Source organism: Amphiprion ocellaris, chromosome 3, assembly GCF_022539595.1.
Source record: "Amphiprion ocellaris isolate individual 3 ecotype Okinawa chromosome 3, ASM2253959v1, whole genome shotgun sequence".
Classification (NCBI taxonomy): Eukaryota; Metazoa; Chordata; class Actinopteri; family Pomacentridae; genus Amphiprion; species Amphiprion ocellaris.
The window spans coordinates 16,394,044-16,889,020 of NC_072768.1; the positions used below are offsets into that span (position 1 = coordinate 16,394,044).

Here is a 494,977-nt window from a genome sequence, read left to right on the forward strand (position 1 = left end):
GCCCTCCTTTACATTATTTCATGATATGGCCCATTTTTACAACATGTTTGAAAAATCACATTTGTTTTCGGCATAGTATAGTATGGCTTTTTTTTGCGCCAAAATTCATGATGATTTTTTTTTCAAAGAAAACCTTTCTGGAGTGTTTTTCACGGCCTCCTTTACATTATTTCATCATATGGCACGTTTTTACAACATGTTTGAAAAATTGAATTTTTTTTCGACATAGTATAGTAAGGCGTTTTTTTTGCTCCAAAATTCATGATGATTTTTTTTTCAAAGAAAACCTTTCTGGAGAGTTTTTCACGGCCTCCTTTACATTATTTCATCATATGGCACGTTTTTACAACATGTTTGAAAAATTGCATTTTTTTTTCGACATAGTATAGTAAGGCGTTTTTTTTTGCGCCAAAATTCATGATGATTTTTTTTTCAAAGAAAACCTTTCTGGAGTGTTTTTCACGGCCTCCTTTACATTATTTCATCATATGGCACGTTTTTACAACATGTTGAAAAATTGCATTTTTTTTTCGACATAGTATACTATGGCGTTTTTTTTTGCGGCAAAATTCATGATGATTTTTTTTTCAAAGAAAACCTTTCTGGAGTGTTTTTCACGGCCTCCTTTACATTATTTCATCATATGGCACATTTTTGCAACATGTTTGAATATTCGCATTTTTTTTCGACATAGTATAGTATGGCATTTTTTTGCGCCAAAATTCATGATGATTTTTTTCAAAGAAAACCTTTCTGGAGTGTTTTTCACGGCCTCCTTTACATTTTTTCATCATATGGCACGTTTTCACAACATGTTTGAAAAATTGAATTTTTTTTCGGCATAGTATACTATGGCGTTTTTTTTGCGCCAAAATTCATGATGATTTTTTTTTCAAAGAAAACCTTTCTGGAGTGTTTTTCACGGCCTTCTTTACATTATTTCATCATATGGCACGTTTTTACAACATGTTTGAAAAATCGCATTTTTTTTCAACATAGTATAGTAAGGCGTTTTTTTTTGCACCAAAATTCATGATGATTTTTTTTTCAAAGAAAACCTTTCTGGAGTGTTTTTCACGGCCTCCTTTACATTATTTCATCATATGGCACGTTTTTACAACATGTTTGAAAAATCGCATTTTTTTTCAACATAGTATAGTAAGGCGTTTTTTTTTGCGCCAAAATTCATGATGATTTTTTTTTCAAAGAAAACCTTTCTGGAGTTTTTTTCACGGCCTCCTTTACATTATTTTATCATATGGCACGTTTTTACAACATGTTGAAAAGTCACCTTTTTTTTTGACATAGTATACTATGGCGTTTTTTTGCGCCAAAATTCATGATTTTTTTTCAAAGAAAACCTTACCATAGTGTTTTTCACGGCCTCCTTTACATTATTTCATCATATGGCACGTTTTTACAACATGTTGAAAAATCGCATTTTTTTTCGACATAGTATACTGTCGTTTTTTTGCGCCAAAATTCATGATGATTTTTTTTTTCAACAAGAACCTTTCTGGAGTGTTTTTTACGGCCTCCTTTACATTATTTCATGATATGGCACGTTTTTACAACATGTTTGAAAAATTGCATTTTTTTTCGGCATAGTGTACTATGGCGTTTTTTTTGCGCCAAAATTCATGATGATTTTTTTTTCAAAGAAAACCTTTCTGGAGTGTTTTTCACGGCCTCCTTTACATTATTTCATCATATGGCACGTTTTTACAACATGTTTGAAAAATCGCATTTTTTTTCAACATAGTATAGTAAGGCGGTTTTTTTTGCGCCAAAATTCATGATGATTTTTTTTTTCAAAGAAAACCTTTCTGGAGTGTTTTTCACGGCCTCCTTTACATTATTTCATCATATGGCACGTTTTTACAACATGTTTGAAAAATTGAATTTTTTTTCGACATAGTATAGTAAGGCGTTTTTTTTGCGCCAAAATTCATGATGATTTTTTTTTCAAAGAAAACCTGTCTGGAGTGTTTTTCACGGCCTTCTTTACATTATTTCATCATATGGCACGTTTTTACAACATGTTGAAAAATTGCATTTTTTTTTCGACATAGTATACTATGGCGTTTTTTTTTGCGGCAAAATTCATGATGATTTTTTTTTCAAAGAAAACCTTTCTGGAGTGTTTTTCACGGCCTCCTTTACATTATTTCATCATATGGCACATTTTTGCAACATGTTTGAATATTCGCATTTTTTTTCGACATAGTATAGTATGGCATTTTTTTGCTCCAAAATTCATGATGATTTTTTTTCAAAGAAAACCTTTCTGGAGTGTTTTTCACGGCCTCCTTTACATTTTTTCATCATATGGCACGTTTTCACAACATGTTTGAAAAATTGCATTTTTTTTCGGCATAGTATACTATGGCGTTTTTTTTGCGCCAAAATTCATGATGATTTTTTTTTCAAAGAAAACCTTTCTGGAGTGTTTTTCACGGCCTTCTTTACATTATTTCATCATATGGCACGTTTTTACAACATGTTTGAAAAATCGCATTTTTTTTCAACATAGTATAGTAAGGCGTTTTTTTTGCGCCAAAATTCATGATGATTTTTTTTTCAAAGAAAACCTTTCTGGAGTTTTTTTCACGGCCTCCTTTACATTATTTTATCATATGGCACGTTTTTACAACATGTTGAAAAGTCACCTTTTTTTTTGACATAGTATACTATGGCGTTTTTTTGCGCCAAAATTCATGATTTTTTTTCAAAGAAAACCTTACCATAGTGTTTTTCACGGCCTCCTTTACATTATTTCATCATATGGCACGTTTTTACAACATGTTGAAAAATCGCATTTTTTTTCGACATAGTATACTGTCGTTTTTTTGCGCCAAAATTCATGATGATTTTTTTTTTCAACAAGAACCTTTCTGGAGTGTTTTTTACGGCCTCCTTTACATTATTTCATCATATGGCATGTTTTTACAGCATGATTAAAAATCGCATTTTTTTTTCACCATAGTATACTATGTCACTTTTTTGCGCCAAAATTCATGATGACTTTTTTTTCAATGAGAACCAATTCAGAAAACAACAGAGGAGGAGTGCAGTGGCCCAGGGCCATAACAAACAGAGTAGCATCGTATGTCTCTTAGAAAACATCATAGTATAGCCTTTGGTATGAAAAAACGCCATCATATACATTGTATATTGTACAAATAACAAGTCAAAGGAAAGAGACATACATTGTAGAATTATATTAATTGTGGGCTGACTGATTTACTGATTATCGGTATTTTATTTTTTACTGATTTACGGTTATATATACATTTAAAAATGGCGCTACTTTGGCTCTGAACCTTAATCTACCTGTGGTCGCTCTGTCTTCTGGAGTGATTTGATTGGTTACATATCATGAATAAAACTCCTTTAACTTAACATCTGTAAACAAAACAAAAATGTCTCAACAAATTTTCCTGTTCGAGTTTGTGTTCTTCTAAGTCTAACGCCAAGATTTTAAATACTTTCATTTACTGCAAATGAATATCGACTCCAAATGTCTCAGTAATAATCATTATCAGCCTTAAAAACCCACAAAACACCCCTCTATACTCAACCACACTTAGTACAGTCCGGTTCCCCCTTCTATAAATCTGCTTGGAATCGTCCACTTCCTGTTTGTCAAAGTGGCCTTCTACCTGGACAGGTTTTGTTGGAGCTCATGCAACAAACATTTTGGGTAACTGCACTTTAATATGGATGGATGACACTGAATTAGAGTCTGTTTTAATGAGACTGAGTTAAGATGTGTAGCTGTCATTAAATAGGAAATTATTTCTCAGAATTCACAGAGAAAAGTCTGAAATGTTTGCTAGGTTAGCGTCCCACATGTTCTTTGGCTCAGCTAAAGCTAACTCTCTCCAACTTCTGGAACTCTTGAGTTGCTTGTTGTTAAAATATCTTGCTAGAGGTGCTGAAGCTCAGAAAGTCTGAGATGTTTGTTCAAAATAAGCTCATTCTCAAGTCTTATCTGAACTGTCCTCTTTTGTTTTAACTTTCCCTAAACTTAGGAGTTAATGACAGAGCAGCACATTCAGACTCCGTCTCATTTATGTAGAGATTAAACTTCAGTGTCATTCATTGATGTTAAAGTGCAGTTTTTCAAATGTTTGTTGCACATGCTCCCGACCAAACCAGTCCAGGTGGAAGATGATGTGAAGAGAAAGCTCCAGAGGATGAATATTACACATTTACATTGGAAATTAATGTAATTAATTAGGTCATTGTCATGCAAAAGTTGGATTTCCCTTTGTTGAGTGCTTTGTTGATGTTGGTTTCAAAATGTTTTTTGACACTCGGCCCCAAAGATTAAAACCTTCTACAGCTCACAAGCTGCAACAATTCACTCATTATCAACTATCTTTCTGACTAAACTAAGATAAAATGTGAAAAACTGCCTGATTCCTGCAACATGAATGTAAATGTTTTTGGTTTTTATGACTTTAAACTGAATATATTTGGGTTTGACATTTTATAAACCAAAACAAGAAATGAATTACTGGAGAAAACAATCAACAGATTAATGGACAAAGAAAATGTGTTTTCCAACATATATGGCTAAATTACTCCATTACAAGATACATACAATTTAAATTCTATTTTATTTATATAATGCCAGTTACAGGTCAAATTGTCTCAAGACGCTTTATTTTTATATTTTTTTTGTCATACTTAAAATATGACAAAGTAAGAAATTTAAAGCTCTTGACTAACACAATTTATTATTTGGTTTTTAAGAGATTAATCGACAATTAAAATAACTTTCTCCACTAAAACTAATAAACATGAGGTCAAATAGAAGGAACAGTTTTAAATACTGCAGTCCCACAACGACAAGAATAAAGTTTGTTAACAAAAAGTAAATCTGCTGGTGGATTCCATTAAAGTCCTAATAAATGATAATAAAGTGTGATACTAAAGGTTTGTGGTGCTAAAAATGTCCAAGTAAAGATATGAAGTTGAACATGTGGATGGAGGTTTATAAAAGTTGACCTCCCTTCATTTCTCTGGAGCGACTCCATGGATTTTATGGATGGTGGTTAAAGACCTGCTCTTCTAGTGGTCTTCCTTCTAGTCGCTGTAAAAAGTCAGTCCATCCTGGCCGACTTCAACATCTCTTCATGACAACTTGTTCTGCCTCAGACCTGGTGGAAACTCCAGAAACTCGGGAGAACCCGTGGAGACTCGAAAAACTCGTCGGGCGGGGGAAGGTGTGGTGGACGGTGGGGGAGTAGAGGGGGGAGGCCGCCACCCACCTCCCCACCTACTCTCCGCCCCGACTCCACCCAGACTCCGCCTTGGCTCTGCCCATGTGGTCACTTCAGGAACTACGATGCCAAAGGGACGACGAAATTACTTCTTTTTATCTGATCTGTAGCTCAGTGAGTTAAGGATTTGCCTGTGGAGCTGCAGGTCGCTGGTTCAAGACCAGACCCTTCTTAAGTTTTTTGAAAATCCTGACAAAGACAAAGAAAGAAAAAGGCCGGTGGTGGGTCTTGAACCTGCGACCTTCCACTTGGTAGTCTGTCTTCTTATCCCCTGAGCTATCCGCTCAGATACTAATTCTTCTTTTTTTTGCACATTTATCATCTATTTTTTGTCGTTTTTCGAGTTTTTTTTAACTCGAGTCTCGACTCGACCGTTTTTCTCAGGAGGTTGGACTTCACCCTTTGTGCTGGAGGGTGGAACCCTCAGTTCCAAGACTTTCCAAAGCCTCCACACCTCCCGAGTCCTCAGGACCTGAGCTTTCACACAGTCTGAGGACTGAAATTTTCTAAGTCCCACAGTAGTTCTCTGTTAGTTTGAACCTTCAGACAGTCCGAGGACTGAAATCCTCTAAGTTCCTGAGTAGTTCTCTGTTAGTTTGAACCTTCAGACACTCTGAGGACTGAAGTTTTTAAAGTTTCTCACTACTTCTCTGTTAGTTTGAACTTTCTGGTTAACAGGAGCCTTAAAACTTGTGACCATGAGTCTTGATTTCACATTTAGACCATCCATCTGAGTTCTTCTCAGACCTTCACCTGTGGGTTTTTTAGAAATCCTCAACAAACTTTGATTCTCTTCACTGAACAGTAAAGTTTGTGGAGATCAGAAGGTAACATTAGTTTGATCAATACCTTCAACTACTAGTAGACTTTATCTGGAAAGCAGTTTTCTTAAATGAGTTCTTAGTAAATCTGTCCACAATCAAACCAAGAACATAGAAAGAGGAAATGTTTGAAGAAACAACTTGATGTTTTCATTTCAGACTAGAAAAAGTTTTAAGACCTTTATCTGTTTTGGCTCTTTTTCATCCTTTTATTGTCTCTTCTGTTTAATTTGATCTTCTAAAGTTTACGTGGTGTCTTTTCAAATGTTTTGTCTTTAGTTTGATTCTTCTTAAATGTTTAGTTTTGCTCTTTTCTCACCTTTTATTATTTTCTAATGTCTGATTTGATTTTGAAATGTTTTGTCTTTTTAATGTTTAATTGTTGTTTTTCCAAATGTTTTATTGGCTTGTTTGAAAATTCCTTTTTCTTTCCCAATGTTTAATTTTTTGATTAAATCTTTGTTAAGATTTTTCTTTTTAAATGTTTTACCACCTTTTAATGTTTCATTTTTTAAAATGCTTCATTGTATTTTCTGTTTAATTCCTATTTAAAGTTTTATTGTCTTTAAGATTTAATTTTCAAATTAAACATTTAATTTTTTAATTAAATGTTTTGTCTTTTTAAAGGTTTAATAATCTAATTAAATGTTTTGTATTTTTTAAAAATGTTTAATATTCTTCTTGTTTAATTGTATTTTTTAAATGTTTAATTATCTAAAATATTTCATCTTTAATGTTTCATATTTTTGTTTAAAAAATTGTTTAATTTCATAATTACATGTTTTGTATCCTCTGTTTAATTATTTAATTAAATATTTTGTCTGTTTAACATAATTTAGTTGTATTTAATGTTTAATTTTCTTGTTAAAAGTTTTATTGTATTAAATGTTTTTTCCTTTGACTTAATTGCTTTTTTAAATGCAATTTATTTCTTTAATCTTATTTTGTCAAGATTTTAACCCCAACCTTAAAAATGAAATAAACCCTTAAATCACAATGAAAATACTTCTGTTGTCACACTCATGAGTTAGTCAATTATTCACTTTATCAATTCAACTTTATTTGTTTAGCACCTTTCACACAGATGACAAAACTAAACAAGCAAAGACGCTAAAACTATGATTAAAACTCAAAAACATATTTTTAAAAAAAGATTTAACATGGTAATAAAATGTGTTGTGTCCAGGGGATGGAGGGAGTTTATTGAAGTCTTCTTGGGCTCACATGGGATATCATTTAAAATATAAACTTGATATTCAGTCTAAGGAAACTGGAAAACTGCAGAGCGACAGAAGAACCAACAATATCTCCTGTTTTCTCCTTTAATGAGTCGACTCTTCTTGTGCTTTCAGACCAAAGAACTACAGACTCTTCACAACCTGCTCAAACTCTTGGTACAGGACCTCACCACACAGATCAAGAAGGTTTCCGTCTCATTTCTACTCTGAAGCTCACCTTCTCCTGCTCAAACTGCTGACAAATGTTTCTGCTGCTCTAAAGTCTAGTCTCCAGAACTTCCTAAAAACTCTCAAAGTCTCTTCTGCTGCAGGTTGCTTTGTAGAACTGTTGCAGAAAACCTCACTAAACCACATGGAGGGCCTCAAGATAGTCGTCCAAATGAAACCGTACAAAAACCAAACTAGCACAACCCAAACACTAAAGTCTCCTGCAGCCTACCAGAGAACCTCTGAGAACAGAGAATCAGGACAGGAACTCTTACCTTCTGGACAACCAACGTTGGTTCACAAACAGGAATACACAATGTGTCTGACCAAAAACCTCTAAAGACTCACTACAGCCAAGATAAAGATGCAACTCAGCTGCACCAAACCCACTAATCACTGCACACATTAGCACCATGTGCTAACTGTGGCTAAAGAACCACATTTACCAAGACAACTATCCAGTACAAAGCCCTAAAACACACCAAGAAACACATTAAAGACGATTTTACTGCTGGAAGCTGCAAGCCAACGCCTAAAGAACAAACTAAAGCAATGGAGCCAAACCCGGTTCTGTGGTGAAGAGAAGCAGAGGAAATGTTTGTCTGCAGCTAAATAAAGCAGGAAGACACTGAGCTGCTCAGGTGTTCCTGATAACACCAAGCAGCCACCTGGACAGCCAATAGGAACACAGCTTACTGGAAGTCCAGAGGGCTGGGTTAGTGAAGGAAATTTAGTTTAAAGTTGAGGCAGAAAGTTAACAAAGAAAGTTGAAAACCACTTTCTGATACCTGAAATCTCTGAGTTTTCACACAAAGAACACCTGAACATGTCAAACTGGTTCCATAGTAGAACCATCATTGTAAAAACGTCATAGTATGGTGTGTTGCTCAAAAAACATTACGACCCGGCTGTCTAGGGTCACCGAGGAGCAACACAAAAACAGGACAAACGCTGGTTTCCAGGGGGTTAGGCAGCTATTTATTTGAAAGAGTAAGTTTACAACAACACAACATGTGAGCAGAAAAATCACAAAGTCTGTCTTTAGTTCAGCTGAAAATATTAGTTTTTGTCTTTTTTATTGACCAAACTTTTCAGGAAGTAGATGAATAATAATTCAAGCTCTCATGTAGAAGTCCAATTTATTTTGGATCCTTGTGGAGAATTTAATCTTAGAGTTTGTAAAGCTGTTGAGTTTTTACAGTCACATGGATTGTTTTGACATTTAATAACTGAGTCCTGAAATAAAATTACAGTTGTGGATTTCTGTCATTTCGTCTGGACTAAACAAGTAACAGCAGCATAAATCTCAAACGTCATTATGAGGAGTCTGGATTGAGGTTTCTCACTTGATAATGATCAAAACATGAAATTTAGGTTGGTTTAAAGTAATATTCCACCTTAAATCTTTGAATGTTGACCTAAAAGGTTGGTTTCAGGAAGTATTCCACCTACAAGGTCCTCAAACATCCACCTTAAAGGAACATTCCACCAAAAATCCTTGGACATGCACCTAAAATGTTGGTTTAATCAAGTATTCCATCCAAAATCCTCATAGAGACCTGAGGGGCTGGTTAAAAGGAATATTCCACCAAAAACCCAAAATATAGACCCAGAAGGGTGGTTTAGAAAAAATTCTTCAATGTAGACCAAAAAAGTTAGTATGGAGGAATATTCCACCTGAAATGTGGACCTGAGAAGTTGGTTCGGAAGAATATATCATCCTAAACATCCTTAAATATAGACTAAAAGACGGTTTGGAAGAAAATTCCACCTAAAATCCTCCAATGTAGACCTTGGAGGTTGATCTGATGGTATATTCCACCCAACATCCTTGAACATAAACTTAAAAAGTTTGTTCAAAGGAATATTCCACCTAAAATCCTTCAATGTAGACCAAAAAATCTTGGTGTAAAGGAGTATTCCACCTTAAATGTAGACCTAAAGGATGGTTTGGAGTAATATTCTACTCTGAAATCTTCCAATGTAGACCTAAAAGGTTGATCTGATGGTATATTCTACCCAACATCCTGAAACATTTACCGAGAAGGTTGGTTTAATGGTATATTCCCAGAGTCAGTGTAAAGGAAATGTAGACCTAAAAGGATTGTTTAGGAAAGGAATATTTAAATGATTACTTTCATTATTTAATAATCTGTTATCAGTCAGAACCCTGGTAAACTTATTTTCATCAGTTTTTTTTAGTGTAAGTCACAAATAAAGGAGCTCTTGGTTTTTCCTGGCGTTAGTGAGTCCAAAACTACTGTTTCAACACAGATACGTTCACATGCATCCACAAACCTCTCAGCACTCAAACACCCACAGACAGGAGGCCGGCTGGGCCGAGGCTCGGCGGCGTCCTCAGACCCACGAGTCGGGGAACTTGTTGGTCCGGTTTGAAGGCCTCCGTGTGGTCCAGTAGAAGTCCACATAGTCGGTGTTGGCTTTGAACCGCAGCGACTGGCCGCCATCAGGTCGACCGGCTCGTCCTCGTAGGACTCCTCCTGTAGCCTTGAGGGGACCACAGGAACATTCAGTAGCTGTTGGAGTTCTTCCTGTCAGGCTCGTGGTAGAACGGCTCTGAAGTATCTTTTACTTGTCTTATCTGGAACAATCTAACAGCCTAAACTGTTAACAGCAGTTTAAAGAAGCAAACACACAGGCATAGATTAGGACTCAAAGTAGATTTATTTTAGAAAACAAATCAACTTAGAGGCATTTGTTCACACGTGGCTGAATAGGAGGCCGTCCAATCAGATTTGAGGTCTTCACTCTGTAGGTTGGCTGGTGAGACTCTTGGACCTCCATCAGCTGACATGGATGTTTGATGGTCTTCTTCTCTAGTGCCAGATGATTCATCCATGAATTCAGCAGCTACAGACTGAAATGAAGCTCATGCTGCCGTTATTGAATTCCTGTTCCAGATCAAATGTTCAGAGCTCACCTTGAATGCAGCCGTCTGCTGTCTGATAGTTTTTCTCATTGTAGTCTTCAATAAAGTCTTTTTCCTCATGTCAGGATGTGGTGAGACTCTTTCTCAGTCTCTGCAGACGTCCCTCATTGTGCATCTCCAGAGAAGAAACAGAAAAACTGATCACTGCTTCAGCATCAAACGCTCTCCAGCATTGAGAGTGTTTTAGGAATTAATTCATTGTGTTGTGAACTTTGAAGAAGCAGAAACTTTACAGCTGCCAAAGATATGAGCTCCAACTCTGGATGTTTTAGGAAATGAAGTTCATCAAATGAACACTTGATTTTTGCTGATAATGCTCATTAAATTACTGAAGAAATCTAACATAAAAACCTGTAAACTCTCAGGCAGCTTTTGTTAAAGTTTGTCTATAATTCTATCATCATGTTTTGGAACCAGGACTCTGCAGAAGTTCCTTCAAACAGATACTTGTGTGTTTCTATTTAAGGCCTCAGGTTTGAACGTACAGCAGAGGATTAGAAAGGAGTGATTTTAATATTTAAATCAGTCCAGTAAATGTTTGGCTTGAAAATTATAAAAATTTTGATTTAGATAGATTTGTGTCAAATAATATTGTAGAGTCTCACTGAAATATATCCAAATGAGTTCAGTGTATTTACATTTTATAGAATATTTGATTTCTTAATCTCAATACTGTAGGGTCTGACCCTAAATATTATAATAATGATGTCAATTTAAATAATATTTTAGTGCAGAGTCATAAACTTTAATCAGCTAAACTTACATAATAAATATCACTGTACAATCTTAACCTGGACATTAATATTATTGAGGTAAATTTACATAAATCATGATATTCTAGAGTCTTAACTGGAATATTTCTAACATTAATCTTTTTGTATTGTGCTGATAAACAACAATAACCTGAGTTTCAGATAATATTTGTCTGTGATTGTGAGACTAAATTCCTCCACATTCTGGAACTGGACTGCATTTCCCCAAAATGGAAACATGAACAGAATTTAACACTCATGTATCCATGGCAACGCTAACGTTTCTGCTTCTTACCAAAATTCACAACACAAGTAAAGATTTTAATGTAAAACTTCAGGGATGACTGCTGACCATAAGTATTCTGATCAATACTTCATGATCAATATCAGGACAGATGTTACAACTCCAGCTGTTACATTAGACTGCAGTTATTCACAGAGAAATTAAAACATCACATTCCTCATGAAAACTAGATGGGACTTTTATTAAATAAAGTGTTGGTGAATAAACAGTGTAAAAAGTGCAAAGCAGCTCCATTAAATCAGGAGATGTGAGACTTCCACAGCATGGATCACCATCTGCTGTGTTGATTCATAGCTGAATGTTAGAATGAACTGAGATAGAAAAGCTGCTTTGAGCTGCAACATTACGGTCTGACAATCCAACACCATCACAGTTTTCATCTGGTTGTTTTGCTTCAACATGCTGTGAAGTTCAGTCTTTACCTGAATCAATAGAGATTCTATTTTCAACCAAGACTGGAATAAAAATTAGAATGTTATGAGGTTATTAATGCAACTAAATCCTTTCAGATGGAAGGATTTACTTCTAAGTTCTAATTCAAGTTTCAGTTGGAGCACATTGCATTCACAAAGAAAAACAGCGAAACCTTCATAGCAACATTTAATAAACCTAAAGCTTCCCTGTTGGCACATTGGTGGAGTTTGTTACTGAGCATCTGAACCTTAAATCCAGTGAGACGACCATCTTCAGTCGAGGCCAGTCAGAGAACTTCAAGACCTTCCATCAGCTGGACCAGATGTGGCATCATCTCCCTCTGAACATCTGGATGACAGGAGAAAAGACAGAAATCAAACACAGATCACAGAAATACAATTTATTCACTTTCATCATTTTATAAAAGTAGCATGAACTTTATTAAAACTTGACAACATCAGTAATGAAAGTAAATGTTTTTATCTCATGTTGAAGCTAAATTGAAAGTCAATTTTAATGACAGTTTATCCTGAGAGGAGTGAGAATGGAGCTTTTCTTTCCTTTTTAGAATATTCCCTCAAAATATTCTGTTTATTATTGGCTTTAGAAGCATTTTTCTTTACTTATTTATTTTTAGATACCTCAGACTGATACACTTTGCTGGTTTGCAGATAATTTAATGTACAATGACAATAAAGATCTTCTATTATAACATATTTTGCTAAAACAAGAACTGCAAACCTTCTCAACCATCTCTCAGGCTGAAAAATTCCAACTGCGACCAAGAATTATCTGATGTAGTTATTATTATAATCTTTACTGAACCAGCCCTGGAATTAATAAAAATCTGTATATGAATATGATTTTCTCTGATGGGACCACTATGGAAGCTGTAGTAACAATTAACTATCCTTTGAAGGGAAAGATTAGGTCTTCTTCAGGTGGATAAAAAAACCTGCATACAATAAAGTAAGGGGCTGCACAGTGGCGTAGTGGTTAGCACTTTCGCCTTGCAGCAAGAAGGTCCCTGGTTCGCGTCCCGGCTTTCCCGGGATCTTTCTGCATGGAGTTTGCATGTTCTCCCTGTGCATGCGTGGGTTTTCTCCGGGTACTCCGGCTTCCTCCCACAGTCCAAAAATATGCTGAGGTTAATTGATTACTCTAAATTGCCCGTAGGTGTGAATGTGAGAGTGCTTGTTTGTCTTTGTATGTGGCCCTGCGACAGACTGGCGACCTGTCTAGGGTGTCCCCTGCCTTCGCCCGAGTCAGCTGGGATAGACTCCAGCACCCCCCGCGACCCTAGTGAGGATTAAGCGGTGTATAGATAATGGATGGATGGATGGACAATAAAGTAAATCTCTTCTGCACTGCACACATACTACACTTTTGTATAACTCTGGATGTCAGAGTAAAGGCAGACAGATCCACCAATCAGCCACAACATTCTGACCACTGACAGGTGAAGAGAACAACATCCGTCATCTTGTTCTAATGTAACGTTCTGCTGGGAAACCTTGACGTTCATGTGGATGTTTGACATGTACCACCACCTAAACACTGCAGGACAAACAACCCCCTAGTCTCCATGGCAACAGCAGTCCTTGATGCAAGCTGCCACCCTCAGCAGGACAAACTAAAACTACTCAGGAGTGGTCCGAGGAACACGACAGAGCTAAGCTGTTCACCTGGGTTCCACACTCCCCACATCCAGATCTGATTGAGCATCTGTGGGATGGTCCAGGATCAGCCTGGTCTAGGTAGGACCCACCCTGCAACCCACAGGATCCACAGAATCCACAGGACATCCCCAGAGGTTCTGATGAACCACTGGGTCAGAGGAGTTTTAGCAGCATAAAGGGACCAACACAGTATTAGTCAGGTGGTCAGAATGTTATACTGTTATATTGTCATGCTGATTATATGATCAGTAAATGTTACCATCAATTATAACGTCCACATTGATCAGGAAAAAAACACAAAACTACCAGTTCATTCAGAAACTGTGGGGTTAAACCTAAAAATACAGACCTCAACAGCAGTTTGTTTCAAAGCAGAACACCAGCCGGTTTTCACTAAAGAAGCTTTCAGAGCAACAATTAAATGACAGTTTTGTTCTCATTAAGTTCAGAGTGAGCCAAAATAATGTACACACATCAGGAAAAGAAAAACTTTTATAAATATTTCATTTTTATAAGTACTTCTATACATATCGATACCTCTTTCTAAGTTTGATCAAATCACGATAACTCTGTGTCCTGTTGTACGACGTTTTCCCAACAGATGGCGCTACCCTCACGAATGGAGCATCAACAAGTGACGTCTACAACACAACAGAAATGTCTGGAAGCCAGTGGCCACCACTTTGAGCACCTCTTGTAATTGTAGAGGCCAAAGATAACTTTTATTAATCTCGTGATGTCTGAATAAATTTGGTATTGAAATATTTATGCAAGTTTTTCTTTTCCTGATGTGTGTAAACATTATTTTGGCTGACTCTGTATGATGGGTTTCTGACAGGTCACCAGGCAACATCTTTTTATAATAATGACAAACATACCTGCATTCTACAGGAGTGATTTTCCTCATGTGCAGGTAAAGATGTGTGAGGAGTTTAGAGATGACAGGAGCAGGAGTCATCCTCACTAATTCAGCTTCCACCTAGAAACAGAAAGACCACAAACAAACACACTGATATACTCTCAAACATTCAACCTCACAGCCTCAAAATATCTGTTTAGGAAGTGTTGTGTTTCTAAATTCTGCTGAAAGCATTGACAGACATTCTCTTACAAGGTTGTGTAAAAAGCAGCCTGTCCTCTGAGCTACTGAGAAATCTTCCTGAACAAAGTTTCTATGTGTAAATCGGCTCAACAAAAACTAAAGCCTCAGTCACAGATAACAGGTATCGCAAATTATAAAGAACTTTCTTTGTTAACTCAGACTTCCTGCTTCATCTTCACATAAAAAGGGGAGTTTAACTCGTCAGGTGACTGAAAATGAACGGCTTGTGCAGTTCTAGATCCAAAAGTAGGACGTTTCAACTCATGTTTTACTACAAATACATGCAATAATAAATAAATACAATGACTGGTTGTTAGTTTATTCACTATGAATGTCCCTTTATATACTGGATTGAACTTGAGCAGTGGAAGAGAGAAGGAATTTAATGAAATTATGGAGATTCAGAGAGGTAATGTTGCGCAATGTTAAGTTAAGCGCGGTTTAATTCAAACCAGCTGAATGTTAAACTTCAATGCAGCTCAACGGGTTTCAGTTAACCTTAAAGTAAAATAACTTTTTTAAAAGCTAAAATACACAGCAGAGAAATACAGGTTGAGAAGGTCATTCTAATGACACACAGCTGCAGCAGCAACTAACACAGGTGTTCAGCGGTAAGTTAGCCACCTGTGTTAATTAGCCCGCTAGCTAACTTAGCCGCTTAGCTAGCTAACGCGTCCGGAATAACTGCTCAAACACGACAAACACAACTCTTCACAAGTCGCTGACTTAACGTACAACAAAATAACGCTACAGGTTAGAAGTATTTATCTTCTTACCGTGTTTTACTCCAAAAACAAGATCAACAGCAGCCAGAGACGCTACCAGACGTGCCGACCATAGATACATAGAATACTAGATACGCTAGCGCGCTGTCTTCTATATTATCTGTGGTCTGACCAATCGCTGCTCTCTGGCTCCGCCCTCTGAGAATCTTGTTGTCGTTTGGCTCCACTCTTGCTGATGACCACTTCCGGTCTCAGAAAATGAAAAAACTGACCTTTTTTCGTTTCTCTCTTACAGATTTTACTTTCTTGTTATTCTAAATATAAAACGAAAATCAAAGCATTTTAAAAAAAATCGTATATCCCTTTTTGATCATGAAAAGGAAAAACGCCTTGTATTTCAATTTCAATTTTTGTATTTTAAAACGAAAATCAAATAACCACTCGTTTTCTGTTTTTCAATACCCGTTTCAGAACGGAAAATCCAATTACCAGATCCGTTCACGGACCAATTTGTTATTTTCCATATAAAATTGGATATATTGCCAAAAAAGAAATATCTGTCATGATTATCTCAACTTAATTAAAAGAACACAATCAAAACAATTTTTGAATCAGCTCATTTTCTTATTGTTCAGTTAACTAGAAGGCAGTTGTTATTAAATTCGGACGGTTATTTAGTTGACATTTTAGTGATAGCCAGTCATTTTTTATTAATAAGTGATTATTTCCATGGAATTTGTAAAGGCATGATCATAGTGAACATAAAAAGCTTTTTTTTTTTTTACTTTTAATAAAAACGTATACAAGATACATCTCATGGACTTCAAAAGTCCCTCAATTATATCTTGATCCATATATTATTCCAGCATCTGAACTCATACAGTCATAATGGCTCATCTGCATCATGCTGTTGACAATCAATACAGTATATCTTTGTCTTTGCCAGCATACTGTCACAATGATTAAATTATGATGACATAAATGTCAGCCACGATCACAAATCTCCCACAAATGATTTTTTGAAGAATGACAAGAGAGCAGATGTTCTCTTGCTGCGACTGAATTCACAGTATCTTGTTACCACGGGGGTCTCCTGCATTCGTAGGTCAGGCCATTAATAACGATGGGAGGTTCCTCACTGTCAGCATTCATGCACCCTGTCGGCTTTATGGCATGTGTCCCTCTCAGTGCATACGCTCGCTGTTAAGTACGCACGCACATCCATCGACATATCTCAATGTGTAGGTTTTCATGGAGTGCAACACCAAAACACAAACACACACATAGCAACAGAGTGCAGTGTGTTTTCATAGTGAGAAAATAGCAACAATGTGCTCAGTTAAGTTTTTCTTCTTACAGAAATGAGACAGCTACCGCTTATTAAAGCTAAAAGACAGAACTTGCTGTACGTTGTAGCTGGACAATGAATGTTAGATTCTCTCAGTCTTTTCTTTTGCTGACTGATATATGAGAGTCACGTGTCAATTCCTTAGCCTGTTTGTTATTGTTTGTTTCCCTGGATACAGTCAAGGCCTGACACCACAGCTTGACCCAGACAGTCATTTGGTGAATGCTATATGCTAACACATTAACAGCAGGCGGCACGGTGTCCTGAAACTGACATTTGACTCCTGAAATCCTACCCTTTGTTCCGGAATGGAAAAGGTGAAAAATCACGCTCTTCTGGGAACTTGTGCTTGTTAACCTGACAATGAAAAGGATTTTTTAAAATGGCATGTTATGCCTGTGAAGGATTGCCCGCATCTACGTATTAATGCAAACTGTCCAGCTTGGTTTTAGTGACACTGATTAGCACCTCTGAGCTATTGTTGTGCTCTTGAATCTACAACTGCAGTGCGTGACATAACTGGTGCAGCTTCATGAAAGCAATGGAGGTGGAAAAAAACTGAGCTATTGTTAGATCACAGTGCTGCAGTGCACATGTAATCTCAGTGTGTACACCTGGGACACACCTTGTAGACTTTTTATGATTTATTTCTCAGTAGTGGAAGGATTAAACTGAAAGACAATAAAGCGTTGGATGAAACACTTTCACTTTGGAGTTCTGCAGGACCTAACAAGATCTAAAACTCCTGCAGCAGGTCTTTTTTTTTACACCTCTATATATCAGTAAACCTCGAGGCCAGGCCACTTGTCTTCTGGGGCTGCCTGTGTTCCAAGTTGTACAATTAAGCCCTTTAAGTGCAAGGAATGATGAACGTTATTTTGGCTGCAGCTTCCTGAAGCTGCTGTCCTCTCCGTCTACTCAAGTGTCAGTCAAGCCAGCAGTTTCCACTGGCTGGGTCCAGAAGGGCCCCTGGTTATACGAGGCTCCGAGCTTCAAAGCATTCAGATTATTTCATCTTATTTATTTCAAGGCACATCTAGCATGTAAGCAGCAGAGAAAAATAAAGTCACTGTGCTCAACGAGGCACATCTATTTGTCACGTTTGTCTGTACTCCTGGTTTCTAAAAGGGTGGGCTGTGACCCAAAGTAGCCACAGCCTGAGTCCTGGAGGTTCCCCCTTGTGACGAGAATAACCCCATGACATCATGGATAAAGGACCTACAGGGTGACACACTCCATTTCTGAGGGGGCTGTGGGGCTGGAAATCAACTGCTCCGAACGAGGCAAGACTTGAGGATTTGGAAGAAGGATATTTTTAAGAAATAAAATAAAATTACCTGGCTATTCAGACAGATATTGGTAAGGCTACATGTTTACTTGGAAATCAGTGCACTGCTGCAGTGAAGGGACTGAGTATGAGAGGGACAGCAGCAGCAGCAAGTGTCATCTGGTCTTCCAACTTGGGGAGGGCTTTGGAGTTTAAAATGGTGTGAATATGATAGCCTTCTCTAGCCAATGCTATAGCTTATGCAAGTGGAGATCTGTGTGCAGCATTGAAAGTGGACAGTTCAGAGGGACTAATCTGACAAAAGGACGGTGTAAAAAGGACAACAACAGCGCAAAGATTTTGGACATCAGGGGAGCTGAAAAAAAGGGGGGTGGGGGGGACGATTGTCTGAATCTCGGGTGGCTGCATGAGAAAGAGAGTTAGGAGGACGCACGGGCTAAAGGGAAAGAGGAAGGCACCAAGGAGGTGAGTTTTACCCTCGGGGGGTAAAAAAAAGATGACCGTGGTGTCCCAGGAGAACCAGGAAGAGACTGTGGTCGTTACTCCGTTGTTGCAAGATGCTGTGGACTTGGAACCGGCGGACCAGGAGTGCAGCGAGAGGGTGGTCATCAACATCTCAGGACTGCGCTTTGAGACGCAGCTAAAAACCCTCTCTCGCTTCCCGACCACGCTCCTGGGAGATCCGCGTAAAAGGATGCGTTTCTTTGATCCGCTGAGAAACGAGTACTTCTTTGACAGGAACAGGCCGAGCTTTGACGCCATCCTCTACTATTACCAGTCAGGAGGGAGGCTCCGGAGGCCCGTGAGCGTACCTGTGGATATTTTTCTGGAAGAAATAAAGTTTTACGAACTTGATGAGGAGGCCATAGAGCTTTTCCGAGAAGACGAGGGCTTGGCGAGGGAGGAAGAGCGCCCGCTGCCTACTAACGAGTTTCAGCGCCAGTTGTGGCTCCTGTTCGAGTATCCGGAGAGTTCAGGACCTGCGCGGATAATCGCCATTGTGTCCGTGATGGTTATTTTGATTTCCATTGTTATCTTCTGTTTGGAGACTTTACCAGAGTTCAGAGAGGTGACAGCAGTGCCAGAGAATAACGTCAACGGCAGCGCTCACGGCAAAGCGCAAAGTCCCTTCACAGATCCCTTCTTCATGGTGGAGACGCTTTGCATCGTGTGGTTCTCCTTTGAGTTCACCATGAGGTTTCTGTCGTGTCCCAGCAAAGCAGCTTTCTTCAAAAACATCATGAACCTGATCGACGTGGTGGCTATAGCTCCGTATTTCATCACCCTGGGCCTGGATCTTGCAGAGCATCAGGGCAGCAGTCAACAGGCTGCGTCTTTGGCCATCCTCAGGGTCATCCGTCTGGTGCGCGTTTTCAGGATTTTTAAGCTCTCCAGACACTCCAAAGGTCTGCAGATTCTCGGCCAGACCCTTCACGCAAGCCTCAGAGAGCTGGGATTGCTCATATTTTTCCTGATCATTGGAGTTGTTTTGTTCTCCAGTTCAGTTTATTTTGCTGAAGCAGAAGATCCTCAGTCTGTATTTTCAAGCATACCTGATGCGTTTTGGTGGGCTGTGGTGACCATGACCACAGTTGGTTACGGAGATATGTATCCCTCCACCATCGGGGGTAAATTCGTGGGATCTCTGTGCGCAATCGCCGGAGTGTTGACCATCGCTTTACCTGTCCCTGTGATCGTGTCCAATTTCAATTATTTCTACCACAGAGAGAACGAAGAGGAGGAAAATGTCCAGTACGTACACGTGACCTGCGGGCAGCAGCCGCAGCTCTTATTTGGTGAAAGTGACTCCACCGAAAGTAACCAGTCGATCACCAAAACTGAGTCCTATCAGGAGAGCGACGACTTGGAAACTCTGACATGTTTAAACGTGGCTCCAGTGGAGACATACACGGGGAAGCTGACGGATGTGTAAAGATTTTATTTCCGGTGAGTTCTGGTTCAGGGGTCGAGCAATTTAGGCCTCTGTTTGTGTGACGCTGCAGGTGTTTTACGCACAGCGTTTTTTGAAAAGTGGACCCTCAGAGATTCACTACAACCCACACTAAAATCAAGAATGGCTCAGTATAGTTTAATTAGTTAAGAGAAAATCACTCCTCCCACTGCTGTAAACTTCACACATTTTTACACACAGGGATAATGAGAGAATTAAAAAAAAAACAGTGTGTGGAGTGGACTTAATACCATCGGCAGTAACTGAGCTATAACACACTCTTCCATTTAGAACGAAAAATTGCAATAAACAAGTCAAAATTATTTGGAGATGTGTCTCCACAATCATAAGACATACATCTAAAAACATACAGGTGTTTTTTTTCTGTGTTTACGCACGAGATATTTCACCACAAGCCCAAAACTTTGGATAAGGACTCATCCATAACGCACAAGGGAACAGAATTTCCACACTAAGGCGCACAGCACAACACTAATACAGACACATAAACTAATACTTCTGTCACGTTAGAGCGTGGATTAATGTCGGCCATTTGTGTGTCTATGTGTGGGTGTTTGAGCACTGCAGTGGGACTACCCGGAGAACACTTCAACACCACTTTAACCTCATTTTGGAACATAATTTACAAACTGTTTCGCCCTCCTATACTGGCCTATTTGCATCTAACTGACTGGCAGATTTCTGTGACCTTTAGGATGGTCAAAAGTTTGTCAGTAACCAGTATCCCAAATTTAAAAGATAAATACCTCATAATTACAGGGGAGGTTTTCATCTTATTAAAATATTTTTAACACTGTTAAATTTTCACAACACCTTATTTATAGCAGTTTGACAATAAGAAAAAAAAAACATATCTGGCTATATTTTTATTTGGAGGTTCTTCTTCCTGGTGAATCTGATCAGAAATGTCAGAACAAGTGAGCTCTGAGCGCCACTGTGTGGATGATCAACATCCCTGCAGACAGCCCTCCTGCTCAGGCTCCACAGTGTGCAAAATTAACACTTTAGCCTGAGTATCTTTGCACTGTTGCAGCTGGCCTGGACTGATTTAGGCATAAGCCCTCAGAGATCATTCTCTTTGACTCAGCGTGTATCCGGATGCTTGTGATGGTTTTACTGAGCCCACCAGATGCCTGACTGCTTTCTCTCACCTCCTAATGTTAACTCTGGCTTTTTTTCTCCCCACTTTCTCTTCTGCTTATTTGCAGGAGGGAGACGATTTAATGAAGCTTCCCTCAGAGTCACAACAAGACACAAGTGTGGCATTTCTCCCAAAAACACTGGATCATTTTCTCGCGGATTATTCTTGCATTACCAAGTGTTGAGAGACTTCACGGTGGAGACGCATGGAGAAGGTTCAGTCTGCCGGAATGGACGTTGTGTGTATCATCCGTAGGAAAGAAAACAACATTCTTTTGTGTAGGCTTTATAAATGACCACGCTTTCTTTGTATAAAAAGCCTTGTTTATATATTGCAGGTTTTTTTGTAACTCTTAATTTCCCCTTTCTCGTGCAGCTTAGAACGCAAACCTGTCATCTCTGTTGTTCCAAACATTCAGATTGCATTGCAGCTCGCTGTAAACACCATAGGCCAGAGCATTGTAATGCAACGTCTGCATGACACGGATTCATTGTGAATTTTAAATGTAATAAAATATTTATTTTTCTAATTTAAACATATATGTGAACTTAACTTGCTGCTTTTTTATAAATGAATTATGAATAAGAAAATATGCCACTGGTCATCTTTCATTATTTCTACTCGGAGATCAGACTCAGAGAACAGTAAGCGCTTTGTGTAAAATCCATCCTCGCTAATTACTTCATTGTACTTTTTTCCCCTCTTTTTTTTTTTTTTTTTTGGTGCTGAATGATGTGGAAAAAGGCGCAGAAGCAGACATTGAGTTGCCCTGCCACAAAACCCAATTAACTTAATAAAATGCCATAGTGATTAATGGAGGGGTATTTATTTGGCTGGAGGAGCATTTTAACATATTAGGCAGAAGTAGTCTGATTTTGTGTCGAATGCGTATTTTGGAGAGTTGAACTGTTTTAAGTCAGCTCAGCTCCTCACTGTCTGAGGCCCTAATGAACCAACATACAGCTCAGCAAGAGACAGATACGACACATTAGATGATTATTTCTTCTGATATGTTGCTGTTCTAACTTGTCCTTGCGTTTGTTTGGGTAATTTGTAATTTCCTGACTCAATCATCGGCGCTGTCCGTGGTGCTGAAAGACTCTGCAGAGCCAAATTCCCTGCGTTTTTTCCCCCTCGTGTGTTTGGTTTGTGGGTCCAAGCGTAAGAATGACTTCCCACTGAGAAGCTATTATAACTTAGGAGCAGATTTTGGGTGTGAGAGCTGCACAGAATGGACACAAGCTCACCCGATGTGATGCTTCACAGCTTTGAGGGCTGCAGACATGTCACAAGTGAAATGTAAAAAAAACAAAACAAAACAAAAACCACCACATTAAACGTGATGTGCCAGAGTCGCAGATAAAGACTCAGTCCCTGGCACGTCCAACTGTGTAATCCTGAAATCATGGAGTGACAGAATGAAGAGGTGATGTTTTCATCTCTCACCAGTGGATGGTGGGCTATTATTCTCAAGTTACAGACCCTCTCGGATGCTACACAGCGAGGCTTTGGAGGATTTGTCTTCTTTGCGGTCTGATTGCGCCAGAGCTGGCACACGAGCGCTCTTGTTTTTGTGGTGTATGGAGAACTTCTGGCGGCGTGCTTTAGTAGAGCCGGTCTGCATTGCGTCGAAACCCTCCAACTCCTCCTCCTCCTCCTGCTGCCCTCCCTCTCCGCTCCTCTCCCCTTCTCTCTTCCCCCTCGCCTCCCTCTGCACTCGCATGTAAAATGCACAGGAAAACATGCTTGACATTGTTGAGAAAACACTCGGACCTCGCTGCTCCACCTGACAGCCTCTCAGCTCTCCGTTTTCATGTTTGTTTTTTCTCTCTTTATAATTGCGCTCTCCGCTTGAAGCACATTCTGCCCGTCATCGTGTCTAGTGGCAAAAAAGCGGCAGATTTCTGCTGATGCAGTGATGTCTGGAAATGTCAAGGGCTCGCTTATTGCCCCTTAATGTATCTCCCCCCCGAACTGCAGCGCAAGATTTTCTCCTGCGGTATACTGTAAGCTCTTCGCACCACCGTGCCGCCGCGCAAGCAACTACCGACGCTGCAGCTTTGCAGTCTTCTCTTTTCGCTCCTTTCCCAGCTCAGGCTCTCCTCATCACGCTCCTCTGATTCTCATTTTGTTTCTTTTCATTTTTCTCCCGTTTCGCATCCTGCTTGCTGACACAGTTTGGATGGAGACGAGCACACTAGGCTGTGTTTCTTTTGTAGGTGCAATGTAAAGTTGCCACATGACACCCACTGGTGCCCTGCTGTTGGATGATTTTACTCGAGGATAAGACGCATTCAAGACCTTTCAAGATCAACCCACGGTAAGTCTACTGATTTATACAATACATATCTGTTTGGTTATGTATTTTTAATAGACAGCTTCTACTGTTTTCTCATTTCGTGTGTGTATTGTGCACGTTTCCCTCCCGCACTGGGCCTGCAGGCTACATGCATGTAGAAACATCAGCTGGGATAATATCAAATGTTATGCGTCACATCATAATTCAGGCTGCTGAGAGTGGCGTAGGATAAATCACTGACATGCTGCTTTAACACACCGCAGTCCTTTGATAAAGTACAGAAATAACAAGACACAACTCCGTCCTGGAACGATGTGGAGGAATTTCCAGAGGATGTTGGCAAAAATAATAATAATTTAAAAAAAAAAAAAAAACGTGATGTACGAAAAGGATGATCACAAACTCCCTACAGAGACATTTTAAGTGATTTTTAAATGAGAGAAATAGCGCAGGAATTCCTCCCAGGCTCTGATAGTATTCCGTTTACTACTGGATAACTGCACTAATTGCAGGCGGGGAAGAAGTAAATAAATAAATAAATAAATAAACTGCAGAAAATGCTGAGCCAGCAAATATCTTGGCTGTTTGATCCCATTATTTCCTGCCTCCCTCCTCCCTCCCTCACCCTCTCCCTCTCTCCCTCCCTCCCTCCCTCCCACCCACCCTCTCTCTCTCTTTCTCTGGGTGACAGAAGCAGCAGCAACAACAGCTGCAGATGTGCCGGAGAGCAGCAATGGTCAAGTCAGCGAGAACCGCAGTGGAGCCGCACTGAGGCAGAGCAGCCAAGCAGCGCCTCGTATCTGGGGACGTCTCCAGCTATTTCAGGGGTTTGGGAAGCCGAGGAGTGGAAATTTTCGTCCCCCTTCCCTCCAGTCCTGAATGCCTGCTCAGTCAGACTAACCAACATCCCGACTCAAGTCCTCCTCCTCCTCTTTCTCCATCACCTCCTCCTCCTCCTCCCAAAATGACTGTGGTAGCAGGAGACAACATGGACGAGACCTCGGCCGTCCCGGGCCACCCTCAGGACACCTACCCACCAGACCACAACGACCACGAGTGCTGCGAGAGGGTGGTCATCAACATCGCCGGTCTGCGCTTCGAGACGCAGCTCAAAACTCTCTCCCAGTTTCCGGAGACGTTGCTGGGCAACCCCAAGAAGCGGATGCGCTACTTCGACCCGCTCAGAAACGAGTACTTCTTCGACAGGAACCGGCCCAGCTTCGATGCCATCCTGTACTACTACCAGTCCGGGGGGCGCCTCAGAAGACCCGTCAATGTCCCTTTGGATATGTTCTCAGAAGAGATCAAGTTCTACGAGCTGGGAGTGGAGGCCATGGAGAAGTTCCGAGAGGACGAGGGCTTCATCAGGGAGGAGGAGCGGCCTCTACCCGAGAAGGAGTTCCAGCGGCAGATCTGGCTTCTCTTCGAGCATCCAGAGAGCTCAGGCACCGCCAGAGGGATCGCCATCGTGTCTGTGATGGTGATCCTCATTTCCATAGTCATCTTTTGTTTAGAGACTTTGCCCCAGCTGAAAGAGGACCCGATGGGTCGAATGGTCAGAGTGGGGAACACCACCATTTATTACAAGCCAAATATCCTCACTGACCCCTTCTTTGTCATTGAGACTCTCTGTATCATCTGGTTCTCCTTTGAGTTGATAGTGCGCTTTCTGGCATGCCCGAGCAAACCGGCCTTCTTCAAGAACATGATGAACATGATCGACATAGTGGCCATCATCCCTTACTTCATCACACTGGGCACCGAGCTGGCTGAAGATCCGGAGAGCGAGGGGGTGGGGGAGCAGGCAACATCTCTGGCCATCCTCAGGGTGATCCGTCTGGTCAGGGTGTTCAGGATCTTCAAGCTGTCACGACACTCCAAAGGACTGCAGATTTTGGGGCAGACCCTCAAAGCCAGCATGCGAGAGCTGGGATTGCTGATCTTCTTTCTGTTCATTGGGGTCATCCTGTTCTCCAGCGCTGTCTACTTTGCCGAGGCAGAGGAGCAAGGATCCTACTTTGGCAGCATCCCAGACGCGTTTTGGTGGGCTGTTGTGTCCATGACAACTGTGGGCTATGGGGACATGGTGCCGGTCACTATAGGGGGCAAGATTGTAGGATCTCTGTGCGCTATCGCTGGAGTGTTGACAATTGCGCTCCCGGTGCCTGTCATTGTGTCCAACTTCAACTACTTCTACCACCGGGAGACCGAGGGAGAAGAGCAGGCACAGCTGCTGAACGTCAGCAACCCCAACATCCCCTCTGAAACCAACTCCAGCCGTCGTAGTTCATCTACTGTCAGCAAGTCAGAGTACATGGAGATTGATGGAGACATAAACAATAGCATCGACAATTTTAGGGAGGCAAACCTCAGAACTGGCAATTGCACTATAGCCAACCAAAACTGTGTAAATAAAAGCAAGCTGCTTACAGATGTTTAGACACTAGCTAGGAACTTTAGGATCTCTACAGGACAGTCACATGTGGAGTAGACCATCAGTTAGGAATGCTTCATTTACCTCCCCAAAGCGCTCTATGGCATTAGGCCTACAACTACGCTCAGCTATACAGAAAGGAAACAGAAAAACAAAGCTGTTAGAGTATATGACAGGTAGATAGAATAATTAATTCTTCTGATCCTACCAATATATAGTAATATCAAAAAGAAAACATCGTTTATTACACGTATACGCGGCTCCCTCGAGGACGCACAGCACAGCCTGTCTGATCAGACGACGGCGTGACCATTCAAATCTTATGCATGGAGTACAGATTACATTTCAGCAAGTTGCACAATGCACCAGAAACGACTGCAGACATGAAAGCATCTGCAGCCGAGTGGTAAGCGCCAAGAAGTTAGGAGACCCTCCCCGTCCTCCCTTCTCCTCCCTCCTCTCTCTCCCCCACAAAGGATCTACTACTCAGCAAAGCACCTTATAGGAGGAAGACTGATCTCTCTTGCTTGGATGTAAACAGATGGTGATGTACTTGCTTCACGGACATCTGCAATGCTGCTGTTTTCTCAGCATTTGCTGTAATTGTGTTATCACCAAGTGATTCAATGCCATGCCCTTTAGATGCAACACAGCACAATGATAAAGTGAGCTTCACACGAGCATGATTAGAGACTTTCCATTTTGATATCGGCATGCATGAGACATATCTCACCTACTGGAAAGGATGTTCTTTTGGATATCTGCCTCCATTCCCCCCCTCTCATCTGTTTTCATACTGAGTGCACTGGATGAGTTTTTAATTTGAAGTGCTCAAATTAAAATCATTTAGAAGTATAGAAATTGAATGTTAAATCTTAAGGGAACAGTACATAAATGAGATCATAGCATGAAAAAAGTAACCTGCATTATGGTCTATCGACTAAGGTACTTTTGTATCCTGGTATATTTAATGCATGACGTGAGTATTCAGCTTGTTGCAATTCAGGCACTCTGCAGTGCCCTATTGTCAGGGAAACTAAGGAAGTCAAATTCTGGATGTTTCTGAATTGTGATCAAATATATCCAAACCCACCTTGAGGATGCAGAGTTTCTAATTTAAAAGTAGACAAAGAAACTGAATAAATATTATCAAAAATGCATATAATCATAATAAGCACCAATTACAGTATTAGTCAATAGTGCAGTGCATGGACCTTCTTTGAACAAGAAAAGTTAACATATTTTTAGTCATGCTTCCATCTCCACGTCTAATTTTAGTGCATATTCATTTGGAATCCACCGGGAAGGATCAATACCAAATTTCACGTCATATTTCGGAGGACTATTCTGACATTAGTTGCTAGTGCCTTTATCCCTTTCACCAACAGGACCAGTGAAAGTGCCTCTGTGTACAGTGGTATTTGTGTGGTTGAGCAGAGCTGCTTTACCTTCTGTCTTGGTGTTGATACACAGTTGGTTATGATGCTAAAGATGCCAGATGAGCAAGTCTGAAACAGCAGGTGACTATTGGTCAAAAAAGAAAAACAAAAAGAGATGATCCATGCTGTCATGCACAACCCAGTTTTCACGCTGTCACACACTTAATTAAGCCCTTAAGCAGCAATGTATTGTACTCTGCATGTTTACCATTCCAATTCAAAAAGGGAATATCCATCGAGACTTTAGTTATGCCTGTTGTTTTTCTTTGTGCACCGTGCATCCTTTCAGGGTCTCTACCTCAGTGAGGTCATTGCAAACTTGCTGCAGAGCTGCAAGCTTCAATGCAGGGCTTCCTATACCATAATGCAAAATGGAACCTTAAGTGTAAACTGCAGTCATGCAATATTGAATGTGAGAGTCCCAAAGCATAGCCTTTACATAAGCACTTAGGACAAATAGTTTACCACAATCCTGCTCCTTTTTTCACTTAAAGCTACGCACAATCAGGGCGTTCATTTGTAGAGAGTTTGTGGAGATTGCTTGACTCTCCCGACGGTATGAGGTTGACTGTGTGATGTGTTAGTTTCTTTGAAACAGTGCCACGTTGCGTCACTGTTGTGTCACAGGAAAACAGCTGAATGTGTTTAAACACATCTGTGTCGAATACAGCGAAAAAAAATTTATCTAGTTTTTAAATCTGTCATACTGCAGTTCTTGGGCAGAGTGCAGCCCATCTTTTTTGCACAATCATGTTATTCTGTTGCTTGAGCTATTTTTACTTTTTACTAGTGAGTTTGTTTTTCTGTTTCCCTGTGCTTGCTCATATGTCGTGCATAGTTTCTCTGCATATTGTTCCAGACAGGCGAACTGCAGATAGATTGGGACACACTGAAATGACTACTTGAAAATCTCAGCTACTGTACATCAGTCTACACTCAGTATTGAGATGAATTCATCCAAATGACAGTAAGATTTTGTAGTGTACGCTCAGTTTTTTTAGCGCTCTCCCGACAAGGTCCTGTTAAAAAAAAAAAAAAACAACAACAACAAAAAAACGCTCTACTGCAGTGCTACTTGAATGTCATAGTTGTTTCTGTTGGTGCAATGGCTATTCTCTGTGGTGCTAGTACAGGACTACCATTGTTGTCTTGTTACCATAACATGTTATCTGAAGCTGAAGCAAGCCTGCGTTAATTGTTTTGGACAAGATGATCTTCCATTCAGTGATTTTTCTTACATTATTGGTGGCTGGTTGGTTAGTTTAGGGCACTGTTTGTCATTTAATTTTGGAACTGATCTTTGTACTGTACTAATGAAGAGTGTCTGCCTCAGGCAAGATAAATATGTTAGATGTCAGGAGTTCAAAATAAAATATCGTTCAATTTGTCTAGGCTTTCTGGTACAGAAGGGCACGAGTAATACCCACTACCATATATTATATTACGATATATAGAATGACAGAGAAATTATTGTAGTCTCCTAAATGCAGCTATCAGGAAGTTGTTTGCTTTGGTCACAAGTTTCTCGTAACACTGATTCTTGACAGTAGTGATGTGTGCATGAAATAGTCCGACGTGAGGTGAAGAAAATACAAATGATGCCCCTCACTTTGGCAGCGCTGTCGCTACTCTTGCTGTGAGGCCATGTATGGATGGTGCTACGCATTCAGTTACCCAACAAAAACATGCATTCTTAACAGCAATAGAAAAACAGATAACCTGTTTCTTAGATGCTTTTTGTAAAAAAAAGAAAAAAAAACGGAAAACAAATCTATTTTGAATGTCAGAGAAACTGCGATCACTTGACAGATACAACAGGGCTGTTTAAAACTCCTTTGTTCTGGGACTTTTTAAGGTCAGCGGGGTCAGATGTAGAGGAGGACATTTTATCGAGAGAAACCTGTGAAAAACCTAAATATAGGCTTTGTCGTAGTCCCCATTTAGCACCCAGGTCGGACTGGAGTTGTTTTATTGTCAGGAGCAAAGGCTGCAAAAGGGGTTCAGTCAGACCTACAACAGAGTAAAAAAGGAAGAGCCCATAATGCATTTAGAGAGGATCTATCTTCAGTTCACTGGACTGATCAGCTGTCAGAGAGAAAGTCAGAGAAGGTGCCTAAATTGTTTTACATATTCATTTGTTTTAGCTCACTGTCAGATGTTACGCTTCTGCAAACAAACACGAGTAACAAGATCTAAAAAAAAACATGACAACATGAATCTAATTAAGAAAAAAACACAAAATGTCATGAGAACAAAACGCTATTTAGCTAGAATAAGATAGAGAAAATTAACCACTATATAGTAGAATTATGGAAAACAAGTTTAATGTGTGTTCTTATTTTCCTTTGTTTCTGTTTTGCTGGTTTTTTGGTGGCGCTGTAACATGACTGATTTAGGAAGAACATGCCTTATACTGGAATATCGAAACAATATGTTCCTCCAGCAAGCCATGATAATGAAACTACTGTATTATGATCACTTGCTATACACTAGATGATATGGACAAGAAGTGTACTATTATAAAAAAAAAAAACAACAACACATGGTTTGTCTTTTTTTGGTTTCAAGAAAAAGAAATATACAGGATTCATTCAAACGCCATGTTCACGTTTTTTTCCCCAACTCTCTGCTGCTGAACCTTCTGCTATAATGTATCTCTACAGAAACCTACTGATTGCAAAAAACTGCATGGTCGATGGAAGACTGCATGAGCTTTGCCTTTCAAACTGTGGATCAACTATAATGCAGTTGCATCATTTAAAAAAAGAAACCCTTGCTTTCATCCGCACCAAGGCTTCCTGTAAGGCCCTGTTCAGAAGTTGTCGTGAAACGTGTCCTCTGCTGGATTTCTAAAAAGCACCTTAGCGCTGAGCTCATCGCTGAGACGGCACCGGGTATCCGAGCCGTACCCTCCGTCTGTGCGTGATGTTCAGGTTGTGCTTGCTAGGCTCTGAATGTGAGCAAGGACATCAAGGGCTAGTTTCTTAGACTTTATCTCTGCTCTAGGACTGAAACGCTCTTTCAAGTGACATTTTGCCCATTCCTATCTCAGTCTAGACTCTAGTGATGCTGTGTTGTGGGAAACATGTCCATCATGTCTAAACAGGGCCTGTGCCGCACACCCTCCTCTGTACTTCACCGGTTTTAAGGCGTTCTCGTTTATTAAAAGTGTGGATATCGGACTGCCTGCTGAGGAGGCACTGAACGGGACCCAATGTTGGGATGCTGTGTACCTCACTCGCCAAAAGGTGACAATACATGGGAAGTACTTGTTTGTATTAGAAGTGTGATGGCTATGAGTTCATCCTCTCTGTCAAGAATGCACATTTAATTGCTGGTAGGGAAGCTGGGCCTTTTCGGAGCAAAAGCGCTAAAGGACTGTTGAACTCTCCTGCTCTTCTTTTCATCCACACGCAAGCCAAACTCTGATTGTGTTATCTAATCCAGCCGTCATTGTCATGTTGTGTTTACCAAGGATTATGCTACAATGTGTTCAGTTTGTCGGATGACGACAAAGGCATGGTCTGTGATCTATGCAAGGGTTATTTGTTTTTCTTTTTCTTATATCACTTATGATTTCATCTTACATTAACTTCAATAAATTTTTAAGGATCTGCTGGTGTACGCTCATTTCGGCTCGGGGTTGGGGATGTACTTCTGCACTGCGGGGCCTGCACAAAAACCCACATAAATGAATCCATCTTACAAGTTGTCACAGTCCTTTCCGTGCACAAATATGCTGCAGCGTTACAGAACCCGAGGTCTCCATCTAAATGTGTCTTACCTCTGTACTACAGTACCCTCTCACTGAAGCCATTAGCAGTGATTCATGGGGCTAAGGTAATGGTTCCACACTAATCCTCCCGTCCCAGGGGGGCACCGCTTACCTCTGTCATTCCCTGAAAGTTGTTACACACCTCAGACACACAGAGAGCTCCTGTCTCCGCTCGCTGCCTCTTCCTGTATTCACACAGACTTAAAACCCATCTGAGTGGGACTCCGATGCACTAAGCGCAGACTTATTTAGGCTGCAATTATTGTCATTATCTATTTATTTTCTCATTCTATGAAATTACACGCCTGAAGTGACATCTTCAAATCGCTGGTTTGTCAGACTGACAAGATGCTGCAAATCCTCACATTTAGGAAACTGCAACAAGAGACTGTTTGTTTTTCTAGCTGGAAAAATGAATTCAAATGTGGAACTATTATTACAAATATTTGCTAAGTCAGCTGTTTAGGGTTTCTCTTCACAGTAGATTTTGCTGTCCATCTTATTTAAATTACAACCTTTTAAAACATACTCTAAAACATCTTGTTTCTTAGCATGTGATTCTGACAGCCTGCCAGATGAACCTCATATTAAGGAGGTCTTTTAATATTAAATGCACGCAGCTGTCGAGGGCAGTAACCCTAAAACAGCAGACAAACACGTCCAATCTTAGAACAGTCGGAGGCAAATCAAGCGCTGAAGCTGAAATAAGTGGGTGCAGTCTCTGGGCTGTGAAAATGATTCATTCCCACTTCTGTCCTCTGATGGCGTGAAGCTGAACATTGGGCCGCAGAGGCATCACACTCAATGCTGCAGCTCATGTGTCTCTGTCCATCTGTCTCTCTCTCTCTCGGTGTCTCTGTCCCTCTCAGTTTCTCTCGGTGTGTTCGCTGTACGGTGACCTGAACTGAGGAGAGCCTCTTCTGCCTTCCTCTGCATTGCCCCCAGGAAATGCAGCACTCCTCACTCTGCAGGCAGCAGCAGCAGTAAGGGTGGGGTGAGTTGGCACTAGTCCCACTCTTCTTGCTCATACACTCTCTCTTTCTCTCTGTGTCTGTCTTTGTCTCTCGCTCTCTCCTCCTTTCTCCCTCTCATGAGTGCTGGTAAGGCCCACTGGACTGTCATAACAGAACGTATCATACAGAAGAGGAGCTCAGCCACAGTAGAGGATTTCACACCGCTTTTGTTTGCTTTCTCTCCTCTGCTTTGCACCTCTAATTCACTTATATAAACATACATAGGTATTCAGAGGTCCACCTGCAACTGGAGGAGGGTGTTTTGCTGTCAGATTATAGTTTACATGCTAAGCTTTACCTTATCCTTGTCCTCCACACCTATTTGTAGAGTTGTGCATTTTTTTTAACCCTTCAGCATCCGGTGTCTATTTCTCATTAGGAAGCTACAAAAGCTAACATTTTGGTCATTTGTTCCAGGGAAAGCAGAGGTTTGTAAATACACAGCTACATATGGGTGACAAATCACAGGAAAAAAATAAGTAAAGTGTATTGGTAAGGTCACCATTGGCCTCCAGAATAGCTTCAATGTACAATTTTTCCAAAAAATATTCCCTCCTTCACTGTTTTGATGGTGGTGGTACAGACTGCTGCCTGACAAGTCGGTCCAAAATCTCCCAGAAGTGTTTAGTTGTGCTCAAATCTGGTGACTACAAGGGTCATAGGAGATGATTCGTATCATTCTCATCTTCATCAAACCCCTCAGTGACCTCTTGTGCCCTGTGAATGAGGACATTGTCATCCTGGAAGGCGCTGTTCCCATCAGGAAGGAAATGTCTCATCATAGGACAAAGATGAACACTGAATGACTTTGCATTGATCTGCAGTGACCCTTCCCTCTGAAGGGACAAGTGGACCCAAACCATGCCAGCAAAATGCAGCACACAGCTGCACTCTTAAAGCAGACTGTTCTGACACATAAAGGGGCAACTGTTGGTACCAAAAAAAGAAATATTCCAAGGGTTTTAGTCAGCCAACTTTGCATATTTTCATCCTCAATCTCAAACTCTCTGTTCATTTTACAAAACTCAGCTGCAGAGGCAGGATCACATCATCCCTGTTGTAGCCTGTTTACGCTGACTGACTGTATGTATTAGGATAGATTTTCAGATTAAAACGTACTTTTACTGAAGAGCCTTTCCTGATTTTACCTGAGTTTTAATTCCTTTGAATTTTCTTTTAATTCTTTTTGAAAAATCTTTCTGCTTTTTCCCACGTGGTATCATTTTTTTATCTGCCTTCTTTTAAAAACCTGATGGATTTCTGGCTCATGTGCTTTAATTTGCTGCCCTCGTGAAGCACTTTGGTTTTTGAAAAACGTCCCATGAATAAAGATTCAAAGGACTGCTGTATTATTGTGATGGTCTCTTCCTCAGCACATTTGTAGCACTCAGCTACAATCGCACTGGTTCCTACCAAAGTCACAAAACTTTAGAAATGAGTCACAAATAAATAGTTTTAGTTATTTACTACAAAAAAAAAAAAATGCTAAATACTCCCCTACAGTTTTCTTGCAAGCATTACAAACAAGAGCAAATTGTATATGCCAGCCCATGAAACAAGCTCAATGGCACAAAGGAAGAAGGTGTAACAGACTTTGGCTACACTATGTGTTTGTAGGATTATGTCATTGCTGATTTTGGACTCTTTGTGACAATAAAGAAAAACATAAAACAAACAGGCCTATTCTTCAGAAAATTAGCCTAACTCTGTTTGTTTGAAATCTGAAGTCAAAAACTGTATCCAGAAATCAGGCTCCACGCGCGAATGAGAAACATGTAATTGAAACAGTGGTAGTGTAAGCCACTGTCCTGGTAATCCCTGATCAGCGTGTTGGACTAATTGAGGTGCTGTCGGTCAGTGGTGCACTAGGCCTCCATTCAGCCCAACACCTCCCTCCTCCTCCATGGAAGCTCCACAGCATCTTACAACTGCCTGAGCGCATCTCCTTGAATTGAAAAGTCAGCTGTTAGGAAAGCATGTTCTTATCCAGCAATGAGCGCTTACAGCCGTGTCTGCATGCAAATGCACTGCGTCTGTGTGTGCTCATTACGCCACTGCCTCAGTCTTCCATTGTTTTTCTCTTTCACACACACACAAAGGATGGCCAGTTCGCCTGAGTCAGGCTTCTTGATATTCCCTGATCGATCTCTTTGAAGACAGACACTCATCCCATATCCCTTGTACAAAAAATGCAATGCCATTCCTGTTGATGTCATCCAAAATGTTTCTCAAGGGCCTTTTCATCGTGGCCCAATCAGCTGTGCCTGCACAGTATCATATGGTTACTCTATATCAAATCACAAGTGTCCTCTGCTGTTGACTTTATGGCCTATATGCACAGTAGTCCACCTCTAACAGGCTCGTAAAGGTTCCGAATGTTAACAATGTGCAAAATAGCTTTGACAGCATTATTGGATCTCCCATGCTAGAGCCAAAGCCCTTGGGTCCAACACCACCCCACCCCCAGGTCCGAGCCCACCAGCCTCCCTTACTCCCCTCACTCCCTGAGGCCCTCTCTCTGGCCCACTTCCTTTTGCATTACCTCCATCAGGCCGGGCTGCTGACACACTTGTTTAATAATTAAGGGCACGTCCATAATTTCCTCGTCCTTGTGGAAGTCCACAAATGGTCTCTGTGAAACTCAGGCCAGTTAAATGTACCTCTTTACTTGGGGCCACTGACAGCGCTACACCACTGAGGTGATACAGAAAGAAAGTTCTCCAGGAGTTATCCACTGATCTTACCAGTTGATCGATATACATTCAATCGTCATGTAGTGCTGTGTCTACCATGACATTGTTGAAAGAACAGACGACAGAATACTTCAGCACAAACCACTGTCACTATAAAATCACTGTCTGTTTGTCTAGCATTCCCCTGCAGGCACATCTTAAACTAAAAAAGTTAATTTTTTTTATCTGCACCATCTTTGTTTAGCATCTTATCACGTTAAAAATGGATGATTAGCACTAAAACAAAGTACAGCTGAGACTGATGGGAACAGTTCTGCAGGTCGTAAAAGTGACACATATGTTCCCTGAGGTAAACCTCATGGTGGTGCTAAATGAAAAGTCTGCTGATCACCAGAGTCATTAGGGTTCATTGTCTGGGAACCATGAATGTCTGCATGAAATGTCACAGCGGTTCATACTACAGTGGTGTAGGTATTTAAGTCTGCACTAAAGTGGTGGACTAATTTACGTTTATATCTCTAGAGCCACGCACACTAGCTGCAACCCCCCCTAAAAACACCAGATAAACTGCTCAATTATTTTAACTTCATACAGCTGAATTTGTCAATGAAACGCTACCTTTCTGAGCAGCCTTGGCAGAATCTGTCATCAATGCTCCTGGGCTGGACGTGTCCTTGTGGTATCAGGCGATGTGGATCTCAGTTTACATGCTTCTCTTGCCCAGTGTGCAGTGTCAGCGCGCTTGTCTGGGGGAGAAAATTCAAAACTTAACATCCACGAAACTGCCGCTGTGACCTTCCTGCTTCAATTACATCACCACACGGAGCTCAAGGAGGCCGGCAAATACAAAACCACAAAAGGATATCACCATGAAGCACGAGGGCCCTGCTGAGACACACAACCTGAGCATCGTCTGTGGATGCTGACTAGAGCCACCAGCAAAAGGTCACCGTGAGGCCAGAAACGGTGTTTAGTGGTTACAACCAGCAGGGTGACTGCTGGGAAAAGCAGCTATCTCTTAAAGGAAGAGTTTAAAAGTTTGGGAAATGTGTTTGTTATCTTTTTTACTCTGAGAATTAGATGACAGTATTGATACCGTTAGCATAAAGACTGGAAAATAATGCCGGCTCTGCTCAAAGAGGTCATTAACACAGTGATTCTTCTTTGTCTGATCAGCATAAAACAGGTGTAAAATCAGACTGTTGTGGTTTTACAGAGGTCACCTGCTGGCAGGGATTTAGACGAGACTCATGACGATCACAAGGGCTGAAGATCATGATGTTCACTTCACCTCTGTTTAGGAAATGAAAGTGTTCGGATACAAAAAAATTCTTTATGTTTGTTATTGTTATTTCTACGCTTTGGTTTTATATAGATTATACCAGATGATAAGAAAAGATAGATGTAAATACTAAACTTGAGAGGTGCTGGTGAGGATATTTTATCAGGTTAACCAGCTGCCAGCTTCTGTTCACTGAACAGGCATGAAAGTGGTGTTGATGGAAATCCGCATCAAAACGTGTTTCCCAAAATGTCAAGCTATTCCTTTAAATAAGAAGGATCCAGTCAGACGCCTCCACTAGCTTCTACCCTTTCACCACAGTGTAAAACTCATTCATCATTCACAACAAACTGCTCTGCTCTGCTGATCTGTGACTTCTGCTCTTGCTCTTGCTTTTAAAGGCTGATCTTGTTGAACATCCGCTGTGTTTTCTGTGAAAACACTCTAAAAGAGAGAGATGATAAAAGTTGTCTTTTGCAGCTTTTGAAGTTACAGGAGAAGCTGCAGAGACATTGTTGGACATAAACTGGTGTCCATGTTGTGCTACATACAGACCTGGTACAGCAGAGCCATTACATACCGTACGATGATGGAGGAGCATGTCAGTTTTCCTGGCCAGGACACATTAACTGGACTGCTGGTGGAATTTACAGTAAAGACTCGTGTGGGTCAGTTGAGAGTTGTGCACACTGCAAAAAATATCCTCACAGTCTCCTCTGAATATGCCAGCAAATAAAGGAATGCGTACTGAGAATCAGTGAAACAGTTTTTTCCTGTCTCAAGAAAATGTAAACACTCGGCCGTGGTGGGAGATGGACTTAAATACCTTATTTACTACTTATGTTGCAACTAAAAATGATTCTTATTATCGATTGATTTTCCAGTTACTTTCATAATGAATCAATTAAAAATGTCCATCATGATTTTCCAAAGCTGATGATGAAATCTTCAAATGTTGTTTGGTCCAAAACTCTTTTTCCCAGTGTGCACTGACAGAGAACAGACCACGATGCACATTAGACTCTGAAACCAGTCAATGAATTGAATTCAGTTTTGTCTTGAAAACCACATTACCTCAATAGTTGTACATTAATCTGCTGAACAACGAAATGATGAACCGACACAACATTTCTGCTGCAGTTTGAACAGCCTAATATGAGACTAAATAACTTGTCAAAATGATCATTTTTTGCAGTGCAGGCAGCTCCACTGGTGAGAGCGCTTGTCAAAGGTTGACAAATGGAGAGAGTGCTTTCTGCTGAGAGCAGTCCCTGCAGGTTTTCCATGCAGCCAGCCAGCCCATGGTCAGGAAAAAAAATAGATAAATAAATACCTGTATCTAAGTTATGAGGCTGTTTCCAGTTTTGATCATATTCAGGACATATACATGGAGCACAAAGAAATCTGGTTATTAATGTGACTTTACAACACAAACCAACCGTTTAATCAAACAGTCCTGTAACTGTTTAACTGCTGTTTGATCTTAAATTAATTTGACCCTGACAACTACAAATGAGAGCATTTTAACTTGTGGCAGGCTCAGCACAAAATGCTAACATCGTGTTGCGGATTTGGCTCATCCACCTCATTGGCAGAGATGGAAGACAAGAGCGACAGTCAATATTAAACACGTCCTCCACTTCAGTCTCTCTGAGTACAGAGAATATTTCCGTACGAGCAGGGCCTTGTTTGGCTATGAAGTCTGACTCACCACATGTAGACTGTGGGTAGAAGCCTGCCACTGGCTGCAAATTTCATGTGTCTTTATGTATCTTTCTCCTCCCCTTCCTGAACAAGACATCCATGACTGCTTTAAAGAAATACAAACACGTCAGAGCGTGTGTTTTCCTCTATAGAAGGAAGATAATGAGGTGCAGCCAGACCATTCTACAGCACTGTGCAATAGATAGGGCAATAGATTAGTACAAACAGTTGTGGTGATTATCGCTTGGTATGAATTCAGGATAAGATGCGTAAATACGACAATATCCTGGTTTCTTTCACAGGGCTCCAGCTAACCTAATCAGGTTTCTTAAAACTGGGAGAAGTAAAGGGAATAAGAAGGAGTACTATTAATATCAATTTTCCAGATCCAGAAGCACCCACCACACCTCAAATTACCTTCCTAAACCACTCTATTCATCTAAGCAACCGCAGATTTCTTTCTGTAGCAGATCATTCTTGCACAGGAAATATCAAACTCTCCCCATCCAATGTTTTCCAAATGGTATTTTTGGTAAGAGCATACTCTTTTGCATATTTCTATCTTGGCACAGTGTGTCTCCATCCTCAAGCTTGATTCATTGACTAAGATCATTTTGGTTTGGTTCTACTTTTTATTTATTTATTTAGTTTCTTTTCCTATTCAGACTCACAGCAGCAACCTACAAACATTGATAGTATTGTTGTCTAGAATGGGAATGAATCCCATTAATTAAGGTTCTATAAATAACTAGATTTCTGAGAATTCAAATGTGTCGACATGGGCAAACACAAAAACGTTGCATTGGGAATGCTCGTGTACAGTTAAATGCAGCACACTGTTGTCATGTAAAAGCCACTGACTGTCATCCAGCCTGGGTCACATTTAAGTTTGGAAGTTTAGTAACATTCTGATATACCTAAAAAACATACATCAGTTTCATTACGATGAAGAAAAATAGCTATCTAAAATACAGAATCCAAAGTTTCACTAACCTTCACCCAAATGGTCTGTTCCCATCAAACTAATGGAATTAACGGATGTAAATATTCATGCAACCATGTCAATCCACAGAAAAGCACATTTTTCATCCTCTTTAATTCAATAATTTTTGTACAGCCCCTTAAGAAAACAATACATGTTTCTCATTGACAGTGTCTTGTAATATTTATGCCTTAGTAACAGGTAAAATATCTGTGCCATATTTGCATCCCTTTCATTCCGTCTGAAGCTTTTTCTCTTATGTCTCATAATCTCTTTCAGTAAAGACAGCGCACTCTTACCGCCAGCCACTGCAGCTACTGTGCCCTCTGCACATGCCCTCATACTGTAGCTGCAGTCCTCAAGGAAAGCAAGGCTTCAGCAGTTTATTAGACCGAACCCCCGCAGAGGACAGATCTGTGGAAGAGTGGAAAATCAGGGCTTTTTGTACTACCTCCTGCTGCATCACCTGACTGTAGTTAAATGCTGCTTTTTGTTTTTGCAAATACTCGGATCACTTTGAGGCAGAATGTGTCATTTTTACAAAGAGTTCAGGTATTTGGAGACAGGAATTTAAAGTCACAACATTGTCCCAGCGCTGAAAATATTCAAATATTGGTGCTTAAAAATGGAATTGTTTAGTAATACTTTGCGACCCAGGTGGTGTTAATGTCTGTGAATTACTGCTTCATCATTCATCCTCACTCCTCAGTCCTCCTCCATCTCCTCATATTAAGGAGCATGAATATGCAGTTTCAGCAAAGCAGGCAAATCAATAAACTAATCATTAAGTCTGGCAGTCTTTTTAGGTAATTTCTGTGCCAGTCAGAAACGAGCCCCGAACACTGGAGCTATTTTCTGTGGCTGTAGCAAATAAACAGATGCTATTCTTGAACACGTAAGGCATGCATCATCACTAAGATCCGTCCATTATGTTTCAGTGCAGTGAAGTGTGCATGAGTGTTTGTTGGTCCGGGAACACTCTCAGCAAAGCTCCCCCCGCTGTGTAGCTGCTGACTCATTGTCACAGCCCCTGAATCTGCTGCCTGCCTGCATTATTTACACACTCACCTTCCTCTGCTGGTGCCTCCTCAGCACCTGGAGCCTGAAACCAGAGGGGGCAGCTCCAACCATCCTGGGGAGTCTGTTTCAGCCAACATGCCCAGTTACACCAGGACCCCTGTGGAGACGACCAGCTGATTAATCAGTTAGTCGCATGGCACAAAAAGAACCATCAACTATTCAGTGATTTGTTTTTTAGAGCATTTTTGTTTTCTGTGACTGATAGACAAAGCTTCAAAAAGAGAAAGTGTTGGAATAACACTGATTCACATGTGACTACAATGTTTTGTACTGTAGATTTATTTGTCCCGTTTCTCTTCTGCATTTATGGACATATATATTGAAACAATAGATTTTACTTTACAACCTATTCTAATAATATTTTACAGGCTATTCTTAAAGATTTGTACATTTTTAAAGCTGCCTGTGTGCTTTTTCTTATTTTTTAGGTTCCTGCTGCTTTATTCTTGGTTAGATATACTTTGTTTTTATTCATTGTTCTATACAATAGAGCGAGGAATTGATGAAAACTTAATTTTGCTGTAGTTAGACAATGATGATATTCTATTCTAAATGGACAAAAGGACAAGTCATCAGTTTGTGCATAATATATATATATATATATATATATATATATATATATATATATATATATATATATATATATATATATATATATATATATATATATATATATATATATATATATACCAAGCATGTGAGGTAAGGACAGTTTAAAAATTGCTAAACAAAGAAAAATAAATAAGGGTCAATATATAATTGAGGGACTTTTGAAGTCCATGGGAAATATCTTGTATACATTTTTATTAAAAGTAAAAAAAAATTTAATTTTTTTTGTTCATTATGATCATGTCTTTACAAATTCCATGAATATTTATTATGGAAACAGTTACTTATGAATAAAAAATGACTGGATATCACTAAAATGTCAACTAAATAACCATCCGAATTTAATAACAACCACCTTCTAATTAGCTAAACAATAATAAAATGAGCTTATTCAAAAATAGCTTTGATTGCATTCTTTTTATTAAGTTGAGATAATCATGACAGATATTTCTTTTTGGCAATATATCAAATTTTATATGGAAATTAACAAATTACATCTGTGTCCAAGAAATCACTTTCAATTAAGTTACTCATTACAAAAACACCTCTCAAGGAAGTGTGTTAATTCCAGATCACATGACCTGCTCCACATGATGTCATTTCCTCCTGAAGGAAAGACTGGCAAGACTCCAAGGCTTTCTGAGTTATTTAATATAAAGTAGTGGGTGAGTCAAGTGTGGATTTATCGTATGTCAACAGGTTTACTACAATATCTTTAGAAATGACTTTCAATTTCAATTTCACTCAATTGTATATATAATATTTAGAAGAATCTTTCTCTAAAAATGCCATGTGGTGTTTGGTTATAGGCAGCCATGTCGATTTTAGGTCTGAAAACAACAAAAATGTCAACTATGATACCTGTCAACTATGTTACAAAAAGTCCCGCAATTATATATTGACCCACAAATGCACAGAAATTAAAATGAGCATGGATTACCAACGATAGTCCACTGGTTACATATTAGTGATGGGAAACTTTATTGTTTTTCCCCATTTTATGCCACAAATTTTTGTTTAACACCACCACAGCCACACCTACTGAGCCTTTATAAATAGTAAACATTTAACAGATGTTTTATAAAATGTTATATTGCAACTTTATATAAGTGTTTATTAAAGGGGTAATCTGTGATTGTGAAGAGAGATTGTTGAGCTGTACGCTGTATATAAAAGATGGACGTAGTAACTGTGGTGTTACGTACTGGTTTGCGGATTCCTGGTTTGAAGCCTCGAGTTTAGAATGTGGCCTTCATCATCTTGGACCCTAGAAACTGGGAAAAATGAGCAAAGGGTCGATCAGGTTGAGAACTCGAGGACAGTTCACATGACAATATTTTAGCAAACTCTAATCACAAGGTAGCCATCCTTAAACATACCCTACTTTATACACTAGTCTACACTAAATGGGACCATCGTTTAAAAATGAACACTAACCATGTTCATGAGTCCATCTTTTCTATGCAGCATTACGCTAGTTACAATATTTATATACCAGTTGCCTGATTTAACATCCCGCTTGCTCCCACCAGAGTTACAATAGAGACTCACCACATAAATAAACCTGAATTCAAATCTATGAGAGACTTCTGTCACACACATGCCCTGTCACTCCTGTCAAAAAGATGATTATCTGCTTTATAACAGCTGAAAGCAGGAAACATGCAGTCAATTGAGTTGTAACACTGACTCCTGTCGTGTCTCAAACTGTGTGTATGTGTAATTAAAGTATAACTTGTTGGAGAAAAACACTTTTTAAATCTTATTGTGTGGCAAAGTCATCACAGGTCCCGATCTGGTTTTCACTCAGATCAGGACCTGGTCCTGTTCGCTCAAAATAATTGCCTGGGTCATTACCAAGATGGCTGCCGAGTGGCGAGACTTCCCTATGACGACTTTTCTCACACAACATGCACAAGACACACTGAAATAGAGCTGTCCATTTATTTGCAGGGGACAGCTAGCAGACCGAACTCCAGTGGGCAGCCATTAAGAGGTCATGCAGTAACCTCAACACAGTAAAATACACTACAGCAAAACTAACAGAAACTGTGTCTTTATAGGGAAAGATGTATGTGTTAATACTGTACAATAAATGACATGTATAAATCCCCTCATAGCTAAAGGCTTAACCCATACTGGATTTTAGAGGCCTACACTGACATCAGTATGTACACTACCGTTTAAAAGTTTAGGCTCACTCAGAAATATCCCTATTTTTTGAAAGAAAAACTTTTTTTTTCAATGAAGATAACATTAAATTCATCAGAAATACAGTGTAGATGTTGTTAATGTGGTAAATGACTATTCAAGCTGGAAATTTTTAATGAAATATCTCCATAGGGGTACAGAGGAACATTTCCAGCAACCATCACTCCTGTGTTCTAATGCTACATTGTGTTAGCTAATGGCTAATTGATGATTAGAAAACCCTTGTGAAATTATGTCAGCACATGAATAAAAGTGTGAGTTTTCATGGAAAACATTTTCTGAGTGACCCTGAACTTTTGAACAATAGTGTAGGTACTACAAAACCTCAGTACCAATTTATCAGCAGGTATTATTTTTGTGTCAAAATGTATTTTTAATGGATTAATCAATGAATAATAATAATTTCTAGACTTACCCTTGAGAAGCTGATCAGTATCCTTGCGGCTGTGGGTAGCGGTTGTGATTGACTCGCTGCAGGTCTGAAGATCTTCACTGAAACTCCACAAACAAAGAACTGAACAGCTTCCTGCAGCACATTCTATAGTCACAACAAACCACCACTTTATAGATGCATAAATGTTTCCCGACAGCCAACAATCAAACACAGACACAGCATTATTATATGAGAGTAGAGAAACTATTCAAGACATTTGCCACTTAGAGATTATTCTTTGTTTCATAGGAAGCTGAATTACATGATGTTCAGAGGATATTCAAGTCCCATTTCTTTTCTTTTTTTTAAACAGATTTGTGACAGTTTAGAGTGGAAAAACAATCTTTTGATGCTGTTTCTAAATGACCTTCAACTTAATTTGACCTCTCTGTGCTGACATTCTTTGTTAATCGTTGCAATATATACAACAATACTCATGTATTTGCAAAAAGCTAAAATAAGCTGTTATGTTGGTTTAATTTATATATACATTATAGTGTGTTCTAAACAGTTAAATGTTCATATAGCACTTAGAAATACTATTTATAGATGGTGGAGGTGAAAACATGACAGCTGCAGGTAAAGGCAGCATATTGTTTTCACAATTGCTAAAAAAAAAACAAGATCTGAAGGGTTAAATCAAATCGATAAGTTAAATCAACTTGGAACCAGATAAAAAAAACCTGACATTTCAAACCACGCACCTGTCATTACTCTCCCACACAAACTATAATAATAGAACATATAAAGAGATTGAGTTATTAACCGTAGAAATAGTGGAGACATTGTATGAGTATCGACCGTGCTCCTCTGTCAGAAGTCCAACAGGACAGAAAAGAAGCCTCTCTGCTGCAGACTATCTACTGCTGCATTGGCTGAGGAGAATGCAGAGCTGCAAACTGAAGGACAGCGATATGCACGCATGCTCTGCTCCCAGCAGTACTCCCACACTGAACAGATGAGCATATGGCAGAGGAAAATGGGATTTTAGCTCATTCCTGTGTGCATTCAGGCTGCAATCAGTCATTTAATGTTGAGTAAATACTTGCTTTTAGAGGGGGGAACTGATGAAAACTGTGATGTCAGTGTCTTTCTGTGTCACCTTGTGTTCTTGTGAAGTTTGACTGCAGCGCTTCCTCACTGACAGAAAGTGATCTGCCCCCTAGTGGAAGACATGAGAATAAGAAACAAGAGTGATTTACAGTGAGCTGCCTGACATTGCTCTGGTGTTCAGTACAGTGTGGAGGTGAGTACTTCAAAGAGTAATAATCATAAGTGCATGTGATTGAATCGAGGTGGTGAGAACACAACAGCAGACAAACACCAGCTCTGAGTTTTCAGTTTTATTTAAGGTTCATTTTTCCAGACCTGCAGAGGAAAGTTCACTTCCTTTAAGCGCCTCAAATTGTATTTTTTTTTCTCGCAAAATTATGTTAAAACCCATTGTATGACTCTGTGTTGGTTTCTCCTGGATGACTTTGTTCATTTTTGTGAATACTGTTAAATAGGGGGCAACAGGGGGGAGGGTGGGGGTAAGAGAGAGAGAGAAAGAGAGACAAGAGCGAACACGGATCAGAATTAAGACTTCAAAAAGAAAAAAGGCGGTGGTTGGAGAGATCCATCTGAATTCCTAAAGGCTGAGAGCTTCTTAAATCACTACTACAGTACTTGGTATTGTCTTGCAGCACCTACCTTTGTGACACACTCACATACAGTTGCTGAAGTCACATACAATATTGCATATTTTTCAGCAGTCACTGACGCTCCCCTTCCAATCACTCGAGCTCCTTTGTCTCATCTGTCCATTTTAAGGCCTCGTTTAAGCCCTCGTGGGTCCAACACAGGGACCTGTTAACCCTTTTACTACCCTCATTAGTATTTTTGACTTAACTCTCCCTCCATCCTCATCATTGTCCTATCTATGTGGTGGCTGTCCATGTTAGGGCTAGCTATTGTAGGTACCACACAGTGGCACTGTGAGTAAGAGTCTAACCCTAGTGCTCAGGATGTGTGCCACGATCTCCCAAAGCCCTGGCTCCCTGCGATTAGGCAGTGCTCTATCCTCTGATACAGAGGTTCAGCAAAATTTTCCCTCCAGCAGGATGGGGCCAGTGGGAACCCCCTACTAAAGAGATTGTGAGCCAAGTGGCCTCTGAAGCAGGCCATTTGTGTCCCTACCTAACAGGGAGCCCATGCATAGCCTGTGCCCTCAACTCCCGTTTCGTCTGCATTCACTCTCCATGAATCAAATCTCAGCTTCTTTTTTTTTTTTAATTTAATTTTGATACTCTTTAACCCACTCTCAAAAAAGCTAAGTGCCATCCCCTCTTCTCTCTGTCTCTCACTTCGCCTTATTCACAACGTAGCTGTAAGGGTTAACCGTTTCACAGTCTCCTGTTTGAGTGGGGAAGATGAGGGTCTTTGGGGCAAAGCTTCAAAGAGCAGATTCACAGCTTGCTTCATTCCTCGAAAACTAATCATGACTTCAACTTTCAAAAACACAAATGTTGTTCATGCTTAATCATTAGTTACTTTTAAAAAAGACCTCACTTCAGCTAATTTGTTTCTCTGCCAGTTTGTGGATTTAACTCGTGTCACCACTGGGCGCTTGATGCTATACTGATTCTTGTGCTCTCCGTTAACAGTAAGCTACACAATGAATCCCATGTTACGCCCAGAACTAGTTCTAAGGAGTGGTGATGGCAGCAGACAAAGGGTACTGATAATTTGTGTGCCACAAACAAAAACAAAAAACAAATAGGCCTTCAGAGTAGACAAAAAGGAAGGAGGAAGAGAAAAAGAAGAAAGCATGTTTGTTACTTTGTTAATTTTTCATACTCTGCAGATTGGTGTGTATTGCATTGGGGGAGGGGGAGCGGGTTACAGGATGATTGGGTATAAAGTGGTAGTGGGGGAATGGATGGGTGCCTGCTGTAGTCTGTGTTCAGTGGCGGTCCACAGCGGCACTCTGTAGCAGCTCTGTGGCGGGCTGTCCCGTGGGTCTGAAGGCGGTCTGGAAGCCTGGGGGAGGGGAGTGGAACTGGCTGGCGGGGTTGGCTGTGGGAGGGGGCAGGTAAGGAGCCCAGCCGCCGGCGGCTCTGTGATGGAGGGGGAGGTGGGCATCGAGGAGGCCGCTGTGGAGGGGCTGGGCAGTGGGCACCGCTGAGCTGGCAGGGCCGTCCATCTCTGTGAGCGCCTGCAGGGACTTGAGCCAGTGTGGTGGGTTGTCGTCCTGGAGACAGTCTAAACTGCTGCCTGCCGAGGCTGGGATGCCTGAGGGGGTGAGGGTGATGCAGGAGGGTCACAAGAGATGATAAAAATACACAACAAAACTACAGTGAAGCTAATGTTCAGTTTCATTTTTGTTGGGACTGTCAAGCAGGAACAGAAGTTGCTTTTTGTGAAAACAATTAGATTAGTGGTGTTCATCAAAGCTCTGCTGAAATACTTGATATGTATCATACAAGGAGCATCCTGGGGCAGCAGGCTGATTAAAGGAATGAAGGACTTTACTTCCAATTTAAACCAAAAAGGTGAAGAACTATAGTTATCTATAGAATTATGATACTCATTAGCTGCTTGAAGATTATTAGTTACTGTAGATTACAGCAAAATTGTGTGATATTGCACCAGGAAAAGTACCATAAATCACACCAACATTACCAAGGATCTGCCTCCCCAACATAATAACTTTACACTTGTGTCACATAAATGAGGCAACTGCCTGTTACCTTCAGTGTCAGTTAATCTGTTCATAATATTTAGTTTAAAATTATATTTATTTGTCCTGTCTAATCAACAGTCCTTGTGTAATGCCACTGTACACGGAATATTGTTGTGACTTTAACAGCATACTGTGCATAAAAGTAGTTTGAAGACATTATATTGGACTTTAAATGTAAATCTTTTGCTGTTTTCTGATGTTTTACAGACCAAGCAATTGAGTGAGACTAATAAATAATGAAAGATATATTTGCAGAGCTAACTCAATCTTAAATGGCAAAAAGCAGAAGGTGAAACCAGCACATATGTACAATTTATGCTGGATAAAAGACCTAAACCATTACAGTGAACTGATTGCCTACCTGTAATGATAGCAGGGTCCATCCAGCTGGCTGTGCCGTCCCAGCTCAGGCTGTGTGAGATTCCTGTTGGCCCTGCTGGCCCACCGATGTGGTTAACACTGTTGGAGGACGAGGAGGATGAAGAGGAAGAGGAGTTTGGGAGGCCCCCGAAGTTGATATTGATGTTGGGCAAGAGAGCTCTCAGGCCGTCCTGCCATTCTTTCACATTTAAGCCATCTATAGAGCTGCTGTTTTCTGCAGGAGAGGAAAGCAAAACAAACGTGTCAGCTCCTCAGGTGTTTTGATCACAGACTAGTGGTTAACTTCAGAACTGCATCTACCAGCATTTTGTATGCTCTCTAAAATCAATAAAAGCTAATCAAAACAAGTATCATAATGCTACGTGGCAGTGTGCATACGCTGTGATATTAAAGAACTTCATTATGTAGCACATCTAATTTCTGTTTTAACATGTGCTGCTTTCATGAGACGCAGAAAGGTGCCAAAGTGACCCAGGTGTCGGGTACCTGAGATGGGGATCCCTCCCAGCCCTGTGTTGTGCTGAGGGGGCAGATTCAGGTCCAGGAAATTACTGTGTGAGGCAGCACTGGCTGAGTGGTTCAAGTGTGTGAGGTTATTTCGTGTGGGGACGCCCATCCAGGGGTGTCTGGCGGCTGGCGGCTGCTGCTGACTGGCCTGGCTGTTGTGACTGCCAGGGGAAACTGAAGGAGCTGTAGATGGCTCTGTGGTGGAGCTGTGGGAGGCGTGGTAGGCCACTGGGGAAGTGGTGGGAGGCGCTAGGGTTAGGGTTGGAGGGTGGCAGGCTGGGACCATGGCTGCCTCCCTGGGTGAGGGGCCCTGGGGACAAGGGGCTCTGATCCTGCACTGACAACTCCTTCTCTATCAGGTCTGCCAAAGCCTTGCGGGTGACGTCGAATGGATCGAAGCCCAGGTCGTCATCCTGCTGTTTGCTGGATGAGCCAAACCCAAAGGCCGCCTGCCAGTCTGTGGAAGAAGACACTGGTATTGTGTCTATGAGGACAGAAGAAGAGGTAAGTTAGTGGTGCCTCAAGACTTAGACCACTCCATCCACTGAGATGATCAAGGCTACATCTGTAATCTCTGTAAAATCTATTCAGTACTTAAAATCCCAATAGTAAATAAAACAAAACATTAATCTCCTTTCAACTTTTGTTTTGTTTTTGCTTAGTAAAAAACCTTCCTAATAGTTCAGTCAGCAAGTGGTAACACATTTTAAGAATGTTGTTGCACTGCTTGCAACAGCAAAACAGCCAGAGTACTGAGAAAACAAATATTCAGAATAAAGCAGCTGCATTTCAACATATTGTTTGAAAGCTAGAGAAAAGAAACATTGTGTTGTGGCTTGGTGACATCGCAGTTAGTAAGATCCAATTCAGCAGGAATCTAACATATACAAAATGTTTAAATGAAAGGTCCATAATGTACCTGATGTGAAGAGGCTCTGTGGTTCGGGGGTCATGGGCCAGTCAGAACTGCCGCGAGGGGAGCTGGGGAAGGGGGACAGGCCAGCAGGGAGTGGGTTAGGATGCCTGAAGTTACTGTTGTCTGAAAAGAGTGACTGGGACTCAGCTGCCGCACCCTCAAAGGGTGAACGGGCTGTGAGGTCTGACATGCTGATGGGCACCACCAGGCTGGGCTTAGTTAAACCCGGGGGAGGTGAAGGGGAGTCACTCGTGGGTATCTGTAAAATGAAAACGAAACAAATGCATGAAATATTGTCCTTTCCAAACTTGACTCATCTTTCAAAAAAATATTTAACTAGTCAAACATGTTAGTTAGGGTTGTTTTACCTGTTGTAAAGTCTCTCCATTTACCAAACCGATTGACTCTGGGGGTTTGTCACTGGGACTACAGACAGAAAATGTATATAATGATTTACAGAGAACGCTGACTGCAAATTATAAACACAACTATTCCCTTTAAGAACATTCTGACCCTTCTCCTGAGAAGTGGTCTGTATTACCTGTTGCTGTCACAGTTGGAGGAGAAAGGAGACAAGGCAGTACGCTGGCCAGGACCCAGCTCTGTTTCTAGCCCATCTGAAGTAATTACTTCTTGGTCTAGATAATCTAGCAGCGGAGGGGACTTGCGATCTTCTGAAAGCCCATTGGCCAGTTTGTTATGCCCTGACAGTGTCGGCCACCCATCTTTACCATTGCTATTGTTGGTTCTGTTTGAAAGGAGGAAACATACCATGAAGCATTACACTGTGATTAAGTGGAACTGTGGAACTCTAAATAAATAATTTTAAAAAATGAAATCCAACCTCTGTGTGGAGTTGGATTTACTCTTTGACTTCTCTGCTCCACATGCTGGAGGTTGTAGAAAGCTAGGGTTAATTTTATAGAGGTCTTGGAGGAGTTTCTGCTCATATTCTTGATGTTTCCCCGCCTAAGAAAGTAACATAACATGAGTCAAAATGAAGTCTTCAACCAAAATTCATTCTCATTTTAGGAAGAGAAAATAAAGCACGTACCTGCATCTCCTCTTTAGTAAAGCTAGCTGCTTCATCCCCCAGCTCATGTAGATACATACAATCAGGTTTGGGACACTGCATACTTTTGAGGAAGTAACTGCAGTACTTCGTTGTGCCTAAAGAAGCCTGTAAGAGAAATTCAGAAATAAAAGCTCAGAGAAATGATAAAAGAAAATTAAAAAAAAAAAAAAAAATCAAAGTTAATTTTCAAGATGCTTGTTTGATCTCTGTGTAATTCTACAGCTAGATATTGTACATCGTTTAGCATAATGATGTCTGTCTCAACAGCAGAAAACAGGAAGAAAACAGAGGACAAATTTATCACATGGCTTCCACACAAATGAAACCTCTAATCACAGCCACATACAAAATCAGCACTTAAACACAAGTAACACTGAGCAATATTATTACGGTCAACATCTCACTTTGAGTGTTCTGCCATCAACCACCACATTGTTCACACACTGTATTGCTCTAAGAGCATCTTCAGAGCGGATGTAAGTGACATAAGCGCTGGCACTAGGCCCCTGAAAAAACAAAAAAGAAACTTCAGTAAACATACAACAGTTTTACTGTAGCTGTATATTACATTCATGGGCTCTCTATTGCACAATTATTTTTAATATTAATTGATTTAATGTTTTGTAATATGTAACTAATGACAACTGTATCTGTATAATATTAAGAAACAACATTTAAAAAATGATAACTGAGATAATGTATGTAACTAATGTAAACAAAAGCAAGCATGTCTTGGTATGTGAAACTTCAGGAAACATTTGCTAAAAGACAAATTGCTCATTAATTACAAAAATAAACATTTATTTAGTTGTATTAATGTTTAGACACTAACCCACATCTGTCTTACCTGTGAACCTGCATAAGATGTGCTATTGTTGATGACCACTTTATGGATTTTCCCAAACCTTCCAAAATACTCTGGTCGTTTTAGGACCTGTGGGTAAAGCACAAAAAGAAATCACAAAGTTTTGGGTATACTGTAAGCCCTTTTGAACACAATACTGTTAAAAGTCATTCCCTGTCATAGTGCATTAACAGCTAGTGCCTTTAGATCGTCATAGCCATTGACTTATTCACATCAAACTAAAATACCACAAGTTCTAACACTTCAGTGTCACAGGTAGCATAAGTCACTAAGCTTGTTAGCGGTGACGCTGTACTCACCTCTGGGTCGGCAAGTCGCTGCGAGAGCCCCACCACAAACACCAGGTTTCTCTGGACCACTCTGACACTGGCCAGGTGTTTGCGGTTTTCTGTCACCTTCTGCTTTTTCTCGTTCTGTTTCTGCTTCTTTTCATTCTTTATCCTTTGGATCTCCTCCTGTGACAGAGGCTTGTACACAGCAGGGTCCTCTGGGTACGGCTAGACAAAAACACAAAGAATTTAGATACAAATTGAGATATCCCCTACTTGTAAAAATACCCCACTAGTCTAAATGATGTGGCTTTGTAAAGGACAGTGTGTAACTGAGACCTTTAGCTGGCAATGTAGTAGATCAACAGGCATTAGTAGCAAAAAATTTCAGACTGTAAATGTGAAAGTCTAAATAAAAATGAAAAGATGTTTTGAATAAGCAGCTACTTTAGAAGAGAGATGAAAAGATAATTTCTCTTCCTTTGTTAGCATTTGGACACTCAGCATCATTCTCTCTGCTTTGCCAACCACAGTCAAATCACCCTTCTGTTCTGAGCAGTTTTTTGGAATCACATCCAGCTTAGCTTTCCCTCACCTTTCTGCAGGCGGGGCAGAGGCCATTCTCATCTGTGCGGATGCGATGCCAACAGAAGCGGCAGATCTGGTAGCCACACGTGCAGGGAAAGAAGTTGACGTCATCAATCTCCAGTGGCTCCATGCACAGAGGGCACTCCATTGGGTCGTCCTTCATTTCAGGGCTGTGGGACATCCTATGGCGCAGCAAGGGGGAGTACTGAAGCTGGTCACAGAGCACAGGGCTACAAAAACATAAAAGCTGAATGTAAGCACTCCATCCAGAGACGGCTGAAAATAATCAACTGAACCAATTCTTTCGACTAATAGAGCTCGCTGTCTCTACACATACACCAAGCAGGATGGCATAGCCGTTGGAATTAAATTTATAACTACCAAGACAACACTAGCACACACCGACCAAAATATATCCATATAAACATCTGTAATTCACAGAATTGCGTGTTTATCAGCAGAACAAATACCACTCAGTTGCTGGTTCATTAGGTCCACCTTGCACTCTAATACAATAAACCTTACTTCAATTGCAGGTATAATGTTCAGTTTATGATGACATTTTTATAGGTGCTGATACAAAGTTATGGTTCTTCTGGATACTGTAGTTTGTTGTACATTTCATTTGCATTGTGCTAATCATAGAGCTGTTTCTAATATTTTTCTGCTTTACTGACACCATCAAGAACCATCGCTGATATCATAAAATATCAAGTAAATATCAGAAACTGCTCCCTTGAAGCTGAAATAATTGATGGTCAGATCATCACTTTGCATATATCTTATTGATCAAATATTCATTTATGTCATTTTTACACTCTTTCGTGTGCCTATTTGGCAGTTTTCTTTAACCTCCAATAGTATTCTAAACATCTTTGAGCTTTAGATCATGGTTAGAAAACCGAAGACACTAAAGCAATCTGACTGCCTCACCTTGTTCTCTGGAAAACTGTGGATGGTGCCACCAAACACTATCACAGCATACATTTAACAAAAGATTAACATTTCAACCGTCAAAGAGGGAGGTCTGCTGTAGGTCTTTGTATTAAACTGCATTAGTTTCTGCTAGATGAGGCTAACAGAGGACAAATGACTGCATATCTTCAAAAACAAGCTAAAAACAGAACTATGACAGCTGAATGATAATGCGGATGTTGTGGTATCTCTCTTGGATTGACAATACTCGACACGTCATGGTGGACGTTTAAGGGAAATACAACAAAGTGCGTTTATTTACACATGAAACGCCTGTAGGTAGCAATTAAACACCAGTCTCGTCTGACAACACCGCGGCCAGAAGGCGAACTCGGTGACAAATTCAGCCTGATAAAAACCGACAGAGTGAATTAGAGGAAACGCCAACAGTTTATATGCTGGGCAGCATTTTGCTAATAAACTGACATGTACTGAGATATCACCGTTCGCAGCTTCACTCGCAGACATCATTGGTACAGTCGTGTACGAAGCCAGAATACCCCGTTAGCCTGGCTGGTAACTTTAGCTGCTCTGTCTGCTGGATCGTACCTTATGACAGATGTTATTTGACTAACGTTACGCTAAGCTAACGCTAGCCGCGAATTGGTAAAAGAAGCCGGTCTGGCTGATAGCAAGGATTACAGGGGTAACTGTACCTTCAACCCCGAGACAAAACATACAGAAATGAATAATAACTTAATATTTACGTTCGTGATTTAATAAAACGTATGACACAACGGTACGGTTACTCCTACATAGAAAGTGACAGCTTGCTTTCTGCTAAGCGCTATCAGTAGCTAGCATGCTACATTATCACCAGAATGTACGAGGTTTTGGAGCCGAGCTTACGACAAGGCCTACACAAGCTAACACTGAACTGGAACCAAGTTGGTGGCACTACAGACAACTGACAATGCTCTAACGACTTTAAGATTACCTGGACAGCGATTCAGAAAGCTTGGGGAGACTCTAAAGTCAGTCAATAAAATCGTAACAGATACAAGAGTCCTTTATACGCAGAGGTAGAATCTAACCTGGCTAGCCCAGCTAGCAACTTGGCTAACGTTAGCGTTACTTACCCTGTCCGTATTTAGCTTAGGATTCCACTCCAAGGGAGTCACACCAAATTGGGCGGGGACTGCGAGCCAATGTATCTGAAATGTCAAAATTTCTCCAAACGGTTACTTAAGATAACAGTAGTTGTGTTGTTCTATTGTAATTAAAAGGCTATAAAGATGTTTTGCCCCTTTCTTTTCTTGGTATTGTGGAGACAATTTACGTTCAAACCACCATCTTAGCTAGCATTATAGTAGGGAGGAGGGAATGGGGCAAGTATTCATTGCCACTGAGTCTGCGCAGATGGGCAAATCCTTTCTGGGAGATGTAGTTTTCACGTTTTATTCGCCATCATGCCTCTATTCCGCTTTTTTTTTTTTTTTTTTAGAAAAGTTTATAATTCTACCAAATTTCAGGAAATTTCAGAGATAAGTACTCTGTTTTACTCAATTATATTTATTATGAGATTTAACTGGCCTTTATTTTGTAGATTATAAACAAAATACCTATAATTTTAAATAGCAGTATAGAAAGCAGTAAAATTTGCTGGAGTTTAACCACTGACATTAAATGCTGATATATGACAGTGGAGAAATTAACACATACAAATAGTTACCCAATAATATATGAATAACAATGAAACATGAACACAAGCAACAACATTTTATTGACAGTACATCAGTACTTTTTGTACCATCCAAAAAAAAAATTCAAGAGTAAGATTTCCATTTGTAATTTTTTGCATTTTGGTATGGATACTTTATGTCTTCCAATGCAATCTTGTTTTTGTCTGATGAAGGTCTCCTACCGAAACGTGGCAATAATACATTTTTCATTGCAAGTTAGACAGTGCAGGAGTCAGTTTGTACCTTTTGCAAATATCAAGTCAAGTCAAATCACTGTTATTTACACAACAGTTTTATAAAAACAATAAACATAATAATAATAATAATAAACATAATAATAATAATAATAATAATAATAATAATAATAATAATAATAATAATAATAATAATAATAATAATAATAATAATAATAATAATAATATCAGTGTCACAAATTAGCCGAACAAGTTTAAATACAGAGGTTAAGATTCTACAGTGTTTTTTATGATGCAAAGTCAATTGGGTAATTTTAAAATTAAGATACCCCACAAAAATTATACAATAAATATCAAGGCTAAGATCCTGCAGTATTAATAATAATGAGGAATAACCGGACAAAATTAGAAGTAAAGTTATGAGCCAACAAAAACATATCTGACAGCCCAACAAATTCAAGGATTCCCTGGATTCCCTCTTAGAAGGCTTTCTTTTTCTTTTTCATTCCTTCCTGCTGTCTTTATTTTCTTTAGTTTTTTCTAATATGCCCTGTTCTTAACCATAATAATTCAAAACCCCAAATGGTCTTTGAATTTAAATCTTACAGAGTTTATTTATAGGAGTCGTGAGGTTCAGTAAAGGTTAGGACAAAGTTGCTTTATGTATTTTGGCAAAATTTCAGTCATAATAGAACAATCAGTATGAAACTAACTAGAATGTAACCATTTTGTAAAACATGCCATCTTCTGACATCCTTTTATATAGTCATAATATCACATACTGATTCTACATGTATTTAATCACAGATCTTAAGATTGACAATGATAAAAGTCTGAGAAATCTAACAAGAAACATTTTAATTTTAATCCATCCACACAAATTTTGGTTTGGGCCAGTCCTGCGCTTGAACATTGTTGGGATCCACGGAGTCTAAGGTAAGCACGGGGGCGATGGGGTGTGGGGATGCCAGGGACATCTTTGCAGCCAGAAGCCCCATTCGAACACAGCTGTCTGTGTCTTTTCCCTGGAGAATACCTGCTATTAAGGCACCTGCAAGACTGCAAACAGAGTGGGGATAGATGAGTGACTTTTGTTTGAATGTTTAGACTTGGTTTTGTGAGAGAAAGAACGACAAGGATAGGGAGAGAAACAGGTCACTGGAAATGAAAAACCGTAGCAGATGAAGTTTGGAAAAGGAAATTAAAATAAGAATAGGGAAAAGAAAGTAGGTCGAGTAAATTTTTAGCACCTATCTCCGGCTCCTGACACATTCATCGTCTCCTCTGGGGTCACAGTCAGTGCTGGGTAGTATAGAGCACAAAGCTGCCTCCTCTGCAAGCACAAATGCAGCAAAAATGCCTTCACTGTTGCTGTCCTAGTAAACACTATTATCAGTTTACAAGAATACAGCTCTTACCCTCCTCTGTTTTCTTGGCTGTAGGTTGACTGTTCCTGCATCAAGTTCTCCACATAGCAACACACCATGAGCACCAAGCGTGACCACTAGACAGTGAAGATGGTCCAGAAGGGGGCGTGAGAGAACCACAGTGACACCCAGCATCTCATCGAGAGTACTTGGCAGCACTGCCACAAGATAAAACCACATCCTTAGTTACCATCACAATACTTGCATTTCACAAGAACTCTAACTGTAACAACTGTGGTTGTGAATTTGTCATCGATAGCACAGACACAAAAGTTCACACATAAACTATTGCTTTCTAATGAAGGAGCGCATTTCACCTTCAGGTGTTGTGATACCCAGTGTTGCATTCATGGTGCACAATTCTGCCAGGTTTGGGGATGAATAGGACAAAGACTTCCAAGCATCTGAAAGGAAAGGCTTACAAGCCTTTTCTGAATCCGTTGGTTCATACCAAACTGTGACACATATGGATAGTATTGCATTAACATTGATGAAAGTTTTGGTTCACAGTTATTCTTCTTTATTTACTGACCATCTCTCCACGTTTACCATTTATATTGTGCTTTTTGGCAAGAGAACAAACATAGTCGATGGTGGAGACTGGGATGTTTCCATCGAGACACACAAGAGTGGCTGATGAAAGCTGCTCCTCAAAGAGTGACACCTGCACAAAGATAGAATATAGAAATAGTTGTTTGAAACTGGAGGTTCTTCACAAGTGCACAAAAACACAATGGAATGAAATACACGTTCTAGTCCAATACATAAAACATATAATATGGTCAAGTGTAAAGAGAAACAATAAAGTCAAAAATAAACAATGTGTGCAGCTACAAATGTTTCATTATTAATAAGTCAGTCAGTAGGTACTTGTCCCACTTTCTCAAAGCTTACAGTAATATGTACAAATAGCAAAGCTTTTCTAACCAGCAGTTCAAAGTCCAAAGGTATTCAGTTTACTATCTTTGGAAGACAAAGAAAATCTTCCAATATATATGCTTGGGAAAGTGCAAATTAAAAAGATTTGCATTTTAGCTTTGATTAATCATTTGCACTAGCAGTTGCCGATTATCTTATTGTCGATACTCTAATGACTAATAGTTTAAGCTCAAAAATGAACAACATAAAAATGGTGCAGTAATAGTTTATACATGAGCTTATACAAATTATCTTTAAAAGCTCTATAAAATATGGTGCGAACTTAGTTGATATGATGCTGAGGATTAGTTTGTTGGAGTTACAACTGTACTGTCGTGGTTTTCTAGACTGTGGTGCTGGTTGTGAGATGCAAAGGGACTTGGTGAAGAATAAGAATGAGAAAATGTGAAATACGTAGCAGAGCTGTACACCGCAGGACTAAAAAAATTATTCATCTGAATTTTAAACTAAATTCTAAACAAATGTGGATTTAATGCAACACAGCCAGGATTGGAGACGTATGTTACGCAAATGAGGAGTTGATAGAGTTAAAGTTAGTCTGCAGTAAAATTCGAAATATCACAACTATCACTTATAGGTAAAGAGACATGAAATTACATGGTATGCACTATGAATTGGCTGTTGTCTTTTATTAATGTCATTATCTGTCGATCCTTCATGTACGTGCACACAATTTAAATCTATAGTGGGAATATTGTATGCTGCCACTCACAATGTAAACGACTATATGCAGAGGTACTGTAACTTAGTGGGTACAGCTGATTACCATGAATATGCACTACAATTCAGATTTTATATGATGAAACGTTTAGCTTTCATAACTTTACATTGGGAATGTGGTTGTAAATATGGTCCTGGAACACAAATCCCAGACTAGTCTGGCTAAAGGTGAATAGTCTGTCAGTAGAACTCACATACTGCTCTGTGATTTGCTGATGAATGTCCATGTCCCCCAAACCAAGACTCAGTTCTCCACTCTCAGTGATGACAGCGCAGTAGGTTGCTGTGCTCTGTCCTTCTATCCTGGCCACACCACATGTGTTCTTACAAAAATATGAAAAAAGAAGTTTTTACATGTTTAGGATTTTAATGGAGCTCAGTAATAACCAACTGCTGATGTCAACATACCATATGTTTACAGTAGTTCAACACTGCATCACTGTTTGAATCCGTTCCAGTAGCTGAGATGAACAGCGGTTTGTGTCCTAATCTACTCAGAGAATCTTGAAGGAAAGCAGCAAAAAAATCTGTGAGAAACAATAGGATGTATATGACTAATGAAACATGTGCAAGCACGTAATCAGATAAAAAAACCAACCAGCGATGTTCCTTCCTACACCCCCAAAAGACTGACAGACGCTTCCTGGGTTAGTCTGACCAAACTGAAACAGACAGCAAGTTTTCTCAGAACTCAATCTGATTAACCTATTCTGCAGAATTTCACATGAATATATGTTGAACTTACAAGAAGCGTTTCAGTTTTTCCCTTGGCAATAAAATCAACATTTATTCCCCCTACGACAACCTGCAACAAAACATCATCATACTTGCTCTATTATATTAATATTTCATTTTGTCTGATTAAGCATTTAAAAAAATGTGTATACTCACAACATCTGATTCTGTGTTCGATGAGAGCTTTCCAGGAGGATGAGTTTCGTTTTTCAGTGTTCTCTCATTCACTTGTTTTGACAGTGCACAGGCTATCTGACTACCAATTTTGGCATTATTATGAATGAGAGCAATATCTTGAAACGTACCATGTTAAGGACAGTTTAATGTAGAATAATGAAGGTCAATCATCATTAACTGTGGGCCTTAGAAGCCATTGCCCTGTAACATCACTGTGCCTATCAGTCTTCTTTATGCATTTTCTTTTTTTTCAAGCTGTGACAGAATAATGTTTACTATGCAACTTCTCATTCATTCAGATTTTTATGAGGATACTGGCCTGAAGGGACTTTCCTTCAGTCAGTTCATTGACCTTTTGAAGAATGAATGGTGTCACATCTCTTCCAGTGACACCTTTAGCACTGAGGAAATGAAAAAGAGAACAGAAAATGATGATCACATGTCCAGACAGAAAATTTCCTTTGATATCATTGATTATCTAAAAAAAAAAAAGGCTATGTAACAGTAGATTACATTAGTCCATCCATTATCTATACACCATTTAATCCTCAGTAGGGTCATGGGAGGGCTGGAGTCTATCCCAGCTGACTTGGGGTGAAGGCGGGGGACACCCTGGACAGGTTCACATTCACACCTACGGACAATTTAGAATCCAGCAGATTACAGTAAAAAAAAAAAAAAAAAAAAAAAAAATCCAACAGAGACTTTGTGTACCTGGCCTCTGTGACTGCAGCCTGTATGGCCTCCTCTATCTGCTGACCTGCTGCTGCATGCTGCTCTGGGATGGGCACCGCTAACAGGACACCGCTTTGGAGACCCAGTGACAAAGTGCTTGCTGAATGGTATAAAAACAGAAATACAGACGAATAACAAACTAGAATTACCATTTTACAGTTGTATGTTTAATTGTTTATATATTTAAGTTGCAATTTACACCCATATCTGAACAGATTTGATCTTTAGGATCTTTTTGAACATGTTATCATTTAATCCTTTTATCGTGTTTGACATTTGTGTGAAAAGTTGTGGTAACTGACATATAAATTCTTATGTTATAGCCAAAAATGTGCTTGTGAGATCAGTATGAATTCATCCTCAGTTCATCCTTGAGTCCAAGTAATCAGTTTACCTTCAGGCATTCTTGATATATTCCATCCACATTAATGGGACAGACAACCCAAAGCAGTATGTTAGCAGTGCAGAGCTGTACAATGGTTGTACTGACTTGAGCATATTCTCTGCCTAACATACTATTTTCTAAGATATGAGCTCAGCAAAATTAAGTGGTGACTGGTGCTGAATCTTGACCTCTGTAAAAGTTGATGGAATCTATTAATGTTCACAGTATAAAATGCTGACATACCTATGAGTTTTGCAGCCTCCTCTGGGCTGCAGACATGGTACGCAGAAGTGAATCCACTTTGTGGAGAGAAGAAGGCTGGAAAATTCTTTGATGCTCCATAAGTGGCCACACAGACACCTTGTGTCTCCTAAATACAGAAAGACAGTGGAAGAAGTAATCAGTGTTATAGGCATTATGTGGTAGGTTTATGTGGCACATTTCTACCATAACATTGATAGGTAACATATATGTGATCACATCAATTCTGCCCCTGTAGAATTGGTAGATTTTATGATAAATTATGAAGATTTTCCTACAAGGAACTCCAGGGTGCGACCGATATCCAGAATAGACTTGACCCCAGCAGAGACCACAGCGATGGGAGTCCTGCCGAGCTCTGTCAGATCTGCACTGATGTCCAGACCTGGAGGAATAAAATTTAGTGAGTAGAAAATAATAGTAAGCTTTCACACAACTATTTCAGTCCTTAGATACAAAGTTAATGTGACTAACCTAGTCTTATTAACATCATAAGTGAACTTGGTTTCCAGTCAGTTTGTTGTCCTTACACTTAAGACCTTCCATAGAATAAACAATCTGACACCAACCGGCTGCTGGTCCCCTTATCGGTCTTCTTTTGTCATCAAATAAAACCCACATTAAATAACAGACCCACCTGATGACAGACTTGTTTAATTTAAGGAGAGTTCTTCATGACAGATGTGAAAAAAATCTTATCAGTCTTGGCATCGGTATGTATAAAAGGTTTTTTCTAACAGGATGCTAGTCAGCTCACTGTTCTCTCCGTCTCTGTGAACTCCTCCAATGCCTCCAGTGACAAACACAGGGATCCCAGCTCTGTGTGCTGCTATCATAGTCGCTGACACTGTTGTTCCTCCAGAGACACCCTAAGATATATAACACACATACAGGACTGCATGCACCAACCATCATGTCATCAAGACATTTTGAGATTTGTATTTCAGATCAAAGTGTCGGTGTCTTACTTTGCTTATGACATATGGCAGGTCCCGTCGTGACACCTTCAGGGAGCTCCTGCACTGGGCGAGGTAGTCAAGCTCCTCTGATGACAGTCCAACACGGACTTCACCCTCGATCACACCGACTGTGGCTGGAGTGGCTCCTTCAGCTCGCACAATGGCCTCCACCTCTTTTGCTGTTCTGGATGAAAATATAAATGGAGGTTATCTTCAATCACTCAAATGAATATGAACTTCTGGTGTCAGAGTTCTTTGACATTTGAAGGTCATTCGGGGTACCTCAGGTTGTGTGGATAGGGCATGCCATGTGTGATAATAGTGCTCTCAAGCGCAACCACGGGTTTGGTTTCTGCCAACGCCTGCGACACAGATGGATGAATTCTGAACAGATTATCTGAGAGAAGAAGTCAATATCATCATTATTATCATTGATCTGTTAAGTATTATGGTTATTTTATACATATTTTTTAATGTTACATATATATTAAGGGACTGCATTTACCATTTTTGCACAGTGTGCCCTGATAAGATGCAACTCCTCTTCTCAGGATGAGTGCAGAGGCTCTTCTCAATATCCTCATTCTGTTTAGACTTTTAGGGAAACCCTGACAAGATAAAAAATCTGCATGTCAGTAAAACAGTGTCAGCTGATCCTCCTCCTCAAACCAACCTGAATAAATCAATTGTTTTTCCACTGTTCAACTGAAATTGGGATCTAAAACAATCACAGCGGTTCCTTCTCCAATATTCCTCCCTCTAAGGCAATTGCTGGTTGTCATTGGCAAAACTACTACAACCATTCAAATGCTGATTAGTCAAAACATAAATGAGATGAATAAAAGTCAGCATTGAAATTTAACTTCAAAACATCAAAACTCCATAGACAATTGTCATCTCTGTAATTCACTTTTCAAGCATCCATTTAAACAACTGAGAACCACAACATTAAATTAAGAATAAACTAAGTTTATCACAACTTAAAGTCCAACAGTTCTTCAAAATGAACCACAACACTACTACTCACCCTAGAGGATGGTTTGTGTTACACTGATTCCTTTATTTGGCAGAAAAGATGTGGAAAATGTGTGCAATTTTAATTTTGTGTGCTCATCAAAATGAACACAACGTTTAACTTTACCTCAGCTTCTTGAAGTCAAAATCAGGCTCCCACGTTTTATCCCACTCTGCTGTGTGTTTTCTGCCACTGCAAGGCACAACTCCTATTCAGCCATTGTGAGGATTTTCTTTGCTCCAGTTGGTTGGGACATATTCCCACCATCCTCCCCCCGTTTTGGGGCCACTCTCAGAAACTGACACCCAAATTCCAGAGCAGGGTTTGCTTATTTTTCTCCTTCTTCATTGCATTTATACACCGGCAAGGCTAACAAGACTGCATCACACTGTTAGTAGCACATTTGTTGTAACTTTTAGCAGTGTCAAACATTGTAGTCACAATTGTATAACTCATCTGATGTCAGCATTGTGTGGTACAATGCCTCTTTTATTGTAAACTGTAATGAAAAACTAGTAAGAGAACTCGAGATGAATCACCCAAACAGATCGATACAAATACACTAAAAGTGAAAAATCTGAAAACCTGTCACACCAACGTTTTGAAGTATATCTTGAGTATATAAATATTAACATCTTTTAACAACAATCATGTGACACAAAAGGAGGGATACACATTTTCTTGCAGCCTTCATGCTTTGAGATATCAAAAGGTCCACAGCACATTAAATTCAGTCAGTTCATTATAAAAAACTGTCTCCAAAAACAGCTCAGTACTTACCTTTTTCACTGCAACAAAAATGCTACAAACTTTGCCCAGAAGGCTGAACTTTGACCCGTGCACTGTTTACACAGCCCAGAAGCATCAACGACAGATCTCAAAAGTTTAAACTTTTCTGGAATTGTCTCCTGGCAAAAGATCATTATATCAATGCATTATGCAAAATGCTTCGCAACTAAGGCAAGCACATTTCCACAATATAAATAACAAAACAATTAAAAAAGCATGTTTGCATAAAAAATGTCCAGGCATATTTTTTTCATGGTTAGAAAGTGAGTTTTCTGTAATGATGGACTTCACTTGACATTTTCCTCAAACAGCTGGCAACTGGATTTTCGTCATGAGCATCTCCAGATCAAACCAGATGCATGTCCTCAACAACAGGAAGGTTGAACTCAAATGAAAATCACTTTTGAAACTGGTCAGCCATGTAAAGTTTCCTCACGAGTCATGCACACAATATGTTGTGAGGTTTGTGCTTGTTTTTGCGCTTCCATAAATTCCATCAGAGTTCTCCTCAACCTCCAACTCTGAGCTTTCCATCAATTCATCTTCAAACCAACGTGGATGTTCCTGCTGGTATGCATGGAAGGCCTGTATAGCATCGCGCAGGGCTCTACCAGAGGGGCACTGATGATATTTGTCCTCTGAAAGTCCTTCAATTTGCTTCATTCTACCTGGCTCATGTTTTTCTGTGTCCAGGATTCTGAAAAAGACCTCCTCAAACTGCTTCATTAGTTTGTATCGTACTGTAACGTTGAAAGGGGAAGGGATGTCTTCTTCAGAACAAACATCATCAAAGTAAGCTACAATGTACTTCCTAAATGACGTAGATCGGACAAAATGGGGGACCAAGAGGCTGAGGGAAGGAGTGAGCATGTCCCCTACAAATGAGCAGGCATCCTGTCTCAGGAAAACCTGTTTGTCACCACACATTGCTCTCCATTTGGCTTGTACTCCACGTGAGCATAGGATCAATATCTTATCTGAAGAGTTTTCTATTTGCTCTTTGTGCCACTCCAACCACTGGATGCTTCCCAACACTCCCAGTCTGGTAGAATCCAGTAGATCCAGGACCACTTCAGTACCACATTTGGTTGCCAGGAAGGCACAAAGCTTGAGAATGATGTTTTTGTACAAAGCATGGTCCAGGGAGTAGATGATGAGAACACGTTTCCTCTGTTGCAGCTGAAAAACTTCTGGTTGGTCCTTGTCAGCAGATGAAGATGTGTTCGGAGGATCTGAGAGATGAAAAACATCAATAATTATCTATCTATTCAAGCTGTGTGTTCTGTCCATTACAGTGAATTTATAAGAAAGCAAACCTTTATGAAATGTTCTCCACAGTAAGCAGGCAAGACAACTACCAATGACAAGCAGCCCCAAAGTGGTCCCTAAAATCAAAGTCTGTAGTGGATAATCTGAAAAAACAACCACAAAAAAGAAAATGTCACCAAATACCTTCACAAATACACAAAGTGAATTCAAATATCACTATATGCTATTAAGTTTAGCATAAAAATACTGCAGCTCTTTAAGGGGTCACAAGGAATGAGATTGATGACCACAATTTATGTTTTGCGGTATGTGAGCATGAAAAAAAGTTGTACTTACATGTGCAGTAATCAATTGTTTCCTTGTGGCTCAAACACTCATTTTTGCATCGTATAAAAAATGGCTGAATCTTTGAAACAAGAAGAGTAAGATTAGTGCTTGACATTTTAAGAGGACTTGCTAAGTGTTAAAGTTGGCACATTAAAATGTAACTCACCGTTATAAACATTTCACATTGTGAGAGCTGCCACAAACCAAACTGAAATGTTACATTCAGTGATGTTCTGTTTTCCTAAAAGTAGATTGTCTTAAATTGTGCAATTTAAACACAAAGTCCAAACATCATTATTTCAGTCATCATTTACATAAAAGGGAAATTACCTTTGAGACATTCATTGAGTAAAAGAAACCGCTGTTCTGGATGGAAACTTGGTATCTCTCTGAATACTGAGTTGCCTTAAACCCCACGAAAATGGATAACATTTTAGGTTTCGTATTGACTAACACAGACATGTTTGGTTCCCACAGACTACCTGAAGTGATAAAAAAAGGTACAATATTATTGTTCTGGATCTCAATGAGTACTTCGTTAAAATTCAAGAGAAGCAAAGAATGTAAAATTTACCATTTTCCAGACACAACTGGACCTTTTGGATTCTTTTGTCACCACATCCTGGTTATGACAGTAAATATTTGAAGAAGTTTATAAAAATGTTCGTAAGTTTAAGTGGCATCTTGCTTCAACAGTAAATATAAGTTTAACGTGAAAATGACATCAACAATTACAGGCGTAACAATTGCTTAGTTGATTGACAGAAAATTAATCAGCGATCATTCTGATTTTAGAAAAGATGTGTTATTATGACAGCAGTGTCACCTCAATAAAACTGTGTTCAGGATTTTCAACTGTTTTTTGATATATTTTTTTGATCATTTGAGGTTAAAACACATTAATGAACAAAGTAAATCACTGTTAATTGCAGCCCTACTGAAAATTCTGGTGGTCTGTAAGTAAAACAGCCCTACAAACGTTTCATTTTCACTGTAGATGTGAAGGTAACTCACCTGGGATGGTAATTCGCTTTCTGATAGTGTACTCTCCAATCTCAGGTTGTGGCAAATTGAAAACTGACACCATATATGTGTATCCAGGCTCTACCACAACTTCATTCAAGGAAAATGTCCACTAAAAAAAAGAAAAACAAAGTCAAGTTTACACATTATGTTAATTGGTTAGCACAAAGGAAAAAGTTTAGTCAACAAATAATAGTTGTCTTACCCTACTGTAGTTTGGATTCAGCAAGTTTTTAATACTGTAAGAAAACTGCAAACACACACTTTGATTTGTATTTTCTTCCACAATGTTTAACTCTGATCCATTAAGAGTCCTGATGGATGCTAAGAAGAGAAAAGAGTGCAATATTTTCTATTTACATCTGAAGAAATATTGTTTTTTTTTTCCCATGTTTTACTTGACGCATATCCAAATATGAGCTACAACAAACAACATTGTAGGATTATAATACAACATCCCAGAAAAGCAGATTTTAGCATTGCTCACCATCAGCCTTTATTCTCCATGTCACATTCATGACAGGAACCAGCCCATGTCTGTCCATTCCAACTTCCTCATGTTCAGGATCCCAGTCTGGACCGATAGGAGCATGTTCTCTACGTGCGACCATGCGCTGCTCTGAGCAGTTATCTGACATTCAGGGAACCATTTCTATATTATTATATTTGAGATACATTTCATGGATACATACTATTGACCTGCAGTGGTGGAAAGTAAACAATATTAATCCAAGTCCTGTACTAAAGCATAGTTTTTACATTCTTACACTTGGTATTTCTATTTCATGCTACTTTCTTTACTTTAATACCTTTATTTAAATATGTTTAATCTGCTACATTCATCTGATAACTTCAACAGTTACTTGGCACATTCAGATTATTAATAGAAGAAAAACTTTATTTTCAATACTTGTTATAGGTTATGTATATAAAGCAATTAAAATTACCCACCTTGACCAGCTACAGCACTAAAGTGCACAATACTGCATCCAATAACTACAGTCCCGTAATATAATATATGATCAGATGAGACATTCTGCACAAGAAGTCATTTTACTTTTGGTTGTTTAGCTACATCCTGAAGTTAATATTTTACTGTTTTTACTCAAGAAAAACAAATACTCTGTCCATTGCTGCTTGTGTATATGTGAAGATGAATCACACAAACATCAGATTATATATTTACACACACACATCATTTTACCTTGCTTAGAACAACACCAAATCTCTACTGAGTTAGAATAAAAACTGTCAAATGCAAAGATGCAGACTATTTGCACAGAATACTGCCATGCTCAACACATTGATTTAATTCCTCTCTATCTGTAAAGTCTGTGAATTTTATTCAGGTTTGACAGATACTTACTAATTTTGCAGTGGTCAAGACCCTGGAAAGAAACAAAATACAACACATAGACCGTGACTACAGATTCCCAATCCATGAATGTTTGTGAAGCTGCTTGTTCCATATTCGTAATAAATAAATTCTTACCGGTTGTTTGCAGTCCAGGCTGCTGCCCAGAATCCTCAGAGAAGATGACACTGTCAGTAGAGCAGTGAAACAAAAACAGAAAAAACAAAAAAGGATCATCCTAGTGCAGGTCAGGTAGCTTCAGAATACACATGGAAAAGCTTCAAAAATTACAGAAGAAGAAAATAAAAACAAAATAATCAAATATATTATAAAAAGCAGGCCATTGGTTTGCCTGAACAAACACAGAGAAAGCTCTCTGTGATATGATTTCAGTCAGTGTGATTTGTTTCATTATCAATTGTTCACATCTGACCGTGGAGGAAGGAGGAAGTTATCATATGCGGTTTATAGTTTCATTGTCACACAGCACTTTGCATAGACTCAAAAACAGCTGTATGAATTGTTTATTTTCCATATGCATGCAACAAATACAATTTAAATTTACTGGATAGTGTGTGCACAGTATAGATAAAAGCCAACAGCAAAACAGCTACTCAAAGCATTAAACTGTCACTAGGGGGCAGCAGTGGCCAAACTTACCACATGGAAACATCCACTTTGTATAAATAGTAGTATAAATAGCAGTAGAAGCGGATTTACAGCCCAAGACAGTTACTCCCATTATAAGAAGAGTTAAGCAAAGCAAATTTAAAAAAAGAAAACAATTTATTTATAAGCTTTTGAATGCATTTTAGGATTTGTTAGAAAAAACAACAACAGATAATTAGTAGAAATTTAGGAGGATTAAGCTCTCCAGCAGTCAGCAAGGGTGATTTGACTACACATCAGCTTCTTAAACCTGTGTAGTTCAAACTGAAAACATCCTAAACCACGCTCTCACATTTAGCATGACCCCTGGCAATATTAGCTAAATGTAAAGATACCCAAACACCTGAGTTCAGAGGATCAGCACACAATGCCAACACACCGCCCAGGATTTTGACCAGTAAACCTCCAGCTATTCACTGCTTGGTTACCAGGGATTATACTATAGGATAGGACCGTAGCCGTGGCTACGTGTTAACTCCTGTCGCATTGTCTCAGAGTTACCGTGTCTCCTACTGAACACGAAGTTCAACTGCATCAGTTTGCATAACACGAAGGCAGACGGACAGACAGAGAGACAGACGGACAGATTGTCATGTGTGACTGAAATCTGACCAGAATAGATTGTAGTGGTTGCATTTGATCCCTCCTGTGTGTGAGAGTGGTGTCATGGCAATTATGATTCAGAATCTAAAGTGGCATCCTGATCCAAACATAAAAATATACTTTTATTCAGTACAGCTGCCCTCAGCTGTGATGTGACATGTTGTGCTCAGGATTTTGACAAGAGGATCTTTGCTAACACTTTATTTAATCCCTGTGTGCCCTTTACTATATATATACATATAAGTATGACTAATAAATTGTTTCTAAAACTGCATAATGCAGGTGTAATCAGATATAATTTGTTTTCTGTGTGTAACACTGCTCCTTTAAATACGCCCCCATCCTTTATGTCCCGCTGTAAACACTCAGTCGTGTGTGTAGTCACATGTTGCACCATATATCAAACATTTGTTTATACTCCAGTTACAGATACTCTATAAGACAAGTTACATTCACCGAGAAACACATTAACCAAACACTTCTCAAATATCTACTCATGACAATGTGACACAGTGTGGTATGAAGCATCTCTCAAGTGCATGAGTAGCTTCTAGAAATGCAAGTTATAGTACGTTTCAGCTGATTTTTAATACTGGGCAGCATTAAAGTTGTAGACTTTTTATTTTACCCTGTCAGTCACTTGAATGTAAAGATCTGTACACCACTTTGGTCCAGACAGAATATCTCAGGTATTGGAGGGGTTGCAATGAAACTTTGTAGACAAATTTACGGTCAGCTCAATGAATCATACTGACGTTGGGAATTCTCTGAATTTAAATCCATTGTAAAAGCATGTTTGCATAGTGATTTAGGTCAAAGCACCACTGTGCACAACAACTCCCAGTTGTATAGTTGAAAAGACCCCATCTAATTAGACGCAACCAACTTCAGCCTATCAACTGTTAAATCTGACACTGAAAGGCACCTTTAAAGCAAATGGTCTTTCATGTTATCTTCTGCCAGTACACAATGAACACACACCACGGCATAAATTTTAAAAGCAAATGCTGTCTGTGCTCCTGGCATCTGTAGAGAGGATAGCTCAGCTGTCAGTTAGGTGAGGGGCGTGTGAGGTGTGCCCTTGTGCAGTGCAATCGCATGAAATAAATGGGCCACGGGTTGAGGACAAATCAAAAAGGGGGATTGTACCTTATGATGTAACAATTGTCAGGTGGACAGAGGGTCTATTTTAGCGAGCCATTCACATGATACTTTGAATGCATAAATCTTTCACTAATAACCATAAAGCGCTTTTCCTTTTTCTGACTCACGAACTCACTGCTGCCTTGTCTGGTCTCCTCTCACCTTCAAGGTAAGTTTTAAACAATAACTAACCTTCTATTTATTAGAACATAAACGTCAATCAGATTTATTATAGACATTAAATGGGACTCAATAACCTGACATTGACGAGATTAGGAGACTGGTGGATCAACTTTTCTGCTACGGTGATAACAGCCCAGATATCCAAGTACCTGTTTCTTCAGCCAAGTCGAGTCTGGGTCAAGTTAAGTCCGACTTTAATGAAGAGAGTAGTAAAGACTACATATCTGCATGCTCCTGACACAGATACTGCAGCTGGTATTTATGCGAGGGAATCCTACCTATGTCACCACTTTTGTCAAGGTCTTAAAGCAACTTTCTGAACATGCCAGTCTGGCTTTGACTTCCACGACACCTCAAGCTTCTTAAATGATCTCTTCATCCTCTAAGTGAGGAAATGTAACCTGAAGCTTAAACGGCATAATAAAGTATTGGCACTGGTAACGGCACGTTTGACCCATCGTTGTGGTCAAAAAGCCAATGTGATAAGTGATGATGGTTAGCTCGTATGAACCGGCAACCTTCTAAGTACAAGGGCAAGACTGCAGGCTTCCTAAAGCCGTCCGCTGCTTTGATTATTTACTTTGACTTTCATCCTCTGTCGGACCAGCTTAACTTAAATTGCATAATTATTGTGTTGTGTCAGAGCTGTAAATGTGTAACACCTTGGTTGAACTCATCAAATACATGACATAATGTAGTTTTGAAAATAATGATACCAAGAAATGATAGAAACACAAACAGGGCGATGTGAAGTGAACATGGTGTAGCTAAGTTAATGTTTACTGTAGCCAGCTACCCTGGAATTTTATGTGCTGATGACAGATCAATTTAATACACAACATCAACAGCATGAAACCTAAAGGATCTGCATAGAGAGCTGTGTTGCTTAAACTGTTCTCATGGTCTCCACAGGTCTGATGTTGCTCCTCTCATGGCTGCCAAACTTTTATGCAGCTTGGCGTTCTCTGGCATTATCAAGGCCACAGCAGCTGATGGGACACTGCAAAGCATGGGGGCAATGTGTCCAAAAATAGCTGTGCAACAGGCTCCAAGTCAGGCCTTTTAAACAACAGAAGAATTATCTGGTCCTGAAAGAAAACTCAAATGCCTCTGAATGTCTCTGAGGACAACTGGACTCAATGAATTTATTAAACAGTTATTTCTATTGGATGCATCAATCACATTAACTGCAGAAAATAGCAGGGCTGCATCTAATGGTTATTATCATTATCGACTACTCTGCAAATTAATTTCTTGATTAATTGATTAAGACCATCAGTCTAAACCACAAAAGCACATTCAGTTTACACTCTTGTATGACAAAGGGAAGTCACAAACCATCACACTGAAACAGTTTTAAACAGTACATTTGGCAGGTTAGACTTTTTGCTTGAATAATAATTTAGATGTGTTCCTCTATGTGATGTGTATCATGTAGTCATATATATGTTATGAACTTAAAATGGTTTATTTATGTTTCAAAGGTACTACAGACTGCAGCCATGTCTGAGGGGTGAGTATTAGCCTTAAACCACAATTCTGTAGAGACTTTAAATATTAAAAAGGAGGACACCATCCAATCCAGACAGGAGAAAAAATGTAACTTAATCTGTGTACTTTTTTATGTGTATTACCACTAAAAAGTTTTGGAAGCCTTTTTTCACCATTTCCCATGAATAATTATTAAAAAACATTGGGGTTTTTTTTGTGTCTGCTTTTCATGTCACGTGATGATGAAGACCGGTGAGTCAAAATGTCTTTAACACGATTATTAACTGAGTGGGGGTCGGGGTAGGAATGTGGTTAAGGGTTGGGGTTGTTTGTACTGTAATTGCATTTTTAGTTTTGTGAAGCACCTTCATTCTGCATGTATGTGTTGCATTTTGTTTGTGTGAAAAATGCTATATAAATATAGTCTGATTGATTGATTGATTGATAATCTATCATCATTACTGAGGCATCATTTTTAGACATTTTATGTGACCTACACTGATACCTACATTTTATGTATGAATGTACTTTGCTCTTTGTCACAGAGAAAGCAGAAATATTCAGCCACACGCCGACTGCAGTTGAAGGTAGGTCCATATGTTAACAGTATTTAACAAAGTGTGACTGAGCATGGTTTAGGCATTTATCAGAGCTTCATTAAGGCCCGACTGTCTTTCAGTCTAAACTGCTGAAGAAGGCAGCTTCTATGCTCGTGGCTGAAAGCGAGCAAAAAAAGCAAGAGAAGGCAAGAGTTGTAAATGAGAGCTTCCCACCACTGATGCTATCAGGTCTGTCAGTCCAGGAGCTCCAGGTACTGCCACAGCAAGTCATACCCATTCGATAATTATTATTTTACACCACTTTGACTGCTTTCTTTCTCCCTCTTACAGGACCTTTGCAAAGAACTACATCGAAAGATTGATGTTGTAGATGAAGCGCGTTATGACATGGAGATTAAAGTAGCCAAAAATGATATGGAGGTACAGAAAATAAAAATAAAATCATTGATTAATGACACTTATCACATTTACTGACCTAGTTGTTGTAGTTTTTCTTCAACTGTGATGTTTGTTGCCCAGATCCAGACTCTGAATCAGAAGATCATTGACCTGAAGGGTGTTAAGAGGCCCAGCCTGAAGAGGGTGAAGAAAACAACAGACGACATGCTGGGTGCATGTACTGACAGCTCCAAACTTATGAAGGCTGACTTCAAAGTCAACCTTAAGACAGTGAAGAAAGACGATGAAAAGGTAAAATTGCAAAATCTGCACATACAAAAAAAACCCTTAATAACAACTGTTCCAAATCAAAGCATATCTTCTTGTCCTGCAGAGGGAAGAGGTTACAGACTGGCGTAAGAACGTGGAGGCCATGTCTGGCATGGAGGGTAGAAAGAAGCTGTTTAATGCCGGACAGTAAGAAGGTGCTCATGGTAAAAAGGTTATGTTAGCAACATGTCATCTTCTCAAAATAAACTTTTAGTTTGCAAGGTTCAAGTCCAAGTTATTTTTTTTAAATCAAATCCTATAGACCATCATATCTTCGGATTTTGGCCAAAACTGAGAAAGGTTTCCATTTCAGCATGAATTAAAACTGGTTTTAAAATACTTTTCATCATGAGTCAACATGTTAAAGAAATACAACTGTATGCCATGACTGCAATAACATAAATTGTATAGCATACTGTCCTCTTTGCATATTACTACTGACCTACAGAAAAGTCGGATCGGTGTTATGATTTCAAAGTGCAGTTCTTGTATTACACAGATGATGGCGCTGTCTCACTATATGTAATACATGTGATGCTGATTAAAAAACTGAGATCATATACCTGAATTGTCTCTCTCTTTATTATATAGATTTGATATTTAACTTTGATCTAGCTTTTCCCACTAATCATGATGTATTAGATTCACAGACAGAATATATGATCAGACTCAGAGTTGAACATATGGTTGAGTACACTGCTGTGGTAAACCTGCTGTTGGGGAAAACAAGTGCAGTGATATACAGTACACTGGCTGTCAGGACAGAGGGGGCTATTTTAGTTGGCCACTCACAGAGGGCAATAGGAGCCATTAAATTTGCCTTGACTTTTCTTCTTCTCATTTAAAGACAGCGACTGATCACATCAGCTGGGTTATCTGCAGAGATAAAAAAAAAAGGTATGTTTGTATGAGTAATGATAGTGCAGTTTACAAATATTTTTAAGGACAGTTTTCACCTGCTGCATCTATGTAAAATAGTAGTAACACTAATTAGTTGCAGGTGCTTTACTAGATTATGGCAGAAGTAAAAGACTAATAGCCAGTAAAAAAAAATTTTTTTTTTTAAATTTAAAAAGCAAATTTACTCATCTACTTATCTAGCATAAAAGTTGATTTTTTTTACAAGAATGTATAATTGATATAACCAAAACAAAATAACTACATCTAATACTGTATCATATTTTTATCGTAAAGGCATTTGAGTTTTATGCAGGTTTACAATGACTCTGAAAATTTAGATCGTAGTGTAAAATTTTCACTTATTTTAAAAAATGTTGTAGGAAATAGTGTATGCTTACAAAGATAAACAAAAGTTTTGTTACTTTTATCTGATTTAACAAGAACAAATTCTGATTTCCTTTCTGATGTGGAAAATGGATCGACTCCAATTGGGATTTAAAAAGGAATATCATTTAAACTATCTGCAGCACTCAGGCATGCAGTGTTGCTAATTTAGAGGCTTAATGTTGGTATGTTACCATACCAAGGTCTGCATGAATTTAACTTGGCTCATTCAACAAGATGTGATTAAACAGTATGAGCAGTAGCAGAAAAACATACATGTTTGTGCATCATAATATAATTAAATATACTTGATAAAAGTTGAGTGTTTATAACAGTAATGATACCATGCTTAGCATATGCACATTGCCATCAATGTTACAGGTACTACTTGTTTCTAAATAATGCATTTTTATCTATTTAATTAAAAAAATATTGCTTTGTTTTTACAGACAACAGCCAATCATGTCTGAGGCGTAAGTGATGATTGTTTTTAATATATGGAAATTGTGTTTTTCTAAAATCAGTATAATTCTTCACATCTTTAACATTTTCACACTTATTTCTTTTCCCTTTCCATAACATAATGTTCACAACAGACCGGTAAGTTGTTCACAGAATTTTTGTTTCTTTGTTGCTTATCTCAAAAGAAAATGTAAAACGTCATTTGTCTTCTTGTGCTGTAACCAATTTCTTTTGTCTGCTGCTCATTTGCAGAGAAAATCAAAGATCTCTGCATCTCGCAGACTGGCTCTCAAGGTACTGTATTCTTTGTTTTTACCAGCACCGACAGTAATTAATCCCAAATCACATTTTGTAACACCATCCTCAAGGCTGCAATATCAGTGGTCTGTGACAGAAATTGCATTAATTTCATTTTCATGTAATTTAGACAAAGCTGCTGAAAACGGCAGCTGTGATGTTGGATAAAGAGAAACAGGAAAAGAAGCGGGAGAGAGAAGCTACTCTGAGTGAGAGACTCCCTCCACTTCAGCTGTCTGGTTTGTCCATGCAGGACCTTCAGGTATGTGCAGGTCACTGCGTAAGATGTACATCAGTAAAATAACATGGTTGAAATGCTTCACACATAAGCATCCCTCTGATGTACGTAGCTGCCGTGCATTCAGTGTGTCCGTGTGTATTAGGTGCATTAGAGGATAGCAGTCTCATTGTCTATATTTTATATTTTGGCCATTTACTGATAGTATTTAGAGCAAATTTTAAATCATTGAAAGACTAATCATAGAAAATCATTTAATGGCATTCAAATGGATATCAAGTAATCACTAACAATTTGGACACTTGTAATAAAAGACACCACACTGTGCCTCCTGGTGTGATGTTTCATAAATAAGTAAGTGTTGCACCAGCATGCAGAAAAATATAGACATTGATTTTGAGATGCACAACTGTACAATAAGACTGAGGATTGCATAGTGCTTATAACTTAGTTCAATAAAGTTGATGCTATTATCTTTCTGCAGGCTCTGTGTAAAGACTTGCACCATAAGATTGACGTGGTAGACGAAGAGCGCTACGACATTGAAGTCAAGGTGAACAAGAACAACACAGAGGTGTGTATTCATTCATAACACTTGCTTCACGTGTGAATTTAACTCTGTCTTTACTTTATGGATGTGTGCAAAAAGCAGCAACAACAGCACACATTTTTTTCCTGTATTTTTTTTTATTTACCTGTAACGTTTAATTTCAATAGCTGTTTTAAGTTTGGTTTATAATATTTTTCAATGATATTTATTTGATTAAATGGGATATTGTTAAGCTGGTGGTATATAACTGCATACTTTGTACTTACATTGTTATTTGTTTCCTGCAGATTGAAAGTCTGTCTCAGAAGATCTTTGAGCTGAAGGGTAAGATGAAGCGACCTGCTCTCAAGAGGGTGAAGATCTCAGCTGACGCCATGCTTGGAGCTCTGCTGGGTGCTAAGGTGAAAGAGTCTGTGGACTTCAAGGCCAACCTGAAGACTGTGAAGAAAGAGGAGGAGAAGGTAAGAGCAGCAACTTTAACAGCGGATAGTTTATTTCTATTAAGCTAGCTTTTACAGTTTTCAAGATCATGTCAGGCTGGCTTGACTCTTTGGTCTTTTAGTCCAGATTCGATTTGGATTAAGGCAAGATGCTGTAGCATTTATCATGTTATTAGGGGGTGATTTTGTGACAACGCAGTATCACTAAGAGTTATTTTCTTCCTCTGAACAGAAAGAGGAAGTGACTGACTGGCGTAAGAACGTGGAGGCAATGTCTGGTATGGAGGGCAGGAAGAAACTGTTTGATGCCGGACAGTAGATGAATATTTATGGATATTTTAAGTACGAATGCTGTTTTGCAGGGTTTTAGAGTAGAGAGGAAAACAGCGTTAACGCCACTGCGCACAATTAGCAAGCACACTGCGCAACATACAGAGAAAAGTTCAGATTTAAAGGAATGTGATTGTATATTTTGCATAGAGATAAGTTGCACTGCGTGGTGGTTTTATGGTGTCAGGACTTGTAAAACTGTCTATACGTTTACCACAGAAAGAACAAAAGAAAAATTGCTGTGTTTCTTGATCTTGAAATGTGTGGAAAAGACAGTGATAATAAAAACTTCTAATCAACACGCAAAACTGATGCAGCATTTTTCCTTTTACATATATAAGTCACTACTGACTGAGATCACAAAATTGAACTTGTTAGTAATAATAGTTTACATTGGACACAAATAAAAGCAGATGTAACATTCACATTAAGTAAAAAATGACAAAACTACGGTTGAGGGCTCATTTGATTGGGAGAATTAATTCGGAAAAAAAAATTTGATTACTGATTAATTGTCTAAACATGGCTCAAGCAAAACGACAAAAAATATGTTTCCAGTTTTGGTGTGATGGTTGTCTTTAGATTTGCAAAAGTCAAAACAAGCAGAACTAGAACAACTTTCTGTACTAATTTATGACAGTGTATTTAAAGTAGTAAATCATACACAAGGGTGATGAACTGGTTAAACACACACAGATCAAATAACTAGCCATTTGGAGCACTATTCACTAGTTGAAGAGCATTTCCTGTGGTACAGTGGATAGTTTTGTCAACTCTAAGAAAATAACCATTATCAGGGGAAATCCTGGCTTAAGCTCTCCAATGAATGGAGAATGGGTGTTTGCAGTTGGGCAGCTACATAATGGGGGAAGGATGTAGTGGATGTAGTTTTGGTTACTAGGACTAATGGTCTATGTTCAGTGCATGAGCGTGAAAGAACACAAACTCCAATCTCCTGCTCAAAACTCTCACATCCAACCACATAAATTTTATACCCTTAGCTTCTATCTTGCCACATACAGGTTTTCATTGCAGAATTATCATGGCAACAACATTTTATGGTAATGTTATTGTGACACCTATATAAATTTAGAGAGACAATAATGTTATCAGTCAGATTGATCTTTAATGTTGTTTAATTTGTGTTTTGTCCCCTTTATGGCAAATGAATTACACTCAAAATAGTGCACATAGGTGGAGGTAGTCTGTAACACTAACTGTCCTCTATGTTGTCCCTATGTTGGAGTGTCAACCAGATAGTTACTGCTGCTATAGATGCAATATTTATAGCTTCTATGCTCGTCTACCAGGCAGTGAGGGTCAAATGTGAAGATCCTATTGGTGGCATTCATGTGAAAACCAGAATTCTTGGAGCTTCACGTGCATGACACACAAAAATCTAGATATCTGTCTGCATCTTGTTCACCAGTCTTAATCACTGATCATAATTTTTCTGAGAGTTACGCAACTTTAATGTGACACTAAATCACTGTGGTACAACTTGAAAGCAAAGAGTTTTCTAAAAATAGTATGTGACCCGATGGTCGTACTTCACTATTTTTGTTTAATTGTTTGCTGCCTACCAATCCTTATGTGGGGGCATGAGTCGCAGGCTTTTGAGTCAACATTTGACTGCCTGCTAAAACATTGACGCAAATTGAAGTCCGGCTGGCTCAGTTTACAAACCATCATGACCTGACTAACACCTGTCCTTGTTCCTCTACTCGCCTAAATAAAACTGGACTAACCCTTGGCTTTGTTCTTGCCTCCGAGGTGGTCCTGTAATGTGTAATCAGTGTTTCATCATATGCATGTAGAAAAATAGTGATGTATACAAAGTACAGCAGACAGAGGACATACAATGAAATCAAGTGGTGAATTTTTCATTTTTAGGACTTGTGGCCCCCTAGAAACACAGATATAGGTATAGGCATTAAACACCTCAGTGACACTATTAGATGTCTATAGATGGACATCATGAGATGTCTTGCACTTGGGCTGTTTTGATTGTTTGTTCTATAAATACAGTGACAGAAGTAATAGTGACACTCAACGTTGATTTCTTCCTTCTGCTTGACTCCTTAACAACTTGATCCAAACTTTAACAAGCTGGCTCTGGTCATATGTGAATGGGTGGCACTGACCCAGCATGAGTTCAGTGCCCTCTCTAAATGCTCCCGGTCACTTCCACTAACAGGTGTTGCAGAAACCTTGTGAGATCCCATAAGAGCCCATAAGTGAAGTTTTATTACCTCCTTTCCAGTTCGAATATTGCGGTGATGCTATGCGCAACAGCAAATGTCACTGATGGTGGAAGCAACAGACAGGACTCTATTTTAGTAAGCTGTTCAGATTTAGCACAGACACTATAAATCTGATTGATTTTTCTCCAGCGTCTTTCAGAAAGTCGATGGTGCCTCCCTCACACACTCACACTTTTCTTCAGTTTTGAGGCGCGTTTCAAGGAGTTGTCTGGCTTCAGCTAGGTACAGATTTCTGCTAATTCTAAATATTTGCTATGCTGGTTATGTTGATGCTGAACTCTGTGGAGGGGTGAATGTTCTTTAAAGTAAGTACTAACAGTTGATACTACTATCTCTACTAATTCAGTAAAAGTAGTGTCTTGCCCCTCTTGTGATGCTTATTGTGATAATGTTACTGTTTAAGATTAACAGCAAGTTGAACATTGCCATTTTACATTCCTGTGGATTATCTGGTCATTCACCTTTTTTGTCACCTATGCTGAAACTCTCATCAGTTATTTTAACACATGCACCACCTCAACTCTTTGAGACTTTCCATACAACAGAAGACAAGAGCTTGAGTAATTCTGCTTATATGATTACAGGATTTATTATGCATGGCATGTGTATTTTTTCATTTAGTTGTAATATAAATTTCAATTTGTAACATTTTATCATGCTTAATGGCTGTACTTAAATTCCCAATGAATGAGAATAAAAATAAAGTTTTATCTACATTATTATTTGATTACATGTAATGTACAAAGCATGACCAAGATAAAGCATGCAAAATATTATGAAATGTAATAAAAGCAACATGTGAACTGTTACAGAACTAACTAACTAATTAAACCCTAAACTACACCAAGGAGACTTTGAGCCCAGCAGATAATAAATAACTTTATACACAGAGCTTTAATGGGCCAGTGAATGTCTGGAGTGGATAAAATGATCAGAGAGATGATCAGTCTTGAGAATGCAGCTCAACTAAACACGTTAAGGAGAGAGTTTGCTATATTTTGTGCATAATGATTCGAATTTTCCAGGATCACTTTTTCTGTTATTTTTTCAATTCTAGTGTAGAAGTTCACAACAATAATGGGTGATGCGTAAGTATTATCACTTTTGGCTTAAATTCATGTGTTCATTTACAAACAAGCCTTAAAGCAAGCTGTAAAATTTTTTGTTGATCATTCATTAAGTAAAAACTGTTCACATTCACATTTTCTCCCTCCGATTTATGCCCCAACAGACCGGTAAGTAACTCTTATACAGCATGTTTGATAACCGATTTTTTTCATCTTCAATTTATTTATCCATCAAGGCCATCAAAATCATATATGCTATTGTGATTTGCTACAAAATACATGGTATAAATGGAAAATAACTATTTTTTATCTGCGAATTATAGAAAAAATCAAAGATCTCCTCCTCTCGAAGGCTGGGATTGAAAGTAAGTTTTTTTTCCAAATGTTTTTAAATCAATTGAATGTGAAGAATGTGACTGCTTATAATTTTTGTTTAAGCCAGAGTTTCAAACTTGTGTGACAAGGTTATTAGCATGTAGAGTGTTAGAATTTGCATTAAATATACAGTTTATGTACAAGATACTCATGTACAAGTATTTATAAAGGAGGTGTCAAACTTATGGTTAAGTTTTATCATATAACATGGTCAAAAATTTTGGCATTTATGTCAACTACTGAACTGCTGTAATACGTCTGGTGAGCCTCATAAAATGAGAAAAACAACGCCCTATCTACTTCCATTTTCTTCCTCCTCAGATTAGACTTCTGGCGGTCGCTGCTCAGATGCTGCAGGAAGAAAATGAGCAGAAGTTGAAGGAGAGAGAAGTTGCTCTGGCAGAGAGAGTTCCTCCTCTAAATCTCTCTGGTCTGTCTTTGCAAGAGCTGCAGGTAATTCATCTCATTAGAATATGCCGGAGATCCTTTTCTCTCAGTAACCACAACTCTCTCTGTTAAAATATTTCTGTTGCAATATTCTAATACCACCAGAGGGCATCTTTTGCCTTTCTTTCAGGACCTATGCAAAGACCTGCACCACAAGATCGACGTTGTAGATGAGGAACGGTATGATATTGGTCTCAAAGTTTCCAAAAACGATAACGAGGTGAGCTGCTCATGCTTGGATAGTAAGAATAACATGCGTTTGGAAATGTTTTTTAAAGTTGCTGCATCTAATGCCTTTACTATGGAGACAAGGTCATAACAAAGTGAAAACAAAAAAAAATGAATAAATACTGCTCCCATGTGGCAGAACTGTGATAACAACACAACAAGATGTACAGTAAAAGAATCATCCATGAAGCTTGTTGTTCTTCTTTAAGCCTGGAAAAACTATGTTTTGGTCTCTTGTTGAAATTCCAGTATAGTATAATATAAAAAAAATTCAATATTCACTCTTCTTCAATATGGCCTCTACTACTGAATGCTTTCAGATACACTGGATTTTATATCGGAGAGGTCATCATTCAACAGGGTTAAACCAAGATACAACATGGCAGTAAATTATGGACTACTAATTAGTTTGGAGCCAAAAAAATATTACACTGATTTAATGAGGCAAAAATCCCTGACAGTGGCATTTATATTCTGCCATTATTAGTGCTAGACCAACAATAAATTGGGCCAGTGTTGGCAAGATATCAAAAATGTGTTGATACGCAATCATGTGGTTCATTGCCAGTTAAACAGATAACTAATCTAACCACTAATTACTATACAAAAATAGTAATTAAAATAACTTCCTCTGCATATTTTATTTGTGCAGCAGAAACTGCTGGAATATGCATATGTTTTGAGAGTTGCTAACTTTAGAGGAATTTAAAAATGTCTCGACAGTGTAGTACACAAAAAAAATCTAAAATCTGTCAAGATTAGCAAATGTTTGACCATAAAATATCAATGTCCACTTAAAACATTGTCCAAAGCCCATAACCACATTTCTAACTATTTGAGTAATAATCTAACAAACACATCTTGAGTTAAGGTTGGTCATGACTGAACTTTATATTTATATGAAAGTGGAAAAGTGAACTGATGAAAGAGAAAGTTAAGAAATCTGGGAGATTCCTTAAATAATAAATAAGCATCAGTGAGGCTAAAGTACTGGTACATTACTAATTTACTCAAAACGGTAGCAAAATCAGCAGTAATCCTTTCTATCACTTGATCCTCCGGCCAGATTGAAAACATGAATCTGAAGATCACCGAGATTCAGAGTAAGTTCAAGAAGCCAACCCTGAAGAGAGTGAAGATCTCAGCTGAGGCCATGCTGAGCGTCCTGCTGGGCGCCAAACACAAGGAGTCCATCGACTTCAAGGCTAACCTCAAAACAGTCAAGAAGGAGGAGGAGAAGGTAAACCTGGCTTTTGCTTTAGTCTTGGTAGTTTTGATTTTTTTTTTTTCCATCTTGGCTTTGACATGTCATCTCTCTAACAGAAAGAGGAGGTGACAGACTGGCGTAAGAACGTGGAGGCCATGTCTGGTATGGAAGGCAGGAAGAAGCTGTTTGATGCCTCTGGCAACTAAAAAAACAACCATCTTTGACAGAAGACGTTTTCTCCTTTGAACTAATTCTTACCATTCATTACTTTCTTATCTATATCTTATTGATTTATGAATTGCTAGCAGGATAGACACCTTTAAAACGCAGAGAGTCGTGGAAAAGCACCAGCTAATAATTTTAATAGTGGCTGGGTGCTTCAGGTTTGTTTAAATTTACACATGGAACAGGAAAAATTTTAGTACGCATTAAATACATTCTAAAATATATATTGAGAGAACTGGATAATGAAAAAATACTTACTTCAACATACTTTTGGAAAGTTTTTTTTTTGCCATTAACTGCGGTGTATTAGTGAAGCATGCGTTTGTTTGCAGCAGTTCTCCCTGCAGCCTTGAGATGGCAGCATCATTCTTTCAAGTCATCAAACCGCACTGAGATACTGCAGTACATTATGCTGACAGAGGAGAAATATTGTTTGTTCATCATAAATTATCAAGTGCTATTGTGTTAGCTGTTGTGATGAACTGTCATGTAATTTAACAGACATTTAAAATGCATTGGCTATTAAAGCTATTTCTAAAAATAAAACTGTATGACTGTTGTCTTTGTTAAAGTTATTACACAAGTGTGCTTTTTCATGTTTGGTTTCTGGACTCTAGAGCAATGCTCTCATTAAAAAAAACAACAGTTCTGCCATTGTGTTTCTCCACTGTGTAATCTAATAATCACTCTAAACTGTATGTGGGATCAACTTTAATATGGATGAAGGCTCCTTCAAACTTGAACGTCTCCTCCTTAACAAGGAGACGGAGGCACTAAGACAGCATCACAGCTGAATAGTCCAAGACAGAACTTTCACACCTCATACATGTGGAATATGAGAGACGCACCGCAAGAATGGTGAGGACAGAGAGTCTATTTTAGTGAGCCACTCACATGAGCGCTGGAATCTATATATCTGCCCTCTTTCATCCCTTCTCGTCTCAGAAAAAGACGCCTGTGAGTATTTGTCACTTACTGTATACGGTAAGGATTTTATTTTGAAATAACAGTGCATGAGGAAATGCTAGAGCAAATTAAGGATTTTTAATCACAGTATTCTTGACAGAAACTGTGTTGCCACATTCATCAGTATTTTAAGAAGCAAGGTTATATTTTTTACTCTAAAACAGACTTTATGTTAAGGAGAGTTTACATTTACTAAACCTGGGGATCACATTTTACTGAATAAAGGATTTTAACAGAACCTTTTTTGGCAGGTCAAGGAAGAGTGTATTTCTCAGATTTAAGACCTGCTGGCTTCCTCTGATCTCAAACAGGCGTCCAAGTTGAAGTTATAAATAACACAACAGAGTGTGAATTTGATTTATGTGTCTTATTTTTACAAATCTGGTTGTCTTCAGTCTAGGTGTATATGTTCTGATTGATTACTTGTCAGGTAATTTTAACTATTTTTGACTTGGTTTGATTTTTTAGTCACAGGTTTGACCTTTAGACAATGTCATACACTGTCTGTGTCCCCTGCTATGTTTCAACAATCAACAGTAAAGTATATGAGGTTTCTAAATGACAGCAGTAAATGTGATCATAATGGTGTGTTTTCTAAAATACAAATTGTCTTCCTTCTTTTTTGGATTTAGAAGTTTAACAAGCGGAGACACAAAACTGCAACCATGTCTGAAGGGTAAGTACCTTTTAAGTTTCATTAAACCACATTTCACATTTTGTATGTGAGATTCCAACAATGTAAGACATCTATCTTTTCTCTATCTTCTTGCATAATGCACACCTTCTCCCTGAATGCACAGGGCTCCGGTGAGTTGATCATTCTTCTATTCTGAAGTTGGAATTTATGGAATTTATCAGACCAACCCCTAAGTTTTTAGCACCATTATTCCTAATATATCTTGACTATTCGTGTTATCGAATTGCTTTAAATTAAAAAATAACGGGTATGTATACAATGGAATCCAAATTTACAAGTCAGACCTGGTTTAACAGCTTGAGTGGGTATCCGAATGACGTATACTGACATGGGCAGTACCGACAATCAAAATATCTGCCACTGAGTACTGCTTAGTTACAACCTAACACCTTGCTGTGTTTATGCTACACTGCTTCTGTCAGAAAATGTAACATCACATACACATAGAAGTATAAAGAATTTTACTAACACAACAAATTGCTGCATATTCCAGAAATCTGAAGAAAATGTGCACTGTCCTCTTTTCCAGAAACCAAAGCCAAAAATCTCGGCATCTCGAAGACTGTTCTTGAAGGTATTTTATGTGAAAGTGTGTTAGTCTTGGATTGTAATGCTGCAAAAACCTTGCTGCTGTGAATGCTGCTTGAATGAGGTGTAATTCTGTATGTGTACCAGACCAAACTGCTGAAGAAGGCCATGACTCTGCTGGAGAGTGAAAAGCAAGTCAGAAAAGATGAACGAGAGAGAATCCTTTCTGAGAGAGTGCCATCCCTCCAACTGTCTGGGCTGTCTTTGCAGGATCTACAGGTACATTTATCAGAAGTGTTTTCAGCCACAAAAAAGGTTTCTAGTTGTGGCTCTGAAGGAATACAGAGCAGTTCGTTTTGGTTAATTATCAGGGGTTCAGAGGTATTAGTCACGGAGAATTATGATGCTGCAATAATACCTTTAGGTGAAAGTGATTTAGCTTGTGGTGCTAAAAATACTGCAAACTTAAAATGTGAAATTTCAACAACAATGCCTCTTGCCAAAAACAATGTCTGAGTTTCCACTGACCTCCTTATTAAGAGTTTTAATAGAGACCATCAAAAAACACTTCCAGGGAAAACTATACACAGGAAAATCCTTTAAAAATCTGTGGATCATATAAAATCTGTAACACGTGTCATGTAATTGTATAAATTATGATATATCTTATAAACCAATCAGTGCACATACACATGCTGTACTGTCTCTGCTATGTTCCTTACCATGTCAGTGTGTCTGTAAGATTATCCAGACCAGTTATACTTCAACAAAGTCTAAGAACTGGTGCTTCAATGAGTCTGATGTGATCATGGTTTCTGTCCACAGAACCTTTGCAAAGAACTACACCAAAAAATTGATGTAGTTGATGAAGAGCGGTACGATATTGCATCTAAAGTGTCAAAAAATGACATGGAGGTAAGTAAAACTTGTAACTATTAGAGTTCTGTGCTTTTTCATGTTAAATGTCTTCAGCACAACTTCATGGTAAACATATGCACCTGAGGTTCACTGGGAGTTAAAACATTTTAAGGATTTGAGGATGGGTTTGTTATTTGTGTTGGGGAAAAAGATACAGGACCTGTCTCAGAAGATCTATGAGCTCAAAGGCAAGATGAAGAGACCAAACCTGAAGAGGGTGCGGGTGTCGGCTGACGCCATGCTGGGAGCTCTGCTGGGTGCTAAGGTCAAAGAGTCTGTGGACTTCAAGGCCAACCTGAAGACAGTGAAGAAAGAGGAGGAGAAGGTAAGAGCAGGAGATGTTAACTTGAATTTACATACTGTGTGGCGTTGCTTCAACTTAATTCACTTTAATTCATCCCATGAACAAACTAGTATATCCTGAACAAGTAGTCCAGCAAATTAAACACATTTCTGGTTAGTTTAAGTAGGTTCAGCTTCTTTTAAAAAAACCAATGTGAAACTTGAACTGATGCTATTGATGCCACAAAGGATACGGTTAAAACAAAGTGTGAGACACTAATATTTAGTGAAGCAACTTCATCCTTATGCCTATTTGATATTAATAAGCATACATCCACATCTTCCCCGCCCAAAATTATTACAAGCATTTCAGAGTGAACTGATTAAAATTTTTTCATACTATCACCCCACAGAAAGAGGAAGTGACTGACTGGCGTAAGAACGTGGAATCCATGTCTGGTATGGAGGGCAGGAAGAAGCTGTTTGATGCTGGGCAGTAGATCTGAAGTGAATATCTCTGTGAAGATGCTTGCTGCTCTTAAACAGCTGGAACCAGTGAAATTTGTAACGACAGGGAAAGTGAAGACCAGTCAAAGTGCAGATTCTGGCACAGTTCATGTTTCAAGTGTTTGTTTGACTGTTAATAGTAAACAAAGTGTCTTTAGGTTAATTCTATGAATACATATTGCATTTGCATTATGTATGCCATGAAAATATATGCATTTAATCTAATAGTGCACTACTTTGTAGTTTTTAGCATCCTATATATGCATGAGTACAGCACACCATCCATTATCTATGTCCTCTCAATAATGTTGCCTTGCCTCTTTCATATTCACAAAATCTCCAGTTTTCACAGGAAATGCATGTGGACAAATGACAAAGAATTTTTCCTTGTCCCATTATTATTTTGCCCATATTGCCTTGAAAAGCTTAAGCTTCTTCATTATACTGGAGTGATAAAGAGAATGAATACACATTCCAGGGGCAGCTAATGTTGAGCTCAACTGTGCATGGAAACACATCAAGGTGAGCATCCTTGAAAATGAATGTGTTATTAAACTTAGACATTATGAGCAGAGCGGTGTTAAAATTTGCATATCAAATAATAAAATGTATTTGACATTGCACAGAATGCTGTTGATCTCCTTACTGCACTATTTAAGTGCTTGTATGAATCATCTAGATGGTGTTTGATGTCATAAATTTAAGTTTGCGATACACTTACAGCGCAGATGTTTCTGGCCAAATGTTGTAAACCATACATAAGTGCTTATCTCAAAAGCTATTTTCTTACATTTTCACGTTACAAGAAAGTATAATAAGACTCACATGTAAACTGTGTAGAAGGCCTTTATTAACCCAGAAAAGACCTGGAATGAAAACTGACTGTATCTAGCGGGCAGTAGGGGTCTACCCTATGTTCTTACTGCAGTAATCTAAAACAGACACACACCACCTGGTTTCATCCAATAATCACCTCTCAATACGTTTTCCAGGGAATTTATCAGAAATATATTGTGATATAGACTATGTATGTGCACGTATGCCAATGCACAGTAAATATCTTGACCTTTATTAGGTACATCTGTGAAACTGAATGCAATCCAGTACAACATTATAGAAGCATTTAGAAGTAATGCATTCCAGTAGACCACCACCATGCGCCCTTGCTTCAATTACGAAGAATTCTCACCAGTGAACAATAATCTAGACTGTAGAAGCTTCATAAAGCAGAGCTGCTGTGTTAAAAGCATTAAGGTGTGCTACAGTTTGAGGGGATTTGATTTTGTTTACAGATTAAATTATTGGCTTATTCCTCTGAGCTTCATAATCAAATTTTGTTGTTAAGATTTTATATTTAGCTGGTTAGGTTAAATCTCCAGGGTGTTGATGATTACGTGTCAATATGTCCTTTTGAGACTTAAATAATGCAGCAATAACTTTGATACAAGCAGCTTTCACCAATGACTCCAACATGAATGGGAACACCCCTCTAATTCACTACAACTGTACCCAACCAACATTTATAAAAATGTTAACTTTTACTCTACGTTAGCCTTACGTTACATAGTATTGAAATGAACAACCTGTTAGATGGTTAAGGTATACTTTTCGTCACTTAGAAACTTTAACTTAGGTCGTATTGTCATATTTGCATTTTCTCCACATACCACTATCATATAAGGCGGGTGTACAAGCGTACATAAGCGGTGTCTTCTCTCTGCTTTTGAATAAAGTTGTCTAATATTGTTGTGGTTCTTCTTCAAACCCTATAAATAGTCTCTAAAGAGTAAATTAAAAAGGCCAGACTACAAAACTTGGACACAGCTAGCAGACTGTACCTCTCCATCATATCCATGCTCCATGTCCGGGACCACGCCTCCGCCATCCTGAACGCGCCTAGCCGTTACTGCTGCTCCTAATATGGGCATAGCTTGCCCCTAAGCACCGCCTACATGCGATATCCAGCATGCTGATTGGACGAACGGAATGTCAGTCCTCAACATTTGAGGGGAACGTTGCTATGCGTGCCCTGCAGAGTACTTGTCAACATTAGCGTGTGTTCAAGCTACATTTAGGCCGGATTTAAAACCCACACCGGGTAAGACATCAATTTCACAATATCGTGGTCATTTTGGTATGAGATTACCACATGCTTCTGTTTCTGTTTTCTATCTTCATGTCGGTCTGAGCGGCCGTATTACACGCAACATAGACGGTCATTTACTTACTCATCCTCTCAGGTTAGCTAAATAGCTTTCCAGTAGCATCAAATAAAATATGTGCATATAAAGCTAGCTGTCCATATCTGTTGTTTTTAGTCTAGCCAATGAATGGGGATAATTGAAACTGCTGTAGCTAACCGCCTCCAGCCGTTCAGTTTTTTTTAAGACAACCTCTAACCTTTTGCTGGCACTGCCTCCAACAAGCCCCTGCTCCTGAACACAGATCACACACCTCTGACTAACTGAGGCTATACGTTGTAAGCTGACGATTAATGCTATTCTGCCTAAATATATGTAATATCTTCACTCATTAACTGCATAACCTTCATTTTAATTTCTGTTGAATGTGTCCAGATTTCTTCTGCTGCTAGTGTTTCGGATGTCAAAGTACAAACTCTTTCTGCTGAGGCATGGAGAGGGGGCCTGGAACAAGGAGAACCGTTTCTGCAGCTGGGTGGACCAGAAGCTGAGTGAGGATGGGGTGAAGGAAGCCCAGGACTGTGGCAGGCTCTTGAAGGAGCAAGGATACAAGTTTGACTTGGTGTTCACCTCAATACTCAGCCGCTCTATCCAGACAGCATGGCTGGTGCTGGAGGCTATGGGTCAGGAGTGGGTCCCTGTTGTCAAGTCCTGGAGGCTTAATGAACGCCACTATGGTTCCCTGATTGGACTCAACCGGGCAGAGATGGCTCTGGAACATGGAGATGAAAAGGTGAAGTTATGGAGAAGGAGCTACGACATCACTCCACCACCTATGAATGAGTCCCACCCTTATTTCCTTGAGATCTACAATGACCGCAGATACACCACCTGTGATGTGCCAAAGGAGAGCCTTCCCCGAGCTGAGAGCCTGAAAGAGGTGTTGGACAGGCTGCTGCCATACTGGGACAGCACTGTGGTACCAGAGATAAGGAGCGGTAGGACTGTGCTCATTTCTGCTCATGGAAACAGCTGCAGGGCCCTGCTGAAACACCTGGAAGGTATGCTATTGAACTGACCCGAGCGATTGTAAACAGTGCTCTCTGAGCTTTTGTCTTTGTGCTGTGAATGCATTCATTTGAAATCAGCAGCTGCTCCTGAACTTTACAGGCTTCTGTACATCACAGTCATTGAATTAGGAAGGACATACTTCAGTTCCAGAAATGGAAGGCTGAACTTGTGCAAAAAGGCCAGTGAGTTTATGTTACATTAGGCTGTGGCAATGAAATCCATGCTGACCTTTTAACACACTCAGAGGTTGAGAGCTCCATGTGCTACTGCCCATGTAGTAACTTATCATATTCACAGTTACTGTAGATAATAATATGCAGCAAAGGATATACAGGCTGTCATTACAATGTTTATCATCATTACATTGCACTAATGCAAAATGAAATAATGCAAACTGTCACTGGATAAACTGTATAGCATGAATTTAATACTACACCCTCTTTCAACAGGTATATCAGATGAGGATATTGTCAGTGTGACTTTACCTACAGGGATACCTGTGCTGCTTGAGCTTGATGAAAACCTCAGGCCTGTGAGACCTCGACAACTGCTGGGAGACCAGGCAAAGATTCAGGCAGCCATTAAAAAGGTGGAGGACCAGGGGAAAGCCAAATCATCAACTTGAATGCATTAAAATGGCTGTAGGACTAAATTCACACTGATCAGCCACAACATGTAAATCACTGAATGGTGAGGTGAATAGCATTGAATGTCTTGTTACATTGCAATAGTCTGCTTGGAAATCTTGGGTCCTGGCATACATGTGGACATTACTTTGAAATAAAGTACCCACGTAAACATCGTTCCAGATCAAGCAAACTCCCCTATTGCACAAAACAGCACTGCCAGACTGCCCCTTTAGCAAGATAGTGTGCCTGCCACACCCCAAAAACTGCTCAGGAACAGCTCAAGGAACACAACAAAGGGCCTAAGGCATTGACCCAGCCTCTAAAGTCCCCCGCGGGATACACTGGAACAAGCCAGATTCATAGAGCCACCCCACAATCCACAGTACCCAAATCATTTGCTGTCAGAGCTGTCTTAGCAGGAAGAGGAGGATGAACATAATACTAGGCAGGTGGTTTTAATGTTGTGGCTGATCGGTGTGGCTCAGTTCTTGTTGACTGTGTGCACTTTTTATTAGGTATGGTGAAACTCCTCAACAGACTTGAATAACTCATTATATAACATTAGACATTAACAACAACAGATTGTTCATTGGATTTAAAGGATAGATGTAAGTCTTATGGTCAAGTTGCTGTATGTGTAATAGTGGGCTAAACCTGTATACAGGATGTGTGTGTTGTAGGTCAGACTGGTTCTACTAGGGTGACAAAAAGTTCTAAGTTGTACTGTAAGTGTTTCTGCACTGTGCTGAATTGTGTTTTGTGTAAACACTGAGGAAGGTTTTGGTCTATATGTCATTTTTAAGCTAACTGCACCTACTTCTGCCTGTATGGCAACTCTAAATTGCTTATTTATTTATTTACACATTGACTTTACTGTGCAGATTTAAGGTAGCTTAGTGAAGATTCAAAATCTTTTAATAACCTATATCCTTCCTTTCTAAAAGATGTTTTCTGTTACATTGTCTAGCTTTAGAAATACTCCATTGGATGTGCCTTCAGTATTAGTTCAGCTATTTTTCAAAAGCGTCTTATAAGTAGAGTATGAACAGGTTTTTTATTTAAGAATAAAAACACTCCTTAACAAATCTTACCTCATAAACATTGATATCCAGGCTGTTGATTCCAAGAACTGGGTAATTGTGAGCGTTGGAAATGCTGTAAATATGCAAAGCCACTGAAAGCCAATGCATACGAGTTACTCATACTTCTGAATGGCCTGCTCAGTAACTCAGACAGCTGAGTCTGTTTTTCTGTGTGGTTTATACAGTACATTAACTCTGACACAGAATAGGTTGAGTTGAAAACACTGTGGCTTGCAACCATGAATATAATGGTATGATAACTGGCTTATGCTTTGCACATTTTGGAGGGGATTTTATAGGAATTTAAAAAAAATATCCCCTCATTAATGCAAAAACTGTGAATGATAAATTCCATTATTTGATATGAATTTAATTATTATAAGTGTCAAACACAAGAACTAGTTTGGTTTTCATTTTTAGTTCCTAAATATTATCATAAATGCACCGTTAGTGTCAGTAATGTGGGTGAAAATGTTGCAAACTGTCCTGCTTGACACCCTTTGGTTTTACTGTTTGTGGCACAGGCTATGTTGCTGTATGCTGTGTGTTTTGTATGTAGATGTGAAGTATTGTGCGCTGTTTGCGTCTCCTGTTTTCACAGTTTGTTGCTGTGTTGCTCCACCACTGTTATTTTGTACACTGGTTTGTTAGGTCAACAGGGGAAAGGGACAGGTTAAAAACAGTCATTTGTATCTACTAAAGAGTAAAAAGCACTGGTAATTTTGTAATTTCACATAAATGACTTAATTTCTTTCCTGCTGTTCTCACCTTCTCATTTGAGAGTATGCATGATGAAATAAAAGGAAATTCAAATTTTCCTGAGTGATTAATAGTTATGTGTGTGTCTTATGCTTCATTTAAAGCTTTGTTTTAGGAGGTCATTCATCATTTGGCAACAGCAAGGCGTCTCAGATGTCACAGTGATATACAGTCGGTAAATTTTGTGATGGAGCAATGGGAACAAATCAGGAAACAAACAATAATGCCTGTTTGGGAAGAACAGACATTCCTGCAATTTGGATTCTGGTTGCCTTGAGCCCACTGGAAACAATAAACAACTGAGTCTGTTTGGTTACCACAGATAGATCCATAGGAGTGGCTCTTCATTTCTCAACCACTTTTGTAATTTGGCCAAACCAGTGGGGCCGAGCCACGAAGAAACCCTCTAATTGGATGGAAATGCTCTTAAATGGACTCTGTGATCAACATGATGATGCTCATTCCTAGCTATGTGGCAGCAATGATACCATACATCTAACATGCAGACGGCTGATAAGTTTAAGGAAAATGACCATGAGGTGCGGGGCCACCATATGCTGCTAGAACAGCTTCTGTCAACTTTGACATCATTCAACTCTGAACTCTACTGGGGAGATAGAACCCCATTTTTCCAAAAACCATACCATCATTTTATCTTTTGATGATGGTGGTGGAGAGTGCTGTCTAACATGTAGATCCAAAGTCCTTCTCAGCTTGGTGAACATTTGATGACTCGGAAAGTATGATTCACATAATTTTCATCATCATTAAACCACTCAGTGCCCCCTCATGTCCTATGGATGCGGACACTGCCATCCTGGAAGAGACAATTTCCATCAAGATAGAAATGTGTCATCACAGGACAAAGGTGTTCACTCAGAACAACTTTGCATTGATATACTGTGATCCTTCCCTCTAAGGGGACAAGTGGAGCCAAGTCATGGGTAACAGAGCCATTGGATCCCCTCACTGTAGGAATCAAGGTTGCATTTTATAAAAATCTACATTTTTCAGAGCCATTTAAAAGCACCACTAAAATACTGATTGTCTACCAAACTCACCAAACACAACAGTTAAAAATGGCGGTTGTTTTATGAATTCAGCAATATTTCATATAAAGAGATCCTTCAGAGAGAAATTTCCTCATGAAGTGGGTGTGGACAGTAGCAGATCAATTGCATTTAAAGCTGGAACAGGCTGTTTACTAAAGGGCTAAAACCAGAGGTCATACAGTCATGGTAAAATGAAACATTTTTGCAGTATTTTGAGCTGAAAAATAGAAAGACACACTAAGGAGACATGTGAGGCTTTCACTGATTTGCTGAAAAATAGCACAATATGAGACCTTTAATCTGCCACCTATCTGTATTGTAGCTGATTTAGCGCTGGAATCCAAAGTATATTTGCCTTTTTTTAACAAACCTGCAATCACACCAACAAGCGAATGGGTGTAAAGCACTTTATTAATCATCCAGAAAACTCATTATACACAAAGTTCTGAATTTTCTCATAGGGACAATTGATTTATGTTCTTTGCTTTAAAAAAAAAAAGAGTAAATGGTTATCATCTTTATGCACCAATACCAGACTGATATTACTCAGAGTTCATTTCTGAAGCAATTATCTGTGTAAACTTGAGAATTCATTTACATTAGAATCTGTAAACATCCCTAAAAGTTAAACTGTGTTCATGCACAGACACATCAGCCCTGTGTGAAAATCACTGAGTTGCAGTTTGAGCAGGCGGGGCTGCACACTGCATGGTGCACTTATAAACCTCTGGACGCTCTTCATCTGCTGATTTCCATCAGAAACAGTTACTTTTACTTTGGTCTGCAGGCTGGTAAGTTTAATTATCCTCGTGTGTGATGCAATTTTAATGGCTAATGCAGAGAAAGAGGGACTCTGTTTTGTGTATTTTGAGATTTTGCTAAGAGAAAAATAGAGATTTGTAATCAGAGTTGAGCTGATATTTACAGGCAATAGTGACTGCTGAATTTGTGCTGGTTTCTACACATCATTTGATGTGATGGCAAGGCAGGTGTGTAATGGGTTAAATGGAACAGCTGTTTGAAACACCATCAGGAACAGCTGCTCCAAACGTGTACTGAATGACTTACACTTAGTTACTGACAGAAATGAGGCTATATAGATAACTCATCTACTCGGAAAAGACAATCATTAAATCAGGATGTATCTGTCTCAAAGTTAGAACCATGCGTTTGAAGATGTGCAAGTGAATCATTCATAAAAGTCCCACAAATATAATTTTAAGACATTCATTGGGGAAGAAACTAAAGAATGGATAAAGTAGTGCTCAGTTTCTGTCAGGATGTTAAGATTGCAAGAGGAGATGTTGAAATGTCTCCCCTTTATTTATTTAAGCTATTTGAACCACCTTCAGAAGGATCCTTTAAAGTCTGACTTCAAAGTGAAGGTGGTATAAAATATTTGTTTTTACTCTGTACAAAAGACTCTGATGAGTAATAATGTTTTATACTGTAAAGGAAATTTGATATTTTAGAAATTTAGTAAATTTTTGATGCAAATAATCTACTGTACATAAAATGTTTCTGAACCTGATTTCATACAGTAAAAGCACTAAAATGTTGATTTCTTTCAGCAAATGATCATCCAATTTAACCCCTTAAGAGCCATTTAAAACGCTGAAAATGTCAATCTTTCATAATTAAGCATATGTCTGCTGAGAAATCTCAATTTGAAGGGGTTTCATCCCAGCTGCCCGCATAAAATCACATTAAGGAGATGGAACCTGCACAACTCCAAATTGTGGCAGAGAAGTTGAGAATGTCTTATTCTCTTTTCATGGAGTAATTGGAAGCAGAAATGTGCAGTTTGTCGGTGCAAGATTCTGCACATAAGCTTTCTCCAACTCCCAAATATTTTATTTTCCCTTCATGGAGGTTTCACACTTCTATCTGCTCTGTCCAACACGGGAGTCACAACTATAATTTGTCTTCAGTTTCTGTTTCTCATACATTGAGCAGACGTCTGGCGTGGACTCACTGTTTGCTGTGCTGGACATGCCAAGTCTGACTCCTATTCCTTAGATGGTATTGAAGATAAGCGCTACAACCGCATGGGGTAGCAGTGTGTGAGTTTATGACCACGGGCTCTTATCCTTAAGGACTAGAAATGTGTTTGGACCTCCACAGCATCCTCACTCGTCCTTCCAAATGACTAAAATCAGGATATCTTTGAGTCATGGAAGTGAAAACAGCTGCTCATGCATGAAGTGCAAAAGTTATTTGAAACACATCTGACTTTAACCCTTCTATAAACCTCCAGTATGAATGCATGTAAACACAGTCAGCGAACAACAACACAAAGAAGAGCTGACAGATTTGTATTTAATGACATGTTTAGCTGTGATTGACTTATGTTTCCAATTTTAAAAAAAAGAAATCCTGCATCAAATTAGCATGATGCAAATGCTAATGTCTGCATGGAGCCTGTGACAAGCGAGAGAGGAATATGAGCTGTCTTTTCAAAATAAGCACTGAGGATTTTTAAAAACAGTTTGGATTAAAATGTAGTCGTTAAAAAGAAGTTGTGAATCAAATTTGCCAAATGGGAAACTGATACAAGGGGAATTCAGCTGCTGATGTTTTTGTTCGAGCACAAACGAGTCTTTGTTCCTAAAAAGTGGTGTGATTTGACAGAGGAAGGCTGACTGCTCTCTAGTAGTACAGGTGGAACGCTCTACATGGGAGAGGAAATGGTTTTCCACATGAGCAAATTACAGGAGGGGTAGAGGTGAGCGTTAGTGACTCTGATGTTAATGGAGTCATTCATCACCTATCAGTCTGCCACACAGTAGGGGTGATGTGTAAAGCAGAGTCATTTATAGATAGATTTATTTCAGATGTCCTTCTCTGACTTTTTCACTTTTTGAAATGTCTCATATTATAAAATACTTATCGACAGTAACAATGACATAAGCCATCCAGTTGTGGTTTCTCTGGAAAGCTGCTTCACGGCGATCACAATGGAAATAAGCTATTCTTGGGTTGCCACTTTGTATAGCAGCAGGTATTTCCTAGAGTAAACTTTGCTCTCTGTCCACAGCTTTGCACTTTGCCAAGCTGGGACACTACAACTAACACTGCCGGTGTAATTCCTTAAAAGGAGGCCAAGTACGCCATCCGAGCTGATGGGATGCGGAACAGGGAGTGCATATAGCTGCATCTATTTCTATTGAGTCCCCAGATGAGGAGGAGACTGTGGCTCAGCTTTCAATTTGGATTAATTTATCACATTGCGTCACCGGTCTATGATCACTCAGGCTCAAAGCTGTTTTATCAGCAAGCAAGGAGCAATTTCCACCTGCCAGGTAATTATGGACTTGAGCCCATCACTTTGCACAAAGGTGATAAGTCACTAGCAAGTCTTCACTCTACCAGTCGATGACTATCAGCCACAAATCAGAACACGCTCCGTTTCAGCCAAACTGCGCACAAATATTTTAATGAGCCACAGGAAAAGGTCACCAACACAACATGTCGTGGCTTGTAAAATGTGTGGAATTTGTATCCTGGTCATGGACTTTTTCATATGTGACCATGTTTGGTCATGTGGAGTAAGCAGCTGTGGCTTCGTGATTGATTGCAAACGCCTCTCTGGCAACTGTTTATCCATAAGTGTGTTGAAGCACCTTTAGCAGGAACCTCGTCTGATTTTGGGACATGGAGTAAGCAGAGGACCTACACATGCTATATGATTTGCGTATTTAGTTGAGGTGTTAGTGAAAATTGCAAAGAGAATATTCACAGGATCTTTTTTAATTCCTCAGCTACAATATTAATATCTCTGCCTTCAACAAGTACAATATGTGTAGGAACACCTAAATACAGCACAAAGACTGGAAACAAGAAGAAACAGCTACACAGGCACTGTCAGAATATTATAAAATTAACCTCTTCTGACATTATTTACAGTAAACTCCTGAGCAACAACTGGTTGAACAGTAACTTGAATCCCAGCAGCTAATTGCAATGTCTGCTTGCATCAGTCTTGATGATGGTTCAGGATTGAACCATCATCAAGAGTGAGTCTGTAACATCCAGCTGTCTGTATGTTTTTCCTGAACATTTCCTGATTGGTCTACTATAACTTGCCAAACCAAATACTAATCATGCATTAGCAACAGCCTTGAACAGAGCAGAATGTCTTTCTCTGCCTCCTTTTGATGTCTGATTAATACATTTGTAGACACTCCGTAGAGACGCCAACATCAAGCCAGTAATTATAAAACTAGACAATACACAAATAGCACATGGTGTGTACACAAAGCTGAGATGAAAACAAAGGAAGGCCAGGCAGTTGATGTAATTATGGGGTTATAAGTGAAAGGCTTTTAACTTTTGTGTTGCTTACCAAGCTCTAATGGTATTGTAGGACTTATTTGAACCTTCAGTGCACCACTTGAGGATCTCTCATGCTAAATCCTAGTTGGCTTCAGAAACAAAGGACTCAAATGTAGGCTTGGGCAACGCAGGAATTAGATACTTTCCAAGGCCAAATATTTTTTCAGAACTGTATCCATTAATCAATTTAAATAAGTCCTTTGGTTAACTCCATAATTCTCCGCCTCCAACATTAGTCACTGCTTAAAGATGAGCTATATTTGTATGACTCTAGTGACAAATTGTATATTCAGTCATTTCTATCTAAACATGCCAGAAACCTGCTTTTAGCAGACTTTCTTGAACATGTCTGAACCCTCTGAACGTTTTCTACTACAGTACTTTGCAGATGTAGCCAGCAATTTATTATTGATCCTGAATATTCTCCCAGAGTCATTTCCATAATAGTGAGTTGTTATTTTTTTTTTAAGTTTATACTAGTCACTGACCAGATGGATTTGGAAAATGTGTTTCTTCAAAAGCTGCGGCTGCTTTTGCTGACTGTAAGTTTAAATGTAAAATTCTGTTTGTGCTCACTGACTCTCAAAACACTCTGGTCATCGGGTTTATTGTGCACTACATGTTTGATTTTTGTGTATGCATTTTATTATTTAGCAGCATTACCTAGCCATTGGGGAGATGCCATCCTCTAATATAAAATGTGGTTAAATGCCAGCAAAAATTCACATTCTATGACAGCAGTATTTGATTTTGGGAGTTATGATAATTCTTAAGTCTGTCTATAGCTGTTCCTGAGCACTTTTTGCAGTGTGGCAGGTCACATGGTTTCTCAGCAGAACACTGGGTTATACTGAGATGATCAGTGTTAATAAATTCAAGTGTCAGAGTTTGTAATGTTTAGGCTGACATCTGTCAAACTACCCATACCTCTAATTGTGTTAATACATAGTATATTGAATTTGTAGGCAGAAATGAAATGAATGAAAATGTGATTTTCTAGGAAGCCATTGCTGCAGGCTACTACTGGAGATTATGCACAGAAGCACACAGAAACCGACATCGCATTTGTGAAAATATTGAACAAATAAAATGCAGTATATCACTTGACTTGGTGATAGAAGGCATATCTTTGAGACTACAACCATGCTGCTTCTTTTAGCTTTCACTTTTTATGCTAAGCTAGGCTAAGTGCCTGCTGATTGTGTCTGGGAGAGTAATGTACAGACATTAGGCTGACATTGAGCTTCTTATGTCTTATTTCTTTCACCAAGTAAGAAAGTGAGTAACCATGTTTCCCAAAATGTCATTCCTTTAAAGGTCATAATTCTGTCACAGTGTCCTTGTGTAGCTGAACATCGAAATAAAGCTTAGATTTCTAGCAGTAAAGGTAAAATGGTATATTTAGACATTTGACAGAATGCATATAAGACTATTTATTGCCAAGCTTTATTGCATGTTTATACCATTCAGCTACATGAGGTCAGTAACTACTCAGCATCTACATCGGAGCAGCAGAACCAGAACTGTGTCCTTGTCAACGCAGTTTTTCTCATGTGACAGTTGATTTGTTGCAAACGCTTATATGAATATTCATGAGCAGTGTCTGGTAAGCGTTTGGCTACATGAAAGCAGAAGGAGAGGTGGGAAGAGAGAGAAAGAGGTCCTGCAGGAGTGTTTGGCAGTCAGAGCAGGCCACAGAGGGGAGAGCTGGTCCTGTTGAAAGAAATCAGTTACAGATGTTCATATGTGTTAGGATCTGTCCTGGGCACTTGTCATGTGGGAATGATTTGTTAACTTGATTCCACCCTGTGACAGAAAGCCTGGTTTGCACAGGGAAAGCACTGAATGTGTAAGGACAGTGATGGACAGTTTCCGTGCCATAAGTTGGTGCGAGCAGACATTTCTGTCTAAATTAAAGTGACATTATGATCAATGCTTCCAGCTAAGGGGGTTATGTTTTTGCATTTGGATTAGTTCAGTGTTAGAGAAGGAATTATTCATGCCAGCAACATACCATACAAATCCATGCAAATCATCTGTCCAGTGACTGATGGGACAGCTGTTATGGGGAACTCTCAGGTTAATGTCTGTGTGCATCCACATCTGTGCACAAAGTGGGCAGAAAGGTAATAACCTCTCGCTGTGAGAGTGGTGAGTTTTTAAACTTGAGAAATATAGAACTCTTTTGGCCTCGCTGGATTCAGGCCAATCCAAACACAACTCTGACATATCTGTGAGGTGTTCGCCTGCATGTCAGTCAGACGTTCATAATGCTCCAGCTCCTGCCTCAGAAACACAAACCAACCTCTGTCACCTCCAGACCTTCACTGGTCCACAGCTGTGAGAGAGTGATGCAGAGCAGTTTGTCTCGTGTGTGACTGTAAGAGGAATTAAATCAGTGAAGATGTAAAAACTTCACCTCCATAGATCCGGATAACTAAAATGTCTGTGTAAAGCATTTATAAAATGTCAGAACAATGACAATGATGGCTTTTAGAGTGATAATATTAATGACAACACAGCACAAAAAGCAAAAAAAAAATGTAAAAAAATAACAGTGGTAGTGGTTAAGATTATGTATGCAAGTGAACACTGTCCCGTGAAGGATATTTTTGTGTGTAATGATGAAGAAATATGTGTTGGCCAAATGCATCTGGTGGGAATCCCACAAATCTGTTGACAATGAACCAATGCTTTGTGTTTCAACAGCATACACATACAGTTCAGTAAATAAAATAAATACTGGGGCAACCATGATGAGGGGGTTCCTGTATGCATTTCAAAGTTTTGTTACTGACTTCATTTTCATTCCACATTAGTCAGATGGACTCTGGCCATTCTCTGACAGGGTGTGTAGTTTGTTTACAGAAATTAGAAGTTGGTGAGTTGTAGTCACTAACAGAAAGTGTTTATAAAAGTCTGACATAGATTGTGGCAAAACTTTGCTTTTACTCCCTATTTAGAATAGGGAATGGTTTATATCACACTATATTGTAGTGGTAAGTAGACGTTTGAGCATTTTGAATTTTGCATCATGAGCACCAGCTCTACAAATGAAATTAACACATGCACCTTTATTGCTATTCCAGTCACATTTGCTAATAACTACAGTTGTTTTAATAGAATGTCACTTAGAGTGTCATTTCATTTTGACAAAAAAAACCTATCATGTATATTGTTTTTAAGGAATCTTGATGAAAATTTTGCAAATGATGTAGTCTGATTATTCAGATTTTAAAATACCCTAAGCTCTATTGCTGATTCTACATTACTGCAGTGTCCTCATAGACTCAGCTGAGGAAAAAGACCCACGTCTGTCCTTTGGTTTATAAACAGCACACAGATTTGCGAAACACTCCTTTTGACAAAGTCATTTGCAAATCCCTGTGAGTGGTTTACAAGTCTGTGCACTGGGAGTACAAATGCAAGGACTTGGTTTATACCCTGAGATCTAGACATGGCTCTCCAAAAGTTATATGGTTGGAAGTTACTTTCCTGTTTTCCAGTGAAACAAAGTGTGAAAAGAGTGTCATCCTTTTCCTGGAATGCTCCAAACTGTCTACTTACAGATGTGTTTTAGAAAAAGGCCTCTGTTTGTAAGTCTTAGTGACTGTATATGGTATTGGCCATTGTGAAAACTAAACTGTTACATGCTAGCGTTCCATTATGGTCACTGTTGGTGGGCTCCTCTGAAGAGCTGAAGATACTGGAACCAAAATAAAGGGCTGATGCTGAAGGGGCCCTTTTTAGTACGACCTTATATGACCGAGATGATAGTGAAGCTAGGTGTTGTCGAGATATGTATTTCTAATATTACATCAATGTAAGGGTAGAAAGTACACACAATTGCGTGAACTAAACAGAACGAAATCCATGAGGGCAAAGTTTGAGTTTTTTTTCTTCATCAGCGTCTTTGGATTCAGTTTCGGTATCGAAGTCTGGCATTAAGCCACCATTTGAATAAAAGACAGTTTGGTAATGGGAATTTGTATGATTTCTGTTTAAGAGACAAAGAGCTTTATACCCTTTTCTCCTTCTCTTTCTTTCAGATGTTCTCAGAGGATTAACAAAACCAATAATCAAAGTACATTTGCCTCATTGTGAGCTTGACTTTGCTTCTTCCAATTTATTTATGACAACAGGATCAGCAGCAGCAGCTCCAGTGTAAAGCAATTTACACATTTAGATCATTATATTTTCTGGTACCCATGCATCAAGTATTTCTTGAGTCTTAAGCTTCCGAAAGCTTTCCTTTATTACTTCTATGTTTTGTAACAGAAATTACAAATTTTCATATCTCAGTAGTGAAGCGGTGCAGAGATTGCATTAACTGAGTAAACCAGTAATGTCTGTAAACACGTTTACAGTCAGTGGGTCAGACGTTTATTGTCTGTTGATAATGACAATTGCAAACTTATGGAATGGTATAGAACAGTTAGACCATCCATTCATCTTTGAAGAACTGAATTTAAAAAAAAGCTAAAGTAATTGGTTAAAAGTACATGTGCAGATATGACAAAGGAAAAAAGGAGTTCCCTGTATTCACACTGCAGTTCTTTGTACCTGTTAGCTTGAGTTACTACCAGACTCTCTTACAAACTTGAGGTGTTAAAAATGGTTGATGGTAGCTGTTTATTCTGCAGCTGCAAAGTGTTCATTGTTAGAAAAAAGTAAATTTGACATCAGCCTTTATTGGCAGTGGTTTGAAATAGTTGCTCCAGACTAAAGGTGTAAATGCAAGTCAACTTAAGCGGTTTCAAGACCAATGAATGGATGATATTCTTCAGCCATATTTCTTCAGTTAATGATTACAACCTATAAACTTTCAAGATTATGCATCTAATTTCTTGCTCTGTATCAGCCAGGAGGAGGTTTGCAGTGAGTGACTTGGCACAGGCTGTTATGGTCTTACATAAGTGCCTCAGCTTTGGGAAATTACCCCACTACTGCAGGCCAGAGGACAGATTTATTATTACTTCATTGAAGGCTTTGGGTTTTGAATTGATTGCTGTATTCACACTCGGGGGAACCTTACTCCAGAATTATCAGTTTATCTACAATGGAGAACCTTTAAAGATTTCAAATGCATTCGTCATCATGTCCGATGCCATGGAGTCTCAGTAAACCTGAGCACTAAACACGATTAAACAGAGATAAGGGTCAGTGTGATGAATGAGGGGTGTTTTCCAGGGCATCTGTCTGCCTCGACACTTCAAAGCAACGTCTGCAGATTGAGTCTGTCCAGTGGATCTGTGGACATCAGTATTCAGGACATGGGGAAGTAATTCTTTATGCAATCTCTTTTTACAAGAGAGGGAGCTACAGTAACAACAGATGGGACAAACAAACTCATTTCAAGCATGTTTAAGTACCTTAAAGTAAATTGTGATCCTTTTTTGATTGCTAATAAATAAATGATGAATAAATGATTTTTAAATTCTGATCATTAATAGCTGGTAAAAAGAATTAATTTGCCACTAAGTTTTTTGCTGTTTTAGTTAATTAGTTGTTTGTTTGGTTTCCCAAAAGAAAATTATTCCAGTCTATCTCTGCTGTTGAGTTTAGGATTCATGTTCTGTGAATCTGTTAAAACTTTATACTTTCCTTGGTGAAACATGTGCTTTGGAGACTTGGCCTGTAGCTTTTGGCAGCAAAGACTGTACTATCAGTTGATTTAAGACTAATGGCCTAAAACAGAACAGTGTGACGGAGAGAAGGTTAGAGAAGGCGATAAGGGTGCTAGTTTTAGAGAGTCGGATTAATTCTGCAAAAACCTGAATAAATATAAACAGACACATTTGACGAAAGCCACTGTAAATCAGACAGAGTAAAGTAAGCAGGATTAGACGAATCAAAGTTTGAGAAGGTCTGGAGTCAGAGCTCAGGGAGGGAGAAGTGAGACAGAGGGAGAGAGAACAGGAGGCTGAGGAGGAGGAGGGAGGCTGAGAGAGAAAAAGAGAGGAGCAGAGAGGCAGGCTTTGCCTTTTCTGGTAGTTAAAGTCGCTGAAAGAACAAGCAGGAATTCTTTGTGCTGCAGAAGGGCTGAGATATAAACCAGACAGTAGAAGCTGATATATGACAGGAGGCAACACATTGTTGCCAATGGACTAAACTTTAGCTACTGCTAAGGTACTGTAAACCAACAGGCACTGCAGATCGCATGAGATTTTGACTATGCGCTGCACTAAATTTAAGACACGTGATATCATGTTTGTGTCTTGCAGTGAGGAAGAGAGGGGAATCTTTTGGGCATCATGGACGATGACTTTGACCGCCGCATGGAGCTGAGGAGGCAGAGGAGAGAGCAGATGCGCCTGGAAACTGAAAAGTAAGTAATATCTCTACAAATATGTAAATATATCAGCAAAAAGCATTCGTGCATACACACAAACACATAGACATGGACATGTGATTGAATCATGAGAAATTCAGGTTAAAAAAAGGTGAATAGAAACACTATAAAAGGACAGAGGACATTTTGCACAACATTGTCTTAAATCAAAACCCCATTAGTTTTATTAATGTTTGACTTTCTGACTGAATACTCACAAAAAAGCTGATGAATTATATATTTGATCACCCGGAGCTCATATTCTCCCACTTTTATAAACCACGTCTGCAGTTGTTCCCAAAGTTATTACACAACTTCTGCTCTCACAGCTCACATGTCCCATCTATCCTGTGTAGTGTGGAAACACTTTAAAAGCTCCTGATGACAAACTTTATGATAGTGCAATGAACCGTGTAGGTTCAAGACTTCCAAAATGTTTGTCTTCAGATCTTTTTTCTGTGTCCTCTACTCAGTCATGCAAAGTCTTACAGACAGATGCTTGGTGGTCCAGGGTTTCTGTGCGTGTACATGTGTTGTTTGACTTAGTTTCATATGAGGAAGTTGTGTGTCTCACACGGAGCAGTGGAGTGGAGTAGACAGATCTTGGATGGTTCTCTGGTGATGATGGCTTAATGATGCTCTCTGCCTTTTTCTCTCATTAGGGAGTCAGTCAGCTGTGCTGCTGTTTGGATTTATCTCTCGCCCTCTGTCGTCTCCTTCTCTCTTCGTGCTCGGATAAATGTAATACTGTTAAAGAGGTGGTGCTGGCAGGAACTCCTGTACTGTAGAGTGGTGGGTTTGACTATATCTCAAAATATGACGAGCAGTGATGTAAACTTTAATGGAATGGGGAAAATTCAGAGTGGGATATCTTTCACATGCTCACATACTAGCACACACAGAATATAACTTATGTAACCTGACTAGATACGATGCAATACAATACGATACGATACCTTACGATACGATACAACACAATATGATGCGATACTTTATGATATGATACTTTCCAATACGATACGATATGATACAATACAATACGATACGATACGATACGATGCGATACGATACGATACGATACGATACGATACGATACGATACGATACGATACGATACGATACGATACGATACGATACGATACGATACGATACGATAAGATACGATAAGATACAATACGATACAATGTGATGCGATACGATACGATAAGATACGATACGATACTTTCCAATACGATACGATATGATACAATACAATACAATACAATACGATACGATGCGATACGATACGATATGATACGATACGATACGATACGATACGATAAGATACGATAAGATACGATAAGATACGATACGATCCGATATGGTACGATATGATGCGATACTATACAATACGATACAATGTGATACGATACGATACGATAAGATACGATACGATACGATAAAATGCAATGCACTTCATTGTCCCCTTGAGGTTTATTTTTCTTAGGCTAGTAATGCTTCATGTTTTATATATAAAATACAGACATGTGAAAGCTAAACACATACTAATATACATATGTACGCACATTGAAGTGCCATTAGTAAAATCTAACAAACATATTGCAGTCAAACAACATATTGCACGGCTTAATTTTGCAATATTTCATGCTGTAGTTAGACAACCTACTGTATGATTTATTATTTCCCTTCTTCAATCATTTTGCACAAATGAAAACAACATATTGCACGACAAGTACAAATACGAGCACAAAGCAAAAGTTAGTTACAGGGGCAAAGTTACAGTAATTAGTACAGTTGCTGCAGTTTTGCGTTTGTGTTTTTTTTTTTTTTTTTTATTCAAAGTCACTGAAAGTTAAGGCTCAAACACTGACATTAATGCATTTTACTTTTTTTAATGTCGGGATAATGACCACCTAATCAAGAGACCAATCACAGCTCAATACTTAGTCTTCTTCTGGGTTCAGAAGTCCACTGCTGTCATATCAGATGTGCTATCAGAGCCACACAGAACTGAGCGTTCCTTACAATTTTCTCACAGTGCTGCAGCCAGCCTGCCCTGCCTTTCTGCCTTGCAGCTCCTCTCTAAATGTCACAGACACTGGAATGTTTTCACTATCATTTTTGTTTCGGCGCTTGATAGCCTGCTCTGAAACCATAAAACTGTGACGGAGTCTCTTTCCTTCATCTCGCTCCTGTTAGCCGAGTAGCTCTCATCATGTTTCCCTCGATTTATGGCGTTTCACATCCCTCAGGTTGTAACATTCTGACAGCACTCTGTCAGCATGCCTCTAGCTCTGAGTGGAGCAATATCTGCACAGATTTCTTCCTCAGTGATTTCTCAAGGTGACCCATGATATTTGGATGAACCTTCACCTGCAGATTTATTGGATTTCCACCTCGTTTGGGTCTTTGTTTCTGCTTTAAAGACAGAATGGATACTTGCGGTTCCCATCCACCTCTTCCTCCAACAACATCTGTAAATCATTGTGCTGCGGCTTGAGGAAGAGCAGAGGAAATAATAGCAGTGTGCTATCAATGGACCATTTCAAGCTCTCTCCCTGCCTCATAAAGCCTGGTAATGCTCGGAAAGATACTGCCAGGCATGCTGAAAAATCTCTGACTGTGGATATACTCACAGTTGGATGAAGGTCAGTGGCAGGATGTGAGAGAGATGGGGATGATGGAAGAAAGACAATAGGACAAAGAATTTGAATATTTTTAGTCTATTTTCCCTCAGCTGTCTCATCTCCCATATCTGTCATGTCTTCTGAAGTCATCTTGAGATGGTGTGGTCTGTTTAAATAGCATTCAGTCTCAGGGTTGGGAATCCTTAAGCTGTCTACATAATTTTTACAGGTCACCAGTCTTTTTTTTTTATTGTTGTTGCAGAAAACAATGTGTGTCTGTTTGATTGGTGCGATTTCTTTTGGCATTTATTTCTTTTTTATTTATTCTTTTTTGTCCATGTTAGCAAGTTGCTTTGATTGGTTTATGAACACATTGTATTTTAACCGGCACGTTTTTATATATGTTGTTTCAGGGGAGGTTTCGCCAATGACGATGACGAGGAGGAAGCTCGGGAGCGAAGGAGGCGTGCGAGGGAGGAGCGGAAGAAGATGAGAGATTTAGAGGAATCTGGAACCACTGATGTGATCAATACTAACAGGTACACTGCAAAAAATGTCAGAGCAGACTGCAGAGAATTAAGAGAATAACATCAGGACAAGATTCACAAGGAAGCTGACAAAGACACAGAAACCTTTTGCCTGTGGTTTTGATCTGTCTGTGATCAGACTAGAGTTGCTCCATAAGTTCTGAGCCCTGAGGATGTTTATTGTTGTGGATATTTTGCCAGTGAGCTGTGTGGATTAACAGTAATGCAGTATTTACTTGACTGTTCCCTGTTGAATGCCGGATGTATATAGACTGAAAGTAAGCAGTGCTTGCTGCCATGTCAGCAGCTGCAAAAGTATTGTTAGCTTAACAACATTTCCCTGCAAACTTTCTTCAGTGCAATATATAAATATAGTCAGCGACTCATTCTCCAGAACCAGTGCAGCATTAATATACATTTACATAAATGAACACAATCAACAGGTCACATTGATAAAAAAAAAAAAAAAAAAAAAAAAAACAAAACCTGGGAATGTTTGTCCACTTTTTGAAACTTTTGTAAATGGTCATCCCTCAACTGCCTCATAACGAAGATGTGCAAAGAGTTTCTTTGTCTTAATCAACACCCTTGTTGTTGAATCAAAGTTTCATTAGGAGAGAAAAAATACCAACAACACCACAAGGGCCATTTTTAAAAGTCTGCTATCGATAATTCCCTCCAGTTTCAGCATTTGGAGCTGCTTCCAGCGGTTGTGTGGTTCTTTGATTTTTTTCTCTGGTTATCCACAGAAGAAAGATCCACAAAGAGACTTTTGGGTTCATCAAAAATAACATTTAATTGCAGGATTTGGAGGCTTAAGCTTGACTGGGCTCAATTTTCAGGCAGCACTTCTTTGTAAATAACCATATTTAATGTTCTTTCAGCGTGACGGAGACCGAATCCTCCACGGCCGGTACTGAAGGAGCAGATGATGACCAGGCTTTGCTGGAGCGCCTGGCCAAGAGAGAGGAGCGCCGGCAGAAGAGGATGCAGGAGGCCATAGAGAGACAGAAGGAACTCGACCCCACAGTTGGCACCACCAACGGTACGGAGGAGGCGGAGGATCAGACCTCCATCGACAGCAGCAGACAGCAACATACAGAGGATGAGGAGGACAAAAAGGAGGAGAAATCTGCCGAGGAGGAGGTAGCAGACGCTGATACCAACTCATGGAGGAAGGACGAAGAAGATAAGAAGGAGGATGAGAAGGTAAAGTTGTCTTTCTAGGTTTTTTGTGAATGAAAACATACACATACTAGAAACAAAGGGTTTTATATTTTAATGTTTTTCACTTTTGACAGGAATCTGTTGAAGAATCAACACCGACCAAAACAAATGAAGTACAATCTATTTATTTTCACTTTTTTAAACTTGTTGATATACATATACATAGTAAAAAGTGAGAGTTAATAAATATAATGTATGTTTTAGGAGGAGATTGAGGAGAAAACTGTGGCAGCAGAGGTGGAGGAGGAAAAACCCATTTCAGAATACAAAGAAGCTGAAGAAGAAGCTGCTCCTGATGTTGACAATGAGGAAGAAGAAAGGAAGAGGAAAGAAGAAGAGGAGAGGCAGCAAAAAGAAATGGAAGAAAAGCAGAGGATAGAAGAGGAGGAGAGACAGCAAAGAGAAATGGAAGAAAAGCTTAAAAAAGAGGAGGAAGAAAGGCAGCTGAGAGAGGAGGAGGAAAGGAAGAAGAGAGAAGAAGAGGAAAAACAACAAAAAGAAATGGAAGAGCGGCTTAAAGAAGAGGAAGAAGAAAAACAGAGAAAGGAGATGGAAGAAAAGAAGAAAAAAGAAGAGGAAGAGCAGAAACAGGAGATGGAGGAGAGACAGAAGAGAGAAGAGGAGGAAAGGCAGAAACGGGAGATGGAAGAGAGATTGAAAAAGGAGGAGGAAAAAAAACTAAGAAAGGAGCAGGAGGAAAAAAAGAAGAAAGAGGAAGAGGAAAAACGAAAAAAGGAAATAGAGGAAAAGAAGAAAAAGGAGGAGGAAGAGAAGCGAAAGAAGAAAGAGCTGGAGGAGAAGAAGAAGAAGGAGGAGGAGGAGAAACGGAAAAAAGAGATGGAAGAAAAGAAGAAAGAAGAGGAGGAAAAGAGGAAAAAGGAGGCTGAGGAGAAGAAGAAAAAAGAGGAAGAGGAGAAACGCAAAAAGAAAGAGATGGAAGAGAAGAAGAAGAAAGAGGAGGTATTGATGTGATTTGTGCGTCGGCCTCTTCAAAAACCTGGAAAACTGAAATGAAGGCTCAGTATTAATGCCCCCATTTGTAAAATAGCACAATACAGACATTTTAATGGAGCACAAGTCCTTAATCCTGAAGATTAAATGACACAGAGGGAAAACATTTTACTTTTCCAGGCTTTGTTCTTGCTTGCAGATATTTGCTGTATGATATGGTTTTGTGGTGTGGTCACAGATCACAGTACAGTCGCACTGCTTTGTTCCCTTCATGCACAAAAGAGGTGGCAGCATCAAGGATGTCACAGTGTCTTAGTTTACATCTGCTCTGCAGTCACTGCCAGGCCTTTCACTCCAACACTGCTTGATGGCTTTTATTGTGGGACTTTTAACATTTCTGTTTCCACTGAACATGCTGCTTTTATTATTTCATTTATCCTTTCTGTGTCTTCATTTCTCTTGTGTAAAGGAGGAGAAGCCAAAGAGATTTGGGTTTAAGGAGAAGGTAAAACTACACTCACTGCCAGTCAGGATACATCATCTGTTCTTTTCTTATATGGAAGAAATAAATGGAATTTGTTTTCCTTCTTCTTGCAAGAATGAACCAGCAAAACAGAACGGCGCTCTCGCTGAGAATAAATTCAAGAAATTGGAAAAGACATCAAGGTAAATCTTGTCAGAAATCTAATCTTATCACAAAGTTTCTGAATTGCACCTTTCAAAGAATTACTAACCCTAACCCTATCAGTTCAGTCTACTTTAGTTCAGTTCACTTCAATTATGTTGAATTCAGTTCAGTTATGTTGAGTCCAGTTTGCTTCGTTTTCATTCACTTCAGTTTAGTTTAGTTTACTTTAGTTAGTTTAGTTCAGTTGAATCAATTTAGTTCAGACAATTTAAATTCAGTTCAATTTAGTTTAGCTCAATTCAGTTCAAATTCAACTTAGTTCATTTCAGTTTGGCATAGAAAAGTCTAATTCAGTTAAAATTCAAGCAAGTACAGCTGAATCTAGTTGAACTGAATTGAATTTAATCGAATTGAACTGGACTGAATTACCAATTCAATGCTCTGCTTGCTTAAAATAAAACAAACAGGACTCAAGTTACCATTTGCTTTAGACAGACAATGCTTACAGTGAGCTTCACATTCAGTCAGTATATTCTATGAGTTAAACAGCCGTGCATGTTTGTGAGCAGAGACAACACCAAGGCAGATGATGTGGAGCGACAGGAGGCTGAGCGGAAACTGCAGGAGCTGAAGAGGCGACGAAACAACGCAGAAAGTGAGGAGTTTGAGAAGATGAAGCAGAAACAGCAGGACGCAGAGGCCGAGCTGGAGGAGCTGAAGAGGAAGAGAGAGGAGAGGAGGAAGATCCTGGAGGAGGAGGAGAAACAGAAGAAACAGGAGCAGGACGACAAGAAAGCCAAAGAGCAGGTGAGGATTTGCTCCATGATTCTGCATCATTGATGGTAGATCTCAGATTAAAAAAAAAAAAAAAGAACTTACACTAAGAGATTCAGTTTGTAACCGGTGACAGATATTTGACAGTAAACTGGTGTTCTTGTTGCAGGAGGAGAGGAAGAGGATGAAGGAGGAGATTGAGAAGAGGAGGGCTGAGGCTGCAGAGAAGAAGAAACAGAAGGAGGAAGAGTCCACATCAACTGCTTTTGCTATCAGTCCTAAAGGCTCCTCTAAGGTGACTTTTGAATCAAACATTCAGACGTCTTTGATTTGTTTTACAAGAGGAACACAATTTAACAATAACACACTTTCTTCATTCAATGTAGCTTTATTGTTTTAGGGGTTTTTTTGTTGTTGTGTTTTTTGGCCCGATTTTGAGATTAGGAAGGCGATTGTTTCTGATAAGAGAAGTTGCTGTTTTTAACTGTTTTGAGCATAAACGTAGCTGAGGTTTCTTCAATAGTTTGTATGCACACATTTTAAAAGGGTCACAGTTGAGCTGTACAGGCTATAGAACATAATTATCTCTAAAATAGATTTTTCATAATCTCTCCGAGATTTCAATCTCTTTTCCAAGAGAGATATACGAATGTAAAATATAATTAGACATGCTCAAAAAGAAATCTTTCCAATTGGCATGGGTCAACCAGTTTTTTTCAGGGTCGACACCAGTTTTTAGTCATGAAGAAGACAAATAACTGATATTTGGAATGTTTGTAGGAAAAAAGAAAATCTTGTCAAAATTTAGAATAACACAAACTATAACAAAAAAATTTGTTGAAAAGCTTTTATTTGTTTTTCATATATGTTTAATTAAGAGAACGGTTAACAATTTTCCTTGAGTAATGGTACGCTGCTAGTTCTGGTGTGGAACCAATCAGTGCTGTGGGCGGGACCTTGTTCAAAACCACAGAGTGCAGTATATTTTTTAAACTGATTTATTGTATTCAGTTAGTTCAGCCAGTTAAAAAAATAACAATACTAATAATCAGAAAAATGCTGAATGTTTGATTGTTTATTACAGACTATAGACAGCAACACATTGGATTCCAGATGTTTACAAAACAGTTCAGTTCAGTTGTATTTTTATAGCACAGATTCACAACATAAGTCATCTCACAGCAGTTAACATAGTAAGGTACAGACCTTATGAATTATAAACAAAGAAAATACTGGTGTTTTTAAAGGCATACATCAGCATTTCAGGAAACATGCTTATCCTTTGTCTTTGCCAAATTCCAATGAGAAGACTGACGTGACCTCAAAGTCTGTACAGCTTAATTTTGCAGCTGCCCGGCTCTGGACGAAGGGAACAACATCTCTTCTCCAACACCCACAGATTTATTATAAGAACTGTTCATACAGCGCCGCCTCTCAAGCTCCTTGAGTCTTGTCATTGCCACGAGGTTGCCAGGCAACCGGTGGAGAGTCCAGGAAGTTACTGAGGCATAACGGTCGTAACACTGCAACTTGTCTTTTTAACACCTCAAACGTTTTACAGACAAGCATGATGTACTGGAAATTAGTGAGCTTTAGAAGTTTTGTTATGTGGATTTTGTTTCTTTGGCCCAGTGATAGCTCCCATTTTTCTATACTTTATGTAAAAGTAAGCAAACCAGCCTCGGCCCATAGCTTTACAGTTAACACACAGACATGAGAGTGGTATCAATCTACTCATCTAACACTCTGAGAAAGCTCACATGTCTTTATGCCCAATAATGCCACTGAGGTCATCATTATACCAGCAGATCTGTTTTTATTTGTTGTTCTTCTTGTCCATCTATGGTCAGACTTTGCTGCCATGTCTGCTTGCTTTGCTGTTCCCATTTTAATTTCTGTTTTTAATTCCTCTTATGTTAGCTATATATCGTTAGTTCACAAGAGCAGAAAGAGTGATAAAAGCTGGCGTCTGAGCTGTTCTCAAATAAGGCTGTACTTGAGTAAGACCATGACTGGGTAATTTTGTTGCTGGGGTATTTTTGGAGGAATGTTGACAATTTTGAGTGTGCATGGAAAGTATAATTCATTTTGAACAGCAGTACCCTGTGTGCGTTTGTGTGTTCTGGCCGCCTTTTTACAAAATCTGCAGTTCAATCACTCAGGCACCAACCAACACAGAGTACAGAGAGACTTTCTTCCCATGGAGGGACTGGTCCTCTGCTCAGTGAGCCAAGAGGGAAGCCAGGGCAGATTTATTGTGTCAGATTTATTTGTGCATGTTAATGACAGAGTGGTTTCGGTAACTTCAAACCATTCTGTTTTTTGTACAGATCGGTGAGAAGGCAGAATTCCTGAGCAAATCAGCCCAGAAAAGGTGAGCCAGAAAGTTTTTTTTTTTTTTTTTTGTTGTTGCAGCAAGATAAATAAATGATTGAACCACAAGTTGGTGGCCTCACTAATGCCCAGCATGTTGTCCATCCACACAGCACCACACCCAGAGTTTCACACACTCCAATTGTCTCCAGGATTGGCAACAGATTGGAACAGTACAACACTGCCATCCAGGTAAGACTTGGCATTATAGAGAATAGTCACCATCCTCAGCAGAGGTGATATTCATATCATTTATGTTATTAAAGAAACCAGTGCAACAATATAAAAATGCTGCATCTGGAGCACGAATGTGAATAAGAATGCCTTTATTGTGAAGCATGTAAAAAACAATGAAAGTATAAAGTATAAGAATAGTGCAAAAAATGTATTTACAGAGAATAAAACTATGTCAGTGCAAAATGGATAATGACAAGGAAAAAAATAAGACAGCAGAAAATACTTTCAAAGGGAGGTAGATCAAAGTATTCAGGTGCTGTATGCTGCACCTCACACATAATATTGCACAAATTTGTGTGGATATGTCACGGCGTGGGGGTGAACCCGAGCAGAGAGCACACAGACGAGGGACTGAGGCAAGAACAAAGGTGGATTTTATTTTTTTAAACAGAGGCTAAGGGAGTGCTGGACAGGGTGGAAAACTGATGTCTGGAGTAACTGAACTAAAAGGGGAGGATGGGGGGTGTGAGCAGGTGGAACCGGGCAGCTGGGTCAGTGGAGCTAAACAGGAAAAACAGGGCTAGTCAAGCAAGGCTTTTTGTAATGGAGAACTTTAGCAAAGTGCAAGGCGAGACAACTGACTGCGTGAGCAGAGTTTACTATCTGGCAGGGTGTGGAGTGTGCAGCCAGCTGTTATGGTGGAGATGATCATCAAGTGAGCTGCACCACAGCTGCCCAGAGTTCCATTGATGAGTGATTGGTGATGAACAGCAGCTGGACAGAGCAGCTCTGCTGAGCTGCAGCAGGAAGGTGGAGAGAGGAATAGGAGGAAGGAGAGGGAGAGGGAGGATGAGGAAGGTCAGGTGGAGGCTGAAGCTGGGACAGAGGAGGGAGCCCTGACAAGATAGCTGTTACCGCTGGATATGATTGTGTTAATAGTGTGGTTTGTCCAGAGTTAATTGACATGACAGCTCTGAGATAAAAACTGTTTTTCAGTCAAATAAAAGTCCAGATTGAATACATTACCAATTTCACAGAAATAACAAAATTTACAACAAAATGTCCTCATTTTCAAAATGTAACTAATATGTTTAACTTGTCAGACATGACAATATTAGACTAATAAACGAAACACTAAGTAGAGCTTTGTTGTTGTATCTGGTCAAGGCAAAGTTAACTTTATTTCATATATAGTCGTTTAGCTAAGTGTTTCCATTCACAGCATCATAACATAAATCTGAGCAGCAGGATAAAAGAAAAGCTGCAGTTCTGATAAATATACCATTTAATTTTTAAAACATATTTGGACAGTAAATGATGAAAATCTCCAATAATGTGTTATATTTGATAAACTTAGAAGTTTTAAAGTTTTAAATGCGAGATCTTAAAATTTAGTAGAGATTTTTGTTTTCAATATTTGCCTTTGCAATGTAGAGGAGGATATAAAGTATAAAACTGCATAAAATTTAAATAAATAAAATTCAAGCACCTCATAATTGTACTCAAGTACAGTACCTGAGTAAATGTAAATATACTAAGTTACTTTCCACCACTCATCCTCACTCAGTGCTTTACTCTGTCTGCCCATGTAAAAATGGTTGCATCCATCTTTTCTTTCCACAGGGAAACAAAGATGTAAAATCCCCAAAGTCTCCGATGGCAGATATTCCTAGTGGAGGCACACGTAGCATCAAAAGCATGTGGGAGAAAGGAAACATCGGAAGTCCCTCTGAAAGTCCAGCTCCTCCAAACAAGGTGAGGCAGAATGAGGAGAGAGAGATGGAAGGATGGACAGGTTTGCTGTTGTCACACTGAAAATCTGAAGTGTTTTTCTTCCAGGATTTGGCTGGAATCAAAGGAGGTGTGTCTGGACGAGTCAACAGTTGGATGGCGAAGCCTGCAGAGGTGGAGAAGACATCAGCACCAACACCTGCAGCAGCAGCAGCAGCAGCATCACCAGCAGCAGCAGCAAAGCCAGCAGTAAGGCCTGATAAATCCTTGTCTTGATCACACGCCCACACACTATTGTAAATTAGACACCAGTGTTCTTCAGCAGAGTAATCCCTTGACATTCTGTGCACGCTAATGTGCTCATTTGCACATCGACGTGCCAGTCTTTTGTTGGCTGCAGACTTTAGATCTGATCTCCAAGACCGGACCAGCTGCTTTCTGGAGTCTAGTGACACCACGTGGACACTTTGCTTTACAGCATCTGCAGAAACAGCTCGCAAACCTTCTCTGTATTAGTCTTTACATTGAGTCAAAGTTTTAAAATATATGAATTGATCCCAAACCTGTGGAAAAATCAATGTACAGGAGGACGCTATCAGTTCTCACTGTCGAAGGCAACAGTCCAACCACAAAGCACTGAGCTGCATTTATGTGTCAGGTGGCTGCATGCCAGCATGCCTTCTTGCAGAGCCGTTTCTACGCCCCTCTAAACATCAATCACTTCGGCCTCTGTAGGTATTTTACTGTTATATTACAGCCCATGAATGCTGCAGTACTCTCAGCTTTAGTGTTTGACTCACTTTAGACTTCATATTTTAGTCTTTGTGACTCATCACCTGTCGACCATGTTTTTGGTCTCCTTCAGGGAGGGTAAAAGGTCACATCCATTCACATATGTCACGTACAGGGCCATTATTATCCACCATCGCAGCGCTGACACAACAACCAATGAGCAAGTGTGTACTGAGTGGTTCATATTATATATTATTCCATGGACACACGTTATCACATTAATAAATACATTAGGTCATTTCTAAAGTGTACTTGACGGACAGAGTGTCCTTTTCTTGAATTAGGACACCAGCTGCTAATCCTACCGCGTCGTCTGGAGACATTACACTATTTCCACATGCAGTAGCATTTCTGAATGACGTGTGACATTGTTCTGAAGCAAAATTTATGAGCTATGAGATATCTTTAGTGTCAAACGTCTTGGCCAAAGTAGCAGTTGCAACCTTGCCGTTACTTTTGCAGTAACACTTCCCCCTGATGGGATGAAGCTGTACAGCAGTCTAGAGTGCATGTGTGATCCTTAGTATCACTGTATTTTCTTTCATATGTTTACTCTGTTGTTTCATTTTTTTCCTGCCTTTCTGTCCTCTTTAATTACACTCTTTCTCTTAGCTATCCACATGCAAACTTTTCCTGCTGTTCTTTGTCTCCTCTTCAAACTAGTAAAGGTACCACTTTGCATGTATTTCACTATAACTGCCACAACTGTGATGGAAAATAATTCGGTACATGTACTCAAGAACAATGCTTTATTCTCATATATCCATTTGATGCTACTTCACACTCCAACTCTTCTACAGTTCATTGACATATTGACCTTTTTTACTTCAACGTAACAAGAAACAGGTGATTAGAAATATAACAATTTGGTGGTTCTCAAACACATTTCTAAAAGAAATGTGTACTTGGTGTTCCTTGCCACATTTTAGGTGTTAGCAGGACAGAACAGAAGTTTTGATATTTCATATTTCCTGATAATACTTCAATATTATTTCTGCTGAATACAATTTTGACAATAAACCTTTTACTTATTGTTTATTTTTACACCAGCATGCCTGTGCTTTTACCTAAATAAAACAATATGAATACTTCTTCCACCACTGGCTGAGACTAACAGGGCTGTGGGTCTCATTTGTTTCAGGATGTGAAACCAAGTGACATCGGTAGCAAGCGTGGCATGTGGGAAACCAAGAAGGCCTCTACGCCTGGCAAGGTAACACACACACCTCACATGCCATGGGGCAATGGTATGTTTTGAAAGATTTCTTGTGACGCCATCCCGCTTTTTTTGTTTGATTCAGTTCAAATAGATGGATGAATTCATGGAGGTAATTTGTGGATCTGTGAGAACAACACCGAATGCACGTTTCACCAGGCATGATGTGGTTGATTTGTGATGTTTAAGCACTGATTTTATGCTCTCTCAGTGTGCGTTTCACTGGAGTTGTTCCTCTCTCAGTTCAGTCAGTTTACACACTAAATCATCATTCTGTTCTTTGATTATTTACATGATTTTCTAGTAAGGGACTATATGAAAAGTATTGGGTGGTGTGGCGGCTGCACGGTGGTTTGGTGGTTAGCACCGTCGCCTCACAGCTAGAAGATCACAGCCCCCCCGCTATCCTGCTGAGTGGTGTATAGATAATGAATGGATGGGTGGTGTGGGGCTTAGTATAGGGGGAGAGATATGTGCTTTTCCTTGGGTGTTTTTTCTTGGATGAATCATAGACTGTATATAAGGATGTAAACCCCCTCCCACCTGTGACATCACCAACAGGTTTCCTTGATAGCACTTTCGAAGCTCGGCGTGGTGACTCCTGCCTTCCCCGTCTTGGCAGTGTGTGACTCCTCTGAACTCAATGAGCAACGAGGCGGAGGATTAATGCAGCTGAGAGAAGCCTTTGAGCCATGGACTGTCCTATGATGACACTCATCCATCACTTACAGCAGCCACGCCCTTAACTATGCAGGACTTTAAGCCTTGAGTTAGTTATATGAGTTATATAAATATCCAGTCCTGCTTTAAACATGTTTATTTCTGCAGTAAAGTTAGACATTTTAACATGAGGTTCGATGCCCTTTTGAAGCCAGCCTCAAGTGGCCATTTGAGGAACTGCAGTTTTTGACAGTTACACATTGGTTTTAACTGTCGGTTGCTGCTTGGTTTCAATGGGAACATCACATATTTACACTGTGCTAAAAGCAGCACCAGCCCTGTCTGATCACAAAGGACTATGAGTGGAAGAAATACAAATGCAAATGCTGACCAACAGCCCGACTTTAACTCTTGAACCCAAACAATGATTCTTAGCAAGATGTTTCCTCCCAGACAAAATGTCAAGAGCCCACATAGAGCAGTGGTTTGAGAGAGGATAAAGCGGTGTATAGATATAGGATGAATGGAAAAGAAAGCAACCAAAGCACCTCAGCTAAAAAGTCCTTCACCTTCGGAATGTCCCTAGCTGGGCATTTTCAGAACCTGGCGTTTTCAGCTGTCATATCATGTTTTGGTGCACACAAATTGATTTTTTATAAAGGGAATAAGGAACAGAACCTCACCTCACCCAAATAATTTTCATACAGTCCCTAACTTATCAGTATGTGTCATGTTAGAAGCAGGATATATTTTCAATCTCAAACCTCTGACTGAGCTGCATGAACTGAAAAGGAAATACTGATTTTGATGTGATGAAGGAGATGGTTGCAATAACTGTGGCTTTCTATTGTGTCATTCTTCCACCCTCCCACACATACCCAATAAAAATGACTATATGCTATCTTTAGTTCCTGAACTGACTTTGAGGACATAAATACTATAACTTGGCTCTGAACCATCACTTTTCTGATGTGGTTGTTCATTTCAAACATGGATTATTTTTTATTATACAGAGATGTGAGCTACATGTTATTACAGGACGTTTAAGGTGTACAGCTTTTAGTTACTTACTAAGACAGTAGTTGCACAGTGAAGATATCATGGTTGAGTGCATGTGCTTATGCTTCAGTGTTGTGTTTGATGTATTTTTTTTTAGCTCAGACTGCTTTGAAGGGACTCTTTGATGTATGATTTCACTCAATTATTTAAGAGAGTCATTAACAGTAAGTAGACAACATATCTGATATCTGTGGGAACACCACATAATACTAAACATCCATCTTTCAGGTGCAGAAAAACATGTTCCTGATATTTAGACTTAGATTATTAACCAATAAAACACTCCATCATTTTCACTCCCACTCTCCTTCACTGACAACCTATTCAGAGTTGAGACAATAATTTTTATATGAGTTTCTTTATTAGGATCAACATTAATTTACATGAAGCAGAAGATATTCATCCACCAGAACACACATCCAGACTAGGAATTATTTCTAAAATAAGAGCAGGTTTTGCTTCAGCATCATCAGCTGTTTTCATTAGTTTTTCCATCATCTTTCAATCATTCTCTCATTCATTTCTTCTTGTTTACAGGTGGCAATTGGAAGCAAGTTTGTCACTAATGGTAAGTTTCTGAGGTGACTGTACACAGTGGCTGGATGTGACTATAAGTACAATTACTGAAATACTGTACTTAAATACTATTCTGAGCTATTATATTTTTTGTATTATTATATACAAAATGATGATGGACTTAGTGGCAGAAGTGCAAACCTTGATCAGCTACAACATCAAAATGTGGCGTCGTACATATCAATGCATCAGAAATAGTGGTACAATAGCATAATATAGAATAGCATGATGCTGAAAGCAGCCTTTCTGGTGCATAATTATCATTTTCTATTGATTCTTCAAAAGAATAATCATTTCTTGCCATGGGTTAGAGGACAAGTCTTTCAATAAACAAGCTCTCATGTAGGCTGGTTAATGTGGTGCTACAGCCAGCTGCTAATTAGCGTAGCTTAACGTAAAGACCAGAGGGAAAGAACTTGCCTAGTAGGTGTAACAAACTACACCTACCAGCACCTCCAAAGCTCTTTAACTAACACAATACATGTTAGTTTAATCAGTGTGAAAACCAAAGTACAATAACAACAACATGTGTTCTCACCAGTGTGATATGTTGGACTATTTTTTGGCCAGGTGCACTGACTTCCTGAAGTATCCAGTTCACGGTGACAACCAGACTCCCTTGTAACCCAACCAGCTGCTGATTGTAGCTTCACATTTAACGTCTTATTTACATCTGAAACAGACAGCTGAGGAATGATTCAAAGGGCAAATGACAAAGCACATTTCCCAAAATATCCAGTACACTTTGCTGACGATTATATTGTGGTTAGATCTACTTTTACTCAAGTGAAGGGTCTGAACGCTTCCGCCAACACTAAATGTGTGCATACTACATGTTAAACCGGGGTTTATGTCGATCAGTCCTAGGGGAAGCAGAGTTTAGATGAAGTGCATCTGCCCTTCAAACCATTCTCTGGGCAAGGAGGGGGAGGACTTGACTGATTTATGGCACACTGGAGGCTCATAACTACAACAACCCACCAACCTTCCTTTGTGCCAGAGTAGCTTCTCACTGTAAATCAAATCTGCTGCTGGAGATTTTTGGGCACGGGCTCAGCTCTGTGGCACTGAGGTCTATATTTAAAAACCCCTCACCATGACCTTGTCTCCCAGTATAAAGTAAGTTCCAGACTCCTGGGATGGCTGTCGTGTTTGTGCCGTGCACTGTTCACCCAGTGCCACCTGGACTGGCCAGTGTCTGCGAGCTGTTAGACATACCACAGTGCAGCTGCTTGATTTTCACATTACAACCGAGTGCTGGGGAGGATTACTAACCATTTAAGCAACAAATCGGCCTCGATCACCAGGCTTATTCACTCAGGCCTGAGGATAAAGACCTAACATGTACCTCAACAGTAACAGGGGGCCACTTTAAATGTGTGAAATTACAGCATAAATCATAAAAAAAAGCCATGTCATTGAGTGATGTTGGCACAGTAAAGCTGCCCTCCTTCTTTGCGCTCAAAAGTCACATTTCGTCAGACATGAGGCCGTCGCTGCTTGAGCCAGAGTGTGAACAATAGGAATGGAAAAGCGTTTGTCGAGTGTCAGCTTCAACCCTAAATAGCGATCCTTGTTTGCCGCCTCTCAGTTTCTTCATCAGAAATAGACAGCTGAGGAATGAAGTAAAGGGCAAAGACAAAGTTATAGCTTTCAATCACAAAGAGAAATGTCCTGACTTTGACTGCAGGTTATGTGTCAGCAACAGTAGCAGTGGCTCATATCTACAGACCCATAAACACACATGCATATACATTAGACAGAATATACATTGACAAGTACGGCCATTAAACCTTTGATTAACAGCCCTGGGACTAATCTTGTTCAACACCTAATAAACTATGTTAAGTTATGCACTTTGAACAGTGATGTTAACATTGCAACACTGGCTAATAGATCTTCAATGTGTTTCTTCTCTATTAGCAGGCATCCGACGCTAACTGTTGACATCCCTGTTAAATCAAGTCCTACCTGAGCAAACACAGGGCTCTGCTACTGTTTGTGCATCTGTTCAACTTCACCACACCTGCATTTCGCTTGAGGATCACACCTGAATAAGGAAAAGAGGAGGGTCTTTATCTTCACAGTATGAGTAACTTTACACCACTGCCGACTTAAGATTAGCCAACCTTTGAGATGGTCCCTCAAAAATGAAAAGATATTGATGTGCTTTTAGCATCTTTCACTTGATTTTTGGCTCAAAGATTTTCAAAGAACACCCAGTCGGAGTCTTTTTGGATACTTTGCTTTCAACCCACACCAACATGTTCGTTGTTCTTATAATGTATTTGATGGTAATGCCATATAGCTTTTACGAAGTAATACGCATTTTTGCTTTGTGGTTACTTATACTCACTGCTTTTTGTGATGACAGTCACAGTTTTGAGACCGTAGAAAGTATCCGACCACTCAGCAATACGCTGGGTGATAAGCATGTACATAATTTTGTTTCATGAGGTGGTACCACTTTCTGCTAAGAAGCTCTTCATAAAGGGTTTATAAATAATAAAAAATAACTATTCCAGTGGTTAATGTATCCTGTATTATCGCTTTATAGATCAGTTAGAAGCCATCAATGAGAACAGCTTTTGGAGTAAAGGAACTCCTCTGGCCTGTGTTCATACTTTTGGTACCACTTTTTAATAAGGAATCATTGTGCTCAATGACTTCAGGCTTAATTATTCACCGACTATAGCATGATAGATGAAATAATAAGCACAATACTAAAGTTGCCAGAGGACAGCAGAATAGACCAATTGGTTTTTCACTTCAAGAAGGAAACGTCAACATCTTCTGGATGGATTGCAATGAAAGTTTGTACAAGTATCTACGTTCACCACAAGACACTTAGAAATAATTTAAGTTATTCTATGACTTCCATGTAGTGTCATCACCAGGTCAATATCTAAATGTGTCTAAGACTTTGGTTGAACTGCAAAAACCTGCATAGCTAATGATTTTCCTGTGATGCTTTAGCTTATTGCAAAGGAAATGTCAGCATACCAACAGGCTAAACCAAAATGGAAAACATGTTAATGTCATATCTGCTAAACATCACCATATCTGTGGTCCTGTGTTGCATGACATTAGCATTTAGCTCAAAACACATACACTTATCCCCTTATAAGCTTTGGCCAAAGTCCATTTATCAACATCTAACTAACTTTAACATCTGAGTGGATAATTGAGTCTTTAATGGGGTTTTAGCATTTATAGCTTCAGACATGATGTCTTATTGAGAGATGAGTCCCATTAGTTGCTAAGTTTATAAAGCCTTTATGAAGAGGGTAGTATTACAAGGTGGTACTAAAGAGTCAACCTCAGACCAGAAGATACTATCAGTGGCACATTCTGCTCAGGACTGCAGCCAAAGAACAACAGTGTGCAACATTTCTGTGAAAAACACCTGAGTTTGTTACCTTCTGGCCTTGTATCAGTAAAAAAAAAAATCACATTTTTTTTGTAATATAAACACCATCAAAGTCCATTAATACTTGTTCATGCAATTATCTACTGCAACAAATATCCAGTGACCAAATCTATTCAACAAGCAGGGTTAGGGTTAGTCTGACATCTTCCTTATCTATCTCTCATTTACAAGCCACTCATTTTTTCAGTTCTATTTGCATTGCAGTAACAGTGAAGGTTTTCAATTGCATTTTTCAGTCTGTTTTATCAAAGCCTGTAATTCAGTGTGTCTGTCAGCAGTGCACTTGAGTGGATTCCTGCTAGAATGTATTGTGAGTCTTTCATTATTGTTGTAGTGGTTTGATCTGTTTGAAATTATTGTTTGTACGGCTTCAGCAATAAAAAAAAATTAAAAAACAGAAAAACAGTTCATTCGAGTTCTTTTGGCTTTATTTTTGCTCACTGTGAGGAAATGCTGTCCTTCCTAAGCACCTGTGAATATATGGCGTGTTGAAACCTGAGTGACTGGTGAAAGCCCAAACAAATATATGACATTCTACCATGACAGGAATGTACCTGCAGAATGTGTGTGTGTTTCTGAGACAGCGCTCTCATGTCCAGCTGTCTAACAATAGACTGGTCAGCCATAGGGTGCTGCGGTCACATGAGTAAGAAGGGCTGGTCTATGTATCCTTGATGCTCAACCTGTTGGTGAAGTTCAAGGGGCTGAAGTCTGTCGCTCGTCTCTGAGCTCCCTCTGTCTTGGTTGCAGGTAAGGACACTCTTATGTGGGTAAATTTTAAAAAAATGTATTAAAGTCTTGCTTAGCTGTAAATCTTAAAACTGAATTACTGTCTGAAAAATATTTCCTGAGTTTTCAATTCATTTATTAGCATCTAGATTTGGAGCTCACTGACAGAGATTATTTTTTAAAGTCACTTTCAACATCTAAGGGAAGTGTTTCCCTAAATACTGCTTCAATTTTTATGCTGTTTAATCAGATGTGACTGAATCGCTTCCACAACAACTCAATCAAGATTTGAGATTCATTTCTTTTTACTAGTGGTGCTAGTATTAAGGGACAAACAGGTTCTTACAGCTTCCTAAAGTAGATATATGTACTGATAATATTTCATTATAGCATTATAATATATTATAAATACACTACAAAATCTATAAAATACCATTAAAAATATAATTAAGTAACAACCAGACATGGATAACAATTAAATCTATTCTCAAGTCCTGTACTTCACTGCAAGTTTGAGGCTTTTTGAAGTGCATAAATATGTGTTATTTTGCAGTCTTAACTAAATCTCAACAGAAAACATGCTTTTTATTGTGCATAGATTACCTCACAGCAACAAGAACTAAGAGTCTTGCTGTGCAGGTTAGAGATTACATGCTAGATATTAGTTTATTTTTTAAAAGAATTATACTTTTTCACAGTCTGCATCAAATCTTTCACACACTAACAGGAGAACTTCCATCAAAATGACAAACTTTATTTTTGATTCTGAAAGCATACAAACACATTTTGGACCACTGCCTGTAGGTATCAGGTATTTTCCAGTCATTATTTGGTAGCTGTTGCCACGTCAGTGACCGGCATCAGATATTTGGTGAAGTGCTGACACTCATTGTCAACTGTGTGAACTGTTGCCATGTCACGCTCTGCTATGCTGTTTGATGATCAGCAACATTTGCCAGAGTAAATATAGGCTAATGGGGATCCATTTTACACAGCTCATCTCGAACAAAATGTCTGACACAGAAGAAGTCGTCGAGGAGGAAGTTCAGTACGTGATCATTTTTATTCATTTGCTAAAATAACTATTATTTTTAAATCAAAATTGTATATTAATTCAAACATATTCTTTCAATGTTTTTCTTTTTTGCTCTTCTGAAGGGAGGGAGAAGGTAAGAAAACTGCATTGTCCCAGATTTTTATATGCCTAATTTAATTTCCAAACATTGTACTAATCATGCATGTTCCTGGTCATCAGCACAAGAGGAGGTAACAGGTGAGAAAAATACCCCTAAATGCTTTGCAGCTTACTACTCACCTCTTGAATAAAGGCTTCCTTCACTTTTAAATTGAGAAGTGATTTTAAAGTGTTATTTTTGCCCTTGTTCCAGACGAGTCAAAGCCGAAGCCCAAGTAGGTGTCCTGGCTCTTCTTTAGTAAAACCTTTAAAACACCCAACAAGACAGATTATATTTACACTAACTTTCATTTATATCAATTTATATTGATAAACTGTTCACATCTGCAGGTTCATGACAAATATCACAGCCCCAAAGATCCCTGATGGTGAAAAAGTGGACTTTGATGTGAGTCAGCCTTATTAAATACCTCCTTCTTGATAGAAGCATACATTTGGATCTGATTGGACAAACAACGGACAGCTTTCTAACCATGTCTGACCCTGATTTGCTCCTCTGATGGCAGGACATCCACAGGAAGCGTCAGGAGAAGGACCTGTCTGAGCTGCAGTCTCTGATCGAGGCTCACTTCATCCAGAGGAAGAAGGAGGAGGAGGAGCTCATCGCCCTCGTTAACAGAATTGTGAGAGTAACAGGAACCAGTGAGTCCTTGTCTGGTTGTCAAAATTCACTTTGGCTACAGGTGTGTTTCTGTGTTTGAACTGTGTTTAGGAGAAGCGTCGTGCTGAGAGAGCTGAGCAGCAGAGGGTCAGGGCAGAGAGGGAGAAGGAGAGGCAGGCCAGGCTTGCGGTACGATCCTTATGCTACAGTTTAGAACACCAGACAACATGAAGACAGTAATATTTGTTCCTCTAAATGATTCATCATCATACTGCATACAGGAGGAGAAGGAGCGTAAGGAGCAGGAGGAGCAGCGTAAGAAGCATGATGAGGACGCCAAGAAGAAGAAGGCTCTTTCAAACATGACCCAGCAGTACAGTGCTGGACAGAAGGTCGTTCAACTTCTTGTGGCTTTATGTGTCAGATATAATGACCAAACAGCAATCAAAAGTAGCTCTGACCTAACTCAGTAAGCATGGTTTCTTGGTTAAAAGAACAATGTAGAAGAGTTACAGGGTCACCAATGAGATCGCTCCACTCATTTAGTTCAAGTTTGAATTAGAACTGGTGATTATATTGAAAAATTAAACGTGGCCTACTACCGTGTTCCCAAAAATGTCTGCACACCACACAAATCTCTCTCTCTCTACATATGTGTGTGTGTGTATATATATATAGGGCTACTTTTACTTTACTTGAGTTTTTATATTAACCTAAATACAACTGACAGCTTTAGAATCTTGTCATTTTTGCAGATTAAATTACTTTGAAAAGTATGAAGAAGTTCCATCCTCTTCTGCAACAACAACATGATAATGCTGCTTATACATGTTTTAAACACATCAGTAAAACGTAATATAGTGATAAAAAGCAATATAAAATACCAGGGACGATTTTTTTGCATTTTGGATACTATTACTGATCATTTTGCTGAAAACGTTGAATTCAAGATGTTTACATTCCTACATTGCTGTAGGAAACTTTAACTTAAGCAGAGGATCTGAATACTTTTTTATATGTTACATCATTACACTAACAGGGTAACGATGAATAATAGTAATAATTTTCTTTCATTTATTTTATCATTCATTTGTATGACAAACTAATTAAAAAAAAAACATATCTCCTTTGGTGTTACATTCAGACTGAATTCTGCTTATTCTATACTTGACTGATGCAGAGTGAGAGCAGAAGAGGAGGCAAGAAACAAACTGAGAGGGAGAAGAAGAAGAAGATTCTGGCTGAACGCAGGAAGCCTCTCAACATCGATCATCTGAATGAGGATAAACTCAAGTATGACAGAGCTGTGCAGGACTTCTAATGTCTCCAGATGTTCACCACTGTATTGTAACAAATGGCTCATATTAACACAGGAATGAATTTAAACAAAGTTAGGAATTTTGATAAGACATTTTTGGCATTACATTGCTCTCAATAAGACTTGTGCTTGTGTTTAGGGAGAAGGCCAATGAAATGTGGCAGTGGCTGATGGGGCTGGAGGCTGAGAAGTTTGATCTCAGTGAGAAACTCAAAAGACAGAAGTATGATGTAAGTTGTCCAATGCAGTTTGGGAACTCATCTTTTTAATACATTCTGCCTCTAATGTCAAAATGAGAGGAAGATGTTCCTCATTTATGACAGAAAGCCAGAGCACCTGACAAATCTGAAGATCTGCTGATAGAATAAGGCATCAGTTTTGTATTTTAGCATGCTCTAGTCCAGGGGTCACCAACCTTTTTGAACCTGAGAGCAACTTCAAGGGTACTGAGTAGTACGAAAGGCACCTTGTTTGATACAAACTTCCTCAATAGCAAACTTGCACCATCATCTTTAAACAATAATAATAATAATAATAATGAAAATAATATGTAAAAAGACTGTCTGATCACATTTATGTTAATTATTCCTTACAATAATTATTAACAACGATTTCCACAACAATGACGGTAGGAAACACACACACATACACACACACACACACACACACACACACACACACACACACACGTATATGGAAATCTGTTCCAATATTTAAAAGTCAGAGGTATCCAATCTCTGAAACTTCTGTAAATATCTTTCTTAGCAGTTTTGTATGAATCAGCATATTGGCAGCATTGTGTTCAAAATCACACCAGTTACATTTCTGTGCAAATTATCACTTCTAACATTTTTAGGAAATCATTAACTGTCATCAAATCATGCTTCATTTGTGCAAACCACTACCTTTGTAACATTTTTGAACAATTCATGAACTCTGTCATGTTTGTACAAATTATCAGTTATGGAAGAAAAAAAAAACTCTCACATTTTGAAATGAATCCTATCACATTAGTACTAATCACCAGCATTTTTCACCAGCATTGCAACATTTTTAACAGATCATAACAACAAATCATTACATGTTTTCAACTAATTATTTTTCACATTTTTGTGTAATGGCACGGTGTTTTGAATGACAGCATGTTACCTCTTTGTCTGTAAATGTGTGTTAGTGGGAAGCCTGGCATTGCAGAGCTTATCATGTCTTACCTTTACCTTGTAGCTCACAGTTCAGATGGTTCAGTTTCCCAGTGATTTCCGTTAAAAATGCAAGGGCAAGAATACACTCAGTGTCCTCAAGCAGCGAGCTGTCTTCCCCTTTGGATTGCATCAACTGTTTGATTTCGGCCAACAGTGACAAAAAACGCTGTAAAACTGTTCCCCTGCTGATCCATGGGGTTTCTGTGTGTAGTAACAGGTCTCCATGTTCAGCTGACAGCTCCTCCAGCAGCACCTTCAATGTCCTGGTTGTTTGGCTTTGGAGCCATTTATGATCTTCACGACACGAGTAATCACATGATCAAATCCGGCCACTTTTGTACATACATATGTCCTGCTGGTGAATGATGCAGTGGTAATGTAGGAATGTTGGGAAGTCTGGATCACCTCTGCATCGTACAATGAAGCCTGCATGGCGACCCGTCATGGAGGAGCCCCATCCGTCGTCAGTGAAACAAGCTTTTCTAATGGTACATTTTTCTCCACGAAGAAACTTTTTGCCACGTAATAGATGTCAAAGCTGCCTTTAAGTCCCGGGCTTTTCCTGTCCGCAGTGCGCATACAGTCTATGTGCGCTAGCAGGTGGCTAGTTAGCATGGAAGCTATGTAGCGGCTAAGTAGCATCTCTCCACATTGTGCCGCTTTGCCGACGCAATAGTCGCCCCGCAAATAGGACACATACATTTATCTTTCACTGTCGTGAAAAAGAACTCTTCCTCCCAGTCATCGTGAAAATAGTGTTTTCTCTTTCACTTTTCTGCCATGTTTTGGAGGTAAAAAAGACCATCTAGCTTCCCAAAGTGTCTGCGCCCGGATGCTGCAGCATAGTGACGTGATGATTTGACATGCGCAGTGAACTTTGACTCAGACAAGGTCAAAGTGCATTTACACCCAAGACATTTTTGTTTAAAAAAAAAATTACAATAAATATTGTAATTTAAAATCTGCATTGATGTAAGTATTTCTGATTTAAAAAGAACAGCAACTATAATTTTTTATAAGGAATTTCATGGTGACTAGTGTTATTTTTAGAACATGTGTGGTGGGCAACTCACATGGTCTCTGCGGGCAACCAGGCGCCCGCGGGCACCATGTTGGCTACCCCTGCTCTAGTCTTTCATACAGTATTTGTTCCATAGTACAGACACTGCCATCAAGAGGTCTAATCTGTGATATCAGTGAGAACTACATAAGATCATCATCTAAGTTGGTGTCCAGAAGTTCGAGATAAATTAAGATGTTCTGGTTCTCAGATTCCTGTTAGGTATCCTGTGTTGTTTTAAGTGCTCTGAGAAATTTGTTTCATTGCAGATCAACCAGCTTCTGGCTCGAGTCCAGGACCACCAAAGGTAGGCATACGTCCCCATGAGTAGATTTCCTCTAAATTACCACGGCCATCTCTATTACAATTACGTTTTAATATGGTTCAACATCTTGTCTACAAGTTCACTCAACCAAAAGTTCCTAGTGTGTCCTTTCACACTCCATACCTTTTCACATTTACCCATTGTCATAGTCATTAAATAAATCAGTGACAACACAGAGTGAAATTGTTTATTTAAATACATTCTCTTAATGCTAAAACAAACTGTAAATGAGCCACAGCCCTCTCGGTTCAGCTGTTCTCTACCTCCATCTTAATCATTAAATGCTCTTGTAAAATTTGCAGTGTATGTCCGCACCTAAGCCGTTGTACACGGTAATTTTGTACGTTATAAAGAGTGAATTGGAACATGAGTGATAAATTGCGATCTAAAATGTTTGCACAGCATTAACAAAACAACATGCTGCAAAAATGCATTAGACTTATCTGTGGGAATGAACAAGATTCTTGATTCTTGTAATTCGAACTTCAACCTTATTGATAATAATGACATTAAGTCTAAGAAGAGGAAACATAGCATAAGCCCCAAATCTTTGGAGTGAACTCTTAGCACTTAAAAGTTATTGGTTTGATTACTTCTAGATCATCTTGCCTCAAATGCTTTTAATCAGTACAGTACAAGCCAAAGTGCACCCTGTTGGTTGAATTGCTAATTGCTGCTCCTGAATGACGTCCATTTGACCTAAACTCACTGTTTGCTGTGCTTTTCCTGAACTCTTTAGCGCCAAAGGTCGTGGCAAGGGCAAGATGGGCGGCCGGCTGAGGTAAATCTGCTGCTGGACTGGGTTGAAGGGAATCGTGACACCAGTGAAGGCCCCACTTGTCTATCATGCATGTATTCATTCTTCTGTTGTGTTGGGTTACATGTCAATTATCATGATATCAAAACAATAAATAAGTCATTACACCCACTCTGTTGCCTTTCTGCAAACTATCTGTGTAAATCTGCCCAACAAACAATACAATAACTCCTTTATACAAAAATTCAAGCTGAACAGCAACACCTGTCTGGTTTAGCACTGTCTTGTGTCTATATAAAAATAATACTATATTAATGGTAAACCAAAAATATGTAAAAATGGCTATTTTACAATAAAAAGATCTAAATTAACTGCATTTCTTTGGAAAAATTAGCAGCAGACATTATTGTTGCCATCATCTAATGAAGAGACAATCTACATGATGTAACAGGGTTCATCATTTCTACTTTTAATTCGGATCTACAATAAGAGCAGACATTCCTCAGCAAAGGCTCCACATAGTGGTGATGCATAACATTATCTGTATATTTACTGTTTTAATTACATTAAGAAAAATATTATATGACAGGAGCATGTGTGACACTGATGGTAAGGACTGAAATATACTGTCCATCATCAAATCCAAGTCTTTGCTGTACATTAAAACTACGTTTCGATATACACATATCGACACCAGTGCATTTTCAGGTTGTTTGTCTCGGCAGAGGAGGGGGGCTTGGGGCTTGGATGGTTCAAGAGGAGGACAATCCAAGAGGGACGAGGAAAACTGAAGAGAGACCACCCTCACCACAGGTGGGTTTCTCTGATCTCTGCTATCACTTGGCTGGCTTTCTGCAGCGCCTAAACACAGGGGATGAAAGGGAATTCAGTAACTGTTACTTTTGCACCCTAAGCAAACTACTTTGTGTAGAATAATTTCTACACAGAATGTTCAACATTTGAGACAACTTCCTGGTATTTAGAACACAGGAGTGATGGTTGCTGGAAATGGGCCTCTGTACTTCTATGTAGATACTCCATTAAAAATCAGCCATTTCCAGCTAGAATAGTCATTTACCACATTAACAATGTCTAGACTGTATTTGTGATTCATTTAATGTTATCTTCATTGAACAAATACTGCTTTTCTTTCAAAAATAAGGACATTTCTAAGTTACCCCATTATTATTATTGTCAAAGGACTCTGTGTAATTGATAGTGACTCTTTGTTTTAGTGTTTGTTCTGATCCATAGTGAATCTGTCACCTTGAGCATGTCAGCAGCTTCGTTGCGTCTCTGAGCCATGTCCTCGGACTCTGTCAGTAGGTCATTCAGCAGAACTGTCTTGTATAACTGACCCACCAGCTCACTCTGCAGGGAGTCCTTCACGTGGTTCACCAGGAAATGCATCACTGCTTTCGGTACACTGAGTCCAAACAACAAAAAATTGAGGAAGCTCAAGTAAAGCACATAAAAAAGGAGCAATGCCAGTATTTGCATCTTGGCAGATAAATGAAAAAATAACGGGGCTGATAACGTTTACCTGTCTTGGATGTTTTTTCGAACAATAAGGAAATATGACTTGATGAGTCTCTCAATGACCTCACAGTCCCTCTGCTCCCGAGCAGACAACTTCCTGGACACCGGAACAGGCTGGCAATGAAAAGGAATCAAATGTGCTTGTTAATGCACATGTTAGGATAAGACAGAAGAAATTAAGATACAGACATGGGCAAAAATCTCGATAAAAGCATTCACTGCAATAGTGGATTTACAGTACGTTTACAGCATTGGTAAAAAGGTGTTTAGAATTTATGGTGTCATAACATATAACAGCACAAAAAAACATCCAACACATACAAATAAAAAAGATAAAATAGGTTGCTCAAAGGGGACCCAGGAAGAGTCCACATTTTAGCTCTATTTTGTCAAGTTAATCTTCATAATCAATAGAGTGGTGGGGTCTTATTATATATTTATATTAGTTAGGTTAAGTTAGCCTTAATATATATATTATAGTCAAGCAAAGCAGTATTTCATAAAACTTTTGTAGGATTTTAATCCCTAATATTTAAATTCCTCAGGTTAAAATGACACTATCAATATCACTACACAGTCTTGAATCCTTTATTTACACTTGTTAGTTTATTATCTAACATTGTATTGCCAATCATAATCCATTTTACTGTCGCTCCAACGGCTGTTGTCTTGAAGGTGCTGTGCACGCTTAAGATCTTATTTGTCTACATTTTTTTTTCAAAAGGTGCCATCCATATATAGTTATTGTTATTGTTATTATTATTATTATTATTATTATTATTATTATTACAACATGGGATGTAAGAGGAGCCCCGGCAGCTTACCCAAAATCTTTCTCTAAAACTCTTACTATTGTTGAAGATCAGCAGCTAAGCTTTAAAATTCATGCATATCGACAAATGCAAAGTACCCACCACATCCAACAGGTTGACAGCGTGGCCCTTCTGGGGGCTTGCAGGGGCCTGCAGCATGGCTCTGTCACCAGCTACACTTTCTTCTCCCCTCCTCAACATGCCTCTCCAGCCGCCTGTTGCGTTGTCTACCTGCTCACCGACAGGAACGCTCTGAGGGCCGCTGGCTGCTGCCTACAGGGAGGAGAGAGACGGGGGTGAGGATCTGTCAGGGGTAAATGCTCAAACACCTGCAAGGTCTGTAAATGTTTCATGTGCAGAGAAAGTAAGGAAAAGAGGTTAAAATCAAGAAGGTTAATCAAATCTGCCTGCATTCATAAGACATGTTATGATTTCACAGTAGTGTTAAATAGCAGAATGCCAAGGCCTTCTTTGAATTCAGTGCAAAGAAGTTCATCCAGAGCAGTGACTGGTGGAAAACACAGATGAGCAGCATGCAAAAATGACATAACCCAGGCTTAGGTGTGGGTGACATGATGGTGTTCATCATGACACAATAGAGATCTCTCAAAATGACAGATACTTTTTGCTTTGGAAATTTGATAGAATGCTGACAGTGATTGTTAATGTTATTGAATTGGTCAGATTGGCCTAAAACATAAGTCCTTTTGTGTATTTTTGATCAGAGTTTTCATACTGTTGTTATTAAATTATATCTTCTGTTTCAGAAGATTTTATCTATATCACCCACCCTGCAAAGGCTGGTAAAGGTTTTTTCTTTTTTTTTTTTTTTTAATTTCTGCTTTTTAAAACAACAACGACAAAAAAAAAAGGGTTGAATGTGGAGTTGTGTTTTTTTTTTCTGTAAGTGTGACCAGCATGCAGAAAAAGGGTTAGATGTACATTACAGAGGGAAGGCCACAGGTCACATCAGTTAGGTTGTAAGAGAGAAAAACTACTCCTCCAACCCACTACATTTGTGGGCCACTGAAGGCACAGAGGGGGTTCTGGCTGATTATAGAGTAATTAAAAAAAGGCCTGGGGGTGGAAAGTGGTCAGATGTAGACAGGCAGTGAGTGTAAGGGACACACCTTGGGGACCTCGCCCTCAAAGGCAGGAGGCTCAGTGGGCGAGAGAGACTGGCCACCTGGGCCTTTAAGGGACTATAGAAAGACATAAGGAAGAAAAGAGTGGACAGAAAACTGGCAGGAGCTCAAGGCAGAGGTGTGGATTAGGTTTACATTCTGTAATGTGGAGAGAATAACTGCTAGATTTAAATATAGAAGACATCTGAAGTTGTCCAACTCTTTGCTGAGAGCAGACTGAATGCGACTGTGCTAGAGACTGATAGAAAATCTGTTAAAACCTGTTACAAGAAAAGACCAGGAGAGTGAATCTCATAGATGGACCTTACCTTGTCTCTGGGAACAGCAGGGGGCAAGTCTCTCATTCTATTGCGTCTTTGCTCCTACAAAAACAAAAGATTGACAAATATACCGTCAAAATTAAGAAGAGGAGCAGAGAAAAGGGTTTCCGTGACTCATAAAACTGCTTCATTAGTTGTTTTAATAAACATTTCACTTATTTGTGCTGTGCTGCCACTGAAATGTGCATTAAGATTAATGCTAAGCGAGGTCACGTCTTTACTATTAAAAACTGTCAGCCTAAGATTATTGGAGAGGATCTAAAAATACTGTATTAAATACATGTATTTTATAAAGAGACATTTATTTGTGTCCATGAAAGCAGTAGATAATCTCTTACTTCTATGTTGTTGTTCATGAGGCCACAGGCATCAGCAAAGTCGGGGTGTTTCGTGTTGATATAGGCCAGCTCAATGGCAACCAGATTATGAACCTGAAAACAAATTCAGAAAATGGATTAATCAGACTTGGGCTGGACTGTAACTTCCCTAAAACTCTGTACTACTCAGTGTGAGCAGGTCCTGACCATTTCATTTGTGACTGGGAGTCTTTTTCTGAGAAGGGAGGTGACAACTTCGACTATGGCATCATGGAGTTTTGGAAACCTCAACAACTCCTGCGATAAAAGACAAACAATCAACGGAATTAGCATTCGAGATCGCAGTGCTGGGTATTTGCACATACCAGTCAGTCATAACTGGAATGTGTATTTTTATTTATGCTGAGGTGTTTCTCACCTGCGTGCTATAGTTACTGCAGTGTTGGATGATCCTCTGCATCTCCTCATGAACCAGCTCCACACAGCGCAGACTGGGCTCCTCCAGACGTTTGATCTGCCGCTTCACCAACAACTCAAATGAAACCTCAGGCACAAATAAAGCAGGCCTCGGGCCCTGTAAAAGGCAATTAAAGTGTGAGTGTTCCCAACGTTAAATGTTAAGCCTATAACATAGATATATAGAATAGATGGCAGAAACCCACTGTTGCATTTCTGATTGCCGTGAGCACATCGATGGTTGTCAGGCCACCCAGAGGATCGACTGATTCTAAAGTGCGACCAAACGTTTCATGGAATATATAGCAGATTCTTGCTCCACCACATCTGAAAATGGAAAAGAGACCAAACTAAAACATACAGGAAGAATCTGTTTTCAGTAGATCATTCAAGAGAGAGCGATGCTAGCACCCCTTAGTGGTATGTTGGAGTACATGTAGTTCAGAGTTGTGTAACTCACAGTTCAGCTGTCTCGATGTATTTGGCCGTGCCCTCTATGGTGTTGCAGTACTCTGCAGCAAACTTGGTGATGAGCTGCAGCAACGTGGCGCTCTTGTCGTCAACAGGTTCACCATAGCTGTTGAGTAAAGACTGGTACTGTGCTGCCAGCACATTGATCCTCGTCTTCAGCTCAGGAAGACAGTCTCTGATGTGGTGCATCAGTAACCTATAATATCAAAGAAATCAGCTTTAAATTTCATTAAAAAACAAAGAAGGAGACTTGTCAAAGACTACATCGGTTATTAACTAAGAGGATTCAGAAGTTACTGTCATATTTCACTTTGTCAGAGTGGATGTAAACCTCAAAAGATTTCATTTATTACACTACAAAACAGTAAACAGATAACATTTAAGATGGAATAAATACATACATTTTGACACCATACCTGTTCAGAGTTCTAGCCAGATATTTGGTTCCATTTCTGTTTGCGAGGGAGGGGTACCTCTTCTGTAGGAAGGCATATTCATCACGGATAGAATCTGCTACTGATTTCTTTTGATTGATATCCAACTGACTCCTAAGAAAATGCAACAAAAAAAATTATGACTGGGTGTGGGTCTTAGAAATTTATGTTTCTATTGTTTTACTGTTTTCCACAATGCAACTTTATCTGAGCATCAATACCTGTTAACTACTCCAATAATGCCCAGTTTGACAGGAATGACTCTGCCCATCAAGACATCCATGGCATCTGTGCCAGCATCCATCAGATCCAGCTTGGTCACCACTGCTAGTGTCCTTCTGCCTAAACACAGACAAACACACATATCTAGTTACAAAAACACTCCTGTGGGAAGAAATGCAAAAAGCGCACAAGTGAGAAAATAAGAATAAGGGTAAATTCTGAGAAAGCAGTATTTTTTTTAGTGTCAGTGGGCAGAAAAATCCGTAATAACCTTTTAGCATATTGTAATTGAAATGGTCTAAGCTGAGACCAGATCTCTGCTCCGCCTCTTGGCTCCATTTTCAGGTTATACAAAATCAAGGTTGTGATGGAAGAATCTAGGCAATCATGAGTCTTTTCAGCCACATCAGATGAGAGTTTCAAGAGTATGAACTCCACAGCTGAAGTAGCCTATAGTGGTAAAAAGGTTTAAACAGCAGACTTTCACTAAGGAGAGTGAGGTTTGAATCCTGTTTCAAGCTAGACTTAAATGCTGAAGTCTATCTTGATTGTATTTTATACATATACCGTGCTCCCCTGGCAGGAGGGGCTCAGGACAGAAGGGGGAAAACTGCAGGAAGAGGGCTGTATTTTCACATTTTTTGCCTGGTCCAAGGTTAAATTGGAAAAGGGAGGATTCTGTCAACTGCCACTTTAAAAGGAAAAAACAACAAACGCAAAGGAAGAGCAAACAAGGGTACCATCAAGGTCAACCTCACGCGCCACCTTGAGTGCCTCTGAGGTTGCCATGTCTGTGTTGGCAGCAGTCACAGCCAGGATGATGGAGTTGGGATTGGAGATGTACTTCAGAATCAGTTCTCTGATCTGGATCTCTATGTCTTTGGGCTGGTCTCCCACTGGTACCTGTTTTAAAAAATAAACATGGAGTTCAAACTATTACAGGGTTTTACTTTTTTCAAAAACATTTTAAGTGGCTAAATCAGTCAAAAAAATCATGTAAAACTAGGCAGGGACAACAAGGCCTATAATCATATAATTATTAACTACATGCATTTATTAACATTTGCCACATTTAAGGTATATACAACAAGATTTTTTAGTACTGTGATTAGTCAATTAACATGACCCAGACCCAGGCAAGTGGCAGAAAATGGACAGGTAGATTTAACTATTAAAATTATTTAAAGCTGCTCTGGCACAATATGGGTCAATTAGCTTCCTATCTTGTTTCTATGGATAACAATGATAGCAATAAAGTTTTAAACAGCCCTCTATAACCACAGTATATCATTGCAGTTTACAGATGTATAACATCTGCTTGCATTCCCGCTGCAGAAGTTAAAAGTAGTCTGACTGAATACAGTAGGCAACAAGAAATATTCAAGAACTTTGTAAATGAAATGTTTGAACGGTCTTTTGAAGGAGCTGAACTGGGTGCTTTATTTGGACTGTTAAAGATCTGCAGATACACTGCATAAATTTCATTAGCAGAATTATTTAGTTGTCATAGAACGCACAGGTTGGGACATGGGAAAGCATAAGGGAAACCTATGTTACCTTTGTAATGCCAGGAAGGTCCACTAATGTGAGGTTCACAACATGTGGGGAGAAGATTTTCAGGTGAATGGGTTCATCACTAATACCCTGGAATAAAACAATAATGTCAGGTTGCTGCTGACAGTTAAGCATGATCCACTTCCTCCACGGAGGAACTTTTTTTACTACCTTTCATGTTCTGTATTAATAAGTGCACTTAGCATACCTTGTTATTGCCAGAAATTCTTTCTGTTTCTGTTTCGATTTCTTGTCTGATCTCCTCAAAGTCTGTGTATATCTGAAACAATAGTTTGACCACACATGTTAAGGATGGTATTGACAAGCAACATCAGTGCAAGAATCAGTTCTTGAAATTCAAACAATAAGAGCAACAGGGAGGGACAAAAAAATGAAAATGACAGAGAGAGTTTACAAAGAAATACTGAGAAAATGCTGTTTACTGTCATGAGGCTATCAGGACATCATAAAGGTTTCTTTGTTCAAAGATGAAGAACTACTGTAAAAGGAGCACAGAAACAGAATTCAACCTTGGAGGACATTTACCCTACAGCCATATAAATATTTTTAGCAGCTGACAGGGTGTGTGCCCGATCTCATTACAGGTTGTAGATGTTGTTTATGTAAACATGACACCAGTATATAAAATGTCCTCCTGTTGCAAATCCATAATTATGAATCAGAACATTGGTATATCACAATTACCAGAGTTTATCAAATATTCAGGTGTTTCGATACACAGAACAGCAGTGGTGAAAACCTCAAATGAAAGTATTGTTTTCTGGCAAGCAACAAGAACAGGGTGAACGCTCTACCTTGTTTTTGGTGTGTAAGAATTTGCCCCATTCCTCTCCATCGATGCCTGTGGAAAAGCAAAGTGGACGACAGATGTTATAGTTACAGATTATGTGACAGATGTGGCCTTGGGAACAATGTTACTATGCTTATCATCCCTATGATAATGTCTCAAGGGAGGACTTTTGTTTCTTGGCAAAGATGGGATGGAAAAAATTTTCAGAGAAAACATCCACAGCTGAAGAACTTTGGCCAAAAAAAAACGAACGAAGCAAAATAATCATTGGAGCAACCGGTGCTTTCGCACAACAGTATTGGGAGCAAATTATAGGCAAAAGCAAAAAATTAAAGAAAGAACAAAAAACTTGCATTTTGGGAAGCAGAGAACAAAGAAATCTTTAAAGAACAAATGAATGATTTTAGCTGCAACAATCAACATTATAACATAACAAGGTTGGAGTCTGTTAGTGATCTAGACGAAGCTAATGACTTTTAAAATGGAAAACTAAGCACAAGACAATCATTTTTTAACAGCAATAACCTAATTCTCATTTTCTAACTTCAACTGACAGAGACCAGCCTACATAGAGGGAAGGACATGTGCTGAATACATGAAGCCACGCGGTTTGGCAGCTTCAGAAAAGCTACACAAATACAAGGCAGGATGAGGTAGAATGGGCAAAAAAGAAGAGTGGGGGTGGCGGGTGGGGGTTATGTAATATACAAATACAATAAGACAAAGAACAAGGAAAAGGAGACCTCTGTAAAGGCGCCCATTTCTCTTGGATTCTGTGGTTAAAGAGAGATGACAGGAGACAAAAGGGTTAGCCTGGCTATCTGCAGCTCCTGCATGAGACTGCAGCAGTGCAGAGTCACAGTGAGGCCATTCCCAGAGGACGGCATTAAATACATGCAGGATCTTGGCACATTTCAGTCCCCTGTTCTTTTCACTAAGAACTAAATGCTGATGCTGATTCTGAGTCAAAAAAGTTATGCACTTATTTGGTAAAGGTGAAGCACACTGCAGAACCCCAACTGCTGAAATGATATTAGTTTTCCAACTGTCTGTCTGAATCATGCACTCACTGCAACATCCTCATACATTTAGATGACTAACTCTAGTGTGGAAGTGCACTAGCTGTTCCACTCAGGGCTACTATTACTGATACGGTTTCTGCAAAATCACCAAACCACGTCAAATTTATCAATTACTATTTGAAAAAATGGGTTCAATATCAAGATTATTTATTTAAGTTATATGTTTGTGTCTGGTGTTGGCCAGTATATTATAATTAGATGTTTTAAAACGCCACAACAATAGCAGCAAAAATCAGGTCCTGCCCCAGCTGTTATGCATTATAGCATATTGCACATACATGTAAAATATTGATGATTCAATTGTTTAATTTGCAGGACAATATTAACATTTACCAACCTCATGACAAGCAAACCACAATACACAAACAGAGGATAAGGAAAACGTGATGATACCGTTCTCTTCGTTGGCTTTTCTGCTGTCATCTGGGTCGATGTGTACGAGCTGCAGGATGAGGGGTCGACGCGTGACGATGCCAGTGCCGCGTGGCAAAATGTCTCTGCCAACCAGGCTCTCTAAAACAGAGCTCTTCCCACTGCTCTGTAGACGACAACAACAACAACAGCAACATCATAAACTAAACCACTAAATGTGGAGGCTGAAGTATGCATGAGTCATTTATTGACCGCAGAAATCGGGCAGATACACACAAAACACTAGACTGACTTTGGTTTTATTTATTCAAGTCTTTAAGGCCATTTCCACTGAAAAAACTTTTTCAGAGACTATTGAGTCTTCAACTACATTTGAATAGAGGAGTTGATCTAAATTTAGCTTCTCAGTCACCATTAGGACTTCCCACTAAGTCATTGTTCAGGGAGTTGTCCGTAGGAATGCTCTAGGAGCTAATAGTGCATGTTTGGCATTATTCGCATGTTGAACACGCCTTTAATTTGTGTACAGCATTTAATCACACAATAGGTAAGCACCGTATGCCATTAGGACCAATATTACGGGTAAGTTTCACATTATATGCAAAGATGTTTGAGGTAGTCGTCTCTAATTAGGCCTGATGAACTGAAATACCTCATTCAGTTTACCTGGCTCACAGATTCCTCTTAAATTATTTCAGTAAAATGAGTTTAGGGCTAAATTGGTGGCACAGCAGTAAATCTAGTGTTACTTTGACTGATATAGATGGCTCTAATGATGGCTACAACACATTGCAGAAAACCAATTATTAATGCTTGCCACCTAGTTTTGGTTAGAGCTGCCCCTAATTGGAGGTTTTGGTCGATCTTAACCTTTGCAGAACGCTAACAAGGGCAAAGCTCCCAAATGAGGCCTTTAAATCGTCCTTTAGCTTGCTTTATCTCTGATGTCTGCCAAAAGGGCTGAGACAGTCACATCCCATAAGCCAACCAGTGAAACGAAACGTGATAGAGAAAATCTGCCACTTTAAACCTATTAGGCTCTTGTACACAAGGCAGTGACGTGGACACAGTGAAACTGTATTAGAGAAGAATAATGCAGACTCACCTCAACTTTATGGTCATTAATAGTTTGTAGGGCTGCTGAATTGTACAGTGTTACAATACTTCGAGAAATGTAATAGCCTTTTCACCCTTTTTAGTGGTGTAAAGTATATTTACTCAGGTACAGTACTTACGTAGAATATAAGGATAACTGTATTTAAGTATTTCCATTGTCTACTACTTGTAGTCCTACTGCGCTGCAATTCAGAAGCAAACACTTCATTACATGTATTTGATAACAAATATTACTAGTTATTTGTATATCTAGATCAATAACAAAACCACTAAATATAATACACTGGGATAATAAATTGGGATTACCAATTGTTGAAAAGTCCAGCAGTGACACCTTAGCATCTGATTAAGATAAAACTTTATTGATACCCATGAGGATATCTACAAATGACTCAGCAGTAAATAAGGTCATTAAAATCAGCTTCGCCTTTACCACTTGTAACTATAGAGTGATTAACACATGAATGTGTCAATAATTATTATCCAATCCTTTCTATATTTGGTATGTTAAGTATATTTTGAGGCTAATATCTTTGTACTTTTACTTAAGCAATGATTTGAATGCAGGACTTTTGCTCGCTACCAAGTATTTCTACACAGTAGTATTGTTACTTTCAGTTAAGTACAAAATCTGAGTACATTTTCCATCACTGAACCCCTTTATGTTGACAATTGTAGACTAATTATCACTTATAATACATTAAAATCTTTCTGAAACAGTGTCAGCAAAAACAAAATATTGCAACTTGTGATTGTAGGACTTACTGCTGGGCTTTTCAAATGCATTACACTGCATTTAGTCAAAGTCAGATGCTCTATAAAATGACAGCTTAAGTGCAATTTATATTGTGTGTTTTCAATTTTAAGACACATGTTTTCCATAAAGAATACCAATATATGGTCAGAGGAAACTGTTTATGCAAATCTGATGAACTTGAAGAAAACTGCACTTCATTTTATGTTTAGGAGACTGAACAGAAGGCTGAAACATGTGGACAAATGTCCCTGTCAACTGTCACTGCCAAACACTGAGTCTAAACGTGAGACCACATATGGCTAATGCTAACTTAGTTGCGTTGGTAGTTAACTAAAAAAAGGCCCAACAAAGGCATGAAGTCAGTCGAGACAGTTGTGAGTACTGCACCAGCACGAAATTGAAAGAAAAGGTGTGGTGAAGACAATAGCAGCAGTCAAAACAATAAGTTGTCGCAGGCTAACTAACTTGCTAGCCTTAAAGCAAAGTGACGTTTCTCACCTGGGTTCCAACAACAACTATCTGCGGCAGTTGGATAATATCTGCGCCGACTGTGTTGAAAACATCCTGCAGTTTGTTTATGACAGGTATAAGCGCCTCCATTAGCTCCGATACGAATCCCGACCTGTCAAAAAGACAACTTTCTGAACGTTCCCAACACACGGGTACAAAGTCATTCAATGTCCCTCAGCTAAAGCTACTGGCGTCTCTTTGGATCTGCCAACAACTGCGCACACGACCGCTCACAGTTGCATCCTGGGAGTTGGAGTTGAGTAGGTTACGGCTCAAAAGTACTTTGTTCGGAGTTCAAATTTGGTCGAACTACATTTCCTACAGGTGACATAGTGTGTGTATTCCACCAATGAAAAGAAAGATAATTATTACTTTTTCCTCAAGGCAACGGTAACTAAGGCGAACACCAAAATATTTATGCGACGCCCATCAATATATACCATGTTCGTGATACAACCGGTATGACCACAGCTATTTTATACGCATTTCTACCCTCTGGAAAATTAACTGACTGTACTGAACACTTCTCAGACAAATGTTTTCTCTCTTTTTTTCTATGATTCTGACTTAACACATAGCTTTTGGATCACCAAAGTTGTGTTTAAGCCAAGCAAAACACTGTTATGCTCATGCAGTCCATGATAACGCTATTTGCTGCTGCCTATCTTGGCCAGGACACCCATGAAAAAGAGATTCTTGATCTAAAAGGGATTTCTCCTGGCTAAATAAAATAAATAAATAAATAAAGTGTTTAATATGTCAGGCGTTTGGCACACTGAAATGAGCACACAGGAAAGAAAAACGACCCAGTGTTGTTGCTACATTTTATTTACAAAACTGAAAGTGCTTTTGGTCATTTTACAACAACATCAATATATAAATATTGCACAGCACAGTGTCAAATTGAACTACTTTAGTGGAATGAGAGAACAGATGATATGTCAGGGAAAGTGTTTCATCTACTACAGCATTAGAACCAACCAGATTAAGAAAATATGCCAAGAATTGATGTATTTATGCATATATACAGTATTTCTTTAACACTGAGGTACTGCAGTATACCTACACTGAAAAAATATATGCAGCATTTCATAATGATTTTTTTTAAAAATACAAAGCCTTGTAAAATGAGTCAATAAACCTCTAATGTGTACTGCAGAAAGCTTACATTCTGACCGATCCTCTGCGAGTTACTTTACACATAGCACATTCTTTGTAGTTTGTCTGACACCAAAAGCTAATACCTTTGAGGATTTTTGGTTAGATTTCTCACGTGATTGTAAATTCAGCTTTAATACTCCCCATCTACAAACTCAAAAGAAGACGTGTTACTCAGAATTCAGAAACGACATTTTTTTAAAATAAAGGTGGCCTCAATCTAATGTCGTCTGCCACTATAAAGTATACAGAATAATGAAAATACCTCCAGTAAAACAGGACCTTAAATTAGAAATAACTTAACTGCAGTAACAAAAAAACACTTCATATAAGATTGTATGACATTTTGCAGCCTATTTCAGCTATGGAGATGCAATCTAACACATCAGATGTTAAAACAAAAGAAGGCAACTAACAGAGCTGTACAGGCTACACACTATGTGATCAAACTACAAAATATGTAGTAGGCTAATGCCCTGAAAATCGTAGTAAAGTACAGATTGATCATGCCAATAAACAGCTGCAAAATACAGTGCAATTTAATGCTACTAGTTCTGCAATACCTATGTGAAACCTATATCATTTTCACTGATTGTTGTTGAGGCTTTTTTAGAGTGGAGTGGGTTATTTTCGAGGCTGTAGTGTTTGATGCTTTTCTGTTGTGTTGTGCAGCATTGTAAGACGTACCTACAATTTTATCAATACAACAAAATATTCGGTTAAAAATTGCAACAGAGTTGGAAAAACATCAGTTTAAGAAAACAGAACATTACCAGCTTCACAATTAATTATATTAACTGCAGTGCTGTTGCGATAGCGTTCAGCCAAACCTGTTAATATCGAGGCTACTTCAAATAAAATGTAAGCCACAAACATTTCTCCATTGCCACTTTCCTACTAATATTTACACATATTTAAAATTGCTCTACAGTTGCACTGAAGATGATTTAACCACAAATGCTACAATACATAACATTTAACAAAGTCACTAAAAGTGTAGCGTGTAAGAACATTTCAAGAAGATGTAGGTAACTAAAACCAACATGTGGAGGGTCACAGGTTTTTGTTGACACTGCTGTCTATTTCACAACCATAAGCAGAACTCCACAGGCTGCTATTGTTTCTGCCTATAGTGGTGACTTCAGGCTCACAATAGCAGAGCCTATACAAAGAAACTAAAAACTGTACAAAAAAGCGGTAGGAGAACTAGTGGTGATCTGACATATGCATTGCTGTGCCATATTGAGCAAGACATCTTTATTTTTCACCATCAAATTTTCAGAAGGTGCTTAAAAAAAACACTGACAAAATACTCCCTAACAGCTTACTTAAACTCTTATCAAAACTACTACAATCATAAACAAATTCATGAGCATACACAGTGAATATCTTGAAAAAAAGATAGCTTATTTGAATTCAGAACTAAACTACGTAAACTGTGTACTCAGTGCTTGTCATTCTGTGACTGTCAGCTCTCAACGTCGCTGTTCAAATTTCACAGCATCAAAACTAATGGGCTTTCTGCTACTTAATCAGTAAAACAATATCCTCTTAAGGCAATTTTAAGTTAAAAATCATTTTGCTTCGCATCTTAAGATGCAGTGCAGTCTGTGTATGTGGTTACCATATTTCCTCTGCGCTGTGTTACCGTTCTACAGTGTTGCTTTGATGCACTATGAAACCTGTTTTCAGTCTGTTTGCCATGTCTGTCAAAGGTAAACATTCTCTCCATGTCATCAAACATATCATCAAAGATACCTGCTCCAAAACCGCCTTGGAAGTGTCTCTTATGTCTGCTGTGGGACTCCTTGTGGGACCTGGAGTGTTCATCAAAGTGTCGTCGGTGACGGGCATGCCTGTTCTGGCTGTAGATGTCAAAGTCCTTAAATATGTCATCAAAGTTGAAGCTGAAAGGCTGATGGGTACCCTGTCTTTGTCTGCCTTTCGTCTCCCCAGTGAAGTATTCAGAGGTGTCACCAAACCTGTCATACTCTCGTCTTCTGGTCTCATCTGACAAAGTTTCATAAGCTGCACACAACAAAGAAAAACAGGGTTCAGTCAGAGTGGAAGAAGTTGAATATCCAGTCAATGTTAAAAAAAAGCTATATTTGACAAAGTCTTAAGGCAATGGTATGCAAAATCATTCAAAGGCCTGAAAAGATAGCAGTCTGTACTAGTGATAGACACTTCATCAATAGCATAATGCAAAGTGACATTAAAGCACATGATGAAAACGCAAAGTTTGACTGCACAAACAACCCCAACCTTTTTGTCTACCTGACTCAAAACAGCCCATCTTATCCCTTGATATTCCACCAGGGAAGGCTATGGCTGGGTGTTGCCTTTGTGAGACTGGCTTCACAGTCTATAAACACCCACAATCATGTATCCCTCACCTCTACCTAGCTTTGTGACCCTAATTGCAGTTCCGGATTTAACTTGTTTTTTTTTTTTTTTTTAACTTTGTATCAGGTGAGCTGATGTCTTTACCATTATTTACTTTTATTTAGATTTGTAAAGGTATGTATTTGTGCGTTTTTCATTGCTGTGTTAACGTTTTTGCCAAATGTGCCTTTGTTCTCCTGGTCTTCATTAAAAATAGGTAATTAAAAACATCAAATATCATCAATATCAAGTGAAACTATCTATTTTCATATATTTGCAAGCAAAGGGAAGGGCTAACGCCACCATTAACAAGCTTTCACCACGTGCTGTAAAGTACATGAATTCACACAATATCTTTCTCCCAAAATAAATTGACTGTACCTTCTGCAATTTCCCTGAATCTCACTTCAGCATCCGGGCTCTTGTTCTTATCTGGGTGATATTTCATTGCAAGCCTGTGGAAAGCCTTCTTTATCTGGCGCTCAGTAGCCCCTTTCGGCACTCCCAGGATATCATAGTAGTCTTTCTTGGCCAGTATAAGCTCTGTTATCATGAGGACACACACTGCAAACGTTGCCACAGACTGTGCAGTTGCCATAGCTCCAGTGTCCCCTTTATTCAAGAGAGAAAATGATCAGTAGGTGATGACTGCACAATGAACAAGCTGCATACATAACAGAAAATGTGAATAGTTTTAATTCCCATCACCTCTAGTAAATAGCAAGTATCGTAAATACAACTGACATACAGAAACTCTGTTTACTAGCCTTGATGACACTGAATCAGATTCTAAGCTAACTGTCATAGCCCAGTGACTGCGGCTGAATTGCTTCATTTCTGTTGCGTATGAGCTGACGAAGTGAAATAACTGAACACCATAATAACTTTTTCATTAACCCAAATTTGGCAACTTAAATTCTATTCGTTAGAAAAAAACCTCGTAATAGTCAGTGCTACTGTATCATAGCGCTGTCATACATCAATGCGCCTAACGTTAGCTAACGTCGGCTAACACAAGCTACTGCCCTCACAGTCTCTTCTCATTCAGCCTCACTCCACCTACCTTTTAGGGGACACGAGCGCTACTTTCTTTTAAAGCCTATAAATGGTTTAACCAACACCGAACATGGTGGTTTGGTTGTTAGCTTTTTGTATTATTTAGTAGAGCGGTTGAGAACGAGATAATTTCCATTTCTTCTTCTCTTGGTTACCAGGTAAGAAGAGGTTTTTCTGCCCTCTGTCGGTCGATGTTGTTAATATTTCCTCTTCTACTGTCTGACAGTGACCCTGATATCGTGACTCTTGCAGACTACAGCGTTTACTTATTAGTATAGTAACTATTATAATACACAAATATTGTTATAGAGTTTCAAGGACGCATTGTTAACTGTTTAGTAAACATATAACAGTAAGTTGACGTCTCACGTATATGGCGCTCCATTTTATATGAGTGTGTCCCGTCTGATCAAAGAAGGGTGGAGACGAATTCTTCAGATTTAGAGTCGACTCCGCCCGCCACAATGAAGTTCGGCGTACGCCGGAGTTTATTTAAAATGATTCTCTGCAACGGTTAAAGGTGGGGAGAATGTCCTCAACCAATCAACAGATTCCATTTTAAGGGCCAAGTGACAGACAGCCAATGAGGAAGCAGATATAGGAACATGTGACCATTGTTTTTCCTTCCACTGTTGCCCTCACGTCATTCTGGAAATTAAGTGTCAGAGCGAATGACCCAGTACTTTATCGTGCAGTGTTATAGTTTTGTGTTAAAGAATAATGGCAGTTTCATGACGGGATTAAAGGATTTTGAAAGGCTTTCTTGAAACGACAACACTGGTATGTTTTTTTATGTTTTGTATGGCCTGTATGAATGCTAGCGTTTTAGCATGCTGCGGTACTCTGTTAGCTAGACACTACTAATCAAGGAGAAAAATGTTACCTTTTTTTCTTAGATTGTTTTCCTCTTGTCTGTGATCAGTTAAAGACAGGGTTAAGTTACAGAAAGTGCTTGGTGTTAGTATTTTTGTTTCATGCCATGTCCTGTCAAGCATCATTGTCTTCTTTTCCGTTTCTTTCATTTCTGTCTTTCATGTGTACATCACCTTTTTTGTCGTTCATTACCAGGTTAAGAAAAGAGGAAAAAGGGAGTATAGACCTGTTATTTCTTTGGATGGCTCAAACCCTGACAAAATATGAATAATAGATTGGCTCCACATACCTTGGGGAAAATGAGCAGATTATTTCAGATTATGTGGCAAATACATGCTCGCAAGTCAGCAGCATCACTTCCCTTGTGTGGTACCTCTCACTGTAGGATTCATGCACAGCAGCCAGCATGCTACAAGGCTGGCTATTGCAGCTGGAAGCACATTCACCACCTGAGGCTCAGGGGTCGTAAAGGATGGATCTCTAAGGCTAGCCAGGTTAGGCAGCGGCTTGGACTCCACACAAGCACCCTGTATTTGAACACTTCAACCTCAAAGTGGTCTGCTGGTCTGAGCCAACACATGTCGCGGGTCAGGAGCACACTGGACACAGTTTCTAAAGCTGTGAGTGGGACACACACAGATCTTCTGGCCAAAATTGCCCGACTCAAACCTAATGCTCTAAAGGCTGGAAAAAATGCGGAGGCCAGTATTGAGTCAACAGCAAATGCTGAGGAGAATGCAGTCACACCTATTCCTGCTGCCACTTCTACATCTACCACAACCAAACCTGTAGTAAACTCATCATCTGCCAGTCCGTCTCTTTCCAATTCTGCTCCTACACTTGATGCAAGTGCCACTACCTCCACTCATCCTCACAGTTCTACCCAAGCAGCTGTCCCTGCCACAATCCCAACTGTGCGTGAGGTTAAAGAGAAAAGACTGAGACGTGTTGTTCCCGCTGTCAAAGCTACTTGTGCCAGGAAGAAAGAGGAGCTTCCGCCTTCATTGAAGGAGACAGAGAGCAAAACCACAACTTCCAAACAAAACACAGCACTTTTCCATCCCAGCACGTTGTCAGTTAGCCTGGATGAGACTTACACCTACCTAGCCCATCACATCAACTCATACTTTGGCAGCACTACAAAGACTCAGGATAAAACAGGGAGCAGTGTTGAAAAGTCCTCCATTTCTTCTCAGGATCAACAAACCTCAGACCTCATCGCAGTGTCCGATAAAACAGAATCGCCCACTCCGGTTACCCCACCTTCGTCCAGGAGGGGTTTAGGACAGTACCTGTCCTATTCTGCTCCCACTGTGCAAGCATTTGTTGGGAACTACATTGCTACCCTTGTTCCTAAGTTCAGGACAGCAGATCCCAAAAATGCAACAGTGGAGGAGAAGAAGCCTGAAGATGTGTCAATAAAACAGGTTGAGGCCACAATCAGTAAGGAGCAGAAGGCTGCTGAGGAGAAAGCCAAGAAACTTCTACTTCAAAGGGAAAAGGTAGGTCTCGAACAAAGCAGTTTTTTATTCATATTTTTTTCCTTTTATAGGGGAGCAAAATTAATCAGAGAAAGTAACCAGTTCCTTGACTGTCCTACAGTTGTGCCAGACAATTTTTTGTTTTCATACTGTTTATATAAACATTTTATGTGTAGTGGAGACCCAGATTCTTTCTATGTGGGATGTGATCTGTATTTTTGTTTGACCCAAATATGATGCCCTTGTCAGATAGGCCTGGTGTTCTATAGCAGGATACCTACAGTCCACATATTGACCAGCATCCTTGCTACTCCATATGTCTCGGCAATGTGCTGACGTGCTGCCTGAGTTCTGGGAAACTGTTTTCAAAAATAACCTTCTTGTGACAGAGTTGCAGAAGCTCTGTACTCTATAGGCTAACATAGATCTCTATGTTGTGGAGATATAAACATATCTGGCATTCAGTTCATGGTTGTGCTGGACAGAGTAATTTAAAACCGCGACCTACTAACGTGTAAATTACGGATAGCGGAAACAATGCACTAATGTCCTTTTGCTGAGCTAGCCTGAGCCCTGTATATCCCGTCAATTGAAAAAACAAGATGTATACATGTTTTTAAATGAATGCATATTATAACAGATATTTTTTCATTTTTTTTGCAATTATTATATTAACATAAGTGAGTGGCACATTGTCACAAATCTGCTCATTATTTACCCACCATCCACAAGGAGTTTACGTGCTAGTGTACGTCTATAGTCAGTTTCAGATCAGAACATTAATAACGTTTTATCATAACCCAGTTTTCTTGTAGGTGGTAGTTTAAATTGATGACTTTTTTTTTTTTTTTACAGTAACAAAGCTGTCATTTCAACTATTTGATGAGATCCTTCCACCATCAGTGGCGCCCAAAAGTAATGTGGTGTCTTCTGATGATGGACTTTATATGAGTATAGAGAAAGTTATGCATCATGTCACACACAACGGGTTTAAATGTTGTACTTTTCTCCTCACTCTAGGTTTTTTTAAAAAAGAAATTAACCTCTTTTGATAATATTCATTAGTTACTGTGTCATATTATGTATGAAAATGAGATGTATTTGTTAAACATGTCCGGTTTTGAGTAAGAGCCCAGCTAGTGCTTAAAAGTAAGACCTAACTCGCTGCACGTCTTTGGCATTTTTATCTCTTAGATTATTGCCAGGGTGAGTGTGGACAATCGAACTCGGGCTCTGGTCCAGGCTCTCCACAGGGCATCAGATGTGAGGGTCTATATCAACAGGGTGGAGGACCTAAGTTACCACCTCTTGGAATTTCCAGAGACTTGTGGTGTTGCAGTCAAGGTGAGAAATCTAAATGCTCATGCATCCTGAGGCAAAGTCTCTGATGTGGTGAAAAGGATCTACACTTATGCTGGGAAATAGCTCATGGTGTGAAGAAGACCATGTTTAAGGCAGCATGTTTTTTATACATACATTATCATGCCATATTTGGTATTAATTGTTATGCAGGTGTAGCATTATCATGTGGATATTATAAACACTGGGTTTCTGCATGTGTTTCCCATGCCAGACAAAATGTCAGTGTGTCAGCTGTGTCAGCAGGTTGCATGCTGCTTGTCTTTAATGCCTGAGCTATGCAGCTACATGCAGACTGCATACTGTTGCATTTATTTATGTCAAAACATGTGAGAAAATGTCAGGAGCTCGTTCCATACTAACCTATTTTAAACCAAGGCTGCTGTTATTTCTATAAAATTAAGAACAGTGTTTAGCACACCATATGGCTGAAAGAGTCAATTTTATAGCTTTGCACATAGCTACAGAAATAAAGAAAACCATTGCTGTGCCTCGGTGAACTGAATTTAGATCTCAATGCTACTGTGAACAAAGAATATCCTCTGACATCTCACACATTCATGTCAGCCATATTATTCTGTCTGTTTTTAGTAGCTGTAGGTTTCATCTTTTATTTAAAACCAAGGCTGTGTTCCAATATTTATCACCCATTTTTTTTAAATGATAAAATTATGATTCATTTCCTATTTCAAATTATTCACACAGTGTATAGTTTGCGAAATTCAGTCTGATAAATAATGACCTGTGAAATGGCAGAACTTGCCAGCCAGTTTGAGAGAGACGTTAGGGGACGGCTTCTCATTTGGGAGGCATTGATTGTTTGTAGCCTTGCTTCTATTACTACATGTTGACAGAAGACAAGGAAAATAATAAGAAGGATGCAGTATGAGCGACAGTAAGAAAAAAATAACAGAGGAAGAGAACAAAGATAACAGCAAGTAAAATGTATTATTTTTAGTGCAAGGAATGCCAGTGTTAGATGGCTACCTTATACCCTGTTCTCATTATTTTATAACACAATTTCTGCAAGCCCTGATGCACACCACATCATGGTGCATTGACAGTGTACCCAGTATTTCATTTCCACAGCAGACTGTCACTGTTTGCCTGTGTGTTCCTCAGGAGAAGGTTATCCCTTGTCTCCTCCGTCTGGAGCAGGCCAACGACCCTGGCCTGAGAGCAGCAGTTAGAGAAGCTCTCGCTCTGGTGGGCTATCATAAACCTGTTAAAGGCCGAGGCATACGGATCTTGTCCATAGATGGAGGAGGTTTAAGGTAAAAGTTCGCCTCTCCTTTCTTTTGTTTTCTGTAAGCTTTGAGTCATGGGTATCATGTATTTTAAAACTGGAACCAAATAGCAATTACTGTAGGCAGAATGTTTTTCAAAGGCAGTTCACAGTGATAAGTGGAGTTACAGCCATAAGCCGTACGCTGCTTTTATTAGCAGTTTTAAACTTAGGTAAATTATTCTTGAGAAACATTCAGTTCCTAATCTTTTATGCGTTTGTCAATGGCTGTGTCTGTACTTTCAGGGGACTTCTTGCCCTTCAGACTCTACATAAGCTGGAAGCCCTGACTGGCAAGCCCATCTACAAGCTGTTTGATTATATCTGTGGTGTCAGCACAGGTACGTCTGTCCTCCTGCCCCACTTCTTTACATGTACACAGAGCCATATATATGGATTATCGGAGCAGAGTGCAACATCGAGCAGGGCACAGTCTGAACTGGCAGCACAGATCACATGCTGACCCATTTGTTGCTCCTCTCTTGTTTTGACCTCAATTTCGCCAGCAGCGGCACTCCTCTAAATCCAGCTGCTCTGTGCTCAAGTTAGGTCAAAGAAAATATTAAAGAAAATTTAAAAAGTATTGTTTTCACTGCATTTATCTTTGGAAATCGATACTTTCCTAAAGTTGCTATAACCCAGATGATTTCTCCCAGTATGTAAAATCACCACAAGGGGGTGATGTCGACTATACTTAAACTGCTTTCTCCATCTGCTCCTTAGCTGTATTCTTTCCACAGCAGATTGAAAAACTGAATTTTATTTGCATACCACATTGGACTTTAATCACCACCAGAAGTTTCTGTTTGTCCGTAGTTTTCCCAGCTCTCTCTGTCTTAATCTTTAGCAGTTGGAGGTACTTCAATTTCAGCTTGAGTGAATGTTAAATACTAATATAAACTGTGTTCACGCATTTAAAACCTATCTAGGCCACATCTGGCTGGTTTGATTACCGTATTAGCAAGGTAGTGCCCATCACTCCTCTCATAGCATCTATGTGCAATGTTAATCCTGTAAGAGATCCATAATCTTGGAGAGAAAATATGTGTTTTAATGCTGAGAAATCTACTGCTATAGTCTCATTCCATTCACTTCCTATAGGTTATCAGAAGGTATTGTTACTCTTAAAGGTCAATGCTTAAGGCAGTCATCTTTCTTGAGTAGTGTTGAGGGCTGCACTACAACAAACCGTGCTTTACCAGTTTGCTGCTTTGTTACCAGCTCAAATGACCTTGTTGCATTTCCAAGAGAATGCCTGAAGCTTTTATGTAGTGCTTGAAAGTTTGTGAACAGTTGGAGTCTTCTGTTTCTGCTTTAATCTAACCTAAAATGCCATCAGATTTTCATACAAATCCTTAAAGTAGATAAAGAAAACCCAATTGAAAATTGAGGCAAAATATCATACTTGGTAATTAATTTATTAAGATAGTAGATCCATTATTGCATATCTGTAAGTGACAAAAATTTGTGAATGTCTGGGATTAGCAGTGAATTTAAAAGTCGAGTGTTTTCAGTCAGTGGGATGACATGAAGGTGTAAGTGGTAGCCTTGTTTTATTGAAAGACCAGGGATCTACCTTCATAACACCTTTGTGGGAGTGTGGTTTGACTCAGCGGATGCAGGTTGTGGGCTTAAGCCTGCCATTTGCCACTCGTGTCAGACGGATCTCTCCTTCCTCTACCTGTGTGTTACCGGTTTTAAAATCCACTTCAACACAGAAAGCAACATTATCCTCCAGGGTTGCAACCTTCCACACTGAGTTTTGCTGAGGATTTGGATCATGCAGCAAGGTAGTCCTGCTAGTTTAAAAAAAAAAAAATAAATAAAAAAGTATTGACAGTTCTTGCCTCCCTACATGCACATGTTCTCGAAAACAATTCTGCTAGTCACTATTCTAAGGGAACACCAAAGCCTCATCCTTTGTCTGTGATTGGTTTATAGAAATACAAACAGGCCAGAGCGTTTATTTACTCTATAGCAAAATGATGAAGTGACTAGATCCTTGCTTGTATTGTATCTACTCTCAGATGTACGTCGCTTTGGATAAAAGCATCTGCTAAATGATATTGTAGAATTGTAGGTGCAGCCAAAACAATTTTTTTACTACAGAATGTACTGCCTAAGCAAGATTCATGGAAATGTATTGTGGCACAAACTAAAAAGATTTCTGAAGATCTTCAAAAATAAGTAGCAGATGCTCATCAGATTGGAAAACATTACAAAACGTCTCTAAAAAGTTTGGATTTCACCGGTCCACAATCCGACTGATTGTGTACAAATAGGGAAAATTCAATGCCACTGTTACCAACAAAGTGGTTCACCAACAAAGATCACTGCAGGAGCAAGGTGTGTAGCAGTCCTTAGAGCCCAGGGTAACTTCTAAGCAACTAAAGGCCTCTTTCACAGTGGATGATGTTTAACAACGATTTGCATGACAAAGTCCAAAAAGAACACTGCTGGTTGTCTGCAGTGTCCTATGATCACTTAAACAATCCAAAACACTAGTGAAAAGTGTTTTGTGAAATGGATCTTTCTGGTTTAAATAAGAAGTGTTATGTTTGGAAAGAAGAAAACCCTGCATTCCAGCACAACAATCTTATCCCATCTGTGAAACATGGTGGTGGTAGTATCATGGTTTGCACCACTAAACTAGCTAAATCTCAAAAGGAAATAGGTCATACAGCAAGACAGTGACACTGAGCCAAGAGAGGCTAAAGAAGAATAGGTAATGTTTAATAAAGGTTAATATTTGGGAATGGCAAAGTAAAAGTCCTACCCTTAGTCCAAAAGAAATGTTGTGGTAGTGTCTGAGAAGAGCAGTTAATAGGAGAAAACCCACCAACATTCAAGACTGTAAGCTATTCTGTCTGGATGAATGGACCAAAAATTCCTCCAAGACGATGTCCATGACTGATCAACAAGTGACAGAAATGTTTAGTTCCACTTTTTGCTGCACAAAGGGGATCCCATCAGATACTTAAAGCCAAAGTTCACATACTTTTGTATCTAATATTGGATCAGTTTCTTCTGTAAACAGTGACGGAGTATATAATTTTTTTCTCATTTATTTTACTGAATTCTTTTTATCTAATTTTAAGCCTTGCGTAATAATCTGATGATTTTTTAGGTCATATTTATGCAGGAATATGGAGAAATGTAAAGGATTCACGAACTTGAAAGCACTACAGTAAATCCTGTTTACAACAGCATGTTTTTTTTTTTTCTTTTACCAGTACATCTCAGTCACTTTCTTCTTTGAATGTTTGTGTGTTTTAACAGGTGCTATCCTGGGGTTCATGCTGGGTGTGTTTCAAGTCCCTCTGAAAGAGTGTGATGATCTTTACCGGAAGTTGGGTTCAGATGTTTTCAAGCAGAATGTGATTGTTGGCACGGTGAAGATGGGCTGGAGTCATGCTTTCTATGACAGCGAAGCCTGGGAGAAGATCCTCAAGTCAGTTTCACTTTATGTTTCATTGTTCATGACAGGATGGTGGCTGTGTCTACATTAATGGGAGTCTTGTTAAAATGCATTGAAAGTGGCCTGACAAAACACTGAATGTCCTCCTCCTTTTGCCCAAACAGCCAATAATTATGTAATTTTTATTATGAGATCAAAGGGAACATGTCGTAAATTGAATCTACTTTAACAGAAATGGGCAGACCTTCAGCTTTAACGTCATAACTGTTTATTTTTTTCAAAGCCTATAATAAATTTTAACTTTTATTGTGCTGAACTGCTGTGCATCAATAATGTATCTTGTTTGATAATCATAAAAGCAGGCATGATGTTCTGTCAAATAAATTTCAAGTTTCACGTGAAATGTAAAATTAATTATAACATAGGAGCTGGCATGCTTAAATGTGATCTGCAGTCTCATACATTGTAAGTAGATTGTTGTAAATGGCCTAAAAACCTTTGGAACAGCAAAATGGTCCAACGTTCTAATCCAGTGACTTCAAATTCCTTTAAATGATATGTGGGTGGATGTAAGTTCTGAATCTTCCATAAAGAAATCTGTAGACAGTCATAATACTATCCAAAATTCACTAAACCAGAAAATAACATCGCTCTTCTGTACCTCCACAGAGAGAAAATGGGCTCTCATCTCCTGGTGGAGACTTCAAGAAACCCTGAATGCCCCAAGGTGAGCTTTAGAAGATGATCTGACTCATTCTGCCCTCTTGTTCTGTGCTGGCACAGACCGGAAAGTCTCTGCCTCATCTTATTTACTGTGATATCACACAGAAAGCTTCTTTCTCTTTCACTGTTGCATTTTCTGCACGACAGGCGAAAAGAAAATACACTCTAAAGCCACATAAGACAGTGTGCCTAAAGAAGTACATAGGATTTGAGATGTCAGCAGTCTCCTCTGTGGCTCAGAGAACAGAGATGATGTTGAACAGATCTGTCAGAATGTCAAAGTAGATATTACACCTGCATCTTTTATATGTTTGGTTCCAAAATGTTGTCTCATGTTGAAAAACAGCCTAAATGTATGTAATTTCCCTTCCCTGTAGGTGGCAGCTGTGAGCACCATTGTGAACCGGGGCACTTCTCTGAAGGCGTATGTGTTCAGGAACTACAACCTGCTGCCCGGGTTGCGCTCGCATTACCTGGGGGGCTGCCAGCACCAGCTGTGGCAGGCCATCCGTGCCACTTCAGCAGCCCCTGGGTATTTCCAGGAGTTCACTCTGGGGAATGATCTCCACCAGGTCAGTCGTGTTCAGCAGTTAACTGGGTGGGGAGCAGAGGTGGCACTGGTCAGGAGACATCTCCTGTCAGTGTTTTTATGACAGAGGTATAGTGATATGACCTATGCAGTGGATTTACATAAGACATTTAAAGTGTAAAAATGTAGCTAATGCTTTGATTGAGGATGACTGGCATGAACACAGTTACTTGAGTTTAAATTCCTTGGTTGTCATCATCATAAACAAATTTTTCAGATTTGCAGAACTTAATTCATGGTAATTGTTGTTTTATAGGCTTTTTCTTTGGCAACCCTTAGACATGGCAGGTTTTACAAACCTTGCACATGAGTGTCAGTCCAAGAAATTTGTGTAAACAATGTGAGCTAATAAGTCAAAGTTGTTTTTGGCTCGTAACGTTTTGATGTTTCAGCAAGCTTTAGAATTTTCCCTGAGCTCAATTTTTGAATTCCTCTGGTGAGAAAGGATTTTTATAATTGTAGTTTTACTTGAATGAAAATTTTTAAGCTCTCCTTCTTTATAGTTGGTGCTGAGTATGAATCCGTTTCATGCTCAGAGGACGCGTCTGGGGATGTCTCTCTCAGGAATATTCAACAGACCTAGTTCACACTATGATACAGAAGTGGGTTTGATATCTAAGACACAGAGTCAGGATGAAAGCTGTGCCTTCACTTCACTTCACCTGATCACAGTCAGAATTACTCAGCAAAAAGTCAAATCCTTAAATCACCTGTTTGTGCAAATGTATTAGTCTTTGTGGGTTAACCTCAAGCCAAAGTGGAGGTCAGTGGCCCATAGTTCTTTAAATGTCTCACGTATCAATATAGTTTGATTGGTTTCAGGCAGTTAAATCAGTGAAAAGCACACATTTTCTCAGCAAAGATGTTCTAACTCTCATCCTATTATTATTTCTATTCAGTAGCCTTTAACCCTCTGAACCCAGGCATTTCCTGGGTATTTTCATCTCCTGTCTCATTTTTACTCAATGGAGGCTCATTTTTCTCTGAAATATAAAGTCCTGCACCACTATTGAAACAGCAGAACCATGGCTGGAAGTAGAGGGAACTCAAAAATACCTTCTGTCCAGTATAATAATATTATAATGCCATAAATCGTTAAAAATATGAAAGTTGAATTTCTTTGAAATTCTGGTATCATACATATACATAACACAAATAAATATTTTTTCAAATACCCAAAGGTTCCCAGCTTTGGACAAAAAAAGTGTCTCCATGTACTATACATATTTTACTATTTACATTTTAAATTTGTTTCCATACTTGTCTCCTATTTGCTCTGTCTGAACACAGCCTGCAGTTCAGCCTAGTTCAGCCGTGTCCCTGGATTTTTGTCATGCGACTGTTGATCATAGCTTAGTCTCTAGTAACTGAGTGATTTTGACAAAGAACACAGAATTTTTGTTTTTTACAGAATCTTGTTGGAGAAAGTTAAAGATTTTTTGTAATTTTTTTGGCTAATTTGTAAATTAGACATAATGTGATATCGATAGAATAGCATTAAAATTTGGATATAGTGAAGGAGGACACGAAGATAGTTGGTGTGAGTGAAGAGGATGCAAATAACAGGGTTAGATGGAAGCAGATGATTTCCTATGGTGACCCCTGAAGGGAAAAGCTGAAAGGAAAAGAAGAAGATCATGGTTTGAAACTTAGATTTAGTCAATATTCCTGATGAGTTCATGGACCACAGTCCAAGGAAGTTGAAAACCTCACAATTCATTACATTTTTACAGTTTCTGGCTCGATAAATGGTTTAATTTTGGTGGTAATTTTTAAACAAAGGTATCATGCTTTTCAAACCAACCAGCATGTTTTAGGGTTCAGAAGGTTAAATATTCAACACTGTTTTACTTCATGCACAAGTCCTAATCATGCCCTCATGTCTGCTGTAGCCCTGTTGGAAGAATATTACTTAGCCACAGAAATTGCACTGATATTTATTTGATCTTTTTCTTAATAGTTACTCATCTGTTCTCTCACACCATGCTTCACATTCACACACTATGTTTACACACTTTGTGACAATTTAACTGCGGTCCTCAGCTACGGTCCTACAGGGTTTATTGTTAGTCTGCTGGATTAAAATGCTCTGTACGGTTAGTGTTGATGCTGGAGAGTTTGAAGGTTTTTGAGAAGCCTAATGAGAAAAATCCTCTGCACAGCAAGTGAGATTGAGGAATTACATCTCCTTTTTGTCAGTGTTTATTTCCAGTCAGCTGCATTTTGTCAGTATGAGGGATGGCATCATCGTGAGACACACTTAAATCCATCCACTAAACAGGTACACATTAGCTATCAGAAACGCAGCAAACCGCCAGTCCATTCCACCATTTTACTGATCAATACGTGCTGCTTCTCTGTTTGCCTTACCTTTTAAGAAAGCCCTTAGGCAGAAAGCACAGAAAACCACGAGTGAAGACAGCAGAATCTGAGAAAACAAGTAACAGGAAGCTTTATTTGATTCATAATGATAGTTCTAAAGTACTTTAGAGGAAGGGATAAAAAGCACACAGTACAGCATAGACACAAATCTTTATATTCCACTCGCATCTGAGCATTTAGTTGATGTATCCTGTGTTTGACCTGCAACTTCCAGATGCCAGTATCTCTCCTTGAATTCATTCAAAACACAGATGCAGCGTACAGACTCAGCACATGTGAATGAGCATGTGTTTACATCAAAGGCAATATCCCATGTTGGTGAGCTCCGACACTCCTAATTGGAAGCTGTGTTAGTTGTGTAGGTGACTGAGGAAGTGCAGGGGGAGAGAATGAAAGAGACTGGTTGATGAACACCCACCTGTGGGGGGAGATTTCCCCAGCATGCCGTCTCGCTGGTCTCCCTCCACTTTGAGATGCATAAATTAGCCCAGTGCAGCGCTCCCTCTCATCACACACAACAGTTTGACTGCTACATTTGCTTCATTAGAATGAAAAGACAGACAATCTAATTATGGAACTGCTTTTCCAAACTCTCGTCGTTGGCCGCCAGCAGGAAGCCTCATACTGTGAGAAGATGAGACACCATCAGTGGTTTAATTTATTTAACACATCTTATGTGAAATCAGTTACAAGTGCTTTATTTTCCTTTCATTGGTGCCAAAGGAATCTTCCAAATGGCAAACTGAATGAAATTAGAAAAAGACCTTCAGACTCAGCTTGGTAACAAGTCCTTGTTTCTCTGCTTAGGTTTCTTTTCAGCTAATGAATCTTTAGAGAATATTTTAAGGTTGCCTTTTTGCCATCAGTGGAAATTCCTGCGTGATTCAAGCTTTTGCTCATTTGTTCCACTTTTCATCACTTTTAGCTTTGTGGCTGTCTTTACTTATGCTCACCATGCCTCAGGATATTTTACATGTGTTTGTTTTGCTATACCCTGCTGATCCGAGTGATATAGACTTTAGAATTTCACTAATATCTGACTACAAATTTAGATTTTGAGAAAATCAAATTACAACTATTCTGATAGATTTGCAATTTGATTAGTGGTTAAAAAAATCTTAAAGTCAAATTTCAATTCAATATTCAGTGTGTAATAGATTCAAAACACTTGATTGACTGAGATACAATCAAACATGTGACATCATGAATGTATGCATGTCTTAAATCGCTGCTTTTACAGTTTGCTAACTGCACAGTTTCAAATCACGATTTTGAATTGAAATCATTTCCTTTTTCAGGTATGCTACAAACTTGTTTGTTTTAAAAGAAGAGTCAAGAATTCAAGATTTCTCTGTGTCCAAGTCAGGAGCTGCCTCATTGACTTCTCAAACTTCCCACATTTCTTTGCTGTAGGTCAAACTAATTTTCAAGATTTTCTTCTCATGTGAAAAACATTCCACACCTCATCATTATTGAAAATCTCAATGTAGATTTAAAACTGACAAAAATTGTCAAATTGTATTTAATCAAAACTTGCAAAAACATCTGTTGTATCCTAATTAGCAAATTCAGTTAATGAGAAATATAATTTGTAAAGTGATGCTGATATCAAAATATGAAGTTTGTTTTAATTTTTAGTGATACAGCAAACAGTAATTAGCTAAAACTGTCTTAAGTCAGGGTGGAAACACTTGGAATAAATTGGCTGGAATTTAGCTTAAAGTCAAATACCAGCATTTATAATAAGTTCCTTGTAATATACATTTTCATGCTGCTTATGACAAATTTTTCTGTGAATATTTGGCCGTCATCAAAATGCCACCCAGTCTGATGACTTTATTTACTGGCTACTTGAAGCCGGTCGCGAGCATAGCATGCTGTCTGTATGATGTCAGGATTCCCAAAAGAGAGAGTCATCTCTTTTCCACAAACGCCCACAGACTTTTCCACTTAATTCAAGCCCCAAACAATCACCCTTTTGTACGGTGAGCGCAACAGTTGCCCCACCATGTGCTGAACGAAGGCTGGAATTCTCAAGCGGCGTTTGAAGAAAGTTGATTGTTCGTTGATGTTTCTGTGATTTTGCGGGCTGGAATGGAAATCTGGTGGAGCTCCATCTGTAGATTCAGACCAGCAACTATGGGGAAATTGTAACTTGGAGCAAGACTTTTGAAGCAGAGCATTATCAAAGCCTTGCACTTGCTACCGCCGCCAATGGAGAGGATGCCTTAGTGAGGAGGAACAAGGGCGGAAAAAGAGTGGAAAAAATAGAGGAGATAAAGGGAGGGAGGAGGAGCATGTTCCACATTAAAGCTCTCTCCGTTATCTCAGCTCTAAAGAACACAGAAGAAGAAGACTTCAGACGTTTCTCAGTGCATGCTGGAGCATGCATGGAATGGCGAGGAGGGCCCAATTTCTCCTGCCTAGTTGCCATGGCGTCTCCTGAGGCGATGAGGAAGAATGGGAGCTTTTTTTGTGCCCACCCCTGGCAGTGTTTTGATGGGAGGCATAGCGCTAGTGGGCCACCATCCCCAGTGCGACCTCTTGAGAGCCTCAACATGGCACCATGCTCAGCAGAAAGACTTCACACAGCCTCAAATGGAGTGGGTTAAATCAGCGCTCCCATACTTTTTTGTTTCTAATGAATGAGGGAAATGAGTCATAAATTAGTCTGAGAAGACATTCAGTGTGGCAGCTTTGGTTAAAAAATGGAGAAAAGGCAGAGGGTTTCACATGATTTAATACCGTTTCAGAAGTGCAGCTCAAGAAATCACAACCTTTTGGATCACCTTTTTCTCCTCTTAAAGGCCTCTGGAAATGAATTTATTGGTCATAAATTACACACTCAGCACCGCACTGCTAACTCAGCTGCAGCAGAGAGGAGAGAGAGCAGATGTGGTAGATTCAGGGAGGCGACACAGAGGATCAATCTGAGCTTTTAGCCGCTTTCTCATCCCCGCTCTCTGCTCCTGTGTTAAGCCCTGAGAACTCGGCCTGCAGGCTGTTGGAGGATGGAGCTCAGACATTTTAGCCCTTCTGCAGACAGCTTCCTCTTCCTAGACAGACTCAGGATCTTTGTGCCTTGAGCATAAACTCACACATGTGGAGTCTCCTATTGTCACATTAGTTGTTTTTCCCCAATTGACTACTTTTTTTTTTGTTATTTTGTGCACATACATTTTCACACGTGCACACAAACACTTGATTGCACTGCCACACTTGTTGGGGGATTAGGCTGGTCCACTGATTATGTTGACTGACTGCACTGAGGAAGCTCTGCTGAAACTTCCTTTGTCTCAAACCCCCATGTCTTCTCACTGTACATCACATTTAGCAGAGATTCCTCGGAGTAAAACACAGCTTCAAAGCTTGTATCACAGTGTATTAGAATGTAAGTGTGTGCTCGGTCACCCCTCCTCAGGAGAACAGCTTGGAAATTAGGTTTAAATTGCCCCATAGATAAGTTATAAAATTATGCTTTTTAATATGAAGATGTCGGATATGTGCATAAAGCCTCAAGGGGTTTCTAGACATAGTAAATATCAGTGAAGGGTTTAGCACCCATTTATATCACTCCACGGATTGTCTTGGTTTAATCTCGATGGCTACACCCAGCAGGGATGATTCATTGTTTCAATACTGCGTGTTCTTGTGTGGTCGTGTATTCACAGAATGTGTGGGAGAAGGTAACAGTCCACAGTATATCTCAATAGTTTTGCGTGCCTGGGGCCAGGCTGGCACTCTTACAAATGGAGCCCTCTTCTGCTGATAGCCTGGGAAGATGATCTGACCTTCGATGTGACCTTTGCGGCATGTAAAGCAAAAGGGGCAAGTGGAGAAGTAGTCGGCGTAATCGCATAATGTGGCATGAAGACCTCTGGCTTGACCTGGCCACCACTTAAGATTTGCGCTCACACCGGTCTCCTTCTCATCCTCGCTCATCACAGTAGTGCCTTTTATGTGGATTAGATGCCTTTTGAGCAACTAATTTGACTCAGTGAGCAGATTTATTTCTCAGATTACATACAGAGTGACTGAGATTGATTCAATTTATGAGCAACCAACATGAATTAATATTAAAGATTTACAATAATAATTGAGAGTACACCATAGAATTCGTTTTGTATCGCAGCCTAATTATCTGCTTATCAATTGAATGACCAGCTCTGGAAAACACTCTGGTCATTGTGACAGAGATAATCACATGTCCGTGTCTTATGTAATGCTTCCCTAATTAATCATTTGAAAGAAGGGAGCCTCATTGGCAGAGCTTCACAATAAATCATGACCGAGCTCAGTGCCCCTCAGTCCAGACCTGTCAAAGAAGTCAAAGAAGAAAGCATAATGACTACAGCTGCTCACTGGAGCTGTGATGTGAATGCTACACCAGATGCAAGGCTCACCTCATTTAGATTTAAGCAAGCGCTCTCCTCTCTTTCTGTGCTGTGGCTGCTCATAATGACCCTAGCACAAACAAGCATTGAAGTTTAGCCACGGGTTGGAGAGGGAGCGAGATACAGCGGCACACAGCAGGCTGAATGAAGAGGATGAAGTTTGCTGTCCTGGCTAATGGGAGCTGACATACATTGGGGCATGAAATGACTTTTACTGATCCTGACGATAGCACTGCTTCCCTATTCAAATCAGCGCTCCTCTTCTAAGACAGCTTAAACTGGCACAATGAAGATAAGCTCCCAAAAGTTAATGACAGAGGAGTAATTTCTCACAGCAATTTATATAAACCATGCATGTCTTAATTTTGTTTGTTTTTCCACAGCTAATATTAGTCATTTTGTTTCAAAATACACTGAAAGAACAATGTCTTCTTAAAGCCATATTTCAGTTTAATCGACCATCAGAAGAAGTGAATCATGCTCTCTTTGGTGTGGAAGCCCTAATTAGTTGAAAACTTGCTTTGTTTGCATATAGGATATTGAGAAGCTGATTTGTGAATCAGCCATTAGAGCCTGAAGGGCAAAGGCGAGGCCAGACGAGCGCCGATCCTCTGGCGTATTAAGTAACGGGTTCTACCGGAATCAAGAAACGCTGTCAAAGGAAATCATTAAGCCTTTCAGGAAGCCAGAATTCAAAGTTGGCATTTTTCTTTATCTGATGGAAGTTTAACCCTCAGAGGGGTTAAACCTCGGCCAGATGGTTTGAACTGACAGGCATGTACCCTCTGAGGACATTTATCTGTTGACACATGGCATGTCTTTTCACAGTGAGATTGAGTCATTTCGAGTATGAGCAGCATTACAGCTCTAAATCCTTAGAAATGGAAGTGACCTTTGCTTCGCATCATGCTGCACGTTTGACAGGCGGCTTGAGTTGGGCCACTCTGTATGCAAAGCTCATTTGCAGTTTGTCCTAAGTAGATCATTGTTTCTAACTTAACTCCTCATCCAAATATGCTCTGGCCTCAAGGAACCCTTGTGTGAGAATGTGGCTGTGGGCCAGGCATGAATGTGTCACTGAAAAGCAGTTTTAAAGAGCCGGAGCACCACCAGTGCTGCTTCAGCATCTGCCAAGCTGTTTGCATTGTAGGTAGAGCCAGGTACTGTCCTCGTCCCTGTTTGTTCATGAGACAGATGACAGATGGAGAAGATCTTCTAAATTATTTATTGTTGGAAAAACCAAGTGCCACACACAAAGAAAACCTACCAGTCTTCCAGTGGCACCACAGACTTTTTTCAGTCTCAAAAAGGAGACTTTCCTTAAATGCTGCGACTACGCTCACCCGCTCTGGATTGCCCAAGCAGGTGCCCTGACATGGAGACAAGTTACAGCATTCAGCTCCTTGCTCACAAGACCATTGCGCAGTTGGCTTCTAATGTCACATGCCTTGGCACTGTGTGCAAGGCCGGCCACTGTGCCTGTGAAACTTGCCCCCCAGCTATCAGCACAAAGGACCCATAACTGGACTCAGACTGTTGCCATAATTGTCCCTGAGTTCAGAAAATGGAGCCTCTCACAGTGCTGTGAGTGATAAGAAAACTGCTTAGTTGTTTTGTTTCCAGCTGGGTTTGTCTGGTGCCCACTGCAGCAAGTAGCTCTAAGTCTCTATTAGGAGCACATCCAATCCAGGCAATTTCTCCCCCTTTTTCTGTGATTCATTTCTTGCTCTGCCAGACACCCTGCTGGTTCATAATGACGCGCTTTGGACAAATGGCTGCCTCAGCAGTTCCTCCGTGCTTTCTGTCGGAGTAAAGCCCTCTTTGTGTGACGTCCATCTCAGCCAGTCAGATGGTTTCTCTCTGAGGCTGTGACTCTCACAGGAAATTATCCTAATAACTAGCACTGTGGTTGATTCATAAATGATTCACGCAGCACATTATCATAACAGATCACTTCTTTCAATGCATAGAGTTCAGGTCAGATCAGTAATTGTGACTCAGAGGTGCTGGAGACATTTTTCACATTTCTTTCTTTTTAGCCATACTAGCAACTCAGTGGACCACTTCGGTCCATATGGAGATATTTTATTATCCACTGGATGCATTGCCATGGGATTTTATTCTAAGTCCTTGCCACCCCTTGATGTTTCCTCCTGCACCGCCATGACATTGATTTTTCAGATTCTATTTTGGTGTATTACCATGGAATTTGGTGCAGCTAATTTTGGTGCCCAGAGGATGAATTATATTGATTATGGTAATGCCCTGACTTTTCCTCTTGTACAAACAGTAGGTCAAATTTTTTACTTATTACGGGGAGTATTTACTGGCTGGATTGGCACAAAATGTATTACAATCATGTGGCCACTGGGATGAACTGTTTGGACTTTCTGTGATTCTGATCCTGTAGCCATTATCAGGTCAAAATTGTTGTGTTTTATCATTTTTTCAATTAAGTGATTAATTGTTTCACCATAAAATGTCTGACACGGTGCTTTCAAATACCATGTTTTGTCTAACCAACGTTTCAAAACTATAAAAAAACAGAACATACACATATTTGAAAAGCCAGAACCAGACAATTGTAGCATTCTTCCTTTAAAAACAGATTGGGCTTTACTGGGCTAGTTGACCACTCAGAACAAACAGGGCTTTTCAGAAGGGTTCCTCAAAGGAACAGGACCTAAAACGGAGTGTTTTAGACATAGGATCAGAATAAGTATACACTATGATAAAAATAATGTGTTTTTTGAATATTAAAGCATTTAAATATATTCTAGCAGACCTCAAAAATAATATTATAAACCTGTAAATATGCATAATATGGACTCCTTAACAGATCTCAGGTGTATCTGTAGATTCTCATTCTGGTTGACTATTATCGAATACTGAATTCTATCTCCTTAGTGGCCTTTCTCAGTGTCACTTTTAGTTTTCATAGAGAGCTATTATGTTAAGTCTTTCAAAAAGCATCTGCTATCATGGGAGCTATTACTTAATGCAGTGCCCCCAGTCCAGCTACAATAGCCAGTGGCCTTTGCAATTTTCTTTTCCTGGTCTTTGGATTGGCGGTACTATTTGTCAGTCCAGCTCCCCAGATGATGAGCACGTCTTTGGCTCTGCAGGCAGCGTTCATATTCCCCATCACGCTCTGAACTCTCTCAGATTTGTACAGAATTGTCATTAGGCTGCAACAGTGTTGGAGTACACTGGAAAGATGAGATGTTCCCTCCCCTCCCTGAGGGTCAGAGTGAATCCATGTGACATGCACTGTCAGAAACACCCACATTATTATATACATTGACTCTAACCAAGCGTGAGTTCTCGATCAAACATGCACATACACACAGTCACATAAACAAGCAATCTTTCCTCTAGTGTGTCCCTAGACACTTGGGGCCCTGCGGCTCCCACCCCCAGCCTGGCCTCTTTAATGAGCACTGGCCCCTGTGTGTTTGATCCTGCTGCCAGCTCGTAGCCCCACGGCCCCTCAGCCTCATGCCTATTCAACAATCCCCACAGCCTCTCCAGTTTCTCCCCCACTGCCTTGGGTACAATATGGATCCAAAGCAAAAGCACTCCTGGTCGATATCAAAGCCAGTCTGACTGAAACTGTGAGAGAAGGGGAAATTGGGGGAAAAAAACACAACAATTTAGCTCTGTGCTTTGTAGTCGTACAAGCAGCTCTGGAACTGCACATTGATTAGTTCTTTTGATTTTGTCAGATGTTCTTCAAAAATTTCGTCTATTGACTCTTAAAATCCATGAAAGGTTTTTGGGTTTCAAACACCAATTAATTGGTTTCGCTGACTGTGGTCTTGGCATAGAACACCATTCACAGCCTGTAAATGGGCTCTCTAACGCAACACCTCTTCTGATTTGTGCACAGGATGGAGGTCTGTTGATTAACAACCCCACTGCACTTGCTGTCCATGAGTGTAAGTGTTTGTGGCCCGATACGCCCTTGGAGTGTGTGGTCTCACTGGGTACGGGCCGCTTCGAAGCTCCTGGCAAGAACAGCAAGACGTATACAAGCCTCAAAACCAAACTCACCAACGTCATCAGCAGTGCCACAGACACTGAGGGTAAGTGACGCTGCTAATTGTTAATGCCATGTAGAAATTACTTATTGATAGACTAAATGTACATCCAAATGTAATAATTGTTCTGATATTTTATCTTTTAAAAAACATATATACTACCGTTCAAAAGTTTGGGGTCACTTAGAAATGTCCCTATTTTGAAAGAAAATCTTTTTTTTTTCAATGAAGATAACAAATGAATCAGAAATACAGTCTAGACATTGTTAATGTGGTAAATGACTATTCTATCTGGAAACAGCTGATTTTTAATGGAATATCTACATAGTGGTACAGAGGAACATTTCCAGCAACCATCACTCCTGTGTTCTAATGCTACATTGTGTTAGCTAATAGTGTTGAAAGGCTAATTGATGATAAGAAAACCCTTGTGCATTATTATTATTATATTATTATTATGTTAGCACGTGAATGAAAGTGTGACATTGTCTGGGTGACCCCAAACTTTTGAACCGTAGTGTACATCCATTAATCTTTCCATTAGCTATACTTGCTTTATGTTGTGGTACACCCTGGACATTTTATTTCAGTGCTTAAAAATATGTATGTATAAATCCTACTCTAGTGTAGCGCTACAATGGTGGCACAAAAAGAATGGACATTACACAAATTTGCCACATTATGGTCAGTTTACTTATCGTCGTTGGTACAAATCCTGTTAAGAATGTCTTCTGTGGCTCTAATTAAGGTCTTTATAAAATCTGCTAAAAATGACTGAAGATTTTAGAATTGCAGAACACCAACTGATTCCATTTTGATAATTTTTTCTTTTGTAATGTGTCTCCTGTCAGTCCACTAACTTTGTAGTGGAGCTACAATACTAAACATCTGTAGAGCTCCTTTAATCACGTTTTTAAATCCTGCTGCAAAATGGATCGACTGTAAAAGAGCCGTGCGCTTAACATCTTCTGTGTCAGCTTTCAAAGTAACACAAGAGCACTGGCCCAGTGTCAAGAGCAGGACATCTAGATAATAATTTAATCTAGATTGGTCAAAAATATTGACTCACAAGTTAGTACATCTCAATTACACATTCTAAATGCAGACAACCCATGCCAACAAAGAGAAGACTTACAGTGTACAGATGGATGGATGGAATATTAAAAGCTGTTTTTCTTGGTTTCTTGTGTTTATTTAGATACTTTTTTGTTATTTTGTCTATATCTGAAGCTTAAATTAATCCTCACGACTATTAGAATGTACAAAGCCTTGCAGTTTCTGTATCCTCTCTAAGCAATTGGGTTGGGCTGTCATCAGTGCTGAAAATACTGCACCACAAGTTGCCTTTGTTCTGGATACGTCCCATTGTGGCCTTGTGTAGTGGCAACCTCTTCTTCTCCTTATCACCTCTAGACATGGGCACTTCTGCTGTGCCTAAATTTGGCTCGGTCCCCTCCCTGTTGCTGCTGTGGTGCAGTGTGTGACCTAGATGCTTCTCTGCACTTGTTCCTCCTGTATTTGGGATTAAGCGCTCCCCCAGCTCTCCAACAGGCTTTGTTATTTAGAAACACCAGATTAGCAAGAGTGTTTATCACAGATTTTCTCTTTTTCAAAAGCTTAGTGTTCACAACCCTCCTGCTTTGTCTTGGGTATATCAGTGGGACTCGGTTTGTTGTTGTGGACAGATAAGGCTGATATAATGGTTTTAAATGCAAATATAGCTGTTATGGAACCAAACGGATAGTAAAGTACTGCCTCTGATGTAATGTTGACTGTAGCTGTGTTAAAAATATATTTTTGAAGAATTACCCCAGATCATAAGTGATGCAGTCACGTTTGTTTGCAGCTGTGCACTGCTGTACATGTAACCTGTTTGCTTTCACACTAGGATGCTAAGAGTGTCCTGAAGCATGCATAATAAAATTTGTTTTAGAACTCATGGATGATTTGCGAGGCACAGCAGCGACTTTTGTGACAGAAATACAATAATTCTGGAGTCTCTGTGTGATTATTTGGGGTTCCAAACCTGTCAGTGTGGATAAAAGATAAAATAAGCCAGCATTGTAAAGATAACTTGCTGGGTCACTGTGTAAACTGATTTGTTCTTCACTCGAAAAAGAGCCAAGACTCAAATCTGTGACATTATTATTTTGTGCAACTGCAGACTGTCACTGCCTGTTTGATTATTTATTCAATACGTTCCTTCTGCCTAACTGGTAATCTTTCTGTGGAAGGAAAATATGTACATTTTAAAGAGTTGGCCCCCCAACATGTTCAGCTGATAAGTCTGGAACTGCACAGTGGAAGTCATTCAGAATAGGACAGAAACACCAATTTTATCTCTGCACATGCATTATCTATTTTGAGTAAGCCGGTCTTGTCTCAGGGTTTTTGTAGTTGCACTTAACTCTCATAACTTTTCCAAATGTAACAATGTAGCACAGTACACTGAGGGCTGCTGGATAGCTGAGGGGTTCGGACACACCAAATAAGCAGCAGATTAAACTGAATTTCTGGTTGGTTGGAGCTTTAGCTGTATGTCATGTTCCTACTCTGTCTCCTAGTTTCTGTTTCTCTTCACTGATCCTGCCAAAAAGTCAAAACTAAACCACACACAAAGAGCTAATTGCCTATTAAAATATAACAAATAAATCTCCCCGAACACTCCAAATAACCTCCAGATAAATGAGTCCTTGTGGAATTGTGTACAGCCTTAGCAGCAGCTAGTTTGACTGATATCCATGTTTGACCTCCTAAGCTAGTTGTGGGAACGCAGACTGAAAAAAATCACCTTTTTGCACCCTTCAGGCATATTTACACAGTTTTGTTACCCGCTGCCTGTTTGTATGCTTTTCTATTTTGTTGATTTTAAATCACTCATGCAAGGCAGATGAAAAAAGCCATGACAGACAAGCCAGACATTTTCACTCAGTATTACCTCACACTCTCAGCCCTGAGCGCTTACTCAGTGACACATGTAATGCTGTCACAGTGCTGACAGACGAGGTTTGACTTTGCATGCCCTTCTTGCTCTTAACACAATCTTTGGAGGTTTGCACATGTTGGGACTATTAGGAAGTTAATTGTGTGTTTATGATTTTTGCCTTATGTGTGACCTCACTTTCACCTCCTTTCCTCCCTCCAGAGGTTCACGCCATGCTCGACGCTTTCCTACCTCCAGACACTTACTTCCGCTTCAACCCCCACATGAGCGAAGACATATCCCTGGATGAGAACCGGCAGGAGAAGCTCAACCTGCTGCAGGCTGAGGGCGTCCGTTATCTGGAGAGGAACGAAGAGAAGCTGAACAAAGTTGCTCGCATCCTCACCCGTGAGAAAAGCTCCGTCCAGAGGATGTCTGACTGGGCCAGGCTCAGAGCTGACATGTATAACAGCCTGTCCTTTAACTCTTCCAGGTTTTAGATCCAACACAAACCACATTTCCATAGCCAACATATCCACTAAATGTCTTCCATTACTAAAAACTGCTTACAAGAGGTGGTGTTGCAATGTGTCATAGTTGTTGACTTCCTGACCTGTAAGTCTGATGAACATGGTGTAAATATACGTTGGTTATGTGTCCAACATGCTAAATGCTACGTAGCCCTTGATTCCCCACTGACACTTTAATGGTGATTTTAGTGTTAAAGTGCCAACAGCTTTGGCAGTCGGCACATTAACAATTTTCACAGCCAGAATTTGTTATAGTTGCCATTGGTGTGTAACACTCATCTCAGCATAGTTGCATTCAAAGAATATGTTTTAGACGACTTGTGGATTTGTCAACTTCATAACAAATGCATTCACAGGAACATTTCAAACATTTTGGGGCAATATGCTTTTTACCTTTCTTGCTAAGATCCATGCCACTGTTGTATGATGATTATAAGTTGCTTAGAATACAGGCTGGAATCAGGAGAACAGAATGTCTCTTTCTCAAGGTGACAAAATACACTTACTTAGCCGTTTCCCTATTTCTAGTCTTTATGCCACATTAAGCTAACTGGCTGCTGGCAGTAGCCACAAAATTACCGTACAGATAAGTGAGAATGAGAGCATGTCTCCTAAAATAGTCCTTTCAAAAGCAGAACTCAAACGCCGTCCTACAGCAGTAACAGTTCTCCCCAAGTGAGCACTTTTAAACCATTTGTTTCTTTTCCTATATTTTTTATGACAACCACTCTATCCTCACGTACCCGTTTCTTTACCTGTTATTGTCACAGAAAACAAAATGTACAAATGAGCTTTATGCTCTGTTGAAATATTTATCATATGTGCTAAGCTATAATCAGCCTATAAAACTGTAAAACTTAATTGTAAAGAAATTACAGGGAAAATAATATTTTTGTAACCTAATTAAGGTCAATCTGAGCATCTAATGCAAGTGGCACTTCTCAGTTGTAATGACAATTATTTGCACATTCAAACTGTAATTATATATTGATGACACTAACATTGGTACACGAGGGCCCACGACAAGCGCTACAGTATTATATGTGATTCTTATATGCATATCGCGATAAATGATAATGATTGAAATGAATAGTAGATATATACTTTAAATGCGGATGCAAATTAAGCCTCACTGTCATGACGATATGTCTTTTATGTATTATTTTAGCCTCAGAGTATTTTAGGTTCAGTTGTTTCCAAAGCTTTTATCATTGTGTGCTTGATTGTTTGGTTTTATGGATTCCCCACAGGCTATTCACATTTTCGGCTTTGTCTTTAGCCTGCCCTCTTTCCCTTTGATGACCTTTGATGCCGTTTCTCAAAAGCCTCTTTCACCCTTTCTACCTTGAAGTGCTGTGTTTTAGTCCCCGCTCTGCTGTACTATAACGTTTGTTGAAATCATGCAGGTTGTATCTAAAGCCCTGCTTTAAACAGATGGCTGCTCATTGATTTGTTATGGTGGTGACTTATCTTCATATGCTGCTACATGTACTGCACTGCAGATGTCTGTTTTCATGCCTAACCTGGTCAAGTACTGTACAACAATGTGTTGATCACTCCCAGAGGACCTGAAATAAAATGGATACAGATATCTCCCAGATTAATATAATTCCACTGTTCTCCTGTTGGTCCTGTGTAAAGACTGTTCAAGAGTGTAATTAAAACCTGTCACGGAACCGTGCTGCATCCTGCCTCCTAATTATATGAAGATTAGGTGATTGTGATCTGAGGAAAGCTGCTGTTTCCGTGGCAGCTTGTGGATCATTTCAGGGAGAGAGGATGTGTCGATATTAAGTTGGGAGCTTGTGCTCACTTAATTATTCCAACACAGTCGTTCCATCTCAAATCATCAAATTTTTACAACAGTTTCTGCTTGATCGGCTCGGATTGGCCTGAAATTTTTATAGTATAAAATATGAATATTTAAATTTTCTACAATTTTAGATTGACGTATCAAATTATTTAAATTTTTTTTCCGAAAAGATAAATATCTCAGGAATTATAGGAATTATTAAAAATAAAAGAATGTTTTTTTCTAATCATACTATTGTTTCAGATGATAGACAGCACAGTCCGAAAATGAAAAATATGTCAATGTTTTTTTTTTTTTTTTTTAATATTTTCTTGGGAATGTTTGAAAAATGATTTTGAAATTCCAAACCTCTGATCTAGTTGACTTAGATTGTCTAACATTTCAATGTTTGTGGTACAACTTGTCATACTTGCTCAATCAGTTAAGAAAATTCAAGGAAAATAACATTTTTTCCACCATCACGTATTTCATACTATAAAATAATATTTTGACATACAATTACACATGGTTTAGACCAGGGGTAGCCAACACGGTGCCCGCGGGCGCCTGGTTTCCCGCAGAGACCATGTAAGTTGCCCGCCACACGTTCTAAAAATAACACTAGTCACCATGAAATTCCTTATAAAAAAATATAGTTGCTGTTCTTTTTAAATCAAAAATACTTACATTAATGCAGATTTTAAATTACAATATCTATTATAATTTTTTAAAAAAAAACAAAAATGTCTTCGGTGTAAATGAACTTTGACCGAGTCAGAGTTCACTGCGCATGTCAAACCACCACGTCACTATGCTGCAGCGTCCGGATGTAGACACTTTGGGAAGCTAGATGTGGTTTTTACCCCCAATACATGACAGAGAAGTGAAAGAGAAAGCACTATTTTGACGAAGACTGGGAGGAAGAATTCTTTTTCACGACAGTGAAAGATAAATGTGTGTGTCCTATTTGCGGGGCGACTATTGCGTCGGCAAAGCGGCACAATGTGGAGAGATGCTACTTTAGCCGCTACAAAGCTTCCATTCTAACTAGCCATGCTAGCTAGCCATGCTAACTAGCCACCTGGTAGCACACATAGACTGTATGCGCACTACGGACATGAAAACTCGGGACTTAAAGGCAGCTTTGACATCTATTACGCGGCGAAAAGTTTCTTCGTGGAGAAAAATGTACCATTAGAAAAGCTTGTTTTAATGATGACAGACGGGGCTCCTCCATGACGGGTCGCCATGCAGGCTTCATTGTACGATGCAGAGGTGATCCAGACTTCCCAACATTCCTACATTACCACTGCATCATTCACCAGCAGGACATATGTATGTACAAAAGTGGCCGGATTTGATCATGTGATGACTCCTGTCGTGAAGATCATAAATGGCTCCAAAGCCAAACAACCAGGACATTGAAGGTGCTGCTGGAGGAGCTGTCAGCTGATCATGGTAACCTGTTACTACACACAGAAACCCCATGGATCAGCAGGGGAACAGTTTTGCAGCGTTTTTTGTCACTGTTGGCCGAAATCAAAGAGTTGATGCAATCCAAAGGGGAAGACACCTTGCTGCTTGAGGACACTGAGTGGATTCTTGGCCTTGCATTTTTAACGGACATCACTGGGAAACTGAACCATCTGAACTGTGAGCTGCAAGGTAAAGGTAAGACATGATAAGCTCTGCAATGCCAGGCTTCCCACTAACACACATTTACAGACAAAGAAAGAGGTAACATGTTGTCATTCAAAACACTGTGCCATTACACAAAAATGTGAAAAATAATTTGTTGAAATCATGTAATGATTTGTTGTTATGATTTGTTAAAAATGTTGCAATGCTGGTGAAAAATGCTGTTGATTAGTACTAATGTGATAGGATTCATTTCAAAATGTGAAAGAGTTGATTTTTTTTCTTACATAACTGATAATTTGTACAAACATGGGACAGAGTTCATGAATTGTTCAAAAATGTTACAAAGCTTGTGGTTTGCACAAATGAAGCATGATTTGATGACAATTAATGATTTCCTAAAAATGTTAGAAGTGATAATTTGCATAGAAATGTAACTGGTGTGATTTTGAACAAAATGCTGCAAATATGCTGATTCATACAAAACTGCCAAGAAAGATATTTACCAAAGTTTCAGAGATGGGATACCTCTGACTATTGAATATTGTAACAGATTTCCATATATGTGTGTGTGTGTTTCCTACCGTCATTGTTGTGGAAATCGTTGTTAATAATTATTGTAAGGAATAATTAACATAAATGTGATCAGACAGTCTTTTTACATATTATTTTCATTATTATTATTGTTTAAAGATGATGGCACAAGTTTGCTATTGAGGAAGTTTGTATCAAACAAGGTGCCCTTCATACTACTCAGTACCCTTGAAGTTGCTCTCAGGTTTAAAAAGGTTGGTGACCCCTGGTTTAGACTCACTAGTTTACTTCTGCATTATTATTATTATTTTTTTAATATGCTATTTTTTAATGAAAGCGTCACCTTTTTTCATATTTTCAACACTGTTTGATCTACTTGTCCAGTATTGCAGATTCTGAATCAATGGTGAGAAATAACATAAAAATGAAATGTATATGTTATTTTTTATTTTTTTCATTCATGAAATACTGTCATCGAAATCTCAAAGTTTAATGTGTCAAAAAACATGCAGAAAGTAGGGTTGAAGGGCAATTTTTGTCTGAAAAAGTACTTAATAAATCAAGCTAAAATTTCACAGATATTTTAAATATCCATAGTTTATAATAATAAAGTTTAAAACAAGTCAGAGAGATTGTTGAGCACAAGGTGCATGATGATATGAGATGGAGTAACCCAAATATAGATGTGGAGATATAGTCACCTTCACCTTCTTGGCTCAGTGGCCAAGGTGCTTAGTTTGATTAGCAGATTTTGATTTGTAGAATCACAGCAGGAGTATGATACATCCAGGCATACCAGTGGTCCCTATGAGTGTATTTTTTTTCTCTGGAACTCAAATATATGTTGTAAAGGCGGAGGCGTATTTTTCAGGGGGATATAATTTGAAGGCTCTTCCCTGAGCTGCCTGTCATAAAAGAGAAGAAGGTGAGATGAGATGACTGTGCAAGGCTGTGCTCAGGCACCTGGGTAACAGCTCTTGCCAGTGATGGATCGTGTTTCCCTCCAGCATAAACACCGAGCTCTGACACAGCTCTCCACCAACTGCTTACATGCATGAAAACACAGCGATGGCTGAAGGAAGCAGAGGACACAACAAACAGCGTCAACGATGGAAACACTTCAGGATGTCGGCCGTTCATTGTTTCATCTGGAGTTGGGCAGCGGTTATGTAGCGAATAAAATAAGTGGACACCAACTGGACCTAGAATAAAGAGATTATTTTCCAGTACAAAGAGAAATAAGATGATTTAGGTGATCAGTGTGTGATGGAATGAATCATTTCTGGCTCCGCTGATTGAATTGTTAAAGTCCATCTGTTTGTCTTTATTGTTTAGAGCTCAGCTTTGCTATAGAAACTGAGTAAAGAAGAGAATTGCATATTGAAATGAGGACCTTCTTGTTTACAAAATGCATTTGCAGTGCCTATTGCACCCACACCACCTCCTAACATTCTGCTGACCTCATGCAGCCTCCACTGAAAGCAACTCTTCAGCATTGCACCTAATATGTAAGCAAGAAGACTAATCACTAATTATCAAGCAGCTTATAGTGCATCTAAATTCATGAGAGAGCACAAAGAGCATGGCTTTCATACTTGGGGGAATATTTATTATCTCTAAATCACAGGGCAGGTCCTCTCATATCCTCTGTGGTTTAGAGCTAATGCAGCAAACCATCCCTAACACTGAGGAGCCTTTTATTATTATTATTTTTCCAGCATTACATCTGATTACTAGAGTATTTTGACCCTTTAGCTGACCTCATACACTTTCTCTTTGAAAATGTGGTCCATTAGTTTCTAACAAATGTTGACATAATGGGTAGTGATCAAACCCTAAATTTGTGGTTATTAAAATCATTTTCTCATGGGTTAGATGAAGAACTGCCTTTGGTGTATAATCACAGTTATCATCAACAGTGACCAAAGTTGTACCTGGCTAACCACCAAAAATGGCTGCCCTCGTTTAAATTCTTTGGCAATGATGGCACATTTTGGTCTTCAGTAATGAGAAATGAAATTTAGCTCACTTCAGATTAAAAATTATTTACAGACAGTGAAAACAACCACATGTTGCTGTAGGCTGGTTAGAGCAGTGGCAAAAAAGAAAAGAAAAATACACAAACCTTAAACTATCAACAACATTGTATTGGATTGACAGGAGTAACTGTCACCTATGGAGACACTGGGGAGCCAGAAGTTGTCGCTGTGCTGTATTTAGTGCATTCATGTCATGTTTGTGCCCCCTGTGTGTTAACCTGGTTAGGCAGCCAGTAAAGGCTGCACCCACTCAATATAGACAAGTCTTAATGTAATTACACAGCAGACTGAGACTGGAAATGTATCCTCCTCTGATGTAAACAGATCTGACTCATGAACTTGTCTCCCAGCAGTAATCACATCTGTAATTTGATTTGTTTTGCACCTTTGGCCAAACCTCCAGGCTGCACATATAAATATGTTTCTCTAGTCCACGCCAGGAACGCATCTCCAGGAGGCTGTGACAGATACTGTGTTCTATCATCTTTGTTTTGATGTAACAACTGTTTATCCTCAGGGTGGCTGCTACTCAATTACACCTCACGTTTAGCTGCAGCAAATAAACCCGGCTCATTAGCACTTCATTAGTTTTGGAACAGACGACGGATGTCGAGATAAGATATAAAGAGTTTAATTCCAAAATATGATTGCAATGCTGGGGAAAAATGACAGAAAAACAACTGATTGAAAAATGAATCCTGACAGGCTGAACAGCAAATATATTAAGTGACTGTCTGTCTGTCGCAAAGCCATAAATTTACAACACACCTCATTGGAATCACATTTCTAGCTAATTTTTTACAAAAATGTGAGCGCATCATGTCTGGGATGTTGTGTTAAACCGCTGTGTTTTGATGTATGTTTTCTCTGAGCCTGCTGAACTGTGTTGGCTCTGTGTGAGTTAATCATCACCTCTGTTGGGGTCCAGGTCATTTCATGGTTGGCTCGTTGGTGCTGTATACAGTTTGTTCTGAGGAGGATAAAGAATAACACGGAATCCGTGGAGAGAACAGGCCGAGAGATGACTCTGTCTCTGCTGCACAGCGGCTCTGCCATGTATGAAGTTTTGCATCTCAGTGAGCAGAGGACATCAAGGATCCGCTGCAGTAATAGGCACCATAATTGGAGATACCAGTGAGGCAGAGACAACGTCTTCTCTAATGGATTTTTGCATTTCAACACAAAACCATGGCGACGCTCACTCTGCAACTTGCAAAATGCCATTCTTTGTCTCTGTGGCGCTGTATCCTTGAACTTATGAAAATCCCTCCGAGTATTTTACAGATAATACGCATGGGGGAAATTAAGAGAATATTTTAATGAGATTCAAGACGTATGCAGACATATCTGGAGGCAGTCTGAAATGAGAGACAATTACAATACTTCCCAGCATAGCCCTGGGATGGCAGATGTGGACGAGAATCTCCTGTTCCTATCAAAATGATGATGAGGAATGCTGGTGCTTCCGACACTGGGGAATCGAATCCAACAAATGACATTGGCTTCACATAAACTCCTCCAGTTTTATGTCACTTTTTAACAGTGTTAGGAATAGCAAGGACATACTTCACATATAAGTAAGAGAGATGGAGCAGTAAAGAAAGTGAATGAGTGCTGGGAGCAAAGGGATCATAGATGTGACCCTTTCATAACCTAATTCAGTGTTTCTGCTTCTTATGCTGATCTGCACTTTAGCTGATTCCCAAGTGATTTCACATCTACAGTATAAACCCCTTTTCATCTTGCCTCATATCTCTGCAACAGCCTAATTTCAGCTAATCTCACTCAACCAGCTACTGGATGGCAACTCAAACCAGAAACCCTGTCTCTTTGCCAAATCGGGCTTATCCTGGTGGTAACTGCGTCACTTGCTCTCTGCGTTTGACTCGGTGGCTGCAGATGACTTCCACTGCTAAGCCTGAGATAATGCATGTGTGTGACATGCAGTTAGAGAGGAAGGGCCCGGCTGGCAGCAGACTGCACTGAAAGTAAATGTGCTTTTAAAATCACATGAGCACATCCAGCAGAGTCTTAGCGGATCCCACAGGCTACTGTATGATTATTAGTGCAAACTTGCTCTCTGGGGGTCAAAAAATGGCATCAGGACATGCAAATGCTCAAAGCAATAAAGTCCACAACAGCTGGAATAACAGAGATACATTTGGCCATTGTGTGGATTTGACATTTAATTTACATTTAAGCATTTAAGGCTTAGATTTATTTGAACATTAGTTGTACTTGCTGCATGTCAACAATGCATAAATGTAACAATAATAGCACAGGAGTCAAATTAAAAAGCTGCATCCTGCTGTTAAATGAGAGAAATCGGACATGGCAGGGCTTTTAAAAGGCAACTTTTCTGCTTTGTTTTGCCCTCAAACTCGTCCAGCTGTTGTCCAATCTGTGGTTTGGAGCCCGTATGGGGGCCAAAGCACTATTAGCGCGTCTATTTGTGTAACAATTTGCAAGAATGGTTCAGTGCCTTGAGGCCACCATCCATCGGCGGCGGCGCTGCAGTGCGCGCAACGGGCGTGCGCACGCACCCGGAGCTCCGGCGCTGCTTCTTCTGCTGCTGCTGCGCGCCCCCGCCGGTGCGTGTGTGTATGTGTTACGGTGAACTGGTGGGAGAGGAGAGGACCAGTGACTGAAGGCAGAGAAGGCAAGTGCAAGAGAGGCTCGGTGCCTGAACGGGACTCCGCGTAAATCAGGAAGAGAGCGCACACGGCGTCGCAGGGAAGCGGAGGGACGGAGCGGGCTTCGTGTTTCGCTGCGCACAGGGAGGAGATCAGGTGAGTCAAACCAAACCATTCATAATAAACACGTGTCGCGTAGCTGCCAGTTTACTGTCAGGAGTTTGTGGAGAGAGAGAGAGAGAGAGCCCGGTCACATTGACTGAGGCTGTCAGTAAAATAAAAAAAAAATAACTGTCCTCTAGGCAGCTCTGGTGAAGAAATGTAAATGTGCAGGGGTCGTTTGGAATCTTGGAAAATACGCCACACTTGTCTCACGTTGAGCTTCTAGCTGTGGGTCAGTAGAGAGAGAGAGAGCAGGTGTAGTAGCTGCAGACTGTCAAACAGAGGACTGATGCTGATCATTGACACTTATCCTCCATTCTCCATCTCATGCTATAAGTAGACATGCAGCATATATTTCTATAGATGTATTCATTGATCTGCTGTGATTGACAGTTGTTTGTTTTTCCTCCCGTGTTGACAGAATTGCTGCCCCCAATACATCCCATCTTTCAGGTCTTTAAGCTGATTTGCTCCCCATATGTTTAATTCCCCTCATATTCCTCTCGGCTCTGTTCTGTTTTGACTGTCCACTCAGTTTGCTTGAGTCTAATTTCCCCTCATCAGACTTGATTATGATACTCCCCCCCTGAGATTTCCCCAATTAAACCCTACGCCATTTTTTTTTCCACTGGCTATACTGGAATAAAACCCCCACATTCTCACCCAGTCCCCCTCCTCCTCCTCCCCCCTCTGTCTGCCCCTTTGGTCAAAGCTTCAGTCAAGGGGGAGAACTCACCATCATGCAACAACCTCCCCCCCTCCTCCTCCTCCTCTCTGCTCATCCCCCAGACACTCTCACTCACACACACCCAAACACACACACACATGCCTCAAGTGCACACTTTCGCTGGCTGCTCAGTTGGCCAAATTAATACAATGCTAATGACCTCTGCTTTATTGTCTGAGGCTGTTGTTCTTTCTGCTCTGTGAAAGGGGCTGACACACTTTCTAGTAATGTTTATTCACTCCAAGCAGACTACAGTTAATCTGTTTAAGAAGATAACAATATCGCCCTATCCCTGCCCCATGTCTGCTTTGCATTAATTCAGAAATGGGCGGCAAAATGTGCGATGCTGCTTTACATATGCGTGTTTGGAAACTGTTTGTGGTGGATTCTTGACCGGCATGTGAGCCAGAGCCCACTTCCTCTATGTCTCCCGGAGTTCTGCTCACAGGATGTTTCAGGCTCATTTGACAAATGTGGAGAAAATCGGGACATGATAGTGACCTACATTGTGCTGCCATCCTTACTTTCACCCTCAGCACAAACGGCACTAGGCGGGGAGATTTGCATAACTAAGGGATTATCATGACACACGTTGGCCGGAGTTATTGTGAGAGCACCAGTCAGTCCCACTGCTGACCCAAAACCAGTGACGGGCAGCTCGGCTCCGGGGGCTATGGGAAAAGCTTGGGTGTTGGAGGGAAAATGCCACCAATTTCAATCCGTGGGCTGCAGAAACATGCAGACTATTCTGTTAGAAGTGATCAACGCTCCTTCTGTAAGCGGCCGTCTGTGGCATTGCGAACGCCGCCAAGCAGGACGGAACAAAGTGCCTCATAGATGGAGTCGTCCTGTGTCACTTGTGGTGGTGATGACATAATTTCTTTGAGGAACTGGTCTGAGACTGAGGGCCTTTCATCTGGTGATTAATCTCACCAAGGACACATTTCACGTTTGCAGCAGAAACATCTGTTTATATAAGCTATTCAGAGATGGAAGTAATAAAGTGACCCCAGTGAACTGCAGTTGAAGTAAAGGGTGGTAGACATTTACTGTCAGTAGGCATTAAAAAAAAGAAGAAACCCACAGTCTCTTCTGTTTTGTAACGCTAATAGAGCCAACATTTTAAAAGGTTGCTTGGGGTTAATTATAGCTGTCTCACTTTTAAAGTCTTGGCTATTATTTCTGTGACATGATAGTTTGTATACTCCCTTAACCAGTCGCTGCAATCTGGGGATAGTTGCTGCTATTAAGCCCAACAGGGCATGAAATGAGCAGTCAACTCAGAGCTGAAATGTTTTGGTAATCCATCGATTAGTTGATCCACAGAAATGGAATATTAATATTGAAGTGGAGTCATTTCTCAAGAAAAAATGCCAACAGTTCTCTGGTTTCAGCTTCTCAAAAGTGATACAGGATGCTGTTCTGTGTCACATATGATTTTAATCTGAATATGTTTGCAGTTTTCCTCACAGACATCATAATTGCAATTTGATTTGTGAATTCAAACTTGAATATATATACACACATGGATGAAGTCAAACATGCTGCATGCTCATTTTAGTGCCTCAAATTGTGATTTCGATTTGAAATTGATTTAATATTCAGCCTTGTTTTGGACCGATCATTGAGTAAATCAGGCAGTTTGAACACATCACATTGAATTAAAATGGGCTGTTTTCACAGTTTTCTGACTCTGTGCACAAAGCAGTTTGATTAATTGAAAAGATGATCAGCAGATAACTTGGTAATGGAAACAATCTGAAATATGAATCCCTCATTGCAAAGGAACTGCAGTCATCATCATTTCCAGCCTTTATTTATCAACGAGAGCCACTGAGAGCAAGTTCTGTTTTTCCAAGGTTGTTCTGATCACAATACACATAAAACATTGAAAGCACATATACATTCAAGTTACATTGAATAAGCCAAGGACATGAACAGAACGGGAAACGTCAATGCAAAGAAAACACATTTATTCACATTAATCTATGTCTCAGAGGTCAAAGTTGTTTTCACACCATTGTTTCTCTCCATTTTCTCTTTCAAATACGTTTAAGCAGGAACTGTTTTAAAAGCTGTATGATTATTTGTCTACTTCTGTTTCTTGCCCTTTGTGGTTAAAATGTTGCCATATTCCAAGTTATCTTGCTCATTACAGTGTCAATATGCCATTTCTGCTAGAATTTATGACCCAGACTGCTAAAGTCTAAGCTGAAGAAAACCATAATTATCCTCAAACCAAGTGCTGCAATCATTTCTTTTTTATGCAAAAATTGCACAGGCACAACTCAGCAATTCATCATCATAAGTCACTTGAGCTGATTGTCTGGATGATTGAGTGCGTTCTGCAGACGTGTACTTGTGTCCTGAGTGGAGACGATCCAGCAGCCGTCGTGAATAGAAGTGCCGTGCTGCTCAGCTGTGTTGAGGTGAAATCTTCGGGGACTGGTGGAGGCCCATGGCTATCCATTAGTGTCATGGGGTCTGAGTGTTTCCTCCCAGTGGGGCGGTCACAGACATCCTGTCATCGCCTGGACCACCTCGTCGCAAGCGTGTTCGTCTCATTTTGGGACCGATGAGCGCCTCATTAGAGGACCTCAGAGGGAGCGTCTTCCCCCCTCCGCTTCACGGCTGCCTGAGCTTCCCTTGCTTGTAATTTGGACAAATGTATGCAGAGGTTGATGAGTACATCCAAAGAAGAGCATACATACATGTTCATTACGTCCACACACGTCTCGCTGTCTTTCTCCCCCTCTGTGAGTGGGGCCTGCATGGTGGCAAGCTGGTGGGTGCAATTAGAGTTTCACAGTCAGTTAGGCAGCAGCTCTAATGGGGATCGACACGTTCCTGAGAATCCACAGGACACAGCTGATGTTTACGTCCTCCGCCCGTGCTATATTATCAGGAGTAGATGGTGACAGATGACTAAGAGAAATGGATATTAGGTGATTTATGCGTTGCTCATAGCAGGACTGATCTCCAGCATGATTAGATGCAAAGATGTGCCGCTGTTTTGCTGTTTGCTCTTTCATCTCTTGCAACAACAGCTTCAGAAAGCTACACTGAACAACTGCCAAAAGGATTTGTTGACTTATCGGTTTGCCATCGACAGGTAATTCATCAGCTATTTTGTTAAATGGTTCATCATTTCCAAAACAAGCTGGAAACATGCTTTGGTTTCAAACTCGATAAAGATTTTTCTTTAATTAATCAAGAAAATAATGTGCACAGACACTCTTATATTAAAGAGTTAATTGTTTGTGGTATTTATTAAGCAAAATGTAAAACAATGTGTGATTACAGTTTGTCAAATATAAGGATCATTTTATTATAAATACATTTGGGTTTTGGACTGTAAGCTGGACTAAAGACATTTGAAGGTGTCACATTGAGATTTTTGGAATTTGTGATTGCATTTTTTAGTTTTTCTGGCCAATTGATTACAAAAAAAAATGCAGAAATACATGGAAATAATCATATATTGCTGCCCAAAAGGCTGAAAACAGTTTATTTATCAATCAACAATGGACTGAAAATTCATTTGCAATGATTTTAATAACTACATAATTGTTTTACATTGTTCATTATCTAGAAAACAAATCCGCCTGTTCCAACCTCTCCAATGTGAATATTTGTTTTTAGTCGTCCCTGAAGGTAAATTGAATGTCACTGGGTATTTTTTGGCCAAAACAAGCTACTTGAGTCTGTCAGCTTGTGCTGTGCAAACACTATTAGTTTTGGACACTTTATAAACCAAATGAATGGTTAAAATAATCAATACTGAAAGCATGTTGTTAGTTGCAGCCCTCCTTCCAAGCTTTTCTAATCACAGACGCTTTCTTCAATGGAACAAGTTGCTTGCTGTTACATTAGCCTGTTATTTTTGGACAGTAGGTAGTGGGACAGATGGTGGATGAGGACAGGTCAGTGCAGACGTCCCTGGACGGCCCACTGTGACCAAATCATTACACCAGAGCATTTCATCATGACAGTCATCAGGCCCAATCACTCAAGGTTGCCAAGGAAACACTATTATCACCCTTGTTAGGTTATTACACCCTTTAGTGAGTACAAAGCATTTCGAGATGTTCTTTTCTGTCCCGACCAACTGCCAGCAATAGAGCCCTCTTTTGAAGTGGGATGTTGGGATAATGGAATGTAATGTTGTGGGTTTTATGTTCTCCATCTCCCCCCCCAGCAGAGCTCCCGGTTAACTAGCCGTACATACTGCTGCATCTGACTCAGTCAGCCTTGAGCTTTGATAAAAACAAATGGAAGTGCGACTTGAAATGTGTGTTCAGAGCATATTTTCTGAATTCTCGTAGGAGCTGCTGCTGTCTTGCCACTCAATAGCAGAAGTGGAGGGGAGGAAGAGGAAAAGCGGGAGTGTTTTTGAAGCTTTCGGGGTTCCAAGAGGGAGGAGGGGTGGATCATGTACCTCTGTCGACGCTGAGAAAGGGCAGGGGGAACAAAGGGGGTCTGTTTTCTCTGTCTGTACTGGCGGGGCGGCTTTTCTCGCCTCTTCCTTGCAGAGTGTGTGTGTGTGTGTGTGTGTGTGTGCGTGCGTGTGTGTGTGTGTGTGTGTGTGTGTGTGTGTGTGTGTGTGTGTGTGTGTGTGTGTGTGTGTGTGTGTGTGTGTGTGTGTGTGAGGGGGTGGAGGGGTGATGCAGGGTTATGCTGGAAGAGATCCACAATAGAAACTCGGGTGCTGGTGCCTCTCTTTGAACACAGAGTTGTTCCTGCTGAGGAGGGATGGAGTGGCAGTTCTTGCTACAGACGGCCTCGGGCCTGTTGAAGCTCAGGCCAACTTTGGATGGCCAGCAGATGTTGGAGAGGTAGTTGGTGGCCCAGTGGCAGCACATAACAACCTTCCGTGCTTCCCTTTCCTGTCCGGAGAACAACAGGAGGTGGGCATCGCTCCACCGGCAGGGTGTAGGCTCGCCAAAATTACAGGGAATTCAGGACGAGTGTGCACTTGAATGCTTGCTGATCTGTTCTCAAGCCTCCATCTTCCTCCTATTTGCATAGAGCTTAAGAAAAGCGGTGCTGCACATCCCACTCTCTGTTGGCACAGTGATGCTGCCCACTTGTGTTGTCTAATAGCTCGGCAAATACATCACCACGGTTCTTATTCTGCTTATAAAATTGGAGATTTAAACAGAGGTACCTGCCAGGAAACCCACCACAAGCCTCCACGGTCTTACCAGCCTGCTGTTCAACGCTGCATCTTATGAACTGGTAGAAGTGGGGGGTCTGCAGAGATAAGCGGAGCAAAGGCGTAGATTATCTGTTTCGCCCCAGCACATGATGCAACAGTGAATCAACAGGAAAGAGCGGGACACTTAGCTGTCAGCTCATGAATAAAGTTGACATGGAAACACAAAGTGGCTTTGCTATGGTTCAGGACTCTCACTGACCTGGAGGTCTTATTTAGGCCAGGCCCTTTAATGCCCTTACCCTCTGCCCCACCCTGTACCCCCTCCCACAGCCCAGCCGAGGGTAAGACACCATGTTAGCAGCTCAGCAGCCACCACTGAAGGGCCCTTAATCCAAGTGGGATGACAGCTTGGCTCTAGATGCTGTTTCTGTGGCGCTGAGACCAATGGGCTTTTCTTTTCCTCGTTTTTCATCCCTTAAACCCCCCAAACACAACCACAGGAATCCTGGGAAAAAAAAACTATCCTGGGGCAGACAAAGGAATGGGATGGTAAACAAATCCAAGAGTAGATCTGAGATTCCTCCATTCAGCAGAAGATACATGTACACATGCTTTGACATATCAAAAGCACGAAACACAATGATGCACTCAGTTTTTCCCCCTCTTAGTCCTGGTGCCACATGTTGTTTAAAAAACATAATCTATACCCAGATAATCTTCATCCGGGCCTCAGAATGATCAGGGGGGATTGGGGTCAGAAAACCATTAGAATCATAAAATTTGGTGCTGCTATCAAACCAAATCCCTTTTCCTCCTTTTACACAAATCAGCTGATGTGTCCAGAGACCACATGTTGACAGAGGTTCAAATGGACAAATGCTTAATGGTAATGTCGAACAACAAAGAGCATCACGCATGTTTGCCACCAGAGTGAGTCACTCTGCCAGGCTGCTACAGCAATTTCTCCTTATCCACGCTGCTCTTGCTGCCACACTGATGTGCTGTTAACTCTGAGAACAGTCAGGAACCACAACAAATGCTCCCGTTTTTCATGTAATGTCAGGGTTGTCTTGTGTTTATATACTTTAGGTCTGGAAAAACTGATCTGTAATTTCTTTCAACAAAATATGAACTCACCACAGTTATAATCAAGCGTTTTTTGAATTCATTCATCAAGTAAAAATGCATCTAAAATTTTAGAATATGATGTTTTTTTAGTTTTATGTTGCTGTTTGGATTGTTTGTCAGACAAATAATCATTTGCAGTATCCCTAGCAATTTTGGAATACGGGAGAGAAGATGGATATTGTGCACATTCAAAAAGATATAAGGAGGAAGAAACAATAGACATTGTTTGTACACTGGTAATTTGAAGCTCCCCAAATTGGAACTGGTCCTTTATGTTAAACTGCAAGGCTTCGTGTGACAAAGAAAACTTGCTTTGAATGTATCGAATTGGTCTTCTTTCCCAGTTAATCACCACAATACAGATCACCAAAGAGATTCTAGCATTTTTTGATTCCCTTCATATCAAAAACATCATTTTTCAGCCACTGTGAGAAGAAAATTGCCTACTAATTTGATTTATTAACAAAAACCCATGGACATCCACTGTGGACTGTGTTCTGGCTTTGCATCAGAGCAGTTTAGGATCAAATGTGAGCAATGCAATAGCAATCAGTCTAATCTCCTTGCGGTCAGTCCTGTGCTGGTTTCTGAGCGCTGGGCATCTTTCGGAGCTGGAAGGATGTAATTGTCACTGAGATAATTCCTTTGCTGGGGGCTAACTGGGCCCAGCAGTGAGGACGAGAGAATGGACAAATGGCAACTTCATTTATCAGGCTCTCCTCTGAGGCTGCCTGGCCTGATAGCCCAATCAAATGTGTTGTGTGGCTGAGAGCTGGCTGCACCAACACTGGGCTTTTTCAGCTCTGGGTTTGTCTCTGTGTCTGTGTGGAAATATCAATGAGCCTTTGTCAGTGTGCCATGGTTGATAGCCAAAGCCCTCTGGTGTTAAGAGTCTAATACAAAGTGTCTCAAGGAAAAAAATATCAGTAATAGTCTTTGTTTGTTTACCATTTTTTCAACAGTGTGACACTAGCACACTATTGTGTTTCCACACCTTGGCAATGAATGGCATTCTTTATGTTGGTTTTCGATGGTATTGTGCTGGCTGACGTTGAAAAGACTCTGGCCTGAAGCAGACCTAATGCTCGGGTCTTCAAGGTTGGCTGGTTTTGGGCCTCTCAGGGCTCAAGGCACAATGACCACATCTCTCTATGAGAGGTTCCTTGGTGGACATGTTACTCAAAGGGCTCACTGCGTGGCAGGGAGCACGCCTCCACAGATCTGTGAGAGAAAAATAGGACACTTTCAGTCTTGGTCATTTGTGATGTGTCACTGAGGTGGATTTCATATAACTCTCTTGGTTTTCATGTCAATATCTTGATTGTAGTTGACATTTCCGGGTATGCAGAAGGCAAAGGGCAGTCTTTAGATGTTCTCCACTGCTTTCATGCAATGTGTTTAGCTTGGAATAATGGATTAAATTGTTAATGTAGTCAGAGGCTGAACTGTGCTGCAGCAGTCACTCTTAGCTTTCTATATGTGTTTTGTTTGCTATTGAAGCTGTGCACATCTGAGGCTTTTAAATAAGTGTTTTCCTCAAATGAAGGATAATGATTAAAAATGTAGTTTTCCAGAGCCAGCCTTTGAATTCATGATATGCACGGTGCTTATGGAATTATTCAAACCTGTTTTATAATCTCTGCTTGTAGGTATGAGATTTCAAAAAAAGGAGCAGTCGCTGCCCTGAGAGCAGATTATGCACTGATCTCTACCATTGTCTGTCTGTCATAGTCTCTGCCTCTTGCTGTTCCTCTGGTTATTTTGTTTTATTTCATCTGTGGCTGTCCTCACTTTGAGTATATTTCATTTCTACATTTGCTAACCTTTACACTTGTTGACTGTCTGTGTTGTCAGGAGCACATTCAATAAGTTTGAGGTGATCTCCATCTGATTTCACTCATGGTTATCCTAAAAAAATCTCTAATGCAATCTTTTATCTATACGTAGAATAGATAACTCTATGTATATTTACTGGCCACTTTATTAAATACACCAGTGAAATGTAATGCAGTCCAAGATGACAACTCTGTCATAAAGTCTGCTTTTATGAATTTCCTACAATTTCAGTTTTTGATGATGTTGTCAAAAGATGACTGCTTTACATTTGATATTGTTTCTATTATTTTGTCCACTTCATTAACATAAAAAATAATTATTAGACTACATATTGTTTACTTTACAAGGTCTAAAAAAGTGGATTTTTAAAAAACTAATTACAATCTCTTCTAAAAGGCATGAAAAGAGTCTTATAATAACTCAATACAGGCAAAATTTTTGTTTAAAATATGATTTTTTTTTTATTCTGCAAACATTTCTAAATTAACCCTGGATGACCAAAAACCTCTTTAGAGTCATTTTGTGCTTAAGCTGTAGGTGTAAAGTCAACAGATAATCCAAACTAAGGTATCACTGAACAAGGTTAATGAAGAGGGATGCAATGGGACAACCATTACTAACCAGACTGGAATCAGCAAAATCGCTTTCCATTACCATCTTAAGAAGAAAACACAGTGTTTCTCCACCAATACCTCAAAGGAAGTGGTAGAAAATGATGGTCACAGTGGTCTAATAATTATTTCTAAAGGTGCATATGAGTGGGGAGAAATATTACCGACACTTTATAGATGCAATGTAGTCCAGTGCGCTCCCATCATCTACTATGACCTCCATAACAAACACAAAGTACAATCATCACTTTCTTCTTAGTGTCAACAAAACTGATAACATGAAACAATTTATGGCAGAGCTGTTGTACTGGATCGCATTAGATTTATCAGGTGTACCTAATAAAGTGGCCTATGAGTGTGTCGTGAAGCTTAATTGTTGTGATATGTTGGGGTGAAGCCTCAGGAAAATTAGTGGTATTCATTATATCTTTGCATATTTTATGAATTTATAGAATTCCTTGTTCCAACACTGCCTTTAATTGCAGGCGTAGTTCTCTGATGTGGTGCCTAATCAGTTCAGAATGGGGCAGCTACACGGAGGTCGCATTGATTGGATTCTCCACAGTCGTCTGCACTGAAAAAAATCTAATTAAGCCTCGGGCGTCCCAAGTCAAACTCCCCAGGATTACCCAGGCCCCGCACCCAAAACCCAACCCTGGGAGAGAGTGATAACTAGACTCCCATAATCTGAAGCTGGGGATAGACTAGAGGGGGTGCTGAGGAAGAGATCCATGCGAGCTGAATCCCACCCACTCAACCGCAGGGACGACTGACGCCGCAGGTTCAGTGGTGTGACGGTCGCGTCGTCCTGGGAGCAGTCAGACAGATCAGGTCAATTAAGTTCAATCAGACATCACATTCTGAGATTTACCAAAGTTAACTTCGTGTTAATGTTCAACATTCAGCACAGCAGGAAACAGTGCATATAGCTACAGTGTGTTTTGGGAAGATAATGATAGAAAAACTGATTACATGCAGAGTTTCATCCGTATCGCTCACAATCCCTCAAGCTTTGAAGTCAAATTAGAAGTGTGTCTGTATGGGTGGAAACGACAGACAGATTAGAGAACAGAAAACATGCTTTGAAAGAGCTTTTAACCCCCTTCCTCCTCCTACTCAAATCTGCCTTTTGAGACAAAATAAAACCCAGCAAAGTATCTTCGCTTTTGTCCCAACTTTAGGATGTGGGTTGGATGTACGCTCTGAATTTTAGTGTTTGCTTTTGACTGGCTCTTTTGTGTCCATTGAGTGGAGGTACACGTTTACTGTGGTCACTGCTTTTTAACAGTCCTTGAAAGAGTGAGTTTGTTAGGAGAATGACTCACAGCAGGAGGCCGCCATTGATCAGGTGTTTGCTTAAAGGAAGTAGGGATGAAGGGAGGATGAGGTGAGGAGGGTGAGGGGTCAGGATGGGGTGAGAGACCCAGAGAGAGAGGAAGAGCCGGTGACCAGGATGTGCTCTCCATCTCACCAGGATACAGCTGAAATATGGCTCTGTTCTTTTGAGTCTGGGAACAATGCACCTGCTGGAGGCCTGAGGATATGTCCTCTCCACATGCGTCCTTTCCCATGTCTCCAAGGTGTCACCATACCTATGTGAATAAAGCTTCTGGTGTACCACTGTCACTGCAGAGGCCATTTTCTTCTTTTCTGTTATGCCACAAAAGTTTAAAAAAAATTGCAAGAGCTTGTCATTTCTTCTTGCCTTCTGGTGGGATTTGATTGTTTGTGAGTTGTTTTTCCCAGTCTAGCATCAAAATGCAGCCAGAGTGAGAGCAGAAAATGCTCTTCTGGCCTCAAAACAAAAGCCCCTGAATTTGTTTCACTTGGCCTGTTTATCAAAGCTGTGATTCAGGCGAAATGGGACTTTGGATATGAATTTCGAATGGAAGCAGAACGTTGGCAGTAGTCGCAGCCGCGTCCTTGACGGCCCTGTTGAATTAATTCCTTCCAAATGGCTGATTTAAAGAATGAAAAGAAGATTGTTGAATAAAAACTTGCTACTGATCTAATGCTTCGCTGTGACGGAGGTCCATTTTTAACCATAATGTCTTTTGAAACCATCTTTTTTACTCCTGTGACTCATATTGTGTTGGAATCGAAGTATAATGGAGTAGGTGTCCCCAGAGAAACCAGCCAGGGCAGCTTGTCGTCGCACTTCGGTTTGATTGACACGCCACTTCTTTTTTCTCATCAGACATGGTAAAATGCTATAAAAGTGGCTCTTTTACATAACATTGGACAATTGCATGCTTAACCTCCTTCATTCACCGCTGGGCCTCTGTTAATTCAAACTGGAGCAACCTCAACATATCTGTGTTTTGTAATGCTAAAATTAGCAGAATCTGAGGCATGTGCTTGATATGGTAATAGGGCAGGAAAATAGTGTTTGAGTGTTCACTGCTGTTCTACCGTCAAAGTCAACCAGAGGAGCAGGAAGATATGGATGTATATGTAACAATATATAAATACATGATATGCTAACTATTCTGTTAAAATCAACTGACAAGTGCAAACTTCATTGTCGATCTCAGAGGTAGCAGCTGATGAAAATGTCAATCACTAGGTCCACTTGTTTTAGCCACATTTGTTACTACATGCAGTGAAGTCTACTCTCTTCTCAATAAGACAGTTATCAGATTGACATTCTCCTCACATACACAGAAAACAGACTTTGTTTTCACACAGTAATGAGGCAGGAATTAGTTTTTCATTAATCTGTGAAGTTATAAACCGTATAAATCCAGATATATCACGTCAATGCAAAAATCATTTGCAAATCCGTTATTATCCATAAAGTACGAAGACCTTCTGCCGCCAGAGACATTTAAAACATGCCTACAGCAATCTAAATGATGTTCAGAAACTAGCAATATATTGAGCAGCACTTCAATTCAGAATCAATCCAATTTATTGACAGCCATTTTGATAACTGAGCCATTGTTCGCGCAAAAATGCCAACTGTTTACCGCCTGTAGCTTATGAAGTCTGATTTGCTGCTTTTTCTGGTTTATGTCGTCGTAAGCTGTGTGCCTCAGGGTTTTGCACTTTTTCGGCAGACAAGACAAGACATTTCAGTGTTTCGCTCTCGGACCGGGGAAATTGTGAAATAAATTTTAATAATGTTGTTGACACACAAAAAACTTCCCAGATAAAGCGATAATAAAAGTTGCCACTCCGGTAGTTGGCATTCAGTGCTACCATCATATTGTTCAGCTGTAATGGGAAAGTTTTGTGCGTAGGGCTTTGTCTAGGCTCTCATGGTATCACTTCACACAACTCATTTGCTCTGCTTGAAACATGATCTGCTATGATTAGTCTATTCACTCTGACCAGAACTATGGCAGTGTGTGGATTAAATATAATAAAAGATAACATCTTATTAATCCTCAAGGGCTCATTTAAATAACTTCCATCATGGTACCATCCCGTTTTCCTCTCTTCTTCCTTCACATCATCTCCTAAGCTTTGTTAGACAAAATGAAAAATGCATCTAAACATGCCACAGAGTCGTGCTGGATGATTTATGATAGCGTCGCTAGATGTGGTATACATGAACACGTCTGTGATACTGAGAAGTTTCCCCGTGTTTCAAACAGTAGCGGCTCTCAGCTGTGCCGAGTGCAGGACTGATGCTCTAAATGTTTAATGGAGAGTTAAGGGATAAGGGGCATCTTCTGTCTCTTTCTGCATAGTGTCTCATTCCCGCCTGGCCAAGCTCCAGTGCTCACTGCAGCATTCTGACCCACTATGGTGCTGCATTGAGACCAGACACAAAGCCTCACTGGAGACTTTGTAGCTCCACTGAAGTTATGCAGTATATTGAGTAGTTTGTGCAATACAGTCGTCTCGAACTTGGTCAGACTACAAAGTATGTTTGTCACTGGATTCTTGTGCACCTGTGTTTCATTTTGTGACCTGGCCTTTCTCTCTACAACCTCAGTGTCCGACTACCGTGCAGGTCGCTTGACCACCACCCACCAGCTTGTGTCACGGTCAAAGTCTCAGTGTTTTGGTGAAGCCCTGGCTGTCCATCAATGGCTCTTTCACTGCCACTAGGTGACAATGCATTTTTTCCATGCCATAAAGCAGATGCTGTGTTATAGCAGCACAATACTGGGCCCATCCGAGGGCTGTTTACCATGTGAAAGGCTCACCGGGATCAGGATGGCTACCACTGTGTGGGGCTTTTTGACTTGCCACTCTATAATGAGTACACACTGGAAGGAAAAGGAGCGGGCAGCTTTAACTGGCATTGTGATCACTGCATGGAGAGAGGAAATGCAGTATAAAGTGCTGATCCAGGCTATTCTTCCAAGGCAGAGGCTTTTTATACTTATTTGAATACAGAGATTACTGTGACAGCAAATGAGCTTGTCAGCAGTTGTGCCCATAGCAGATAAATTTGGGAGAAAACTTGCACTTAAAGTTCGTAAAAACAGTTTATGCTCTGATTTAAACGTTAGTTTAGTGGATTTCTGTTCTCCACCAGTTCTTGACCTCAGATGTAGCTGTGGCAGGTGTTCTCTTAGAAGAGGACACAGATCTTTTCACACATTTTTACTCTGAAAGTCAAAAATCAAGAAGTGAAGTGAAACAGCTTGACTACAGAGGCTTATCCGGCGGAACAGAAAAGCCCTGCAGTTAAATGATTAGCGTCTTTGTGTGACTAGTACCTGTCTTCTGTTGTGTTGCTGTTTGTTGACGGAGAGTTGAAGAGGCTCCCTTGTTCTGAGTTGTCTGCCCTCAGGGTTTGTAGTCTCACCTCCGCACCCCTTATACATAAACAATTTCAACACTGTTAAACAGGCCCTGCTGCAGGACTTACTGCTGTCAGCAAGGCTGTTAGTCACTAATTAAGCACTCAAGTAGAGAAGGGCCTTGAGAGGCCAGAGGTACCCAACCAGACAGGCTGGTTGGTCAGTCACCCTTCACAGTCTGAGTCTTCCCAGACTCAAACCTCAGATGAGGTTTCAGCCTCCAGAAGGACCTGCTGGAGACAGGCGGCACTCAGACCTACTCCTGAAGCTAGAGTCTCCTTGGCTCCTCTGCACCACTCTGAGGGCTTTTTCCTCCCTGACAAGAGCTCTCTGAGATCTCCAACCGGTCATCAGTCATGTCAAGGACACGCAGCGTTCACGTCAAGAGTCTGAAGAAGTAACAGCAGCACTGCACACATAGGGGATGGCTTTAAGTGCATTTAAGTTCCACCATAGATGAAGGATGTCACTGTGGGAAATAAGGATGCTACTGTGGCAGTCTAAAGCAGCTGAATGAGCCAATTTGATTTCTGCAGTGGCTGGGTCACTATGAAGCTGAATTCGTCCAGTGTTGCTGTTTCTAGTGAAAATGTTACAGTAGAGTTTTATAACAGTTTTTACGGTAAATGCTATATGTATATGTATGACTGTGTGGATTTAGTGATGGGAATGTCAATCTGTCTGTCTGTCTGTCACTGCTTTGATCCAGACTGAAATGTCGCAATAACAATTGGATACATTTGTAAAGACATTCATGGTTCCCAGAGGATGAAGCCTGCAGATTTTAGTGGTCATCTCACTTTCCACCTAAGTTCACCATGAGGTTTATGTTTTTGATTTTGAGTGAAACATCAGCACATGGATGGTTTACTCTGGATTTTGCTCCGGATAAACTTTCATATAGTGCCGTGATCATTTGTCCAACACTTTGTTTGAAGACCGACACCTGCAAAAGTAGAGACTTTCTCATTAGATTCTTTGACACTTTAAGTCCTCCTAATTAGGATTTTTAAGGCACTGTGACTCTATGGAAACTGTACAACTATTGCTAGAAGTAGAGATAACTTAAACTTTTGCACTGACATTCTTGCACTGCACATCTCTGCACTTTTAAACTTTATTTTTATTTTTTCTGTTAAGCCACTTTACCCTCATCTGTCACCCTTGTATATATTGTAAATATTATTACTATTGTTCTATTATTATTTTATTCTTATCACTATGTCTACTGTTACATAAGCTGCTGTAACAATGTAAATTTCCCCTGGAGTGGGGAGAAATAAAGAACTTTATCTTATCTTATCTTAAAAAAAAAATCTTTTTTATGCAATGTAATAAATGTTATAGAAGTAAATGACTAATAAAAATTGGAATTAAGTTTTTTTATTGAACACATTTTTTGTCCACAGGTGTTACCAGACCTGAAAAACACATATTTTACTACTTACACTTTTAATTTGTTTCTCCTATCTGCTTTGTGTAAACACAGCCTGCAGTTCAGTCCAGTTCAGCTGAAAATTCACAGAATTTTTTGCCATGTGACTGTTGGTCACAAATGAATCAGTACAGGCTCCCTGGTTGTGTAGAAGAGAGATTTTTTTTTCACAGAATCTGGTTAGATGAAGCCATATTATTTTTTTTTTACTTTTTTAAATGAGACACTTTAAACTTAAATTTGGTTGCATTTCACAACAAAGCTTGTCCTTAAGACTTTGAGAAAGTTGGAAATTTTACATTTTTTACTGTTTATGCAGTTCCTTATAATGATAAATGGTGTCATTTTGCTAGTTTAGAAAAAAAACATCATTCCTTTCAAAACCATCAACAAGTTATGGGAGTCAGAGTTAATAAACATATAACAGAAAAATGTGTCTGTTGCTTTATTAAATGCAAAATAGGGGGATTTGAGGTAAGGCGTTTACAGAAAAAGCATGCAACACCTTCATGCACATCACTTTCAATGGACTTATGGATAAGAGAAATTTATGGACTACTTAACTAAATTTTTCCTTTGTAAACATCAACAAAAAAAAGTCAGCAGTTATATCCCATTCTATTCCATATGCAACAAAGCAACTGCATACAGATTTTTTATTTTTTCCATTCAGCCTGTCTATGAAAGAGATCTGGTGTGGATAAGAAAAAGGCAAAACTCTTTTAAGCATGCTGTCAACACATTCAACTCCTAACAAATCCCAACCATCCACTTTTTGAATTAAAAGATGGTGATCTATTCACCTAAAAAACACTTTCCATCATTTTTCTTATTATGCTGCCATCTATGCTGTCATCTAAGTTATTTTAGCTGTGAGCATCTGTCCCATTTTGTTATATCATTTCCCTGAAGAGTACAAGGCATCTTGTCACAACGGCAGAAATGTTAGTTTTGCTTATCAAGAATGAGGCAGAGGGAATACACACCACAGCGACTAGCACACACACACAGTGGAAACGGTGTGAAATCCCTCTAGGTTGAGAATAACTGAGCATGTAGCTCAGATACCAGCGAAATCATATCACTGAGGAAACTCAGGCCTGTAAATGACAAGGCTGTTGTCTCCAGCAAATCAAGTGAGGGCTTTTTCTCGCAGCTTCTTCTTATCCTCGGAGCCAGTGTCTCTGACATTGTGCATTCAGGCACAGCTTGTCTGTTAGCTACATTTTGTCACTAATTTATTCATTTAAGCCGTGGCAGCCATATTCAAAGACAATGGTGCACAAGCCCTGAGTTGAATTAACCTCAATAATTATGCAGTTTTGAGGAAAGAAAAGCCCAATTGTTACACTCCACTTAAAATTCCTTCCCCCTCCTGTGCTTGACATCCAAGTGAATAAATTACTAGAACCAAGAAAATATTCAGACTTCCCTCTTAAGGATCCACTTGGAACGACAGTGCACTGCCATGCGTGGTTCGATATTTAGATTGTACCCTGTAAGGTCAAACATTCTTGTTTATGTTTGCATTACTGATGGTTTTCACATAGTCACCAGCCTAATGGAAGCATGTGTCCACTGTGAGTGCATTATCCCATGCTAGTAGTACAGGGGATCCATTTTCGCAAAACATTTTAAAGGAATCCACTTAAAGCGTTTCCAATAAAAGCCAGATTCAAAGTGCTAATGGGTCGTTTGATCAATACATGAGCTTTTTCACTGTATACACCAAAGGTACTGGAACGCATTTACAGGAGAGTGTTTGAATCCATTAAGTGTTCACTTGAATCCATTTGAGTGGCGATGCGATGTTTATGGGATGTTGTATCTTGAGCTTGTATCATATCGCCCTGCATTGTTTTCACCAAAGACTGTATTTCAGTTAAAGCAGAATTCTTTCTAATCCTATAGTTAAGACATCAAGATGTTTTCCGGTGACATGTGTTGAAAAGAAAAGAAAAACAACAGTCATAACATGGTAAAGAGATCTATTTCTGCTTTGGTCTTGAACCCTGTTCACATCTACATGGGTATTATTTAAAACATAGCTTTATCTGTGGGTTTTGGACTTTTGTCTACATGTCTACATGCCAGGTTAGGGCGGTTAAAAAAACTGAACTTTTGGAAAACTTCTTCCAGGGTGAAATTATTCAGAAACTGACTTTGCAAGGGAGACAGGTAGAAGCAGGGTTTGTTTTTGTTTTGCCTTGGGATGTGCATCTGTATTTCCTCTGTGTATATGTTTTTGCAATGGCAGATGGGGCCAAAATTGTACTGGTGCTAACCTTACTGAAACATCAGAAACATCCTCATTGCAACATTATTGGTAGGGGAGCCAACAGTAGTGTTTTTTCCAGGCTTCTGATTGGCCAACATGGCTTCAGAGTAATATAGCCACCTGCTGTTTTGCCATTTCAGTTTTGTTTCTTGAGTTTGTTTGTGAATGGAGATGTTTTTTGAGAACAAAGGAGGAAAAAAATCCCCATGTATGTTTGTTGGTCTAGGCTTTAGTAATCTATTATCTGTCTAGAAAAAAATATAGATATTTATTTGATAGCTTATATACAATGTAATTATCCTACAATGTTGAAATTGTAACATCATAAAAATGTTGGTTTAATAATATGTGTTTGGATCATTGTTGTTCATGTCACATTGTGGAGTCACAAACTGGTTCCACACTGGTCTCTATAGTGCTGTGTGTAGATCGAATTCTGATTAGTTGAAAGGTTGGCTTGAACTGTAAAGGGAATGACCAAAGCAGAGTTCACAACAAAGAGGAAGAAGTGAAAAAATGCAAGATAATGCATACTAGAACATAATGTTTATCGAAGGGATTCGATTATTTTTAACACTCGATTTCTCCCGACTACAAAGAGGCTCTAGGTTCACTATGACTTGTCTGCACCAGAGGTAAAACAAAAGGACCAACACCAGGACAAATATGAGTAAGGGGAGCCTACATTTCTGGTTGTTCCTCATGATTTTAACTCAACAGACAGCTACAACAGGTTAACGTACATCTGAAAAGTTTCGGCCTTCAGCCAACCTCACATGGCTTCGATCTCAGACTGTTTATCAAGCCAGAGCAACCTCTGGTGCATATTTGTCCTGTACATAGTGAACTACTGCTTAAAACTTTGAGTCATTCAGCTGATTTACAGAAGTTAATTGCTATTTTTATGATTTAATGATTTGCAGAGTATGTGTTTGTCACAGCTCAAGTGTGAGCATTTGATGCAACTCTCTGTGTATATTAATGATAATTGGATATATTTGGAGTTGGATATTGGGCCTTAAGAAATTGGGATTGGCTTTTTCTCAAATTTCTAACAGTTGACTGACAGAATAATTCATAGAGCAGTTGTTTATGTTCCTGATACTCAATGACAACACATCAAATCTTAGCTGGAAGGAGGACAGATTCCTCAGTAATACCACCTGTCCAGATCTGATCACACTGTGAAGGTATAACGTATCCGCTGACTGTAGAAAACAACAGACTGAAACAACAATAACAGAAGCCCATTTGCATCCTGCTCTCAGCTGCTAAAACAAGGGCAGATGAAATTGTGGCTAATGCACAACACAGTGGTGGAGATGAAAGCCTCTCTCTGACAGTGTGCCTGGTACTCAGCCTTTTTCAGATGGAGTGCGGTGATGGATCTTGAGAATAGGAAGCCCAGGGATGTTGTTTTTAGTCAGGTGTTTCTAAGAATAGGACCGCTTGATTGCCAAAAAAAGTCTTCTGGTTGCGTGTTTTTGCAGAACTCATACCTGGTTTCATAATGGAGGTCATTTGTGCAGGATGAGTCGCTGTGATGTGTGTTTGCCTCCAACCACAGAGCTTCTGTTTCTGCAGTTTCTGGCCGTTGCCTCCTCTAAATGCGATAAAGACAACCTGCGTGTGTGTGTGTGTGTGCGTGTGTGTGTGTGCGTGTGTGTGTTTGAGGATATATGTGAGGGTGAATTATTGATGCAATGTAAATCCAATCTGCCTCGTGGCAGGTGTGCCGTGTGCTGTTTGCCGTGTGTGTTTTTGTGCATGTGTGAGACTTTGTCAGAGAGGAGGAAGGAGCCGTGCTGTAATTAAAAGGCAGCAGTCTGCAGTCCTGCCCACACAGATTCAGCTGTACAGGCTATAGGCTCATTGTACCTCGCATGCACACATGAGCACCGGATTGTTCACGTACACTGATGCTACACAGTGTCTTTCTCCCTCTCACTATACCCTCCCTTTTTTCTCCATCGGTTGAGCAGTACAGTTTGCTTTTTCTCCCCCGTCTGTCTCCCTCCTTCTCTCACTCCTCTCTCTCTTTCTCTCTCGCTCTTTATACTCTTTTCTCCCTCTCTCACAAACTTTACAATGTGCCACACTCGAGCTGCAGCGGCCTGTTATTGTGCAGCATGCAGACAAGCTGCTAGCCGTCGCCCAGTGATATCATCCCATTGTCCCTGTGCTGTCACCTGCACCAAAGAGCATGGAGTCTGGGAAGAGAAAGAGAGGGGAGGAAAAGAGAGTTAGATGAAGGAAAAGGGAGGAAGAGGAATGAAAGAGAGGGTGAGGGAGTGAAAGAGGAGTTCTGAGAGGAGGGCTGGAGGACTGTGTGGTCCTCCTCCACTGAGCCAGGCTGACATTATTTACTGTAAATTCTCAACTAGATGTTTGGGTCTATGTTTACAGAAGACCTTTACATGAATCCAGCTCATATTAGAGATGAGTTTATATTTAATTATTCATTCATTTCTGTTGTTATATCTTCATATTGTAACAAGAAGTATTGCCTTTTCATGATCTGTTTCAATTATAATTTGCCATCTCTCTTACTGCAACTCCATGTCTTCCTCCATGTTTACCTGTCTTATTATTTAGATTCTGGATTATGTTTATTTCCACTGAATTATGTAACAAGCATGTATATTATATACATAAATTCACTCAGAATATTCTTCCTATCTCTTCTGCTTTGCTGTTTTTAGATATTCACTCTGTTTTTGTCAGTAAAATCAACATTTTATGTACTGATGTTTATCGTGATTGGCTGGTTTAGATGAGCCAGGTGTTGCACTTCACTTACAGCAAAACCTGATGACAGACATCTGACTTTCACCAGATCTAACAGCTATTTGGTTTAGACTCTGGCTTTGATAGAAACTTCTCATGTTTTTACTTGGCTTCTGCACTATGAATGTTTATTCTATTAAAGCTGGCGTAGGTAGAAATCATGAACAATAACAGAATTAGAAAATACAGCCCTCCTCCTACAACTCTTTCCTTTCTGTCTTAAGCTGCTTCTACTAGACCAGCACAGGCATCACACAACATAAAGAAAAAAAACAAAAGTAGAATCTCTTTATTTTACAAAAACTGAACAAAATGGCATCAAAATCTGCTTTTCTAAATGTCCAACGGTGTAACCAACACTACTGACATTGTTAATTAGTTTCTTTACTTGTGCCCTGTCTGCCCTGTGGAAACACAGCCTGCAGTTCAACCCAGTTCAACTGAAAGGTCCCTGAATTTTTGTCACTTGACTGTTGGTTGCAGCTGAGTCAGTTCAGTTGTACTGAGGAGTGCAGATTTTTATGTTTCTTTTCTCCAGAATCTAGTTAGCGCAATTGATGTGTTTTTCTTTTTTGTCAAATTTTTCATGATATGTAGAATAAAGTGATTTTATAAAATATCTCTATTTATAGCTTAGATTTGGTTGTTTTTTCCCAACCAAGCCAAAGGTCACAAATTATTAGTAAAAGACAATTCTCTCAGTTTTTTCCAATTTGTTGCTATAAAAATGATGTAATTTTGCAGTTTAATAAAACCCATCCCTTTCAGTGTGCTGGCTGGTTTGAGTTTCAAATTGTTAAAGCCTGACAACTGAGCCAAGGCAAAGTGCTGAATTCTAGTTTCCTCTCAGACCATTTAGATTATAATATGCTGAAGGGCTATTATGGATTTTTTTTTGCTCAGTGAAGCCAAAAAATACTGCCTACCTCAGCTTTAACAGAGTGAGTGTCGTGTGAGTGATGGTGGCTTGTACCAGCCAGTAGATGTGGATGAACTCAACTGACACATAGTTCTTATCAACTGCACACAATCATAGTTCCTGTCAGTTTAAATATTACTGATTTAATTCCACAGTTATGACGCCACACAAAATTTTTGCAAACAATCCGTGAAGCTCTGACATTCTAAATATCGGTCAGATCAGTAAAGGATTGATACTGATATGACGGCATACCTTACATGACAATTGAAATTTGCATGTAAAATAGTAGAGAACTATGGAAGGCAAACCATAGAACCTGGTGATCAGATCACCTAGACTGCATTTTATTATTCTTCCTGTCATACAAAAGAACATGATAATAACAGTGATTATTGGAGGCTGAGTACAAGCGGGATAGATTGATCTGATACCAGTGTATTGGATTTAGCAGGATGTGAAGGCTGTTGGACTGCAGCTTTTTGTCTCTGCCCCCTGCTGCTGCCGCCGCCTGCTCTCCTCGGCTTTCCAGGCTCATCTCCAGTGAGCCTATTAAAAGCCCAAGGCTAGGCTTTTAATGAGAAACGTAGAGGTAGTGGTAAGTTTCACCGACGGGAGCATGAAGAAATTGTTTAACATTATGTAAAATCTGCTTTAGTCATTTGCATGCTGGGAATTCGATGAGAAAGTTGATCCAAGTCTCGTAGCTGAGCAGTAAATCAGTTCTACTCTTTATGCACAGGCTTGCGTTGATCAGTGTCTTTAGCAGTAAACAAGAAACGACAGAGGAACGATTATCACGAATTTGCAAGAGGAATTAACAGCAGCAGAGCAATTGTGCGGGTAATTTCACCACCACTTCAGTGTTTTTAGCTGGTCTTTACTTGTTTATGCCGACCGTTCACCCTGCTGTTATTTGAGAATGTACACTACACACACAGTTACACACACAACACAACGCAACAGGGGATTCATGTTTCGGCGATGTACTCATATGCCAAACAGGCACACAGCCTCACACTTACTAACACAAACATTTGCAGGAACGGACACACTCATCTCCCTACTCATAGCTGCACACACATAAATGCATACTGCCCATTACGCACACACACACACACACTCACACACACATGCAGCAGCCAACTAACACCTCCACAACCCTTCTCACTTCTGCTCCTTTCATTTGCTGCTGCCTTTGGCATACCTTCCTCCTCCTTTATTTCAAATCTCCGTGTCTCCCTCCTTCGACATTTTTATCTCAACACCTGCAGCAACGTGGTGTGTGTGTGTGTGTGTGTGTGTGTGTGTGTGTGTGTGTGTGCGTGCTGTAGACAGGCTGATTAAGCCCTTCAGCTCCTTCACCGCTGCTCGCTGCACACCTCAACATAACGTCACTGACTCTTCCACCCCACCAGCTGTCTGCGGCTTGTTTCACTTCTATCAAACTTATTTATTTTTAACGCTATGTGTATTAAAGGACTGAGCAGCAGAACTTGTTCCTTTTCCAGCTTTTTTTTCCCAATTTTTTTTCTGCTGTTGAGTCACTGAGTGCAATATGGATTTCATATCAGAGCAGGAGTAGGAGGCGCAAGATCAGATCAGTTGTCAGTTTTTGGACTCACTAAAAAGCCAGTAATTTTGTCTCTGTGCTTGCGAAAAAAAGAGAAGTGCTGAACATGAAGTATTTGCTGTGATGCTGGTGGTTCAAGGTGTTCCTCCTGGCCTGTGCTTTGCCATCTGTGTTATTTTTCTCAGTACAGGCAGGTGTAGTTGTGTGTTTGAGGTGAAGCTTTTATTTGGCTTGTAGAAAGGAAAGTCTTTGTTACCTTTCTCTGCTCATTCTCTACAGGTTGGTACACCAATGCAATGCAAAGACACAAAGGCTGCTTATTTGAAAAGACCGATACACATTGGTCTACGTGCTTACTGTTTTTGCTCTTTCTTCTTTCCTGTTGAAATTCTTGCAGAGATATTTAGTTTTTCTTGAGCTTAGTACTGTTTTTTTTTATTTTGCTGTGAATTCCTAAGAGCCCTATTATGTTACTTTTCATACCGATTGTGGCGGTACTGCACTATTCGATGTCTACGCTCATGTCCGAGGAATAAATTTGTGTTTGTTTACATGGCTAATCGTGCCGGTAGGTCTGTAGAGGTTATGTTGAGGAGACAGGTGGTATGTGAGCAGGACACACAGCGTGGGTGAGGATGAAGAAGATGAGAAGAAGGTAGCAAGAGGGGAAATCTCATTCCCCTCCTGCTGCCACAAACCCACACTTCAAAGATGGCTTCTGGAGACACCAGGCTCCCTCAGCTGTTGTTGTGGTTGGCCAATAAAACTAATGAAAACCAATGAAACGCAGATCGTGAATGACAGTCGAGCAGCGATGTCAGATTTTCCTACAGCTGCTCGTAAAGCAACGGGTTCATGTTTAAGTTGAGTTAAATGGCGCCGCCGTCCGTTGGTCCGGCTGTGACCTGAGTGTAATGCATCAGTGGGGCAGGTTGTTTGTGCTTATGGCCACAGTGTTGCCAACAGTAATGAACAGCCTGGATGAGGCGCCCCGTGCAGCATCGATCGCGCTCTCTCACACAGACGGCGGATGGAAATTGGTCCTGGTGGGGAAGCAAAGGAGGTGCACACATGCCTGCGCCTTCTGTGGACACATATGGACGCAGGGATCAGCACACGTGCACATACTGAGAGAGTTAAAGTGTGTGTGTTTGTGTGTGTGCAGGGCGGAGAGTGTGTTTATTGACACCCGCGGACGCTCGCTGCTCACTGGGCCGAGGATGATCTTCTTATGGGTGACAGTATGGAGCATATAGAGAAGGAGACCTGCACCGTGGGTCTTTCTAGCTCTCTCTCTCTCTTTCTTTTGCTGCAGGAAACTCTTGGATGCCTTCCACCTCCTCTCATGTCCTCAGCTGGTGCTCTCTGCAGTTGGAGGCAAGCCCCATATACACAGTGTGTCTAACCGGGCTGCAGCGCTTCCTCTGCTGCTTCATTACCACATGAATGGTTGCCATATTGCTATATACTGTATGGCTATTGTTGGCAAGTCGCTCAAAGTCACTGGCTTGGACATGGTGAGCTAACAATAGCTGAGGGAAGAGAGATTCCTTTTTCAGAAAATATTTGTGGTGGTTCAAAGAGAAACTCCGGTTTGTTTTTGCAGTTTTGGCCATTATTTTTGTAGTTATAATAAGATTGTACTCACTTGCTGTGAAATCTGGGAACACAAAAACAATGAAGCATAATGGTCAGATGATCAAAATGGTTGTAGACAAGTGAGCAAATGTTTGGCCACATTATCTGGACTACTTAATGATTAAAACTGAAACACGGGCACACTAGGGATATCAGAATAAGCTGTGCAACACGGTAAACAGGAGAGCAAGACCGACTATACAAGCAAACAGAAAGCGGCCTCTGGGAAGAGTTCAGATAAACAAAAATAATGTGAATAGCAAGTACAGTATGCAGATATTGGTGGATAAAATTAGTTCTTCTGAGACATAAAGCTGGTGGTGTCTGAAAGAAAGGTTTAATAACATCACACTCACCAAAGAGTCACAGTAACGTAGGTTAAACATGGCAACAAACATGAAAAGAAAGACCATCAGACTGTTTTTTTACAAGCTTTGAGTTTAGCCACATTATTTGGAAGAGAAAACAAGTGAACAATAAAATTCTCTTTGCCTTGTAGTTTAACTTTAACCTACTCTGTTTACTGTTGTTGTGCACACTCACAATTGTCCTGAGTAATGAGGACCGTTGGGGACATTACGGGTTTACTATACTATGACTATAGGTTTTACCTTCAAATAAAGTAGTTCACATAATCTAAAAGGCTTGTGAACAACCGGTGTAATTGCTTCATTGCTTCTGCCTGTTGGCTCATTGGATGCATTTTCAGGGACGTTGCCACGTTCCAAGTTGTCAGCGACAGCTTTGACAAGTATAGTGCTGTGACTGTAATAATACCATTGATAGAACAGAAGTAGTAGCAGAAGTAGTGTGAGATATATCCACATATAGACTTAGAACTAACAACTAATTGACATTAGGTTCCTTAAGGTTCCTACTTCCCTGTCTTCAAAGCTTCTACGTTAATGGAAAATGACATTGATGGGACAGATGCATCATTTACTCCGGATGAATTTGGAGTAAACACTCCAGTGAACTCATTTTTCAATTGTTCAGCTCAGAGCCAATTCAAAGTGTGCACATATATGGAGAATAAATCCAAGATTTAAGGATTGTTTTCTCAGCAGTCAAACTTAACCATTTGCCTTTGTTTTCTCTGATGAATACTGAAGATTTTTCCAGAAAACCCATGATTATGACTGCTCTTGTGTCACGCCAGACCACTCTATTGTGTTGTCGCTGCACTCCGAGATCTTAACAGTTAACTTGATGAACACAATGTTATTAATAATGACCCGAATGTTGGGCAAAACTACAAATTCAGGACCTGAAGTGGAATATAATGGAATCCTTTCCTAATAATTTCGAGCACAGAAACAGCATTGATGGTGTAAGCCGTTGGAGGATCAAAACATTGACACTGGAGCTTCTCTGGCTTAAGTCGAACTCTTGTGTGTTTTGAATTGTGTCGCTGAGAGTCTTTGAGTTAAAAAGAAATACGATAGGCGACACTACAGGCCCTTAACCTCGGGGATGGTCTGCTGCCTGTGTGTGGTAAATCTCTCCTATTCTACACATGCTTTGTTTTTTTACTGCGCTCTCTCTGCCTCTCTCTCTCCCTCTGTCCTTTTCTTTCTCTCTCCATCATCCTCTCTGTTGTCTGTGAGCATGTTAACACTCCAGCCCTGTCAGTGAGCCTCATGGCACCATGGAAACCAGTCACACTATTCTCTGCCACTGTGTGTGTGTGTGTGTGTGTGTGTGTCTGTGTGTGTTGATGGGCGGGATCAGGGCCTTGTTTGGTTTCAAAAAGCAGAGGAGAGGTCGTGGCCGTCCCTATGGGCATCTTGCTGTAATTCATGTAAATTCCCTCAAGACCCAAACTGCTTTGTTTTCCCTCATTGTCCCCTGAGCTGATTCTGATGCCTGTGATATCACTGCTGCTTGATGCAAAGTGTTTTTAAATGTGAGATTCCTTCACCTGCGTGTGTCTCCTTTGATAGTGAACCAGATACCTCAGGTTATTGTGATAGTCTTGCTACGTGATACCTCCAACACCTGTCCTCCTCGCTGTTATTGCACCGTAATGAGTTCAGCCAGAGTTAACGAGACTAAAATTGATACAGACACGGACGAGGACAAAGCAAAGTGATTGCCAGAGGACAGAGTCGCCTTGTTTTATCAAGCCATTGTCATGCTTTATTACTTGATAGAAAAGCACATTTAAACGGTTCATTCATACAACGTGACCTGAAACCAAGACACAAAACAATATCGTAAGCAGTGCTCAGACAAACAAGCGTTGAGAATTACTTGTAGGGATGTTTTAGGAGCAAACTTTGGAGGGCTGAATCATCGATACTTTCTTTCTTTCTCATACTGACAGCAGTGGGGTATTTTACGAGTGTGTCCCCCACCACTCTGCCTTGATAGCCTTGTGAACCCAACCCCTTATTCTCTCCCTGAGCCAATCATATTTCACTCCCATTCACATTTTTTGAATAGGAAACTCAAAAGGAGTGCTTGCCATGAACACCCACTGACAAATGCATGCATGCACACACACACACACACACACACACACACACACACACACACACACACACACACACACACACACGTACACAGTGTGCAGTGCTGGTTAGGAGGGCCTGGTCTAGACTGCAGCATGAACTTTGTTCTGTTAAAAGTTTCTATTGAAATATGCAGTTGCCATTGAAATATTGTTCTTCTATTGGTGTCATGACAAAGAGCAGGGAGGGCGCCGCTCCTATCTCAGTGTGAGTCTGAGGGAGCAATGGGCCGACGGGGATCGCCCAGTGTCTCCGCTCTACAGAGTCAGTGTGCAGAAATAATGCCCATTAGACTTGGTCAATCACGCCCCTCGCTCAGTGAAATATGGCCCTTTCTCTCATTTCATACCATAATCCATACATCTCACCACCATCCATCATCTCTCTGAAAGACGACTGCCACACTGAATGCTTTTATTTATGATACATTTTTTAAATTAATGGCTTCTCATGCGGTGACGTTCGATGCTGAGAAAGCTCAGCGTGTTGAGTTATGCTTGGATATGAAACGAAGGAGGCTGTTCATTAGTGAATTAAGGTAAAACTGCAGCACAGTTGTTTCAGGTCTCTTGACCACCAGTGAAGCTCTGACAGTGCGTAGGCTGATGGTTTCATTAATTGTAAGTGGGTGGAAATTATATACTCGCAGTGGTACGCAACAATGGCCATGTTGTGAAGCCGCTGAGCGTGGCCCACTGGCGCAGACAGAATTCATATGACTATGCAGGATTATTAAGTGGCTATTCCCACAACTGCAACTTGTGGAAGCAACTGAGCGGTGAATGAAGAAGCACTCAGATATTTACTGAAGTAAGTACTAACAAAGATTCTTAATCCTACTTAAAGTTGGAGTGCAGAACGTTAGCTTATAAATAAATGTCCATTACAGTCAGGCTGAACAAGTCCACACAATGCTGATTAAATCCATCAGTGCTAGGCAAATCTCTCTGTACTTCACATATAATTTGTTATAAAGCTGCATGGTGATATTCCCATGTTAGTGCACCAGTAGAGATGCCTCATCTACCAATGATTAACTTGCCAGAAGCTTCAGCATCTAGGAGTATGGAGGAGTCTGTGGTGGAAAAATCTGGAAAGCATCAAAAAAAAGTTTTTCATGGTCCAAATAAAGAAGAAACTCGATGTTCAAGTGAAGGGTTACAGACTGAAAATGAAAGGGACTGTTGGCAAGGCACTTGACATAAACATACGTCCACATTGTTTGTATAATTGTGAACTGCAGGTTTAAGTCAAAAAGCATTATTAGCAAAATATACTAGTATTGGTTCGATATCGCAGTGTCTCCTGTGACCGATGACATTGATTTTTCATAGTGTTCTGCTGGGAAATCTTGGGTCCTGTCATTCATGTGGGAGTTACTTTGACTCGCACCACCACCTGAGCACTGAAATGGCTGACGCTTGTGGCTTCACCTGGCAGGACAGTACACTCTGCTACACTGCAAAAAACAGATGAGGAACAGCTTGAGGAACATGACTAAGAGCTCAAGTTGTTTCTCCAAACTCCCCAGATACTGATCTGATTGAGCATTTTCAGCATCCACGAAAGCCCCACAACCCACAGGACCCAATGCCAACATCCTGCTGCCAGACGCTACAGGACATCCTAGGAGTTCCATGCTCGAGTAGTGTAGAGCTGTTTTGGCAACAAAAGGAGGACCTACACAATATATGACAGATGGTTTCAATGTCATGGCTGATCAGCATGTGTTCTTAACATATAGCCAGGTAGTTAACCGATCCCCAACCAAGAGCTGTGGTCCCCTCAGAGGGTAGTGAGAAGACAGATGTTGTGAGATGATTCATTGGTTTGGAAAGAAGGAAAAACTAAGTTCTACAACAAAATTCCCTTTTGATTTTATGTCCTTTTGTTAAAATTTAGATTTTTTTATGAGTTGTTGAATATATGAACAGTTAGGTAAATAACAGCATCAGAATTTTTAAAGGAGGAAATGTGTTTAACTACTAACAACTTATAGACATCTAGAACATAACAAGGAAAAACAAGCAGACATCATCTCAAGAGATCAGGAGTAAAAACAGATTGGAAACCGCTAGTTTAATTGTTAGCAGTATGTTGTTTTTTTATAATCTTTTCTTGTGATTTTGGATTTAAAATCCTAATCTGAATAAATGTAGCTGTAAATAAGATAACAGTGTAGACTGTAGAATGTAGACAATTTCCCTCTGAGAAGTTGTGGAGTGGAAACATACACCAAGCCTAAAAGGAAATTTAAAGTACCTCAAAATTGTACTTAAGCACAGCACAGGAGTAAATTTGTTTACAGCACTGCTAGTGAGTTAGGGAGGAAAAACAGTGTGAAAATGTCGACACTAGAGTCGAAGTCATTGTTTGGTTTGATGGACAATGTTCTTTGATGCAGATAATGTTACATTTTCAGTGCTTTTGTAGTGAGAGGAGTGTTATTTAAGGCTGGGCCCACAGGAAAGTGACTCTTTCAGACCATTGTTGCCCTCTGCAACCATAGCTAACGGACGTCAAAAGACTTTTCACATCTATTCTTTCAAAACGGCTTGCAATAATGCCGGTGAGGAGTCGACAATAAATAAGCTTCCCCTGACTGAGTCAACTAGATTAGATTGCACGGGGACATCTGTTGAGTGTAGGTGAGCATTTTCTCTGACTTCTAACTGTATGGGAAAGGAAGTCTTGAGGATGTGCCTTCAGGCTTTTTCTTTTCATTCGCGTAGCTGTTCTGTTGCTTCTCCACCTCCACCCTCTATTGAACATGTAGAGTGCTGCATTGACTCGAGCACAATCGGTGCAGCTGACAGTTATTTTACTGTACACTCTGCCTTTTGATTTAACACGCAATTATAGTGTCGGCTTTGCTTTTATGCGCCGCCAAATTCATACAGCAGGATGTTATGCTCTGTCATCTCCTCATTCCGCTGACAGCTGCATCTGATACCAAACAAATAACTTTTTGAATTTTTAATGCTCTCTTGTACAAATGTTTCCAAAAAAGAAAAACCCACCCGGTAACTTTGTGGATTCTGGTGGCTGTTCATGTGATACCAGGAAATGTTTAACCCCTATTGTAGAGAGACAAAAGGTTGTTTTAATCCCACTGTGAGAGGGGAGGGAGGGTCAGGGGAGGGACGTGGGAGGAGGGGAGGAGGGGTTGTGGGTGTGTTTGGGGGGTGATTTTAGTGAGGGAATCAGCTCCCCTCTCTTTACTGTCACTCAGTCACAGCAGAAGCATTGAGGAGTACGGAGGCGCTGGGATTATGGCAACGGAACTATGCTCTCATGTAAAGGATGCACAGACTGAGGGGATTTGACCTTATTGACACACACAGATAAAGGTGACGTATCCTCCTTTTTGTTTAAGATCACATAATAGAAAGTACAGCTTTGGATGCTTTCTAAGATCTGCAGGTGATTTGCCAAGTCGGTTTCTTGCTTAAGATATTTCATCTCAAAAAGAATCATCAGTGATTAACCCATACATTCCCGAGTTTGAGCTTATTAATTGTCTGAATATATTTGGTTTTGAGGCTGTTGATTGGAGAGACCAAGACAGTAGAGGGTGCTGAATGGGAAAACAAAAAAAAGGTTATTTTTCACTTTTTTGACAACAGTTAATCAAGAAAATAATCTACAAATCAGTCAATAAGAAAATAATCATCAGTTGCAGCCTCACATGATTTTCAAAATGTTTACTAAAACAGCACATCCACTCAGTTTTTTCATTCTACATGTAGAATCTGTTGCTTTGATAGGTGAAGCTCTGAAGAGATTTCTTGTGGTGAAATTTCCTCCTCACACTGTTTTGGCAGAGATGTCCATAACAACTTGTTTCCTTTGACAGTCAGCCACGTTATAAACATTTTCATGGATGGTTTGCACTTTCCCAGCACTTTCACATCCACAGATCGTCTTCATTGTGCTGTTTATTCTGCTGAATCTCAGCTTGTCTTCAGTGGAACAGCTAAAGGACCACATCTCTGTCTCGCGAGCCGTGTCCCTTAATGTAAATTCATCACGGGGGAAGAAAGAGTGTGTTCCGACTCTAATTATTTCTCCCCTCTTTGGCGGGGATCTGTTTGACTCCACACTCTGCCTCTCATTAGGCAGGACTCTAAAATTAAACCCACAGGCCGTTCTGCCGGTGCTGTGGCCCTTTTCCTCTGTCTGAGGACACACATCAAAACAACACAGCTTGGAGGAGAAAACCAACCAGACTCTCATTAGAGAAACATGTGAGACCATGTTAGTTGGCATTATCTGCACTGAGCCATGCTTCAGCAACCTGTTGACATCTCACTTTACTGGACATGCTTGTGCACTTGTCATATTTTACATAACATGAATGATGGAAAACACACTGTTTGGTTTGTGTTACTGGTGTGCATGCAAAAATATCTCAAGACTCGGTATTATTTGGGCTTTTAGTGGTGGTTATATCTCTTAAATATGTGTTTCTTGATCTGTAGGACTGCATTACACTTAACTAATTTGCTTTTCTAAGTTTACTTCCCAGCTGTAGCTGAATGAAACAAGCTGTGTTTAGTCAGCATATATAAAAGTAAATACTAAATATTTTACATTTGCATATTAATGGCGCTTAAGATGCAGTCTGCAAGAAATGATGTAATTACCCAAAAAGGATGACTTACTTGTAATGCAGTTTTACTTTTAATGCAATTAATTTATTTTTGCATTAGTTTACTTTTATTGCCACTTGGGACAGCATAAGTTGCTACTGAGAACTTATTTTATATATAAATACACACTACCATTCAAAAGCTTGGGGTCACTTAGAAATGTCCTTATTTTTGAAAGAAAAGCAGTTATTTTTTTCAATGAAGATAACATTAATCAGAAATACAGTCTAGACATTGTTAATGTGGTAAATGACTATTCTAGCTGGAAACTGTTGATTTTTAATGGAATATCTACATAGAGGTACAGAGGAACATTTCCAGCAACCATCACTCCTGTGTTCTAATGCTACATTGTGTTAGCTAATGGTGTTGAAAGGCTAATTGATGATTAGAAAACTCTTGTGCAATTATGTTAGCACATGAATAAAAGTGTGAGCTTTCATGGAAAACATGAAATTGCATGGGTGACCCCAAGCTTTTGAACAGTAGTGTGTATCTATATCTACATCTATATCTATATCTATATAGATGTAGATATAAAAGCATTAGATATTTACATATTGCAGATATGGAGTAACGTTGTTGGTCCACTTAACCAATCTGTGTACAAAATTCACTCTCCTTTTTGCACAATTTTGATCTCCACCAACTCCTAAGAGAAACATTTGTCTCTTTGACTATGACACGTGTAAAACTTAAACGATGAGCAGAAAGATGCTAAAATGCTCCACAGAGCACAGAGCTAATGGGGGCTGCAGCATCAAGCAATAGCAATACAATATGATTTATTGTATTGTTATTGCAGAATCATCCCATTTGCTTTATTCGTTTACTGTTAACTCTTGTTTGTTTCATCTGAAGTGTCATTGTGCTGTTGATGCATTAAATATTCAGCTGTTTATTTTGCTTGGCGGGACTCATGGCACGAGAGTCCTCTCTGAGGTATTAAGGGTTCTGCGTCTCTTGCTGTGAGGTGTTTTGTAGTCCTCCTTGCTGCCCACTGTCGGCGTCCTGTATCAGGCTATTTTCAGTCTCGGCCCTCCGTTCCCCTTCTTATCACCATGGCAGCCAAGCTGGACAGAGCTGTGCTGACTCTGTGGTGTCTAAGGGCAGAGGTGGGGTGGTCGGACGGCTGGCTCGATGTCATGAGGGGAAGCTGCTTTTGATGGGATCAGGCCTCGACTTATTCAAGCAGGATGTGGAAAGGTCATTTTGTTGCTGTATTTTATTCAGAAATCCCAGCTGCAATCAACCGCTAACACATGCACAAAGAGGCAGAAGTTATGAAGTGGCTCCTGTGTGTCTGAATGCAAGAGCTGAACCAGATGGTAGCTGATCTGTAGGTCTCTGCTCAGGTATGGAGTCAGCAGAGGTGTCAGCAATAATCCAATGTGATGCTCTGAGAGAGAAGCATGTATGTCAGTGTCTTTTAAAATCTGGGTCAGAATCCTCCTAAATTCAGGCCTGTGAGAAGATCAGATTTTCTGTTGTAATATTCTGTAAGAAGTCTTATACTGACTGGGCAAGGGGGTAAGTTTTGAAATTGTACAAAAGGTAGAAGTAAATAATGAAGGTTTTGGGAAAATAGCATCAGAAAACATCTGATTTACAAAGATGCAGCACACAGAGGCTGTTAAATCTTGGTTAGGAAGATAAAAAGGCAATCTTTAGAGAAACTGCATATGTTATTTATATGAAACAGAGGTAATGTAAACCTACAGCTAACGACTGCGTGTCTGCGAAGTGGTGCAGAAAGCAGTGTTCGTGTTAAACCGTGTGGAAACGGTGGGCTTCTCTCAATGGGGCTTCCAGACTCTTATTTAGAGCAGCAGACTGAAGTCGATAAGCCTTTGCTAGAAGTAAATTGGATCGGCTTCTTCAATCATTTTGCCCATCGATTCCTTACGGTGTGTCTGTGTTCACTGTGGCACAGTTTAAGGAAAAGAGACGAGAGGATTGGGCACAAAACAAATGGTGGTCGAGCAGACAGACGGTAGAGAAGAGAATAAATACAATCTACAGAGATTACCAAAGAAGAGGAGGGAAATGAAAAGGGCAGTTTAGGTTAAGACAGAAGATCTGAGTCTTTTCTGACCCGTGACACTGTGTTAAGGTCATATTTTCTTGGCAAGTGAGTCATGGTCTGGTCATTTCATGCAAAGCACTTTTTTTTCTTTGCCTTTAAAAACATGGCTTATAAAGAGAGTTATATATCTTATTATATGTTTATTTAATAAAAAAATCTATCAAGACACATCTGTCTTATTATCTCCCAGACCTGCCTGCATGGAGAGTCTTGACTTCAGGCTAAAAACTGTGAGATGGAAGAAGGGAGGATGAAGACATGACAACAATATAAAATAATAATAAAGACTTCACCGGTGAAAGAAAAGAAGATACAATAAATGAAAACATGGGTGCCTAAATCTTTTCTGACGGAAGTTTAATAGTCAGAGCAACTAGCTGTACACTTGTTAGGTTAAGCGGAGATATAGTTTTTATTTAGACCAATTAAAAAAGAAATAAAGATTTGTAAACATTTGTGAATAATCTCCCACTACTGACAACTCTGCGACTCCACATTTAGTCCTGACTTTCAAACTAGATTTATACTGCATGCAAAGGCTCATAGCTTTCATTGTAGCTGATTTACACCTCCTCAAACATGTGAGAAGATATTCAAGTAGGAATTAAAAAAAAGAAAGAATAGATCAGAACAGGGTAGGCCCTTTTTTGGATCCTTAATCATCTCAAATTTTTATGATCAAAGTGAGGAGTTGTGATGTGAAACATTCTTTCTGTCATTAAGAGAAAGTGATTGAGACATCCATCCATCCATTGTCTATACACCACTTAATCCTCATTAGAGTCACGGGGGGCTGGAGTCTATCCCAGCTGACTTAGGGTGAAAGCAGAGGACACCGTGGACAGGTCGCCAGTCTATCACAAGGCTACATATAGGGACAGTCACGCTCGCATTCACACTACGGACAATTTAGAGTTACCAAAGAACCTCAGCATGTTTTTGCACTGTGAGAGGAAGCTGGAGAACCTGTAGTAAACCCATGCATGCACAGGGAGAACATGCAAACTCCATACAGAAAGATGGGGGATGCAAAGCGGGGATCTTCTAGCTACAAGGCAAAAATGTTAACCACCAAGCCACTGTGCAGCTCAATTGAGACAATTATAATAGAAAAAATAAAGCATGAAAAATATTTATTTTTGTAGATATATAGGACAAACATCTGCATTACATAATGCGGCTTCACATGAGCTCTTGACCTTAATCCTCTGAACCCCCAGCAATTTCTGAGTGTGTTTGTTTTGCTCCTGTCACATTGTTACTCACTTTGGCCTCATTTTATTTACAAAAACGTGAAGTCCTGCCCCTCTATGGAAACAGCACACATATGTGCACAAGTAGAGAGACGTTCACATTGTATTTTGTGAAATATAGCAATGGTGCAACCCCATAGGTTTTAAATGAAGAGAAAACAAAAGTTGCGTTTCTTTGATCTTTTATTTAACCAAAAGTGAAATAACCTGGAATCAGTATCTCAATTTTTTTCCAAGTGCCCACAGGTGTTACCAACACATAGTATAGATATTTAACTATTTGCATTTTTAATTTGTTTCCATACTCTTATCTACTTGGGTGTTCACAGACTGCACTTCAGCCCAGTTTAGCTGAAACATCCCTGAATGTTTGTGTTGTGACTTTTGGCTGCATTTTAAATGAGACGTGGAGAATAAAATGATTTTGATGAACTAGAATGATTTTAAACAATGTCTCTGATGGAACAGTACGTCACAGATGAGCTGTTTGGGGTTTCTTAAAATACCAATGAGTCGTACTCTTTTAAGTGTTTCTCTCTTTGACAAATAGTAAAATTTAGGTGTTTTTTATATATTTATAAAGTGGATTTCAAACCCACTGCCAGGTGTTTGATGGTCAGGCAAAGAAGAACGGAGTGTTGGATGGAAAAGGTAAAAGAACATGGCAGTGTACACGGATAGGCGGGTGAAGCTGAAAGAGGAGAAGTGATGTAAGGAGAGGAAGTGATCATTTGGATTCCATGTTCAGGTCTGAAATACACGTGATCGCAGCAGACAGTTGTCAGCCTGTTCGGTGAAATAACATTGGTTATGGAGAAAATATGATTTCATAAAATAATTCTCATTTTAGACATGTCAAAACATCCTTATGCCAGTCTTTGAAATGTAACATTATCCTCTACATATTGTGTGACTCCGCCTGGTATCCTGACCTCAAGGCTGACAAATTCATGACGGGGAAGAAGGACGGGGTGGACATGAAAGAGACGACATGTAGGAAGAAAAGATGATCGGTTATGGCAGGTTAGAAAGCAAGAGGCAACACAGGACGGGTGAAAAGAGGGAAGGAAAACGAAGGCAGTATTTCAGAAGTAACTGAAAATGAAACAAGTTGAGAGGAAAAAGAGGACAAGAGCAGAAGACAGGAGTGAGGGTGACAGTCAGTAATAGAATAAGAAGGAGAGGAATGGAAAGGAGACGTATAGAGAATAAGGACACAAGAAAGTAGGATAAGAGAGGAAGAGATCAAGGAGATGAGACAAGACAAGAGGGGAGATGAGGGGAGGAGATGTGTCTCTCCTCCAGCTCTCAGCCACAGGCCTTTTTGTCTATCAGCTTGGATTAGACACTGCTGCCTCTGAAAATCCATGCTCTCGCTCTGGTTTACACAGCTCGGGTGTTTGCCTTCTTTCTACCTCCAAAACTTGTCACAGTTGGGAGTGTTTTAAGTGCCTTTCCAAAGAGTCAACACGCTCACGAATGATTATACGTGTAAAAAAACAAAACTGTCTCCTTTCATAAGACCAAGCGTTTGATGGGAAGGAGAGATTTCTTGTTGGAACATCCTGGTGTGTAATCAGTGCTGTGACTGATGGAGCAGGAGACTTCCAATATGAAAAAGATTCTTAGCAGATTTGTAATAAAACCAAACAGATAGTTGTGACGTCAAACTGATGTACTGGATGTCAGAAAACGTAACGCAAAACATCCTCCCCAGAAACCTTATTAAGAAAGATTAGATTTTCTTTTGTGGCTGGTGTGAAGTCCAGGTTGCTTCCACAGCGGAAGACCAGAGAAATGATAGTAACATCTTTCTACCTTTGTTTAACCAGATTGAAGAAAACCACAGAGGAAGAAGCAGACGACTAGCCATCGAGGAGGAGGAGGACAGAGGGGATTTGGGTTTCTTGGGTAAGTTGGAAACATTTCTGCGAGTCTTTCAATCCATTTTTTTCTCGCCACACCACATCGTCGTTTTCCAAAACAGTGTGAACATCCGGCCCTTCACAATCAAACGCTCTTGTTCTTCTCAAAGGCATTTCCCCTCCTGCAGCATGTGAACACACACAGATGTCAGTCTGTTGCCATGCCTGGCAATCGTCCCCAGTCTAAATATCTTCATCTATGCTACCAGAGTGTTACTACCAGAGTGTGAATTTATTAATATTAACACTCTCTGTGGAGCTCATAAGCCCCTGAGCGACTGACTACCCAGCCTTCCTACGACTCTTTCCCCGCCGTCTCTTTTGTTCTAGCTGTAAGGCAAAGGTCACCGCTTGCTTGACTGCCATTTGTCAGCTGGCAAAGTGTGTTTTTGTGTCGGCATCCATTTTGGCAGCGAGGTTTGGCAGCGAATTAAAACAAAACACTGTTTCTAGTGTTCCAACTGTCTGTTTGATGCATATGGTTGCCAAGGTAACACACCCTCTCATCCTCACCCACTGCTGTGACAGTGGGCGTCAATGCTTAGAAATCACAAAATAGCACTTAGGGCCTAAATTGTGCCTAGTGCCGCGCTCTTATTGACATGTAATATGTCATAATCGAGCGTGCAGAGGTAGAAAAGTTCCCTAATGGCGATTGTAGAATTAAGAGCTAAAGTAGCTCCCTCGAGCAGAAGGTCTCAGGATGCATTAGAGCCCAGAGAATTGACTCTCAGCTCACACAGGGGCTTTAAAAGGACCCTCAGTAACCTCTGGCTCATTCCCTCACTCTCCTGTGCTGAAAGCGCGTCCGTGATTCAGCAGGGAGTTGATCTAATGCTCGGTGAGTGGAGGCGACACGGTGTGATGTGTGTCCACCGCCCAGTGGAGTGTGAAGGAAGGATCCCACCTCGGCCTTGCAGCACGCCACGCCGGGCGGGGAGGCGGCATGCACAGCTGAGTGGAGAGTTAAGGGACTCTCACGGCTTGGAGCTCATCTGCCTCTGCTGCTGGTGCTACAGTTGTTTTATTTTTGGCGGCGGGGGGGAGGGCTTCACTCTCTCCCAGTTTATCCATTTATGTGCCTGTTTCAATCTTTCACTTTGCCTCTGCCTTTCCGTCTGTCAGTCTGCCCCCGAATCCCTCATTCTTTCCGCTTCTCCCCTGTCATTGCACCGTGGCAGTGGCTTGTTGTTGTGAATGTGTGCTGCAGGCACAGAGAGGCTGAGTCTACAGTTTTCAATGGCCGAGTCATGAGGGCCACACTTAGGAGCTGCAGACTGAATTCGCGGTTTGAAACACAGTGAGGCGTGAAGTGTCTATTGTGAGCTGCAGCATTCAGGTTCCAAACCTTCAATAGAAGGCCGCAGAGGTTTCTGTTTACCTCTATGCTGCTGTCTTTCACCAGTTTCCCTCACGTGGCCATCGGGGAGCGTGGTGTTATTGTTTATGTGTTTTGATGCAAAGTGGGGCTGGGTGGGAACAAGATGAAGGATCACTCCGTCTAAGCTATGCCCGTTCTGAAATAGCTGATATTGTTGACTTTACATGATTAGACAGATTAGATATGTGATCTTTTCATACACGGTGCAATCAGAAGATATTTGTGAATTTATATATTTTCAATATTTGATCATACCACAACGCAATAAATTTGACTTTGAGGTTCAAATGCTGTTTTAAAGACATTTGATTGTGTTGATTTTGCATATTGCTTTGTTAGCCCTATTCAGATCACCAATTCTAGCTCTGGAATACCAGTCGTCAACATACAAAACACAAGCAAAGAGGTATAAGGCCACAGTTTAGATTTTCCAAATCAAACACCTGCCATTAATACAAAGGAGCATGTGTTTTACTCGCTCAAGACTAGACTGAACACAGAAAACACTCCAAAAATATGCAGAAAGCAGCAGGGAAGATACCAATGATCCACTAAAGTTCTGTGAGTCAAAGAATCCAACCTGTCGTTTACTGCAGATGATTTGCAGCCAAACATGGTTTTGCAAAGAAATCTTTCTAATAATAACTTGGGGCCCATTTCTTTAGTTTTATCACTTGTAGCATTTAACTGTAGCACTCACAAATGCATGGGAACAATGGACAGATCCCACAGTGGACACAATGGGCATATTGCGAAGATAAGTAATTTATGTATTTTGCCTTCATTTTGTAGGGTACAAAGTGTCTCATTCGTGATTGTAATTTTCACCTGACTCCATTGTTTTACTGGCTCAATGATGTTGCCAGATTGCCACAAATCATGTGTGAGGTGGGTATAGCTAAGAATGATGCCCATTTAGCCATCCCCTCTTTCTAACTGGTCAAGAATTTTGACCGCATGACATTTCAGTCTTTCTCTCCTTGGGTTTTGTATCATGTCTCCTCTGTCCACAGTCAAACTGAGGCATGCAGTGACCCTTCCGAAACAGGAACAATAGGAAAAAATGTGAAAAAGTCTTTTACCAAACCAGAGTTGCCCTTTCATTGCTCCAATTACATTCTCTCCTGGAGACAGAAGGGGAATGTGTGTGTATTGAAGACCTACAACCTGATGTAAACAGCCTCTAATTAAAGCTGACAGACAGCACTTTAACCTCCTCGTCATTGTTGTTTTTCCCAATTTAACGTTCATGACCACTGAGCCAAAAAATGTCAATTCCAATACAGCACTGTATAAACAGAACCACTTACAGAGACAGTCTACATTTTTCGTTTTTCATGAAAATGAGTGTACCTGAGCAGTGTTGTCATCTACTTGCTCATGGTTAGAAAGCAGGGAAATTACACAGCAGCAGGTCTGAGATGAGACAAGCTGCAGATGAGTTGTGGGACTCATACATGCACAGAAGGCCCGTGGGCTGCTCCCAGCGCTCGTCGTTTCGCATCAAGACATTTCTATTTCTTAGGTGTCTCTTTGATTCGAGCCTGACAATTCTCTGACGATTCTCCGTGTCAACAGTCGGGTCTGTCTACTGTACGTGAGAGAGAGTGTGTGTTTGTCAGTGTCTCTGAAGCAGAGCAGAAAGGGAGACTCACTGAGCAAGTGTCGGAAAGCAGGACATGAATAAACAAATAGATGAATTGATGGATACAAAGACAGCGAGGGACAGAAAGAGGCTGAGTGATGTGAAAGAGGTTGGTGAGGCCCCTCTTAAGGGGCTTCTGCTCTTCATCACCATCTTTCAAGTTGGATTCATGCACAACTGACTCGCAAACTGTTCAGCAGTCAGGATGGAGAGTCTGTTCTATATCGGGTTTCCATCTCCATCTTCTCACCTGCACAACCTTCCTCAAGGCCTTTACCTTTGCTGCTCGTCCTCTCTGTGTGGATTTATGTAGTCCAGCCTTATGGAATATAAAGCTGTGGATTCTCTCTCTCTCTTTCTCTCAGGTTGGTATTTGCATTATAATGTAACTCTTTAACAGTAATGGTGTGTTCAGACAGAAGCAACTGACTCCAAGTTATTTTCAACCTACCAGTCACAGCTGAGCTGGCCTTAAAGGTTTTTCAGTGCTCCAATGATACGGTGAGGTGAACCAGTCGTGCCTTTTAGGAAATACCTATTCTTCACACTTGCTGGTTCCCATACTATTTAAGCTTTTTTTTCCCTTTTCTCTTTTTTTGCAACGTTAGTGATATCTATAAGTGCCTGAGCAGCACTTCAGCACAGGTGGTTGCACTTGGCCATTTTGTAACATTGTCGTTTATTGTGTCAACTAGAGATGTCCCAAACAAAGTCACTTCAAGTACAGTAGATTAGCTGTAGTATCTTGTTGTGCATCTTACTGTTTAATACTGTAGCAACCAGAGGAAGCTGACTTTCTCTGGTTGGCAACCCGAGATCTTTGTGCTGTTTAGCTAGGAAAGGGGCACCATGACAGAGTCTTCTGGGAGGCCAAATGACTTCTGGCCAGTACACATTTATTAAGCAAGGTTGGAATCTTTTAGAATACCACTGTTATATCCCAGTGACATATATAAAAGCCACGTTTACAACCTGTGTCATGAGTTTGCGGCTTTACCTGTAAAATCGGTGCGCAAGCAATAAAAGTGTGCTGCATTTTAAATGATCAGTTAATCAAACATTGATTGATTTTGCTGCACATATCAATTGAAATATTTAAAAGTACAATGCATGTGTGACAGCGGAGGGAAACACAGGATCAGATTAAGGTAGTTGGCAATACTAATCACTTATAAAATGAAATTAAAGAATCAGGCTTGTTACATCCCCAGAGTCATCATAACACAAGAAAGCCAAAAAGCAACTTTTCTTAAAAATCCTCCAGCAGCTGCCTTTTTCACATGAGCTATATAAAGCAAGATGTTCTGACAGAATACTCTACTGACCTAAGAGGATGGATTTTTTTTTTTTTGAAAAAGAGAAATGTGTGCCTACTAAAATTTTATTTAATTTTTTTCATTTAGGCAGTGAGAAAGCAGGTGAGAAAATCCAAGACTAGGTTTTGATGCATAAATGTGGTTCGAATACGTTACCGACTCTGCATGATTACAGGTCTTTGTATTCGTTTTTTAAATCTGAACTACTGGTGAACCCTTTTCACCCTGTCAATGAGGTCGAAAGGTCACTTTTATCTGATTCACAGTATTGATGTGGCTTCTGGACAGAGAAGACTGCCCTCACACCTTCAAACGCTGGTGGGATCTGTCTGTTTGGAATGGCCTCGAAGAAACCAAATGATTTATGTGGCTGTTAGGCGTGGGGCCTGGTTCAAGGCCAAGTCTATCTGCTCATCACTATAAACAGCCTGCTCCTTGGGTGTTGTGGTGGAATACAAATGCCTGAATTTCGATGTAACCCCTCGCTCACCTGCAGCTCAGCCAATTCTAATGAGAAATCTCTCTGTATACCTGCTGGGAAAGAGAGAGAGTGTAAAGGAATGAGTAAGTATGAAACGTGATGATGGCACACTCAAACAGCAGGAATGTTAGAGGTTTTATGTGTTGTTTTCTAGTGGTTTCTGAGTTACATCATGTCCAAGTGCAGTAATGATTAGTTTCTTCAGTTTTTGTTTTCCTGGATCATTTACCAGTGACATTTCACAATGAAAAACATTACTGTAAGCACATATTTAGTCAAAGTAGTTTCTGTATAGATTCTAAAACGAAACTGACATCATGTGTTAGAGTACTTGAATGGAACTGAGCCGTGTTGTTATTGCTAGCACCTGTAATGTTGGAGTTACTGTATCATTTAACAACCTCACGCAAACATCTGAGTTGGAATTACCACAGGGAGAATTCCAGTTTTGATTGCAAGCTTTTGCATCTGATTTTGAGCTTAAAAATCTGGAATCGTCTGTGAAAGCAAACAAGCGTGGACGCCTCACATCAGCCATCATACACATAATGTAGTATACTGTCAGTACACACAATTTTCATCCTCATGCAACCAACTGTGCAACCGTACGACCCTCTCTAGTTACTGTACTTGTGAAAATAGCTCTGAAAGTGGGTTGCGCAGATACAATTACCCAGGATTCAAAAGAGTCAAAGGCTTTGTTGTCATATGCCGCAATTAAGAAGTTATCACTGCAATGAAATTCTTAGCTGGCTGTGTCTTTACCGAGGGCCATGATGAACCTATGCAAAGCGTGCACTCATTATAACACGCTCATCACTTGCATCTACTCATACACTGAGGTAGACAAATCATGAAAATACTGAAAACAGTGCAAAGGGGTTATGCACAGAAAAAAACGTGTTGTAAAGGTGAGTCTGTCTACAACGAAAACTACTTGTACTTGTATTACAATGCAGATAAGTCAAAATTTAGAAAGCACTAGCAGTAAATATCTTTTAATAGATTTTTTATGCACTTAACGGCATTTATCAGCTGATAGCGGCATCTCTTACTATTAGTCTGATATTTGTTATGTTGCGATAAGTGCATTTTGTCACTTCCTGTTGACAACACACTGTGCTGTGCTGCTGTTTGTGGATTTGTCTTACCCCATGTGCACCATGGAAAGCGATCAATTAGCTGTGGGTACTAGTCAGGCACCAGTAGGTGGAGCAGACTGCCCCAAGGTAACCCCTGTTAGTTATCCCTCTGGTAATCAGCCAAGGCTGATTATCTCAAAATGGCATTTAATTAGCCTGATTAATCTCTATGACTGTATCAAACTGTGATACTTTTTTGGCACAGAGTGAAAGTGTCTTTTTTAATAAGCTTCTCTATAAATATTCACCAATTTTATACAGGCTGCCCTGTGTATTACAGGATTTAACACGGAATAATTTTGGTTTTATTAGCTTGACAAATATGGAAATATTTTTTCATATTTTTCTGTATTTTTTTGTTGAGAAAAGTTTTTTTTTTCTATACACCAAACCTTGGATACTGTATGAGTATATAAATCTCTGCTCAGCTGTGTATCTCTGTTTGAAACACACTGTTGAATGTTTATGGTGGTCGTAGGTCAGCAGGAAATGCATTTATTCATTCTTTGTGTGCAGACAGATGTGGCTGAGGTGGTTTCTGCAGAGATAGTATACTGCATCTGTTACGGCACTAATTCATTCTTCTGTCATGTTCAACCCTGGGGGCATAAACAAAGTGAAGCACCTCTGATCTCTTTCCCCGGCAGCAAGTAACACGTACCATGTCCAGCAATACTGTTCGACCTCCCAGTGTTGGCCTTTTCCTCTACCTGCAATACACGATAAACACAGCAAGACAAACACCACAAACCCGGCTAAAGCCTCACCCAGCCATTATCCTACACTGAGCAGACACTTCTACTGCATTAGCGACCAGTCTCAGTCTCTCACAGACAGATGCAGGACAGAAGCTGTTAGCAGAAGCCGGGTGGACTGTTAGTGTTAAATGGGAGCAATGTTTCCTCCGGAATCACCGCTTGACAAATGAGTGCTGATGGAGCAGTTCTAGTCGGGGCCATTATTTCTGATGGGGCCGGATGATCTGTAAGGATGGAGCACTGTTTGTCTGAGCTGCGACGACCTCCGGGCAAAACACCAAACCCTCTCGAAATACACTCAAACCCTCCAAATGATGGATGTAAAAGGGAAAATCTCTGAGTTATAACACCAGCATTTTTGTCTTTTTTTTTTTTGGTTTTGGGGCTCTGATTTACTCATCATCAACTGAACTTTGAAGGGGAGTTCCGGAGATCATAAAAAGGCACTGCGTTTATGAGAAAGCTAAGTCCTTTATTAGTATCATTAATGCTCATTAGCTACCATTTCAGTCATGCAGACCCATGAGACAGATAGAAACATGTTCACTATGAGCTTTGGTAAAGCGCCAACAGTCACCATCAGTCACTCATCACCAGGGGCTTTCCGTTGTATTCTTTAATCTTCAAAACTCTTTCTCTCTAATTTCACAAAATCCAATCCTTCAAATAAAATGGGGTCATCCAATTACTTGCTGACAAAAAATACTTCCATCCGCTTAAGGGAGATGTAATCTCTCTCCTTATTTCATTTCTGGTAGAATATCACAAATTTCTCAGCCTCAGAACTTAATTAGATCAAATTCCATCTAACATCTTTGGAAAGGGAATTTAAAATGAAAATTCACAGCGCCGCTCTTCAATTCATATAGTCAGAGGAGTTTACTCAGGGATATCTTTGATGAATTGTTCGCTTTCACCCGACTTGTTTGTTTAGTTTTGCATATGAAAACCTGACTCCTGGAATAGAGTGGCCATAGCTCAAACCAGTGTAATCAAAGCTCATTCAGGCTTGGCTGAAAGTCAGTGTTTGGATCAGTGCAGCAAACAGACGTTATTGTCACAATAAGCAACATTTCTGCTTGTGTTGTGGTGTATTTTGCTGAATAAGTTTTCTTATGTGGATTAAATTGTGTTTGACGGTTGGAGAAGTAAGATGTGTGTGCATGTGTGCAAGTGAAAGCAATATCTTGAGTATTAAATCTAAGCTGACAATAGCTCTGGAGTGATGATTTGCTGCATTACTCTTTAGTGAACGAAATTAGCTGAAAATATCGTCTCCAAAATGAAAATAAGACAAAACGTAACAAAATGCAACTTTTTCAAACAAAAGTCTTGAAGAAAGTGCATTGAAAGGCCAGTTTATTACCAAAAATTTAACAATAAAATAATAAAAACTTTATGATGCTTATGTCCAGCTTAGCATCCACTGTAATTACTGATACTGAGCGTATGAAATGAATATAAAAACGCATTGGAAACACCTCATTCAGTCACAAACAAAATGTCATTTCAATTAAATGTCAAAATTATTAGTTGAGTAATCAGGTAGCGAGTCGTCTGAATATTAATTTTGCTCGTCTATCGATCGTTTTGGGTCATTTATTGAGCTAAAATGTAAATGTCTATTATGCAAACTTCAGCTCATGCAGGAAAAAAAATAATCTATTTTCCATTTTTCAGAAATGGTTTAGCATTTTGGGAGGGTTAACTCCTGATTGTGTCTTTCAATAAAAAAAAGACCATGATTTGATTTTCTCACACTTTGAAAGGACTATTGTTTGTGTCCTCTACGTCTGAAATTGGATGGTGAGTCCTTTTGGAGAGCAGCGGAGGGGAAATGATTTGTATTCACCTGCCGTATCTGAATAGAGCCGAGGAGGGGCTGAGAGAGTGAGAGAGGGGGCAGTTACATAGTGCTTCCTTTATGTGATAATGGATTGCTCTGACATTCACACACATTGTGGTGTGGTGTGTCTATCAGTCAATACTCTAACTCGTGGGGTGAATGGCAAATTTTAAACAGATGCCATTAAAGTACCGTCTGGCATTGACACAACAGGTGACAGTCATGCATTAGTGTCTCTTTTATGTCAAACTAGCACAGTGAATATGAGACACCTCAAACAACAGGCAACATATGTGTCTTGTCATCATCCACTCCTACAAATTAATTCCCTTTCTGATTTTCTTTCTTTCTGTCTTTTTCTTTTCTTTCCTTTTTTTTTTTTTTTTTTTTTTTTTACCAAACTGCACTCTCTTTTATTGGCCCGCCTGGGCAACTGGATTCTTCCCTCAGCCACACAAAAGAGACAAAGTGAGACCGGGGACGGGCAGTAATGAGCAACTCCTCTTACAGTGTTACATATAGACCAGCCGCAGTGTGGGGAAGCCTTCTGGAGACAATGGAGGGTTTTGAGAGGTCTGGAGCCCTCTGAAGCCCTTCTTTGATTGAGTTTCCTGGCACTGGTTTCCAGTGTTGGGGATGATTGTGGAGTGGGAGCTGTGGGTCTGGGGAGGGGGCGAGGACCCTCCTCTGTGCTGACCTTTCACAGACACAGGTGGAGTGGAGTGGAAGGGGCTGGAGGAGGAGGAGGAGGAGGAGGAGGAGGAGGGAAACTGCAGGAGAGGCCTATTGTGGCGCTCTGTGAATGTAGAGGTGGCACTCAATAACACTAGAACTCGCTGCCTTCGTCCACCTGACGCAGATTTTCTCACAGATTACTTTTCCATACTTTGCTCAATTTTAAATTACATGTTGTGGCAACACATAATGGTAGCAGATTGTTGCAGTGTACAGTCCATGTTGACGTTTTTTTTGTGATGTTTGTGGATTCTACTCTTTTGTCGCCACAGAAGCAACATGACTGCTGGTGGCAATGATGGCCAGTCATGGTGGCCTACTTACATGTAGACTGAATAAATCAACAACTATTGAATGGACTGACATGAAATTTTGCACGGATCCCCTGACTTTTCCTGTAGCATAACCACAACATTTGTGATTTTGTGTCTCAAAAACAGTTGAATAGTGATCACTTTGGTTAAACTTCCAAACTGTCCACTACCCACAAAACCATAGACAGTCATACAGTCACAGTTGTACTTGAACTGTACTTATGTTCATTGCTACGTTAATGTCTTAACAGGTATAATTGTACATACTGGGGATGTTAATGATTAATCATTATTTGATCAATTGTGTTAATAATTTAACCAATTAAAAAATTTGAACTAAAAAGTCAAAAAACAAAGGACACAAGTATTAGAAAATATGTAGTAGATTTGTTGTAGTACCTGTTTGTGCCACCAGGTGAGGTCTCTTATGGTTTGATGACATGGAAGACTGCAGCTCGTTTGCTGTGTTCAACACGGCAGTGATTCGAGGAAGCCGCCTCGCAGCTTTCGAGGAGTTCAGTGTTTGCAAATGCAAATAGTTGTGGGTATGCTTCTGTTAAATTCCAAATTATTAAATGTGTAGTCTTCTGATTGTTATTTTAGGTGTGTCATGTTTGAATTCAGATTTTTTTGTGGATGGGTGAAGTGGTTTTTGATACTTGTGTGACCTAGAGCATTGTGGGAGTTTAGCCAGCAATGGGTCAGGTCACCATGACAGAGACTTCTGTAGCGGTTAATGGCTTTTGGGTAGCACCCATTTATAGGGAGAAAGCTTAGTTTGACCTTGGCAGTGATTGTATAGCCCCATAGATAGATAGATAGATAGATAGATAGATAGATAGATAGATAGATAGATAGATAGATAGATAGATAGATAGATAGATAGATAGATAGATAGATATTTTATTAATCCTGAGGGAAAGATTCAAGTTTCATAGCGCATCTCTTATCACTGTATTAATCATTGAATTTAATTTATTATTAATTTGATAGATCTACAATATTTGTTATTACATAGGTTGTTAAAATACCCATTATTAACTTGATCTGTTCCCACAATTTCTAATATAAGAAAAGCAATCTTGCAGCAAACTGTAAGTTGCTGTGATGAAAAATGAATATGTCAACAGTGTCATTGTGAGCATGTCAGCACACTGGTGTTAGCACTTAGTCCAGAGGAGAGCCTTGCTTTTCCATTACCATGGTCGTAGACTCTAAATCTCAAAATATTTTAGATGTCTCTGCATTTTTACTAGGCTCCTCTTATAAACATTACATGCTTAAAAGGTCATTTTGTTTCATCTCTTTCACTTGAGATGCCTCTGAATCATTTTCAGCTCTGTAAATAGTTTCCACCCTGCTGTTTAGTCTGATTATAAGTACCATAATGGCCACAGGATACAGATTGGATTCGATAAGACTATAGGCTTCGGAGCCTTTGTCCACCTGTTACTTTCTCATTTTTAAATGACATGTTGTGGTAACTCACAGTGGTAACAGATTGTTCCAGCTCACTGTCAGTGTTCACGCTTTGTTATCTGATGTTGTCGGCAGATTTTGCTAGACTGAATGGTACCACACAAAGTGCAGACAGCTGTAAATGACCACTCGCTCCCTGCCTGCCTACATACTGTATCAGCACATTTCAAATTCCACCAGAAGAGTGTTTATTATACAGTAGTGTTTTTTCCAGAAAGGCCTGGTTGTATCAGCTGTTGACTCATAGCAATTATCTATAGACGTTGTTTCTTTGTGTTACCCCGGCCATGGCCCACAGGAATTCATGCTCCAAAACATCACAGCTTCTAGTTTGTGTGAGTTCGAGGTGAACATTTCCTGCACTGTCTGTCTCACACAGACTCTTTTTGTGGCACCCCTAAGCTTAATGTAAACTCCACATATTGGCCCCATCTTGAGAGACCCTTCACATGTAGAGTAAGCCATCCGGTGTGAACATGGTGGCAAACTGAGATTCTAATCACACGTCTTTTGTTGAGCACAGAGGAGGTTCAGAGGTTTTCTAGTGCTGAGCAGATGTCAAGCGTACAGTTTCTCTCAAAGGTTACTTGTGAGATGACAAATGGGTCTGAGCCTCTTTGTTCCCTACTTTTTCCATGTGTCTGTGTTTGATGACAGAGTTGACATCTTATTGTTGGCATGGAGATCTAAGAGCATTGGGAGTATTGCTATGGATACAGAGGGCCCTTTTAGAGTGCAAGTTTGAGTGGTTCTGCTCTGCTGAAAAGTCCCTATATTTAGCTAGTAAACATTTTCCCACATGTGCCGAACTGTGAGGCTTATGGATTATATAGCATAACTATTGTGTCTGAGTCATCGTATGCATGGAGGTTTCTGTCTGCCGCCTGAAAGGATTTGCTTGTCTTCGAGCATGAGATTGGTTTTATGTTGATTACGTTTTTCAAAGCTGTTGTGTTTCTGTGGCTAAAGTGTGTCTTGTGACGTTGTATGCCGAGGATTTTGAGGGTCCTTTTAGCTATTCAAGAAGCCAGTTTGCATGCATTCCTCTCTCTCTCCTGCATTTGTTCATGACAATGAACGTCTGCTCAGCATATGAATGGCCTCACCCATAACGCTCTCATGTGGCACGGCAAGCATACTCAAGCTCTGTCCATGACGTCCTGCACTGGGCCAATGTGTGAACACACATAAACAAGGAGGATGCATATGCAAATGTCTGTAAGTGAGTATGAAAGCTTATCCAAACATGCACAAGCAGGAATATTTAGGGATATGGAATCCCCTGCTTTTAAGAAGTAATTACAGTGTAGGGATAAGCTATTAAATAAAGGTCAAGTTCAGATACTCAGTTGTTTACTTAGCTTTCTGCTGCTTTGCCTCCTGATCTCATTTTAATCAATGCTTTTTAGCTTGTATGATTTTACATTAATGAGCTACTGTACAAGTCAGATGTTAAGTGACAAGTGTGTAAATGCACTTGAGGGATTTGCCTTTATGCAACCTTGCTGAAATTGCTACTTCATTAAGTAATATTTTATAGTTTTTGTTACATTACGAAGCAGTAAAAAGATTGAAAGACTTTCAATGTGCCACCAGCAATTATCCTGAGGAGAAAGCAAGGGCTTCATACACTGATACCATTATGCCTCTCAGGCATAATGCGAAAACATGACTGACCAACTATATGTCATTTTTAGTTGGGCTGCGATGATAAGATGAAAGCGAACTGCCTTTTGGTTCTTTTCAGGTTGAACAGGCAGGGATTTCCTCCTTAACACCACCGTCTCATCTAGTGGTGCTGCTTCCATCTGCATGCTAAAGAGGAGTTCTCTCTCAGAAGTGCCAGCGCCGGCAGTGATTAGCATTTGGGCAGAGGGGGACAGAGAGCGAATCCCGGACTGTTTTTGGCATGTATGGGGAGGAAGCTTAGTGAATGTCAATGTGCGAGGTTCTGAAAGGAGGTGGACTAAACAAATTGCCGGACATGTTGCATTAGCAGCAGATGCCAATTAGAATTAAGTGCGGTTTTATATTGATAGCTGGGGGAGTTTCGAAAACAGAGCCACGAATCCTTAAGGGCCCACTGCGGAGATATAATATAGCTCTTCCTCTAAGCTGGGTGACTTGTCTGCCACAGCTTTTAGGAAGAATAATCGAAATGAATGCAGCAGAAGCCAAAATATACCAACTGTTATTTCCAAATATGGTTTTCTTTAAAAGTACTTTTACAGTCCTACAATTTCATTTAGCAGATGCTTTTATGTAAAGCGATGCACATCTGAGAGTAGAGACAACACAAGCAAGGATATAGTCAAGTGCCATAAAACTAGTTCAAGTGTGATAATAGGACCTTGGTGCCTACAGGCAGTGCCTTTTTTTTTTGCTTATTGCAGTCTGTCAAGTGCAAAGGTGTTCAGTGAAGCTGGGTCTTTAGTCTTTTCTTAAAGACTGAGAGGGATTATGCAGCTCAAACAGAGTTTGGTAACTCGTTCTTCCACCGGGGAACCAAAGAGGAGAAGAGAACTTGAGTCTACTCCTGTTGTTTTATTAGTGACATTATACCAATCCTGCTTCTTAACCCTTTGATGCACAACATGGGTCAAGAGATACCAATTTTCCATTGAATATGGGTCACTTTTGACCAATGCTGTGCATCAAAAGGTTAAAGGTTTCCTGCAGTCTCCAATACAAAACTGGAGTTAAACTTTACAGTAACAGGTGGAGTGCACATCAGGTGCATGTTTATTATCAGTCATGTACAGAGACAAAAGCTTTGATTTACATCTAACATGGATTATATGACTGTGCATCTAAACTTACTGTAGTTCTAGCCAGCATTGTTCATCCAACAACAGAGACTTGAAAGAGTAGGATACAAACGACGTACAATGGAGCAGATGAATGAAGATCTTTCATTGTCTTGCGTTGTACAGTGCAGATGAAAGGCTCTGGTGTGTTTTTGAGCTGCGGGGTCTCCCCGAACAACAGGCACCAATTCATATGTTAACCACACCAATTATTTGCATATGGACCCCAATTATAAAAGCTAATGAGAAGATTATGGGAAACGCACGCTGAAGCCTACCCATAGAATTTCCATTGTGGTCCTGTAGCTGCTCATAATAGGCCCATGAGAGGTATCAGTCAAAGCCACTGAACATTCAGGCTCATTCATCGTGATTTTAATTCATATCACTGATTATGCCTGTGAATTCATGGCTCATGAAAAGCCAAGTAATTAAGGGTTACCTACAGAGAAGATAAGAACATTGCTTCACATTTAAAGCCTTACGATTGTGACTTTCTCAACCTTTGACAAGCCAGTGAAGGACGGTGTCACTGTCTTCTATAGCAAAGCCTTTTAAGCAGCTTCACTCTTCCCCCATAGATGTCTAATGGCACTCAGAGAAATGCATGCAGCTCCAGGCGTGAATAGCAAGCATCGAGAGCACCCGGAAGCCTCAGAAAAATAAAGTCTCCCAACCTTATCCGTTTTCTCATCAAAACCTTCCTGAGCATGGAGCCATTCTCATCATTATACTCCCTCCATTCAGTCATGGGTAGGAGATCCCTGCTGCTTCATTAAGGCCGTACCGAGGCTCACAAACCCCTGATTGCATGAGCCATCAATAGCGCTGATTATGGACGTTAATTAGGGTGCTTGGCATGACAGAAGGGCTTTTCTTTCATCATAAACGTTAAAACTGTACAGTACTGATGCAATAGCAGTGAATCTGTCATGGTTGCAGCGTTGCATCATTACTGTTTGGCACAGGCAGTGACAATATCTGTGCTAATGGTTTGCATAAAGCATCCGATGTAGTATTATCCGTTGCTGTGAGGGAAATTCAGCTGGGATTCTTCCCTGCGGACTGCTATTCATTTACACTGTGGTCTGCTTCCATTCTCAGCCCTCGTGCCCCCGTCAGCTCCATCTGTGTGCTCAGACATGTCCTGACCCTCGCGTTCTTCAGACAGACTGCAAGAATGTCCCCTATCCTATATATTTCTGTGTGTGTGTGTGTGTGTGTGTGTGTGTGTGTGTGTGTGTGTGTGTGTGTGTGTGTGGCTGCATGTGCTACGTGTTTGACATGTGCACAAAACCAATTAGTTTTGGGATGGTGAAGTAGCTGGGCATGGGAAAATGACAATGGAGTAATTGAAGAGGCCGATTGAATGAGAGGCCAGACAGCTCAATGCAGCTTTTACAGAGCTGTGTGTTTTCTGACAAAATGAAAAGCAAGTCCTGAGTGAAGGTGGTCTCATGTAGCTGTAGACACTAATTAACATTACAGGCTTTCACTCTGCTGACGTAAATTCTGACTAGTTTGGTTGTTTAGTGGTATTTAAATGTTCTTAATAGTAGCTTTGCATGTTGAACAGTTCTTATAATGGCATGACTTAATAGCAAATCTAGACATTCTGCAAACCATGAAGCTGTGTTTGAGATTTTGGTCTTTTTCTAACTATGCGATGCAAGCATTCATTTCTATTTAATCCTAAGCTGCACAAAAATGAAATGCAAACTCCCCTAACTTAATTCATGACTGCAATTTAAGCACAGAGTGGTTCCTAAATTTTTCATGATATACGGTTTGATGTTCACTGCAGTGGTTTGCAGATGACATCTAAGTTGTAAATACGTCTTCATATCTTGTGCAAATATCTGGAAACTAAATGGTTGCCAGAAGCATTGAGAAATGGCATCATTCTGTAGCATGTATTCCAAAATCTGTGGTAAAAATACAAAATATGAATGGCTAGTGCCTAAAGCTGCCATAATCAATATTTTTCTGCTAACAATTGATCATGTGTGTGTGTGTGTGTGTGCGTGTGTGTGTGTGTGTGTGTGTGTGTGTGTGTGTGTGAGTGTGTGTGTGTGTGTGTGTGAGTGTGAAAGGGGTCAATTGCAGTAGAGCTGCTTTGATTACTTGATTAGATGTAAACTAATGAATTAATCACTGACTATTTTGATGATCGATCAGTTGGTTTAAGTAGTTTTCTAAGAAATTTAAGATCTAAGGTTGCAGCTTTGTTACATTTAAGTGTTTTCTGGTTTCTTTGATTGAATTTTCAATTAAATTGTATTTATATGGTGCAGATTCACGACATATGTCTTCTTAAAGTGCTTAGCATAGCAAGGTACAGATCTTATGAATTACTAACAGAGAACAGAAAACCCAACAATCCAGCGTTGCCTTTGGATTCCCTGCGAGCGACGGTGGGAAGGAACAAAAAAAAAAGACCAAACCAGTCATTTGAGGATGTCATCACTGATTGAAACTTTCCCAGTTTCCTTACATTTTCCAAAGCAAATAACTAATCAGTTAATCAAGATAATCTGCAGATAAAGTGACATTTGCAGCTCTAACTTGCAGTGAGTAAATCACTCTTAGTTAGCAGTTCCCCTCATGTCTAGCATTTGGCATTTTAGCATCGTTCGGGTCATTGTTTCAGTTAAATATCCTGAAACTTTGCTCTTGGTTTTTTCTGTCATGGCATTGTTTTTAGCTGCTTTAGGCAGGAGTTAAGAAAACAGTAACTAGAAAAACAGTGTGCTCCTTACTGTGCAGCATCACCAAATATCTGACAGACAGTGTTAGCAACAGACTGGTTAACCAAGTGGAGCATTTAGTAGTTATTAAATCCAGTTATTTCCCTCAGGATGGAAGAGACCAAAACAGAGTTTCATAATGAATGAATGATGCTCTGTGGATGTGTAAATCGATAGATGCTTATATAATACCCTCGCCGTATTACTCAAAAAGATGCTAATATCTTATGTGTGCTTGCATCTTATTTCTATTGCCTCCTACATACTGACATTCAGATACTGCAGTTTTAAGAAGCTAAAACTTGCCAAAACAGATGTGGTCCTTTAAACACTGGCAGTTGTCTTCATGAGGCTGATTAATTATTGTATTGAGTTTTAAAAGTGCTACAGTAGCCTGCTATAGTTTATCCTCTCATCCTTATCTATTTGAAAAATAGGCAAAAAATCCTCACTGGAAGTGTCTTTACCAACTTGTCGTGTTTTTTTCTAAGAGACCATTTCCTGTTCGATTTTATCAGCAGTCTGACAGCTTTTGGCACAGCTCTCCAAACTGTAGTGTGGTTTTTATCTGGGCGTCGGCGAGGGAGCTTTATTGACTTTGGCTTTTTCCGCTTCTGTCAGCAAAGGATGCAAAGGAGGGTTCAAGAGCAGAGGTAGATATTTTTCTGATTGTGAGTCTCCTTGAAGAATTATATTCAAATGAGAAATGGGTTTTGAACTTTCTTCTTTAAAATGCAGCGGAGCTTAAAATGCACTCATTATCTAAGCGTTACTACATTGGGAAAGTGGAAGTTTTAGAATTAAGAACATGAATTCATTTGAAGAGGATAAAGACTGGCTATTTTTCTCAACTTTTATTCTTACTGATGTTTTCGGGCTCTGGCGGTTGGTTCGTCTTAAGAGCCCCACTTGAATTTCCACTGTCATCCTACTGTGAGAGGGATGTGAGGGGCTGGCCTTGTATCACTGCAGCTCACAGAGATAATTATAGGAAACACACATATACTGTACACACACACACACACACACACACACACACACTCAAATGAATACAGGCACACACATATCCAATATGCACACAAAGACACACACATGCTGACCGGCTGGAGCTGAGCTGCTACACCTCATTAAATTGGGAAATGAATCCTGGATGAAGCTCTGGCTCCATTCCAGATAAGAATCTCCAGGCTTTTGGGGATTCACCATAAAACTTATAATTAACACATTTATTCTCTTGCTGTCACAGGCTGTCCTTTTTTCTTTTTTTATTCCTCACCTGTGACTGCTCACTCTCAGCTACTAATAAGCATAAATGGAGTCGGCGAAAAATACATGCGTTCCTAAATTTCTAACACATAGCAAGTCGAAAATAAATGTTGAAGGAATGAATGTGAACGGGTTCACCACCTCTGCCTGCTGCCTGCAAATGAGCTTGATGAAATGACCCCCTGGATCTTTCTATGTGAAATCCCAAGCCAGAGCTGCCTGATGGTGTACGCGGCACTGTGATTGGCTGCCCTCGGCGAATAATACAGGCCTTCCCGGGAGAGGTGTAGTTGAGGCCGAGGGCAGCAGACGTTAGCCTCCATCTCTCCCTGTGCTACCAGACACCGGCTCTGGGGTCGGTTCTGCTCCATGACTGTAGGGCAGAGCTAACAAATACACCCGTTCCCCAAGGAGGACCGGGCCAGGACCAGGTCTGACTGCCTGGCTGTCTTAGCCTCTGGTCCCAGACACAGCATCCACCCCCTCATCTGCCGCCCCGACCCGCCCCAACGCCCAGGGGCAAGAGAGCAACACACATGTGCAGCTCCACCTTCAAAGGGCTCCGTTCGGCTCTTTCATACACTAACCAGCATTAATATCCCAAATTTGATGGTGTGCTTTTGTGATAATGCGGCAAATTAAGTCTGCCTGTGCTCTAAATTAGGCTGTGACATTTTAATTCTGCAGATGCCTGCGGTAAGACAGGCAGGGAAGGCAAGATAACAGGTCAGACTGCTGTTGTTGTAAGAAAACGACTCCTCCTGAGTTCAGTTTCGTCCTTCTTTTTACTCATCATTTGATAGTTTGCATTCAGACAAAATACTGATTTGTTTGTGGCAGCAGAGAATTACACTGATGAATATGAATTTAACTGAGTAAAGTCTTTTTGATTTGTTGCTTATGATAATTTTCTGAAGCCTGGGTATCACTACAGTTTTCAGAGTTTTTTTTTTTTTTTTTTAAATAAAAAGAGTCACTTTCCAGTCAATTATAGTCCTTCCACCATCCAACACTAGTGCTGTGATAGAGGCGTGATTAGATTACATTGTGTAACTAAAGTAAATCCTCACTTAATTAGCACTTAATCAATGGCCACTAAGCCTTTTACCACTTTGCAAACAAGTAACCTCAGCTTAACCTAAACACACTGTTCAGCTTGTAAAGTCTGTCCCCATTTGAACGGAGATGTCTGAGATCCAAGATCTGTCCAGTCACACATGATATTTCCCAGTACAGCAGTCTCCTGAAAGGACGACACTTCAGTGTCTGCAATCTGACCTCGTTGCAGATCAGTTTGCTGCTGGCTCAGTCTGTCAGTCAGTCAATCAAACTGATAAAGCTGAGAGTAAAATGGAAAGTAAAGTGAGTGTCCCCTTTGTCTTGTCCCTTGGCATGTCATGTGGCAGCCGATGTGATCGATACGGCACAGAAGCCTAATGGCATCGTGACCACGACAGTGATTAGCAGAGCAAAATGAGCCCACGTGGGCCTGGTCGCTCCCTACTGGAATGCATCAGATCAAAAAGATAGCCTCCAGCAAACTGCAATGCATGGCAACCAGCATCGATCTGTGGCCAGAGCTGGATGTGTCTGTCTCGCTCATTCTCCCCTCTCCCTCTCTCTCTCTCTATCTCTCTGCTGCTGATGAAGAAGAACACAGAATAGAACAAACTCAGTATTATGATTGATAGCTGAAGTAACTGGATGTGCTGTTCAACCCAGTAATCTCTGTTCTGCCCTCCATCCTCTTATCTCTGACGTTCTCTCTCTTTCTTTCCTTTTGTTTTCTCTCCCTCTCTGTAGTTGTGAACGTGCACGTGTCCTCAGACGGTGTGACTGAGCAGAGAGGCGGGGCGTCGCTGTATTCGGGGGCAGGTCTTTGCGTCACGATGGAGAGGAGGAGGATGGAGGCAGCGCTGCTTGTGCTGTTCCTGGGACACCTGGTCACTGCGCTGGAGGTCCCACTAGACCGTAAGGCGGCAGATCACACAGCACACAACACAGTCCAGCAGAATGGAGTGATCTCAGGTGTTATATTTAGTCTGAACATGATGCAATCATCGGTCCATTAGTCACTCACTCACTGCTTTGATAACTAATTAGCTAAGCTAAAACTGAATTATGTCTTTGACTGTTGGGTCAAAAACGTGAGATTAATGTATAGCTAATGATTATTTTTTCACCATTTTTATATAAAGAGCAATAATTGACTATTGATGAAAATTGTCATTTTTAAAAGCTGCATATTGATTGTATATTAATATTACACATACTATAGTATTGTAAATAACAACACTGGTGGCTCTTTGTACTGCTGCAGTACAGTTATGGAAAATTTTCAGTTTGATTATTTAATTCATTAAAATTGACTGATAGCATTGTTTTGTTTTTTTTTAACAATTTCTATAGATATTGCAATATTGCTGTGAATTCTTTTTACCATGATAATCGTGGAGTGAAAATCGTGATATTGGTTGGCCTAATTAATAATAATATAAAGTAATAACTCCCAACACCTGTAGAGTTGAGAAAACTAGGGTTGTAACCTTATGTGTCATCATGTATTTTTTTCCCTTTTAGGTTGGAAAAATCATCTTACTTTGGACAGTGTTACATTTTCAACTGCAACTTATTTCATATATTATATATATCTAAATTAATTCATTAATGTTTTCTTCCATAAATCTGGATTTTTTTTCCAGACCTTGAAATTATGTTTTAAGATTTTTATGTTTATAGGATCAGTTTAAATCCTGAAGATATTCAACTTGCTATCATAGATTGTAAATAAAACTCCCATTTGAGAGTCCAGAACTAGAGACAGTTTTGTGTTTTTGCTTTTAAGTTTGGTCTTAGTTGCTAATTTAATCACATTTATTCTATGCACATTTTTCTGTATATCTACATGTAACTGGGGTAAGATTACTGTTTTTTCCAAACAGTGCTGCTTTTTAGAGGAAGCTATTTTTTGCCCTGGTTTTGTTAAGTAAACACCATTAACTGCAGTGTCCTCATTTTGACTGATGTGCAAAAGAACCGAGTGTGACAGACCGTCTTTTAGCTCCTCTGCCTGATACTTGTGTGGCAGCAGAGCTTCTACATATTGTTTGTTTGGAACCGTTGACCACTGCAGGCTGGCAGTCCTCAGTGGGGAACTGGCCTCGTTCGAACCTTGCTGTGAAGCAGAAATAAAGCAGGGAGGTATTTTTCTTCACTAATGTCTGGTTCTCTCTACTGTCACAACTTTTTCTTTCTCGTTTGCTGATTCTTGGGGGAAACACAACAGTTCAGGAAGGATGTAAGTCTCAAACGGATCCACTGCCAAGGCCGTGCTCGCAGTTCTTTTGTGCATTAAGAGTTGTTGTTTTTTTAGCTGTTTATTATATTTTTGGATTATATTTCGTTTGTTTTATGTTTTAAGCTTTTCAGTGTGATTTTGAGTGGACTTTGCTTTTTGCATGCAGCGATTTCATTGTGTCTTTGTTTGCTGTTTTTGTTCTGTGTGTTTCTGCAGTGGTAGGACATTTTCCATAGAGCGATACTGCAAACAGCATGAGTTCTTATATGATTTGTTTTGTCATAGTCCATTAGTTATCTCCCCGGCACTGAGAGGAATACATTAAGCGTCGGATCATTGCAATAAAGGATAAAGTACCTGCATGCCTTTCTGCTGTTGCACACGTTGTGAGAGCTTTTTGTGTCTGTCAGCAAACAGCTGTCTGATTTCATTCAGCGTGGTAAGTCTGCATGGGACTGGTAATGACTGCTTGTGTGGTCAGTACAGCAGCAGAAAAAGACTTTATTATGCGGCAAAGGTCATGATTAAACATCACCCTTTTTCTGATCACCCTTTAGTGCCACAGCCGCCGACCATAACTCATCAGTCCCCCAAGGATTACATCATTGATCCTCGAGAGAACATTATAATCCACTGCGAAGCGAAGGGGAAGCCACATCCCAGGTATGAATCAGCGCTCTGCGATTTAGTATTCAAGTTGCTGTTAGATGAAGGAGAGATATCCCAGGTGTCGATTCAACCACCAACTGTCAAAACCCAGAAAAACGTTTCAGCTGACAGCAAGTTTTTTCGAAAAAAAAAGACTGTCAAGAATCCTAGTTTAGTCAAACTTTAAAATAAATAAACACTATTTTATTCATGGACCTGCTGCCCTTGCCAGAGGCTGATTTTAATGACTCTGAATGCTTTAGATTTGTGTAACACCTAATTAATTTGCCAGGCATCAATGCTGCATACACACACTTTTCTACTTTGAGAATTGCAAGGAACCAAATTAATTTCTAAGTTCTTAATCTTAACTTTATTCTAACATGCAGTAGCCTAAATCATAAAAGTTGTGTCATATGTCACCATCCCCACCAGAACTCGTTTAAAAACGTATATAAGACTTTAAATATTCATGAATGAATTAGCAGATAAGAAAATCAGCATCAGTCAAAGTTAAAGTAGAGGGAAAAAACAGCATCATTAACTCTGAAGAACTCTGGCATAAAGTACTTGTGCATGTTTGTTATCATTACTCATAGAAAGTAGCTGATTAAGTGAATAGATTTTCAGGGCCTTTAGTTCTGTTTCCTATGTGTATTTTTATTTTTACATAAAATACAAATAGAAGGTTATTTTACAGCAACATGTTAGACACATTGTTAAAGCACTTCTGATTTTTCTCCAGTTTCTCCTGGACAAGAAACGGGACCCACTTTGACGTCGACAACGACCCCAATGTGAGCATGAAGGCCCACTCAGGGACTCTGGTGGTGGATATCAGCAGAGAGAAGGTCGAGAACTACGAGGGGGTGTATCAGTGCACAGCAAGGAACAAACATGGAACTGCTGTTTCCAACAACATAGTCGTCCGACAGTCCAGTAAGTGCAGTCTGATGTTTTTGTTTCTCTAAGTCATTTTTCTTTTTTCATTTTCCTCACATCTCACATCACATGAAAATCAACTCTTTTCTTTTCTTTTTCTAACAATTAAGTTGCATTTTCTGCCTTAAGAGCCCTCTTGGAAGGTAAAGGTTGCATGTACAGTGATGCATGTTTTGTTTTGCAGGATGCATTAGCACATAGAGCTGAACTTCCCCTCTATTTTTCCTCTAGCATATTGTAATTCAGTTAGGCATCATCCCTCTCATCTCGCCTCGTCACCTCTGTCATCATTTCAGCAACAGTCCATTAGCAACCCAAATTTCACTTCAAATTATGACACTTGTCCTTCGCTGATGTTCGTATCTTTCTCCAACCAATCCAGGATCCCCTTTGTGGTCAAAGGAGAAGATCAAGCCAATCGTAGTTCAGGAGGGCGTGTCCTTGGTGCTGCCGTGCCGACCTCCGGCTGGCCTCCCTCCTCCCATCATATTCTGGATGGACAATAGTGAGCCGCTTAATCTCATTTATGTATCTTTGTGGTAACATTATGTATTTGCTGTCTAAGAATTTATATTAGTGATTTTACATTTTATCGTATAGACTTCATTTGATTGTGTAAGTCAGGCTGGTAGAAATGTAAACATTTTAATGTATTTTTCTACTGATGTATTTGTTTGTATCCATTAAGTTCAACAAGTTAGGTAGCTCTTATGAAGTCTATAAATTTAATGCAATTAATTTATTTTTCTGCCATATAGATGTGAATTGAAACCATTGTTTGCTTTGATCAGTAGGGAAATGAATCTGCAGATCTTAAACAGGATGAGTCACATTTGAGAATTCTCTGAAAAATGTGGACATTTGTACTCGATTAACCAACATGTGCAAACAAACACACTTGAATGCCACACATTAGGCGCACCAAGGCCTTATATTTTACCCATGAAATGTACCATTTTAGAAGGTGCTAGAAACATAAGGATAATGCAACTGCCATCCATAACTTGACCTTTTTCCAACTGCTGCTTTGTATATTTAATGGCACTGTAATGTAACCAAACTTAAACTGCTGTATGCTTCAGACTTTCAGAGGTTGCCTCAGAGCAGGAGAGTGTCCCAGTCACTGAACGGTGACCTTTACTTCTCCAACGTTCGCCGAGAGGACTCCAGGAGCGACTACATCTGCTACGCCCGCTTCCCTCACACACAAACCATCCAGCAGAAACAGCCCATCAACGTCAGGGTCCTCAACCGTAAGTTTGACTTTGTGTGTGACGCAGAGACCAAAGCGCTGAAATGCAGTGAAGCTGTAATGAACGAGCACGACTGAGAGGAACAGCGAGCGACAGTGTTTGTGTGTAACGTGTGTGAACGAGAGGCAGCTGTATGTGGTGGCATGACTGCGTAGGAGGGAGGCGGCGTTTCCTATCTGTGATCCCATCCTGACAGACGCCAGTGGTCGTCATCCCACTGAAAAGACATATTGTCGAGAGCTCTCGTGGTTCTGTGGACTGTCTACCGGGCAGCCGTTCACTATCACTTCTCTGAGATGTTCTGTATAAACACTCTCCACCGACAACAAAGACCGCTCTCATCCAGTCCAGCATTTGCAGCTGACGTGACGACGAGCTGTTCCCACTAGAATTTTACGATATTGTCACTTTTTAGCCATTTGAAGTTTTCTTGTGTTGGTTTTGATTTTGTGCACTGTCATGTTAAGTTGTCAAAGCGTGTGCTTTTATTTTTGTTGTGATGATTTCAACTTGTGGTGTGTGTGATTTTTCTGTTGTGTTGCAGTGGATGCAATCAATGACACAATGGCAGATTTTTACAATGACACTGATTTGTTTAGTGGTGAGTTTTGGCACCCCCTAGTGTTTAACCCCCAACTTGGAGCTCTGAACTCCAGCTCTTACCTACTAGTACTAACCATTCCACCCAACAATCCTGAGGCTTTTACGTCTCACTGGTGTTTTTAGGGGTGACATCTGGCACCCCCTAGTGTTTGTCCCTAACATAGAGCTCCAAACTGTTCTTTACCCACTAACTCTACCCCTCAAACCCAAGAATCCAAGTTAATTCTCTGTCCTTCTGTCACTCCTGCTTTATCCAATCAAAACCCTTTTGTTAACTATTTCCTTCCTCGAATGAAATGCTTCAATTAGCGCTGCATGCTGATTTCATGATGGAACTGATTGTGTAACTTAAATATGCAACAATCAAAAATATACAATAACTGTATGTCATTAAGTCCTGATTTAAACATACTAAAACAAATTCTGATGGATCACAGCTTCCTGAAGAAATTCATTAAATTCTCAATTTTGTTTCTGTTCGTATGTCAAACATGCAGCTGAGATCCTAAATTCTAGAGTCAATCTTTCCATGTTGTACCACCTGATTTTAGCACCAACTGGTCAATTTCTCTATCACCAATCATTTTCTTCTCAATTCATTTCTTTCAGCCTAAAATCTTTTTATTTTTTCCTCCTTGTCTAAACAGTCCTGCACGAAACACCTGCAAACATTTTGAATCTTAGCAAATTCATGAAAATCACTGCTGTCATCATAAACATTCACTCTGGTTTAGATTATTATTTAAGCCTATTTATATAGGATACCTAACATTTCTGGCTTTATTGGTCTGTTAAAGTGATGGCATTCTGTCATTCAGTCTTAGACCACTTTTATGTTAATATTCCTACAATTTTATTCAGATGGTCGAACTACAGTCTGCACTGAATATCTGTCCTTCATGCAAGTTTGTGTAGTCATGTATGATACATAGTGATGCATGAATAAACAAATGACAAAATCTTAACTACTAGCAAGCTAATCAAACTGTTTAAATAACTAACAACTTAGTGTCTTTATGATTTCCTAAACAAATAAAATTTACTTCATGTGGGATGGTAATCTAATTACTACTTCACAAACAATAAAATAGTAACATCATAATAGTTGTAATTAAGCTCAGCTGCAAGTATCCAGTAGATTTAGAGGAAAACTCCTACAAACAGCTGGAAGCAACAACCTAAACTTCAGTTCCTGTTAACGTTTGGTCAAAACCTGAATTACATTTATTATTGGTGATGCTCATTAATTTGACCTATTTTATTTTTATGGACATTTCAGTTTGAAAAAGATATGAAATTGAAGGCCAAAGTGAGTGGGAAAGATGTTTTATGATTTCAGATGCCATCAGATTAACGGACACAAACACTGAAAAGAGCTTTTGTTGCCAATTCAGAAGAAGAAAACTGTTCTTTGTGTCTCTTCTTGTAAACTGCATATTACATTCATTTTAGTCTTTATTGTTAACAGGGCAATTCAGCCGCAATAAACTCCCACAGACACTAGTACAATAAAACACAACATGGCAATTAAATTTACGTATAACCATAAAATATGAGAACTGGTTTGCAGTGAAGTAGCTTAGCGTCAGTGCATGACTGGGTACACTGAAGGGAGGTTAGTGAATGTGAAGGGTCTTATTTGCAATACATTTTCTGTTTATTATGGACTGCTACAGAGGCGACGGTAATGCCTTGGCTGTTTGACTCACTGTGTTTGTGTGTAACTACAGAAGCCCCAGTGGATGAGAGGAGGCCAACCTTCCTCATCCCATCTGGCTCCTCCAGCTCCAAGATGGTGTTGAGAGGACACGTACTAGAGATGGAGTGCATTGCCGAAGGACTGTGAGTCAAAGAATCTGCCATTACTTCAGTGCTGAATGCCTCAAGTACTCACCTGCCCGGTGCCGTCATCACTCTCTGCCTCTTTGCCCTCTTCTCTCTTTGAATCCAGGCCGACCCCTGAAATCTCGTGGACCAAAGTGAGCGGCGATCTACCCGCCAGGCGCACATCCTTCCTGCACTACAACAAGACCCTGCGCATTGTGAACGTGTCAGAATCGGATGCAGGAGATTACCGCTGCACAGCCAAGAACCAGCTGGGCGCGGTGCACCACACCATCCACGTCTCGGTCAAAGGTGTGTCTGTGAAGAAACGCTCAGTATCCCATCAGGCTGTCCGCTGTGGGGCAGCACAGCCACCGCTTCTTTCTGTCTCCTCCTTCCTCCTCTCCCTCCAACTCATAATTGATTTATGCACAGATGCCAACAGGGCAGTGTGTTCAGTGATTAATTCTCCAGCCTTCTGCTGCGCTCTGCTCTACTTTCAGCTGCTCCATATTGGATCAGTGGCCCTCCCAGGAACCTTGTTCTAGCTCCAAGAGAGAATGGTGTGCTGACCTGCAGGGCCAGTGGCACACCCAAACCCTCCATTACCTGGTCTATGAATGGCATCCCCATAGAGAGTAAGTGTAACCTGCTCCTCTCACTGCAGCTGCCTAGAATTTTCTTCCCTATGGGGGTTGTTATTGGAAGATTATGTGATACTTCATACCAAAAATCACTGTGAGGATTATAAAGATGTTTTTCTCCCCAATTTGCAAACATCCCATTTTACAAACATCAGTGTTGAATTAAGTTTTAAAGGAGTACTTTAAGATTTAGGCGCATGTATTTGCTTTCTTGTCAAAAGTAAAGGTCTTGTTGTTACTTCACAGTGGTGTGCCCACACATATCCTCCAGTAAAAAACACAATTTTTCAGTGGTATGTAATATTTTTTGCACAGATTAAACAAATGTGTTAAATAAGGCAGATTCTGTGAGCTTTGGACAGAGCCATGCTGTCTGATTCCCACAATTTCCAGTCTCTGTGCAAAGCGAAGGTAGCTGGCTGATGCCTAGATTCATCAAATAATAATTAGGGCTGCTCATCCTTCCATCACATCACAGGAAATGCAACTCAAACACATCACACTACAACTTTTTTGCTGCTTGGCACAAAAATAAATCTCACATGGTTCTCATTTTCCATGACCAATCGATAAGGACTAGTCTGTCTTTTGGCATCATTCACACCAATTCAAAAATCTTTCACTGGATTTCTTTTTAAAATTTTATTCAGAAGAGATGGAGTTTGTTGACATGGACACTCAACAGTTGCACAGCAAAATGAGAAAGAAACAGGATTAAACACTGAAAAAGGAAGATTTGGTTGCAAAAAGAAACATCCTGTGGAAACACAGAAAGCTACAGAAAGGATGATGTTGAACAACGACAGGTACTCAGCAGTGTCTTGTAACAACTCGGGGCAACACAACTAATTTGTTTGACCACATAAATCACTACCGCAAAGCTCTGTATGATAAGTGCAAAGCTGGATCTGGTTGCCATCCAAAGCAAAAAAATAATTTTGGATTTTCTTGCCAGTGTGAGAACATATGAAAAAGATTTCAAACATCGATTTCAGCCTTTTAAAACATTTTTTTATAGTTAATGTTAATGTACTCCTCTACAAAATCACTCCAATCATTGTAGATAGATCAGTTCTTTCCAAATACAGTTATTCAAGTCATCCTTTCAAATTTCCTGTAGTATTCATGTCTCAGTATATATATCTCAAAAAAAAAAATTCCAATGTCGTTTTTTTCCACTATTGTGCAGCTCTAGTAATAAGCAAACTTCCTAAACTATTCCTTTAAGGTTTGATATCTAGCCATGTTTTTGGATAAATTAATGATAATAAAATGAAAACTTTTCTATTTTGCATCTGTCTTACACATGCATGTGCTTTACCCTACATTGAAACTAATGTTACAGCCATCTCATTTATTACTGTTAGACATTTCTTTCAGTTATATCTGTAACACTCTGTTCTGCATTGACAGATTCACCGAAGGACGTGAGCAGAAAGGTGGAGGACGACACCATAATCTTCACAGAGGTCCAGACTGGATCCAGTGCTGTGTACCAGTGTAATATCTCCAATGACTACGGTTACCTCCTGTCCAACGCCTTCGTCAACGTCCTCTGTAAGTTCACCTCACAGGGGCCATTTGTATTTGAATGCTGCTTTTCCATTCACGTTGATTGCTGGAAGGTAATAGCATAGCGATGATTGCTGCCGTCTCACTGCAGCGGAGCCGCCCAGAGTGCTGACTCCGGCCAATAAAGTCTACCAGGTCATCAAAAATCACCAGGCCTTGATAGACTGCGCTTCCTTTGGATCACCCATCCCGAAAATTACATGGTGAGTCGATAAACTTTTAACAGAGGAAAGTGTTTTTTATTGTGCTTGTTCAAAAGCTCACGGCGGTCGACTCTGTTCCTCAGGTTTAAAGGCAGTCGGTCCATCAGCCTGGATGGAGATCCTTACATCACCCACGACAACGGGACTTTAGAGATTCATGTGGCTCAAGCCCAGAATAGTGGAAAATACACCTGCGTTGCCAGAAACAGCCTCGGTATTTATGAGAATCACGTCCACCTGGAGGTCAAAGGTGAGAGTGTTTGTGCTCAGACGATCTTGAAATGATTAGAGTGCATACAATTAGTTAGCCAACAGAGCAGATTATTACAGTGGGATGTTTGTCCACTGTGGGCTAGAAAAAGAGATCAAAAATAACAGATTTAACATTTAGATAAACTCAAATAAACCTAAAAATATTCTTTGTGAGATAATACTTGAAAAACTAAGCTATCTTCTTATGCATATGCATCATGTACATTCCACATCTAACACAAACATTGTGCGATAACATGTACATGCTAACTTTCATTGTCGTATAACTGTCTAAGAGGAAGTTGTTTAAGTGTAAATTACATTTCTTTAGTAAGTTACTTCAGTTTGTGTCATTTATTCTGTGTGAAAGTGTATTGGAAGCTATTCAGAATTTCCATTTTTGTATGTATTAACATACGTTCTGATTCAGATTAGTTAATGAATGAGTTGACATTAATTACCAGGCAATTGTTTATCGACAATCTCGATCATAAAAGAAAAATCTCAATCATATTTTGATACCCTTTTGTAGAGAAATACCCATTTTTTCTCTATTTCTCTGTCTCTATTTAAAAGGCAAATGTTACCACTTGCATTTTCTTACTATTGGTGAATAAATAAATAATTTTATCATTATTTAGGCAACCTTTAATGTAATTGTGTCAACATTTTATAGACTTAACCTTTAAAGTCCAGCCATATTCCAACACATGGCATGTAAATTACCAATGAGGCTAATTTCTTTGCCGATTTAAGATGTTTTTAGTGTCTCTGACCTCCTTCTGCTTCCCCCATCAGAGCCCACACGAATCCTGAAGCAGCCGGAGTACAAAGTGGTCCAGAGGGGCAGATCTGTGGTGTTTGAGTGCAAAGTGAAGCACGACCCCTCACTCATTCCCACCATGACCTGGCTCAAAGACGACGGAGAGCTGCCTGATGATGAGAGGTCACAACACTCTAGTCTTTGGAATTGTCTCAATTTCTTTCTTTGTTTTCACTGTCAGTCTGCATCAGATGTAATAGATGGAATCAGTATTTGTTTAGTCATCTTTATTTGTACATTTATCTAATTTTTGTACTGATTTAAGTGTTTGTTCACAGCGCAACAGCCTGCTCATAAAACAAGTTACAGATTTGATATAGTCAGATGATGCTGAACTGTCTGTTTGAATGTTGTTTTTTTACAGATTGATTGTGGACTCTGACAGCCTCACCATCACTGAAGTGACAGAGAATGATGCAGGAGTGTACACCTGCATCATGAACACCACTCTGGACCATGATTCAGCCAGCGCTGAGCTCACTGTTGTCGGTATGCAATTCTTTAAAGATGCTCAATAACACTGAATCATGAAACAAACTCACAAATTATTAAACGGTATAACCTCACTCCACCTCAGGTCTTCCTAGAAAGCAAATCTGTCCAGTAACTCGCACAACGATTGCCTTTCAGCCTTTCAAGGTTAATTGCTTGAGAGTTTACTTGAGTGTTTGAGTGGATTTAGTCAGCTATTGTGTCAGCAGCATGAATATTTGATTGTTGCCTTCTTAGCGTGCCAGATAATCTTTGTTTTCTTATGGCTGACTGACCATTAAACTCCCTATTTCACTCCTGCCCTCCAACCTGGCAGAAGCCACGCCAACACCAGCTGTTGTCTACGGTAAACCTGCAGCACATGAGCACCCAGATGTGCTTCGCCGACATGGACTTGTCTTGTTTCTCGGTTGTTTCTGTTAAATCAGCATGTCGTCGCCTGAAGATGCGTTTTGTTTTTGACAATCACAGAGCATTGTGCTGTTTCTCTGTTCATTTTGACACACCAGCATTGATTTGTTCTGTCCGTAAGGTGTTTTTTTTTTTTTTAAAACATTCTTTTAAATAAGTTGTGCATTTCTCCATTTTTGCAAAATCCATTAAGTTTGAATGGATTAAACCACTGGTGCAAATATTTTGGTGAAGAAGTTACAATCGCACTTGAATGCAAACATAGTTTGCAAAGCAGACATCTCCCTATTGCACCACTTGGGATATTTTCAAATGCACCATTTCCTCATCACTCACATATTCCAAGCATGTGATTCACTTTATCATTACAATTCCAAAACATGAGCATCAATTTAGCCTCTCTAGTGAGCCTGAGACTCGATTTCATGCAGGGTGATTATGGAAGATTTTCAAGTTGAGCATCAGTCACTTCATATGCATGATGCAGTGTCAGCATGTGCATCATAGGACAAATAGCTCTGCCAAATGGAACGTGTAAAGAAATGAAAGGGTAACTAAAAGGTGTGCTTGGTGAAATCAACAAACTTGGCATTTATCATGACTCTAGTGTCCCAGAAAAACACGGCTGAGATATGCTCTCTTGTTTTTGCTTCATCTTGTCATGGCATGAACCCTTCATATTCTGTAACTGCAAAATGAAGTCAGTGTGAATATAATCCCAGGCGCATGTGTTGATGTTGCTGCCGATGTTGTATTTCTCCCAGAGCGACCCGACCCACCAACTGACCTCGAGCTGACAGACCAGAAAAAGAGGAGTGTTCAGCTCACTTGGACCCCTGGGGATGAACATAACAGCCTTATTCAGAGTATGTGTGTCTGCGCCTGTGTGTGTGTGTGTGTGTGCATTTGTGTTATTTGGCTGACTTTCTGTGTGGGTTTTGTGTCCCTAAATAATGTGGTTGTGCTATTAATAATGAGTATAGTAAGTAAGAGGTAGTAGCTTTTCCATTGTTTAGATATTTGACATTTAGCTGGGTCAAAATGTAAGAAATGCATGATTACAATCAGATACTAAACATTAACACAGTATAAAATCAGTTTAAAAACATCCTCAAATCTTTTTGGGGGGGATAACAGTGTACATAGAAATGTCTCCAACCTCTACTGCAGCATAATTAGTTTACTCAGCATGTTGCAAACCCTCATGAAAACCTGGCTAAATCCACTATTTCCTTGAAGCTTCAAAGCACTGCCACAAGTGGCATATTTTGGCAACCTGTGCTTTTCGAGTTAGAGCTTCCAAAAAAAAAAACCTGAGGGCATTTCTTCCTCTTATGCAAATATACTGTCAAGTTTTATGTAAAATAATGGACTTGTTTTATTTTGAAAGAATTTCTGATCCAGTATGAAGACTCGCTGCACCATCGAGGTCACTGGCATAATCTGACAGAGGTCCCTGGAACCAGGACAACAGCTCACCTCAAGCTGTCACCCTACGTTCACTACACCTTCAGAGTTTTGGCTCTGAACGCGATGGGCTTCAGCCGCCCCAGCTTCCCCTCCAGAATGTACAAGACTGATCCTGCAGGTACGGAGTCACCTGGATAATTGTGAAATTTCATATCGAATTTCATATGTAAATTACTGCAATTATGCTTTTGTCCCATTACTTAATGCACAAGTAACTGCATTAAAATTAGACAAGTTATCTTTGAACTCAAAGCCATTTTATGAGTATATACAGTAAAATATGAACAATAAATATATGTATCAGCTTTAACCGGATGCTTTAATACAGAAGTAAATCGGTAAACTACAGTGAAAGGTTTTGCTTTGGACAATTGTTCATTTTGTCTTTGATAATGTATTTTCCAGCTCCAGATGAAAACCCAACAGGTGTAGAGGGATTTGGAACAGAACATAACAATCTTGTAATCTCATGGAAGGTAATAAAGTAGTATCACGTAGTATCATCAGTTACATCATAGTCCTCAGGTATTTACTGTTGTCCAGGGAGTACCATGATACACGACATCTCCTTGTACTTTGTAATTGTCTGGTCTTATGAGCCTCTTTTTGTTCTGGTTTTTTTTTCCATCTTCATTTATTGTCCATCACCAGACCCATATACCACTCTGCACTGCTACTTATTTTCTGCATAAGTGTTTTATTGGACAACGAGGAACATTTACATTTAAAACTTTCTCCTCTGCAGCCACTGTCAGGCTTCCAGGCTAATGGCCCAGGGCTTCATTACAAAGTGATGTGGAGGCAGAAGGCGCTAGACAGTGAATGGACCACAGTGACTGTGGCCAACAATTCCAAGTTTGTTGTGCTCGGAACGCCCACATTTGTTCCATATGAGCTAAAAGTTCAGGCTGTAAACAACCACGGAGACGGACCTGAACCGAAGATTGCCGAAGGCTACTCAGGAGAGGACTGTGAGTTTCATCGACTCTGTAGACTCAGAAAAAAGCGATGCTGGCAGTGTAACCTATGACACTGATTCAGTATGTTTGTCTTTTGCATTTAGCTGTTGTTATGTTCTGCTTCTTGTCCCGTTGCGCAGTGCCGATAGCAGCTCCAGAAAATGTGCAGGCTATAATAGTAAACAGCACCCTGGCAGAAGTACACTGGGATCCTGTCCCTTTGCATTTAATACGAGGACATCTCAAAGGATATAAGGTGCAGTATGATGGACCAGTTGCAGTGTAGCGTATACACCAGTCCTACCCAGCCTAATGTGTACACACATAATCACACGAAAGGTCAGTAAGTGTATATTACCTGTGCCTTGCAGGTGTACTACTGGAGAAAGCACAGCCTCCACAAGCACAACCCTGATCATATGGAGAAGGACATCCTGACCTTCAGCGGGAACCACACCCGTGGCATGCTGCCTGGTCTGCACCCCTTCAGCCTCTACTCATTCAATGTCAGGGTCTATAACGGCAAAGGAGAGGGTCCCCCGAGCCCAACCCAGCAGTTTAAGATGCCAGAGGGAGGTAAGAGAGGGCGGAAACACCTTTTCTCTGTGTAATTTTTTCATATGAGAGCTGACATTATTACATTTTTTAGGGGTAAAGAGGTACTCAACAGTCAGTATCATGTTCAGGCCTAAATGTCACGTTATGAACAGTTACCAAATACTGAATGATGATTTTCCATACATTATTGATTTATGTGGGTAAAACCAAATGTTCCAGATGGTTTGTTACACAGATCCATCTTAAAAGTTGTAAATGGAAAAGGGAAGGCACTTTCAAAAAATATTTGCCAAGTGACTGGATGAACCACCAGCTTGACATCATCCATCACAGTCTAAATCACACCATAAAACAGAGCCGTAGCTGCCAGTGATTCCTCAACGGATGCAGATATGTCAGAGCAACTGTAGATCGGCTCCAAGCACATAGTCTGAGGCTTGGCAAGGTGGATTATCTCATGATTGCACAAATCTCTCGGCAATTCAGCTGCCCCGCAAGGTAATGTGGATATTGCATAACTCTCTGAACCCCACAACCTTCTGACAGGCTTAGAAGGCCTGTTGTCTTTTAAAAAATCACCAAAATGACATGATTTATCAGAGCCAGGAACTCTAAAAGCAGGAAGAATCTTTGGGTTTTCAACAACCCCACAGTGTCTGAACCACTCATATTCTGCTTTATTATAAAACTTAACCAAATTTACACTTAAAATTGTGATTTTCATTAAAATGACTATATTCTAAATGTGTCATGTAAAAACTCTTTATGGTAACAAGATTCTGTAAAAAAAAAAGAAAAGAAAAATCTGCACTCCTGGCAAGCCATCGGTGATAAAAATACACTTATTTGAATAGTATTTTGTTTCTGATATGTTTTGTATTGTTCATTCTTAAATGCACGGCTACTCATTCTGTCAGTAAAAAATCCAAAATCTACAAAGACGTAGATATTTGTCATTTCAAAGTGTAACTGCTAGGAACAAGATGTGCTTTGCTTCAGTGAAAAGTCTCAGTGGATGTACACTGGAGGCTTCAAATTTCCACATCACACATGTTTAAGGACCATGACTGGCTTTCAAACTACTTGTAATGTCGCAAGCAGTGCTTGTAAGTACATGTTTTAAACTGAGCTTTATGCCAAGCGCAATGAAACATTCCCACTTAAGCAGAGGAATGTGAAAGTGCCGACACACGCAGTGAAGGTCAAACATCCAAATGAACCAGAAATAAGCAAAACACCGTTCGACTGGAGGAGGACTTAAAGTATTAATGTTGGACATTCTGCATAAAGAAAGACCCTGAAATGTTCAAGAAGGCTGACTCACTTTGTGCCTCATTTCAGTCGTTTATTTAAAACATCATTTACAGTTACAGTGCAAAGCTTTACTTTGATAAACTTGTGAAAGGTTTTGTAATTCATGTCTTTCTGTAGTGCCAGGGCCTCCTAGTTCGCTGTTGGTCTCTAACCCAAACCTGGACTCTCTGACCCTTGAATGGGGTCCTCCTCATGACCGCAATGGACACATTACTGGCTACACACTCAAATATCAGCCAGGTGAGGCTTTTTTCTATAACAAGTAAGGTTTTGTGTCATTACCTAGCAAATGCCACCTTCCTTCATGTAGTTTGCAGTTTTGTATGTCATTCTTTTTCATGTCTTGTTCTGTCATTCTGGTCAGAATATTAGACAGAAAATAGCAAAAATTAAGGCTTAGAGTAGCATTTTTTTTGCCTAAAGTTCAACAACACAAATTAACAAATCAACTTTGGTCACTCCTACCTTCTATTTCTGAACCCTACACCTCTGTGCTCCAAATGCTCCCATTTCCACCTTCCTCATCCATGACGCTCCGTCTACAACCCCGCCCTCCTCATATCTCTATTCAACTTACCTGACTGCTTCCCAACTTCCACCCCCCATCCCATTATTCTTGTCGCCCATCCTTCACCTCTGTAGTCAATAACTCCAATGAACTGGGCCCAGTGGAGGAGGTGGCCCTGGCCGCCAATGAGACCTCAATCACTTTGCCCACCCTCAAGTACAGCACACGCTACAAGTTTTATTTGAATGCCAAAACAGTCACTGGACCAGGCCCCGCCATTACTCAGGAAGTTGTCCCCATCATGGATGAAGGTAAGTCATCAAATACAGACAAGTAGAAGACTGTTACCTAAATAACACTCATATTTCTTCCACATGAAGCCTGTAAGAATATTAAAGCTGATGAATGTCAATTACCTCTAGATAATTTAGGTGAGAGGATTCAAAAATCCTGTTAATTTATCCATCACTTGGTGTCTTTCTAAAATCAGAAAACTCTTCAGTACACAATACATTATTCCTAAAAGTTGAACCGAAGATCAGAGATTGTATCTGATAGAGAAGAATATTAGTTTTATTACTGTATGTTCATTTTTCTTATTCCTGAGGAGTTAATATTCGCCCAATCTCAAACTCCACGCTTATGTATGATCTGTAAGTGATCTCAGGAAACCAAAAATGGCCTCAGATACCACCCTGATAAAGATAAAAATAATGAATGTTGTATAAAGTTTGGTGTACCGAAGAAGACCTGTACAACATGTTTTCATTTTATTTGTATTACACACTGCTTACACTGAAAAAAACATTAGTGCATGGTGTTCTATTTTTTATACACTGCAGAAACAATAAGTCAGTTTGTTGATTAATTGACAGAAACACTAGACGACAATTTAGAAGAAAAGGCATATTTTAAAAACAAAATTGCTTGATATTTTCTGGTCCTAGCATCTCAAATACAACAGCAGTCTGTGGTTTTGGAAAGCTAGTCAGACAAAACAAGCAATTTAAAGATTTATTTGTATGTAATAGAGAATAGCATGAATTCTCCAGAAATTAATTGAGCTTATTTGATCATGAAAGTAATCACATCCGACTGTTCTATCAGATTATGTGACGTGTGCATGTTAAATGTTCAGTGTACAGCACAATATTTCATTTGTTTTTAGCCTTTTACATCGCATGGTATACATAAGCTGTTCATCCATGTTCATGTTAAATTATGTATGAGTGTGATCCAGTTACATTGTTACACAAGATGACTCATGTTTATTATGCAGCTGCTGTCAGACTGAGCATCTAATCTTCACTTGACTTTAGCCTTACACAGCATGAACACATTACTGTCTCGGTGATCTAAACGTGACGCAGGTTGGGGGCATAATGACCCCTGTCCTGTTGTTTCTCTGCATTTCTTTTCTCTGTACAAGCTCTAATATCACAGATTGGTGTAGATGTGGTGTATCCAGGCAGATGCCTGTTGCACAGATACAGCCACACCCACTGCAAGCATGTCCTCCTCATCTTTGAGCAATTTCCCCCTCGCCTCTATCAAATTCTGCAACCTGCCAAAACGCTTGGCTGAGTTCAAAGCTGGGGAAAGTTCAAAGCCACATAGATAAAGATGCTATGTGACATGTGCCTTTTTCATGCCACGTGATAAAGCTAGATGAGTCTTTTCAAAGTGCTCGGCTGCTTTTTCAGTGTTTTTCCTTTCACTGTGCCTTTGGCTACTTTGACCCCTTCTTACCTCTTCCATGGCAGCTGCTGGCGATGCTTTCCTGCTGCATGGCAAGGGTTCGCTTGGCATGCCAATGAACTGTGCTCTCTGTGTATAATGACTTAAGTGTCTGCTGTGTCTCTGCTGTGAAAAATGTTTGCGTCTGTGGGTGTCTCGTATGTGTGTGGTTCTGTCTTTACCCCTCTTCATGTTGTTCACAGGGAATACCCAAACCTCTCATCCCATTGCATGGTCGCCACCGCGTCGTCCACCCCACAAGGGTACAGATTCTGTTGTGATTTTAGCAAAATACAGTCATATGATTAGCTTTGTGTATTCAGTGTTTTTTGGTGGTATAGTGTCCAGATTTGCTACTTATGTAAAGTTGTGAGGACCTCGATTCAGTGATGTTAAGAGCATGCAACGGGACTTATAATAACAGCAAAGAATTTGCAGATTACAGGATTGTCCTTTGCATAGCAGGCATTTCTTGATGGTTGTCTTTTCTCTTGTGTGCTCAGCGAGTCCTTTTGGAAACGTTAGCTACGCCGTTGGTGAAGACGGGGCCCTGATCAGTTGGGAGTACTGGGGCCCGGAGAAAAACGTTTATGTAGAATACATAGTAAAAAACAGTAAGGAAAACAACACACCTACTTACGTGTCAGTTCCATGCATAGGTGGCAAGAGACTCCTACTTCATTATCGGCTGGTGCAGGTGAATAGAAATATTGGCTCGTGCTAATGCTGGCTCCTGCCAAAGTAGACCCAGATGTGATAAACAAGCCTCTCTGTGATTGGATTGCTAATCACTCAGCGCTGGTATTGTCTAGAACTGTGTGCATTTCCCGTGACAATCTGGATGGAACTTTTGTAGACAAACATCATAAAAAGCAGCACAAACATTCTTGTTATGCCAGCCGAGTCTGACTGAAGTGCTCTCCATTGTTTTTATCCACCTGCAGCGAGGATGAAAAACACAGTGCTGCTGTAGTATGGCTCTCTCGCACCTACTGTTTAATGGATTCAATTAGTGAAGATCATAATAATAGATTCCAGTAATTTAGAAAATGTTGTTATCAAAAGCGCAAGCATGTGATCAGCAGTCACAGCACATTTCATATTAAGCTCATTACTGCATGACTATGAACAAGTGGCCCTGACAGCGCAATGCACTGCACTTTAAGACATCTCATGGAGATAGACAAAACAGAATGAAACAGACAAGAAATCAGCGCCAATTTGGCAACACTTGTACAGCATTTTGATGAAGAGACTTAGAGTTTACAGCTAGCGACTCCGTTCATATCTGGCTTTGCTCTCATCATCCAGAGCCTTGTGGTGCTGACTTCAGTGGTCACAGATTAATTTAATTAGACATGGAAAACGCGAACTGTTGGAGTTTAATTTTGTATCAGGTGTTGGAATTAATTTGCTCTTCTTGCAGTGTGAGTATTGCACATCTATATGTTCTGCAGCCTCACTCTAAAGTAGTGGACGGTAAAGTAGGATTTTGACATAGTGATGTGGCTAAATGATCAAACAATTCATCACAAAGAGGACATTAATGTGTCTCCATAAATTGTGCCTTAATCCATTGTTTTGTTTACCATTTTGCCAAATGGTGCAAATCATGAGGGCAAGCTTTGTGCTGAATTAAATAGAAAATGTATTGACATACTATTAAAACCTGGACCAAGAAAACCCAGTCCAATACAGAAACGCTGCAAGTCGCACAGAACACAATGGAAGTGAACAGTAGAATCACAGCTTTGTAAAGTACTCATTCAGCTTTTTTTAAATGCTGCACATGTTGCCAAATTGCTGAAATGGTTTTTCTTGATTTGCATACTTTTTCTGAAGTTGCAGTGTGTTGAGCTTTCAAGGACACCATAATAATTCATTCAGAAACTTAATGGATTTTTAAAAACTCCATGAATATTAACTATTGTCTCAAGTGTAATACAATAGCAGTAGATTTTTTTTTTTTTTTTTTTTAGCCAAATAGCTCCTATAATGTCTGATCTTCATGGCCCATTTGAATCTGTGTTCGCTCCCTCAAACATGCCTCTTTCATGAACGTCCCTCCTGCAGGTGAAGGAGAAGAGGAGTGGCAGAAAGAGCTCGTGAATGGCTCTCAGAACTTTATGCTGAAAGGCTTAAAGGAGGGCCTCTCCTATAGGGTGCGTTTGGTGGCCAAGGGTCACCAAGACCAGCCGCTCCACTGCTCCGAGGAGCTTTTGGTCACGGTCCCAGGTGAGGCAGTTCCTGGGCGGTCGCCTCCGTCGTGATCCAGCCGAGCCGAGCGTTGCACTGTGTAGAGTGTGCAGTAGTTTGTGCCGTTGTGTAATTCTACCCAGTTGAGCATGGGTTTAACAGATGTGTTGTGGTCACTCTGTATGCCAGGCATGTACTGTAGTGACGTAGAGGCATCATATAGCAGCATGCATGACTGTATGGTTTAATTTCAGCATATTTAATGTCAGTCTTGCTGTAGATTTGGGAATTTAAAAAAAGCAGATATGCTAATATAGAAGGTCACTGTGTGTTTAGTGTTGTAATATCCAACCTAATATCGTCCACAGTAAACCTGCGTGTTTGTGTGTAATTGTGATCGTCTGTGTGTGTGTGTGTGTGTGTGTGTGTGTGTGTGTGTGTGTGTGTGTGTGTGTGTATGTGATTGTGTGCCCACTTGATTTCTTAGATTGTGTACTACTACTAATGGGCTTCAAGTCACCATTAATATAATCCTGGAGACTTCTAACTAACATGAAAGTTGTCTTTTTCAGTAACAATGTGAAATCATGATCCACTCATGGAGCGAAATTTCTAACTAGTAGACACATTATCTGCAAAAACAATGCGTAACCCTGACTTGATGTTCCATATTTGTTTGAGCACATAATTATGGATAAGTGTGTCTATTTTTTCCCCTTACCACTGGGGAAAAGATGGGAAAAGAGTGCATTTCTAAATGTTAACACTTCCTCTCCTCTTCGGGCCAGCTGTGGCGAGCAGACAGGTGGACATCGCCACTCAGGGATGGTTCATTGGCCTCATGTGTGCCATCGCTCTGCTCATCCTGATCCTTCTCATAATCTGCTTCATCCAGAGGAATAAAGGAGGGAAATACCCTGGTGAGTAGCAGCACAAACACCACCGTACACCAACACTCTTACATAAAGTCACACTTTAATGCTTTTGTTTGGATTTGAGGATTAAAGTTTTGGTCATTTTTGCTCTAAAAACGTACTAAACAGTCCCAGATTGAAGATAGATTTTTACTAAAACAACATCCTTGTCATGTTTTTGTATTCTAATTAGACATTTTTCTCATTGTTGCTGCCTATACACATTATTCCATTTAAAGGAAAAAGAGGAAAAGACTGTTATTCTCTCTTACCGTGTTTTATATGCTGCTTTGTCTGAATGGTTTCCTTTATCTTACCAGTCAAAGAGAAGGAGGATGCACACACAGACCCAGAGTTCCAGCCCATGAAAGACGATGACTGTACTTTTGTGGAATACAGGTGAGAGAAAGTGTCCCGGCCTCTGGAGAACCCAGAGCCCATTTTACCCATCAACCCTTGCCCTGTGCCTGCTTTCTGCCCAGATCTGCTCTCTCTCTCCGGCTGGGCGGGAGCTCTGCACTCCCTCCCTCTTCTCAACCCTTACAGCCGACAAATAAATGACCCAGAATCACGAACAACAAAATGTCATAGCATCAAGAGGAAGTACCCCCGATCTGAACTTCCGCCACCGTGAAGCACAAGATTTTTTTTTTTCCTGGGTTCTGGGACGTCCTGGATGCTGCTTGTCTTGGACTCTTTTGTGTGTGCTTCATATGGCATTGTGGTGTCATTTGAGAAGCAGGATTCTTCAGGTTTAAGGGATTTAGGGTTTTGGATGTTTTCAAATAAGACTGTCAGGAAAAAATCCATAAGCTAGATTCATTTGCAACGCATCCTAAACCGACCCCAAGCATTGAATCCCATTCCAACTAATAAGCTATTCATATACATTGTATGTACAGTATATATAATATTAACACTTTGCCTAGTGTATTGCTACTGACATACATGACCCTGATAGGATTGAAAACCACTGAAACCATCATTCCTGCTAACTTACAGCAGTTATCCAGCTATGCTTGTTAGCATCCTCTTTCTAGGCCGCTTCTCCAACCGCTCGTCGAATAAAGAAGAATGAAGCACTTTAATTCTGTATATCTAGCATTTTTGAATATTGTTTTTTATAAGTGGATTTATAAGATGGTCTTGCTTTTATATTTTCTATTCCTTTTTGTATTACGTATACATAAATCTGTTCTATGGATTTTATGCTGTGATAAATACATATATATAAAAATATGTGATATGCATGATTATAACATCTGATATACTGTATGAGAATTTGCTCTAGGCAATAATGTGTTGAATGGGTTTATTGTTTATATATAGACATACAGTATATATAATTATATATATATATGCATATGGATCTAATATGAAACTATCAGCATGTCCGAGGGAAGCAATCTTGACTGACTGTGCAGGAGCTGTTTGATGCTGTTTCTAACAGGCCAGTGGCTTTTCTTGACCAGTAGTAATTCTTACTGGATCAGACTGGGGACACACATTTTTGTTTTGACGACAAATTCTGTGAAGAGATCAAAACCAACAATATTGTAGTTTATCTCTTTATACTGTGGCCCTCAATTCCAACTCCCCCTCAAGACTAAGATCTTTAAAAACATGTCACAAATATATCCGTTAACTTCAGAAAAGGCTATAAATCTTCTTAAAACAGCTGAACAGTGCAGACTTTGGAAAAAAACAGTTTATTTGTTGGGAGACTATTCAGTGGCAGATTTGTTGTGCTTTTAAATATTTAAAACAGCAGGACAGTAAATGTGCTGTTGGCTTATTAATGTTGCCCATGTTCATTGTAATGAAGGAACATGTTGCCCAATGATACAATGTGGCCCATGGATGTGTTTTTGATAGTTTTTGGACAGCAGTTGAGGTGTATGGTTAAAATACAATTATTTGTGGAATCAGTATATTATTGGTTTTGGTCTTGTTGATATTACTTTAGAAATCTACAGAAATTACACAGCAAGAGGACCTCCCCAGTGGATATTAACTCAAAAAACAGTAGACAAATCATAAGGCAAAGTGTACAAATATTATAGTGCCTTTGTGAGAGTATTCTTTAGATCCATGCTGTTTCATTATGCTCAGCTGGAACCTAACAGTATGTCAATAAAGGCATAACTTAACTCAACTGAGCTGTTCTGTTTGACTGCAGGGGAGCAAACTTTAGGTTTGAACTGTACTTGTACTGTACGTGGCATGTTTGCGTGTCAAAAGTGCAACGCTAAGATAGAAATATTCAATCTTCTCAAGTGTGTGCATAGTGCAATAATGTGTAGGAATGACGGTTTGTGTGGGATCTCAGCTGGAGGTTCTCATCCGACCGCAGGGGGTGTAGGTCTCAGGAAAGGTAAGGGACGATGATGGTGTGTTGGAGGGTCGGGGCTCATTGTTTTGTGAGTCTAGCATGTGAAAAGGGTCAGTGCCACTGAATCACCGTGGAGAAAAAAGCTCGCCAGGTTTCACAGCTCTCATCAAGTTTAATATTTGGTCATAAAGCCTTCATCATGTGCAGTGCATAGATAGACCATTCAAATCAGTATTCTCTGTGTTAGTCTTTTCCCCTAAATGGATTCAGATTATTATCTACTATGTTAAGTTTCAGAACATTGCAACATTATGATGGCTTTGTGATCGTATCTCATTGATGTTCATGTATGTGGAATGTTTTCAATTCTCTGATGTCCAAAGAAAACTTTCTTTGCAGACTTTTCATGCATTTTGCCAATTTGTGATTATTATCATGCTTGCTTCGGGGGATGTTTGGCTGAAACCTTGCTTTCCAAGTTTTATTCACATCATTGCGTTGGGTTTTCTGTTTCTCATCACAACCTCTGTCTTGGGGGAGGGGGGGGCGGAAATGCTTTCTGTCAAACAGCACATTTACCACTTCATATTTGGTTTCAGGGGGAATTTGAACAGGGTATGACTGCTTGAGCTTTATTCCCCCGTTGCTTGATGGAAACCAACTAATCATTCATGGCCTCCATTTTTTAGACATGGAGCAAGACAAATTCAAATGTGATTCTTGTGCAGTGAGCAAAAATGTTCCCTGCTGCGCATTCATATGACTGACTTTGCCATTATCTACCAAATTCAGTAGGTTGTGGCAAAAGGAATAATTGGCAGCTCAGCGCTCCATCTAAAAAAGTGATCACTAATCTCCTTGTTGCATCTGTCACACCATCTCAGCTGTAACACCTGCATGTCATTTTCTCCTTCAGTGACAATGAGGACCATAAACCATTAAAAGGGAGCCGCACGCCGTCTAATGGGACAGTTAAGAGAGACGACAGTGACGACAGTTTAGTTGACTACGGGGAAGGAGGAGACGGACAGTTCAACGAGGATGGCTCCTTTATCGGCCAGTATAGTGGAAAGAGTGCCAGCAGGGACACTGCTGAGGGCCATGAGAGCTCGGAGGCCCCGTCCCCTATAAATGCCATGAACTCCTTGAACTCTTTTGTGTAGCCAGCAAGTCCTCACATAGCAGTGTGAGGTGCTGCTCAGACTGCTCGCATCCCCTCGATCCCCACTTTTCTCTTTGAGGGCTGTCCCGACGCAGCATGGCTTTATGATCACACATCCATCCCCAGTTCCACACATGAGACTCATTAAAGACACTGGAAATCTTTAGGGAGAAGCTTGGAAAACCATTACCTACATAATTACTGCCTAAGCAGCATCTAGGAAGGAAGTAGCTCAACTGTAACTTTGATTTTACCAGTACACAAAATACCTTATATTACCTAAATCCATATATTACTTAACACTTTGATATTAACAAGTGTTGCATTCTTACCTGGAATCTCATATAGACTATGCAGTGCTTGTCTGAGCTATATTTGTTTATGTTAATGGTTATTATATTATCTGCTATGTTCAAATAGTGTTCAGTGTCTAAAGTAAATAGTTGTTACTTCGTGTTTTTCTTCCAACACAGAAGCTTGTACCGGAATCTGTAATAATGTAATACATTCATGTAGTGTATCATATGAGTGTATTACATTCATGGTGATGCATTTACAATCCACAAGGCAGGTTTTGAGAGCAGTGCAAACAGCATGCTTGACACTGCGGCATTAATACGTTTTAATCTGTCACCGCTCTGTCAGACTGCACCTATTAAGGAGGAAGCTGAAATGCTGCATGGCATGTCACATGACCTCCCAGCCTTTGCCCTGCATGTGACCTCCTCCCATGAGCTCAGTCTGAAGGCCAGCTGGGAGCACTGAGAGTATAACAGCTTGCCTCAGTGCTCCCCTGCTGTGCTCCTTCAGCAGGTAGTGCCTTTTCTTCTAAACAATGATTCACTTCTGAAGTCTCTTTCTGGAGTTCAATGTATGGAACAGAGACAATCGTACGACTGCAGAAGTTACATTCAAGGATGGATGAGGCAAACTTAACAAGAGGACTCTGAGGATGGAAGAATAATTCATACAAACTTGTCATCTTTTTTTTTTCTAAGACGCCTCCCCATGCCTTGAGACACAGAACTGACTTTGATTCCTCCAAGAAGTTAAATGCACCTACATTGGATCAGATTAAAACATTGTTAAAATCAGTTCTGGTGCATAAAGTCTACAGCCATTATGTACAGTACCAGGTAGTATTTCTGCAGTGTATTAATGTACGGATATCTGTGAGAGTGTGTGTGTCTGTGTGTGTGTGTGCGGATGTGTGTACATTAGCTATTCAATTCCTATTAGGCAAAAGTGGTTCATTTGTACTAACTACACTTGAGGGCCTTTGGATGGGATCAAGATTTCTTTTCTCTTAACTTGCATCAAGTTTTTTGTTTTTTTTTAAAGACCTGTAGAATATTTGTTGAATTTGTAAATATCATAATCGATTGTACAGGGACAAGGAGCAGCGTGTGAGGCAGCCTAAGCGGCAACATTGTGCATGATACGGCTTAACTTGTTGATAGGACTGTATTAAATATAGACTACTTGTAGAGAATATATATATATAAATATATACATATATTCTTTTGTTTTCTTGCTGTGCACTGTGTACATTGTACTGTAATTAACTAGACAGAAAACTGCACATTAATTCAAAATCTGCTTGTTTCCTGATTTGCTTGGCAGCGAGTTACTTTGGTTTTGTACACAATATCATGATGCACCGAATTATATTATTCTGATTTGTATTGCTTCCATACAGTCCCACTATACTCCTAAAATGATGCTCTTTTCTGACAATATTGCAAATGGTTTTGTATTTAAGGAACAGATTTGTACTAACATATACTTTCTTTGTCGCTATTTAAGTTTTTTTTTCCTTCCTTTTAGTGCAAGTATGAAATTCAAACTACAGGAAATATAATGAATGAATAAATAATTATCTGCTTTAAGTTTTCAGACTCTTCACTTAAAATGTCATTGCCCTTTCTCGAAGTAAATGATGCTCTTAATGGATTTAGACTCAGTGATTCATTAAAAAACAAAAACAAAAAAACACTGTTACTCACTCAGTGCATGTTACCACGTAATGCAGCCATAGATGATTCACTAACGAACAATGATACCACATAAAAAGTGATGAGGTGCTACTTCAGTATGCTACACTGCAGTGGATTCAGGGGAACGATGGATGCAATTATGCACCAAGAGAGCAACTCTGCTGGAGGAATCTCTTGTCTACTCAGATTGTGGCCTTGTGTAAAGGGTCACAAAGCAATACCTCTGGAAAACACTAATTAAATCTTCAGCAATGAAGTGTGAGTACTGTAACTTGTGTTGTGGGGTAAGAAATCCACACTTCCCGATGAATATGTAATGAAAGTCACAATAAATCCGAACAAAACATCAGATTTCAAGCTCCCAAAACCCGTACAAAACAAATACACCACACATGAACACACCTACGTCTCCAAATGCACAGTGCACAAAAAACTGAGGGATGTGTTAACATGGATGCCTACACCTGCCTCAGTCTCCTTAGTGAGAAGCGTCTATAGGAAGGCCTTATGGAACACGACAGTTGGGCTCCGTCTTTTTGGCGCTCACTTGTGGCACTTCGACTTCCATTACAGTCATATTGTCAGTAATGGCTGGAGAGCAGCCTGCCATCTGGTGCATTATCACACAGCAATGAAGTCAGGAAGGCAACAAAGTCTGTCTATCTAACATCTTGGAATTACATTCCGTACCTCTGGCAAAGAGTTTCTTGCCTTCTGTTCGTTCAGGTACGCTAATTCCTTTTCCCTGGTAAAGCGGTTTAGGGATATTTCATGGAATTGTTTGAAGTTAATAACAGCAGTGATGAATTGCTCCATATATATTTATTAATTTGGGATTTCCTAAGTGAGGCTTGGCGTTGAGGAGAATTTTCAAAAGGATGAGTGCCTCACTGTCCACTGCAATGAGCTGCACTGAAATCTTCATTATTTTAACCAAAATAAATGATTCACGCTCAGCAGCAGGGATCTCAGAGTACTTATGACCTTCAGCAGCAGGATTCAGTCATCAATTTGTTTGCCTTTGACAGATTCTACCTCTTGACTTTACTGCCATCTAGTGATAAGAGGCAATTACACTGATGGTTGAGCCAAGCAACAGGCATTTAAAATCTCAGTAAGAAATGCTGTTTAATGCACATACCTAAACTGTCCATAGAACTGGCTTCTGATAATGTGATTGCTAGAAACTTTCGTGAAAAGGCAATACAATTATAATATGTAGAGACCACAATTGGACCATTCGCTGATATATTGTATTCAAATCACAATATGCACAATTACCCTACATTTTAGCTGACAGTCTGAAGGCTTATGAATTTGTTTGTCCCTCTGTTGACATCGCTTGTCCTCAATTATGTCTGCTGCCTGTAAGAGGCTTAGCTATTTATTTCCATGGCAGCAGAATCACATTATTTGTCCATCAATTGGTGATCATTGCTCCCAAACAAGCAGCTGCCCCATTACCCCTCTGAAGTCCAAACCCCCTCCCAACCACCGATTCTTGTCAACCCCTCCCTCCACCTTCCCATTCCTCACCCACTCCTCAGGAGATTCATTCTGTGTCAGCTGTACATCTGCCATAGCATCCATTATCCATTCCCAGCTCCTCTGTGTCCAGCTCCTTGATTTACTGCTAGGCAGAAAGCCTGGTTGGAATTGATCTACAGCTGGTTTCATGTCTACCTGAAGTCTGCCTTCAGTGGGGAAAGAGATCATTACACTGTCTTGTTGTGATGTCTTGTTCCTAAATGACCAGCTTTAAAGCGCATTGTTTGCACCCCAGATGCTCAAGCGAAGGACATGATCTTACAGAGCTCACAAGCTTCCCTCTAACACATTACACAGAATCAAGGATATCAAAAGCACGTATGAGGAAAACCTCATCGTTTAGTTTCTGATATGTTTTAAGTGTGTGCAGAGCTTCAGGGCGCCTGTTCCTCCAATGTAAGTGGCAGAGCCTTTGTGTCTCTCTTTATGCAAATTTGCCCTACTCTGATGCTCTGAGAGCCGGGGAGGATAATTGTTTATGATTACTCTGTGACATTTCCATATGGCTGACGAATGGTTTGCCAACACACACACAGCCACACACGAATACTCACATCTGTCAGGTCCAAGCTGTTTTGAGGCTGAATGGTAGGTTTCGTTAGCCCAAAATTGAAAACCACAACTCTAGGAGGGAAATCACCTCCACTGGTATAAGGGTATCATTTCATTCACCAGTGTTTCTATCAAGCCAAGTAGCCGGTCTTTCCTCAGGGGGGCAATGAGCTCATATGGTGGCAGTTTTCATTGCGCAAAAGTGCAAAAGTGAGAGTGTTGTGTTATATCGATCTGACATTAACCCTCTCTATCAACCCCCCTTCCCCGTTTTGATCGAGATAGCACCAGGATAATAACCTTTCCTCAACCTGATTCTTATTCCCCAAGCATCCCCCACTATGTCCCATGAGGATTTGGGTTGATGGGTGGGGGGTTACCTTTGCATGAGATCCTGTGGAGATCACTGGGGCTAAATCACATTTACCCTCTATCCTTCCCTCCCCCATATCTCCCTCCCGTCCTTCCATCTCCTCTGCCAGGCAGATAGATGACAGCCACCTATTCTTTCCTTCAAACAGCAGGGTGTTTGCTGTTCCTCTTATCCACCCCAGAGACCAACCTTGTAACAGTGTTATTCACCAGCAGGATCCATCTCTATTTGTACTGCCATGTTGTAAGAGGAACAAAAGTGTTTGTCTGAGGGTTGAATACATCTAGAGCTTGGATCGCTAACACACTGAATAATATCCTTTTGGGCCACGTATTATTCTGCTCCATTTGGATTTAATGAATTTCCTTAGTGTTCCTGAATCCTTTTGGCTTGGTGTTTTCCTGTGGAGTGTCGTATTTTTCTAATACAATGCCTCTGGGCTGAGAATAATGTCTTTTTTTCTTATGTATTAACAACAGTTCACATCTCAGAGGAAATTAGGCTTTTTTGATGAAAACTCTGAATAATAACCATGCCTTTTTGTAACACCGCAGCCACAACCAACTTGACACAAGGCTGTCACCTTGATGTAAAGTCTGTATCTGATCACATTAAAAAGAGCTTCTTTGATATGTTCCTCCAAATTCACCCACTGAGGGTAAGTCCTTCAATTAATTCTACCCTGCTCTTTCTCAAAGATTCCTGCATTATTTATGGGCTTCTGCCACAGCAGATTATTATTTGCTGTTTGGTGTTTACATTCGAGATTTAAATCTAATCCCAGGGGAGATGAAATGAGATGGTCTCATGTTTGGACTGACACATGGGCAAGGCATTGTAATTAGTCGAGGTGGCCTTTTGATATCTGCGTGATGAAAAACAGTGTGACGGTTAGTATGCAGGTTGCAGTCATGCTTTATTCTCATCTACTGCTGATAATGGTGTATAGACATGCAGATCAATTTATCTACCTGGGAATTAGGATTTCTGGCACTGAAACTGGTGCTGCTCTCTCAAAACAATGGAATGAAATTTAGTTTGTGGTGCTCCAAGCCTCTGAAAAGCTTCACTGTCAACATTTCTGACAGACTATTTTTCTTCAGCTGCTAAGTGCGCACATGATCCATGGTGTTTTCTGCAGTGTAACACTGAGAGTGCTGGTTAATGGGAAGCAGGTGTGTGAGATGCTCCGGCTGTGGATAAGACCACGGAGGGCAACTGGTTGGCAGGTGAGGAATCGCAGGAAAGGACTGCAGAGGTTAAGCGAATCTGGCAACAGGAGTAAATAGACAAAACTGTATTAGAACGAATTAGATTAAGCCAGTTTTGCAGGATGTATTTCTCTTTCCTGCTGCACCAGTTAACAATTCTAAGCCTTATGTAATTCCAGAGTACAAATGATTAATAGCACTTATTTGTGGGTAAAAGTGACAAACAAGTCCAACTCTTCTGTTTTGTGTGTGTACGCCACCAGACGTGCTAATGTTTATGGTATTTCCACTGACCAAATCCAAACTGAAATGATCAGGTTGGGTAGAATCCAAACGGAACAGAGCAGCTTTACAAGTTTTTTGTCCTCTATTAGCTGTTAGTTTCATGACTGCATATTTATTTGAGTATCAGCAGCTGTTATCCTCAGCCGCAATTAGCAAGGTTAAACGTACTGTGTACTGTCCTCCCAACACCACGAGGGAAAGTTAGTTAGCTATTAGCTAGAAAAGCTGACAGATGCAGATATTTTTCTCAAGAGCAAACGTCGTTAATGGAGAGTAAATAAGGCTAAAAGGAAGGTGAGTATTGGACTCAAATTCTTTAGCCAAACAAATGATTGCTACTAGCATGTATGCTGTTTGTCAAATTAGCTCCCTGAGGCTTCGTAGCTAGCCTCTAATGTTTTTAAATGGAAAAAAACACATTCAAAAGCTTTTCAAAAAAACAACTCCTTATTTTGCATATGTCAAGAAAAAAAGCTAGTTAATAAACTACTCTCTTTGCTAATATTAGTTATGTTTGACTGCTATTGTGCTCAGACAGCTAGCTTGCTAGGTTAACTAACTAGCAATACATAGCCAGGGGCTAACTGCTGCAAATATTGGAAACATTAGCTAACAGTGGCATTAAACTATTTCGTTTAGCAAATCAGGCATCTAGCTAATGCAAAATTAACTTATGAACGCTGTTGTGCAGCTCTGTGGTCTCAAAAGTGTCAGCAACTTTTTTAATGATATGATTTAATTAAGCTACATATAGTAGTCTAATTAGCCTTCTATGAAAACAGCAGTGATGCTAGTATGAAACATGATTCTAGGTTGAAGGATGCCTCCCTTTTGTGTTTTCATGAGCAGTGGCAGAGCCATTCAGTTTTTATTGGGGTGGCTCAGCTGAGACCGTAACTCTTTATTATAGGCCAGATAGTAGTTTTTTTTTTTTTTTTTTTTTTTTCACTCACTCCTACCATTTACTTATGCAGGCAGGACTTTTATGTAGTACATGAGAACTCATATACAGGCTAATAGGCAGTTTTATGTAACCTCTTGATTAATTTAAAATCTGCAACGTTTGCTAAAGTTAAGCTTTTTACAATTAAAATGACATAAAATAAGTTACCACAGGTAAGACCCTTATGGCTATGGTGTCCTAGTTCACCCACGTAGTTGAGACGTCGCACTGTGTCCATCCAGCCTTTTGTTTCTTTCTTTTGGGACCAGTTTCTGGGTCAGTCTTGTAGTGTTCAGCAGTTTGTACCATTTGTTTCCAAAGCAGTTTCCCTTCAGTCCCTACAGTCTTTAAGAGTCTGCACAAGAACTACAACTAAGGTAAACCTATATTATACACACTGTAACTAATAAAAACATGATTTTTAAATTGTATATGGAAAACAGATGCATTTTTATACCGTCTGTACACATTTCAGTGATAATAATATGAAATCTTAAAATACAAAGCCAGTGTAGACATTTTTGGGTTGGTTAGAAGTATGTGGTTCTGTGTGGTGAATGTATTTGTATTGAAACATCAAGAAATGTGTGGCTCCACAGAGAAGTTTTGCCAGAATAATACTAGTTACTGGATGTAACTGCAGTTCTATGAGTATGAGTGTAGTTCTCTGTTTTGACTCACTGGATGTAGATTGTGGATATATAAGGCAGAATCTCCCTAACTATGGGAAACAACAACAACCTCTGGACTAGCAACTTACCACACTGAATCTTTCAAGTTTTGCAGAGGAGTTGGATTGTATAAAAAGGCAGCCCTGCAGGCTCTTTTTTTGTGTATTAGCCATTTTATTGACACTGCTCACCTCCCACATGCAAATGTTCCACCAAGACAATCCCCCTGTGACGATGGGTGTTTCCCAGTATCCACGCTTACTATATTATATAGTACACCAGAAACAAGAAGTCCCAATACATAGTATACTGAATGCAGTATGCCAAAAATACCAGTATTTCCTACTATGTCCAGTTGGATTTTGCAGTATGCAAGCCAACATGTATTTTCTCCCTTGTCTCACGCGAGTCTAAACACACTTGAGAGTGCACAGATGGAAGCTTATTTCACACAACAGACTATGATATATGAGGAATGTGCAATATTTTGAGGAAGTAGTCTGGCCCATTTGTATGCATTCTGCATGCAACAAGAAGTACTGTAGCTGTAGTACATAACATAAAAACACAAACTCTTTGAAACACACCCTATTTAAAGGGACAACTTTGCTGCATCCTTCACTTAGTTCAAAGGGTATCTGATTGGTTTAGAAAAATATAAACAGGCTTAAGATTTTGTTTCCTCCAATAGCAGAACAATGATGAGGTGCAGTCAGAATCTTCTATGCTGCAGAATGGTCTGACTATGTGTAGTCTGGCAGTCTGACCCATTAGATGTAAGATGCAGGTTTAAGCCTATCATTGGCTGCTCATTTCAGGCAGCTTTGTCCTTTTCTTCCGCTAGTCTTTTAATCACTATAGGAAACAACAACAACCACCTATGGGCAGCAACATACCACAATGAAAATGTCAAGTTTTGCTGCAGTCATACAACCACACATTGTTTTCTTTGTGAGATTGTCCATTTTAATGACAGTGCTTGTTACTCTGAATGCAAATTTCACTTTCACCCATCACTATTTTGAGTGAACACCAACTCGAAATTCGCTGGATTTTGGTTAATTTTTACGTGAATGTTCTTAAGAGAATATTAGAAGTTTTACTGATATATATGGAATCACTGTAGATATTTTTAGGATTTTTTTTGGTAAGATTTTTACTAATTTTTAAAAAATATTTACAAGATATTTCTTGCTAAATTTGGGGGATTTTATTTTATTTTATTATTTTTATTATTATTATTATTTTTTTTACAAAAATAAAACTTTTAAGGGAAACTTTTAAGGAATTATTGGAATTTTCTTCCTGAAGGTTTTGCAAATTGTCAGAAATTTGGGGGAAGTTTTTTTGCTGAATTTTTGGATTTTTTTCAGACAAGGAAACAACATTTTTTTGGTGCCCGTAAATGAGGACAACAGGAGGGTTAATGTAGTAGCAAAAAGAGTCAGTGCTGACCTTATAGCACGCCAACATCAAACGCATGGAGACAGTAAATAACTTCCCGTTGCAGAACAGATTCTCTCGCTTTCTCTCCCCCACTGTAAACTATCATTTCATATTCAAATGAAGGAGGCTGTGACGGAGCTGTGGAGGGACATCGCTGTGGGGAGTCAGTGCTCCGTGATCCCGAGGAACGGGCAGGTCTAGCGCCCCCCTAAGCAGACAGCCGTAAGCCTTCATCCAATCCGGGGGGACGGGACCGCGGCTCCGTCAGTTTCTTTCCCTGCTCTTGAGCGCCCGGCGATGCGGTGCTGAGCAGGTGTGAGCATCGCGAAGGACACTCGGACGGACGCTATTGGCCGCTACGGAAGGTAAGGACAAGCAGGGCGCTGGGCAGAGCCGCTGAAAACTGGCTGATTTTTATTCCTGGAGAAGCCGGGCGCAGCATTTTGACAGCTGGGAAATCAGTGTTGTTTACAACAGGCTGAGTGGGATGGAGCATATGCAGCTCTCCGCAATGCAGAATTGGTAACAGTTTGGGTACCAGCACGCTGATTTCTTTCTTTTTTTTTTGCAATTTAGTGTCGTGTTTGAGACGCACAGAGATATTGGACGTGAGCAACATTACCGTGGCGTGGTGGGGAGGATGGTGCGCTGTGATCTGCTGCACATACTCACATGCACTTGTCTCAATACACGGAGCAGATGTGATGATTCTGTCATATTATTTGTATAGGACATCTGCTCGGAAGTAATGTGTTAGTATTAAAGTCGGGATTAATTAAAACACGCCAGAGGCCAAAGCCTAATAGCGCCGCACATACCGATGATTCAAACTGCTGCCTCTGCCTTCAAGAGATTAAGAAGCTCCCGACGACTGTAAACACTTTCATCTGGGGTGGAACTAAAACGCATGTCCCGGTGTCAGTGCCGCGTTTGATTGAGGCATATGGTTCGGCTCTGTCATCTTTACAAGCAAATTGAGCGGTGATGCTTAGTAATGGCCCTTTGCAGGTTATTCTGTCAGGATGTGAGGTGCTGGAGAGGGTGTCATGGGCGCGTCCTGACTCACCAGACTAGGCTCCAGTGGAGAGAAACTGCTCCTGCTACATGTTGCCAAAGTCAACTCCAGGGACCTCCAGAGATTTCCAAGGAGATCTTAAACATACAGCAAAAAATATCATTTCATGTACTGATGACACAGTGCACAGGGATCAGGAAGTTTTCAGTTTCATTTCGCACAAGTGATGCAAATATGCACTGATTTATTGTAAATTCCACAAAATGTGACCTTTTTTTGGTTATTAAGTGCTACATTGATATTCTGCATCTGTGAGGGGATTGAAGTGGTGCCTGATGTTTGCTTGAATGACCACTCTATTTCATAGTTGCACATAGTTTTCTTAGTGCTGTTAATGGATGGAGTGGCCAGTTTTGGCTGCAGCTCCTCTGCAAAAGACGGCAGAATATCAACAGAGGCACCACAACTTTTCTTTGTGGACTAGTGAGCATGTCATTGTGATTTATGATTGGATCAATACCCCAAATATGTGTTTGGTATTTACAGATCCGGAATTGTTTTGCTTTTATGTTGCGCAGAATTCACTGAATCATCTCCCCGTATTTAAGACTGTTTGACTACTTCTAATCCAGTGTTCTCAGATGATGTGAGTGCGTTTTCAGATGATCCGCTGATAAATGTTTAAACTCCCTCTGAGTGCTCTGCTCCTATATTTTTAATCCAAATTTTTTCATTTTGGCTTTATTTGCCATTCAGTGCATGTGTGAGATTCTTCACTGTGACTCGACCAAATCAGAGCCGTGGCACAAAATGTCAGAGGGAATCCATGGCCGCCTGTCAGGTGGAGCACTTTATGAACCTTGTAAGCTTGACTGCTGCTAATGCATCCTGTGCCGTCCTGTGTACACCCCGAGGACAGACCTTCTCCTTCATGCTAAGCAGATGAATTTGCTCTGCTCAGAAGTAGGCTAACCTACTGTGTGCAAAGCGGCATCTTGCGTTTTATCCCCCTCGCTCTACAGCAAAATATGTCTGAATATAGAGTTCTGAATTTTGTAATAAGCTGTTCCACTGCCAGCACATTGGCTGGAGGGCCACATTGGATTGCATGACGAGGACGTTTTTACATAACACAGTATCCTGCAAGATGTGTCTGTTCTGTGATGCATTTCAGCATCACAGAACAGCCTCAGCTTCCATTAGTGTCACCGTCAAATGACTCGACATAAGCATGCACTTACTTCTGCTTTGGTTTGAAGCTTCAGTCACACACGTGTCGTGTATTGATGTAGACAGGCTAACCTCACCTGAGGCAGAAAATAGAGCTGTCTTGAACCTTCCCATCTACACTTTACTCCACTCAACATCTAAGTTATGAGCATGAGAACGAGTGTCTTTTCATATCTGCTGGGGAGTTTTTACTGTAGAGCTACCCTGTGCATTAAGATGTTTTTCTATTCAACTAGTCAGTGCTTCTTTGTTTTTTCAATTTTCCCGTGTCCTTTGAATACTAGTGTCTAAATTTAAGCAAGAAGATTCTTGGATAGTTGCCATCCATGATTAAGGCAATTTTAGAGTCGTTTTAGAAGATTAGATTTGTTTTCCAGATGTCCTTCCAAGCCCTGGGCGAAGAATTCTTGGACAAAGAGTCAAAGCATTAGCCGAACAGAAGAAGATAGATTTTGCGTGAGATTTTGAAAAGACTCTAAACTGATTGGCTGTGTTGGCATTTGGCAGCAGCAGAGCAAGCTTGTTAAACGGCGTTTGTTCTCTTGTACTCAATGTAGTGTCAGTCACGCTGGAGGCAATATGTCCTGTAGACTTGTTTCACTGTGAGAGTGAATGTGCTCGCAGAAGATGTAGCAAGACGAGACAGCCGATGCAGATGAGCATTGTGTGCAGAAACGCGCACAAACACCAGTCCTTTTATTGCTGCGACTGTCTTCGCTGCCTGTAGAAGTGCCTCTCTGTGTCCTGCTGACAAAACATGCAATGCCCTCGTCTTGATGCTTCCAATAGATTGCTCAGCAATTTACACACCGGCGATCAATAGCGAGGTTCACTAATGGTACGGCAGTGAGGCGGAGACATGACGTCTTCAGTGTTTGCCTGGAGACAGACTTCTCCTCTGTTCATGCCTGAAGAGGAGAAAGGGCCTCAGTCCCCATCTGCCATTACTGGCTGTCTGAATACAGTTTGCAGTAGGCATGCCGTTGACTCTCCCACTGTGATCTGCTCCCTGCTCCCTGCATGTATCTTACCCTATAGATCTGCTGTGGAGAAACAGAACTAACTGGCAAAAACCCATAAGCACTGTACACATTTGTAACCCACTTGTTGATCTAATGGGTGCAATGCTACAAATCTAATGTTAATGTCGTCATTTATGTTCTGATCCATCGTGTAAAGAAATAACAACTATGCAAGTTAGGATTTCTTCAGCATTTTGTGATGTTTTATAGACCAAACCATTAATGCAGTAATTAGTTGGCAGATTCATTGGCATTGACAACAATGATTTGTTACAGTATCAGTGCAGGTACTAGCACAGCATTAGCAACATTTCCTGTTAAATCACTCTTTTGTTTGATTGAAAAGTTTTTTGTTTGCTTGTTGTTTTTTCGCCTGGGCTGATATTCTACTTCTGGAATCTCTGTTGCCCACATGGATCTAATAAGCTTAGAAAACTGCCCCCAGCACTTCATGAGGCCACTTATTTTCAATGCCAGACCCCATATGAAGAATTATCCAGCCACACTTGATTAAAATAGTTTTAACGTGTATGCGTGCAAAATGCATGTATGTGAGCATGACTCCTCCAGCTCTTCTGCAGTTTATGATTTGTATCTGGGATATCTGTGATCAGCATAAAATATAGTACAGTCTGCATAAATGGTCTTTTGTTGATTTACACAAAAAGCAGCACAGTGCTGATGATAAAAATAGATTTATTTGATATCAGCTGCTGGATTTTTGTCTATTTATAGCATTTTAAAGGTCCTTGTGAAAGATTTTACTTAGAAAGTTAAAAAAAAAGGGTTGTGAAAAAATAGATTTGTTGTACAAACATAAAAAAAATCCAACTCTCCTCAAGATATAACTTAAATGTTTTTTCTTCTTCTAAAGAACACGTAATCTGTTCCTCTTCTCTTTATCAGTGTGATTTTGTTTGTTGATAAAGTGCTCAACTTCCTCTGTGACTCACGTGGTTCCTCAGGTTTGTCTGTCTGCCAAACTGATGTCTCACTGAAAATCAGATTAGTCCATTTTCATTAAGATAATATGGGCTGGACAAGCAGGTACTGTTCAGAAATTGCCCGGTATCTCCCCCCTTGTCACTAATGGGGGATATAGGATGGCATTGATCAATTTTATCAAAGTCTTATCACACAGCTGGTGGAAGTTTCAGGGTCAGTGACAAGATTTGTCTGTGGCCTTTTGGCACAACTGAAGAATTCAATTTCTTAAAGCCATGATTTAGATAAGATCCTGAAAAATCTGTGATACAAAGATATCAAGACACACTGGGCAACTCACAAACTACTTGTCCTCATGAGTAGTATTGTGGAGCAATATATCTTAAAGCTTTATTTGTGGGTTTCAGACCATCTGCATTTCAAAATATTGAGTTTAAGTGCGTGATCTTGGCTACATTTAAAAGCTATCAAAATCTGTAACTAGGTCAAATCTGATGAGATTTCAATGCCGTTTCTCTCATATTTCACTTGGTTTTCTCTGAGATATTTTTAGTCTTTACAATCAAAGTAAATCTTCTGGGATTTATGGGCTCAAATGAAGAGAGATTACAAATGTGTGCCTTTCCACAGCCTAATTTGTGTTAACAGCAAGATCAGCCTTTTTAAAGAAATTCCTGATATTTGCCTTTATTCATTACAATGTCAGACCAGAAAATAGTTTGTTTGCTTATTAGCAGTGTTCTGCCTTCATTGTGATCCATTCAATTTCCACATTATTATCAAGAGTTATTTGCTCATCAAACACCTCATTACAATTTGGTTGTTGTTAGCTAGTACTAAAGAGGTTTGTATTTAATGATGATAAGAAGTATAAGTGACAACATCGTAAGGTCAGCAAGTTCAGATGACAGTTTTCCCTAATTAGCTAGTAAAATTTAAGCATCTTAGTGTAAATAGGTCTTAATTAAACAGCTCCTCAAGTGTCATATTACCTCTTGTGCATTTGTTTAACGTTTCACTGAGCAGAAATATTGTGTTACCCACAGTGGACTGACTTCTCACGTGGGAGTCTTGAGCCATCTGTTTTTGCACCTTCGTAGATGCATTCAGATACATTGTTTACAGCGCTGCAGAGAAACTGTGCTGCCAGACAGCACTACATGCTATTTTGGTCGTGTAAGAGATGACTCTCAGTTTCACGCAATTTGAAAATCGGTGGAGTGTGTCTGATATGTTCCGAGGGATTTTAACCAGAGCGTTGCAAATGAGAAAACTTTTTGTTTACATAAAAAATCCTCATTTGTCTAAATGCTTTCATTTTTTTAATTTAGATTTTTTCATGGTGTCGCAAATCATATCATAAAACCCAGATTACAATGAACGACAGAGATGTGTTGTGAAGGCCTTTGAGCATTGTGACCTTTGTGAACTTGTGTTTAGAGGGAGAACAAAGATTTTAGATGATGACGTGATTAAAAGTTTGCTACAGAAATATTTATCTTTGTTGCCAGCAAAATATTACCTATGCAAACATGTTCTATATTTTTTAATCTACTCATTACAGCTAGTATTTAGCATCATTTCACGATTACATTTCTTCTGTACCTTTCCTCCTTGATATTTTCAGTAATTGGCTGCATCGTTTGGAATTTAATCCTTTTTAATCAGTGTTCATCATGAGCATGTGAAAGCTTCCTTTACTTTCAACGGCTTTCACTGTTATCTTGTAGCTTTGGGAATAAAGAGCATGTGCAATGGTGGAGGGAACTCTCCAATTAGGTACGAAAGCGTCTTTCTCTGTGGGGCCAAGTCGCTCTTTGGGCCTTTGAGCAAGGCTTGTTGCTATGGTGCTGGGAGCATGTGTGGAAGGCAAGAGCACAGATTCATCCACATGCTAGTTCAACATACAAGGCTTCCAAGCATAGCTACACTCCTCTGCTTATGTCAGAACCTTTCATGCACACCGGATGTTGTTTTTCATGCTACCTGAATGTATGTTAGCTCACAGTGATGATGCACTGCTGTACATGGTTATCAGCTCAGCCCTGTTACCTCGATTGCATATTTAAGTGAGGTTATGAAATCTCAATCTGTGGCATGTTGAAAATAATGACAGACAGTGAGGCTCAAAGGGGATCTTACATTAATCGAAAGTGTCCATTGTGAGGGGCATGCTACTTTTTTACGTGGCTGATCCCTGGACTTCTGGGTGAGGGATTGCAGGAGTGTATGGGTAGAGGGCTAATCTCAGAGAGAGTCCAGAGGCAAAGGCTTCCTGGCACGTGGAGCGAATACTGAGAAAGTTGAGCTCTTGGGAAGCCTCATTATACATTTAGGGGTGTTCTGTTTTCCCCTTCTCTGGACAGCTGGACAGCTAAATTGTTTGTGGATCAATAGTTTAGCTTCCTATTGGCTCCACAGAGTGAGTGAAGTGCATTTAAACCCAAGAAATCCCATTACCCTTGGCAGAGATGGGAAGCATAGCACTAGGAGCCTCAGCAAGTGCTATTGCTATGCCCATTATTCAATCTCCCTGTTTGTTTACTGCAGAGACCACCCATAGTCATTTTACGGTCGTATTATCTCATTCCTTTCGTAATTTCCATTTTCTACGCTAAGTTGTTTCATCCATAATTGCTCTACGAGATTCCAATTTGGTTCTGTTTTTGAAAACATTGCTTCATGCAACGTATTTTTAAATACACATTTGGATGCTGTCATTTTCAGGAGACTGCTTATCGCTGAGACGTCTTCACTAACAGGATCGATTGAAAGTTCTACGGATGTTTTGTGCTCCCATGCAGACCAGCTGATTGTATATTAACGCTGCTTCTTATGACCGGAACCTGCTGCCGCCCGACTGTATTGATTCAACTCTTATTTAGAATGCCTGTTGTTTTTCAGCCCAGCTCTTTAGCTGTGTAAAAGGCAGAGAGAGGAAAGGGGTACGGGGAGAAGGAGAGAGGGGGTTGAGAGCATTATGAGAAACAGAAAAGGACAAAACATTTGGAGGTCTCCCTTCATTCCTTAGATCAGTGTAACCGCGCATAAAAGCTGTAGCTGTTGCAGGCTGTGGGCCGCCGCTGTCCTCTCCTGGCTGTTTTGCCATCCTGCCAGTGTATTTGTGTTTCACTGGTCAGCCTCCTGAGCTCCAGGGTCCTCAGCTGCATCTCTACATGAAGAGCCCATTGATGTGGGCAACATTAGCATTCGGTGTAGGCAAGCACGACAAACAGGTTGGTCTTCCATTTCACACTAACAAACCTGTTCTCCCTGGACACTCTCAAAGGGTCTCAAATCAACCCTCTTGTTGCATAGGTAATGAGTGTGAATAAAAGAGGTCAAAGAATGCTTATGTAGCCTTATCCAGTCCAAGGAGTATATTCTTTGTATAAATCCACGCTCTGCCAACTGACACATCAGGCCAGCACTCTCTAGCTGGCCTGACACTGTCACATTTGGCTCACAATCTCACAAGGTGATGTAACAACCTGCGTCATGTTTTCTCAAAGTACTTGTGGGACAATACACCAGCACTAATAGCTTCCGACAAACTGCCCTAAAATGTCCCTGAACAAAAGTTGTTCTTTTAGCAGTGGCATATCATTATTCAGATCCAAACCAAGCATTCTGGGGAATCTGTCTGACTTATGCATGAGACTTGTGCACTAATTATGCTCCCGATTCTTTTCCTTGGCTGAGTTTGTAGCTGCAGGAGCTTCTGTTGCAATCTGCTAATTCATGCTGCTGACATTATTTTCACATTTTTACTTAGCAACAGCAACTTGCCCCCAAGAAGAACTGGCTAATATTACCCCATGAAAAATAACACGCTCGGCCCTGGTGTTCGCCATCTCTTTGTTTTAATTAACATGAGTCAGGCTAATGCTTGAGCGAGTCATCCAAGAGAGAGAGAGTCGAGAGAGAGAATAGAAGAAAGAGAGAGCAGGGGAAGGCAGCTTCTTAATTACAGATATTTTTCTTCTACTGTTGTGCATTTCAGTGTTACTGTGGGAGTATTCATATGAGCAGTAAACAGGTAGATAATGAAGATATGAGTGAAGATATCTCTCATTACTGGCTGTCTAGACTGAGGGTGGTGCCAGTAATCACAACATGACTTTCCTGTCTGAAAATATCTCTCAATGTGAGTAAAAATAAGGCATACATGCATATTAAAGCAGTATTTGATGGGAGTTCAGTAGGGCACAACAGCGGACACCTCCCACACTCAGTATGTGGGCCTCGTGGTGAAATGTGTCAGTAGTCTACCAGCCAGTGTCAGTGGCTGGATTATTCATGAGGAAGGTGTAATAGAAGTGAGTAAAGGAAAGGGCATCCAGAGGTGAATCTGACTGGGAGAAAGAGCACTGAATCCTTTTTTTGCCTGTGCTCTTTTCACACACCCCCACCCTCTTTGCAGTACTCTGACTCTTATCTGCAACACACAGCTCCACTCATGCTGCACACACAGGGCCATAGTGTGTGGAGGACAGACTGAGTGAAGGGCACAGTGTCACAGTAAGGCAAGCCCACATACACCCCCCAACCCACACTCACATGCACAATGGATAGAAAGAGGAGGGGTTGTACTGCTCTTAATTCCCCTGCAACGGAGGACAACAAGACAATGCAAAGCACTGCTCTCCTATATTATGGAAATTACTGTGTGTTTAGAGGGAGTGTTGGAGTACGTAATGTTATTCACACTGACCCATGACCAACCAGATTATGATTTGACTTCAGAACAATGAATGAAAAGGTTGCCAGCATATATAAATATATATATTTAGTATAAATAATAGATGAATCACATTTTCTACTCATGGTTATGTGCACTACACACAAAACTGAGAAAGTGACATCAGGATATCAGGTAAAACGTAATGAATGAGTAATAATAAACTTTTATCAAAGGATAATTTGGGGGGGATGCAATAATTGGTTTTCTTGATGAGAGTTTCACAAAGATAATGAACAGTTCTCTCACATCTGTCTGTTAAGGGTGAAAATGGAGCCGGACAGACAAGCTAAGTTCAGAGCCTGTCTCTATACAAAGATTAAGAAAAAAAAGCTCACTAATTAACACACTATATGTCAATGACAAACCGATGGACAGCGCCAGGGTCGCTGTTTTCCTGCTTCTGAACTTTGTGCTGAGAGTGGGATCAGTCGTCTCATTAAGTGACTCTGGCAAGGAAGCAAAGAAGTGGTTTTGTTAAATGTCAAACTATTCCATTAAGAGTGAAACTGAAATTCCACATTTATTAACTGAACAATTTCCCTTTCTGTCATTTCAAGTCCCTGAAATATGAGTTATAATAAGCTATTTGTTAATACTAAGAGTCAAAAAAATAGAGTAAATGTTGATCAATTATCTAGTGATAGTTATGAGAAATATCGTCATAATGCCACTGATCAGTGCAACCATTGCTGCCATACTGCAGTGAATACAACCCAGCATAATATACATGAACAGGAAGGCACTACAAGTATAGGGGAGCCAATCAAAAGCATTTGTTAAAAGCAGAATATACAAAGTCTTTCAACCTACTTTAGCTTTCTTGCTGATACTGAAGGGAAGACGAGCTTGATTGGAAATGCTCAAAAATAATGTCACTGCGTGGGTTGTCTGAGCTGTGTCTTTAACAGCCGTTGTACAGCCTCGTCACAGCAAAGAGATGATTTCCTTGTGTAAAGTGATCATTTTAATCTGAATGCCAGAAAGCTCCCACACATCTGCACCCCCTTTGTGCTGACGCAGCCAAGTAACATCGTGATGTACCAGTTTTGTGCTTGGAAAATTTTAGTTCACGCCTCATGTTGCAGAATTGTCTACCTGTGTGTCTCATGGCCTGCCATTGATCTAAGCGCTTGTTTTTAATACATCTCTGTCTGTTCTTCTCTGCTGTTTTAAGTGGGCACCTGTTCTGTGTTTTGAGCCATGATCACATGGTGTGACTTGGCCAAGAGGCACCAGATGACTCAGGTCTTTGACCAGACTGTTCTCATTGTCAGTCGGCGCACACATTGCTTTCCAACAGGCCGCCTGACTGTGGCCATGTGCTCAAGTGACTGGGACTGTTTACATGGACACTCTGTTCAAGACACGGATGTATATGATGATGGCAGACATGCAAATATTGCGTGCTGCTGAAATTAACAGAATATTTTCATCATTAGGAAGAAAATAGTCAATAAAAACTGGATAAATTGGATAATGTGTTCAGTCTTTTCTATATCAGTGTGTCTCAGCTGTCATACTCAGGTTTCTGGCAATTTTAATAGGACCTCATGCTGACTGTTTTTAAATAGTGTATACAGCTTTTAAAAGAGTGCCAAATATCAGGGGAATATTATTTTACACATAAATACACCCATTGAGAGCCCGCAGTGGCACAAGTAGTGGAGGAAGACTTCCTGATGGGGCGGCATGAATATGCATGCTGCTGCTTTAAAGCACTGCCACACACCAATACAGTAGGCAGTCAATGGATTCACAAAGCAGGCTTTGTCTCATTCACTTTCAACTCTGGAGGAGGTGTCTGAGTCTCTTGTTTGAACCCCACAGGGTCACTGGAGAAATTTAAGAAAGAGAAATCTGTGATCTGACTTAACAACTTTAAGTCTTATCAATGCAAAATCATGAGGAGCTATGTTTTGTGTTATAATTACATTTCTTCACTTGCTGCTTAATTACTTATTTATCAGTGAGATCGTGGGGTGTTTACATTCGTAGTCAACTTGGAATTATGATATTTCATTTGGGATTCATTGCGTCTGAGTTGGCTTAATGAATCGTTAAGCAATAAGTTACCAAAGTAAACAACTCAGCATGTGTCTTGTGCACTAGAGATCTTTAAAGAGGCCTGTGAGTGTGTTCTCCCAAACCTCTTTTGTGGTCGAGACATGCAGGCATCGATGCTGTTCAGACAGTGAGTGGCAAGGGATTTGTTTCTCTTTTTCATTTCCTGGAATAATCCATCCACATCTGCCTTGGAGAAAAATATGGAAATAGGAAATACTAGAAGTAAACAAATCTCTGCAGGGCTTGGTGTCTTACAGCTGCAAATTGTGAAATGCTGCCCTGGGCAAAAAGGCTGCCATTGCATCAAAGCTACAGTAAGACTGGGAGCTACAATGGCCTCCACAAATTAAATTACTATTCCCAAAGCTTGAACACGTCCAGACCCTACATGAATCTGTTGCGTCTGTCTACTTTTCAGGCTTTCATTCATTCTTCTGCTGTCTCTATGTAGCTGTGAGGTTTGACACAGGAATATGAGTGAAGCTGTGGCTACAGGTTTTCCTACAGGGAGAGATTCTGCTGAGAAAATAACAGAAAAAACAGATCTGGCTGTTAGCAGATCCAGACACATTCTTCTTTCTGACTACCCAATCAATGGTGGATTGATGAAACATTCAGCAACCTACTACTGATTGGGGATGAAAGCCGGGACAACTGTAAACTGAGTATTCAGAATGTATGGACTTAATGTAGCTGCACTGTCACGATATGACCTTAGAGCAATTACTGTGACTAAACAAGACCAATAAAAAGCCACTGAACTGCTTCACGGCATGAAAGGATATTTCTTTATGGTTAAAGGGTCTGAGTAGAGTCCAGAACAAACAGAGAACTTGTCATAAGGGCGAAGTGCCTGACAAGCTAATAGTAAAGTAATGGCCAGGGTGTTTTCCTGTTCAGTAGAGGAGAGAAGGAACGCTATAGTGGCAGTACAACAAACACAGATAGTGGCAGCAAGTGACTGAAAACAATAAAGAATAGCAAGTGATTTTCTATGTTTTCCCATTGTTAAAAATCCTATGAATATATCTAAAGCCCAAAATAAATACATTACACAAACTGGTGCACTAGTTTGCACGCCATTACCATCAACATGGTTTCTGTTGCTAATTCATGATCAAAAATGACCAAGTGACTCTGACCATATTTAAAATATATCTAAGTATGTTTTCAGTGTGAATGAAAGACATTGGAGCTGAGAGCTGAGACAAGCGGTTGAACACATAGTTGGTTTTGGTCTTATTATGGGCTTTGCTGACAATAAAATATCCAGAAAAACACCAAAATCATTTAAGGAAGGCATTCTGTTTTGAGAAACTGGAAGCAAGGCATCTTCTGTAATCATCCCAATTATGGTTGCGATTGAAGCGGTGATACCGAGGCAGTATCAGTGCCATAATAATGAATCAATACTGAACCACTGATCCAGCCTCTCTGACTCAGATTTACCGTAGCTACAGTGATAAACATCAATTTATCTCCAGTTGGGTTCTGGTTCCCAGGCACTGCTTTGCAATTCCAAATACATGTGTGGTTTGATAAATAAATGTCAGTGATTGGCTGGTATCTCACACACATCCACAAAGACGTTGCTGTATCTCTTGCAGTGAAAAGCATCTTGTCTGGCCTGTGAACGTCACTGACTTACATTGTGTCTCAGTGGTAATTATGTCCTCATTTGCTCATGTGGTCAGATTTTTTCAGCCAGCTTATATAACTATAGCTGGTGGAGAAAAGTTCCACTTAGGTATTGAGACGAGGGAACACTGGACTCTTCAGCTGACTTGCACTTATAGTGCAGTGTACACAAACTCATTCACCCACATCCACCCACACACACACACACTTTTCAGTTGCTGGGTTTCTTTGACAAAGCTGAAGAAGAATCCCAAAATTAAGCAGTGTGTGGAAGAGAGCACTGCTATGTTTGACTGTGTCAGACTGCTGCAGACGAAGGTAAAGATAACGGCCATCACACACATACAATAGACCTGTCTGCTAATAGTCCACACTTCAAAACTCCTCCACTCAAATCACACCAGCAGTTTGTTCAAAGAGTCTTTTGAGCAGATGTGGATAATGAAGACAGAAAGGCCCGAAGAGGAGATGTGAAGAGAAGGAGTCAGTGGGCAGTTAGCTGGTGATGGCTACAGTTTTCTGTGATTAGAGTTTGTGCTTTGATGTGCAGTAATAATTATCAGACAACCTAATGTTCAGTATTCGGTTCCCTGCTTTACTGCTGTGGAAAAGAGATTATGGTTGTTTGTATTTGTGAATGTCTGCATTTTTGGACTGCACAGAGGGAGAGAGAAAGAAAGAGGGGAAGAATGTCAAATTGCCAGAACACTTGGCAACACAAACATGAGACCTGTGCTTTGACCTTGTTTTGCTAATTAAGTGTCAGACCTATTTTTCCACTCCAGAAAAAAAGCTCATATCTAAGGGCTTAGATTGCCAGAAGGCGAAGGGAACACTCATTTTGCTGCTGTTGGGTTGGTTCACTCCTCTGGGTCTGTCTTATTGTCTGTGTGTGTGTGTGTGTGTGTGTGTGTGTGTGTGTGTGTGTGTAAATAAAAGTCAGCGATATCATTGGAGGTGCTACTATATGGGTACCGCTCTCTCGTGAATACTGCAGACAGCTGTGAACAAAATTGTAACAACAAATTGTATTAGCAGCAAAATGCCACTGTTCCACTCAGGTAGTGGCTTCAGTTTTACACAGACCCATTTTGACTCCTTATACAAACAGTAAATTTGTCACATTAGTATTCAATATTGTGATGAGATTCAATATGGGATTGATATTTTTAATATTAGGTGTTCCAGCTCATCAAATTAAATGACAGTTCTTCTCATTTGCTTATCATATTCACATCTGAACTGAACCATCAGCCAACTCAAGATTGGTTGACAGGAAGTTAATTAGCAACTGCTGCTAGTCTGACTGACCGATTGTGGATTTTAGGTATATGCCTGTCATTTTTGCAGCGTAATTCATGCAGCATTCTCCTTCCTCTGTCTGCATGTTGCCGTTTTCCAAATCTCCTTGGCTGTGAGAAATGGCAACCTTCAAGCAGCAACCTAGATGGTCCATATACAATTTTTGCCCACACAACCAGTGTTTTACAAAAATATCTCCATAAAGTATGTCAGGCCTGTCTACATCAACAATACGTCAAATACCAGAGAGTGCAGACATTTAATCATTTGTGCAGACCAAGTAATATTGGACACAGCAGACACAGAGACTTCTGCATGCCAGTGAAGTGATGCAGCAATGCCAAGTTGTGTTGTAAACCTGTAATTGTTAGTGCTAACCACATATAAAGAAACCAGCATGTATCCGCCATTGTTGTTATTTTTGCTGTTTCATGAACATGCTCATTACAAAAAGCAACTTCTGACTGGATGCGGTCAGACCATTCTCCCAGTACTGTGGAGAAAGTCTAGCTATGCTAGACAACTATATTGATAACAGTAGTTTTTTAACCATACATTTCAGAAATGTTGTGGTTTTAGTAAATATTAGCTGGATTGCTAAGCCCAATGTGATAATAAATTACATATCTTTGTCAGATACTTATTTATTGATGGTATTTTGCCTCTATAAAATGGTGCAATGGAGATAGACACAAAAAATGTGGGAATGTCTTCCAGCAAAGGTCCAGCCAGTTGGCTGCTGAAGTGGGGACTCAGCTGCAGAGGGTATTTTAGCTCATGTGGTATGTGCCCTATCCACTCGACCATTGGGTCACCCCATCTTGGCCCATTAGAGTGTCCCTGAGCACAAAATAATCAATTTGACCATGTTACCTTCAGGTGATGGATGTGACAGGATTTTTTCTATTTTTTTTTCTTTTTTTTTTTTTTTTTTTACTTTACTTGACTAATTAAGAAAAGAATAGAAATATTAGTAGATTATTAATATAATAATTTCATCATAAGCTGCAACCTTATTTACACTGCAGTATAAAAGAAGTTTCCTGAGGGTCTAATAGTGTGATATAATATTCTATGTGTTGATATAGAATTTTTTTGTGTAACATTACTTATGTTTGCAAATACCAGTCTGAGTGAATTCTTCTCGGGTTATTTGAGCTTTAAATGGTTTTTCATTTGACACACTGCAAAAGTGTTGTTGCTGTTGTGATAAAATATGCAGAGGAAGAAGGTTGCATCCATCGCATTGACCCCCATTCATGCAGTCTAAGTATAAAAGAGATGTAATGTGAAAAGAGATTATCATGTCAGTCTACTTTTGCCTTCATATTGCATTCATGGTTCATCGTATCTGCTGGAAAAGATGTTTTCTTGACATATTTCCACTTGTCTCTTTGCATCTATAGCCACTCGCTTTACATTGAATGTGTTTTGCTCAGCGACCATGAAAATTGCCCTATTTAATGATGCCCTGATGTATTGCTTCTTGTATGGAGGACTAAAAGTGCCAAAATTAAATAAATAAATACATCATTAAATAATTAATTAAATATGTCATTAATTAATTAAAATTGGAATTAAATATTTCATTAATTAATTAAAATTGGAATTAAATATTTCATTAATTAATTAAAATTGGAATGAAATACTTAAATGTGTTATTAAATAAATATATCATTAAATAATTAAATATGTCATTAATTAATTAAAATTGGCATTAAATATGTCATTAATTAATTAAAATTGGCATTAAATATGTCATTAATTAATTAAAATTGGAATTAAATACATAAATGTGTTATTAAATATGTCATTAATTTACTAGAATAACAATTATTTTAAGTAAAAAACATATTTCATTATTTCACTATTTAATTAATTATTTCATGGTCCTTGCGTTGCAGTGGATCATGAATTTATTTTATCTGTCAACCTCGCCCGTCAAAGTCGGTGGGCGGATCCTAACACCTGATTGGTTACCCTGCACATCAAGTCAAGGCAAATCGATTCCAGATAATGGATTGACGCAGAGCTTGTGAACACATTCCGATACACTGGGTGGCGCTATTCACCTCTACGTTGGTTTGGATACTCAATAAAACAAAACTTTATTAGCAACCGCTAAAGACTCGGTCCTCTTTCCCAAATGTTGATACATGCGGTGCAAGACAAATTTTCCTTTAGCATTTCCTTTAGCATCTACTCGGCGCGCCACGGCTCGTCTCGGTTTAGTTGTTTTTCCATTACATTGAGTACCACCTCATCGTGGGTTGAGTCGTCATAGCACGGTGGCCCGAAAGTCCCTTACCGTCATTTTTGTGCGACACAAACGCAATGCAACAATGTACATGGAGGCGATAGTACACCTGCTGCTCGGTCTGTGGCTTTCTGTCAGATTCAGAGTAACAGAAGAGTCGGAGAAAGCTGAGAGCGGCGAGTCGAAACACTCAGGAGACACACAGGAGAGTTTGGGAGGCGATACAGCAGTATCAAGCTGAAGACAAGAGGATATGAACGAGACGACATATAAGGGTAAGCTAATGCTAGTTCGCTAGCTATCGTGTATCAGTCCTGTGAACGACCCTGTAATGGCTGCAGTTTGTCGCTATTAGGTATTAAAATATGTATGCTGTGTATGTGTTTCAGATGCTCTCTGATGAGACTTCATGGGATTTACCTGAAGCAGCAGCACATGAGCCTGCAGTGGCACAAGGTGTAGAGGAGGAGGGCAGAGATGTACAGGATGCACTGATGCACTACGTGTCATGCAAAAGTTAAAAGTTGTTCTTCTTGTTATACTTCTGTTTTTCTGTCCCCGGACCGCTATTGTTTTCTTTAATGCAATTCTGACAATAAACTTTTGTAGATGTGTCTATGCTATTGTTTGTTTGTGAAGGTTAGCAAGATTAAATAAAAAATTAAACGCCAAAACATTAAAACAGCTGTTTTAAGAAAATTCCAGTTTGATAAATCAGTATTGCTTTGGTGTAATTCAGTCACCAGAATTATGAACCATAAAGGAGTTTGTGTTAAAACATGTTAAATCCCATTAAACACAAATACATTATTAGGGAATATAGAATTGTTTGGTTCAGACTGTTGACTCTTTTCCTACCAGTGTCTTAACAGACAAAATGAAAAGTTATGATGCAATCACATAAGTCACAAAATAGTTTATTAGTCAGCAGCAAAATCAAAACTATTTACAATGTGCAAAGTACAAACTGTGGTGGGCCTCTCCTACAGTGGAGGGCTAAAAGTAAAACTATATACAACTACAGGTGCTGGTCATATAATTAGAATATCATGAAAAAAGTTGTTCATTATTTCAGTAATTCCATTCAAAAAGTGAAACTTGTATATTATACTCATTCATTACACAGAGACTGATATATTTCAAATGTTTATTTCTCTTAACTTTGATGATTATACCTGAATACTAACAAAAATCTCAAATTTGGTATCTCTGAAAATTAGAATATTGTAGAAAGGTTCAATATTGAAGACACCTCTAATCAGCTAATTAACTCAAAACACCTGCAAAGGCCTTTAAATGGTCTCTCAGCCTAGTTCTGTAGGCTACACAATCATGGGGAAGACTACTGACCTGACAGTTGTCCAAAAGACAAGCTTTTTCGTGATATTCTAATTATATGACCAGCACTTGTAAATCTCAAGTCTATGGGAGGTGGACTCGCTCACACTCGCCGGCTGCCCACTGCCTACCCAGCTACCCCAGCTGCCCCAGCACACCCAGGAATGACTGGTTGAAGGCAGTATTCTGGGCCATCTCCTCCCGCTGCAAGGCCGCTTCATTCTCTCTTGCCTCGCTGAGGAGCAACCAGATGTTCTCATCATGCTGGGCATGACTCCACTCCTCCTCAGCCTGCATCTCCACAAGTACGCTAGGAAGGTCCAATTTTCTGTGGCCCCCTTTCCTCTTGCCTAGACCAAAGACAGAAAAGTGATCAGAGTCAGCTTTAATGGCCAAGTAAGTACACAATATACACAGAATTTGGTTTCGGCTGTTGGTGTCATCCTAGGAATATGGAAGAGAATAATAAAAAATAAACAATAGAAAGAGGAACAGGGAGGAAAAAGAAATAGTAGTAAAATAGAACACAATATAAACAGAAATGTACAGCTAGACTGGAATGTATGAACACATTAGCAAAATGGTAATTGCTATAAACACAGTAGTGGCGATTTTTGTGTACAGGGCACTGTAGTCCAAATGTCCAGGGTGAGTGGGGTCTCTGATGATGTTTTCTGCAGTCCGTACTATGGGCTGTAGTCTGTTTCTGTCCTGCTGTGTGGTTGATCCAGAGGTGCACAGGACAGATTGTATGACTGCAGTGTAGAACTGGATCAACAGCTCATGTGGCAGGCCATGTCTCCTCAGCTGTCGTAGGAAATACATCCTCTGCTGAGCCTTTTTCAGGAGGTCCTGAGAGATTGTAGTCCCCAGGAGCTGGAAGGACTCCACAGCTATGATGTGATGTGTTTAGCCACCCGTCCATCCATTTTCAATCATGATCATGTCTTTGATACTTTAATAAACTTCTGGCACTCTTCGCTTTAACCAAAGCACAAGCAGTAACTGCTCCACCACAAACAAAAACGACGTGGTGTGAACTTCATTTCATCCTGTGCACATTTTGGAGTTGCTAAGAAGAGCTGTGTTTTCTCATTTTTATGTATATTTTCATTCAGTTTCACAGCTACCTAGTGACTATAAGAAGAATGGTTGCAATACTACACCGCACCAGAACGTAAATTAATTAGAGTGACTTACTTGTTAAATCAATGGAAAATAAATGCAGCTGCATGTGTTCTGTTTATGTGTCACTGTAGCTACATGTAGCTTTCATCAGGCGTTCCTGAGCTGGCTGCTGCACAGTTTGCATTTACACCTGCCTCAATTCTTGGTCATTGGTCTCGTTGTTCTGATCATGCTTGCAGGCATTTACACCTGTAGTAATAATAATACGAAAATCAACCATGCTCTCTGTTTACCGTGTCTTACCGGTGATAAGACGTTGCTGTGACGTGCTGGTGTCGGTGTCCGAGCTAGTGCTGGAGAGGAGACAGGGCAGCCGGGGGCTCCGCGACGGAGGTGGAGTAGGCTTCGCATGTGGAAAGGGATTCTTGAACAGAAATAAACACCCACTCTAAGTACAAGAAAAACACGGCATGCTGACTGAAGTATTAGCTTCTGAGAGCTAAACGTTAGAAACAGCAGCACGAAATACAAGCAGAGCACGGAGTTAGCGCCGATGGCTAACTAGCTATCTTATTGTCTGCTACAGGAGACAACGACGTTACTTTCTAAAAATACTTGTTTGCTTAAAAGAAGGTTGCCACCAATGGAATAAATGATGTATAAGTTTCTTGAAGTCACAAAACACTCACCGTCCTCGAACGTCTCCAACAATGCAGCGGCTGAGTCTCCCTCCTGTTGCTCGCCGGTGCGGTGCCAGTAAATAGCTTCCATTAAACCTCTTCCAACACCTCCTGGTTGACCCACGCCGGCCGTTGTGGTCCTGGGTGGACCGATAGTCACTTTTGAGCTTTTTCAGCTTCTCCCTACACTGCTTCTGTCCTCTTTATATACAGTCTACTGTATATGTGAGCGGCCATCCGCTCAGAGACCTCCTGATAAACTTTCTCCGTCCAGCTCTCTCTGTATTCTTTGGTCCGCCACCAAAGACAAAGTCTCGACCTCTTCATTCACCCACGGTACAAGTCTGGCTGTCACATTAAAATTATGAAGAACAGAGTTTCGTGAAGAGCAATGCACACCGTCGCTGTTTACAGTCATTTTTTAATGCAGGATTTTGTTTTCGTGCTGAAGTTGCTCTGTGTCGTCACTCCCTGTCCAATCAGTGGCCTGCACTATGTAAACGCCACATTATCGGCTCATCTCAGCTCGCTGGGAACCTCAGCCGAGAAGGTGCTGAAAATTAGTCCGTATGGAAACGCTCGCAAACAAAGATGAGACGAGCCGTACCGTGCCGAGTAGATGCTTGTGGAATCGCGGCTAAACAAAGACGAGCGGAGCCGTGCCGCGCCGAGTAGGTCCTAAAGGAAAAGCGCTCGACACTCCGAGCATCGCTGCAATTTGACAGGCTGGTAATCCACAAAGAACGTGATGTTCCAGAACTTCCCTCGGTATGCCAAACGCCCTGGTCCCTGTGTGTGCTCCTGTTGCACCCTGGTACCAGAAAACCGGCGGAGTACTTCCTCTAAATTTGCAGTCACTCTACGGTCAACATCTTGGTCGGAAAGTGCGGAAATAACTTCAACAACGTCAATAAATTCCTCTGCTTTACACGCTACATGCTCGCGGTAAGCAGGTCCTGCTTCCACATACTCTGCAAGGTCTAAAATATCTCTCACCAACTCTCTAGAAAGTTCACAGCGACTCTCCCTCTACACAGCCACCATGTTTAGAAAGACTTCTACTTCCGGTTTCAAGGCAGACAAAAGCAGTGGATTAGACTAGATTCACGTTAGTCCCGCCCACGGACTTTGACGGGCGAGGTTGACAGATAAAATTAATTCATGATCCACTGCAACACAAGGACCATGAAATAATTAATTAAATCGTGAAATAATGAAATATGTTTTTTACTTAAAATAATTGTTATTTTAATAAATTAATGACATATTTAATAACACATTTATGTATTTAATTCCAATTTTAATTAATTAATGACATATTTAATTCCAATTTTAACTAATTAATGACATATTTAATTATTTAATGATATATTTATTTAATAACACATTTAAGTATTTAATTCCAATTTTAATTAATTAATGACATATTTAATTCCAATTTTAATTAATTAATGAAATATTTAATTCCAATTTTAATTAATTAATGACATATTTAATTAATTATTTAATGATGTATTTATTTATTTAATTTTGGCACTTTTAGTCCTCCATATTCTTGAAGCCACCAAGAACAGCTCACTGACCCTTCCTTTAAAAGCTCCTGACTCCATAAAAGGTGCTGCTTTAAGTGAACAACAGATTTCACTTCAGATTTCAGTTTTTTTCCCTATTGTGCTGGATATTGTTATGGTCTAACGCTACAGGGCGAATCTGATTGTTTGTCCAGTCCTAAAAAGAGCAGCATTATGCCTGTGACACATATCAGTCACTTGAATGCCAACGTTGACCTACATTTGAAGGCGTGGGTCAAAGGAGGGCACGCTGGCCTGAGCATCGGGTAAATATCTAGTCGAATGAGCTTTAATGTAGCACCCAGTGACACGACATGCGTCAGACTGTGGCGCACAGATACAGCTAAGAGGAACGCTGGATTTTTGTGGTACTTTGGCAAAGTTTTCAAGCTGAAACAATTGTGTGTTCTGCTGTGTTTGTGACTGTGTAACGCAGACCACTGCCTTCTGGATGAGAATGAAATGCATGAAAACCTTCACACATGCACACACGTGTTTCCTGGAGGCTCTCTGGCACTACTTTTTCTTCCTCATCTTGCTCTTCTTCTCTGGTATTCACTCATAAATACTTGCAGATACTTTCAGAGTGGACTATGCTCAGTTCTAAACCAATGAATCTATTTGCTAATTGGATTCTTATGCATGTTGGACAGGGGGGACAGCAGACGACGGGAGAAGATGGACTGACTCCCCAAGGGGGAGGGGAAGGATGTAGAAAATTCAGTGTGACTCTAAACCTTATTATCTATGCCTTGATGACTCCTCTGGTGCAGGAATCAATACAGCCTGACTGGCTCCAGGGGCACAGGGCCCACTACAGGAAGAGGATATCTCCAAACTATCCATTATGAATGAGAGGAGGAGTGTCGGGGTGGAAAAAAGAGGAGGAGAAAGACAGAATGGAAGGCAGAGCCAGAGGAGGACGATAAGAGGGTTGAGAGGAAGGAGAGATGAGAAAATGAGGAAGTAAAGGGTGTGAGGATGAGTTGATCCGGAGTGAATGAGTGGAGGAGGAAGAAGGGCAGTGAAGCCTTGCAGCTGTTTGTTTTTTTTGTGTTCTGCCTCAACTGCCTCAGTGGGGACAGTTGCTGCTGTTCTTCCAGTGTGGTTGTGATGTTTATTTCCAGCTGTGGGAATGGACGCAGCCCTCACAGCTATCAAAATTAAATTGTCTTCCTCCATCCCTCCCTCCCACAGTGTGCTGTCACCCCTGCAACTTGCAAGCAACATATTTTGTAACACTTGTTCTTCTCCTCCTCGCAGCAGCATCCTTCCCCTGGTATATACTGTGTTCTTACCTTCTTACTTATTCTTTCTTGTTGTAATTTTGTCCACCCCACTCTGGCTGCCATGCTTTCTGGCCATACCCTGTAAAACACATATACAACCCCCAACCTCTTCCCCCCCTCTAACTCTCGCTCTCATCATGCTTTCTATTCTTCCTCCTCCTCCACTGTGATGTGAGGTCACAGCTGGGGAGCCCGGTGATTTGCCAGAGCTATGTTTATGTGAGGATACATTTGTGCATGCATGTGATGGAGGCGGCTTCTGTGCCACTGAGCGTCTGTGATAGAAGGGGGCAGGATGCCATGACAGCGGTTGCTAACCAGCAGTAGCAGACTGTTTATCCTGAGGCATGCTGTAGCGGAGAGATATACAGCTGGCTCCACTGCTGCCAACTCATTGGGACTATAGCTACAGGCGTGTTGGGGGTGCGTCTCTGTGCACCTCAGGGTGGTGTGCTCGGGAACAGAGGTGGGTGGCAGACTGGGCTCACTGCTTGGTTTGTGTATGTGCTGTGTGGAGGAGCCACAGCAGAGTGGAGAGTTAGGAAGTTTGCTTGCTTCTCTTGGGCTATTGTAAGCATGTATACATGTCTGTATGTGTGTGTGTTTTTTCTGGCACTGCTCAACTCTGCTGGCTCTGGGATTCTGTCCTCTGCAGAGGGAATACCTCATTATCAGCCTCTCAGAATGGAGCAAGCTACCTAACACTGCAGTGCTGCACACTGAGAGGATGGACCCACTGAAGCATTATATGTGTATGCCTGGATGTGTATGTGGTGACTCTACTTTTTGTGTAGGTTGTTAGAAGGAAAGGTGTTGTGTGTATCACAGTATCCATCTCTGTTGTATCTCAACGTCTGTGTGTGTTCAGGATGTAAGAGTGTCTGAATCTTGTCATGTTTACATTTTTCTTACATGAAGCATTACTTTGCACCTGTTTCAGCTACCAAGACAGCCTTTCATTAAATATTCATTGCTTATTTTCATCCCTTTTTGTGTATTACTACTGTTTCACATATTACTGCATGTACAGTGTGTGATTTATTCATATCAAGGGTCACACTGTGGCATTTGTCCTATATACCCAGTGTAGCCTGTTAGGGCAAATAGCTAGCTTCATCAACATATATGCTGTGACAATGTGTGCCCTATATGTGCATTATTCATATCTGTATGTTGTGTTTGTAGGTTGCAAGTGTTTAAACAGCGCTGGAAATGTCGCTGCTTCATAATTTTAACACCGTATGGTTGGAGTCTCTATGACCTTTATGTAATTACTTTCTATGCATATTTTTATGCCATTAGGCTAATTTAATCAACAGCAGCGGACATGTCACCTCTAAGACTTCAAGCTGACTCTCTGTTCCTTCATGTGGAAGCCAAGCCTGGTTTCTTGGTTGATTGGGTAATGGTGTGTGGATTATTTTCAAGTAAATAAGCAAACTGAATATTAAATGATCAAATTCACCAAATTACTTAAAAAAATGTACCAAAGAACTGAGTCAGAACGTAACTGAAGGTGAAATAACTTTGACTGGAATTTGCCAAATATGTGTGAGCTTTGAAGGTTCTGAAAATCATGTATTATATCAGGTTATTTCACATGAAATGTTTAGTAGTTGTGTTTGTCTCTGTGCTGTAGCCTGATGAGGGCAAGGCTCAGTTGACATACTTTCTAGCACCAATCAAAATTTAGCACCATTTCAGTCAAAATCTGACTTGTGAAGTTGTTTGCTAATTGGTTGCCAAGCTTCCGTGAATCAAATATGATGAAAATACAAACATACAATCCTGATGAAGCAAAGTGTTTGTGTCGTAGGGTGTTTCAGGATTCATGGTCTGTCCAAACAGCTTCCCAGATGGTTGAATAATATCGAAAGCCCCCCGCATGACACACCTACCCGACGTCAGATGGTGATTGTGTGTGTCAATAATTTGCTGTAATGTTCCACCCACCAGCTGTGCAGAGGTGAAAGAGGAGCAAGACATTGTGCTTTCCCTTTTCCACTCAGGCTGAATACAAAAACATCTGATTTCTAGTCAGACAGCTCAACTTCATTCAGTACTTGCCCCGAGAAAACATAACAATATACACCGACCAGGCATGACATTATGACCACCTGCCTGATATTGTGTTGGCCTCCTTTATGCTGCTAAAACTCCTCTGACCCAGTGGGGCATGGATACAGGACCTCTGGGGATGTTCTGTGTCACCGGGATGGTGGAAGTGAATTCTGTGGGTTGCAGGGTGGGACCTACCTAGATCAGGCTTATCCTAGCACATCCCACAGATGCTCAATAAGATTTGGATCTGGTGAGTGTGGAACCCAGGTGAACAGCTTAGCTCTGTCGTGCTCCCCGGGTCACTCCTGAGCAGTTTGTGCGATGTATCGGGGTGCATTGTCCTGCTGAGGGTGGCGACTGGAATCAAGGACCGCTGTTGCCATGGTGCTTGTGGGTTTGTTTGAGTTGCAATGTTTAGGTAGGTGGCACATGTCAAACATCCACATGAATGTCAGGTCTCAAGGTTTCCCAGTAGAACGTTGCATTGTACCAAGATGATCGATGTTATTCACTTCACCTGTCAGTGGTCAGAATGTTGTGGCTGATCAGTGTATATCTTTTTTCAATACTTTGACTTGAATTGTTCCGTATTTTGCCATGACTAGTCAGTGTAAAATTACTTAGAGTACTTGAAGTGTGGAAAAAAATGTGTGAGTTCATTTTTTTCTGTAAAGTTTTCTATCGAGCAGTCAGAGTAATCCAATTCTCTATCTCATTCTCCTCTTGACATACTAAAATAAAAGCTCTTGCAACAAGAGCCGACTGCCTTTCAGAAGCTTTCTTTTACCCAAACCTCTCGTCACTACTCACACAAAAGCTTTTTTGGGCAGGTTGGGCCCAAATGGTCATTTCTACAAGGTTGCAACTTGGCTAGCTCGCTGTGCCTCTATTCTCTTTGACTAAATCACAGTGCACTAATAAAAGGCTTTGGGAAGGACGTATCAGATCTGTGCAATCAGAGACAATTTACTTGGGATTAAATTCAAGCATCTGAGAGACTGTAGTCGTGCCTGACCTCTAAACAATCAGCCATAAACAGCAGCAGTAAAACCGTACGAGCATTATGCAGGATAATTTATGTATGTAGCATGCAAAGAAAGTCTGATTCGCTGACCTGTTCTTAACCTGCAGTGCGTGAGATGACACTTCACTACATATTGAGCAGGACAGAGTTGATTACACACAGATTGATTACACACCAACATCTCTACACACAGAAAGTCAAAGCCAAAGAAGCACAAGAGAGTGCTTGTGGGAATAAAATAGGTTCAATCAACTTGGCCAACAACTGGATGTTTAGAATCAAAGGAAAATCAATGTGAGAATGTGTTGACAAGATACATTGTAAACCCAGAATGTACAAAATGCGGTTCACAGCTCTTAAGAACAGTGTCACTGTTCATAGGAGCTCTGAACTGTGTCATTTAATATGCACTTTGTTTATTCCTTTCATGCATCCAGTCTCCTCATTATGCTGCTGACATGCAAAACCACATCAAATGTGATCATAGGGAAGAAATAGAAACCAGGGCATGGCAGATTTCCGACAGCCAAAATACATCACAAATATGGCTTGCACATCTCCCATCAGTGAGAAATAGCTTAGCCTAGTTGATGTTATATCCACATCTTTTATTCTTAATATTCATTTTAAGAGAGTAGAGTTTAGTGATTTACTAATTTATATGAATGATCAGTCGTCTGCCGATCATAATTTGCTGATACACACTCTAAATAGATAATTGTTGAATGGTGGGTGATTTTTAATTTCACTGCTTATGATCACAAATTAGAATAAGTGTTTGTTTGTTTTTTTACATAGAATTGCATTGTCAGTGGAAAATTCCTCATGTGCATCAAGTGTGATATTAGAATTTTGTTGTTTATGCTTCCTGTGCATTTTTACAAAAATGTGCTGTTGTTAAAGGAGACTTTTTCTACAGCTATGGTGTGAAGGTATAGGGTGGACAGGATACATGCTGAAATTTTTTATTTCCTATACTGTAAAGGGCCAATACATCCCACAATCAAATTAGTCCTAATTAGACTGATTTTCAGAGTATAAACAAACCATTTTGCTCTCAAAAAACGAACTAGTAGATATCTAAGAAGCGTATCTACCTGAAACAAACACCAACAATTAGCTGAAAATGCTGATGCTGTTTCTGTCTTTTGTGGTCACAGTGGTATCGAGAAACAGTACCAACTATGTACTGCACCTCTGATAACAGAAACACAAAAGAGGAAACGATCTCCTTTTACTCCTGCCAGTGGTGGGATTGTGCTGAGTCAGAAGTCTTGGATAAATCACGCTGGGAGAAAAAAGTCAAAGCATTGAAACCAGCCAGACACAGGCCTCATGCTCTGCCACTGCACTCTGTGCTCTGCTCCACATGCTCTATGCTTCTGAGAGATTTGCTCTTGTTTTGATTAGCCAGGGAGCTCATGGTTAATGAATAGAAGCAGTGCTTGCTAAAAGGAAGAAATTGTGATTCTTGCTTCTTTGTGCAGTTCTCTTGTCTGGCTGGTCTAAATGGACATCGTTAGTTTGGATTTGGTCTCAAGCATCATCTGCACATCTCTTGACCTGATCCATTAGCCTTAATGATTGGGAGGTTAAGTGCAGACATCTGTAGGTTCCTGACTTCATTTGATACATTCTAGTATAAATGCAATAACTTGATCTGCTTTCAACAGATAAAAAATATACTGTTATCTCCACATGCCCTCCCAATCCGTTTTATTTTCTGTAATCACTTATGTAAGTTGACTGACCTACAAAGTTAATGTTACTTAGAACCTCACATAATACTAGAACATCCTCTTTTTGGAGTATTTTGTAATTCTTCTGTCTTGTCTGTATCGTCCCCAATACCAAACACAGTTTAAGGCCTTACAGAATCAAGGTCAATTAGGATGCATTTTCTTCCAAAAGAGCGCCAGCTGGGCATAAATTGGGCATAAACTGGTATCTGGAGAGATGTTGACCTCAACATTATTATAATGGAATGTTAATGAGCTGATTGTGCTGTGTTTTGTTGTTCCATCTCAAAGGTGTTTTGTGTCTTTTCAGCCTGATCACACAATTTATCATGTTTTCAGATGTGCTGTGGTAATACAGACCTACAGTTTACTCAAAGTCAGACGAGTTTGTAATGTGGTCCTTCACAACTCCATCATTCCCAAATCATCTGGTGTCCCCCCTACCAAATCTCTGCAACACTTGCTCAGCATCTTCTTGGTTAATGCAACCCAAAGGCGCTATGTGAGAATTTGTATAATGGTGGCTGCCTCCTGTCCCCAAAACAGAGCAGATACCACTTAAACCTCATGCCACCCCAGAGGCTGAGAATAAAACTCACAGCTGGAGACAGCTGAATAATATATCATCCTCTCGCTGTTTGCCCATGAGTAATTCCACTGGAGAGGTTTGGGGTTTGGTGTCTTGCATTAAGGCACATTACTTATTTTAGCTCCTCTCTTCCTCTCCTTTTTCATTCCCCTCAAGCAAGTGGCAGAAAACCATCTCTTTAAGCTTCCGAAAAGTTATTCGTCAGTATCAAATTAATATTGTAACTATAGCTCAACCCACACTGCAAATATTATTTGTTACATGCATTAAACACACAATATAAATCAACATTTCCAATAAAGAACTCATTTAAAGAACTTTGACCAAGATATGTACTGAGCTAGACATTCAAAGTTTACAATAAACAATAGCTGTAATACAGACTTGTTTTTATTCCAATGATTTTTATTGTTCAAGTTGCACACCTATGCCTATACTATATGTAAAAATGAGGCACAGTAATATACGCTGATATATAGTCACCATCTGAATGCCTCTAAATGACAGATATTTGAGTATACTTTGAGTTATAAATTATTGTATTATTATCATGATTATAGTTATAATTTTACATCTATATATAGAGTAAACAAACCTTTGACTCCTATCAGAAATTGTCATTTATTATAGTAGAATTAATTGTTTAGTTCCTGTATGGAAAAATCAGCTGAAGAGGCATAGCGTATTGGCTAGGTAAATCATTTATCCTTTGTTTTACATTTTGATGGTAGCATGATTTCTGTTTGCTTTTGGGTGACGATAAGCAACTTTAATAACCCGAAATGTTGAGCTATTCAGCATGCTTGTTTTTGTGATGAAGGTAAAAGAAAGTAAAAGGAGACTTAATCCTACCTCCTTCAGTGTCTTTTCAAGGAGAGGAGATTAATGAACTTCAAAGATGAGTTCAATTATTGTTGCATTTCTGTCGCAAGATGTAGCGAATAGGAGAAAAGAAAGATTAGCAAAATGAACTGTAGAATGTGCTTAGCCCTGGGAGAATTATATCAACTTTTATGTGAGCAATCCATATCACAGCAGCAGTCTTTCATGTCTTATCATCAGTTTTTATGTTCATCTACAGACACTCACAAGCTTTTTTTTTTTTTTTTTGCAAAGTATGTGTTTTCTTGGTCTTTTTAGCTCCTCAGCATTGAGCATCTTTTCCAGCAGGAAATATGCTTTCTGTGCGATAGCTGTGGGGCTGATGATTATGACAGTGCTGATGGTACGTCTGGCCCGCTGCCAGGCTAATGGGGGGGATGTAGGGTGGGGTTAAAGTTTGGATGCAAGGGGAGAGGGGATAAAAATGTGTGTCTGTGCATGTGTTTTCAATTTGTATTTTTTGTGTGGGGGTGTTTCTACGTGTGAGTGTGTGTGTGAGTGGGACGGGAGGGCTTAAGAGATTAAACCGCAGACTGGCCACAGTGAGCAGAGAAGACCCTCTGTGGAGCGCTCTCCCTGCAGGGAGGCGTCTTCATTGGCGTCCCATTTGCATGGCTCCCTGTCCTGCTCAGGGAATTGGCCTTTTCTTTTCTCATCGTCCCTCCCTCCTCCTTTTGCACCTTAGAGAGAGAATGCTTCCATCCAGCAGCATTGCTTGTTTCTGAGGCAGACAATAGAGCAGAGTATTTAGGACACTTGGCAGAGTAGGCACGTTGGAGGGGATGGGGACATGGGCTGCTAAGTAGCTCATCTCGTCACATAGCCACTGGCATGATAGCTGTCCACAGCAAGGTAAGCACTGAGCAGAGTCACACCACACACATTCCATGCCCTGATTGTTTTTCTGTGTGTCGACTATAGCTCTTACAGTGTGGTGATGGTTTTTCATTAATAGATAACCTCCTCCTCTTCTTGACCATAATGCAATTAAGCGGGATATTTGTGGCTTATTTTATGATTACATTTAAACGTTCCCTTTGTCTCGTTAATCTCTGGCCTAATGTTGGATTCACACCCTCTAATCTAATAAGGGGATGAATGGGAAATGTTGTGGGAAAGAGTCGACTTAAGTTAATCTTTCCATTGTTTGCCATTTATTGTAGCAACCAAATATGGACTAAATGCAGTCTCTCCCTCTGAGACCTTTCTTTGTGCAATCTGAAGGTACTGATTGTTTTTCTCAGTGCATTTACCCACGCAACAATTGCAGCATATAAACTCCCTTCCTTATCTTTACAGCTTTGCCATCACGTATAAGCAGCACTCTGTCACTCGGTAATTACACTTATTTACTGCAGTATATGGCCATTCATGAATGGGCATCAGGACATGCAGCTTCTAAAGCATGATTTCCTCCTGCCATTTAGCCAATATCTTTATTGCACAGATGTGGCATGAAGCAATTAAGCAGAGCACTCTTTTCTTGATAGAATGCAAGTCTCTTCTGACCTTTGCCTACATTGCACTATTCATCATACATGATGTGACATACTTTCCATACTTGGAAGCACATATTTGGCTTTCTCATGACCATTATCCTGTCGATGAACGAATCACACTCTTCCAAGGCCGTTGCACTGAAAGGTCAGTGCTTTTCTGTTACAGTTGATTACATTAACATAAAAATAAGCTGCAAACTTATTATATCTTGTAGCAAAGATTGTGCTTCATGTGAGTAATGATGGTCACATCCAAGTGCCAGACAGAGAAGCTCCCTCTTATTCACAGTTACCTTTTCCTGCTTTTAGCTGTTTGAAATTCCTCTTTCACATACCAGAAATTTAAGATGATCTTATTCCTGTCCGCAGACTGATATTTTATACCACACAGTCCTATTTCTGATAAGAAATGGTGTAAAATTAACACAGGGCTTGCATATTTTCTCAGTAAAGTAAAAGAGAGGCTTAAACTAATCAGACTGAAATATTTTAATGGATTGTGAGCCACCTTGGGAGATTTTTTTTTCTTTTCCATTTTATGTCAGGTTTGTGTCTTAGGGTTGGATGTTTTGTTTTTAGGGTGAGGGAGAGGGAGTATGGAGATAAATGTCAGATTTTATTCCTCTTTATTGAACTTATTTTTTTCAAAATATTTTTTGCCCATCTCCACATTTGCATGTAAATATAGAATATGATCATTCCAATAACTTCCTTCCAATCTTGTATATAATAGTTTTTGCTGTGACCTCTCTCTTTGTTGTATTTTCTCTTTTAAAAAGTGAATAAACCATTTTCCTACATACTTGACTTAGCACTTGACAATGACAACATACTGTGGGTTAAGAGGAAGGTTGGATGAAACAAGAGGCCTACATCTGCATGGCGGTTGCAGCTAGTAAGCTGTTGGAAAAACGGACAAAGTGTAGAAGTAAATCAGCTCTTCAGAATTGAAAGTGTATGCTCACTCAACATGACAGAATTATTGGCTGTCCCTCTAAGTTCTTGGTTTGTCACTCACTGTTTAGGAACAGCATCACATGATGTCTACCTTCTTGCCTGTCACTGACCAGACAGGCAAAAGACAAAAGTTGTAATCATTTTTTATGATTCAAGTCATGTGTTTGCTGTTCTGGCTCTGCATTAATTTACAGATGCTACTTGATTTGAGGCTAATATAATTCATACAGCAGTCCAGCTCCAGTGATCATCGGTTGAATGACTGGTGTCATTGATATTCAGGTCAGCTGAGGTTGCTGAGCCAGTTTGGCCCTGGGAGGTGTTGTGTTGACTGCAGGGGTTGGGATAAATAGCTTACATTAGCATGACTGCTTCTGGTGGGTGAGAGGCAGAGAGGGAAAGGAAGAGAGAGGAGGAGGCAGGAGGAGTGAGACAGGGTGACATAGTGAACGAGCCATGACTGGATCATCTGCAGCTGGATTACATCATGAATAATACTCCACACTGAGCCTGTCTGCTCGGACTTAATGAGGTGTTTTTGCACAGGATGGACAAAAAAACAGTCCAATCTTTAAGCTGCACACGGCACGACACACACCACTACCTGAAAAAAAAACATGCAGATGTGATTTCAGACCTCACTAACAGTACCAAAAATAGTGAAAAAGATTTTTTTTTTCTGCAGGGCTGTCACACTACATGAGGGCATGTTTTTAGGTATCCGTGGTTTTCATAATCAATTTGTGTTAAATTCTTTTTCAGTGAAAAATTAGATAAATAATTTGTCATGGCACAGTTTTTAAGGAATACAATATGAGCATGGTGTCAGCTGAAAAGAAAACTGTTGTAGAAAGCTTTGCTATTTACTCTCCTAGTTTGCTGGAAGGAAAAAGTGAAAAGTGAATTTTGTCTGCAGGAGAAATCAAGCTGTTACACTCTGAAAAATAAAGTTATTTTTTCTATCAAGTGCTGAACCAGTTCCTGCTTAACAATGGGGGGTCTGTGGAGCACAAAGCGTGTACAGAGCATCTTTTTCCGCAGGTGTTGTTGTGTGTGTGTCTTGGGTTTACTGCTTTATCTACTGTATAATAGCACTGGATAGCCTATGTCTATATCCTGTACTTAACTGAATCATTCCTGTGGTCTTCTGGGAGATAAAAACATATTTACCTGTAGCCAAGGCCAGCCTTATTTTACACTCAGACACAGTATACAAAGAGTACATCTTTCAGAACGGAGGGTTGAAGAGACACACAAGCTGCCTCATTTTAGAATCAAAATCAATGATTTTGCCATAAATAATTCATAGGTTAGACTAAATGCATCCCTGCTGTTTTGTGATACAATAGGACTGATTCAGCATAAAAATAAAATGGATTACAGCTTGTGTTTCATTCTGGGATTTATGTTAAAAACACTATGTAGTCAGATCAGGTGTCTGATCTTGTCAGAGATGAAAAGATTTGAGATATTTTCTGTTTTGTGTGGCCCATTTAAGAGATAATTATATCAAACTGCATCTCCGTCAAAAATCTCACTTTTTCCACTGCAAAGAATGCACTGACACTATGGTTGATATTTGCTTCTAAAAATAGAGAGACTGGCTGCTTGGAAGAAAGAGAACCTTGCTTGTGGCTGGTAAATTATACTTGCTGACTGAATTCCTAATGGAAAATTGTGATGTTTCTATTTAAACTTCTCAAATGTTTCACTGAGCCAAAAGTAGAAGTGTGTTTAGAGGGCAGTTGTGAGGCAGGTTTTTTGTTAAACTCCAATAAGATAAATCAGAAAAACAAGTCCACAGGCTCATATCATAAACAGATTGAACAGTAATGCCCCTTAAAGCAGACTGAGACTCAGCTACCTCTTACAGATGATGTCACGCCCAATGTCTCACTGTTTCATTTTAATTTAATCTGGATCAATATTCCCCTCCTTATCGTCTGTTTTTCCCAGCAGCATTTGGCGATGACACGAAATCCTATCTGCAGTATCACAAAATATGTGATTTAGGATGGATAGTGCATAGATATAATATGAATATTGAATTCCATATCTCATGCCTCAGTATAAGCAAGAATACACTTCAAGAGGTAATATGAAAACATTCCCACCATAACTAGTAGACCAGGGAAACTAGGTAACCAGGTAAGTACACTATGCACCTTATTAAATGACAGTTCCATTATTCTCACACATTTGTCCACTAAGTATGGAGTCCCCAGCCTTATATTATCTTAGATTGGCACAAAGACTGGAAACAGAGGCTTCTCTCCAGAGGTAATAAAGTTTACATGCCAACACCTATGAGTGCAAATGAGATACAGGACTAATTGGTGAGGTGTAGAAGTGCTTGTGGGCATTATTCAGGAGACTTCGTGCCATTTGCACAGACCCAAGCCACATGCATATATGGATTAATGGGCAGTTTACTCAGTCAGCTAAAGAAAATAAAGATTACATTTAAACTGAGATGAATAAATTTGAAATTTGAAAGTGAATCAAAAAATCAGCCTTTGTGCTAAGCTAAACTAACTAGCTGAAGACTACAGCTTCAGTTCTACTGTATAAAGTTTTTCTGGACTTGAGTTTTTGATTTTATCAACATTCTTTCATTTAAGTTGCCAAAAGCTCAAATAACTGTATTTTAAAAATGTTCCATGAATTCAAACAATACAACCATATATGTATGAAATGCAATAAAACTACTGACATTGTAAATAAAACTGCTGTAACAATGTAAATTTCCCCTGGAGTGGGGAGAAATAAAGAACTTTATCTTATCTATCTTATCTTAAATGGGAGAGAAATTAGACTTAGTTACCTACTGGACAGGGTGTTGGGGGATGTGTTGGAACAAGTTGGATGTGTGCTTCTTAAAGGACTTGAAGGATGTGCTGATCATGTGTACCAGTACTTTTAGAGGTCTTTTGGAATCTCTGCTTCAGTGAGTTGGAACCATTTTGGCTGCACTCAAAGGACCAACAGGATGTCTGACAGGGGTGGTCATCATACTTTGGCTCATTATTTTGTATCCCTAGTTAAAAACTCACATCAAACCCACAACACTGGGTCTGCTAACAGTCATCTTTATTATTGACATTTGTGCTGATCATATTTCAGATTTTTCAAACACTTGTGATGACTTTCTAATGTTAGAAATCCAAAATGTATTGACTATACATGATCATGATATAAAACAGAAAAAAAAAACACTTGAAAAGTTGAAATCACATAATGTTAATAAATGACTGAAATAGTTAGTTGATGACCAAAATATGTGCATAATAATTCTGTTGATGACTGATCTGTCTTCACTACATGCTGGAATTGTTTTTCTTTTTCATCTGAGGAAAGTCAGACATGACTGGATGCTTCTGGAGATGATGCTGTGTCTAAGCAGTGCTCATTTTCCACTCTCGAACTGATTAAGACCAATCCAGCGTTAACCCCATCTTGGCTTCCTCTTGCAGGATTAGTGCAAATCTGTTGTTAATGACTGATTGTGGCAGTGGTGATTGAGCCTGCATGTGTAAGGAGTGGTGGGGGTGGCAGGCGGGGATGAGATTGTTGGAACAACATCTTGTTATTAAAGTCTATCACTCCTTCATCCTCTTCCACCCTATCCTCTTTCTTGTCCATTCTTCCTCCCCCACATCACTGGATCTGCCCCTGCTGATAAGCAAAGACGTTACCCACTCAATAATGCGAGTCACATCAAAAAAGGTGGGGTTTCACTCACTTTCACTCAGGCTGTGGTACCCTCAGGGAGTTCTGGGGTCATGATAAAAAGCACAAATGACAGTATTGGTCACTCGAGTGCAGCAGTTAAATCCCAGAATCTTTTCCCTGTACTCGATGTAATGTGATTTCCGATTTCGGTGCAATGAGGTTGAGAATTCCAAAGGGACCGAGGAGAGAGAAAGAGATTGAAATTCAAAGCAAAGCTGGTAGAGTAGAAGAAAAAAAAAAAAACTCGACAAGAAAAACCACCAAAATCAAACCACAAGCAGTAATAGCTCTGGCAACGTCCAAGGTGTGATTTATGGAGGAGAAGAAATAGCCTTGTTTGAGGGCTTTCACGTCTGGGCCCTGTGATTTACAGTGATGACTGGAGCGCTCTCAACACGTGTATTCAGGCTGCTAAGATAAGACAGGAGAGGTAGGAGGCCCCATTAATACTGATTGTAAGAGGCTGCTGCCTTTCTGTGTGGCGCTGGTCTGATGTGTTTTTACAGTTTATCAATTCAGTGACAGTCCTTAATGGGATAGATGGGATTGGCTCTTTCAGCATGTGCTGTGATGCTAAAATGAGTCTCCTTATGGTCTGCCCTAATCTCTTAAGTGCATCTATTAAGAGCATTTATGATTTATGAGTTGCAGACATTGTACTTACAGGAGCAGTATAGCTGCAGAGTGAATGGAAGTGGTGAGAGGAGAAGAATGAGCTTTAATAAACTTATTTTGTCAGTGCTTTGTCTTGACTTCAGGAGATGAATGTCTTTAATAGAGGAGCAGAGCACCCAGGGTCTTCGTTCCACAGCAGCGGTGTTGTTCCAGATTAAAATGAGTGTTTGCATAGTTTCATGGCTGGTCACAAAAGGCCCCCTGCAGCACACAAACTGCTGCTTTTGAAAGGTGTTGCTAGGATACAGTCCAGCGTAAAACTGAAATCCTGTCTGTATGGCTTTCTTGCAGCTCTACAGCTCGGACATTGTGCCTAGCATATTGCGCACATGGTACCGTTTGCAGTGTATCTTCCTTCATGTCTTAATATTTGTGTGTGTATCCGCGTGCGTCATTGTGTATGTGTTTAAATGTTTAGTCAGTGCAGTTCAGTTTGTATCATGCAAAGCAGCCTTATTACATGGACTATCCTCTACCCTAATCCATTTTCTGTAATAGGACTCCATTTGTCTGGTGGGTGCTGAGATCTCAATCCTGCTGTCACACCTCTGAGTCTCCGCCAGATGACACCTCAGGCTGTTCACGAAGAATCAATAGTGTCTGCCTCATGTTCAATTACACTCCAATCAACACTCACCAATCCAGCATGACCTGGGAATGAATGGACAGGTCTGCTCAGACTGGTGTTCAGTGCTGTGATATCAGAGAACGAATGTGTGAGTTTGACAGCATGTGGGTCAGAAGATATTTAGATTGATCGACACTGACAAAACTCATGTTGTAAATGGGAGACTTTTTGTCAACAGACCTGATGCTAATCAATAGAATACACATCTGGATTGGTGTTCTGTCAACTGTAAGGTGAAGCATAGATTTCTATCAAGGATAGTGTTTCATTAAATACAATTTGATTAAAAAGAACAATTTCTGAGCCTGATTTTAGAGTATTTGTTCCATCTTAAGAGAACATTATTTCATATTTAACCACATTCGCTGCATCTTAGAGTTTACTGCCAAATTCTTATCCTCTTTTCCAGGAAACACTGTTTTGGACTCCCGCGTTTCTTAAATGGTGTAATGCTTATTTTCAGCCTGAACTTCTTTGACTTTCAGTGTGGGAACAGATTATTCTTAACACATAAAACATTATCCGTCTATTCTGATTATATGGCGAACATGAAGCCATTGCATTAACAATTTCACATCAGATACTCTCAGCCATTATGGAGAAATTATTATTCCACTTTGTTTTATCTCTGTCAGCGCCCCCAGTGTGTCTTCTCAAACAGCTGTTAATTTTCATGTTGCGTTACTGGGTGAGAGGCAAAGAGCGGCTGCTGTGCTGGTGTTAAGATCTGGGGGGAAGTGAGTAAGCAACGAGATGCCAGTTCAGCTAAACTGGTGCTCAGGATTTCTTCAGGCAGTTGTCCAAATGTCAATCATCAGGCGTCAACCTATCAAGGAGCTCGTGCCTTGGAGGCTGACAGGAAGCAGAGACATGGTAAAGATGTTGTTGCACTGTCTGAGTGAAAAGGGCCAAACGCTTTCTGGTTCCCGCTTCTCAAAAAAACTGGATTTTGTTTTTGTATGAATGTTTTCAAGAAAATCTGTAGGTTTGTACTGTTGGTCAGAAAAGGGCAAAGGTTTAAGCATGTTGTTGAACCTGTCAAATTTCATGTCAATACCAAAGGGAGTTATTCTCTTCCACTCAGCACATATAAAACACTGCTCTTCACCTGCATGAAGCACCTTAAAGGAGCTAAAACGGAGCGTTTCAGACAGAGGGTGAGAAGCGGTGCCGAAGCAATGTACAGTATGAGAAAAATAATGTGCTTGAATCTCACTAGCTAAAGCATGGAAACATATTCCAGTACACCCTAAAGTTAAAATTCTAAACCTGTAAATGTATAATATGAGCTCTATAATAAATAATGAATATAATGTATAGTTAGTTGCACCCCTACACACATGTACATAGAAACTAGTGCCTGTGGTATTGCAAATGGGAATATATTTTAGGCCTAGGTTATGTGGATTTCTTCCTTTTTAACTTGGTTATATGTGGCAAGAAAATATGGCATTCATGGCATTATGTTCAACATGTAAATCCTGTTTTCTTTGTAGCGGCTCTTTTGCAATTTATGTGGGTCGGATGCTTCTCTTGTGAAAGTTAGATTAAAAACAGATGCTGTCCTATTGTGCTCCCCCACCATGGTTTGGGCTTAAAGAAGACACACTATTCATTGTTCAGCATTGACAGTTGCATTTTTGTTCAACTATTTAGCAATATTGAGTTAAGTGCTCCAACCTGAAGGGAAGTGGAGGTTTTATCGTTTTTCTGTGAATTGTTTGCTACCCAATAGATATGCTTCAGTCCAGGTATTTCTATATTTTTGACAGTGTCTCTTTCTATTTCTTTAAGGAAAGCCCGGCGGTCCTGCTAATGTTCCATCAGCTGAGCTTCTAGCTGAAACCCCAGCAGGTGGTTCTCACTTCAACATCATGCTGCACCTCACCCTGCTTCTCCATCTCCTGGTCCTCTCACTCTCCCCAGCAGGTCTGTAGCACTTTCAGTCCAAAGGAAATGGCAAAATGAAATCACAGAATGTGTTAAAAGATATTTTAAGACACTGTACCACTGCTGTTGGATGAAAAGTAACACATCTCGAAAAGAAAATCATTCTCTACACTTGCACTCCTCTTTAGTGTCAGTCATACTATGTCATATATGGGTGCTGATTGTATGACCCACAAGTCATTACATCTCTCTGCCAAGAGCTGGAGTTGGCATCAAAGCACTTCAGTTGCAAACTTGGGATTTGGCATTAGCAATACATTAAACTGATGTGATCAGTTTAGCAGTTGTAGCAGTTTGCTCTGCAATAATTCTCTTTTCAAATATTGCTGATAAGGCGCACTTACAATTCAAAAGGATTTTTCTCAAATATCTTGACTCTCTTTTACTTCACCTTTTAAATATCAGCATCCAAAAATCTACTCACCAAAGATCAGTTGGCACTAACAATCTGTCAGTAAATTTTGTTTCATACAGCAACTACAGAAACAAACTTTTCTTAGTGGCTTCGACTACAAAGTATGAAAATCACACAGGTGGAGGCAGCTTGGATGCAGCACACTTTTCAGGACTGGATTGCCAATAGACTCATGACTGGACAAGCAAGTGCAAGTGGACAAAGTGTGAACAAGCTGCCAGCTTTAGAGAATATAGAAAATATAAAGATGCTAGCAGTGATGTTTGTTTCACGGCAAAACTAGAAACCTGGATTTAATATTAATGACGACAGTGAAGATTTATTTTAAAGTTTCTTTTCTGGCTTTGATTAAACCCCTAAAAACTCATAACTGCTCATCAGTGTTACATATTTATAAGTTGTTTTCTTGAAAGTAATCCCTCTAATCCTTTAAAAGGCTTAGATGTAACTCTACACCGTTGCTTCCTTCAGATCTAAGAATACATAAACCAGTAACCCCTCTCTCTACACCCACCCATTCGCTGGCAACCTGAGCATACCTGCTCACCTTCAACTCTGCTTGACCATTGTAAAAGTACTCTATGCTGTACAATAGCAAGTTTTAATATTGGAGCAGTTCAGTCATACCTGTTTGGGGCAAATACTATTATGAAGATTAATAATGATACAGAAAGTCTCAATCCACAAGTTGATGGAAGTTCCTAGGTGGAATTGTTCATACATGCTGCTTACTGCATATTTCACTCATGATATGTCCACCAAATAAAAAAGACCACATGAACATTTTACCTATTTTGTCAACTTGATTTTAATTGGAGAATTTCTTTAATGTAACGATGTGGTAAAACATACCAGATTGTGGTCATTTTGAGGTAAAAACACACATACTAACGTTGACTACAACGAGTACAAATTGTCAAAAAAGACACGTGTAACTGATAAGTTAAGATGAGCAGTCGTATGCCTTTGAGGGCCCAGAGTTTGCAGCTTTCTATTCAGCGTACTGCTGTGCAATCAGCTGTGCTGCAAACAAAGCAAAGTGGACAGAAAACAGCAGGTCTGAAAATGACCTGTCTAAAAAAGAAACAGCCTCCTCTGTGTCCCTATACCTTGGGCAATTCAGACTTTTTTTTCAATTTGATTTCATGTGAACACAAAAAGAAGGGACTTTGGACTGTGAATGTTCCTGGATTCACACAGGCATCTTTCTCAGAAAGATGTTGAGATCTCTGAGATTTATCTTTTTATCTTTTCTCCATCTGGCTTGTTTTTCTATATAGGAATAGGAAGGGTCTTGTGGCATTGTAGCTGCATTCACTAAAGCATTTGGTGGTACAGCTTAAGATACTTTTTTGGAAAAGCGATCACAAAGAGGTAAACAAAAGAATAAAGAAACTAATAAATGCACATGATCGTCACATACATGGTTACACTTTGCACATACTACACTATCTTTCATATATAGTTCAGACACTGGGTTGAACTGTATTATGGCTTTATCTAAACAGGCAGCAGCCTCACAACAGTCACAGGTCTTTTTTCTGAGCAGAGAACATCGGCTTGACATTTCTGTTTAGCCACAACAAGAATTAAGTTTGATAGTTAATGTGATGTTAATGATATGACAGTAGAACAAAAATCAAGCACATGCACTGGCCTATAAATAAAGCATAGCGTGTGTGTGTGTGTGTGTGTGTGTGTGTGTGTGTGTGTGTGTGTGTGTGTGTGTGTGTGTGTGTGTGTGTGCGTGTGTGTGTGTGCGTGTGTGTGTGTGTGTATACACGTTTTTTATGGTTCACTTGGCACATAAAGCATAGACTGCAGCATACTGTTCGGGGTCACAACAGCATTTATTATTTAGCAGCAATATTTAATCATCAGGTCAGTATGAGTGTTTTTCTTCGTTCTTTAAATGAGTGACCATTTGAGTACAACATCGCAGAATAATTAAATATACATTCACTAAAGGCCAAACACAGAAGTTTGAGTTTGCAATTTATTTAAGGATTACGATGTTGGGGGTTCCACAGAAATGGCCTTCAGCCAAAGATAGTCTTTCATTCTAAGCTTGAATTTCCAATCATTCATCACACTCTCTGCAGCAAAAAAGGAATTCTGTCTCAGTCAAGTACCTCTCTGAGAAACTTTTATGATGATTCATGATTTGTTTTCACCCATTTTTCTGGTTTTATTCTACGATGAATGCATGTTAGCAGCGCGTGAAGTAATCTCATTACCATATTTGCAGCATCGTGGTTCAATATGTTGACACATCTTCCTTTGTTTACTGTTACAGGGGCATCAATAAATGGGGAGGTACCTGACTTTTACGGAGGTAAGCCTATATTAGTGTAATTCCACAAAATAATCATTTCTTGTTCCATTTCCATTATCTTCTGTGCTGGAGGAAAGTATTAGTGGAGTTTTCAGTATTGATGAAAATAGGTTCTTGGTTTCTGCTACTGTTATAACATAAGGCAGCAGAGATGGACATTTCACACATTCACTACACTGTGTCATTTCTCTCTCCTGAATGTTGGTACAGTGATTTTAAGCTGATGTGCAGAGAGTCTAATGCAGCTGTGGTGGAGAAAATCATTCACTTGTGTTGACTATGTCATGTTCCTTAGTATTTTAATTATTCATCATTTCATTCATAATTTCCATATTTTGTATGCATTCACTTATTGATGGTGATGATGATAGATACTTTATAAATCCTGAGGGAAATTCAAGTATTTAGCAGCTTACATACAACAAAAAAAGGCAGGTTATTTACAAGATGAACATTAACATTAAAAGTTATTATATACTCTAAAAGACATGCTCCACAACACTATAAACTTTAAAACAGTACTATAAACTTTAAACTTGGAAACAGAACAAAGTTCTAATTTTAATATCTATAGAAATACTAAATGTGAACCCAAAAGTCAATATACAGTATTTACACATTTCAAGGCACAGTGACTTAAAGTGATTCAGACAGGTAGCAAGGTGCAAAGACAGACATTCTACAGTCACGTTGGATCAGTCCTACTGTGATCATGACTGCAACCCCACCTGACCACTCAGTGAAAAGCTGTACAGTCCGATGGCTAGGGGGACTAAAGAGTTTCTGAGTCTGTTTGTGGAGCAGGACAGAACATAGTATAAATATTAAAAGTAGTAATAATCATAATGGTAGATAATGGGAGTGATATTAATCTCTGATGTTGTTTAATATATGTGTTTATTCTCGCACCTACTTACTAGACTGAATGTTTTGCAGTTAACAACATCTGGTTTGTAACAGAAATTTCTTAATCTCCAATATAAACAGTATCAGATACTTCATCATCTGTTCGACTGCCAAAACTATCAATAAACATAGATGGAGGTTTCCAATTGGTAGAGAAAGTCTGAGTGGGAGGACGTGGGAGACTTGGGAGACTTTGCCAACATTCCAAAAACTTGTGTGCGCAGTAAGAAATTCACTCACTTCTCTCTGCAGAGATGACTAACTCAGATCTTAATTTTGTGGGTACAGATTTCCAACACAATGCAGTTTAAAAATTTCTACCACTTCCAAAAAAAAGTTTCATGCACGCGTCTCCAGTGTTTTAGTTTTTTGAAGCTGATTGAACCGGAATCAATTTATGCACAATAAAATTATAAATATCAGAGATCAGATTTCAGAGCTGCCCATGAGTTTACAGAAAATGTTAAATGACTTGAAAGGTCGCAGAGTTTACAGATGATTTGTTTTTACACACAGTTATGTATTCTGTTCAAGTATCTTTGGGAAATTAAAGGGTTTCCTAGATTTTTGCTCAAACCTACAGCAAGTAAATACCTGAACTCAGAAAAATACGTTAAAGGTAGGCAGCAAAATTCAAAGACCTGTTTCCTTTTTATTTATAGTCTTCAACCCGGAGACAAACAGTCTGCACCTATTTACTGGCAGGATGATGAGGCTGTGACCTTGGAGAGAGCTGTGATTTATAGTCAAGGCTATGTCACTGGAATGTTTGAGAAGACTTACGATTTCTTATTGCACAAGAACAAGAGCTGTTACTAGCATTAAGCTTTAAATTATTTTTATTTTCTATGGAGAAACACTCACTGCTGACTGTAACAAGGCTTAGACTTCCATGAAATTACACATAGCAGCGGAGTACTGTCCAATTTCTTGTTTTGCTCTAGATTTTCCAGGATAAATGCTTCTTGTTTGTTCCAAATTCTAATCAGATTCTGATGCTGTTCCTTTACCTCAAGAGAACAGGATATTGAAAAAGTGTTGTGATGGCCAGGCAGACCACATGGACCAGCTTTTCACAGAGTGCAACCCTCTTAGGATTCAACAAACGCACAATGCAGTGAAACTGCAGTTAAAGATAGAGAAAATATATAATAATACTTACTAGAGATAATAGAGATAACACTTATTTAAAATGATCACGTTCTCCTGAATTTTAACACACAGTTTAATCATTTGTGCTCTGTTGTTCTGCTCATTTACTAAAATACACTATGAATCAAAGAAAAGAAGTATGTCAGACCTGGTTTAAGTGCAGGACATGAAGTATTTTCCTGTCAGAAGTCATTGAGGAGCAGGTGGCAACAGACGTCTTCTTTTTCTCATGGTCCACAATAAGACATGGTTATTGAAATTCATTCTGGAGGTCCTGTTTCTGTCCACTGTGGCTATTTCTGGATTTCTCCTTCTGTCAGACATACATTAATACTAATGGAGATGGAGAAAATTCAAGACAGTAGTACATTCAGTGAGCAGATGAATCTCGGATTGGTCATTAGAGCTAGAAGCTGTATGTGAGCTGCCATGCCTCATTGTGGAGTTATGTGGAGGAAGATAGATGAGAGGAAGAAAATAATTATATAAGGCTATATGATTCATTCATGAGTCATCCCTACAGCCATACATCATCTTATCCATCTATTGAATTTATAGAAATTTAGATGTATTTATATCTTTTGTATATACATTCATTTATTGTTCACTTTCTGGCCAGGAGGGAAAAGATGCATCCCTCGATCTAGAGATATAACTAGCCTGGGTCTGTCCAAAGGTCTACTGAAAAATCTGTTAACAGAACGTCTAAAGCTCACAAATGTGCAGGTTAAATTTAGCTTGTATAATGTGCATAAAATCCCAAGAGTCAAATGATAAGCTGTGGTTTTATAGTGGGTTAACTTGTAATATCTTGTAATGAGTTGAATTCACTGCGAGGCTGCCAGCCAAACAGCGGACACTGAAGGATGTCGCTGAGCCCGGCCAAGAAATTGTCCAAAAATAGTCTACATCGATCTCATTTAATTCAGCCACAAAGTAAATAAACAGATTTCCCCGGAATGTTGTGGATTTTTTTTTAAGTCAGGTGTTTTGGCAGAATGTATTTCAAATTAGTGTTTGAAATGTAAAAATGTAAAGTCAAACAGAAAATGGTTGCACTCTTCATATCCATAAATAGATCTGTTTCTATTAGAAACATAGAGCTAGTTTAATTAAAAAAATTAAGCTTTTTGATTAGTTGGAGTAGCTTCCCGTTATTATGCGGAACAGGTTGTAATTTTCATTGCGCTGTCAGTGTTTACTATCTGCATAAGATTTTTACTATGTGTCTTATTATGTAGGAGAAAAAAATGAAAGCAGACTGTCAGCACGGGGTAAATTTGAAAAAGGAGGGCTTGCTGATTTGTTGCTTGGGAACAGGTTGTGATGCGGCATGCAGGCTGAATTGCTTTATGGATCCAGGGAGCAGAGCGATAATTTTTTCTGGTGGTCTCTCTTTGTTGTTTTTATTTTTTCACCTATTCATTCTTTTTCCTTCTCCACGAGACGTTGACCCGAGATGATTTTTTTTCTCTGTGTGCCCGTATGGAGTATCACCTCCTGGACAAGTTGACGTTATCTCCACATGTCTGCAGAAGTAACACCACATGCTTTAGCTGGGGCGCTGTTGAATGTTTTTGATGCACTCCTCAATCAGATCCACTAGGCTACAGTCTTTAAGGTCAGTCGGCACTAAAAAAGGTGTGAAAATGCTGCTTTGGCTTTACAATTTTGAACTCTTTGTCAAACCTGGACAAAGATGAAGGTGTAGTCATTGGAGGAGGCAGAGTCGATACCAATCTCCTCAAAGGTTAGAACATTGTGTAGGCGGCCTTCCAGCTGGGACGCACTGCAGGATTCCTCTTTTTTCTTACCGTTGAACTGCTCGTCGTGCAGCTCACGTTAATACATCCCATCCTGCTGTTAAAGCAATACTTATGCTCACTCGATATCTGTCTCTCACAGGCTTAAAAGGTGGGTGTCAAAAGTTTGGAGCTATTCTTGGCATTCCAAAGTATCTAAATGTCAAAACTGACTTCAAGCATTTCTCAATTGTACAGCCATATGGATGCATAATAATACATGATCTCAATCAAGAAACATTTATTATTGTTTCTTAACATAGCAAAATGAGTTTCGGATTAATATCCATAATGGCCTTTGGAAAACACTGGATGACAAATTTAAAAAAAGTTATATATTTTGTTTGAATAGCTCTGGTCTCTTGCAGCCATAATTTGAGTCAATTCTTTTTGACAGCAGTTGTGATAACACACTTGGCATTACATCGAGCGTACACTCACTGACATTGACCATATTGCCGCAAGTAATTGAGCCTGCAGTGAAGCAGAGTAATTAAATTTTTATTTTATATCTAAAATTTAAAAAAGTAGATTTTTTTACTCCGGGGACAATTCGGTTTGCCACCATGCCTCGTTATAGGGCCTAGGGGCTTGTGGATAATTATTGCTAGTCTATGCTTTTGGTGCCTCAAGGATACAATATGTTATCTGTCCCACTTGGACAGTCTCTTGGTCATGCAAACAAACCATGCTGCAGATGTTGTCGTAAAACATCCCCACGAGGAAAGTTAAATTCATCAGAGAATTAAGTTCTTCTGGGATTTTTAGTAATTATGGGACAATTTAGACGTAAAACAAAAACATAGAAAGTGTTACTTTTGCAGGGTGGGAGCTGATATCTGCGAAACAGCTGGAAAATTTAAAAGAAAGACATTTAACGACAAGAAAGAAATAACTGGACATATTGCAGCTTTATGTTTGCTAGTATTCATTACATGCCAGTAAGTTATTGCCATGCACCTAAAATGAAACCTAAACCCCACTGAATTATTGATGCCTCATTAGAAACCAATGCTAGGGGAGATAACAGGCTCCTAAAATAACAGGCCGTGGTATTTCATATTCAAATGAGAGTCTAAACTTACCTGCTGTTGAACTGAATAGGACTGTCTGTGTTTGATAATGAAGTCTGTCCAGTTGATGATGGCTTCCAGCAGACCTTGGAGACAGAAAACTTCTAACCAGAGTGTGTGCATCCGTGTGTGTGTGTGTGTGTGTGTGTGTGTGTGTGTGTGTGTGTGTGTGTGTGTGTGTGTGTGTGTGTGTCTGTGTGTGTGTGTGTGTGTGTGTGTGTGTGTGTGTGTGTGTGTGTGTGTGTGTGTGTGTGTGTGCGTGCGTGTGTGCGTGTGTGTGTGTGTCTTCTGGGATTTTTAGTAATTATGGGACAATTTAGACGTAAAACAAAAACATAGAAAGTGTTACTTTTGCAGGGTGGGAGCTGATATCTGCGAAACAGCTGGAAAATTTAAAAGAAAGACATTTAACGACAAGAAAGAAATAACTGGACATATTGCAGCTTTATGTTTGCTAGTATTCATTACATGCCAGTAAGTTATTGCCATGCACCTAAAATGAAACCTAAACCCCACTGAATTATTGATGCCTCATTAGAAACCAATGCTAGGGGAGATAACAGGCTCCTAAAATAACAGGCCGTGGTATTTCATATTCAAATGAGAGTCTAAACTTACCTGCTGTTGAACTGAATAGGACTGTCTGTGTTTGATAATGAAGTCTGTCCAGTTGATGATGGCTTCCAGCAGACCTTGGAGACAGAAAACTTCTAACCAGAGTGTGTGCATCCGTGTGTGTGTGTGTGTGTGTGTGTGTGTGTGTGTGTGTGTGTGTGTGTGTGTGTGCGCGTGCGTGCGTGCGTGTGTTTATCCATGCATGTGTGAGTGTTTTTTGCCCTTTTGTACAGATGTGGCCTTCCCTGAAAGTGACTGTCCATCTTTCTTTGTCTTTTATGCATATGAGATGTCTCAATTGGCCATTGTGTAAATAATTACTTGCCTGTTAAGCAGGCCAACTCAGTGCATCCACAGTCAAGTCGTGCCAAAATAGGAAACAGGGAGAGGGTTTGATGCAGGAAACAGGGAGAGGGTTTGATGCAGGGAGAAAGAGAGAATCTGAGACCCACACAGATTAGGAAAGGAATATAGGGAGACTGAAAGATTGAGGTAGTGCTGGAGCTTCAGAAAAAGATTTGTTGTGTTTCGGACAAATCATACCAGACATGTTTGGAATGAGGGTGAAAAGAGTTTATGACAGAATACACAAGATGAGTGAGAGCAGGAGGCAATATGAGAACCAGATTTGAGTCAGTGTGCTATCATGTTCACCTTGACAATGTTAACATGCTCGTATAATGGTGTAATATTGACCATGTTGATTACCCGTCTTTATTTTGCATTTTAGCATGCTACCATTTCCTTGTACGCACTAATCCCAAAGTGCAGCTGAGGTTGGCAGAAATGTGATCAGTTTAGCAGGTATTTGGTCATAACATACTGGCAGTGAATTTTGACCTGGATGGTGATAGATGAAGAATTAAGGGATCATTAGGTGTTACAATGCATTCTGAAGCAGCCATGTCTCCGAAAAACTGTGACCGTTTACAACTAAACTGCTCTCTTGATTACATTTTGAGCGAAGCGTATTTTCACCAGGATTATGTTTGTTTGAGACATCATGGATACGTTTCTAATCAACATATCTTTGTCATTCATTTTACTTCTTTACTGTTGCGCTTTTTCAACCAACCAGTCATATATTACACGTGGGGGATTGTCACCCAAATAGTAAAGGTGAAGCCTCAAACATTTTATGGAAGGATCAAATTTTAACCCAAACCATGATGTTTTCCTAAACCTAGTTACTCAGTAAGTGGAAGAATAAGAATAATGGGCCCACACACATGTGAATCCCCATTCTGTATGCCACCTAATGTTGACTTTGAGGCTCTTGAAAATTGGAAGCCTTTTCTACTAAAAGTCTGACGTCTCTTTTAACATGTAAATGAGAATTCATTTCATTCGAATAGGAATGTCATTATTGGGAGACGGGGTTATATGAAGGGGAAGACAAATTTCATGGCAATCCATCTAATATTTAACTTAAATCCACAAATCTGACCCTGTGGTGGTGCTGTAAGTAGGATTCATTCTCTAGGAACACTGATATTTTGTACAAAATGTTGTGTACCTAGCAACTTTTGGTTCTGTTCACTGTTCAAATGAAATGTGAAGTGATTACCAAAGTCAGATGGGATCATCCGCTGGATTCCATGAATGTCTGTGCCAAATTATAAAGCAATCCCTTCAGATGTTGTCAAGACATTTAGCTTAAATCAGAAGATCAATGGCACTAGAGTAGCTAGAAGTTTGCTACACCATGTGGGTATCATGCATTTCTGTATAGAATTTAATAGGAAACTGTTCAATAGTTGCTGAGCTGTTTGAAGTGAACTGACCAACAGACATGATGTATGGCTAGAAACTGCAGAGTTAAGAAATCTTAGAAGGAAAGTAGTTGTGGAAGGAATTCATGGAAAGGTGAAGACAGAAGAGCAGAGCGTGACAGAAGGATGTAGGTTATAGATTGAAGAAGGACAGAGTCGAGCCAGGGTGAGTTAGAGATGGACAGAGAAAGTGAAACAAGGCAGAGAGAATGTAAGAGGCCTGTGAGTGTCTCCAGGCAGTGGGCCTTATGTGGCCTGCTTTAACACCCCCCTCCACCATCTGTCACATCCCACATTACAGGGGAAGGATAGGCATGGCACCAGTGCTCATCTCTGCGAGTTAGACTCCAACTGCTATTTCAGCACCGCACCGCAGCCTCGCTCTCCCCCAGACTCTCCTCCACCAGCCCATCCCACATTTATATTTCATTTTTACATGTAAAGCCTTTATCTGACACTCACGGCTTACAACTTAAGTCCAACAGCAGAATAAGGTCACTGTATTCCCTTTACTCGATTCATCTTTGTGAGTCGGTTTCTTTCAAATCCCCTTGTTTTTTTTTCCTCCTTTGTTCTTTTTTCTTTCTCCCTTGTTCCCAGAACATAGATTCTCACTTAATTTGTCTCCCATCAGCCTCACAGTGGCCCATTTATAGTATGTTTAATTTCTTTCTCAGCCAACAGTAATTCAAAGTCCTTGGGATTTGCATCAATGTCAAGCACTCACACATGGTTGGCTGCTGGAGTGTGTGAGTGGGAGTTGATCCTGTCTCCCAACATCTTAATTGCTGCCTCGTGGTTAGCTGTACTGGGTACAGCTAACTTGCTAATGTGGCTATAAGTCTGTCTTCATACTGGTTAGGATTACAAGATCTTTAATTCCTTTAGCTCCTGACAGCAGAGACAGCTAAATATGCATCTAGTTCATTGGTGTTAAACAGTCAGTCTTGAAAACGTTCGACTGCGGGAATGTATATGATTTTACCTTTATTACATTATCCTGATCAAATTTATGTCACTGCTCTTGCTGTAGTAAATAGTAGTGAGAGTGCTGCTTCAGGTGGAAGGATATTATAAAAATAAGCATCTTTTGTTCAGGTTTCTAAAGGTTGCTTAGTCTGTCAATACGACATTTTCAGAGTGAGTGAATCCTAAGTACTGGCCTGGTTAGAAAGATCGAAGAGGAGCAGGATATTACTGTCTGAAAGAGCGAGCTTCTCCCCATTGAGGTGTCAGCTGTGCTCTCTTAGAAGTCAGAGACGCAGGGGAATAACACACATGTGCACACACACATATGCTTCACATTTATATTCCTGCAGTCACCTACACACGCTCTTGATCTGAGAGAATAATAAGCGTTTGGGAACATTTTGACTCATTGCTTATTCATTGCCTGGCATTGTGTTTATGTCTTATTCATGCTGCTGCTCGTGATGTCTGTCTGTTTTAATGAGTAATTGGGACTAATTGCATGTGAGTGCCATCGGTGTAAAAGGCAGATTGAACTAAGAAAGGCATTTTCATCAAGGAAACTCTTCTCCCTGAGATTTCTGGTGCAACTGCTTCACGCCGTATGAAAAGGTCTGGATTATGCCAAGTCAAGTTGGCATTTCCACTTCCAGGATTTGTATTAGCTTGTAACAATATCATATCCACCAGTAACCGATGAATGCGTCACTGGTTTGGCACCTGAGCGAGCACATCTCCGCCATAATTAGTGTGATATTGTGATTTGGAATAAAGCAGAGGCTTATTACTCTGCATCAGTGCCTGAAAGAGAGTTTGTGTGGATTCAAGAATTAGATTAGTTACAGCTACAGCCGGGATTTATCTGAAACCAGCTACTAAGCATTAGAGGTGGGTGTGTGTCTGTAAGAAGCCAAACAAACCAGGCTGAAATATTAGAAGACAGCTTCTTACACGGGCAATCTCACACTCGAGTGTTACATGTGAACCCAGCTGTCTCGTTTTTGATGAAACCGCCCCAGAACTGACAGACAGATGCTGAGCTTTAACAACTTGATATTACCTGTTTGCAAGTCTGACCCAGCTTGTTGTTATTTACCCTGATCTTGTTTGTTTTGTTGCCAGCAGATGAAGCCACAGGTTACGGGCCAGTGTTTGAGGAGCAGCCGGTGGATACTATCTACCCCGAGGAGTCACCCGAGGCCAAAATTACCATGAACTGCCGGGCTAGAGCCAATCCACCTGCCACCTACAAGTAACATATGTCCCCCATAAACCCAGTGTCATTGCTACATGCTGTGCATTTTGTGTGCCTCCCACCGTTCACCATCTCTCAAACTATTCAGACTGTTTTATGGCCTGTCCTCAAATGGCAAGGCCACAAGGATGTTTATCTTTCCTCTGATTCAACTCCAAGGTTTACTATGTGGTATAAGATCATCATTTGAAGCCATCCCCATATAAATTTGCTGTTTTCAGACAATGTGCACAGCTAATTTATTTGCCGCCCATGTTTGTGTTTTTCTCCATACTAGCAATGATTTAAATTCCAAAATACAACATGCCAGAAGAATCCTAGTAACAAATAAGATGTTCTTGCAGCTGTAGCACAAACAACATTGGCATCGTGCCTGCACCTCATTTTGCAGCTCAAAATCTAAAGCGTTTTACATTATCCATTTCAATTTAGATGTAAATATATGTAAATGAAATGGCTCTGCATCCAGTAAATCGGTTTCACTGTCAGAGAGCCCAGAATTAGATGTCAGAGGGGAAGGAATTAGCTTTGACCATAGCTGGTATTGAGTGTTTAAGAGGGTTCATCTATAGTGTAGTCTGTTATGCTTGTCCAAAACATGAAACTGCTCATTGTCTTTATATAGACCAGTCCTTAGTTTGTGAGTCTTGGCAAAAACTTAGAGTAAAGGATCAACTGGTATGCCTTGAAGAGCTGAAATGTCAGATAGTTGCCACATAGAACAAAACCACATGCTGTCACTGCCTAAAACAACTTAGCTGACAAGTCCTGCTTGCAATGCTGCTTTTAAATTAAACCATTTCTCAAAAAAATTTAATGAAAAAAACAATCACATACTTACTCATCATACTTGACTCTGACAGCTTTTCAAACTGTATTCATCCATTGATTATCTATACGTTGCTTGATCCTCATTAGGGTCATGGGGAGGCTGGAGTCTAGCCCAGCTGACTTAGGGTGAAGGCAGGAGACACCTGGACAGGTCGCCAGTCTGCCTCGGGGCTGCACATAGAGACAAACAAGCACACTCACTTTTAAAACTGTATTGACCCTGGTATTGTTTTTCTTGCAGGTGGATGCTGAACAACATAGAAATTGACCTGAATGAAAAGGGCAGTCACTACAGTTTAGTAGGTGGCAACTTGGTCATCAGCAACCCCAGTAAAAACAATCATGTAGGAAAATACTCCTGTTTGGCCACCAACATGTACGGCACGATCATCAGCCGAGAGGCCTCTGTCCAGTTCGGATGTAAGTGGTCCAGATGTATATCGTCATTCATGCTTGGATGCACAACACCATCCAGATTTAACAGAGCTGCCCTGGAGCTGTACTTTCATGCATATTATGTATGCTGAAATTACAAGGGCTGCTGGGACAAATCATAAGTGGTGTGGAAAGTGCAATTTGTGAATGGTCTAACTTCATGATGTCACTGTGGCTAATGTGTTTTTCTATTAAAAACTACAGCTCAATTCGAGAGCAGTTGTTGAACTTCACAGAACATTTGCACCTTTAATGTAGTTTTTTATGGATATTAGTTATGTCAGATCCTCAAATACAAATCTGTGACAGTGGAATCTGTTTTTTGTCTTTTCATCTCTCAGACCTTGATCTGTTCTCATCAGAGGAGAGGTCATCAGTGCGCATCAAAGAAGGACAGGGTGCAGTGCTGCTCTGCGCTCCTCCCCCACATTATCCAGGTACAGCATGATGGCTGGTCAGCTTCTGCTGAGGTGGACCTACAAATATATATTTATTCATTGTCCAGCATTAGCATCAGATGGATAATTGGAGGCACAGTGGTTTGCTGTTTATATCTGGCCTGAGAGTTGTACATGTGAAGCCAGATTAATGAGATAGAGAGCTATCAGTTTTCAGTTTCATGAAGGTGTCTTTCGTTTATCTTGGCAAGATCCCCATGGTAACTTGCACTCTGAACCGAAGCAAACTTCTGTTCAGAGTTTGGGATTTAAATTTGCTGTAATTCGTGTCACGCTTTTTTCAAAGCTTTACCTGATGATATAGTCTATAAGAGATACAAATTCTCAGCTGAGGAATGTGTTTTATATGCAAACCCGTTGAGGCGTATGTTAGTAATCCTAATGAATAAAGCTGTGCAGTTACAGCTGGCAAACTAGATGTATCGTGTTGCCATGGGAACCTACATGCATTCAGTTGGTGACAGAAAATGCATAAATATGTTTTGAGACTCCATCCCACATTTCCGTCTCCGTCCCAAGTCTGTTATTCACTGCAGGTTTTACAGCTGATAGAACAGAGATTAGAGAACTGATTAGTCTCTTGGTATTTATCACAGAGAATTTTTATTCGTAATATCCATATCACTGAGATTTGGTGAAAAACAGAAAGTGTTTTCCACGCATCTTTCATTATTTCACAGTGTCAAACTAAATGCACTTGTTCAGTATAATGTTTAAATGTGTGAAGCTTATAGGCTCTGTCAGTACACTGTCACCACGGCTGCAGTACAGTGCATTGAGTGGTAAAAGAGACAGATTAACTTTCACAATGAACTGTCTTCTTTTTAAAAAAAAAAAACTTTTTCTTTATTGCATTTTTTTAACATAGATCTCTCAAAAGGAGACGATTAAACACAAACATTACAAAAACAAACAAAAAACAAAACAAACAAACAAAAAAACATGTTGGATTGCCACGTCTCTACAGTTTTGTCTGTAGTAGTCCTTATCCTGTCGTTGGTGAGTAGATGGTCTATTTCTCCCATTTCCCTCCGCATTGGTCTTCTTGAGTCCTTATCTTATGTCAACTGTTCCATAACGTATATTTCATTCACAATTTTCAACCAGTCAACTTGTGCTGGTGGATCTGGCGTATACCACTTTCATGTAGTTGCTTTTTTACATGCTGCTAACAAGATTTTCAATAAATATTTGTCCTCTTTTACCACAACATTCCCTGTCATATCGCCAAATACAGAAACATACATGACTTAGGTATATCATATCCCAGAATTTTGACATTAACAAGGTGGACATCTTTCCAAAATTTTATAATATTTGGGCAATGCCAAAAGACATGAGAATGATCTACATTTATAGCCCCACATTTTCTCCAACATGTCTGTGGTACAGATGAATATTTACTCCTGATTTTTGGTGTGATGAAGAATCTTATTAAATTCTTCCAACAATATAATCTCCATACAAGTGATGATGTAATTGACTGTTGTGTTCTCCAAATACGTGACCATTCATCATCAGAAATGTTTACACCCAATTCTTTCTCCCATTTCAGCTTCACATATGAGGTTGTGTTCCCTCTTCTTTCCATTAGATGACCATATATTGTGGATATTACTCTATATTTTTTTGACTTGTAGATTACAATTATGGTTCTGATTATTCTATTTTTATCCAAATTTACATTGTGATTTTGTATGAAAAGAAGAACCAAACGTCTTGTCAAATGCTCCTTTTTATGGGAGTGCGCTCAGAGCCTGATGAAGTTTAACAGAAGGTTGGTATTGACCATCGTGATACCTGTTATCTCTGACTCTCTGACTGGGGTTTTAGGTTTAGTCCAGCGAGCTTACACAAAGAAAGCCTGGTTATGTCAAACTTGCTTCGTAGTGCCCCCCTCTGTTCTGGTCTTTGGTAAGTCAGGTAGACTGAAGATTGAAAGTTTTTCATACTTGCTGTGCTGGGAGCATTTTTTATTGACATTCACATGGCTGAATGAAATGAAAATGATGAACAGAAATATTAAAATGAACCAAAGATAGTTTGTCCACCACTTTCAAGCTCTTAGTTTGTACATGCCCCTATGCGAGGTTGACTTCTACTCCCTTACTGCTTTAAAAGAAAATGAAAACAAATGTTTTGATCAGTCTCATACTTTATTCATGCCAGAATGACATTTCAAGAACCTTTGTTTTCCCGTCTATGACTGGTATATATGCAGCCTGACTTAAATATGTCTCAAAAGTTTTAATTTCCTAAGCTTTGAACATGAATAAACAAAACTTTTTCTTCTTACCATCCACACTGTTGATATTTAAGCATCCAACCACACTTTTAATATTCATACTGATGCAAATTTGCCTTCATCCAGACTGAAAGCATTGTGAACTCTCTCTCCACAGCATCATAATTGCCTCAACAAGCCTGTGTTCTCACACTATGCCTCTATTATGGCTCTCAGCTGAAAGAAATGTAAAATTTCATCTGAAAGGTCAATGGATACTTGAATTGTAAATCCTTTCAGCACCAAAGAATTGTGCTATTTTTGTTTTGCATGTATTTAGATTATTCAAAGCGAGCCAGCTCCTCACCCAGTCCCCCGGCTGTTTCCAAAGCCGTTGCTGTGTGTCCAGACTCTTGATTGACAGGTGGCGTTGTGCCATGTCTCTTTCTCTGCAGCCGAGCTGTCATTCCGATGGATCCTCAATGAATTCCCCACCTTCATCCCACTGGACAAGCGGCGTTTCATCTCCCAGTTGACGGGCAACCTCTATATCTCCAAGGTGGACTCCTCCGATAAAGGCAACTACTCCTGCATTGCATCCAGCCCATCGATTTCCAAGAGTGTTTTTTCCAACTACATCCCCCTCGAGCCTCAGGCTGAACGTTAGTAACTTACATCTAACTCTTCACTGTCTTTCCATTTGCTTGCTTCTTACTGTGAATGTTACGCTAAAGCAGTGGTTCAGGTTTCTTGATTGAGCAAAGGCTGACTCTGGTTTTGTGACCCACATGAAAGCACAAGTCATAATTAAGTTGCTTTAATTATTTCATAACAGACTGATCACAGTATAGTACTTGGGATACAATAATGCTTGCAGTGCACTGCAATTAGGTCAGTAGAACAGAGAAATACAACAGAGAGATTAAATATGTGTCTGTGTAATAGCTACAAATTGTTGGAAATGGTATCCAGCTGGTGCTTCTTTTGCCAGTGAAATGAGGTGTGAGAATAGAGCAGGACCTCAAGTGTTTCTTAAAGAGATGCTTGAAGATGGGAAGTGACTCTGCCTAGTTGCACCAAAATACTGCATTGATTTTTTTCCTCCTGTCGCTGCTGAAACACGGTGTTTCATCCCAGTAGTGCTTGTTTTAAATGTGATAAGGTCATGTCGCTGTTATTGACTTTTTAATCTAAATTTACAGAACTACATTAGCTGACAGGTAGACTGAGACACAATGGCTTGTTTTGAGAAAGAGCCAGCTGGCTATAAAGAATGTGCAGGAATACAAACAGTGCCAGAAAAGAAGAACAAGAAAAAATGTACTTGTTTAAAAAGGCGCTGTGTATTTGTAGAGCCTAACGTAAGAGGTCCAAATACAAAACACAGCAACTTCAACGTTTTCCTGAGGGGATTTCCCAGAATCCTGCAGATGTTTACTTTCATCATCATTTAACTTTAAGCCTATTTCACCTGTGGCAAATATGTCTTGAATAGCAGTTAGAACACAAACTAGGATGTTTTGTTCCACCAAAGAGGATAGGAAGGGAGCTGAACAGTTTGTTTGGGCTCGCTCATGCATACGTGTATTATGTGATGTCTTCTGGGTATGATGTGACCTGCATGTAGTTTTTAACTCTCTGTGTGTGAGGAAGAATAAATACATTTGCATTTTGTAAAGGTTTTAGAAATGTCTTGAGTATGTAATATGCATTAACAAACTTCTGGCATTTACATACATATATTTTCACAGTCATTGGCAGAATCCTGATTATGGACTTGAGCATGTAAATATTTTAGAGACATGATTAAACCTTTATCTCTGAAAGCTAGATATTCTACTCTTAATACTCTAATCACACTACTTTGAAATGTGAGCACTTCATCCAGGTTTTACTGTCTGTGATGTGGGCATGGGGAGCAGGAACTGTATAAATTATTGTTGCTTCTATCGTGTGCTTTTTGTATTACAGCTGATGATGATAAAAAAAAAAATTGCATTTGAGCTTTAAAAGTGATTGTAAAGGAACTTGATTTAGGTTCCTGGGTTTGTACAGAGATGTCCCTGGCTGACACACCTGGATCTGCACTGTGTTCTGCAAAATCAGTTTCATGACACACCAAAGATGTCAAGTTTACAAGTTGGATTATTAACTTACTGAACTTTTTCACTCCGTCTGCACCACTGCTACAATCAACTGTGTTAATTCAACAATATACGACTATGAGATCTTTATGATCCTCATAGAAGGAGTCAGATAACCTGGTCTCTCATTTTCTATGTATGTCATATCCTGAATATGGTCAAAACCAGAATGAAACCCAGAACCAGGATATTAGTGTGCATATGTAACTAAGATGGTGAAGTGAAACACAAAATGACCCATTAGCTGTTCTTTGTTTCAGCAGCTAGAAGGGGGTTTAGCACCTGACTTATAACCTGTTGTTCTTCTACTTAGGTACCAACAGGAAATACCCTGCTGACCTCAGAGTCAAGTTCCCTGACACCACTGCTTTGGTCGGGCAGAATATCACCTTGGAATGTTTCGCTTTGGGAAAGTAAGTGCCAGACATTGGTCTGCTCTGTTTTGCGAAAGTGCACAATTTGCAGTGCTGTTGGTACTGAAAGGATTTCATGAAAATTTCATGTTCGCCAGTGAGTGTTGTAGGTGTCAAGTAAAGCAAAATGGGTCTTAAAGGAGAATTTAAATGAATGTAAGTTCCAGAGGCTTTTCTGCTCAGTTCATACAAAAATTACACCACGTTGTATCAATCTCAAAAAAACATATACGCCTAATGAATGTAGTAAAATGATATTTGCTGTGGCTCAGACAACCTGAGAACTCTTCACTTTATTTACACTGAGATCAAGGAGTGAGGAAAATACAGAAAATAAGTCATAAATACTGCCTGAACTGAGTGTCTGAATTATATGACTAACACTGACTACCAGATATGACCCTATATGACCTCATTATTTGAAAGGAACTCTTGTACGGCCACCAAACTCTGAACATTGATTGTGCAACACTGATGTGAAAGACTTGTTTTTGCCAAAAGAAGAACCCAGAATGTCATATCAAGAAGAACAATTGCTAGCCTGATATGTTATACTATGACTTCTCATAAAAAACTTCAAAGGTCAATTGGGTGCTGGTTACGATGTATACTCGGAATGAAAAAGTATAAAAGAATCTGAAATTCTGTATTTCCTGTTATTCTGCAGATGACTGCTGCTGTTGACTTCTGCTACATTTCTAAAGCATGATTCAGAGGGATGATGCATTGATGCATGTGCATTTCAAGTTGAAGCCTGGCTTTGTATTATTTCTCTCTTTCGGCCCTTCCTAGCCCCGTCCCTGAGATTCGCTGGAAGAAGGTAGACGGGCAGCTGCCACCCAATCACGAGGTGCGGATGGCAGGAGCTCAACTGCATCTGTACAATGTGCAGTTTGAAGACGGCGGCACCTATAAGTGTGAGGCAATGAACTCGAAAGGAAAGGACAACCACAACGCACGTGTGTCTGTGGAAGGTAATAGTTATTTCTAATGTTGCATCTTAAAACATATTGCAGTGACTACACACATGCATGAAATGTAAATCTTCCAGTGTTTTTATCAGCCGTATTAATTATCTGTTAGGAATTCATTTGCTGGTACATTAGCACCTGTTAGCGTAAATCTATTACTTACTTTGAAGCGTTATGTATCACCCTGCACACCATTTAGCAGCTTTGTACTTTTCTTAGGTGTTTCTCAAAGTGTAATTCTGCATTTGCAGCTTTTCCTGAATGGGTGGAGCACATCAGCAGCATTGAGAAAGACCTCAATAGCGACTACACTATGTCCTGCACAGCCAGTGGCAAACCTAAACCACACATCCGCTGGCTGAAAAATGGAAAACCGGTAATATTTTAACTCATAAATCTTTTTTGTCTCATAACTAAGCAATTTAGCTGCAGCTGTTAAATACTCAGAGTCCTCTTAAAGGTCTTTTATCTGTCCAGTATGCATTCAAGGGTTGTTACAGTAGCACAGCAGTAACAGGAAGCTGGCTCTGTGGGTACACCTCGTGTCAGGAGAAAGTACCTGTTGTTATTGAGCAGTTGCCAGCATGTGTTGTGCAACGCTCCACAGAGACAACTGTCATCAGGCTTGAAAATACCCAAGGGAGCAGCAGCTCGTGACAGCAAAGTGGGGGAGGTTGTTGGATATATCATTATGCATGAATGAAAATCTCTCCCAGCCAAATGAACTAGTTGTCACCTGTACCACTACGGATGTCAACAATCAACAGTTTCATTTTGGTCCTTTGCTGTGTAATAAAATTTAAACTGTATGAAAATGGTAAAAAGTGGAATGATACTCCTGCTATTTTCCACAGGTTGACAGGAAAGAGATGAGGTTCAGCAGATTGACGTTTGATGATTCAGGGATGTATCAGTGCATAGCAGAAAATCACCACGGACTCATTTATGCCAATGCAGAGCTGCGTGTATACGGTGAGTCACACTTTGGCTGTAGTCACAGCACGAATGGCTGTGTCACAGATTTAAGGGTCATGTCTCAAGCTGACTAATTGGACTTTATCAGGACATATGGAGTGTGTTTAAAAGAGAAAGTCAGTGTTTACAATCCTGAAAAAAAAAGTCAGTTTGGATTGTTTTCAGAACTTGGCTTTGGTCATGAAAGTGTCATTAATGTATGCACTCCTGCAGTTAATACATATTCCACTCAGTTTGTGATGAATATTCCATACTGTCACTGCACAGCCTGTGCTCCCACGTTTGAACACAACCCGGTGAAGAGAGTGCTGGCAGCTAGAAACGGCCGTGTGGTGATTGAATGTCGACCCAAAGCGGCCCCAAAGCCCACCTTCTCCTGGAGCAAAGACACTGAGCTGCTCTCCAACTCTACCAGGTGAGCAGTCTTTTAATAAGATGGTTCTCCTGTAATCATTTTATGGATTTTTGTTCCTTCATAGAGACTGGTTTGTCGTGGCAGAGGTTTCCATTATTGTTTTCAATAACAATATTCATCAACCACTTTCTGTGACTGAGAAGCACATCTGGGTCACATTTAGACAAGGAGGAGTATGTGGGAATGAAATGTCATTCTGCTCTGAAGGGGGCACAGAGTATCTTGATTTTGAGGATCTAAATAAGCTCTAGATCTCCTAAGCCTACTATATATGCCAGGAAAGTCTTTAATGTTGTTGTTTGTCAGTGACTGCTGAGCCCGGCTTTGCTGTCTATCAGCGGCTGACATTAAGCTCATTCTTAAGATCAGTGTGGACGGACTGTGTGTAAACTCCTGCCTTGTGCTCCTCACTGACAAAACAAGCCTAATCTGAGAGCTCTGAGACCCCCAACCGTCTCCCTCACCCGACTCACTCCCTCCAGTCCCCACAGTGGGACTCACATAGAGGAGGAGCAGAAGGCAAATTACCATGCAGCATATGCATCCTAATGCTCTCAATGGCTACTACCTGTATGGGAGAGGGTGTGTAGTGGTGATGGGGCATCTGGCACAGTATTTGTCATGCATGAATATGAAATATGCAGAGAAAAATGAATCAAACATTGTTGCTTTGCCTTTAGCATAATTTAATGTTGCTTCTTGCTGAGTAGTGTGAAGTTCAGAGACTTTTTATTTTCTTGGAAAGCTGTATTTCCATTAGGGAACTGGCAGATATTCCAACTACTTTCATAGTTTTTCATCATCTTCAAATCCATGGAATAACATGCGTTGGACTTTTGACCTTCACATTGTGCTGAATATTTCATACCACATATCTTTTTCTCCTCTGTATGTGAAGAATTAATTATGGCTTCTCCTCAGGGTGTTCATCTGGGAGGATGGAAGCCTGGAGATCCTCAATGTGACGCGAGCAGATGAGGGCAGGTACACCTGCTTCGCGGAGAATGACCGGGGCAAAGCCAATAGCACGGGCTCCCTGTTGGTGACAGGCAAGTTCCAGCTGAAGAATAATACTTCATTAATAGTTGTCTTTATGTCTCTGATGTTTCTAGGACAGTCAGTGTTGCTTTGACTAATGTCAACCTTAGCTGGCAATCATTCCTGTCACTGTCCCACCAAACAGTCCCGACCTCCAAATGTCTGCTGTTGTTGAATTATGGCCATCTGAGCAGAGCGTCGGTATACAAGCCACTGCTGATATTCAGTCAATCCCCAAGGGCAAAGGCGTGAGGGAATTGCTTTAGATCTAACATGATGAGACAAGGGCTTATCCCTCACACTGTTCAGTGAAAAATGAGGAGGAAACCTGAGTTATGTACTAAGTGAGATTGTTTAATTGAATATCAAATAACTAAACTGATAGTTTTCTTACTTGTCATTTCTTATCTTTAGACGTGCATGCTCAGCAGTCAAGCATTTCAATTTTTTACAGCTGAGCTCTGGTAGTGTTGGATGTACAGCTCTTTTCTGCCCTCTTCTGGACATCTGCGCATAGTGAACACTTCTAGATTTTTCACACTAAACACCACATACAGTTTATCTGCATACAACATGGCTGGTCGGGGCTCTTTTTTCATTCACATAATTTGCAGTTTTTAATCAGGTTTTCTATAATCTAAACGGTGTCAGTAGCCAGACGTGCTTCATACTATTCCCTGACATTCCCTCGTTGTCTTGTTTTTCCCCAGACTCCACAAAGATCACCTTGCCACCATCCAATGCTGACGTTAAAGTGGGAGAGAACGCCTGGATGGAGTGTGCAGCATCACATGACCCCTCTCTGGACATCACCTTCATCTGGTCCCTAGATAGCCGAGTCATTGACCTACACAAGGAGAGCCAACATTATGAACGAACCCCGGTCAGACATCATATTGGTCGATTAATTTTTTTTTTACCTAGAGGAAGATAAATAATCCAAGTTTAGGTTGGATTGCTTTGGTGTGACCACAAAATGTCCACTTTAGTCTGGAGTTCATCCACGTCAAAATCCTATTTGAGGTCGAGTTGATGTCTGGACTATTTTCATTGGAATACCTGAAACGGAAAAATATGGCCGGATTTTAATGACTATGGCTCTAAAATCCATTTCACATACCTACTCTGAGTGGAATGGTGCGCTGTATATCAGTTTAATGGCAATTTCCGCTAACATCCATTATTGTTGACATGGCCTACTCTCTCTCTCTCTGTTAGTGCTGCTCTAACCATAAGCTAGCGGTTAGCTTTTCTCATTCGTCACTCTGCCTGCTAGGCAAACACCATATTATGACCGTGATTGATGATACCCCATTTTTGTATGCAAGGAGAATTTTCCCCTCGTAAAAATGGGGTACAGTTCCACTTAATACTGTTTGTGTGGTATTAGCAAAGCCAGCTTGAATCTTTAGCTGCAAGTCCAATACAGTGATTTATTTTTTTAAGTGGATTTTTATGAGATTTTTGCTTTTTTTACATCGAAAGTGCTGACTGGACTAAACACTGTATGGGGTTTGGCATTTCTTCATAGGAAATAAGGTGCTGTTGAGTGAAAGTCGGTGTCCAGTTCACCTCGATCACTCTGGAGTAATAACAATATCTCATTTTCCATTTTTCTAGATCAGTGTCAGGCTGACTGAGAAAATAAGGAACATGACCGTTTTCTTGTATTGCTCGTGCTTAAATTAAAAGTTGTCTCTTGTGTTGTTTTGTGCAGAATGGAAGCTCAAATGGCGCGCTGCTGATTAAGAATGCTCAGCTGAAGCATGCTGGGCGCTACACCTGCACAGCACAGACTCCGGTTGACAACATTACTGCTTCTGCCCACCTGGTTGTCAGGGGTGAGTGTATTGAAAATGTCTGAAAACAGTCTGCTTATCTGTCAAAGTCTGAAAAGTTGTAGTTTCTTGACATGAGACTTCAGTTTGTTTGTTTCAGTCGGTGTTCTTCTCACTGCTTTGAACTTCGTGGGACTCAGCAAGAAAATACTTTTATAATAAACACATTAAGCAATCTAATGTCAGTTATAATTACAGTAGGTTGATTGTTTGTGGACTGTCAGTCAAGTCTGACCAAACCATACTCATACAGCAGTGTTGAAGCAGATTATCAGAATTTTTGAGTGTTAAATGCTTAATACATAAGTTAAGAGTTTACAGAGGCTTTAATTCTATAGATCTTATTAAACTGAACGCGGGACAAAATCAGACATATACTCCTAAATTAATCCCAAATTCTCATTGTCTGACTGTAGATATACCAATAGAAAGTGCATGTGTGTGGGAATAGAGACAAAGAGACAGAAATATAGCACAAGTACTGTACGTTCTACAGCGCGTGTTTGAAGAGAAGTAAATCTCTCCAGAGTAAGCAGACCGTAGCCTTTTTTGCCAGATAATCTGTCAACCCCTAGACTCCATGCGAACGAAAGCAGGAGAGAAAGCGTTGGAAAAAGCTGTGGAAGGAAATGCCTTGTGTCCTCAAGCATAAGGCAGAGGCACAGTGAGAATACTGAATATCTACCAGTACCACCCAGTAAAGGTCAGACCAACTTAGTCTAGTCTATCTGCTGGTCCCGTCTCTCTAGATTACATAGTTTGATTATATGTTGGCATATTGCAGATTGGATCATATTTCTACCCCCAAAAAGTTGCTGTTTCCAGCCAAGCAAGGAAAATTGGAAAATAAATAGTTTTGCAGGAAAGTTTTTTATTTGTTGTGAGTTCTGTTGCTCTGGTTGCATAGACACAGCAGCAGTTTAAACTGAATGGGACAAGCAGTGCTTGTACCAGTATGTCTGACATGTTTTGAATGGTGCCAGTTCCCATCTGTCTTCATTATAAGTGCATTAAGGGCGATGCCGTGTGATGAGTATATGATGAGTCATAGATTTCTATCTCTCAGCACAATATTTTGATACGGACAGTTGCTGATCGCAGTGCTTGTTCTCCCGACCACATATAGATATCAATACATACAAAGTAAACACTGCTACATTTCCACGGTGCTCTGTCTCTTTTTTTTTTTTTTCTTTTTTACTGTACTTCAGCTCCTGGATGATTCATCAGGCTTTGTTTTCACCTTCCATTTCCTGATGACTGAGAGCTTACCTTACAGCCCTCTCCTCAGGTCGTGAAACAGGCCCAGTGTTGGTGGACAAAGAGTCTCTTCAGATAGCAAACACAGGAATTCTAGCAGTGATCTGGTTGCCAATGATCCCCGTTGTGTCCTGGGTGTGCTGCCGTCACCGCTGCTTTCAGGGCAGGTGTTGACAGATGGCCAGGTGAACGCACAGCGGCTGACTGTGACGTTTCCCAGAGTGTAACCAAAGCACAGGTCCTGGGCTGCTCCTAATGGAGTGCCAAATGCCAGCAGCCCGGGGCGCAGCGCGAGAGAGATGAAAGACAGCCATTTATCACAGCAGATGAGGAAGCAGATCTGCTTCAGGAGATTGTCCGAGCTAAAAACACAGCTCTGCACCTGTAGCTTGTTATTAGTAGGGATTTGAGATGGGGAGAAGAGTCGTTTTCATATGACGGGTGTGTGTTTTTATAGTGTAAAGTTACAGTCTTGCCTGAAATGGTGTTGAAATGTGGCTTTGTTAACTTAAGTGTGAATTAGGAATTCAGTTTATAAACTTTATTAAATTTGGTTTTCTTTTTGCAAAATGCCTACCACCAATATCTATTAATTCAAAGTACAGAGTTAGCGATGTAACACAGTATTATGCAGTATTATCATTGTCCAAACAGTTTAGTCCATTCAGAGTCACAGTAGCAACAGGGAATGCAGAGACGCCTGGGCCTTCCCATCTCCAGCAACTTCATCCTATGCAGACATATACAATATGCAAAATGTTTCTTTCCTTACATTGAATTGTAGAAAAGCTACTTTTTTCCTACATCTCTGCTTTCCCCCCTGACCCTTAGCAGAGAGGGTAAGCTTAAGGGCTGTCCAGCTTTGGCCGTCTAATCGCCTTACTTCTCTCAGCTTATATTCATGATTTGGAAAAAGTAAATTCTGGCTGATTTGTGAGTCTGTGGGTTGGGAGGCTAACCCTGTCACTGTCTGGGTTTTCTATTAAGACATTTTTAAGTTTCAAAGGAAGAATCAAGAGGAGCAGGAGGACCAAGAGAAAACACTGGATTCAAAAGCCTTTGCTTAAGCTTTAGTTCATATGTGTCAATGGGCTCTAAGCTCTAATGCCTTAATCCATCAGTCTTTGCTGATGTCTTTTAAAGAAGACACTAAAAAGAGGAAATGTAAGGGCTTTGATGTGCTGTGTTTCATATGCATCAAAGGGTAGTCTTTTTGCTACTGATGTTAAAGTATAAAGTTGTTCAACAGCTCTGGACTTTTACCAAGGATTTCCCCATGAGAATGAAATTCTTTCAATAACAATTTAATTTCCTTCTCTCTGTCTGCAATTTGTGAACAAGCAGGACATTCATTGTCTGCTTGAGGGACAAGTTAAAATGGGCACTTTTGGGGATTTAGATTTCTGAACTACAAGTTAAGTGACATTGTGCTTTCCCCTACATAAACCTGCAGCTACATTTGCATTCTTCCCCCTCAAACAAGACTTCAAATCTGTTTGTTATTCTTGTCTTTACCATAGGTCCCCCTGGTGCTCCAGGTGGCGTGCGGATGATAAACAAAACTGACAAGAGTGTAACTTTGCAGTGGAGCCGTGGAGCAGACAACCACAGTCCTATCTCCAAATATACCATCCAGTACAGGGACCAGTTCTCAAAAGATGTCTGGAAGAATGCCACTACATGTAAGAACTCCAGCATGCTAGTTAGTCAAATAAACACTGCTACTTTAATGCTGAGCTGAGTCTTGTGTAATACAAATTTTGGTCATGCCACACAGAGATACTGTAGGCCTACATTGTGATTAATGTCTCTTAAAGATGACTGAAATATCATTTAGTCACGCCTCAGTGGCCTTAAATATAGGAATGGATTTCAAAAATAGAACTTCATGGTTGTTTTAAGGATCATTTTGTTAAATTGTGGGACAGCACAACCTGCGATGTATAATGTTTCAACATACTGTGCTATATAGCGCTGAACTGTGCACTTGTCTGTAGCTCCTGCTGATGTCGAGGGAAATACAGAGACGGCCACGGTGGTGGATTTGTTCCCCTGGACGGAGTATGAGTTCAGGGTCATTGCTACCAACACTCTGGGGACAGGAGATCCAAGCAGCCCATCACCTAAAGACAAAACCCTGGATTCAGGTAAGGTTGTGTCCTGGCTTTGATCCAGCATGCTATCCATAAGATTTGTAGAATAAAGAATCTGAGTAACTTGAAAGGTCATGAAGTAGAAGGAAAAGAAACATAGTACTACAGTCCAGCTTTCCATTCTGATATTTATTCATCACTGTTGTTTTACTGCACTGTTTACTTATGTTAAGTATCACTGTAGAAATGAGTCAGCAGAAACCCCATAATGCTGTACTTCTTAGAACTGGGCAATGCTGCCAAACTCACCACACAAACCACTACAAATGAGCACTTTGGTGAAACTGTATACTGAAATTCAATTATAAAATGGAAATCACAGACCTGCAGTAACCTCTCTTAAAAAAATAATCATCAACTGAATGTGAGCTACTGGACTCAAGGCAAAACAAGAGGACTTGTTCCTCCATGTCTCCTGAGTGGCAAGGTTCCCATATGGATATTAAGGTGTTGCGTTTGGCACAGGAGAAGACATTGATACTGTATTTGCAGAGGAAGGATGTTTCAGTAACGTTGCCAGGGCTAGGTTACAGCCTGTGTGGGTTGGCTTTGTTTGTGTGGATTTGTAGCATGTGGGCTCAGAGTTTTGCTGTTGCTGTCTCATTGTAGTTCCTGTGGTGGCGCCCTCGGGTGTCGGCGGGGGTGGAGGGGCTAGCAGAGAACTGACCATCACATGGACGGTAGGTTGGGACTTTCCACTGGGCTGAGTGGGGAGAAAGGTCACAAGTGCACGTAAAAGCCAATAGAAAGTTGTTCAGATTGGAGTTATGTTTTAAATCATTCCAATGACAGTTTTTTTGGACACATGCAGAAATAAAAGAGAGTGTATAGTCATACTGGCTTTGTATTGCAACTTGTAAATAATAGCCTGTTTCACAGCTGTATTTCACATATTTTTACACTCATTTTCACTGCAGTATGAAGTCCTACACCTCAATGGAAACAAGACAACTATGGCCAGAAGAAGAGAGAACTCAAAAATGTCTTCTTAAGTGTGACAGTTATTATGCCATAAATCATAAATTAAGTTTGAATTTATTTCATCCTTATTCTATAAAAAATTTAAAAACCTGGAATCTGCATGTGCAACATTTTTCCAAGTGTCCCCAGCTGTTCCCAGACTGGAAAAAAAGATGATTCTACATACCAGATGGTGTTGCATAGAGTGATATATTAGAAATTTCACTACTTACATTTTTAATTTGTTTCCATACTTACGCTGTGTTAACACAGCCTGCAGTTCAGACGAAAGGCCGTGAATAATTGTCATATGCTAATGGTTTCTTGGTTGCAACAAGCTGGACAGAATATTTACCTTTTTCTTAACAGAATCTGATTAGAACAAACAATTAATTTTTGATGATTTTTTTGAATGAGACATGTAGAATAAAGGGATTTTGATGAAATGCCACAAATTGAACCTTAGATTTGGTTAAGTTTCCTGACCGGACAGCATGTCACAGATAAAAAGTTCAAGAACAGTCAGGGAGTTAGCAGTCCTCCAGTTTTAATGTTTTTTTGCTCTTATTAATGGTTTCATTTTGGTGATTTTTTTAAAAGACAACATGCTTTTCAAACCCGAGGGAAGTTTTTAGGGCTCAGTGGATTTCAGGAAGCCAGTGATTAGTTTCCAATCACTTTGGAAGACAGCAAGTAGGACCAACAGATTAGGTTGAATAAGAGAATAATATGAAAGAACTTAAACTACACACTACTGATCATACAATATAAAGGAGCGTATTGATAAGAATCAGATAATCTCATACCAACACTGCACCACAACATCACTATCCACAAAAATCAGTGACTTGTCTGATGATATTCTCGATGTCTCTGCTGCAGCTGTTGATAAATTAGCTATCGCTAAATTGCATTTTGCTTGACTGCAGTGTGACCATTCAGTTCTAGAGCAGCTGGAGGATGAAGCGACATGTTTATCTTTTCTGGGCATATGGTGTGATGATGATAATATGGTGCCAACAAAGGCAATAAGGTGTGAGAACAGATAGACATAAATGAACCATCGAAAGTGTCACAATATCTCTCTCAGACTGCACTTACCTTACTGAACAGTTCGTAAACGACATGCGATTAATGGAATTAGCCCTTTTTGAGTCATGGTGTAATATCCTCATATAAAGAAGATGAGTGTCTGTGTGTTAAATATAGCATTTGCCACATTACGGTAATTTCTTTTGTTTTTATCATCAGCCTGTGGAGCCACAGTACTACTATGGGCCTAATTTTGGCTACATTGTGGCCTTCAAACCCCGAGAAGAAAACCAGTGGAAAAGAGTGGCAGTAGCTGATCCCCAGGCCAAGCGCTACGTCCACAAAGACTCCAACATACGGCCTTTGACAGAATTTCAAGTGAAAGTTAAAGCGTTCAACGGCAAAGGAGAAGGACCCTACAGCCTAACAGCCGTCATTTATTCTGCACAGGATGGTGAGCACTGAAGAGATTCACAGCTCTCGACACTCTCAACTATAATGTAGAAAATGTGCTAAACTGATCTCGAAACAACATCACAGACCAACCTGGTCCCGTTTTGTGGGCTTCAGTGAATGAGAAATCTTTCAGTATGCCAACACTCTGCTATTTCAATCTGTCAGTGTCAGCCACTTATCAGTGCCGTGGTTTTCTGTGGAGTACGACCCATTTAATATTAGTTCTCATGTATAGTTATGAGGAATTTTAATTCCCCCTGAAAGTGAACCCATCTTTCCCTCTCTCTTACTCTCTCTTTCCTTGTGGGGGGATTATAATGATCTGTGTAGCATGAACCAGAAAGCTGATAATTCGCCCAAGGATGCGAAGCATTTAGCCTAGTTATTAACTTCCACTGACAGACAGTTGAGATAACCACTGGCAACCCAGACATGATGGGTTACAGAGATGCTCTGCTGCCATGGTAACCCACTTAGGGAACCCTTGCATTTTGAGGGTTTATGATTTTATAGTTATGCATGCAAAGCACTCTATCTCCAGGCAAACCATTTGTAATTATGTGCTAGATGTGCAATATTGGTAATGTGTGTTTGTGTTTGTGTTCTACACAGTTACAGTATTTGATTGGTTGCTGGTTCAAGGCCCAGTGCCAGACTGACAATTTAACATTCAAGGACAGTTTGCTGGCAAGAATAGTATGTATATAGAGAGTAGCTGTCCCATAACTCATGGTAAATCCAGTCCGATATCCAGTAGAGGAATATAAACCATGGGAAAATTTCTGTGACTTGCTGAAGCATCACTGAAAGAAAATAGTCATTGCAACAGCTACAGACATAAAAGAAGAAACATTAGTTTACAATCAGAGTAAAGGATCTGTTAGTATATGTCAAGGTAAACATATTCATACAGCTAAAATATGTGATGTTAGAATTTTGTGTGTGCAATATGAAAAATGACCTGTAAGGACCAGTCTTCAAAATGGTTCTCTTACTTTAACCTATTCACCTGATTACACTCTGGGTTTCTTTGTAGCTCCATCTGAAGCTCCTCTGATTGTTGACTGCAGAGCTCTCTCTGCCACAGTAGCCACCGTGTCGTGGATACCCCTCGCACAAAGTAATATAGATGGATATCAGGTCAGTAGAAAATTTTACTGAGGTATTATGGTAAAATAATCCGCTTCTCTACTGTGTTTGTGGAATGTATTATGACTCAGATGATATTTAGAAATGTTTTTTGTGATTTGGTTTAAACTACTCTTCATAAAAAACAACAATTGAGCTGCTAAAAGTGCATAAAATCCCCATATATATATATATCTATATATACAGTAAGTATATATTTTACCAGCTGTCCTCTTTGAAAGTATTACTGCACACATAATGATTTACAGAACAGCTGGTTTCTATAATTTAGTCTTGTACCTACCTTGATACATAATTTCTACATTTTGGGAATTTGCTTTTTTACTCTCCAATGAAGAGTTAGATGAGAAGACTGATAATGCTCCTATGTCTGTCTGTGAAATTCATGGCTACAGCCAGCAGTCTCTATGCTCGTATAGTATAAAGATTGTATAAACATGGTAGCTGTTTTCAGCGTGCTAAGCTAAACTGGTGGCTGGCTGTAGCCTTATATTTATTGAACAGATATGAGGGTAGTATCATCTGTTTTAGCACGAGAAGTTGAATAAGTACAGTTCCCAAAATGTTGAGCTATTCCTTTAATTTTATGAAACATTTTTCCTTTCCTTATGATATTTATCGCGTCCGAAAAGCGCTGCAAAAAGCACTGATCCTTGCTTTCTCACCTGTGTCTCTGTGGGTTCCAGGTGAAGTACTGGAGAAATCACGAAGACAGTGAGGGAGGGGCTCAGAGGGTTATGGTGTCCAGCAGAGAGAACCACACTAAACTGGAGGGTTTGAAGCCGGACTCGCCCTACTTTATTGAAATTCGAGGCTACAACTCTGCAGGATTTGGGATGGCCAGCAAACACTACCAGATCCACACCAAGAAACCCCGTACGTTGTGTTTCATAGCATTCATACACCGATCAGCAGGAATCTGCATGAAAAACAACATATATCTTAAAGCAGCGCGTCCTAAAAATATTTAATAATATTTTTCTTCCTGTTACTAGCTCCAAGTCGAGCGCCCAGAATAATAAGTAAAAAGTTGAAGGGCCAGTCGGTAAATATTGCCTGGGAACATGTGGAACCGCTGGCTAATGAGTCATCAATAGATGGGTACCGGGTGAGCACATTTCAACATTTTTATTTCATTTCTGAAAGGAAAGTGAGTATTTCTTGTGCTATACTCCAACGCCTTTCATGTGTATATCATAGGTGCTGTACAGGCAGCAGGGCCACTCCACAGGTACTCTGTACACAACCAGCAGGCGGTACATAGACCTTCCCCTGCCTGCAGACGGGAACTATGTGGTGGAGGTGCGGGCACACACAGAGGGAGGAGATGGCGCTATGGCACAAATTCACCTCACAGGTAAGTTAAGATTTAGGTGCCTGACTTTGAGCTAGTGTTTAATTTTCTCTTCTTTGTAGCAAACATGCATCAGATGGAGTGTATAAAAGGTGGGAAATGGGAAACAGAAGAGCCTTTGAAAGGTGCCAATTCAGAAGAATGACCCTTCTCTTCCTTTCAGTGGAGTTATCTGTTTGATGAAATTCAATTTACCGAGTGAGAGTAATCTCCCGTGAAAAATATTAGGCCATTTTCACCCAGGTTTAGTTTCACATCTTTGGAATAAAGACTTCAGTCATCTAATGGCTTTTTAAATCCATACTGCTAAGGTGACACAGTGGGACTGTTCATTCTTGACCTGCCATTTGCTAGTGGGATTATACCAGGTTCAAATTTGGCAGTAGGTTATCATTTAGCTAGAGGTTTTCCATGGGGCCAGAGTAGAGCTGTCACTTCGGGTTTCATACCTCAGATTGCAGAGTTAAGATGGTCCGTGACTAAAGCCTTGATTGCCCACTGACTGGATCCTCTCGCTGGATGATGGACTGACAGGCAGGCTGACTGGATAGAGGAGGGCATAAGCCTCTGTAATTGATCTTGATGTGAAGAGGAAACCCCTCCTGTGGTTTTCCTTATCCCTTATCATTCAGTCCAGACCCCACCTGACAGTTTGATTTCACAGACCAGGGAATTTAAGCCATGGTGGATTTCAAATGCCGTGCATTGACAAATAGAGGAGCATTTAAGGTGATCTCCTCACCGATGGGGTATATCACACTTCACACACCGAGTATGGTCCTTGGTTTAATGGATTAGGATTGGTGGAAGGGGGGACTTTGCTGTATTGTATTTCAATCTTTTCTTTTTCTTAGTCTTAAAGCGACTAATTACTTAAGACTAGGTGGCTTTGTGCGGAACTGTTTTTTACTAGGGGAGGCAGTAATGATCTTTTGGACAGGCCTGTCTTTGCTGGAGTGTGATGGGCAGAGTCAGGCATTCATGGAGATTCACCTTATCTGGTCTGGTTCTACTTTATAAAGGGGTTGCAGTCAGTCAGGTTCATTTCCCTTGTAATTTAATGGATTTACTTTTAGTTACAACTCATGTAGTCTCCCCTCCTTTGTCCAGCTCTTAGCTCTTAGCTCATGGGGGCTCATCCACACAAAGTGTAGGTGGTAAGTTTTCTAATGCTAAATTAGAGATGTATGAAGAATTTTCTGGCAACAGGCTTGTGCTTGTACTTTTTGTGTCACTGCTTCTAATTTTTGTGACAAAAGTTTGCGGCTTGTCTCAAGGAGTTAGTGAATTAGTCTCAGGTTTATGTTTGCATACTTGAGTTAGTTATTTTAAAGTAGCAGGTTTGGAAAGAGATTTGACTGTTGTTAGTGATTGTGGTCAGTTGTGTGTAATATACATCGGTTTAAACTGACAGGTTTGTGTGTCATTCCACAGCTTTAGTTTGGTCTTGTGGGACTGGAGACAGTTTCTGACATTTAGTACCATGGAAACAGCATGAAAGACTCGTGGACATGGCATTGATTGTGGTACACGTTAAAATGTGAGCTTTACCCTTTGGGATTTGTTTGTGCATTGTTATTCAGTGCAGCAGTGAAAATGATTGGAGCAGTGACCTTGAGGGCAAAGCCATGGACTCAAGGGGTCACTTTTACAGTTAGCTGTCTTGCTCTAGGGGTTTCTAATACACAAGTACCTACTTTTGGGTGTGAAGTATAAAGACTATCAGTGTTCAATCCTCATGTGAAGAACATCTTGTGGGTCCTGATGAAAGGTGTTTTGCCTGTTATATTGAAATGATGGTGCTGGGGATTTTGTAGATTCCCCAATAGCAGCAGCTTTGCCCTTTGATCTACAGTTGTTGCAAAGAGAGAGATAATCTGAGCATACAAGAGGATAGGACACAGTTTGGAAAAATAAAAATAAAAATTACAACAGTATTGGTTAGACCTAATTAGACCAGGCAAGTTGTCACTTACCCAGTGGTAGTAGTGGTAATGAAACCACTGAGACTTCAGACGAGTCTACAGCTTTTATTTCACAAGGTCTAAAAATGTTTCATGTGGTTGGTAAGTAGTGTTTAGCATCAAAGTTTCATAAAAGACACCAAGATACTTTCTTTCTCTTTTTGAGTGTATTGCCAGTGCTGAGGTTTACTGTTTACTGATACCACAGTCTGTGCTAACAGGTAGGTACAGGAATCTTCTTCAGCTCTTGGCACCATTGTTAGCCAGAAATAGGCTGTTGCTAAAGATGCAGTCCTGAAAGCTTGAGTCTTACCAGCATTTACCAACATTTTAGGTTCTGGAAGAAGTCTGACAAGCAGCCTCATGTTGAGTTTGCCAGGGATTTATTGAAACTTTTCATCAGCTGGTTTTGTTCTTTAGATGCCACTACCTATAAAGACCTGTGAGATCTGATGCTGCCAGAAAAGCTTAAAGATTCTTTTCCATCTGAAGTTGCCATTCAGATTGCTGAGCACAAAATCAAAACCGCCTCTGAAGCAGCCACTTTGGCACATTAATATGTGCTGGCACAGAAAGATAAATGTGAAGATTCTGCTTCAAATTGTACTATCACCAAGGCTGTTGGTCACCCAGCTAAATGTTCCATGTCTGAGTCTGCAAGTATAAACCATGTTCCTGGTTCTGCTGTTTTGGGTCAAGTGTTTAATTGTTGCCATTGTGTCAGGGACTGGAAAGCAGGCTGTCCTGTACAATAAGTACGGTTCCTCTAAATAAAGTGCATTGCTTAGTGGTTGAAATGTTAAACCAGCAGCTCTCATTCTAGTTATCAACATTCTCGAGGTCTCTGAGAAGCTGCTTCACATATCTATACCTACATTTAAGAAATATTCTGGTCTTGCAGCTTATGTTTCAGATTTCACATTTGAAATAATCATCAGCCACCAAAGTTCTGCTCGTAAAATCCATCATATTCTTAAAAATCTAACCAGTACACAATGAATTTTGGGATACACTGGGCTGAAAAAGATCCGGTGGGTGGATCCTACGCAGTGCAGGAAAAATAAGATGCATTTCTAGGCCGCATTTGAAGTTGTCTTCGAAATGGGACAGCCTTTGTCAAGCTGCTTTGACGCAGTCAGTCTTGGAATACAGCCTTAGAGGGATTCTTCTCCTGAATTGGGACACAGCTCTTGCAGTGATGTGTAGACTGTGGAGTTTAGAAATCAGATCCTTTCACTCTCTTCAGCATGGTGGCTTTGTTCCACAGTGTCCCTTTTTGTGATTTGTATTTCGCCTCCCCGCATTTACACTTCATACCGCTCATACAGACATTGCGTACACTGCTGACTTGAATTCTTCATTGAAACATATTGTATTTATGGATTAAATGTGGTCTTCCTACTTTGTCACATTCCGTTGGACTTGGGTGTGAAAGTGGGACACAAGACTCAACTTTTTCCCCCTTGAATCAGCAGCATATTTTATTTGTCCCTCTCTCTCAGGTGGAGGTGTCGTGGTCGCCCAGTCTCTCAGTGTGCTCTCCCTGCTCCTGGCAGCTCTCCTCTGCCTGAACCTCTGAATGTAGCGCCATCTTCGTCTTCACTTCCCGTGAATGAGACTCCTATGGTTGCTTATGGTTGACGCCTATAAGGACTTTGGGACTCTTTCCACAATCTTTTGGTTCCGCCCTGTAACCCGGGATGTCATGTTCCAGCTCTTCCCCTCTGGAATACTTTTGTGGAAATAGACACAGAAATGGAAAAATTGGAAATGGACAATGACGTTCCTTATTTATCCACAAAAGGCCTCTTTGGAGGAGTGTCAAAGGAGTTCTGTCAACTTTTTAAATATGCCTTATATAAACGACTGCACTTGTCTTTCACAGCAGCTTGTTCTAAAATGGGTCATGACTGAAAGTGTAAACCCTACACTTTGCACCGGTTTGCTGTTTAGTCTTTTTACATCACAGAGCTGAACTTTCTGAAACAAAGATGCTGTATGTTCAGAAATGCAGGCTTCAGTTGATCTGTGATGTTTTGGAAAATCAATCCTACAGTGCATTCCATAGTGTAAGGTGAACAAGTAGCTGTGAAAGGAAAGTGTAAGAGTTTATAAAAAAAAGTTTCATGTCTTTCTTTATTTGCAGTTCAGTGGCATTTTTTAAAAAAGTTAAGCACACCCTCTGTTACGGAGATACAGTCAAAGCAAATCTGAAACTCTTGCATACTTCATTTTATAACAAGCACAGAGAAAATAGCAATTTATGTCATGCTGAAACAATGTATTCAATAATTGATATTGTTTTACTATCTAATATACCGTCGATGTTATGTGAAGAAAAGAAGATTGGGTTAACCTGCAAATCAATGCTTATTTCCAAACCATAACATGAGCTCTATTAATACCACTTTCAAATAGTGTGCATGCTGACGTTGTTACATGAAGAAATGGTATAAAGAGTTTGGGAGTTTGACAAGCAACATGTCAAATGTGCCGTTTCAAATGCAAAACTGCAGCAAACAGTGTGTAACGATGTGATTATTTGGGCTGCTTGCGACCTCCGGTTATGTTTCTACAACTGTGCAGCGATCAAGGCTTTGCCACAACATTTAGGCCAATGTTTGAACTGAGACCAACAACTTCAACGTGTTAGAAACCTAAACCTAATCCACTTTGTTTTGACTGTATCATTAGGACCTCAGTGGTACCAGCTGGTGCTTTGTAAAGAATGTTGGCATTTTATTTAATGTGAACTATTTCATTTCATATCTCTCGTTTATGGCTTTGTGTGAGAGTCACTATTAACAGTTACAGGGAACGATAGCGACACTCATGCCCTCCAATAATTGTGCAATGTCTGACTCATCTGTGGCTACTTCATATTTTCTAATAAGAAAATTTGCCTAGATCCTATAACAGTAATCTAGTATATTTCATTTTTCATTATCTTTTCATTATCTAGTATAAACAAAAGGTAAGCAAAGCCATCCATGTCAGCGGTAAGAACCCATCCAAAGCTCATGATGTTGTTTGAAATGCATCATTTTTGTCTTTTTATTAACATGATCAGAGATATATAAACATTATCAACTGTTGTCCTTATTGCTTTTGATTATTATTTTTCTGTCTTTACCCACCTCTGGTTGGTCAGTTCATAAGTTTATTTCCCTCAAATGGAGGAATGAATGCTGCGTTTTAAGTTTCTCTGATTCATTTCTTGTGTGACTGATGCTGGTCTTGCTTCTACATTGTAAAAAAAATATCGGTGTCCACCACAAAGTGCTTTTCCCGGGTTTTCTTCATGCCACAAATCATAAAAAAAAGAGTTGCCAAATGCATGAATGCCTTGAACTTCGACACTTCGGACGAAGCAGTGGCTCTACATTATAACATGCATGAGACTGGAGACAAAGTGGTACGTTACTTTGCAGCAAATCGACATAGCAACCTCTCAGCTTCATATGAAATACATTCCATTCCTGAGTGACATCCCTTTACGTCAGAGACAGAATAGATCTTAGCCTAATATGTGCATCAGCTGCTAAGCTTCATTACCAGTCATCCCATGTGAAGCCTTTGGGAGAGGATTTCGTTAGAGAGGAAATCTTAAACTGACTAAAGGAATCTCACTCATTCAAGTTCAAAAATGTTCTCGCAGACACGGTGGTTGGGATTTGATGGCATCGCTGGTGTCAGTAGCGGCATGTTTGGCTGTCTGCTGGAGTTTGGTGCTTCGCTGGACATGAATGGTACATATGAGGGATGAAAGTGAAACCTCTCATTGGCTGGACAAGGAACAATAAAAGTGTAGTTAACTATTATGCTGCTCTGCTGTTTTCTCTGTTGTTTTGCAGTAACTTTTCTCACAAGTGAGCCTTTGGGAATACACTGAAAAACTGAGTCTAAGAGCACTTTTGGCTGGTCAGTCGTGTTCACAATGGAAGAAAAAGATTCTTTATAATTTTTTTAAAATCTCAGTACTACTAGATGCCAGAACATAGTCTGGTATCCAAAATGTCAAAAGGTCAAAGCAGAGTCTACTTATTGCAAAATGAGGCATAGGTTCATGTAAAGGTACTCATTATGTAGACACCATACAAGTTTTTTTTTTTTCAACTTGGAGACCCAAAAGTTTCCCTTTCAAAAGCCTCAGACTAATTTTGAAAGAAAGTAGAGCTACTTTTTAAACTACAGCTGGGATTTTTGGTCTGTAGCAATGCATTGGATTTTACAAGTTACAATATTTATACAGTGCACGGCCCAAAAAAAAGTTGCACGCTCTAATATTTTGTTGGACTGCCTTTAGCTTTGAGTATGGCACTCATTCACCACGGCATTTTTTCGATAAGCTGCAATGTCACAGCATTTATTCCTGTCCAAAGAGGCATTCATTTTTCACCAAGATCTTATATTGGTGATGGGAGAGTCAGACCATTGCGCAAAATCTTCTCAAGCACATCCCAAAGATTCTTAATTGGGCTGAGGTCTGGACTCTGTGGAGGCTAAATCATGTGTGAAAATAATGTCCCATGCTCCCTGAACCACTCATTCACAATGTGAGCCCCATGAATCCTGGCATCATCATCTTGGAACATGTCCATGTCATCAGGGAAGAAAAACTCCACTGATGGAAAGACCTGGTCATTCAGTATATTCAGGTAGTCAGCTGACCTCATTCTGTGGGAACATAATGTTGCTGAACCTGACCAACCCCAGATCATAACTCTAACCCCCACAGGCTTGTAGGCACTAGACATGATGAGTGCATCACTTCATCCACCCATCACTTTGGAACAGGATAAATCTGGACTCATCAGACCACATGCTTGTTCCTCAAAGATGACGGGTCACCACTATCCTACCAGGTTTTAATAATGCGCTAGACAGTTCTTAACCTGATTTTAGTAGTTTCAGAAATCTCCTTAGTTGTTTTATTTACTGTTGCAGGCCAATAATTTGACCCTTCTCAGATTAACATCCTTTCCATGACCACAGGATATGTCTTCCAACATGGTTGTTTAAGAAATGAGAAGCTCCTCACTGCATCATCTAGGGTTAAATAAGTTGTTGCAGCTGAAACTACAGTAATTATCCAATGGAAGGCTCTTACCTATTTGCTGAGTTAAATCCAGGTGACAACTTTTTTTTTGACCAAGTAGTGTACAGTTAGTTAAAATGTGAACATGTTAAGTTCCTATAACTTAAGATGTTTAAATATGCATTTCTTTTTGAGCTTCTTGCCCTTTCAAGCTCTAAAAGTCATGTTCAAAGATCACTGTTGACTTTGCAAACAGCAGTTGAGAGAGCAGTCTCAGCACAAGCTCTCAATCATATCACATGATCTTTATCACATTAGTCACTGCACTGCAAAAAAACCACACTGCTCTACATTGTGTCATAGAATAAAAGCTGTAGCTGCTTTCATGCAATAAGAAAATGATGAATGACTGGAAATATAAAACCTCTTCTCTTCAAAAGTCGCTGTTTTAGTTCACAGCGATGCAACCTGAGAAGGGATTCCCTGAGCCCAGTCTGAAATCCTGATGTCACTGCAGCACCGAAGCAGAGGTTACAGCAGGATATTTCCACTTCAGCATGTTCAGAGCGTCGCTTTAAACACACACTGATGTGTCTCAGGTTCTGCCAAAGCTTCTGAGGAGGATTTAAATATAAATTCAGCTAAAAGGAAGCTTAGTCATTGCTGCCTTGGGATCAAAGTATCTTTCACACAAATGCAACTCCACGCTGTTTATGTGTGAAATACTCGTAGCAATGTTTTAGCTCTCACATGTCAAATAGGAGAAACTAGAGCATCATCTATGATTCATGAGCACCTTCCATTATCACCTCAGCTACGTGCAACAAGTTGTCAATCCATGTGTGGATTATCTCCCCATCTTTTCTCAGGAGAAACCTATTCTTTACCAAAGCCACATATATCAGATAGTGTTTCAGTCTGGCCTCCATTACAGATAAGGCCTGGTCTGGTTTTTCAAGAAGAAACAGCTGTTGGTGTTTTGTCTCCTATCAGGTATCAAGCAGATGAGAAGTAAATTGATATCGTTCTTCTTCATGGATTAGGTCAGACCTAATGAATCAGATTTAAATTCTTATCGAGCCTTGGGCCACCTCTCTGTTTCAGTCGGGGTCCTTAACAGTTATTTAGAGAAATCAGCTGACAGGCAGAACAAAAGCTGAAGATAACTGATTTTCCTCTGCAGTGACTTCGAGGTTTATCAGTCTGAGCACATGGGCTGTGCGATAGGTCTGATCCAGGTGGCTGTCTGACACTTTCCTCTCCTCTACATCACATTCTCCACACTTAAAGCTCTCAAGTCTGGCTGTATGTCAATGTTTGATTTAAACAGATTTCTATAAAGTAACACAACAGCTCCTATTTCATTTGCAGTGACTGACAGCAGAATAACACCACATTCCTCTGACCTCCTTGTGCATGTGTTTTTCCCAGACAGGTGTGCAGTGCCAAGACAGATTGTACTATTGTCTTTGTAAATCTCCACCTGTTCGTTGACAGCTCAGACAACACAAAACACACTTTAAAGTGGTGCACGCAGCAGACTAGAACCAGACCGCTGTGCAGGGAGACCCGAAATGTGACGCTGTCTCTGAGATGCCTGCAGTATGTCATGCTGTGTCAGGCAGAGAGACTGGCCCCGACTCATACCGGAAGACTTTATAAGTGAAGGTCTCCTTGCAGATATTGTGTTACAGCTGGGATTTAGGCACCGGAGGAGTTCGGTCCCCTTGAGACGAGTTCCATTAGCGCTGAAGCTGCAGTGAAAGAAGGCTGATTTAATTTAATAGGTGAGGAGGAGGCACAATAAAGCCCCACTGATAATGCCAATCATGATGTGTTTAAGTGACTCCTTTCCCTGCCTGTCAGAGAGGTCTGCTGCTTGTGCTTGGAGATTGTATGAGAGAATGAGCGACCTCTGCTGGAGGTTATTCAGAATGCACAACAAGTTTATAATTTCACACAAATCGCACAAGTCATTAAGTAAAACGCCAGATTGCGAAGGTGGTGCCTGATGATGAATTAAATTAAATATAATGTGTTGACAGTAAAAGCTCACACAGACCCCAACTAGAAAGATCAGATATGAGTCTTGGACACGTTTCACTCTTCACGCACATCTCATGTCATGTGGTGCTAGAAGTGACGCGGCCCATCAGCTGAGAGACCTGCGCAGAGCAGCTCAAACTTTTTCCGCGCACTCACGCTTATATGAGTTCAGACTTGTGAAACAACTTTGTCCCGACTCGTAGTTGCGTTCTGAAGTTGTCTGCGCAAACTATGCGCGCTGATTGCCCAACTTCTCATGAAGAAAACCACCCAGTCGGCCAAGTTGTAACGCCAGGCGGGATGGAGACGTCGCAAGCGAAGACGCACACGGCTCCTGGTCGTTTTGGTTTTGTGTGTCAGAAAGGATGCGGTCTTCTGCTGCCTGACAGCGGCATCAACAGAGAGCAACACTGCTGCGTGGAGGCGCTGCGCACCGTCACCGACGCGCTGGAGGAGAGGAGCGCAAGTTTGGAGCACGAAGCCCGGATGGCGAGGCTCAGGTGGAACAGGAGGGAGCAGAACCTGTTGGCTCAGGTGACAGCTCTGCAGAACGAGGCTCAGCTCGCCGCTCTGAAGTACCAAGGCAGGCTGCACCAGTACCTACTGCGCATCAACGGTATCGCCGAGCACATAATTGGATACTGCAAGGTGAGAGGGATGATTGATGGGGCTGTGTGTGCTGCTTTGGGGAATAAGTATGATTTATGATCTGACTTTGGATGTCATATGAAGCAAAACATGGCGGGTTGATAAACTCCACACTCTCCTGTGTTTGTTGACTGACTTTTAGAGTGACGTGCAGATATCAGATGGAGCAACATGTGCGGAGGTGGAACCACAGGAGGCTCCTCAGGTAGGAGAAGCTCATTCACTCCTGTTAAAGCTTTTCTGTCAGTGTCAGATTTATTTATTTATTTTTAGCTCCATCTCCTCCATTTATTCAAAACTTACCACAAGTTTGATTCTGCTCATCCAGAATGCCCAGAGGCTGCAGTGCACTTATATTTTGATTTCCTGTCAGTATTTTTTTTTTTAGTGTCCACTCTTGTGCTGTTGTTGATTTTAGGATGTGACTGAGTGTTTTTAAAAGCTCTTCTGAGCTTCCTCCTGCTGTTTCTGCTGTCTCCGCTCAGGTTTAGCCCCACAGCCAGTTAATTCTTAGTGTAAATGTTGACTTTGGGATCACAGTCTGACCGAAGAGTGCTTATAGAGACTAATCTCTGCTCACACTCTGCTGTTTGCAGTCGGTTGGTGTGGCCCTTTGTTTCCTGGAGCGAGAGCTTTTGTTTATTGACACAGGAATTTGTTTTATAACTACCAAGTTGTATATATAGATACATGTCGATACAAACCTCAGTGCCATGGTTAGAGCTGCTTTTGTGGAGCACTCTGTTCATATTGTGTGGTTTCAACCCGTATTGTTGATCCTGCGTGACTTGAGAGATGCTTCTTTGTTATTTCGTGTGGCACTTTTTGAAAAGTATGGGGTCAGAACACCTCATCGCATTTCATCTAACCTCTGCATTTGAACTCTATCTGGCCTTTCATCTGCACAAAGGGAAGAGGAAAAGGTCGTTCCAGTGCCAAATGTTAATAAGCTTAAGCGAGTGACATTTGTATCGACTTAATGCAATTGTTTAAAACATAAAACACAGTTATCTACAGAAGCAGTGTGCAAGTGAGTGTAATGAATGCACTGTCCCCTGCAGTTGATGAATATCCATTTTCATCACTAATTAATATGTTTATATGAAGCTCAGGGTGACATAAATCTGTCAGTCCAAAACCACAGAAATTCCATTTACAATGTGGAAGATTAGGAAAGTCAATGAAATCCCAAATGAGAAGCTGGACCTGAAGTGTTTTGACTTTTTTTCTTTCTTATAAATAACACAAATCAATTGAATAGAGCAAAGAAAACCTACTTGGATTAAATGTAATCAGTCCTCTTTGCTTTTGTTCTTGTACATAATGTGTTTTCTTAGGTTTTTTGTAACTGCCGACAGTCTCCTCTGTGTCTACATGTTGATGGACTGAACTGTGTGGACATTTTTTAACTGCTCCTGAGTCTTTGTTGCTGCAGTGATTTATTAAACCTCCCAATGTGGCTGTCAAACCTAATATTAGCCCTTGTTTTAGTAAGGTCACAAGGTAGCCTCAAAATTAGTTATTAACCTCCTGGCCAGGGACTGTGTTGTGTTTGGGCTGTGGCTGAGGGTGGATGAGTTTAATCGTGCTAATGGTCACATAAAGTATCTCTCTAATTGCCTGCTGCATGCTGCGAGTGCAACAGACTCACTTTTGATTAATGTGGAAAACTCTCCTCTCCTCACTCTGCCAGCATCGGGCAGCAACACAGCATCTATTTTCAGCCCTCTTCTTTTTTTTGTTCTTGTTTAAAAACTCCTCTCTAATGTGTCTTTAATAGTTTTCTCACTGTGTGTTTTCTTCTTTTGCTTTCCAAATGGATTTTCCAATAGAATAAACTGGTTTGCAGTTCATCAAACAAAGTTTTAGAGTTCAGTGGAAATCCACTTTGTTGGAGAAGTGATGGCTCTTCTGTCTGTGTGGACAATAGATCTGAATGACTAGTAAACATCCCAGTAGCAGTTATGGATTGTCATGGTTCCATTGTGTGGTTGGAAAGTGCACCTAATTGAGCCTTTATTGAGCTTCTTATGCCGCGTTTGTCAAGTTTTCCATTCTGGCATGGCACATATAAAATGGAACTTATGCTGTAAATTTTAGAACAATAGTTCTCTGATTTCAGACAAAGGAGCGTAAACATGGCTGTTTTCTCATTGCTAGCCAGTGACAAGGCATCTTGCTGGCTAAAATCAAAACTATTGTGAGTGGAGTCCAGCTATAATTAACTGGTTTCTTAATGTTGCCATTTTTTCCCCACGTGTTTATTGAAAGAAAGTCTCAATTTCACTTGTTTTATAAAGAATTTTGCAAAAGAGGTTCTAAATATGCACTTGATGGCTACATGCAGTTTAGTACTAAAGTCTGAGACAGTCAGTGAAGATGTTTCTTTATTGCATTCATGTCAAACTCAGTACAAGTTGCTTCAAAACAAATGATAATTTCAGCTTAATAGCGTGAGTGAAAATTTGAATCTGTAAAAATTCTGCATGAATTTGAGAATATCTCTGCATTTGTTTGATGGCCTTTTGTCTTAGTGACAGCATTTGAGTGGGAATGAACTCCTCAAGCTGGTTCAGACTTGAGATCTAGGTTCTCCCAGCGAGATCTGACAGTCTTCCAAAGAGCTTCATATCCGGCTGTCTTGTTCTTGAAGTGTCCCATAATTGTTCAGTGGGGTTGAAGGTAAGTGAGTGTGGAGGAAAGTCCATGATGGGCAGCTCTCTGTGGTCTTCTATGGTCTTCAGAGCTTTGAGGTGTGTTCGGACTCATTATCTTGCTGCAGTATAAAATCTGATACACAAACTCTCTGAAGAATGGAGCTACTTCACACTTCATCAGGGTGGAGTTGATTCACTGCAGGTGTCCAACTTCAGAGTGGCCAAAAAAAAACAGCCCCACAGCTGAATTCTTCCCTCCACTCACTGTGGGTTTAATATAATTCTCCTTCCTGGGTGTCTCCTAACATACATCCTTCAGTGGCTGCCACAAATCTCTTCCAAAACTTGGATGTGTGACTAGGATTTGTCTCCATCATTTACAGTGAAATGCTGGCATGTCTTAGCCCACCACAAGCGTTTGGCCTCATTTCTCCTCCTGAGATTCTACTCATCTTCTGAGACACCACTAGACCGCTTCCTTTTGACGGGAGTTTTTCCAGTTGGACTCTTGCATTGGTTAATTAGCAAATTCTGTATCTGTGCTGAAGTTGCTTTTCTATCTCTCAGTGAAGTTTGATGTATTGATTTTCAGATAGTTCAGTCCACTTTTGTGCGCCTGATTGTACTTTAGATACAACTGATTCAGTTTCTACAAAATATTTTAGAGCTCCTTGCACTTATTCCTTCGAATCCTTCAGTGTAATCTTGATTTGATGCTGACAAAGCTAATATCATGTTTTTAAATGATCACAATGCTGCTTAATGAGCAATGATCTGCTGGAAACTTGATGCATGACCATATTTATCACAGCTAACTCTGACTACAGAATGATTTATTTCAAGGCAATCTGACATTTTGCATAAAGGAATTAACATAATCGCTGCTGCTAATTTGGTTGAATTCGAGGGTCAAACTAGAAACAGTGCACATCTAAAATATTTCTTAGTTTTTGTCGTAAAATATGCTCAAAGTATTAAAACGAAGTATTTTGTTAAGAATACATTTTCTGATGATTTTCAGGTCTATATGAAAATATCCCAGATTTTTACATGGTGTAATGTGCAAAAAACTAAAGCTAAGCAACTATCTCAGGCAAATATTCAGCATCCTCACAGAAAACATGACGGTGGAGGTGCAGCATTGTTCTTGTATTGCAAAGTGCCGTATCATCCTCCACACTGAAAAAGAAATAAATCAGACTACAAGGCTGAAATGATGAAACAAAAATGGATATTTATACATATTTTATGGTAAACAAATAAAGAAAGATTGTTACCGTATTGTTCTTAATTTTGAAATGTGTTTCACTTTTTAAAAGTTTGCCAAACTTAATGCTAAAGAGCAGGACAGGGCTGCTGATGTTAGTCTAAAATGAAAAGCACAATTTCACCAGTCCTTAATAGTGCTTTTTCCAATGCAGCATGTAACTCCACAAAGTAATGCAGTTAGCAAGAGATAATCGGATGCTACATCTGAAAATCTAATTCATCTGCTGAAGGTGAAAAGTTTCCTTAAGCTCATGTAAAATCCATTTGAAGGGTGAATCATCAAGCAGGATTTGAAACATCACAACCGTGGAAATTCTGCATTGCACACATAATGACAATGGACCTTCAGTGGTGTCGGAGGAATCTCCTGTTCCAGTTTGAAATGAAAAAAATGTGCATCGTATGTCCATAGATTGTTGATTTTTCATTGAAGGATGAGGCATAAAATCAGTATTTACTTTTTATTATTGAAATCCCACATCAGACTCAAATCATTATTCAGAGCAGAGGGTTTTTGAATGTCCTCAAACAAAGCTTTAAATACCAAGCACTGGCCCTGAACACTGAAATTCAAAACCTTATATGCGTAGTTACAGGTGCTAAGCTGTGATTGGATAGTTGGTGCTCAGAGCTGTTGGTGTTCTGGTCACATTCATTAAATGATAAACATTATCTGGCTGCTCATTGATAAAACATGAACAGAGGAGAATTCTAGTCTGTGCTTGAAGTGGCCTCAACACTTCCACAGATGCTGATTGTTCATTTTTGTCAGTGATTGTGATGATCGCTGTAGAAAACAACGAGCTTGTTAAATATTGTGCTTGTCTAGAGAGCAGCAAAGAGAATACAGCGGCTGTTGTGAGACGTCTGTGGTCCGTCGTCAAGACAGCGACTTAAAACGAGTCCCGCTGTATTTTTCCATGCACCTCGGAGATGTACTGATCTAGATCCAACTGATTGTGTGTTCGCTGGCCTGACAGTCAATGCAGTCTGTGGCTGTGAGTCAGGCTGCAGTTCTGCTATGTGGAAAAGGGATAATGGATGTAAGGCAGAGCGCTGAAAAGGCAACAAGGATTAGTCAGCATTGCAAAAACATACTGACCTCCATTTGCCCATGTAATTTGCTCATGTTTGTCTAAAACCAGATGAATACACAAATGGAACCACACATGAGGTAAAACAATCCCACCACTCCTCTTATCTACAGCCAAGATCCCACAAATCCGCACTCTTGAATTGGAGTCAGCAAAAAATGGTTGGAAACTAAGGGAATATGTTCATGTAATTCATATTGGATAGTTCTTTTCATCCATCATTACCAGAGCTGCTGAAAGTAGTGCTCAAGAGGGTAAAGATGTGTTTTGTTGACCCAGATTGTGCCTGCGACACTTCATTGGAGGGTTATTGGCAGAAACGCTGAAGCTTTGAGTGGGAGTGCAGTAGATCCAGCTAATTCTTCTTTGTGTTCAGATCAAGAGAAACGGGTTATATGGAGAGAGAGAGGGAGGGAGGGAGAGAGCACAATCTAAGTATCGGTGTCATCAAAATCCAATCTTGCGTGACAGGTGGAGACGAGAGCAGGGACGTTTGTTTGCTTCCATAACAAAAGATGACAAGAAAAGATTGCTTCCTGACAAGAGCGCCTCTGCTTTTACGTCAGCGGATTTCATTTTTCTTGTCCAGTTTTAGTTCCTCAATAGGGTGTTGGTCTGATTAAAGGAAAAAAAACCCACTCAGGAATACAGAGAAAACAGCTTTGGATGTTACCGCAAGCAAAGGCAGATGTCTAATGGTGACAACAGTTGTACACGTCTTTTTACTGCCCGTCTAGACACACAATTCCCCAAAGCACTTTGTTGAAAATGGATGGAAGTACCTGCATTCAGACAAAGCAGGATAAAGCCATCGGTTTATAGCTTGCTGTCTGCTTCCCTCACAGCTGACAGAGTTCGAAAAGCTGGGATTGGCTGATATGGAAATTGAGTCGATCCCACAGTCCCTTCTAACTTAGTGCTGAGGTGGAAATATGTCGTGTGCTCTGTGTTTTCTGTACCTGTTCTGCTCTGTTTGGGACGCCATTTACCCAAAAGTTACACCGTGTAAACTGTTTGTCCTTCGCCTGCGAGAGAGAAACCGCCCTGCTCACCATTTCCTATTTCCTCTCCAATTCAACACACACCGAGCTGCTAAAACAAACTTCTGCTTGCATTCATTTAGATTCATCAGTTAAGAAAAATTTGATACAGATAAGAACCTAATTTTTCAATGCCACTTTAGCAGACATTTTGTTTAATGTCCTGCTCCTGCTTATCTCCCTGCATATTTATAGGATTTCCATTAGTTCAAGAATTTGCTGTATTTTCATAGGTGTTGGTTTGGCAAACGACATGTTTTTCCAAAGCTCCGAGGCAGATATTGAGATTAGGATATTCCAGATTCCAAGGTTGTGGATTCGGAGTAAACCAAGAGCAGCGGCTGCAGAGTAAATCATTTTTTTGTGTGTCTGCTTGCGTGTGTGGCAGTGTGTTTACTTTAGCTGGTCAGGCCTGTTGTTTTAAGCAGGAGGTGTGAAAAAGAAAGGCGCTCTGCTAAAGACCACCGCGCTCGTAAAAAGGAGCACTCTGGGTAAATTTGTCCCTACCTGCTGAAAGGCCCCTTTTTTAATGTTGCCAGGGAGCTGGTTAGTTTGGACTCTGGGGCGATGGAGAGTGACGTGAACTCAAGTGAACCGGACAGATTTCACACTTGATAAATGATCTCTCTAAGTGTGTAACCTTGATGGAAGTTATAATAATAAACAGTTTTTGTTGAAGTTGTTCTTCTGTTAATTCCTTTTTTTTTTTTTGTTTAAAATTTTGATATCAAGATTTTAATTTCCATTTCAAATGTATATAGCTTTCAGATATTGGTTATCTGTCTCCTTGATTACTAGTAATTGTTTTCTATACTGCTCCTAAAAAATATGGACCTAGAATTGATTTTTCCTCCAGTTTGTGTTCTCTGCTCTATCTGCAACTTTTCTTCTATGTATGTCTTTTTCCAGGAATGAGGTTTGAGCCTTGCAGATGTTCATATTATATTTCATAGCTCAGTGGTGCTCTGTAGCTTGGCTCTCAGGTGGACTGCAGGAAGCACTCTGTGAATGGGGTGATTGATTATTTCATTTATCCAGGAGGGAAACTCTGGGTTTTACTCACACCTTAATGACTGTAGCTGGTCTCTCCTGCTTCTCTGTGAACTGGAGACTCAAGTTCAGGATTCAACAGCCAACATCTGGGAAAGAGCCTAAAGGGGCTGTAAACTGGGAAACTGAGAGGAAACTGATGAAATTTCCAGGTCACATCCTAATGTGTTTTCAGGTTTGTCGCTGTGTGGCTGCATACTTCTGCTCAGGCACATCCACAAACATAGATGTCCACTACATGCTCATGTTCTGACACGGTCACATATGTACGCCTCCTAATCCACTTACAGATGATGACATGGAAAGCTCTGCTGTACACAGGAGCTCTCGTGCAACCAAACGCTTTTGTGTTTGTTGTGAAGTTGATTCACCATATAAATATCTGTGGTCACGTCCAAATGCACTCGCCCCCTCTGTTCCCATCTGTCCTACCACTGGGGGATTTGGTTAGTCACTGACCTGATACCTTTTGAACTCACACGGACGCACTGATTTCCTCGAGGCTTGATAAACATGTGGCTCTACCTACAGCTGTTACAGGAAGATTACACTAAAAGCCTTGAGTCAGCATGTACACAACCAGCTGTGTGTCTACATAGACACTCGGCTACACACAGCAGTGGTCACTCTGTCATCTTAGTCTCCCACACAGCTTGTAAGGAGCATGTAAGGAGGTAAAGTCATGGTCAGACCTTCCACGGTGAGAACAAAGTAAGCATTGTTGCAGGGTTTTTCTCACGATTTAAGTGCATATTTTTAAATAGTAAAATCAAGTAGATACCAAGACTCATAAGTATTATTTTGAAAGAACCCGAATAAATGAATGAACACCAGTTAGTGGCTTTCTTGAGAAAAAGCGACATGTTGTTATAGTAATATCAGCTCCAGTATCCACTCACTTATCCACTGTTGAAACAAAGCTTTCAGGTGAATCATAGTTTTTCATTCCTCGAAATATTGGATTTGTTTGAGTAATTGTTCTGGCCGTCACCAGTAAAACATCAAACAGCTTTATGTAGCTGTCAGCACCGAGCTGTCTGGTTGCTAAACTGTGGCCTTGCACTGTTAAATTCATTACCTGGAGTTTTAAATGCCTCCGTGGCTCATGCTGGGATTCACATCATTTCTTTTGTTAGAAAAGACCATGACATTACCTTTGGCCTTTCAGTGGACGTACATCATCATCAAAGCTCTGCTCCTGCAGACTGTATTTACTGCACATTCATCTGCAAACTGAATTAAGGCTGCCTCTGCTTTTGTCGACAGGAGGATTAGGGCTTAATTACATCTGGGCAGAGACTGCCTTATAGTCAGAGAAACAACTGTACAATGGCAGAGTGGTGCAGTGCATTAGGGAGGTGTTGAGGAGCAGGATATAAGCCTGTGTAATATGCCAGGTGCGTCCAGGGTATTAGCAAACACTGGCACGGCACTGTGCGCCTGCCAAGACAAGGGATCAAAACAAGCGTACCCCCTTTGAGTCCCTGCTTTCATTCCATCTTGAAGGCCAACACTCGCCAGTGTCAGACTCTGTTAATAGGACGAAAACAGTAGAACATTTTGCCTTAAATCTGCGCACACATTTGCAACTGAAATTTCTGGAAATACACAAGCTGAAACCACACAGACAAGACATACACAAACACGCACAGACTGATCTCTGAGACACTGTGTTGGTTGATCTGCTATCTCTTGTGGTATCAAGCTGCACAGGTAGTTTTGGTTTCATGTTTTTCTGGATTTGATGATGTTTGACTTTGAGATTTCTGCCTTCCTCCCAGGGGGTTATGTTTGTGGTACAAACAAAAAACTTTAATACCAACGTCTTTAGAAGTAATGTTCACTTTTACTTCAAAAAATGCACAGACCCTCTGTGAACATTGTTTTTTTTTTGTTTTTTTTTACTGAGAAAGTGCTTATTCTTTCTTTCAAAGACACTGTTGACAATAAAGTGATACCTGGACAAATTCAGCTAAACTTGTATCAAGATACGACTAGAAACAGGTAAGAAAAAAAATGTTTGCAGCTTTTTCAATGGAATATGTGGAAGATAAAGGGATAATGATGATAATTTAAACAATACAGTGGGAAACTGTTATCTCTATCCAAAGTAAGTCAAACTGAGAAGTCTGCATATTGTGACTTGTGCAAAAAATGCTATTTTATGCACAGACATCATTAGTCCTAAAGACACATACAGTAAAACAATGAAAGAGACCATGAAAAGTCCTGAAATGTCACAATAGCTACATAGGGAAACAACATATATAACATTTCCTCGTGAATTTTCACACAAAAATCCTTGTTTAAACCATGACAAGTAAGTAGCTCACTGTTCTTTTCACCTTTGGACACACTGACTGCCATCATGCCTGTAAATCTAAGGTGGCCGATATAATATTTGCTGATTAAAATCGAGGAAGTACTTTTCAATCCAGCAAATGACAAATTTAAGCTACAGCTGTGTCATTGAACAGGATTATCAATACTTAGCCATGCTAGATGTTTATCCTTGTTTCTAGTCTTACAATCTGAGCAAGCAAGTAAACAGAATTTCCAAAATGTTGAACTATTCTTTTAAAAAGTAATTTGCCTTATGGACAAAATGACTAGAGACTGCATCTTTTTAAAAGCATGTTTGCTTGTCTTCGTGACCCCTGAGCAGCAGTCACAGCTCCTCAGAGTATCTCATGAAAACTTTGGCCTACCGTTCCAGAAACGTTACCTCGTAAAGAATTTGTTATTTCTGGCGCAAGAACTGGCCTTCTCCCATTTTTCTCCCCCCAAAAACCAACTTTGAACAACTGCAACAGTGAAGGCTCTACGAGGAACACCACAGCTCAAGTCTTTCTCATCAAATTAAATGAGTGACGTCTTCCAGTAATAGCCAGAGAGCAGTGTTTGCCCGCTGTAGCGAGACCTCTTAGGAACTAGTTAGTGACAGGCTTAGTGTATTACTTTTGCAGGCAGATAGAGCATTCTAATTCTATTCCAATCATCGCCTTCATGTTAATGCTGGTATTGAGAGAGGTCTTTAATTAGCTAAATGGACTTGCAATGAAATCGAGTATAAATATTCATTATGATTGCTGTTGTCCTACAGACAGAGCTGAGTTTTAATCCTCATAGTTTAAACATCTTGAAAGGAACGTAATTGTTTCAAGCAGACTTCTGAAATGTTCGTTTTTCCGTAACAGATAATTGAAATCATAAGCATTATGAGGTAATTTCATAGTCAGTGACTACATTATCTCCAGTATTATAGACTCAAATATCATCCTGTGGGCTTATTGGAAGAGAAATGTGGATCCTTGAGGATATGCTTTGAATGCATTTTCTTTCTTAGACAAGATTTCTAAGCCAGTTTTAACATCCTTTACTTCCTCTTTCTTATGATTATTTATGCATTGCTGTGTTTCTTAGGATTAATTCTTATGCAGGATTTTGCATTGAGTGGCACTGCACGCTTGTGCACGTGCATGACATGCAAACAATGGGGATTCATTAAGGAAAACATTACTTTACAGCTCTATCAGTGGTCAACTCCACTGCCAAAAGATAAGAGTATCTTTTGATTGACAGCAAAAAGTGGACTAATATATCTGGACTTGTGGTGATAAGGCTTCTTGTAAAGACACTGCTGCAAATCAAAACAAACTAATGCCAGTGTTATCCCTCAACGGGTCTATTACTGCACATATCACACACTTGTTCATTAGTAAATGGGCACATGAGAGTGCAGCAGCCTCAAATGTGTGCATGAGTTAGGATTTTTTAGTGTGTTTTTACAGGCTACTGCACATAAAGTACGTCCGAGTCTCTTTGCTTCATTTCCTGCTAATCGATCTCCACCATGCAGAGCAGGAGGCCGATAGCAATCTGCACATGTGTTTGTATAACTCCAAGCAGCAGTGAGCCAGCCATATTGGACCACAGTACAGCTGGTGGTGTTGAGTCAGCATGCTGAGGTCACAGCACTGGTGTTGGTACCAGACCTCCATCTGGTTGTGCCACCGCAGAGCCAATCTCTCGCTGCATCTGATTCTATTTCAGCGCTCCACATGGGGTTTGGCTTCGCTGCAACCTGCCCACATTGAGAACACATTGTTTCTGCACGTCATGCGTTTCTCATTAAGTGGCGCTTGTTTGGCAGATTAAGTAGAAACCGAGCAAAGCAAGAATTATGGCAGGTACGTCTCATTTGTGCCGACTTGGGATCTGCCCAGATCCTAACCCGGGTGGCACTGCAGCTGAATGTGTAACAGCACGATCTCACCAGCAGATGGCACAAAGCACACATGTGAGCAGCTATTTGTAGCCCCATGCAGATGCTGGCAGGGTTGTTGATTTGTAGTTATTGCATGAATTAGGATAGATGGGGATGGATTGCTTCATGAGAAATTGATGTTTGGCTTCACATCTGACAGCTGTGTGTGTCTGATTTTTATAGATGTGTTTTTGCTCCAGCTAGGTTGCTCAGTGACACAGTGATTCTCATTTTAGGTGTTTATACTATAATAAATAATCAAGAAAAATGGATGGGTGGACTATAAAATATAAAATTTCAAGCTGGCTTTTAAAATGATGCTGCTTTGTGTGTATTTGTGTCTGTCGAATGCTGAATTGTGTCTTTCTGCTGTGTAGAAAAATTCTCCAAGACAACAGAGGAGCACCGTCTCTCTAGTACTTGAAAGGATTTGGTGTTGATGTGCTGCGGTTCTCTCCCTCATCTCTAGCTTTCTCTGCCAGTATGACTCATCTAAGCTATGCTTCTGCTCTGCTTCTGCTCTGTGCATTTCCATGAAGTAGATCATATAGTCCTCACATACCGGCATGCCAACTCGCCTTTTATATGTACATCATATATATTTCACAGAAAGTGGGCGTAGCAGCGATCACATATGGCTTGGATCGACAGAAATAAGTATCATGAGAAACTGTGCACACAAGAATGGTAAAGATTTTTGATGGAAACACTTTGGAGTGTTGATTTTTATTTGTTCAACAGCTTCCAGTGGCTGCATTGACCCGCTGGGAGAACCGAGACAGACTCTCCCGTTGTTTTCCCCATTAGCCTGCACCAGTTGTTGATTAAGTTTCAATAGACTCTTACTAGTTGGTTTCCTCCGGTTAGTCTCCTAATGAATGCCAGGGATGATTTGGCTGTGATTGTCTTTCCTCATCACTGCAAATGACCGTTGAATGCTGCTGCATTGTAAAATCAATAGCCTTGGACCATCAGAGCCTCGAACGCTCGCAGATTACTGATGAGGGTGATTTGAGGTGTTTAGCTGCGAATGCCAGTGTGTTTTGGCTGTATATGTGTGGGAGACAGAGGGAAATTAAGAAAGACAAAGTGGTTGTATGTGAGCGGGGAGGGAGAGGAACAGAAGAAAGACAAAAACAAGAAATAATGAGTGTATGCGTTTTTGTGTACACACAGGATTGTTTCCTCCAAGATAATGCTTCAGGTCCCCTAGAAAATCTCTCTCCCTACAAATGACTGAAATTTCCTCTTCCCACTTTAGTGACGGCTAAAATCAATGCCATCTAGCAGTCTGTGGCTAATCAAAGTCAAGAGTTGGCCCCTTGTTGCAGCTGGGAGCTTTACTCTTTGTTGTTTTTAGGCCTGTATAATTGACGTGAGGTGATACACACTGGAATGAAAGGAGACACAATGCTTTTTTGTCTGTAATTCAGTGTTGCTTTGTGGTACATAAAATTCACCAGGCCAGTGGCGGATGTGGATGTCACTGGAGATAATAAGACTTTATTTATCACCTTCATTCATGGGTGTATTGAGTGAGTCTATAATTTGGTATTCTCTTTGTCTTGAGTCAGCTGCCTGTGGACGGGGAAGTTGCCGTGCATTGCGAGGCAGCGGCAGCGTGATTCATCATTTTGGTGGGGTGCTTTAGAATTTTTATTCCAGTTTCAACCTCTATCTCTTTTTTCTGCTTTACAAAGCTACATTATTTCAAGGGTCTTTCCATCTTATCAATGTGTATGTTTGTACGCAACCAAAGGCCATAAATCAGACCTGAATTTGCACTCTGCATAATGTATCCCATGTTTCGATGAGGAAATGTGGGTGATCTTATGAATAATACAAGCTGCTCAGTCTTCGATGCCAGTGCAGATAATAATAAAGAAGGCTTCTATCAATGTGGGCCAACCATGAGAGCCAGAGAGCCTGGTACATTAGCTGTGGATGGCTGGTGATAAATCAGACATTCACAGAGAGGATTGCTTGGCACAGGGAGCTCCCTCCGGAGGCCTCCCGGAGCTGTGGCATACGGAGAGGCAAGGCATTCAGAATGCCCTCCTTACCCGGTACCACAGGTCTCCAGGGTGGCTTTTAATCGCCACAAATGGGTGGCAATAACAACTGGCTGTATTTCACGTTCTGTCCGCTGGTTATGGCCTCCTGTAGCTTTTACGACAAGGAGATGTCAGGTTCCCGCCATAATTGGCTCTTCTATGGGGGTTTTATGAGTCTGTTTACTCTGGGAGGAGTACTTGTCTCTGGGATGCGATGCTGTCCTAAGGGCCTGCTGGGTGGGCTGGATGATATACTTTCAGCTTGTCTCCACATAGGGTGAGGGTGTCTAATGATCAGATACTGTATTGTTTACTGATTGATGTGCCTAGGGCCAAAGCCAGGGGTGGTTGGAGTTATCTGAGCCCAAATCTGACCATCTTAATTCACACGCTCATACGGAGAGACAATAGAGTGGAAGACTCGCCTCTGTCACTGTGCTGATGGATGCCTGCTGTCTGAGCCAATCCAACACTATTTTTCATACATTTCCATATAGGTTGTAGTATGTGGGGGAGGGGTTTTCTTCTTTGCCTTGGAGTAAAACACCCTGGTAGAGTGAATGAAATGTAAGTAACCTCTTTTCTTGTCTTTAACCGGACGAGCTTGTAGTTTATCCTCCCTGCACATGTTTCTGCCACAATGCAAGGCTTCTACAACCCAAAGCAATGCACGCTCACATCTCCTGGTGTGTTGTAATAATTCATACAGCCAGTGTTGACCTGCTGCGCATGGAAAGATGATGTTCTCATCAACAGATGAGAAACCATTAAACATAATTTGCCTGTGTGGAGAAAATTGCAGAGCAGCTTTCAACCCAATGAGCCGTGACAGAATTAGCCCTATCTTCGGTTTTGCGTTTCTTGTTTGATGTTAAAGTATGATGATGTGATAAGAGGATGTCCTCAGATGTAGATTGCGGCACCAGCCCTGCACATTAAGTCTCAGAAGTAAGCCTGGTTATTATCTCGTATTTCCTTTAATCTCACATCTTGTCAGTGAGAGTGTTTTGGCTCAGAATGATGCCTCAACTAGAAGCTGCAGTGAGGATTGAATGCACTGAATAACTGCAGTGAAAGTGATACTTTCTACAAGTGCGCAATGGTTCGCTAGGTTCAACATAATGTAAATTTCAATATTTGCAAGGGATATAGTGCACATGCTCTGCAGCAGTGTGCATGTGCAGAAGGTATGGAACAGAGAATTCTGTGGACTAGAAAAATGGTAAAAAGCAACAACTATGCATGTACAATCAAAGCACCTTTAAAGTTCTGTAGTGATGAAGTGCAACGCTTTGAGTGATGAATTATAAAGGTGTGGATGACTGAGATTCTCCTCCTACTGTCTCCTCTCAAACCAAACATTTGTAGTAGGCACCACTTGTTTTCCTGTCAGTGGGTAGGTGCACTTGCAGTGAAAAGTTTGGCCTGCACACAGATATCCACATCGGCAAGTACCGTTGTGGATTTGGATGAATGACAGAACTTACAGCATGCATACCCTTGCAGATGTGCACGTAGAAAGCATGAATTGGCCTTAAGTTGACCTCCCTGCCTAAGCCTCGGGGTCCATGTTTTTTATGAGTACAGTGGGGCGGCTCAGTTAGAAACAGATAAAATGGATGTAAAGCTAATCTGTGGCATCTAACATTCCAACACGGGGTGATGGAGTGCAGCCAGTGATCACCTTGTTTTCAGCAAGTTATCACAACTCTATGATCCTATCCTAATGTTGCCACCAGCCTGTCACTGGCACGTTGACAAAAAGACACTCAGCTGCAGCAGTGTACCGCTGTCTTATATATATTATAATAAAACTGGGTATTGGAAAATGCAGTGTTGTGGTTGTAATTTAGTCAAATCACAAAAAACAGACTCGAGTATCTTAATTGTCTAGTTCCTGGGTGCCTAAAACAAACTCAAGCTAAAAGTAAAACCTGATAGCTTAAAAAGAGCCATTTAGTATGCAGCTCATAATCTGAATCGACAGTTGTTCATTTTAATAACTGATAGATTATTGCAACTGGAGTTACAGTACCTGGACTGGCAAAATGCTGGCCTGCTAAGCAGCAACCTATAAGGAAGAGATCAAAAATTACTGGCAGAATGAATTATAAAATAAAAATGTTCAAAACGCTGCCTTGTCACTTCAGCCATGAGGCAACAGAGGACTGCAGAGACTAAATTAACTGTTGCTCCATGAGATGATGCTTTCTCAGTCTGTGTATTCGTCTGTTCTCGTGGATTTGTGAAAAGTCAGTTGTGGCCCAAGAATCATCCCATTTCAGAGTCTGCATCTATAAGAGAATGCTTCAAAGAGACTGCACTGGACGCTGACTGATGTGTCCTTGTGGTAGATGAGTATTCAGACTAGTAAACCAGCAGAGATGGCAAAGGACGGCCAAGGCTTTACTTCTGTACAACAGTTGTCATTTCAAATATGTGGTCAATATATATGTAAAAAAAAATGCAGATTCAAAATTTTGATTAGGGTTTTCCAACCTCCACAAATTGCATGGACATAACATGCTTTATGGTTAGAGAGGCGTGGACAGATGAGTTTTAAAATGATTGAAAAGAACAAAAAAATAGAATAAAAAATCAGAACAGTAAAAACAAGAGGAAGTATAAAAGTTGATGGAGACTTCTGATTTGAAATGGGCCACCTTTTTGTAGATCACATCATTATGGTGGTGTTTTTATTGATACGGTCCATTGTAATTATGAACAGTTAAGGTGATTCCAGTAATACAAATCATTTCTATATAAATACTGGTGGCATGGCGGTGAAGTGTCTAGCATTGTTGCCTTACAGCAAGAAAGTTCTAGGTTTGAACCTGTAGGGTTGTTCTGTGTGGAGTTTTTATGTTTTCCCTGTGCCTGCGTGGGTTTTCTCTGGATGCTGGGTGGTTAATTGGTTTTTCTGAACTGGCCGTAGAGTGCGAGCATAAATGGTTGTTTGCCTCTTTGTGTTAGCCTTGAGATGGACTAACCAGCTGTCCAGAGTGTTCCAAAAAGTGCCAGCCCCTCACAATCCTCCTAGCAATAAAGCAGGTAGAACTAGTGGGTGAATAAATATCATAACTTGTTGATTTTTGCAAAGGGAAACCTAAAATTAAGCATAAACACAAAACATCCCCATCATCTGCCACTGTGTCCTGTTTGGCACTACCACTAGGGGGCACTAAAGTCATGAACGTTCAAGTTCAGCACATTGCGGCCTTAATTTTTCTCATATTTATCCACATCTTTTTTAAACTACATGAATTAAAAGGCTGTTATCCAATTATTGGATGATCTGTTCCAGCTATCAGAGCTTGATGATGAAAATAATTGACAGTCACAGTATCAGTCCCTGAGGCAGACAGTTGGTTTTTCCTTGCTGAAGTGTTTCCTGGCTGTTGGTGCTCTCTGACCACTTCTACTAATGAGCTGGTTCAATACCCGACCAAAGTAATTTCCCTTTTCTTTCCTTTTCCCTACTTTTTTGTTGTCTTGCCTCAGTGAGTCTTCACCCGAACACGGCTCTGCACTCCCCTCTAATCTCCAGCACGGTAGTGCTTTTCTAACCGCACAGTCCCTCAACGCTGCATTCATTATTTATGGCGATAAATATCCATGACGTTGGAAGAAAGGAGTGTATGTGTGTCTGAGTGTGTTTGTGTAAATGTATATGTGTGTGTGCGGCTGGAGGTGACGGTACGTTCTTGGCTTGACAACACGAGCAGACAGCACATTGTCGTGCATCACAATAACGATGCAAAAATGAGCAGCAGCAGTCACCCTATTGTCTTCTCGGTTCCTCACACTTGCTTCCCCCATGACGCCATCAAACAGATACACTCCGTTGTGCTTTATAACACACAGTTGGCTATCAGTGACATGTGCATGTATTTACCCTCGTGTGCGTCTGATTGTGTCTGTGTGTGGCCTCATGCTGTGCTGTGCTGCCGCTGCACCTGTTTCATGTGTCTTATCGTGCTCATCATTTCACGAAGCCTTATAGGCCTCGGTGCCCCAGACATGAACACACACACACACACCATACACACACCTTGATGAATAATTAAGAAGGTGCCATGTAGATAAGAGGCCAGTGTACCTCGAGGAGCGTCTCACCCGCAGCCTTCATGTCAAACATGCTTGGATTAAACGTTCTTTGTTTCCTCAGTCATGCATTTGACTTCGCATCCGTCAGTCTTGTCAAGGTTCAGGAAGAGTGACATATTTTTTTACACACACACAAACACACTCGCACACAATCTAACTTAAATCAGTTGAGATGAGTGACAGAATGCACTTGTTTTTAGGGAAACAGTGCGATTTAAAGGCTTGGTTCACAGATAATTTTTGTTTTGTTTTTCTTTTTACTTTTGAGAAATCCTTCTGAGACAACTCCTTTCACCCACTCGAGGTGAATATTATTTTTGGGGTTCTCTCAGTATAAAAAAAAAAAACTCCCTAAAAAATTCAACAGGAACACCTCTTGCCAGAAACAGTGTCCTGACTACTCTGGATAATCCACAGTTCTCACTGTCAATTGTTTTTACTGTGGCTTCTTTCTGTCACAAAACAGTCTTTCTGGAAAACAAGCTGAATTTTTAAGATGCCATTTTCCACTGCTGTGGCACCACAAATAGAAAGTTTTGCTGTGGAAAAAATGAGATTATTATCTTAAAATCTACACAAATGAACTGAAAACTATCTGCATTCTACAGGGACACGTTGGGAAATATGTTTTTTGTAGCAGTTTTGGATGAACTGACACCAAAGCTGTAATTTTTTTAATTGAAAGGACTTAATAAGACTCTTTCCCAAAATCCCATGCCATAAAATTCATAATTACAATAACTAATAAATGCAAAGCTCCCGTGCTGAGGCGGCAAACATTTCACAGGAAATATCTGGGTGTTTGCATATCTAGTTGTAGCATGTCGTCAGTGTGTAATTGAGGATGCTGTTATCGTGGCAGTCAGAGCACTGAGAGCCATTAACAGGCCAGTCTTTTATGACATTTTGTATTATGGATGCCTTGTGCGTGCAGTTTCATCAGAGGCCATAAACATTGGCCCAGTCAGCAAACTCCACTCATTAAGAGACATTTAAATGTAATTATTTATTGATGCCTCTTATGATCTATTGTCCTGGCTGCACCAGTGTGGGTTTTTATTTTTCATGCCGTGAAGCCCGGACTCTGAGATTTGCCCAGGTTAACAGCTTATCTTTACTGCTGCAACGCTAATTAATGCCCTTTTGGTAATCTCAGAAAGGGTAAATAGGGAGAGGAGACAAAAATGGAGAAAAACATTTTCATATCTCTGATAATAAGCTTTGAGCTACTCTAACAAGCTTGACCCTGCTTTCCAAACTTCCACTGCTCAAGTTTTGTGGATGTTCATGCTTTGCTCTGTTTATCTCTCTGACCTCGAACAGCACAAGTGAACCAGTGAAAAACGACCCAAGCTGCATGTCTTAAATGAGCGCGAGCCGTGGTGTTGCTCAGTAATTCATGAAGGGTTTAAGAAATCAACACACATTTGACTAATGTAACTACATTTGTAATAAATAGATGATTTCATGGACCATGTAAAGTTTTATTGGCCGTTTTACGAGAGACTTTCATAGAGTGCCAATGAAACTCTCCGCTTTGACATTTGCTACGGCCAGGATGATAAAGCCGTTGAACCGACACATTTTATGAAAGACGTTTTTGCTCACTTAAGGTTTTATTAGACTACAGAAAGCCAAAGACCATCTCTCACAGCCACGAAGGGCTGTGAACTAGAGCTGAGGAAAAGTCATTAAGAGTTCAAGAACTATCCAGGGGATAAATTAGACCGTTTTCTGAGAAGTGCTCATATTCCCCACAGAGCTGTCACACTCGCTGTCATGCCAGAACTTACCCTTGACATTTCAGCTGGCACTATATGTGGACTGAGATATTCTTGCTGGAAGCGACGTGTCTGCAGATCGCTCAGTGAGATGGAGTTTTATGGGTAGACTTTTGGCTGTATTTTCCAACAATATTAAATGATTGTCTAAAAATCCTGCCCAACTGGGTGGACAAAATGGCAAAATCAAGTCATAAATTAGGGTGGATGTGTTGAGGTTTGATCGCACAGAAGGATTCCAGAGAGATACTTAATGAAGAATCACACTCACTTTCTCAACTTGTTTGCCCTCCAAGGAAATGATGATAGCGAAAGATATGACATCATTAAATAAGACCAGACTTCATTTAAAGAGACAGTCGCTGGAAATAGCAGAGTGACTTGTAACTTGTAAGTTTTAATTGCTGAACATCAGAAAGAGCGGCACAAAATATCCAAAACAATATGAATGGAAAAAAAAAGGCGAATCCCACATTCATCATGACAGTGGAACAAACAACCCCAGGGAATCATGAAAACCACCGATGAGCGGTGGTTTTTTTTAATGCAGCAAAATGTGTTCAGGGAAGCAACATAAAACTGCTTGTTTTAGGTTCTGTGAAGTTTTTTATTGCTCAGTAGCATAATTAACAAACAAAACTGCAAGGAAAAACAGGGCCTGTGGGTTCTGCGAAACCCATAAAACAAAGTCAAAAGACAGTTTTCCAACTTGCTAAATGAACTGTAAGATACTACAAAAGAAAACAACTAAACTCCACACATAAACTGAAATACAAAGGCAGCAGCACTCCTGCTCCGAGTGGAGCTAACAACCTGACGAGTGTGTGGAATTAATCAAGCCTGATCCAGTTTCCAAAAAGTGGAACAAGTGCTTCAGTACAACAAATGACAAAGCTCTGAGGTATGGGCAACCACTTTAAAGTGGCTACAGAACATGAAACGACTTGTAACCACTGGTTGGGTAAGTAACTGCAGGATTCATAAAGAAACCAAATGACCACCACAAAGCAGACAGCCACACCCACCAAGGATCTACCAGGACAACAAGTAGCTCAGAGGATGTTGTTCACATGAACTGCAAAACATAGATGTAGCCTCCATCTAAATGGTAAAGTTAACGCAGAAGTGTCTTTGCAACAGCCAGCAGGGGGCGACTCCTCTGATGGTAAAAAGAAAGCAGATTGTATGGAATTCTATAAGAAAGCAAACCTACGTCTCATTTGTTACCTCAGGAAACGTTTTCCTCATGGATCTGTGGTTGGTAGTTTGAAGAATTTTGAATAAAGCATGGTGTTCACTTGGTAAACTGTGGTTCCATTTAGAAACAATAAAGTAAGGTATGTTTAGGGCGGGGATACCTTGTGATTGACAGGTCCCTAATGTATCACTGTGCACAGTGTACTAGAACTCTCAGATCTAGTCCTCACTCATTACATCTCGTTTTTAAAACACGAAGATGAAAGCAACAAATGCCAAACTGGAGACCTCAGAATGGTAGACCACAAACCAGTGATGACTTCAACGTTGCTAAGTCCATCTTGTATATACAGTTTATTGTTGTTCACCACAAAAGGTTCTAAATACGCCAACATACTTGAATTATTGTATGCTGATGTTGGTGTTTACAGTGTTTGCTGTGTTCAGTTTCAATTTAGTGTTTTAACTGGGTAAGATTTGCTAATTAGATAGTACAGCTAAGGCTCATCAAAAACAAAAGTGTCAGACATAGTTAAAATATTACCTGGTGATGGCGCTTTGTAAAAGGTTAAGGGATTATCAAAGTTTGTATAGTTAAACCTGAGGGGGACATAAATGTCTGCACAAATTACATTGCACATTGCACTCAGAAACATGAATCTGTCTCATGATGGCAATAGAGGAAGTGTCTTAGGATCACCATCATCATTAAGATTGAAATGTGTTCTCTGTACAACAAATCTCAAGACAATCCATGCAAAAGTCATCCATTTATGACCGTCTAGACCGACCTGTTGGACACACAGATTGGCATCCTGAGAGCCACTCTGCTAACGTATCTAAATACATTAATAAATACAAAAGGTAGAACAAAAATGGAACAAATTTAGGAATTCCTGTGAGTGCAGATCTCCTAAGTGGTTAATTCCAGTATCAGCAGTGACAGTTGTGGCCTATTTAAGCTGCTGTCAGCAGAAGTCCCCTGTTGTTTCCTAAGGTGCTGGAGGGTTATAACAGCTAAGACCAAATATCAAAGACCTGCTGGATGTAAAATTAGATAAAGTCCTGCTGGAAGATGAATTCCCTGCTCTCCATTCCTAGATGTATGACCACACCATGCTATCACAGGAAAATCAAGCAAAGGTAATCAGAAACACAGCAGGAGGGGTGGCACCTCGGTGTGCATAAATGCATGGTTGTAGATGGAGGAATATGTTAAGCAAAATGCATTTTTCTGATAAACCGTACTTGGTCTTGCATGTGGAGTGATTTTAAGGTCATGTTGGTCCTCAAGAGGATCTGGACACAAAAGCATCCCATGATTTCATATGTCCCACACGCTCCCCAACCTCCTCTTCTTGTGTCATATAGTACCATCAACTGTGACAAGTCTATTTTTAGCCATTTCCAGCTCAGTATTTCCATGCTGTCTCCATCAAGGTTAAATAAGCAATCAAATCAATCAGAAAGCTATCAAACAAAAAACGGCAGACAAACACACTGGTCCTGAATGGAGACCTGCAATTTTTCAAAAGAGCTTCGCATACACGGGCTATATATTGCACAAACAATTTCTTATCTGACATTAAGCATGAATAGATGTGGGGTTGGGGTTCTTGTCAAGGATCAGAAGGGGTCTAACTGATTAGAGGTGGATCCGGAGGGATTGGCCTGCCTCAGCAGATAAAAGAGGTTGGCAGTACAGAGACAGGCTCCATCCATCAGACACAAAGGTGGCACGTCAGCCACTTTTACACAGTAGTGCAGGCTGACGGATGGCTGTGCCGCTGACATGAAGACATCTGAGGGGCTGTCATTACCAACGTCCCCCTGTAGCCAGCTGAGAGGACAGTGGCTAATCAAAATCAATGGGTGCGGGTAGCCAGAGAGAAGCTGGGCAGACAGGCACTGAGGCTAACCTTGATGTGCCAGGTAGTTACTCTAAAGTTTGCAGTTGGCGTTGTCTTTGCAAACTGCAAAGAGAGTACTAAAACTGTATGTTTCTGTACCAGCTTGTCAGAGTAAGGAATCAAGACTGCAAAAATCCTCAGAGACCTTCCCCCTTACACTGCTACAGAGCCAAGTCTGTGGATTATCGTGATTATATAGATGCTGCTGTGCACGCTTAGCTGGATGGAAGTGAAATAATGGAAAATAATATGAATGTTATGTTAGAATTCTTTTTAATTAGGCAATCAGTGGCAGCGTGTGCCCATTTGCCATCTGTGGAGTCTGTGGACCATTACCTTACTGTGCCAGGTTTTGTCATAAGTCTGAACAGAGATGTAGCCGTGCAAAATTCCTCACATGGGATAGTCTTAATGCACTGTCTAATTGAGATGGATATGTTTTTAATGACTGGCATTGTTTGGTTGTTGGCTCGAGTGATATTATGCGGAGAGAGAGGGAGAGAGGGGGAGAACATGCAGCGCTAATAGGGATACTGTGGCCAAAGGTTACCGTTAAAGCTCATATTTGTATTTCATTTGATTTCTGCGGCTGAGTCAGAGACCATTTTTTCTTTCTTTTAATGGGGGTGGCAGTAATTGCGAGTCTAATGGAGGTTCACTCTCCCGCTAGTTAGCTTGGCAGCACTGGCTTGCTGCTCATTTGTAGAGTGAAGGGAGGGCAAGGGTGTCCATAGGTAGAGAGCCATGACATTAGCAGCAATTTTTTTTTTACTGTATACTGTTTGACAGCAGGCTCACCCTTCTTGTTATTGACAGAACTGGAAGCCCAGGAGTATTGCTGCTGCTTCTTTTGGAGCATGCACACAGCTCCATTTGAGGATTAAAAGATAAACATAATGAATCCTCTTTGGTTCGATAAATTGCAATATTAATGTTGATAGCATCTCACCCAGTCTGAGGCCCCAACAGTCTGCCGTCATTATAGGGTCTGAGCTGTTGTATGATCAATGTGTTCTTCAGAGCTGCTTGCAAAAACACCATAGAATAGGTCTGATTTTTTTTCTTGTGCCATAAGTGTGACCTGCAGAGAAATGGTGAACCCAGAACGTATGACTGTGCTCTGACCGATAGACCAAAGCATCGAGTGTGTCACAGGGCCTCATGTACCACAAGAGATATGAGAGTGTGACGGCTGCAGATCATTAGGATCCCACAGCTGGGAGAATAGCCTTCAGTCAGACATTTATCTCTGGTCGTAGGCACCACAGCTGAAAAGTCTTTGTTCGCCCTTAGTACCACTGATGGAAGCCATTCCTTTTCCACGTCCTCTGAAATCAATGTAAAGAATGATTCTGTCATCCCTCCTTCATCTTGTACCACGGTGTAAAAAAAAAAAAGGACGATGCAGTTTTCACCTTGTCCGTTTTAAAATGATCCAATTTCCCTTAAAAGCATTCCACCTCAGCCTCATTACAGATGCACATATCCTGTCACTTCATTTCGGAGCCATCAGATCTCCCTCCTCTTTCCCACAAACTACCCTTCAATTAGCTCTGTTATCAGGAGTCTGGGGCTTAACCTGAGATAGTGAGCAGACGGAGCTCGGCCATCATTTCACCTTGTTGCATTTGAGAGGATCTCCTCCCCTCATCTGAGCTGACAGAAGTGACAGTAGGAAACCTTAGATTTAATTTGGGACAAGACTGTATTATTCTGAAGTCCTTGGTGAAATAATAGTTGTCTGGAATGGAAATGTCATTGGCTTGCCCTTTATGTATAAGGATGGTAGACTATGTTGCACAGAGTTACTGGATGTAAGAGATGACAAATAGCAAGTAGTTGGTAGTACACAATGAACAGGCACCATTATTAAAGGGGAATGGCTCTTCATTCAAATAACAATGAAATATGCTTGTGTTTTAGAGTAGTGGCTGTATTCTCTCTATATTATTGTGTCATTATATGTACAGGGCTTTATTATTCCTGTTAAAGTTGTATACGACTTGGTGAGTTTGTAATGGACTTTGGTTAATACTGCAAAAAAAATCTGCTTTCACTACAAGTAGTTTAGTTATTTTAAACACTGCAGATAGATGAGACTGCATTGAGACAAGCTGCAGCGCTCTATTAAAAGTGGCAACCTGTTTACGTGTTTCAGTGACGCCACAGTGTCGGCACAGCAGAGTTGCTAATGCATTTGAAGAGAATATTGCCAGAATATGGAACAAAAATTGCCTCCATGGGGTGCATGTTTTCATCTGTGCAGCAGCACCTGGTCAGTATTGTTTCTTTTTCTGCGAAGTTGCCAAACTACAAGTAATTCTGATACTTGTACGAAAGTAACAGTATAGAATATGATGATTGATGATTTGCACGTTTCTGACTCGCTCCCACAGTCCAAAAATATGCTGAGGTTAATTGATTATTCTAAATTGCCCGTAGGTGTGAATGTGAGAGTGATTGTTTGTCTTTGTATGTGGCCCTGCGACAGACTGGCGACCTGTCCAGGGTGTCCCCTGCCTTCGCCCGAGTCAGCTGGGATAGGCTCCAGCCCCCCCCCCCGCGACCCTAATGAGGATTAAGCGGTGTATAGATAATGGATGGATGGATGACTCGCTCCCACAGTCACTAATAATATCTAAACAATCTCTTCATGTGAGATTGTAGAATCTGCATCCACGGTCCACCTGCCCCTTGATTTATTTAATTTTAAATCTCATTTTCATGAGTAGGCTGGTTTGGAGGGTGGGTATCATTAGATATGAATTAGATTGCTGTGGGTTGCCATGGAGGAGACCTATCTGTGGGGTTAGCAGGCAGGGGGAGCAGTGTGTGGTGGTTCTGGGTGGGAGGAGTTGGTGGATGAGCGGGAAGGTTAGAAGACATGGAGTTGATTACTTTGGGTTGCCATGGTGGAGGAGACGAACACGGCAATATCCAGCTGGTTTCCTTTGGCTGCGGTACGAATAGGAGGGCGACGAGGATCTTGAAATGAACATGAGATTGGTTTAATTTTCCAGTAGCGCAAAGCCATCTGCTAGCATGCGATCGCAGTTAATAAGCAGGTTTTTTGCTTGTTTGGGTTTTCCTCCTTGATTTTCAATTGACCCCCTAGTTAGATGCATATTTGTACAATAATCTATCCGGCTAAATGAGGTTCTTTCCCAGTCTCTCATTTCCCCCCTTTTTTTTTTTTGATTTCCTCTCGTCGTCAAATACTTCATTTCTCGCTGTTCCCCCCTCCCACGCCTGTTCCCTCTGCCTCGTTATGTTTACCTATGGAGCTGTTCCCTCTGATTGTCTCTCCCAGCAGTTGATGAGAGTGTTGATTGGCTGAAGGTGGTTTCTGGGGTGGGGTCAGGAGGGCTGGCACTGAGCCGTCCTGCCTCACTGTGTCACAGCAGCCGGCAATCAGGCGAGCAGGATGAGACGCTGCCTCTGTAGATGCTCGCTGCTGTTAAGTACCCACAAAAACACACAAAGACACACACACACACGGACACACTCTGTCTTTCATTACTGTGCTGCTCAAACACACCGAAAAGTGGAGCTGACTTAAAAAAAAAAGAGGGAATAAGGAGCGAAAGGAGTCAGACGCAGCGAGAGAGGTAGAAAGAAAAAGTCGTAAACAAGTACTTTAATCGAACATGATAGGACTGAAAAAATGCAGTCGGACAATGAAAGAAAGGGAATAGCTGAAAGCGTGAAATATTAAAGGAAATGGAGAGTGCGTGTGGAGTGCAGAAATATGAAATATTTGCCCACCTTTTGAATAATATCCTACCTCACTGATGCTCAGTGAGATAATAGCTGCCAGGCAGGAGCAACAAAAGACAGATGATAGCGTCTCTTGTCCACAGCTGTGTAATTAAGCGATATCAGTGACAGATATGTATATAATAATATTACCGATGGCTGAGGCTTCATTCCCCTGATACACATAGGAAGGGAAACAAACATCAGCCATCCTTTGATTTCCCCTTTTTCTGATTGACTGCAATCCTATCGCAGAAAGAAAAGCAAGAGATAGAGCTCTTTATTTACCCTCAGCCCAGGGAGGGAGGGAGCGTATTTACATAAAAACACAGGGTTGTCTTCTTGAGTTTAGTTAATTGAAGTTAATCACAGGCAGTGTTTCTGCATGTCGCAGTTGTTGTTGAGGCAGATTGGTCTTTGTTCTCTGCAAACACCTTTAAGGTTCTTAATGAACCATCCTGACACTGTGACATGGGACCTCTCCCTTACATCGGCCTTGACAGTTAATTACAGTCTGAGGGAGGGAAGAGTCTGCAAGGCGGCTGCACCACGCTGGCATCACCCTGATCTGATAACACACCTCCAAAAGAATGAAACTGCTGTGGCAGTGAGACTGTTTGTTCTGTAGCTCTTTGATGAACTCGAGTGAAGTCTTACAAGGAGAATATGAGAATATGAGAATATGAGTAGATACGGTACCGTGTCCTGCAGCAGCTCTCTATTCTGTTCTTTTTCTGACTTGGGGAAAATCAGACTTTGCCACATGAAACAATCACTGTGTTGGTTGGATTCTGTACAGGTTAAGCCTGCTTTAGAACCCCAAATTCTATAATGAGGCTGATTTTTGCCAGATGGGTTGTTGATGATCAGCTAGAGGGGGTCATGGAGCGTGATTAGTTGCCGTGGTCTGGCTGTTGGACCATCAGATAGATTTTTGACATATAATAAAGTCGTTTGAGTTCTAACAACAGATTTGCCACATTGCTGCTGTCAAAAGATTCATTATAAACTGTAGTGAGCTTGTTGCAGTTGTTGCAATTACTGACGTATTATTTTACTTGTCACGGCTGCTGCAGTCTTGACTGAGACTGTGCTTTGATAGAAATAAAACCAAACTGACTCAAACTCAGACTTGTCTTCCCAAATTATCCGCAGTTCCACGCGCTGCCTGCTGTTCATAGTCGAGTTGTATGAGGTATTGCACCATTCTCTTTTTTAACAGCCTTTTTGATCTGGATCCTTAGTCTTGCTTGAATTAACTTTATTAGAATTGGCAAAGGGCAGAGCAGACCTCTGGGCAGCTTGATAGAGCAGGTTGTCTACTAATCACAGGTTTGGTGGTTCAGTCTCCAGCCTTTTCATATCCCAAAGTGTTCTTGCTGGTTAACATACAAACAAGTCACATCAGGGTAATATGTACAAATGAGTAGTGTCTTCACAGAGTAATTGGTCTTGGTTAACTGCATTATTTTTGTTTTTTTAATATTTATATAGAAGCTCTATGTTGGAAGCACCTTGGTAGTGTTTTATAGAGAGGTAAATCTCAGTGCTGAAGTTCTGTGCTACACTTGTATGTCCCCATGGAACTGATGTGAAATCTTTTCTGTCTCCTGCATGTGTCCCCTGTGCTACTTCTTCTGCAATTCTTTGCTATTGTACATGGATCCCAGTGGAATTTCTGGGATGATACAGAATTCCCTGGCATGTGCTTCAAAAGGTAAAGTCTGGGAATTTAAATAGGATTTTGACCGAAGTCAGAAAATTGAAGAGAAATGAATGAATTGGCCATTTAGACAGTACACTTTGGAGTACTGTAAATAATACTGCTATTGTAAGATTAACAAATTTCAACATTTGACCTCAAAGCACAGCAATAGGAAGTCTCAACACCTAACCCCATATAATTATATTTTCTACATTAACTGTGCTGTGTCTCCTATAACATGCTGATATGCCGATAAAAAGTAATGACAGGTGACCTTCACAAGCTGATAGGACACTAGTTGTTGGTTATCACCTCCACAGTTATGCTTAATTGTGGTTGTAATATTAATTTATTTGGTTCTTTTGCAAGTATGAAGCCTCCTTTAAACCTTACACAACAATTAAGCTGTCTGGTACATTCTGTAGATCTACATGACAGGGATTCTTTGAAGTGAAAAGTGTTTGTACTGGTGAAAATCAGTTATTTTACCTCTTTAAAAATGTCCATATGGTGTCTAGATTTAGATTTTTAGGGTTTTATATGTTACAAAACAAAAAACAATCAATCCTGTACTTGTGGTAGTGCTTTGTGTATTGATATTCTTCTTCAAAATTGTTCAAACACGTGTGGCTAAATCACTCCAATATTACAACTTGCCATTGCTTATCACAGACCAGTTTTACAACCTTTAAGTAGAGTCATAGTTGAGCTTGTGTGCTTAAATTGCAGTGAATGGGGAAGGCTGGGATAAGAGGGAGGCATGGACTTCACAGATCTGCACATTCAAGAGGAGGCAATAGTGTAGAGTTCCATCTAAACCATTTTAAGACAGGAACTTATTATTTAAATAGAAGTAACTTCAATATGCAGAGGTGACTTCCGGGAATAAAATCAACAAACAAGTACTAATTTGGTAAATACTGTACACATGCAGTTCAATTACTGCAATTAAAGATGAAAAAATATGCTTAGTGTTTCGAAGCAGAGCCTAACTTATGAAAAACACCATGTTTAGTCCCCGCTGTGCTTTTTCTTTACACCAGGAAGTATTTCACTCCACAGGTCATGCAAAAGCACTGACTTGCATTGGTAAGTTTTATATGTGTTTATGTGAGCCCCAGCAGGATACCTGTCTGTCTCATTCATTCAATAATTTAGTTGTTTTCATGTAAAAAAAAAAATAAAAATAAGGGAATCAAAAGGCTGAGTGGAATTTGTTATTGCTTTGTGACTATGATTGAGTTAAGATTCTTTTGCTAATCTTCGCATACAGTTTACTCAGCGGCTGCTGTTAAAAACTGCGTTGTATGCTTAATAAACCGTGGACACCATGTTTTATTACAGCAGGCTAGAGCTGCAGGTCAGCAAATAGACCTAATGGTGCAAAAAATCAACATAAAACAAGGACCATATGTAGTGTCCCATGCCTGGATGTTTATGAGCCCTGAGCTAGGCATACAGTAAATCACCTCTTATAATCAGGGCCATTGCCATTGGTCGTGTATAAGATGAGTAATATGAGTTATATTCCTCATATTGCTTGGCTGTCATCCCCTTCATTCAGTCCCCCCCCTCACAAACCAGTGTGAGGCTATCAGCGACGACCTTGCCGCTGCACCACAGCTCCAGCTGGAAGTGATAGATACTCACTCTCTATGACAGCCAGGCCTTTTTGTATAAGAAAAGCCATATTGATTCATGGGCCAATAAATACGCACACAAGCGGTTCTACCTCATCTGCTCCTCCCTCTCTATTTGGGTGCCTCTCTTTCTGTCTTTTTTTCTTTGTGTCCACTCGATGAGAAAAACAGCAGCAAAGTTCTCGCCTTATCAGTGGATCAGCGCAGTGCCAGGCCCGATGGCAGAAACAATGGAAGGTCCGCAGGAGGTTGTGCATCAGCCACCGATTGCGGAGTCTTATCACTGCCGTGCCTCGTCAGTGGCTGCCAATCAAGTGACTCTCGGGCCACCCACAGAAAGAATGGCCTCAGCCTTGTGTTCCTGAGATAACCTCCTCCGTCCTGAAGGCTCACTGTGCTCAGTGGATTAAGTATCGATCATAACAACATTGAAAATGGAGTTATTATTTTCTGCATGTGTCATTACAGAAGTGTCTGCTGGCTCTCATGTGGTAGATGGCCACTTGTGGCGAATTTATATTAGTGTCATAAGTCAAAATGAAAGAAGAAATGTAGCTGCTTTACCCGCAGGTCTTCTTCATTTATATTAGTGTGTCATTGGTTATCATGAACATAAGTCATTTATTTTGGTTCAACCAGTAGGCTTTATTGCAGTCATTTATACTATTAATATATGAAAAAAGTCTGACTTTCTATCCGTCTTAAAACTTATTCTGAGAGTGGCAACTAGTCATGGCGGTATTGAATCCTTCCTCTACTTCAGCACATAAATAGAAGCCTAATTCACATCCACCAAACACTGAAGACATTCATAAACGTGTCAGTGAGAGGCGGTATGCATGTTCATTCTTCAGCCACGTATGATGCTGTTTGGTTTCACTTCACCAGCTAGCTTAAGTATGTCATTACCATAGCAACCAGTATAGATTCGCCAGCTTAACCATGCATGGCTCAGATTCAGGCAAGATTCTCGTCATACATCTAAAAATAATATATAAATCTGGATTTGGAACAGTCGCGCCAATTTACAGCCAAAATGTCTTGTAACCAAGCAGAAAGATGGGAAATTACATTTTTCAATGGAACGTGCCTTTGGGCTCGCATTTTCCTGGTTAGCATACAATCTCTGCCTGAAATGCCATGCGGCGTTTCAGGGGTGCCTTAATTGCACCACGGTCCCAGACACACTATTGATTTCTAGAACATTTCTCATCAAATAATAAAATATGCCTGGCATGCCATATATTACATTTCACATGTCCTTATAGTGACCTTTGATTGCCAACACGATAGCTGAGACTGGCTGTATGTGAATGTCACATTGATTAGGATTGGATGCTGTTGTTTAGCATGTTTTTCTCCACACACTTTACTGGTGAAATAAGACGCTGTCACTGGCTGGGGGCAGCCGTCCATCATGATTAGTGCTCTTGCACTTTCACAGCGAAGGGGTGGAAGCATGTTAAACTAAAATATGTGGCTGGCCAATTCATAACCAGCTGAGTAAGAAATATTCCACGTGTCATTTCTTTTAACCTTGAGCTAGTTAATGCATGATGTCAATGTGCAGGCCATGACTAAACACCTCCCTCTAATAAGTGATTTATCGCTGTTTATTGCCAGTGATTTGTGTTTTTATGGTGTTTTAGTGGCGCTTTTCACGGTGCAAATGTCAATATAAAAACAGTGTTTGTTCATTTCTTGTGTGAAATTTAGTTTTATTGGACCAGCTGTTGACTCCACTATACGCTCAGACTGTTGATTCAGTCGAGGTTATTTAAGAGGAAACCACTTTTCATCAAAAAATACAACATTTTTCCCTGCAGTGGAATTATTCTCCAGTTTATCCTAATGATATCACTTGACATTATCTTAACCGGGTAACTGCAACGTTCAACGTCTGTGGTAGTTTGAGAATCGAATTATGGCTTAACTGTAGCTAACCTCAACACAATAGAAGCATATCCAATCACATTTGTGTGAAAAATGAGACAGGCCCTATTTTCAATTACATTTCAGCATAAAGGGATTGTTAATCCTGTCTCCCGTGCTGCCAGAAGCGGTTAATGAATTTGCTTATCCTCCAAGATACTGATGTGACTTGCCTCTGCTTGGGAAGAGCACAGAAAGCAGTCCCTGTCTTTGTCCTCCTCGCACAATAACTGTGTCTGATTGTAATGGATGCAAATCTATTCACAGCAAGGTTAAACAGTGTGTTTTGCACAAGCTGCTGCTCTGTTTATGTACAAAGTTGTATCAGATGATCTCATATGCTGAAGCCCCGAGCCATGATTTGCAGAATGCTGCAGCCTCCTCTGCCTGCTTTGTCTGCTTAGTGATTTATTGGATTTTAGATATTTTCTCATTCACAAATATATGTTTACAGCTTGGAACATGCGGCACTAAAGCTGTGACAGCTAAAGAGAGTTTTTCTGTACGTATTTCTAGGCTGATAAGACTGCTCCCTGGCATTTGTTGTGGTTGTACTTATAATAATTTATTAGTAATATTTATACTTACACTGAACTTAAAAACTTTCCTTAAAAAAAGTGGTGTCTTCAATTTATTGGTTGAGTCATGTTCTGGAGAAAAGCTTCAAAGCCAGAGAGTTGAAAGCAGGCATTACATGCTCAAATTGATGTGGAAAGAAAAAAAAAAATCTCCACATAGAACCAGACATAATTTCACAGACTGTCCAGCACACTAACATTTGCTAAATAGAACTCAGCAGAAAGTGCAGCTCAGACTGATGGAAATGTCATCAGTTTTTCAAAGATCACCAAAGTTATTACAGTTCATCAAGCTGAACAGGCTTGGCATAATGGCCAGACTGCTGCAGGATTATGTAACTAGGCCTGCTACTAATGATTATTTTCATTATTAATTAATCTCACAGTTCGTTTCAGCATTAAACCATTTATTGTCAAACAATGCCCATTACAGTTTTCCTCAGCCTACGTTGATCCTTTTAGATGACCTGACTTATCCAATCTGCAGTCCAAATCCAAAAGATGTTCAGTTTTTTATCATATACGATAATAAAAGGCACCAAATCATCACATTTGAGAAGCTGGAACCAGCAAATGTGTCTTGACCTTATTTTCCCACATACACAATAATTGGAAAGGCAGCTGTAAAATGTTTTTTCAGGGCTTTGCAAAAGTCTTGATGTTATTAGAATTTTCTGATTTAGTCCAACAACATCTGGAAGACGTAGAAGAGCTGCAAGAGATTTCATTCTGACCAAAGTGATGAACCTGCTCACTGGTGATAGCATGACCAGAACCACACCATGAGTGGGTAAAAATCTTTTAGTTGGGAGTAAATTTTCCTGACCATTACTCAGACGCTTCAAGAACATAACACCCAAATGGAAAATAAAACAGCTGCTTTGGTCTTTAATTTGCGCCAGCTGATGCACACGCTGCTTGGATGCACCAGGTCTGGTTCACATTAGGAAGCAGGTCTGGTCCATCCAAGGTCTGAATCAGTCAACAGTTAGCCTGATGATGGATGGCGTATTAATGCTCTCAGTCTCTTTCTATTGTCGCTGTGCATTACACAAATTAGAGCAAACAAATGCCCGCCCCCTTCAATCTACCCACCTCCCACACACACATTCACACGTTTTTCTGCACACCATGTTGCTCTGCTCATGCTAATACTACTAATAGGCTTTGCTTGTGTGTGTGCGCGTGTGTGTGTGTGTGTGTGTGTGTGTTACGGTGTTGTTACCTTGATGATGAGCTAAGTTCCCTTGAATTAACTCCGATGGATCTACAGATGCATGACATCATCACACCTGGCTTACATCACCAGCCCATCACATTTCTCTAAAATGACAGTCCTGTTCTCTCTACTTTCCGTCTTTGTTCTCTTCTCAGCACAACAGTAACTAATTTTAAAGTCTGTGAAATCGATAAACGAGATTTGCTAAAGGTTTTGCACTGTGGGCGTTTTTTTTGTCTGGTGTGCGGTGTGTGTGGGCGTTTGTGTGGGTTGCCTGTCTGAGATGTTTGTGCTACATGTATGCACCATGCATGTTCATACGTACGTACACACACACACAGAGGTGACACGGTCACCGTCATTAGACCTTCACAGGCATCTGCTCAGGCCTGCGACGTGACGTGATCCTTCACCTTCTACATGACAGTTGCCCATTTAGCACTAAATTTATGCCGCCCATGCCCTTTATCAATGCATTCTGGGGCTTCGGTGGCGGAGGGGGGCAGATAGGGGGCGTCACTCAGCATCCCAGCTTTGATTTGTGTCACTGCTTTTACTCAACCAGACATCGCAATGACATGTTGGGCTTTTGAGAAGCTCTGATGGATGCTCCAGTTATGCAGATTCTGTGTGTGTACATTAGATAAAATCTGAATTCATCCCAGTGGAGCGAGTCTGTCTGCGGTATAATACACATATTTGTTATATTTCAGACAAAGCAAAATCCAACTGCACTCTTTTTTTTTTTTTTTTTTTTTAAATAAAATATAGCCTGGCAGATACTTGATTGTTAACACCAATACCATTGTTAAAATTCAATAGTTTTAAAAGTGACCCTTTCTTAATTTACCATACAGCCCTAACATTTACACCCGTATAGACAAATATAAATTGCTAAACATATATTTTTTAAAAAGTTTGAAATAGTATGAGCCTCTTACTGAACAAAACAAAGAATTTAATAGATCACTTTTTGTAAATTATCTGTATCTTTAATATTTCTGAATTGCATTTTGTTTTTAATTAAAGCCACACTTCTGCCAGTAACAACTGTGTGATTTTACATCTTACAGATATTATAGTTACTATTTGATTTGTGACATAACTTGTTAAAGTCCTGCTTCAATACTCACTGGGTCACAAACGTGAAACGTGTTGGAACATTACTACCTGAGATAACATCAAAAGTGTGACTGTCACAGAGGGAGGCAGCATGAACTTGTAAAATCATGAACATAGCAGTTAAAACCGTGGGTCACCTGTGCTCTGTAACATGTTGTTAACTGTAGCCTTTGTGATGTGCTAATTACAGCGTTGCAAATTGCTGATTTTGATTTATAATCAATGAATTTGACAAGTTCAGCCCCAGTACTAGTATATGTAAAATAAGCTAATGTCAGAGATAGATGAGTTGATCAGTGCCGCTATCATTAGATTAGATTAGATTAGATTAGAAAGTCTCTATTGTCTCATTTTTGGCATTTTGATTTGCAACAGCAGTCGACAACAAAATTCATATCATAGAGCAGTACAATACTATACATAGAAACACAGATACAAATAAAAAATGTCATCAGGTGAGTTATCATGACTATATATGTAGCCTACAGTGCAAGGATTCAAGCCTAAAGCTTATTTAGAAACCCTACAGCTGAGGGAACCAATGATCTGTGATATCTGTTTGATTTGGCCCTCGTAGGGAAGGTACTCCTCTTTCCAGACTGCAAAAGTTGAAACTCATGTCCCTCTGTTAATTATGGAGACACTGTGGAGTGTTTTACTAGAACAACACAGCATGTGGTTTCTTAACACCGCATCATTTTGTGTCCGAAGTTGAGCTAGAGTCAGCTGTTTTGCTGGACACTGCTTCATTTTTCCAGATGTTGTCTGTATGGGCTGCCTATGAAATCACAGCAGTGGCTGCATCAGTGTGGACAGAGCAGAAGTTGTAGAAGTTCAACCCAGTTTCAGGGTCCCAGTGCTTATTAGGTTTGTTCTTACTAGCAGTCAACCAATTATCTGATCGGATATTTAGCATTTTTATAATAAAACAGCCACCTCCCCCTATCTCTTGTCACTCAAAAGCGATGTCCCACATAAAGTGCTGTCTGAATGGAGATACAAGTAATAGTCCATCAGTACTTAAGAATAAATGTTGAAAAAAAACCCATCTCTTGTAATTAAACATATTCAAGACATAAATAAACAAAAGCATTTCAACAAAATTTTGTGTTGGAGTTTATTTTTGTGTTACTAGTAATCAGCGTCGGCAATGAAAAAACCACATCAGTCGACCCCCTGTTCCTTACCTGTCATTGTTTATATGTATTTCAGTTTTATTCCTGATGCAGAGTAACTGGGGTGAAACACATCTCATGAAATCATGACAAGAAGTTATCATTATGGATGAGTTTGTTTGGATTTGTTCTGCTTCTTCGGGAATTAAAAATCTAATCATTATTCGGGGAGCGTGCTGGTCTGATAGGATTTGGAGATGAAAAGTAAAAAGAGAACAAACATCTGGCGAGGACTTATTATTTTGTTATCACTGCTGCATGAAGTCTGCGGAGACATTCAAAGCTCTGCATTTCACTCACAGAATCTGCAAGTGCTGAACACACACTTTTTATATTTCCCCCGGTGAGTGAAAAAACTTCCAAACATTCAAGAGGAAGCAGTGAATAATTGAGCAGACTGCCTAAGGAGAAGGTCATCTCTCTTTAATGACCTGTGAACTCTTCACCTCACTTAACCTTAAACGCTCAGTTTCCCCAAATTCAAAACACAGTCATTTACTACATGTTCCCACTTAGCCCTTGTGTTATCATGGAATGTAGTTTCCAGTTACAGTTTTTATGAGGAACCACTTCCTGCTCTGTTTGCCCTCCCTTCAGCCATTCCAGCAGAATCTCATTCATAAAACTGATCGATTTCCAAAATCCGATATTGACTGAAATATGCTCAGTATGAAGGAAACTCAATGGAAGTGGGACCTTTTTTCAGCTTTGTTGCTCTTAGTAGCTTTCTATTTGCATAAATTAATGCCTTAAACATCAGATTTGTAATGCTATGATAATGTGCTCTAATTAACCGAGGCACATAAAAGCTGTACTGGTGTATGGTAATGAGCTCCATCTTGTGTCTGTGTTGCCACAAAATAATAACTAAAACCAAGCTCTAGTGGACTGAAACACTTGAATCTGCATGCATTTTTCATGAAGTTTTGTTTATTACCCGTCCTTAGTTTATGACATTTTAGACATAATATGTTTTCTTTTATCTCTCTTAAGCTTTAACCAGCTCATGTCGAAAATCACGCACGGCTTTCAAAGGCAGACATTAAAGGTTGAGCAGGTTAACGTCACGTGAACCCATCCTTCCTTTTCCTTTCCGCCGCTCCATCTGTTTGGAGCCCTCTTCACCTCTTGTCTGAGGGGGAGAAAGTGTGAATGGTAATAGAGACCGACGATCATTGCAGGCTACCGCTGCCATTACCCAGCCTTTGATAGAGGAGGCCTTTGGAGGGTGTTATCAGAACCCGCTGTGAGGGCTGAGGCATGCATTATACATGGGCAGTAACACAGACACAATGTGGAGACACGCAGAGTTACAGAAATATGTGGCACACACACTGTCAGGTCAGTTAATTATGTGCAGAATCAAACACTGAGCTTATCTCAAGTCCTTCACACTGTGACTCAAGCAAATGAAACACAAAGATAGAATGAAGAGGTTGTTTGACTAAATACAACTGAACATCCTGAATACATGATACAATATTGTATGCGGTATCATTGACATTTTTCCTCAACTGGGTTCAAAACTGAACCTGGGGTCCCTTGTTATGATGCCATGAAGAAGTATTTGACAGGTTTATACAAAACTTGTATTTACTGAAGCAAAAAGGTTATGCGCTACCTACTGATAGCTTCCAATAACTGGAGATCAGTCTCTGACGTTGCTGTGGTAGGAGTTCAGCACACTCTTTTTTAGCAGAACTGCTTTAGTGCAGCATTGTTTTGTGACTATCAACAGCTCTTTTCTAGTACTACTTCCACAACATCTCAATGGGGCACAGGTCCAGACTTTGACTAAGTCTCTAAAACTTTCATTTTATTCTTCGTGAGCCATTAAGAGGTGGATTTACTCGCATGCTTGGACTCATTGTCTTGCTGCAAATACCAGTTCTGCCGGATCTTAAACTCACAGACTAAAAATCTGAATTCTCCTTGAGGATTAGTTGTCAGAAAGCAGAATTTATGTTTCTCTCTATTCAGTTTCCTGCAAAGCATCCCTTCATTATTACACTGCATCTTCATGCTTTGTGATAGGTATAATGTTCTTTTAGTTGTGTTGTGCGTTTGGTTTATACCAGCTCAAACAGCTCCATTGTCTTCCAAACTGTTCAGCTTTTAACTCATCAGTAAATAGAACACATTCTCCCAGAATGTTTTCAGGTCATCCAAGTGTGTTGTGGCCAAACTCAGACAAGCCTTAATGTTCTTGTCAGGCAGCACTGACTTCCGATGGATGCCATTTTTGCCCAGTGACTTTTAGTTAGTGGAGTCATGAACTCTGGTCTGTACTGAGATGAAAGAGAAGTATGTGTCCTTGGATTTGGTGACTTCCTTGAGGAGTCATCATCAAGCTCTTCAAGGAATTTTGGAAGGTTTTCAACTTCTTTGAGAGTTCACTGTTCCAAGTCTTCTCCATTTGTACTAATGTGTCAAACTATGGGCCTGTGGAGTCCCAGTATTTTAGAAAAAGCTGTGTATCCCCAAGCAGACTGATGTATCTCAGTCACCTTCTACCTCATGTCTTCTGCAATTTCTGTTTGAATTTGTGCTGCTGGTGAGACAACTTCATGCTTCTGAAAATGTCATTATGAAGTATTGTTTTGATTATATAGTGCTTGTAGTATTCAGGGCAGTTTGGTAGCTTTTCGAGTTTAGTAATCAAGGGAGTGAATACTTTTTTCACATAGGCCCACCTGGTAATAGAAAACGTGTGTCATAGCATACATCTTTTAAAATTTGTACTATATGTTAACTCAGGTTGCTTTTGTTTTATGTTAGATTGTATTTGAAGATCTGACACTGTTTCGTATGAGATAAGAAGTCAGGAGGGGATTAAATGCTTTTTCACAGTCTGTAGGCAGGGTTGTGGGACATTGTTTTTTTATTGTACTATGTCCTGTGTTAACAGCAAACACAAGGCATTCGGTGTGAAAACATGAAGCCCATATATTTGATCCATGTCGCAAACAATTGTGGAACATCACTGATGTATTCATAAGAATTGCGAGATCTAAAAACTAGCTGAAGGCAAGAGAAGACTGAGAAATCCTATACTACTGTACTTGGAATTTTAAAAACACAAGCGGAGAGCTGATGTACTGATGGAAAAAACCCTCAACATCTCATTTATAAGTGAGGTTTATGAGAGTGGAAGCACTGACTTGGCAACATCTTTTTCCGAGGACACATTACCACAGCAGTGCAGCACAGGGACCTGTAATAACAAAGAGCCTGACAAAGTATCATCTGCTGACTTTATTTAAACAGAAGACCAGAAGTAAGGTCTGCTACCACTCAGTGGTGATGTATATATAATTACTGGACTATAATTATTGATGTATTAATGTGTACTTCACTTTAATGACGCAGCTGGTAATACATTGTCTACTGTTTGGTACCTTGTTTATTTCTCCCATGGCGTCAGTAGAAGAAAAGAAGTCTAACTTAATAATACATCATGGATGTACACATTGAACCTACATTTACTATTTATTAAACCAAATATACAAAGTAACTTCGCTAAAGTAATCAAGGAAATGTATAAAGAATTACAGTATTTGTATTAAAATTGCATTTATAAGTAGAAAGTAAAGTAGAAATACATAAAATACTAATATTTCAAACCTGTGCTTAATTACAGTATGGGCATGATTACTTTCAATGACTGATAACAACTGAGACTTTCTAAAGTAAAGGACTCTGTTAAGTGATCCTGCTTCATTGCTGCCAGTGGTCCAGTGTAGGAGACATGCAGTTTTAGTATGAGCCCATAATTTGAGCATGAAACATCCCACACACCCCTGGTACTCTCATACAGTTGTTTCAACTTATTGTTCCTAATTAGACTTGATCACCATCTCACTGAATATCTTTTTTACACTTAAAGTGTGTGCACTAGTTGCTCTGATATAATGGAGAACATCCACCTTTGTCTTCTTGGTTCACAGAATTTGCCGTCCCATTCCTACATAGCTTTATCCAGCTGTACACAAAATACACACCACTGTCTGTATAATAGACAATGAGCGAGTTAGACAACAAACAACTATCGATTCAGATTTTGGACACTAACAGATTATCACCATTGTGTGTGATAGCAGAATTCTTGCATCTATAAAATACCACACATTGCTTTGTGGGGTTGTTGGCAGAAAATAGTGTAGCTCCCATGTACATTATGTAGAGCATAAATTACGCTCATTCATACAAACAAAATGGTGCGACGGAAATACTGCGCACTATGTACACTGTAAAAAAAAATCTGTTTAAAAGGGTGAAAATCTGGCATCAAGGGTACTGGACAAGCTAAATGCTGGTGGAATACTGTTGGGTTCAAAAACTGTAAAACTGGTGAAAATAAATGCAAAAATCTGTAAGATAATTAAATGATTAGCTGATTTAAATACAGTGAAACAATGCAGTTTTGCGGTGACATACTATCACACGATGAATTTAAAAAAATACAGACGTTTGATGCGGCTGTTGTTTACGGTTTTAGCAGGTTGTTTTTATGTTTACCATGTCAATTGATTCTTTTTTCTATGATTTCACTAATTATTATCTGTAATTTAACAAAATAGGAAAAATCTGTAAAATAACAGTATTGACTTAAAAAAAAAACTACAATTTACAACTGTTAAAAACATGTTTAGTATAAGGAAGTTCCTAGTGTGCTTTAAACCTTGTTTGGTTTAAAAACTGTGACTCGTCCACTGGGAATACTGCTGTTATCTTTCTTGGTGGGAGCCACAGACACACCTCTTATTACCAGTGATTATCCTGGACATGAGCGTTGGATCATCCAGCCGCTGACTGACACAAAATGTGACGTTTTTTTCTTTGTCCACTGATCACAACAACATGTGTTTTACGGTTCCTGCTGTTGATAGTGTTGTGTCTCCTGACTCATGACAGTTGCTGCTCGCGTATGTTCCATGCACAATACTATGACATGCTCCATACACGGGAACCATGGACAGTCTGTTCTTTTTAATCAGCTCTCATATGTGATATTGTTCCTAAATGACTGTACTTCGAGGAAAGCTTTGCTCGTTTTGCAGTGCAGTTTCTTATTGTTGTTGTCTTGTCGATAAGCTAAATGGCCCCATAGTGACTGATGTCACCAGAGCTTAAAAAGAAAGATGAACCTCTGCAATATCACATCTAACACTGACTTTTCATTGACTGGGCATCTTTTGTCAATTAGATACATGAAGAATGAAGAGTTCTGTGCACTGGTCTGCATTGCTCTCGAAAGCAGGATCAAACAAATACTGTTCCTTTGGTATACAATATTTTAATATTCCTTGTTGAATATGTACCATGAAGAATTCAAACAGGGAGGCAATAAGAGGGTCTTTCCTCTCATTGACTTGTTGAAACTGATAAAGTTCCCAGACTCTCTGGTACCTTAGGTGTTGGTTTGCTTTGATGAGCCTCTCCTGGGTGTATCCACACCTTTACCAACACCTGACTATTGCAGAAATAGCTATTACGATTTCATGTACATGCAAGCGCACACAATTTATATACATGCACATACTGAAAGTTTCGTTTTATTATTGATATGCTGTATTTTTTTTGCCCAAAAATATATATTTACTTATCAGAAAATCAGGTTTCATGGACGAATCATTAGAGAGCCCTCACATTACAAGGTGGAATGTCAGAATTTCCTGTGTGAAAAATTTACACACTCAGTTTTCCATCTCAACGTTTTGAGTGCCTCCCACTGAGAGCTCTCAACCTCCAATCCTGCTTCTAAAGGCTGGAGTGGTGAACTGGGATGAGTGATATTCAAATCAAAGCTGCCTGAGCGCAAAATGGAAATGAGGTCTAGTCATTGACAGGAATTCATAACCAGGCTGACGTATCACACACTCAGTGATACCCAGCAAATCTTGCAACATGTGAACACATGGGCGATGGATGATTAGGAATAGTCAGTCAGATGTAACAGTATGTCTCCAGTAAGTGCAAATATAGGAAACGGTGGAGCTGATACTGTTTCTTTTGTAATGTTTTGCATTCATTTATTTATTATTTATCATAATTTTATCAGAAATAGCATAGCCTTGTAATAATATAAAAGATATTTAATCACAACCTGTTGTGTATATGAACAAATATCCACAAAGATCTGATTTATCAGAGATTTTGTAGACGACAAATTACATGAGACATTTTGGTACATTGACAGTGTCATCATGTCTCAGTCTCTCATCATTATAAGTAGTGTTTCTAGTTGTTGATGTGTTTTAGAACTGTCCTGTCTTTTTACCCTAACTAGAGTTAATACAGACTATATATCATTCTCCTTCAGTTCTACACACTTGCATCAGAGCTATACTTGAGATTAACTGCTGTGATTGAGGCTGTCTGACCACAATGGAAGGCGAATGTGTTTTAAGTTGTGAACAGCCACACACAGAGAAGCCATAGAGATGGGTGTGAGGCAATAATCACTTATGCGAGGGAATAAGTTTAGAGAGAATGCTTAGTGGGCTGCTGTGTGAAGTGGGTGTGATTGTCAGATTGCTGGTTTCAGAAAGTCTTAGAAATCGTTGAAACTTCTGAAAAGTGTGGAATGTCTGATCCAAGACCTACATGCTTAAAGCAGCACAGAGAGTAGTGTCCTGCTGTACCTATTCCTTTGTTGTTTAAGTGTATGTATCTCAGAAATTTGTACCAAAAACTCGTTAAGCCTTGACTATTCTGTGATTCACTTTCAAAGGAAGACGTTTTGCAAACGTAATATTTTAGCAACACCGCCAGCGTTTTGCCCAGCTTCACTAAGAATTGTCCTCGAACACAGTGGGACATCACATCAGGTTTCAGCAGGATTTAAAGGGTGAATTTGTTATCATTGTTGGCCATTGTGAAAATGAGTCTCTTGCTGAAGGCTGCCACATTTAGGCTCTTTCAGGGAAACCATTCAACAGTGAAACTGTGCAGCAGGCTGAAGAATAAGACTCTTTAGAAGGAAATGTCACACAAAATGTGAAAACCACTCAAAAAGAGAAAGAAAGATTGACAGAGAAAGAGAAAGGTGTGCAGGCTTTTCTCTGAATACGACGCTCAGTACTCCATCGGACCCAGAGGCCAGGGTCATGCGTCACTAGATAAGAGGGTCATGTTTAGTTGAAGTTCACCCTGGGGTGAAATGGACCAGATGGACTGCCCCAAAACTCCTTTTTCCTTTAGTCTATCAATTAGCTGGCATTAACACTCCAGTGCCCACCCTAAAGACAAGTCTGGTGGAGATTTATAGAGCTTCTGCCTGCACTGATTGATTACAGATTTGTGCTCACCCAAATAAATGTACTTTACTTGTATTGCTTAACAGTTGGGCTGTGCCTAATGATTTTCAGCACCAAATAATTTGTCATGTATATTTCTGCTTAATTGTTTAATCTATAAAATGCAGGAAGAATTTAGAAAAAAGGCCTTTACATTTCCCAGAGTTTGCAGCTTAAAACCCAAATTTATTCAAACTTCAATCGTACAGTATGAATCTGAAAGCTGGAACCAGTAAATGTTTATTTTTGTTAAATGCTTTAAATGATTAATTGATCAACGGAATAGTTTTTGAACACACAATGCCACAGGGAATTGTAGAGTCTAATCAACATTCTCCAACTCTGAAAACCAGATTTGTTAGTGTTACAAAACTTGGAATACACAACATGTTGCTTCTAGTGTCAGCTACAACAATAAAACCGCTGACAGGTCAAGTGAATAACATTGATTATGTGGTTGCAATGGCACTTGTCAAGGGGCGGAATAAATTAGAGAGCAAATAATAAACGGCCAATTCTTGAAGAATCATGAAAAATGGGGAACTGTAAGGACGTCATGGAGTTTGACGAGGGCCAAATTATGAAACTAGATGACTGGTTCAGAAAATCTACAAAACAGCAAGTCTTGAGGAGTGCTTACATTATTCGGTGGCTAGCACTGACCAAAAGCGGTCCAAAGAGGAAGAACCCTTGAAGCAGCGACAGGGTCTTCAGTGCCCTAAGGTTCACTGATGTGCATGTGGAGCATGTGGATGGAGTCTGGAACCATATCTGAGTGACTGCACAAACTGCTGAAAACCTGAATGCTGGCTGTACTGGAAAGATGTCAGAACACAGAGGGCAGCCCTGTATGTTGCAGACCAGTCAGAGTGCCCATGCTGACCTCTGTCTACCACTGAAAGCACCTACAATGGGCATGAGAGCATCAGAACAGGACCGTGGAGAAATAACAGAAGGCTGTTCCTTTGACTTGTACCACCTACCTAAACACTGTTTCTGCATTGTTCCATGTACACACCTACGTATTCTCTGATGGCAGCGGCCTTTGGTGATGTCTTCAGATTACTTATTTGCAATTTATAAATCCAAGACATTCAAAGTAGCAAATCAACACACTTAAGAAGTTGGAACAAGATAATGTTTGATATTTTGCTGATAAATGAATTAAATGATTAATTGGTCTTCAAATTGCAGCTATCAGAAAGAGATTTGATGAAGTGGGTGTTCACAGCAAACCGTAAAATATACAGTAAGGTGCTTCTGCTATCAACATGTATACCCTATTTATCTGTTAATTAATCTAAGAATCAACAATATCATGATATTATTGGCCCACAAACTAAAGAATTTCAAAATTTGAATTCTCAAGCTTAATACAATAATCAATTCAATTCAGTTTTATTTATATAGCGCTAATTCACACCATGTCATCTCACAGCACCTAACATAGTAAGGTACAGACCTTAAGAATTTTAAACAGAGAACTCAGCAATCCAAAGTTGCCAAGTTGGCTTTGGATTCCCTATGAGCAAGCAGTCAGCAACAGTGGAAAGGAAAGAAAATAAAACAACAACAGCAACAAAAAAACCCCAAATCATCTAGAAATGATTAGATGTGCACTGTATATACAACATTTTTATTGAGCTCACAAATTTTATTTCAGTAATAATACACAGTTCTGCATGTTATTGATCCACATATGTGACAGAAGAGTCACAAAATGGCTGTGAAAAGGATCCATTCCCCCATGGAAGGTCACCAGGTGGAGGAAAATGACCCGGAATGGCTGCAGCCTGTAATCATCCGTTTCAATTCGGTGTGAGCTGTTACCAGAGAAAACACATCTGTCCAGAGTGACTTATTGATTTCATAAGACAGCTAGTAAAGCCTGCGTCGAAGCTCAGCAGCAACGACCTGCAAGTCCTGTGACCACCTCGATGAGCTGTCATCTAGAAGAAAAGGACCTGAGCAGAGGCGTGAAACCTTTCAGCAGTTCTCGGTCCCCTAATGCGCCAAGGAAATGCAATTTCACATGGCTGTAATTGAAATTTATTTTGTCACCACTATGGCGAGTCAACTTCATTTACTGAGCTCTGTCTTACCTGTGCCTGGGGATATATTTCACACCTCTGAGACAATAATGATAAAAATGTGTTTTAACATTTTTGTGGGTATTGCGGATTAATTATTCAGATGGTAGCTGATATGTTAGAGTACAAACTATCTGCAGCCGTGATAAATTCATTGGGTTTTGCTGTGCTGGAATTTGAAACGCAGATATTGCGTTTATTCACTGAACACTTGCTTGGTTTTCTGATTCCTGCATTGCTATGTCAAACTCAAAACGCACCAAAGTTCAAAGTCTGATACAACCATCACAGTCTGTCTTGATAAATCAACATTAGGCCGCTGTGGCCTTACTCTCTGTGGATCCCGGAGTGTGATGTAGAGGCAGCCATACGATCGCCCTTCATTCCTCACAGCCATGCTAGGAATGCACTGCATGAAGAGGTTCATTACCTCTACACCATCCCTCCCCCTCCTCCACTTCCCCTTCACACAGCTCGGAGACACACCAGCAGAAATAACATGAAAAACCTGACGAGCTCTCAGCCTTGCTAGAACCAAACCCAGACTCACAGGGCTGCGTTTGAATTATGCTGCAGATTAAAAAGGGAATGAATCATATTTGGAGCACATGGCAGTTCAGCAAAAGCAATCAGTCACATCAGGGGTGAGATGCTTTTCACGGGGGTTATCACTTATTCTGAAATAGCCATTTCCCGTCAGTAATTGGATGAGTTTGTTAGCATGCTTAGCATGAAGGAAAAGAGAATGTTTAAATGGTGTATATGGATGTGGTTGTGTTTGTGTGTGTGTCGTACAACTTATTAAAAATGTTTAGACTCTTTTAACCTCACAACAACCCCACCCTTTAATTAGAGTTGGCTTTGAAGGGTTCAGTGGCAGCGTTAGCTCCAAATGTGCTCTTTCCTTGGACTAATTGAGAGTTAGGGCTCCTGTGTGCATTCAGTGAATCCGTGGAAAGGCATGTGGGCACTTGACAGGTGGGCTCATAATGTCTGGCCCCTTGGGGGATACAGAGACGTGAAGTTGTTGCTGTAATTGCTCATGCAGTGCGGTGGCCTTCCCTTTTGTCTGCACAGGTCCATCAGCGACAGTGGGGGGCCTCCCTTCTTTGTCTGTGGTGATAACTTGATGGTGAAGTAGTCGTTCTTTGTTTTCTACTACCTTGTGCTACATGTGCAGTTTAGTACATTTAAAATGGCTCCAGCAAGCCTGTTTCAGTTGCTTGAATTCAGGGTTGATCGGTTTCCTCTAAAAATTCCGTCTTTGTGAAGGAACGGTCAAACATATGGGATTTTGCTCATGCGTCTTCTATACATCCTATTGCATTGTGAATAACAATGGCATGTTTCTGCATGTGTTGAGTTGTTTGCCTGTGTGTGTGATTTATGTTTGTGTACGTGGGCGCTTGTGTGTGTTTGTGTGCAGCGCTTCAGCTCTAACATCTGGCACTAGTGTGATTGGTGTGGTGAGCCCTCAGGCCTTTTCATAGGTGATAGATGACACCTATCACAACCTGTCAGCAGGGACCCAGCCAGCCAACTAGCCAGCCAACCAGCAGCCTGCCCTCCTTTATCTTCACCCCTAGTTTTTACTGCAGAGAGAGATGGAGAGATGGCGGGAGCAAAGAGAGTGACTCATTGCCATTTATGAATATAAAGATGTGTGCAATGTTGTGTTACGTTGCAGCCCTAAAACCCTGAAATGCTATCAAAAAACGTGCCTTTATTCTCAAGTAAGTTGTCAGCAAGTCATACAGTTGGTTGAATGAATGAAGCTGCAAATCCAAAGAAACAATATTAGAGTCGTCAAGAGTGGATCATTTTGAGCAGAAGACCCGGCAGTTTGCGTGCTTTCTGAAGCTGTTACATGTAAATCAACATCACAGTGAATGTGAATGAGGAATCCAGATAAAGAACATTCTTCGTTCTCCAGATGAGGTGTTTCATTGGTGTCCAGGAACAGGCTGTGTTTTAGCACCGTCAGAAAACCTGCCAACCAGCTTCTCTCCGGACTCTGCAGGCTGAGACAGTCATTAGAACCCATCTGTTGTATCCTTTTACTTGCTTTAATCCTTTGTCTTTCATCTTTCATTTCTTTAGTATCATTGTCACAACAGAGGTGCTTATGGTGAGCTGGAACTGAGTCACGTTGTGTTATGATCTCCCTCCTGATGAAGTCATTTGCTGCCAAAGTTGCCTTATTTGGAATGTGATTATTAGTGGTTGTTAAGTTGGGTTTATAGTTACGTGTTAAGGGGTTGTGGTACCACACCACTGTGACATGTGACTAAGGTGACTAGAGAGACATTGCTTGGTCAGCTTGAGATGCTGCCTTGGGTTAGATCCACCACTGGAACTACCTTTGGCCAGACCAACAGACACTTTGATGCGAAAGTAAAATTCCACATTAACTCCAGTTACTTGCAGTAAACAGCTGACATCTATGGTGTCCATCTGTATTCTTTACTGCCTGTGAAGATTCTTACTCTTCCACATTATGTTACATCTAAATGCATGGGGTCAGTTGTACTGTAGTCTGTGCGTGACTTTAGGATGTGGACATAATATAAAGCAACAGGTTCCACTTTACTGATTTTATCAAAACCTAAACAGTGATCTGACAACACGACACTGAACACGTAGTGTATGTTGACTGCTAATGGAGTTGATGTGTCTTTTTTCCTGGCTACATCTGTAGCGCACAAACTGCATTTGTTTTAGGATTGCTGACTCTTCAGTTTGGGACACAGCAAAGGAGCTGTTTTCACTGAGTTTGTGTAATATGGTTGACTTGACAACTACACACTACAGTAGATTCTATAGCAGTTAAAGTCAATAAACCAACTGTCAACTGGTAGCTACTGGCCAATAAATGACAATTGATTGATCAAGACTCTGAAGTCTGAAGCATCCCAGTTGTCATTCTCTGTATACATATCACTACAATAGTAGCAGTAAAGAAGGATAAGTTACAAATTATTAATAAATTAATAAATCTCAACATTTACCCAACATGTAGTTTTAACCTGTTGTCATTCCCAGGCATCAAATCCTGCCATTTTGTCAAAGCTGCTGGCGTCTCAGAGATATGCATAGGATGGCCTTTGGTATCAGCACCACACACGTCAATATTTAACATAAAAGGGTTTTTCCAGTTGAAAAAAGTGACATAAGAAGATTGGAGGAGTCACGGTGGCGTAAATCACAGGACTTTCACCCAGGAGACCGAGCTCTGTCTCTCTTGTTGGAGTAGGGTTTTTTGAAAATTGTGTTTTGTTTTTTATGTTAATCCACTGAACCCCAAAACCCACCAGTGGATTTAAAAGGCATTATATTAAAAAGAAATTGCAAATAATATTTTTAAACATCCCGTAGAGCCATAAACTGTGTAAACAAAGGAAATGATCAGATTTTCAACTTTCCAGCAGTCTGTCAACTAATCATGTGTAACTTTCAGTTTCATCTGGAAAATTCAAGAAAATCTTAGCTCAAAATGTTTATATATATATTTTTTAAAAATCACTGTATTCTAGATGTCTCATTTAAACAATTGCCAAAAATAGTTTCTTCTGACCAGAGTTGGTAAAAAAAACTTTAAAATCCTGCACGTCTTGCACAACTGTGAAACTGCTGTGAACAACAATCACGTAACTGTGATCCTGGGATTGAACTGCAGGATGTGTTCACACAACACAGACAGACAGATTTGGTAATAAATTCAAAATACAAGGAATAAAATACCTGTTGTATGTGGAGGTACCATGTTGATTTCAGTTATTTTGGTTTTTTTTTATAGCTGTGTTATACTGCACAGAAGACGTTTTAGGCAAATTTGATTTCCACTCACTGTTCACTTTAAGTTTCACACACTGTTTAGTTTTTTTTTTTTCATTTGCGGTATTGTATATTTAGGCACCACCAGGTAGTTGGTTAAAATGCATCCTTTCATTTACACCATTTAACACCTGTTACAAGGCAAATGTCTTGTTGCGTAAGAAGTTTGCTTTGTGGAGAAACTGGGCTTATAGCTGAAAAGCGGTTCAGAAAAAGTAAAAAATAACAGTTATGATAATAAATGATCAACAGAAAGACACTTTATGGATGGTAAACATCCCTCTTTCTCTCCATAAATGCACTACACATATCTGAATGTTATACATCTTACTGAAGCACCCACACACACTCAAACCACTGTGCACAGTAAAGTCCATCCACTCGGCTGGCGCTCACATGTTAATGCATTAACCAGGGAGCCCTGGATGAGGGTTGACAAAGTGCCGGCTCAGGGCCGCTGTGGCTTTCCTTGTGCCTGATAATAATTGATGGATGACTTTGGTGCAGGACACTGACAGCCTGGTTGCCTGGCCTTTACCCTCTGCCAACTCAACCCTTACATGTGTGAAATAGCCAATTACTCTGACGCCTATTGAAAGTAATAGGCTGATGAGCAAATGGTTACTGTGGGACATTGGAGAACCTTGTAGATGGAGGAAGAATAAGATAAAGTTCTTGCAGGAACAGCTGCCACCACCCCAGCTGGGGCTGCTGGATACTGTGCACACAGGAGAAGACAGGGTCAGCTTAGTATTTCCTCCCTCTAACCACGGCATCCCTGTGCTGTATTGACTTAAAGTTTATGATCCATGATACAGTCGTGTTATACAGGAGCTAATTTACAGAAATAAATCCTCCTTTTAGAGGCTGTTAAATGGATAATGGAAACAGCAGCAGCCATACATTCTCAAGGAAGCATTAAACACCATTTTTGCTGGGGTATGGAAAGTCATACGCTGCGTGGCGAGCTAACGCTAGCCAGCCATAGAATATTGACAGAACAATCCATCTTTATAAAAGACAGAGAACAATTCCAATCTATTTTCTGAAATCACATTATCAGAGGCAATATATGACTGCATCTAAATATATACAGGAGACATATATATATATATATATATATATATATATATATATATATATATATATATATATATATATATATATATATATATATATATAGACATATATATATATATGAGGGGAGAGGGGAATCAGATGGGGTGTCCGTGTACAGTAAAACATCCCAGATAGAAAGGTGAACAGTCTCTCTTCATAATTGGACAGGTTATTTTTACACAATGCTGACGTATCAGGCTGCTTGCTGACACATGTAGCTGTATATCTCTCAAATATTCTCTGTAATTCGCTTTTGCCGTCTCCACGTCGTCTCTGCAGCTCTGCCCTCCCTCCACCACCGTCTCCGGATTACCCCCATTCATCCTCCATTTACTTTTACTCTCTCCATCTTCCCCGCATTTCAGCCTCATCTATTGTTTTTTTCCTCTGCAGCATTTTTCAGTGTCCCACTATTCAAACAAAGCATAATTGACTGATGTTTTGGAGCGTCTCACTTTGAAAGGAGACACTGATTGGACACAGTTTGTTCTCCATGTAACCAAAGCCATTCATTTTGTGCTAATTCAATCCCAGCTAGACTCCCACTCTAATCTATTCCTGCTTCAGTTGGAGGCAAAAGAAAATTGGATCCGGACATAGATATAATGTAACTTCTTTAAGATTTCTTATTTACTTGTTTGCCAATTAATTTGTCATCCAACAAACTCCGTATGAAAAGATTTCTGTTGCCTCTTAACATCTAGTCATTTGATGCAGCAGACTTAGATTTACTTTCCAACAAAATAACCTTTTTAACTTTGTTTCCCATGTGCACAAACTCTTGAAGGCATTTCAAGTCTAATCCAATCACGCCAGTATGAGCTCTGTTACCTCCACTTAAGAGTTCAAAGACGAAGCTCGCTTGCCCTTGGCGTTTGTCTGACACATGAGTGTATCGGGTCCTCCCCTGCCTCACACAAGCCAATGGTGATGGATGATCTGTAATACATCACTAAACTGGAGCTGGGTGGGTGGCAGACCTGACCGTTAAGGCTGTTCTCAACTACTGGCCTCTCTACAAGTAAAATTAAGTTTTAAACAAATGAGTTCACCACCAATGCAACTACCTATAGCTCCTGCACAATGAGTTGCAGCCAAATAATGAAGAAAGCGTAGGTGAAGGAAAGAGTTGATGAAATCCTGTCATTTTCATCTGGGAAATTTAACCAAATCTGAGCCTAAAATCTTGCTATTTCAACAAAATCACTTCTTTTTACATGTCTCATTTACAAAAAAGCCAAAACTAAACTCTTCTCTTTAAAAAGATTTGGTAAAAAACAAAAATTTCTGCACTCCTCGGCACAAATGTAAAGACTTTAGAGACTCCACTGTGACCAACAGTCACGCAGCAACAATTCTGGGATTGAACTACAGGATCTATTCTCACAAAAAAATTGGGAACAATTTTTAAATGTAAGGAGTAAAATATCTTTAGCTTGTAGAGCCACAATTTTCTTTCTTGTGTTAGTAACACCTGTGCACAAGTAAAGGGAAAAATGAAAAAAAAATGTAGAAAAAAATACAGTTAAGTTTTTATTAACTTTAGCTGCACTTTAGTGTTAATTATAAATGATACCAAAGCTAAATTGATGAACAGTGTAAACATTTTGTCTGCTAAGTATCAAGTATTATCATTGTGAGCTTTTATCCAAAAGCCTCACAGAGCTGCTGGCATGGCTGTACACTGATAGTCTGGTTTTATTTCTGATAGTATAGCCAGTTAAAACTTTGGCTAGACTGATTGGTTTCATTTCTTTGACGGTCATTGGTTAATGTAGCAGTCCTGAGTTTAATCTTGTAGTATGCAGGCTATTCATTTATAGTAAACAACAGCAGAGGTCCATACTGTAATCACATTCAGTTTATAGTCTGGCACTGTTTTGTGTTACCCAGACTAATACATCTGACTGACGGTCAGGTAAACAAACATGATACAATGCATTAGTTGAAGCATTATCTCAGTGGCCAGAGTACTGTATATTTTGATGGCTTTTAGGCCTCCTGGCAGTGCAAGGCTGTGCGGCATATCTATTACTGATGGTTTGATTGACATGGGCAATGGGGCCTGGGATTGGAGATGGCTGAGCCGAGTATTGGTGTGAGGGAGAGTTGTGTTCCCTTCATTAGACAGGCAGGGGGAATGCCCTGTTGACCCCACACTGACCCCTCCAACACAATTACGAACCACAGGCCTGGCGCCGGTTATTGATGCCCATTACTGACATGAGCAGCTGCACTGGGTTACGTTCTCACTAATGTGAGCTGCAGTCTGTCCGACTCACTGAACTATGGAAACACACATTAAAAGGGAAAACAGGAGTGTAAGTCCTCTGTGACTCATGATTTGGATTTGGCTTTGGGGAAAAAGAGGCAAACATTATAAGGTACATCTATTACCTTACAGGAGGAAAATGATTAAAAATGAGGAGCCTGACATTTACTGGGTTTTCAGGACAATAGATATACCAATATTTGTGCAATATAGACAAATGCCAACAGGAAACACTGCCAGTATTAAAACAAAAGAATAATACAAGTCCAAAAAAGTGTTGTTAAAGCTGTATTGAGGAAATCAGCGTATCTGGATTAAGAATAGTAAAAAAATGAACTATGCTGAACTGTAATAAACACCAAATAGTTCATGCAAACCTGTGATGATAAAAATATCTTCCACCAGTGACTTTTATATATTCATTTGTCCTCTGTTTACCAGTAGTCTTTTCTATGCAAAGTTATTCCTGGCTATTATTTATGTGAACAGATTGAACTCAGTTTAATATACTCTTAGGGTTTCTGTATTTCTGTATTGCAGTTTTGACCCACACTGATCCTCATATATCTTAGAAAGCTAAAATCAGTGACGAATATTGGCTCATATGTTTGGTTCAGGAAAAATCTGTATCATAGAGCTCCAGGTGACATCCCTAAATTGCTTGTTTGGTCACAGTTTATGATAAAATAAAGCTCAGAAAAGTAACAGATTTTCACATCTGACAAACTGAAACTAGAGGATGAACTATCAGAAGTTGGCAGTTTTTAATTACCTAATCTTGAAACTTTTTTATGTAACTTAAAAACAAAATCATCGTTGCCTTTAGAAACTGGATTGCTCCAGCCATTGATATACGGGAGGATATTACAGCATGATTGGAACAAATACCTGTGATATGGCAGAGGATTCTCTAAAACTAGAAAAAAAAGTGCTATTTGTTGAATCTCACGTCTCTGATATGAGTCTCTCTGTCTCTCCCTACCAGCTATAAATGTGTTGTATATGTGTGTGTGTGTGTGTGTGTGTGTGTGTGTGTGTGTGTGTGTGTGTGTGTGTGTGTGTGTGTGTGTGTGTGTGTGTGTGTGTGTGTGTGTGTGTGTGTGTGTGTTGGTGCGCTGCCCAACTGTACCTTGCTGTTGTAGTTGTGATGTAATATCCTGGGCAACGAGTGTGGTGTAAGGAAAAAAAAAACTATTTGCTGCTTTTGGTTATCTTCTCATTTTTCCCTCAGCAAGTTGGCAATAAGCCAACATTCAGCCTATCGATTTTCTCCACCTCTTCTCGTAAAATGAAAACTGAAATTGTTTCCCCCCTCCTCCCTCCTCCCTCTTCTTCTCTCACTTCTCAGGTTGTAGCTCTCGACAAACTCTGCAGCCTGCGATTTTATATAATACTTCTGTTTTGGAGCCTCAGGAAAAGCCAACGGGCTATTTTCACCACGCAGTCTTGTTTTCACGTTGTTGTATCTGGCGCGCTGCCATTATACCTGCCTGGAGCGCATGTTGGCAGTACCCCTGCATTTCTTATGGCTCGTGATCCCAAATTGACGTGAGGAATCCCTATATTGTACCTCTCAGTGGTAATGGTGGGAAGGCCCCGTTAATGAGCCTTTGTCCCTGCTCGCTGATGGAGGACACAGCTCTGGGAAAGTGGCCTGTATGATTAGTAAATTGTGGTTAATTAGATAGATGGAAGGGTCATCAGCGGTGATAAAGTCGGGGGAACCACTGACTGATGGAGGTGTCAGCTGATATTAATAAAGGGAGAGTGCTCAGAATAGCATGGAGTCTGTAGTGGCCTTTAATAGATAGTGATTAAGAGCGATTAAAAATGACCAGACAAAGGCGAAACTGTGCTTAGCCGTCATTTAATCTGCAGAAGCACTCCAGCCTGTGTGGTAAATGGCGAGGAGTGGACTGATCTGTTAACTCTTCAGTGCCAATAAGAGGAGTCAATGAGGTGGCCAACTCGATCTAATCATACCTGTGTGATCTCCTGGAAATGTTAATGTGAGGGGAGGATTAAGTGGCAGCACTGAATGATCCTGTGTTATAACTCAGACTGGTTTCATGGCCGGGGCGTCACTCTAATCCATTCAATCAGGAGGAGATTGGTAGGAGGTTATGTAGGAAGACAAGATAATGTGGGTGGAGGAGAAGGAGAAGATGAATCATAAATAGGATCCAAACTGAAAAGATTAGATCCATATCAAAGAGAGCATGCGGGCGATCTATCTTCACCATCAGACATCCCCCTCATATCTGAGTTTGATTTATGTTCCAGCAACATACAGTCAGTTGGACAGAAAAAAAAAGTATCTGGCACTTGTTTATCTCCCAACAATGGAGCACAATGCAAGCGATTGCATCCAGCAGACTCTATTGTAGCCAACTCAAGGAGACTCCTGGTGTGGTGCATCCTGCTGTTGGAGGAGTTTGCCCTTTGCCTGGCGTGACTTGTAGCAGGTGTGTGAGCTGCCAGCTCCCTGTGTTGTCTACGGCTGACCTCCCTGCACTTGGACTGGGCAATTAGTCCACAAAATGGCTGACTGTAAATCTCCTGCGGGAAGGGTTTGGCAGGGCCACCCCGAGGTGAGCTGCACAATGAGGAATTAAACACACAGTATTAGCTAACAGCAGTTTTATGATGTGAGGAGCGGAACAGGGTGAGCAAAGGGGCAAGGATGCTCCCGTACAGTATCATCCAGGGAGATGTGTTGTGTGCTGTTGTGCTTCTCAGGATCCAAGTCCTTGTGATTTATATGAGAAATGTACCATATAATGAGGTTCATTATAAAAGAGTCAACAGAGAACAGGATGGGATTTGCTGAGCCAATGTAAGTAAAAAGCACAGAGGGTCTTTTCAGAATAAATGTGAAGTTCTGTGTGACTCAACATTTCATGCCAGCGTAGAACAATTATTTTTGACTGCTCACATTTTATAATGTTTGACGTACTTGATTTATTTGCTATTTTTAATCCCAGTCTTTACACATGCAGTGTACACATTTAAAGTAGATGCTGCTAAGTTAATTAAAATTATTTAATTAATTATTTGGGGTGCTTGGAGGTTGGGTCAACATCTTGGGCTCCTTGTCATGTTCCTCCAGCTGTTCCTGTTACAAGGTGTATTGTCCTACTGAAGGACACCCCTAGTGATTCAGTGTGTGCTCTTGCAGTGTTTTCTTTACATCTGTTGCTCTCAGCAATGTTTAGGTGGATGATACATGTCAAAGTAACATCCACATTAATGCCAGGACTCAAGGTTTCCCTGCAGAACATTGCATTTTAACAACACGATCTATGTTATTTGCTTCACATTGTTTGTTGCAGGTTATCAGTGTATTAAAATGGGGACCTCTCATTTGCAAAAAATGTGTTTCTGAAGATGAAAATTCTTTGACATTAAAGAAGTCTAAGATAAATACAATATATGCTTTATTGCTTAGAAGACGTGATAACAAAGCTTTTTAAATTCAGCACCATCTTTTTTTGGAAGCCATCACCAGAAAATACGATCAGAGGTAGAAACCGTCTTGATTCCAAGTTATATCAGCATGATTACTTTCAAAAATAGCTACAGCCCCATTAAAATATATCTGTGGGTCACTGTAACTAAGTTTCATCGACGTCCATCATATTCATCAGTATGAGCTCCAAAGTAAACTCTCCTACTTTATTCTCTGATGGCTAAAACACCTGGCTGTTATTAGAAACGTGTCTAAGTTAACCATGGCTCTGAAGCTGCCCATGGACTTGTGTCTCTGTCGTTCGGTGGCGTTCAGCCTGTGATGGTGGAGTTCTTGTGGAAATTAGTATTCATTAAATACTGCAGATGTATTTAATCCAAAATAACCTTTGATTTTAAAACATGCATATTCTTACCTGAGTGAACACAACATATTTTAAAGTAAAGCTGTGCTCCAGGGGAAGTAAAGTACTAAATCATTTTTGTTTTTCCAAGTGTTGGTGGAATTTTAAATGAGGTTTTGTTTATATCTAGAGCAGAAAATAAAGACTTTGGTTTTGATCCAGTTTGAATCTGTATCATCCAGTGGAATCAGCTGTGCTGTAGTTTCTAAAGTTTTCACCTCAATAATGACTCTGCATGCCAAATACTGAATGACACCCTACTAAATGTAGCAGTGTGGAAACTAGCAGATGGATTTTTAACTCTCAAGGCAAACTGAAGGTCCACTGCATGAAGCCTTTTCAGCTTTTGAGTGCAATTTGTAAGAAGAATCCAGTCAAATACTCTGGGGTCAACATTTTGAAAGTTTTCAGGAAGTTTTTCACCCACTATCAGCATTTTTCTTTTTGGGTTCACTTCCTTATAACATTCTGTGACTCTATATTTCCTTGTGGCTTGACAGATAAAACCCCAACCATCTGTCCATGTCTCTGCTTGTCATTTTCTATTGAAAACTGTCAGTACATTCTTTACATTGTTTTTTTGTGTTTGCCAGACACATATAATGAGTCAGCAGAAATTTCTTGTCAATCAGTCTGCCCTTGTTGGGTGTAGAATCCAGCTAAGCTGATACTAACTACAATAAACAATATCCTAATAAAACTAAGCTCAAATCTGCCTTTTGGAATTTGTAGATGCATAGCTGAAATAAAATGCACCCTGAGTTTTTTCACATTTCATATTTGATGCCAGTTTGAACAAGCAATAATTTGAAATTCAAATGGTGCAACAATGATGAATACATTGAATATACACAGCAGTATTATAATAATTTAATGGACAAATATAGGAGCAAAACATCTGAACAGAAACACTTGCATTATGCATTAGTGTGTATTGGTGGTGTACGAGCTTCCTCGCCTGATTTTTCAAGTGGGGAGATGGAAAAAATGGATCTGGGCCCTTGCGGCTCCTCCAGTGGACAAAATCTAGATGGCAATGGTTTCTGAGGACCAGAAAGTGTGCTGTGAGCTTATTGGGGGAGTGAGGGTCTGACGGATAGTGTTGCCTCTTTCCTCATAACCATTGGCTGATTTGTGAATATCATTCCCCTTTGGTTTAATCTGCTGTGTGCTGTGAGGCGCAAACTATTCCCAGAAGGCTGCCAGAGGGGGTTGCTAATTTATCTCCTGTGTATTAACGGTGTCTTGGCAGGAGAGCGCGCCCCGACCTTCTCTTTGCCAAAGCAAACAGGGGAAATGTTGACCTGTGTTGACCCAAAACCTCGAGATGGACTCCATTCAGCAGCAAACGAGGCAACCTGGGGGCACGTTTGAGTTTTTTTACGATTCACCCCTCTTGCACTTCCCCACTCACACCCTGACAGACATTTATTCAGGGATACACCCTCAGTTATTGCCTTGTGTGTTGCTCTATGAGCACACGGGTGGGCTGACCCCTGTAGGTTCGATACTGTAATATCTGATCAACAACACACTGAGCTGATTTCTCGAGGGTGCGCCACTGGACAAAAGACATATTTGTGTGAGGGTTTAAGGTGCTGTGATACGGCAGATTTGTCGTCCCACATGAGTGGTGAGGCCGGCAGCTATTCGAGTTCCATCAGCCATAACAGACAAATCAATGAAGCACTACGTCCAAGATGTATAATCTCATTAGATGGCTGCTACAAAGAAATACGACCCTATATGATTATGCAGTAGCTTTTGTCTGCGGTGTAGATTCGGGGCTCTGATTTTATTGCTTGTTGACCATGGTTTGTCCGCGCTGATCGATGCTTTTGTGTCTGTGAGATGTTTTGATGCTTCAGCAGTTGTACTGCCTATGTAGCTACAAATCTTTTCTGAAGATTTCAATTTTTGTCTTGATATTAAACTTTCTTTGCGGAGTTCAGTCAAATACTGAAAAGCTCTCTGAAAGGTTCGGCAGTGTGATTGTGTGTGTGCTGACTGGGTGGGTTACCTTGTCTTGCTCTCCAGTAGAGAGGGTCCCATATTTAAGATGAATCTCTGCAGGAGAGTTCTTTGTCATAAGCTCTGTCAAGCAGCTGGGGTTGCTATGGTGATGTGACAAGGTTCAGAAAACCCGCCGGAGAAGTGCCTGTGGACCCCGACACTTCATCAAGTGACATTCAATAATTTGATGTTGATTGTAAGTTGAAAATCATCGGCTCTGCTCCGGGATGTGAAATGCTGCAGATTCAGGCAGCGACAGTGAAGATTTAGCTCTTCACTTGTCTGTGACTGTGCTCTAGAGTCCAAAACAACAGGGACATTTACATTTTACTTATAACAGCCATGATAACGAGCAGTTGAAGACACTCACTGCCAGTCTCAAAAACCATATCTGACACAATCTAAGTAGGTGTCAGGTCTCAATTTCATATTCTGATTGTGTATCTCATACCAATGTGAAATATTTACCTCATCTGGTGTTCTTTGATCAAGATCAAATCCTTCTACTCTTAGGTTTGTAGACATCACTCTTTGTTCTGTCGGAGATAACCAAAGGGGAGACAATCGAAAAATTTCAGTGGCTTCTGAAGAAGTTTTTCTGTTAAAAAATACAGCTGCTCACTTTTGATCAAGTGGATATTCCCCTCAGATGAACCGCATCAATTTTAGCAGGCAGAACAAAGTGGAAGTGTACAGGCGAGTTGATTGTTTGGCTATAAGATGACGAGGTCAGTACAGCACTGCAACCTTTATCTTTATCTACTGATTATTTTTAGCCCATAAAAATTCCTAAAAGATGAAAAGTCGTAACAAGCAATTTGTAGCATGTTTTGTCCATTAAACTGTTGAAAACTAGAAAGTCAGAAATAGGAAATCCTCATATTTGTTCAGTGTTTTAACTCAGTAAGTGGCTGAAACAATAACTTTCTCCAATAATTATGTAAAACTAAGCTCATATTTTATGAAGAGTGTATTACACGACAGTTAAAATTATTTACGTGAAAGAGGTTGCTTATAGTGATGAAGACACAGGAAGTATTGGTGTGTAATTTTACTATGCTGGTTCACCCTCACTGCTCTCATGGCATTGCTTTCTGCAAAAAAGCCCAGAAATCCACGGTGCAATCAGTTAGTTCTGAGGCTGCACCCATAAAAGGCAAAATACCTGATTAAAACTTGGACAGCAAAGTAGTGTCCTTCTGCAGCAATACACTGGTCTCAGCTCTCCTGACACGCTTGGAATACTACCTGGAAGCCCCACTCTGTAAACATGTCAAACACAATCTGCAGTCCACTCTGAACAGCAACTCCTCAACTTGAATTTTATTGCTGGAGAAGAGGAAGAAGTCACAGGGAGCCAGATCTAGGGATCTGGCTGAATGCAGATAAACAGTTGTGTTGCTGTGGCCAAAAACCGTGTACGTAATCAATGTGCTGTGAACAGGTGCACCCAACTGACATCACACTCGGTTTGATTCATTTGTACCAAATGTTCTCCCTCAGATGCCACAGGACGTTACTGCACTACTCAGCACTAACAGTCTGATCCTGGGAGGCAAGTTCATGGTGCGCAACCATGTAAATGAAACTGATGAGTATGTTCTTGGTGCAGGCTGCAGAGTGGCTCAGTGGTTCGCACTGTCGCCTTGCAGCTGGAAGGTCTCTAGTTTGTGTCCTGGCCTGGGCCTGGGATCTTTCTTAGCTTTCCCCGGGTACTAGATAATGGATGGATGGATGGATGGATGGATGGATGGATGGATGGATGGATGGATGGATGTTCTTGGTGCAGTCTTGACCTAAAGTGCCCTTTCTGGTCTTGTTTAAACACTGCTGTTTGTTCTCTGGGTTGTAGCCGTAGACACACCTCTCATCACCTGTGATGATACCCGACATAAAGTTTGGCTCATCCTGGGCTGGTGACTGAGAGAGATTGATATTTGCTCTCTGTTTCAGTTTGATAACCATGCAACAAATCAAAAATGAATCTGTGGATGTTCTCAGTCATCCAGGTCATGATAAGTCTCAAGCAAGCATAAGTTATGGCAACTGGACTAACCTCGTGTGTGGTTAGTCCACACGAGGTTAGTCCAGTTGCCATAACTTATGCTTGCTTGAAATCAAAAATGCAAAATCCTAAAAGTCATCCCAATGTTGATTGCCTAAAGTCCTGTGCAATCCAGACTGTTGCATGTGTGTCACCATGTCATGTCCTGTCATGGATCCTCATAAACTACCTGCTCAGCATCAGTGACTGTAGAAACCCACAATGTAATAATAGCACACTGTGTAATAATTATGCACAGCTAATTACTTTCTGTGCATAAGACAGCATTTTACATTTTGTGGATGGATACATTATGAGTTGGGTGGTGGCTTTTTGGTTAAATCTTTAGTCTTTCTACATATATTGTAATGTATCACTTATCAGCACGTGCATCATGTATACTGTTGTTTTTGTCCTAACTAACACATCCTTCCCTACATGAGACATGTTTTAATTGTTTTCCATGTGTTTTCTGATATTGTCATTCAATAGCAAAAGTGTAGATTGCTTCTTTATGTGCATTCTTGGTGGTTTATGTACTGAAATATTGCAGACTTCCCTAGAATCCACCTCATAAAATGGCCAAGCCAAGATCATAAACAAGATAACACCAACCTTACATCAGCCCATAAATGCATAGAAGATACCGGTATATAGAAATATTTATAGAAATTCAAGTCTTTCAATTGTAAGTCTGAGCATAAACAGTGATGGATAACCACAAAAACAAGGTGATTATGTAAAAGCCCTGTTACATTATGAGCACAAGCCTCGCCAGCTACTCGTTAACTGCTGGATGTGTAAAAAAAAAAAAAAAAAAAAAAATAACTGCATGCTAACAAGTTCCCCACGTCAGCATAAACAATATGTTTATGTAATGTTCACAACTTGTTTACACAACCCACCAAGAGTACAGATTTCACTGTGTAAGTCTTGCTTTTATTCTCTGTGGGCCTCTCTTTAGCTCGTGGTAATAAGAACACATACACAAGCAGGTGTGATATGAATTTAAAGAGCTTTTCGATAGCAGCACATGTAATTAAACACGGTTTTATGAATTGCGAAATGGATGCTACAGGACATGAAGCTTCATTTGTTGTTGCCAGCGCTGAAACATTACCCATCAGACACTATCTGATCCAGGCCCCTAAACTGGAGTGCCAACACACCAGCATGCAGCACAGCATGTTAAATCACACACATCTCCCTCTTCCTCTCTTCCCGTTTGGTTGCGGTCTGCTCTTGTTTTCTTATCAAGAGTACAGAAAATAAGATTCCTGCCCCCTGGGTATCATCATAATTCCAGACTAATCTGTGCGCTGAAAAACAAGCATGCTATCCATCTGCAGGTCTGTTATTACCATTGGATCTGTGGCCATTCTAATTCTGGAGCATTGCGGGTTAGGTGAAGGTTTTAAGCTGATCCTCAGGCACACTGATGACTTTCACCCACCTGGCACGGCAAGAAATAGGAGTCACCAAAAAACAGCGTAAAGGAAATGAAGGTGTGTTTGTGCATCTACCAGGCCAGCTGAAGCGCTTGGAGGAGCACGACGAACAAGCCCATCACAATACAAATTATAGAGAACACGAAGGGTGCTGGTGCAGACCTGCCGCTGCACTGATGTAGAGCAAACACAAATTACTTTGATGCTGCCAGAATTTGACTACGTGCAAATATACTTAGTTCTTCAACTTTTCTAAATCTTATTATTTTTGCCTCTCTAGAGATCTTGGAGCAATTGGGAAAAACACATCAGTTGATTTTAGTGAACCTTAATGTCGTGATACTGCAAATTGTGGTAATGCTTTAAAACTACATATTGAAAATAAAATGACAGCAGATGTCTCTATCAATTTCCTTCCTATTAATTCTGTTCCAAGAACATGTAACTTTTATGAATCAGTCTTGCTGCCAGAAGCTCCCAAAACACAGATTAGATTTTAGTGTCATTGTCCGCTTGAAAATGTGGCTGAAAACTAGATGTAAACCTATTAAAATGGAAGACATGCAGGAATAGTTCAAACCATTTACACCATATACATTAGCTGGGTAATAGAATATTTGTTAAAGCTGCATTAATGGATTTTTTGCCACTTAGATGCGGCAACAATCAGAAAACACATCTAACATTACTAATCTGTTTACACATGCAGCAGATAGAGAGCAACATTAGAGTTCATTTGCATCTCTGAGTTTGTCCAATGTTTACTCTACTTTTAGCTCTGTTTTGGTCTCTACCGACATCTAAGAATATCTGTCTGCTTGTGTCAAGATGCGTAATTTGTTTTACTACCTAGTTGCATATAACTTTGGGTGCTGTCGAGTGACTGGCAGGAAGCATACAGTTTAAGTGAGCATTTTATCAGAGTAGAGCACCCATTTCAGATGTTATCAGTCCATTACATTCCCACTAGGAATCTCCTCCACCTTCTACTAGGCCCAGTAGGCACATTATTTAATCGAGTTCTGTTATCACCTCATTTAATGGTTGTGGAAGGCGATTTTGCACTTACAAAGGGGTGCAAAAGTCCACATCTGTAATTTGCAGGGATTCATGGAGGCATAATTCTGCAGAATTTCACCCAAGAGACTTACGTTCAAGTCCTGTCTGTTATTTCACTTAACTCTTGTTTTCATTTTTGCTTTCATTTGTTTTCTTAATCTGTGTTTACTTTTAGTTGGTCATTATGTTTAGGCACTAAATTTTCTTAGGTTTAGAAAAGAAGCATGGTTTGGGTTAACATTCACACTGTCGCTATGGTTACCGTATGTTACAGAACTCAGTTTAGTATTTTTACATCCACATTACTGCAAGAGGTCACACATGGTATCAGGGTTATTTTGTCCCTATCAATGATCAGAATGGATAATAACCTAACCCCCTACTGATCCAACTAGAGGGTGGAAAAAATCCCTTGTGGCCCATATGTACAGGGGGTCCTCAGCTTGCGTTGGAATTTCGTTCCTACAGCGTGATGTAACTCGATTTTCGCCATAAATTGGAACTCACATACTGTGACGTATGTGGCATACAGCCGGTGAATCTAAACAAAGCCGTCTTCCTCGTAAAGCGCCGTGTGACGACGTATTCGTCCGCTCTACTCGCTAACTAGTTCCCACACAAAATTTGTTCTAACGTTGCAAACATTAATGATGGAACAAGACTTTAATAAATTTATGAGAGATGGCGACAAAACCATGAAACACCGTAGGTCGAGGATGTCGTAAACCGAGGACCTGGTGTATAGGAATAATCTGCGGTGATCATCTGAACTGGGTGAGCAGTATGAAGGGCCACGAGGACAGAAAACCAAGAAAGCTAAAAGCTTAGTAGAGCCACTCAGAACTGTTAAGTGACAATAAAAAAAAAAGAGATTTCTTGGTTGACTTCTCACTATGAGTGACTCCTTTCAAATTGCAAATAGCTGTTTCATCCATTGTCAATATAAAAATAACGATTTGTGCAGCCTTAAGGTTGCTCAAAAGCGAACTTGAGCTGTTCACGCCATCCTTTGTTAAATATTTGCATCTTACATTAACAGGAGGTTGGAATCCAGATTGATCAAACAGCTGCTACATGTGTGACTTTGTCTCAACATAACGTTGGGAACGTACATCACTACAGTGCCATTGTGTCCCTAAAATGAGATGACCTGTTGGTGACATTGCCTCTAAAGGTACTGGGGAGGACACAATAAGAGGTTGCAGGTTTTCTGTTTATGCAGGAATCAGCATAAGACTTGAATAGATGGAGCAGAACAGGTTGGTACAGAGTCTAACCCGTTTGCCCTCTGAGCTGATTGTCTGTATAGATCGCTGTTCCCTCTTCAGAAGCACAAAACTCTCATCCACAATCAAAGGTGTATTGACTGTGTATTGACGAGTACTCAGCCAGCAGTGCTCAACGTCTGAAATCAATGACATGCCTGTTGTACACGTTGGCTACTTGTTGTCAATGAGAATTGCCACCTTGAGCTTCTGTGACAATACACAAACTTATTACCCTGCTTCATTTGCTCTTAATATACCTCTTCAGCTTTAAACATAAAAAGATTTATATTGTTAATTCCAGCCTCCACCAGTTATTGGCATTCATATATACACAAAAAGGCAGTAAGTTGGGTTTGTAACAAATCTGTATCATGCAGACTGCTGTTATTCAGAGTGATGGAAAGCTTTCTGCTCTTGCACACCACCAGAGCCATTTTTTCTGAGCACTAAGAAGATGTAAAACAAACACTGGCTGCTACCCGCCTGTCCTCATTCAGCCCTGAAATCCAAGATTACATTTTCTATCTTTGTAGGGCTATCTGAAAACCTAGAAACACCTTGGAACTATGAATTTATTACTGTTTGTCCTTGGTCAAAATATTTATTTTAATTGAAGATGTCCTTTCTTTTTTGATTCTACGTTATCTTACAATCAAGAGGTTTTGCAGTTCATTTTTTAAACCAACCCAGTGGAGGATTGTACAGTACAGCTGGGGATCTCTTTGGTCTTGTTACTGTACGTCAGATAATATAATGAAAAGAGTGCGCACCCAACACGCACAGGGATTGTATCTAAACCACAAATATCATTATACATCTCAGGCAACAAGAGCCGGCAGACCTTATGGACTTCTACTCTGTCTGCTACATCAACTCATACTTTACTGCTAAGCTTTATTTATGCTGGAGTGCTTAATACATTTGGAATTATTACTATTCATCACAGGGTGGCAGGCAGAACTTTAACAACCATCGAGGCTAAACAAAAGTGAACAAACACTCTCACCTTCCTTCCTCTGGAGCTGCAGGGAAGCTTGTGCAGATGCAGTGCAGGATGTCCTGAGGGTGTGCTGCTACACGGGTAGTGTCGGGGTCTCGGTGTCATCTAGCAGTGTAGTGTTTTCATGGCAGCAGTTGGTCCACACACTCTGCAGCCTGGGGATGAAATACAGATTGGAGCATCCAGCAGAGAAGGTAGTGGAAACGTCATGTCTTTCACTCACTGCTTCCCTGATTCTCCTCGTCTCCTGCAGCGTAATGCGTCAAACTGAAGGTTTCCTCTCTGAAAAGGTCACTAGTCTTACACATGTTAAGCTGATGTAGCAGTCACAGCTCATACCTGGTTCCCACGTGATGTTTTCCTAACATGTTGTTGACGTTGGTTATCTAAATGTACTGGAGGAGGTTAACGCACCTAAAGCGTAAAAAGAGTGGTGCTATAGAAAACATTTTGGAAGATGCTTTGTGTAATTTCTTATTTTTTAATCTGTATTAGTTATCTGGAAATTTTAATTACAATACCAATTCAGTCATTGATTAAACCCCTAAAGCCCATTTCTTTGTATCAAAATCCAAAAGTAGAAGTCTTTTTTCCATGAAAATAATCCCTTCCTGTCTCAAAATAGGTTAGATGTAACTCTACATCATTGTTTCATCTGGAATGTACAGGTCTATGACGTCCGCACCTCTATGTACACCCAGCCCTTCCCACTCGCTGCAACTCAAGCACACCAGCTAATATATGGCTCTGCTGAAACACTGTAAAAAACGTTCTACACTACACATCATCAAGTCTCACAGGAAAGATCTTATAGATACATATTGTCGCATTACTGGAAGTGAGGAATCCTGTGTTTTTGGACCCATACTGTGATGCTTCCATTCCAACCGTTTTTGTTCAATCTGCCTCTTTCCCTCAGCTCATAACTTCATAAAAGTTTCATATAAATTGATGGACTACACAGTTAAGTAAAGAGATAAAATAAAAATGTCTGTTTCTGCTTATTCTGTCAATCAAATGCTGAAAAGTCAAAGGGAGTGAATTTTTTTATTATCTCCCAGTATTGTTATCTCAGTCCCGATTCTGATCATGTATATTTCACCTCAACACCAGACCACATCTCTCAGCTGTGATATTGAAGGTGTAGGCAGAAATCACAGCTGAACCACTCACACTTTCATTTCAACCTGAGCCTACGGACAGACATGTTGATTCCGGTCTGCTTTTTTCCCCTCCAAGTTAACCGATGCTTGGCACGCGTCGCCTCCTCAGACGTTTTAAAATCAGAAAAGCTGAAGCTTCCTGTCTGATTAGCACTTCATTTGATCTCCATGCAGACAGGGGATATCAGGGTTAAACCCTTTATCGTGTTCGACGTCTGTGTTGCGTGGTGTGTTACAGTATCTCATGTGCTGCTTTGTGTAGAAGTGAAAGGAAAACTTGGAGGTGGAGTGAAGTCTCTGGGAAGAGGCTTTTTAGCAGGAAAACAACGTTGAAGTTCCTAAGTGTAAAGCAAGAAGCTATTCCCGACACTTTCTTTATTTCTTGCTGAGTTTTGTTAGAAATTACATCTACATAACACTGGCAAGAACATTTTGTGCTTTGCTCATAAGTAACATCTCATTACACATTATTAATGCAGTAAATACACTGGGATTGTTAGCTAAACATTACAGTCACAGGGTCAGTTAATGCAGTAATTCATAATTAATCAGTGTAAATTGCAGGGTTTTAAAATAAAGTCATAGAGGCTTTGTGTGGGCAGAAATATGAGAGTAAATTGCTTTTCAGGCTATGAATTAGATGGCCATTATGCTGATTGCTTCAAAAGGAACGTATCACGTGTTATCATGCGAGGAAGCCTACAGTGTGCTATTTTTATCCATGGTCATGTTCCCACGTGAATTAAAGATTCAAGCCTTTTTAATAATTTAGTGTCATTGAGAAAGATGTTTTGGTTGGCTTCCCACAGTCTGGCTACGCTGGCTTTGAAGCACGCACCTGTGCTTTGTGTGCGTGTGCGTGTGCGTGTGCGTGTGCGTGTGTGTGTGTGGGCACGCTGGACCGATTCCTGTCAAAGCTGTCACTCAAGGAGCGGCCGCCACGATGATTCATTCACAAAAGGCCCCTCATTTAATTACTCTCAAATCGGGTCACATGGATACCCAGGAGAAGCGGCTGCTTTACGGTGGCGGTGGGTGATCAGATCTGAGCCGCGCATCAAATCACAAACCACTCTCAGATCCCCACGGCTCTCCGTTCACGTGAACAGGATTTCAATCTCCAGTGCTCACGCCAGAGAGATTTCCACCCACCTGGAGAGTCAGAGCTGGCCTAATAAACCTGTTTATGTATTAAACACTGTGGGGACACTTGATATTCCTGACAGACATTGCCTTAGACAAGTAATCACAGCAATAACTCCATATTAAATCTCCACCTCTTTTAAGATGTTCTCTTGTTTGTTGTCAAGGTTACCATAAGGAGTGCTGGAATACAGATATCTCTTCCACTAGATTGGGATGATCCCTGTTTTTCTGTCCCAGCTACACCTAAGCCTCATGTCTTTTAAGTTTAATAACACTCAATGTTAAATATCAGCTTCTAAGATGAGCATCCTCTCTCACATAAGCTGCTGCCGATAGCTTTCCTTACAATAGAAGTGATTGGCAGCCGCAACTGTCTAGAAAAGTTGTTGCCAGAATGGAAAATAAATGTTAGTACTTTAAAAGTCATTCAGGTGCAACACATGCAGTGGAATATTGAATTGATCTAACTTTTGTGCTCTGAGTGATGGTCTGCTGTATTTATACCCAGACATGAAATCAATACAAATTCAGTTAGTGGCAGAGCACTGATTATGATTTCATATTCCACTCTAGCAGCATTCTGATCAGTTGTGTTTTTGTTAACTCATTTCAGTGTTTGTGTGTATGTATGCACATTTGTGGGAGAAGACAGACAGAGGAAAAGCCTATGTGAGCATTAGCCAGGAATTCTGGGGGCAAAAAGGGTCTACAAGCAGGCCATATACCTGCATTACACACTTGGCTGAAGGTTATACCTCCTAAATATCAGTTTGTGAGAAATGCAGTTAAAGAAACCCCAAAATGCAGCCATCACAGTGAGGACAAATCGTTTCTGCATTTGCCATGATGTGAGGCCCATTAACTGAGAGAACGAGTAGGACTGAGGGTTCGTTCTACCCGAAGAGGCAAAGGACAGACTGGATGATAAACGACAGCTGGACATGAGGACGGTTGGTAAAGGACACAAGAAGGAGACCGAATCACTGTTCATCAATATGAAATATAGACTTTATACACAATAACTGCTTTCATTTTCCATACAAATGTTCAACGATAAATTTTATTAAGTTTCCCATATTTTTAACCTTAATCGCAACTTCCACAGTCTTTAAGGGACACACAGGAAGACAAATGACACTTCCTGTAGAGATTCACCTTGTTAGAAAGTAAATGGTTTCACTAAATGTAACTATAATGTGGAGATGTTGCCCTCGGGTTGCGTTGGAAATGCAGTCTCAGGTAAATTCACCCTGTCACAGTGCAAAACTCATGACCATAAAGCACGTCAGAAGAGCTTTTATCGGTCTTAATGCACCCTTCAGAGAGCATCACTCAATCTGCATGTGCCATCCAGAGGTGCTGCTTGACCGCAGGCAGGGGCTACTGTATCGGTCTCGCTTCACAGATGATGGGACCATTTGGGTGAACGATGAGCATCTTAACCTTTAGGGGTCACTGAGTGCACCATCACAGACTGATGGTCATCCAGGCCTGTACCCTGAAAACATTTGTACTAATATTTAATACCGTCAGCAGATTCTCTGTAAATTTGTATTTCCATGCCGGGAAGACACAGATGGTTTTCTATTTTCAGTCTCTGCTGACTAAAGGCAACTAGACAGCCAGTGCTTCTTGCTCACAAGCACTTCATAGCTTTGGTCCTTGATATACAATTTCAGAAGACTGCCTCTGACTCACATTTTCTCCACAGTCCATTGTACCGCAAGCAAACACTCTGCACCTCTGTTCATCAAATGCAGTATTCAATTCCCGCTCCCCAGTCTCCCAACAAGATTCTTTCATGTCAAATTGACACTTTAGTGAACAGCACTTCATGGGTTTTTATATTGCCTGGCAACGGCAGAAAACCCACTCCTTGCGGCTTCTTCAGGTTGAGGAGCGGCTGGTCGGGCGAACGGTTTGGATGGTCGAGATGAAGAGGAAGGATGTTGGATGGCATTAATCATAATGGCGATGTAGCTTTCTGTTTGGCTTGCCTCCAGGCAGTGGAGCAAAATTAAAGCCCGGAAAATCGGATTACGGAGTCCCTGGAGGTGGGATGCCCAGTAGCCAGCTGATGAGCGCTCATCTGCTCTTAGCTGTACTCCGCACAGTGCGCTCCGCTGTTGGCTGGGAGGCCAATTTGTTAGCAGTTATTGCTCGTTAGTGTAGCTTCCTGATAGTGGAAAGAGGTTCCATAGCTGAGACAATAGCCAGGGTCTATTGTCTTGCAATTATCGCAGTCTGAGAGAAGGCACCGGTTGATGGATTGTCTCTGAAGTCTCTGGCTTTGCTGATTGCCAATTTGCTGGTAGGACCCCCATTATCAGCAACACCTGTAGCGCCTGAGTTCTAAATATGCAATACGTTGTTTTTGACTTCTCATCACTTGTTGTCTGTCAATTCATATTTCACTTTAAAGAATAGATGGATACTCTACCGCTGCAGTTCATTAACTGCAAGCACTCCTGAAATACTGAATGATATGGTGTAAAGATGAAGAAGAGCCACCCATAATGCTGAAATTCTCATCTCTCCATTATGAGCAGGGCTACAGGTAGCAATTATTGTCGTTATTGATTCAGTGGCCGATTATTTAATCATTTAACTATGAATAGTTGGGGCAATAAAAGGAAGAAAATGGTTAAACATGAGTGATTGTGAGAAAATTCCACACGGTGTTTAAAAAAATGTAGTCAATTATAAAAATGTATCTAAACGATATTAAAGCCATACAAATTAAAGCTATTCTTCATATATTGACAAAAAGGAAGCTGCAAATAAGCAAAAGCTCACCATTTTTCATTATTGATTACTAAAATTGTTCATTAAATTTCTGAGGAAGTGGCAATTTATGAATTAACATTCATTAATTTCACTATTATGGTGTTTACTGCTTGTTTCTCCTTCACCAGTGAGAGTCCAAATTTCCAGAAGATATAAACACTACATGTCCTCATGTCATGAAGCAGATAAACTCTCAGTGAACAGCCTTACATGCAGGTAGGTTAAAGCCTCCTCTGCCTGCAGTGTGCCGTCTCGGTGCAGCCCTGCCCAAGCATCTCCCCGGAGCTGCTCACACAAAGGAGCTTATTGTGTAACTGTGCCTCAGTTTTAACGAAGCGGCGTTCCGGCTCCACCACACTCCTCCCTCTCCCTCAGTCCTCCTCCCTTTCTCCCGCCTTCCTCATGAATATCACAGCGCTCTCCCTCATTATTCATGAGCTGGTTTCGTCGTAGTCATGTGCGCCGAGAGCGAGCGAGAAAAAGGGGGGAGTGTCTCAGCGAACGAGAGTCACAACTGTGGCATGAGTCTGAAACAGAGGCGGAGAGGAGAGAGGAGACACCCCCGGCTGATGCTGAAACGCCTGCTGCTACTTGTACCGCTGCTGAAGCTGCTGTTCACATCTGAACCTTCTTCTTTTACACTCAGCTGGAGCTCTCTGTGCCTCTAAACTGGGCTTGTTTGTGACTGTCTGAATGTGTGAATGGGCTGCCCGAGAGAGAGAGAGATGCTTGCTAAGGAGTGACTGATGAGAACCAGCGCTCCGGTGTGGAGGGTGACCCCCTGTGTCCGTACCACCACTACTCGGGGAGAATTGGACGCCTGGCGTTTCCACGACGACTATAATGGGCTGCAATCTGTGCACTTTACAGAAGCGAGAGGAACACTACAAGCTGCTGTATGAGATTGCACAGGTGAGTACAGGCACGGCTGACTCTGGCATCGATTGCTCGTGTTGTTGTGTGTGTGTGTGTGTGTGTGATTCATTATGCGACCTGTGAGGAGAGCAGTCCTAGTCCAGGAGCCTTGTTGGGAGTATTTCAGGTAGCAGATGGGAAAGGTGTGAATGAGGGATTAATGTATAAAATGAAAGTGAGGCACCGTAATGGAGAGAGCTGCTTCCTACTTGCCAGCAGATGTGTTCTGAGTAATGAGCAGTTGCTTAGAGAGCAGCCCATTCATCCTGCTGGAGGAGCTGTGCTGAGGGAGCAAGTTTTTTTTTTGTTTTTTTTTTTTTAATGGAATAGTAGCGCCCGACTGCTACTACATGGTGCTGTTGTGCCAGTTTCATCCTTGGGTGATGTTCTGAATATGCCATTAAGCGTGAATCGTCTGGGAAAGTTTTCTTTTGGCACTTTGGGTGTCGTTGTCACATTTCAACGTGTTTTACCAGCAGGTGTTTAAGAGAACACTTTATTTAATGTTCTATGTTTCTGCTCAAATGCACTAAAAATTCATACAAACGCTGGAGCATTTGACTGCACCATTCAAGTCAGTTCAATTAAGGAGGGTTTTTTACTTTATGATAGCCTCTTGTGTGGCTACAATTAACATGGTCATTTAGGAAAATAGCAGGCAAATAGGTAGAGGACACTGTCTAATAGACTGAGGGGAAGCCAAACAGATAAACAAGCATTCACCTACCCACCTTCAAACTCTCTCCATCAGCCCTCGTCTTATGACAGGCTAATAACTGTGAAGCTCCGTGTCTCCTGGAAGTGGAGTAGTGCTCATCCCCTCCCCTGCAGTAGCGCCTGCCTTCACGCCACCGTGATCACAGCCTCATTAACCGTTTTATACAACCATCCTGTGCATTAATTAGACGTGAAATGTCTCTCTTTACCCTTGTGAAGTGACGGGGGAGAGAAGAAGACGTGGGGGAGGTAAACTAGTGTGGGTTAACCAGCGCTGCCTGTAGTTTTCAGCTCACGCGCAACTTGAGATGCTGCCAAACTCTGGTGACGGACGTCGTCAGCGGCATCCCGAACCGCATTAATGATCAGAAAAAAGGCGCTGTACTGGACGTGTGCTGCAAGCTTGTAGATCAGCAGCGAAAGGGGTTCACTAATGGTCTGTTTAATATTAGCAAACAGACAGAAGTGTCAGGGGACCCTAAAGGATGAGTAGGGAGCCGCTGCCTCTCCACAGAAGGATCATAAAAATAGTGCTGTCTTGGTGCTTATCTTGGCTTTTGCGCCTCTCTCCCTGCACCAGTTGTTAAGAAATTGTGTTGACTCCTTTTCTCGTGGTTAAGCAGAGAGGATCAGTATCCGCCAAGTGGGCCAGTCTCCAGGGCACCGTCGCCGTTGACAGGAGCTCTCTGCCGTGTCTGTCCACCCACTGATATACTGAGCTGGTTCAGGCACGAGCTGCAACATCAGCACCTACTGTCTGATCACCACTGTGGGAGGGAAGGATGTAGAGTATGAGGATAAAGACTGGGATGGGAATACGGAGTAAGCTGTTAAAGGGTAGAAAGGAGATTACGGAAAGGGAGCAGGTGAGTGTCATTAACACAGGGACAGGGAATAAAGAGGGGAAAGAAGTGGGTTGTTTGGCTCTTTTGTTAATAAGAAACCATAAACCTCATAGTGCACCATCTCATCTGTGCACATGCTCCCACATGTCCTCCGAGACAACAAGACGAGCAGCAGCTCCTTAGCAGCAGCACGGCAAATACCGAAAAACACATCAATACAATGGGTAGAAGAGAAGAGGGACGGGGAGGAGAGTCTCTTCAGGTAGTAGAGCTCTGTTTGCAGCTATACAAGTATGTCACCAGGAGTGTTGTGACAGTGGGAAGCTTTACTCACTGCTCACCCCACCGGCAACCTAATCCTCTTTCTTACATATCGTCTGTCTAGCTTGCTCAGCTTTCACCCTCGCTGCATGTTTTTTTCTCTGTCATCCTCACTCAGTTTGGTGTCTCTTTTTGTTCAGAAACACAAACCCCCAGACACACACACACACACACTCTACTGTGATTATGCAGAGTCGACGAATGTGTGTATGCAAATGAAGTAGAAGTTGCTTGCTGGTGCCACAGCATGACTGACCAGCCTGGTGGCAGGTTGATTTGAAGAGCAGGAGTCAGTCGCAGGGGTTGGTTAGCCACCTTCCTCCCCTTCCCTTCACACCCAGAAACAATTTTGACACTCTCTCTGTCTGCCTGACCCCACAAGCTGTGGGAGATTTATGACTAGCAGGCTCCCTCACTCTCTCCCGCGTTCCCTCTTTCCTCTGTTCTCATGGCTGCGAGTGTTCTGCATGGAAATGTGTTCACCTTTCTCAGCTGGCTTGCAAAGCTATCTCACCGAGCTGACATTTTTTATTTATTGAATCAGCTCTCTTGCCTGGACAAGAGGACACAGGAATCTTCTTGTACCCTTGTTCTTTTTCTCACTTTCCAAAGTTCAAATTTATTTTTCAGCCTACCACTGATGAACACTCCATCCATAGGTCTCTCTTTGTCTTTTTATCTATAGCCTGTCTCTTTTTTGATGCCCTTGATTGCTCTTCTTCTTTGATTACATTCCTTTCGGCCTTTGTTCCTGCTGCTCTCTACTAGATTCTGCTCCACTTAACCTTCCACTGACTGTCTTAAAGAAGAGGTTTTACTTTCATCTTTGTTCGAGGATACTGGAACCTTGTTGAACCTATTGGCCTAAGGTTGAGCATCTCTCACACTCTGGTCAGCGAGACTCTTGCAGTTTGAATTCTGCATCAGGCAGCTGCTCAGACCATTTTTTTGCACACAGTTAGTAACATACTGTAGCTGATTCGCTCTGTGATCTGGCAGGGCTTTATAATTCCCATTGTGTCCGTGAGCTCCCCTCGTGAGTGTCACACATTGTCTGTGCACCACTAAAACCCAGTGATGTGTGGCTTTTTGGAGCCTAATTAGCAAGATGGCAGATGTTGATGAGAAGAGCAATGCAGCGTACAGTGGATCAGAGTTACAATGAGACTTTTGCAGCGTGCATTAATGGTCTATGCTGTCTTTTGACAAAAGCTTTTTGTTTGCAGTGGGGTTGTGATTAAAACAAAAGTCCAAGGATTCCTGCAGTGGGTGTCAAAACTTAGCCACTGGGAAACAGTAGCACCCAGCTGTTCTTAATGTTGCCGGGTAATGAATTTCACCCTTCGTAGCGCAGAGCACAGAACCTCCGTATTTCATTATCTTGTTGTGTAATTTTCCAATGAGCCAGACTTGGTTTTTTCAAAGTTTTGAAAAAAAGCATAGCCAGTTTTATAAGTTTTATTAGGCAAGAGAAGAATCACTCTCCACTGCGTTTGAGAAATAAATGGAAAGCAGCTTCTCAGCTCAATGAGGCACAGCAGTCCGTGATAACTTGCTGATGCATATGAATGAGAATGAGGCACCCGCAGCACACAGACACACACAGACACACACACACACACACACACACACACACACACACACACACACACACGGTTCTCAAGGAAACAAAAACACACTCTTAGTGAATATTCTAACTATAAGACCAGAAACCATGAGTGTGACTGCGCTCAGGAGGCCAACTGTAATGTAATGGAATCTCAGAGTTTAGCAGTGTCACGTTGAGCTGTGTCACCGGGCTGACAGGACGGGACACACAGACGTGACATAAAGCACATCTAGAATTAATTTGTTTCTTGAGCTGAGAGGCAATTCCCAGGAGGTCGGTCCTGCAAAGGGGTGGATGTTCTGTTTTGTGTACCAGCACCAGATGCGAAACCTGTGGACCGGAGACGGTCTAAGGAGGACACAGCTGACTTGCTGCTGCTTCTGCGACACCACTAGCCATGTGTGTAATGGATATGCATTCACTAAAAGGTTGAGGAGCTATCACAACAACCAGACTTGCTGAGAAAAAGGTTGGCAAGCTGCACCGAGCTGCCTGGATCATCACATGCAGAAAGCCTGCACCAGAATTTACATGTGTGTTATCTGCTGAAGCAAGGCCATTACTTTGCATGTAGTGTATAGAGCTGCAGAATGTGAGACGAGTCATTTTAGGGGTCTGGGGATCTGGAAGTAAAAGTTTATTTTCTGGACAACATCCAAAGCTTTAGCTGTCAAGAAACTTTCTCTTTCTCTCTCTCGCTTCTCTAATGAAGAAAGTTGTGCCTAATTAGCTTCACTTTTACTTGTTAGGAAGAAGGCACTTTGTTAGTTTAGGGGAATTTGTTGTCACAGACGTTTAGTCTTGATAACGGTGTTCTTCAAGGAAACACTCTAGGCCCAATTATGTTTTCTACATGCACCTTTGACTTTCACTTTATTGATATTATTATAATTACTACAGGTTTAAGCCTGTGTGCATGAAAATATAAAGAGAGAGGTGACCTTGTTGGTAATTATTTGATAATAGTTTCAGGCGAATACATCATTTTCAGTCCAAGTGTGAGGATCACCTTCTTCTTGTACTGTTTTATCTTTGGAATATCTGCATATTTTGAGGTTTTGATTGTTTCTAGGACATAATAATCTGCATTTTTTGACTTATGACATTTTCATAGACCAATGACCTGACTAATTGAGAAAATAATCAGCAGTTCAATTTCCAAAACCTACTGTAAAATTGGAATACACATTGAAGTGAGATACTTTCAGAGACAGCAACTATCCCACTTTCATGCTTTATGCCTGTATTATGCACCTGTGATGGCTGTGATGGTACATTAAGGCTGTTGAACCTTGCTCTCACCTCCCCACATCTTCAGCACCATCTCCAGACAGTTAGCTACAAATGTTCTCATCCATCTTCTTGTCCCATTATGTTTTTTTGAAAGATGTCCCTCAACCATTAAAATTGATAGGAGTGGAGAAAGAGGGGGAGGAGAGAAAAATGTGCAGCTTGATTGATCTCGTGTCCACCCTGGAAAGATTAGCCTGAAATATAATCTGGGCTTTCAGCGGAGCTTTTTACAATTCCCAAACAATACAAAGGTCCATATTTTTCAGCTGTCATCAGGTTTATAGGCAGGCAGAAACGACAGATGCATACGCACAAACCCCTCTCATGCCTTACCAATATAAAGAAGCATATTTCTGAGTCGGCCCGTTCATCGGCGCTCTTTCTGTGCTTCATCCTGCAGCTTCTAACCAGATGCCTGATCTGTCAGCCAACCGTGTTTGATTACAACACAAAGGAACGTCTGCAAGCTTTGCTGCTGTCTGTCTCGGGGTTTCCAGAGGCTGAAATTGAGATCTAAATACGCTGAAATGATCTTTTTCTACTCAGGCTGTTTACAAAGGAGCATTATTTACCTCCTCACTCTATAGCTCTCCTTTCAGTGTCTAATGCTATTCCCATACTTATCAGGTTGAAGACACTGCAAAGAGTGTTGCATAACCTCTGCCTCTCCAGCAGAGCCGACTTGGTAATTGGAAATTTAATAGTCTGATTTTGTGTAATTCGCACATTCAGTTGCTTGACTGATTCTGTATATCAGATTTCAGTGGCTGGAATTGTTTGTTTTGAAGCACAATGCTTTTCGATGAGGTGAAATGAAAAAGGTAATTACAATCCAGATCACACAGTTTGGGGCAAGGATGTGTAGCGTACTCCTCGGATACAGATGATGTCACATTTGCCACGAGACACGAAGTCAATGGGTTTTTATCAGTCAGTCCACTAAATCTCACCATGGAGGAGCAGAAGGGATTTAAAAGGGAGCTGATGAATTGACCTTTTCCTTTTCATCTGTTTCTTATCTCAGTAAGAACCCAGCTGACCTTTTCAGCCACATATCAAGTCTCTGGACCCTCTCGTCGCCGAGCGGCTCTCCAACCCAACATGGCTCTTCAAAATTAGTTTTATCTCCTGTTTGTGCTTCTGTCGGTACCAATTTCTTTCATCTCGCTCACAGCTATCGCCAAGGAAGAGCCGCACAAACAAGCCATGACATACCGTTTTCCTTAGGGAGCTAAAGCTGTTTATCAGAGAACAAATTTCTCTACATCTCACCGCTGGGTGTCAGATGTGGAGGAACATGTTTTGGCTGCTTGCTGTTTTAAAGGTATTCAGACAAGGGCTGAGATGGGAGGAGATCATCTAATGTAAGAGCGCAGAAACAACAAGAAACCAATTATAGATGCAAACAAAACCCTGGAGGTCATTCTACTCATTCACCTTCCTTTTGTTGTTTCTATCACCTCATTAGCTCTCTGGGATTAAATGCAATCTCGCTCTCTTACTGAGCAAGGCTCGCTTTGGAAGATGAGTATGACATCAGCATGGCGTCATCTGTGAGCAATCCTTGTCTTAGTGCATGTTCAACTTTCACATTTTCATCAAGATCAAAGGCTGTCAACTTCAGTCAGACGAGAGGGGCAGACGAGAAAATGAACTACATGTCTGAGTATCTCGATGGCAATCCCCAGTGAACCAGAGCATCTATTTAATGAATTGAGCCCAGTGTAAGATGACTCAGTTGCTGTGTGTGTGTGTGTGTGTGTGTGCGTGTGGGCGTGCGTGCGTGTGTCAAGTGCAGGGAAACTGTATGTTTCTGTGGCTTGGGGGAAATAAAATATTTTCCAGCCCTAGCCTTTTTTTGTTTGTTGCCGTATTCCTGACAGTAAGCAAAGGACAAAGGAGGCATAATTTTCTGCCCTCCTTTTGTTATTACTCATGACTTGATAAGTCAGAATATGACATTATGCATTTCAAAGCAGCAATTCTTTTCTTTGCACACAGGGAACTCTACTGTGTAGAAGCATTACTGTTTATGAAAACATCAGCATCTGTGTGTGTAGGAATGAGTGTGTGTGTGTCTCTTTCTAAATTGGTTTGTGTCTGTGCCTGATTGCTGCATGTGTGTTTATGTGTGTGTGTGTGTGTGTGTGTTGTATGCTAATGTGTGTGTCTATATTTGTGTGCTGGCTTTTACGCGAGACTTTGGACTGTTAAATTATGCTCTCAACTTCTGTGTGTGTGTCTGTGTATTATGTGTAGAGTGCGAACAGACCTGACAGCTTGTGCTTTTCACTACAAACATTGGGGAAAACAAAGAGCTATGGGATACACATAGGGGGCTGTGCATCTGCATCCAGGGTGCCTCTTAGCTGATTATCTGTGTTTAAGCAGACAGAAGGGCCCTCATTAATTTATTGCCATTCATGAGGATGAATCTTCCCCTCTCCTTCCAATTAGCGGGGATTGTATGCTGGGATGGATTCCAGCTTGAAACACAGTCTTTACATGCACATTCTGTGTAGAAATCTGAATATAGAAATCTCTGAATTGGAAAATCAGTTGACACTTGTATGGGTATATTGATTTATTTATAGTGTCTCAGCACATGTAGAGTTAGAGTGATGGGTTTTGCTACATCTAGGGAAATTATCACCACTACAGTAGCCTTTACGTACATGCTGCTACCAGTTCCTAGCATCGAGGCACTGCTGTGCTTGTCATCACCACTGACATTGTCCTCACAGCTCTGCATTTATTTCAATTCATTAAGGTGAACAAATACATTCAGACAGACAAAAAGGGGCACTTTGGGGATGCAATTAAGAGTTTTCCCTATCTTCCATTCTTGTGTCTAGTCAATGAAAATAAAATGGCAACCCCTGGGGAGGTACTACTGTCAGTCAAATCCGATCAAACCACACCCAAACAATCCAGATGAAGATCGGTAAATGTTAAAAAAAATGAGTTTTTTTTCTAAATTTAACTTGGATTGCTGAGGATTCCATAAAATACAGAGAAATGACTTCAAATTATTGTTGCTTAAACTTCTTGACTATAACTGAGTGTTGAAATAATGTAACATACTACAGCTGGCTTAAGGCTGGGTAAAATAAAGGAAAAATGTAATGTAAAATAATTATATCAATGCTGATTGCAATTAACAGTATTCATCTGTTGCAGTATGTTCTACATCAGACAAAATGTGTGAAAGAAAGCCTTCAGCAACTCATTTTGTCACAAAATATGTTCATATCATCATGATACAATACCACTGAGAGTTGGTATTGGCTGATGTAGAATTATCAGAGCTCTAGATGACTTCATCAAAGAATGGAAAATGGCACAATGCATTGTCTTCATTAAATTTAATGTGAATCATCTGTATTTTTCTGGGTGTGTTCAGTGCTGCTGCTTCTAGATGGTGACAAAATCGAGGTCCTCTTTTTGCTGCTGGTGAAATAAGAGGACCTGACAGTATACACATGCTTTCTCTTATCTATATCATATAATGCGTTCAGCGTCCAGTGTTCCCCCTTCCGGTCATAAAGTATCAGCTGCTACATCGCTGGTGACGTTTGGAGAAATCAGAAGGTGTCAGGGCAGAGGCTGCCTGCATCATCTGTAGTCGATAAAAAGAAGTGACAAAGCCTTGAATTCTTGCGATGGACGCTTTCATCGACGGACCTTTTTCACTCTTTGTCGTCCTTTTGCTCTCCTGCTCTCCGTTTCTATCATTGCTCTTACTTTTGTACTTCAACCTCTGCATGACTCCTGTGAGTCTGAAGATGTGGATTGTCTGTGACAGGTGTGTTTGTGTGTGCCTGCAGATACTCGTGCATGTGTGAGAGAACGACTGACGGCGGCAGAGGTCAGGCGATCAGTCCGTGTACGTGTGCTGGGGGTGGAGGAGGGGGGACGGCGCTGGGGGTGTCAGGGTGACACAAAGCCCCCGGGTGAGGCAGCCATGCTGGGTGTCACACCACAGGTCAGCGGGCACCCCCTGCAGCTCCCATGATAAGCCCGGCCTGACAGCCATTTGATGGGAAGGGTGACACGCTCCGCAGCTCGCATGGCCGGGCTCTGGGGAGGAAAGCGATAAAAAGCTCCATGAATGCATCCAACAGCTATTCTTAAGGCCTCAAATCCAAAGAAGACTTGAAATATGAGGGGTCAATCATATCCGTTATTATTAGCCAGAGTTCAGTAGCTAAAAAACAAACCCACAGCTGTGTGTGTGTTTTAATAAAGGTGAGGTGGTCTGTTTTCAGATTGCAGTGTGGTGAGTGCTTAAGTCCACTGTGGCAGACCATGCCGAGGCTTTATTGTTGCTGCCGCTGTCACACTGACACACTGACACAGTTACAAAGGCCTCGCTTTTAATGAGCTGCATTTGCAATGAGAACATCGCAGGCTTTGTGAAAACTCGAGCCTTTCACGAATGAAATCAATGTCTGATCAACGTGGGGTGAGTGAAAATGTCATTTAATTGGATTGTAAAATCTATTTAAAAGTCCACTTGCATTAGAAATTTGCGTAAGGGGGTTAATTGATTTAGATGAGATGTCTCATATGGAAGAGACAGTTAAATGCTAATCTCCATATGATGCCATATGAAGCCAAATAAAAGTGCAGTATTAAAATTCAGGCACACTTCATTTTATACGTGCCAATATGAGCATGTGAGAGAGAGAAAACTATTTTTGCAGCATAACACATTGTTGTGAAACAGCAGCTAGCAGAAGTTCACAGTAGGAAGTAGATGCAATCTTTGTGAGGTTGGACGGCGACCGTGTTTTCTCCCCCGCAGCACTGCAGTCAACCCAGCACCTCCTACACAACCCAGATCCTCTCACACTCAGGCCTACTTTCTCAGTCTCAACACTAGCAGGCAAACTGACAGAAGGGAGGACTGAAGGGGGGCGGGCACCTGCGTTATCCGTTTCCTTGTCATGCAAAAACAAAGTTGCTCCCAAAGATGAATTAAATAAAGACTGGAGCTACTGTAACCTCACTATGGAGCTTTAGATTGCGTGGATACTATCTAGTATTTGGTTGTTGTATATAACTGGCATTAGTTCAGATTAGGAAGAAACTGCCTGCCAAGAGCCATTTTTTGCTTGCCAGGATAGTTCATGGGCAAATTTCAACATTTGTTAATAACATAGTGGACCTTTCCATATTGAACGTGGCCCCGTTATCCTTTTGGGTTAAGCCTCATCAGGACCGATGTGTAGGCTCTGTTTTGTCCTGCAGGGAGGCCTGGTTTCCCTACTTGGGGTCAAGTTAGTCTCCTATTTGGCAAACTCAGTTTGAATCAGCCTTAACCCTCTAAACCCCAACAATGGTTTTAACTGTATTTAGTTATTTTTTTTAAATAAAACTCCCAAATGAATATCACATCCAGAAACTGTAAATACAGGAACAATAATCAGGTTTTCAGTTTTCTCCCAGTCCTGAAAGTAATCCTCTGTGACATGCTATTGTGTCAGAAAACTTTGGTTATGTTTTAAATTATGATATATTGTCAGTAACACTTTATTCTACATGCCTCATTTATAAGTTTGCCAAAAAATAACCTTTGTACTAACCAAACGCTGTTAAAATAATTCTGCTCCATGACTGAACAGGCTGAACAGCAAGGTGTGATAACACACAGCAAATCGGTGATAAGCATGGAAAGAAATTAGAAATTCAATTTTAAAAATATCTATAGTATGTAGAGTTCATTATTGGCAGCACTTTGGAGAATCAAGATTCATTCATCTTTTTGCATTTTAACTTTGTTTACTGTACTGAACACTTCTTAGTTCCCTCTTCGTCTAGGCATGGTCGTGTTGTTTCCACAGAGGAGCAGGACTTTATATCGCAGTGCAAAATGAGTCCACACTGTGTCAAAATGTGACAGGATCAAAAAAGACTCAAAAACTGCTTGGAGTTCAGAGGGTAAATATGAATTTCTTATGTGAGACTAGTTTCTCCTTTCACTATGATTCAGTCCACAGCGTCTAAGACAGAGTGTGAGATCGACAGGTAGTTAGCTGTTGTCTGAGGTGTTCCACCGGACTGTCAAAGCTCTAATCTATATACTCTGAGTTATGATCAATTCACACACAAAGCCAGCTACAATGAGACATTTTCATTGGAAGGTGGCATCGTCATTTTGCAAAGGTTGAGGAAGTTGGATAATCAGTAGGAGTTTGGTGAAGAACCACTGCTTGGCTGCATTGCAAAGGAGGAGGCTGACATGGTTTCAGATGTGTCAGAAATACATCTTTTTCGAGGTATTCCAGGCACGCCCTCAATAAAGACAGTGGACAGACCCAGAGCATGCTGGAGGGACTCCTGTACATATCCTGTGTGCTCAAAATCTCTCAGAAAGAGCTGTATGACAGGGTGGTAAAGAAGAATATCTTGCCACCAACACTGAGACCGAATTAGACGGTGGGGAATGAATGGATGTACAAGTCTCCATAAATAAACCATGATGGTGTGGAAAAATTTCTTAACACATAGATAAGTTTGTGTAAAGTCAAGAAAGACACTAACTGCAGACAAACTTGTTTGAGTCTACACGTGGATGCGATTGTTTTCTGGGGTGAGCTGTGTGTGCCAGAGGGACGGGGATCAAGAAAGACGAGACAGGAAGTGGATAATGTCAGGGGGTTGCCGATTGGTAGTCCATTAGTGTCATCGGCATGTCACTAACTCTGAGTGTCGTCGGTCCCTGTCAGGTTCCCTCAACTGCTTGTCAAATGTGAAGTGGGAGTGGTTGCTGCCATCGCACAGACATGCTGTGAATTTCCTCAGACGGTGCCACAAGACTACAGTGACGTCCCAAAGCTTGCTCGGGCCAAACATAGTTAGCAACAAAAGTGATGCTTCATTTAATGGTAAACAAGGTCTGCAATAAAAGGCCTGATATTGACTTGAAACTGCCACCATTTATAGTAAAAGCAGTTTAACAAAGAGAGTTTGATTTGAAAATAGTTTTCCTCAGAGGCGTGCCTTGAAATTGAAGGAGCTTGAGGGAATTGTCTAGAGGTAATCAATATGGGAATGTCTGTTTTTAGATACTGAGTGCATTTCAGTCTGTTTGTGAATTAATCAATAGCAGAATATGTTTTGTGAGAGAGATAAGGGGGTGGGATGAGGATGGGCTACTTCCTCCACCCGAGGGCTGCAATTCATCAGGGAGCTGACAATACACAGTGAAAAAGGACAAAGAGTACTTGACATGGTGCTTCTGAGTGTTTGTCTGCTCTGGATGTAGGTGTGTGTAGTGTGTGTGTGTGTGAAGGGGCTGTTATGCAAGTGTGTGTGTATGTGTTTGCACGCCAAAACATCATTTCATGTTTTTTCAGCTCTCCACTAGATTTCCCTGCTCCGGGGAGAGAGTTGTATTTCAGGAAACACGGAGTCTGGAAATATCCCGGTTGCTTGGGGAAAATCTATCACGCTTGCTTGTTCTTTGTACGAGAATGAATTTGGCGGTCACACAACTGAGGGAGTTCCGTTTTCCTCTCCGTCTTTGTCTGACACGTCTACGCTGCAGCCCACACCTCAGTGATGGCCCCAGGTGAATCTAAGATATATAGGTCTTCTCGTGTCAGAAAATGGCCACTCAGGGTGAAAGCCTGCAACAGAGGAGAAGGTCTTTGTCTCATATAGGAAACATTATTGAATATAAATGTTGCTTGGAGATATGATTTACGGAAAACGATCCAAAAAGCATGTTTTTTTTAACCAGAAGCAGTGTATATGTATGTTTAATATTAATACACAATGCTGTATTGGATAAAGGTGAAATTTATGCTCAGATTGCAGGTCGCTTAGGTTGTAAATAAAAACCAGTAGGGGGCCTCATATTCATTTTCTAAAGCAATCCAAAGATAATTATGTGATTATAAGTGAAATGGTGACAGCTGATGGTTGTTGAAAGTTACAGCTCATATCTTCCTGTAACTTTTAACAGAATCAGATTTGCTGTTTCTCCCTTTTTACACTGTTCTCTTAGATGTTCAGTAGCAGCTGAACAAGTGAGAAAACTGCTGCGATGTTGTCATAACAATGAAAGTGAGGATGTGGAGATGATGTGGTGTTTGACTTAAACTGGGGTTCACATCCCATCATTTACCAGCAGTCAGCATCTGTAAACCATGACGGTAATGTTCACATAATCAAAGCCATCACTGTGACATTTTCCCGGACAACCAAGAAGTTTTAGTAGTAAGTTTATAAAATGTTGAATATGAATCAATATCAATAATTATTGTTAGCTTTAATGACCTATTTTTATTAAGACCAGGAGGAAAAGGGTTTATTTGAACTGAACACGCGTTCCCACTTTTGCCTGTCAATCAAGATACACAGGCAATATTTCTGTTACCACACCAACTAAAAACACACACAAATGAAAACATTCATACAGTACAATACAAATAAGGAAAAAGGAACCATATCACCTTAATACACATTGAATAAAGAAAGAAAGCACAACCCAGAGCACACAGAGGGTGACTAGGGTGAAGCTGCCGTGCCGTGGTGAGGTTAAGGTCTCTAGTTGTATCGCTAGTAAGGGCATTCTGTTGAGCAGAATGTTCTGGCTGCACCACAATATTCTGATATCATCGTGGGATATGATGTTATGAGTCACGGACGGAGCACACGTGGGGTTTGTTCATGCAACTGAGCTCATTATTTGCTTTCATGGCAGTTTGAATCTAATGCACTTAGGTGAAGCAGATTAGTATTGCTATTGATGAAGTTTCTCGCTGGTAAATATTGCTGTCATTCTATTGCCAAGGTCTGCCATAACTAGAACAGCAAGATTCTTTCAGAAAGCAATGACAAACTTCTTTAGGTGCATGAAAAAAACAAGCAAATATTGCTACTATTTGTGGACATCATAGTATTTGTTTAAGACAAGGACGATATGTATGTATGCCTACTTCTTATTTCATGTGATGTAGGCATTTCCATCAATTCAGAGGCAGGGCTCTTTGTTGACACCACATCCAGATGTCTGCACCCACAAAGCTGTTATCCTCCTGCACTGAGTGTTGGTGTTAAGCAGAGATTTAAATGTGAGAAACAGAGTGAGACAGAGTGAACTAAAAGTGCCAGATGTGAGCAGGCTTTAACAGGTTGCCCTACTGCTGCTTGGGACCAATTAGCATTGGTCATGACCAACTTCCGCCCTGACATCAGTCTGTACGTTCTGAACACGTACTTCTTTTCACTTGCAATATGGTTCATATTTTATTAGCATCACTAATTATCTCTATTTCCAGCCCTCCACCGCCTGCTTCCAAGTCATAGAATTGTTATCTGAAAATCACAGTGGAACAGACGCTTTGCTCCCAAGCAGTTGTGCTAATCTAATTATAAAACACTAGGTAAATGTTGAGCAGATGCCCTCCACCAATCCCCCTACCCTCCTCCTCTCTGCCTTCCAATTGAGAGAGCCATTTGGTCTCATTCTAGTGTTACGTTGGCTCCACATGGAGTGGTGATCCTTGCCAAGTGGCTGCTATGGCATAAATGAACCTAATCGCTCGCCAGCTCTGCATACCGTCCGGTAGACAAGAACAAAAGAACTTCTACTTGAGTTAAAGTGGTGTCATCCCCTGCTACGGCGCCTGAGTCCTCAGCCTGTGCTGTCTGCTTTAGGAGTGTGTGTCTGCAGCGAGGATGCATGAGTGTGACGGAGTCAGAGGATGCTGCACTACCATCTCAGTGACAAGCGATACGCTGCTAAATAACTAATGGCTTCAGTGTCCTTGCACCTTGTATTTGGCAGTCATGCCATAATTAGGCTGTTAGTGGTGGAAAGGCAAAGAAAATGAAGGTAAATTGACAGCTTGGGAACACAGAGAGAGAAAATTGGCACTTTTACACTTCAGGAACTTGGCACAGGCTCAAGGTGGTGCGAACATTAATAGCTATGGCTCCATAATTGGACCTTTTAGCCTTTCTGTATAGGATCCAACAGCTTCAACCACAACAAGCACACCAAACAACAGCAAATCATAGTTACTGGATGTAACTTGTGCTCTATGAGCAGGTAGGAAATAGAGCAGAGGGTTAATAGAGGGTTTGTTGTGTTTGTTTATATGGTGAATTTTACATTGTTGATGGTGATTTTTGAGAGGAGAAAACTGCTACTGCTCAACAACGGCATCAAAAGGGCAGAAAAAAATGGCACTTGCTGTCTTTTTGTCTAAATAAATCAGCATTGAGCTCTGCACACCAGTTTTTTTAAGGATTCGGTCATCCCTAAAACAGATTATTGGAACTTTTGCACATCACTGTAGCAATTTGTGACCTGAGACTTTGTGCAACCTGCCAGGCCTTATTCTGATGTAATGGCACAATTATCTGACCAATCATGATAAACACCACTGACAGCAGCACCTGGAACTTAGATAGCATGTTATCTTCCAAGAAGTGTCAGACTTTAGTACCAGGCACCTCATTTAAAATCATACAGAGAATAATGAAAATCCAAGCAGAACACATGATAATGGCTACATTATGTTGAATTAAGCTACTATCACGGAAAAGCGGCAGTTAGTTATTAAGATTAATTTGGACCCCATGCTGTTCGTTCTCCTCCTCCTCCAGTGTTCACATGCTTCTCCTGACTTCATTGCCCTTCATAGCACACACTCTGTGCTGGGGAGGCAGAGCAGCTGTCATTTCTGTCTGGCAGGAGAGTGTCTTCACTCCAACGCAGCCACAAGTGACCTGCTCCTGTCTCCGAGCCAGGACAGATGACAGCCCCGCTGCAGCGTGTTTGCTCCAGGTGTGGGCTCCGGGTATAAGCTTCATTGGTATCCAAACCATGGCAGTTTTCACTTAACACCTGATTAAAATTTAATCTTGGCCTTGCAGTTGCAGGGATAAAGGCTTGTAAAGCAGTACTGAATTTCTATGTAGGTAGGATGAGTCTGAAGTACACACACGCGTGGGAACAATCACACGCACGTGCACACGGGCATCCATTACACAGTCGGACTATAAATCTGCCTTGGAATTAACCAGTGAGTGGAGGCTGATTGCTGTTGCGGTTCCCTCACAGTCTCAGGAATGAGAATAAATGAGCGGATGGTGGCATGAACAGTTCTTTATTACACCCATTAGCCAGAGGAGCCAGAGCCTTATGAAACATGGGACACCAAACACGCAGCCCAGTCGTCACATTCACGGCCTGCTTATGGTTTCCATGGTGGTGTAAAGACCCCCACCACCACACATGCATACCATTACCACATCATCCCCTCTGTTCACACAGTTGGTGGGTTCAGTGCATTCGCCTGCTTACTCCTTGTAACGTCGAAATATTACTGAAGTGCCAACTAATAAGTGCAGCTCTGGAGTGCCTCCATGAGCTCAATATGTTCATCAACACATTTTTTTTTCTTTTGGAGAAACTTCAAGATGTGGCAGAATCATTAATCAGAAATTTTGCAGTGTATAACTTGTGAATCACACAACTCTTCCCTGGATGCACTCCTCAAACAATAACGATGCCAGGTGTTCGTAATCAAGATTGGTTTGTTTGCTTGTGTTTTTTTTTTTTTTTTGCATATATTAGAATTGCCAGGTGGACTATTCTTCATTAATGTATTCTCCATCAAGAGCAAAGTAATGTTACAGCTCATTTACTGTGTAGAGCTTCAGGTCATATAAACATGTTTTGACAGGTGTTTCATTACAATCAGGATATACAGGCTGACGTTGTACCTACTAATCCCTGCTGCTACATGGTGATGTAGAGGCTCCTTCGTCACCGTTTCATAGTGAAGCAGTTTTCTAATGCAATCAAATTCGCCATAACCAGCAATACTGATGAACCTTTATTTGTTCACTGTCTATCACTTGGCAGCTTTCTTAATGGAAATCATAACACAGTACTTGGCTCTGATGAACTGGACAGGGTTCGCACAAGTCGCGCCCAGTCTTGATCAAATTTTACACAAATGTTGACACAATCTTTCAGGCTCACCATCATGATGAAGTACAAGTGGTAATGTAGCTCTCAACTGAACAGTTGCGAGGCAGCCAGAATAATAAAGCAGCTAAGACCTGCTTAATAAAACAAAACTGAACTACTGCTGTGTTTATGAGATTAACACAATGACCCAAAGCAAATGTTCTCTCATTGCCAAATTGCAAAAGAGTAAATTCAACAAAATTTCCAGAGCTTGAGACATTGGTGACTGCCAAGTGTTCTGCTTTACACACACAAACAAAAGCAGTTAGCAAACACTTGACTGGACTGATCAGTCACGACCTGGTGCACACAGGTGTGTATGTTCATAGCAGGAAGGTGAGCAATGATTCTGTGGCAGATAAGGCCACCAGAAGAGCGTCAGTGCACCTTGGCACTGATTATCCAAGTCTCTGAAACTCTACTGGAACTTTTATTACCATTATTTCTCAAAAGATATTCCCTTGTTTGACATTTTGATGATGGTGGTGCAGAACCCTGTCTAACAAGCAGATCAAAATCTCCCTCAGTTAGTCGGTTGGGTTGCGATCTGGTGACTGTGATGGCCAAAGAACATTGTTCACGTAAATTTTTATCAAACCATCTAGAGATGTCTCGTGTCCTATAGACTGGGACATCGCCATCCTGGAAGACATCACTCCCGTCAAAATAGAAATGTTTCAGCATTGGATAAAAGGGATCATCCAGAACAACTTCAATCTGCAGTGACACTTTCCTGTAAGGGAACAAGTAGACCCAATCATGTGAGCAAAATGCCCCCCACAGCATAATGGTTCTCTTGGTGTTGGACACACATGCATTTACCCACTTGTCGTAAATATGGTAAAGGATGATTCATCCATCGCTTTTTCCAAATCTCTATAGACTACTGTCTGTGGTTCTTGCACCGCTGAACTCTCAAATGTGCATTTATCTTTACAATGAGACATTTATACACTGCAACCGCTCTGTCATATCCTCTCTATGCAGCTGTCTATGGACTGGTCTTATTAACAGTCTCATCACATCCTCTTATTGACATTTTCAGTCACCTGAGTAAAAGCTGCTTTTCTGTTCTTCCTACATATCACACTAATACCCCACAGTCATCAATTGTGCACTGACTACAACAATTCCCAACCCTATTTATTGATGTCTTTACTGTAGATGTGAAGGCAGATGTCATTTTAGTCACTGTTCCTATTGAAACATGAGCTAGTTGAGATGTCCGTGACTGAAGCTCCTGCCATCTGTCCCCTAACAACAAACTCTTTCCAAAGTGACTAAAATAGTTGACTCATCTTGATACAAAATCAAAATTATCTGGGCCTGCTCTGCCTTTTTATACATGACATATTTCATGATTGGGGGTTAACAGCTTAATTATACCACAAAGTGTAGCTTCTGCATTTGATAGGTTTCTACTTTCCTTCTTTCCATTTTATCTTTAATTTGTAACCAGTCTGAGTGTGATCATGCCAAACATAATCATCAGTCTGCATTATAATCATAATCATAATCATTTTAATTCTCAGAATATTGGATGCGCCAAAACATATCAGGAAAACCGTACATATTTGTATTTATGGGGAAAAATACCAGAAATTTAGATTCTTCACTTTAAGATGGACATACTGCAAGTGCTATTTTTTGACACCAGCACACAGCTTAGAATGCAAGCTGATAATGAACTGTGATATTTCAAGATCATATTTCTTACTTCAAACTGTAAAACAGAGGGATATCTACATCAGAGTTCTGATGGTTTCGTGTTCTTCCCTGTATCTCAGGTACAGTATTTATCAGGCATACAGTAGCTCTTCTGAGTATCATTTGTCGCTCAAACTGTGTAATCAGGACACAGTGGGAAATGCTGAATTGCATCCAATTTCCTCTCACTTCCCTTTGTTTATTGACTCGGGGACCTGACAAGGAGTGAGACTCGAGTGGGTTGCGAGAAACCCACAGACACTAACTCTCCTAACCTTGCTGGCACTTTTGCTGTGCCACGAACAACACAGCGAGGAGCTGTGAAGTAGATTGATTACACTTGTGATCACTCTTCTAAGATAATGTCCTTCCTTTTAATCATGCATTGTGCCGCTGCTCTTTACAAGGAAAAGATTATCATCAGCAGCTTCATCACTGTCTCATTGTAAATGCCATCCTAATTGGACAGCTCTGCTTTCCGTTAGAAGTTTTGATCCTATTTGCTGCTGAGTGTCCTTCAGCTGAAATGGGATCACTTTTGGACGCTGTGCCTTTGCTGTCAGCCGTCTATGTGTTGTCTTTTCCCTCTGTGTGTGTGCAGATTATCAGTTTCCAGGTGAATGTAATTACTCTACAAAACCATCTAGGACTTGCTCTTCGTAAAATCAAAGAGTTGGCAGTATTTGCAGTATGTTAGCTTGATCCCTGCAGTGTTGAGCTTTGCTGAGTACTCCGAAGTCAATAGTCTCGTATTTACTCATAGGGTACCAGTGAGGCCTTCTAATCCTGTGACTCCATAAACCTGACATTTCATCGGCTCACCGCCCATTTATCTGCCAGACATCTCCTGGCTTTGCTTTCTGTGAAGCATTCCCATTGTTTGAATTAAGATGTGAAGACGAGTTTGGTGAAAGAAAGCTCGAATGAGAGATGAGGCCTTGCCGCCTCAGGCTATCAACAGTAATTCAGGCCTATTATTCTCTTTGATATTCGCAGAAATGACCAGACCTGCTGGCTGTCAGTCCACGGAGCAGTCTCAGTTTTACCGGCCTTTTCAAGTCTTTTGTGGTGGTTGACGTTTTTGATGGGATGCTAATTACTCTGTTTGACTATGGGGAAAGTGTTACAAACAGCAGCCTCAGAAACAAGACGGCAACAGTGGCACAAAATATGCACACAATAAACAGTTTTGTGGATTGACTTTTTCTGCCTCAGCATGTAGACACAAATTCTAAAAGCTCTGTTGTTTGAGACTTCTCCCCATTGTCTTTCTCGCCTTCTTTCCTCCTCCTTACTTTCTTTCTTCCCTTCTCACCTTGGTGCCCCACCTGAACTGGCTCCAAGTTAATGGCTAACAGGCAGATCAGTGGTCAGCCGCAGGGGTCCTGACTGACCTTTCAAACCCTCACAGTTTATTATTTGCACTGTCAAAGCCCCACGTGCCACCGTCTGACCTCCAATCTCATTCCCAAATCGGCCACCGTGTGACAGCCTCACAGACAAAGAGCCAGTTGGAGAGAGAGGATGCAGGCAAGAATGATGAGATGCCTTTGTTTTGATCATGAGTGTGTCTGGCATTATGTAAATAGTGCTTATCCGCTCTTAATTGCCTCTGCTGCTAGGATGAGCATATCAAACGCGAAGGAAACAATTTACTGCATTCAAAGTCTCTCCAGGCCACGGTGAATAAGACTAGACCTGGCATTTGATGGCATTGCTGGTGCCATCTGTTACCTGTGCCGTCTCATCTGCACTCTGAAACTCCTTGTAAAATAGCAGATAATGAGGAATAAATCTGGTTCATTACAATTTGGGTTTTATTGTTCTTGGTTTTGCATTTATTTGTGTCTGTAAAAACATCATGCATAATCAAGTTAATTGCTAAGATCTGGAAGGAAAAGAGTCAGATGGAGCAAGAAGCATAAATAAACCAAGGAGACCAGTTAGAATACTAATTGTAAACATCCAGTTCACTTAACAGACCAACTTCTTGGATCATCTTTGAGCTAACTACTATAGATGTATGTTCCTATATGATAGGAAATCATCACTTACACTATGGAAAGTCACTTTGGCTAGTCAAAGTTACATTTTTTATTCAAGATAACAAGAGATATCTGTTTTCAGTTTTGAGTCTGAACATGTGGTGTATGATGTATCTCATGCAAGGCTTCCCATTGGGTAATGGAATTTTACCAGCACTTTCGGCCTCAGGATGATCTTATACGCTCCTTCTGACTTGACCTACAGATATCCGCAGACTCATTTTACCTAGTCAAAAGCGAAATGACAGATATGTGTAATTACATTTTGACCAGACAGAATTACAATTTGAGATATAGTCATATTTGTGTCTAAAAAAAAGGGGAACGGACATATCTAAACCTAAAACTGCAGATATCTGACACTGGAATTACTTCTCGTCATAATTCAGCTGCAGATACCCGCAGTGAATTGCAGAAGAAGAAACCTCATAAACGTGAATGGTAGTAGTGATGTTATTTGTCCAAGGATGAATGACAATATGGATACCTGAAATGAAAATTGTGCATGACTAGCTATTATATTATTAATAGACTGGGTATGTGTTGCAGATGTTTCCAACTCTTTTCAAACTAGTTGAAAGAATATTTTAATTATCCAAATACATGTTCAGTCTAGTTGTTAATCGTAAGAAGGCTTGTCATGGCCACCTTTTGTTTTATCTGGCTTTACCCAAAGGTCACAAACTCTGCCAACACCTCTAAACAGTATCTGTATAACCAACAACAAGCATTAGAACAAGCTGACATGTTCTGTTAACCTTTTCACTGGCTCTCTTCCTTTTTCTACGGTTGTAGAAGTATTGTTTAAGGGAAAACAACATTAACAGGCTACAGACAAACAAAAGGGAGGGAATGGCATTTGTCAGACTTCAACTTTGTGTTGAAAATCCTCCTGCTATGCACCTTCATTTGTCTCACCTTCCCTCTTCCTGATTCTCAGCACATAAAGAGATGTTCCATGTCAGTACCCACTTGATTTTCTTCAGTCAGCATATGGATGGCACCATTACTCCTTACAACATCTTTTCACGCCAGCCAAGCCATTTTGCTGATCTGCACAGCGCACAGCATCATCCAACAGCCCCCCACCTCCCACTCCTTTCCCACCTCCCCCCCAAACCAATTACCAGTTATCACCAAGGAGGAGGCTGTTCATCCATTAGTTATTCATCCACCCAAGTGCCGCTTTTACTCTAATTCGATTTTCTCCCTCCATTTTACATTAAAACTCACTCCAAGATGGCAAGATCTTAAAAGTTAAGCACAGAGATTAACTATGCATCTCTAAATCTCTTTAACAAATATACCCTGCATGTACCATTAACCTTGAACAAGCTGATTAACTCAGCACTCCGTTTCCCTCAACAGTCCCAAATCATATTTAGAATTTGCAGCAGACTTTCATAATACAGCCAAAATAGGAGAGCACAATTATCTCACTTTCAGCCATAATCTGTTAGTGATGAAGATGGAACGCTGAATTGATCTAATTTTTTTTAGAGAAGGGGTCATAAGCCGAGCAGGAGGAAATTGTGGATATTACTGTGCTGTAATCTCACAAACAGAGCAATGTATGGACATCTGTGTGTTCACCCAACAAACTTTTTTGTGCAGCAGTGTGTGATTTGTGTGTGTCTTTCAGTGTCAGTGTGCACAACTACATGTGGTTTGGTCGTAGTGTGGTTAACGGCAGGCTGCCTATTTATAGCTGAACCTGGAGAAACTGTTATAATACAAGCACAAGGACTCACAGCTGGAGTTCAGCGAATAGCCTGAAAAATGTGATCTATTACTCGTTATATATTATGGAAAGTTGGCCAGTAATTCATTCATGAGCACTCTCTTCAACTGTTTTGCTGTGCCACACTTTTGACATTGAGTGTTGCGAGAGTTCATGCCGAGACCTCTTCTCCCTTTGTCCTTTTAAAACAGTTGTCCTTGCGATGAGCGATTACGCCGAGAGATTGGATAATAAACGTATGAAAAAAGGCGCCCAATGAATTTTAGAGCAGATTGAAAGAGGTGATACACTTTCAACGAGTTGCGCAATAAAGGGAGTACTCCACACAAGATTGGTGCTCAGAGAAGAAAATTGGCAGAATTCATCAAATGTTCTGCGAGCATAAAACCTCGGCAGTGTGTTTTATGTGGTTGGAGGGGTTAAAGGAGGCCTGTACATTGGTTCATGTAGAGATGTTGAGGGGATTGTCAGATTTCCCCAGTGGCATCCTTGCTCTCTCTCTCTTTCTCTCTGTTTCATGTCATCGGAGCGTTGCTTGAGTCGCTGAGACAGTAGCGCTGACTGTCTGGGAGTGATTTATGCAGTCATGAGGGCTGCATTGTAGCAGACCTTGGCCCGTATTTTATTCTGACACTTATTATTGAAATGAGACATTTGGGTGTAAAAAGAAAGCCAATCCGTTTCTTCACTGAGAGGATGAGGCAGCAGTCATGTTCACATCAAATCCCAGTCTTCCAGCATTTGGAAAGTCCTCAGGGATAATTTAATTCCACTTCTTTAGAATGTTCCCGTTCTCACTTGTACATAGTCTTTTTTTTTTTTTTTTCAAGTTTATGAAAATTCAGATTCAGTTTCACATGTTGAAAGATAGAATTGCAAGAAGCTAAAGCGACAGTTGAAGCTGCAGTGCAGCTGTTCAGGTGGATAAAAAAGAGACAGACAGTAGCAGTCAGTCGGCAGTGTGTGCTCCGCTCTGCGTTGGCATTGAATTTGTAGGAGAAATAAACAAACAGTGTAGTACCTATTATTTTTGCTAAAAGTTTAATGCTTTTTGCTTTGACAATGTAACTTTAGTTGTATTTGGAGCATTGCTGAGGCCCGAATAGCCATAAATCATCAGTACAAAGGTTGAGCAAAAGTGCTTGCCTAGACATTTCTGTCATCTCTCTGCTGTCGTCTCCATAATAAAAGGCACAGAATGCCAAAAGCTATTTTCAAACTTACAGATTCCAGGGAACATTATGACATGAAATATCCAGCAAAACTGTGTTGTTTGCAGATAGAAGCATTTTAAATAAATAGTTCAACCTTTTGGGAAATATGCTCATTTATATTGTTAATGATAGATTCCACCCCCTTATACACTGATCAGTCACTGACAGGTCAACTATAGAATACTGATCGTCTTCTTACAATGCATCTTTCTGCTGGGAATCCTTGGGTCCTGGCATTGATGTGAATGCTACTTTGACATGTACCACCCACCCAACATGGCAACAGCCCACCAAGCAGCAGTTGCATCATCCAGCGGGACGATGCACTCCGCAACACCACAAAAACTCTTCAGGTACAGCTCAAAAAACTTCACAAAGAGCTCATGGGGTTGACCTGGCTTCCAAACTCCCCACATCACAGTTTGATCAAGCATCAGCAGGATGTGCCAGAACAACCCCGATCCATGGAGTCCCCACCATTCAACCCACTGGAACCAAAGGATTCACTGCCAGACACTACAGGACCCTCTCAGAGTTCCTAAGTTCATCCCTAGAGGGGGACCTGTGCTATATTAGGCAGGTGGATATAAGACTGTGCTGTGACTGCTGACTGGTGTATGTATGCTTATTATGAATTAGCTTATTTAGCATGACGACTGTCAATAGAGAAAGGTGGCAAACTTAAGGTTGGCAAAATCCACCAGAAATTCCCAAAGTAGTAAGTTCCAAAGTGTAAAAATGATAGTTTTTACTGTATGCAGAAGATTTCTGTGTTCTATATTGAGAAGCACCGATGATTAAGGCAGAACCTCACAGTGGGTGTAATACTGGTGTAGAAGAGGAATGGTTTTCAGTCTATCAGCACACAGTTTAGATGATTGACAAGTGTCCTCCTATTTCCCTAGACCATACACCTACAGAAGAGACTGTCAGGACACCATTTTATTGAACCCGAATCCTTATGTGACCTTTTTAAGTATGGAATTTTAGCTTAAAAATGTACGGTGTAATTTCAGTCAGCACAAACACAAAACAAACTTTAGCTGTTTTGTGTACCAAAGATGTAACTAAATATTCTGTCACTCTAATACCACGATTGAGTATGTTGCCTGAATACAATGTCACACTGCACTGTTCTTCTTTGTCAGTGACCTGTAGTGCCAGAGAGAGAGAGAGATGCAGAAGAGATACAATCAGGTATATCCAGGTATTTTACCAACTTACAACTTGATCTGTAATGAAACTGGCTATCAGAACCCTCCATCCACCGTTTTCCTCTAACTCTTTTATCTGAGGGCTCCACACAGCTGACTGGACCCTAACGACGAGGGGTCATGTTGCCTTTTCCCCAAAGATGAGAAGATGGAACAGGCGTGTAATCGACGGCCGTAAGCGCTACACTCCCGGGGCTGGATGACCTACATGTTACACTTTCCCCATCTGCCTGCATACACTTAACACCCCACAGGCTGCCACTCAAAGCAGCAGGTGACGGCGTGCAGGAGATACAGACCGTGTGTAACAGAGGCTTACTGCATGTACAGATGTTCAGCGCAACACCCAAGGTTACACAGTTAAACCTTGGGTGCTGCTGAAAACCTTGTTTACTTGTCAGCGGAGCTGACGTAGAAAGGATGACCTTGCTTCATTCATTTCATTGCACTTCCAGTTCAACCAGGATGCGCGTGGAGACAAACACTTTCTCCTTGTTCACAGCATAAACTCCCTAAAATTGAAAACAAAAACATTTCATTAAAATTCAAAGTGCTACATGCAAGCCATAAAGCAATGTATGCAGTTAATTCAAAGGCATAAAAAAGCTAATGGACTATTAGAGTCTATCGCCTGAGGCTGCCTTTTCTCCTTACTAAAGAAGGGCATCAATCACTTGTATCAGTAATGCCTTGCAAGCTGCTGCCAGTGTCTGTGCCTCCTGCCACAGAAACAGTCCCTCAGCAGAAGCAGATGTGGCTGAAGTTGACATGTTAACAGATAAACTGGCCGCACTTTCGCACCACTATCACTACATTCTGCCCCCAGTCTTCGGAGATATTGATGGGAGGCAGCAGTCGATGAGACAAAAGCAGTGACAGAGGAGACGCCTGAGGGGTTGAGCTAAGCTGCTGTGTGTTTGTTCTTCCTCGCTTGTCCTCTTACCTGGAGGATAAACGATAAGATGGGACACAGATGAGAGCCCCCTTCAGGATTACGCTCCGCTGTAGGCGACTACAAGCTCATAATTGTTAAAAAAAAAAAAAAAAAAAAAATAGCGACTTTTACTGAAGTTTTCAAGTAAGTCTGTTTGTTTGTTAGTAACAGCTCAGAACAGCTTAAAGCGACGTGAGATATTTACTGAAGCGGACACTCAGCCGCGTCACAAGTACACAATTTTGGAACGTCTTTGTCAATATGGGACTCTGCCACAGAGAAAATGAAAGAAAAGAAAAGAAAAGTGGCTTCATCCTTTTGTTACACTTCACTAAGCTGCTTTACTGCGTCTGTTGTTGGAAAGCTGGTGGTCGTCTCGGGGGGCTCTGAATGAAAACACATTTCTTTTCTGGCTACAGCTGCTGCATATCCATGTGCAAACAGCCAACAGATGTGTCTTGATTCCAGATACTCCATCCCAGCACCCATTTCCGTCCAACTTCACGTTTACCTGATCATCTCCCATCCAAACTGCAGAGCAAATGATCTCTCATGAGTAATCACTGTTGTTTTGTTCTAGACCAATAAGATAATTCATGTTGACTCTGTGCGTATGGAGCAGTTTTAGCGGTGAAGCACTTGCAGAGCTGCTTCGGGGTTCATAAACACTACAGCTGCTAAATAATTTGTTGCGAGCAGATTTTGTTTACCAGCATGTGTTTATGAATGAATATGAATTTGCATACTTTGCATGCACACTTGAGAAAGATAGCGGACTACATTGAAATGTGTGATGAAACTTTTAACAGGCTGCAGCTTGTACTGAGCGTAAGCAGTCACAGTGGGGAAAGTGCTTAAGATTAGGGGAAAGTTAGCCGATTGCAAAAAATTTCACTGTGTAAACCCTACCGTCATACATTTAGGCATTCTGACTGGTGTTGCATTTTTGTAGAGAAAAAAAGCTGGGCTGAAGACAGATCTTCAGTATGCAAATATCTGAGAATATCCAGAAAACTGCAGCCAGGATTGTAGAAACCCTTCCCATCTGTCAGATCTACACAACTAACTAAGACAGTGTGTTTAGCTGGATAGCCATCAGTCAAGGGGACGCAACAATGATGGCAAAGTCCCTCATGCAAGAGTTAAGACTACTTAATATTCTTGTGTTTATTAGGGATTAATTGCTCCATCTGGCTCTCATGAAAACCACAGAAGAAAATAAAAAACAGCACTCCTTCCTTTTTATCCTGACGCGTTTTCTCGCCTCTTTGTGGCTAGGAAGCGGTGAGGCTTGGAGGAGGAGCCTGGACTGGACAGTCAGTACCAGAGGGAGAGCTGGGAAATTTGATCATTTTTCTTCAGGTCTGTCATACGCCATAGGCTGCCTCATTTGTCTGCTCCAACTCCTTTGTTTCCACCCGGCTCACTGTTCTAGGATTAGGCTGCAGAGCGAGAGACCAGCAGCGAAACAAGGCAGAAAGAACGAGAAATAGAGTCCAAGGAACTATATAAGCTAATTATTATATTGCTTCATGTTTCTTTAATACAGTACTTAAGTCTAATGTAATGCAGTACTTAATGCATGCTGAGTGGCCAAAAAAGAGAATGAAAGCAGGTTTGGAGAGTGAGGCAAGGAGGGATGAGGGAGGCTACACGACTGCACATTCCTTTTTCTTTTTTTTTTCCCTCCAAATTGCCCCGCAGTTCCACAGGAGTGATGTTGACCCAGTTTATCTCCCACTCAGGTGATTAATGCAACATCGCTCCAAACAAAGGTCACATCAGGAGGCAGGGGAGCAGGCCAGAGCACAACAAGAGCTAAGGGAGTTATATATGGCTACTGTTATGGCTGAGAAAATAAGTTGTTTGTTTTTTTTTTAGGGCATCACTCAGTCCCTAGAGATAGACATGGAGAAGTGGAAGAAAAATTAATAGAAGAAACACATACTCATATACACACACAGGAATGAGAGAAATACACTACAGCTAGTGTAACAGTTATTATACTATTATTTTTACCCTATGAAGTCAGATGGAATTTTAATTTTAATTGAATTTTAGGGCTGCTCCACTGTTATTTACTAAGAAAGATTAGTTTTCTTTAAGGTGCCCAATGCAAGATTTTTCTCATTAAGACGGCATTAAGAGAGCAACGAAAAATTATCTGCTATTAGAGGTGATTTATTAATAATTGGTAATCGATAAATTGCAGTTTTGATTGATAATCGAACATACTAGCCAACGAGGAAAAAGAAGGAAGGACATACATGTCAGAAAATGCTGTAGTACCTGGTTGCACCATTGGGTGGAGCCTCTTACTATTTAATTACATTAAAGACTGCAATTCAGTTGCTGTGTCTAACACTGCAGTGTCACGAGGAACCAGTAATTAGACCACTGGCAGTTCAGTGTTGGCAAGCAGGGAACATTGTAGGAGTTTAACTAGCTTTGGGCTTTCAAGCAAAACTGTACAAAATGCTAATCATTCTCAGGTCCCGCCTCTTTGTGAGTTTTGGACAGACAAAACAACATTTGAACACATCACACTAGGATCTGGGAAGTTGCGTGATTTAAATTTTTCTTTTACAATTCGTAGCTAAATGAATACTTAAATAAAAATAAGAATGATTAGAAACTAATTCTTTGCTTCTTCCTTAGTCGAAAGCCAAAACAGCTGGAAACCTCCCTCAAATAGGACCTAATCAGGAAGTGTAATATGTAGCGATGTAGACATTTTTATTAGAGAAAATAAAAACCCATTCTGAGCCGGGCTTTACAGACGATTTGTGCCGTCAGGTCCTATCAATACCTCACTGCTGTTTCAAACACGTTGAGTCATTTCCCAAAATACACTGTGTCAAATTCACTGAGATGTGTAACAGAACATTTATGAGTGAAAAATTAGTGTTGGGATATCAGGGGTTGAAAATATAAGCCTTCTCTGTCTGTAGGATTCCCTGGTGGTTTTTCTGTCTTTAATGTTCATTTAGAGGCAGCACATACACACCAGCCAGTTACTTGAAACAGTCGACAGCTCTTGAATTTAGGTCATTTTGTTAGAATCAGAACTAGGCTGTGTGTTTTTCTTTCTAGCACTATGCTGCATTTTTAAGAGAGTTTGTAATTCAGGACTTGAAACAGCTGCTTTTCTGTTTCACAGCCTTCCACAGCTGACACTTGAGGATATAAATGCTTTTATAGTTATCATTTTAGCCAATTTCAGCTTGCTGTGTGAGCAAAAGGCTCCACTCCAAAGCCGTATTTAAATAAAACAGGAGGTGTAATTGCGCTCCTGTGCCCACCTTATTTTCTTTTCTTATTTTTGTGGTTATCTAAATTATAATCTCTGGTTTCAGCGTTTATACCAAAGCACGTTCTCTGAGGTATTCCACAGCCGTAGTTTCTCTTCCAGAGAAATTACTGGTGCTAAATGAAGCAATGATTTTCTTTATATGTGCCAGCTGTAGTGCAAATGGTTTTCAATCTGCCAGAAAATCCAGTTCATTTTGTGGAGATGAGGTTGAAGATGGAATGAGTGAACAGGGGCCATTTGGGCTTTGATCAAACATTCTGATAATGTTGCATCAAACTGTGTTTTGTATGTATGTTTTCCAACGCTGTATTCATGAAAATTTCTTTTTGATCATCTGTTGAGGGACATTCAGGGAAAAAGAAAGTAAAATTTTTTTTTTTTTTTAATCTGAATGCATCCATCCTCAGTACAACTGTAACGTTATAGAAGGTATATGGGAGGATGGCCTTAAGGACACAACACTGTCTTTACAGAATATGTTGGATTTTCAGAAACAGGACAAGAAAAATCGGCAGCAGTCGGCAGTAAACCTTTAAACCAATTTATAGTAACTTATGTACAATTCTGTGAGGATATAACATTTGAACCATTGTTGTAACAATATGCATTTTAGTCCGTTAATCTGACTCTGCTCATGTTACCTAATGGCTTGTTACACAAAACTGGTCGTCCCTGGAGACTGTTTGGATAAGGGCCAACACTATATATAAATTCTTAGGAGGTGATTGGATGAACCAGCTGTCCATCACCACCCATCATGGGTTAACTTCAACTGTTGTCACACCTAACACACCCTTGTACACACGGCTAGTAGTTGATCATAAGTTGCAGATTGGTCCAAACCATTGTAGTTTGGCACAGAGCTTGAAGTTGGGCAAGATGGACTCTCTCATGAGCTTGTGAATCTCATGAGAATTCAGTTGCCTTACAAGGTAACTTCTCATGTCATGTTCTTGAACAAATGTGAAAAAGTGTGACACTGCTTTTGAGTTTACAACCCCGGTGTCAGGTCCTAATGAACATCAGCACAAAAAAAGACTCTGTCCTTCAGCTGTCACTTTGTCTAAAAAAGCACAGTAGAAGACAGATGATAGAAAACTCCAAAGACTGAGGCTCAGTAGAACTAGTTTGATTATGTCAGTTCCGCTACAGCAGCTCTGCTCCTGTGAAATGTTTCTGTCGCAAAGGTCACAACATAGCCCTAAAGGTGATATAAGTACATAGTTTTCTCATTGTAGACAAAACACTTACCATTTTCCCTGTCATTCTCAGGTGAATGGGAAGGAGTTATCCAAGTCCAGCCATGATGAGACAGTGGAGGCCTTTCGTGCTGCCAAGGACCCCGTTGTGGTGCAGGTCATCAGGCGGACCCCCAGCGGCCGCCCCCATGGCCCCCCTCAGGAAATCCATGTGGTGGATGTGTGCACTCAGACCGACATCACCTTTGAACACATCATGGCGCTGGCAAAGCTCCGGCCTTCAACTCCTCCTGTGCCTGACGTCTGTCCCTTTCTGCTCTCTGACAGGTGAAACGACAGGAAGTAGTTGTTTGTTTTACATGTCTGCAAATATCTGAATCCTTTTAACCTCTTTTATTCCTTGTTACATCAACAAAGTTGCTGTCTTGTTTCTCCCAATGAAACAGGATAAACAGTGATTAAAAACAGGAAATACACTTTTAAGCAGCTCTGTGAGTTGATACAATTTCTTATTTCATTTTATATGATATAATTAGACAGATTTTGGTTCACTGCCACCGAGAAAACAGAGTTTGTTGTTGTGTCCTTGTTTTGACTTTGGCTGGTAATTAAGAAGGGAAAAAAAGTAAGTAGTGAGAAATGTTATTGAGCTATGAAGCAGAAATATCAGTGTTTGCAGGATTAGCATTACAAGTACGAAGGACGCCTGTGAAATATAAATTAATTGTGTAACCAGCTGCATAGTTTTCTGACAAATATAGATTTGTTTGATGAATGAGCTTCTCGGCGTCCTTCATGTCCTCCTTCACCAATAGGACACACCGAATTAAAAATAAAAGGCAAATAAAGAACAGTCTTAAGTGGTCCTAATTGGTCATTAATACTGAATGTATGTGTGAAGTGCGCTAATGCATCAGCAAGTAGCTGAAAAAAACTAAGAATCAATATAAAAAATCCAATTCCATCAAAAATGTTGGCACATATTTAACATCCTCAGTAACGCCGAACATGTGAACTTTCCAACCTCTCGAGTCAATTACGTTTGTTACTCCTATCGCACCTGAACACATCGTAGTCACAAAGGGGATCATTGTAGCTGAGTGACAGATGCAAAGCAGCATTACCAGATAAATCAATACTCCGTTTGCTGGTTGAATCAGGTTTTTCTGCTCAGTATGAAGCTCTCTTAGTTTGTTGACTGTCTTTTACAGTTTTTACTTTCTGAATGATGTGGCACAACCTTTCATATTTTCCATCTGCTAAAAAAAACATGCAGAGAACTCGACTGTCAGATTAAAACTGTTAGCTTGACTTACATGCCTATAAATTTAGTTGAGATTAAAAGAAGAACACTGTCACTGTGTGCAAGAATGCACACATGGTATAATCACTAGAATTCTCATCATATCTCAGATGAATGTCGTATATGCCAAACCCAAATTATTTTTTTTTTACTGTTTATGTGAGACGAAAGCATAAAAATGAAAAGATCTTGAGAGTTTAAAGTATCAACAAGAGGTTTTCCTGGGAAACAACAAAGGAAACATGGTTTGTTATTTCATCTTCTGGCATTTTTAGTTTATATTCTGTTCTTCCCGAAGGAGAAGTAAACTGTGAACAAGAAAAGTTTTGCATAAAGGAATATCTGGGTTTCACCTCTGGGGAGCGGAACAATAACAGTGCAGGAGCTTTATAGCGCAGAACTGGGAAATCAGGACCGTTGTGGTGTTTGGTACAGTAGACAATTAATTCCAATAACAATAAACATTTTGAGTTCTGTATTTGTTGTCATTTGCAATTGGACACTTGCTTATATAGTCGAGGATTGAATTTTGACCGGCTGCTCCATCTGAGTTGGTCATTGTCGCAAACATCTTTAAAAAACTGTTATTTTAAGCGTTGCACATTAGTTACAAAGAACTACACATGACCAGATCAAAATCATTACACACATGTATATATGTCTACATGTCTGTCACTATAGAAATCACCATAGGGACTTCTGGCCATAATTGGAGCTGCTCCATGTATCCATTTTCTCATGGAAGGTTTACAAGGTGATTAAAGCAAATGGGCTAATAAAAAACGAGGCAACACTAAGCAACGTATACTTACAGCCCCAGGCCGGGTACAAAGGTAATCCATGTGTTCCATAAAACTCACATTTTCTTCTCTACTTCTGAGATCAGGTGCACAACCCAATATATTGCGTTTTTTATAGATATAAGAAATGTTGGTATCTCATATTTGAGGCAAGATTGTAAATGTGTAATTGTGTTCTTTCCACAGACTGCCAAAGGTTGTTATTCGAGTAATATCGAGGCATCAAGCATTATGACATTTACAAGTCTGTTTTTATCACCGAAAGGTTGTTTTGAGACAGTTTTATAGGGCTGGGTAATCTGAGAGTCAGACGGCCCCTGAACACATCACTCAACATGTTCAACACGGTGTCTTTTTGAAGTTTTTGTCCACCATGATTATCTTGTGTGGCACTGAAGTTGCTCATCTTGTTAGGCCCTCACAATGCTGTTTTGTTCAGTGACTGAGGGAGGCATAATAGAATTACACTGTACAATGTGGGGGGCTTTGTCTGTCAAGTGAAGGAAGCAAATTACAGTATGTGGATATGCTGTTATTAACAAGGGGCTGCACTTTTATCACGTACACACACACTCCAGCAGCAGTTAAAGCCCTTGACAAATCCTTTATTCTTCAGATTCCAGAAAAGACAAAAGCGCCAAAACCCTGTCACTTTGAGATTTTGAAAGGTTTTAAAGAGGATGATGAAAAGTATCTTTCTAACGCTGAAATCCCCACCTCTTTCTGCTTCCCTGTCTGTCTTTCCTCCTCTCTCTTCCTCTGTATGTCTCTCCTGACAGCTGTCATTCTCTTCATACAATGGACCAGGATTACTATGAAGGGACAGACTACTTCTCCCCTATTCCAGCTGATGGAGACAGAGCAGAGGAGTTTGAATACGAGGTAAGAATTGCACTTGATGTCACTAGTAATCAGCAGGCAACGACTGTATATAAAAGATAGTCGTAGCCACCATGACGTCACCCATTGGTTTGCAGACAATAGGGATGTGTCGTGCAAAAGATGCGCCTCTAAGAGCCAATGCTTTGTAGTGAATCAGAAGAGCCGACTCCCAACTTTTTTAATAGAGATGGAGTTGAACACTGTACTTGCAGAAGCCACGTTACTTAATCCTAGCTTAAAGAAGCTTGCCTTCAGTGACAACCGAGCTGTTGATGAGGCACTTCAGAGAATAAGTGCAGCAGCAGCACAATGTACCCCCAGCAGACAGACACCTCCACCATTAGAGGGCAAAGTGGAGGAGAAACTTCTGCAGTGTGGAGGCTCTTTGATGAAAGAGCTACAGGAGATGCTGCAATGAGAAATCCTACAGCTGATGCTGTAATGGAGGTGAGATCATATCTTGAGGAGCCCCTCATCCAATGAGCAGATGACCCACTGAGCTGGTGGCAGGCCAAGGCCTAAGTCTTCTACCACCTTGTGAAGGTGATGGAGGGGAGACTGTATTGTGGCAACTTCTGTTCCATCTGCGAAAGTCTTCTCAAAAACTGGGCAGATACTCACCGAAAGAAGAAATCGTATCAGCTCATCCAAGCTCAGGGATCTGATTCTTCTGAATGCCAGCCTGCACTAAGGACATTTATACTGTTTGAATAGCGAGTTTGGTTCTGTTTCTCTTCTGGTTCTGTTCTGTGGGTTTGTGTGCAGTGTTTTGTGCATTTGATTTTTATGCAAAAAAAAGTTTGATTAAAATATTAAACAAAAATAAGAATGCCTGCTTTGTAACAGAATAAATGCACAAATTAGGCAATTATGAGGCTTCTGATAAAAACACTAAATGCAAAATGGTTTATCAATACACAAATCATTCATATTTTCCAGGTTAGGTTACAATATGAGGTAGTAGCAGCTTACTAATCACAAAGTAGCGTGTCCTGCTTTATTGGCTATTTTACTTTAAAATCATTCTGTTTCCCAAAAGTTTTGAAACTAGTGACTGAGACCATAAATTCATTAGCAACATATTTACTGAGATAACAAATCAAATGAGAAATTGGGTCATTTTTTCTGTACAATCAGACTTCTAATCAGAGAAGTTTCCCCCTACTGGTCATGAATGAGAATGCAGGTTTAAGTCACTTTTGCATTGGCTTTGCTTTTCACAGCCAGAGGCTATGATCTTTTATCTACAATCTGTGCCATAGCCTGACAGGTTCATCAGCATAGTCTATGTCATGTTGACAGGTAGCTAACTGGAAATTGCAGTAGAGAAAAGCCACACAGTAAAAAAACAAAAACAAAAGGTGTTGCCATTACAAGGTTTGTATAGCCCAAAACTCTGGGAAAAAATGTTTTTCAAGTGTAAAATATTAGTTCTGTACAAACAATATCACACACTGTACAGGTCAGGCAAAATATTTCTGTCTTTATTATTACTGATGTTTAAAAAACACTAACAAATGTCAGCTATTACAGGGTTTTTACTGCTAAAAAAAACAAGATAACTGCTGAGAATTCCCTCAACATTTCATATTTAATACTGCTACCTAATTGGTGGAGGGGTGCAAACACTACTTGACTCTATGGAAAGGTCCCGAGGGGATAGTAGAGACAGATAATCAGCCATACTGCAGACAGCTTGAAAAATATGCCTTGCTTCCAATGGAAATGATAGGCGTCCATGCTTTTGTTTTTTCCCCAACAAGGTGAACACAAAGTAGAAAACTTCCGAACAGCTACAGGGTTGCCTAGGATTTGTTAATTGTTTTTGCAACTCTGGAAGAAACACCTAACAAGGTGGTTGACTCAGAGCTCGATCAAACCCAATTAAAATCAGTTGTGTGTGGCAGGTGCAAGTGTGAAAAAAAAAGAGAAACACATTTCTTCACTTCTGCATCTTTACTGGAGTGTAAGCAATGGGATCAGTAGTAAAGGTGACGTTTCTAAAGCTGTTGGTCTCTGACACATGTAGATATACGTACGGATACACGGATTCCACTGTGACAGGAGGAGATAAACAGAATCTGTTCTGCTCTCCGTTTTGGTCCGATATTCTTTATTTCCGAGTCATTGAAGTGTGAGCATATATCGTGCAGACTGTCCTGATGTGTGATGATTGCTCACCCCTCCTTCTTCCTATTTGTTTCATTTGAATTTGTTTGAGTGCTTCCACCCACTGAGCTTGAGCTGTTTCTTCATATCCTAAAGAGATTTGCGCACCCACTTGGATCACAGAGGCCCCAGTGTCAAATCAGAACAAATATATAATATTAGAGCATCTCTTTATGCCTCATTGCTATTAGCAAATCTTATTATTCTGTGTATGCTTTGCAGCCTGCACCAGATTTATTTTTTTTATTTCATGCTCAGGGAGTTTTATACCATCCTAATGCTGTTCCACTTACTGTATGTCAACTGAAAAACGCTGTGAGGGGGATACAGGCAGAAGCTGAAAAGCCACTTTCAGAGTCAACCTGATCCCTCACTCCCTGCTGAAGGAGAGAAATGAGAGTGAAGGAAAGACAGCTCTTTAAATTACCTTCTCTTTGGTGAAAAGGCACAGTAGGAGAGAGCAGTTTGCCATCACATAACAGTGAAAAACCTTTAAACCTAATTCACCTCCTTAATACACTGACACATTGATGCTGATGAGGCGGAGAGATGGCAGATGCCACTAAAGCACACATTCACTGTATAACTGAAACCTGTAACGATCCATGTGAACAGTCAGCTTGGAGTTTGAGTTTTGACGGCCACAGGGTATGCCACATATATAAAATCTGCATCTGAGCCGACTGTATTCACTGAACTGTTGTTTCTACTAACACCTGTAGAGTTCTTCATCACTGACGGTGTGTTTACATGCATTTACAGCTTGCCTAATCAATACCTTTATATTAAAATCAGTCAAGTGACTATGTATGAAGTGGAGTTGTTGCTCTTAGTAATGAACCCTAAGAGACTTATTACCTGTAATTGTTTTGGTTTTACAGCTGCTGCTTTAGCAAGCAATCAGTCAGAAAACAGCTCTGCATTAAAACAGTGTAAGAGGCTGCGTTGGTGTGGGCATGTTGGCCAAATTACAGTCCAAGAGGACCAGCTGAGTAAGGAGCTTATCAGACACTAAAACGTTACAGCATTGTTTTATAATACTGGTAAATAGTACTTTGGAAAGTTAACACGGCTGTAACCGTTTAGCTTCTCGTAATGTCAGTTAAGACCTAAAGAGTGGAACTACATTCCTAAAGAAGGAGGGCTGGTGCACGTATTTTAATGGCCTTGTTGCATTGTCCAAGGCTCATAGACATACATGAGGAGTGAAGGTTTGATATATATGCAGAGTGCCCATGCTGACCCCTACCAACATCACCTATAATGAGCATGTCAATGTCAGACCTGCACCAGAGAGCAAAGAAAGAAGGTTACATGCCCTGATGAATCATGTGTGTGTCATTTAGCTGGGGAACAGATAGAGCAGGATGCACTATGGGAGGAAAGCAAGCCTACAAAGGCAGTGTGATGCTCTGGACAATGTTCTGCTGGGAAACCTTGGGTCCTGGCTTTCATGTGGATGTTACTTTGACACGTAGCACCAACCTAATGTTGTTTCAGACCACGTACACCCCTTCAAAGCAACAGTATTCCCTGATGACAGTGGCCTCTTTCAGTAGGATAATGCACCCTGTCACATTGCAAAAATAGTTCAGAAAGTGGTTGGAGGAACATGACAAAGTTCAAGGTGTAGCCTTGGCCTCCAAATTCCCCAGATCTCAATCTGTTGGGGGTATCTGACAAAAGAAGCCCAATGCCTGGAGGCCCCACCTCACAACGTCCAGGACTTCAAAGATCTGCTGCTAATGTCTTAGTGCCTGATACAACAAGACACCTGCAGAGGTCTTACGGAGTCCAGGCCTCGAAGGGTCGGAGCTATTTTAGCAGCACAATGATGACCTTCACAATATTAGGCAGATACTTTTTAAGATTGCGGCTTATCATACTAACATAAACGCATTAACTGAGTTTTTGCAAGAGCATGTGTTCATAAAAGCCTGAAAACTGAAAGAGAATTGCTATTGTTTCTATTTAGCTGGATTAAAAAGACACAGCATGGTTGAATCTAAAGTAACTAAATGTAGATCAGTCTGATTATAATGCAAACAGACTGAAATAAAGAATAGTAGCTTCTACACATCTGTGACAGGATATTCTCTGTGAAAGTAAGACACATTCTCTTTTTAAGGCTCTCACTACAAAGCCCTCTATGGTTAAAATAAACCAGCACTGACCCAAAATATGTTCAGTGGGAGAGAGTAGACAAATCTGAGTAGTGACTAGTTTTAAAGTGACTGACTAGTTAAGGTAAATCCATTCTCCGATTCCCTCCTAAAAGCTGAATTCTCTGCACTGTATACTGTCTGTCTTTAATTAGAACTTGCTCAAAGTTTAGCTATCTCAAAAACCTTAAGGTGGGACTTCAAAATAAAGCTTTCCTGTAATAAGAAAAGGGAAAAGGGGCTATGGGAGTGAACATATACAGTATGTAGCTCTAGTTTTATTGTATATTCTGTGGACTACCAGTCTGCACACTTCTGGCCTACAGTCTCTATCATGTCTGTCCTCTCTGATGTCTGCTTTTCTGGATTGATGAAACATGCAGGTCATGTGTCATAGCTAGAATTTCACACAGAAACATCATACATTTCCCAGGATTAGTTTCGGTGACTTTTGAGGAAGTGAAGTACACTCCAAGCTCAGAGATAGTCCTCCCTCTCTTTCTACCTAGTGGTAGCCATCCATGCATTTGCGACTGCTTTTTCAATTACAAGTAATCAAAGGCGCGATTATTATGACAGCATCCAATGTGCTTTGATGGTGGGCGGCAATCTTCCCCTTAATCACGCCATCGCAGTCATTAATTTACTGTCAGCCCTCGTCCATGTGCCACGCTGCAATCTCCTGCCTGAGAGGCAGAGAGCTCGCTTGGAAAACAGACAAAAAAAAAGAGAAAAAAAATCAAAAGGCAGAGGAGAGACAGAGATTGGTGAGTGCGTTTGATGGTTCAGGAAACAACCCTCCTTTTACTGAAGCATGTGAACGAGTGGGTGTTTTTTTTTGTGCGTGCACAATATTGTCTTAAAACAAGAAAGCAAAAGAGCATCTGATGAAGAAAAGAGGTCACATCGTTAAACACACAAAACTGATGCTTCATCCAACATGCAGTGATTGCAGCAATCTATTGTCTCTGATCATTTTGACTTTTCAGCTACTATATATATCCACTAATTAGTCAGAAGTAACTTTAGGCTTGTTTCGCAGAGCCTCATAGGGATGATGCTTTACCTGCTCACACCTCTGCACGTCAGCCGCTGCAATTAATTTGCGTGGTTTATTTCACACAGACGTCGCCGAGACATTGCTAGTGATTTCAATATTTCTCACAGATATCCCACAACTTCACACGCCATATTAGCATGCGAGATGTGCGCTGTCTCTGTAGCTCCCATTACCTCCATGACTGCTTCGTTGCATCTAGAGGTGTGCCACTTTAATAATGTCTCTACCGACAATAACGACGATAGCTCATTAGAAACATATTCAATATAGTTAATGACTGATTTTTGCGGCTTACTTTGTTGAGGCAGTCGTCGCCAAAGCTTCCCTCTTTCACATTATTTTCTTACGTATCAGCGGGGATTCAAAGTTGTCATCGCTTCTGAGGCAGTCAATTAAAGATCTGAGCTCCCCATCAGGTGGAGGCTGTTGAAAAAGACAAAACGACAAAGCTCAGATGATTCAGTTCTTTTTAAGCCCTTTTTTTCTCCGTCCAAATGTGTGTGCTCTGTTGGGTATACTCGTATGTGCAAGCAGAGGGTTTGTGCTGGAATTACTTTGGTGTGTACGAGTGTGTGTCGCTCAGCAGCAGCAGCAGGAGGCCCCAGGTCCAAAAACACCTCAATGATCTGTCAATGTGTGTGTGAAAAGCCAAAGCACAGACGTGTAGGAAGAAATGAGTGACAGGGGAGAAGGAGAAAATGGGAATTCGGCCTAAATGTGTGTTTGGGTGTGTATGTGAGGGAGTGGGGGGTCATAAACAGCTTAGGAGGGGTAGCCAGAGGCATTAGGGATTGGGCTTTTTCTTTCCGTCATCTCATCCCAGCGTGGTCAGACATTTTCCCCTCCCTCACCTCCCTCCTAAAGCCCCGCCACATCTGACACATGTAACCAGCCAACCCGCACTTGTCACAGAGGAAATGAATCTCTCTGTTTCCGTGTGAGACCCCTGTGAGCCCCACCAGAGCCCTCGCCGCCACCTCATTTCTCGCTGCCCCCTCCATCCTCCTCTCCACTCAACCACCTCGCTCCTGCTGCTGAGAGACGCCGTGCCTCTGTTCTAATGAAGACCTTGGGAGGAGAGGCCATTTCACACTTGATTCCCTCCAACACCCTTGATATGTTTCAGCATTTGGAGCTGGAGCACAGACTCTTGCTGTTTTGGTGTTTGGTTGCACCTTCTTTGCGGGAAACTGGGTCTTGTGTACATTAAGTAGCTGAAAGCTTAGGGAAAAACACACCAAAACACACAGATGTAAAATGAAGGAGACTTGTAGTTGCGATTAATCAGCATTGCATTTATGGACTTAAATGAAGAATTGATGTAGACACAAGGGTACTACGCAGCGTTTCAAGAGGCTTGTGGGAAATTTGACAACCGCTGATTTGTTAGTCAATAGCTTGTTGATCTCTCCCCACGGGAAGACGAGGAATACTTTAGTGCTGGTGCAAATGTGTATTTCTGATGGCATTGGCGTAATTATAGTTTATTTATAGCCTAATATTCCATAACTTGGCAACAACTTGAAAAGAAAAACACTCGAGGTCCTCCGACATTTATCAAAGCCCCTCCGATCGCACTCTCCAAGCTGAGAATATCTTTCATGATCAAACACTTTGAAACTCAGAAAACCTTGGATGGGAGTTGGAAATAAATGTCTCAAAAACAAGCAGGAGTTTTGTGTTGGAACTTAAATAACCTGGTTGTTTGATCTTCAGTAGAGGGGCTCCTTCGTGTTTGCAAAGCCATTGAAGCCATTCTTATGCATCAGAAATGCTAGATGTGTCGGATATATTTGGATTAGTTTCTGTTTGTTCTTTAAAGGTGCAGTACTATTCTGTGTCAGCAATACGAAAATATAACAAGGTAGCTTTTGCAGCTCTTCTGAAGTTTTCAGTCATATCACTCGATCTCTGTCTCAGCAGATGGAATCTTGATTTTACATTTCCGTGTTTTCTCTTTTATCTACATAGGAGGTGGAACTGTGTCGACTCAGCAGCCAGGAGAAGTTGGGGCTAACTCTGTGCTACAGGACGGATGAAGAGGAGGATGTAGCCATCTATGTTAGTGAGGTGAGATGATTTTCCCTTTAAGATATTGTACTTGAAGGACTGGAGTTGAGAGGATTTATTTTCTTTATACAAGGGTTAGACAGGGTTACACCTTGCATTTTAGTTTGCCGTGAAGAAGCACTGAAATCTCTCTAAAATGTGTGAAACCATACAGTGATCTACATTTATTATGTCGATTGAGTAGTTTTATCCATTATGTAGTGCCCTCAAAAATATAACAATTATAGTTTACAAAATTGAGGCACGAACCCTACTTTCTACCAACAACTGCACAATGCACACTGCATTTAATTAATGCCAAAGTGATCACTGTGATGCTCAAAAGCAGACGCTTGTGATGCAAAATGATGAGTCAGTGTCCAGAATCTCAATTTAATGCACACTATCAAAGAAACTTGAGTAAAATTGAGTGTCCGTGATGTCAGAAGAAGAAAATAAGTGCAAAATGTGGTGATTTCACACAAAACATGAGCCTTCTCTTATCTTATTCCACTCTGCCTTGCTCCTGGAGATACTGGGAAAAACATGCAGCATGCATGGATCTTCCTCCTGCCAGCTATTTTTACGCCAACAACCATAGTTAGGACTGCTAGCTGTTTGAAAAATGAAAATATTAATACTCTTGGGGCAAAAGGTATATGCATATTCTCCAGATATTTCAGTTCTTTGAAGTCTCCCATTTACATATCATACTCTGTTGTTGAAACCGACAGCCATCGTCTTACTAGAGTGTTTTGAGTAAAACATCCAAACAGCTGAGAAATCTCAGTCTCTCAGACTAAATCAACTGTGACATTTAATATTCATCTTCCAATTTGCGATTTATTTCAGTATTCATGTGAGCAAAGCAGGATTCTCTACTGGGTGCAGTAATTTTAAAATTGAACTCTTTTATCAACCATAAATGACATTGTTGAACATTTTGGCAAATATCTAACTGCATGATTACACTGTCAGCTGCCAAAATTAAATGACTGCCAAGAAAGAGAAGACAAAAAAGACAAACAAAAATGCTTTTGGGTGTTGTCCGCATTTGTCACCCAGTCTCAGTGTAGTTGACAACTAGCAATGAGATACATGTTGGGAAAAACACTCTTGCCCTTTATTTTTCTCGCACTTGTTGGAAGCACAGAAAATTCTGTTCTCCATTCTGCTCAATTTTCCCTAATATTTGTTTGAAGTTGACTCGGACCATGCAAGGTGTTCACTTTTAGAGCTGAGCCGAATATAAATCAGCTTGGTCGGTGGCTCCTGGCAGCATCCTTACGTCTTTGCTTTGTAAAAAAAAAAAAAAAAAGAAAGAAAGAAAAGTAGAGCTAAGAGGAGTGTGCTGCATTTAGATGAGGTGACTGAATGTCATTGTATACAGGATGTGTCAGAGGAAACATATCTACATGGAATTAAGAACAATGTTTTGTTTTAAAACGAACTGAATTCACCAACTTCATAGCCCTTGTTGAATAGCCACATAAATCCATTCGCCCTCTTGTTACTGAACTTAATTTCCATTTGTTGCCTCATAGGATAAATCCACCTTTCTAGGTAGAGTCCTTGTTCACAACATAGCTGAACAAAGACCCAAACAAGCAGAAGATGTAGAAATACATCAAATGAAAAGATAACTACACTTTGGCAAATTACTCAAATAATATAACCTTTACAGGAATTAAGATTAAAGATAAGGTGAATCAACTAGAAGAACAAGAACAGCTGCAAGCAAAATAAGATGAAATTGAAAACCAGAATTGTTCGACATGAAAAATGACTAAAGCTTTAGATTGTTGTGCATGTTATACCAGGTGGCAGGTGCACAATAAGTCAAACTGGATTTCCCACTTTGAGTAGAAACATCTGCAACATAATCCAATCGTTCAAGCATGTTTGATAATGGCTTGCATTTGAAGACCGCGGCAAAGTAATCTCAGGGAAATTTTAAAAACCAGTAAGGACCTTAGAAATAAATAAAACCCAATGTGTTACAGAGAGTAGCATACAACTCACAATGATAATTATTATAATTATCACTCATGATAAATCTCAGAGCAGAGTAATAAACAGTGATAAACAAGAGTGGCAGCAGTAAGAGTGTTGTGCTTTTCTCAAGTTTTACTGATGCATGCTTAAGACAGTGTACTGAGAGAAATGGTTTTAGTTGATTATTTAATAGAGATTCAAGGATTTTTGCTGGGAATGATAATTTAGAGATGTGTTTTTATGTAAGAGGGTTACACAAGAGGCCTCTAAACTATAGGAGCTGTAGCACAGTGAAAAATAAAAGGTTAAAAATCTGTGTGATGTGGCTTGTCCAGTTTGCGCTCCAAGCTTTAAACAGTAGTTCATTAAGTGAATTCTTTGAAACTACAGCTATCAGTGCATTGGCTATGGCTCCAGAAGACAACTGTATGGTGAAACAGGTGAAAAAGGTCTTGGCAATAAGTGGATATCACGATCAGTAGCGTGCAGTGGGAGCCTGGTATGGGTTTCATCGGAGTACACACAGTGGTTAAATATTCAGAGGAACAAGGGCAGAAAGTTGCATCAACTAGTCCATCCATTTCCTAAACTTGTTTATTTGGGGTCTGTGCCAGTGTGTATAAGGCCATAAGGCAGGGACTATCCTGCACAGGTCATCAGTCTATTGCAGGGCCAGAAGACTCACTGAGTCTCACTAGTGGGCAATTTAGAGTTTTCAGTCCACCTACCACCTCTTTGTTTATTTTTTTACTGCAGATCCATTTCTCCTATTTTCTTCTCACAGTTCAAACACAGCGGAAAAAGCAAACTGCAGACAGACTAGGACTAAAGCTAAGAGGAAAACCCAATACCTTCTTTCTCTATGGCAAAACTGATACCACAGCCATTTCACCTCCTACAATATCCATCAACAGTTAATATATCCCTATATGTTCCTGTATTTCCATTTTCAGTTGTAGATTATTCACTGTTGGAAGCCCTCCCTTCAACTGCAGAGAGATTACCTTCAGTTTTCTCGGTTCCTTCCAGTCCTTCACCCATTCCTGTCTAGGGACCTTCCTCCCAGTTTAATGAGTAGTCCTCTGTGTAGGAGTGGACTATCATGAAGATGGAGCACCACAGCACCTCGCCGTCTTCAGAGATCTCGCCCGATAGGAGAAAGTGAAACGAACAGCCCCAGGTGCCGACTGATTGGTCGATGAAAGAGTGTCCTGCCCTCTTGTTGACTAGCATTAGTTACAGGAGGAGCAGGTGCATCATGTACTGGGTTGAGTACACTGGAGATGCTTCATGCAATGACTTGTGCTATATCAACTTGCCAGAAAATAATAACAAAGGCAGGTACAACTGACAGCTTGAATGATTAAGACTTTCGCCCAGCTTCCAGAATAGAGGCTAAAATGTCTTTAAAAACTGGCCTGGCAGCTCTGAGAAAGGGAAATGACACTGAAGGTCTTCCCTTGGCAGCACACATTGTTAATAACAGTCTAGACATGTCTAGTGCAGTGATGTCTTCTAAATGACTCAAGATATTTTCAGGCACTTCTTAATTCTCTGCAGTGAGGATTGAAAGTGTTTTAGAGACATTATTTTGTTCCTTCTACCTTCACAGATCAGTCCAAACAGCATCGCTGCCCGTGATGGACGGATCCGAGAGGGGGATCGCATTTTACAGGTGCAGTAAGACACACTCACTGGCCACCTCTACACCACCTCTCATTAGGTTCCACATAAAAACCTGCTTTTATTTTGTCACACTCAACCGCTGTCTCCCAGCACGAAAGCCCATTCATTTTTAATGGCCACACATTAAAGGGGGAAGTCGCCCCCGCTGTGGCTGTTAAAGGGGAAGAAATGTCCCCCTGGCTGCTTTAGTTACCGACTCAGCACCAACAGGGGGTTTTAGGAGTTCTGGTTCAGGTTGTAGCTGTGCAGCAGCTCAGGGATAGCTCAGAGGCTATGACTGTGATCAGCCACTAGCTTCATCTGCGGGCCTGAGATCTGGAGGAATTGTGTTACTGACAAGGAGCAGAATTTGTCAGGGCTCAGAGCTGGTAGAGTTGCTTCTGAGGTTTAGGTGGGTGGTTACTGTTTTTGTGCAAGGAAATGTAATGGTATAGCTGCATTAAAGGTGGAGCCTGATTCTAGAGAAACCGATCTGAGCACTTCTTTGTCTCACATCTACATAGCTAAGGATGACTACTAGTGGTTTTGCCAATATGTTTTTTTTTCCAGGGCTGATACAAATTCCAATTCTTAGCAATCAAAGAGTTGAAAATGATATTTGGACCCTATATTTTTGCAGTATAAATGAAAATCTTAGTGTCTAAATGTAAAACAAAACATTCTACCACAAACCTTCACTTAAATGTCTGTGTTAATTAATGTTTTACACATGTTTAACTAAAAGAGAAGTTTTAAACATTTATTTCTTTGCGCTTATAGGCTATTCCTCATGATGTGTCAGCAATCAGATGCAGCCTAAGAACACTGACTACAGACAGAAAGAGATGGCTGCATCACAACCAAAGCAGCACATTCATGAATAAATTGATCTTATTGTGAAGTGGTTAAAAGAAAAAAAATACACCGATAATTGGGAAAATGCTGAATATTGGATCCGATAATCAGCCGGAGCAACTGTGTAGGTATACCACATTAGAGCACACAGAATAAACAGCTAGCAGACCAGGAGGAGACACTCTAATTGGACATAAACTGTATGGAATTAGATTTGCAGGCTTTACTTTTCACCTCTTGGGGAAAATTAAACTAGCTGAAAAAAAAACATCTGATAGTGTTACCTTATGGAATTGTTATGGCAATTACCTTTTTACACTGCCAATTGATACAACATTAGCCATGAAGCCTTATCTATAGAAAACGTTGTTCCATCTTTGGTTTTCAATTGTCTGTCTTAGATGTCTGATGGAGCAGATATGTCTGTTCTTTTGTTATTTATGTGCATAACAAGAAGTGACTGAGTGTTGAACTCTTGAGCGCTTCCAAAACGTGGGTGACGTGCAGCTCAGTCCCGTACCTGAACGCCTCCTACGTAGACGCAAATGCAGCAGTCGATTCTGAGGCACCTTTAGGTCTTCTGGTCAACACAAGGTGTTGACAACCAGCTCCTGGAGGAAACTGTCTAACTCATTAAGCATTCACTGTTTTTAACACCTCCTCTTTGTCACGACGACGACTTCTTTCAGATTATATAGGAGCCTGTGATACATTGGTAATATGAAACATGCCTGTATTCATTAGCATAGCTTTAAGGTAAAAAGTAATGTACAGGGAGATGTCATTTTTGATTTCACTAATAGACAATTGGTAAATAGGAGTTGCTGTGTGCATGGTAAATGAAGTGAAGGTCTATTAGCTGAGAAACACAGCAGTATTCAGTATAGATTTTCTAAAAATGTACATTCACTAAGTGTATATACTGGATTACTTTGAGAGGAAAATGGGAAAAATGTCAAGGGAGAAGCAAATAGTCTGTCTGGCAGGTATTAGATGTAGGGAGTGGATGCATAAGCAGCATTGGTCTAATTGTCCATTGGTCTCTACCATGTGTTGTCTAGTGATTTGAGCCAGGAGAGTGTGTATGTGTGTGTTTGTGAGGCAGACCAGTACTCTGGCACTATTATCCACCAGTGACAGGGCCATTACTCTGCCTGCAAAAAGATGGACGCCACCTGTCAGTGGCCAGTTAATTGTACGACTAGATGTATGTACGCTGCCGGATACTTGGTGAACACAACAGCTCCGTCGGCCCTCGGCCACTGTCTCATTCATAATCACTGCTGGGTCCCGATTCATATTAGAGAGCAGAATAGAGTGTTTACAATTTCCTCAGGAACAAAAAGGAATTATTATGCAGTGCCATTTTTTTTGTGGCACTTTGATTTTTCTTAAGGACTTTTGAATTGGAAAGGATAAAACTTGGCCAGAGTGTGTGTTTGTGTCTCCGCCTGTGTTGAAGTGTTTGCTTGCTTGTGTTTGACTTGTGAATGTTGTGATCGTGTTTGTCACTTTCAGATTAATGGCCAAGATGTACAAGACAGAGAAGAAGCAATGGCTGCACTCTCCAGCGATGAGCGAAGGACCATCGTACTCCTGGTTGCCAGACCTGAGCTGCAGGTTAGAAAAAACACATATGTACCCAACGTCTACTGACTGAAGTACCTTCTCTGGGCCTTACAATTAACAAAATACAGTCCTGATGCCATTTACAGTATATTTGCTCAGAGTAAACCTCGGCAGTCTGGGGTAGCCAACCAACCCCCACCTCTCACCACACACAACCACTCCTAGTAGAAGCCACCACTGAGACACCTCATCATGTTTTATTTTTATGTAGCGCCACTGTAATTGACTTCCAACGGTAAGCCATAAAAGCTAATGGCATGCTAATGTGGAGTGAGTTCAGGCCCAAGGCCGATGGCAAATAAGCGGAAGGACTCTGCCGCAGTGCAGATGAGCAGGAAGCAATAGTAGACTCTTTATAATTAAATGCATCTCTCGGTAGTAAATCTGAAGTCATCAGATATGGATGCCATTTGGTTCACATCAAGTACACAAACAGATGATGGATGATGTGGCGCTAATGGGTCAAAGGTGCTACTTTTTATGTCCATCAGAGTGTATTGGCCTGATTTTAAGATTGGAAGGCATGTTTAAAAGATGAGGGGTGTTTTGTTGGTAGAGAAGCGGGGAGCTGCATATCAGTGAAACACCACATCATGTTGATGCTTGCAGTTTCTTATTTCAAAACCATGCTGGGGTGTTTTTTCAGAAAATCCCATTTGGCCATCCATTTGGAACACCGAGCTATTTGTTTTGAGACACAGTGTCGCCACAAGCTTCAGGCCTTGACAAATAACAGTTGCCCCTTTCCCTTTGCCTCTCTCTCCCCCTTCTCCGTTCCTTCCTCATTCACCCTCAGCTGGAAGAGGCCTGGCTGGATGATGAGCATAGTGAGTTCTTGGAGCAGCTGAAGATGGAAATGTTGGAGGAGCAGCAGAGAGAGGAGATGGAATTAGCTGCCTTACAGGAGGAACAGGAGAACGAACAGGTCAGACGGCAGCAAAACATGTTCAGTGTTAGCAAACCATTCTTGTTTCCCGTTAAGGAACTTTGTAATTCTTTATTTCTCTGTTCAGTAGAATAAAGACCCTAAGGACTACATCTACCTGGCAGATAGACCATAGTGCCAAAAATGTTATTAGCATCAAACCATCACAATGACCAATGACTGCTTTTCCTGGGTCATTATTCATAGCCGATATTAACCTTGTCTTTGAAATAACAAGAGATCTATCTGGTGGCACGGATGGAATCAAACTCTTCATTGACTTTCTTGGCAAAATTGAGTAAAAACAAGCTTTGCCCTTTGAAACGTGAATACAAAATATTGATAATGAATATTTATGGAAGGGGACCATTGAACCATTTAAATTCCAAACATTGGTAATCATAATTTAAAATTCTGTTTTGTTGGGATGATAGCACACTACAAAAATCCATATAAATGGGACTTCAAAGACATGGCAGAGAGGAGACAATCCCTGAAGTAACAGAGCTGTATAACAGAGGTATGCACAACAGCATATGTATTCCTTCAGGAGAATACAGAAAAGGGTTGCACTTCTTGAACTCTTGAGAAGTTCTTGTGACTTTGTTGCTTTATTTTCCTCATTTTATAGGGGAAGTAAATCAAAGATGACTCTAGAGCACGTAGAGTATGTTTCTAAGCATAGTGCCACATATAATATACAATACTGTATGTTCAATTACCATGCTCTAAAATTGAAAAACATACTTCTGCATGTTAATTATCACATCACACTCATGTATGGCACTTACAAGGTTCCAGTAAGTGCCATACATGAATATGTTCATAAAAATAGTCCTTATGAGAATTGTTAAAGGAAATTGCCATGAATGTATAAAATATTTGTTGTTTTGGTCACTTTATTCATTTCAGAGAGACGATGACAAGCCCACCTGCTCCACACTTTCTCATCATAAGGAGAGTGTACTGAGTATAAAAGACAGAATGGAGAGTTCAGAGCATAATGTCTTGGCACACATCCAGAGACGTCTGTCTCAGTGCCTGAGAGACAATCGGGACACACATTGTACCAGCAGCTCCTCAAGGCTGGAGGACAGAGAGGATGAGGATGATGATGAGACAGAGGGCGATCGTTTCCAGCAACTTTTGGAGCTTAAGTGTCAGATACGCAACAGTGGTGAGTATGACCTGTTCTACAGCCGCCGCAGCACCATTGAGTGCAGCGTGGGGGAGCAGGGCGGCGTACAGCATGAGCTACGGATGCTCAATGAGGAGCTGCGCAGCATCGAGCTTGAATGTCAAAACATTATGCAGGCCCATAAGCTTCGTAAGGGTCAGCAGTCTCCCTCAACGGGCCGTTCTGTGCCCTCCACCAAAAATCAAAACTTCCACCATGGAGAGCCTACAAGGGGGAAGCTGACCGACATAAACGAGAGGCTGGAGAAATCGGACAAGGACAGCTCCAGTGCCTATAACACGGCAGAGAGTTCACGGAGCACCCCTCTGGCAATGGACCGCTCCCCGGAGCACTCTCTCCAGAGGATGGTTAGTCTCACCAACCAGAGGAACCTCTGCAGTGGTCTTGCTACTGGCCCTTCTCTAAGCCCCAGTCCCATCCCAGCATGCCGTGCTCCAGTCCTTGGTAAGAGCAGCAGCCCTGACCACAGCAATCCATCTGAGTCAGACCAGACAGCTCAGGCTGAGGAGGAGAGCAGAGGGAAGCTGAAGCAATGTGCTTCCCGGATTCCTTACTTCTCTCCTTCCCACAGCTCCCAGCAGAGGCATGCCAACATCCCAGCTCATGCCCGCCACTACCAGAGCTATATGCAGCTCATCCAGCAGCGCTCAGCTGTTGAGTACGCTCAGAGCCAGCTCAGCCTGCTTAGTGTCTGCAAGGAGCCTCAGAGGCCCATTAATGAGCCCAAGATGGAGTGGAAGGTCAAGATCCGTAGCGATGGCACCCGCTACATCACCAAAAGGCCTGTGAGAGACAAAATCCTGAGGGAGCGAGCCCTAAAGATTAAAGAAGAGCGTAGTGGAGGAATGACCACGGATGATGATGCAATGAGTGAAATGAAGATGGGGAGGTACTGGAGTAAAGAGGAAAGAAAGCAGCACTTGGTCCGGGCCAAAGAACAGAGGAAAAGACGAGAATTCATGCAGCGTAGTCGGTTGGAAAGTTTGAAGGAGAATCCTCAGAGCAGCAGCGAGGGCCGCAAGGAAATCAGCATTATAGAGCTCAGCCACAAGAAGATGATGAAGAAACGCAACAAGAAGATCTTGGATAACTGGATGACAATCCAGGAGCTGATGACTCATGGTACTAAGGCCCCTGAGGGAGCCAAAGTGCACAACGCCTTCCTTTCAGTTACTACTGTATAAAAAAAAAACAACAAAACACACATTCTACCCCATGTGGTATAACATACTTGCCTCGTTAAATGTGGCATTTTTATGAGGACAATAGGAATATTTTTCACACTTTGTAACCCAAAAAGCATTTTGTAAAGGATTTATCAGTGGCGTCATTGCATTTTCTTGATGTTTTTCCAAAATTGTTTTTCACATCACTCTGTGGGGAAAACATTTTTCTATGAAACTATGACAATACAATTATTTTACTACTTCACTCTAGACATGATTATCTTTTCAATTCTATTTTCATATTTATGTTGTAACCATATAACTCAAGACAGTTGTATGAGAATCTTGAAGTTTTTTTCTTTTGTGTATTATGTACACTTACCAATGACAGATCAGTGGGTCACATGCCTTTCACCTACTTTTTTACAGCTCCTTTAATTAACAGATCTACCTGACCTTCAAAGCTGAAAACAGTACATTTCTTGTTGTTGAGAGTCAGTTGAATTTATGTTTCATACTATTGGTGCTTGGACATGGCCTAAAATTCCAATGTATAATCTAAGGCTCAAGCCACTCTGCTTACTCCACCTGTGCATGACTGGCGAGGAACCTCTTTCTTTTAGGTTACAGCAGCCACACAACCTGAGTGAGACACGTCTAATGTGTAGGTCTGCAACACATTGTCTAGAGTTTCGGCATGGAGCCTATTTTTTGCGCATGAGATCCACGGTTCATTCTCAGCAAAAATAGGCAGTAGAAAGATCTTTTGATGGCCATATTGACATTATACCAGCAACATTTCACCACCGTTTCAGTGTCTATATCTGTAGAATATGTCAGAAATGACAAAAAAAAAAGCTTTTTGGCTTTAATCAACTCATCTATTTTTAACTCCATTTCAAAAGGATGGAAGGTTTAGTAATAAAAGAATAATGAAAGACAGAATTCTTTAACCTAGTAATTCTACTGCATTTATTGAAGTCACATTCATGTCGAAACACAACAGTAGCAGCGCTGCAGTAGCATCACTGAGTGTGGACACACATGCAAAGCTGCAGCAGTTCAACAAGTTAGCCATCAACTACAGGTAGAAGTAAACAGTGTGGCCCAAGCCTAACAGTTACCCATAGAGATCCCATACGGTTATTACAGCTTAAATGTTCTTTTCCAAGGTAACGTAAGGGACAACTTCAGCTTTAAAAGGGACACATGTCATACATTCCAGTTATGGTACTGTATAATTTGTTTCATATAAGGAAGTATAACTATGGCAAAGTGTAATGAAATTTAAATAAACTGTCACTTGGAATGCAGTTTCATGGGTCAAATGTTTTATGTCAACAAACTTGATAACTGCAATCATGAAATGTCGATGTGTTTCAGCAGCTAATTTTTACTCAGTTGTTACTGTTACATGCAAAAATATACATTTAACAAAAATAAATTGTATGTGTCCCACTTAAAGCAAGGAAGACACTGAACAAGTCCATTCCTCTCCACTGTGTTGAAAAGAATAAAATCCCCAAAAATGTTTCAACTAAAAATGTCATATTTGTCACAGGAGGGAAGTTCAAGAGATTACAGACTGCTGAACATTGTAACTTGTCAATGAGTAGAGATTTCTGGTCAACAATTTTGTTAACATCAGTTTTATCAGCAATTTCGTAAAAGTGTCTTTAAAAAGTTGCATACCTCATTTTACAACAAAACTCTTCGTGTGTTCTTTCTGCAATTTGTGAACTTGAGGACTTAAACAACAAAGCTACAAACAAGGAGACAGCATATGTCAAAACCATTGTGGACACGGAGAATCCTACATGTCATTTTATCAAAATATTTTTGGAAATTCTTGGAGTACAGGACATCTGTAAAGATGCAACTCATTGCCAGTGCTGCTGCTTTGCTTGTCTTGTTTGCAGCTTTGGGTAAAATTATTTTGTATCGAATTTTATTTTGACTTAATGTTGAGTTTTTTCTACATATTCAACAACAGATGGACCTGCCCATAGCTTTGCATACCAGTATTTTCTACATCGTTTTTACTCTCCACATACACCTTTACTCAGCATAGCCTTAACAGCAGAACCTGCATCATTAACGCAAACTGTCTGTACATCTCTGTGCAACAGAGGCATTTTATTCAGCCTTATTCATACATTGTTTAAGTTATTCGTAACTCGAAACATTCATAGATATTGTATAGTCATTGCTGAATTATGTTTGCTGTCACATTAAACTGGTGTTGGGATGATTGCCACTGAGCAGGACTCAGAACACAGCATTTTAGAACTGGTGATATGAGTGGGCGCTATTTATCAGAAGTCTTTATAGTTCAGTTACATGTACAGTATACTCATTCCAAATGCCTCATTTTTATCTCAAGTATTGTAAATTTGAAACTTTAAACCAAGTCCTGTATGTTTTGAGTCAATGTCTGATGCTCTAATTTTGAGTAATGCATAGGTGGCGCATTTGTTGCCAGGTAAAATATGTGATAATGGTGATCTTTGCAAAAGAAATGATAATAAATTATTGTTTTTTGGTATCACAGTGGACCATGTTTTTTTTTCCCAGACAGCTGTGAAGGAGCAAAATCCTACTGTCACTTTTTAGTTACTCTTTGAACTGTACTAAAAATACTGATGATACTGAACTCAGAAAGGTTCAATCACACATTTATAATGGAATAAAGTCTTTCTTTTATTCATTTTTACAAATCCACTTAAAATGTTACTTTTCTGTGAAGTGGTTGGTGTGAACTGTGTGAAAGTGAGCAACAGCAACAATCTGTGCCGTTCTTTTAGTCATCTGTGACAACGCTCTGTGACAGTGGATAAAGAAGAGAGGTGGAGGCTGTTAGGAAATGGTGTCATCTAAGAAAAGTAAACATGAGTGCAAAGAGCAGCAACAAAAACTACAGCAAGTCACCCCGGGGTAAAGACTAGTCTTGTGAAGTGAAACAGAATTACTTGTTCGGTGAACACACGTTCACCTCAGATATCTCCTGAAGAGTGGCTCACTGTGAATATGTTAAGTTATTAAACAGAAGGAGGATTCAATTAAAATCTCCTTCCACTTGGATGGCTTTGTGTTCATTAAAATGTACCAACCACTTAATCATCACTATGGCCCTGTCATATGCAGGGGAGAGCTACTGGGATACCCTGGTCTCTGTATTATCTTAAGTTGTCAGTGTGCTATAGCTGAAATTGAAGTGTCACGGATATCGTATTGCCTGAAGAATGTTCTGTATTCCTTGTTTCCTTTTAACTGAAAACTTGTTCTCTTTTCAGGAACTAGTGAAATATAGAAGCAACAAAGGTATTGTACAGTTTTTTTAGCTTTTTTTTTTTTTTTTTTTTTGCCAGGCACACAATTTTCAGATTTCCCAACACTTAATATGTGCAAACTCGCCCGTGAAGAACTCTATCCAGTTCATTACAAGACAAAAATGCCATTGTTCAAACTGTGTATCACTAGGAAAGCACTTCCTAATGATGTACTCAAATTTACACACAACTGTGCTTTATACTTCCATCCTGTGACTTTGTGCTCCATGTCCAGTACTTTTCATTTTCCTTATAGTCTGTGGCATTTAAAAGCATCACCACTTACACACCAACCAAACACTACCATCTAAGTTGGTATTGAAGAGGAGACTCCTGCCATTCCACTAGTCCATTTGCTCTCCCCTCATTTGTTAATTCTCTCAGTCTGTATAGACGGAGACCATTAAAATGCCAATGAGAAGCCACAGAAGAAGCTGTGTAGTTTGTACCAACCAACGCCAGAACTAGGCCGAGTGCTTGCCAGCTAATTAAGTTCATGTGTGAGCCCCTGAAAGATCCAGTCAGGTGTAATTAAAATGGAGCCGGTGACAGCCATGGCATTTGTCAGAGCTACCCAGCAGTTCAAATACCCGTACTGATAGAAATGTCAAGCAGATAGCAGTAGCTCATCTCCTCTTCAGCACTCTACTCACACACACACACACACACACATATACACACAAAGCCATTGCCTCCTTTATGAATGTTTGCTGATAACCTTTAGGATTCCCTGAACAGCAAAAACTACAAATTCTCTCTCATTATTCATCCAGGGAGGCCCGTATTTATTGACGTATAGATCCACTTGACACATGATGGTGCAATGTACTTTATAGTGTCCCCTCTACCTACTAATCTCAGAGGCAAGCAAAAAACTGGCAATTGCCTCGGTTCATGCGTCTCTCGATGTCACTTTAGAAATTGATGGCAGCTTTGATCTTTGGTGTCATAAATGTTATGTTGTAGTAATTGGCCCCATCATGCCAGGTGTAGCAACGAGTATACAGGTGCTCTGGACAGACGGCTAGTGCTAAACCAGCTGTTGTGAATTTATATGACTTAATCAGGCAGAAGACAATAGTGGGTCTGATGATGGAGGACTGTGGTTCATGAGATCACTTAAAGCTAGGATGCAAACTGGAAATGGGGAAACAAGAGAAGACGCAAGACTTTGAAAATAAAACCCTCCTCCTGCAGCTCTCTCAGAGATTCAAGCTCCACTCTTCTGAGAGAAAGTCCACTGCTTAACCTACTGCACTGCCACGTCACACCCTCACTATGAACTCTGTTGCTCTTTAAAATCCTTTACCTGATCTTGGTGAAAAGACAGATAATTGGCTAAAGTCTCTTGTCATGGGCTATATTTTCTAAAGCCTGAAAAAGGGGCCAAGAGGAGGTGCAAAAGTCTATTTTTTTCTCAGAACACTTTAATTATAATGACAAGTTAGAACAGAATTTTTGCCCTATAATGCCAAACATACTGTCTTCCTCAGCTTTAAAATATCCTCTAAAATTCTTAAAACGGAAAATGTGTATTAAAATTTAAAAAATTCTCATAACAACAAAATTGTAAAAAAGGGGTACAGCCATGCTAGCTGCTCTATGAGGTGGTACTAAGACACAACAATGCTTTGAGCTAAATGCTAACATCAGCATGCTAACATGATGACAGAGCCCAAGTACTGCTGTATCGGCAGACAACTGGCATCATGTTTACCATGATCACCCTTTAGTTTAGTAGGATGTTAACATTTGCTAAGACTGATAGGAATGTCAGTTTTGCATATATTTTTCTAAAAACCAAAATATTCAACAAAATGAAAAATTTCAAACAGGATCAGTTTGAGTCATATTCAAAGAAGAAATCACACTTTGTACTTTTCTTCACTTCAGACCAGTGAGCTTCACACACAGTCACAGTTTATAGGCTGTAAGTAAAATAACTTTTTTACACAGCAGCTGTCCTCACATTATGTCAGGACATTTTTATTTTACTGTTGGTAAAGTAGTAGTTGACTGGAATTTTCAGTATTCAGCCAAATCACAAAGAAAAGAGGCTATTAGTTATTTGAACAGTTTGATAGGCTGGGTTGTAGTTTACATTTAGGTTTTTTTTTTGTTTATTGGTACATTATTATGCATTATAGCTTATAGATTAAGGCTTAGGCTTCATCACTGCAGTGTCTGTATAAAACCGTGGGGAACAGTAATTAAAAAATTACCAACATCTGAGTGACACGATGACATCACTTTCATAGACTGATGAACCCTGCAAAGCTAAAGTTGAAATTGCCGTTAGATTAGCATTTGAAGAGTTAAGATGTGAAAGTTCACCTTTTGGATAAGGGGAGTATTCATGTCCTGTTGTCTCATGTAACAAGTTAAATACCAATATATTTCAGATAGGACACTGGATGATTCACCTCTTACATGCAGAGCCTGGTTATACACCTTCTTTGTTCAGCTATCCTTTTCGAAACTTTGTTTTTTTTTCCACTCTCATTGTTGCTTCTTTAGCAGGTTCACACTAATATGTGATATTCAAATTCAAAATATTTCAGTCTAGAAAAAGTGGGGCGCCAACCAATTAACTAACAGACCAGCACTGTCACTCATCCAGTTGCAAGCACTGGTAAGAAAGGACAATGCTAAAAAGCCAGACTGCTGTCGTTTTTTTGTTGAGCGAGACCTTTTTAAAACGTTAAACACAGCAAAACAGTCAGTGGTGTTACTTTTTTCAGATATTCCTTCTGTAGTCTGTACATGCACAATGAACTTCAGTGATTGATCCTGAGTTGCAGAAAAGTGGAAAGCTGTGTTGCATGTTTATCACTTTAGACTACAGTAAATTGCCCCATACTGCTGCACTTGAAAATGCCTAGATTTAATAAGGCCTAGAGTTGCTGGTGGTGCAGAAAACTTCACTGTTTGAAACTGGTCCATTTCCAGTATCACAACACCATGCAGAAAACCTGGTGTATAGCCAAGTGTTTACAGCCAACTGTGAATAGAATACAAAAGTTACACAAGTTAATAGTTTTAAGGATTAGTTGAAAAGTCTAATCTTCTGTTGTCTCACTCTTTTCCTCATCACTGCTCTGTGTATTCAAAGTCTCTGCTGGATATGGTTGTGTGTCATTATTGGCAGAGATCTTTTATTGCTTCTGAGAACCATTTGGACTTTTTTTTTCCCTCTTACACCCCCGGTTTTATGTGTCATTTGTTGTTTCATTTTCACCCCAGCCAAAAGCATTTGGGGACCTATTAAACAAAAAACTGTGAATATTTCAGAGCATAATTAGAGCTCTAATTACAATTCATTATTCATAAAATGGGTGAACCAAACTGCAATACATACTGCAGAGGTCTCAAACATTTACTATTTGGATTGCAATTAGAACATGTATAATACTCCCTAAAACATATTGTAGTACTGTTAGCCCTAGACAGAGATGTGCTGGTATATTATTCATAGACACATATTGCAGATTTTAAGGGCTGGATAATGCCCGCTGGTGGAAACATAATCTCTCTGCAACACTCAGCTTACACTATTACTGAAATTATGCTGCTGGTTTTCTCCAGCGTTTTTAAACAGCCAAATGTTTCAAGAATTCAAACCACTTCTTATTTTACTAACTAATCTATGTAGTATTCAGTCATGCAAGCCTTTAACTTGGGATCAAAGACTGTCACTACTCACTGACTCAGCCTTACATACAAAATACCGACCACAGTTCTTAGCTACTCGTATTTAATCAAAACTCAAACCAAGATGCTCCAAGACAGCTGTAAGAAGCCCTGCATGAATTGTACCTCCCCAGGTTGAATGTGTAGAAGAGCTTTCTCCAACCTCCAAGGTGGAAAAGATTGACATGTGTGGTCAACTGTGCGAACTCTACGCTGTATACAAATGTAATACTTTTGTAACCTTTTTACATTCATTGTCTCTATGAATCCCATTAACATTCGTGTAAAGTTTCGCTTTTCCTTATTCATGAGCTGTGGGTCAGGCTCCGTATCCAATAGAAATTACTATTATAATTCTGAGTCTGTGATTGCCTCGCTGAGCTTAAGAATTAATAAATAATGTCTGGCAGTCAGTGCATAGGGTGTGTTTCCCATTTATTACACAATGTAAACACTGGTCCCATCCCCCTTTCACGTTATCTCAGTGTCAGCATCACTGCAAAGGAGAGGGCCATTTTATCAGCCATGGTGAGCTCATGAGTTATCATTTCATATTCATGTGTATTACACTATGTAGTCCTGTCATGAGCGAATTTCATAACTGGACTTGTCTTCACATTGATTTAATTGGCTCCTAGTGTGCTTTCTAATGAAATTGTACCATGTCGAGGGGAAAGTTAACTCTTATTTCTGCATTTCAGCCACGGTATGGGATGATGCAGCACAGCATCAAGCAGCAGGGGACTCTGCTTATGCAGTTGCATTCTGGGTAGCAGGACACCTTCACTGTGAGTAATGAGAATGTTGCCAGGAGGCCTTGCTGGTCAGAGCTGAGCGCTGTAGTGCTTGCAGGGTTTGCCACAGGCAGGTGAAGCTGGGAATGATCCACAGTGCATCTGCAGAGAACATGACAGTGAGTAATGACCTAACGTTAATGTAGACGGTGCTTCTTTTGGCTCATAGGCACACTGCATATGCGTCGCCTTACTTAAAGTTGTATTGACTAACTTTGTACATTTACAGCTCCCCAAGTGGAATGAGAGGACACTCACTATAAGATTTAAACCCTAATATCCTCCAGTGCCATTACATGACATTAGTAAACTGCACAAAGCAGCCACATTTTCACCAACCCATCTGGTGTTGATCATTTTTTAATCAAAGAGCAAAGCTAATTTCACTGTCACATTCTCAGAGAATGGTATGAGCTTCTCTCCTGTTGCACCACTTCGTAATTACGGATAAATGACATCATTTTTTACTGAGGAAAGAAATCATACCCAGCGCGGCTTGATTTGGTCTTGTGATTAAGAATACATTTTATCTGCAGGAAATGCCATAATTGTCCAACATTACCTGTTACCTTTACAAGTCTGCAAATGATGGTCTTTTTCTAATGTGGAAATACTAATGGCCCCATCTTATCTAGTGCTTTGTTTGGAGACGGCCTGGGAAAATAACGCACATCAAAGCCCAACAGTGCCTTTTCCCAATTAACCACTTAAATCAGCTCTGCAACTCAAAACATCCTCTCTATTTTAGCCATTAATGCATGCACCTTTCTCCTCCGCATGATTTGCATTTACTATTTTATCATTTTAAATCCTTTGAAGTATCACTGGTGGCTACAGAAGAAACGGTTGATTTCATCTCCTAAAGATGATGATCTGCATTGTCTTTGAAGTCAGCTGAACAAGGTGTGCTGCTGACCAAAGGAGGATGTTGAACAACCGAAGGATAAAGTGAATGCAGACAGAGGGCTGATGCACTTGACTGCACAGCAGAGTCTTTCTCATAGTGACTGACCTTGAGGCTGGACTACACCATTATACTTTATTACAGTAAGTTATAGAAGTCTGTGCAGGATTTATGATTCATGGCTACTGATTTCATAGTGTTTTGCAGACCATTTGACAATGCTGAGTTCTATAATGAAAAAAGACTACAACGAAGAAGCAGCTATAGCCACAGACCATAACTGCTTTCGTTTCAAATGGCCTTTGGTGTCAAAAAGTAAAGTTAGATGTGATTTGAGCAAGTCAGGTGAGCAACACTATCACCTTACAATGACACAAAATGGGTCAGAATCCCATAACACAGCATGCTATAACTATATCCCTGCCCCTCTGCCCTGTCTTTTACTTTTTTCTCTCCATTAGTAGAAAAAAAAAGTTGCCGCTATTAAGATATCCCCTGGTACATTCAAGAGAAGGTCATACTTTTAGCAAATGTGGAACCACATACACATCACAGACAGGCTGCTGCTGAAACACTGCTATTAGTTTTAATATCCACCCTTGCAGTGTCACTAATAGTGCAGAATCAGAAAGTAGAGCAGCAGAATACCCACTGGGACCAACATACACCACAAAACGTACTGATGTTCCCAAAAGCAAATAGGCTATACATCACTGTCATCCTGCTCTTCCTTTTTTTGAATATCTTATGTGCATGACACGCTGGTTCAAAGAATTTGTCTCCTGTGGTTTATGGTCACTGGGTAGCTGCCGTACGCATTGACACCAATGACTGCATCAGCTAGATGTGACTTTGCTGATACTGTAAGTCGGTCATGCATTGGAGATATATCATTACATAATGTGAGAGCATTGTGGAAGGAATTAGTTATCTTTGTACATGAACAATAGGAGTTTTAGGAATTTAAGCTTTTTTTGAATGCAATATGTAAATCTCCCTTTGAATCAATCTGCTGCAGTTTCTGCTTCGAGAATACCCTGGAGCTAAAAACTCCTCAGGTACATCCTCTGCTCTTTAGGCACCAGGGGATTTAACCAGAGAGAACAAAGACATCTCATAAAGTATGTAAAGTTATGAGCATCCACTGCTGTGCTGCAGAGTAATCAATTAAAATTGCTGCTGCAGGGCAGTATTAGTCATGTTTTAAGGAGATTGCTGTACACAGCCATTACAGAGTCGAGTATTTTCATTATCTTAAGTGCATGAGATTTTGTTAAGGCCAGCATTTTTAGGAAACAACTATTATAAGCAAATCTGCCCATATGAGCATCTGAATAGATAAGCAGGCATCTTTGGTCAGGAAATTAGGCTATTAGTCACAGTTACAGAGTAAACTACCAGTCAAGGTAACAGTCTGTTGTCCTTGTATTATGTACAACTCCAATATTAAGATTCTCCATTATTGATGCTGCCTTCAGTTCACCTTCTCTTAGAGGGTGAATTCGTTTTGCTTCAACCAATGCAAATTAGGTATCCATTTTCTCTGGCAACACTAAGGCCAGTGAACAGTCAGTTTATAGTAGTACTGAGTGCACATGTTGCTCCAAGTACAGCTTGCTTCCACAGTTACAATATATGTAGGTAGAGTGATGCTGAAGCAAAGACATCTCTAAAATGCATAGTGCTGTTGAAGTACTTGATCAGATTTTATAGGTGGCCTCAGAATTGACCCTATTTTTATCTGGATTTGTCTCTGTCTCAAACAGAGGGCTCAGGATTTTGTTTCAAGAATAACTGCAGGGAAATCACTAACTTGCCTATACGTTGTCTGATTTAATTAACATAATTAATGTAGCTGGTTGTAAAACTCCCTGCCGCAAATGCATCCAATGATCTGAATCATTTCTAATTAGAATTTTTTGCTAATGATAACGGCTGTCAACCTCCCCGCTCACCTTCATACACACTGCAAGACGTGAATTCAAGAAACAGGAGAGAAGAGGGTAACAGCTAAATATTATGTAAAATGCTGCATATGAAAAATAGTGCCCAAAAGAAAACACACAGCTGTATGTTAATTCAGCAAAAACAGCACTTACTGAGATGGATGAGGCCACATCAAACTTTGAGCGGCTCTTTAGCATTAAGAAAGCATTAAGAAATTTAAGCTCATTGTGAGCGACATGAACAATCAGCTAGCAATCATTATAAATCTATCTCAATGCCATAACTCTTGAGAAATTTCTTCACCCTTAATCTTAACCAAAGAGATTTAGCAAATATTAGCTATTTATGAACGTACTGTATGTTTCAGTGCACTAGATTCAGTGGCACAACTGTTTCTATGTTCCACATTGTATCATTTGTGAAGCTGTGTTAAACTTGTGCAGGTCTGTTTCTGTTCTTGACACCAACTGGAACTGCCTTGGGCTGGATCTTGGCTTGGTCTCTACCCCACAAAGACTTGGTCTTGTCTCTGTTTCAGTAATTACTAGATCTTGGTGTTCTTCACTAAAACACTGATGTATATACACAGATGCCATCTGACAACACTAAGTGGCTAATTTGCATCATATGCTATGCTTTGTACTAGCTGATCTAGTAAAATGACTAGGCCAACTACAGAAAATCTGGATCAACTGAAATCTCACTTACTCTTTAACCAATCGATTGGCTGCAAGTGAACCCCACATAAAATCTGCCACAGTGCATTGAGTGCACTCTACCTGCCCGGCATATCAGCCTACATTAATCTAATAGGACATAAATGTAAAAAAGTATTTGCACCATATTAAACAATTTCGACCTATTTATTCTACACTTAAATGATAACAGACTCAGAGTGGACCAGTTTGCACAGCTTATATTCATATAACTGTAACCTAAAACACATGAACTACTGAGGAATATAATGCAGATAGGTAAATTATAGATGATATGCCATGTGGGTTGTTGAGCTGTAATTTGCAAACTGCTGTTTACACTCGACTTTGTGGCAATCTGTTTTAACAAAATGCAACTGTATCGACAACTTGTTTGACATGTTGCCAATTAGTTTGAAGCTGACTAACGTAAACATTAAATAAGTTATGTCTAACAGTCTCCATGAGGTTGTGCGGGGTTGAAAGTTGTGAAAACAGAATAAATCAAAAAACTTTTCCACAGTTAGTCTATTCCTCCCACCACAAAAAAATAAATGGAATAAGGCTGCAAGGGTATTGATGTAGTGCATTACTCCTACAAATGCCTGAACAATGACAATTCGGTCAGTGAGAGCATATCAACCATCAAGTCAACCTAAAGACTACAGCACTTGCCAATACTTTTCTTTCTTTTGTATTCAATTGTAAAAATGTGTTTTCTTGCTAAACACATAAGTAAGAAAGAAATGCTTTATAAGCTGATAGAGACTGGGTTGATAAAGTCACCATTAAGACCCAGGATAGCCAGTGTTGGTTAAAATGTTTTTTTATGGTTCATCTTTCATAATAATCCTGAATGTAAAGATTGCAATGAAGACTTGCTTTCCTATTTTGTGTGTTACTGACATTGTTCATTTTAAGCAGAACATAGCACTTTGTTCGAAATGAAACATTTTAATGTCTTGCAGGGCACCATTCAACATTTACACAACATGCTGCTATTCAGACAAAAGACAAGTGGGTGTACCATCACAGGTTTTATGGCACAGACTGGCTTTGTTCCCTGCTCAATGTCCTATTACATGAAAAAAACAGCATTGTATGTGGTATTAGTGCATATGAATGGTAGCTCTTTCTAATATCCTCTATTCCATTGCATATTCTTCCATCTGTCCCTTACACATGCACATGCTCACCTCATATTACTATAAAAAGGTCTTGTAGGCATATTGTAAATTAGATTCCATTCAACAGTGGAAGCTGAATAGCTTGGCTAATATTTCTTTTGATGATCAGAAACACAGAGGGACCTGATAGCCACTCATGTGTGGTCATATTGTTGAACTACGGCATTACATTAATTCTACCAATGATCCAAAGAGCTCAATATTTCTTTCAAATAAGAACATCCCATTTAATTTCCTGTGTTTCTGATGAGACTTGAGAGTGCACACAATTTCAGCATGTAAAGGTATACGTGAAAGAAATATGAACTATAAACAGAAGAGATATAAAACAAATTCCTGATGTTTGCCATTAATAAAACAATTAATAAAAATACAGGTAATAAAATGTAAAAGACACAGACCAAAAAACTAGCATCCACAGTTTGATTTCCAGCCAGTGGACTTTTGTTGCATTTAACATAACAGGTGTATAATGAGCCATCATGAGAGCAGAAGCACCATTTTAATATTTCATAGCAGCCTTTCAAAGAACAGGTGTTTCAAATAACATTAAAGATGGCTGCACGAATTACTGTCATCAGTGAGGCAGAATGTACATTAGGATTAAGTGCTTCTCTGGCAATGAAACTTCTAAATGGAATGTCGCCATTGAGTGCATTTACATGAACATTAGTATCTTAGTTATGATGTTTATCCCAGTTTTGACCATATCCATTACCAGACCGTTACAAGCAACAGAGCTCATACACCCCGTAGGTTGTTTGTGCAAACAACTGATTACACCAATGGTTACATTTCATTTTGACTTCACCTCTCAAAGACTGTAGATTATATGGCAGGAGCAACAGAAGTGTCACACTCAGTGTTGCTAACTACTTTCAGTGGAAAGGAGCTAAAGGCTAAATTTAAAAGTTAATTATGTTGAAATTACTAATGAAGCTGCATTTGTGCAGGTAGTATACAGCTTTGAGAAACCTGGATAAAATGTACACATGCAAACAGCATCCTGGTTCCCAAAACTCATGAACAAGTGCTGTTGCTATGGTTGCCTGCAGTTTAATATGAATTATGACTGAGTTAGAGCAGTGTCGTGTTTGAGACAACCTGTTCTGTGATTTCCACAGACATGCTAGCACGTCATAAAAATAAAACACAGGAGCCAGAGTATATTTTTTAACTACATAGTATACCATAGCTCTTTCACATTTTTTTGCCGTGGGGCCTTAGGTGTGGTTTGCATCTGACTTAAATTATGACCACTTATCAACACAGTTTTCCCTACAATAGAAGAGGGACTCTAGTGCTTTCTGCAGAATGACTTAAATTTAAAGTGTGCACAAACACATTTAGGTGATACATCATAATTAATGTAAAACCAACAGAGAGTTCTACGTACTGACAAAAAAAGAGAAATAAAAAATTGGAAAGGCAGCTTGATCTCAAATACAAAGGTGAGTTAGAAACAGGAATGGCCTGTCAATCAGTAATCAGTGTTTGGAAGAATGTTTGAGTGACTGGTGTGTGATAGATGCTCACCGCCGAGCTAATCAAACAGCTGATTTAATATTTCTCTGTACCACAGACTCCGGATGATGGTTGATGGTAATCATCAAAATGCAAACTATCGATAAGATAACCCTCAACTAGCAAATTAATACAGTGAACTTTTTGGAAGGGAGCAATTCCTGCGGATGTTAACAAAAACAGTAAGAGAAGATAAAACTGTAGCCTATTTTATAACTACAGAAATTGCTAACCCAGCTACATAGATATCTATGCACTGAATTATGTTAGAAGCTAGTAGATGCTATGTAAAGACATCTCAACATGTAGGAGGAAATAGGAAAGGATTCCCAATGTGGAGCTCAGTTTTATTTTTTGTATTGTTTTTTTTCACACCTTGAGAGAAGCAGAAATTTTATTCTCAGTCTTAAGAACAGAGAATAGTGCTGCATTCTGTCACATGATATTAATAAATGTATCTTTCCAGCAGTAGAGATAACATTAGAAATCACTCTCTCTTTCTCCCTTTCCTCCCTCTGACACAGACCAAAAAAAACTCATGTTGTGCTGTTGCAGTTACAAAATACAGTTTTGTTTTTTTCCTCTTGTCTCTGTCCTCGCCCTAAGATACAGGCTACCACCTTCACTGTGTTTAATGTTATTTAAGTCCTGCAAAAACTTAAGATACTGTACTACATGTAAATAGAAAACATGTCTTCTTATATTAGCATGGTCATTGTTTTTTCTTTTTTTTGGTTCCACAGGCAGCATAACATTATCTCAATGCTCTGTTGCTGATGCTCATAGTCACAATCGCCATCACTACCGAAGTAGAAATACTGACTTATTGATTTAAAACTGTGAACATGCATGTGATAGGTGTCTTATTGAACTGCCGAAAAGTTAATCCACATCTTCCAACTTATCAGAATCCCAGGTTTTAGGTGGTGATTTTATAATTAGAATGACCCAGTCTAAAGCAAAATTCATGGTTAGCCACAATTCCCAAAATAGGACCAGAGAAGGCAGCTCTTTAAAGTATTCGCTGAATATGACAAAAACAATTTTGAATTACTGTTGCATATTCCACCTTTCACCCCTGTTGATGTCTGTCACTACCACCAAGCCAATTCTGCTGTAAACATCTTAACATCCTAAACAAAAACACATTTCCAGGGTTTTTGCTGCAGAAAAAAAAATAAATTCTTAACCAGTTTTGTTATTCATGGTTTATCTTATATAGAAAAAACCCTTGTTTCCTCTTAATTCTTGGAGCTTCTTGTTTGGTGCAATAACACTTCCAACTCTCTGCCACATCCCATTTACACTATGATGCCGCATTGCTCGAGTTCATAGTGCGGTGAAATGAAATGCACTTTGCAAATAAAAAGCAATGAATTCTATCTCTCATCGTGACAATGCCTACACTCTGGGTGATGAACCCTTCTTGCAAAGCTGAATGACCTTCGGCTACACTTACATGGAGCTTGACATAACCGTGCATCACCACCCGTCACCAGCTATTTACATTTGGCCTCATGTTCAAATGCCAGAGAGGCTATGGGACTATAATGGCTTACATTTCACCAGCGCTGTCAGAGGAAATTTCCACATCTGCTAAAGAGGCAGTTATTTTTCCGTGGTGACTGTTTAGCCAGTAATGCGGGTGCAGCATGTCAAACACACATCCCGTCCCCCTTGGTGGGGAAAACAAACGTGTTATCCTGCTCTACAGTGTCACCTTTTGGGCTTTGCTTAAACAAATGCATTGTCTCTTTTAGAGATGGGATAAAACGGGTCCATGAGATGTCTGTCAGAAGCGACTTGCCCGCCTTTTTGACGGGACTGAAACAGGCAGTCGCTGCTGATGTGTCTGTCAGAAATCAGAATCAACAGTCTGAGCTAAATGAGGGGAAAAAAACTTGCAAATTAAATTCACCTGTCAATCCACATCTGTTTGATCTTGTCTCATTGTCAGTCTGCATCAAGATTCCTCTCTACAACATCATTTGAAGACTATAAAAGGGGCATGCTAACCATGTTCAGACGTGTTGCTCTGCCTTCAGCCAGCTGTAACAGACAAAAAGCATGCATTTCCCCTATTAAAAAGGATGCAGAAAAATTTGGAAATGCCTCTAAAATTTTGTCTGAATTGTAGAAGTGCTCATTATAAAGTTGGTAAAATATCTTTATTACCATTCCTGACCTCTACTTGCCCTTTCCCATGTTCTCCTGGCTCCTCAGATGTTGCTTCCTTGGCTCGTTGGCTTCCTTTGGAAACCCGTGTTCCACTTGATTAACGGAACAATAGGTTTAGGCAAAAACAATATAACTCTTTGCATCTTACATGAATTATTTCGTAGTCTCTCCCTTCAGGGTAAAATTCATCTCATTGTAATGTTACAATGATAATCAGCACGTATTTTCAATTCACGGACACGGCAGTCTCGTCGATAAAGTCAACCACATCGTAAGTAGCAAGATTCCTCCTTGCGGTCTTTGATGGAAGGCCATAAAATATTAATTTCACAACAGCTGTCTGGGGCTCTCCCTTATTTGACGTGGGCTGTCAGCCTTCTAATAATCTTCCTGGGTTTTGTCTCATTTGTGTGTCCCCATCGAGGTGCCGGTAATCTCCTTCATTATTAATCTCACAGAGCAGAAATGTCATGCCGGCAGCCTCGGTGCACACTCGGCATCATTTAATTCTTGTTTACCAGCCTTCCTCTTTCGCCCCAGTGAAGCCGCCCGCTACTGCCACAGCGGCATGCTTTCCCCTAAAGAATAGTCTTTTCATTCTGTCAGGAAACAGAGAATTTGCATTGAGTTCTATAGTCTTCTTCCTGCCACACATCCCTCTTATCATTCCTCTAATGGATCACAACAGCCATTGTGCCTCGTGTCTATGTGTGTATGTGTGGGCTTGTGTGTGGCAACTGTGTGAAGATACCTTCAGACCCCCTGAGGAAAATTTCTAAGCTGATTGTACCCTCTTGTTGCATGTCCTACTTCCTGTTCCCTCATCTCTTTTCCAGATCCCCAGACTCTTGCAGCTTTAATGTGACATCACAGGGTTGTGTACCTGGCCGGGACCCCCCAGTTGGAGTGAAAACAGATGGAGCTTGGCAGTTTGTCAGTGGTTTTTGTGCGATTTATCTGGGTATTGTGGATTGAGGCTGAGAAAAACTGGAGCAGAAGGTGACTGATGGAGATATAAGATTTAAATGTGCATTGGCAGTGTGCTGCTGGCTTAAAACTGATAGTGAATTTTACCAAGATTTAATCTCCAATAAACTTCTTGGGTGTAAGCGTGCACAGATTTTCTTAGGTGTACGTTATAAACATTATGTTAAAGCATTTTTAACATGAAAATGACAAATGACTATGTAAGTTATGAAGAGGTTTGCTTATAGTGGCAAACCCACTGAGAACTATCTCTTAAATCTAAAGCTCCTTTTTAGCTTCACCTAAGTCTTTTAGCATTTTTCATTTCACAGTTTTAGTTTTATGCCAAGCTTTATTTTTTTGTTGTTCATTGTCACTGCTTTCATGAAGTCAAATCAAGTTAGCTCTATTTCTCAGGCATGTGCAAAGCAACAGAAAATGACCCAAAGTCGCTGCCATTTCAGATAAAGGATTAACAGTTGAAAGAGAAAAAAATGCAGAGATTAGCAACACAAAGACCCATGCCCCCTACACAGGATAAGGTACTCCAGAAAGAAGTATAGCCTCATTAGACCCAAATGACAATATCTGCAAGTAAAGTCAAGGTCAAAAGAAACCATGACTATCTCTTGTATTCTCTGCCATCAACTTAAAAATTGTCGTTATAAATCCCATTATATTCTTTTCCTTTTCTAGCATAGCAACCAAACCACTTCAGGGACAGTTTTTCCAATTTCTATTAATTTGTTTGTTTAACATCTTTATCCAGCCTCTTAAGACTTGGAGAAGCATTAGCTCATAGTGACCACAGTCCCCTTGTTCTCTCATTTACAGAAAATTTGCAGAGCACATTATTTCCTCACACTGCCCATCAACATCCAATTTCATGCTGGCTGTAGCTGTACGTTTTGCCTGTAGCTGTATGTTTTGCCTCAATTAGCGACGCAGGTGGTGGTGCTATGAAGCCAGGTTTAGGATTAAGACGGCAATGCTGTCTGAAAGTCCTAGAGGGAGTGAAATCTGAGGTTGAGCATGTCTCTGAGAGTACATATGTGTACCATGGAGGCCTTGGCCATTGGGCCCGTATATTGGCACTCGCCAGCTGTTCTTTCTTATATGCCAGCTCCTCCTTTGTTTGCTGACAGGCTCATTGGCAGCTGCATGTGGGATGGGGAAAGGCACCTGTCAGAATTATACATGGGGCCTGAGCAGCTCCACAAACAACCTCACAACAGATGGAGAATGCTGGAGAATGTGGCCTGGGTGTATGCAAGCTCTTATTTTGAAATTTATTGTGGACACAAAGTATTGGCACGTGCCACATGGATGTAGGAAATGAAATCTGCGCAGTGGGTCAAAGTGATTGTGGACCTGAGGCCGATCTTTACGGTCAAGCATCTGTTTTTACACACCTTTTATGGAGCATACTAATTCCACTGTAAGCCACTAGTGATGTTCACAAATTTCCCAGTGATTAGCTTTTCCCAACAAGTGCACATGATGCACTCTGTATCCACAAATTGTTGCAATACAAGCAGAAAAAGTGACAGAACTGTTTTAAAATTAAACACCAAATAAAACGACAATCATGTACCACACATCCGGTGACTATCAACTGGCCCAAACAACCTTCAGTCATTTTAAAAACCATGCAGTTTTAAAATATACTGTTGCCAACTGACTGCTATAGCTACACACTGTTATTGTTTTTGCTGCTTACACCTCCCCCCATATACAGTCTATTCACTCATTTCTCCCTCCAGCAACAGCTTTCATTCTCCTCCTGCCTTGTTTCTTATGAATCACTCTATTGCAGCATCTCTTCAGCAGCATGTATATTTTGTATCTCAATAATATGAACCTGCAGTATTCTGTTCTAAGGAATTTAGGAAGTCATTTTCACTTGATCTTTGAAAGCTTCATCGTTTGGAACAAATCTGAGAACCCAACTTATCAACAACTGAAATTGTATTAACATTTTTACTTAGTACATTTTGGCAGGGGTGTTTCTGACAGCTTCTTTTTATTTGATAAAGCATTATATATGAGACAAATATGCAGCTCAGATTTAAAATTCATATCAAGCTAATCTGGTAATTCCATAATTTGTTGAAACTAATTCTTAATAATGTCCACAATTTAATCGAATTTTTTTGAAGGGTCCGTGTACGGATCTGGTAATTGGATTTTCCGTTCTGAAACGGGTACTGAAAAACAAAAAACGAGTGGTTATTTGATTTTCGTATTAAAATACAAAAATTAAAATTGAAATACAAGGCGTTTTTCCTTTTCATGATCAAAAAGGGATATACGATTTTTTATTATCTTTGATTTTCGTTTTATATTTAGAATAACAAGAAAGTAAAATCAGTAAGAGACAGAAACGAGAAAAGGTCCGTTTTTTCATTTTCTGAGACCGGAAGTGATCATCAGTAAGTGTGGAGCCAAACAGAGTACGGTGCATAGAGTGTACATATATTTTTTTCGTGAGTTTTCATGGTCGAAATGAGAGATCAGGTGGCCGATCTGAAAATAAATCAATATTGATTTTTTTTATAGAGGGTTAAAGTTTTGCGAAGCCAGGGGGCGGGACTACTTGATTGACAGTCCGGTCTGGAACGATTGACAGGTCATATGGAGGAGGCAGCAGAGACTCTGCTCTCCTCCTTTGGATTAATTCTGATATAATAACTGTTGATTTATTTATCGGTGGAGCAGCAGAACATTTTCCACAGACAGTTTTCCTGCCCGTTAGCTTGTTTTAACCAGTTTTCTACCTTCGGCTGATTCTACCAGCAGACACTGAAAGGACTCTGATAGTTCGGTAAGTAAATGTTTATTTTCGTATCGGTGCCGCTTTTAATGCACTTTATATGCAGCTTTAGTGTCAGATGTAATGTGTGCCATGCACTCCAGATGTTGGTGGAGTTTGTTTCAGTGTGTGTTGACCAGAGAAGAAAGTTAGCATAGTAAATATTAGCTTTAATGTTAGCGATGCTAACCGAGCTAGCTGCTCAGTCCTAGCCTGATTAAAGCTAACGTAGCATCAAGCTAATGTGTTGAGTTTCATGTAAACAGCTGAAGTGTGTTGTGTTCCTGTAATGTGGTTCATTAAGTTCATAAAACTGTGGCTGGTTGACATTAATGTAACGTTCAGGAAACTTGAATGTGATTAAAACAGTAACGTTAATGTTGTAGTTGTCAGTAATCAGCTTTAATTTGACACTAAAACAGACTCTGATAGTTTTAAATGACATCAGTTTCATTAATCTGTTGAAAATTGGCTCATTTGTTGTCCTGATGTTGCTGCTGTTTCATTAAAAGCAGATGATCCATGTTGAAGACACGTTTAGTTCCAGTATCAGAAGTACAAGAAGGAAAATGGAAGTTTAGTTCTGCTACATCAAAGATTTCAGGATTAAAATAACTAAATGAGTCTTTATGCCTCAAACTTTATTTTTACAATAAAGAAATAATGAAATAATCACAGATAATAAAAATATAAATAGCAGAGAAAACCTGAGAGAATAATTTCCTGAAAAGTCTGTGAAGGAAAAGCAGCTTTTTTTTTATCCTGAAAGATCAGAATCAGCTCCAACATCTGCATCTGACAGCATCAAGTCAACCAGAAAGAAAAGAAAAAAGAAAATGACTTCTTTCTGATCACATTCCGCTGCTCACAGTCTGCTGCTGCTCACATTCTTCACATTTATAGTCCACTTTTAAAAGTTCAGCAGACAGGTGCTCTGCTTTGGAGTGTGACGATGTCGTCGGTGATGTGGAGAGTGAAGTTTCCGTTTCACCCACAGCGTGCTTTAGTGCAGCTGGGTCAGACTTGATGTTTGAAATACTGACCGACAGCTCAGATTTAATTGTCTGTAGTTCCGTTTTGATGGATGTTAAACTTTCACTCAAAGCCGCCAGGAGCTGGGTCTTTAAAATAACCGCTGTCTCGTTACAGAGTGAAAGTAGCAGTTCCTCCTTAAGGTCAGAGATTGCAGCATCTGAGGGCCTCTTCAAAAGAAGACGTAGTTGATGAAGGCGTTCTGGAGCAGGACCAGAAAGACCACGACCAAGCAGCCTTGAGATCTTAGGCAGCGTCTCCCTCAGGTGGGTGTCAACGGTGTTCACGGTCAGGTCTGCGGTAATCCCGTCAAAAAACAAAACAGAAAAAAATCGAGATTATAAATCAACATGTAACCAAAACACTCTGTGTATAACGCCATAGTATAGAGTGTAGTTCAGAAAATGTCAAAATATAGTATGCTTTTCAAGAATAACATAGTATGGCATGTAGTTCATAGTATAGCATGTCGGCAAAAAACCTAACTGATTATTATGTGGTTCAAAAAGTGTAGAATGATAGGATGTTGCCTAAAATTGTCATGTATGATATGTGGTTCAAAAAATGTCATAGTGCAGTATATTGTCAAAATAGTATGTTTTTCAAGAAAACATCAGAGTATATGTCTTCTAAAAAATGCCATAGAATAATATTTCATTGCACAAGTAAAAGTATAGTAATTTTCAAAACTGTTCAAATTCTTATATGTTGCTAAAAAATGAAAAAAAAATAAAACAAAAATACGTCACAGTAATATGTCAATTTAAAAAGCCTATAGTATAGACTGTCGCCCAACAAACATCATAGTATAGCATGTTGCTCTGAAAACGTCATAGTATGGCCTTTGGTCCAAAAAACGTCATAGTATAGCATGTCGCTCTAAAAATGTCATAGTACAGCATGTCGCTCTAAAAACATCATAGTATAGCATGTCACCCAAAATATGTCATAGTATAGCATGTCATCCAAAAAACATCATGGTATAGCATGTCGCTCTAAAAACATTATAGTATAGCATGTCGCTCTAAAAACGTCATGGTATAGCATGTCACCCAAAAAATGTCATAGTATAGCATGTCACTCTAAAATTGTCATAGTATAGCATGTCACTCTAAAAACATCATAGTATAGCCTTTGGTCTAAAAATGTCATAGTATAGCATGTCGCTTTAAAAACGTCATAGCATGTCGCTCAAAAAATGTCACAGTATAGCTTTTGGTCCAACAAACGTCATAGTTTAGCATGTCGTTCAACAAAATATCATAATATAGCATGTCACTCTAAAAACGTCATATTAAAGCCTTTGGTCTAAAAACGTCAGAGTATAGCATGTCGCTCAAAAAACGTCATTGTATAGCATGTTGCTCAAAAAATGTCATTGTATAGCATGTCGCTCTAAAAATGTCATTGTATAGCCTTTGGTCAAAAAAATGTAACAGCATAGCATGCCGTCCAATAAAACATCATAGTATAGCATGTCGTCCAAAAAACATCATAGTATAGCATGTCGTCCAAAAAACATCATAGTATAGCATGTCTCTTTAAAATTGTCACAGTATAGCATGTCGTCCCAAAAATGTCATGGTATAGCCTTTGGTCTAAAAACGTCATAGTATAGCATGTCGCTCTAAAAACGTCATAGTATAGCATGTCGCTCTAAAAACGTCAAAGTATAGCGTGTGGCTCAAAAAATGTCATACTTTAGCATGTCGCTCTAAAAATGTCATAGTATAGCATGTCGCTCAACAAACGTCATTGTATAGCATGTCGTCCAAAAAACGTCAACGTATAGCATGTCGCTCTAAAAACGTCATTGTATAGCACGTCGTCCAAAAAGCGTCATCGTATAGCATGTCGCTGTTGAAATGTCATATTATAGCATGTCGCTCTAAAAACATCATAGTATAGCATGTTGCTCTAAAAATGTCATAGTATAGAATGTTGCTCTAAAAATGTCATAGTATAGCATGTCGCTCTAAAAACGTCATAGTATAGCCTGTTGCTCTAAAAACGTCAAAGTATAGCATGTTGCTCTAAAAACGTCATAGTATAGCATGTCGCTCTAAAAACGTCAAAGTGTAGCGTGTGGCTCAAAAAAACGTCATACTTTAGCATGTCGTCCAAAGAACATCATCGTATAGCATGTCGCTCTTGAAACGTCACAGTATAGCATGTCGCTCTAAAAACGTCATAGCATAGCATGTCGCTCTAAAAACGTCATAGCATGTCGATCTAAAAACATCATAGTATAGCCTGTGGTCCAAAAAACGTCATAGTATAGCATGTGGCTCAAACAACGTCATTGTATAGCATGTCGTCCAAAAAACTTCTTCGTATAGCATGTCGCTCTTGAAACGTCATAGTATAGCCTGTCGTTCTAAAAACGTCATAGTACAGCATGTCGCCCAAAAAACATCATCGTATAGCATGTCGCTCTAAAAACGTCATAGTATAGCATGTTGCTCTAAAAACGTCACAGTATAGCCTGTCGCTCTAAAAACGTCAAAGTATAGCATGTTGCCCTAAAAACGTCATAGTATAGCATGTCGCTCTAAAAACGTCAAAGTATAGCATGTCGCTCTAAAAACGTCATAGTATAGTATGTTGCTCTAAAAACGTCATAGCATAGCATGTAGATCTAAAAACGTCATAGTATAGCCTTTGGTCCAAAAAACGTCATAGTATAGCATGTGGGTCAAAAAACGTCATTTTATAGCATGTCGTCCAAAAAACTTCATCATATAGCATGTCGCTCTTGAAACGTCATAGTATAGCATTTCGCTCTACAAACGTCATAGTATAGCCTGTCGCTCTAAAAACGTCATAGTACAGCATGTCGCCCAAAAAACATCATCGTATAGCATGTCGCTCTAAAAACGTCATAGTATAGCATGTCGCTCTAAAAACGTCATAGTATAGCATGTCGCTCTAAAAACGTCATAGCATAGCATGTCGCTTTAAAAACTTCATACTATAGCATGTCGTCCAAAAAACGTCGTCGTATAGCATGTCGCTCTTGAAACGTCACAGTATAGCATGTCGGTCTAAAAACGTGATAGTATAGCATATCGCTCTAAAAACATCATAGCATAGCATGTCACTCTAAAAATTTCATACTATAGCATGTCGATCTAAAAACGTCACAGTATAGCATGTCGCTCTCAAAACGTCATAGCATAGCATGTCGCTCTAAAAACGTCATACTATAGCATGTCGATCTAAAAACGTCATAGTATAGCCTGTGGTCCAAAAAACATCATGGTATAGCGTGTGGCTCAAAAAACGTCATACTTTAGCATGTCATCCAAAGAACATCATAGTATACCATGTCGCTCTTAAAACATCATAGTATAGCATGTCGCTCTAAAAACGTCATAGCACAGCATGTCGCTCAAAAAACGTCATAGTATAGCATGTCGCCCAAAAAACGTCATAGTATAGCATGTCGCTCTAAAAACGTCATAGCATAGCATGTCGCTCTAAAAATGTCACAGTATAGCATGTCGCTCTAAGAACATCATAGCATAGCATGTAGCTCAAAAAATGTCATTGTACAGCATGTCGATCTAAAAACGTCATAGTGTAGCATGTCGCTGTAAAAACGTCATAGTATAGCATGTCGCTCTTAAAACGTCATCGTATAGCATGTCACCCAAAAAACGTCATCGTATAGCATGTCGTCCAAAAAACATCATCGTATAGCATGTCGCTCTTGAAACGTCACAGTATAGCATGTCGGTCTAAAAACGTGATAGTATAGCATATCGCTCTAAAAACGTCATAGTATAGCATGTCGCTCTACCAACGTCATCGTTTAGCATGTCACTCTAAAAACTTCATAATATAGCATGTCGCTCTAAAAACTTCATACTATAGCATGTCGCTCTAAAAACGTCATAGTATAGCATGTCCCTCTAAAAACGTCATAGTATACCATGTCGATCTAAAAACGTCATCGTATAGCATGTCGCTCTAAAAACGTCATAGTATAGCATGTCGTCCAAAGAACATCATCGTATAGCATCTCGCTCTTAAAACGTCATTCTATAGCATGTCGCTCTGAAAACGTCATAGTATAGCATGTCGTCCAAAAAAGGTCATCGTATAGCATGTCGCTCTTAAAACGTCATGGTATAGCATGTCGCTCTAAAAACGTCGTCGTATAGCATGTCGCTGTAAAAACGTCATCGTATAGCAAGTCGCTCCAAAAAGACATAGTATAGCATGTGGCTCTAAAAACGTCATAGTATAGCATGTCGCTCTAAAAACGTCATAGTATAGCATGTCGCCCAAAAAACGTCATAGTATAGCATGTCGTCCAAAAAACGTCATCGTATAGCATGTCGCTCTAACAACGTCATAGTATAGCATGTCACCCAAAAAACGTCATCGTATAGCATGTCGTCCAAAAAACATCATCGTATAGCATGTCGCTCTTGAAACGTCACAGTATAGCATGTCGCTCTAACAACGTCATAGCATAGCATGTCGCTCTAAAAACGTCATACTATAGCTTGTCAATCTAAAAACGTCATAGTATAGCATGTCGTTCTAAAAATGTCATTGTATAGCATGTCGTCCAAAAAACTTCATCGTATAGCATGTCGCTCTTGAACTGTCATAGTATAGCATGTCGGTCTAAAAACGTCATAGTATAGCATGTCGCTCTAAAAACGTCATAGTATAGCATGTCGCTCAAAAAACGTCATAGTATAGCATGTCGCCCAAAAAACGTCATAGTATAGCATGTCGCTCTAAAAACGTCATAGTATAGCATGTCACCCAAAAAACGTCATAGTATAGCATGTCGTCCAAAAAACATCATCGTATAGCATGTCGCTCTTGAAAC

At 40.2% G+C, this 494,977-nt stretch overlaps 18 protein-coding genes and 4 long non-coding RNA genes across 55 annotated transcripts; 13 read left to right on the forward strand and 9 right to left on the reverse strand.

The window, feature by feature from the left end:
- Positions 1-10,387: 10,387 nt before the first annotated feature.
- On the reverse strand, positions 10,388-16,165 carry LOC129348574 (uncharacterized). The gene is made up of 3 exons (XR_008601167.1): positions 15,535-16,165; positions 14,535-14,635; positions 10,388-12,325 (listed from the first exon to the last, which is right to left on the reverse strand). It is a non-coding gene; the product is annotated as an uncharacterized LOC129348574 (long non-coding RNA).
- A 1,771-nt stretch (positions 16,166-17,936) lies between these two features.
- Positions 17,937-21,822, forward strand: LOC111567054 (shaker-related potassium channel tsha2-like). The gene is made up of 2 exons (XM_023267915.3): positions 17,937-20,066; positions 21,300-21,822. The coding sequence occupies exon 1, from the start codon at positions 18,616-18,618 to the stop codon at positions 20,050-20,052; it is 1,437 nt and encodes a 478-aa protein (XP_023123683.2). The 5' UTR covers positions 17,937-18,615; the 3' UTR covers positions 20,053-20,066; positions 21,300-21,822.
- A 937-nt stretch (positions 21,823-22,759) lies between these two features.
- Positions 22,760-31,018, forward strand: kcna1a (potassium voltage-gated channel, shaker-related subfamily, member 1a). Of its 2 annotated transcripts, none has more exons than XM_023267910.3 (2): positions 22,760-23,552; positions 24,223-31,018. In XM_023267910.3, the coding sequence occupies exon 2, from the start codon at positions 24,496-24,498 to the stop codon at positions 25,969-25,971; it is 1,476 nt and encodes a 491-aa protein (XP_023123678.1). In that variant the 5' UTR covers positions 22,760-23,552; positions 24,223-24,495; the 3' UTR covers positions 25,972-31,018. The 2 variants fall into 2 exon arrangements, with proteins under 2 accessions (XP_023123678.1, XP_023123679.1); XM_023267911.3 differs by having other exon boundaries at positions 24,226-31,018.
- A 4,433-nt stretch (positions 31,019-35,451) lies between these two features.
- LOC118470131 (uncharacterized) lies at positions 35,452-41,901 on the reverse strand. Its single transcript, XR_004847159.2, has 4 exons — positions 41,748-41,901; positions 39,922-40,030; positions 39,153-39,267; positions 35,452-35,631 (listed from the first exon to the last, which is right to left on the reverse strand). It is a non-coding gene; the product is annotated as an uncharacterized LOC118470131 (long non-coding RNA).
- A 2,613-nt stretch (positions 41,902-44,514) lies between these two features.
- cnot4a (CCR4-NOT transcription complex, subunit 4a) lies at positions 44,515-53,799 on the reverse strand. Its single transcript, XM_023267934.3, is given in 14 exon segments — positions 44,515-46,459; positions 47,272-47,505; positions 47,778-47,967; positions 47,969-48,282; positions 48,718-48,973; positions 49,083-49,140; positions 49,256-49,462; positions 49,559-49,683; positions 49,769-49,894; positions 50,194-50,295; positions 50,637-50,723; positions 50,954-51,151; positions 51,519-51,693; positions 53,566-53,799. Coding segments are annotated over 13 exon segments (2,400 nt in total). The 5' UTR covers position 51,693; positions 53,566-53,799; the 3' UTR covers positions 44,515-46,130.
- A 391-nt stretch (positions 53,800-54,190) lies between these two features.
- On the reverse strand, positions 54,191-62,536 carry zgc:136858 (uncharacterized protein LOC678543 homolog). 4 transcript variants are annotated; one of them, XM_055009151.1, is made up of 20 exons: positions 62,496-62,536; positions 61,206-61,308; positions 60,983-61,097; positions 60,710-60,884; positions 60,499-60,610; positions 60,020-60,126; positions 59,724-59,850; positions 59,075-59,195; positions 58,899-58,994; positions 58,676-58,761; positions 58,340-58,476; positions 58,194-58,253; positions 58,047-58,110; positions 57,857-57,951; positions 57,643-57,771; positions 56,339-56,453; positions 56,107-56,244; positions 55,781-55,947; positions 55,613-55,695; positions 54,191-55,421 (listed from the first exon to the last, which is right to left on the reverse strand). In XM_055009151.1, the coding sequence occupies exons 2-20, from the start codon at positions 61,282-61,284 to the stop codon at positions 55,226-55,228; spliced, it is 2,202 nt and encodes a 733-aa protein (XP_054865126.1). In that variant the 5' UTR covers positions 61,285-61,308; positions 62,496-62,536; the 3' UTR covers positions 54,191-55,225. The 4 variants fall into 4 exon arrangements, with proteins under 4 accessions (XP_054865126.1, XP_054865125.1, XP_054865128.1 ...); XM_055009150.1 differs by lacking the exon at positions 62,496-62,536 and adding an exon at positions 61,842-62,489; XM_055009153.1 differs by lacking the exon at positions 62,496-62,536 and having other exon boundaries at positions 60,983-61,062; positions 61,206-62,489.
- A 397-nt stretch (positions 62,537-62,933) lies between these two features.
- LOC129348573 (interleukin-17 receptor A) lies at positions 62,934-71,847 on the reverse strand. Its single transcript, XM_055009154.1, has 12 exons — positions 71,602-71,847; positions 66,616-66,665; positions 66,490-66,511; positions 65,611-65,754; positions 65,329-65,447; positions 65,115-65,235; positions 64,675-64,722; positions 64,431-64,582; positions 64,267-64,341; positions 64,110-64,179; positions 63,821-63,916; positions 62,934-63,736 (listed from the first exon to the last, which is right to left on the reverse strand). Exons 4-12 carry the CDS (start codon positions 65,732-65,734, stop codon positions 62,937-62,939), a joined length of 1,605 nt encoding a protein of 534 aa, XP_054865129.1. The 5' UTR covers positions 65,735-65,754; positions 66,490-66,511; positions 66,616-66,665; positions 71,602-71,847; the 3' UTR covers positions 62,934-62,936.
- LOC111567061 (troponin I, slow skeletal muscle-like) lies at positions 70,999-72,394 on the forward strand. Its single transcript, XM_023267924.3, has 5 exons — positions 70,999-71,153; positions 71,246-71,377; positions 71,457-71,546; positions 71,646-71,816; positions 71,899-72,394. The coding sequence occupies exons 1-5, from the start codon at positions 71,085-71,087 to the stop codon at positions 71,983-71,985; spliced, it is 549 nt and encodes a 182-aa protein (XP_023123692.2). The 5' UTR covers positions 70,999-71,084; the 3' UTR covers positions 71,986-72,394.
- Positions 72,395-73,703: 1,309 nt separating this feature from the next.
- tnni4b.2 (troponin I4b, tandem duplicate 2) lies at positions 73,704-75,743 on the forward strand (the record flags this gene model as incomplete). Its single annotated transcript, XM_055009188.1, has 5 exons — positions 73,704-73,874; positions 74,008-74,139; positions 74,600-74,689; positions 74,953-75,126; positions 75,338-75,743. Coding segments are annotated over 5 exons (654 nt in total), but the record flags the coding sequence as incomplete, so codon positions are not given.
- Positions 75,744-79,071: 3,328 nt separating this feature from the next.
- LOC111567059 (troponin I, slow skeletal muscle-like) lies at positions 79,072-81,794 on the forward strand (the record flags this gene model as incomplete). Its single annotated transcript, XM_035947112.2, is given in 5 exon segments — positions 79,072-79,131; positions 79,463-79,594; positions 79,719-79,808; positions 80,883-81,056; positions 81,140-81,794. Coding segments are annotated over 5 exon segments (546 nt in total), but the record flags the coding sequence as incomplete, so codon positions are not given.
- A 1,085-nt stretch (positions 81,795-82,879) lies between these two features.
- On the forward strand, positions 82,880-85,774 carry LOC111567058 (troponin I, slow skeletal muscle-like). The gene is made up of 6 exons (XM_055009190.1): positions 82,880-82,890; positions 83,287-83,485; positions 83,587-83,718; positions 84,265-84,354; positions 84,509-84,682; positions 85,053-85,774. Exons 1-6 carry the CDS (start codon positions 82,880-82,882, stop codon positions 85,137-85,139), a joined length of 693 nt encoding a protein of 230 aa, XP_054865165.1. The 3' UTR covers positions 85,140-85,774.
- Positions 85,775-87,111: 1,337 nt separating this feature from the next.
- On the forward strand, positions 87,112-90,895 carry bpgm (2,3-bisphosphoglycerate mutase). Of its 2 annotated transcripts, none has more exons than XM_023267912.3 (3): positions 87,112-87,244; positions 87,723-88,348; positions 88,808-90,895. In XM_023267912.3, the coding sequence occupies exons 2-3, from the start codon at positions 87,748-87,750 to the stop codon at positions 88,981-88,983; spliced, it is 777 nt and encodes a 258-aa protein (XP_023123680.1). In that variant the 5' UTR covers positions 87,112-87,244; positions 87,723-87,747; the 3' UTR covers positions 88,984-90,895. The 2 variants fall into 2 exon arrangements, with proteins under 2 accessions (XP_023123680.1, XP_023123681.1); XM_023267913.3 differs by lacking the exon at positions 87,112-87,244 and adding an exon at positions 87,469-87,625.
- A 1,672-nt stretch (positions 90,896-92,567) lies between these two features.
- cald1b (caldesmon 1b) lies at positions 92,568-121,701 on the forward strand. 7 transcript variants are annotated; one of them, XR_008600565.1, is made up of 18 exons: positions 102,167-102,344; positions 102,440-102,543; positions 105,586-105,711; positions 106,584-106,908; positions 107,001-107,039; positions 107,131-107,886; positions 108,347-108,382; positions 108,476-108,543; positions 109,075-109,312; positions 109,449-109,574; positions 111,610-111,653; positions 111,766-111,844; positions 113,453-113,584; positions 113,669-113,809; positions 115,494-115,565; positions 115,654-115,727; positions 117,825-117,855; positions 119,787-121,701. XR_008600565.1 is itself a non-coding variant. In XM_055007634.1 (18 exons), the coding sequence occupies exons 2-16, from the start codon at positions 102,470-102,472 to the stop codon at positions 115,660-115,662; spliced, it is 2,265 nt and encodes a 754-aa protein (XP_054863609.1). In that variant the 5' UTR covers positions 102,167-102,344; positions 102,440-102,469; the 3' UTR covers positions 115,663-115,680; positions 117,825-117,855; positions 119,787-121,701. The 7 variants fall into 7 exon arrangements, 5 of the variants coding, with proteins under 5 accessions (XP_054863601.1, XP_054863604.1, XP_054863609.1 ...); XR_008600566.1 differs by having other exon boundaries at positions 119,790-121,701; XM_055007634.1 differs by having other exon boundaries at positions 115,654-115,680.
- Positions 112,242-127,183, reverse strand: LOC129348119 (uncharacterized). The gene is made up of 2 exons (XR_008600569.1): positions 126,348-127,183; positions 112,242-123,462 (listed from the first exon to the last, which is right to left on the reverse strand). It is a non-coding gene; the product is annotated as an uncharacterized LOC129348119 (long non-coding RNA).
- On the forward strand, positions 123,208-128,651 carry tnnt2d (troponin T2d, cardiac). Its single transcript, XM_023267931.3, has 10 exons — positions 123,208-123,295; positions 123,411-123,432; positions 123,548-123,605; positions 123,724-123,840; positions 123,930-124,007; positions 124,100-124,210; positions 124,999-125,111; positions 125,276-125,366; positions 127,668-127,705; positions 128,463-128,651. Exons 1-10 carry the CDS (start codon positions 123,223-123,225, stop codon positions 128,506-128,508), a joined length of 747 nt encoding a protein of 248 aa, XP_023123699.2. The 5' UTR covers positions 123,208-123,222; the 3' UTR covers positions 128,509-128,651.
- On the reverse strand, positions 127,897-140,599 carry dnm1l (dynamin 1-like). 4 transcript variants are annotated; one of them, XM_023267927.3, is made up of 20 exons: positions 140,387-140,599; positions 138,037-138,181; positions 137,305-137,334; positions 136,566-136,612; positions 135,959-136,030; positions 135,754-135,840; positions 134,937-135,099; positions 134,196-134,316; positions 133,957-134,088; positions 133,530-133,736; positions 133,276-133,396; positions 133,032-133,187; positions 132,821-132,910; positions 132,635-132,727; positions 132,285-132,338; positions 131,962-132,033; positions 130,934-131,104; positions 130,024-130,133; positions 129,747-129,906; positions 127,897-129,341 (listed from the first exon to the last, which is right to left on the reverse strand). In XM_023267927.3, exons 1-20 carry the CDS (start codon positions 140,486-140,488, stop codon positions 129,285-129,287), a joined length of 2,190 nt encoding a protein of 729 aa, XP_023123695.2. In that variant the 5' UTR covers positions 140,489-140,599; the 3' UTR covers positions 127,897-129,284. The 4 variants fall into 4 exon arrangements, with proteins under 4 accessions (XP_023123695.2, XP_023123696.2, XP_023123697.2 ...); XM_023267928.3 differs by lacking the exon at positions 137,305-137,334; XM_023267929.3 differs by lacking the exon at positions 131,962-132,033.
- A 609-nt stretch (positions 140,600-141,208) lies between these two features.
- Positions 141,209-145,264, reverse strand: dnajb9a (DnaJ heat shock protein family (Hsp40) member B9a). The gene is made up of 3 exons (XM_023267925.3): positions 145,005-145,264; positions 144,323-144,553; positions 141,209-143,584 (listed from the first exon to the last, which is right to left on the reverse strand). Exons 2-3 carry the CDS (start codon positions 144,537-144,539, stop codon positions 143,148-143,150), a joined length of 654 nt encoding a protein of 217 aa, XP_023123693.2. The 5' UTR covers positions 144,540-144,553; positions 145,005-145,264; the 3' UTR covers positions 141,209-143,147.
- Positions 145,265-145,622: 358 nt separating this feature from the next.
- LOC111567056 (calcium-independent phospholipase A2-gamma-like) lies at positions 145,623-170,670 on the forward strand. 3 transcript variants are annotated; one of them, XM_055009377.1, is made up of 11 exons: positions 145,623-145,777; positions 146,256-147,372; positions 148,546-148,695; positions 149,833-149,984; positions 150,242-150,336; positions 153,275-153,446; positions 154,083-154,140; positions 154,514-154,708; positions 158,406-158,516; positions 165,391-165,586; positions 168,687-170,670. In XM_055009377.1, exons 2-11 carry the CDS (start codon positions 146,449-146,451, stop codon positions 168,962-168,964), a joined length of 2,331 nt encoding a protein of 776 aa, XP_054865352.1. In that variant the 5' UTR covers positions 145,623-145,777; positions 146,256-146,448; the 3' UTR covers positions 168,965-170,670. The 3 variants fall into 3 exon arrangements, with proteins under 3 accessions (XP_054865352.1, XP_054865351.1, XP_023123685.2); XM_055009376.1 differs by having other exon boundaries at positions 145,627-145,777; positions 146,066-147,372; XM_023267917.3 differs by lacking the exon at positions 158,406-158,516 and having other exon boundaries at positions 145,628-145,777; positions 146,066-147,372.
- A 6,913-nt stretch (positions 170,671-177,583) lies between these two features.
- Positions 177,584-260,992, forward strand: LOC111567068 (neuronal cell adhesion molecule-like). 14 transcript variants are annotated; one of them, XM_023267940.3, is made up of 31 exons: positions 177,584-177,786; positions 214,979-215,057; positions 234,792-234,959; positions 236,844-236,949; positions 237,680-237,873; positions 238,259-238,381; positions 238,959-239,129; positions 239,674-239,730; positions 241,463-241,574; positions 241,684-241,868; positions 242,060-242,194; positions 243,614-243,757; positions 243,864-243,975; positions 244,059-244,225; positions 245,026-245,173; positions 245,415-245,539; positions 245,859-245,888; positions 246,718-246,819; positions 247,344-247,541; positions 247,829-247,899; positions 248,169-248,394; positions 248,523-248,638; positions 248,754-248,958; positions 250,372-250,494; positions 250,897-251,073; positions 252,703-252,762; positions 253,003-253,113; positions 254,573-254,734; positions 255,484-255,615; positions 255,930-256,008; positions 258,858-260,992. In XM_023267940.3, exons 3-31 carry the CDS (start codon positions 234,878-234,880, stop codon positions 259,102-259,104), a joined length of 3,900 nt encoding a protein of 1,299 aa, XP_023123708.2. In that variant the 5' UTR covers positions 177,584-177,786; positions 214,979-215,057; positions 234,792-234,877; the 3' UTR covers positions 259,105-260,992. The 14 variants fall into 14 exon arrangements, with proteins under 14 accessions (XP_023123708.2, XP_054865076.1, XP_054865077.1 ...); XM_055009099.1 differs by lacking the exon at positions 177,584-177,786 and adding an exon at positions 208,383-208,505; XM_055009101.1 differs by lacking the exon at positions 252,703-252,762.
- Positions 260,993-268,292: 7,300 nt separating this feature from the next.
- Positions 268,293-344,273, forward strand: LOC111567050 (contactin-1a). Of its 4 annotated transcripts, none has more exons than XM_023267907.3 (24): positions 268,293-268,494; positions 305,933-306,067; positions 308,800-308,838; positions 318,250-318,379; positions 319,455-319,633; positions 319,990-320,085; positions 322,786-322,992; positions 324,788-324,887; positions 325,680-325,861; positions 326,110-326,234; positions 326,713-326,830; positions 327,101-327,248; positions 328,170-328,297; positions 328,997-329,169; positions 330,004-330,127; positions 332,905-333,066; positions 333,382-333,531; positions 334,147-334,217; positions 335,749-335,983; positions 337,022-337,125; positions 337,821-338,010; positions 338,130-338,242; positions 338,335-338,491; positions 341,955-344,273. In XM_023267907.3, the coding sequence occupies exons 2-24, from the start codon at positions 306,013-306,015 to the stop codon at positions 342,029-342,031; spliced, it is 3,063 nt and encodes a 1,020-aa protein (XP_023123675.2). In that variant the 5' UTR covers positions 268,293-268,494; positions 305,933-306,012; the 3' UTR covers positions 342,032-344,273. The 4 variants fall into 4 exon arrangements, with proteins under 4 accessions (XP_023123675.2, XP_023123676.2, XP_054865168.1 ...); XM_023267908.3 differs by having other exon boundaries at positions 318,253-318,379; XM_055009193.1 differs by lacking the exon at positions 268,293-268,494 and adding an exon at positions 290,798-290,818.
- On the reverse strand, positions 285,343-288,771 carry LOC129348579 (uncharacterized). The gene is made up of 3 exons (XR_008601172.1): positions 287,502-288,771; positions 287,116-287,236; positions 285,343-286,034 (listed from the first exon to the last, which is right to left on the reverse strand). It is a non-coding gene; the product is annotated as an uncharacterized LOC129348579 (long non-coding RNA).
- A 3,401-nt stretch (positions 344,274-347,674) lies between the features above and the next one.
- On the forward strand, positions 347,675-471,615 carry LOC111567055 (PDZ domain-containing RING finger protein 4-like). Of its 2 annotated transcripts, XM_035947117.2 has the most exons (9): positions 347,675-348,184; positions 348,327-348,389; positions 449,286-449,539; positions 452,095-452,197; positions 459,560-459,658; positions 463,245-463,307; positions 465,671-465,772; positions 466,578-466,706; positions 467,619-471,615. In XM_035947117.2, exons 1-9 carry the CDS (start codon positions 347,768-347,770, stop codon positions 469,086-469,088), a joined length of 2,700 nt encoding a protein of 899 aa, XP_035803010.2. In that variant the 5' UTR covers positions 347,675-347,767; the 3' UTR covers positions 469,089-471,615. The 2 variants fall into 2 exon arrangements, with proteins under 2 accessions (XP_035803010.2, XP_023123684.2); XM_023267916.3 differs by lacking the exons at positions 347,675-348,184; positions 348,327-348,389 and adding an exon at positions 418,648-419,062.
- Positions 471,616-494,977: the final 23,362 nt, after the last annotated feature.

Excerpts from the sequence above, each read along its gene's own strand:
- LOC111567054 (XM_023267915.3), top strand. The coding sequence starts at position 18,616 with ATGACCGTGGTGTCCCAGGAGAACCAGGAAGAGACTGTGGTCGTTACT.
- kcna1a (XM_023267910.3), top strand. The coding sequence starts at position 24,496 with ATGACTGTGGTAGCAGGAGACAACATGGACGAGACCTCGGCCGTCCCG.
- zgc:136858 (XM_055009151.1), bottom strand. The coding sequence starts at position 61,284 with ATGAGGATATTGAGAAGAGCCTCTGCACTCATCCTGAGAAGAGGAGTT. Across the intron at positions 61,098-61,205 it reads GGGCACACTGTGCAAAAATG|ATAATCTGTTCAGAATTCAT; the intron begins GTAAATGCAGTC and ends TTCTTCTCTCAG. Across the intron at positions 60,885-60,982 it reads CCCTATCCACACAACCTGAG|AACAGCAAAAGAGGTGGAGG; the intron begins GTACCCCGAATG and ends ATTTTCATCCAG.
- LOC129348573 (XM_055009154.1), bottom strand. The coding sequence starts at position 65,734 with ATGGTCGCACGTAGAGAACATGCTCCTATCGGTCCAGACTGGGATCCT. Across the intron at positions 64,723-65,114 it reads AAAGCGAATTACCATCCCAG|GATGTGGTGACAAAAGAATC; the intron begins GTGAGTTACCTT and ends TGTCATAACCAG. Across the intron at positions 64,583-64,674 it reads CCAGTTGTGTCTGGAAAATG|GTAGTCTGTGGGAACCAAAC; the intron begins GTAAATTTTACA and ends TTATCACTTCAG.
- LOC111567061 (XM_023267924.3), top strand. The coding sequence starts at position 71,085 with ATGAATGTACTTTGCTCTTTGTCACAGAGAAAGCAGAAATATTCAGCC. Across the intron at positions 71,378-71,456 it reads TGTCAGTCCAGGAGCTCCAG|GACCTTTGCAAAGAACTACA; the intron begins GTACTGCCACAG and ends TCCCTCTTACAG. Across the intron at positions 71,547-71,645 it reads TAGCCAAAAATGATATGGAG|ATCCAGACTCTGAATCAGAA; the intron begins GTACAGAAAATA and ends TTTGTTGCCCAG.
- LOC111567058 (XM_055009190.1), top strand. Across the intron at positions 84,355-84,508 it reads TGTCAAAAAATGACATGGAG|ATACAGGACCTGTCTCAGAA; the intron begins GTAAGTAAAACT and ends TTGGGGAAAAAG. Across the intron at positions 84,683-85,052 it reads TGAAGAAAGAGGAGGAGAAG|AAAGAGGAAGTGACTGACTG; the intron begins GTAAGAGCAGGA and ends ATCACCCCACAG.
- bpgm (XM_023267912.3), top strand. The coding sequence starts at position 87,748 with ATGTCAAAGTACAAACTCTTTCTGCTGAGGCATGGAGAGGGGGCCTGG. Across the intron at positions 88,349-88,807 it reads CCTGCTGAAACACCTGGAAG|GTATATCAGATGAGGATATT; the intron begins GTATGCTATTGA and ends CTCTTTCAACAG.
- cald1b (XM_055007626.1), top strand. The coding sequence starts at position 102,470 with ATGGACGATGACTTTGACCGCCGCATGGAGCTGAGGAGGCAGAGGAGA. Across the intron at positions 107,040-107,130 it reads CACCGACCAAAACAAATGAA|GAGGAGATTGAGGAGAAAAC; the intron begins GTACAATCTATT and ends TGTATGTTTTAG. Across the intron at positions 113,585-113,668 it reads GTCCAGCTCCTCCAAACAAG|GATTTGGCTGGAATCAAAGG; the intron begins GTGAGGCAGAAT and ends TTTTTCTTCCAG.
- tnnt2d (XM_023267931.3), top strand. The coding sequence starts at position 123,223 with ATGCCTAATTTAATTTCCAAACATTGTACTAATCATGCATGTTCCTGG. Across the intron at positions 124,008-124,099 it reads AGAGGCAGGCCAGGCTTGCG|GAGGAGAAGGAGCGTAAGGA; the intron begins GTACGATCCTTA and ends TACTGCATACAG. Across the intron at positions 127,706-128,462 it reads CGAGTCCAGGACCACCAAAG|CGCCAAAGGTCGTGGCAAGG; the intron begins GTAGGCATACGT and ends TGAACTCTTTAG.
- dnm1l (XM_023267927.3), bottom strand. The coding sequence starts at position 140,488 with ATGGAGGCGCTTATACCTGTCATAAACAAACTGCAGGATGTTTTCAAC. Across the intron at positions 134,089-134,195 it reads ATTATTGGAGTAGTTAACAG|GAGTCAGTTGGATATCAATC; the intron begins GTATTGATGCTC and ends GCATTTTCTTAG. Across the intron at positions 129,907-130,023 it reads CGAAAAAACATCCAAGACAG|TGTACCGAAAGCAGTGATGC; the intron begins GTAAACGTTATC and ends GTTTGGACTCAG.
- dnajb9a (XM_023267925.3), bottom strand. The coding sequence starts at position 144,539 with ATGGCAACTGCACAGTCTGTGGCAACGTTTGCAGTGTGTGTCCTCATG. Across the intron at positions 143,585-144,322 it reads ATTCAGGGAAATTGCAGAAG|CTTATGAAACTTTGTCAGAT; the intron begins GTACAGTCAATT and ends TGTTGTGTGCAG.
- LOC111567056 (XM_055009376.1), top strand. The coding sequence starts at position 146,134 with ATGAATAATAGATTGGCTCCACATACCTTGGGGAAAATGAGCAGATTA. Across the intron at positions 150,337-153,274 it reads TATCTGTGGTGTCAGCACAG|GTGCTATCCTGGGGTTCATG; the intron begins GTACGTCTGTCC and ends GTGTTTTAACAG. Across the intron at positions 154,709-158,405 it reads TGGGGAATGATCTCCACCAG|GTATGCTACAAACTTGTTTG; the intron begins GTCAGTCGTGTT and ends TTCCTTTTTCAG.
- LOC111567068 (XM_023267940.3), top strand. The coding sequence starts at position 234,878 with ATGGAGAGGAGGAGGATGGAGGCAGCGCTGCTTGTGCTGTTCCTGGGA. Across the intron at positions 237,874-238,258 it reads CATAGTCGTCCGACAGTCCA|GATCCCCTTTGTGGTCAAAG; the intron begins GTAAGTGCAGTC and ends CAACCAATCCAG. Across the intron at positions 255,616-255,929 it reads TAAAGGAGGGAAATACCCTG|TCAAAGAGAAGGAGGATGCA; the intron begins GTGAGTAGCAGC and ends TTATCTTACCAG.
- LOC111567050 (XM_023267907.3), top strand. The coding sequence starts at position 306,013 with ATGCTGCACCTCACCCTGCTTCTCCATCTCCTGGTCCTCTCACTCTCC. Across the intron at positions 329,170-330,003 it reads AACATTATGAACGAACCCCG|AATGGAAGCTCAAATGGCGC; the intron begins GTCAGACATCAT and ends TGTTTTGTGCAG. Across the intron at positions 338,492-341,954 it reads GGCACAAATTCACCTCACAG|GTGGAGGTGTCGTGGTCGCC; the intron begins GTAAGTTAAGAT and ends CCTCTCTCTCAG.
- LOC111567055 (XM_035947117.2), top strand. The coding sequence starts at position 347,768 with ATGCGCGCTGATTGCCCAACTTCTCATGAAGAAAACCACCCAGTCGGC. Across the intron at positions 449,540-452,094 it reads CCCTTTCTGCTCTCTGACAG|CTGTCATTCTCTTCATACAA; the intron begins GTGAAACGACAG and ends CTCTCCTGACAG. Across the intron at positions 452,198-459,559 it reads CAGAGGAGTTTGAATACGAG|GAGGTGGAACTGTGTCGACT; the intron begins GTAAGAATTGCA and ends TTATCTACATAG.